This window comes from Podarcis tiliguerta (genome assembly GCF_965153285.1).
Source record: "Podarcis tiliguerta genome assembly, chromosome: 14".
NCBI lineage: Eukaryota > Metazoa > Chordata > Lepidosauria > Squamata > Lacertidae > Podarcis > Podarcis tiliguerta.
The window spans coordinates 15447896-16024611 of NC_139547.1; the positions used below are offsets into that span (position 1 = coordinate 15447896).

A 576716-nucleotide genomic window follows, 5' to 3' on the forward strand; every position below is an offset into this window, starting at 1 on the left:
CCCTTTCCAGCCCTGGGAGGAGTGTGGGGAGCGTTCGCACGACACACCTGCACACTGCAGCCAACACACTTAACGTGTCGCGACACACAGTTTGGAAAGCTGTCTTATTTGTTGGCAAGGCAGGATGAGCAATGGAAATTATTTTCCCTTGTGGCTGGAACGCTCTCTGGTTGCCACCTTTGGGGAAACAACATTTCTTGTAATCAATCAAATAGTATATATTGATTAAGGCAACTATACTTCATTAGAACAACAGAAGGCAGAGAAAGACTCTTGAAAAAAAAAAGGAACTGACTGAACACCCCTCGGGTCCTGTTCGTCTTTGTTAGACCCATTGGCCTCAAGTGAAAGCAGAGTTTCTGTTATTTAGAATTGACTTAGGGAAGTTACAATGGACACTGCAAAATGTGCAATTAAGTTATTCTAGTGATACAAGTTGTTGTATCAGGTGACAGTGAAAACTGCAAGCTTTTTAGCGGGGGCAATTAGAATAAGATCTATTATTTGATTATGGATGTAAACCCCCAAAATGTATTTTCTATAGTTAAGTTTTTACCTCTATCTTCAGTACATTTTATTTTATTTTATTGCTATGGCTAGTAGCTGATGCAAATAAAGATTCTGCTGCTGCTGCTGCTGCTACAAGATGTTGTGATGGGCAATAGCTTTTAAATGAGAATTAGACAAAATTCTTGGAGGATGGATTGATGATTACTGCCACTTACCAAAACATAGGACACGGTCTTGAACAAAGTCCATCTAACTCAGGTGTAGGGAACCTTTGGTCCTCCAGGTGTTTCTGAACTACCACTCCCATCAGCTCCAGCAAGCATGGCCAATGGCCAGGGGTGATGGGAGTTGTAGTTCAGCAACATCTAAAGGGCCAAAACTTCTCCGTGTCTCAGCTAAAAGTAAAGGTAAAGGTACCCCTGCCCGTACAGGCCAGTCTTGACAGACTCTAGGGTTGTGCGCTCATCTCACTCTATAGGCCGGGGGCCAGCGCTGTCCGCAGACACTTCCGGGTCATGTGGCCAGCGTGACAAGCTGCATCTGGCGAGCCAGCGCAGCACACGGAACGCCGTTTACCTTCCCGCTGGTAAGCGGTCCCTATTTATCTACTTGCACCTGGAGGTGCTTTCGAACTGCAAGATTGGCAGGCGCTGGGACCGAACGACGGGAGCTCACCCTGCCGCGGGGATTCGAACCGCTGACCATACGATCGGCAAGTCCTAGGCGCTGAGGTTTTACCCACAGCGCCACCCACGTCCCGTGTCTCAGCTAGCTTAATATTATCCACACTGCTCTTCAGGATTTCAGACAAGGACACTGGTCGCTTCCAGGTGACCTATTTCTTAAGCATTCGTGCTGATTAGTTTGCACGGAGGTTTTATGAGGCATCAAGCAACTGTTGCCCTACACTTTCCAATGCATTTTCTTGTCACTTTCCTTACTACAAAAGAAAAAAGAGCGGAAGCAGGTTTGCTGTGCAAGATCACTTGTATTTGCTTAACCTGAATGTGGTGATACGAAATGGAATCCCACCTGAAAATAGCAATCTCAAAGCCCCCTGTTGCCTCTGAATCCCAGTTGCTGGTTGGCAACAGTGCAGTAGAACTACAGTGGTACCTCGGGTTACATACGCTTCAGGCTACAGACGCTTCAGGTTACAGACTCCGCTAACCCAGAAATAGTGCTTCAGACTTAGAACTTTGCTTCAGGATGAGAACAGAAATTGTGCTCCGGCGGCGGCATGGCAGCAGCAGGAAGCCCCATTAGCTAAAGTGGTGCTTTAGGTTAAGAACAGTTTCAGGTTAAGTATGGACCTCCGGAACAAATTAAGTACTTAACCTGAGGTAACCACTGTATTGCCTTCAAGCCCTGTGTTCTGTTTTATCTTTATTTTGCTAAAATACATTATAAAATAATACGTTGAGGTCTGAAAACCTCCAACCACATAAAATAAAAACCAGCAGAAAAGTGGACAGCTTCATCTCAGAGGAAATCCTTTGGGAGGTACATAATTCACACAGTTCTTATGTAGCCATATGCTTTTGAAGGCGACTAGCATGGGACTTTCATTGATAGACTTATTTGTATAAGTTATGAACAGCCGCCAACATGCTTAAAACGTCTCTTTTTTTTGCCAATTCAGACATATGGCTTGAGCTTTGGTGTAAAGTGCAATTTCCCAAACCTTCATATATCATTTTTGAAGGCTTATTCCCCTTAAGTCCTTCCAGAATCTGGCGGTTTATGTTCTTCCTCCAGCCACTGTATAATGGACCTTAATTATTCCCACTAAATAAGTTTAATAGAGCTAGCTTTCATAACCCCCCACCTCCCTGTTTGCCTACTATCTTGGAAATTTCAATGAAAACAGAACCTCGGTGTTTCGAAACTTCTATGTAACCCTACCATGTGGGGAAAATACCCTTTCCCTCTTCATCCCTATCTGGCAAGTAAGTACCGTATTTTTGTAAGTACTTTTTGTCCATTTGTGCTACATAAATAGGTGTAAAATACAATTTTTTGCTTGATTTTAAAGGATGTTTCTCTAAAGAGTGCTAATGTTGTTTGGGAATTTCCCCTACACAGGCTATTGTTCTTTTTTTGCAGGTCCCTATTAGTTTCCCATATACCGGTACAAACAATTTTAAACCCATATCCTCTTTAATTAATATGGCGGTTATCAAAAATCCAAGTAAATGTAAAATCATCACAACCCAGCAAAGCCCAATGAATTACACACAAGACCCAAAGACAGAGGCAACAATGAACAGCAGAATATCTTTATCTCTGTTCATGGCTTTTTCTGAGAAATGAAATGGAGGTTGATTTTTTAAAAAAAACCAGATCATGACAAAAAATCAGGCTTCTACAGGAATGGAGGGAGGAGATAAAATACATGTTAAAATTGGCCTACAACCGCCACCGGGCCATCACTGATGTCAAATGACAGTTGTGACTTTTTTGGTCCTTCAGTTTATTTATTTAAAAGCATTTATAAACCACTTAATGTTTTTAAAACCTCTTAAGCAATGTATGATATAAACCAATATGCAATATTGTATAAAAAATACAACAGAGAGCCAGTGAAACAGTTTTTAAAAGCATATAAGATCATATAAAAATTAATAAAAGGAATTTGTGAAGAATACAGAATCACAAAACAGGGCTCAGTCATATGGAGGGAAGAAAACCTGGGCATAGAGATCTGTCTTTACAAGATGTCAGAAGGAAGTGATGGTTGCTGATAAGGTAAAGGTAAAGGACCACTTGATGGTTAAGTCCAGTCAAAGGCGACTATGGGGTTGCTGTACTCATCTTGCTTTCAGGCCAAGGGAGCCGGCGTTTGTTCACAGACAGCTTTCCGGGTCATGTGGCCAGCAGGACTAAACCGCTTCGGGTGCAACAGAACCAGAGTGCACGGAAACGCCGTTTACCTTCCCACCACAGTGGTACCTATTTATCTACTTGCACAGCTAGGCTGGCAGGAGCTGGGACATAGCAACGGAAGCTCACCCTGTCGCGGAGATTTGAACCGCCAACCTTCTGATTGGCAAGCCCAAGAGGCTCAGTGGTTTAGACCACAGTGCCACCCTCCAGAAAGCGCTGGCTACTTCTCCTGATACATGTGTAAGGCAGCAGGAAGGGCATTCCATGGTATGGCGGCAGGAGTGGAAAATGTCCATTCTGATACAGTGGTACCTCAGGTCACATGCACTTCAGGTTACAGACGCTTCAGGTGACAGACTCCGCTAACCCAGAAATAGTACCTCAGGTTAAGAACTTTGCTTCAGGATGAGAACAGAAATCGTGCTCCGGTGGCGCAGCGGCAGCGGGAGGCCCCATTAGCTAAAGTGGTGCTTCAGGTTAAGAACAGTTTCAGGTTAAGAACGGATCTCCAGAACAAATTAAGTACTTAACCTGAGGTACCACTGTATTCCTATGGGCAGAATACCATAGACAGAATTTCCCCGGCTGATTGCAACATCGCAACCATTTGACTCCAACAGTGTGACTGGTCGGCCGCTACCCTTTTTGAAACAAGGCATAAATCGCATCCAGCGTGGTCGGGTTGAAAGAACTAGATCACTGACGGTCTATGCCAGAGGTTTTCAACCTTTTTGTGTTCATGGCTCCCTAGACCAGGGGTTTGCAACCTAAGGGCCATGGGCCAAAAGTGGCCCATGGAGGTCATTTGACCAGCCCACAAGCCACCCCCGAACCGAGTTGTCCACTTGTGCACTGCACTAAACCGGCACGGTGCAAGGACTCGCTTCCGTGGTGCTGAAAATCGCGTCTGCGCACTCACAGATGCCGAAAATCACACAGACACACTATCCGGCCCAGGCAAGATAAACCTTGCCGACCCCTGCCCTAGACCAACCACATTCTTTTTGCGGCACCCCGTGGGGCTCAGGAGCCAAGTTACAGGGAACCAGGCAGAGGGCCTTCTCGGTGGTGGCACCCGCCCTGTGGAACGCCCTCCCACCAGATGTCAAAGAGAAGAACAACTACCAGACTTTTAGAAGACATCTGAAGGCAGCCCTCTTTAGCGAAGCTTTTAACGTTTAACAAACCCAGCCAGATGGGTGGGGTATAAATAATATACCTCACCCTTTTTCAAACATCCTCCCTCAGCCTCCTCTCCTCTTCCCTCTCCTAGGGAGTCCTCTGGGTAGCTGCTGCCGCTGCCCTGGTCTCTGAGCTGTTCCTGGCTCCCACCCCATAGAGAGGCACCATTCATCTGCGGAGCTTATAGTCAGGGCCTCTGCAATAAACAGCTGTGCAAGCCTTTGGGAGGCAGAGGCGCGTGAGGGCATCAGAGGAGGGAGGGAAGGAACAGTGGTGTAGCGTGGGTTGTCAGCACCCGGGGCAAGGCAAGTAATTTGCGCCCCCTAACCCGGGGCAAGGCAAGTAATTTGCGCCCCCCCCCCCGCTGCACTGTCCCTCCCCCAGATAGTCCCTCGCTCTCTCTCCGCACCGCACCGCACGCCTGGCACCCTCCCCTCCACAGTGGGTGGCGACCCGGCGGCTCGGATCGGATTCACACAGCCAGCACTGCAGTGAGAGAGAGAGAGTGAGTGAGCCAGGTAGGGGCAGAGAGCTGCGAGTGCGAACGCGCCCCCCCCCCGATGTTGTGCCCGGTGCGGCCGGCCCCCCTGCACCCCCCACGCTACGCCACTGGGAAGGAAAGAGGGACAGAGGCCAGCTGCCCACAGCACCCTTGACCATCATTCAAGGCACTCTGGGGTGCCATGGCACGCTGCTTGAAAACCACCGGTCTATGCTAACAACAGGAAGCCAATCGATTCACAGGCAGAGCGGAAGCCATTCAAGAGCATATGCTAGCTTCCCAAGGCTTTGAGTGCACAGAGCTTCTTAGCAATTAACCAAAAGACTATTTCCATTCATGGAGCCGCCTTTGAGCAAACACGCCTCGAAACCGTAGCTTGCGGCCCATTCCACCCGGAGGCAGGGTAACTATAACAAAACTGTTGCTTGCATCATGTAATATTTGCCAGGGGTGCATTCTCAGCCCCCTCATTTCCTCTGTCCCTTTTCTGCTTCTGTTTGTTCATTCCTCCAATGAATGAAGAGCTCTCGGCTCACAGAGAAATCATTTTGGAACTAGAGATACAAAATAAATGTCACGTCCAGGGTTTATGACGTGAGATCTGAAAACATTTTGGGATAAACGGCGGCTTCCTATTTATTCTTCCAAATTGGAATTGGAATTGCTCTTTTCCATGGTTTTGTAATCTCGCCGTTTATATACAATCTGACAGTTTTTTAAATAGCTTATGTTTTTCTCAGTGGCACACTTTCTGGGAGCCTATTTTACCAAACTCTTCAAATGGGGGAATATCAGTGAAACTATGTGGAGCGTATGACATACATCACATCTTTGTTACTATTTCAAGACTCTTCAGGGACCTGCGAAAATGTGGAGAAATGGCTTATTATAATATATATATATATTAAAAATGCTTAAAAGTATAGCGTACAAAGACTACAACAAGAGAAAGTCAAGATATAAGTGGATATATAGATCTTTTAGTTATATTATTTGGTTACGTTAAAGATTTTGTCTTGGAAGGAGGTAGAGAGAGAGTAATAACAGCTGCCCAGATGGCTGTCAGCTATAACTGAAGAGAACAGAAACCAACCCACATTGGAGGACTGGATTTTAAGGATGTGGGAAGCGATTCCAGCAGTAAAGCTGACAGAGTAAGATTGATTGAGAAATTGAGTTTGCTTGTAACAAAACAAAATAACATTGAACCATATGCACTGTTAGGAACACTGGTTAGCCATAGAGAAGACTACAGTGGCACCTCAGGTTAAGTACTTAATTCGTTCCGGAGGTCTGTTCTTAACCTGAAACTGCTCTTAACCTGAAGCACCACTTTAGCTAATGGGGCCTCCTGCTGCCGCCGCGCCGCCAGAGCACGACTTCTGTTCTCATCCTGAAGCAAAGTTCTTAACCTGAGGTACTATTTCTGGGTTAGCAGAGTCTGTAACCTGAAGTGTATGTAACCTGAAGCGTATACCTGAAGGTACAATTGTACTGAAACAATATTTGCATAGTAGCATTCTGCAGATGTATATGTATTTACCCCATATATAATGATGATGATAAAAGTTACTAAACTCTCAAATAAAACAAACCAACAAACAAATAGAGACATACCAGAATCCGTCATGGCTTCCTGACCAGCTCCAGCTTTTGCAGAATCTGTGTTCTCACATCACGAGAAACTAGGATTCCTGACATAAATGAGCCATGTGCTCGTGGAAACAATAGTTTCTTCTTTCCTTTGTGCGAGTGAGAAGATCTTTCTAGAAAGGGTTAGGTTGTTATGACACCTGAGCCAGGATCCTGGTTTGTTGCTCCCAAAGTAGCCAGGATCATGCTAGGACAGACTGAGGGAAATCTGCCTTCAAGGTTGGTCCACAAACTGTGGCTTGTGCAGGACGCAGCAGGTAGGTTGTGGAGCAGAATAAGCTACTGTGAACTTGCGGCACCATTGTGAAAACAACTGCTCTGGTTGTTTACTACCAGGCCAAACCTAAGGTTCTATTCTTTATTTATGAAGTAATAATAATAATAATAATAATAATAATAATAATAATAATAATAAAAATAAATTTTCTTTATACCCCGCCCTCCCTGGCCAGAGCCAGGCTCAGGGCTGCTAACACCAGTAAAATTACAGTAAAAACATAATGGGGGGGGGGAGAACCAATTTAAAATACAGTTTAAAATGCAATTTAAAATGCAGCCTCATTTTAAAGGTAGCCCATAGATCTAAACTATAAGGGGAGGGAAACATAAGGGTCAAACAGAGTCCAAACCAAAGGCCAGGCAGAACAGCTCTGGCTTGCAGGCCCTGTGAAAATATATCAAGTCCCACAGGGCCCTAGTCTCTTGTGACAAAGCGTTCCACCAAGTCGGGGCCAGTACTGAAAAGGCCCTGGCCCTAGTTGAGACCAATCTAACCACCTTGCGACTTGGGACTTCCAAAATGTTGTCATTTGTGGACCTTAAGGTCCTCCGCGGGGCATACCAGGAGAGGCGGTCCCGTAGGTATGTGGGTTGTAGGCCGCATAGGGATTTAAAGGTCAAACCAGCACCTTAAAGCTGACCCTGTACACCACCGGGAGCCAGTGCAGTTGGTAAAGCACTGGATGAATGTGATCCCACGGCAAGGACCCCATAAGGAGCCTCGCTGCAGCATTCTGCACCCGCTGGAGTTTTTGGGTCAGCTTCAAGGGTAGAGTGAGTTACAATAATCAAACCTGGAGGTGACCGTCGCATGGATCACTGTGGCCAGATCAGGGCGAGAAAGGTGGGGAAGCTTTGGTCCTCCAGATGTTAATGGACATCAGTTCCTATCAGTCTCCCAGTCAGCATGGCCAGTGCTCGAGGATGATGGGAATCGTAGTCCCACAACATGTGGAATGACACAGCCTCCACATTGCTGGCCTAAACAATTTGGGATTATTGGGAAACAACTGGGTTATCTGAATGTCTCCCGTCTCCCGTATGGACCTGCCCTGCTCCCAATGCTATTTAGCATCTGTGTCATAAATGGGAAAAACAAGGGCCACATTCTCTTTTAAGTAACCTCCTGGAGGCCACATCCTGGTGGTTGGGGCCAGGTGCAAAAATGAGCTGAGCAACAAGTGAGAACTTCACCTTTGTACTGTAGGCAAGTTTCTATTTCCAAGCTCAACAAACATTGTAAGCTAATAAATGAAAGCAAATAAGTAAAACGAGGACTTTTTTTGAGCCGGAACTTGCCAGAACTCAGTTCCGGCACTTCTCCAGTGGTTCCCATTGGCATTCTAACAAGGGAGGCATTCACTGTAAGTTCCAGCACCTCTTTTTCTAGAAAAATAGCACAGAGTAAAACCAAAAGAAAAGAAAAAAGCTAAATGGAAAATAAAACACACATCACAATGTATCTCCTTGTACTTTTATCCTCACTCTTTGGTTCTTGGTGTCTTTCTTATCAATACTTCCGTCTTCCCTGTATCAAAGTATCACAACTATATGATATGGCCTATCAGTTGTGCTTCTTCAAGTATCTAAAGAAAACAGAAGAATACCTCTCAACTGCTCTGATTGAATCAGGTCATCCTGTTTTTGGGCGCCGTAATTTAACATGGGTCATGTGACTCACATGGGAGTGTGTCCCTGAACATGTGCGTCCCGGTTTTTCGCTGTGACATGTTGGAGGATATGCAGAAAGTATAAATAATAAGGGGAGTTGCGATACAAAGAGCTTTATTGCCGGGAAATCTCCCTTTTAACTCACTCTTGATATACTGCCCCAAAAAGAAACCCCCCCAAGGGTATTAGGTTTAGAACAGCCTTTCCTAAGCTAGGTCCCTCCAGAAGCTGTTGTCTTCCACTTATTTCAGCTCCAGGTAAGTGAGTGTGTGCAGAAACTAGCTTATTGCAGGAATAATAATAATAATTTGGGCAGCTGCCAACAGATTATTAAAAACACGATAAAACATCAAACATTAAAAGCTCCCCTAAACAGGGCTGCCTTCAGATGTCTTCTAAAAGTCAGATAGTTGCTTATTTCCTTGACATCTGATGGGAGGGCGTTCCACAGAGCGGGCGCCACCACTGAGAAGGCCCTCTGCCTGGTTCCCTGTCAACTTCTTGCAGTGAGGGAACTGCCAGTGTCTGAGCTGAACGATGAGGGTGGAGATGCTTCTTCAGGTATACTGGGACGAGGCTGTTTAGGGTTTTAAAGGTCAGCACCAACACTTTGAATTGTGCTCGGAAACGTACTGGGAGCAAAAAAAACACACCCTTATTACCCTCACTCCTTAAACCCACTTGCAAGGAGGACAGAAGGACCATATCATTGGCATATAGCAGGAGAGAGGTTGGAATACTATTTGATAAAGAAGTTGGAATACTATTTGATAATTTCCTACCTGAGGTTTGGGTATGAAGCCTTATAATGAGACAAAGCAATCTGCCACCAATATGTGCGCATTGTGGGAAATCTCTCTTAGGCAAAAATGTGCTGTGATGCCCACGTGCCACTCATATTAATGATGCAAACTTTTCCAGAGAATGCCCCCGTTACTTCATAATTCACTGCAGTCGTGCAAGAAGGTACAAAGGCAGAAGTGATCTGCTTTACAAAGAAAATCTAGGCAAAAAGCTCCATCAGCAAAATATAGTGAGAAAATTTAAGGACTTCCACTTTCCTCCAAAAAAACAAATGTGAGCTTTAGAGAAGTGATTTTTCTCTGGATTCACAGAATTATGGAGTTGGAAGGGACCTTGAGGATCATCTAGTCCAACCCCCTATATGCAGGTGTCCCATAGCAGAGATCGAACCTGCAACCTTGGTTTTATAAGCACCATGCTCTAACCAACTGAGCTATACAGCAATGGAATATAAGGGGACAAACGGTTACATTTCACCTTTGCATCGTTTGCAGTCTCTGTAATTATCCAGCCTCCTTCTACCAGCTGATACCATTGACATTTTAAAAAATCTCCTGCAGGTTAAATGCAAATACCATTTAAGATCATATCTTTCCCTGTAACTGAAAATGACAAAGCTGATATTAAGCTAGTCTACTACGCCAGTTACCAATTTGCACAGCAGGAGAAGAGACATTTGGAAGAATTTGGTGCTGTGGTTTAAACCACAGAGCTTAGGGCTTGCCGATCAGAAGGTTGGCGGTTTGAATCCCCGCGATGGGGTGAGCTCCCATTGCTCGGTCCTTGCTCCTGCCAACCTAGCAGTTCGAAAGCATGTCAAAGTGCAAGTAGATAAATAGGTACTGCTCCGGCGGGAAGGTAAATGGTGTTTCTGTGCGCTGCTCTGGTTCGCCAGAAGCAGCTTAGTCATGCTGGCCACATGACCCGGAAGCTGTCTGAGGACAAACGCCGGCTCCCTCGGTCAGTAAAGCGAAATGAGCGCCGCAACCCCCGAGTCGTCCGCGACTGGACTTAACGGTCAGGGATCCCTTTACCTTTACCTACAACATTCTTAACCCATTTTACATATTATAGGAAACCAAGAGAAGAGTTACAACCAAACACATTAGATATATACAGTTAAGTACTTAATTCGTTCTGGAGGTCTGTTCTTAACCTGAAACTGTTCTTAACCTGAAGCACCACTTTAGCTAATGGGGCCTCCTGCTGCTGCCGCGCTGCCGGAACACAATTTCTGTTCTCATCCTGAAGCAAAGTTCTTAACCCGAGGTACTATTTCTGGGTTAGTGGAGTCTATAACCTGAAGTGTATGCAACCTGAAGCATACGTAACCTGAGGTACCACTGTATATATATTTACAGAGAGAGAGACACACAGACATACAGACAGACAGACAGACAGACAGACAGCTTACTGGTATAAAAAGTTTTGAGTTTGCATGCAACCCATGCAACCTCACATGTTGTTTTGTCTTTTGTAAACTGTAAGCACGATAGTCCTTTCAGGAAGCAGCTGTTGTGAAAAGAACAAAGTGTCTCATAGCAACTTGCGTTACTGAGACTGGATTACTGCAATGCACTTTCTGTGGGCTGCCCTTGATCCTGCTCTAGCGCTCCAACTTGTGCAGAATGCAACAGCTAGACTTCTGATGGGGGCACAGAGCTGCCAACATGTAACACCATTGTTAAAGCATCTGCACAGGTTGTTTATACAGTACTGAGCCAGGTTCAACGTCCTTGTATTAATTTACAAAGCCCTGAATGACTTGAGTCCAGGATGTCTTAGGGATAGCCTGAACCCTTCATTGTCAGCTCAGCCACTGAGATCATCTGTAGGAGCGTTGCTGGTTGTCTCCTGAGTTGGGGAGGCTCATTTGACATTGACACAAAACAGGGCCTGCGAATGCTTTGCCAGTAGGGATTCAGCAGGTGCCTTCTATCAGAATCTTAACTTTCAAATGTTTGTTGAAAACTTATTTTTGCTGCTAGCCTTATGCAGACAGGAGGAACATTTTCTGTTAATAGTCAGCTGGTGATCTGCTTTTGTAGTCTGCTGCTAAAACAGTTGAGCGCATATTTGTGGGGTAACCAGCCTCATATAGCCAACATGCTTAGGTCAAATTCAAAATTCAAATATCTTTAATATGGTCAGTGACCAGCAAGCAATTTATAAAATAAAATATAAGTACTATTGTACTACAGATAACAGTGGAGATATGGCCAAATCACAAAATTGGTACTTATATTTATGACCAGGTTTCGACTTTTAAGGTTTTAAGGATTCACATGCTTAGGTCTAATTTATGCACAAAGGGGTTAAGACCATAGAGTGAGCTGTCCTGCCAGGTAAGTTCACGTCCCCTCACCTTGGGAGGAACTAGGTAATCAAGTCTTTGTTCCCTTCCCAGGTTACCAGATGAACTCAGCCTGTGAAGAGGCTAAACCAGTTGTTCTGCTTAGCCACTTGGCTCTCACAAGCCATTATTGAGTTCCCATAACAGTAATTTAAGAACTTTAACCACTTTGGAACTAAACCAAATTTTACTGCACGTGCAACCTTTCTGACTGATGTATAGAAAAGCACATGAACTTGACCTTTGGGGAGTTTGTAAGTAAACCATTTTTAACCTACAGTCTTTTCCTATGCTGGGAGAAGAGGGGGCTATTTTTGGAACCCACTTGGAAAGACATATTTTAAAAATCTAATAACCTATATTTTCACACTTTGCTGCATGTTTCGTGATGTTAAATCACTGTCGGGGTTTGCTCACGATGGAGTACTTGCCCCCAACCAGGATTTGGCATCTTTTCTACTTATTTTTCCTTGAAGTATCAGCATTACTATATTGCTAATACTACTTTGAAGTCATCCCCTTTTCTCTCACCCTCGCTCCAGCAAACACCCAGCTTTTACTCTACCAGCCCAGCTTTTGTTGTTGTTGTTTAGTCGTTTAGTCGTGTCTGACTCTTCGTGACCCCATGGACCAGAGCATGCCAGGCACTGCTGTCTTCCACTGCCTCCTGCAGTTTGGTCAAACTCATGCTGGTAGCTTCGAGAACACTGTCTAACCATCTCATCCTCTGTTGTCCCCTTCTCCTTGTGCCCTCAATCTTTCCCAACGTCAGGGTCTTTTCCAGGGAGTCTTCTCTTCTCATGAGGTGGCCAAAGTATTGGAGTCTCAGCTTCAGGATCTGTCCTTCCAGTGAGCACTCAGGGCTGATTTCCTTAAGAATGGAGAGGTTTGATCTTCTTGCAGTCCATGGGACTCTCAAGAGTCTCCTCCAGCACCATAATTCAAAGGCATCAATTCTATTTGCCAGGCGGTGATGGGCCCAGTGGCCATGATCTTCGTTTTTTTGATGTTGAGTTTCAGACCATATTTTGCACTCTCCTCTTTCACCCTCATTAAAAGGTTCTTTAATTCCTCCTCACTTTCTGCCATCAAGGTTGTGTCATCTGCATATCTGAGGTTGTTGATATTTCTTCCGGCAATCTTAATTCCGGCTAGGGATTCATCCAGCCCAGCCTTTCACATGATGATTTCTGCATATAAGTTAAATAAGCAGGGAGACAATATACAGCCTTGTCGTACTCCTTTCCCAATTTTGAACCAATCAGTTGTTCCATATCCAGTTCTAACTGTAGCATCTTGTCCTACATAGAGATTTCTCAGGAAACAGATGAGGTGATCAGGCACTCCCATTTCTTTAAGAACTTGCCATAGTTTGCTGTGGTTGATACAGTCAAAGGCTTTTGCATAGTCAATGAACCAGCCCAGCTAGATGATGCAATTCAGCTGGGGCTGCAGTGGCAGATTTTGCTGGGAGCTGCTGATTCATAGCTTCAGTACTGCAAAAAGGCAAGAAACCACAGGAGTCCCACCGAGAAGCTGGCAACAGCTGGCAGCTGGTTCCTCTTCCAAAGTTCCTGGAGTCTTTCCAGAACTGGTGGCAGGGAAGACGTGACATCACCATCAAAGTGGCAAAATTCTGTGCATCAGGGTCTACTACTAGGAACTGAATGACTAAAGCTTCTTACCAACCACACTTAACAACCAATAATTCAGTCTAGTGCCATGGTTTCCAAAGTAGGGCACACGTCCCACATGGGGGCAATTTGATTTTTAAGGGGAGCAATTCGAGAATGAGTTATTAAGAGCGAAAGTGAAGGCTTCCTTCACTTTTTGAATAACAAGTATTACCGTATTTTTTGCTCTATAAGACTCACTTTTTCCCTCCTAAAAAGTAAGGGGAAATGTGTGTGCGTCTTATGGAGCGAATGCAGGCTGCGCAGCTATCCCAGAAGCCAGAACAGCAAGAGGGATTGCTGCTTTCACTGCGCAGCGATCCCTCTTGCTTTTCTGGCTTCTGAGATTCAGAATATTTTTTCCCTTGTTTTCCTCCTCCAAAAACTAGGTGCGTCTTGTGGTCTGGTGCATCTTATAGAGCGAAAAATACGGTATATGTTACCAGGGTGTGTGTCAGGATTTTAGAGATGCTAAAGTGGGGCATGGCCAAAAAAAGGTTGGGAACCAGTGGTTTAGTGTGATCATCACGCAACACATGTAAAAATCCTAGCTCTTTGCCATGCTTTTAATCCCAAATAGCCTTTTGATGGCCTGTACACTGTAAAATAGGGATGCGGGTGGTGCTCTGGGTTAAACCACAGAGCCTAGGGCTTGCCAATCAGAAGGTTGGCGGTTCGAATCCCCGTGACGGGGTGAGCTCCCGTTGCTTGGTCCCTGCTCCTGCCAGCCTAGCAGTTCGAAAGCATGTCAAGTGCAAGTAGATAAATAGGTACCGCTCCGGCGGGAAGGTAAACGGCGTTTCAGTGCGCTGCTCTGGTTTGCCAGAAGCGGCTTAGTCATGCTGGCCACATGACCTGGAAGCTGTACGCCGGCTCCCTTGGCCAATAAAGTGAGATGAGCGCCGCAACTCCAGAGTCAGTCATGACTGGACCTAATGGTCAGGAGTCCCTTTACCTTACACTGTAAAATGTCTATTATTATTATTATTATTATTTGTTGTTGTTGTTGTTTGTTTGTTTGTTTATACTCCTAAGGGGAGCAACACTTGGACAGTAGAGTGAGCAGGTACACAGGTCGTTTGGTCTCTTGTGAGATGGATTGTATTTAAATGATAGTAATAATTCATACATTTATATTTCTACATATATATTAGCATATACAGTGGTACCTCGGGTTACATACACTTCAGGTTACAGACGCTTCAGGTTACAGACTCCGCTAACCCAGAAATAGTACCTTGGGTTAAGAACTTTGCTTCAGGATGAGGACAGAAATCGTGCTCCGGCAGCGCGGCGGCAGCAGGAGGCCCCATGAGCCAAAGTGGTGCTTCAGGTTAAGAACAGTTTCAGGTTAAGAACGGACCTCTGGAACGAATTAAGTACTTAACCCGAGATACCACTGTACTAATAATTGTTAAAAATTATTTATACCTAGCCCATCTGGCTGGGTTCCCGTGTGTGTGTGTGTGTGTGTGTGTGTGTGTTATATAAGTAGCCACCCTGAAGTTAATTCAGTCTCATCAATCTCAGTCTAGTGATCGGGGAGCAGAGACCAGTCAATGACTGTAACTCTATAATGCTTTCCAGTGTTTTTGTGGAAATATAAAGGGTGTGATAGCCCTTTTCACTTTGTTTTGTTAAATTTCAGCAGAAGTATCCAGTAGAAGCTACCGGTCTGGTCTGTGTTCCTTAGAAGAGGAGCAGCATAATTATATAATACATAGGAAGCTAAAATATAAAATAAAAATGAAAAGGGGAAGGAATGCCCAGTGATTCAGCTCAAGTTTTCAGAAAATGTATAGGGAAGTTCTAAACATTTGACATTTTATTATGTTTTTACATATGTTGTAAGCTGCTCAGAGTGTCTGGGGCAACCCAGTCAGATAAGCGGGGTATAATAATAATAATAGTAATAATAATAATAATAATAATAATAATAATAATAATAATAATAATATCATATTTTCATCGCAGAAATGCTGGAGCGTAAAATAGGAGGCAGGGCTTAGGTTGCTTAGGGCTTTGAGCTGCTTGAATTGCAAAACTATTTTGATCCATCACCCTAGTGGGAAAGAAACAGAACAAAAAAGAGAAAAAGGTCAAAACTTCTAGAAACACTGGCTTATCTTTATTTTGTATTTATCTCAGAGACAACACGCAACACGTAGGATATATTCCAGAGGGGCCTTCTGGGGTAAATTGTATATAATGTTTATTATTTTCTGCATTTTGTATCATAACTTTTGTTTTCTACATGGTTGCACCATGGTTGGACCCTATTATTATTATTATTATTATTTACTGTGTACAACATTAAGAGCACATTTTATGGAGCATAATAATAAAAACATAGTAAAATGCATAATAATGAAAGGATCATAATAACAGTCCCTACCCCAGCTTTAACAGACCATAGAAGATCATTTAACGACCAATGGAATGTTTTTGCCTAGAACTTAAGGATATGTAATGATGGCACCAGGTGAGCAGTGGCGTTGCGTGGGTTGTCAGCACCCGGGGCAAGGCAAGTAATTTGCGCCCCCTAACCCGGGGCAATCCCCGCGGCGGGGTGCGCTCCCGTTGTTCGGTCCCAGCGCCTGCCAACCTAGCAGTTCGAAAGCACCCCCGGGGGCAAGTAGATAAATAGGGACCGCTTACTAGCGGGAAGGTAAACGGCGTTTCCGTGTGCGGCTCTGGCTCGCCAGAGCAGCGATGTCACGCTGGCCACGTGACCCGGAAGTGTCTTCGGACAGCGCTGGCCCTTGGCCTCTTTGAGTGAGATGGCCGCACAACCCTAGAGTCTGTCAAGACTGGCCCGTACGGGCAGGGGTACCTTTACCTTTACTAACCCGGGGCAAGGCAAGTAATTTGCGCCCCCCGCTGCACTGTCCCTCCCCCAGATAGTCCCTCGCTCTCTCTCCGCACCGCACCGCACGCCTCGCACCCTCCCCTCCACAGTGGGCGGCGACCCGGCGGCTCGGATCGGATTCGCACAGCCAGCACTGCAGTGAGAGAGAGTGAGTGAGTGAGCCAGGTAGGGGCAGAGAGCTGCGAGTGCGAGCGCCCCCCCCGATGTTGTGCCCGGTGCGGCCGGCCCCCCCTGCACCCCCCACGCTACTCCACTGCAGGTGAGCCTCTTTGGGGAGAGCATTCCACAGATGGGGAGCCACCACAGAAAAGGTCTGTTCTTGTGCTGCCACCCTCCAAATCTCTGAGTGAGCAGGGACACAGAAAAGGCCCTCAAATGACAACTGCAGGGTCCTGGTGGGTTTCTATGAGGAGAGGCAATCCTTAAGGTATTGAGCTGTAGGAGGGCCAGGGTACCCTTAGCCATTTTCAAATGATTCAGGGAGGGAAGAGGGTAATTCTTCACAGAACTCTAGCCCAATGGTTGCCATCAATTTGATTTGAACTGATTTTATAATGAATTGATTTTAGAATGCTGTATTATTTTACTGTTGTTAGTCGCTTTGAGCCCGGCTTTGGCTGGGGAGGGCGGGATATAAATAAATTATTATTATTATTATTATTATTATTATTATTATTACTGATCTATGGTAAAAAAGGTAAAGGTAAAGGACCCCTGGACAGTTAAGTCCAGTCAAAGGCGACTATCGGGTGTGGCACTCATCTTGCTTTCAGGCCAAGGGAGCCGGCGTTTGTTCACAGACAGCTTTCCAGGTCATGTGGCCAGCAGGACTAAACTGCTGCTGGTGCAACGAAACACCGAGACGGTGCACAGAAACGCCGTTTACCTTTCTGCCGCAGCAGTACCTATTTATCTACTTGCACTGGTATGCTTTTAAACTGCTAGGTTGGCAGGAGCTGGGACAGAGCAACAGGAGCTCACCCTGTCGCAGGGATTCGAACCGCTGACCTTCTGATCGGCAAGCCCCAGAGGCTCAGTGGTAGACCACAGTGCCACCCATGTCCTGATCTATTGTATGTTATTTTGGCTTGACCTCTGCAATGAGCTTTGGTTGAATTCAAAACAACAGAGTACCGTATTGCGTCTGAGGAATTTCCCCAGTGAGGAACTCACTCAGTTCCAAATATTTAGCTTGGTGCAACTTAAATTTCTCTCTCTCTCTCTCTCTCTCTCTCTCTCTCTCTCTCTCTCTCTGTGTGTGTGTGTGTGTGTACCTCTTCCTTCCGTCACTGTTGCTGGTACTACCCTTGTTGGGCAACCTATCGTAGTCATCTTTGTTTCCTGTTGCATTGAAAATATTAATAGAGTCCCTAATTTACTCAAGAGAAGGATGCTAGACATCAAAGGTATTCTTGGAGCGAAGCAGGGGAGCAGCAGTTAAGCAGGGAGTCATCATTTCCTAATAACTTGCTGACGTGCAATCTACCATGGCTGGCAGATAAAGGAGGGTATAAAAAGGGATGGAGAGCGGATGGGGATCAGTTGAGAAAAGGCAGAGCTGTCTGCAACCCACTTAACCGCTCACACCACAACTCACTTGGGAAGAAGAGATTCCTTAAGAAAGCAGAATCATGGACCAAGAGGAATACAGACAGAGAGGTGAGTAAATGGATGAAGTCTTGCTGGAATTCCCACTGGGTTAGAATAGTACTTTATAAACTCAAATGGTGCTTACGTTGCTGTTGTTGGTTATGTTTACTGTTGTTGTTGTTTTGTCACATTATTATTATTATTATTATTATTATTATTATTATTTTCATGTGACTTAAGTTGGTTGCATCCATTAATTTCAGTGGTCTCCTCTTAGCAGAACATTGGATGCAATCCATTATGATTTTTAGAACATGCTCGGATTTTTATTGTATTTTTGTTTTTACATTGTGCATCATTTTGTGATTTTGACAAAAATGCTATGAAAACATTATCTACCCATTCATCCATCTGCATCTATCTGTCTAATTATACATACATGCATGCATACATACGTACATACATACATGCTATAAAATAAAGAAAGGTGAAACAAAATCTGCTATTCCTAATAAGAAAAAGTGCTCCATTCAGTCGGACTACCAGTACACGAAATGTGGTGAAGTGCTGTGGGACGGGTCCACTCAGAAGCAAGTCCCAGTGAGTTCCACAGGGCTTACGGATAAATGTGCAGAGGACTGCAGCCTTGGACTCCAACTCCCATCAGCCCCAGCCAACACTGGTAATGGTCAGGGACAATGGGACCTGAAGTTCAGTAACATCTGCAAGACCACCAGTTCCTCATCCCTCCTTTACAAGGTTATCGCATGTATGTTTCTTCAGAAGCACCACTATGTTAAACCAATTTAATTCCCCCCCCCCATATCATTTTTATTAAGTCTCCAGCTATATTTCAGAGCACTTGTCATCATATGAGAGCCAGTGTGGTGTAGTGGTTAAGAGCGGTGGACTCGTAATCTGGGGAACCAGGTTCGCATCTCTGCTCCTCCACATGCAGCTGCTGGGTGACCTTGGGACAGTTACACTTCTCTGAAATCTCTCAGCCCCACTCACCTCACAGAGTGTTTGTTGTGGGGGAGGTAGGGAAAGGAGAATGTTAGCCGCTTTGAGACTCCTGAAGGGGAGTGAAGGGCGGGATATCAAATCCAAACTCTTCTTCATATACCTTTTTTTTTTTTTACATGTAAAGTTTCTTCTTGAATTCCCTCACTCCTCCTTTCCTGTTTTTTTACTCTTTTTTATCAGCTGTTGTATAACACACATATTTTTATTATCTAAACCCCACTAGCATCAAATCTTTCAGTAATCCACTGCTCATTTTTTTTCAAATCCTGCTTGTGACTTCATATATTGGTGATAATTTGATAGATATTCCATCAGCGAGTTCCAATCCTACGTAAACACTTTATTGTTACGTCCTCTTATTAATTTGGCAGTCAATTTCACCGTTTCAGCATATTCCATCAGTTTCACAAGCCATTCCTCCTTAATTGGCAATCCTTTCGTTCAATCAATTTTATTGATAGATAAGGGCACGTAAGATTGCAATGCAGTCCTCAGAAGTAATAATAATAATAATAATTTATTATTTGTACCCCGCCCATCTGGCTGGGTTTCCCCAGCCACTCTGGGCGGCTTCCAACAAAGATGAAAAATACACTAAAATGTCACATATTAAAAACTTCCCTGAACAGAGCTGCCTTCAGATGTCTTCTGAATGTCAGGTAGTTGTTTATCGCTTTGACATCTGATGGGAGGGCGTTCCACAGGGAGGGCGCCACTACCAAGAAGGCCCTCTGCCTGGTTCCCTGTAACTTGGCCTCCCGCAGTGAGGGAACCACCAGAAGGCCCTCGGCACTGGACCTCAGTGTCCGGGCAGAACGATGGAGGTGGAGACGCTCCTTCAGGTATACTGGACCGAGGCCGTTTAGGGCTTTAAAGGTCAGCACCAACACTTTGAATTGTGCTCGGAAAAGTACTGGGAGCCAATGTAGGTCTTTCAAGACCGGTGTTATATGGTCTCGGCGGCCGCTCCCAGTCACCAGTCTAGCTGCTGCATTGTGGATTAGTTGTAGTTTCTGGGTCACCTTCAAAGGTAGCCCCACGTAGAGCGCATTGCACTAGTCCAAGCGGGAGATAACTAGAGCATGCACCACTCTGGCGAGACAGTCTGCAGGCAGATAGGGTCTCAGCCTACGTACCAGGTGGAGCTGGTAAACAGCTGCCCTGGACACAGATTTGACCTGTGCCTCCATGGACAGCTGTGAGTCCAAAATGACTCCCAGGCTGCGCACCTGGTCCTTCAGGGGCACAGTTACCCCATTCAGGACCAGGGATTTCCCCACACTCGCTCGCCCAGTCCCCCCAAAACAGTACTTCTGTCTTGTCAGGATTCAACCTCAATCTGTTAGCCACCATCCATCCTCCAACCGCTTACACCCTAATAAGCTTACACCCTAATACGCAGGTGTAAGGATTGCAGGCTTAAACCCTCCATGGTTTCATGGCTTCTAGAACAGCATTGTGAGAGCTCTGGCTCCATCAAAAACTGTGAAGCTGACATCAGGCGACATCGAAAGAAATCTCCGTTTGTGGCAATTAATTGGTAGTGGCTGATTCACCCATGCAGGTCATTGTTTTGATACCATGGTGATGAGCATCTGGGGTGAACTGACCCCGAAATCGATAGGAAAAGCTGTCTCAAGAGTTCACAACTCCTTCTTCTTCCAGGAAAAGAGATGGTGGACTACATTTGCCAGTACCTGACCAGCCTTAGGGAGAGACGGGTGTCTCCTGATGTGCAGCCCGGTTACATGAGAGACCAGCTGCCAGACAGCGCTCCTTTCGAGCCAGAAAGCTGGGACAACATCTTCAAAGACATTGAGAAGATCATCATGCCTGGGGTAAGGACTTCTAGTGAGATGCAACAGCAGGTGTGGTCTGCTTTCATCCCCAACACAAGTCCTTCCTTGAGACCCAATTCTAAGGACCTGATTGGAAGACTGTTCCTAAAGGAAGGGCAAACGGGGCATCTCTCCCCTTTCATAAGAACTTGCATGAAAGCATCCTCCCAGTTTTTGTCACAGGCTCATATAAGTTCAGCACAAACAGTTGGGCCTGGTGAGCATTTAATAATAATAATATTATTATAATAATTTGTTATTCATACCCTGTCCATCTGGCTGAGTTTCCCCAGCCATTCTGGGCGGCTCCCAATCGAGTGTTAAAAACAATACAGCATTAAATATGAAAAATTTCCCTAAACAGGGCTGCCCTCAGATGTCTTTTAAAAATAGGATAGCTGCTTATTTACTTGATATCGGATGGGGGGGGGGGGCGTTCCACAGGGCGGGTGCCACTACCGAGAAGGCCCTATGCCTGGTTCCCTGTAACCTCACAATGAGGGAACCGCCAGAAGGCCCTCGGAGCTGGACCTCAGTGTCCGGGCTGAGTGATGGCGATGGAGACACTCCTTCAGGTATACTGGGCTGAGGCCGTTTAGGACTTTAAAGGTCAGCACCAACACTTTGAATTGTTCTCGGAAACGTACTTGGAGCCAATGCAGATCTCTCAGGACCGGTGTTATATGGTCCTGGCGGTCACTCCCAGTCATCAGTCTAGCTGCTGCATTCTGGATTAATTGCAGTTTCCAGGTCACCTTCAAAGGTTGCCCCACGTAGAGCACATTGCAGTAGTCCAAGCAATGTGATCACTAGAGCAGGCACCACTCTGGCGAGACAGTCTTTTAAATGATTGCCTGATTTAATGATAATGTGCTATACATTTGATGTTAGCCGCTCTGAGCCTGGTTTTGGCTGGGGAGGGCAGGATATAAATCATCATCATCATCATTTGCCCTGGGCCAAGGGTTGCAGGGTGGGGTGCCTCAGTGGTGTAGCGTGGGGGGTGCAGGGGGGGTGGCCGCACCGGGCGCAACATCTGGGGGTTAGGGGGCGCAAATCCACGGGTTAGGGGGCGCAAATTACTTGCCTTGCCCCGGGTGCTGACAACCCACGCTACGCCACTGGGGTGCCTTCAGCTGCTGCCAGCCAACGTGGCTGGCAACCCAGCTGCTTCTCCAACCCTCCTGCCCACCTGGTAAGACTCCTCATCTCCTCCCTTTTTAGAGCAAGCTAGGGAGGGAGGAGGTGGAGGACCTCTGAAGCAGCGACAAAAGAAAAAAATAAAATGTGAAGCAGAGGAGATCTAAACTACCAGTTCCAAAGCAGCAGCAAAACCCCCAACAAAAAGGAATTGGGGGTCAGGGAAAGGAGAGGATACCACCACCATTGCCATAAAGAGGAGGAGACAGAGACTCACAATATGATTCCCCCCAGCCACACACCCCTTAGAGCATGGGTAGGCACAGTGGCGTAGTGTGGGTTGTCAGCATCCGGGGCAAGGCAAGTAATTTGCGCCCCCTAACCCGGGGCAAGGCAAGTAATTTGCGCCCCCCCGCTGCACTGTCCCTCCCCCAGATAGTCCCTCTCTCTCTCTCCGCACTGCACCGCACGCCTGTCACCCTCCCCTCCACAGTGGGCGGCGACCCAGCGGCTCGGATCGGATTCGCACAGCCAGTACTGCAGTGAGAGAGAGTGAGTGAGCCAGGTAGGGGCAGAGAGCTGTGAGTGCGAGCGCGCCCCCCCCAGATGTTGCGCCCGGTGTGGCTGGCCCCCCCTGCACCCCCCACGCTACGCCACTGGGTAGGCAAACTAAGGCCCAATCACCTTCTAAATCCGGCACACAGATCGTCCAGGAATCAGTGTGATTTTAAATGAGTAGAATGTGTGCTTTTATTTAAAATGCATCTCTGGGTTATTTGTGGGGCATAGGAATTTGTTCATCCCCCCCATAGAGTCCGGCCCCCCACAAAGTCTGAGGGACAGTGGACTGGCCCCTTGCTGAAAAAGTTTGCTGACCCCTGCCTTAGAGATTGCCCTGCCTATGTGCTTCCAGCTGCTTTTTCTTGAATGAAGATCTTCATGGGCTGCTGCATTTCTGATGCTACTGGAGTCTCCATAGTTTTTATTATATCTTACTGTTCTCAATGAACTGTATGCTGATCATGTTTATTATTATGGCTGCTTTGCTGGCTCGCACTTTTATGAGGTACTTTGGTTTTAAATTTGTATTACAGTGTGAGCGTAGGTTCTTTAAACTCCCGGTTTTCAGAGGGACAGGGCTGGAAGTTCTCTAAATGAAGTCTAACCTGGGTTACAAATTTAGCGGAGGTTCTTAAGTAAACGGGGCCTTCTCTGCAGTGGCTCCCCATTTGTGGAATGCTCTCCCCATGGAGATTTGTCTGGCGCTTTCACCTTTAGGTGCCAGGCAAAAACATTCCTCTACAACCAGGCCTTTCACAGGTTGACATCCGATGTCCTTTTAAATAAGTTGTGGGAGGAGGGGTTATTGGTTCTTATATTTACTATGTATTTTGTGGTTTTTATGTAGTGAACCACCCTGAGATCTGTGGATGAAGGGTGGTATACAAATTAAATTATTATTATTATTATTATTATTATTATTATTATTATTATTATTACAGTGGTACCTCAGGTTACCGTACATATGCTTCAGGTTACATACGCTTCAGGTTACAGACTCTGCTAACCCAGAAATACTGCTTCAGAACTTTGCTTCAGGATGAAAACAGAAATCGTGCGTTGGCGGCACGGCAGCAGTGGGAGGCCCCATTAGCTAAAGTGGTGCTTCAGGTTAAGAACAGTTTCTGGTTAAGTACGGACCTCTGGAACAAATTAAGTACTTAACCCGAGGTACCACTGTATTATTATTATTATTATTATTATTATTATTATTATTATTATTATTATTATCTAATAATCTGTCAGACTCTGGCATTTGCAATGTGGAGATAATGCTGTCCTACCTTGTAGGGGTTTTTTGGGTAAGGTACATGAAGCATTTTGAGCATTTGAAAAGTGTGGTATCAATGCTCAGTAGCTATTATTTTTGTGATGAATGATAGCAGTAGCTGCAAAATTAACAAATGCAATCTGTATAATGGCAAGGTTGCAGAGTCGATCCCCGTATGGGTCAGCTGCATATTCCTGCCGACACACGATAAATAATGAATATAAACAAGAAGAAAACTGTACTGTGATGGCTTTCTTCTTTGAAAATCTGTATCGCTTCCTCTTTATGGATGGGTTTCCATTTCCTCTTAACGGGCATGTTTCGTTGAGATAAATGGTTTTCCTTTAGTGGGACATTTATCTACCAGTCCCACATTCTTCTATTTCCTTTGACATTAATAAAAAAATGCACAGATTCTTCCATCAGATCTGAGATGCACTCTGCAGTCCTCCCCCCTTTGCGGTCTAACAACCTGGGGTAGTTGAAGATCTTGTGCCTTTAATTCTGGGGTAGACAACTTCCCCTATCTCCTGCCAAGCACCGCATTTCCCGAGGGGGTGGGGGTGGCAATCTGCATGACAGTGGTGGGTGGAGCCACAGCCCAAAGTGGGTGGAGCCAAAGTGGGTGGAGTTTGCAAAGTAGGCAGGGAGCTTTGAAAAGCAGCCAAAAGCGACATGGAACGAAGCTGTAGGTTTCACATGCATCCTTTAAATTGTGCAGAAGATAGAACATCACTAGAAACAACAGAGAGGGCATTTGCCGGTGTGGCTCTCTGCTTTAGACCCTCCAAGTGTCCCTATTTTCCAGGGACAGTTCTGGATTTACAGATCCCGGAATGTCCTCATGTATCTTTATATTTCCTGGAAGCTGCCTAGACTGTCTGGGGCTACCCAGTTAGATGGGCGGGGTAGAAATAGTAAAACTAATAGGATGTCCCTTCAGGATATACCTGAAGGAGCGTCTCCATCCCCACTGTTCAGCCCGGACACTGAGGTCTAGCACCAAGGGCCTTCTGGTGGTTCCCTCACTGAGAGAAGTGAGGTTATAGGAAACCAGGCAGAGGGCCTTCTCAGTGGTGTCACCCGCCCTGTGGAACGCCCTCCCAGCAGATGTCAAGGAAATAAACAACTATCTGACTTTTAGAAGACGTCTGAAGGCAGCCCTGTTTAGGGAAGTTTTTAATGTTTGATGTTTTATATTATTATTATTATTATTATTATTATTATTATTATTATTATTATGTTGGGAGCCACCCAGAGTGGCTGGGGAAACCCAGCCATATTGATGGGGTAGAAAATAATAATAATAATAATAATAATAATAATAATTTTCATCTGAGAAATGTTGGACGGCAAGTTAAGGTAACCTTTTGCTCCTTTTCACTCGTTTTCTGCAGTAATCAACCCTTTCTCGCCCTCTCATCAGCTTCCCAACTCTTGTTTTTCACCCAGGTTGTCCATTGGCAGAGTCCACACATGCATGCCTACTTTCCGGCTCTCACCTCCTGGCCTTCACTCCTGGGCGACATGCTGGCAGACGCCATTAATTGCTTGGGATTTACCTGGGTAAATGACCCCGCTTTTCTTGGGAGTTTTCATGTTGAATTGATGCTGCTCAACAAAATCATGGTTGTCGACTGCTGAAAGACTTTGTACCTGATTAACCTTTTAAATATACATTTATTATATCAACCTATGTACATGGCTGGCATTATAATATCATTGCTTCTCTGAGATATTGTTTTCTCTTCAACAAGGCCTTTGGCTGATTGATATTCTTTTTTTATATATATAATTAATTTTTATTCAGTTTCCAATATACATTCCATCCAAATTTGACATTCATCTCCTACATATACATCTTTTAGACTTCCCTCAGCCTATCTGACAATTTTCCATATTATCACTACTACTCACATTTCTTAAATTTATATTGCACTTTGCCAATCTTGATCTTATCATAGGCTGATTGATATTCTACAGCAGTGGTTCCCAATTAGCTAATTACTGAGGACCCCGTATTTATCAAAAGCCAAGTCACGGACCCCCCTACTGTTTAAATTTTTGATAACTCTATGGTAGTTACCTCTGCAAAGCACAAAATGTGGAGTAGCTCCTAATAAGCAAAGGATTTTAGGTGTACAGTCGTGCCTTAGATCCCAAATGCCTTGGTACTCAGACGTTTTGGTTCCCGAACAATGCAAACCCAAAAGTGAGAGTTCCGGTTTGTGAACGTTTTTTGGAACCCGAATGTCCAATGGGGCTTCCCCGGCTTCTGATTGGCTGCATGAGCTTCTTGCAGCCAATCAGAAGCCGCACTTTGGTTTCCAAAGTCGAATAGACTTCCGGAATGGATTCTGTTTGACTTCCAAGGTATGACACTAGGGCTGAGCGATATCTGGTTTTCTACATCGTGATATATCAGCAGTGAAATACCGCGAATTGGAGATCAGGTGTGGGGATGAGGGAAGGAGCAGCTGCAGAGATCAGAGGGGTGGGGGTAGGAGAGGAAGCGAAGTCACTTCCACCACATGGTTTGAATGGGAAGGGATGGGGATGGGGGGGGGGTGCTTCAAGCCACTGTCAGCGGGGGCAGCCAGCGAAAATGCATGTCCACTGTGGCTTCTTCTTCTTTCCTGCTGACTGAGCAAAGTTGTTCCACCTCGGGGCCGGTGGAAGGTAGCGATCAGCTGTCCTGGTCTCCCTCAGTGCGAGGGAAGGCAGCTCAGATCAGCAGTGTTATCGGCTGAGACCATTGTGCAACATCGGCAAAAGGGATGCGGGTGGCGTCGTGGGTGGCACTGTCCCTTTTGGGCTTGCTGATCAGAAGGTTGGCGGTTTGAATCCCCGCGACAGGGTGAGCTCCCGTTGCTCTGTCCCAGGTCCTGCCAACCTAGCAGTTCAAAAGCATGTAGATAAATAGGTACCACTGTGGCGGGAAGGTAAATGGCGTTTCCGTGCGCTCTGGCTCCCATCACGGTGTCTCGTTGCGCCAGAAGCAGTTTACTTTAGTCGTGCTGGCCACATGACCTGGGAAAGCTGTCTGCGGACAAACGCCGGCTCCCTCAGCCTGTAAAGCGAGATGAACGCTGCAACCCCAAAGTCATATGTGACTGGACTTAGCTGTCAGGGGTCCTTTACCTTTACCTTTTTATCCTGCATTTTATTCTGTGAACCGCCCTGAGATCTTATTATGAAGGAAGGTATATAAATCTTAATAATAATAATAATAATAATAATAATAATAATAATAATAATAATAATAATATATTGTGGGAGTTGGATATTGAAAGAAAAGTTTGTGCTGTGGTGTTAAAAATTATTTCTCAACATGACCCTGCTCAAAATCAATCATTTCAGTTCCATTTTTGTTACCCTCATTCCTTATCCCTAAATCACCTCTAGGTAAAGTCATATTAAATTAATTTATTTCCCCAAATTACTATCCTCCGCAACCCAGGCTATCCCTCTAATACAAGTCCTCCCAAATTCATTACCTTTGCAGAAGCAGTTTGGGAAAAAGATTCAGGGTCACTTCCTACCTGGGCTGAACACAAGTAGCATTTCTGTCACTCACTGGCAGCCCCCCTCCCCCAATTAAAGCCAGCCTTCAGTGATACCTGTTACTTATGGGGAATCTTATTAAAAACATATTATTTTTATTTTTAAAGCACTTATTTGCTTAGGGAAAACAGCTTCTTACAGATTTACTCTACCATACTATTACATGATGTTAACACTAGAGGACAGTCATGCCAAGTGTTTTAACAGAATACTTCTGTAAGATAGGGTTGGAGAAGAAATCCAGTAGTTTTTATTTTAACGCAATCTTATCTAGTTTGCTCTGATATGCAAACTGAAAGGCCCACGATGCTTTTTTTAAATTATTGAGTTATATTGCAAATACATACAAATCAAAACTTTTAAACGTGAAAGGAAGAAAAAAGATTTTAAAAGGTTACAAAGAACAAAAGAAGAAAAGAAAAAGAATAGAAAGAAGAAAAGCAGAAATCTAAATAAATTACATAAACTAATACAATTAAATCTTAATGAAGATAAGAAAAAATCGTAGATGTATGTTTTAAAATTTGCACTTCTCCAAATGTGACAATGCAATTTTCCAGCTAAACAAAACACATACAAAATCACAAATATGCAAAAAAAACCAACCCCATAACCCATCTTGTTAAGGGAAATTGCTTTGCAGAAATATGCATGTGAGGAAACCTTGCATACAAAGATGTGCATGCCAGGAGCATTTGCATTAAAATATTGATGATGAGTTTTCACAGGGATTTCAAACAAGCCACAAGCTGCTGTGGGAATGTTAAGGGCTGAACTTAAGAGTGGAAAAAACGAGAAGCTGAAACTGAGAGATTCAAGTATCCCTACTCACAAGTAGGCTGCAGGTTTAGCAGCTTCCCTTTCCCTACACAAAGCATATTCGTTCATCGGTAGGCTTTGACCCAGTAAAAAGAGATCCTTTTCCTCATCTTGTATCTCTTTCACACTTGCAGGCATCTAGCCCAGCTTGCACGGAACTGGAAATGAACGTGATGGACTGGTTGGCTCAAATGTTAGGTCTCCCAAATTTCTTCTTGCATCATCATCCAGACAGCAGGGGCGGAGGTATCCTGCAGGTAAGTAGCTCAGGAGGGCTGTGTGTTTTCCTTGGTTTTATTTAGTCTGAACATGCTCAGAACTTCTAGTGCAAGAGATGGGGAGCCTGGGGAACCCCAAAACACCCATCAGTGATGATGCGAGTTCATCAACATCTGGAGGGCCACCATTTCCCTACTCTCTCTTTTTTTAAGCCTACGGCATCCAGTATTCCTCAGTGGTCTCCCATCCAAGTACTAACCAGGCCTGACCCTGCTTAGCTTCTGAGATCAGACAAGATTGAGCATGTTAAGGGTAGTATGTGTCAGGAGCTCGGCCTATACTCAAGTAGGACCCTGGCAGAGACACATGCCCAACTGGCATGTTCTCTCCCTCCTGATCGTTCGGGAGCTTCAAAAGCTTTCTTCAGCCCGAACACCACAGCGACTGATGCCAACCGACACCGGCACACTTAGGGATCCGCAGAGTTTGAGCAGCTTGCGTAACAGAGCTCAGCAACTCAGCATTTTGGCTAATCTACTTTATTTACATATAAACACACACAGAGCACTGCAACATGGCTCCCTCTCTCTCTAGCATCAGACAGCAAAGAGAAAGAACAAAGGACAATAGTCCCACTTCACGGAACACAGTAACACAAACATCCTGTCTCCGTCACTTCCCACTCTGTGGAGTCAAAACATATACCGTCATGTGATAGACAACAATCCCATGACTGCAACCATGGAGCAGGAATTCCAGCAGCATGGCCATAGACATAATTTCCCTATTCTTGTTCTACCGTCTTGTCTGGACATGTCAAAATTGATTTACATCCTTCTACTGGGGAATAGTTTGCGACACGCCTCAAACAAAAAAGAAGCATTATCATATATTTATTTGGTTTTTCAGATTAAAGTTTTACAGTCACATATCCAACATACAACATAGAAACAAGATTCTAAAGAATCTCTTGGGCTTCCCTCCTCCTCTTTGTGGATCCTGTTGTTAGTCATTTCCTCCGGCATCTTTTATAATAATCCAAATATTTTACCTCTCCACTGTGTCCAAAATTCACCATTAAACTACAACTGTTATTCCAATCCTACTAATGGTTTTAACTGTTTACAATCATTTTAAAGATAAATTATAAATTTTCCCCATTCCTTATTCAAATTTTGGTCTCCCTGATTTCTGATTCTCCCGGTCATTTTAGCCATTTCAGCATAATCAATCAACTTGATCTGCCATTCTTCTCTGGTAGGGACTTTATCTTCTTTCCATCTCTGGACCAACAACATCCGCACAGCCGTGGTCGCATGCATAAATAATATTTTCTAAAAAGAAGCATGATTATAAATGAGAGAGATTAATATAATTTCTTAGAGCAAACAGTAGGTGTCACCATTGGCCTGTGATGAAATGATTCATAGATTGCAACATGCAGTGGGGACAAAATGAATTAGCAGTTTGTAGATTAAAACAGCAAGGTACAGTTTTCTAGCGGAAGGAGCCCGTAGTTCAGAGACACAGCACAAGCTCTGCATGTGTAAAGTCACAGGTTCAATCCCTGATAATTTCCAGTTAAAAAAAGGAGATGGCTAGTACGTAGATAGCAAGAAAAACCTCAGCCAGCTGCTATTCAGAAAGCTTTAGCTGAGCTAAATAGCCTGACCTGTATCACTTCCAGACAGAGGCGAACCTAGGCTCCCTTGCACCCAGGGCCAGATTTAGGTTTGATGAGACCCTAAGCTACTGAAGGTAATGGGGCCCCAGCTGTCCTTTATCAATAACAAATTGTTGCTGTTTTTTGTGTTGAATATATGCTGTATGGTAATTCATGGACCTAATAGGTATCTAAAGCCATTTACATTTGTTGCCATGGAACCAGTCCATGCAGAATGTAGGCACCCTATATATAGAAATGAGCAAACCAGTGATATTTAAGGGAGCAGGCTCACAGGCCGGGCCCGTTAATTACATCATAGGAGCCTACACAACACAAAATACTGTTGCTGTATGTAGGTAAAGGTAAAGGGATCCCTGTCCATTAGGTCCAGTCGTGGCTGACTTTGGGGTTGTGGTGCTCATTTCACTTTATTGGCCAAGGGAGCCGGTGTACAACTTCCGGGTCATGTGGCCAGCATGACTAAGCCGCTTCTGGCGAACCAGAGCAGCTCACGGAAACACCGTTTACCTTCCTGCCGGAGCGGTACCTATTTATCTACAGTGGTACCTCGGGTTACATATGCTTCAGGTTACATACGCTTCAGGTTACACACTCCGCTAACCCAGAAATAGTGCTTCAGGTTAAGAACTTTGCATCAGGATGAGAACAGAAATCGTGCTCCGGCGGCGCAGCGGCAGCGGGAGGCCCCATTAGCTAAAGTGGTGCTTCAGGTTAAGAACAGTTTCAGGTTAAGTACGGACCTCTGGAACGAATTAAGTACTTAACCTGAGGTACCACTGTACTTGCACTTTGACGTGCTTTCGAACTGCTAGGTTGGCAGGAGCTGGGACCGAGCAACGGGAGCTCACCCCGTCGCGGGGATTCGAACCGCCGACCTTCTGATCAGCATGTCCTAGGCTCTGTGGTTTAACCTACAGCGCCATCCGCATCCCAGTTGCTGTATGTAGGTTTTATTTTATTTGTTTTTTATCTTATATTATGGAAATGTACATCCAGGTTTTTTTCCTTTAATTTTTTTGGGGGCCCCCAATAGAGTGGAGCCCTAAGCTATAGCTTGTTTAGCTTATACGTAAATCTGGCACTGCTTGCACCCTTGGCAAGGAGCTCTGCTGAAGCACCCAGAGGAGCCTCTATGCTTCAACCAGCCACCCAGATCAGAGGAGAAGTGGCTCAGGGAGCATGAAAGGGGGGGCCTTCTAGCCTCCAACATTTCTCTGGTGAAAATAGGGATGTCCTATTCAATAATAACTGGACAGGCGATAAATGATCCACTTTGGCCTCTGGCCCCAGTTGCCATTGCCATGTGGCCTGGGAAGGATACCCAGAAGTCAACATGACCCTCAGGCTGAAAAAGGTTCCCCACCTCTGAGGTCAAACAATTATTATTCAACACTTTTGCAGTGTTGAATATTTGATGCAGTTTCCATCGAAACTTGAGTTAATGGGGCGGAGGTGCCAAATCCACGTTAGTTGCGTAGACTGAATATACAGTGGTGCCTCGCAAGACGAAATTAATTCGTTCTGCGAGTTCTTTCGTCTTGTGAATTTTTCGTCTTGCGAAGCACGGTTTCCCATAGGAAATGCATTGACGGTTTCCCATAGGAATGCATCGACGGTTTTAAGGAAAAGGCGCAAGACGTTTTCCTCTTGCGAAGCAAGCCCATAGGGAAATTCGTCTTGCGAAGCAACTCAAAAAACAAAAAAACTCTTTCGTCTTGCGAGGTACCACTGTACCAGTTTGTGACTGAATCACACTCATAAAATAGTGACAGTCTAGAAGGGACCTGGGTATATAAGAGGGCTTCCTATATACCTGTGTGTGATTGTGATATAAAGGTAAAGGTAAAGGTACCCCTGCCCGTACGGGCCAGTCTTGACAGACTCTAGGGTTGTGCGCCCATCTCACTCAAGAGGCCGGGGGCCAGCGCTGTCCGCAGACACTTCCGGGTCACGTGGCCAGCATGACATTGCTGCTCTGGCGAGCCAGAGCCGCACACGGAAACGCCGTTTACCTTCCCGCTAGTAAGCGGTCCCTATTTATCTACTTGCACCCGGGAGTGCTTTCGAACTGCTAGGTTGGCAGGCGCTGGGACCGAACAACGGGAGCGCACCCCGCCGCGGGGATTCGAACCGCCGACCTTTTGATCGGCAAGCCCTAGGCGCTGAGGCTTTTACCCACAGTGCCACCCACGTCCCCTGTGTTTGTGATATAGGTTGCTGTTAATAATAAGAGGGTTTGTTTCTTTGTTTCTTTCTGCAGAGCACAGTTAGTGAATCAACCTTGGTTGCTCTGTTGGCTGCAAGGAAGAATAAAATTCTGGAAATGAAGGAGTCTGAGCCAGGTGCAGACGATTCTGCTCTGAACTCTCGTCTCATTGCTTATGCCTCAGATCAGGTAAATGAGAGTGTGTGTCTGCATGTATATGAGTTAGGCCCCACTTGGACTATACATTTAAAACAGTATCGTACTGCTTTAAACAGTCATGGTTTCCTCCCAAACATCCTGGGAACTGTAGTTTGTTAAGGGTGCTGAGAGCTGTTGACCCCAGTTCTAGGCACCACAGGTTAAGAAGGATACAGTGGTACCTCGGGTTAAGTACTTAATTCGTTCTGGAGGTCCGTTCTTAACCTGAAACTGTTCTTAACCTGAGATACCACTTTAGCTAATGGTGCCTCCCGCCACCACTGCACAATTTCTGTTCTCATCCTGAAGCAAAGTTCTTCACCTGAGGTACTAATTCTGGGTTAGCGGAGTCTGTAACCTGAAGCGTATGTAACCTGAAGCGTATGTAACCCGAGGTACCACTGTATTGGTAATAAGTGCAGAAGACGACCAAAATGAGAAATGGTCTGGAAACCGAGCCTTATGAGGAATGGTTGAAGGCGTTGGGTTTAATTAGCCTGGATAAAAGGAAACTTTTATGTTATGATAGCCACCTTCAAAGATCTACACGGCTGCTGCACAGAAGATGGAGCAAAATTGTTTTCTGCTACTCCAGAGGGTAGGACTCGAAGCAGTAGGCACTCATTCTGATTTGTTTGCAATGAGGTTAAATTACCTTTCATCCATGCCTTAACTCACATGTTCCTCATCATTAAAAAGTCTGATCTGTTGGGGAAGTGAATTTAGCTGTTTGGATGCCACTCAAAATTATCCACAGTCTGGAAGTGCCCCATGTTTTTGATGAAGGCCTGCATGTGTAGGGGTGTCAGTTTTGGAAAAAGAAGGATGCATAAAGAGAAAGGTAAAGGACCCCTGATCGTTAAGTCGAGTCGTGAACGACTCGGGGTTGAGGTGCTCATCTCGCTCTACAGGCTGAGGGAGCCAACGTTTGTCCGCAGACAGTTTTTCCAGGTCATGTGGCCAGCATAACTAAGCAGTGCACGGAAACGCCATTTACCTTCCTGCCGGGGTGGTACCTGTTTATCTACTTGCACTTTTTGGCGTGCTTTCGAACTGCTAGGTTGGCAGGAGCTGGGACTGAACAACACCTATCCTTTAAGATATATGGGCTGAATATATGCACCAAGGACAAATCTGCTCAGGCCTTCAGCCAAACTTAATTGTAATTGTATTGACTAAATCTTGTTGTAGTTTGGGCTCCTCTTGACCAACATTACCAGCACTTGAGTCCCTGGAATCTCCTTGCTTGTCTTCTCAGGCTCACTCCTCAGTAGAAAAGGCGGGTTTAATTTCTCTTGTGAAGATGAGATTTCTTCCTGTGGATGAAAATTTTTCCTTGAGAGGAGAAACCTTGAAAAAAGCCATTGAAGAAGACAGAAGCCGTGGCCTGGTGCCCATCTTTGTAAGTTTTGTTCTCTATATAATTGGAAGGCTACTGGCCTTGATGGTTCTCCTCTACTTCTTTGGTTGAAGTATTGCTTCTAAGTGCCAGTTTCTGGAAAGGAGATGCTCTTGTGCTTGGTTTCTGCAGGAGGTTTTCCCAGAGGCATCTGGGAATAAGATATTGGACCAGATAGATATTGGACCAGATAGATATTGGACCAGTATAAGATACTGGACTAGATAGATAGATAGATAGATAGATAGATAGATAGACAGGCAGGCAGGCAGGCAGGCAGGCAGGCAGGCAGGCAGGCAGGCAGACAGATAGATAGACAGACAGCTAGAACAGCAACTTCTTTAAGGAGCATAAAACTATGGTTGAAGAAAGACAGGTGACACTTGCTTTTCAGAGCTGAAGGTTGTGGAAGCCCTGACGTTGGTTTAGAACATGTCCAGCCATTCTTTCCATCTCTGGTTAAAACAAGTTGTGCAGGCTTTTCTAACACTTGCAAAATCTGTTTTCTCAGCAGCTGCCATGGGTCACCCCATGAGCAATGACGTCTCTCCCATATTGCCTTCAACTCCCTGAAAACTGATGGCCGACTTATCTGCGTCCTGCGAGCGGACATTTTGTTAACCAATAAATTCGTGTCTCTGGTTGTTTTTGGGTGTTCTGCTGTGCTTTCTTGACAACGCCCTGTTTTTGTCTAGGTTTGTGCAACTCTCGGAACAACTGGAGTCTGTGCTTTTGACAGCCTTTCGGAGCTGGGACCCATATGTAAGTAGTCTCAATACTTCTCAAAAGGAACCATCTTAGATGGTGACCAACCCTTTCCCCAAGCAAATCTCTGATTCGAGATTTTATGGCAACGCAACAGCTTGCGCAAGTGTCAGCCAGAAATCAACTGTTGCGCAGGAATCAACTGTTGCGCAACAAGCTTTCACTAGTGCAATTGTTGCATTAGATCTCATTGTTGTGCAGCCTTTAAATTTGGTCATCTGCTAGTGCAAGGGCAGACAGAGAACATTCAATACATCTCTATACCTTCTCTTTTTTTAAAAAAATAATATTTATTAGAGGTTTAATAGTTACATAAAAAAGAAGAAAGAAACAATAAAAAAGTTTAACAGAACAAAACAATACCTTACAATACAGTGGTGCCTCGCAAGATGAAATTAATTCGTTCTGCGAGTTTTTTCGTTCTACGAGTTTTTTCGTCTTGCGAAGCACCACTGCGTATTGACGGTTTCCCGTAGGAATGCATTGGCGGTTTTAAAAAAAAGGCACAAGATTTTTGTCTTGCGAAGCAAGCCCATAGGGAAATCCGTCTTGTGAAGCAACTCCGAAAACGAAAAACTCTTTCGTCTTGCGAGTTTTTCGTCTTCCGAGGCATTCGTCTTGCGAGGTACCACTGTACATCAAAAATAAAAACAAAAACAAAAAACAATACAGCAAAACAACAAGAAAAACAAAAACATTTAAAAACACATCCATTATTTCCATATCTTGACCTTTCATTTACTTGTTTCATCGACCTCCTCACACCTCCCTTTTTTTGTATTCTAGTTCAATTAGCTATTTCAGCAAATCCTTTCCATCTTTCTCAATTTTTTGTTCTATAATTTATCTTAACACAATCTAACCTTAAATTTTCCACTTTGGCCCATTAACCATCAGTTTTTGCTTAATTCTTTATAACATTTCTGCTAAAACCATATAACTTCATTCCAGCATTCTTCTAACATTCATTAATTTTGCAATATTTCTGTTCGTCTCTATACCTTCTCAAACATCACCTTCAATTACTCTCTAGGCTCTAAAGAGGGACTCTGGCTTCATGTCGATGCTGCCTATGCTGGAACAGCGTTTCTTTGCCCAGAATTCAGAACATTTTTGACTGGAATAGAATACGCAGATTCTTTTACCTTCAACCCTTCCAAATGGATGATGGTTCACTTTGACTGCACAGCGTTCTGGTGAGTGTGAGGCTCAAAGCTTGCACACACGTGAAATTCTAAGTCTCTCAATTGCCCCCAATGACCAATTCTTTCCCCCGGTCCCCATTTGTATAGGATCAAGGATAAAAACAAGCTGCAGCAAACCTTCAGTGTTAATCCCATCTACCTCAGACATCCCAACACGGGGTCAGCCACGGACTTCATGGTGAGTAAACTGAATGCAAAAGGAGGCTGTTGTAGACCAGACACCAGATTTCTGTGTTTGTTTGCAAAATAGCAGTAGGGGGGCTGCTTCTCTCTTCCTTTTCTCCCATGAGAAATCCCCCAAATTATTTACCTCCTTAGGCAAAACATACATCATCACCGTCATTAGTAGTTCTTACATATTAGTCTTTCTTCTTCTTTGGCGATCCCTCTTAGCCGAGTAAGATTGTCTTCCATGAACACAGTCTTAACAGTAAATCCATAAGTGGCTGTGGAAGCCAATTCTGGATCCACACATCCTTCCATAGTAGGGACATAGGGTTCTAGGCGGGAGTTGATCATGGTGAGAGTTTGCCAAGGGTGCCTCCTTCTTAGTATGTTTCTCCCTTTCGTCCTGAGTTTGAGCATCTTCAAAGTCCATGACACCTTTGGTAAAGGCTGTTCTCCAACTGGAGCGCTCGCAGGCCAGTGTTTCCCAGCTGTCAGTGTTTATACTCCTTTTTTTGTTGTTGTTGCCTTGAGAGAGTCTTTAAACCTCTTTTGTTGACCCCCAGCATTACGTTTTCCATTTTTAAGTTCAGAATAGAGTAGTTGCTTTGGAAGACATATTAGTCTCACATTAGTCTCATATATGTCACATATTAGTATGTGACATATGATTCCCATCAAATTATCCTGGGAATTGAGGGTGCTGAGCGTGGGTGGTGCTGTGGGTTAAACCACAGAGCCTAGGACTTGCCGATCTGAAGGTCGGCGATTTGAATCCCCGTCACAGGGTGAGCTCCCATTGCTCAGTCCCTGCTCCTGCCAACCTAGCAGTTTGAAAGCACGTCAAAGTGCAAGTAGATAAATAGGTACCACTCAGGCGGGAAGGTAAACGGCGTTTCCATGCGCTGCTCTGGTTTGCCAGAAGTGGCTTAGTCATGCTGGCCACATGACCCGGAAGCTGTACACCCGCTCCCTCGGCCAATAAAGCAAGATAAGCACCGCAACCCCAGAGTCGTCCATGACTGAACCTAATGGTCAGGGGTCCCTTTACCTTTACCTAAGGCTGCTGAGAGTTGTTAGGAGACCCTTATTCCCCTCAGAGAGTTCCACTCTTGGGAAGATGTATTGATTGTTGAACTGCTTTGAGCACTGCACCTCTGGGAGGGGAATAGGGGGGGTCTCCTAACAAAAACCCTTAATAAACCACAGTTCCTAGATTCTTTTTTTGGGATACAGAAGCCATGACTGTTTAAAATGGCATCCTAGTGCTTGGAATGTATAGTGCATATGGGAACTTGGTTTCTGAAACAAGATGGGCTGTGTTTGGAGGACATGCCCTGTGGCTAGGAAGGCCTTTGCCCTCATACAATTCTCCAGTTATTCAGTCATGAGGGGGATATTTACTTATTTGCCTGATTTATATAGATTTATAAAAAAATTGTACACCACCCTTCATCTGTAGATCTCAGAAGGAGGCACCACTTTTTATTCGTTCTTTGTTTACCGGGGGGATACTAGGAGAGATTCCTGTGCCTGTTCTCTGTTTAATTCTAACTCAAATGAGGCCTTGTGGGCATCTGGTCTCTGTTTGGATGCACACCAAATGGAGACCATGGCTGATGGGAACTATAGTCCAAAACAGCTGGAGGGCAGCAGGTTTGGGAAGGCTGCAGGAGTGTATTCTCAGAAACGCAGACAGATGCATGAGCTTTCTCTATTGCCAAGGTACAGTCGCTCCCCATCAATAAGTAGAATGAGATCCCAGATATGTAGCTTTCGTGCCCTTGGCAGGTTTCAACATCCGACCCTTCTCCACCTTTTTCTCCTAGCTGACCTCTGACTGTTGTTTGATTTACAGCACTGGCAAATCCCACTGAGCCGAAGGTTTCGTTCTCTGAAGCTCTGGTTTGTGATCCGCTCGTTTGGTGTGAAGAAGCTTCAAGACCACGTTAGACATGTAGGTGAACTGGAGGTGTACATGTGTGACTGGGCAAGGGCGAATCTGTCAATTTTGGTTTCTAATTTCCCCCACTCTTAAGTGCAGTTCTAATGAAAATCCATTGTGTGTCGAGACCACGCAGCCAACCCCCTCGTTGGAAATAACTCACACAAGGACACTAATAATAATAATAATAATAATAATAATAATAATAATAATAATAATAATAATTTATTTATACCCCGCCCATCTGGCTGGGCTTCCCCAGCCACTCTGGGCAGCTTCCAAAAGAATATTACAATACTGTGATACATCAAACATTAAAAGCTTCCCTGAACAGGGCTGCCTTCAGATGTCTTCTAAAAGTCTGGTAGTTGTTGTTCTCTTTGACATCTTGTGGGAGCGTTCCACAGGGAGGGCGCCACTACCGAGAAGGCCCTCTGCTTGGTTCCCTGTAACTTGGCTTCTCGCAGTGAGGGAAGTGAGTGGTCTGACCATGGCACTTCTTTCGTTTCGCTTTTACTTAGTGTCAGATCACCAACACCCATAGAGGTAAACACCAGGTCCAAGGCATGGGTTGGGCCAAACTTATTCAAGGACAGCCCCATGGAGGCCAAGCTTACCACGAAGTCCCGAGCGGCCCCTTGTAAGGTCGTGTCGGCATGGATATTAAAATCCCCTAGGACAACCAAACTAGGTGTCTCCAGGAGAACATCCGCCACGACCTGAAGCAGCTCGGGCAGGGAATCCTTGGTGCAGCGGGGAGGTTGGTACACCAAAAGGAATCCTGTACTGCCCCTATTGCCCAACTTCCAGAACATGCACTCAGAGAACTGGGTCTTCCCAATAGGGCACCTGGTGCAAACTAATGACTTCCTAAAAATCACTGCAATCCCTCTCCCCGCCCACAAGGCCTGGGTTGCTGTGCGTAAGAGAAACCTGGTGGACAAGCAACGGCAAAAACAGGCCCATCTGCTTCATCCAACCAAGTCTCTGTTACACATGCCAGGTCAAATCCTCCATCCATGATCAAGTCATGGATGGCAGTGGTCTTATGAATCATTGACCTGGCATTGCACAGCAGCACCTTCAGGTCATGTGGGTATTAGGTTTATGTTCTTGGGCAAATTTTGGCCACAACTTTATTGAAATTACAGAATTTGAGCGGTATTGGCTTAGGCATTGATTGGACCTGACTATATCTGACTCCTGCCCATTGTGCAGGAAGTCCAGTAAGGGTAAGCCACTGGTAGGGGGAGACCCGTCGATGCGAACCAACTCAAGCTCCCCCTGGTGTTCCTGTTGGGGTTGTGTCAAGGCCCTAGGCCCCAGCCGGGCTTCAGACTAGATCAACACCCCCGGGTTCCTTTAACGGAATACCCTTAAGCATGGAGGGGCAGGTGATGGCTACATTCCCCCCCCCCAAGGTCAAACAATGCCTAGCCGCCACAAGAGCCCAAAGGCTCGCGGCCGATTGGCTGGCCGGGCTGTGATGTGGCCGGGATCCCCCAGGCAATGGGGCACAAAGTCCCCCACCCCCGGTGGGGAGTGGGTGGCCATGCGGTCCACCGCAACTGCTCCCCACTGGGAAGTGGAGTGGATTTGGCGGTTTTGTATGAATTTCTCCTAACAATATATCCAGCTGGGATAGCTCAGTTGGTAGAGCATGAGACACTCAATCTTAGGGTTGTATGTTCGAGCCCCACATTGGGCAAAAGATTCCTGCGTTGCTGGGGGTTGGACTAGATGACCCTTGTGGTCCCTTCCAGCTCTACAACTCTATGATTCTATATACATCTTTGTTGGCAACTTTGTGTAATATGCAGAACTTTGGCTAATGAATCGGATAGGAAAGCAAGCTTGCTAGCTAGCAGCCAGGCAGAGTTTTTAAGTGCCAATGGTGAGTAGGTACCCCAAAGTTTCTCCAGCCTTTCTGCATGTTAAAATGTTAACTACATAAAGCTTTGAGGGTGGTCAGGGACATCTCATTGGTTCAGGGCAAGATCATGTTTTCATTTTAATTCTGCATCCTATGAGTTTTGCACTGCTCTGTTGGAAATGATAATTGCTTATGCTAAAATAAGAGGACAAAATGATGATTTTTTTTAAAATAGAAGAATGGAGGCCGTTGGTGGATTATACCTATCAAACTATATAACTCATATGAAATCACGTGCAGGATGTGAGATAGGAGCAATGGAAGAATGTAGAAAATGGATTTTGTGGGCTTAAAAAATAAATGTAAATGAGTTTTAATGCAGATATTAAGGGGGAATTTAAAAAATCAAGGAAGGAGGGGTAGGAAGTCAAGAGGAAAATGTGTAAAAAATAAACCAATACCTAAGTTTGGAGTTATGTAATAATTTGGAAGATTTAATTAAAATCATTGTAAAACAATAATTGCTTATGCTTTTTTTTGGAAACTGTAGGGCACTGAGATGGCCAAATATTTTGAGTCACTGGTTAGAAGTGATCCCCTGTTTGAAATCCCTGCTAAGAGACACCTTGGACTGGTTGTGTTTCGTTTAAAGGTAAGAGCAAATGTTCCCCCTCTAGAGTTTAAAACAACCCACTTCACCCCCACAAAAACAGCTATGAAGAAAGAGCGTAGGAGAGAATGAATCACTGTGAGCATCTCTAGCATACATCAGATCTCCAATGAAAGGCTGAAGGGGGGTGGAATATAGCCAGGCCATTAACAAGGCTGCTTCCTATCCCTCAGTGCAGATACAGTCTAAGGTACTGGCTGTTTCCACATCCTAGTTGCTATGGGTGAGGGAGAAAAATCTGCTAATTTATCCACTTCAAGTATAACTTTATAAACTTCTGTCATGCATCCACACCATCCACCAAGTCATCTTTTAATAGGAAAAAGCATAATTTAAGTTCACAGACCTGACTTCACTGGTGTTGGTCCAGATTCCTGGGTTAATCAAAATCTATGATGGGAATTGGTGCATTCAGTTGCATGGCCTCTCTGACCTTTAAAGCCCTCAATGGCCTCAGCCCAGTATACCTGAAGGAGCATCTCCACCACCATCATCCAGCCCGGACACTGAGGTCCAGCACCAAGGACCTTCTGGCGGTTCCCTCCCTGCGAGAAGTGAGGTCACAGGGAGCCAGGCAGAGGGCCTTCTCGGTGGTGGCGCCCACCCTGTGGAACACCCTCCCATCAGATGTCTATGAAATAAACAACTATTTGACTTTTAGAAGACATCTGAAGGCAGCCCTGTTTGGGGAAGTTTTTAATGTTTGATGGTTCATCGTGTTTTTAATATTCTGTTAGGAGCTGCCCAGAGTGGCTGGGGAAACCCAGCCAGTTGGGCAGGGCATAAATAATAAATTATTATTGACTCAAGAAAAGAGCTGATCGAGCTGATTCTGAGGAAAATACCTCGTAGTACAGACGACACCTATATTAGACATCTCTTAGCTGACAAAGACCCCGAAATCAACAGGCCTGTGGCAAAGTACTGTTACATTGCAACAAGAATAAGACGAGCAATTAGGACAGTAACGGAGTTCAAATTGCAAACATCGAAGGAACGATAATAATCATTAGTGACATTTGAATTGAATCCTTAAAACCTTAAAAGTCGAAACCTGGTCATAAACATAAGTACCAATTTTGTGATTTGGCCATATTTCCACTGTTATCTGTAGTACAATAGTACTTATATTGCCATATTTTATTTTATAAATTGCTTGCTGGTCATTGACCGTATTAAAGATATTTGATTTGAATAAATTATTATTATATTATTATTACTTTGAAAACAATTTGTATGTGGATTATCACAATATCTTTTGAAAACAGGGCCCTAACTGGATGACAGAAAAGGTCTTAAAAGATCTGAACAAATCGGGAAAGCTCTTTGTTATTCCGGCAACGGTTCACGACAAGTTCATCATTCGGTTCACTGTGACGTCTCAGTTTACAACCCGAGAAGACATCCGGCGAGACTGGGCCCTCATCCAGCAGGCTGCGGTGCAAGTCTTAAACATGCATCATGTGCCCAAACCTGTCGCCATCTCAGAGGAAGGGGTCCAAGTTCCCAGCGTGATAACCAGCCCCATTTCAAAATCAATAGGTGCTGCTCCCTTTTTTGACTTAGAGGAAGAAGAAAGCAAAAGGTCCCCATGTAAAATAACTGTGCAGCCTCGAAGAAGCTCTCTGAGCCCTTCTCCGTGGTCGTTGGGTGAAAATCTCGCCGTGCCTGAGAATCCTCATTCGGACGACTGCTTCGTAGAAGGCAGCCTGAGCCCTACCAACCACAAAGTGCCCTCGTTCTCTGTTCAAAGCAAGAAGAAGACCGCTCGCTCTCTCAGTGTGCCAACAGCTGGCTTTTGGGAAGGGAGCCACCCAAAGGCCATGGGCTTGGAGGTCCCCGGGAAGAGCGGACCTTGCACCAGCGAGAAACTCCTTTCCCAATTGCCCAGAGAGATACTGATGCTCAAGAAAAGTGCCCTGAAGAAACACCTGAAGTTTTACAGCGTGCCCAGTTTTCCCGAATGCACGATTCAGTGTGGGCTCCAGCTGCCGTGCTGCCCTCTACAGGCCACCGTGTAGTCAGTCCTCCACCCTCAACGGCTGTCCCCCTCCTCTCCTCGAGGCAGCGAGAACCAAAGCCTGCTTATTCTCATGCAACGCAATAATCTCTGACCCTCTCTAATAATATATAAAATAATTATATTAGTTACAGAAGACTCTGTGCTATTTTTTTTAAAAGCCTGTATATTTAATAAGTTTAAAAGAGAAATAAAACTATTTAGCATTGTGCCTGGCGTTTCATGTTTCATTCCAGATTCTCTGCTTCCATATGGAATTTTTGCATTGTGGGTTGGTAAGCTATCATACAAAAGGGGGTCAGCAACTAGAGGCCATTAGTTCAAAACTGGCCCCTTGAGATTTGGTGTTTTGTTTTTTTGTACAATATTTTTTATTCAGTTTTACACTACGCATTTAAATTCAAACATTAGACATCAGCATTTAGGATTTCCTGGATGTCCTGAATTTCCTGAATCCCTTCCACCCTTCCATGGTTTCCATATTCAACCTTTTTCGATTGCATCACATATTTCCCCTATTTTTCTTAAATAATCCATTTCTACCTTAGTTTTTAGCACATTACAAACGTTACTCAAATCCTGCCAAAGTTTTTAGTTGTTTACAGTGTCAACAGATGTCATTTTCCTCATGGTATTTTCAGGCCAGGAAATGCTGAACATGTAGGATTTCTGTCTTTCTGATGCACAAAAACCTTTGCTAGGATGAAAAGTTGTCAACTGTCCTCAGCCTTTTTTAGTTTCAGAAGAAGGAATAGCACCAACAAATGTTGCAACAAAAAATGCTGTCAAGGAAACCATGTTCTTCTTTCTGTTGGAAAAACACCACAAACCAACAGCCAGAAATAAGTTATACTTGAAACTCGTGGGATCTGTTTTGCAAAATGGTAATTTGTGGAACAAATATTTTACACGTTAGTACATCGCTGCTGAGTTAGGCGCAGCTACTTTATAGAACAAGGATATCCTGAAATGTGGGGACATTGTCCCAATGATTGGGCAATCTAGAAAAGGGTTGAATAGGTCAAGGTGGTCTGAAGGTTAATTCACTTCCTCCAGGACCATTTTGGTTTCCAGCGATAATGGAGACGTTCATTCAGTACTCAATAAGCCACATGGCAGGAACATGTATGCAGATCATGCAGATTTTAGTGCTAAATTTAGAAAACAGCAAAGACCTGATGAAGAGAGCACAGCAGAAGTTATATTTTTTGAGAATCCTCCGAAAAAACAATCTCTCAAAGGACCTGTTGATGACATTTTACCATTGTACTATGGAGAGTGTATTAACTTACGGTCTGTGTGTGTGGTTTGGGAGCTGCATGGCCAGGGAAAAACCAATGCTGTCCAGGGTTGTAAAGACTGCAGAGAGAATAATTGGGTGCACTCTTCCCACCTTAGATCAAATCTATGCTGCCAGGTGCCATAAGAAAGCTGCAGGGGAGTGCAGGATAGTGCGCACCCCGGAAATGATCTCTTTCAGCTTCTGCCTTCTGGAAGAAGGTACAGGGTTATAAAGACTAGGACTAGCCGCCTGAGAAACAGTTTCTACCCAAATGCAATTCTAGTTTTAAACACAGTATAAGGAGTCTCTATAGGAGTATATTGTACAGTGGTGCCTCGCAAGACGAAATTAATTCGTTCCGCGAGTCTCTTCATCTAGCGGTTTTTTCGTCTTGCGAAGCAACCCTATTAGCAGCTTAGCGGATTAGCGCTATTAGCGGTTTAGCGGCTATTAGCGGTTTAGCGGCTATTAGCGGCTATTAAAGGCTTAAGGGATTAGCGGATTAGCTGCTAAAAGGCTATTAGCGGTTTAGCGGCTTAGAAAAAGGGGGCGGGGAGCGAAAAAAAATCTCAAGAATCGCAAGACGAAGCAAGCCCATAGGGAAATTCGTCCTGCGAAGCGCAGCTAAAAACGGAAAACCCTTTCGTCTAGCGGGTTTTCCGTCTTGCGAGGCATTCGTCTTGCGGGGCACCACTGTATTTTAAAATGGGGCTTCAGAGTTTTTAGGGGTTTCTGAATGTCTTATGTAGATTTTCCAATTTCATTGTTCTGTATGGGACAATGACAATAAAGATATCGTATCGTAAAAGGAATGTGTATGTAAAACAAGAATACAGGAACTCCTATGACAGGATCTAGCCCAGGATCCTGTTCTCACAGATACTTATAAGAAACCCACAAATGGGATCTGAGTGCGGCAGGACTCTCTCGCCTTGTGATTCCCATTAACTGGCATTCAGAAGCATACTGCCCAGAACTGTGAAGGCAGAGTTGTAAAACAACTTCACCATCACCACTAAAATATCTGTTAAACAAAGAATGTAATGGCATTTAAAATTATATTTATTTATTTATTTGAATTAATATACCGCCCTATACTCACAGATCTCAGGGTGGTTCACAGAAAAGATCACAATATATAAAATCAAAATAAGGATAACCCAATAACATGCCCCCCCAAGCTACATTTTAAAAGGGTATAGGATGTCAATCAGGTCAACCAAAGGCCTGGTTTAAAAGGAACATCTTTGCCTGGTGCCTAAAGGTATAAAATGAAGGTGCCAGGCAAACTTCCCTGTGGAGAGCGTTCCACAGACAGGGAGCCACTGCAGAGAAGGCCCTGTTCTTGCGTTGCCACCCTCTGCACCTCTCAAGGAGGAGGCACATGAAGAAGGGCCTCAGAAGGTGATCTCAGGGTACGGGTAGGTTCATATGAAAAGAGGCAGTCCTTGAGGTATTGCGGTCCTGAGCCATTTAAGGCTTTATAGGTCAAAACCAGCGCTTTGAATTGGGCCCAGAAACTAATTGGTAGCCAGTGCAATCAGACCAGGATCGGTGCAATATGCACAAACTGTCTTGCTCCGGTGAGCAACCTGCCTACTGAATTCTGCACTAGCTGAAGTTTCCGAAGCGTCTTCAGAGGCAGCCTTACATATAACGCATTGCAGTAATCTAACCTTGAAGTTACCAGAGCATAGACAACAGTATTTGGCTATCCCTGTCCACATAGGGGTGTAGCTGGGTAACCGGCCGAAGCTGATAGAAGGCACTCTGGGCCACTGAGGGCACCTGAGCCTCGAGCGACAACAAATGATCCAGGAACACCCCCAAGCGGCGAACCGCAGGGGAAGTGTACCCCCATCAAGAGCAGGAGACCTCCCAGCCATCTGGTCTAGGGAACCACCCACTAGATTCTAGATACAAACACGCAATCACTTTCAAATCAATTTTGGTAACTTTCTAACATTATATAAAAACCGATTCTTGCTTCTCTTACAAACACCACCAGCCAGGAGCTTTGGGTGCGTTATAGTTTCAGTTGGTTGCTACATATTGAATTATAAATGTCTTCCGTTAGGGGTACGTATGTCTTTTCTTTGTCATTCAAGAAGTACAGAGTGTCTTTGATAGATGCTGGGTCAAATCCTTCTTGGGCTAACTGCACCTTCCGGTGTTTGAATGTTCCGGTGACCTCAATGGCATCCTGCAACAACAAGGGAAAAGGCAAAATTACAGTGCAACCCTATGCATGTTTACGCAAGTGTAAGGCACAGTATTCAGAGGGGCTTACTCTCAGGTAAACAGGATTGTAGCCTTAATATTACCAGTTGGGCGATATCTTTACTGGAATCAACAAAAATGCCAAAAATAATGACAAGTGTCTGAGCTCTCAAGAACTCTTTATCAGGCAAGATGTTACACAAAATATGAGGAAGTGGGGGGAAAGGAAAAGTAAAAAGTTTGCCAAAAAATAAAAAAAGGAAGTATAAACATTAGTCTGGCTGGTGTAGCTATGAAGTCAGCTTTTAGGCTCAGCTCCAAGGTGTAGGTTAAAGTCAAGTCCATCTCTGTTGGGTTTCAAGTTACAAACCTAGGATTCTGAGACTAAGGACGGAATCGCACTGTACATTTAAAGCACACCCCACACATATTTAAAGCACATTGCTTCCCACAGAGAATCCTGGGAATTGTAGTTTCCCCCTCGCAGAGCTACAATTCCCAATGATGATGATGATGATGATGATAATAATAATAATAATTATAATAATAATAATTTATACCCCGCCCATCTGGCTGAGTTTCCCCAGCCACTTTGGGCGGCTTCCAATCAAGTGTTAAAAACAATACAGCATTAAATATTAAAAACTTCCCTAAACAGGGCTGCCTTCTTTTAAAAAGAAGATAGCTGCTTATTTCCTTCACATCTGAAGGGAGGGCGTTCCACAGGGTGGGCGCCAATACCAAGAAGGCTCTCTGTCTGGTTCCCTGTAACCTCACATTGCAATGAGGGAACCGCCAGAAGGCCCTCAGCGCTGGATCTCAGTGTCTGGGCAGAACGATGGGGGTGGAGATGCTCTTTCAGGTATACTGGACCGAGGTCGTTTAGGGCTTTAAAGGTCAGCACCAACACTTTGAATTGTGCTCAGAAACGTACTGGGAGCCAGTGCAGGTCTTTCAAGACCGGCGTTATGTGGTATTGGTGGCCACTCCCAGTCACCAGTCTAGCTGCCACATTCTGGATTAATTGCAGTTTCCGAGTCACCTTCAAAGGTAGCCCCACATAGAGTGCATTGCAGTAGTCCAAGTGAGAGATAACTAGAGCATGCACCACTCTGGCAAGACAGTCTGCGGGCAGGTAGGGTCTTAACTATCAGTGGCAACTAGCCCTGATGGATGTGTTCTATGCCCACAGTCAGAGGCTGTATGACTCTGAATCCTGGAAGCCACAGGAGGAGAGGGTGCTTTTTCTTTGGGCATAGTTGATTAAGGATACTTAATCCAGAGTGGTGCATGCTCTAGTTATCTCCCGCTTGGACTACTGCAATGTGCTCTACGTGGGGCTACCTTTGGTGCCGGGACCACATAACACCTACATTGAAAGACCTGCACTGGCTCCCAGTACGTTTCCAAGCACAATTCAAAGTGTTGGTGCTGACCTTGAAAGCCCTAAACAGCCTCCGTCCAGTATACCTGAAGGAGCGTTTCCACCCCCATCGTTCTGCCCGGACACTGAGGTCCAGCGCCGAGGGCCTTCTGGCAGTTCCCTCATTGCAAGAAGTGAAATACAGGGAACCAGGGAGAGGGCCTTCTCGGTAGTGGCGCCCACCCTGTGGAACGCCCTCCCACCAGATGTCAAAGAGAACAACAACTACCAGACATTTAGAAGACATCTGAAGGCAGCCCTGTTTAGGGAAGGTTTTAATGTTTGATGTATTATGGTATTTCAATATTTTGTTGGAAGCCGCCCAGAGTGGTTGGGGAAGCCCAGCCAGATGGGCGGGGTATAGATAATAAATTATTATTATTATTATTATTATTATTATTATTATTATTATTATTCAACTTCTACAAATACTGGAACCTGTTACTTGGTGAAAATGGTCCTTAGTAAGGCAGACTTACCTGGATCCTCACAAAACAAGGCCTCGCATAAGCAGGCAGGTAGTCTACGACGTGTTTGTAGAGTTGTCCCCCATCAAATTCACAGCCGTCTGTTAGGCGTATGGATGCCATGCCTATCCTGCCCTCGTGACCTGCAAGACATTCATTATCGTTGCTTGTGTTTCTTTTTTCTTTTTAAATCTTTATTGCATTTTTAAAATTACAAAGAAAGCATAAGTTAAACATGACATCCAAATATTCAAAAATCAAAAGGAAAAATATAAAAATAAAAGGGGGAAAAAGAAGAAAAAGAAATAAACAAGGTAAATAATATTAAACAAAAAAGAATTAGTCAAGTACACTAAATTGTTCAAAGGGTACAAACAGTAATTTGAATATTCTATACACCAGGTCTCAGAAATAAATACATTTGTAATCCTTATTTTCTTTCTTTCTTTACAGTCACTTTCTTTCTGTTCTGGAAAAACTAGTTCGAATCCCTGCTATATTAGTTGACTTCCCTCTATCTCTTTGCGGCTTCAACACTTCTCTTAAGTAACAAATATTCTGTAATCATTTATTAAAATCAGTTTTTCCCATTATATCTGTCGCTTGTGTTTCTAAACCGCATCACAACAAGTTCCTGATACAGTTTACTAGAAAAATTTTCAAACAGTATAAATTATAAAAATAGCAGGCTGTCTTGACAACTTGTCAAGTAGTCAAGGTATACTTGACTACCTCAGTATACCAGAAGGAGCGTCTCCACACCCATCATTCAGCCCAGACACTGAGGTCCAGCTCCGAGGGCCTTCTGGCAGTTCCCTCACTGCGAAAAGTGAGGTTGCAGGGAACCAGGCAGAGGGCTTTCTTGGTAGTGGCACCTGCCCTGTGGAACGCCCTCCCATCAGATGTCAAGGAAATAAACAACTACAGTGGTACCTCAGGTTAAGTACTGAATTCGTTCCGGAGGTCCGTTCTTAACCTGAAGCACCACTTTAGCTAATGGGGCCTTCCGCTGCCGCCGCACAATTTCTATTCTCATCCTGAAGCAAAGTTCTTAACCCGAGGTACTATTTCTGGGTTAGCGGAGTCTGTAACCCGAAGCGTCTGTAACCTGAAGTGTATGTAACCCGATGTACCACTGTATCTGACTTTTAGAAGACATCTGAAGGCAGCCTTGTTTAGGGAAGTTTTTAATGTTTTGATGTTTTATCATGCTTTTAATATTCTGTTGGGAGCTGCCCAGAGGGGCAGGGGAAACCCAGCTAGATCGGATGGGTATTATTAAATAATAATAATAATTAATTACTTAACCCTCAGACCTTTTCTGTGCAAATCCAAATGAGTTGGAGAAGAAGACGATAGCTGCCTAAAGTCTACCGCTGCCCTACATCAAGAACGTGAAATAAAAACAGCCAAATTATCAGGCCCATCTCTCCAGTTAGGTAAGTGCTTTGGGCACCTGGAGGTTTCAGCTGAACCACGGCTGTTTGACACTGTAGTCACGCTATGTGTGGGATGAGAGAGCTTCCTTGTACACATAGATGAAAGGACTACAGTTTTTTTATCTTGATATTTTATTAAGGATTTTCTTGTTTTACAGAAGTAAGTGTAATGCCTCGTTGTTGTTTTTTCCATGTAACATTTTTACAAATCCATTTCATTTGTTGAGGCATTAGGGGGAGAAGAAAAGAAAAAAGAAAGGGGGGGTGGAGAGAGGGAAGATGGATGGGGGGGTCGGGTGGCGGTGTTTCTATTATGTTTAATGTATGTAGAGTTTGGGGTCAGCGTTGCTTATGTTGTTCACTTGTGTTCCTTTGGTGGTGAGAGAGGTTGGGGTTGGCCTAGGGTGTGATTGTTTGCTTGTGATTGGCTGTGGTGATCTTTGTTTTCGTGTGTGAGTGAGGTGGGTGGGTGTTTTGGATCAGGTTAGCCATATTGATTTGTATGCTGTTGTTGGATTATTGTCATTGTCCTGTTGGGCTGTGTATGTGATAAAGGGGAGCCATACTGGGGTGAAGGCGTCTTCTTCTGTTTGTCCCCGTGTCAGTTTCAGTTTATTAGTTAATTTTTCTAGTAGGGCTGTTTCCCATACTATTTGGTACCATTGGTCCATACTTACTCCTGACAGGTCTCTCCAGTGTCTGGCTATGATGCTTCTGGCTGCTGAGAGTAGGTGGGTTATGAGTTCTTTGTGGTGTAAATGGGCATTGTTGTCTTGGAAGATGTTTAGTAGGGCCAATTCTGGGGTGATGTCTATTACTTGCTTAATTATTTTACATATTTCTTGTATGGCTGTTGTCCAGAATAGTTGGATTTAGTTTTTTAAGCCAAAACCTAAGGGGAAGGGGCTGGAATAGTCTTGATGGAACCAGCCTCTTCCCAGGGCTTCTAAGGTCCATGACCTTGAATGTTATTGACACAGGAGCCCCTAGCCAGGGCTGTGAGAACATGGTTGCATACTTTCTTCTGAGCTAATCTGTGCTTTTTGTCACTTGGAAAGGAACACCTGGCATTGAATACTGTTTACTCAAAGGATTTGTGGTTTGGGATAGAATATTTGGCGCTCACACCTGAATCTGCCAGATCGGCTCAAGTGTTTAGGAGAGATTCTGTCCCTGTGAACTTACGACAGGTGGCAAATATATAGGATCTATCTAAAAGGGGTGAAAAGGTTTAGCCTAGGGATAATAAAAAAATGTGAAGGGTTACCACGACTTGCTACTCTCCCCCCTTGCTGCAAGACCAGTTTGCAATTAGGCATTTCAGTCTTCTATTTGGTTTTTTAGGCCCAAGGGGAGCTGAGCTATATTTCCTCCATCTGCTGTAACATAATCTGAGGAGAGGATAAGGAACTCTGGACTATTATTCAGTTCTCTTGTTGGCGAAATCTTTCCCATGGCAATTAGGTGTTTACCTCTTCAACAGAGGTAGGTGAAAACAAAGGAAAGCAGCTTGAAGCACACTTGGTAATCAAGCTCTAAATGTCGGTGGCAGAAATGGAGCACCCAGCAAAAGACTCCTATTGTTTGCTATTTTCCCTTTTTCTTTTTTAAAAAAGACGTTTACTGAAAACATAACACATTTAATCACATAATCACATTTAATTCTTCTGATTGTTGTGCTTTCTAATGGTTTGTTTTATTGTTTTTAATGTTTGATGTTTATCGTGTTTTTAATATTCTGTTGGGCAGGATGTTATTATGACTATTATTATTATTAATAATGATAATAATTGTATTTTTAAATTTCGTATTCATTGCATTCATTTCTATATTTAATTGGGGGTGCTTTAATGCCCCAATGGAATTGTTATTGTGTATTTTAATTTGTATTGATCTTATGATTTGTAATTGCAATTTTATTGATTTTATAATTGTAAACTGGTTAGATGCCACTTCAGCATATAAAGGGTATATAAATAAATACATATTTTTTTAAAAAAATGTGCATAATTGTATAAATAGAACTTGTCGCTGATCTGTCTTTTATTCTTTTAGAGAAAAGAAAAGCATATAGTAAAATAAGGCTGCAATCCTTTGCACTTCGTCCTATAGAACTTAGTGTGGCTTTATGTTTGAGTAGACATGTATGCAGTGGTACCTTGGTTTACAAACTTAATCCATTCTGGAAGTCCGTTCTTAAACCAAAGCGTTCTTAAACCAAGGCATGCTTTCCCATAGCAGCGGGGGACTCAATTTACAAATGGAACACACTCAACAGGAAGCAAAACATGTTCTTATTCCAAGGCAAAGTTCACAAACCAAAACACCTCCTTCTGGGTTTTGCAGCGTTCTTAATCCAAGTTGTTCATAAACTAAGCTGTTCTTAAACCAAGGTACCACTGTAAGTTAATATTTCGGTTCATACAAAATATCCACTTCTGTCACGGACTTCCCAATATTTAAACATTGATTGCATTCATCCTAATTCAACTTCCCTTCTCTGCAATTCAAAATCTGTTTACAAATGCTGAAAAAGAGTATTTGGTTTTGTCTAGAAAGTTAATGAGTCCCTTCTCTGCTGCTATCTTTTTTTTAATGTTGATACATTACTCTGCCATCATGTTTACAACAAAATTCAAAAGTGTTATGAGGAAAATAAAGAAGGTGGAACAGAGATCTTCTGATCACTTAGGATGGGTGTTGAGGGAGTGATGGAAAGAAGGCCATTTTTCTCTTTCTTTTCAAAAAGCCACAAAACTATCACCTTTGACACCAGAGCATTCATACTATACCTGGAATGGGCACGCCATAGACATTTGCCTCCTGAATAAAGTTGATCAGTCCCAGAATATCTGCAACTTCAGTTGTAGCAACGTTTTCTCCTTTCCATCTGAGATGGGGGGGGGGGGGCAGCAGGGGAGAAAATCCCATTAAAGCAAACAAACTCAGAGCAAGTAAAATTGCAAAATAATGGACACTTGCGCCACTTTCCTTTGCAGAGATGTAGCCATACAAATTAAGTAACTAACCTGCAAGTAATATAGTTAAAGGGTAAAGGGACCCCTGACCATTAGGTCCAGTCGCAGACGACTCTGGGGTTGTGGTGCTCATCTCGCTTTACTGGCCGAGGGAGCCGGCGTACAGCTTCTGGGTCATGTGCCCAGCAGGACTAAGCTGCTTCTGGCGAACCAGAGCAGCGCACGGAAACGCTGTTTACCTTCCCGCCGGAGTGGTACCTATTTATTTACTTGCACTTGCTTTCGAACTGCTAGGTTGGCAGGAGCTGGGACCGAGCAACGGGAGCTCACCCCATCACAGGGATTTGAACCGCCGACCTTCTGATCAGCAAACCCAAGAGGCTCAGTGGTTTAGACCTCAGGGCCTAATGGCCACCCTGGGTGGTTGGGGCTAGTTCAGAGCCTGAGACCATATAAACCTCTGGAAGATGCCCCAAACTGAACTTCTGACTAGCTACCACATTGGGCATCCATGGAAATGTTTTCCGGGTTCAGCTTTCGTGGCTCCAGCCCTGACACAATAATACGGAACCCCCTCTTCAAGGCCATTTCATGTTGCCATTTCTGCAAGTCAGTATGTGGACTGACTTGGAATAAGTCCACACATTCACCTGCTGACGGTTGGCATCAATAAGTGATGACTTGCATGTTGGTGCTACCCATTTCCGACAGAATATTTTTCATTGTAAGTTCACATATTCAGTAAGAGGTCAACAAAAGAGGGTGCGTGTGTGTGTGTGTGTGAGAGAGAGAGAGAGAGAGGTGTGTGTGTTTCTCCCCCAACCTGCACTGCATAGTGACATGATCACCCAAATTCTCTGCTGCACATCATCTTTCTGATGAGCTGCATACATTAAAAGGTAAAGGGACCCCTGACCATTAGTTCCAGTCATGGCCGACTCTGGGGTTGTGGCGCTCATCTCTCTTTACTGGCTGAGGGAGCCGGTGTACAGCTTCCGGGTCATGTGGCCAGCATGACTAAGCCGCTTCTGGCAAACCAGAGCAGCGCACGGAAACGCCGTTTACCTTCCAGCCAGAGCGGTACCTATTTATCTACTTGCACTTTGACGTGCTTTCGAACTGCTGGGTTGGCAGGAGCAGGGACCGAGCAACGGGAGCTGACCCCGTCGCAGGGATTCGAACTGCTGACCTTCTGATCAGCAAGTCCTATGCTCTGTGGTTTAACCCACAGCGCCACCCCCATCCCTTGCTGCATACATTAAGAACCCACAATGATTTGCTTTCACCTTTTAAAGGTAATAAATATACCGTATATAATAAGCCAACAAACCGGAATGTGTCTCCAACTCGGTCATGGAAATAAATGAAGTTGTTATGGTCAATCATTAGAAGATCACCACTGTTGAAATATAAATCCCCTTTCTGGAACACATCTCTTAGTTTTTTCTTTTCAGTCTGGCTCTTGGCTCCCACATATCCACTAAATGGTGCAAACCGTGTTATTTTACAAACTAACAGTCCCACTTCACCTGTAGGGAACAAAAAACAACAACAAGCAAGTATAAAAAGGCAGCCCCATACTGGGAAGTTTTTAAGGCCTGATGTTTCACTCTGTTTTGTTATATTCTGTTGGAAGCCGCCCAGAATGGCTGGGACAACCCAGTCAGATGGGCTGGGTACAATCTATGTATGAGTCTATCTATTATTACATTTGTTAGTTGCTTTAAAAAATAAATTATCTCTCGCTTGGACTACTGCAATGCGCTCTATCTGGGGCTATGTGTGTGACCCGGAAACTACAATTAATCCAGAATGTGGCAGCTAGACTGGTGACTGGGAGCGGCCGCCGAGACCATATAACACCGGTCTTGAAAGACCTACATTGGCTCCCAGTACGTTTTGGAGCACAATTCAAAGTGTTGGTGCTGACCTTTAAAGCCCTAAATGGCCTCGGTCCAGTATACCTGAAGGAGTGTCTCCACCCCCATCGTTCTACCCGGACACTGAGGTCCAGCACCGAGGGCCTTCTGGCGGTTCCCTCACTGCGAGAAGTGAGGTTACAGGGAACCAGGCAGAGGGCCTTCTTGGTAGTGACACCCGCCCTGTGGAATGCCCTCCCACCAGATGTCAAAGAGAAAAATAACTACCAAACTTTTAGAAGACATCTAAAGGCAGCCCTGTTTAGGGAAGCTTTTAATGTTTAATAGGTTATTGTATTTTAGTGGCAAATTTTTTGGAACAAGCCAAAAACATTTTCAAGCTTCTTTTCGATCCCATCCAGCCTTTTATATAAGTTGGTGATGGTGTGTGTTATCAGCTCAGTCTGGCAAATTAGCAGTTCCAGTACCTCACGGTCCTTATTTAACTGGGCTGGTGGCTGGGATAGTTCAAGTGAAGTTTTTTGCAGGGACTCAAGAGTCTGTTCCCTCTGTTCCTTCATACACAGGCTCGAGGCTAGTTGTGGGCCATCCACAATGCCGGCAGGCTCCTCATGAGTAGTACTGGGAGCAAGAGCCTCATAACTGTTTGCTGTAGGGAAATTTCTACAGATCTCATTTAGGTCCTTGTCAGGCAAGAAGTCCCTGATATTTGTCTGTTTTTTGGCAGCACTCGTAGCTTCATTAGAAAGCTGCCTGCAGCGTTTCTTCCCTCTCATATCAGCAAGAAAATAGGGAGGGAATTTCTCAGAACTGCAGGTCAGGGCAGGTTGTGCTGTTAATGAGCCCTGCTCCCTTTAACAGTCTTTAACTACCGCGTTTTCTTGGAAATTTATGAGAAAAGTAAAGATAATCTGATCCATAAAACCATAAAACCATAGACTTCTAAAATAAACGCCTTAAGGCATCTTAGAGCCTTTAGGACCCGTCAAGGCAGATAGTCAAAACAAAGCTTTACCGGGCGTGGGACAAGGCTGCCGTTCACGTCGCCATCTTGGACTGCCGTGTATTTATCTGTATTTTAGTGTTTTGTTGGAAGCCGCCCAGAGTGGCTGGGGGGACCCAGCCGGATGGGCGGGGTATAAATAAATTATTATTATTATTATTATTATTATTATTATTATTATTATTATTATTATTATTAAATTAATGAGATAAAATAAAACAGACAAAACCAATCAAAACCCTCAAATTTAAAACAATGTATCATACAAAATACCCAAAATGCTCATCTAATAATGTAATATTGTCCTAGCCACCCCAGATCACCACCACCGTAGAGGAAGGCTAGCTTAGTTACAAAATATTTGAGTGAATATAAAGCTCTTAGCCTGTTAGCGATGCTGTCAGGTATGTTTCCTGGGGATAATGTTTCACAGATGGAATTGTTTCGTTCACAAGTAGGGAATTTGTGGCCTTCCAGATGTTGCTAGACTGCAATTCCCATCAGCTACAGCGAGCTTGGCCAGGGTTCAGGGATGATGGGAGCTGCAGTCCAGCGACCTTTAAAAGGCCTATTGTTCTCCCCACTACAAAATGATGTGCAAACAAGGCCTATGTTATTATAAACTAAAACGGCAGATCAAAGCAACAGCAGCATTGAATTTTACCGGCAAATAAAGAAGTAAAACATATGTACCTTTAGGAACTTTTATACAGTAGCCATCTTCGTTTCGGACAGGTTCATCTTTCTCTACATCATATTTAATCAGGTCGTAGCGCATTATTTTCTAATGAAAATGGTGATGATGATGATAATGATTATTATTATTAATCGAATTTATATACTGCCCTATACCCGGAGGTCTCATATACATCACATTTACATATACATTGCATTTTTCTTCATACAGACCCCCAATACTGTTTATATATAAAAAAGAGAACACTTTAAGCATCATATACATGCATGGAAGTGCCGTGGACTTCTTCAGCTGGTGCACTTGGAAGCAGCGACGGCTGCTGCGCCACCTTGAACATCAGCTGTTAGGCGGTGAGGCTAAGCAGCTCAACAAAGCCCCACTGCCCAGTGGCGTAGCGTGGGTTCTCAGCACCCGGGGCAAGGCAAGTAATTTGCGCCCCCTAACCCGGGGCAAGGCAAGTAATTTGCGTCCCCCCGCTGCACTGTCCCTCCCCCAGATAGTCCCTCGCTCTCTCTCTGCACCACACCGCACTCCTGGCACCCTCCCCTCCACAGTGGGCGGCGACCCGGCGGCTCGGATCGGATTCGCACAGCCAGCACTGCAGTGAGAGAGAGTGAGTGAGCCAGGTAGGGGCAGAGAGCTGCGAGTGCAAGCGCCCCCCCCCAGATGTTGCGCCCGGTGCGGCCGGCCCCCCCTGCACCCCCCACGCTACGCCACTGCCACTGCCCCTCCGGCTTGCGAGGAGATCCCCCCTGGAGCCTGAAGAGGTCCTCTTTGGGATCTGAGGTAGGTCTCCTTGCGAGTCACTAGGACTCTCCAGGGTGCTCCCCATTTTATGTGATTTCGCAAAAACACAGGGGCCTGGAACGGAACCCCACCTGTATTAATACAGGGGTTCAGATCATGATGCATGGATTCTGTTAGTGTGAGCTTCTGACGACGTTGTTGTATCTTCAAAATTAAACAAGCTTTGTAAATATTGTTATATAGACATATTCAATCTGAAGTATCATGTCTAATCGTGGTAAACAGGGACCACTGAAACACATTTTCACTTACCTTATGCAAATAATTTAATCTCCCCACGGCTCCGATTTTCCCAGTATAGTTCACAAAGCCTACATTGCCTTCCGTGGCTGCGTAAAACTCAAAGATGCGTATGTTTCCAAACCTCCGGATGAATTCCCTCCAAACGTCAGCCCTTAAGCCATTACCCAAGGCAATTCTTACCCTATGGTTGCGATCGTTGTCTTTCTGGAAATAAAAGGAAGAACTCATGATACCTGAAGGGCATTAACAGTGTTCAGTAGAGAATGAGCTAGCCAGAAAATATTGCAATATTTTATACATGCAAAACGTAATCCACACTCACCAGCAGAAGGTGGAGGCTTCTATGAGAAGCACAGGGAGCTGCCTTATAAAGGATTGGAATAATAATAATAATAATAATAATAATAATAATAATAATAATAATAATTTATTTATTTATACTCTGCCCATCTGGCTGGGTCTCCCCAGCCACACTATGGGCAGCTCCCAACAGAATATTAAAAACACGATAAAACATCAACCATTAAAAACTTCCCTAAACAGGGCTGCATTCAGATGTCGTCTAAAAGTCAGATTTTGTTTATTTCCTTGACATCTGGTATAAGGGTGGGTGCCACTACTGAGAAGGCCCTCTGCCTGATTCCCTAGGGTGGAGACGCTCCTTCAGGTATACTGGGCCAAGGCCGTTTAGGGCTTTCAAGGTCAGCACCAACACTTGGAATTGTGCTCGGAAACGTACTGAATTTTCTGGCGTATAAGACTACTTTTTAACCCAGGAAAATCTTCTCAAAAGTCGGGGGTCCAATGCAAATCTTTACTGGGGAGCTGCCTTATACCGAGTCTGAGCATAGGTCCATATAGTTCAGTGCTGTCCACACTGACTGGCAGGTGCACTCAGGAGGGTGGGGTCTCTCCCAGCCCTAACCTGGACATGCTGGGGATCGAACTGGGGACCTTCTACATGCAAGGCAGTTGCTCTACCACCGAGCTACGGCATCCTGTTGTACAACAGGCAAGTTTCTACATACTTCCCTTTTTTCCCTCCATCCAGACAAGCAAGAGTCATTATTCAGAGTTCACGGACTGTGAGGGGAGAGACTTCCTCAGGCAAGGCCTCCTTCCACCTGCCTTGACCCTCTAGTCTCTGCTTCTCAATTTGTATTGCATTATTTTATGCACTGTGCCTTGCTGTTGTTTTATTGATTATAGTTTAGAAATTATTTATTGGAACTGTTGGGTGGATTTCTGTTTAACTTTTATATGTTGATATTATTATTTTATACTGTTCTAATCATTGTGAGAGCTGGACCATAAAGAAGGCTGATCGCCGAAGAATTGATGCTTTTGAATTCTGGTGCTGGAGGAGACTCTTGAGAGTCCCATGGACTGCAAGAAGATCAAACCTCTCCATTCTGAAGGAAAACAGCCCTGAGTGCTCACTGGAAGGACAGATCCTGAAGCTGAGGCTCCAATACTTTGGCCACCCCATGAGAAGAGAAGACTCCCTGGAAAAGACCCTGATGTTGGGAAAGATGGAGGGCACAAGGAGAAGGGGACGACAGAGGACGAGATGGTTGGACAGTGTTCTCGAAGCTACCAGCATGAGTTTGACCAAACTGCGGGAGGCAGTGGAAGACAGGAGTGCCTGGCGTGCTCTGGTCCATGGGGTCACGAAGAGTCGGGCACGACTAAACAACAACAACAACAAGTGATTGTTGAATTTTACTTTTTTGATGTAGGTTGCGTATTTTAAAATTTTGTTTTATTATCACATTTCTGTATTGCATTAGATTGTTATAAGATGTACATTTTTTCTTTCTTCAGCTTGTAAACCGCCTTGTGTATTGTAAGATAGAAAGACGGTATACAAATTGAAAAGATGAAAAGGACACTCTCGGATACAAGGTTGGGGGCAGTGATGCTTCTGAATGACAGCTCCTGGAAGACACAGGAGGAGAGAGGGCTCTTGTGCTGAAATCCTGCTCAAGAGTTTTCGCCACACGGATCTAGTTGGCTACTAAATTAGCAAGACAAAGGAGATGGTGTTGGACTTTCGGAGGAAGAGAGAACTAGCCCCGCTGTACATCGGGGAGGGCTGTGTGGAAAGAGTCTCTTCCTTTAAATTCCTAGGAGTTTATCTCAGTGAAGACCTTACTTAGAAAATCAATACAACCCAGGTGGTTAAGAAAGCCCAACAGAGACTCCACCTCCTCACAGAGTATTGCGAAAGCACGATGTCATTCAACATTAGATGATCTCCTTCTACCTGTCCACAACAGAAAGTGTCCTTTCATACTGCATCACGGTGTGGTACGCTGGTTTGACATCACCTGATAGGAAGTGCCTACAGGGGGCGGTGAATACAGCACAAGATATTATGGGCTGTCCCGTGAATCTGCTGGATGACATCGCGAAAGAATGTTGCCTCAGGAGAGTGAGGAAAATTCTCAGGGATGATTCACACCCTGGTCGGCACTTTCTTGATCTCCTGCCCTTGGGCAGAAGATATAGAAGCATGATTAGTCACACCAACAGGGTAAAGAACTGCTTTTATCCGTGGGTTGTTAGGCTGCTGAATGAAAAGATAATAACAGGGCAACTGACTTTAGGGTTTGGTGGGTGTGCGTCAGTAAACAAGAGGAATTAAGACCTGAGAGCTGAGTGGGGGGTGCTCGTCTAATCTCACTGTATACAAGTTGTACAAGTGACAATAAAGTACAGTGGTACCTCGGGTTAAGAACTTAATTCGTTCTGGAGGTCTGTTCTTAACCTGAAACTGTTCTTAACCTGAGGTACCACTTTAGCTAATGGGGCCTCCTGCTGCCGCCACCGCGCAATTTCTGTTCTCATCCTGAAGCAAAGTTCCTAACCTGAGGTACTATTTCTGGGTTAGTGGAGTCTGTAACCTGATGCATCTGTAACTCAAGGTACCACTGTATTTCATATTTATTTCAATTTCAATTTACTATGGGAACAGGATGCTAGACCAGATGGTCCTTGGCCTGATCCTGCGGGTTCTTCTTATGTTCTATCCCCATGACACCACAATGGCTAGCTTTGGTCCTTCCATGTATTCCCCCCCCCCCCGCTCTTGCTTTTTTGACCATGGGAGTCCTGAGATTAATTTTTCCGCTTAGAAAAGCTTCTCTAGGGGTGAGCTATTATTAACCTGCCATCCGTCCCTCTGTTTTCCATTCATCCCTTTCCCCCTGAGTAAAGGAGATGATGCAAAATGAAGGCGGTAAAGGTTAGATCTGAGCTATGATCAAATCCAAAAGGAACCGTACCACAAAAATAATGCACTTTTTAAAAAAGCCTGGTTATGAACCACTTACAATGTACTGATATTTGTTTATTTTTTTCCAGTTAACATTTCAAATATATGCAACTCTGAAAGGATTGTGATTTTTTGGTGTCCCACATATATTTTGTCTCAGTTAATAAAATTCCTTTAAAGATAAAATAAAAAACCAATGCACCTGTAAACAGGGAGAGTGGAACATGAGAAAACGCTGTAACAGTGCACACGAACCCATGACAGAGCCTTCTCGGTAGAGGCCCCGGATTTATGGAATGCCTTGCCTGGTGATGTGTATGTGAACCCCTCATTCTTAACATTTAGGCACAACATTACTGTTTCACCTTAGCATTCAGTGGCTAAATGATAATATTTCTGACAATTCTGAAATCATCAGTTGTGAGGGTATGTGGTTGTCATCGTTGTTTAAACAAAAATGTTTTAAAATTGTATTGTTTTAACAGTTTGCCTCCCTGGGCTCCTTTGGATGGAAACCCAAGATGACAATCGAAAAAATAACTTTTTTGTGTGTGTTGCCTAACATTGTGATCTTTATATTTATGTAAAAAAACCCCAACAGTTCTTGCTCCTCCTGTTTCTGTCATGGAAATTAAGCTCTGTGGTTCCCCTTTAATGATCTGTACTGCTAAAGAGTTTTATAACACCCGCAGGAAAAGCAAATCGCTAAAAGCCACCTTGTTTTGTATTACACCCTCATTATCAGAAATATACATCTGTGGGCTTTATTCCCAGCTTTGAAGTGATTTCCTTGGATCAGGTAACTGAGCATGCCAACTTTGACAACAGTCTATGCTGCTGCTGCTGCTGCTGAGAGCTTAATTAAATTCTTAAAATGGCTGGCATAAAATTCAGCTGGTTTTTGTAACTCTTCACTCGAGAGTTTTCTGTTGGAGGAAATGTGCAGAGTGTTCTTCCAGACACGACTGAAAATCCTTGCTCAACCACTATATTCATACTGCAAAACATATTAGGTAAAGGTAAAGGGACTCCTGACCATTAGGTCCAGTCGTGGCCGACTCTCGGGTTGCGGCACTCATCTCGCTTTACTGGCCGAGGGAGCCGGCGTACAGCTTCCGGGTCATGTGGCCAGCATGACTAAGCCGCTTCTGGCAAACCAGAGCAGTGCACGGAAACACCATTTACCTTCCCGCCGGAGTGGTACCTATTTATCTCCTTGCACTTTTGGGCTTTCGAACTGCTAGGTGGGCAGGAGCAGGGACCGAGCAATGGGAGCTCACCCCATCGCGGGGATTCGAACTGCCGACCTTCTGATCGGCAAGTCCTAGGCTCTGTGGTTTAACCCACAGCGCCACCCACGTCCCTTACGCAAAACATATTAACTGCAAGCAAATACAAGAACCTGTCTTAAGATAGAGATAGGTAGAGGAACTCAGTTTTCAGTTAGCACCCGTTAGTTAAGCCCCCAACTTTAGCTCTCTTTCCTTCTGGAACAGATCCCTGAACATTTCTTCCAGTGAGATTCATGTGTCTCTATACTTAGAGTCACCTGACACCAGGTCTTGCTTCCTGAACCGGGCTCTAAAGACTGCTCCTTTGATATCCCAAAGGATTGCTGGAGCCATTTATTTCTGTTTGGTTTGCAGCCAAACAGACTGAGGCAGGTGTAAACTTCCCACTATTCAGTTTAATTGCGTATTAACTGGAAAACCTGGTGTTCAATTAGCTACGCCCCTAAGGAAGATTAAATAAATAAAGTGTTCAGCTCGTGTTTTATCTCTGCTTGCAACCAAATGCAGCCATTTAAGCCACAATTTTCCTTGCTTAAATAGTGCGTACAAAACTCAAATGTAATAGAGTGGTACCTTGGTTCTCAAACGCTTTGGTACTCAAACAACTTGGAACCCAAACACTGCAAACCCGGAAGTAAGTGTTCTGGTTTGCGAACTTTTTTCAAAAGTCGAGTGTGCTCTGTTTTGAGTGTTACACTTCTGATTTGATCGCCACATTTCCGTTTGGAGTGTAACACTGAGGTGTGTCTGTTTTTGCTATTTATTTTGTATTTTTATTTTTGCGGCTCTTTTTGTTTTGTTTTTGTGACTGTGTGGAACCCACTTCAGCTACTGATTGAGGATTGTGTGACTGCAGTACAGTGGTACCTCGGGTTACATACGCTTCAGATTACATACGCTTCGGGTTACAAACTCCGCTAACCCAGAAATAGTGCTTCAGGTTAAGAACTTTGTTTCAGAATAAGTACAGAAATCGGGCTCCGGCAGCGCGGCGGCAGCAGGAGGCCCCATTAGCTAAAGTGGTGCTTCAGGTTAAGAACAGTTTCAGGTTAAGAACGGACCTCTGGAATGAATTAAGTACTTAACCCAAGGTACCACTGTACATTGTTTATTGCTTTCATTTTCTGGATCAATGGTGTCATTAGATAGTAATATTTATGTTAAATTGCTGTTTTACGGGTTGTTTTTAAAAGTCTGGAACGGATTAATCCATTTTGCATTACTTTCTATGGGAAAGCGCGCCTTGGTTTTGGAACGCTTTGGTTTTGGAAGGGACTTCCAGAACAGATTAAGTTTAAGAACCAAGGTACCATTGTACTGTTCTACAACTGGCATGCAAAGTGAACAGAGGGAAAGATCTTGACCGTGGTATACCCATGGGGGTTCACCTTCCTCACAGAGATTCTAGATCCCTCTCCACCGTTTGACTTATTTGCTTAATAAATTTGTATGCTGCGTTAGAAGAACGGTCTATTTTCTTTCAGAAACTGATTCTGCCCACCTAAGCATTGCTTGGCCATGGTTTCACAAAGATGCTTTAAGGGGTGCTGTTTATAGAGTCAAGCTCAGCAATGCAATTGTGCCTGTATTCAGAGCTGCAGAGCTTTAAGGTCCTGAAAGACAACCCAGATACAGAAGACAATTTAGTCCGCCATAATCGATAAACTCCACCTCCCACCACTTGCAATGGACAACACAGAGTGGGGTTGCTGGAGGTACTTCAATTGGCATTGCACCAGCAAGTATTCTTATGCAGAACATTCCTGCTGGATTCCAGTCCCTCCTACAGTGCAAAGGGCAGCTGAGAAACTAAAAATTAAATTTCTTAGAATCGTTTAAGTTTCTGATGTACAAAGTCCACGGTACCTTAATTTACCTCCAGCTTGCATAACTTGTGATCCAAGCCAACTGCAGCCTACCAGCTATGGACTGCAGCCTGGCAAACCTTTTGTTTTTGTAGCTACAGGCAAGCAGTGGAACAGTAGGTTTCTGAAGCTTCTGATGGGCTGTCATGTATAGCCGGTGGAATTAGATTCAGGTTGGAGCAGGAGGGGGAAACCTCAGGTCCGGGGACTTGAATGCATCCCTCCTTGCCAGTGGCATAGCGTGGGGGGTGCAGGGGGGGTGGCCGCACCGGGCGCAACATCTGGGGGGGGGGCGCTCGCACTCGCAGCTCTCTGCCCCTACTAAAATCCACGGGTTAGGGGGTGCAAATTACTTGCCTTGCCCCGGGTGCTGACAACCCACGCTACGCCACTGCTCCTTGCCTCTCTGTCTGGCCTTTGGGACTCTTCCCAGGTCACAACCCACATAGGCCCTGATTCACTCCCTCCTCAAGTGCTTTTGCCTGGCTAGAATGTGCCCAAGACCTCTGATAATGTCTCTTGTGGTCTGGATGGAAGGAGCGGGGTGCATGAGAGCATGTGGCAACTGTTATGTACTGAAGTTCTCACCCTGGGCCAGCAGGGGGATAGTGTAGATAGTTATGCAAATAAGGGATCGAAAGTGACGTTCAGTGATTGGATAGTTTTAGAAAATTGTTACAGTTACGTTGTACTGGAGCTCTATATAAGCAGGCTGACTGAACCCTTCAGTTCAGTTCTGTCCTGGCCTGTGAATAAACAAGAGCTGTTTGAAGAATCGCTGTGTCGTCTGATATGTTCACCCACAACTTAACAGCAACCAGCCTACCATACAAAGGGAAAATTCGCTTGCATTGTTCTGCCCACTTTTGCCTTTGGCTCTACTACTACTACTACTATGTCATTTATACCCCACCCATCTGGCTGGGTTGGGTGGCTTCCAGGACATAAAAACATAATAAAACATCAAACAATCTGATCCAATATAAAAGTCGCAATAATGTTAAAATAAACAACTGATATCAGACAAAGCAACATTCAACAATCCATCAGAGTCTAATAGTAAACAGTAAAATTCGTATGTGGCCCTGGGGGAGTTTTCCAGAAGGGAATGTGGCTCTTGGCATGAAAAGCATTCTCCCCCGCCCCCGGCTTAGAGTGTCACAAGTCGTGCAAGAGCGGCTTTAATCCAGAACGGCTGTGGATCCAACAAATGAACTTGGCCCAAGTCTTCCTTTAGAATTAATTTCGCCATCTAAGAAACGGGCCTCTTTCGAGTTCATGTGAAGGTACAGATTTTATTTTTATTTTTTTACAGAAGCCACAAGTGCTAACAAGGCATATATATAATACAGTGGTACCTCAGGTTACATATGCTTCAGGTATGACTCCGCTAACCCAGAAATAGTGCTTCAGGTTAAGAACTTTGCTTCAAGATGAGAACAGAAATTGTGCTCCCGGCGCAGCGGCAGCAGGAGGCCCCATTATCTAAAGTGGTGCTTCAGGTTAAGAACAGTTTCAGGTTAAGAACGGACCTCCGGAACGAATTAAGTACTTAACCCGAGGTACCACTGTACTATAAATAAATAAATAAGGCATTGAATCAAGACCAGTTCTAACAATATCTGTAGAAGCTCTCTCTCTCTCTCTCTCTCTCTCTCTCTCTCTCTCTCTCTCACACACACACACACACACACACACACAGATGTCAGAGGAATAACTTACCTTGGGCACATTGCATAAATAACGAAGCACTTCTCCAATGTACTGTATGACGGTTACATTGTATTTTCTGCAGTCATCCCAAAACTGAGTAGCTGAAAATTTTGAACGTAATGCAAGAGTAGCACCTACAAGCAAACGAGACAGTGGAATTAGACACTAGCACACCCACCCCTATTGAAGGATATACCGTATTTTTCCATGTATAACACCTCCCGTGGGGACAGACTGACATTTGCACTTCCGCAAAAGTCAGAAAGGGAAAACATTTTGGGGAGAAAGATGAAGCTGGGAACCATGCCCTCACCTCTCCCTAAATGCTCCCGGGGCTCTTGCGTGGCCCTAGCCCCTTGACAGGGGTTCGGACAAAAGCATGGCGAGCCCCTGGATTCCTTTAACCCTTGCAGCAACAGCATTGGAGGGGCAGGCACAGCCAATTCATGCTCCTCCACCAACCAATTTATAAAAACCAATACCTAACTGCAACCTTACAAGTTGTGATGATTTGCTACGCGGTAGGCAAAAACCAAATGGCACCAGCCAACCAGCCAAATGGACAAAATTCCTACCAGGCCCCTGCCCCACAACAGGCATAGCAAGGTCTGTGCGAACAACCCTAAATATAGGGAGGGTGGGCGGGTAATCTGATGCGCGCAGCGAAAAGAGGAAGCTCAACGCTGCGCGCAGGGAATATAAAACTTCTTGGCTGTCAATCATTAAATGGCAACATCAAATTCTCCCCAACGACAAGAGGAGCCCAGTTGCAATGGTGGCCAACTACCTTTACCCGCCCACAACAGTGGGATGTCTTGTAAGACCCCACCGCAACACATGCTCTCCATGAAGGAGAACATGCTTTCCAAAACAAAGTCAAGTTATTAATCCAACTAAGCCCCGCTTACCTTGCAGGATGCAGCCATGTAGCCCAATTAAAAGGGCAGCACTATGATAGAGCGGCAGAGCGGTATAGATAACATCAGCTGAAGTAACACCGCTGGCAATGATCAGACCACAGGCCAATAATGTGCGTTCATGGGTAATCAACGCAGCTTTCGGGAGACCTGTGTGAAGAGAAAAGTTTTGTTTTTCATTAGACGGGAAACAAGAACAGTCGTACCTTGGATCCCGAACACCTTGCGAGCATAGCTGTCAACCGTCCCTTATTTGGCGGGAAACTCCCTTATCCCAGCGCCGTGTCCTGCTGCTGTCCCTTATTGATGATGTCCCTTAAATTTCCCAGGTTTCAAAGGAAGCAGCTCCTCTCCCTCCCTCCCTGCCGGCCAGGGAGGTGGGAGGCTCCAACTGTGTTGCCTGGCTGCGTTGCTCACTCAATAAGGAGTCTAAGAACGACTGGGGGGTGGAACTTGCATGCCTTGTGCCGATCAAATTGGCCGCGTTGCCTGGGGACTCGCCTTTGCTCAGCGCTTCCCAGCGGAGAGGTGATGTGGTTTTCCTTGCTGCATCCCCTTTTCCGGGTTGCTGCACTGTGGGAACCACCTCTTGAGGCTTCGTTTGGCTCAGAAGTTGAACATACCTGTGCTGGGAAAATCCCTTATTTTGGCTGCTGATCCCTTATTTTTGAGGCTGCTGGTCCCTTATTTTCAAATCTGTAAGTTGACAGCTATGCTTGCGAGTCAAACATTTTGACTCCTGAACGCCACTAACCAGGAAATGAGTGTTCTTTTGAACTCGAACGTCTCATGGGGCTTCCACGGCTTCCGATTGGCTGCAGCAGCTTCCTGCAGCCAATTGGAAGCCACGCCTTGGCTTCCGAACACTTTGGAAGTCGAACATACTTCTGGAACAGATTCTGTTCGACTTCCAAGGTACCATTGTACAGGGCAATGACATCTATGAACCTACTATAACGATTTCCAAACCTCTAATAACCAGAGAAGGCTTTATATGCCAATTCATCTCCTGCACCTTATCCTAATTCTTAAAATCTATGTTTGTGTAACGAACAAACAAAAAAACTCTCATATTAGGGAGAAGGCTAAGTTGGGACACATTCGCCACATGCATTTAAAGCACCATAGTAAAGTTAAGGGACCCCTGACCATTAGGTCCAGTCGTGACCGACTCTGGGGTTGTGGCGCTCATCTCACTTTACTGGCCAAGGGAGCTGGCGTACAGCTTCTGGGTCATGTGGCCAGCATGACTAAGCTGCTTCTGGTGAACCAGAGCAGCGCACGGAAACGCCGTTTACCTTCCCGCCAGAGTGGTACCTATTTATCTACTTGTACTTGGACATGCTTTCAAACTGCTAGGTTGGCAGGAGCAGGGACCAAGCAACGGGAACTCACCCCGTTGTAGGGATTCAAACCTCCAACCTTCTGATCAGCAAGTCCTAGGCTCTGTGGTTTAACCCACAGTGCCACCCTCGTCCTTAAAGCACCATAATGCCACTTTAAACAGTTGTGGCTTCCCCCAAATAATTCTGGGAGCTGTAGTTTGTTCAGGGTGCCTCAAGTTGTTAGGCGGCTCCTATGCCACTTCCAGGATTTCCTGAGAAGATTGATTGTTAAACAACTTTGGGAACTGAACAGATAGTCATAATTAACGTTTGTCGGTTGTTTTCAGTGGGACTAAAATGTAGCCAACTTAGCTTGGATCCAGCCTGGGGTATTACTGTTTTTTTTCATCCAACAAAAGCCACTAAAAAAACCATCAATGCTCTCTTTTGATAGTAGAGCAGTCCCACATCCATGGACGTAGCCAGGATTTTTGTTGAGGGGGAGGGCAGGCCTTTTGTTGGGGCAGGGGGCAAAACCTCAGTTAGCTATGTATTTTTACTGATTTGGGGGGGGGGCAGCTGCCCCTTCCTCAGTGGCGTAGCGTGGGGGGTGCAGGGGGGGCTGGCCGCACCGGGCGCAACATCGGGGGGGGGCGCTCGCACTCGCAGCTCTCTGCCCCTCCCTGGCTCACTCTCTCTCACTGCAGTGCTGGCTGTGCGAATCCGATCCGAGCCGCCGGGTCGCCGCCCACTGCGGAGGGGAGGGTGCCAGGCGTGCGGTGCGGTGAGGAGAGAGCGAGGGACTATCTGGGGGAGGGACAGTGCAGCGGGGGGGGGGGGGCACAAATTACTTGCCTTGCCCCGGGTGCTGACAACCCACGCTACGCCACTGCCCTTCCTGACCCCACTCAGCTACGCCCATGCCTTACATATGCTTTTGTATGCAAACTACCACATTGCTTAATACACAGCTACAGTTTTGTCTCCCAAGTTTCAGACACCTTGGAGACTCTGTCCTTTTCCTCAGGCACTTTCAGTGAAGTTTTGCAATATGTCAATTAGATTTCCTCATAAGATATTTTAAAACCAGCCAGTGAATAAAATAAGCCAGCTGCAATTTTGTACACCCAGTTCCCTGGAAATCAGTCCCACTGAACTAAACAGGACTTATTTCTGCATAGGGTTGACCAAGGAACCCCTAATTTGTGGGGGTTTTTTTATTACTGTACCTGTAGTCCCAGAGGTATATATGTACAGGGCAGGACTTTTAAAAGTGACATTTGATCTCCAGGACACTGGAATAGGCTCATCTGAAGCAGCATCCATTTTGTCAATGAAACTGTCGATCCCCTCTGTCTCGGAGGTCCTGCTTAAGTAATAGATAGTCACATTCTCTTCCTTCAGGACTGGAAGCACTTCTTCAATGGCTGATGCTAATTCTTTAAGGAAGAGAGAAGAAATGGTTACTTGAAGGGGGGAAAGGCCCATTATTCAATAAAGTTTTGTGCTGTGGTGTTTTACTCTGAAATGTTTTTGCAGTGCTCTTCACAGCATGGCCAGATTGAAAAAAAGAAAAAAGAAAGAAAGGAAAGGAAAAAGAAAAGAGTTGTGTAGAAGGAGGGAATTTCAGGAGGTGTAGCTTTGAAACCTCAGAAAAGTCATGTGCCGTTGCTCATTTTCACAATGGCGGAACAAATAGCACGGAACAAAACCTGCAAGCTACGTGGGAGATCAGCTTTTGGTGAAAAGGAGAATGCAGCTCATCAAGTTACAGTTAAATGCCACTCACATACACAGTGGTACCTCAGGTTAAGAACTTAATTCGTTCTGGAGGTCCGTTCTTAACCTGAAACTTTTCTTAACCTGAGGTACCACTTTAGCTAATGGGGCCTCCCGCTGCCACCGTGCGATTTCTGTTCTCATCCTGAGGTAAAGTTTTTAACCCGAGGTACTATTTCTGGGTTAGCGGAGTCTGTAACCTGAAGCATGTGTAACCTGAAGCGTCTGTAACCCGACGTACCACTGTAACAGGGTCCACACCAAACATCTTGCCAAATTTATTTCCACAAATATTTAGTGGAGCCACATAAAGGAAGGCAAAATACTGCAAGGTATCAGAAACACAGGTGTCATATTTTCACGATATATCTGGAAAAAGGCTAGCCGGCATGTTTCCTAACAATCTGCAATTGCACGATGCCTGGATTTGTGTGTCACTAGAAGGACCCTCATGAGATTGTTCATTATCAAGTGTGAGGGTTCTCCACCCCCACCTGCGTATGTGAGATATTTCCAGTGGGAGGGTGACGCAATATCCCAGGGAATTTCCTTCCTCTTTCATGCATCGTTTCTGAAAGGCTCCCATAATGACATGGAAAATGTATCTGCGGTTATCTGTGTGCTCCTGTTCCACCCTGCATGAAAGACTGCCCAAAAGCCACTGTGAGCATGGTTCTTTTTTTGGAAGGCATTCCCCAAAAAGGAAGTGGTGACACAGATGTGTATGGCTCAGGGGTGCGGTTGTCACCTCCAGCAGGGCCTTCTTTGTGGCAGCATCCTTATTAGGGAACTCTTCCCTTTTGTCTCCTACATGATCATCACTTAAACATAGCATTGTTCACTTAAGCATTTTCGCCCGTGCATTTATTACAGTGGTATCTTGATGTGCTTTTGAACTGCTAGGTGGGCAGGAGCTGGGAGCAAACAATGGGAGCTCAGCCTGTCGTGGGGATTCGAACTGCCGACCTTCCAATCGGCAAGCCCTAGGCTCTGTGGTTTAGACCACAGTGCCACCCGCGTCCCAGCTCCAAACCCAAATGCCAGACAGCATTAAGATAAGTACCATTACTCAGAACAAGGTACTAGGACATTTTGTTGTTATGTAATAATAATAATAATAATAATAATAATAATAATAATAATAATAAATTTTATTTATATCCCACCCTCCCCAGCCGAAGCCGGGGTCAGGGCGGCTAACGACAATTAAATAATCAAACAATCAAATAATCCAACATTCTAAAAACATTCCATTATAAAATTAATTTATTAATGTATCAACAGAATAGAAGCAGAAGAGTAGAATAGAAGCAGAATTTCCAAATCTTGTAAAAGGCAAAAACAAAAAACCCAAAAAAACCACCTTAAAAGGTGGACACTGCATATACAATGGTACCTCAGTTGTTGAACATAATCCATTCCAGAAGACCGCTTGACTTCCGAAATGTTTGACAACCGAGGCACAAAGGGCGGTTTGCAAAGTCAATGGGGAAAATGGAAAAACATGCCACGGAAGCCGTTCGACTTCTGAGGTGCGTTCGAAAATGGAAGCAATTGCTTCCGGGTTTTCGGCCTTTGAAAAGCAAAACGTTTGGCTTCCGAGATGCTCGAAAACTGAGGTACCACTGTCGTTGACTGGCTGCATAGCATCCTTGATTCTTCTAATTTGATTGCTGGCAATCTGAGGTGGTAAAACTCTGTCTGGATGTAACCACTGCAGGCCCATCTAACTGAATATTTCTCCATCTAAAATATTTCTGCAGCATGTATGAAGAGAGAGTTCTAGCTAAATTAGAGGAATCTGGGGGTCAGAACCGCCCTGAAATCTCATGAAGAAGGACGATATATAAGTCTAATAAAGAAAACAATAAATAAAAATAGTGTAATAAATAACATTCAGCCATCGAAGCCCCCACAAGCAACCTTAGGTTTACCTCCTTTCTGAATATGAGAGAGGAGTTTTGGAAAAACCAACCAGCTTACAGCCTATGATTCTGGCTTGGCAGAAGATGCTCTCAAGTAAATAATTTACACACACTATTGTTTCTCTTTCTCGGGTCACAGCAATTACAAGGACAGATAAGAGATAGGAGGGAGGAATTGCATTGCCCTTCCAGAAACTATCATTTGCATAGGGAGGCTAATATTAGACCATCAATGTATCAGATGAACTTGCTTGGTAACTTGTTTGTAGTTCTGTTTTCTTAATTCAGGTCATTGTCTAATCCTTCATTTTCCACAGGTAGGATTTTAAAACTCATAAAAAGGTAAAGGTAAGGGACCCCTGACCATTAGGTCCAGTCGTGACCGACTCTGGGGTTCCGGTGCTCATCTCGCTTTATTAGCCGAGGGAGCCGGCGTACAGCTTCCGGGTCCTGTGGCCAGCATGACTAAGCCGCTTCTGGCGAACCAGAGCAGCGCATGGAAACGCCGTTTACCTTCCCGCCGGAGCAGTACCTATTTACGGTATCTACTTGCACTTTGATGTGCTTTTGAACTGCTAGGTTGGCAGGAGCAGGGACCGAGCAACGGGAGCTCACACCATCATGGGGATTCGAACCATCAACCTTCTGATTGGCAAGTCCTAGGCTCTGTGGTTTAACCCACAGCACCACCCGCGTCCCTTTAAAACTCATACTTTATGCCAAGTAAACAGCGATAATTATCCATTATCTCATGTAGATATGGATATATCAGCAATGTGGGCATGTTTACAAGAAAATGCAGACTAATGTTCAAACAAGATATCTCTGCTAACTATTTAACAGGGAACAAGTAGCACCTTCTGCCTCCAATTTTAAGTTACCACCGTTACCTAAGGTTGCAAGTTGTTTAACCCAATAATGGGTTACTTCCAACATTTTCAGAGCGCTTTTCAAAACAAACAAAACTTGTTTAAACTTGTATGATAGTATCCAGGCATATATTCTTGTTACAAATCTCACTATTCTGTTTGTTTGTTTTTATAAAAAAAAGCTTAGTTATTACAGTGGTACCTCGGGTTAAGTACTTAATTCGTTCTGGAGGTCTGTTCTTAACCTGAAACTGTTCTTAACCTGAAGCACCACTTTAGCTAATGGGGCCTCCTGCTGCTGCTGCGCCACCACAGCGTGATTTCTGTTCTATCCTGAAGCAAAGTTCTTAACCTGAAGCACTTTCTGGGTTAGCGGAGTCTGTAACCTGAAGCATATGTAACCTAAAGCGTATGTAACCCGAGGCACCACTGTATTTATATTCCACTTTTCCTCCAAGGAGCTCAAGGTGTTGTGCTTTCCATTTTATCCTCACAACAGCCCTGTGAGGTAGGCTAGGCTGAGAGATAGTGACTGGTCCAAGGTGAGCAAGCAGGCTTTGTGTGGCCAGTGGGAATTTGAACACTGGCCTCTCAGGCCCTAGCCCAGGGGTGGTCTTTGGTAATCTTTCATAACATGGCGCCCTATGCAAGGCCAAAAATTGGTGACCCCAAGTGGATCTTCTCAAGTTTGCATCTCCTCAGCTCAGCACCCTGTGCGGGGAAACCACTCACACCGCCCTAAATCTAGTGCTGCCCTAGACCATCACTCTAAAGGTAAAGGTAAAAGACCCCTGGATGGTTAAGTCCAGTCAAAGGCACCCATCTTGCTTTCAGGCCGAGGGAGCCGGCGTTTGTCCACAGACAGCTTTCCGGGTCAGGTGGCCAGCATGGCTAAAGCACTTCTGGCACAATGGGACGCCGTGACAGAAACAGAGTGCCCGGAAATGCTGTTTACGTTCCCACCACAGTGGTACCTATTTATCTACTTGCACTTTGATGTGCTTTCAAACTGCTAGGTTGGCAGGAGCTGGGACAGAGCAATGGGAGCTCACTCCGTTGCGGGGATTTGAACCGCTGACCTTCTGATCAGCAAGCCCAAGAAGCTCAGTGGTTTAGAGCACAGCACCACCCCCGTCCCTCTAGACCATCATTCTAACCACTAGGCCACAGCATACAAGGCGACATGTATTTGCACTTTTATTTGTTGAACTGACACTTCCAGCTCAATGACAAAGATTCAGCCATACTCTTATCTCAGAACCAAAATGTCGCTTAACATTCTGACCCTAATCAAAGTACAGTGGTACCTCAGGTTAAGTACTTAATTCGTTCTGGAGGTCCGTTTTTAACCTGAAACTGTTCTTAACCTGAAGCACCACTTTAGCTAATGGGGCCTCCTGCTGCTGTCGTGCTGCTGGAGCACAATTTCTGTTCTTATCCTGAAGCAAAGTTCTTAACTTGAGGTACTACAGAGGTACCACCTCAGGTTACAGATTCTTCAGATTACAGAAGCTTCAGGTTACAGACTCTGCTAACCCAGAAATAGTACCTCGGGTTAAGAACTTTGCTTTAGGATGAAAACAGAAATTGTGTGGTGGCGGTGCGGTGGCAGTGCGAGGCCCCATTAGCTAAAGTGGTCCTTCAGATTAAGAACAGTTTCAGGTTAAGACAGACCTGCGGAACGAATTAAGTTCTTAACCCAAGGTACCACTGTATCATTTTTGAGGCAAGGCAATCATCACAGACTTGTATAACTAATTTAATGATTCCTAGCAAGGAATTTGATCCCTAGCATGGAATTTGCCTTTTTTCACAGCTGCTGCACACTGAGCAAACATCTTCATTAAATTATTAACTATGAGTCCTAGATCCCATTCCTTATCAGTCACGTCCAGGTGAGACCCCACAGGCATATATACATGATAATAATAATAATAATAATAATAATACAGTGGTACCTCAGGTTAAGTACTTAATTCGTTCCAGAGGTCTGTTCTTAACCTGAAACTGTTCTTAACCTGAAACACCGCTTTAGCTAATGGGGCCTCCTGCTGCTGCCTCGCCGCAGGAGCACGATTTCTGTTCTTATCCTGAAGCAAAGTTCTTAACCTGAAGAACTATTTCTGGGTTAGCGGAGTTTGTAACCTGAAGCGTATGTAACCCGAGGTACCACTGTAATAATGAAATGTCCCAAAATGCATCACTTTACACTTGTTTACATTGAATTGTACCTCACATTTCACTGTCCATTCACTCAGTTTGGATGGCTGCTTAGAAATTTCTGTGTGGTTCTTCTCATATATATTATTGGATTGCCACTTATCAGTCCTCTGTTTGCCACTGAAAGTCATATTGATACTTGGTCATAACTGATTCTTGCTTCTTAATGAGCCTGTATCTACGACTCATGATTGTAAACGTACCTTTGCTCTCACTCACTACTCACACTGACCCAATGTCAAACTGCTGATAGAGCTTAATAAAAGATATGGAACAGCAACTACAGTGGTACCTCGGGTTAAGAACTTAATTCGTTCCGGAGGTCCGTTCTTAACCTGAAACTGTTCTTAACCTGAAACACCACTTTAGCTAATGGGGCCTCCTGCTGTTGCTGCACCGCTGCTGCGCGATTTCTGTTCTCATCCTGAAGCAAAGTTCTTAACCCGAGGTACTATTTCTGGGTTAGCGGAGTCTGTAACCTGAAGCATCTGTAACCGGAGGTACCACTGTATTCAGGTTACCCTATCGGTGGGAATAACCTCTTTTCTCCAGAAAGTCTCCTATCCCTTTCACAGCTACACGAGAGAGAAATGCAACAGGGGACACCATGCTCCATGCCCAAAGTAAAAAAATGGTTGCACCTGTGGAACTGCTGCCTAGCATGAAGCTTAATATTAGGAAGCAGATTAAAAGTGCCACCTACATTTTAATAAGGCTGTCAAAACAGTGAATAATCTTGTGGAACCTCACATTTATGGTGAGCGTGAGGATTTTTTCCCTTCAAATGTGCACCCGACCGCTTCTTGTTCCTCTATTACCTCAGATGAACAATACATATTATTATTATTATTATTATTATTATTATTGCAAAACCTGTTGATCAGAGGCAACAAAAGTGAAAGACTGGTGTTTCAAGGTTCCCTCCCTTCAACCTGGTTTTGAAAAAAGTTGTTTTCTAGTGACTTGATGGTGTGCAACACCAGGTTACTCATTCTTCCTTCAAAGACCTCAGCACACACAGCTCCACCGTCCTTCTGGGAGCTCAAACTCACAACACCCCTGCGAGGTGGGCTAAAGCTGAGATTGTGCGCATGACCCAAGGTCACACTGTGGGATTCTGAGTGGGTTTCCAACCATCATAGGAGCCAACTCCTAGGGGCTGAGGTACCTCCCCTCCCCATAAAATACAGTGGTACCTCAGGTTACAGACTCCGCTAACCCAGAAATAGTGCTTCAGGTTAAGAACTTTGCTTCAGGATGAGAACAGAAATCGTGCTCTGGTGGCACGGCGGCAGCAGAAGGCCCCATTAGCTAAAGTGGTGCTTCAGGTTAAGAACAGTTTCAGGTTAAGTACGGACCTCCGGAACAAATTAAGTACTCAACTTGAGGTACCACTGTATTTGAGAGGGCCAAGGCTCCCCCAGAGTTCATGAGCATTGCCGCATTATGTACACAGTGACACATCATGCAATCCATTATATCAGGGTGGGGCTTACCTGCCCCCCTCCCATATTTTATTCAAGTTGGCACCCCTGTCCATCACTCTAGCCACCAGTGCCAGATTAAACCCTGTGGATGCCTCTACTCTAGGCAGTTGAGATCTCCGGAGGAGCCCTCACAAATTATCTCCTAATACATTCTTGATTTTACCAACCAACCATTTTAATAAAGCTTCCAATCTGCTACTTGCGAATATTCTAGTAGGATCTGGGCTTGGTGGCAACGCACAACGCACTAACTCACAGAAAGCTTCGTATCTGAAGATGTCCCGTGGGAGTGCTCTAGTGGGGTAACGCTGAACTACAAAAGGTTGGTTGTAATTTTCTTTTGATCCTTGCTTGCGGGGGCCCTAAAGGCATGGGTACTGCTAGGTGGGCAGCCGTTAAAAAAAGGTTAAAAAACGGTAAAGGACCCCTGGACGGTTAAGTCCGGTCAAAGGTGACTATGGGGTTGCGGCGCTCAGTGGCGTAGCGTGGGTTGTCAGCACCCGGGGCAAGGCAAGTAATTTGCGCCCCCTAACCTGTGGATTTGCGCCCCCTAACCTGTGGATTTGCGCCCCCTAACCCCCAGATGTTGCGCCCGGTGCGGCCGGCCCCCCGCACCCCCCACTCTACGCCACTGGTGGCGCTCATCTCGCTTTCAGACCAAGGGAGACTGTGTTTATCCACAGACAGCTTTCCAGGTCATGTGGCCAGCAGGACTGAACAGCTTCTGGCGCAACGGAACACCGTGACGGAAACCAGAGCGCATGGAAACGCCACTAACCTTTCTGCAACAGGGGTACCTTTTCATCTACTTGCACTGGAGTCATAGCTGTCAACTTTCAGATTTGAAAATAAGGGACCAGCAGCCTCGAAAATAAGGGATCAGCAGCCTCACCCGTCCCGGGGACAGTCTACGGGATATCTAACAATCTGGGATAGCAGCGGGAAACGGCGCTGGAATAAGGGAATTTCCCATAAAAAAAGAGAAGGTTGGCAGCTATGACCTGGAGTGCTTTCGAACTGCTAGGTTGGCAGGAGCTGGTGACAGAGCAACTAAGCCACTACCAGCTGCGGGGGGTGGGGTGGGGTGAAGGAGAAGAGGAGGTCCTCACCTGGGTCGGCCAGCAGCACTTTGGCGCCGCTGCACTGGAAGCAATGCACCAAGGACCTGGCCCTGATGTTGCAGTTGAGGCAGGCCATGGCGCAGCCCAGCTTGGCGCAGCCCAGCCACAGCCAGACGTAGGCGGGCTGGTTGCCCAGGAAGAGCGCCACGGTATCGCCCTGCCGCAGCCCTGCGTGCTCCCTCAGCGCCCTCGCCACCTGGTTGCTCCGCCGCTCCACCTGCTCGTAGGTGTACACCTCGTCTCGGAAGAGCAGCATGGGCTTTTGGGGAGCCTGGCGCGCCCGCTGCCTGAACACCTCCAGCAGCGTCCGCGGAGGGACGCGCGAGGCGGCGCGGCGAGACCTTTGCGCCACGCGCACCAGCTGCAAGAAGAAGCCCAAATCCTGGAAGAGGTAAGGGCACGCCAGGTTCACCAGCAGAGGCAGCAGCAGCAGACCCGCCAGCGCCGTGTACAAGGCCGGGAACATGGTCTCGACGGCGCCTTGGGGAGACTCGACCCCCGGCGCCAGCTCGTCGCTCCTCTCTGCCCAGGCGCGCCGAGCGCACTGAGGCGCCTCGCCTGGTTACCGGCGCAAAAAGTGACCGGCTCCTGCCAAACGAGGGGCGGGTCCAGCCAGCCAGACGGGAGCGCGCGCTCACGCTCCCTTTCTCTCTCCAGATTTCCAGCCCGCCTGTCTCCTCCAGAAGCGGAGGTCAGGAGTCTCAAACTTCTATTTCTTTGGCGATCACGAGTAAGATTGCCTTCCATAAACAGGGTTTGGGGTTTGTTTTGTTTTATGTGTGCGCGCTGACCAACACACAGTCTTCGCAGTACGGCTCTATTCCAAAGGCGTGAGTATCGTTTTCCCAGTAGTGATGTATGGAAGTGAGAGCTGGACCATCAAAAGCGTCAATTCTTCGGCTGATCGCCGAAGAATTGACGCTTTTGAATTATGGTGCTGGAGGAGACTCTTGAGAGTCCCATGGACTGCAAGAAGATCAAACCTATCCATTCTGAAGGAAATCAGCCCTGAGTGCTCACTGGAAGGACAGATCCTGAAGCTGAGACTCCAATACTTTGGCCACCTCATGAGAAGACTCCCTGGAAAAGACCCTGATGTTGGGAAAGATGGAGGGCACAAGGAGAAGGGGACGACAGAGGACGAGATGGTTGGACAGTGTTCTCGAAGCTACCAGCATGAGTTTGACCAAACTGCAGGAGGCAGTGGAAGACAGGAGTGCCTGGCATGCTCTGGTCCATGGGGTCACGAAGAGTCGGGCACGACTAAACAACAACAGAGTATCATGACGACTGGTAGATATCTTATGTGCTGCAGCCTTCATCCACCTTCACAAGCGGTTTTAACATACCTCTTATTTTTTGTTTTTTGTTTTTAAGTTATTATTGGGTTTTATAAACAAGAATAATGTTATACAAAAAAGTACGGTATACTAAGTTTTCTCATGTCATTTGTATATCACATACTGCTTGTTACCATCTGCCTGTTCTGCTCTTGATTCCTTTTTTAAAAAATAAAATAAAATTGCAGGATACAAATATATTTTTTTCTAAAAAATATATTTTAACTGGATTTTACAAAACTGAAAATGAAACGAAGAGTAAGGCATGATAAGAAAAAGATGGCACCCTCACTCTTCCTGGTACAGAAATGGACCAGAAGTTGAATCCCCCCCCCACAGTACTGGCCATGGGACAGTGTCCTTTACCACATGGGGTGGGGGTGGGAATGTAGGCTCCTTATGAACATGCACAGATCTTCCCTGCTGCAGAAGCAGGAGTGCCAGAGGAGCAGCCCTGGTGTCCCCCAGCACCTGTGGGTGGTGGCCTCACTCTGCCTAATGGTAGGGCCGCCCCTGAGGGCTTGGTTGGTTCTGTCCTCAATGTATGTTAGACTATGTAAAGCAGGGGTTGGCAACCAAAGGCCCATGGGCCACAAGCGGCCCATGGGGGTCGTTTAACCGGCCCCCGAGCTGCCCCCAAACCGAGCCAAAGTTGTTGTTGACCTTGGGGTGTGTGTGTGAAGTTGTTGAGCTTTACTCATAAAGACTACTGAGTTCAATGGGAATTGCACCCAAGAACCTATGCATAGGATTGCAACCTAAAATCAGAACAAAGGGATTTGCAGAAGTGTTAATGGGATTAATGCTTCTTATGTCTGGTCTTCAGTTGATAAAATCAAAATCATCAAATCAAATCTTTGTTATGGTCATAGACCAGCATAAGGAAGGGGTGGGGTGGGTACAGTCATTTAAAATCTGAAAAACGATTTGAAAAACTAAAAGGTATTTAAAGTCTATAAAAATCTAAAGGAGGCAAGGAAAGTCTAAGCGAAGAGTCAGGAACATTAGATGGGAGTGGCAGAGCATAAGCGGTTAGTATATATAGCTGTCAGTCTACAGAGCACTCTGATATGTGGTCATAAAATCTAATTTGTGACACAGGTCATCGTCCAACAAATTTTGAGCGCTACCGTGCAGAATCTGGCAACCATGTACGGTATATTGTAGCATGGTTGGTATCTGAAAGCAGCAAGAAGGTATAGAATTGTCCTGTGCACCCTGGGTATGAGTATGCAGTAAGATGAAGCTAATACGAATGACTCTGTAATATAGGCACCGTGGAAGCACATGCTCTGTTGTTTATAAAATTGAAACTTTCAGCACAGGGATGTGCAATAGAGTGTCCAATCCTTGCAACAAAGGACAGTCCTGTAACAAGGTAGCATACCATAATTGCAGTAGGAAATGTACCAAAAATGGACACACTTGAGACAGCAGAGCAACCCTAAATATAGAAAGCCTGCGCATTTTATGCTCGTTCATGTTAAACTGATATTATTCCAAACTTAAAAGGTAAAGGTACGCCTGGCCATTAGGTCCAGTCATGACCGACTTTGGGGTTGCGGCGCTCATCTCGCTTTATTGGCCGAGGGAGCCGGCGTACAGCTTCCAGGTCATGTGGCCAGCATGACTAAGCCGCTTCTGGCAAACCAAAGAAGCGCATGGAAACGCCGTTTACCTTCCCACCAGAGCGGTACCTATTTATCTACTTGCACTTTGACGTGCTTTCAAACTGCTAGGTTGGCAGGAGCAGGGACTGAGCAATGGGAGCTCATCCTGTCGCGGGGATTCGAACCACCGACCTTCTGATCAGCAAGTCCTAGGCTCTGTGATTTAACCCACAGCGCCACCTGCGTCCCATTCCAAACTTAGGCAGAAAGAAAACAAGCCTTTAAAACAGATTGGATTGACATCACCCTTTTTACTGGCATATGTTCCCCTGAGTTGTCAGTTCATGTGACTGAGCAGAACTGAGTTAGAATCCAGTGTAAGTTTCCCTTGCCTCGTCGTGCTCCCAACCTGGAACACCCCTTCAGGGCTTGTGCAGGCAAAAGCTCAGTCTTGGCTCAGCCCTGGCTGAGCTGGGATGAGGCAGTTGCTACGGCATATTCTCCTGCTGAGCTGGGATGTGGAGTTTACACTGGTGCAGCCCGGCTGTGCCAGAAATAGACGGGCTATGCTGGAGTCCTGGTGGATTCCAACTCGCTAGATCTGGTAGATATTGGGTTTGGATTGCTCCCTTCGTTTGCCACTAGGGAGCGAACGTGGACTACAGTGCACCAGTTCTCTTTAGGCAACACTGTCATCGAACAACTCTACAAGCAGAAACCCTCATAGTAAATATTAGAACAACAACAAACCAAACAGAAATCTATTTCCTCTGTTTACTCAACACACACTTCATTATTGCCTCCCAGAGCAAAACTTTGGAAAAAGAAATCAGGAAGCAGTTAGAGGTTTTATTAATTGCTCACTGTTTTGAGATTGTTTTTATTTTTTATTAAGGGTTTCAAAAGAACTATTTTTTAAATACATTAACAGAAAAGCAAGCATAAGGCATAGGGCTAAGACAGTTGTTGATAACATTACTGTGCTATTTTTAAGACTTGCTTGATCCAGGGGTTAGAAAAATCTCTGCATACCCCCCAACCCAAACTCATAACAGTATGATTAAGCTGACAAGTAATAATATATTTTTATTACTTTGATTAAACATGCGAAATGCTTTGAGGCTTCTGATTTAGAATGGGAAGGTGGGGCTTTAAAAAAGTTGTTTTTATGAAAATACAAGCACATGCTTTGCAAAATAGCACAATGTCATAAACAAACTTTTTACAAATGTCTACATTGATAAAACGGCAACCCATTAAGTACCGTACTTCAGAAGGCACCCTAAGTTTAATGGAAAAGGGAATAAAACCTTGCCAGACTGCCGCTGGACTTCTTACCGCTCAGGGTTATGAGGAGTGTGTAGTGATTTTTTCCTACCGCTTGTTAAAGTTTGTGCCTAGGTATTCTCTGACCTCGACGTCTTACTTGTTCCTGCTCCATAATTGGCTCGGTTGTGGGGGTCCTTGCCATATTGTATGTCTTGGAGACCACAGAAGGCTAAAGACATTCACGTTATTTTTAACATGCATTGGATTTCAGGTGATTTATAGCCACCCAGAGCTCTTCCTAGAAGAAAGTGGCTTTGAATGCAGCATATCTGTTGCAGAAACTCTAGAGGCTGCTGCCGTTTCGATCTCTTTCCCCCTCCTCAACCTCACGATAGTATTTCTCTACTGTCATGTGAAACATACATGCCTGCCTCATGATTTGAACTTGGGCTTAGATTCCTGGCCTAGGGCCCACATTCTCCCTTTTTCGGAGGAGATTGCTACAGGGATGTGGCAGTCTTCAGACCAGGCCAGCAGTCATTCCCATTGGCTAATGGTACCCACAGTGTGGACAGGCTGCAAAAGGACTGAGAGTTAGAGAGAGATGGGGCTAAGACCTGCCATTAGGCTGTGAGTCAAACCTCAGTTGTGGCACGTAGTCCGTTCCGGAAGACCGTTCGACTTCCGAAACGTTCGACAACCGAGGTGCGGCTTCTGATTGGTTGCAAGAGCTTCTTGCACTCAAGCAGAAGCCATGTCAGGTGTTTGGGTTCCGAAAAACGTTCCAAAACTGGAGCATTTACTTCCGGGTTTTCAGCATTGGGGAGCCGAAACATACAATAACGGAGGTGTTTGGGAACAGAGGTTTGACCGTGCTAGGAATGGCACTGATTTGTCCTGTGGCCCCTTAGGCTTCTGCCTTCGGGAGAATATTGCCCCGACACTAGTGTTGAAATAAGATTCAGCTGCCAGACCTGATCAACTTATTAAAAAAATTACTAACATTTATTATCAATTAGTAATTGTAATTTTATTATAAATATATGAAACACAGCAAGTAATCATTGCTTTTTTATTATTGAAAATTAAGATTAACCATAATTCGATTTGATTCATTATACAGTCATACCTCGGGTTACAGATGCTTCAGGTTGCATTTTTGTGTGTTATGGACCGCCGAAACCTGGAAGTACCGGAACCGGTTACTTCCGGGTTTCGGCGGTCGCACATGCGCAGAAGTGCTAAATCGGGTTTGCGCATGTGCAGAAGCACCGAATCACAACCCATGTGTGCGCATAGAATCATAGAATCATTGAGTTGGAAGAGACCACAAGGGCCATCGAGTCCAACCCCCTGCCAAGCAGGAAACACCATCAGAGCACTCCTGACATATGGTTGTCAAGCCTCTGCTTAAAGACGTCCAAAGAAGGAGACTCCACCACACTCCTTGGCAGCAAATTCCACTGTCAAACAGCTCTTACTGTCAGGAAGTTCTTCCTAATGTTTAGGTGGAATCTTCTTTCTTGTAGTTTGGATCCATTGCTCCGTGTCCGCTTGTCTGGAGCAGCAGAAAACAACCTTTCTCCCTCCTCTATGTGACATCCTTTTATATATTTGAACATGGCTATCATATCACCCCTTAACCTCCTCTTCTCCAGGCTAAACATGCCCAGCTCCCTTAGCCGTTCCTCATAAGGCATCGTTTCCAGGCCTTTGACCATTTTGGTTGCCCTCCTCTGGACACGTTCCAGTTTGTCAGTGTCCTTCTTGAACTGTGGTGCCCAGAACCAGACACAGTACTCCAGGTGAGGTCTGACCAGAGCAGAATACAGTGGCGCAGACGCACCACTTCAGGTTGTGGACGCTGCGGGTTGCGAATGTGCATCCTGCACAGATCGCATTCGCAACCTGAGCATCCACTGTATTTCTATGTTGCTTTTCATTCAAATGAATCCAAAAGCAGTTTACAAATAAACAACAATAACAACAATTTTGTTATTTATACCCCGCCCATCTGGCTAGGTTTCCCCAGCCACTCTGAGCAGCTCACAGCATATATCAGAACATACTAAAACACCAAACATTAAAAATTTCCCAATACAAGGCTAACATGATAGAAAATAACAGAACATCACAAACACAGTGTAAATCATATAGAATGATTAACAAATCATCAGCGAAACAATTGCAGTCTGCAAAACACTGTTGCCGAAAGCAGATTTCCTTCAGAATGGATAGGTTGGATCTTCTTGCAGTCCATGGGACTCTCAAGAGTCTCCTCCAGCACCATAATTCAAAAGCATCAATTCTTCAGGAGGAGGGCAAATGTTGTCCCTATTTTCAAAAAGGGGAAAAGAGAGGACCCAAATAATTACCGCCCAGTCAGTCTGACATCAATACCAGGGAAGATTCTGGAGCAGATCATTAAGCAAACAATCTGTGAGCACCTAGAAAGGAATGCTGTGATCACCAATAGTCAGCATGGATTTCTGAAAAATAAGTCATGTCAGACTAACCTGATCTCATTTTTTGACAGAATTACAAGCCTGGTAGATGAAGGGAACGCAGTGGATGTAGTCTACCTTGATTTCAGCAAGGCATTTGACAAGGTGCCCCATGATATTCTTGTAAAGAAGCTGGTAAAATGCGGTCTTGACTATGCTACCACTCAGTGGATTTGTAACTGGCTGACTGACCGGACCCAAAGGGTGCTCATCAATGGTTCCTCTTCATCCTGGAGAAGAGTGACTAGTGGGGTGTCACAGGGTTCTGTCTTGGGCCCGGTCTTATTCAACATCTTTATCAACGACTTGGATGATGGACTCAAGGGCATCCTGATCAAATTTGCAGATGACACCAAACTGGGAGGGGTGGCTAACACCCCAGAGGACAGGATCACACTTCAAAACGACCTTGACAGGTTAGAGAACTGGGCCAAAACAAACAAGATGAATTTTAACAGGGAGAAATGTAAAGTATTGCACTTGGGCAAAAAAAATGAGAGGCACAAATACAAGATGGGTGACACCTGGCTTGAGAGCAGTACATGTGAAAAGGATCTAGGAGTCTTGGTTGACCACAAACTTGACATGAGCCAACAGTGTGACGCGGCAGCTAAAAAAGCCAATGCAATTCTGGGCTGCATCAACAGGAGTATAGCATCTAGATCAAGGGAAGTTATACTGCCACTGTATTCTGCTCTGGTCAGACCTCACCTGGAGTACTGTGTCCAGTTCTGGGCACCACAGTTCAAGAAGGACACTGACAAACTGGAACGTGTCCAGAGGAGGGCAACCAAAATGGTCAAAGGCCTGGAAACGATGCCTTATGAGGAACGGCTAAGGGAGCTGGGCATGTTTAGCCTGGAGAAGAGGAGGTTAAGGGGTGATATGATAGCCATGTTCAAATATATAAAAGGATGTCACATAGAGGAGGGAGAAAGGTTGTTTTCTGCTGCTCCAGAGAAGCGGACAAGGAGCAATGGATCCAAACTACAAGAAAGAAGATTCCACCTAAACATTAGGAAGAACTTCCTGACAGTAAGAGCTGTTCGACAGTGGAATTTGCTGCCAAGGAGTGTGGTGGAGTCTCCTTCTTTGGACGTCTTTAAGCAGAGGCTTGACAGCCATATGTCAGGAGTGCTCTGATGGTGTTTCCTGCTTGGCAGGGGGTTGGACTCGATGACCCTTGTGGTCTCTTCCAACTCTATGATTCTATGATTCTATGATTCAGTGAACAGCCTTCTTTATGGTCCAGCTCTCACTTCCATACATCACTACTGGGAAAACCATAGCTTTGACTATACGGACCTTTGTCAGCAAGGTGATGTCTGCAACAGTATAATGCTACCTTAAACAGTCATGGCTTCCACGGATGGGACATAATATTTAAAGAGCTAGCTTTGGCTACACATGTATGTATGTATGTATGTATGTACATGTATACATACGTACATACATGTCTGGGTCATCCAGAAGTACATGGCGCCTAACTGGATTTTTTTTTATTGCACTATATTTCGTATAAGTCATTAATGTCATACATATACCGTAACTCTGAGTAACGAACATAGCATGTTTTGAAGCCGCGAGAAGTAAGCTGCCTAGAAGCAGAATGCTGTATCTAAGCCTGATTTTGTTTATTTCCAAAAAGAGGAAATACTTTGCCAAAGAAGATAACGAAAAGGGAACTCACATCTGCATAAAATATGCACGCACCAATTCATATATGTATATTTTCAAATTTAGAAATTACTAGCATAATTTAGATAGGAGTGAAGTAGGTCCTGCCGTCGTAGCCGGGAAAATTATGACTAGGTGACCTGTGTCCCTGCTCATTCTGCTGCCCAGCTGCTGTTGACCTTTGATGGGCAACTTCAAAGCCGCTCCTGCTTTCCTTTCATAGGCTTCTTTATCTTTCAGCCAAAATTGTTGTGCAGGAGAATGCATAGGCAAGTTACTGGTTGCTTCGCGGCACAAGAGATGGGGCGATTTGCTGCCTGATGAGTTTCTACTAGCACAACTGTAGCGCTGGATCCCTCTGTTGCATAGCTGTCAACTTTTCCCTTTTCTTGCGAGGAATCCTATTCAGAATAAAGGAATTTCCCTTTAAAAAAGGGAAACATGCAGAAAACAGCGTTCTTAGAGAAATCAAAGACCGGAACTGAGGGAAGCTGGGAGGTGGGTTTGTGTGGGTTTTGTGGGGGGGGGGGAATGGGGGGGAATAAGGATGATATGTTTCTGGATAATATGTTTTGTTTTAATTTTGAATAAAAAAAGTTTATAAAAAAGAGAATTTTTTGGGGGGGGGGGGAAACGTTGACAGCTATGCTGTTGTGTAACGTTAAAACTCACCCGTCTGCTAGTGCAAGCAGCCCCAGGCAAGCAGACAGAGAGCGCAGGATACAGCCCAATAGCATCTTGCACCATGTACACAAGTCCCAATGCACATAGATGCAAGAACACCAAAGACCCTTTTATTTTTTCAGGGAATATTACACGTTGCCCATTAAATCCCGAGTGCACACACGATGCTATGCTGTTAGCAACCCATCTGCAATTCTCAGCTCGGGTTCATCGTGAATGAGATAAAAAAAATATTTGGTTTTTTTAAAATACTTTTTAAAAAACTACGTGGCAAACTGGAAAGGCTGAGCTGCCTGCAGCTGGCAGGCCCAGTGTCTTTCCTGCAAAGAGCGTGCATACAAAAAAAATGTGTGCTATTGCAAGTCTCCCCAGTTCTGCTTAGCATTTGTGACTTGAGAATATTGTTCTTACAATCTGGGCCACTGGAAACCGCAGCTGGCGGGCTTCTCTTCTACCCATGCTGTGAGCAGCAAGCTCTCGAAGGAATGTTGGTATGAATGAAATATATCCCAGAGAGCAGCTTCCCGAAACATCCGTGCCTTTCACTACTCAGCACTGTACTCCCTTTCAAAATAGCAGAGTGTAAGATGTCACGTATTAGAACCACTGACGGCATGGACTGGAGTGTATTGACACAGAAGGAAGTACGCCCCATTTGGAAGACAGGAACATAGCTCAGTAACAGAGCACAGGATTTGTACGTACCATATTTTTCGCTCTATAAGGCACACCAGACCACAAGACGCACCTGGTTTTTGGAGGAGGAAAACAAGAAAAAAAATATTCTGAATCTCAAAAGCCAGAACAGCAAGAGGGATCGCTGCGCAGTGAAAGCAGCAATCCCTCTTGCTGTTCTGGCTTCTGTGATAGCTGCACAGCCTGCATTCGCTCCATAAGACGCACACACATTTCCCCTTACTTTTCAGGAGGGAAAAATGAGTCTTATGGAGCAAAAAATCCCTGAGAGGACTTGGAAAAGCTGGAACCGCGAAGAACTGCTGTCACTCACTCTAGTCTAGGAGTAGTGAATGTGGCAGCTTCCAGATATTGTGAGTCGAGGACCCGCCACCCGCATGGGATTAAAATAAGACACAAAGACACATTGTTGTTGTTGTTTAGTCGTTTAGTCGTGTCCGACTCTTCGTGACCTGATTGACCAGAGCACGCCAGGCACTCCTGTTTTATAAAGACACATTATTTTAGGTTAATGGGCAAAATTGTTGTTGTTTAGTCGTTTAGTCGTGTCCGACTCTTCGTGACTCCATGGACCAGAGCACACCAGGCACTCCTGTCTTCCACTGCCTCCCGCAGTTGGGTCAAACTCATGCTGGTAGCTTCGAGAACACTGTCCAACCATCTCGTCCTCTGTCATTCCCTTCTCCTTGTGCCCTCCATCTTTCCCAACATCAGGGTCTTTTCCAGGGAGTCTTCTCTTCTCATGAGGTGGCCAAAGTATTGGAGCCTCAGCTTCAGGATCTGTCCTTCCAGTGAGCACTCAGGGCTGATTTCCTTAAGAAATGATAGGTTTGATTTCCTTGCAGTCCATGGGACTCTCAAGAGTCTCCTCCAGCACCAGAATTCAAAAGCATCAATTCTTCGGTGATCAGCCTTCTTTATGGTCCAGCTCTCACTTCCATATTGTCTGTCCATGGAGTTTTCTTGGCAGGGATACTGGAGTGGTTTGCCAGTTCCTGTTCCAGGTGGATCACGTTTGGTCAAAACTCTCCACTATGACCTGTCTGTCTTGGGTGGCCCTGCATGGCATAGCTCATAGCTTCTCGGAGTTATTCAAGCCCCTTCGCCACGGCAAGGCAGCCACAACTTTATTGGTTATAGCATGTGCGTGGTATTGGCTTAGGCATTGGATAAACAGTAATACATGACTCCACCCCGCTCAGCGGAGAGTCATTTCAGGGTTAACAACCAGTGGGAGGAGCTTGTTGATGCAAATCCAATTGGAAGCTTCCCCATGATGTCACCGGGGGTCGTGCCATGGCCCTAGCCACTAGCAGGGCATCGGGCAGGATCCACGATCGCCGGATTCCTTAAATGGAATACCCAAAAGAGGAGGGGTAGATGATGGCCATACCCAATCCTCCAACACGGTACATATATTCCAATGCCTAACTGCCAATACCAAAAAAGTTGTGACAAGGCAACCAACCGAAGTCTATAGCAAGGTCAATATGCAGAGGCAGCTGACCTAAAAGGGAGGGAGGGTGGGAGATCCATAGCGGTTAACTTTTCCCTTTTCTTGCGAGGAATTCTATTCGGAATAAGGGAATTTCCCTTTAAAAAAGGGAAACATTGACGGCTACGGGGAGATCCGATGCAAGCAGGAACCGACTGGGGTCAGAGCGCTGCCGTGTGGCTGTTTATATGCAGCGAAACCCTGCCCACCAGCTGGCCCTATTGGCCGGCTGAAAGGCTTGGCCGCGGCAGCAGAGGCAATCAGAAGCAGGCAGCCAAATATGCCTCCCTGCTGCTCCCGCTCACAACTCCTCCCCTATGAGAGGTGGAGAGGTCTTTTTTTTTCAATATAATTTTTATTCAGTTTACAAATAAAACAAATTGATACAATTCATACAATTTTTTAAAACCATTCTCACTTTTTGACTTCCCTCAACTTGGCTGGTACTCCTTCCCTTCTTAATTTCCCACACATTTCTAAAATCTCATCTAATTTGTAAATTAAATCTTGTTTCACTCCAATTTTAATCTTTCTTTTTTACAAAGCTTCATTAAAAGTTACAAGCGTTATTTGTTTTTCACTTAAATTATGCATATATTCTGAGAATTGTTCCCATTCTTTAGTAAATCTCTGATCTCGTCGATTTCGAATTCTTCCTGTCATTCTATCCAGTTCTGCAAAGTCCATCATCTTCATTCTCCATTCTTCCAGTGTTGGCAGTTCTTCTGGGAGGAGGAGAGGTCTTATTGGACTACAGCTCTGATGTGCTCAGCCAGCACAGCCAAGGCTGAGGGATGCTGTTAGTACAGAAACATCTGGAAGAGCCACAGATTCCCATCCCTGTCGCATGCTGAATCTTTTTCCTCCATTCGGTTTTCTGATGCAATGAATACAAATTTTATTTAGAGGTGGCAGGTTTTGAATAACTGGTGAAGGCTGGAGAACTCACCAACTACAATTTCTTTGCTTGGTTGACAGAGCTTGAAGTACAGGGGTCCAGAAGAGGCTCATCTCTCACTTATGGTCCTCTCAGCTACTATTTTTATAAGGATATATGGAGAACAAGGGGACCTGGGTGGCGCTGTGGTCTAAGCCACAGAGCCTAGGGCTTGCCGATAAGAAGGTTGGCGGTTTGGATCCCCTTGACGGGGTGAGCTCCCATTGCTCTGTTCCAGCTCCTGCCACCCTAGCAGTTTGAAAGAATGTCAAAGCGCAAGTAGATAAATAGGTACCGCTCCGGCAGGAAGGTAAACGGCGTTTCTGTGCGTTGCTCTGGTTCGCTAGAAGCAGCTTAGTCATGCTGGCCACATGACCCGGAAGCTGCCTGCAGACAAATGCTGGCTCCCTCGGCCAATAAAATGAGATGAGCGCCGCAACCCCAGAGTCATCTGCGACTGGACTTAACGGTCAAGGGTCCCTTTACCTTATATGGAACAAAATTTGGCTAAAGGTGGGAGGAGTCAGGGGTGGGGCTTGTGACTTTCATTGAAGTCCTCCAAGCTCCCCCTTCTTTAGATCCGTCACTATGAAAAATTATACTCTTCTAAGTTCTTCAAAGCGGATTCTTCTTCTGGGTGTTCTCAAAACATAGCTCAGATTAAATAACTGACAAAAGCTGGTGGTCAGTGGAGTGGAAGAAATTGAATTTTGAGCTCTATTGCTCAACAATTTCAGGGAAGGATATAAGTTAAACTGGTTCATCATCACACAGGTTAGGTATGTTGCACTGACAGCATTTATCCTAGCATTATAAAGTGTTCTGTGTGCTCAGTGATCTGTGGCTCACTTATGGGGCCATAAGGGAATCTGTAGCTGGGCAGATAACCTCAAGAGCCAACCTTTTGGTTGTTGTTCCAAATGTGAATTTTTCCCTTTCCAGAATATACTTCCCCTTGATTTCATTGGATGGCCTCAATTTGTAGTGTTGTGCGAGAATTTTACAATCCACTTTCTCCAGTCCATGCCATAATTTTATCAACTTTTAACATGTTCGCTCTTGCTTGCATCCCCCGACCCACTCTGATTTCTAGGATAAATGTCACAGGTACGCATTTGAAGTACATTTAACACATATGACTTCCTCCGAAGAATAATGGGAACTGTAGTTTATTAAGGGGGCTAGGAATTGTAGCTATGAGATGTAAACTACAGTTCCCAGAATGCTTTGGGGGAAGCCATGCGCTTTAAATGCATGGTGTCGATGTGACTTGGGGTTCACATGATTCTTTAGAACAGACATTAGTTTATAGGCTAATCTTTTCCTGCTGGAATTATTGGGGGCAGGCACTTAATGTTATCTATGAACTCTACCCTAGCTCCCCTCTGAGTACATTGGTACCTTGGTTCTCAAACGCCTTGGTACTCAAACAACTTGGAACCCAAACACTGCAAACCTGGAAGTAAGTGTTCTGGTTTGTAAACTTTTTTTGGAAGCTGAATGTGCTCCATTTTTAGTGTTACGCCTCCGATTGGAGTGCCACACTTCCGTTTTGAGTGTTATGCTGAGGTCTGTCTGTTTTTGCTATTTATTTCGCATTTTTGTTTTTTGCGGCTCTTTTCTTTTGTTTTTGTGACTGTGTGGAACCCGGTTCAGCTACTGATTGATTGATTGTGTGACTGCAGTACGTTGTTTATTGCTTTCATTTTATGGATCGATGGTCTGGTTAGATAGCAAAATTCATGTTAAACTGCTGTTTTAGGAGTTGTTTTCAAAAGTCTGGAACGGATTAATCCATTTTGCATTACTTTCTATAGGAAAGCCCACCTTGGTTTTGGAACGCTTTGGTTTTGGAACGGACTTCCGAAACGGATTAAGTTTGAGAACCAAAGTACCACTGTGTTAAAGGTAAAGGTACCCCTGCCCATACGGGCCAGTCTTGACAGACTCTAGGGTTGTGCGCCCATCTCACTCAAGAGGCCGGGGGCCAGCGCTGTCCGGAGACACTTCCAGGTCACGTGGCCAGCGTGACAAAGCTGCTCTGGGGAGCCAGAGCTGCACACGGAAACGCTGTTTACCTTCCCGCTAGTAAGTGGTCCCTATTTATCTACTTGCACTTAAGAGTGCTTTCGAACTGCTAGGTTGGCAGGCGCTGGGACCGAACAACAGGAGCGCACCCCGCCGCGGGGATTCGAACCGCCGACCTTTCGATCGGCAAGCCCTAGGTGCTGAGGCTTTTACCCACAGTGCCACCCGCGTCCCATCTGTGTTAGGAACCTTCTAAAACAGGAGCTATGGCTATGGAGGTCATCTCCTAGCTGCAGGTGGGCAGGATCCTCTTATTCCACCTGTAATCCAGGCACTGCTGACTGCCTGGCAGGTGGTCCATTTGTGAAAACTGATGTTCAATTTGTCTACTTTCCAACCTCCTGGCAAGAAGGCTGGTAATACAGGTGAGTTGCAGGAGCTAAGCAAACAGGCATTTTTCATTCAGGTGGCCAATTTTATTTTATTTTTTTTAAATCTAAGGTTGGCCTGAAATGAACCGAGACTGAGAGATAACAGCTGGCCAACGGCCACCAAGAGAGTTAATGGCCAAGCTTATGTCTTGGAAAGAGGATTTGTATTATTGGAAATGAGGACTCAATACTTGGCATGGGGATTTTTACAGTTCCTGCAGCAGCTGCAAAAAAGGAAAAGGAAAAACAACAACGAGGATTGATTCTTTTACGTGTGAGTAAATTGCAGCCGGTCAAGTCTAAATTTAAATAGTGAGAGATAAAATACTGATTATCTGTTTTATTCTAAAAAAGAAAATACAGTGGCAACCTGGTTGTCAAACAAAATCCGTTCCGGAAGACCATTTGACTTCCAAAACATTCGACAAGCATGGTGCAAAGGGTGGTCAGCAAAGTCAATGGAGAAGATTGAAAAAAAGAAATGGAGTGGAAGACTTTCGACTTCCAAGGTGTGTTCAAAAACGGAAGCATTTACTTCAGGGTTTTCGGCGTTCGGGTTCCGAAACGTTCAATTTCTGAGAAGCTAAAAAACCGAGGTACCACTCTATTGTTGTTGTTGTTTAGTCGTGTCCAACTCTTCGTGACCTCATGGACCAGAGCACGCCAGGCACTCCTGTCTTCCACTGCCTCCCGCGGTTTGGTCAAACTCATGCTGGTAGCTTCGAGAACACTGTCCAACTATCTTGTCCTCTGTCGTTCCCTTCTCCTTGTGCCCTCCATCTTTCCCAACATCAGGGTCTTTTCCAGGGAGTCTTCTCTTCTCATGAGGTGGCCAAAGTATTAGAGCCTCAGCTTCAGGACCTGTCCTTCCAGTGAGCACTCAGGGCTGATTTCCTTAAAAATGGATAGGTTTGATCTTCTTGCAGTCCATGGGACTCTCAAGAGTCTCCTCCAGCACCATAATTCAAAAGCATAAATTCTTCGGCGATCAGCCTTCTTTATGGTCCAGCTCTCACTTCCATACATCACTACTGGGAAAACCATAGCTTTAACTATACAGACCTTTATAGCCGCAGCCAATTGGCCCATAACAATTTTCTGTACCACCAGCTCTTAAAATTTTGCTTATTTTTCTGCTATGTCTATATCTTTATGCACATTTTCATCCGATGTATGCATTTTTGTACCCATTGTTGACTGGAGAAACAGAGAAGTGCAAATTTGAAAAGAAAATTGTGTATCCCTTCATGTATTGGTTAAACACATATGAATTAGGTGGTTCCCATTAAGATGCAAACCAAACTGAGTTTATCCCTTGTCCTAGCCGTATGCTCAGGACAGTTGCACTAGAGGACAGAATTGCTTGAATTTAAATGTGTTATTTAGCACCGTGATTCTGCTGGCCCTGCAAACCTGTTTGCCCCTTGCCATGACTTGCAAAGTCAGAATAAATGATGAAAATTATATAGATCTTTTTGAAATGAAGTAATGCAGTAAAATATAAACTATATGATGACAAGTAAGCAAGTCCATGCTTCATATGACTTGCAGAGTTCAACTTTTCTTGGTGCAAATTCACACAGCCCCTAGACATATGCAGAGTCAGAGTTTTCCTAATCAGTCAAGTTGCTTAGAGGTGAACCAAAGTTTCAAAAACAGCTGATCAGTCAAGTTGCTTAGAGGTGAACCAAAGTTTCAAAACCAGCAGATGGCATAGAGGGGGACCTTTAGAGTTAACCTTGAGCCAATAATTAATTACCTAAGTTGGGGCTATCTGAGTTGAATGACCTAGAATTTTTAGGAATCTTAATGGTCCAAATCCTTTATTTAAAATTTCTTTTCAACTGATGCCAGTTTCAGTAATAAAAGATAGAGGATTCTCTCAACTGAATTCCATTAACCCAGTCTTAGCAGATGTCTGAGTGCACCATTGAATTGGGGCAATAATATTCCACTGGGGGGGGGGATTAATTTAGACTTGACTTAAATATGCATTTCTGTACAAGGCATCAATATCACAAGTGTGTTTTCACCCATGGAGGCTCTTGCTTTAATTGGGTATGTAAAATAAACATAAACCCTGTGGTGGACAGAACACTCATTTATTTTACTAACGCCTCTTCTTTCTTTCCTGGAGGCAGAGCAATCAGAGGGACAGTGGGATGCAATGAATAGGGTGGGCGAGAACTTGGGAGACCTGGCTGGAATTCCTTCTGAGCCATGAAGATTGAGAGGTGAACTTCAGCCAGTCACTCTTTCTCTCTTAGAAGAAGAGTTTGGATTTTATATCCCGCTTTATCACTGCCCTAAGGAGTCTCAAAGCGGCTAACATTCTCCTTTCCCTTCCTCCCCCACAACAAACACTCTGTGAGGTGAGTGGGGCTGAGAGACTTCAGAGAAGTGTGACTGGCCCAAGGTCACCCAGCAGCTGCATGTGGAGGAGCGGGGAAGCGAACCCAGTTCACCAGATTACGAGTCTACCGCTCTTAACCACTACACCACACTGGCTCTCCAGTGTGCTCAAGGGAGGTCCCACATAGAGTGCATTGCAGTAATCCAGTTTTTAAGTCAGCCATGCCTGAGCTACTGAGGGCAAACTTTCCTGGTCCGAGAACAGTCATAGCTGTTATACCAGCCGCAGTTGATAAAGAAGCACTTTTCGACATTGAGGCTACTTGGAACTCCAGCTGGGTTCAGAAGCACCCACAGACTATATACAGTGGTACCTCGGGTTACATATGCTTCAGGTTACATACACTTCAGGTTACAGACTCTGCTAACCCAGAAATAGTACCTTGGGTTAAGAACTTTGCTTCTGGATGAGAACAGAAATCGTGCTCCGGCAGCATGGCAGCAGTGGGAGGCCCCATTAGCTAAAGTGGTGCTTTAGGTTAAACCGTTTCAGGTTAAGAACAGACCTCCGGAATGAATTAGGTACTTAACCCGAGGTACCACTGTACAGTTGTACCTTGTTTGTCAAATGCCTTTGTACTCATCTGTTTGGGTGTTCCAATTTATGAACGAATGTCCGACGCGGCTCCCGCGGCTTCCGATTGAGTGTAGGAAGCCCCTGCAGCCAATCAGAAGCCATGCCTTGGTTTTCGAACATTTTTGGAAGTCGAACGGACTTCCGGAATTGATTTCGTTTGACAGCCAAGGTACGACTGTACAAGTTCACAAAGGAGCACTGCTGTCTACTGTACGTACTGTTAAGAGCCAGATTCCAGCTGCATGCCACCCTTATTCAATGTTAAAGTTCACTCATTGTGCAAAAATGCACAGTAAACATTCCAAAGGTTCATGGCAGATCAAGAGGAAAGCAGTTTTCCCGGGTGGGGGCAATGTTTAAACTTTGGGAACTATCTGATCTGCAAAAGGTTATCAAGCGGTCCTGAATCATCATTTCAGGGATGGCTGTAGATTAGGGGTGGGCAAGTTTGTCATTTTTTGTTTCTCCCCATTTCTCATTTTTTCCAATCTTAAGTCCTGTTTTCCCACATTTGCACAACAATTTGCGATTTTCAAAAAGTCCTCCTGAAAATTCATCCACATAATTGTGTGAAATTTCCCCCCAATAGACACATTTTTGTATGCAATTTCTCCTGATGTACACATTTTTGAAAACCGAAGTCCTCTAATATAATGCAATTTGGTGTTGTTTTTTTCATGAATATATGCATTTTTATGCACGCTTCCCCCCCCCAATATATGCATTTTTGCACACGTAAGGGGTGTGCCTACAGTCACAGAACCGTTCTCAATCCAGGCGTATCCTGCCATCAATATGGAAAGGAAAACCCCACACTCACTCTCCAATAGGAACCATGCTCTAAACATGCAAGAATCAGGAACAGCCAGAGCAGTACTCATTTCCTTAGAAGAGGGGTGCTTAGCCAGAAGGCTACCAAGACAACCTCCCCCTTCTGCAGTTTCCAGCAACTGGTAATCAGAATCGTTGCTGCCACCAGCCATGGAGTTTTCTAACTGCAAGGAACCTATTAGCAAGCAATCTATGCCCACATCCACACCATGCATTTAAAGTGCTATGATCCCACTTGAAACAGTTATGGCTTCCCCCAAAGAACTGTGGGAGCCAGTGGCATAGCATAGGTCGCCAGGGCCCGGGGCAAGGTGCAAAAGGGGTAAGGGGCTATGGCTCACCTGTAGCACGCCCACAGGAAGCTCCACCAGTCTGGCCTAGGAGCCAAGGCACTGTGAGAGGAAATATGACAGCCATCTTCAAATATCAAAAAGATTGTGACATGGAAGATGGAGCAAGCTTGTTTTCTCTTGCTCCAGAGGGTAGGATTCAGAACAATGGATTCAAGTTACAGGAAATGTAACTAAGCATCAGGAAGAACTTTCTGACACTAGTTGAAGAGAGATTCCAACAGGTACAACAATATACAGTGGTACCTTGGTTCTCAAACGCCTTGGTATTCAAACAACTTGGAACCCAAACACTGCAAACCCGGAAGTAAGTGTTCCGGTTTGTGAATTTTTTGGGAAGCTGAATGTGCTCCATTTTTAGTGTTACGCCCCAATTTGAGTACTACACTTCCGATTTGAGTGCCACACTTCTGTTTAACACACTTCAGTGTTATGCTGAGGTCTGTCTGTTTTTGCTATTTATTTTGCGTTTTTGTTTTTGCGGCTTTTTTTTGTTTTTGTGACTGTGTGGAACCCAGTTCAGCTATTGATTGATTGTGCGACTGCAGTACATTGTTTATTGCTTTCATTTTATGGATCAATGGTCTCATTAGATAGTAAAATCCATGTTAAACTGCTGTTTTAGGGGTTGTTTTTAAATTGGAACAGATTAATCCATTTTGCATTACTTTCTATGGGAAAGCACACCTTGGTTTTGGAACACTTTGGAACGGACTTCTGGAACGGATTAAGTTTGAGAATCAAGGTACCACTTTAATTCTGTATTTGGCTTCCTGTGTGATAAATACAATATCAACATAAAATCTACTTAAGAGGTACATAAGGCCTGCAAGAATTTGGAAAAATTGAAGCTATTGATGCTGAAGGTCTATGTTGTAAACTTATAGCAATAGCTCAAAGACTTCCAAAGTCTACGCTTCACAAGGAATACTTCTCTTCATACTTCAGCAAAAACTAATGGATAATGTGCCTAATGTTCCTGTTGCTCAGTCTAAGGATTCTTCTGACACTTCCAGTGTTGGTGGCAAGTGGGGAACGCAGTTTCTCAAAGCTCAAGCTTATAAAAACTTACGCTCAGCAACGTTGCAAAAGGGACCAGTTGGCTTGGCAAGTATATCAGTTGAACATACTCAAATATCAGCACTTTGACCTGAAGAAATTGCTGACAAAATTTGAATATTTGAAAAGGAGAAGGTTTTGATGTCCTTGAATTTGAAACTTTTAAGAGACTTGAATTTTAACATCACAATGGACAAGAATATTCAAAAAGTGATTTGTGTGCTAAAACATTTTCATTTGTATTTGAGAAAGATCATCAAATATTGCTGTATTTCACATTCTTGCAATTTAAAATAAATGTAGCAATTTCAAGCTTTTTGCTTGTCTTTTTTTCTCTTCAAGTATGTCGCTTTTCAAAAGGGAAGTTAGCATTTTTCGGAGGGTGAGGAGGGGTGGGTGCAAGGAGCCTTGCCTAGGACCAGTGGCGTAGCGTGGGTTGTCAGCACCCGGGGCAAGGCAAGTAATTTGCCCCCCCCCCCGCTGCACTGCCCCTCCCCCAGATAGTCCCTCGCTCTCTCTCCGCACCGCACCGCACGCCTGGCACCCTCCCCTCCACAGTGGGCGGCGACCCGGCGGCTCGGATCGGATTCGCACAGCCAGCACTGCAGTGTGAGAGAGTGAGTGAGCCAGGTAGGGGCAGAGAGCTGCGAGCGCGAGCGCGCCCTCCCCAGATGTTGCGCCCGGTGCGGCCGGCCTCCCCTGCACCCCCCACGCTACGCCACTGCCTAGGACACAAAATAGCAACCAATCCTTCTTCACAGAAAACTTTGGGAACTGTAGTTCTGGGAGGAGAATAGTGGTCCCCTAACAACTCTCAGCTATCTTAACCAAACAACAGTTCCCAAAATTCTTTGGGGGAAGCCATGACCGTTTAAACTGGTGTGATAAATGTACAGTCATACCTCATGTTGCGTCTTTTCGGATTGCAAACGTGGCGAACCCAGAACTTCCAGTGTGGTGTAGTGGAGAGTGAGGAGAGTCAGTGTGGAGAGCCAGTGTTGTGTAGTGGTTAAGAGCGATAGACTCATAATCTGGGGAACCGGGTTCGCGTCTCCGCTCCTCCACATGCAGCTGCTGGGTGACCTTGGGCCAGTCACACTTCTCTGAAGCCTCTCAGCCCCACTCACCTCACAGAGTGTTTGTTGTGGGGGAGGAAGGGAAAGGAGAATGTTAGCCGCTTTGAGACTCCTGAAGGGGAGTGAAGGGCGGGATATCAAATCCAAACTCTTCTGTACATTTATCACACCAGTGTATAATTCCGGGTTTCACCGCACGCTTTGTGCATGTGCAGAAACATTCTACTTGCTTCGCACATGCGCAGAAGCACTATATCACGCTCCGTGCTTTTGCAGAAGTGCCACTCTAGTTGCGGGCTTTTTGGGGTGCAAACGGTACCCCGAAACAGATTGTGTCCACAACTAGAGGTACCACTGTATAGTGCAGATGCAGCCTAGGTCAACGTTGGCTTCTGTTATTGGTACCACAGCACTTTATTGTGTGAATGTGACCTATGAATGTTTACTCAGAACTAAGTACCATGATAAAAGGACGAGGGTGGCGCTGTGGGTTAAACCACAGAGCCTAGGACTTACCGATCAGAAGGTCGGTGGTTCAAATCCCATTGCTCAGTCCCTGCTCCTGCCAACCTAGCAGTTTGAAAGCACGTCAAAGTGCAAGTAGATAAATAGGTACCGCTCTGGCGGGAAGGTAAACAGCGTTTCTGTGCGCTGCTCTGGTTGGCCAGAAGTGGCTTTGTCTTGCTGGCCACATGACCCGGAAGCTGTACGCGAGCTCCCTCGGCCAGTAAAGTGAGATGAGCGCCGCAACCCCAGAGTCGGTCACGACTGGACCTAATGGTCAGGGGTCCCTTTACCTTTTAAAGTGCCATGACAGGCTTTATCCAATGCTAACCCTATTTAGAGCAGACCCACTGAAATTAACAAAGCTAAGGCTACCATGTCTCTTAACTCCAACTGGTCTAGTTTTTGCAGGGCTAGCACTGGCTACACATCCTATTAAAGGGGCTTATATTCCCGGGCACAGGCCAGCAGGCTCCCTCATCCATTTTTAAGTGGGGAAACATTCCAGAGAATTGCATCCTCCATGTGGAGTTTGAGTGGGGGGGGGGGGTGCTCTACCACTTCCTTTTGCTGCACGGTGCAACAGATCCAGCCACGGAAAACAAGAGATCTCCCCGTACCCCACACCCCCGTGGCTTTCTTAGAAAAGAGTGAGGGGCGGGTCTGAATGGTCGTCTTTAACCCTCTTCCCCATTCATCCCTGCCAGAGAGGCGCCCCTGGAGGCTATAAAAGGCAACGGAGGCGCCTTGGCCGGACGCCGCTTGCTAATTTGGGGCTCTCGCCCACCGCCTCCCTCCGCCCCATCGCTTTGGGCCAGCCAATCGCGAGGCGGCAGCTGCTATAAAGGGTCGCGGCAGCCCCACTGCCTCTCGCTTTTCGCTGTTTAGGTTAGGCGTGCTGTGTGTTCCCCGGAGGGGACGAGAGAGGGATCATTCCTGTCGCCAGAGCCGCGGAGAGAGAGGGATGCTGCGCGTCCGGTGCTTGCGAGGAGGGAGCCGGGGAGCCGAAGCCGTGCATTACATCGGGTCCAGGGTAGGTGCGGAGACCCCGGTGCGCGCGATCTTAAACCCAGAATGACCTGGGCGCTCGGATGGCTCGCTCTGGGCAAGGGGAGGAAAGAACAATTCTCCAAGGATCGAGGCCGTGCGCCCTATTTATGTGGGTGCAACTTTAAGAAAAGTATATTTTAAAATATTTTTTTTCTTTAAAAACAACCCCGTCTCACTTTGCGCCATGAAAACATGCTAGAATTTGGAATGGAAAGGTTTCTCTCCTTTGGGACGGTTTTTAAAAATTAACATTCGACTGCTTTCTAGGCAAGGCAAGCCCCCTAAACAGTATTTTAAATCAGAACTTAATTTGGGACATGATTGCGGGGAAGTGAATCTGTGCATGTGCAGAGTGCGTGTCCCTTGCCGCTGGACGCTGCTTGCTCATCAGAGCAGGACTTACGGAGTAAGAGCGTGACTTCGCTGAGGCTTGGAGACGCTCTTGTCTTCTCCTTTTCGGAAAGGGGCCGGGCTAAGGTTAACAGCTTCTCTTAATTCTTCTTTCTAGGGGCTGGAAGGAGTGTGCGTGTCTTGAGAGAAAAGTGGAATCTGGCAAAAAGTCAGGATTGGATGTTTGGAATTTCCAACGCAAGCACATTCTTGCTTTTGAAATTTGCATTGGAGAGCTACCCTTGCTGAATATGAATTTTTAAGACCATATATTTAACTTTCGGGTTTAAAAGCCTTAAAAAAACCCAAGGCAATGCTTCCATTTTTATAGAACTATTTCCATAACTCAACTACTCCAACATTCCATAATTTGGGTGTGTGTGTGAATGGTTTAAATTAAAATATTGCTTACAAGTTTGGGAAGCAAATCCAAATTCACTTGAAACTCTTCCCCTCCCCCGTCCCATTGTCCAAATTGCTTCCAGCTATTAATTTACTCATCTCTGGCCCTTTGTAGGGTATAAAATATATATCTTTTTTAACCTGATGCTTATGTGTGCATAAAAGAAAAAACAGCTTGTGAAGATTGCCTAATTTCTTCTTCTTGAGCTGATGATCACATTGCACTAACCTTAACCAAGCCAGTCTCTGCTCGCACTGCAATCCTTGCAATAATCATAATTGCAAGAGTCGGAGCTTCATATTCTGTGGAGTTGTGTATATGTCCGGATTGCATATGCAGGGCAGGTGAGAGAGACAGATGTGAGAGAGGCAGGTGAGAGAGGCAGGTGTGTTTTAAAGCGGCTGATTGGGCATGGGGTTCGGTACCAGCTGAACAGCATCATGTATGCTACTTTTACAAAATAACGCATACCTTTTGTGTGCATATATGTACCATTTCACAATGTCAGGGACTGTAAGCTTTAAAAATGGTCAAAGTGGTGGAAGGGGGTGGTCCTCATACAGGCTTAGTTATATGCTTCCTGGCTGCGTCTGAGGAATTAATACTTTTTGTGGTTGGATAGATGGATGGATGATTCCAGTATGAAAGTGTGACCATGTGCTGTATCCAAATACACAAATTTGTGGCAAGAGCATTCCCATTCCCATGCCTGCAGGAGGTGAGAGGGGAAAATGTGTACAGTGGTACCTCGGGTTAAGTACTTAATTCGTTCCGGAGGTCCGTTCTTAACCTGAAACTGTGCTTAACCTGAAGCACCACTTTAGCTAATGGGGCCTCCTGCTGCCGCCATGCCTCTGGAGCCCGATTTCTGTTCTTATCCTGAAGCAAAGTTCTTAACCTGAAGCACTATTTCTGGGTTAGTGGAGTGTGTAACCTGAAGCGTATGTAACCTGAGGTACCACTGTACTGATAAATTGGGGAGAAAACTTACCTTTCTCTGGATTGCTAGGTTTCTCACACAATTACTGCAAACAAGCATCTTGCATATCCTAAACCAAAGCAACATAATCCCGGTATTATCAACCCAGCAGCGGACGCTGGGGTCTTAAACTTCAGCGGCAAAATTCAGTGCCCCCCCCATTCTACATCATAGTTGCGGCACCCCCCAAGTCCCCATGCCTCGTGCAATCGAACTGCTCGCGCTCCCCTAAATCCGTGTCTGATCAACCCCTTTCCATACCGCTTCCTCGTGGCAAAACCTGCATTGCTAAACAGTAATTTGCTAATGAAGTGCGTGTGTTGTTGGACCCTAGCAGTGATGGTGGGGTCTGTCTTGATTGAAATATGGAGGAGGGAGGATTAAAATATCGAATGGAGCTGTGAAATTGTGGGTGTGACCAGTGGCGTAGCATGGGTTGTCAGCACCCGGGGCAAGTCAAGTAATTTGCGCTCCCTAACCCGGGGCAAGGCAAGTAATTTGCACCCCCCCCTCTGCACTGTCCCTCCCCCAGATAGTCCCTCGCTCTCTCTCCGCACCGCACCGCACCGCATGCCTGGCACCCTCCCCTCCACACTGGGCGGCAACCCGGCGGCTCGGATAGGATTCGCACAGCCAGCACTGCAGTGAGAGAGAGTGAGTGAGCCAGGTAGGGGCAGAGAGCTCTGAGTGCGAGCGCCCCCCCCCAGATGTTGTGCCCGGTGCGGCCGCCCCCCCTGCACCCCCCACGCTACGCCACTGGGTGTGACACAGAGGGTGCTGAAATGGAGAGGGAAAGGTTGGGAAGCCACCCTGAATATATATAATATACAGTAAAGGTTCCTTTCCTCCTGGCTTCAACTCAGTGGTACAGAATCTGCTTTGCACACATATTCACCTCCTAGTATCTCCAGGTAGAGCTGGGAGAGAATCTTGTTTGAAACCCTCGATTGGCTACTGCCAATCAACATAGACAATGTTGAGCAAGGTGGACCCAATGGCCTGACAGCTTCCTGTGTTCCTCTGTTGCTTCCTAGGCCCCTGTCTTGTCATGTAGAATCATAGAATTGTAGAGGTGGTAAAGGTAAAGGGACCCCTGACCATTAGGTCCAGTCGTGACCGACTCTGGGGTTGTGGCGCTCATCTCGCTTTATTGGCCGAGGGAGCCGGCGTACAGCATCCGGGTCATGTGGCCAGCATGACTAAGCCGCTTCTGGCGAACCAGAGCAGCGCATGGAAACGCCGTTTAGCTTCCCGCTGGAGCAGTACCTATTTATCTACTTGCACTTTGACGTGCTTTCGAACTGCTAGGTTGGCAGGAGCAGGGACCGAGCAACAGGAGCTCACCCCGTGGCGGGGATTCGAACCGCCGACCTTCTGATTAGCAAATCCTAGGCTCTGTAGAAGCCTCGCTGGAAGCGACCCCAAATGCCATCTAGTCCAACCCCCTGCAGAGCAGGAATCTCAACTAGAACATACATGGCAGGTGGCCATCTTGGTGAAGCTGCTTTGGGCACAGTTTGGGGAAAGGCAGGTATGGATCTTTTCAAATAAGCAATGATGGGTGTTATTTTGTAAATCCGATTTGACTAAGAATGCCCAGTAGGTACGTGATGTGAGCACGCTCAACTGTCTCCTTCTGCGCTTTTGTGTGTACAGTGTTACCTTCGGTTCCTGAATGGCTTAGTTGTCAAACAACTCAGCTCCTGAACACCACAAACCCGGAAGTAAGTGTTCCAGTTTGCAAACGTTTTTTTGGAAGCCCAACGTTTTTTGGAAGCCCAACGTTTTTTGGAAGCCCAACGTTTTTTGGAAGCCCAACGTTTTTTGGAAGCCCAATGTCCAACGCGGCTTCCGATTGAGTGCAGGAAGCTCCTGCAGCCAATTGGAAGCCGCGCCTTGGTTTTTGAACGGTTTCCGGAGTCGAACAGACTCCCAGAACGGATTAAGTTCGAGAACCAAGGTACCACTGTAATCTGTTGTGAGCGAGTTAACTGAAAGAAGGTGCTGCCTTGTCAACAGGACTTAACTTCAAGTCCTGGAATGTGCACTTTAGCATTGTGGACTATCAGGTAAGAAGTTAGCCTCCAACATGCCTTGTCTTACCAGGGAGGTGTCAAAGTTCAAGGTGCGCCATTCTTCTCAGATTGACACACAGCAGTTGTGTTGACAGCTGTAAGAGATTCCTTCCTCTCCTGCCCCAGACTGTCCATGTCTGCTAGTTGTGAAGTTGGCTATGTATTTCCTGCGGTAAGCAGAGGCGATATGCATCTGAATACCACTTGCTGGAACATACATTTAGGGAGGCTGCTGTTGCGCTTAATTCGTTCTGTAGGTCTGTTCTTAACCTGAAACTGTTCTTAACCTGAAGCACCACTTTAGCTAATGGGGCCTCCTCCTGCTGCCGCGCTGCCGGAGCAGGATTTCTGTTCTCATCCTGAAGCAAAGTTCTTAACCCGAGGTACTATTTCTGGGTTAGCAGAGTCTGTAACCTGAAGCATCTGTAACCTGAAGTGTATGTAACCTGAGGTACCACTGTACTGAGCTGCCTTATACAGTGGTAGCTCGGGTTAAGAACTTAATTTGTTCTGGAGGTCCATTCTTAACTAGCAACAGCCTTCCAGCATTCCAGACTAGCTTCTCTCCCAGCCCCACCAGGAGATGATCAGGAATGAACCTGGAATCTTATGCATGCAAGGGAGATGCTACTTGCACTGGGCTGCAGCCCCTCCTAAAAAGCCCAGTGAAAGGTGACTCTGGGGTTGCGGCGCTCATCTTGATTTCAGGCTGAGGGAGGCGGCATTTGTCCACAGACAGCTTTCCGGGTCATGTGGCCAGCAGGACTAAACCACTTCTGGTGCAACGGAACACCTTGACAGAAACCAGAGCGCATGGAAACACCATTTACCTTCCCGCAGCAGTGGTACCTATTTATCTACTTGCACTGGTGTGCTTTCGAACTGCTAGGTTGGCAGGAGCTGGGACAGAGCAACGGGAGCTCACCCCATCACGGGGATTCGAACCGCCGACCTTCTGATTGGCAAGCCCAAGAGGTTCAGCAGTTTAGACCACAGAGCCAACCGCATCCCTCCTAACGTCTGGCTGGCTGCAGAATGCAAGACCAGAGAGGATGTTGGTATGATCTAGCAGAGTTCGTATGTTCCTTAAAGTACAATTACAGTTACCATATTGGCCACATCTGGTGTGTGCACTTTATTTACAGGATCCTTTCTCTGGCCCAGGGAGAGGACTCTGCTCATTTATCTCCAAGCAGATACACTGCTTTTCCTCTTAGGATTGCTCTAGCCCTTACACCCAAAGCCCAGATTTGTGGCAAGCTACATACTGTAGTGGTTCGATTCCCCGCGACAGGGTGAGCTCCCGTTGCTCGGTCCCTGCTCCTGCCAACCTAGCAGTTTGAAAGCATGTCAAAGTGCAATTAGATAAATAGGTACCACTCCGGCGGGAAGGCAAATGGTGGTTCCGTGCACTGCTCTGGTTTGCCAGAAGCGGCTTAGTCATGCTGACCCGGAAGCTGTATGCCAGCTCCCTCGGCCAGTAAAGCGAGATGAGTGCCGCAACCCCAGAGTCGGCCACGACTGGACCTAACGGTCAGGGGTCCCTTTACCCTTTCCCTTTTTTTACTGTAGATGCCGCTGATGTTTCCTTGTGTTAGAGCCAAGATCTGATCTCTCTTGGGTGGGGGGGAGGCAACCCCTTCAATTGTGTGGCTCCCCTTTGCATCTGCCAGCATGCCTCACATAAAGGTAAAGGGTAAAGGGACCCCTGACCGTTAGGTCCACTCGTGGCCAACTCTGGGGCTGTGGCGCTCATCTCGCTTTATTGGCCGAGGGAGCCAGTGTACAGCTTCAGGATCATGTGGCCAGCATGACTAAGCCGCTTCTGGCGAACCAGAGCAGCGCATGAAAATGCCGTTTACCTCCCGCCGGAGTGGTACCTATTTATCTACTTGCACTTTTGTGCTTTCGAACTGCTAGGTTGGCAGGAGCAGGGGCCGAGCAATGGGAGCTCACCCCATGGCGGGGATTCGAACCGCCGACCTTCTGATCGGCAAGTCCTAGGTTCTGCGGTTTAACCCACAGCGCCACCCGCGTCCCCATGCCTCATGTAGGGAAGGGTTATTTCCCTCCCGCCGTTCCCTCTCTTTTGCTGAGCCAGCAGGCATGCATACCCCTCCCATATTGGGTCGGGGAATGTTGATCATTAACAGTCTGCAACAGGATAGGGCATATTTGCTCATCCACAGCTTCGCTGTCTAGCCTTTCCCAACAGCTGGTGTGGAACAACTGCAACCAGCTTCTTTTAAGTGGCTTGGAATGCTCAGCTTTGCAGAGCAGGGAGAAATTGCCCTCAAGCCTGATCCAGTTATGCCGGAACAGTTTTTTTTTTTTTTGGGGGGGGGGGAGCAAGCCAAGCGTATATCCCTATATGTTATGCCTTGAATGGAGGTAGAAGCCCCAGCTTCAGAAAAGTGCCGTCTACTGTGTACACACGGCACTGGAGAACTGGAGCCAATCCTCTCCCCCTTATATTCTACTTTCTGGGTAGGAAGCTAAGCCCCTGCAATGTGGCCCTCCAGGCCTCCTATTTGGCCCTTCCTGGCTGCACCCCACTCTCCGCAGGCAGTGTTAGATATATAAGCTAGGCACCAAATGGCTCCTTAAACCAGGGTCAGTGTTGCCAAAACGGAATGCCTAGTTGCCATTTCTGGGCCAGATGGTTCGAAAGTCATATTTTTCAATGTGACATTTTGGTTCCTGAAATTCATTCTGATTGTGCAGATGAAATATAATGGGTAGAAAATTCTGCAGGATGTGTTGCTGATGTGTGTGAAGACAGTCAAGGGAAGTTTTTAATGACTGATGTTTTAATGTATTTTTAATCTTTTGTTGGAAGCCGCCCAGAGTGGCTGGGGAAACCCAGCCAGATGGGTGGGGTATAAATTATTTATTTATTTATTTATTTATTTATTTATTTTTAAGATCTCCAGGGACATACCTCCAGATGGTGGAGACATTAGGCCAGGGGTCAACAGACTTTTTCAGCGGGCAGCTGGTCCACTGTCCCTCAGACCTTGGGGGGGGGGGGGGGCGGACTATATTTTGAAAAAAAATATGAACGAATTCCTATGCCCCACAAATAACCCAGAGATTCGTTTTAAATAAGATCACACATTCTACTCATGTAAAAACACCAGGCAGGCTCCACAAATAACCCAGAGATACATTTTAAATAAATACATTTATATATTTTAAATAAAAGGACACATTCTACTCATGTAAAAACACATTGATTCCTGGACTGTCCAAGGGCCGAATTTAGAAGGCGATTGGACTGGATCCGGCCCCCAGGCCATAGTTTGCCTACCCATGCATTAGGCAGCATTCTGCCCCCCCCCCCCCAGGGCATTTACACTTGGTTGCAAGTGGCCAAAAACAAGGTGCAAAACATGCCTGGTGAATTTCAAACTTTGCACCCTGCTTGAGTGATTTTGCCCGGCTGGAATGAGTCCTTGAGCTGTGACCAGAGGGATGCATGAGCGTGTCTAGAAACCAGCCTCGTACAAAAGGTATTATTTCTGATGACTGTTGCCTCCTTCCACTGCTGACATGTGGTACCCAGAAGGTTGCCCAGAATGGAACTTGACCCATGGGCTGCAAGAGTTTCTCCACCCCTTGAGACAAGGTGAAGCAGCCTGGATGAAGAGCAGTGCAAGACAACCATGGCTCCAATCCTCATGCAGTGAAGGGAGTTCCAGACCAGTCCAGCATCACTACATAAACATCAGGGGGGATTGTGCCAGACAATTTCCTGCATGTCTCATGTTAATTGGAACAGACCCTCCAGAGTGGCTGGGGAAACCCAGCCAAATGGGTGGGGTATAAATAAATTATTCTTATTCTTATTCTTATTATCCAGGTGTCCCTCTTTTCCAGGGACAGTCCCAAATATCCAGGGATAGTCCCAGATTTACAGAAGCCATCCCAGTTTCTAATTTGATCCTGGAATGTCCCACTTTTCCTTAGGACATCCCTATTTTCATCAGAGAAATGAGTTATCCAACTCCATAGCGATCTGAAGGCAGCCCTGTATAGGGAAGTTTTAAAATGTTTAGTTATGTTTTTATATATGTTGTAAGCTGCCCAGAGTGGCTGGGGCAGCCCAGGCAAATGGGTGGGGTAAAAAGAGTATAATAATAATAATTAATAATAATAATAATAATTCATTATTTATAGCCCGCCCATCTGGCTGGGTTTCCCCAACCACTCTGGGCGGCTTCCAACTGAATATTAAAAACAATACAGCATTAGACATTAAAAACTTCCCTAAAGAGGGCTGCCTTCAGTTGTCTTTTAAAAGTAAAATAGTTGTTTATTGCCTTGACATCTGCTGGGAGGGCATTTCACAGGGCAGGCGCCACTACCGAGAAGGCCCTCTGCCTGGTTCCCTGTAGCCTTACTTCTCACAATGAGGGAACCGCCAGAAGGCCCTTGGCGCTGGATCTCAGTGTCTGGGCTGAACGATGGACACTGAGTGACTAGTGGGGTGCCACAGGGTTCTGTCTTGGGCCCGGTCTTATTCAACATCTTTATCAACGACTTGGATGATGGACTCAAGGGCATCCTGATCAAATTTGCAGATGACACCAAACTGGGAGGGGTGGCTAACACCCCAGAGGACAGGATCACACTTCAAAACGACCTTGACAGATTAGAGAACTGGGCAAAAACAAACAAGATGAATTTTAACAGGGAGATATGTAAAGTATTGCACTTGGGCAAAAAAAATGAGAGGCACAAATACAAGGTGGGTGACACCTGGCTTGAGAGCAGTACATGTGAAAAGGATCTAGGAGTCTTGGTTGACCACAAACTTGACATGAGCCAACAGTGTGACGCGGCAGCTAAAAAAGCCAATGCAATTCTGGGCTGCATCAATGGGAGTATAGCATCTAGATCAAGGGAAGTAATAGTGCCACTGTATTCTGCTCTGGTCAGACCTCACCTGGAGTACTGTGTCCAGTTCTGGGCACCACAGTTCAAGAAGGACACTGACAAACTGGAACGTGTCCAGAGGAGGGCAACCAAAATGGTCAAATGCCTGGAAACGATGCCTTATGAGGAACGGCTAAGGGAGCTGGGCATGTTTAGCCTGGAGAAGAGGAGGTTAAGGGGTGATATGATAGCCATGTTCAAATATATAAAAGGATGTCACATAGAGGAGGGAGAAAGGTTGTTTTCTGCTGCTCCAGAGAAGCAGACATGGAGCAATGGATCCAAACTACAAGAAAGAAGATTCCACGTAAACATTAGGAAGAACTTCCTGACAGTAAGAGCTGTTCGACAGTGGAATTTGCTGCCAAGGAGTGTGGTGGAGTCTCCTTCTTTGGAGGTCTTTAAGCAGAGGCTTGACAGCCATATGTCAGGAGTGCTCTGATGGTGTTTCCTGCTTGGCAGGGGGTTGGACTCGATGGCCCTTGTGGTCTCTTCCAACTCTATGATTCTGTGATGGGGGTGGAGACGCTCCTTCAGGTATATAGGACCGGTATACAGGTATAATAATAATATTAATAATAATGACATAGGACGACCCTATTTTCATCGGAGAAATGTTGGAGCGTATGTTGGAAGTATGGGGAGAGCTGTGGCTCTGTAGCAGACCATCTTTTGTAAAGATCCCTCTCCCCGGTGAGGTGTGTTGTGTCATGTCCTGGCTTGGATACGTTTACAGCAGCAGCTTTTGTTGACTGCTCACTCCCGGTGCTGAAATTCTTACTGCTTGCTGTCCAATTCATGAAGCGCCAGCTGCTGGCCCCGCTCCACCGAATGTTTTCTGGTGATATAGGGCAGTCGGCACAGTTGTTCCCCTTCCTCGAGCGCTTTGCGTTTACTCTCCCTCTGCAAATAGACCCTGCGCAGCTGCCCAGGATCTTGCATGCAACACAGCCCCTCCTGTGGAGCTGCTGAGAGGGTTTGCGGGGCCCAGAGCAAACCCAAATCAGGTCCCATGCTTCTGGTCTGGGGTGTTGGGGATGGGGCTTGTGTACAATTTGTGCCTGCACCTGATTTCACTTACTGCATTTTCAGAAAGTTTCTTGGGGACTTTTTATGAGCACAAGAAGGCAGCAATGCTTGAGTTCATTTCTTTTTCCTAAGCTGGGTTTACTGAACTGGGTCTTTGTGCTTTGAGGCTTGAGAGTTCTCTTCAAGCACAGGAAAATAAATTGCGCTGTTCAGCATTAGTCTTCCGATTTTTGCGCAACTAGCATGAAGGGCTGAAGGCTTTAAAAAAGTGTCTTTGACTGAACGTGCTTTGAAACCTCCCTTCGAACCGGTTCCCTTTCTTTGCTAATTGTAGATCTGAAGAGCAGCTGGAAGACTTAGTGGAGGGGGGGGGGCGGCTTGCAGGCATGCCCCACCCCCCACTTTTACTCACTGTGCATTCAGGTGAATGTTCGAGCACTTGCGACGTTCCTGCTCACGGGGAAAAGAAATCACGATTCTGCACATTGCTGGTGCAAGCAATCTCACACACGATGAGTTCATTTGCACAGATAATGCATGAACCTGCTTGCAAGTGGGTGAGGCGCTAAAATTTACTTTTTAAAAAAAGAATCTTTCCCCACACGAAAACAAAGATCACTACAGCCAATCACAAACAAACAACTACACCTTAGGCCAACCCCAACCTCTCTCACCACCAAAGAAACACAAATGTACAGCAGAGAACCTGCACGAGCAACTCTGACACCAAACCCTACATACATTAAGCAAAATAGAGCTTAAGCTTTTAATGTTTAATAGATTATTGTATTTTAGTGTTTTGTTGGAAGCCGCCCAGAGTGGCTGGGGAAACCCAGCCAGATGGGCAGGGTATAAATAATAAATTATTATTATTATTATTATTATTATTATTATTATTGCCACCCGATCCCACCCGCACCCATCTTCCCCCCTCCCCCCCTTTCCCCCCAATGTCTCAACAAATGAAACTGATTTGTAAAAATGTTACATGGAAAAAATACGAGAGACATTACACATACTTCTGTAAAACAAGAAAATCTTTACTAATAATAATAAAAAAGAATCTTGCCATTCAAATACTTGAGGCAAATGAGATGGAGAACCTTTCTTCCCTAGAAGAGAATCGTTGTCTTGGCCGCTGTGAGGATGGAGCTTCTTGGGTGTGTGGGTGTCTGTGCGCTGTCGAGATCATGAGGTCTAGCCCCTTGGCTCCTCGCTTAGCAGAATGATGTTTAAATAATCTAAATTAATGAAGTGACGACCTCCCCCCCCCACACTTTTTGTTTTTTCATTTAAGCTTGGACGCGTCTTCACAGGATGGGTGCAGCGAACTTTCCAGAGCACCCACGCAGCTGCAGCCTCCCAGACGACCTGTGCTGTTGCTGATGAAAATCACAAGGCCCCTGACCCTGTTCCCGAGGATTGCCCTGTTTGCTCATACAACGAATGGGACCCGCTGGAGGAAGTCATTGTGGGAAGAGCCGAAAATGCCTGCGTTCCTCCTTTCTCTGTGGAGGTCAAGGTAAACCATGCGCTGTCTGCGTCGCAAGACTTTAGGCATGCTCTTTGCAGCTTCCCACTTCTGCAAACGCTGGAGAGGTTTTGCAATAACAGGCTTCTACAATGTCTGTTTTGCTACGAGTACCAAAAACTTCTAAAAGCATTTGCGGGATTCTTTCTGTCTGGGTGCCTGCCTGCTATCCCCAATCAATTTGTAAATACAGTGGTGCCTCGCAAGACGATAAGAATCCGTTCCGTGAGTCTCTTCGTCTAGCGGTTTTTTCGTCTTGCGAAGCAAGCCCATTAGCGGATTAGCGCTATTAGCGGTTTAGCGGCTATTAGCGGCTATTAAAGGTTTAAGGGATTAGCAGATTAGCTGCTAAAAGGCTATTAGCAGCTTAGTGCCTTAGAAAAAGGGGGTGGGGAGTGGAAAAAACCCCCCAGGAATCGCAAGACATTTTCGTCTTGCGAAGCAAGCCCATAGCAAATTTGTCCTCCAAAACGGAAAACCCTTTCGTCTAGCGGGTTTTCCGTCTTGCGAGGCATTCGTCTTGCGGGGCACCACTGTAAAAGTTATTGCAAGAAAAAAATGGCTTGCTTCCAATTTTGTAGCTCTTACAAGGAGGGAATTGCAAGCTCAGACAGACACTTTGAATTGGGCCCAGAAACTAATTGGCAGCTGGTTTAGTCAGTGTAATACTGACTGTAAAACTATTTTGCCCCGGTGAGCAGCTTGGCTGCCAAATTCTGCACCAGCTGAAGTTTCTGAACAGTGTTCAAAGGCAGCCCTATGTATAACACGTTGCGGTAATCTAACCTAGAGGTTACCAGAGCATAAACAACAACAGTTAGGCTATCCCTTTGCAGATACAGTAGTGGTGCAGCTGGGCCACCAGCCAAAGCTAATAGAAGGTACTCAGCGCCACTGAGGCCACCTGAGCCTCAAGCGATAGCAAAGGAATACCCTCAAGCTGTGAACCAGCTCCTTCAGAGGGAGTGTAATGCCATCAAGAGCTGGCAATCTCCCAGCCATCCAGTCTGGGGAAGTGCCACTCGCAGGGCCTCCGTCTTATCTGGATTGAGCTTGAGTTTGTTGGCTCTCATTTCCATTTCCGAGGCAAGACACCCGTCCAGCACCTCCACTGCCATGCCTGCAGATGTAAAGGAGAAATAGAGATTTGTGTCATCAGCATATTGTTGGCAACATACTCTAAACCTCCGGATAACCCTGTAAGTAAAGGGTGGCCAAGTTCTGTACAGTGGTACCTCAGGTTACATACGCTTCAGGTTACAGACTCCGCTAACCCAGAAATAGTACCTCGGGTTAAGAACTTTGCTTCAGGATGAGAACAGAAACGTGCTCCGGCGGTGCGGTGGCAGCAGGAGGCCCCATTAGCTAAAGCGGTGCTTCAGGTTAAGAACAGTTTCAGGTTAAGAACGGACCTCCGGAACGAATTAATTATTTAACCCAAGGTACCACTGTATTCTTGTAGTGGAGCCGGGGGTGGGGTGGGCTACCCAGTGGCGTAGCGTGGGTTGTCAGCACCCGGGACAAGGCAAGTAATTTGCACCCCCTAACCCGTGGATTTGCGCTCCCTAACCCATGGATTTGCGCCCCCTAACCCTACCCCCCAGATGTTGCGCCTGGTGCGGCCGGCCCCCCCTGTACCCCCCATGCTACGCCACTGGGGCTACCTACTCTATGCAGCAGTTGTAAAAGTGTGGGGCTGAAACTTTATTTCACCCCACAAAATCTCTTCTAAGTGCTCAACAGCCAGCAGTAGTAAGAGCAGCCTTCATCAAGCTGGCTTCCTTCAGATATTTCGGAGTGCAGTTTCCATTAGCTCTGGCTGACACACGGAGGACACACGGAAAACTGCTTTCGAGTCAAACCAGGGACGGGCAGTGAAAACTTCGTCAGGATTTTTTTTAAAAAAGACACCCTTGGGACTATCAGATCCGGCACTCGGGCTCTGCTTGACAAGCCCATATTAATTTTATTATATCATGCTTCTGCACTTACTTTCACAGTTTATTTAGAGAGCAAACCCTAAACACGCTTGCTAAGGAGGAAGGATTACTGAGCACAATGAGAATTACTTTAGAGTCAACATTCATTCAGCTGCGCTGTCAGCCCAGCATTCGTTTTCCAGATCTTGACATTTGCATGCTGCCAGATTAATCTGGCTGCAAAGAACACTATCGCCTGCAGGTAGAGAAGTAAATACACTGATAATATTTGAGTGGCTTGACAGTTGTGTCGGCACATGGAAGCGATGCGGTTTAGCAAGTGAAGCAAGAAACCTCTAAGAGACGTAGCTGCTTCACAGGTCAATTTTCGGAGGGATTGCATAGGGTTGCCATATAAAGGTAAAGGGACCCCTGACCATTAGGTCCAGTCAGGGCCGACTCTGGGGTTGCGGCGCTCATCTCGCTTTATTGGCTGAGGGAGCCGGCGTACAGCTTCCGGGTCATGTGGCCAGCATGACTAAGCCGCTTCTGGCAAACCAGAGCAGCACACGGAAACGCCGTTTACCTTCCCACCAGAATGGTACCTATTTATCTACTTGCCCTTTGAGGTGCTTTCGAACTGCTAGATTGGCAGGAGCAGGGACCGAGAAACAGGAGCTCACCCCATTGCGGGGATTCGAACTGCCGACCTTCTGATCGGCAAGCCCCATGCTCTGTGGTTTAACCCACAGCGCCACCCTCGTCCCTAGGGTTGCCATATATTGAAGAGCAAAAAGAGGACAGCCTGAGACGCTGCCAGCTTGAGATGGGAAAGAGGTTCACGGGCATAGGGAAACTGTCTGAGGACAAATGCCGGCTCCCTCAGCCTGAAAGCAAGATGAGCGCCACAACCCCATAGTCGCCTTTGCCTGGACTTAACCGTCCGGGGTCCTTTACCTTTATACAGTATATACCATATTCTGCCACTTAGGTATGGTCTATGCTCTTAAATCGTAATTTAAATTGTAAGCCTCATAGGGGCAGCAGGGAACTTTTTTTGAAGGGGTTGTGGTATCACCATACTCTGTGAAATGCTGTGTCCATTGAGAGCACTACATAAATATCAGGAAACGGTGTTTCCAAGCAGACCCCTATAATCTCGTACTTGTGTGGCTTCTGATAAGAGTCTCCAGGCCCCTGGAATGACACCAAGGGAAGTTTACAACACAGTTTTCCAACAGAGTTGAGAGGGTAGCAAACCGCTTTTATATACAGTGGTACCTCGGGTTAAGTACTTAATTCGTTCCAGAGGTCCGTACTTAACCTGAAACTGTTCTTAACCTGAAGCACCACTTTAGCTAATGGGGCCTCCTGCTGCTGCCGCACCGCCGGAGCACGATTTCTGTTCTCATCCTGAAGCAAAGTTCTTAACCTGAAGCACTATTTCTGGGTTAGCGGAGTCTGTAACCTGAAGCGTATGTAACCTGAGGTACCACTGTATTTTATTTTTAAAAGGGTGCTTTTTATTATTTTTTAAAAGTGCATTTATCACAGCCTGCAATGAGCAGTTTGACATGTAGGTTCCGAGTTGCTGAGCTGGCAGTCTCTGAAGGTCGTGCTTATGTTACAGGTTTCATTCCAGGCCATTTCTGAGTCTCCAGGACTGAGTCCTGCTGGCAGAAAATCTCGGGCTGTGTACTGTACATTTGGCCGCCGCTGCAGCAATTCATCTTCTAGCTGTCTAAAGGCCTTCTTAACATTTCCCTACTGAAACTTAAATACAGTCACAGATGTTCTCTGTTGGCTGAGCTCACTGCTCTGCTGACCTCTTTTTTTAGAAGCCGGTGGGGGGGGGCTGTATTTATTTATTATTTAAAAGCCACATTCACTTGTTCAAAGACTTAATACGTGGCATTCACATATAATGAATTGCATATGTGCAAAGCTTTGCTTGCATTCTGTGGAAGGAGGCTGGCTACAACACTCATTCCACTACAGTGGTACCTCTGGTTACATACGCTTCAGGTTACAGACTCCACTAACCCAGAAATAGTACCTCGGGTTAAGAACTTTGCTTCAGGATGAGAACAGAAATCGTGCTCCGGCGGTGCGGCAGCAGCAGGAGGCCCCATTAGCTAAAGTGGTGCTTCAGGTTAAGTGGTGCTACAAGTCTTAACTAGGGATGTTGAACAATTTTGATGGAAACAGGAGTAGAAATTGCCAATGTAATCATGTTCCTTGTATTTTTATATTTTGCTAGAAGAAGCCTAGAGTGGCTGGGGCAACCCATGGGTGGCATATAAATAACAGAGGGGGGAAAGGCTGACGCGAGGTTGCCCAGTTAACTCTGTGCTGAATGGGGATTTGAACTCAGGTCTTTCTAGTCTAAGCTCAGGACTCTATGGAAAACTGTCCGGCAATCCCTCTTGCTCATCTCAGTGGAATTTCTCCTACTTGCAGTTGCAGTGGTGCCATGTGATTCAGCTGCCATGTGAATAGCAATAATTTTTATTTATTACCCCCACATGGCTTGGTTATGACAAGTTAAAATACATTATTATTATTTGAATTTATTTACCCCCCTGTACCCGGAGGTCTCAGGGCAGTTCACAGAATAAAATCCAAATATAAAACCACAAAATACATAATCAAAATAAAAACAACCCAATAACCCCCACTCCAAAAAAGCACATTTCAAAAGGCCATAGGATCCTCACAACATTTAAAGCAAGACCATTAACAAACCTAGACAAGAGCCAATCGTTGGAAAGACCATGATCTCAGAAATGTTTGCTGCAATATTTATTGGCAACCAAATTAGCCAGGTGCCTTTCTGACAAAAATAGCTTTGAAATAAGAGTGGGAAGGGAAAAAATTAGCTGTGGTTGTTCAGCAGATGTAATACTATTAAAAAATAGTTTTAAAAACTTAGAAAATGCAATCACCTGAATATACAAGTCCTATGAGATTGACATACTGTTGTTTAACTGTTAGTACAGTGGTGCCTCGCAAGACGAAATTAATTCGTTCTGCGAGTTTTTTCGTCTTGTGAATTTTTTCGTCTTGCGCAGCACCAATGTGTATTGACGGTTTTCCCATAGGAATGCATTGGCGTTTTTTTAAAAAAGGCACAAGACGTTTTCGTCTTGCGAAGCAAGCCCATAGGGAAATCCGTCTTGCGAAGCAACTCAGAAAACGAAAAACTCTTTCGTCTTGCGAGTTTTTTGTCTTCCGAGGCATTCGTCTTGCGAGGTACCACTGTAGATGAATACTGTACAGAGTGATTCTTTGCAATGTTAATATGCTGCTGGTTCATGTCTGCTTTTTCTCTGCTTTTTCTTTATTGATTACCAGGCGAATACCTACGAGAAGTACTGGGGGTTCTATCAGAAGTATGGAGGCCAGAGTTTCCCCCAGGATCACGTGAAGAAAGCAATTGCTGAAATCGAAGAGATGTGCAATATTCTGAAAATGGAAGGAGTGATTGTGAGAAGGCCAGAGCCACTAGACTGGTCAACCAAATATAAAACACCTGACTTTGAGTCCACCGGTAATTGCTCAGAGACTTGGAATGTGCAGAATTGATTTAGAGCATGCCCACATCCAAGCTGTACATGTAAAGCACCTGGGAATCCTGGGAAATGTAGTTTAAGGGTGCCGGGAATTGTAGCTCTGTGATGGGAAAGCTGCAGGATTCTTTGGAGGAAGCCATGACTGCGAAAAGTGGTAAAAACATGCTTAAAATGTACATTGTGGATTGTGAACCATGTCTCCGTCTCCTCATTATTTTATAAAGTATTGTTTATTCGTTATTGATGAGATTCTTTTTTAAAAAAACTTTATTCCAAAACCGAAAAAGAATTACAAACATCAAATTCAAAATCCATATTCGTTTTGTAACATAAGCCTATTACATAGTTGACTAGATTAAAATATACCTAATTGCTATTAGATTTTTTTTTATAAATTCCCCTATACCCCCCACTCCCCTTCACCCAAGTGTGTGATCCCAATTTTTTTTTACTTCTTCCATCTTGTTGTGTTGTTGTAGTTTAATAATTATTCAATTGATTCTTTTATTATTTCCTTGCTTACCCCTGCACGTTTTACACTTTCATTATTGATGAGATTTGTTTCCTCCTTAAAAAAAAACAAAAAAACTTTAAAGTCCTCGTGACAATTCATAAAGGACAACAGTAGCCTACCATTAAGCAACTTAGTGTATTGCTATCTATAGTTTCACAGGGGCTTCATGTTGTTTACAGTAAAACAGTACTGTGCCTTCTGTTAATCTAGATCAGGGATTGGCAAGGCTTACCTTGCCTGGGCCGGTTCACTGCCATGGAGACGCCTCCGTGGGCCCGATTGCGGGCGCGCGTGAGTGTGCGTGTCCATGATTTTCATCGTCTGTGTCTGCGCAGACGCGATTTCTGGCGCCGCTCAGCGAGCCCCCACACCGCACTGTGCTGTTTTAGTGCAGCACGCGGGGACTCGCCAAGTGGGTGGCTCGGTTTGGGGGCGGCTTGTGGGCCGGTAAAATGACCTCCGTGGGCCACTTGTGGCTCATGGGCCTTAGGCTGTCAGCCCCTGATCTAGATCTTGCTAGGCCTACATAGACATCACTGTTATGCAGTTGTGATGTGCTTTAGGCACACAGCGGAGCAGCCATGATGGATTAAAATGGACGACACGCTGAAATGTTTGTCTGTCCTGTACAAACTGCTTGAACCTGAGTGCACCGTTTTTCTGCTTTTTGATAAAGGCTTGGCACTCTGGTTAGAATGGCATAAACACAGCCATGTCCCCTAAAGAAGGTTGGGTCATAACGCGTTTTGGCAAACCGACGCTGGGAATCGAGTTGATTTGTTTCGGTTACGTTCAGTAGCCTGTGGTTTGTTTGTTTTTTCGCTTGATGTGTGCAAGCTTCACTCCCTCTTCCTCTGGGTTGCTACCGAGCAAAATCAAACCTTGACTGGGATCTAGTGTGCAGGATTTGTGCCACTGTTGATTGGATCCCCAGATCAAACACTTTGTTCTTTTGTTAGGGATGTACGCAGCTATGCCAAGAGACATTCTGCTGGTCATTGGGAACGAGATCATTGAAGCACCGATGGCTTGGCGCGCCCGTTTCTTTGAATACAGAGCGTACCGGCCCATCATCAAAGAGTACTTCCGCCGAGGATCAAAATGGACCACAGCACCAAAGCCCACCATGGCTGATGAACTTTATGACCAGGTATTATTATTCATTCGCCTTTCAAGCAAGCAACTGTGGTGGCAGGAGCAAGGCTACCTTCCTGGTGTTATTGGAGTACAACTCCCATCATCCTTGACCATTGATTGGCCATGTTGGTGTTGGAAAAACGCCCTGGGAAGGCTGCCAGTGTGGTGTAGTGGTTAAGAGCGGTAGTCTCGTAATCTGGGGAACCGGGTTCGCGTCTCCGCTCCTCCACATGCAGCTGCTGGGTGACCTTGGGCTAGTCACACTTCTCTGAAGTCTCTCAGCCCCACTCACCTCACAGAGTGTTTGTTGGGGGGGAGGAAGGGAAAGGAGAATGTTAGCCGCTTTGAGACTCCTTTGGGTAGTGATAAAGCGGAATATCAAATCCAAACTCCTCCTCCTCCTCCTCCTCCTCCTCCTCCTTCTTCTAACTTACACAAGTCTCCGGAGTGTTCCCCAGTGGCTCTCTCTGGCTGTAAATCTTCTTCAGTCCAGAGCGGCTGGTAACAAGCAACTCTTCTCTCCTGAAAAGAGCACGCCAGTCTTCTGGCATATCATAGCAGAAGAAAGACTCAATTGTAGTTCTAAAACTACTTTATTTACAGTCTTATATACAGATAGGCGTGGGTGGTGCTGTGGGTTAAACCACAGAGCCTAGGACTTGCAGATCAGAAGGTTGGCGGTTCGAATCCCCACGACGGGGTGAGCTCCCGTTGCTTGGTCTCTGCTCCTGCCAACCCGAAAGGACGTCAAAGTGCAAGTAGATAAATAGGTACCGCTCCAGCGGGAAGGTAAACGGCCTTTCCGTGCACTGCTCTGGTTGGCCAGAAGCAGCTTAGTCATGCTGGCCACATGACCCAGAAGCTGTACGCCGGCTCCCTTGGCCAATAAAGCGAGATGAGCGCCGCAACCCCAGAGACTGGACCTAATGGTCAGGGGTCCCTTTACTTTTTATATACAGAGACTCCTTCAGTACATCTGTGCTCTCTGAACACCAGTACAGTGGTACCTCGGGTTAAGTACTTAATTCATTCTGGAGTTCCGTTCTTAACCTAAAGCTGTTCTTAACCTGAAGCACCACTTTAGCTAATGGGGCCTCCCACTGCCGCCATACTGCCGGAGCACGATTTCTGTTCTCATCCTGAAGCAAAGTTCTTAACCCAAGGTACTATTTCTGGGTTAGCGGAGTCTGTAACCTGAATCGTCTGTAACCTGAAGGTACGACTATACAGAACTGCAACACACACAGAAGTGAAACCAACTTCCAATAGTACTCAGAAGGAAGAGATAACAGAGACTTCCTTTCTCACACTCACTCAGACACTCACGTGATGCATACAACAACAACAACAACAACAACAACAACAACAGCAACAACAACAATTTATTATTTGTACCCTGCCCATCTGGTTGGGTTTCCCCAGCCACTCTGGGCGGCTTCCACAAAGACCAAAAATACACTAAGATGTCACACATTAAAAACTTCCCTGAACAGGGCTGCCTTAAGATGTCTTCTGAATGTCAGGTAGTAGTTTATCTCTTTGACATCTGATGGGAGGGCATTCCACAGGGCGGGTGCCACTACCGAGAAGGCCCTCTGCCTGGTTCCCTATAGCTTTGCTTATCACAATGAGGGAACCGCCAGAAGGCCCAAATCATAGTACAAATCATACTACAAATCATAGTACCACTCGCTGGAGCAGCTCGGATAGATAAAAATCCTAACAGTTGGCAGGGGCTGATGGGAGCTCAATGCCAACAATATCTGCAGGAGCATCCGTGTTCCTCGCCCCAGAACTCGGGGTTTGGCCCCAGCATGTCTGCATTGGCAACCCTCCCTGCTAGAACTATCAGCCCTGGAAACTACAGCCCTTTGAGACTACAATTCCCATCATCCCTGACCACTAGTCCTGCTAGCTAGGGATCATGGGAGTTGTAGGCCCAAAACGTCTGGAGGGCCGAGGTTGAGGAACCTTGGCTTAGGCAGATCAGAGGTTTAGAAACGGCGCCATGTGATTGCCCCGAGTAGTGGGAACAGTCCTAGCGAAGGCCTGTGTGTGTTTTGTCTTTCTGAATCCAGGATTACCCCATTCGCACTGTGGAAGACAGGCACAAGCTGGCTGCACAGGGCAAATTTGTCACAACTGAATTCGAGCCGTGCTTTGACGCTGCAGATTTCATACGAGCCGGAAGAGACATCTTTGTGCAAAGAAGTCAGGTGAGCAGATTGGTTCCTTTTTTTGCAGTATAATTTTTTATTAATTTTTTTCAAACATTTGCACCATAATTTTCTTATCAAATAGTTACATTGTTTCATAAATTGACTTCCCACTCCCATTTCTGCAGTCTTTTTACTCAGACCGTCTCTACTGCATTATATCTTTATCTATTACACAAGTTTCTCTGTTGCAATTATTTTATCACTTTTTCTTCCTCTGCTTTTATACTTCAATTTCATTTGAGTATAGTATTTTTAAAAATAGAGGCCTCCATTCTTCTATGAAAAGTTCACCATTTTGATCTCTTAATTTCACTGTCAGCTTTGCCATTTCTGCGTAGTCCAACAACAAAATTACATCCATTATTTGTTTTTTAGTTAGATTTATTTGTTGGTTAGTACCAACTTTTATGCCGACTTTGAAAAGCCTGCTGAAAACTTTTCTATTCCGCTACGCCTATGCAGACAATTAAGAATACACCCCCCCCATGCTCTATTGATGTTCAGTTTAAATATCTGCCTCTCTCTGTCCCTCCGTTGCGTCAAGTTGGCGGAGTTTTGCGCTTTGGGAATACGATGATTGGCGTTAATGCGGTGTGCGTTTGTTAGCGGCGGAGTTTAGATGAGCAATTTATGTCATTCCCCCTTTAAAAAAGCTCAACAGCTCTTGTCAATCCTTCCCAATCCTCAATGGTCAATCCTCAATGACAATGGGTAGATCAGGTAGGTCACTGCCATTTTTAAAAAATACTGGGAGTAGATCGCAGTCTCTTGGGCGTTGGACGGGCCTGATATATGGCTTACTGTTGTTGCAGACATTTCTTCTGAAACAACTAAAAGTCTAAATCTTGCTCTCAGGTTACTAACTACTTGGGTATTGAGTGGATGCGGAGACACCTTGCGCCGGAATACAGAGTGCACACCATCTCTTTCAAAGACCCCAATCCCATGCACATTGATGCCACATTCAACATCATCGGACCGGGCCTCGTGCTTTCCAACCCAGACCGTCCGTGCAATGAGGTAAGGGCTCTTCAGACAAACTGGGGGCAAGAATATAAGAGCAGCCCTGTAGGATCTGGCCAAAGGCCCATCTATTATTGCTATTAGTATTATTATTTATTGAATTTATATACTGCCCTATACCCGGGGGTCTCAGGGTGGTTCACAGAACGAAATCAAAATATAAAACCACAAAATAGGTAATCAAAATAAAAACAGCAACCCAATAACGCCCCTGCCCATTTTAAAAGGGCATAGGATGTCAATCAAATCAACCAAAGTCCTGGATAAAAAGGAATGTTTTTGCCTGGTGTCTAATGAAGGTGCCAGGTGAACTTCCCTGAGGAGAGCATTCCACAGATGGGGAGCCACTGCAGAGAAGGCCCTGTTCTTGTGTTGCCACCCTCCGGACCTCTTGAGGAGAAGGCACATGAAGAAGGGCCTCAGAAGATGATATCAGGGTCCGGGTAGGTTCATATGGAAAGAGGTGGCCCTTGAGGTATTGCGGGCCCTGAGCCGTTTAAGGCTTTATAGTTCAAAAGCAGCACTTTGAATTGGGCCCGGAAACTACTGTAATTGGTAGTCAGTGCAGTCAGACCAGGATCTGTGTAATGTGCTCAAACCGTCTTGCTCTGGTGAGTAACCTGCCTGCTGAATTCTGCACCAGCTGAAGTTTCCGAACCGTCTTCAGAGGCAGCCCTACGTATATTGCACGGCAGTAATCTAGTCCAGTATCCTGTTCTCACAGAGGTCAACCCATGGGAAAGCAGGACCCCAGGGCACAAGAGCGCCCTCCCCCTCAGCAGCTTCCAGCAACTGGTAGTCAGAAGCATCACAGCCTCTGACCATGGAGGCAGAACATAGCCTTTGTGGATAGTAGCCCTTGCTAGCTTTCTCCTCCATGATTTTGTCTAACCCTCTTTTGAAGCCATCCCAAGCTGGTAGCCATCACTGTTTCCTGTGGAAGCAATTTCTGGTGTACTTCTAGGCCCCCTCCCTGAGGCACTAGGTGATTATGTGCAGGGAGTCTGATGCGGGAGAATATTCAAACATCTTGTTCACCCACCTCCATTCTTAAAGTGGTAGAGTCCTGTTGAATCAGACCCAATGGCCAGTCTAGGCCCACAGGTGCTTTTGGGAAGCTTGCTAGCCGAGACTTTTCTGAACCCTTTGAACAAGTCGCTAGGTGTCTCGTCAGCAATTGTTAACTAAGCCAAACATTATTTAAGCCCTTGTTTTTGCAGCTGACCTTGGGCAATTGCGTGCAAAGGTTGTGGCTCCTTTTTACAGCTCTTAAATTTGTGTGGGCTCTCCCTTGGACTCTTGATCTGTTTTCGCTCCAGCTAACAAAAGGACTGTACAGTGGTACCTCGGGTTACAGACGCTTCAGGTTACATACACTTCAGGTTACAGACTCCGCTAACCCAGAAACAGTACCTTGGGTTAAGAACTTTGCTTCAGGATGAGAACAGAAATCGGGCTCCGGCGGTGCGGCAGCAGCAGGAGGCCCCATTAGCTAAAGTGGTGCTTCAGGTTAAGAACAGTTTCAGGTTAAGAACGGACCTCTGGAACGAATTGAGATCTTAACCCGAGGTACCACTGTAGTGAGGGAAGCAGGTGGCACTGTTAAACCACAGAGCCTAGGACTTGCCAACCAGAAGGTCGGCGGTTCGAATCCCCACGACGGGGTGAGCTCCCATTGCTCGGTCCCTGCTCCTGCCAACCTAGCAGTTCGAAAGCACATCAAAGTGCAAGTAGATAAATAGGTACCACTCCGGCGGAAAGGTAAACGGCGTTTCCATGTGCTGCGAGATGAGCGCCGCTACCCCAGAGTCGGCCACGACTGGACCTAATGGTCAGGGGTCCCTTTACCTTTACCACTGTAGTAGATTGCTTCAGTTATCAGAACTATTGCTCCATTTGTTACCCTGCAGCTTACTTGGGCAGAAAGATGCATGTAGCCAGTGCCGTATTTAAGCTAAACAAGCTATAGCTTAGGGCCTCACTCTCTTGAGCCCCTCCCCAAAGGAAAAGAAAACTGGATATCCATTTCCAAAATAAAAGATAAAAAACAAATAAAATAAAACCCACATACAGCAACAGTGTTTTGTGTTGTGTAGGCTCCTATGATGTAAGTAATGGGCCCCGCCTGCTAGCCTGCTCCCTAAAATATCACTGGTTTGCTATTAATATTTCATGTTATAGCAAGTTTCTAGAGACTAGATTATGAGTCTTTGTAAATTGTGTTTCTAAAGGAAATTCTGTTATTGCCAAATGCCAGTGTGTTTGCATTATTAAGTTTGTTATGAATAAAAAATCATTTTAATTTAGAGCTTAATAATTATTTCACTATTAATATACTTCTTAATTGTATTTCACTATCAATATACTTCTTCTTAATTGTATTTCAGTTCAACAATTGCTTTGATAAAATACATATTTTGTTATATGCAAATGGCTTTAGATACCTATTAGGTCCATAAATTACCATGTAGCAATATATTCAACACAAAAAACAGGGCCTATTTGTTGTTGACAAAGGACAGCTGGACATATAAAGGACCCCATTACCTTCAGTAGCTTAGGGCCTCATCAAACCTAAATCTGGCCCTGCATGTAGCATATGGGGAATACGTTTATCTACATGAGACGAATGGCCTACAAAAGCTGGCATGAGTGCTAGTGGGGAAGAAATTAGTGTGTGCTCCCTTTTAAAATATCTTGTCCGGTGGGGGTGCTAGAATCACCTGACGGGCCTCTGTGGGAGGGAGAATAGTGGACAAGATGGACTTTGGGTCTGATAGCTCTTGATCTTCCTTTGCAGTGGGTGGCCAAAGGAGGATGTGGAGTGTTTTCTAGGGTGCTATCTGCACTATAATTTAAAGCAGTACAATACCGCTTTAAACAGTCATGGCTTCTGTGGCATCCTTCCTTAGTAAAGATGGGAGTAAGGTAACATGACCGGATTTTGGGGTGGTTTTAAAATTTAGACTCTCCCTGTCTAAATTTTTAGAGGTCTGCATGTCTAGGGCTGCACTGATTGCGTGTCAGTTGTGAAGTACAAAGTACAATATCATTGCATGTGAAATATAATATAGTGAAACTGGATCCCTTCGGATGGTAAATTCAGACCGCAAACATTTTAAGAATATTTGAGCAATTGGAAAATATTAGACACCAGTGTCAGCACAATACATTTAGCTCCAGACTGAGATTGCATTCACATGGCAGTCTATTCCATTTTCATAAAATGTTTCCCTAACTGATAATTTCCACATTATTTTTCAGCTTTCACACAATTTAAAAGCCACCTCTGGAGCTATTGTGCTATATAGTAACACTCGCTTCCATATTATTTGCAAATGGATTCTTTTCTGGAAGCAAATAACAAGGACTTGACTGCTAAACTTGAACTATATTTCAGTATAGTTACAGAAGAGGCTTTTATGATGTGTGAAAGCTCAGATATAATGTGGAACTTAGGGGAAAGATTGAAAGTGGAATGAACTGCCATGAAAAAAAGGATGCTCAATGTCTTTCTTTGATGTGCAAGTAGAGAGCCCTCTTGTGATGAAAACTAAGCAATGCAACTTCTGCAAACTATACTACATTTTCCTATAAAGACCTTGGGACCAAACTAGATTTGATGCAGAATGCATATTTTCATTTTAGCATGCATGCATTTTAACATGCAAATGCCAAGAGTAGCAATGGTGATCATAATAAGGATTGTAGGAGGCAAGGTCACGGGTTTGATCCCTGTATGGGTGCACATTCCTGAATTGTAATAGGTTGGACTGCTAGATTATCAATGGAGTCCCTTCCAACTCTATTATTCTTAACCCTTTCCTCTCCTTCTGTGATCCCACAAGATACACCCTCTTCTGTGGGTGCTTGTTTGCATTGGGAATAAATCCCACAATGGTTTAAAAAAATCTCTTCAAAATTGAATCTCTTCAATTTGAATCTCTATCTCTTTTAGATTGATCTCTTCAAGAACGCAGGCTGGACGGTGGTTCACCCTCCATTGCCCCTGATCCCTGATGGTATGTTTAGCTTATTCCCAATTTTGAAGACGAGTTTTGCAAAGCAGAAGTCTCAGACTTCACCCACCCAATGGGAGTGCTAAATATTATTTCCTGTTTATATTTGCATCCAGACCACCCACTGTGGATGTCCTCTAAATGGCTCTCTATGAATGTCCTGATGCTGGATGAAAAACGTGTGATGGTCGATGCCAACGAAACTCCAATCCACAAGCTGTTTGAAAGTCTCGGTGGGTCAAAATGTTTAGGGATGTGTATAGACGCCAGGAAAGGTTATATTTATTAGATATTATCCTTCCTTCCTTCCTCAAGCTTGTGAGTTCAGCAGAATGCATCCCTTTGCAGCTTAAAAGGGAAGCTTAGATAGGTTAGTTTTAGCCTTTTAATTTAAGTAATCCAGGATGCTTTAAGGAGGACTGGATTCTCCTGGTATTTCCCATATTCTCCCCCCTTGAAAACAACAATCACCTTTTTTTTTTTAAAAAAAAAGTAAAACAGTCTTGTAAAAAGTAAAAAATGACATTTTCTCATTCAGTATTCCCCATTGAAGAATAGCAGAGTAATAGCAGCTTTGTTCAGGCAGGCTTAAAATTACAAATACAAATTACAAATACAAATTACAAATACAAATTACAAATAAAAATTACAAATACATACTTTAGTCTAGTTCAAAATGGAGTCGGTGTGGCCCAGACTTAGCATGTGTTATACATTGCTGGAATGAGGCGAAAGAGCAAAGAGAAAGTGCCCAGCCAGGTGAGGAGATTATATGTGGCTACACTTTCCTGCTGTCAGGGCACATTGGGAGTGGCTCTCAAGAGTTCTGTCTAGCAAACTTACAGGAAAACTCTGTGAGCTTCAGCTCCTATCATGTGCCTGTCTAGCAAACATGCATTGTTGGTTTGACTGCATTGTAAATATCCCATGCAATGTAGTGTGTAAAGGTAAAGGGACCCCTGTCCATTAGGTCCAGTCGTGACCGACTCTGGGGTTGCGGCGCTCATCTCGCTTTATTGGCCGAGGGAGCCAGCGTACAGCTTCCGGGTCATGTGGCCAGCATGACTAAGCCGCTTCTGGCAAACCAGAGCAGTGCACGGAAACACCGTTTACCTTCCCGCTGGAGCGGTACCTATTTATCTACTTGCACTTTGACATGCTTTCGAACTGCTAGGTGGGCAGGAGCAGGGACCGAGCAACGGGAGCTCACCCCGTCGCAGGGATTCGAACCGCCGACCTTCTGATTGGCAAGTCCTAGGCTCTGTGGTTTAACCCATAGTGCCACCCGCCTCCCTAATGTAGTGTGTAAGTGAAGCTTAAAGGAGCAGCTAATTGGCAGGGCTGCAGTGGCATGACGGAGAAGGTGACGGATATGGCTCTGCCCCAGGGCCTTTCTAGGCCAGAAATGGGAAAACCTGTGACTCCTCTATGCAGGTTCTTCCATCCTTGGTCATGCTGGTTGGAGCTTATGGGAGTTGGAGTCCAACCGTCAGGCCACAAATTTTCCCATCCCTACTCTCTGGCAACTCTTAAGGCAGGTGTGGGGGACTTTTGACCCTCCAGATGTTTCTGAACTTCAAAACCCATCACCCCTGGGCTATGCCAGCTGGGGAAGATGCAGAGATATGAAAAACCAGATTTAAGCCTGGAAAAATAAGAAATTTGAGAGAACTGAAATCGACTGAGCCATAGGGGGTAGCTTGGCCAAAATGGCCTTGCAGGAGGATCCCCACTGTTGGGAGAGGGGTTCAAGCCCAAATCTCCTTAAAATATGCCCCAAACACTCTATGACACATGCTGTGTTGTAAAGATAAAAAAGGTAAAGGACCCCTGGATGGTTAAGTCCAGTCAAAGGCGACTATGGGGTTGCGGCGCTCATCTCACTTTCAGGCTGAGGGAGCCGGTGTTTGTCCACTGATAGCTTTCCGGGTCATGCCTTCCCCTAATGTAATGTCTACTTTTGACAATGATGAGTTAATTCCTCGCTCTGGGCATTCGTAGTCTGACAACACTGTGACACACATTTTTTTTAAATGAAATTTCTACCCCACCTTTCCTCCCAATCTCATTTTGCTGCATTCACTGGGGGATATCCAACACTGGTCATCATAATTAGTTCATAAAGTATTGAATTCAGTGGGTCTAGGTAAAAAAGGTAAAGGACCCCCGGACGGTTACGTCCAGTCAAAGGCGACTATGGGGTTGCAACGCTCATCTCGCTTTCAGGCCAAGGGAGCCGGCGTTTGTCCACAGACAGCTTTCCGGGTCACGTGGCCAGCATGACTAAACCGCTTCTGGTGCAACAGGACACTGTAACAGAAGCTAGAGCGCACAGAAATGCTGTTTACCTTCCCGCTGCAGTGGTACCTATTTATCTACTTGCGCTGGTGTGCTTTCAAACTGCTAGGTTGGCAGGAGCTGGGACAGAGCAACGGGAGCTCATCCCATCACAGGGATTCGAACTGCCAACCTTCCGGTTGGCAAGCCCAAGAGGCTCAGTGGTTTAGACCACAGAGCCACCCGCGTTCCCTGACTGTGTTGTAAATGAAGGAGGAACTGGCCATGGTACCAGACATGCTTGCACAGCCCCTCATAACCCTGTGTGTAAATCTGAGTCAACCTTCACCAAAGGGTCTTGCTCCCTTTTCTTTTCCCCTGCAGGCATTTCGACAGTCAAAGTGAACATCCGCCATGCCAATTCCTTGGGAGGAGGCTTCCACTGCTGGACCTGCGACATCCGCCGTCGTGGTACCCTGAAGTCTTACTTTGATTAGGCAGGGTTAAGTTTGCATGAGCTAGGCGTAGGCAAATGAAGAAGAGGAGATCGGTTTCATCTTTCTGCTTAAAAAGGGTGCGAGTGTATGGACTGCAATACTTGGGACAGTGCCCACCTCCCCACCCACCCCAACGGAGGTAACATGAACAATGTGCCCTAAGAGCCTATTCACACATTACACAGAGGCAAGCCCAAAATGTGCCTGTATGTTCCGTGGTTTTTTGGTCCCCCCCCCCCCCATTCATGCATATATTTGTTCAGAAGCTCCACTGTGGTGGACATGGCTCATTTCCATATGCACAGGATTGCAGCTTTAAATCACTAAATCCATGTATCTTTTTAAAAAATTCCCTTTTTAGAAGATGCCTACATTTTCAAAGGGCTCCTGCTCCTCTTGGTTTGATCCAGACTGTTAGTTGCTGTTGGGTCCCAACTGAAATCAGTAGAACACTCTGTTGGTTAGAGCATGGCGCTGATATTGCCATGGTTGCAGTTTCAGTCCCTCGGAGTCCCTTCCATTTCTACAATTCTATGGAAGTGACCTGTTGCTGACCTTATTTCTATAGGACCTCAGTGCACCTTGGCTTACTCTGAATCTACAAAGCACTGCTGAAACTTTTGTTACGTGAATACAATACTGGTAACAACACACACGACGTAACAGGCTGTGTGCAACTGTGTAAATTCTATTTCAAAAAACAATTCAACAGATCATATCACAATATGTAATTCCAATGGCAAACTTATCATATGACCAGAACATATTCTGAGAGATTAAAGTCCAGCGGATTGATCAGGAGATCCAGTCTATTCAGTTCTTATGTTAGGAATATAAGATCCTGATTTGACCTGACTGGAAGAGTCTGTGATCAGGAGAAGGAATACCAGGAAGAATGGATGAAATTCAAAGACTATTTAGCTAAATATGTTAATTGGAAAAGCTTGCAAATATTAGATAGGCTTAGGATTCAAATATGTAAGGATAGGAATTAAGATGTTTAAAGCTAAATTAGAAAGAATGAAAGATGTTAAGTGATTAAGTTAATTTTTTGAGAAAATTGATTTTGGAAAACTGTTAAAATTATATACACTGAAATTCAACCAGGGGGATTTGTGGAAGTCACGTAACAATGTTATCAAGATTGGTTTAATTACGGTTGGGATTTATGTTTGTTTGTTTGTTTTAAAATTTTTTGGAAAATCAATAAAAAAATTGGGGGGGGGGGAGATCCTGATTAATCCGCTGGACTTTAATCTCTCAGAACATGTTCCGCTCATATGATAAGTTGGTCTATGGAATTACATACTGTGATATGATCTGTTGAATTGTTTTTTGAAACAGAAGTTATACAGTTATATACAGCCTGTAAGGTCGTGTGTGTCGTTACTCTGAATCTAACCTTTCCTGTATTGGTTCTGTAGCCTTTGAAACAACTTGGGTGCGCCCTCAAACCCTGTAATGTGTGAAGTGGCCCTTAGCTCGTCTAGGCCAAAGTTGCAACTCCTCATCAGCAGTACAGGTCTTCTGGCTGGCTTTTTGAAAGACTTCCACCTCCCCCTGAAGTCCCTTCTTACCTTCACTTCCAGAATCAACAAACTTCAACAGTACTTTTCAGCCTCATAGAGGTCAACTGGTTGAATACCGCTCTACATCTACCTCTTTTCAAAAAGGCAGCTAGAAAGGTTAGACCTGATTTTTAACAGAAATCTTTCCAGTATCTTTTCTAGTTTGAGTGTGTTTGTGGATACACATCACACTTCATAAAATTTAAGGCAAAATATTTAAATACACAGATCTTATATGGACCTTGGTTTTTACTGATTTTGTATAAGCTATTTAGGTTAGTTTGACTTGTGTTGTTGTTGTTTCGAAAAGGTTAAGCCCCACGCTGATGCGGCTGTAACTGAATTTATTAACCATGTAGGAATCATATAATGCCCTCTGTGGACCTGCCTGACACCCATTCATTGGAGTAGGGGAGCTACATGCTTGCAATCCATCACACAAAGGCTAGGGATCCTCGTCAATTGAATTTGGTCTGCATTTTTCAGCAAACAAGCCTGATTTGAGGGTTCCTGGTTTGCTAGACAGATTGGCCCAGTGCTATCCTATTTTCCTCCCTTCTCTGTTCTTTGCGATACACTTCTGGCTCGCTTCACACAGCACGGTACACCAGACTATGACATGCATGTCTCCTGATGTATGCTGTCAGAACTGTGCCTAACTCACTCTCCCTTTCCTACGCCGACAGGAAGCAAACCATTGTGCCGGCTTACGGTTCGGTGCAAAATTGATCCTCAAAGTCTGTTTCTTTCCAAACAAGCCACAAGAGGGAGAGCTTTTTTCCAGCAGCATATACCAGCATTGTTGCTTGTTCACAGCACACCATAGCTTGAGTTTCTTCGATGGGTGAACGCAAAACCAAGAGCGTACCTTGACATGAAATGCACACCAAAAGAATATGCAGGAAACTGTGAGACACAAAATTATGAATGTATACAGTATTTGCAAAATTTGCCAGACCGGGAAAAAATTGATCTCGCCATCCTTAAAGTTGGCACAACCTTTGCCCTTTGAAATGGGAGATTCCTAAAGGTCCACCTTAGGAGGCTAGGCCCTCATATAGAACTCTGAACCTCATGCTTTTCCTGAACGCATGCTCCCTAGATGACTCAGTTGTTAGAGCATGGTGCTGATAACACCCAAGGTTGCAGGTTTGATCCCCTTATGGGTCAGCTGCATATTCCTGCATTGCAGGGGGTTAGACTAGATGATCGTCAGGGTCCCGTCCACCTCTACAATTCTATTATTTTACTTAATATAATATAGAATTTTGCATGATGCAGAGAAAATGGGTAGGTAATTCCCCTCCCCCCCCCAGCTAGAACTTGGGGACTTTAAATGAAGCTGAATGTTGGAAGATTCAAGGCAGACAAAATAAAAGCCCTCAAGAATGATAATAATAATAATAATAATTTATTATTTATACCCCGCCCATCTGGCTGGGTTTCCCCAACCACTTTGGGCAGCTTCCAGCAGAATATTAAAATACAATGATTCATCAAATATTAAAAGCATCCCTAAACAGGGCTGCCTTCAGATGTCTTCTAAAAGTCAGATAGTTGTTTATTTCTTTGACATCTGATGGGAGGGCGTTCCACAGGGCAGTGATGGCTACCAATGTGGATGGCTTTAAAAAACAGACAAATAAATGAATAAACATAAAAGAATAAACAAGTAAGGCTATGCTTTACTTCTGCTGCTTCCGAATGCCAGCTGCTGGAAACCACTGAGAGCCAGTGTGGTGTAGTGGTTAAGAGCGGTAGTCTCGTAATCTGGTGAACCGGGTTTGCGTCTCCGCTCCTCCACATGCAGCTGCTGGGTGACCTTGGGCCAGTCACACTTCTTTGAAGTCTCTCAGCCCCACTCACCTCACAGAGTGTTTGTTGTGGGGGAGGAAGGGAAAGGAGAATGTTAGCCGCTTTGAGACTCCTTCGGGTAGTGATAAAGCGGGATATCAAATCCAAACTCCTCTTCTTCTTCTTCTTCACTGGAAGGGAGAGGGCTCTTGGGTTAAGGTCCTGCTTGTAGGTTCCCCTTGGGTCTCTAGTTGTCCACTGTTTTCATGAGGTGGTGGTAATGGCAGAGAATTCATGCACATAGCCCCTTATTCCAGTGGATGGGTCTGCAGGTGGGTCAGGAGATAGGGCATGGTTACCTTCCTACACAATCACATCCGCATAGTGCTTTCTACAGCTCTAGACTTTGTATCTAGTGCCCTGGTTTAGAAAGTAGTTCTTATTTCAATGTATCTTCTCTCGATGAACATCACTTCTGGTTTGTTTGTTTTTAAAGTTCCCATGTGTGCCAACACATTTGATTTCGTGAGCTTGTTTAGATAAACAGCTTTTTATTGTTGTTATTATTGTTAATAATCCTTAGCAGAAATGCCAAATCGTGGGAATTTTAAGGATACCCACCAGTGCTGTAAATTAAGTTTTCAATACTGATTTCCTCAATATGTATTTTTATGCCGATAAAACATGTTTGCATTTGTGAACTTTTGGTGTTTCTCGTTTTGAGGGTTGATTTTCTGCCTGGGACAAGAATGGCTACACCTGACCCCCACTCACCCCACAAAACCCAAATCCTGTGTGTGTGTGTGTGTGTGTGTTTCTGTCTTCAGACATCCACACTAAACATTTAAGGCACATTCAACACACATTTAAAACACATTACTTCACCCCCCCAAATATTGGGAATGATAGCATAAGGGTGTTGGGAAGTGTAGTTCTGTGACAGAGAAATGATACTTCCAGAGTTCTTGGATGTGGGGAGTCATGTTCATTGAATGTGCTTTAAATACATCTGCTCTCTGTCTGCCTCCCACAACCCACAAAACCCATTTTCAGTAAGTTATTGTATTTTAGTGTTCTGTTGGAAGCCGCCCAGAGTGGCTGGGGAAACCCAGCCAGATGGGCAGGGTATAAATAATAAATTATTATTACAGTGGTATCTCGGGTTACGTACGCTTCAAGTTACATACGCTTCAGGTTACAGACTCCGCTAACCCAGAAATAGTACCTTGGGTTAAGAACTTTGCTTCAGGATGAGAACAGAAATCGCACGGCAGCGGTGCAGCAGCAGGAGGCCCCATTAGCTAAAGTGGTGCTTCAGATTAAGAACAGTTTCAGGTTAAGAACAGACCTCTGGAACGAATTAAGTGTGTAACCAGAAGTACCACTGTATTATTATTATTATCTTTACTGTTCAGTCAGCTGCAGATACATTTATTGATTTCATAAAATTTATACATTGCTTGGTGGTAAAAACACCTCAAGGCAGTTTACGAATACAGTGGTACCTCGGGTTAAGTACTTAATTCGTTCCGGAGGTCCGTTCTTAACCTGAAACTGTTCTTAGCCTGAAGCACCACTTTAGCTAATGGGGCCTCCTGCTGCCGCCGTGCCACCGGAGCACAATTTCTGTTCTCATCCTGAAGCAAAGTTCTTAACCCGAGGTACTATTTCTGGGTTAGCGGAGTCTGTAACCTGAAGCGTCTGTAACTTGAAGCGTATGTAACCCGAGATACCACTGTAAAAGATAAAACAAATAATTTTTTTTTCAACCATACTTCACAACATACAGAAGTCAAAATACTAAAACAGATTAGAATTACCTTAACTTTCTACGCACTTGGGCAGGCTTCTCTAAACAGGGATGTTTTTAGCAGGCGCTGAGAAGAGTACAGTGAAAGCACCTGCTTGTCTCAAGAGGCAGGGAGTTCCAAAGTCCAGGTGTTGCCACACTAAATAATCAAATTCTTACAAATGTGGAATAGGTATGAGGTAGCACCTGTAGTCAAGAGGACCCATGCAGTCTCCCCACCAGCAGTCCCTTTCTCCATGCAGAGCCCAGTCTACATTCGGTCATTTCCCCTTGTGACAGGCAACACTGAGCTAACCAGGTGTCCTCAGGGCACACTCATTTGCATGAAAGAAGGATGTTCCTGATCAATTTCATGACCAATCAGGTGCTTGCTGAAAAGTTCCAACTTTGCCCTGCCTTGGTGCCTTCCAGATGTTGCTGGTGTTCTAAGAAAAACGGCTCCCTTTCCCTTATGGGTTATTCCGGAGCCTATATAGAGTCCTTAAGTGGGTTCCCTATCAGTAGGAGAAATAATAGAGGCCGACCAGAGTATATGGGACACGGGTATATACCAGAGTATATAGGACAGAGTAAGGGACATGGGCGGCGCTCTGGGTTAAACCACAGAGCCTAGGACTTGCCAATCAGAAGGTCGGCGGTTCAAGTCCCCGCAACAGGGTGAGCTCCTGTTGCTCGGTCCCTGCTCCTGCCCACCTAGCAGTTCGAAAGCACAAAAGTGCAAGTAGATAAATAGGTACCACTCCGGCGGGAAGGTAAATGGCGTTTCCGTTTACTGCTCTGGTTTGTCAGAAGTGGCTTAGTCATGCTGGCCACATACCCGGAACCTGTATGCCAGCTCCCTCGGCCAATAAAGCAAGATGAGCGCCGCAACCCCAGAGTCGGCCACGACTGGACCTAACGGTCAGGGGTCCCTTTACCCTTTACCTTTAGAGTATATTGAGAAGCAAAGCAGCTGGTAAGCCTGATCTTTATTAGCTGTTGTAACAGGGTCCCCACTCGCCACACTTAGGAGGGAGGCATAGCTGTCAACTTTTCCCTTTTCTTGAGAGGAATCCTATTCGGAATAAGGGAATTTCCCTTTAAAAAAGGGAAGTTGACAGCTATGGAGAGAGGAGGACCCCGAACAATGGTGCCCAAGCCCTTATATAGACTTTTGAAATTGCCCACCCTGTAGCCCAAGACCCCCTCCTCCAAAAAAACCCATACATACATCACAGAAGGAGGCGGTCTACAGCAGAAATCCTGCCTGCCAGGATACCTGATAATGGTCACTGATTGCTTTACCTGGCCAATCTTTTGTGATGGTTAATACTTTAGTTCCTAAATCCAGGTCACACGCTCACCCTATTCATACAAAAATATGCCCTTAAGACAGGATTTGCAAGCAAAAAGACTATGTGAAGGCTTTCCCCATTTGCCTCCCTTATTGCAGAGGAATATTTGAGGTCACTGGGAGAGTTGAAATGGCTTCAGGATTGCTCTCCCATAGTTCATATATTTAGATATGCATGCATTTATTCTATATTTGAGACCTTAAAATTCTTATAACATTGGCCTACACCTCCTACCATTGCTGACCATTGGCCGCACTGGCTGGGGCTGATGGGAACTGTAGTTCAACAACCTTGGGCAGGAGTCCCTGTGCTGAAATTTATTTCCAACCAGCACAGCACTAGCAACGAGGAAGAAATTACTAAACCACGATTGGATGTGACCTTTTTTTATTACTGTGTTAAGCCTTTTGTTCGGAAAACAAAGGAAAACAAATTACAAGGAAGAAGAAACGACCAAACCATTCAGAGTAGCTTCATTTACACAAGGGCGTTTCCAGATTGCCAATTATTTTTTATTTTTTTGCTGGATTCAGTCACATACCAGCAAATCCAGGTTGCACAATTACTGTTGATTGCAAGGCTGATTGCACCACACAAACCCTTCTCCAGAAGAACAAACCTTGTGCGTTAAGGAAAGTGTTGGGAAATTGTGGGAAAGTGATGGGAAATTGTGGGGAAGCTCACTCGTAAGTCAACATTATTCAGCCTAACTGCAAAAAAGGAGGATGAAAACTCAATTAAAAAAACCTCACCGTGTGACGTTAACATATGAGAGTGCTGGAGGTGAAATAGTTAAACAGGTTACCCAATCAGAACACGGGGGTGGAGTCAGAGGGACTATAAAACCAGCTCTGGGAGGGGCAAAGGGAAGAGTTTGTTGGGAGGTTGGTTGGGGTGGGAGTGAACTGGGATAGAGTCTATGGGTAGGTTGAGTTAGTTTAGAGAAATAAGCTGAGTCAGGAACAGTTAAGAGCTAGGAAGACAAGTAAATCTCTGAGAAGTGGTTTAGTGAGTGAGAGTAGGTAGCGGAAGTTATAGGTCTGGATAGGCACCCCATGATTGTAATTGGCCGATAGTAAAGGTAAAGGGTAAAGGGACCCCTCACTATTAGGTCCAGTCGTGACCGACTCTGGGGTTGCGGCGCTCATCTCGCTTTATTGGCCGAGGGAGCCGGCGTACAGCTTCTGGGTCATGTGGCCAGCATGACTAAGCTGCTTCTGGCGAACCATAGCAGTGCACAGAAACGCTGTTTACCTTCCCATCAGAGTGGTACCTATTTATCTACTTGCACTTTGACGTGCTTTTGAACTGCTAGGTTGGCAGGAGCAGGGACCGAGCAACGGGAGCTCACCCTGTGGTGGGGATTCGAACCGCCGACCTTCTGATCAGCAAGCCCTAGGCGCTGTGGTTTAACCCACAGCGCCACCTGCATCCCTAATTGACTGATACCATTTATTAAACCACACGCTTGTTAAACTGCAACAAATAAACAGAAATTTATGTTCCAATTTAACCCTGACTGGACTCGGTATTGTACCAGGTAGGGCCTGGGTGGTGGCAGCGGGGAAAAAAGCGGTGGCACAGGGATCAATAGACGGTGAAACGTCCGGGGACCCTGTGTGGTCACCACACACTCCACTAGAAGAAAGCAAGGAAGAAGGCAATAAATTGTCTTGCTGAGGGCTACCTGCTTGAAAGCTTAGGATTCTTGCTGAGGGATATTTGCTTAAAAATAGTAATCTGATCTTTACACATTCATTTCATTTATATTCCTCAGGTCCAGAGATGCACAGACACTCTAATCTGAGGCCAAATGATAGTTGTATTTTCAAAGCATTTCCTTTTAATACGTGCAAAACCTCAGAGATGCAAGTGCTTGAAAGGAGTGCTTTCAAAAAAAAGAAAGAAAGCAACATTTCCTGTCTTGTTTTGAGGAGCTGCTTGTGGGAAAAAAGGCATGAGGGATGCCCCCACCACAGAACACACTCCTGCTCTCACGTCTAGCCGTTATCTGCATCTGTTTCTAGAATGCTTCATAATTGTTGTCAAATGGCTTGAAAAGAAAAAGGCAGTAGAAAATTGGGATGCTGCAACGCTAGAGGGCGCTGTGAAAGCAGCTAATTGTCTAGGAATCCGCTTGAGAAAGTAGTTTTATTGGTTAGATTTTATTTCTTAGCTGACTTTTGCGATCATAAGAGACTGAAGTAAACCTACGCACCTTTACCTAGAAGTAAGTCCAAAAGAGTAGTGTAAACCTTACTCCCAAGTAAGTATCTTGTAGGATTGCAACCTTCACCGAGTTCCATAGGTGCCAACTCCCCGGGATCCTGGGTGCCCAAGCACCCACAAATTTCCCCATGAAGAGGCCAGGCACCCACAAATTTTGGTGCCACGGCCGTGCATGCTTTGTGGCACCCACGGCCCCAGGCACCCACAGCCGTGGGGCCAAGTTGGTACTCCTGCTGAGTCTAGTCCAAATGCCGTTGTTTGTTGAATTCACTATAGCAGGAGTTAGGCATTACAGTGGTACCTCGGGTTACATACGCTTCAGGTTACATACGCTTCAGGTTACAGACTCCGCTAACCCAGAAATAGTGCTTCAGGTTAAGAACTTTGCTTTAGGATGAGAACAGAAATCGTGCTCTGGCGACGCGGCAGCAGCAGGAGGCCCCTTAGCTAAAGTGGTGCTTGAGGTTAAGAACAGTTTCAGGTTAAGAACAGACCTCTGGAACGAATTAAGTACTTAACCCGAGGTTAAATAGTTTAATGTTGCTAAACTATAACTCCCATCAGCCCTAGCAAGTGTGCCTAAAGGCCAGGGACCATGGAAGCTGGGACTTAAGTAACCATGCATAAAATTAAGACTTCTGGAGCTCATTTTAAGGCACTATCAACTACGAAATAAAAACCATCCAATTAAAGAAATGGAATAGTTCCATAGGAAAAGAGATTGACTGTTAAACCACTTTCAGACCCTCCAAGTGTCCCTATTTTCCAGGGACATCCCCAAATTTACAGAAACCATCCCGGTTTCTGATTTGATCTCGCTTTTCCTTAGGATGTCCCTATTTTATCGGAGCAATATTGGTGGGTATGGTAGGATGTCCCCATTTTCATCAGAGAAATGTTGGAGGGTATGGAGTTATGGAGTTATGAGACCTAGACAACCTTTAGAAGACTTCTGAAGGCAGCCTGATATAGGGAATGTTTTTGTTTTTTAAAAATGTTTAATGTTTAATTATGTTTTTATATATGTTGGAAGCTGCCCAGAGTGGCTGGGGCAACCCAATCAGATGAGCTGGGTACATATAATAAAATAATGATGATGATTATGGAATAGGATGCCCCTATTTTCATCGGAGAAATGTCGGAGGGTATGCTTTGCAAACTGCAGCTGTGGGAGGGAATAGGAAGGTCTCCTAGAAATTCTTTGCCCCTGTAACAAACTACAGCTCCCATAATTCTTTGGGGGAAGCCATGACAGTTTAAAGTGGTATCCTACTGCTTCAGAGGTCTGGTGTGTGAATGTGCCTCAGGCAGCTTCCTATGTTCCACAGACACACACACCATCTTTTCCCACACTACCCCTGATGCATACCTTGAGGCTTATCTGGAGGAAAATATTCAGATCTTGCTTCTCTGTTTGCTGACGGCATTAGCATTGTAGATTAACCTGTTCTTGTAAGTCTGTTGACCAGCTCCTGGGAACGCTAAGCTCCTTACTGATAACAGAAAGTAAACCTTCTATGTAAAGGTCCTACATAAATTTCCTGTGGGAGACAGAGGGAATACAAACTTTTGTATATGCATATACTCAAAGTTCGAGAAGCTACCAGCATGAGTTTGGCCAAACTGCGGGAGGCAGTAGAAGACAAAAGTGCCTGGCATGCTCTGGTCCATGGGGTCACGAAGAGTCGGACACGACGAAATGACTAAGCAACAACATACTCAAAGTTCCTGGGAAATAGGGACAATTGGAGAGTCTGCATGGTGGTGGAAGGGGTTTTCCTCCATTCACATTAATGTCCCTCTAAAAAGGTAAAGGGACCCCTGACCATTAGGTCCAGTCGTGACCGACTCTGGGGTTGCGGCGCTCATCTCGCTTTATTGGCCGAGGGAGCCGGTGTACAGCTTCCGGGTCATGTGGCCAGCATGACTAAGCCGCTTCTGGCGAACCAGAGCAGCGCATGGAAACGCCGTTTACCTTCCCGCCAGAGTGGTACCTATTTATCTACTTGCACTTTGACATGCTTTTGAACTGCTAGCTTGGCAGGAGCAGAGACCGAGCAACGGGAGCTCACCCCATCGTGGGGCTTCGAACCGCTGACTTTCTAATCAGCAAGTCCTAGGCTCTGTGGTTTAACCCACAGTGCTACCCGCGTCCCAATGTCTCCCTATGTGATTTCCCCCCCCCCCCATATAAATGGACATGGGTGGCACTGTGGTCTAAACCACTGAGCCATTTGAGCTTGCCGATCAGAAGGTTGACGGTTTGAATCCCTGCGACAGAGAGAGCTCCCGTTGCTCTGTCCCAGCTCCTGTCAACCTTGCAGTTTGAAAGCATGCCAGTGCAAGTAGATAAATAGGTACCGCTGCGGCGGGAAGGTAAACGGTGTTTCCATGCACTCTGGTTTCCGTCACAGTGTCCTGTTGCACCAGAAGCAGTTTAGTCATGCTAGCCACATGTCCCAGAAAGCTGTCTGTGGACAAACACAGCCTGAAAGCGAGATGAGCGCCGCAACCCCATAGTTGCCTTTGACTGGACTTAACTGTCCAGGGGTCCTTCGCCTTTTTTTTCTTCCTACATGCCACCCCAGAGTAAGGGGCAACTTGGGCTGTGCACAGCCCACCCCCATCCTGATCCTGGCCAGCGTGGGAAGCACCCGTCCCAGATCCAACCCCGAACCAGTGTGGGGGCAGGATAAAGGCTTTCATAGGGGTCTTCATCCCCTTCTTCAGGACTCAGTCCTGAGAATGCGGCTTTGCATGGGTCTTCCCTGCAGCGAAGGTGCTTGCAAAGAAAAGAGGCACATTGAAGCATGAGCATTGAACCTTCCAGCTGGTGAGTGGACAATTCAATCCTTTTTTTAAAATCATGATTTTTATTGCGTTTTCCATGTTTCATTTCATTTTATAATACATATCCCAAACTTACATTACTACTCCAAGTGAGCATCAACTTCCTTCCATTACTCTTTCTGACTTTCCTATTATTTTAACATATTTATCACATTTCTATAATCACTTCTTTTTTAAAAAAGATATTTATTAAAGTTTTCAATATATTACAAAAATTAGAAAAAATAAAAAAGAGTAAAAAGAAGAAGAAAATACAAAATAAAAACAGTTAAAAACAAATCAGTCTTTCCATATCATATCTTTCATTTACAGTACTTGTTTCCCTGACCTCCTCACACCTTCCTTTCTTACATTCCAGTTCAATTGGTTAATTCAGCAAATCCTTTCCCTCTTTAATTTTATCTTAATCTTTTATCTTAACACATTATAGCTTTAAATCATCACCTGTTAGCAATCCATCTTTACATATTCCTTAACATTGCTGCTAAAAAATCCCACTTAACTTCAATCCACCATCATTCTAACATTCATTAATTTTACAGTGTTTCTGTAAGTAGTCTTTAAATTTCTTCCAATCTTCTTCCACTGACCCTTCTCCCTGGTCTCGGATTCTGCCGGTCATTTCTGCCAATTCCATATAGTCCATCACCTTCATCTGCCATTCTTCCAGAGTGGGTAATTCTTGTGTCTTCTCTATAATCACTTCTTTACCATATATAATTATTTAACAATCACCCTCTCATTTGTAAATCAGCTCCTTCTCTCCACATTACAAAACATTTCACGTTGATGCTACAAACGTTTCCAGGTGTTTACAACTTTCTTTCAAATAACTTATAAATTTGCTCCAGTCCCTTTGAAATCTTTCGTCGGGTCGATTCCTAATTTTCTCCATCAACTTCGCCAGTTCCACGTACTCTACCATCTTTATCTGCCAGTCGTCTAGGGTGGGGAGTTCTTGCTGTTTCCATCTTTGGTCCTGGAGCATTCTTGGTGCCGTTGGGGCGTGCATAAATAAGTTTACACCCTTTTGGTGGATTTCCTTGTCAATTAATCCTAGTAGAGTGGAGGAGTCAATCCTGCTGGCGTCTGCTTCCCACGTGCGTTCCTTGCTGGGAAGGAACTGACAGCCTCAGACCACTCTGGGCAACCTGATCTAATCCATGATGAGACTTTGTCTCAACCCAACTTGGCCCAAGGCCCAGATCACCCTCCTTTGGCCTGATTCAGTTCTGGCTTAGGCCAAAGTCACTGTACAGTCCTGGTGGCAATCACTCAAGAAAAGTAAAGGGGTATGCTTCATGGTTGAGAAGGGATTCGAACCAGTGGCGTAGCGTGGGGGGTGCAGGGGGGGCCGGCCGCACCGGGCGCAACATCTGGGGGGGGGGCGCTCGCACTCGCAGCTCTCTGCCCCTACCTGGCTCACTCACTCTCTCTCACTGCAGTGCTGGCTGTGCGAATCCGATCCGAGCCGCCGGGTCGCCCCCCACTGTGGAGGGGAGGGTGCCAGGCGTGCGGTGCGGTGCGGAGAGAGAGCGAGGGACTATCTGGGGGAGGGACAGTGCAGCGGGGGGGGGGGCGCAAATTACTTGCCTTGCCCCAGGTGCTGACAACCCACGCTATGCCACTGATTCGAACCCAGATCTCTTCACTTCTAGTCGAACCACTTCGCCACAATGACTCTTTACACTGAAAAGTCAGTGTGCCATTGAGGTTAGAGTAAGGTAAAGGTAAAGGGACCCCTGACCATTAGGTCCAGTCGTGGCCGACTCTGGGGTTTACTGGCCAAGGGAGCCGGCGTACAGCTTCCGGGTCATGTGGCCAGCATGACTAAGCCGCTTCTGGTGAACCAGAGCAGCGCACGGAAAGTAAGTAAGAGCGGAGAAGAAGGAGAAATCAGAGCAGAGAGATCCACCTATTCCTACGCAGCCTGGTGAACAGAGTGGGGGCAACTGGAATAGCAGAACCATTGGTGCTCAGCAGGGGGGAAAACTGCTGAGCAAAGTTCTGTGGTCTGTCCTTAGTGGGAGGGGTCCTTCGATGTCCCCGTCTTGCCAGCTCCCCCAAGCATAGCGATTTCTATCTTCTTTTCAGCACATGCTGATCTGAGCCCAACCTGCCCATAGACGAGGACTGTTTTCTTCCACTCCTTATAAAGAGCTTGCGATCTGCTTTTTTAACTCACTTGCAAATTCCCTACTGAGTTCATTCATTCTGGGAAGGAAGGAGGCAGCCGGCCAACCCGAAATTTCAAATTGCTTTGTGTTGTTGATAACCGGTTTATTTTGGTTCTTTGTCAAGGTCAGCGGCAGCTCTTGCGGCTCGCTTTATGTATCAATTTGCCATCTTTCCCCCCAGTGAAAGAAAATGAATCCAGCCGTGATCGGGCTGCAGGATTGGCGTGCGGAACAAGACTCTCTCACGAACACCCCTTACTGATTTCAGGCTGCAATCCTGCATATCTTTAAGGCCTATTTTTCATCTGTTTAAAATACTTGTGCTCCATGTTCTCTTTTTCCCCATTTACCGTATTTTTCGCCCTATAGGACGGACTTTTCCCCCTCCAAAAATGAAAGGGAAATGTGTGTGCATCCTATGGGGCGAATGCAGGCTTCACGCACCTCTCCGCAAGCAGTGGGAGCCCAGCGCTGGAGAGTTGCCTGCATGCTGAAGCCTGCGCTCGCTGAGCTCAGCGCGTCCAGGCTTCGCGGACCTCTCAGCAAGCAGCGGGAGCCAGCGCTGGGCTCCCACGGCTTGCAGAGAGCTGCCTGTTTGGGGGCTGGGGGTTGGGGTCAGGGGAAGCTTGGGCTTCCCCCACCCCAGCCCCGCACCTGGGGAAAAAATAATTCCCCCCCTTTATTTCCCCCCAAAAAAACTAGGTGCGCCTTATGGGACAGTGCGTCCTATAGGGCGAAAAATATGGTACTTCCAACTTTTCAATTTTTTTTAGCCACCCCCTCCCTGCTCAAAAATGCATTTACTATGGTAAAGAGTGTGTGTAATTGTATATATTAGTAAAAACAACATACCAAAAATGCATTGTGTTGTGGGGAAATGTTTTGCAGAAATGCATGTTACGGGAAACTGAAAACAAAAATGGTATATTAGCAGGAATTGACATTGATTTGCTGGTGGATTTTCATGAGGACTTTTAAAGGGATGATTTAATCTGAATTTGCACTTTGCATAGTTACTGTTTTTCTTTTTCTGATCTGTACGTTCTCTAGACTTCCTTGAAGCTGTATTTTTGAAAAGTCAATAAATATATATTTAAAAAGAATCGCAAGCCAATGCTGAATTCATGAGAACTGAATTGAAGACTGGAAAAATAAGACATTCTTCCATGTTTTCTGTTGTATGTTGGATAGTTATTTTGGCCCTGGGACCACATGGTGAAGGGCTGGCTATCAATGTGAAATATAAAATAAAACTGATTTTCATAAAGCCATTCTACTACTCTAACGCTACTCTTCACTACCTCTTTCTTTCGGAGCGGTTATCAGTTTTATTTCTCCAAAGGGGGGGGTTGTTTGACCTGACGTGGAATGGACCCGGTAACACGTTGTACCATTCTCCCTCCCTGCCTCCCTGCTTGCAAGCTTGGTATTCCGAGTACCTTATCTGAGCAGAAAGAAAGTCCACGGTGGGAGAGAGGCAGGGCAAGAGGGGAACTGTAGAAACGGGGCTGGCCTCCTCTTTCGGATCTGCTTAACAAGAAAGAGAAGCAGAGAACTGGGCAGACTCATTCCGATCCGTTTCCCTTTTGATTAGAGCCTGTCAGTCCATCAGTCAGTCCATCAATCTGTCAGTCACACAGTACAGTGTGTGATGGCCTGGGATTCAGACTCAGATGCTGAACCTGAGGGATCCCAGCCTGCACAGGATTCCCCGCCTCCAGAACCAGCTGAGCCGGGGCTGGGGCCTGAGCCTGAAGGGTCCTCACCTGTGCTGGATCCTCAGGTGCAGGCATCAGCTGAGTCTGCTCTGGCTCCTGAGGTGATGGAGGACCCATTGCCTGCAGGTGCTCCACTCTCAGCCCCGCCAGAGGAAGCTGAGGTTGCCTCTGGGTCCAGTAACCCTCCAGCCTCTCCTGAGCTGCAGAGGCTCAGGGCAGAGAGGCGGAGGGAACTAAGTTCCCGCAGGAGGAGGGCTCGCCTCCAGGCCAGGAGAGGCGAGTCACCAGAGGATCGGGGCTGCCCTATGCCTCGGGGCAGATAAAAGCCGGCCAGCCCCAGTCCCAAGTTGCAGGAGCAACATTGTTCGTTGCAAGTTCCTGTCTGAATCCTGTCCTGCTTTTCTGCCAGAGCTCCTGACCCGCCCTGGCTCCCTGATTGCTTGCCTGTTCCTGACTTCGCCCGACTCCCTGCCCTGCACCCAGCTTCAGCTGCTACAGACTGCCTCCAAATTGCACCTTTGACCACGGACCGGACTTGGACCTTGCCTCTGGAGTAACCCACGGGAGCAACACACAGTGGTACCTCAGGTTAAAAACTTAATTCGTTCTGGAGGTCCGTTCTTAACCTGAAACTGTTCTTAACCTGAGGTACCACTGTAGCTAATGGTGCCTCCCGCTGCTGCCGTGCCGCCACTGCACAATTTCTGTTCTCATCCTGAAGCAAAGATCTTAACCTGAGGTACTATTTCTGGGTTAGCAGAGTCTGTAACCTGAAGCGTCTGTAACCCGAGGTACCACTGTACAGGGAAGTCATCTAATTGGCTTGACAGACTCCCCACCTGAGGTATAGAAACAGGTTGCGATGGTGGGAGTAGAGTCTAGTCCAAGCAATTTCTGATCTTGTTCCACTGCCTCTCGCGAGCCAGCAAAAAAGAGGACAGAATAAAAGGAATGAAATGCTTCATGTTCAGCCAGCTAGCTATCAAAGAGGATGTAGGGAAGTCAGAGTGAAGGAAGACAGGGCAGGGTTAGCAGAGGTGGTTCCAAAAAGCCGGCCCTACCATTGGGCGGAAGGAAGTAGTCACCTCAGGCAAATGGGCCTTGAACTCTGAGGTCTTTTGGCTACCTGGATAGAAAAAACCGAGGGCCCCTACCAGAGAAGAATGGCAAATGAAACTATTGGACTATGCCGAAATGGCAAAACTAACCAGAAAGCTCAAGAACCAGGAAGACCAAAACTTTAATAAGGAATGGGGGAAATTTACAATTTTCCTTAAAGACCACTGTAAGCAGTTGAAAACATCAGCGTGATTGCAATGACACTTGTAATGTAATGAGAACTTTGGATACAATGGAGTTATAAAAACACACACACTTGGATTATTATTTTTTTAAAGATGCAGTAGAAATGGTTTAATAACAGAACCTACAGAGCAGAAGGTGGGAAGTCCAAAGTTACAAGATTCTCCCAAATGAGGGTAAAAAAGTAAAGGGGCCCCTGACCATTAGGTCCAGTTGTGACCGACTCTGGGGTTGTGGCGCTCATATTGCTTTATTGGCCAAGGGAGCTGGCATACAGCTTCTGGGTCATGTGGCCAGCATGACTAAGCTGCTTCTGGTGAACCAGAGCAGCGCACGGAAATGCTGTTTACCTTCCCGCCAGAGCGGTTCCTATTTATCTACTTGCACTTGATGTGCTTTCGAACTGCTAGGTTGGCAGGAGCAGGGGCCGAGCAATGGGAGCTCACCCCGTCATGGGGATTTGAACCGCCGACCTTCTGATTGGCAAGTCCTAGGCTCTGTGGTTTAACCCACAGCTCCACCCGCGTCCCTAGACCCATTGAAAATAATGAACCTGAGTTGGTTAACTTCAATGAGTCTACTCTGAGTTCTAGCACGGGCTACACCACCCCCATATTTTTCCCCTTTCTTTCTTCGCTTCCGCTGGGCCTCAGAAGAGCAGAGAGTTAATCCGAAAGATTCCTTTCTCCCTATGAAACGCTGCTTCATTAAAGTGATTTGAAATGCATGCTTCACAGACCTGGTTGACCTTTCCAGCTATTTGATCATTTTATTAATCCTAAAAGCTTGAAAGGATCAGTCCAGGGGAAACGGATCTCGAAATCAAAGACCGTTGCCAAAAGAAGGGGCCTGACCTTTTTCCGGGGTGGGAAGGAGAGTTTTGCAACCAAGAAAAATGCCACCTATTTGGGGGACATCGTTCATCTGCAGCCGCCTGAAGATCTCGGAGGTAGGCATGACGTTGGCCCCCGAAATAGCCTGAGGCAGGAGTTCACACAGGCAATAATAGAATATTCTGTCTTTCCTGGTAGCAAGCTTCCCTCTGCCCCAGCCTCCTCTGCGACTGAGATACGACGAGTACTAAGCCTCACAGCAGAAATTAGTGGGCCGTGAAGAAGATAAAATTAAAGAATTCAATTAACAGAGCCAAATCTGGATAACTGCGGACTCATATCCAGGGGTGCCAACTTGAATAAAATATTAGGGGGGCCCAGGTATGCCCTGCACCACAAAACCGAGCCCATAGACCATTTGAATGGCAATGCCCATTAGCTTTGTGGGTGGGGGGCTGGCCCCCTCAAATATTTTAAGGGAGGGAGGACACTCAGTCTCTAGGACTTGGCTCCGATGCTCTCATGTTTTTGAAGGGAGAGCAGCCATGGCTTGTTTGTCCCAGAGTTATCTTTGTGGTAGGGATGAGGAACCTGTGGCCTTCTAGATGTTGTTGGCTGGAGCTGATTGGATGTCAGAGACTAGTATGACTCTGAAGAGGGAGGAATGCCATCACAGACAGAGCAGCCTTTAACAGAGGAAGAAGGGGAAGATTTATCCCCCCCCCCTTACTTCAACATTCCCAGAAGCAGAGAGACCAGCAGATTCAGAGGCCGTACAGTTGGGGAAAGAGTTGCACGGTTTTGAGATAGTAGCTAGGCAACCAGGAGAGAGAGGGGGTTGTATTAGCCCTGTCCCTTTCTCTCTCAGTAAAGGTTGTCCACTGGGACAACTACGACTGGGGTTTGAACCCTAACTGAAATGAATCTAGATATTCAGTATCCTCCAAGAAGCTTGAGGCTGAATTACTCTCTCAAACCACTACAGTACTCTTATTTATCAAAAGAGAGGCTTTTTTCCAGGGGTGGAAACAGCATCACTTCTTTGGTGTTCAGACCCCTGGGATCTCACTTGTGGGGTGCCCTACGGTTCCGTCCTCTCCCCCTTGCTTTTTAACATCTATATGAAGCCGCTGGGAGAGATCATCAAGGGGTTTGGGCCGGGTGTTCATCAGTATGCAGATGATACCCAGCTCAACCTCTCCTTTAAATCACAACCAGTGAGGGCAGTGAAGGTCCTGTGTGAGTGTCTGCAGGTGGTTGGAGGATGGATGGTGGCTAATTGATTGAGGTTGAATCATGACAAGACAGAAGTATGGTTTTGGGACAGGTGTGGAGGACTCCCTGGTCCTGAATGGGGTAACTGTGCCCCTGAAGGACCAGGTGCGCAGCCTGGGAGTCATTTTGGACTCACAGCTGTCCATTGATGCGCAGGTCAATTCTGTGTCCAAGGCAGCTGTCTACCAGATCCATCTGGTACACAGGCTGAGACCCATCTGCCCGCAGACTATCTCGCCAGAGTGGTGCATGCTCTGGTTATCTCCCGCTTGGACTACTGCAATGCGCTCTATGTGGGGCTACCTTTGAAGGTGACCCAGAAACTACAACTAATCCAGAATGCGGCAGCTAGGATTATATAACACCGGTCCTGAAAGACCTACACTGGCTCCCGGTACGTTTCGGAGGGCAATTCAAAGTGCTAGTGCTGACATTTAAAGCCCTAAACCAGAAGGAGCATCTCCACCCCCATCATTCAGCCTGGACACTGAGGCAGAGATGCGAGAGGGCATCAGAGGAGGGGGAGAGGAAAGAGGGACAGAGGCCAATGTTGACCACAGCACCCCTGACCGTCATTCAAGGCACCCCAGGGTGCCACGGCACAGGGGTTGAAAACCGCTGCTGTAATCAGTTGGACCACTGCAAGCATTTTGTCTATGTTCTCAGGGCACATAAATGCTCTTTTATGAGATGATTTGGCCCATGTGAGAGGCTCCCATACTGTGGCTTGTCCCCATGAATTAATCTATGGGACTGCAATAATAACACTCTTGTTATTTTGGTTGTACAGTGGTACCTCAGGTTACATACGCTTCAGGTTACACACTCTGCTAACCCAGAAATAGTGCTTCAGGTTAAGAACTTTGCTTCAGGATGAGAACAGAAATCGTGCTCCGGCGTCGCAGCAGCAGCAGGAGGCCCCATTAGCTAAAGTGGTGCTTCAGGTTAAGAACAGTTTCAGGTTAAGAACGGACCTCCAGAACGAATTAAGTTCTTAACCCGAGGTACCACTGTACCTACATCCAGCCCATTTTCCGGTCCTCTCCTTCTTGCTTCTCCCAAACAGAACTGCAGTTTCTCTAGATGCATTATTCATCTCCAGTTATTGGAAATGGGCTGCACATCCCCCCCTCTTTTGGTCTTGATGTATAAACTTTGCCTAACAACAGCGGAGGGTTATATTCCTGGAAGATCTCTCTCTTGATTATTTATTATTTAGACTATTTTGGTTCCAGTGTCTCACCAGTGCAAGCAAATTAAAGAGAAAATCCTTCCCCAAAGCGATTTCCTTCCTTCCTTTGCTCAGATAAGAGATCTTACCTCTTTGAGGTTTCGGTTGTGTGTGCAACTACCGAAACGTGACTGCTAACTTGATCACTAGTTCAAAAAGCAGGGGATTCTTGTGTTAAAAATTATTTCCATCGGTTGATAGTCATATTGAAAACATAACTCAGATGCATATGGTGAGAGCGACACAGAGAGATTTAGTAATTCATTCATCCCTCTTACCATTCCAAGGTTCTGCTTATCCCAACAACAATATTTACTCAGGCAGATAATAAGGCTTCAATGTAAGTTGACTTTATTACCTTCAGTGACGTGAATGGATCGGTTGCCGGGTGACCTTGCATCTAGTTGGTTTTTTTTTATTATCCTAGACCTATAATATCTATATAATCTAGAATAGCTCTGAGAGCAGAGAGGAGGAGCTAACCTGTTGAATTACTTCTGATTTGGGAAGTTGCAAAAAACAACACAATCTGATTTTTATTGTTGTTTTTTAAAAAAGCCAGTCTGCAGAATAAGATCAGAGAGGGGTTTGTGCAGGCAACAAGACCTATCCATCTCTGAGAGGGAAATACATACTCTCCCCTGCTCACATGTTGCGTGCTCCTTAACAAACCTATGAAGCGTGATTTGAAAATCTAGGATTAGACCAAGAGGACTTTAGGAGGAGGGAAAGAAACCACCACAACAACCCTCTGAGCTACTTAGCAGAAGGAGCTCAGTTCAACTGTCCTACTCGGCTGGAGAAGCACTTATTTTGTCTCCTGGGGGGCCCACTTTGATGTTTACACTGGAAATCCAAGCTTTTAAAATCAAGAGAGCATGGAGGAAAAGGAAGACACCGGAGCTATGGAAAACAGAAACGTTCTCAATGGCCCTCTGTACAAGGTGGGGGAAATTATGCATTTATTTCTCTTAATTTGGCAGCAGAAGACTCCAGATAAGGACAGGAGGGGGCAGTGAGAGGGTGCCTGGAGCCTGCCCGCTCAAAATTGTGTACAAAGTCAGGGGGGTGAGGAACAAAAGAGGGGGACCAAGGAATCTTGAGTTGGGAATGCTGTGACTTAGAGAGAGGTAAACAGCAGAGTTTTGTTTTATTTGCTGTACTCTAAACTATATATTTTTTAAAAAACGTACACTTTGGAAGCAAGCCGTTCAATCAGAGCCCGGCAGTCTGACTTCGTATATACAACCTCTGAACAAAATGGTGTAAACAGTGCTATTTTAAATAAAAATAAAAACCCACAGAGTAATAAAACTTTAGAAGGCAAGGGAAACTGTAAAAGTGAATGCTGAAGTTGCTGTCACATTTGTGGCAGAGTTATCTTGGAAGAAGGAGCAATATTTCTGTAATTGTGGGTTTGGGTGATTTCTTTAGAATTTTCTTCAGAATTTATGTACTATTTTGTTGCATTTCAGCCCCGCCCACCAAATCATTTGATGTAAAACTGAAGTTCTAACCCCACAGTCAATTTTAAGGTTCAAATACATGCCTTGGAGCTTCACGTAACTCTGAGATTTATATTGTTTGATTGTACGAAGAGACTGTGACAGAGAAGTGGGATATTCGCCCGAATCCAAACCTTAAACAAAACTTTAACAGAACCGTTTTTAGGTGTCGTTTTTCTTTTAGTCCCGAACTTTGTTCCCCTGTATCTCAGGGTAGTAAAATAGTCGTAAGAACCGAATAAAGGGTGTGGTGTCAGAAAAAAACAATGTACTTCCCCAGATCCATGGGGCAATTCTTATAACCACATGTTTACTCTCATTTACCTTCGCTCAGACCAGAAAAAACATCCTAGTGGTAAAAATGAACAGATTTATTGGGGTGTTGTTGTTGTCTCAGGTGCTTTGTGAACATTTTGTTTCTGTGTAAGTCAGGGGTCAGCAACCTTTTTTAGCCGTGGGCCGGTCAACCGTCCCTCAGGCCATGTGAGGGGCCGGATTCTATTTTTTTTGGGGGGGGGGGAGAACAAATTCCTATGCCCCACAAATAACCCAGAGATGCATTTTAAATAAAAGGACACATTCTACTCATGTAAAAACATGCTGATTCCCGGACCGTCCGTGGGACGGATTGAGAAGGCGATTGGGCCGCATCCAGCCCACGGACCTTGGGCTGCCTACCCTGCGTGTAAGTGGATGAAATTAAGGGGCACTGTTTACTCTTCTTGTGCAAGCGACAAATTCCTATGAGTCTCTGTCTCCCTGTGTAATTTCATCCCTGAAAGTCTGTGTTAGCAAACCTCTTTCTGTGAGGGTAATCCCAATGACGTCGGTGAAACTACTTCAGAGTTATAGGGTTTGAAGACACCGGATTAAGGAATCATCATCAGGAGAGCAGCTGGATTGTACCTGTTTATTCAACGGTGCTGCTTTGTGTGTGTGTGTCGCCCTGGGTTGTGTAACTAGAATTGCCACCTGCCTGGTTGCAAAACTGCAAGTAGCCGTTCGAAATGTGCATGTGAGTTCGCCGATGTTGCATCTCAAAAGAATTAGTGACCGGTTCCTCCTTGTACGTACCTTTGGGAGAGATGGTCAGCCTGGCGTTCTGTGCTTCTGCCAAATCCTTTTTCTGTGCTTGGCTGTGCTCCTAATCTAATCCGGCTGCTTATAACAGCCGTGTCCTCAGCTCACCTTTGAGTGGCAATTTTGACAGCTAGTTAAAAAGAGAAACACGCCAAAAGGTGGCGTGTGAAAAGAACCCCTCCCCGAATTATTTCCTATGTGAGAGACAATTGACAAATTGCCAGTTTGGGACAGGTTAAAGTGTTTCTGTTAATCTCATCCTGTTACATGACTTGAAAAGATTGAGCTTGCAAGTACATATGGTCTTGTCCAAGGGTTTTATTTCTTGTTCCCCTGTAAAATAATAATAATAATAAGAAGAAGAAGAAGAAGAAGAAGAAGAAGAAGAGTAGTCATAATTTATTGCTGAATGAAATGCTATAACTGCAAAGATGTGGGGCTAGTTATGCATTGATCCCCCAGGTATAGCAGTTCAATAATACAGTGGTACCTCAGGTTACAGACGCTTCGACTCTTCAGGTTACAGACTCCGTTAACCCAGAAATAGTACCTCAGGTTAAGAACTTTGCTTCAGGGTGAGAACAGATATTGTGTGGTGGCGATGCGGCGGCAGCAGGAGGCCCCATTAGCTGAAGTGGTACCTCAGGTTAAGAACAGTTTCAGGTTAAGAACGGACCTCCAGAACGAATTAAGTTCTTAACCTGAGGTACCACTGACCTGTGTGTGTTGTATTTCTTGGAATTAAAACTGGTGTTTCCTGAAGACAGCACTAGAAACAATGTTTATTTCCTCTTGGGTATCCAAGTTTTTCTCTCATAAGCAATGCAATTCAGCGTCCACAACTTGAATGTAATGGCTAAGGGTGATCAAGTCTCTGGCTTCAGATGACGCCTCAGCTGTGAACTTGGCGAGGGGCTGTAATTATAGGCACATTTAGGACTCCACATTTCTTATTGGCCCATGCTTTCTACGCATGGGTCTGAGTGGTTTTGACTTTACCCATTGCTTTCCCCCAGAAAACCCGATTGCTATTTGTTCCGATTCAGTGCTAAACTGCAGGTTTGCACAGGGGAAAACAACAGGGCAAATGGAAGTATTAAAGAGCACTAAACTGGGAGGACAATGACGACAGGATGAATTTGTCAGTTCTCCCACTGACAGCCTAAGACCTTCCTATTCACGAAGGTGAAGACGATACTGACAACTGGGCTGCTGTCGGGCCAAACTATGTTAATTGCTGCTTCGAAATGAGCTTTGACGTACAGTATTTTAATTATTGTTTTTAACCAGTTTGTTTCTGCTACCTTGCATTTTATAATGTTGCTCTTAAATATTGTCAGCCGCTTTGAATCCCAGCATGGGAGAAAGGTGGGCTATAAATATGTTTTAAAGTAATAATTTCAGTTTCTCTCATTTTCTATATTTTTACAGTCTTTAGTTTGGTTCCCCCTGATTTGTGCATTTTTGTACCCATTACTTAGTTGGAAAATTGCGGTGCCAAATCTGGAGAAGCACAAATTTCGAAGGATGGCGTCTGCGTTGTTTTGGAAATCGTAGGTTAGGCTGGTTTGCATTAAAATGAGAATCAAATCAAATTTCACCCCTAGTCTCAAATAATCCCCACTGAATTCATTGGGGCTACTGTGTCAGTAGGCTTCAGTTTGTGCTCTCGGTTGATTTGGACAAGCCGTTGTTCTTCTAGCCATTACTACTACATAGAGGGCCAACAGTTTAGATATCAGCAGGGATGTGTGTGAATGGGATTCTGATTGGGGTTTAAATTACAGTGCGGTTGCAGGTGTGTGCTTGTACACGTGCGGAAGAGAGAGAGAGATTTCAGATTGGGGGAGGCACAATTCAAGGTTCAAAGGCCTGCTGTTAACATATTCTGCCCTGCTGGCTGAAACTAGTGGAAGCAGAACTTCATCTTCATAAATACTGAAGGCGCTTGTAGATTGTTTAGATAAGAGGGTTAGTGATTAACCTCCTGAAATATCTGATCCTGAAGAATAACAAACAAAATGCAGTTCCATTTCCATGGCTTACCAGAGAATTAATGGTTTAGATGTCAAACTGCGATGTTTTGATATGGATTTCAAAGCAGACACCTCCCCCAACATCCTCTCCCACCCATGATTGAGACCTTGGCACAGGGACAGTCAACGTGGAGCTCTCCAGTGTTGCTGGACTGCCGCTATCGGCATCCCTAACCCTTGGCCGTGCTATCTAGGGATGATGGGAGCTGTAGTCAACAACACCTAGAGACCACCCCCTTGGCTATCCCTGCCTTAGAACTTGATGGGGCCTACTGAACAGCTCAGGACTGCAATACCTCAAAGATTTCCTCTTTCCATATGAATGCTGAGATCATCTTATGAGGCCCTTCTTCGTGTGCCTCTTCCTCCATGTGAGGTCCGGAGGGTGGCAACACGAGAACAGGGCCTTCTCATCAGTGGCTCCCCATCTGTGGAATGCTCTCCCCAGGGAAGTTCACCTGACGCCTTCATTAGACACCAGGCAAAAATGTTCCTCTTCAAGCAGGCTTGTGGCTGATTGACATCCAATGCCCTTTTAAAATGTGTTGGGTGTGTGTGTGTAATATTGGGTTGCCCTTGTTTTTCTTTTTAATGTGCATTTTGTGTTTTTATATTGTGATTTTATGTTGTGAACAGCCCCCGGTACCTGTGGCTATAGGGCAATATACAAATTTAATCAATCAATCAATCAATCAATAATATTGAAAACCGTGCCAATCCCCCTTTGTACAGCCCTATCCAATATTCTGCCTCTCTCGGTCACGCAACAGTAAAATGGAATACATGTATTTTACACAGTTCACCTCCACAATGTTTCACAACACCTTTCATCCGGGTTAATGTCCAACTTCTCCTCAGGTACTTTTATCAAGGTTTTCAATCTTTTTCGTTGATTTGGTTCTTAATTTGATAATGCTGACAGGCACCTATTAAACAGAGCTTGCAAAACAGAGCTTTTCATAGCTTGCTGTGTATGTCGCTTGTTTCCGTAAGGGTCGTGTTTTCTCATGAACGTCTTAGGCCTGGTTTGGATAAAATGTTAAACCATCATTTAGCATTACAGGAACGAACCTGCTTGAGCCCTAGATGCAAGGGCTCTCTTCCCTTAATTCAGGCATAGGCAAACTCGGCCCTCCAGATGTTTTGGGACTACAGCTCCCATCATCCCTGACCACTGGTCCTGTTAGCTAGGGATGATGGGAGTTGTAGTCCCAAAACATCTGGAGGGCCGAGTTTGCCTATGCCTGTCTTAATCCTACACAACAACAAGGAGGAGACTGGAAACATCCACTTCCTCATTTCAACTAATCACAGTTTCTAGTATGTCTAACACAAGAACGGTGGTTAGTCTAAACTACAGTCTATTGAAACAAGCCCAAAGCAGAAACCATGGTTTGATCTTGGCTTGTTTCAATAGAGCATCGTTTAAATGAACCACACTTTGCCCTTGTCAGACATAACAACGACAAATGTCTTCACAAGCTCTACTGGGACCAGTGCCAGGTATAAATTGGCTCACTTTGGCTGCCCCCCACTTTTGCCTCTGGCCCTCCCTACCCGTAGCATGTGACCCCTGGAAGGTGGGCTACAAAGGAAGGTGGCCCTTCACCTGAACAAAACTCCCCACCCCGATCTATTAACTTGTTACATTTTCAACTGATACGTCCTGGCTGGATAATGTGATTTTTCTCTTAATGGTGACCTAATTCCAGGTGGGTTTCTGCCAATGGCTATGCCAGAAGTGACCAACCTTTTGGGGCCTGGTGGAACATTCTCAAACTAGGTAAGACTTTTGTGGGAACGCCCATCCATGCATATACCCGTAACCAAGCACACACAGCAATCTATTCTATTGGGTACAATAGAATGTTTCTTGTAAGCCAAATTTCACCAAGGGAAGGGGCCAGGGTGTTAGGATATTTCCGTTCCACCTTAAAAGGGAGCAGGATGTTTGTGTCACAGCCTGCGTATTTCCTGTTTCACAGGATGTTTCTGTTGTGTCTTTGTTTTCGTCTCTCTCTCTGTGCCGGAACACTGAAGCAGGCAATCATGTTTTTCTTTGTTCTGATCAACGTTCCCGTGTTGCATACCCTCCAACATTTCTTCAATGAAAATAGGGACGTCCTATTCCATTATTGGGGGGCGCGGGTGGTGCTGTGGGTTAAACCACAGAGCCTAGGACTTGCCAATCAGAAGGTCGGCGGTTCAAATCCCCGCAACGGGGTGAGTTCCCGTTGCTCGGTCCCTGCTCCTGCCAACCTAGCAGTTCGAAAGCACGTCAAAGTGCAAGTAGATAAATAGGTACCGCTCTGGTGGGAAGGTAAACGGTGTTTCCGTGCGCTGCTCTGGTTCGCCAGAAGCGGCTTAGTCATGCTGGCCACATGACCCGGAAGCTGTACGCCGGCCCCCTCGGCCAATAAAGCGAGATGAGCACCACAACCCCAGAGCCGGCCACGACTGGACCTAATGGTCAGGGGTCCCTTTCCCTTTACTATTCCATTATTTATTATTATTATTATTATTATTATTTTATTTTATTTTATTTTACTACGCCACTCCAGGTGTCTTCCAACATGTATAAAAACATAATAAAACATTAAAAATCGAAAAGATTTCCGTATACAGGGCTGCCTTCAGATGGTTTGGGGGTTGCATAACGCCATACCCTTCAATATTTCTCCGATGGAAATAGGGACATCCTAAGGAGATGTGGGACATTCTGGGGTCAAATCAGAAACTGGCACGGCTTCTGTAGTAAATCCAGGACTGCCCCAGGAAAATAGGGACACCTGAAGGGTCTGATTGACAACATTGGCTTTGATGTAACAACCACAAGTCTGACCCAGCAGTGCCCCAGAGATTCTGGTACCAGCTCCGGGTGGATGCAAGCTCTGCATAGCCTTGACACAACGTTCTCCACATTCCTGTGCTATCCAGCCGGCCAAGGATTTGCAGCTCTGAATCTTTTTTTGCATTTGAAAGATGATGCCCCGACCCCCACGAAAATATCCACAGTGGGGCCTTTAAAAAAAGAAAAGAACTGAATTTATGTTACCGTTTTGTTCCACAGTTGTTTGAAATGTCTGCTTTTTGTGTTTGGAAGAATGTGGTAGCTTGGCCCCTTGAGAACAGAGCCCAGAGCAAACAAGGTGATCTCACCCAAGAATACACAAGGCTACAATCGCAGGTGGAGAACCTGGACAGAGACTTCAGACGACCGAAGGAATTTCCCCACTATGCCTGTGTTGTCCTAAAGGGCCTTTGATGGCTTGCTGTTGTTTAGTTGTGTCCGACTCTTCGTGACCCCATGGACCAGAGCACGCCAGCCACTCCTGTCTTCCACTGCCTCCCGCAGTTTGGTCAAACTCATCCTGGTAGCTTCGAGAACACTGTCCAACCATCTCGTCCTCTGTCGTCCCCTTCTCCTTGTGCCCTCCATCTTTCCCAACATCAGGGTCTTTTCCAGGGAGTCTTCTCTTCTCATGAGGTGGCCAAAGTATTGGAGCCTCAGCTTCACGATCTGTGCTTCCAGTGAGCACTCAGGGCTGATTTCCTTCAGAATGGAGAGGTTTGATCTTCTTGCAGTCCATGGGACTCTCAAGAGTCTCCTCCTTCTTTTATGGCTACTCTGTCCTATTTATTCTAAGAGCACAGCAGGAAGGCTCCAAAAGCAGCTTCCTTTGCACTTAACCCAGTAGCTGCGCTCAGAGACCACTGCTGACTGCCGACTTGCCACCAACCCGAATTCAAGATATTCCCATTAGTACATAAAGCCCTTAATAACTTTGGACCAGTTGGCCTGAGAGATTGCCTTTTCCCATATACGCCCACATAACTGCTTTCATTTGTCGAATGGACACTGTTGCAAGTGCCACATTGTAAGAAATCAGTCTTTTAGTGTGAAAGCATCTGTACTTCGGAACTCCCTTCTTATTGACACCAGGCAGGTGCCTTCACCAGTGGCGTAGCGTGGGTTAGTCAGCACCCGGGGCGAGGCAAGTAATTTGCGCCCCGTAACCCGTGGATTTCAGCACTCAGAGAGCTGCGAGTGCGAGCGCCCCCCCCCCGATGTTGCGTCCGGTGCTGCCGGCCCCCCCTGCACCCCCCACGCTACGCCACTGGCCTTCACTATCCTACCTTCAGCACCTGCTAAAATCATTTCTGCTTAGCTACCCAGACATGTAGAATGCTGGTGTATGTTTTAATCTGGTTTTGGTTTGCTGCCTTTGAAAAAAAATGTTTCAAATTGTTGTTTTTAACTGTGTTTTTTTAAACCGACAACAGTATCATTTCATTTTCTTTGTGAACTGTTTTAATGGTTTTTTTTGTACAATCAAGCAGTGTATAAATCTTAAATAATAATAATAATAATAATAATAATAATAATAATAATAATAAATTTTATTTATACCCCACCCTCCCCAGCCAAGACTGGGCTCAGGGCAGCTAACACCAGATATGAAACAATTGATTGAAATACAACTTAAAAACAAGATTAAAATACAACATTAAAATGCAGCCTCATTTCAGTAGAAACTCAAATCAAAGCCTGTATAGCCTGTATAACTCAAACCGAGCCTGTATAGCTCAGTCGGTTAGAGCATGGTGCTGATAACACCAAGGTTGCAGGTTTGATCCCTGTATGGGACAGCTATCCTGTACCTGCCTGGCAGGGGGTTCGACTAGATGGCACTTGGGGTCCCTTCCAGCTGTACAGTTCTGTGATTCTAAGGTTGCATCATTGTTTTAAACAGTTTCTAATATTGTGCTTTAGTGTTGCATGAAATAAATAAATGAAACGTCATTCAGTCTAGCGCACCCAGCTGCCCAAAGAGGAGATAGCCAATTCATCAACTACCCACAAATCAGATAAGACAACAAACTATGCCAACACTGAATTGCATATTCAGATATTGCAGGTTTGGTGCTTAGATTGTGGGATGTATGGTGTGGCATGTCACAACTTAGCAGTGGGATGTCTGGTAAAGGTAAAGGACCCCTGGATAGTTATGTCCAGTCAAAGGTGACTATGGGGTTGTGGCGCTCATCTGGGTTTCAGGCCAAGGGAGCCAGCACTTGTCCACAGACAGTTTCTAGGTCATGGGGCCAACATGACTAAACCGCTTTTGGCGCAACGGAACACCATGACGGAAACCAGAGCACATGGAAACTCTATTTACCTTCCTGCCACAGTGGTACCTCTTTATCTACTTGCACTGGCATGCTTTCGAACTGCTAGGTTGGCAGGAGCTGGGACAGAGCAATGGGAGCTCACTGCATCGCAGGGATTCGAACCGCCGACCTTCTGATTGGCAAGCCCCAAAGGCTCAGTGGTTTAGACCACAGCGCCACCTGCGTCCCTTTTTTTGGGTTCAGGTTGTTGAGTTTTTTCAGGCAGGAGGTAAAATGTTGAGCTTTTTTAAGGGGAGCCACAGTTGTTCAGCTTCTTTGGGGGGAGCCAATGATCTGCCGCAGACGTCCAGTGATCTACCTGTTGGACATGCCTGGAGATGAACGATGGTCGACGGCTGGCAAACCTTTATCATCCACTGATTGTCTCTGTTGCAAGCTGCTGCGGACAATTACAGGAAGCATTGGTTGCATCGACTGTATTGTCCTGATGCAATTGTGCGTGGCTTTCCCTTTTGAGAGTGTCACCGATCTCAAAACGCCTTGGCAGCTTCTGAAAGCTTAAGACAGATGCCTCATCTGTTTGGCCACAGCCATGTGGCAGCTTGGAATGGGTGTGTGTCCAAGGCACATAGATTGCCTTATCTCGTTCCCTATGTACAGTGAATCCTTGCATTGTAAGGTTGCTTACTTAGGGCTGACATACGTCCGGATTTTCTCGGACATTACCAGGATTTCAAAGGCAGAATTGGCATGGGGGGGGGGGATTTCCAAAAGGCAGCACTTTGTCCATATATATATATATATAGATACACACACACTGTGGTACCTTGGGTTACATACGCTTCTGGTTACAGACTCCGCTAACTCAGAAATAGTACCTCGTGTTAAGAACTTTGCTTCAGGATGAGAACAGAAATCGTGCTCTGGCGGCGCGGCAGCAGCAGGAGGCCCCATTAGCTAAAGTGGTGCTTCAGGTTAAGAACAGTGTCAGGTTAAGAACGGACCTCGGGAACAAATTAAGTATGTAACCAGAGGTACCACTGTGTGTGTTTGTGTGTGTGTGTGTGTGTGTGTGTATAGGAAGCTGCACAGAGTCTCAGGGGCAACCCAGTCAGATGGATGGGGTATAAATAGTAAAATGATGGTGAAAGAATAGACTGTCCCTATTTTCATCGAAGAAATGTTGGTGATTATGAGCTACAGTTCCAGAGTGGCTTAATGGTCAATCCCTCTTCCCAGGGAATTTTGGGATTTGTAGCTATTTGTGAGCAGAGAAATTGGTGGGAACATGTCCCTGAAATTCTCCAACGATTTCTTGGAGATGGGTACGGACTGCCTCTTCACAGTGGCACAACTTTTTCACTTCTCCCTGAAGTTCCCCCCTTCTCTTTTTCCATTTCTGTTGCTTCAAGTGGGAATAGATAGCTCAGTTGGTAAGAGCACGGTGCTGATAACGCCAAGGTTGCAGGTTCGATTCCCCGTGTGGGACAGCTGCATATTTCTTCATTGCAGGGGGTTGGACTAGATGATCCCACAGGGCCCCTTCCAACTCTACAATTCTATGATTCTATGATTCTAAGTGGCAGTAGCAACAACTATCTTGGCAGCCTGGACATCAATTTACATCTTTTCCTTTTTTTTAAAATAATCTTTATTAGTTTAACACATAAACATATATACATAGATAACAAGTCATACAAAGCAAAAGGGAAAAAAGAAAGGGAAAAAAAGAAAAGAAAATACAGTGTATTACAATTAAATAAAAATTTATGAATGTAAAACTTCCAAGCATTCTCATTATACTGCTTATTTTGTCTATGTTTTCTCGCACATTTATATTATTTCATATTATTTTTGTATAGTCCGATGAGATATCTAATACACTTTTTGCTTACAAGTATCAATCTAGTTCTGCAAGTATATTGTTGTTTGTACAATACAATTTTAGATATTCCTTAAATACTTTCCATTCTCCATATACCGTAATTTTTGCTCTATAAGACTCACTTTTTCCTTCCTAAAAAGTAAGCGGAGATGTATGTGCGTCTTATGGAGCAAATGCAGGCTGCGCAGCTATCCCAGAAGCCAGAACAGCAAGAGGGATCGCTGCTTTCACTGCGCAGCGATCCCTCTTGCTGTTCTGGCTTCTGAGATTCAGAATATTTTTTTCCTTGTTTTCCTCCTCCAAAAACTAGGTGCGTCTTGTGGTCTGGTGCGTCTTATAGAGCGAAAAATACGGTACTTTCTGGTTTGAAACTCCTCTGACTCTTCCCGTCAGTTTTGCTAGTTGTAGGTACTCTATCATGAGGGTCTGCCATTGTTATTGTTGGTAGTGTTTCATTTTTCCAGTTTCTTGCCACTATTGTTCTAGCTGCCATGATGGCATACATAAACAATGCTCTTATACTTTGTTTTAATTCTGTTGATAGTGGCAGTTGCAACAACTATCTTGGCAGCCTGGACACCAATTTACATTTTTTCCAATGCCCTGGACTTAAGATAATTCTGGAGCATAGTGGGGAGAGAGGCAGTCACCCACCCCTCCAAAATAGTGGAAAATATTTGCAAGGAAGTTGCAGCTTTGCAAATAAAATCCTGCAAAGTGGCCTACTTTTTCTTTTCTTTCAAATTTCATTTATGATTTTCAATTTTACAAGTTTTCCGCCTTCGCAGTCACAATATATTTAATATCAACTTCCCTCCCTTCACCTTCCAGGGTTCAGTTTGTTTATCCTTTACTGCTGCATATTCTAAATATTCCATTTTCTGGTCTCTAGGAACTTCCAAATTGGATATTCCTATGAGAAAGGCTTCTAGTCTTTCAACAAAAAGGACCTTCTGAACATTTTTTTTCATCTCATTGTACAGCGGTACCTCGGGTTAAGTACTTAATTCGTTCTGGAGGTCCATTCTTAACCTGAAACTGTTCTTAACCTGAAGCACCACTGTAGCTAATGGGGCCTCCTGCTGCTGCCGCGCCGCCGGGGCACGATTTCTGTTCTCATCCTGAAGCAAAGTTCTTAACCCAAGGTACTATTTCTGGGTTAGCGGAGCATGTAACCTGAAGCGTATGTAACCTGAAGCGTATGTAACCTGAGGTACCACTGTATATCATCTCCCAGAAGCCCTTAGCCATTTTGCATGTCCACCACATATGGTAGAAAGTACCTTCCTTCTCTTTAGATTTCTGATTCTGATTTATACCTCTCAAAGTGGCCTTCTTTTTCGAAGGGGATGAAAACAAGAAAAACACCAGAAATGCTCTCAGAAAAATGCCATCTAAGAAATTTCAGCTCAGCTCTAATTATAGAGCACTCAAGATGTCCTGGGGTGCTCTTCGCTAGAATCATAAAATCACAGAATTGTATGGTTGGAAGAGATCCACAAGGGCCATCGAATCCAACCATCTAAAAGGCAGACTCACAGCTGAAGAATCCTTGACATATGACCATCCAACCTCTGTTTAAAAAAATCCTGTGAAGGAGAGTCCATCCGAGGTAGGCTGTTCCACTGTTGAACAGCTCTTACTGTCAGAAAGTTCTTCCTGATGAGAACATGTTTCAAATAAAAACAACAATGCCGAGGTGCTTAAAAAATTTAATCAGCTGCACAGATTTGGCTCTCACACACAAAAAGCCCAAGGAATGTCATTTGGCTCGAGATCAAGCATGGAAAGTTCCAATAAAAGAAAAAGGAATTTGTCTAGGGAAACCGTCAGCGAAGGGAACCAGAAGTGGACACACACACACACACAAACACACACACACACAGAGAGAGAGAGATTCATAAGGGAGATTTAGAGCTTGCAGTAAACCCAGAATCCTTGCAAAAATTGATGGTGCAAAATTGCTCTTCTCTTCGGATCTAACAATAGAATCCCAGGTTTTGTTGCCGTTCCAGTTTGTCTGGTTGGTGGTTATTCATAATCTAGGCATGGGGAAGCTGTGGAAGTTCATACGTTGGACTGCAACTCCCCTCATCCCTGATCATTGGCCATGCTGGTTGGTGCTGATGGGAGATAGAGTCCAACCCGCCCCCCCTCCAGTATTCCACCTTTCTGCCAAGAAGCTCAAGGTGGTGTGGATGACTCTCCCCCTCCCCATTTTACCCTCACAACAGCCCTGTGAGGTAGGTTAGGCAGGGAGACTGTGATTGGCCCCAGGTTACCCAGTTAAGGTTGTGGCTAAAGTGGGGACTTGAACGCAGGCCTCCTTTGTCCAACATTCTAACCACTACACCACACTGCCTGTCAAATTTGATCATCTAGCTCATGGGTAGGCAAACTAAGGCCCAGGGGCAGATCCGGCCCAATCGCCTTCAGTGGCGTAGCGTGGGTTGTCAGCACCCGGGGCAAGGCAAGTAATTTGCGCCCCCTAACCCGTGGATTTGCACCCCCTAACCCGTGGATTTGTGCCCCCTAACCCGTGGATTTGCGCCCCCTAACCCTAACCCCCAGACGTTGCGCCCGGTGCGGCCGGGCCCCCCTGCACCCCCCACGCTACGCCACTGATTGCCTTCTAAATCCGGCCCGCGGATGGGCCAGGAATCAGCATGTTTTTATATGAGTAGAATGTGTCCTTTTATTTAAAATGCATCTCTGGGTTATTTGTGGGCATAGGAATTCGCTCACCCCCCCCCTAAAATATAGTCCAGCCCCCCCACAAGGTCTGAGGGACAGTGGACCGGCCCCCTGCTGAAAAAAATTGCTGACCCCTGATCTAGCTGTTAGGGAAGAATAATCTACTTTAATGGTCTGGAATTGTGGGCCACTTTTTGGATTGAACATCAAAGCATTTCCACTTTCTGGTTTAAAACTGGCAACCTTTTTTTTTTTTTTTTTTAAGCCTATCCATGCTTGTAGATTATTAGTTACATAACAATTGTTCTTCCAATTTGCTAATGTGTTCCTAAAAACAGAAGCAACAGCAGAAATAGTTGTGCCCCATGCTCCTTGCTGCTGTATTTAGAATACTGCACGAAGTCTCTTTGGCTACATCAAGTTGTTGCAGGATCAATCCCTGCCCCACAGCATAATGCTATCCTATGGGACCCTCTAGGAGTCTTGGTTGACCACAAACTTGACATGAGCCAACAGTGTGACGCGGCAGCTAAAAAAGCCAATGCAATTCTGGGCTGCATCAATAGGAGTATAGCATCTAGATCAAGGGAAGTAATAGTGCCACTGTATTCTGCTCTGGTCAGACCTCACCTGGAGTACTGTGTCCAGTTCTGGGCACCACAGTTCAAGAAGGACACTGACAAACTGGAACGTGTCCAGAGGAGGGCAACCAAAATGGTCAAAGGCCTGGAAACGATGCCTTATGAGCAACGGCTAAGGGAGCTGGGCATGTTTAGCCTGGAGAAGAGGAGGTTAAGGGGTGATATGATAGCCATGTTCAAATATATAAAAGGATATCACATAGAGGAGGGAGAAAGGTTGTTTTCTGCTGCTCCAGAGAAGCGGACACGGAGCAATGGATCCAAACTACAAGAAAGAAGATTCCACCTAAACATGAGGAAGAACTTCCTGACAGTAAGAGCTGTTCGACAGTGGAATTTGCTGCCAAGGAGTGTGGTGGAGTCTCCTTCTTTGGAGGTCTTTAAGCAGAGGCTTGACAACCATATGTCAGGAGTGCTCTGATGGTGTTTCCTGCTTGGCAGGGGGTTGGACTCGATGGCCCTTGTGGTCTCTTCCAACTCTATGATTCTATGATTCTATACCATGGTCAACCCTCCCATAGGGCCCTTAGTGAAGCTTGCCTGCATGCAACAGCCATGATTTCCTTCCTACAATGTCCCAGAAGTTGAATTGAGTTCTGGGTCATCATGGTGGGGAAAACATAGCTGTCAAAAGAATATGGGATGGCTGCCATGCTTTCCTCACCACAGTTTGCATGCATTGATTTACTGTCTGGGAAGCTGTCACAGGTCTGTCATAGGAGCGCACCCGTCCGTAATCACGCAGTTCAAAGATGGAGTTAACTCTTTAGTAGCAAAAACACAACCTCCACATACTTGGTTGAGTGTCGGGCCTAATAGGCAGAGCACCTCATTCCTGGTGGTCTTCCTCCATGATAAGGTAAAGGGACCCCTGACCATTAGGTCCAGTCGTGACCAACTCTGGGGTTGCAGTGCTCATCTCGCTTTATTGGCCAAGGGAGCCGGCGTACAGCCGGTCATGTGGCCAGCATGAGTAAGCGAACCAGAGCAGTGCACGGAAATGCCATTTACCTTCCCGCCAGTACCTATTTATCTACTTGCACTTTGACGTGCTTTCGAACTGATAGGTTGGCAGGAGCAGGGACCGAGCAACGGGAGCTCACCCCGTCGCGGGGATTAGAACTGCCGACCTTCTGAATAGCAAGTCCTAGGCTCTGTGGTTTAACCCACAGTGCCACCCGCGTCCCACCTCAATGGTAGGTAAAGGTAGAAGGCAAAGGACCCCTGGACAGTTAAGTCCAGTCAAAGGTGACTATGGGGTAGCGGCGCTCATCTCGCTTTCAGACCGAAGGAGCCGGCGTTTGTCCACAGACAGCATTCTGGGTCATGTAGCCAGCAGGACTAAACCGCTTCTGGCGGAATAGAACACTGTTTACCTTCCCACTGCAGCGGTACCTGTTTATCAACTTGCACTGGCATGCTTTCAAACTGCTAGGTTGGCAGGAGCTGGGACAGAGTAAGGGGAGCTCACTCTGTCGCGGGGATTTGAACTGCCGACTTTCCAGTTGGCAAGCCCAAGAGGCTCAGTGGTTTAGACCACAGCGCCTTCCGCATCCCCCTCCATGATAATCAGTTGCTGAGAATGAAAGCCCCTGCCTCTTCTCCAGGGCTTTTTCCGAGCAATCAGAGTCTGCGCTGACGTGAAGCCAACCTCTCCTCCGCCCTTTTCATGCCTCTTCTGGTTCTGGGAGACAAGGGGAGGGGAGATTGTTGCAGCAGGAGGGGGAGACACCTGTGACTCTTCAGCAGCCTGACTCACTCCTGCTTCTTGGCTTCTGCCTCTGCATCTGATTCTGGACTGCTCTCTGTCACAGACTCTCCCAGCTCACTAAGCCCTGTGACCTCTTCATCTTCTGGTCCCTCCTTTCCCCAGTCTTCTCCCTCTCTCCTTTCATCCCTGGGTCCTGAGCCTTCTTCTATTTGTGGCTCCGGGGCTGGTTCCTCCCACCATTCCTCTGTGTCCAACCAGTCCATGACAGAGGCGTTGTCAGAAATAAAGATGGCGGCTGGCTGGTTATTTGGGGGTCTGTCTGTTGTGAAAGAAGGCCCAAGGCAGACATCTGTGGCGAGCCTGGGCAGCTGCCTGTGGATGCCAGTGTCCAGTGTTGGCCTTGCACTGTTGCATTGTTCTCTAGTGCAAAGTCTTGTGCGCTAGCGGACAGGTGACTTTTAGCATTGTGCAACCGATGAACCCTGCATACCTGTTGCGCTGGCATAAACTTTTTGCACAGACTTACCAGCAGGCTGTTTATGCATCCTCTTGTGCAACAAACCGCCTCTTTCCATATGAACCTACCCGGACCCTGAGATCATTTTCTGAGGCCTTCCTTCGTGTGCCCCCTCCTCAAGAGGTCCAGAGGGTAGCAACATGAGAACGGGGCCTTCTCTGCAGTGGCTCCCCATCTGTGGAATGCTCTCCCCAGGGAAATTCGCTGGGCACGTTCTTTATACACCTTTAGGCACCAGGCAAAAACATTCCTTTTTAACCAGGCCTTTGGTTGATCTGTTTGACATCCTATGCCCTTTTAAAATGTGTCTGGTTTTTTTTTTTTTGGGGGGGGGAGGTTTCTTGGGTTGTTGTTTTTATTCTGATTATATATGTTGTGATCTTTTCTGTGAACCGCCCTGAGACCTCCGGTTATAGGGCGGTATATAAACTCAACTAATAATAATAATAATAATAATAATAATAATAATAAGTATACCGCTAAGTGAGTTAGTGCTGCATTGGTTATAGCCCACTGAGTTCTTATCCTTTAAGATCCAGGAGCTTTTCTCAGGTCAGACCTGAGTTTCTCAATAAGTGAGAAATCTTGTTGTTTTTTTAAAGGCAGATTTCACTGTGGATGTTAACATGATTCCCTGCGCTCTTTGGCCCTATAGATTTGGAGAACTTTTCCAGATCCATGTGGCATCAGATTGTGTTAGTTTTGAGTGTGCTTCATGACTGTGTTTGTGTGTGTGTGTGTGTGTGTGTGTAAGTAACCCCTTTGCCCCACCGCAGGAGTCCCTTGGAGTAGGGAACAGAATGAACCGCTTCACCCCTAGCAATTTTCTCTCTGGTAGATTATTAGGCAGCAGAGATCTGTGCTCTGTGGCTTTTGGGGAGGTTATGTTGCAAGCCGAGTGTGTTAGTTGCATAACCCTTTGGATTTAAGAGGCATAACCAAAACTGTCATTTTGCTTTTGCTGACAAAATAAGATTGCCGTTCTACTAAACTTTGTTCCGTTAGAAGAACAGTGGGCAGATGCATGCTCCAATTGCTCCAATTTAGCAGGGACGGCCCCTGATTTCTGATATTCCAACCCCTGTAGGTTGCTTTTTTCAAGAGGTACTCAAAGGTACACACTACCAGCACCTCTTTTTGTTGTTGTTAAAAAGTCTGGCTCTTACTACAACATGGTGAGTACCGGCAACCCATTTTTCTAGGAAAAAAAGCACTGCTATTCCCAGTTTTTTTTTCTTTTTTCTTTTGGGGAGATGTCAAATGTTTCTTTTAAAACTGGTGGTTAGTGTCAGTTCCTAGAGATTGCTCTGTGCTGAACTCTGCCTCTTGAGGGCACAAGTCTTCAATGGGTGGGTCAGGATCTACTAGTGAGTTGCGGCCTGATCCGTGGCGGGTCACCACAAGAGCAAAGGTGTGGCGATCTGTCGTGGAACAATCCAACTGAAAAAGTTAACAGTGGTTTACCCAGACCTTGTTGCTACTTGCGAAGGGGCCTCCATGACAGTTCAAGCTTCAGTGTCCCCCAAAATATAAGTCTGCCACTGGGTCAGGGAAAGCCTGGCAGGAATTCAACAGATTCAGCTTTTCTGCCCACGAAATGAAAACCGCCTCAGCGTGTTCTAGGCTTTGCCGGAAAATGTAGTAAACTATGCAGCTGCTTTATTTCCTGCCTTCGATAATGACATGTCACTAGACGGCCTGTGTTTGGAGGGTGGTGGGAAAAACTTATTGGAGGCCTCAATTTCCACTCCCACCACCCTTGTGGATACAGTTCACACTTTATTCGCTTCTCCTCACACGTATACATCACCCGTGGTGGTAAATCTCAGTAGCCCCTGGCTGAAATTTAAACGTGCTAAGTGCATGCATCGGACGCGGGTGGCACTGTGGGTAAAACCTCAGCGCCTAGGACTTGCCAATCATATGGTCGGCTGTTATGTACTGAAGTTCTCACCCTGGGCCAGCAAGGGGATACTGTAGATAGTTATGCAAATAAAGGATCGAAAAGTGACGTTCAGTGATTGGATAGTTTTAGAATGTTGCAACAGTTACAATTGTTCTGTAGCTCTATATAAGCAGGCTGACTGAGCTCCTCAGTTTAGTTCTGTTCCAGCTTACAAAATAAAGAGCTGCTTTGGAGAAATCGCTGTGCCGTCTGCTATGTCAACCCACAACTTAACACCGGCGGTTCGAATCCCCGCGGCGGGGTGAGCTCCCGTTGTTCGGTCCCAGCTCCTGCCCACCTAGCAGTTCGAAAGCACCCCTAAGTGCAAGTAGATAAATAGGTACCGCTTTATAGCAGGAAGGTAAACGGCGTTTCCGTGTGCTGCGCTGGTGCTGGCTCGCCAGAGCAGCTTAGTCACGCTGGCCACGTGACCCAGAAGTGTCTCCAGACAGCGCTGGCCCCCGGCCTCTTAAGCGAGATGGGCGCGCAACCCCAGAGTCAGTCACGACTGGCCCGTACGGGCAGGGGTACCTTTACCTTTACCTTTACCTTTTTAAGTGCAGGCATCACAATAACAGTACAGTTAGAACCCAAGAAGCTTAGTTTTGCTACAGAAGCAGAAGCCGGTGTGCATCGCATATACTCTATGACAAGGAGAAGCCGTTCAGAAAGAAAGAACCTCGCAAAAATAAGTACAGTGGTAGGTAAAGGTACCCCTGCCCATACGGGCCAGTCGTGTCCGACTCTAGGGTTGTGCGCCCATCTCACTTAAGAGGCCGGGGGCCAGCGCTGTCCGGAGACACTTCCGGGTCACGTGGCCAGCGTGACTAAGCTGCTCTGGTGAGCCAGCACCAGCGCAGCACACGGAAACGCCATTTACCTTCCCGCTATAAAGCGGTACCTATTTATCTACTTGCACTTAGGGGTGCTTTCAAACTGCTAGGTGGGCAGAAGCTGGGACTAAAAGACGGGAGCTCACCCCACCGCGGGGATTCGAACCGCCGACCATGCGATTGGCAAGCCCTAGGCGCTGAGGTTTTACCCACAGCGCCACCCACGTCCCTAAGTACAGTGGTACCTCGGGTTAAGTACTTAATTCATTTTGGAGGTTTGTTCTTAACCTGAAACTGTTCTTAACCTGAAGCACCATTTTAGTTCTAATGGGGCCTCCAGCTGCCGACACACGATTTCTGTTCTCATCCTGAAGCAAAGTTCTTAACCCGAGGTACTCTTTCTGGGTTAGCGGAGTCTGTAACCTGAAGCGTATGTAACCCAAGGTACCACTGTAGTGGAATTGAGGGCGCCTCGGCACAGTGCAATGCGAGCCCGATTCTCCCTTATGAGGAAGGACGGTTGTTTCATAGTACAGCACCTGTTCTGCATGCAGTTCGATCCTAGTATCTCCAGGCAGGGCTGCGGAAGACCCCTGTCTGTAACCCTGGAGAGCTGCTGCCAGTCAGTGCAAGCACAACTGGGCTAGATGGAACAGCTTTCTATGTCCCTTTGTTTGTACGCTGATTCACAGCTGACTCGAGGATTCCCTAAGAAGATCCTTTGAAGACGCAGCGGCTGGTCCTCAGTAAGGCCAGCAGCGCCCATCCCACGATCCATTCACGTTACAGTGGTACCTCGGGTTAAGCCAGAGACTTGATCACTCTTAGCCATTACGTTCAAGTTGTGGATGCTGAACTGCATTGCTTATGAGAGAAAAACTTGGATACCCAAGAGGAAATAAACATTGTTTCTAGTTCTGTCTTCAGGAAACACCAGTTTTAATTCCAAGAAGTACAACACACACAGGTCAGTGGTACCTCAGGTTAAGAACTTAATTCATTCTGGAGGTCCGTTCTTAACCTGAAACTGTTCTTTACCTGAAGCACCACTTTAGCTAATGGGGCCTCCTGCTGCTGCCGCGTGATTTCTGTTCTCATCCTGAAGCCAAGTTCTTAACCCAAGGTACTATTTCTGGGTCAGCGGAGTCTGTAACCTGAAGCGTCTGTAACCTGAAGCGTCTGTAACCCGAGGTACCACTGTACTAAACATCTTCAGGGCTAGGAAGCGAATGCCTTAAAGGGGTTAATTCAACATGCCGCATGTCGCAACATCAGCCTCTCTCACCCTTCCCTTCAAATTAAGCTTTAATTATATGGTTCTCGGAGAAAGTACTTGCCTCCAAAACCTTTCCATCTGTGCTTGGTCTCATTTCAAGGCACTTGCTATGTTCACTGGCCCGCATGAGGTAGGCTGACCACTAATGCGTCGCCCAAAAAGGTCCAGATTTGCATAAAATTTGCATATATGTGTGTGTGTGTGTGTATGTGCGCAAATCTAGGAATGATTATTGCAATTTAAAGATAAACACAAGACATTTTACCCAGATGCTTACTGGAAGTGCAACAGCAGACATCATTCGGTTTATAACTTAAGGGTTAGTTCTGTTATCCTTAATGTCCGCTAGCCAAGAGTGCTATGGAGTAGAGATGTTGCTCAGAAACCAGGCAGAGTAGCCTGATCTTCACAGAGGCAGGACGCGCCCTGATTGGCCGTGCATTTATGAGGGAGTTTTCCCAATGTATGTTTGGCTGAATGTCTCCCTGCTATTTACAAAGCCTGAAGCAAGCAAGAAAAAGCCCTTTGTTCCTTTCTCCTCAGACTAGACACTGCTTTTGTTCAGTTTTCCTCAGGCAAGCGTTATCGGGCTTTCTTTTCTCTCCGGGCTCATTCCGCATTCTTTAAGCGACTTTGATAACAATGCCAGCTGTTGATGGGCAACTTCAAGGCTCTGCCTTCTCATAACTCTTTATCTTTAAACTGCATTCTGAACCAAGCAGTCCTTCAGACAGGGGATGCCTTCAGACGGAGAACTATCTCAAAATAAAGCATTGTACTCTGTAAACTGAGGCACGTGGGCACCCAACTATGCAGGTGTCTGACCTTGGCGCTCTAGCAATCAGTAGCCCAGGAAGCTGTGCATTTTTTAAAATGTGACCAGGGTGCAATGAAAGCTTAAATGGGTTTTCTCTGTGGCCTGGAGGGCAAAGTAGTTCTCTGAACTGCCCAAGTTCCAGAAGGTGTAGAAGCAGTGATCACATTTTATTGATTTCTATCGTAAGCTATCTTGGTGATCCTTTGCGGAGGCAGGAGAGAAATCAAATCAGTAGCTTCTGCTCTAGACTGAGACCCCATCTGTGCTACACAGATTCAAAGCGCTTCCACACCACTTTAGACAGTCATGCCCTGGGGACCGCAGTTTGTGTTGAGCAGGGCTGTTTTTCAGCCGGAACTTGCCGGAAGTCAATTCTGGCACCTGTCAGTTGGGCGCCATGGCCATTCTAAGAGAATGAAGGAGGTTTTTTCGGTGAGTTCTGGCACCTCTTTTTCTAGAAAAATAGCACTGGCGTTGAGTATTGTTAGGTAAAGGTAAAGGGACCCCTGACCATCAGGTCCAGTCGTGGCCGACTCTGGAGTTGTGGCGCTCATCTCGCTTTACTGGCCGAGGGAGCCGGCATACAGCTTCTGGGTCATGTGGCCAGCATGACTAAGCCGCTTCTGGTGAACCAGAGCAGCACACGGAAATGCCGTTTACCTTCCTGCCGGAGTGGTACCTATTTATCTACTTGCACTTTGACGTGCTTTCGAACTGCTAGCTTGGCAGGAGCAGGGACCGAGCAACGGGAGCTCACCCCGTCTCGGGGATTCGAACCGCTGACCTTCTGATTGGCAAGTCCTAGGCTCTGTGGTTTAACCCACAGCGCCACCTGCTTCCTTTGTTAGGAGTATTGTTAGGAGACCTCTGTTCCCCTCACAGAGCTACAATTCCCAGAGTGGTTTAACAACCAACCCTCTGTGAGGGGAATATTTCTCCCAGAACCCTTAGCATACTACAGTTCCCAGGATTCTTTGTGGGAAGCCACAGCTGTTTAAAGTGGTATGGAATTGCTTTAAATGAATAGTGCACATGGGGCCTGGCTGAGGTCCAGCTAACAAAGTCTGGGAGTTTTCTTTGCCTTTGGATTGACACCACTTTCAGCTTCAAATGTGCACAAAGTTCAGACATAATGTCTCGAGCCCCTGTTCGGTTTACAAGTTTGATTTGCTCTGTATTTACTAATGTTCTGCTCTTTCTGTCCTTTCTCCCTCCTTCTCCTCCCCGTTTTCTTGCATACCTGTACTTTGTCCCCAGCAAAAGCGGGCAGAATTCTTTTGAACTTCTTAACTCTGTAGGAAAAACAACCTCCTTACTGTCCTTGGGGGAAAGGTCTATGCATGATAGTACATTTCTGGAGCCGTTTAAAGCACTAGAACTTTTTCCGCCCCTCCTTCAACGCAATGTGGTTTTTGTGAGCACATGCGGTGCTCTTGAGGTCTTCCCTTGGTCTCCACCACTCACGGTTCCCTTGGTCATGAGATGGGGAAGGTGGCTACCTATTAATCCCTTGAAAAGGAGTTGTTGTTGTTGTTGTTGTTGTTGTTGTTGTCGTCGTCATCAATAATAATATACTGCCCATCTGACTAGGTTGCCCTAGCCTAGGGGTCAGCAAACTTTTTCAGCTACGAGCCAGTCCACCGTCCCTCAGACCATGTGGTAGGCTGGACTATATTTTTTTGAGGGGGGGGGGATGAACAAATTCCTATGCCCCACAAATAACCCAGAGATGCATTTTCAATAAAAGCACACATTCTACTCATGTAAAAACACCAGGCACGCCCCACAAATAACCCAGAGATGCATTTTAAATAAAAGGACACATTCTACTCATGTAAAACACACTATTCCCGGACCATCCGCGGGCCTGATTGAGAAGGTGATTGGGCCTCATCCAGCCCCCGGGCCTTAGGTTGCCTACCCCTGCCCTAGCCACTCTGGGTGGCTCCTAACAAAATATTAAAACCACAGTAAAACATCAGCCATCAAAAACTTCCCTGAAGTTCTAAAAATCAAAACATTGTTTATCTTTTTGACATCTGATGGGAGGGCATTCCACAGGGCGGGTGCCACTACCGAGAAGGACCTCTGCCTGGTTCCCTGTAGTTTTATGTCTCACAGTGAGGGAACCGACAGAAGACCCTCGGAGCTGGATCTCAAATGTCCGAGCTTGATGATGGAGGTGGAGATGCTCCTTCAGGTATACTGAGCCGAGGCTGTTTAGGGCTTTAAAGGTCAGCACCAACACTTTGAATTGTGCTCGGAAACGTACTGGGAGCTGATGTAGTTTTTTGGGGGACTGGTGTTATATGGTCTTGCGGCCGCCCCCAGTCACCAGTCTAGCTGCTGCATTCTGGGTGAGTTGTAGTGTCTGAGTCACCTTCAAAGGTAGCCCCACATTGCAGTGGTCCAAGCAGGAGATAAGCTGAAGGAGGAAGTTGGAAGCATGCCACTCTTTCCTACTTCCTGTTCCAGCTCTATGTGCTTTTCAAGGCTCAGCTTCGTTCTCCCTTGGGAAATAAAAAATGTGTGCATGTTTTATCTCTCTCTGGGTGTGGCTAATTTGGGGGCAATGGGAGAAAAGTGTCCAGAGGAGAACTCATGGCATTTTCTCAAAAATCCAAATTTGCTTACAGGCCTAAAAAGTTTGCCACCCCCTTCTTAAAAACTTCTGGTGCCGTGCATTCCCCACAATGCCAGTATTTTCATTGCCTTCTATAAAGAAGGTAAATAATTATCCCTTTCCTTTACAACTTTATTGGATAGGGACAACAAAGAAATTAAATTTTGGCAAGCATTTAGGGTACACCGAGGCTGCAATCCTAAACACACTTACTACGGAGTGAGCGTCATGGAACACAGTAGGATTTACTTCTGAGTAAACATGCAAAGAAATGTGCTGTATATATGATTAAAGGCAGCAAAGCAGGGGGATTAGTGAGGCGGCTTGAGTTTATAGTAAGTAGATGACAGAAGTAAACAAAGTAGTTTGCATCAACGAAATCAAAAGCTTTATGGCATACTTTCATTATGAGACTCCAGAGTGAATTCATGTGTGTTTTAAAATATATTTTCAGGATGCGGCTTATATAAACTAACTGCATGGGATACATTCTTCTGAAACTGTATAGAAATTATTATTTCTGTAGAAGTGAGTCCAGGATTTGGGGTCTTCAACCACTGCTTTTTCCTGGGGGTTCTCAAGGCTACACAGTACCAACACCTTTTTTTCTAGAAGAAAAGCACTGCCTTCAACTATCGCTGAGCCCAGCACAACGTTGCTATGTTGTAGGGATGAGTAAAAGGTAAAGGTACCCCTGCCCGTACGGGCCAGTCTTGACAGACTCTAGGGTTGTGCGCTCATCTCACTCTAGAGGCCGGGAGCCGGCGCCGTCCGCAGACACTTCCGGGTCACATGGCCAGTGTGACATCGCTGCTCTGGCGAGCCTGCACCAGCGCAGCACACGGAACGCCGTTTACCTTCCCGCTATAAAGCGGTACCTATTTATCTACTTGCACTTTAAGGGTGCTTTCAAACTGCTAGGTGGGCAGGAGCTGGGACCGAAAGATGGGAGCTCACCCCGCCGCGGAGATTTGAACCGCCGACCATATGATCGGCAAGGTTTTACCCACAGTGCCACCCGCGTCCGATGCATGCACTTAGCACATATAAAACACAAAAACATATAAAAAACAATTTCAATACAGGCTGGGAGAAAAAGCTCCACTTCAAAGTCTTGTTGAAAAGGGAATTATCTTCAAAAGATAATAGAGCCAACTCCTATTTGATATGTGAAAGGAATTCCAAAGGGTGGTTGTCCCATTTTTTATTTTATTTTTAAATAATCCTCACAACTATCCTTCAAAGTAGACTATACTGGTAGCCTTTTCTGATCCAGGATCCAGCTTGAACCCCAACCTGCAACACAGAATCCACTTAACAGTGCAAAAATAAAATATATTACGCTGTTGTCTTTTGCCTTTTCTTTCTAAGGTGATGCCTGTTCATTTGGTTAGAAAGCAGGCTATGGAGGCACATGACGCAGGAACCTTGTTGAAGCTAAGCAGGCCTGGCTCTGGTCTGAGCCCTGGAAGGGAGACTCCCTGGGAACTCTGCCCCCTTGAGTTCCACAGAAGAAATGCAGGATGGAAATCGAATCAATCCTAATTTCAAGTTATTAATTATGTGTGCATGCATTAAAGCAGGCATGGCCAAACTTGGCCCTCCAGCTGTTTTGGGACAACAACTCCCATAATCCCTAGCTAACAGGACCAGTGGTCAGGGATGATGGGAATTGTAGTCCCAAAACAGCTGGAGGGCCAAGTTTGGCCATGCCTGCATTAAAGGAGTCATACCCTGCCTTTATGGTATTAAAAACACCACTTGGGGAAGCTCACAGTTTTACTGTTCTGTATAAAAACATAATGCATAGGAGCGGGACAGTGATTTGCTCAAGGCCACCCTGATGAGTTTCCTGTCCAAGGAAGCGTCTGAAACTGTGATCTAAAAAACTGATCTGGTTCCAATGCTTTCAGAAGGAGGCAGGGAATCTGGGACTCTCCAGAGGCCGTTGGACTCCAACACCCATCATCTTTTTTTAAAAATAAACAATTTTTTATTAGATTTTCCACAATGATAACACAAACCACAAAGCAAAATGATACACAAAAACAGAAGAAAAAAAGGGAACAATAAACAGATAAACAATAACAGCAAACTTAATTCTTCCCAAATCCAACCTTTTAAACATCTTGGTTGACTTCCTCAAATCCCTCCCTTCTGAGTTTCCTTGTAATTAAAAGTAACACCTTTCCAATATCATTATTAAACTAAAACAATTTCCAATTATAGTCCATCTTATTCACTTTTCTTAACATTCTAAATCCCATTTATTTCATTATAACTTAGTTTAATCCTAGGCCTATTTGTTTCTTTCAAGGAATTTCTAATTTTTTATCTAACAATATTTATTCAAATAGTCCTTAAATTCCCTCCAGTCCTCTTGAAACTCCTCTTCTTTCTGGTCGCGGATTCTTCCAGTCAGGTCAGCTAGCTCCAAAAAGTCCATCATCTCCAACGCCCATCATCCTTGGCCATCAGCCATGGGGCTGATGGGAGCTGTAGCCCAGCAGCAAGTAGAAGGCCACGCATCCATCACTGGTCGCTCTCTCCTGATCGGCGCAGCTCTTCTCCTTTGCCCTGGATAATACCCCTTCTTTCTGCATTGTTTGTTCCACCTTCCTTTTCCTTAAATGCAGCCTATTACAGCTTTGGATTTCGATGGGTTGTCCTGCACGCCCCAGACACCACTTCGTCAGCGTTTGTGTACACTATAATTATGCAGGTTTTCCCAGGGAACATAACCACAAGTACCTCTCGCTATCACTAATCAAAACATTCAGGTAGGTGGCAATTATCCCTGGGAAAAGAACAGTAAACCCAGCAAGGTTAAATTTAGAGGACGTTTCTAACCACTTCAGAAGATGCCGGATGAAATTGGCAACTTTCCTGTCGACTGCTGGGCACTTGCTGAGCTATCGGAACAGGGTATGATGCCTGGCCTGCCCTCTCCATGCTGACCTGTTGGCTTCAGGTGTGGAGGGTAGGGGCAGAGGACCAATTTGCATTTCACTTTGTATTTTAACTCACCAAATCTGCATTTTCCGAAGCACGTGAGCTAGCGCAACAGTTATCCTCTGAAATTTGCACTTCTCTGAATTTTGTAATGCAGTTCTCAAGCGAAATGTGTATGCTAACGAAAAGTGTGCATGGGTGTATTACAGAAAAGAACATGGAAAAATACATTCTATTAGGGTGGTTTGTGTGTGTGCAAAAATATGTATATTAAGCAAAATTGCAGAGAATTGCTCCGTATAGTGTAGGAATCAGGCCTTTAATGTGCCAGCACCTATCTTCTGAAAAGTGATTGTTTGATGAGACTCGATTTTCTTTCTGTTGCCTATTGAAGACCTTCCTTTTAAAAACAAAACAAAACTGCAGCCTTTAAACTAGAGATCGTTATTCCAAACTATCCGTGTATTACATTCATTTCTATGGTTTTTATATATGTTTGGTGTGCAAATTTCTCCCATTTCACCTAACACACACGCATTTGCAAAGTATATCTCCCCTAATATTTATACAGTGGTACCTCAGGTTACATACGCTTCAGATTACATACGCTTCAGGTTACATGCTCTGCCAACCCAGAAATAGTGCTTCAGGTTAAGAACTTTGCTTCAGGATGAGAACAGAAATCGTCCTTCGGCGGTGCAGCGGCAGCAGGAGGCCCCATTAGCTAAAGTGGTGCTTCAGGTTAATAAGTTTCAGGTTAAGTACGGACCTCCGGAACGAATTAAGTACTTAACCCGAGGTACCACTGTATTCTCCTTAACATATATTATACTCTATACACTAATATACTACTTATTAAGTGCATATCACCTTTGCATTTGCACATCACATGACTTCGATGGAGGACTGCACTGCAAAATTTGGAGATGCGTGGATTTCTAAAGAAGGGTGTATTTTGGTTCACGTAGCTTTTCAGAAAGCAGAAATTAGACAGATTCATATTCAGACTGAATCATATTTCTTCCCCCACCCCCAAGAGCCTGCTTTGTGCCTTGTGTTAGCTGCCACTACTTATGTACTTATTTTCTTGTTTTCCTTTTTAATCACATGACGGGTTTTCTTTTGGCCTGTGGCTAAGAGAAAAGGACCCAGCCCTTTTAATACAATCTTGCTTCACATCTGCCTCTTTCAAAGAGGAGTCATGAGTGCCGAAGGGAGGAGAGCTTCTAAATGGGGTGCGATGACACATAGCTCCACTTCTCTGTAGGTGTGGCATGGGATGTGCTGGACCGTTTTCTTGCCTCGGTAATGGACTGGATGAGAGCCAACAAACTGAAGCTCCATCCAGATTAAGGCAGAGGCACTGTTAGTAGGGGGTTCCCTAGACCATCTGAATGGGATGTGGCTTGCTCTTGATTGGTTTACACTCCCTCTGAAGGAGCAAGTCCATAGCTTGGGGTTATTTTGGGATTCCTTGAGGATCAGGTGACCTCGGTAGCATGGAATGCCTTCCATCAGCTTCGGTTGGTGGCCACTTTTGGACAGGGATAGCCTAACTTCTGTCACTGTGGTAACCTCCAGGTTAAAGGTAAAGGTAAAGGTAAAGGGACCCATGATCGTTAGGTCCAGTCGTGACCGACTCTGGGGTTGCGCCACTCATCTCACTTTATTGGCCGAGGGAGCCAACGTACAGCTTCCAGGTCACGTGGCCAGCATGACTAAGCCGCTTCTGGCGAACCAGAGCAGTGCACGGAAATGCCATTTACCTTCCCGCCGGAGCGATACCTATTTATCTACTTGCACTTTGACGTGCTTTCGAACTGCTAGGTGGGCAGGAGCAGGGCCTGAGCAACGGGAGCTCACCCCATCGCGGGGATTCGAACCGCCGACCTTCTGATCGGCGAGTCCTAGGCTCTGTGGTTTAACCCACAGCGCCACCCGCGTCCCTTAGCCTCCAGGTTAGATTACTGCAATGTGACGTACGTGTGGCTGCCACTGAAGATTGTTTGGAAACTTCAGCTGGTGCAGAATTTAGTGTCCAGGGTGCTCACTGGGGCAAGATGGTTTGAGCATATAACTCCAATCCTGGCTTGACTGCACTGGCTGCCAATTTGTTTTTAATACAAAGTGCTGCTTTTGACATAATAAAGCCCTAAACAGCTCAGGACCACAAAACCTCACAGACCCCCTCTCCCTATATCAGTGGTGGCCAAACTTGGCCCTCCAGCTGTTTGGGGACTACAACTCCCATCATCCCTAGCTAACAGTGGCCAGGGATGATGGGAATTGTAGTCTCAAAACAGCTGGAGGGCCATGTTTGGCCACCACTGCCCTATATGAACCAACCTGGGGCCTGCAATCATCATCTGAGGCCTTTCTTTGTGTGCCTCCTCCACTAGAGGCCTGGAAGGTGACAACTTGAATATGGGCCTTTTCTGTGGTGGCTCCCTTCTTGAGGAACACTCTCCCCCAAAGAAGCTCTTCCGGCGCCCTCATTACATATCTTTATAGACGGCCAGGCAAAAACATCCCTCTTCTCCCAGGTCTCTGGGCAATTAAACAATATGCAGCCTTTTAAACTGGGAGAGGTGGTATTTTGTTTAATATGGCACACGTTTTTGTGTTTTTATATTGTAAACCACCCTGTGATCTTTGGATGAAGGGCAGTATAGATAATACAGTGGTACCTCGGATTAAGTACTTAATTTGTTCCGGAGCTCCGTACTTAACCTGAAACTGTTCTTAACCTGAGGTACCACTTTAGCTAATGGGGCCTCCTGCTGCTGCCGCTCCGCCGGAGCATGATTTCTGTTCTCATCCTGAAGCAAAGTTTTTAACCTGAAGCACTATTTCTGGGTTAGTGGAGTCTGTAACCTGAAGCGTATGTAACCTGAAGCATATGTAACCTGAGGTACCACTGTAATAATTATAATAGCAATAATATTAATGAATAAATAAATAATATGGAATAATTGAATGAAGGAATTGAGCCTACAAAATCAAGGGACCAAGAGGTGGATGGTGGTTGCCAACTTGCCAGAAACGCAAACAAACAACACCCAGCCTGGTCTGCTCCCATGGGCATAGCCAGGATTTTTCTCAGGGGAGGCAGGCCTTTTGTTGGGGGGGGGGGGACACAGAACCTCAGTTAGCTATGTATTTTTACTGATTTTATTGATTTGCACCTCCCTGGCTATGCCCATATCTGCTCAAGTGCCTTTTAAGGAGCCACTTGATCTGCAGAGATCAGCAAGTAAAGCAGAACGCAAGAGGCCCGCTGGCTCAGGGTAAAGGCGTTGTGTTCTCATAGTGGCAAATCAGATGTCTATGGGAAGCCCATAAACAGGACCCTGAATGTAGCAGCACTCTTCCCTCTTGCGATTCCCAGGAACTGGTTTTCAGAGGTATAGTGCCACTGACAGTGGAGGCACAACACAGCCACTGAGAAGTCTTATCCAACATGAATTTATCGAATCCTTTCCCAAACCAAACCAAGTTGGTAGTCATCACTGCCACCAATCAAGTAGAGAACTTCCAGACAATTCTGGACTCCACTTCCCATCATCCCTGACCACTGGAAAGGTTGGCTGGGATTGATGGGACCTGGAGTCCAACAACATTTGGAGGGTGTCAGGTTCCCCATCTCCAAGTAAAGCTTTTTACACTTGGCAATCTCTGCCAATTAAGCTGTTTTAAAAGGCCAGGGGGCTCATGTATGTGTATGTAGATATATATGAAAATCTGGCAATACTATTCCACACCCCTGAAAATTGTAGAGTGGTACCTCGCAAGACGAATGCCTCGCAAGACGAAAAACTCGCAAGACGAAAGAGTTTTTCGTTTTCTGAGTTGCTTCGCAAGACGGATTTCCCTATGGGCTTGCCTTTTTTTTTAAACCGTCAATGCATTCCTATGGGAAACCGTCAATGCACAGTGGTGCTTCGCAAGACGAAAAAATTCACAAGACGAAAAAACTCGCAGAACGAATTAATTTCATCTTGCGAGGCACCACTGTATTTTAAAAAATATTATTGTTGCAGGCTGCAAAACAGCAACATCCTATAAGTCGCAACGAATTTAACCTGGTTTGCTCCCAAGTATTCAGAGTATTGAAACCAGTAGTGCAGTGAGACAATTCTAAACTCTGGATTTCTTTTTTTTTTGGGGGGGGGGGTGTCTTTAGATCAGGGGTGGGGAACCTCAGGTCTGGGGGCCAAAGGCCACTTCTCTGTCTTTTGAGACTCTTCCTAGGCCACAGCCCTTCCTTGCTTTGTAGTGGGGGTGTTCTTTGCCTGGCTGGAATTTGTCCTTGAACTCATGCCTCTTGCTTCCTGGGTTGGAGGGTCCAGAGGGTTGTGGAAATGTGTGTCAAAACCAGACTATTATAAGAAGCTAAAATTGGCTGCCCCCTCCCACTGGCATACAACCCTCAGAAGGTTCCCCTCAAGGGAATGTGGCCCCAGAAAGAAAGAAATTTCTCCAACTCTTGCTGCAACAACTGCTAAGATGTAAGAACATTTCTGTTTCCGCAGGCCTATGACCGGCTATGTTTTCCTGCATTTCATGGTGGTTACGTGTTTCAGATGGGTTTTTATTGTTAATGGTATTTTTATTACAGACGTACTCACTGCCTGGGGCTCATTTGAGAGGAAGAGCAGGATAGCGATGCGACAAAAGTTTCTTTTGTTTTTTTATTACCCACCCTTCACCCTAAGCTCCAGGGCAGGTTACAACACCCAAGCACAATACTAGAAACTGTTTAAAACAATTATACAACCTTAGAATCAAATAATTGTAGTGTTGGAAGGGAACCTGAGGATCATCTGGTCCAACCCCCTGCAATGCAGTTTTCCAATACAGGATCGAACCTGCAACCTTGGGGTTATCAGCACCACGCTCTAACCAACTGAGCTATCCAAGCTCAGTCTTCTTTATTTCTATCCCTTCCTTCTTTTTCTCTTTCTCCTCTCTCTCTTTAACTTTTGTTTTCCTTTGGTGTCCTCTGCTCTGGGCCATTTTGAGCGTCCACAGAGGACATCAATGGTTGATGAAGGATCCTGAGTGAGAGGCAGGGAAGGGAAAAGACGCCTGCAGACTGAGAGAAGAAAGGAAAGCTGCCAGGTGAGAGCTGGGAGGGTCCACCACTTTCTGTGTTAGGCAAAGGCAGACCCTCCAGGTGCCCCTATTTTCCAGGGGCGGTCCCGGATTTGCAATAGCTGTCCCGGTTCCTGATTTGATCCTGGAATGTCCCACTTTTCCTGAGGACCATAGCTGTCAACCTTCCCTTTTTTTGCGGGAAATTCCCTTATTCCAGCGCCGTTTCCCACTGCTTTCCCGGATTGTTAGATATCCCGTAGACTGTCCCCGGGACAGGTGAGGCTGCTGATCCCTTATTTTCGAGGCTGCTGAGCCCTTATTTTCAAATCTGAAAGTTGACAGCTATGCTGAGGATGTCCCTATTTTCACTGGCGAAACGTTGGAGGGGATGGAGTTATGTGACCCCATAGCGAAGGAGTATACAACCTTTCGAAGCCATCTGAAGGCAGAACTGCTTCAGGTTAGACTCCGCCGACCCAGAAATAGTACCTCGGGTTAAGAACTTTGCTTCAGGATGAGAACAGAAATCGCGCGGCGGCAGCAGGAGGCCCCATTAGCTAAAGTGGTGCTTCAGGTTAAGAACAGTTTCAGGTTAAGAACGGACCTCCAGAACGAATTAAGTTCTTAACCTGAGGTACCACTGTATAGGGAAGTAGTTTTTTACGCTTATGGTTTTTAAAAAATATTTTTATATATGTTAAAAGGTGCCCAGAGGGCTGGGGAAGCCCAGTCAGATGGGTGGGGTATAAATGAACCCAAAATTATGGAATAGGACGGCCCTATTTTCATGGGAGAAATGTTGGAGGGTATGGAAGGGTTAAGCGCTCACCCTGGCCAACCATTCACATCTCCTGGGAAGCGACGCATTTGATCCGCACAGATTTCATGCGCGGATTTCAGCAGCCAGGGCCTGCTGCTCGCTCCTCTGAGCGGGGTCGGGATGGGGCCCCCCGGGCGTTTACCCCAGCAGGCCTGCTCCGGGGGCAACCGATCCCCGCCCTCCTACAGGCCGTGCGTAAAAACCTCTCCAGCAGGACCAGCTCCGCCTCCGCTTCCTGCGCTCTGCTTTGCGCGCGAGAGGGCCGGCCGGCCGGCCACCCAGCCCACCCACCCCCAGGCCAGGCAGGCAGGCTGCCGATCCGAAGCAGCAACGGCGGAGGCGCGGGCAGGAGCGAGTGCAGAAGGAGGAGCCGCGCAAGGAGCCGGTTTGAAGTTCGCTCCTTCGCCGCCAGCCGGGCGCGCCGCGCCACATTGGCCCTCTCCGTTCATTTGCATTGACGCCAGTAAAGGCTGGAGGTCAGCGCTGGCGGGGGCTTTTATTGGCTGCGACGCGGTGGAGCCTGCCGGGGCTGTCAAACTCCCGGGCAGATCTTCTTCTTTTTTTCCCCCCTTCCTTTTTTTTTCTTCTTTCCTCCCTCCTTTTCTTCTTTTTCTTCCTGGAGGTGTCTGGTTCTTACGGGAGGGAGGGTGCTGAAAAGGGGGAGATCGTGCAAGCCGGGAAGCCTCGCTCGCTACTGGGGAGGAGAAGGCGAGGCGAGTGCGCGGCTGGGCTGCGGAATCGGCGGCAGCTGCAAAGATTTCGCCGGGAGCGCCGCCGAGAGAAGCAGCAGAAAAGGAAAAAAGAAGAGGCGAGCAGCCCCCACGCGCCTGGGATTTTTTTTAAAAAATATATATTAGAAAAAGAACCCCCTCCGCTTCCCCCCTTTCTCGCCATTTTAATTCATTCCACGCAGATCGGAACTCCCCGCTCTCCTTTTTCTGCTTTCATTTTTCACTCCTTTTTTTTTTTAAGGGGGGGGAGCGCGCGCTCCGTTTTGGCGCAGAATAAAAGCCACATTTCAAAAAAACACACACAACCAAAATGGAAACGGAGGAGGAGACGTCGGCTACCGGTTGGAGAATCTCGGGTTTTTTTTCTTCCTTGTGAAAAACTTAACCTTCTCTGTGTTTGTTACAATTCCTGCTCCTCTTCTAGGGGAAGGGAAGAGAAGAGGAAGACGGAGAAATCCTCGCTCCTCTCCTGGGCTTGACCCTGCCCCTGCTCCACCCCCCCCCCCACCCGCGCGCCTTCTCCCAAGGGTGCAGTTATTAAGATGCTCTCCATTTCTACGGGTCTTCTATTGCATCGGCGCTCGTGCCTCGGGTTGATGCGCTCCGTTGGCAAGCTTCCCTCTCCCCTCTTTTTTGGGTGTGTGTGCTTGGGATAAAGGGGGGTTCTCGGTGCCCCTTGAATGGAAGGCCGTCGCTGGCTTGAAAGAAGCGCCTTCTTTTTTAACCCTAACCTTCCAGGAAGAAGAGTTAGTCCGGAAGAGAAGCCCTTTTCGAAGAAAAGAGAGGAAGTAACGTGTGAATGTCCGTAACGCGTTTCCAGGTTTTCAAGCGCAGCTGTTGCGAAAGAGGTGGTGGAGGAAGAGGAGGGGGAAGCGTTTGGCTAGGAATGTGAATTTGATGGGCGCTTCATGAGGTTCCCACGATAACACCAGAGGGGGCTTTATTCGCCCCCACCCCCCGTCCGGGAAGCCCTACTTGGGAACTGATTTATTTTAATCTTTTGGGTGGAAGGCAATATCCGATCCACTTGTGGGGGGCTTGGAGGCGGGGGGGGGGGCTAGGGGTGTGGAAGGGTAGGGCTGGGGGGGAGAGCCCCCAGCTACTTCGATGTAATTTGCAATACACTAGGAATACAAACGTGGGGGGAAATACTTTTTTTTTTTTTTGCTAAGGAGGGGGCCGAGAATTAGTACATTCTGGCATGGATCCGGCTTCCAATTAAACAGGAAGACTGAGGAGGGGGGCTGGAGATTTTCCCCAATTTTCTTTCTCTCTGCTCCCCCTTTCAATTGACTATTTTTTTTGGTGGTGGGGGGGTTTGCCAGTTAAACGCAGCTCCCTCCAGCTCTGCTTTTTAACCCACTTTCTGCGGTTGAGAACATCAAGACAATCAGCTTTGTAGGGTCTAAAGGAAGAAGGGGGTGAAGCCCCTCCGCGCGCCCCCCACCCCAATTTCTCAGCCGCCACCAGCCATGCGCCTTTGGGTTTGGTGTTTCTGCCTAAGGAACAGCTGACGATGTGGAGTGAAGCCGTGGACCAGGAACCAGATACAAACTATTAAGAGAAAGGAGCCACCGAGGAGCCCGTTTTCCCAAGAGGAAAGGGGGAAAAGAGAAAAAGGAGACGAGGTAATCTTGAGCACTAGCGGCTTGAAACCGCCACCATGGGCTGCGCTCCCAGCATCCACATCTCAGACAGCAGGGTGGTTTATCACAGTAGCAAAGAGACGGAGGACTCGAACTCGTCGTCGCAGCAGCAGCAACAGCAGCAAGGCAACCCTGTCTCTGGATTATTCATTAAATCTTCCAACACCTCCGCGTACAAGTTGAGGACTAATCCTTCCAAGAAAGACAAGCAGGACAACATGGAGGGGGAGTCTCGCACCAGCAGATCCAGTGTTAAGGTAATGGAAAAAGTCGAGTCGTTTGGTTGAAGGGGGATGCCTGTACTTTTCTCTTATTGACAGATATATCGAACAGGATATTGGCCCCTGTGTGTTGAGTTGGTTTTAGGTTGGTTGGGGACCTGTTTATCTAAAAATGGCAACTTCAGCAGAGTTATTTATCCCCCCCCCCCCCATTCATCCTTTTCCAAACAGAATTAACTTTTAAGGGTTACACTCTATGTCCTGTAGGAAGAGGTGCAGAAAATCTATATATATGCCAATTTCATATTGTTTGAACTTTCTTGGGCCTGCATGTGTCTAGTAGTGTAAGAATGTCACAGTAGCAAAGCTATTATTTTACCCCTGCCACCCCCTGGCCCCTTTTAAGTTACCAAGTTTTTGTGGGTATAAGCAAAAGTTTGTTTTAGTCCCCATCCCCCCACCCTCCGACCTGATACATAATGGATTAGAACTGTTGATTTAAGACACTGATTTTTTTCACACGCAAACGAGCACAGAGGACGCTGGCCTTCTGAACCTTTGCAAGGATTTGTGTGTGTTCGTGTGCAGATCAGGAACAAAATTCACCAAGGTTAACAATAAAGGTGGTCAGAAGGGGAAACATGTAAAAACCTGGTTGGATTTTTGCAATAAATGTGTGGTTGCCGATTGTAAGAGGTTCCAGGTGAAGTCACTATGTAGAATTTACAAGCAAGTTTGTTTAGGATTAGGGTAATCAAAACCACAAAGGTCATCCCACAAGAACCGAAAGACAAAAAGGCACTAGGAATATTGACTCAACTAAGAAAATAAATATTTTTAAGGATCAAAATAGACGTACTAATGCCTGCCCTGTTCAAGGTTTACAACCCAGTTAAACTGCTATGCTCAAAATAATAAAATGAATTATACAATAGCTTGAAAATATTGATTTCAGTGAGTACTTGATTTCAGTGAAACCTCATTATTCACTTTTTAAAAGCTTGTTTAATATATATATCACCTTTTCGCCAAAGTGCTCAGGTTGGCGTATACAGCTCTGTCCCATTTTTATACCTGCAACAGCCCTGACAGGTAGATCAGGTAAGGAAACTGGCCTAAACTCAGGCCTAAGGGAAACGGTGATCTAAACTAAGCAGATATTTGGACTTGGTTGTATTTGGTCTAAACTGAGCAGCCTGGGTGCTGCATTGAACTGGATTTAATGTGTGAACGAAGATGCAAACTGTCTTAATTTCAAGTGCTTCAGTTGGCTGAAGTCTAGGTGGTTTGTTTACCAGGCAATTCTGTAGGGACCATTTGCTGTCAACATCCCCTTGTGTGTTTTCATACTTTAGGGTATTCTGTTGCAATGATCAGTTGCAATAAAACAAACAAGAGCTAGAGATCTCCATGAAATTACGTCCTGATTTTAATTCTAGGTGTGCTTACTAGGAAGGGAGGAAGAAGGTGGTAAGATTAGATTATGAAACCTAAATGCAGTGCTTTTTCCCCCTAAAAAATGTTTTAGGGGTACTCTCATTTTCCTACTCATATTGAAATACTGCCCATCAATGAGGCCAAACTTAGATCCACAAAATGTTTAGGGGCATGCGTACACCTGCGTCCCCCCAGGAAAAAAACCATTGTCTAAATGTACTGTAATGCCTGTTGCTTTTCCTATGTAGGAAGAGCCAGGTGGCTGGTTTTATGTTGAGCAAAGTGTGTGTGTGTGGAATGGCTAAAATCCTCACGCCCAGCTCCTCTCCTGTAGTATTTAAAATTTCCCAGGCACCAGGTGCATTTTGCTACTGGTGTGGGTCTAATTGCGACTACATGGAGATTTCTGGGTACTTGGTTGGCGGTCACGAGGGGTGCCAACTTGAATAAAACGGGTGTGCGTGTTTCTTAGGTAAGCCCCGCCATGCATAATCGATCACAAGACACTATTTAAATGGCAATGCTTATCAACTTGGGGGGCAGCTCCCTCAAATATTTTATTGGGGGGGGACTAAGGACTAAAGGACCTAGGCCCCCTAGGAGTTGGCTCCTATGGCAACCACAATTTTAAAACCTCTGCCTTTCAATTTCCACTGTGTGGTTTTCTCCCTCAAGTGAATTGTTGGCCACAGTCAAGCAATGCTGTTGAGATTTGATAGAATTGAGCCTTGGAAGGGACATCTTGTCATCTAGTCCAATGCCCCAGCAAGTAGACATTCCGTTGTGGCTCTCGCAACCTAGGTTTAAGGTGCTCTTTGGCACCTAGCTTGTATATCTTGAGTTTCTAAGACTGCTGTACGTAATCAAAACTGAAGCCCCACCCCTCCACTGCCAAAACCAGCTTTAAAGTAAAGGTAAAGAGACCCCTGACCGTTAGGTCTAGTCGTGGCCGACTCTGGGGTTGCAGTGCTCATCTCGCTTTACTGGCCGAGGGAGCCGGAGTACAGCTTCCGGGTCACGTGGCCAGCATGACTAAGCCGCTTCTGGCGAACCAGAGCAGCACACGGAAACACAGTTTACCTTCCCACCAGAATGGTACCTATTTATCTACTTGCACTTTGACGTGCTTTTGAACTGCTAGGTTGGCAGGAGCAGGGACCTAGCAATGGGAGCTCACCCCGTCGCGGGGATTCGAACTGCCGACCTTCTGATCAGCAAGGCTTAGGCTCTGTGGTTTAACCCACAGCGCCACCCGCGTCCCTAGCGTTAAAGTATGTAAAGCAAAAAACATTAGGTGATCCAGTCTCAAGGATCACGCCTCCATGGAATTAAGTTCCGATTAAATCAGTGTGGATTTGTTGTGACTTTTAAGCAAGGCTCTGATCCGCTGCATCTGAGTAAACCCCATCAAACACAGTTGTACTTGCTTCTGAGTAAATGTGTAGGGCCAGAGCGGCAATCCTCTTTGCCAATGAGGTTGATCAGAACTTAAGCCTAAGATTCATGTGTTGCAAACTCTGATCTTGGCATGTGAAAGGGTCAATATTTTTTTCTTATTCATTTGTTTATTTATTGAGGGGATAAAATAGTTCTCAGGCTTCTTGCGAGATCGCTAAGGATTTGTGAGGCATCTCTTAGCATTTTTGCTTTTCATGGATGGTCACTGAGTGATCACGAGAAGCTCTTAATGGAGAAGTAATATAGTTGTGTGTAGGTGACTTTTGAAATGTATTTTTGTCTCAGTTTTACTCGCTTTTCCTATAAGCCTTCAAATATATGAAGAAAGAAGAAAAGATAGCAAATATTGATATATGACAGACATACAGTTGAGTGAGCGATGGGTGGGGTGGACTTATATATTATAAACGTTGCATAAAACATCTTTATCTCTTGTACTATTTCCAAGTCGAATGGTGAAATTGCAACCACTGTGGTAAATGAAATCAAATTAGGTATACGACTCCAAAACGCTGAAATGTGTGTTTAATTCCCACCTGCCATCTCTCTTATTCAGTTTAGGACTGAGGATTTAACCATTTTAAAGATTACAAAGATCACTAGGGCAGATGTGCACCACACATTTAAAGCATATCAATCCACAGCAAATGGCTTTCCTCTAAAGTATGGGAAATGTGGTTTGCTATCTCACTGGGAATTGTAGTTCACTGAAACTATAGTCTCCATGATTCTTTGGGTAGGTGGGGGGGCGGTCATGTGCACTTAATGTGCTTTAAATGTGTGGTGTGAATTTGCAGAGACTGTAATCTTGCAGTAAAATTTAGAAGGGGCTCTCTGGTTGATTTCAGTCTGAATTCAAGATACTACTTCTTAATGGATTTAAGGCAGACATAGGGAACCTGGTCAGGGATGATGGGGGATGTAGTTCACCAGAGGTTGCAGGTTCGATCCCCGAATGGGACAATTTACATACTCCTGTATTGCAGGGGGTTGGACCAGATGACCCACTCTACAATTTTACGATTCTATGACTACCGTATTTACGCGAATCTGATGCACCATCAAATCTAATGCGTGCCTCAGTTTTCAAAACCTTGAAACCAAGAAAGTATTTGCCATTCCAGCGGTGTTTTTCAAGTTTGCAACCAAATCTGATGCACCATCATATCTAATGCTCACCCTAATTTTCGCAAAGTGATTTGGCCAAAAAAGGTGCGCATTGCATTTGAATAAATATGGTATGTCTATATCTATATATGCTGCCTGATGAATTGGGAGCACCTTTTAAATAAGATGGGGCGCGGGTGGCGCTGTGGGTTAAACCACAGAGCCTAGGACTTGCTGATCAGAAGGTCGGCGGTTTGAATCCCCGTGACGGGTTGAGCTCTCATTGCTCGGTCCCTGCTCCTGCCAACCTAGCAGTTCGAAAGCATGCCTGTGCAAGTAGATAAATAGGTACCGCTCCGGCGGGAAGGTAAACGGCGTTTCTGTGTGCTGCTCTGGTTCGCCAGAAGCGGCTTAGTCATGCTGGCCACGTGACCCAGAAGCTATACGCCGGCTCCCTTGGCCAATAAAGCGAGATGAGCGCCGCAACCCCAGATTCGGTCACGACTGGACCTAATGGTCAGGGGTCCCTTTACCTCTACCTTTAAATAAGATTGGTTAATTGATTAAACCCTGAATCTCATGTCGATTCTTTGACGAGAACAAGCAAGGCTAACATACTCTACTCCTTTCCTCTCCTCTCTTTAAACAGAATGGGTTTTACTCATGAGCTAAGTAGGAGAGTGTGGGCTTTATTTATTTATGAATGGTGCATAAAATGAGTTTGCTCTTTATTCTGTGCTGCATTCACGTTGTGCTCCTTTTTGCTGCAGTTGACATATAATGTACACGACGGTGTCTAACTTGACTGCATGCATCAGTGAAAGGAGTTGCGGCCTCATCTCCTGCTGTTTGCCATGTCATCAACAGCTGAAAAGTAAAAAAGAACAAAGGGTCTTGTGGCACCTGAAAGACGGGACAAATTTATTGTGCCATGAGCTTTCGTGGGGAACAAGCACAATGATTTGGCTTTAAAACCTTGCAGAACCCGTGCAATAACTTGAGCCATAAAAAGAGAAGCAGTGCATAAATAACATATGTGAGCCAGGGATTGTGGTTTATTCTGTATCTATTAATTTGATGTGTCTGTTGTCAGATAATCCATCCCAGACCAGATGGAAGGGTGGCTGTGCTTTTAAAATGCACATTGTCATTGTAATCTGAATGCTGTTCCATGTAACTTCATAACCTTTATTTCATTTCATTTTTAAAAAGCTCATAATATTAATACTCTAATAGCAAGGCCTATTATTATTACTATTTCGCCGTGAATGGTCGGGAACCAAAATGTCAAGTGTGGGGTCAGGAAGGCGTCCTCTCTGTCTGAGCGCTCGTCCGTAGACCGGCCTGCGGAGGGCCCTCCCCAACACGACGATATTGAACCTATTTAATTTTTTTATAAAATAAAATCATTCAAGGTTAGCAAGGAACAGCTTATTTGGGTTTGGTCCATGCATCAGTCAAGTTTCTACAGTGGTACCTCAGGTTACATACGCTTCAGGTTACATACACCTCAGGTTGCAGACTCCGCTAACCCAGAAATAGTGCTTCAGGTTAAGAACTTTGCTTCAGGATGAGAACAGAAATCATGCTCTGGTGGTGCAGCGGCAGCAGGAGGCCCCATTAGCTAAAGTGGTGTTTCAGGTTAAGAATGGACCTGCAGAATGAATTAAGTACTTAACCCAAGGTACCACTGTATTTTAATACACAGAATAAATTGGGTCTGCAGACTCTCAAGCTGCATCTTCCGACTTGCCGCGTCAAAGACTGAACCTGGCACCTTGTGCATATATAAAGCAGGCACTCTGCCACTTCGACAGCCTTCCTGCTGCAATCGTCTGTTCTCTTGACACATGGTGAAATCCAAATGGCACACATTAGACCGCCAGGTGTGTAAATGTCTTTGGCACTGTCGTTCTTGGCATCGTGAAAGCCAGGTTAGACTGGATCGACGTGATCCGGCTCCCCAGTCAAATATATATTTCCCCACTAAAGTGCAGTCTTTTATTTTGCCTTCGCGCTGGCTATAAAGATTGAATTTAATTATTACTGCATTTCTATCCCACATTTTAGGGACGAGGGTCTAAACCACAGAGCCTAGGGCTTGCCGATCAGAAGGTCGGCAGTTTGAATCCCCGCGACGGGGTGAGCTCCCGTTGCTCGGTCCCTGCTCCTGCCAACCTAGCAATTCAAAAGCACGTCAAAGTAGATAAATAGGTACCACTCTGGCGGGAAGGTAAACGGTGTTTCCGTGTGCTGCTCTGGTTCGCCAGAAGCGGCTTAGTCATGCTGGCCACATGACCCGGAAGCTGTATGCCGGCTCCCTTGGCCAATAAAGCGAGATGAGCGCCGCAACCCCAGAGTCGTCCATGACTGGACCTAATGGTCAGGGGTCCCTTTACCCTTATCCCACATTTTACTCCAGGGAGCTCAAGGGGGCAGAATGGGTTCTGTCCCTCCTCGTTTCATCCCCACAACAAGCCTGCAAAGTAGGTTAGGCTGAGAGGCAACGACTGGCCCAAAGTCACCCTGTGACCTTTGTGGCCAAGTGGGGATTTGGTTTCCTAGTCCAACACTCCTGCTACTGGCTCTCTAGTGTGGCAAAACCAAAAGAACAGCTATCTAGCAAAGATGTGAGGAAGCTGCTTTCAGATTACAGTGGTACCTCGGGTTACATACGCTTCAGGTTACAGACTCTGCTAACCCAGAAATAGTACTTCGGGTTAAGAACTTTACCTCAGGATGAGAACAGAAACTGTGCTCTGGCGGTGCGGCAGCAGCAGGAGGCCCCATTAGCTAAAGTGGTGCTTCAGGTTAAGAACAGTTTCAGGTTAAGAACGGACCTCCGGAACGAATTAAGTACTTAACGCAAGGTACCACTGTACCTGTTTTTGTGAGCGTTCATTCTGATTTGTTTGTAGGGAGGTGTGACAAAGTTATATGTCCCCACCCTTTGTGTCGCATTTCCCGTCATTTCCTTGATCTCAAGAAGTCCAATTTCTTCCCTTTTTTGGGGTGAGGGTGGGGGAACACATCTGTCATGCAAAAGTTCCGAACCACCTTTAATGGTAGAACCTGAGTTCACTAGCATGTGATTCAAGTCTCCATTCTTGTCTACGAATGGTTGTGGGTCGGGCTTCCTCGCTGGTCTGAGCAAGCAAGCCGCTTCCTATCCCTGTAGTCAGAAATCCCATAAATTAAATCATGCGTTCTGTGATGTGCCTGATAGTGGTGGTCCAGGTGGCTGAAGGTTAGGTCAGGTACAAGGCAACTTTCCAGTGGCGTAGCGTGGGGGGTGCAGGGGGGGCCGGCCGCACCGGGCACAACATCTGGGGGTTAGGGTTAGGGGGTGCAAATCCACAGGTTAGGGGGCGCAAATTACTTGCCTTGCCCCGGGTGCTGGCAACCCACGCTACGCCACTGCAACTTTCGATGTTCTTACGGAATTGCATGATGACTGAAATCCTGATGGTATGTCCGTATGCAAGTCTTCATAAATTTGACTCATTACCAGGGCGAATGGGATGCCTCACACCTACTTACCCCCAATGTTATTTTAATTCGAACTGTGGGATTTTGGCCATGGTAGGCACAGAGTTAATTACTTGGGCATGACAACAAAAGTGGCGAAAATGGGTGGCAGATTCACTAATAAAATAAATCCCAGTGCCACCAGGACTGCAGGTGTAAAGGTGATACATGGAGAGGATGGGTGTGCTTGTCTTTATATAGCACCAATGAAAAGTGTAGCAAACTTTGCTGAGATTCAGTGTTAGACTCTAAGATCCCTTTAAACCCTGTGCTCATCTAGCTCCGCCTCCTGACAATGGGACATAATTGGTGACGGTTCAGCCTCTGTTTAAAACCTTCGGAGGCTGTCTGCTCTTTCACTGAACTGCTCATTCTTCCTCTTAATGCTTAGCTGAAATTCTTTCCTTGTCGGCTGAAATGCTGTGGCAGGGATGGATGGGAATTGCACGTCAAAGCATCTAAAAGTCGTCAGATCAGTATCGGCTGATGTAAGCAGTCCATAGCAAGGATACGAACCAGGGCCAATTTTTGCCAACCTGTTGCCTTCCAGGTGTATTTGGGGGGCTGATGGGAGTTGTAGTCCAGTAACATCTGGAAGGCAAAGCCTGGTTTGCAGCATTCAGATTAACCACACACACACAAAATATGCCACTCCTTTTTGAAAAATGGATCAAACAGGCAGTGTTCGAAACTCCCATTGTTCTAGGTGCCTTTTGCAACAGGGAATTTCATTAGCGCGAGCCGTTTCTCATCTCTGGGCGCAGTGCTGCGTCTAAGATTTCAGATTAAAACTGCAGAGTGGAAGGAAAGGAGGACCTTTTTCTGCCTCCCCACTTCCAGCTACAGTGATACCTCAGGTTAAGTACTTAATTCGTTCCGGAGGTCCGTTCTTAACCTGAAACTGTTCTTAACCTGAAGCACCACTTTAGCTAATGGGGCCTCCCGCTGCCGCCGTGACACGATTTCTGTTCTTATCCTGAAGCAAAGTTCTTAACCTGAAGCACTATTTCTGGGTTAGCGGAGTCTGTAACCTGAAGCATATGTAACCTGAAGCGTATGTAACCCGAGGTACCACTGTACTCTCTGAAGACTGGAGAAGAGACCCTCTTAAGAATATTAAGGGGGGTGGGCAGGGTTATGACTATGAAAAAATGAACATAATATTTTAGCTATAGTCCATTCATTTTCAGCTTTGTATTCTTCTTATTAAAAAAAAAAGCGCCTAGACATTCCACTGTTGCGCCCATCACCTAGGTTTAAGGTGCCATTTAGCTTCTAGCTTTCATATCTCAGTTTCTAACACTGCAAACAGGTGGTTCTGGCGATGAGTAGAACCTCTAGATTCCGTCCTTTGAACTGATAAGGTCTTTCCTTTGAAACACTCAGCGGACACTATAAACAATGGCTAGGCTCTGCCTGCACAGCTGAGAGGCAGTTGCTGGAAACCCCAGGAGAGTTGATCGTGAGTTCGAATCCTGTTTGCAGGCTTCCCACAGACCTCCCACAGCATGGTGGGCTAGAGGGGCCTCTGGCTTGATCCAAAAGGGGCTCTCCTTCTGTTCACTTTGGGGCGGGAGAATCTATGACACACTCGACTCGACTCTATTTCCACATCAGCCACCCTCCCTTTTCTTGACTGTGGTTGTTTTGTCCTTGCAGCCGATGTCATTGCTCTGAACCCTTCTCAGCCTTTCCGTCCCATTTCCATTGACGTCAATCATCTTGCACAAAGATTTGGCTTCCCACAATGAGACATTCTAAATTTTCCCCAGTGCTCCCTGCTGCCTGTCTCTAAGGCCAAAATGTTTTGCTACGAGAGATGACGGCTTTTTTATTGCATTTTTGGTTGACCATAGTGCAGGGAGAGTTCCCCGCCCCCCACTTATATTGACCTGAAGTAAACATTTAATTTTTTTCAATTTAACCGAAGAAATACGCGAAGCTATAAGGCAGAGATGTTGCTTTAGATGAGGGGCTGCATTCAGATATCACATGGCCCTGACATTTCCTTACCTGATAATTTCCATGTCACGTGTGATTTTTCATGGGATATAAAATCCTCTTCTGCAAATCTAGCGCTTGTGTCCATGTTGATTGCTTCTGGGGGGAATCCATTTACAACCATGTTAACCTGGGAAAGTGTGGGGATTTTGTGCTGTGGTTTCCCCTTGGTGATGAAATCTGGGGTGATATTCCTCATACAGTCCTCTCCTGCCTTTTTCGTGAGTAAATCAGAGGGGAACAGAAGCATGCAGGTGCATAAAGGGGAACAACATGTCCAATGGCATCAGCTGCTGTGTCACACCCCATCCACTGGTGTGAATTAAATTTAGCTTGACATGGTGATATATTGACCATAGTGCAACATAGTGCAATGCAGCGTAAAAGGAACGCTGGAAGCTAGGACAGAAGTGCGAGTGTAACCAGGAAAACTAACATAACAATACCCATGTCTGAAAATCAGGGTGGGGAACCCAGCGCCTTCCAGATATATATATTTTTTTATTTTCAAATGTCTTTATTGAAACCTAACATGTATACATAATAACCAAAATTCCCAATGATTCCCTCACATAAAATATAATATCTAAATTACAACAGTTGTATAATTATACACTTAATTATAAAACCCACCACCCACCCTCTACTTCCCTCCACAGCCATTCGACTTCTTTATATTTCTTTCTACCCTTTCCCCCCTGCATTCTATAATAAATTATTTTTGTTAAATTCTGATTTTACTTTTTCTTTATTTGTTTTGTTATCGCATACATTTTTTATTCTAAGCCTATTAACATGTCATTTTTAGAACAATATTTTGACATATCATCTTGGAAATATTTCCACTCCATTCTTAACTTTTGATTTGATTGAGCTCTCATAACTGAAGTTAATTTTGCCAATTCTATATACTCACTTAATTTACAAATCCACTCTTCCTTTGTTGGTATGTCCTGAGATTTCCATTTAGTAGCAATCACTACCCTGGCAGCTGTTGTTGCATATAAAAAGATTGTTTTTTTCATATGTGATATGTCTTTGCCCATGGCCTTCCAGATGTTGTTAGACTCCAACTCCCATCAGCCTCAGCGAGCATTTCCCAATAGCCAGGGATGATGGGAGTTTTAGTTCCGTAGCATTTGTTTCATTTATGAATCGCTTCCCATGAAATGTCCCAAAGTGATCGACAATAAAACAATTAAAAGCATGTGTATTTCAAATCTGATAAAGATGCGGGCCGCAAGACTCCACAGGTGTCACAGGTGCGCGCCGGTCAATAACCACACAGTTCAAAGATGGAATTATTAGCAAAAACATGAGCTCCAAAGCAGAGGTCGGCACCCTAAGGCCCATGGGCTAGTTCCAGCCCATGAGCTTCCTGGAACTGGCCCGTGGCCGTTCCGTGGATTAGCGTGGGGATTCCATGCTTTTTTTTTTTTGCGGCGCCATTTTTTTCCTCACTGTGGGGACTGACTTCCAGGTCAGAAGAGTGCTGGAAATAGTGTGTGTGCACACGCATGGGCGCTCCTCACCCAGAGTAGAGGCCGTACACGTGCGTACACGCTATTTTCAGCGCACTTCCAGGACGGAGGAGCGCCCGTGCACATGCACACATGCATAGCTTGAGCGCGCGCACGGGCGCACATGCTCCGGCCCACCAAGAGATCTGCCAAGGAGTGGACTGGACCAGCCTTAAAAAACGTTGCCGACCCCTGCTCCAAAGACTCGGTTGAGTGTCAGGCCTAAGGAGCGGAGCAGATCATTCCCAGTGGTCTTCCTTCATCGTTCAGCCTGGACACTGAGGTCCAGTGCCAAGGGCCTTCTGGTGGTTCCCTCATTGCGAGAAGTGAGGTTACAGGGAACCAGACAGAGGGCCTTCTTGGTAGTGGCGCCTGCCCTGTGGAACGCACTCCAACACTTTGAATTGTGCTCAGAAACATACCAGGAGCCAATGTAGGTCTTTCAGGACCGGTGTTATATGGTCTTGGTGGCAGCTCCCAGTCACCAGTCTGGCTGTCGCATTCTGGATTAGTTGCAGTTTCCGGGTCACCTTCTAAGGTAGCCCCAAGTAGAGCGCATTGCAGTAGTTCAAGCGGGAGATAACCAGAGCATGCACCACTCTGGTGAGACAGCCATTGCAACGTCTGGAGGGCCACCAGTTCCCCATCCCTGTGATAAAGAAGAGCTCCTCTTGAACCCATAGGACCCTCTCACCAAGAAGGCTTCCCTTAAACCTCTGTAGCTGCAATCCAACTTACCTGGGAATAAGCCCCGTTTAAATCTGCGGGGCTTACATCCGAGGAAATATGCATAAGATTACACTGCAAATGACGCGTAGTAAAAGCCTAACATTGAGGTTGGCAAAATTTATTCCTACCGGTCTTGGCTATTTGGACTTTCCTGTCTCCCTCTGTTTGGGAAAAGTGTTGTGGAATGGAACATTTCCCCACTACTGTGTTTTTATGTGGAAAATGTGCCACTTTTAGAAATGCCTTGTTTAATAAAAACATTAACATTATATTGAGCACAATATAATTCAAGTTGGGAAACTGGGATGAATGTGGCGGCAGCGAAATCTAAAAATCAACTTTGTAATTGGCTGTTTAACAAGTGCGTATATTTATGAGCCTGGCTTTTCAGGCTCACTGTGACGAAGTACCGTATTTTTTGCTCTATAAGACTCACTTTTTCCCTCCTAAAAAGAAAGGGGAAATGTGTTTGCGTCTTATGGAGCGAATGCAGGCTGCGCAGCTATCCCAGAAGCCAGAAGAGCAAGAGGGATTGCTGCTTTCACTGCACAGTGATCCCTCTTGCTGTTCTGGCTTCTGAGATTCAGAATATTTTTTTTCTTGTTTTCCTCCTCCAAAAACTAGGTGTGTCTTGTGGTCTGGTGCGCCTTATAGAGCAAAAAATACGGTACGTTGTTTCCTCATTACTCCCCTCCCCAAATCTAAAGGATGGCTGAGGTTGTGTACACACAGCATTTTATTCTGGACTGAATGGAGGCTGAGTACTTGAGTTGAGAGTCTGTGACCTGGGCTGGAAGCAGGCAGAAGCCCGAGAGTGAGAAAAATGCTTGATTTCTGTTTCAATCCAAGGCTGTGGCTATGGGAGAGTCAAGACCTCTTCTGGGGTGTTAATGCTGTGAGCCCTTGCATTGTAGGCTCAGGTTGTATATATGAGTAAATAAACCATATATCAGAAAGACACAACAGTCTCCGCTGTCTTAGCAAACCAAACTCTGGGTAAGTGTTTGGCACCCCTGGAGTCTTGCACCGCTTGGAAATTGGGGTAGCATGCAATAATACTTAAGAGTTTTCCCATAAAACTGATTTCCAAGTAAAACAGGGATGAGGAGTGTGTGAGCCTCCCAATCAGTGTTTCCCAAACTTGCTGTTTTTGGACTACAACTCCCATCATCCTTAGCTAGCAGGGCCAGCAGTCAGGGACGATGGGACATGTAGTCCAAAAACAGGTGGAGACCCAAGTTTGGGAAACAGATGCTGCAGATGTTGCTTTACTCCAGGCTCCAGCAGCAGATAGCATGAACTATGGTCAGGGATGATGGGAACTGTAATTCAACAACATCTGGAGGACCATGAGTCCCTCATCCCTGAAATAAATTTTTGAATTAGTTTTGAGTAGAACATGTAAACCGCAGGAAGTGCAGTTCATTGCTTTTTGGGTAATCACAAATGTCACTTCAACAATTTTAGGCTCCAGATGTTGATGCAGTGTGTCAAATGAACACGACATACTTTTTGAAGTTTTGTTTGCTTCGTGTAAGTCTAACGTGATAAATCTGCCCTCCGTTGATTTAGGTCAGTGGAAAACATTAAAGGAATGTTTCCAGAAAGCCCACATTATAGGGCAGAGGGCTGGTGGTGGATGGTTTTACGTTTGTTGTACCGAATGTGATGGAATCACCGAATCACTACCCCATTGGCTGGTTTGGATTATCAAGTCAGCTGAGATAGCCTGCTCACACAAGCCCTTTGCGCAATTTGTGATTAGACCAGGATCGCTTCATACAACTGAGAAGCGACCGAGAAACTATGCTGCTAACTGTGCTTTGTTACTTCTGTTGCACACAGCGTTAAAATGTAAAATCAGCATGTTATGCTTCGTGCTCATGGGAATATTATGATGGGAAATATTCATTTTATGTGAAACCTCAGGTCTGAAAAATAACAACCCCCCCCCTCCAAAAGGAAGTATTGTAGAAGAAGCCTGAGCACACTTTTAGATACTAAGTCCCATTGAACTTAATGGGTCTTGCTTCTGAATAACCATACAGTGCTACCTTGGTGCTCTAGCGGCTTAGTTTTTGACTATATACGATTTTGGCTTTAGGCGCTATTCTCAGAAACGTAACCCCCACATAAGTTGTGGGCTCTGTAAGCCAAGCTCTGGAGCCAAGTGAGGATTCCCAGGTAAGATCCTCTCTCTATTGTGCGGGCAGGTAATCCCTCCCCTACCTGGCCTGGTCTCCTTGGCAACGCTTCCCCCAGGCGGGATTGGACAACTGACTGAGGTAGGCGGAGACCTCCAGGTATTCCACCTGAGGGAAGGCAAAGCCAAGCCTATGCTGATGGAGCCGCTCCAGATCTAGGGCTGCGCGCGTCCACGCAAAGGGCGCCCCCCGTTTTAAGCAGGGAGCAGTCATTGTACAAAAATTAATTGAAAAGTAGGAAATTGCTGTGCAAAAAAAAAAAAAAAGGTGCGTATTAGGAGCGTTGCACTAAAATGATGTTGAATTTTACGAGGACTGTAAAAAAGAAGAAGCCAAGTCATAGCAACGGCATGATTTGAAAAATAAGGAGACATGACAAACCAAAATGCACAGAATCATCCACCTCTAGCTCCAATTGTAATAAAATGATTATTACAGACCCTGAGATCGGCATCTGAGACCCTTCTTCGTGTGCCTTCTCCACAAGAGGTCTGGAGGCTGGCAACATGAGAACGGGCCTTTTCTGTTCTTTTTTCAAAAAGTACCTATACGTGCATTAAGCATTGTTAGACATAAATAAAAGAGAGAAAGAGAGAAGCAGGGCCTTTTCTGTGGTGGCTCCCCATTTGTGGAATGCTTGCCCCAGGGAGGCTCGCCTGACACCTTCATTACAGATCTTTAGGTGCCAGGCAAAAACATTCCTCTTCTCCCAGGCCATTGGCTAATTAAGCAATCTATGGTCGTTTAACTGTGTGTGTGTGATTGCTTGTTACTGTGGTATGTATTTTTGTGTTTTTATATTGTAAACTGCCTTGTGACCCTCTGATGGAGAGCGGCTTATAAATTTAATAAATGAATGAATAAATGATGCTGGGATTGTATGCACGCGCACTTGGGGTTTTTTCTTGAGCTTAGTAAAGCATACTTTTGAGCATTTCTGATTGGGCTAAATGTTTTGCTCTTTCGAAACTGCTTCTTCCCACATTCGTTTTAAATGCTGATTTCTCAGCCTCATCTGAGCGGCAGTTATTTCGATGAAGCAATTGGCTGTACTTTGTCCTAACGAGCTAAGGGTACTTGTAACAAGTAAACACTACAGGATTGAATCCACTTCCCTCAATACGCAACACAACCAAAAGGGCTGTATCTTCTTTTCGCTTACACACCCCAAATCCTGCCACTAACTGCGATTGGCTCTCTAGAAAAGAAATTAATAGCTGTGGAGAAGAAAAAAGTTATGGGGGGGGGGGAGTTTGCCTTAGGTTTTCTGTCTTTTGTGGAATGAAAATATAATAGACAATCAGAATATTCGAAAGTGTTTTTATTATTATTATTAAAAAAGTATTGGTTTGGGCACCAGTGCTGCTTCTGTGTGTGAGTGTGTACAGACACATATTGTAGCAAGCTGTGATTTCTACCCCACTCCCTCCAAAAGTAAACTGTGTAGAAAATCTGTCAGTTATGATCGCATGTTAAAGCTTCCCAAAGATATTTCCTTCAGTTCTTGCAAGGCCTAAACTATCCATTAACTTTGTTGAACTTCTGCCAGAAAAGACTTCGCTCTGTGATATCTTCTGTGTGTGTGTGTGTGTGTGTGTGTGTGTGTGTGTTATGGTGTAATAAAACGTACTCGGTGAAGAATTGTTAAAAAAATCTTTAATTTGTTGCTTTTTTGCAAAGGAAAACTAAGTTAAGCAAAAAACGCATTATTATTTAATTCAATATGGATTGATTCAGTTTTACTAGGAAAGAACAACTGCTCCTATCCTAATGGGTTTACAGGTGGTGGCAGCGCCTATAGAAATGTGGTTGTAAATATGGGCCTGGTCTGGTGGATGGGTGGCTGCGAGTCTTACTGTCTTTTCCTTGTTGCTGTGCTTAGGCTACTTTCCTTTCCTTTGGCAACAACTTCCTCCAGGATTGTTAGAGGGGAAGGGCCATAGTTTAAAAACTTCCCTATACCAGGATGCCTTCAGATATCTTCGAAAGGTTGTCTAGTTACTTATCTCCTTGGCTCGAGGGTCGCAAACTCTATCCCCTGCAATATTTCTCCAATGGAAATAGGGATGTCCTAAGGCAGGCATAGTGGGCGCTGTGGGTTAAACCACAGAGCCTAGGACTTGCCGATCAGTAGGTCGGCGGTGCGAATCCCCGCAACAGGGTGAGCTCCCGTTGCTCGGTCCCTGCTCCTGCCAACCTAGCAGTCTGAAAGCACGTCAAAGTACAAGTAGATAAATAGGTACGACTCCAATGGGAAGGTAAATGTGTTTCTGTGTACTGCTCTGGTTCGCCAGAAGCGGCTTAGTCATGCTGGTCACATGACCCGGAACCTGTATGCCAGCTCCCTCGGCCAATAAAGCGAGATGAGCGCCGCAACCCCAGTGTCGGCCACGACTGGACCTAATGGTCAGGGGTCCCTTTACCTTTAGCTTTAAGGCAGGCATAGGCAAACTTGGCCCTCCAGATGTTTTGGGACTACAATTCCCATCATCCCTTACCCACTGGTCCTGTTAGCTAGGGATGATGGGAGTTGTAGTCCCAAAACAACTGGAGGGCCGAGTTTGCTTATGCCTGTCCTAAGGAAAAACGGGGCATTCTGGCACCAATTCAGAAACTGGGATGGCTTCTGTAAATCCAGGACTGTCCCTGGAAAATAGGGACACTTGGAGGGTTTGCATGTGTCCCTGGCAAATTTCAGACCAGCAGGTTGTACAGGCCTCCTGTATAGGTTGTTGTTGTCTCAGCCACACTTCAAATGAAGAAAATGAGCAGTAAATTGATTTTTTGTTGTTTTTGTTTTGCATTCCCTGATGCTCCTTTAACTAGAAGGAATAAATGGAGCTTTTATTCATTTTACACACGAAAATACCCTCCCTTCACTATTGGGTCACTTATTTCCATGTCAGGAGGAGCATATTGAAGGATGCATTCTGTTTGTCTTCTAACCCCACTTGAATTCAGTGGGGCTTCTTAGTCTCAGTGCACATAGGCAAGCTCTAACAATGAGCAAGTTATGTAAATAAGGTGCATCATAAAGCAATTTGCATATCTATTTATGTAGAGCGTGCACTTGCATTGTAGAGAACTAATGTGGAAAGCATTCATGGTAGGAGCCTGTGCCATGACAGGGGTCAAACGGTTGGACAAAAGGAAATCTGTGTGTTAGTCCATTTTCAGTGGGTTCCACCAGCATCCCTAAACCAGGCTAGGCTCTTGGTCCATCTATCCTTGTCCTATCTAATCTGACTGGCAGCAGTTCTCTAGGGTTCCGCCCAGAGGTCTTTCATCACCTGTCACCTGATAATCCTTCTCAGTGCTGTTTTTCTAGAAAAAAAGGTGCTGGAATTCACCATGAAAGTCTCCCTTATTCTCTTATAATGGCAATGGTGCCCACCTGAGAGGTGCTGGAACTGAGTTCCAGTAAGTTCCAGATGAAAAAAGCCCTGATTATTATATAGTTAGTTATTTGCATACAGTGGTACCTCTGGTTGCAAACGGGATCCGTTCTGGAGGCCCGTTCGCAACATGAAAAGAACGCAACCTGCAGTGGCGCGTCTGCACATGCGCAGGTTGCGATTCGCCGCTTCTGAGCATGCGCGAGCGTCGAAACCCGGAAGTAACCCTTTCTGGTACTTCCGGGTCGCCGCGGGACGTAACCTGAAAGAACGTAACATGAAGTGGACATAACATGAGGTATGACTGTATTTTATCGTGCAAACTGTCCTGGAACCAATTCTGGTTGTGGATGGTATTTATTTATGCTCTTTCTTCTTTTACTTCTAGCCCACCCTTCACCAAATATTTCCAGGGTGGGTTACAGAAATGTCGCCATTGAAATAAGTACAGTGTACAGTAAATTCGTAAGATAAAACCACAAAACCACCCACTGGCAGAAAGTAACAAAACGACAGCACAGAACAGCAGTGCAGGAGAAGAGAAGACATCCACTCAGCCAAAGCCCTGGGTTAAAAAGTGTGTCTTGACCAATTGTCAGAAAACATATAATGAATGTGTAGGACGCTCATTCCATAACCCGGAAGCCACCACAGAGGAGATTCCATTTTGAAGAAAGAAAACAAAGACAGCAAGCTAATAACGGTTCTTAACTTTCCTTTGCTTGCATAGAGATAGAGATATATAGAGAGTGTCTTGCGTGTATCTCATTGTGTTAATTCTGAAATATGAATATTTATTTTAAACTGGAGATGGCAGGGATTTAATCTGGGAGCTGACTTTCGCTGCCACTGAGCTGTGTGGCCCTTTCTGCCTGGACAGCTTTGTTGTGTGCACTTCTCCTTGACCACAACAAGGTAATGGGACGCGGGTGGCGCTGCGGTCTAAACCTCTGAGCCTCTTGGGCTTGCCAATTGGGAGGTCGGCGGTTCGAATCCCCACGGCGGAGTGAGCTCCCGTTGCTCTGTCCCAGCTCCTGCCAACCTAGCAGGTTGAAAGCACGCCAGTGCAAGTAGATAAATAGCTACCACTGCGGCTGGAAAGTAAATGGCATTTCCGTGCACTCTGGTTTCCATCACGGTGTTCCGTTGCGCCAGAAGCGGTTTAGTCCTGCTGGCCACATGTCCCGGAAATCTGTCTGTGGGCAAACGCCGGCTCCCTCAGCCTGAAAGCGAGATGATCACCGCAACCCCATAGTCGCCTTTGACTGGACGTATCCGTCCAGGGGTCCTTTACCTTTTTGCCTTCACCTGACCACAGCACTCCAATGCAGGTGTGCAACTCTGCATAACTGGAAGGACTGCCCCAGTGAACCCAGCAGTAGTCATTTGCCGTGTGGGTTGGGGAGGCGGCGAGTTGCCAAGGGACAACACGTGGCAATTTGGTCAGTGTAACATGTACATTCTTGGCAACTGGTATGGGCAAGACACAGTATTCTTCTGTGTCAGTTGAGAGTGAGGCTGCCTGGACAGTTGTGGCTGGAATTGACTGATTTATCATGGCTCTCTTTTCCTTGTTCAGTTTTGGGGAAATAAGCAGCCTTGGCGCATCATAAATTCTGGCTGATAGGAACATTTGCTGAAGAGGACGTAGTTAAATAGCAAAATCTAAAGCGTTCTGCATTCTTCCAGATCTTTCTTCTCTGCTGAACTTTTGGTCTCAAATTAAAACTCCCAGGCTTCTCCCCAACCCCCTTTCTTTTTCCCTTGGAAAAATCTCCATAGCTGTGTCACTCTCCGTTATATGAAAGCTTTGTGTTGTTGTTTTTTATTATAAATGAGACATTTTTGGCTTTTGCATGTGCCCCTTCTGTTTCTAATGAAAAAAAAGGAAAAACCTGTTTAACAACATTTCTTCTTATTTGAGTTCATCGATGGATGTGAGTTTTATTTTAGTCTTTTGACAACTAAATCTGCCATGCAAATAAGTTTGCAAACTTTTTTTAGCCTCCTTTACAAAACAACAGCAGCTTGTCTGCTTGACATCCCATATGTAGTTACTTTGTGGCCTGAGAATGAGTGAGCCAACTTTTATCAAACTTCCTGTCTTGGTTGCCAGAATACAATTTCTTTGCTCAGCATAGGTGAGTGGTTATTTAATAAACCTGAACTAAACGTCTTCTTTTAATTATTTGGCTGTGCCAGGAGGAAGAGAGGGGAGGGGCAGTGTGCAAGTTGAAGGCTCACTGCACAATAGACCATGGTGCCCATCACAATAAAAGGTAAAGGTAAAGGGACCCCTGAGCATTAGGTCCAGTGGTGGCTGACTCTGGGGTTGCGGCGCTCATCTCGCTTTATCGGCTGAGGGAGCCGGCATACAGCTTCTGGGTCATGTGGCCAGCATGACTAAGCCGCTTCTGGCGAACCAGAGCAGCGCACCGTGGTTTATTGTGACATTCAAACTGGCCCCCTGTCTCTTCTGACAAGTAGTGGTGTATTTTCTTGAGTTTCAAAGCAGAGAACAAGTATTGAAAGTGGGGTTTAAATATTCTCTCTGAAAGCACAATTTTAGGCACACTGAAACCTGCTGAACTTAGTAAACATTATTCCCTCCACCCCAAAGGTGTAAAAATAGCTAACTTACTTCAGAATTTACAAACCACTTCTCATCAAATGTTTCTGAAGCGGTGTATACAAATATAAAAACAACATATAAAGTAAAAAAGTAGTATTTATAATGGTGTAAAAAACAAATAAACAGATAATGAAATTACAAGATTCCATACGATGTACAATATAAAATGGCAGAGTCACTCTTCAGGGAAAGCCGTTAAAAAAAATATAAGCCCCTCACTAATTTCACCTGGAAGCCAATTCCATAGAGCTGGGATTGCACTTTCTAGCTTGCCAGACATCCCTCTGGGGCATGTTTCACAATGTCCCATCAAAGGGACACAATTGCCAGACAGAAGTACTGTATATGGAATAAGGCAGTCCTTCATATAACCTGTTTTAGATATGACGGGACAGGGAGTGGGTGTTCACTATTCCCCTGAAGTAGACCAAATATATTATATTATGGAGTCTACTCCCTAAACCAGAAATGTCATGATCTGAGATCAAGACTTGGTCTAGTTAGAACTCTCTGTGTGCTCAGATCTTGGATTGCCCTTTGGATTCGGAAAGAAAGAAATGGGCAACATTTCCCCCTGCATTGGGCAAGCACATTGAGGGTCCCCCGGCCATGTGATGTGTCACATGACACATCATGTGACACTGCCCAGCGTGCGGAGGGCGATCTTCACCCTCACTCGTCCTAGCCCCCTCCTGGGTGGATGTCTGGGCATGCGAAGGATGTTGGCTCCCTCAATACGGGGGGGGGGGCGGCTGAGGCCCCTGGGCCAAAATATTGAGGGGGCTGAAGCTCCTTTTGCCCCCTATACCCAGCGCCCCTGACAAGCAGTAAAATGCCTCTGGATTGGCCAGACCTGTTGGGAGAAATAGGAGGTGGGCCTTTGGCTCCTGCGTCCATTTCACAGATTCAAGAAAGCCAGGAGCTCTAAGGAAGTTGTTGCTTCATGAGTCAGGAAAGTTCATAGGAGAGCTGGAAGCTCCACCTCATCTGCTCCTTCCTGGTTCTCCGTCGGGCCCTGATCCGGGCAGGGGCTCACATGTGCTTTCTCCTCATGCGGCAAGCCAAGCATTTTGTTGGTGACTGTAAAGCTCTTGCCTGGCTCAACATCTCTGTGCTTGTGACCCTGGACGTGGTAGGAGGTGAGGATGAAGTCAAGAGTTTTGTTGATCTGCTGAAGGTGGTGATCTGCTGGTTTCCCCTGCTCTTCCTTTGAAGAGACCACATATTCTAGGATTGGACAGGGCTGAGGCCTGACATTTGCCCGGTCCAACAGAGCAGGGCCTTTTTACCTGTTGCCCCTCAGACTTCTGTTTGCAGTCCAAACCACTGTCTTTGTGGAGATTCTGAGCTGAGGAATTCATCCTCTCCACCGAGATTCACCTGTAGCTACCCACAGTCTTGTCCTGGTTACAACAACAGAGCGATACCGCTGAGCCAATAACCATATCCCCACCCGAACAGAAGGGCATGTTTACGCTGGTGAAATACTGTAACGTAATGAAAGAATAACAGGCAAGCATCTCATGTCGAAAGAGCACGCAGTGTCTCAACCTTGACATCACTTAATTTTGAAATTAGTTATTGCAGTTTCCGAAACCACTCTGGGCAAGGAAAACACAGATGACATCCTGTTCGTTTTTTTTGTTTTGCTTTTACACCCACTTTAATACTGACCTTTCACTCCCTCCTGGGATGCAGTAGAACCAGCGTGAGGCTCCATTGTTCTTGCTCCAGAGATGGCCTTTCCCTCTCTTGTGCGTTTTGTACCGCTTTCTGTCTCATTCCTTTGTGCCGGTGATAATTAGAGATGGAGTTTTCTGAAAATGTCTGTGTCAAGATGATCTGCACAGATGTTTTCTCGTGTCTTTCCTGCTCTTTGATCTCAACAAGAAGCAAGTCTTTCTTCCTTTCTGTTGTGACGTGGGGTTTGTGATTTCAGCTCTCTTGACATAATCTGCTGGAGACAGTTCTCTAGTAACACTTCTTTATTACAGCAAACAAGACTGAAGACTGAGGAGGGGAAAGCTACATTTATAGGGACAGGGGACTAGCTAGAAAGGATACATTTTGGAGGGAACAATATCAGGCAATCACAGTCCTGCCTTTTGGAGGAAACCAATAAGACAGAGGATCCAAATACAGCAGTTTAAATGAACCAATAGTAGCTGTACCCCCTGAAACCAAAAGGCAGTTACTTTACCCTAATGCAAATATAGACAATAATAATACAGATATAAAATCCTTTGACTCAATACACAACACCCCTCCCCCCCTAGTGAGCACAGCAGACGTAATCTCTCAGGTACTGTGGGGTCCTACAACTTCTACTTGATCTCCTGACAACAGGCGTTGCCGGTTCTGGATTGGGTGTTACCTGTGGTAGAGGGGCTGCTATAGGGGTTTCCTCAGGAACAGATGGAGTCCCAGACATCTCAGGGTTCCCTACCTGTACCTCGTCATCATGAGGACTAGCAGACCCTGGTTCATTTGCTGAAGCCCCTGGTGACTGCACCTCTGGGCCATTTTCACTCTGGTCTTGCAGCTCTGCGTCGTTAGCCAGGGATGAATTATCTGACTCCTCCCTGCTGAGCGCCCGGCGCCTCAGCTGATCTATATGTCTCTTCCAAACTTGCCCATTTTCCAAGGTTACATAATAGGACACAGGTCCACTAGCCCGGGTGACCACACCAGCCACCCACCGCGAACCTCGTGAATAGTTCCTCACCCAGACCAGATCTTCAGGGGCGAGATACCTTGTTGTGTCAGTCTCAGCCTGGGGGGTTGCTCTTGAATTATGGTTTGGCATTTTATCCGGGTGGACATAATCCAGCACCGTTACCAGTCTTCTACCCAAGAGCAGCTCAGCTGGCGACTTGCCCGTCGCAGTACACGGCGTCGCATGCTGCAAAAATAACATTCGCGCGATGCGAGCTGACCAGTTACCCTCCATTAAGCGCGCAATGGATTCTTTGGCTGTTCTTACCATGCGCTCAGCCTGCCCATTGGAGGATGGGTGAAAGGGCGCGGATGTGACCCCTCTTATGAAGTTATCAGCCAAGAATGCCCTGAATTCTTGGGATACAAAAGCTGCCCCATTATCTGATACAATGGTCTCAGGTAACCCGTGGGTTGCAAACAGCTGCCTCAACACCTTGATTACGGCAGCTGATGCCATGCTAGGGACCATCGCCACTTCTAACCATTTGGAATATGCATCGACGACAACCAAAAAGACCTTCCCCTGGAATGGCCCAGCAAAATCTAAGTGCAGCCGGCTCCAGGGAGATCTGGACTGCTCCCACCAGTGAACTGGTGCTCTGGCCACTTCTGGCCGCACCTCTTGGCATGCCTTACATGTTCGTACCCATTGTTCTATGTTCTGGTCCATTCCAGGCCACCACACATAACATCGGGCTAGCGACTTCATCCTGACCATTCCCGGGTGTCCCATGTGAAGCGTCTCAAGCACCCTGTTTCTCAGTGGTGCTGGGATGATCACCCTATCTCCCCACAGGAGACAACCCTTATGCATGGACAACTCGTGCTGCCTTGTCGCATAAGGCCTGAATTTGTCTTCATGCGGACCACCTGGCCACCCCCTCCCCACCCAAGTGAGCACACGGGAGAGAACAGCATCTTTCCTCGTTTTCTCAGCTATATCAGTAGCCGTTACAGGAGCCCCCGGAAGTGTTTCCAGCATCATTATGTGCTCCGCTGGAGCGGGATCCTCATTGCTCCCGCCAGGAAGGGGCAATCGACTCAGCGCATCAGCGTGGCACAACCGTTTCCCCGGCACATGGGTCAAGGTGTACTGGAACCCGTTCAGGAATATAGACCAACGCAACATTCTGGGGGAGAGAATTTGTGGCGTTTGTTTGTTCGGGTTGAACAACCCTAACAGCGGTTTGTGGTCCGTTTCAATGGAGAAATGGCGACCGTACACATAATCATGGAACTTTTTGATTCCTGCCACAATTGCAAGCGCCTCTTTGTCAATTTGAGCATAGTTGCGCTCCGTGGGCGACAACGTACGGGAATAGAAAGAGATGGGCTTTTCCGACCCATCCAGTTCCCTATGACTCAGCACCGCCCCCAGGCCGTATTGAGAGGCATCACATGCCAGGACCAGCGGCTTTGACTCATCATAATGAGCAAGGACGCTCCCGCTACTCAGCATTCTTCGCAAGGAGTCAAAAGCCTTCTGCTGCCCCTGCCCCCATCGCCACACATTCTTTTTCTGCAACAGTCTATGTAATGGTTCAGCTACCGAAGCTTTATGGGGTAAGAACGAATGATAAAAGTTAATAAGTCCCAGGAATGACTGCAACTCCGTCTTGTTCTGTGGTCGTGGTGCCTCGACGATGGCCTTAATCTTAGCATCTGTGGGGTGGATGCCTGATGCATCAATTTTAAACCCCAAGAAATCCACAGCTGGCACCCCAAAACTGCATTTTTCCTTTTTCAGTTGCAACCCCACCTCCTTGAACTTGAGCAACACTGCACGGACACGCGCAACCAGTTCCTGTGGGTCTTTTCCAGCAATCAAAACGTCATCAAAAAATGGCAAGACCCCCGGCAGACCTCTTAACAGGCGTTCCATGAGCCCTTGAAAAATCCCTGGGGCCACACAAACTCCAAATTGTAATCTGTTAACTCTGAACGCCCCTTTATGTGTGACAATAGTCTGTGCTTCCGCTGATTGTGGGGTTACTGGCAGCTGTTGGTAGGCTTGTGCCAGGTCAATTTTGGCAAACACCTTGCCCCCAGCCAGTTTAGCCAACAGATGTGATACGACTGGAATGGGGTATGAGTTTCCCCTGAGTGCCTTATTGATAGTACATTTGTAATCTGCACAGATCCTGACTTCCCCATTTGCTTTAAGGGGCGTGACGATTGGAGTCTCCCACTTAGCAGAGTCCACGGGTGAGAGAACTCCCTGCTTGACCAATTTATCCAGCTCTGCTTCGATCTTGGGTTGCAGTGCAAATGGCACTCGCCTTGGTTTGAGTCGGATTGGGGCCACCCCAGGGTCCAACTCGAAGTCAACTGGGGGCCCTTTATAACAACCCAGTTTTCCATTAAAGAGACCAGCAAACTCTTTGCATAATGCCTCGCTCATCTCAGGGCAGGTTTGGATTGAATTAAGCCCTGATATACTCAGTCCCAGGGCGGGGAACCAGTCAGTGCCCAGGAGACTGGGGCGACTGCCCTTCGCAATCACCAGTTTGAGTACAGCCTGTTTGTCCCGGAACTGAACTCTCACGGCACACATTCCCATAACATGGATGCGGCCCGCTGAGTATGACTGCAAGGTTGCCGGGAAGGGCTCCAGAGGGGGCAACTTACCCCTGGGGAAGAATGTCCTCGCGGTCTGGTCCGACACGATAGTGAATCCAGATCCGGAGTCCACCTCCATGTCGCACTGCTGACCCTCAATCTTCACCTTGACGTGTGCCTTGCCTTGCGCTGGGAACTGCACGACCCTCCCGTTGATCTCCGTTACATAGTGGCAGTCCTTTAGAAAATGGGTTGCTGTGGGCGGTCTGCGATGCTCCAGTCTAGGTGTTCCTGTCGCTCCCAACGCCGCCGATCTACAGACCCTGGCGATGTGACCTGTCTTCCCGCACGTCCGGCACATAGCATCCCGGAAACGACAACTCTTCCGCTCATGGTTTCCGCCACAACCTGGACACCTGCCTCGGTGATCTTTGTGCACTGTGCAGGCCTGACGCACTGACTCGACCCCACGGACTGGGCTCTGGCTCGGAGTAGCCTCTAGCTCGTCCATGGCATGCGCAACTTCTATCTGTGGCTTAGGGGCCTTGCGACTGGCATCAAGCTCCTCTCTTTCATAATTCTCCGTGGCGGTGGCCTCCTTCAAGGCTGAAGCAAGGGTAACCTCTTCTTTAGCCACGATGCGTCTTCTGGCTTTCTTGCTGCTCAGACCACCGATAAACCGATCCAGGAGAGTCTCTTCCAGATTTTGGAAGTCGCAGTGCTGAGCGAGCTTCCGCAGTTCAGCTAGAAATGCAGATACAGACTCCCCAGCACGCTGCTGCCTCTCATGAAACTCCATCCGCCGGGCCATCTTGGTCTCAGTAGGCGCCAAATGGCTTGTTAGGCAGGCAAGAATATCTTTGAGAGATGTCTCACTTAGCTTCGCTGGAGCAAGCAATGCCTTGGCCAGCTTGAAGGTCTCAGGCCCACAGTAGCTCAGGAATGTGGCCCTTCTTTTGCTGGCATCGGTGATCCCTTGAGCCACTGCGAAGAACTCGAAGCGTTCGACGTAGTCTTCCCACGTGTGGGGCTCTGATGGCTGGAAGGGCTCCAATACCCTTGGACTCTCCATTGTCCTGTGGCAGGGTCGTCTTCTCAGCTGGCCAGTGAGTCTTGTTCTTAGCTGCAATCCGGACTCTGAGGCAGGGCTGCGTTTAACCGCTCCTCAGCATTCCGGATCCCATCCTCGTCGCCAGTTGTTGTGACGTGGGGTTTGTGATTTCAGCTCTCTTGACATAATCTGCTGGAGACAGTTCTCTAGTAACACTTCTTTATTACAGCAAACAAGACTGAAGACTGAGGAGGGGAAAGCTACATTTATAGGGACAGGGGACTAGCTAGAAAGGATACATTTTGGAGGGAACAATATCAGGCAATCACAGTCCTGCCTTTTGGAGGAAACCAATAAGACAGAGGATCCAAATACAGCAGTTTAAATGAACCAATAGTAGCTGTACCCCCTGAAACCAAAAGGCAGTTACTTTACCCTAATGCAAATATAGACAATAATAATACAGATATAAAATCCTTTGACTCAATACACAACACTTTCTATAACTGGTTCTGCTAGAAGTACCATTCTATCATATTACATGCATTATTGCATGTATAATATTAGACCCATATTATACACACATACATTCTAGATTTCCTAGACAACTGCTTTTGACAGATTTCATAGGGATCTCTTAATGAGTGTTTGTAACGCTGGCTTTTCAAAACATTTTTTAACAGCCACATTAGTAACAATAATGTAGAATGAATGCCTGCTATTCTGACTATTGATTTCTACCAATATCTGTTGATAGACGTGGAAACGGACAGTCTGTAGTGTTGCACCCCCCCCCCCAATAATTCTGATTTTTACGGTTGTTAAATACAGACCAGATCTTTCCAAACTCTGTGTTGTGACACGTTAGTGTGTCAGCTGTGTAGGTGTGTCATGTGAACTCTCCCCACTTTCTTCCCAGGCCTGGAAAGGGGTTAGTTTAACCTCCAGTTTGCTAGTAAAACTGAATTACTGTGTCATGAAATGATCTGTGTATAAAAAATGTGTCACCAGCATGAAAAGTTTGGAAAGCTCTGATATAGACAATTCAGCATGTTCTTTCCGTTGAGAATACTGTGATTCATCCCTAGGGATGTACGCAAGCATAGTTTATGTTGCAATGCAGCTCTGTTTCCATTCTCCTGCAGCTCACCTTCCACCAAAATTGACTTCATTCGTCTTGCTGTCTGCTGCAGCAAAATTTATTGCATAAATCCTCATGTTATTCCACCCTTTCATTCAGTGCAAATGAAGCCCTGTGCAATGTGGGGCGTGTGTAATCAATGGTCTTAACATTTTTGAACTGAAAGGAACTATCATGAATTGTGTTCACTGGATTGATTTCCTTTTTTTATATTAAATCTTTATTGGTTTAAAATACAAAGAGACAAACATATAACGAAAGTAAGTATTTCAGATTTAAATACAAAAGAAAAGAAAAGAAGGGGGGAAAGGAAAAATTTGAAACAAAGACAAAAAAAGATTTTTTTAAAAAAAGACCAAAGATTTATGCGACATTATATTTAGCAAATTTTTTTTTTTTTTTTTGGCAAATCAATTGTAATCAGTTGTCTAAAAATTGTGAACTGAAAGGAACTACCATGAATACTGATTGTGTTCCCTGGATTGATTTCCATTGTGGACATAGAACGAATGAATGAACATTGGCAATTTTTGCCCTGTTTCCTTTTCTACTGGAATTCTCCAGCAACTCTATTATCCCTTCTGAATCATGTTCCACCAACTATAGCTGAATGTGTCACACCTGTTATGCTCTCCCAGCTTCCCAAGGTGTTGAGAATCATAGAATCATAGAGTTGGAAGAGACCACAAGGGCCATCGAGTCCAACCCCCTGCCAAGCAGGAAACACCATCAGAGCACTCCTGACATATGGTTGTCAAGCCTCTGCTTAAAGACCTCCAAAGAAGGAGACTCCACCACACTCCTTGGCAGCAAATTCCACTGTCGAACAGCTCTTACTGTCAGGCCAAGTTTCAGGCCAAGTTGCTGTGTGCATGGATAGGGCCTGCTTCCTAACTGAGGAAGATATTCTACCCTGACCTTCGGCCAGGCTGACTGGGATAGAAGATGAAGTCCAACAACATCTAGAGGTCACTAGATTGGATAAGGCTGAATTAGGTGGACTTTGCTCTCCTTCTCCCTCTAGGGCATTATATCCATTTCAAAGTAACTCAGGTACCGTATTTTTCGCTCTATAAGACGCACCAGGCCATAAGACGCACCTAGTTTTTGGAGGAGGAAAACAAGAAAAAAAATATTCTGAATCTCAGAAGCCAGAACAGGAAGAGGGATCACTGCGCAGTGAAAGCAGCAATCCCTCTTGCTGTTCTGGCTTCTGGGATAGCTGCGCAGCCTGCATTCGCTCCATAAGATGCACACACATTTCCCCTTACTTTTTAGGAGGGAAAAAGTGAGTCTTATAGAGCAAAAAATACGGTAACTACATTTTAGGACTGTAGAAACATTTTGTCTCTAGCGGTGGTGGTGCTCTTCTTACTGGATTTCCAGCACTGCTCAGAGAAACAAACATAACAAGCTACAAGAATGTTTAACTTTTGAATGATGCTAAAATAGTCAAGGCCACTTGAGGGGTTGTCTGCCTAGTAAACGATAACAGGCTTCGGTGCAAGGATTCCTTGAATTTGTTGCAAAACCACAGCACATTTAGACTAAATTTAAAGGCATCTTGGATGCTTACTGAACTGGTAAGCTAAGGTACTATCGGTGCATGAGGCATTTGGGGGTCAAATCCTGCCTTAACCATGAATCTGCTTGATGTTCTTAGGCAAGGAGCTTCCATTCAGCCTCAGCCACCCTCCCCACTTACCCATCTGAATGCTGAACGGTTTGTCTAGAGTGTTCAAAATGTGGCTCGCAATCTTAGTTTGCAGTCAATTTACCCCCCCTTAACTTAAGACATGGTTTGATTCAGGTTTAACGGCAAACTTAAGATCACACCTTCCACGTTTCCCCCCCAGTTATGCTTCTGTCTTTCTGAAGGAAGAATCAAGCCAAGCAAGTTGTCTGCCCGGCACTTGTTCTGAACGGACTTTGGAATCTCTGCTTCCAGCCTCAGAGCTTTTCTTCCTACTTTCTCTCTGGAGCAAGGCAGTGTTGCTCTCTGGGATTAAGTTTTGGCCCAGGTGCCTGTTTGGAAGAGAACTGCATGACCTCTCGGCCTTTGCCTCCGATTGTGAAGCCCTGTGGGAATCGTGAGAGAACAGAAGAGTAAGCAAAATAATATTCAAATAAGATAACTGGGAGTTGAAGCCTCCTCCCCATGACTCTCTGGGAGCCTTTGTGGCTCCTGTGCTCAAACTGTAAATGGAGAGAGTCTGTTGTCGCAGCAGCTCTCTAGCCAATCATAAACGTGCGACTCCTCCTTTATTTGGCAGTTTCTACAAACTTGGTCAAAGTAGAAAGATCATGGAAGCTGTTCAACAGTTCCACTTTCCCTCTTTCCCCTCACCAAACCCATTTGAGGATCATAATTTTTAGAAGCAGAGAAGTCGAGAAAATTCTGCTTTTGGGGTCCGCTCTGCCCAAATAACAGGTTTTGAAGTTTTACAAGTGGATAGGGTGACAACAATATTCCTTAACAAATAAAGAAGTTATACAGTGCAGCTTTTGTGTTTTGCTTTTTGCAATGAAACGGCTTCCTTTTTCTAATCTGCTTATCGCCAGATTCGAGGGATTTCATCTGGTAGGCACTGGCTCCATTCATACAGCAAGGAATTATATATTTCATAGAATTGTAGAGTTGGAAGGGATCATGAAGGTCATTAGGCCCAATCCTATGCAATGCAGGAATCATTTTACCCACTGTAGGCTCAAACCCACAGCCTTGTCAGGGATTGGACTCAAGAGGGTGGGATGGAGGAGGAGGAATGGTGGAGACGACGACGACAACAACAACAACAACAACAACAACAACAACTTATTTCTACCCCGCCCATCTCGCTGGGTTTCCCCAGCCACTCTGGGTGGCTTCCAACAAAAGATTAAAAATACATTAAAACATCAGTCATTAAAAACTTCCCTAAACAGGGCTGTCTTCAGATGTCTTCTAAAAGTCAGATACAGTTATACCTCGGGATAAATACGCTTCAGGATAAGTATTTTCGGGTTGTGCTCCGCGGCGACCCGGAAGTAATGGAGCACGTTACTTCTGGGTTGCGCTGCTCGCACATGTGCAGACAGTCAAAATGACATCACGTGCATGCGCAGACGCGTCTTACGTTCTGTTCACGATGCGAACGGGGCCAAGGTACCACTGTAGTTGTTTATTTCCTTGACATCTGGTGGGAGGATGTTCCACAGGGCGGGTGCCACTACCGAGAAGGCCCTCTGCCTGGTTCCCTGTAACTTGGCTTCTCGCAGTGAGGGAATTGCCAGAAGGCCCTCAGAGCTGGACCTCAGTGTCTGGGCTGGACGATGGGGGTGGAGACACTCCTTCAGGACATCACCCCCCCCCCTTCTCCTGACCCTGCAGGAGAAGAGGGATGCAACATTGAATTACAACAAGGGTTTGAGGAAAGTCACAGCTCAGAGATAGATGAACAGAAGAGTTGGGAATTGTTAGAAGAAGGGGGGGGGGACTACGGCAGGGCAGCCAGCTGTCATGTTGTCACTGGAGAGTCTTTCTATTAGTTTTTTTTCTAAAATGTTATTGAGTTTCCGATTTTATATAACAACAATAAAGAAAAAAATAAGAAAAGAAAGCATTACATTAACAAGAAAACAGACAAACAAACAAATGTTTATCCTAACTGTTAAGTATCCATTTTTGTTACCATTGTTATATGACTTCCTCAAATCCCCCCAGCTGATTTTCCACGTGATTCATTGTAGCAGTTTTCCAACACTATCTTCCAATAATAATTACTTAGGCATTTAACATCTTTCTGCCTTTTCATATTGACTTCAATGCATAATATTATGTAATTTAACATAGTAATCTCCTAGGCCAGGGGTCTGCAAACTTTAAGACAAAAAGAGCCACTTGGACCCATTTCCGAAGGGGAAAAAAACCTGGGAGCCGCAAAACTCGTCATTATAAAAATAACTTTTTTGTCACTTTTTTATTTCTTTGTTTGACCCCTCAGAATTACTCCTCCTCATAAAAAGGTAAAGGTACCCCTGCCCCTACGGGCCAGTCTTGACAGACTCTAGGGTTGTGCGCCCATCTCACTCAAAGAGGCCAAGGGCCAGCGCTGTCCGAAGACACTTCCGGGTCACGTGGCCAGTGTAACATCGCTGCTCTGGCGAGCCAGAGCCGCACACGGAAACGCCGTTTACCTTCCCGCTAGTAAGCGGTCCCTATTTATCTACTTGCACCCGGGGGTGCTTTTGAACTGCTAGGTTGGCAGGTGCTGGGACTGAACAGCAGGAGCGCACCCCGCCGCGGGGATTCGAACCGCCAACCTTTCGATTGGCAAGCCCTAGGCACTGAGGCTTTAACCCACAGCGCCACCCGCGTCCCCACTCCTCCTCATAGAAACGTTAAATTAACAAGTTACCTTTTTGTGTGTGTGTGTTCTTCACTCCCCTTCAAAACAGTGACCAGCATACATGCCCCCTTTCAATGCAGTGACCAGCGTACATGCCCCTTACAATGTAGCGGGCGGGCGGGAAGGTGACGTCGGGACAGTGCGTGACTAACGCACGCACCGCTCCCATGCGACGTCACAGCCAGTACAGCGCCCGCCACAGTGGGGAGTGTCGGGGCGCACAATGCTCCTCCTCCCCTCGCTAGTATCCGCCCCGGAGCCGCGGCAAAGGTGTAAAAGAGCCACATGTGGCTCCGGAGCCACGGGTTGCAGACCCCTGTCCTAGGCCCATCATTTACTCACAAGTAGTTCTACTTATATTAACTTAACATATTTATTTAAATAGTCCTTAAATTTATTCCATTCATCTTGCTACTCCTCCTCCTTCTGATTGCAGATTCTTCCGGTTAGGTTGGCCAGCTCCAAAAATTTCATTATCTGGAGAGTTTTTCTAACCCCCCTTCTCCCAGAACTCAGCATTTGTTAAGAGTGCAGGAATAACGGACTCTGAGACATTTGACCACAAGTGGCCACCGTAAAGGGAGATTCTGTTGCTCGAAAGGAGGGAGGATGAGCCCAGTTTGGAGCAAGGCCATTGTTAGGGCTTGCTGTCTTCTTTTATCTCTCGCTATTATGATTGAATAAACTCATGAGAAAGGACTCTACTTTGTTTTCTCTGCATTTGCTGCAGCCGGGGGAGGAATAGCTTCCCCGGAGCCTCGGCAGGCCTTGAGATTAAGAGTCTCCTGCGCTACCAGTAGAGTTATTGCTCTACTATTAATTTGTTATTTAATATATTTTTATAACGCATTTAAAAGGTAAAAAATGGTCAAGGTGGTTTAAAAAACGTGTTCTTTTATATACATGTATAATGAAGTTAGCTAAAATGGTATTGAAACAATGTCAAAATAAAAATATGTATAATAGTTTAAATCATTATATATATATATATATATATATATATATATATATATATATATGGTAAAGGTACCCCTGCCCATACGGGCCAGTCTTGCCAGACTCTAGGGTTGTGCGCTCATCTCACTCAAGAGGCCGGGGGCCAGCGCTGTCCGGAGACACTTCTGGGTCACGTGGCCAGCGTGACAAGCTGCATCTGGCGAGCCAGTGCAGCACACGGAACGCCGTTTACCTTCCTGCTGGTAAGCGGTCCCTATTTATCTACTTGCACCTGGGGGTGCTTTCGAACTGCTAGGTTGGCAGGCGCTGGGACCGAAGGATGGGAGCGCACCCCGCCGCGGGGATTTGAACCGCCGACCATGCAATTGGCAAGTCCTAGGCGCTGAGGTTTTACCCACAGCGCCACCCGCGTCCTATATATATATATATATATATATAAAACCAGCATCACTTAAGATCCCAGTGCACTTACGGATTGTGGATCCATTGTGGATTTGTGACCTTCACTCCCACTTTTTCTTCCCATCTTGCTTAGTGTTGCATCTGCTGTCTCATTTAGGTTCCTGATAAGGGAGGTTTCGTCATGGCCAATGGCTGGTACAATAAAGTTATTTGGATGTGGATTAGGGAGGTGAGAAGGCAGTGGTTTCTGTTCCAATCTGCTCTTGTCAGAATAAGCGCTGTTTTCATTCTGCTGCAGTTCAGTCTACATCCAGTACTACCTTATTTACCTTGCTGTCTGGCATTTAACATCATCTTTCTAATTATTTCTGTCACTGGTGTAAGTTAGAAATCTAATGTAATCATTGATGTTATTAATGGTGTAATTTATGTAATTATATGTTCAATTTATGCGAGTTGTGAATTTAATGTAATTAATGACGTAACGATTTCCATGCTACTCATTTCAACGTAAAGGAAATCTCAACCCAATTGGGGGGGGGGAGCATTTATTTATTTATTTATTTATTTATTTTTAAAAAACCAAGAACGTTGTAAGTGAATATCCATTGTATTCACTGAATATATTTCCATTTTGGACCTGTAATGAAATGTGACTGTCTCAGCCACCATGGCTGATGGTCAGGAAGAGATCAGTGTTGCCCAACAATATCTCAAGTTGGGTTATTCTTCCTGGCTACAGGGTGAAAGCAGGAAAGAGAACTAAGCACAACATCAAGTATAACACGATCTAGTCTTGGCTCAGTAAGTTTTAGGTATTCATAAGGTGACCCATGCCTCTGGGTGAATCTGTCAGTCTCAGTTTCTCTGTTGTTTCCCATTTTACGAATCCTGTTTTCCACATTTCCAAATCCCTAAAAAATAAAATAAAAGACCTTATGTGAATTTCTCCTAACATACTCATTTTTACAAAGCCATTTCCCGTAACATAATGCATTTGTGTATGTTAATTTCAATGTGTGTATGTTAATGTATCCTTTACCATGGTGTATACAGTGGTACCTCTACTTACGAACACAATCTGTTTCGGAGTGCCGTTTGCACCCCAAAAAGTCTGTAAGTTGAGTGCCGCTAATGCGCCTGCATGAAGCGTGATAGAGCACTTCTGTGCATGCGTGCAGATCGCTTCTGCGCATGCGCAAGGTGTGCAGATCGCGTCTGTGTGTGCGCGCGCGGCGAACCCGGAAGTAAACACTTCTGGGTTTGCCACGTTCGTAACCTGAAAAACTGCAGCGTGAAGCAAACGTAACACAAGGTATGACTGTACCTGCAAAGCACACTGCAAAATTCAGAGAATTGTAAATGTCGAACAGCCATGTTTCGTTTTTCGAATCGTTTCAGAAAGTGTGCGTTTGGTAGGTTCACCTATAAATGCAAACCGAACAGAATTTATTCCCCTGTCTCCACCTACAAACCTACAAGCAGTTCACCATCCAACTCAATGACAGCAGCTTAGAGGTTTTTAAAGGTTTCATCTGAAATTCAAGTTGCCCCAGAGGTTTGAAGTTTTCCCATGCTCAAACAGGAGGCTTCTTGGCATTTGAAGAAGCTGGTTTGTGTTAACGGAAAGCTTCCTTCATGGAGGTAGGGATTTCAGACAGGCTCCCAAAGATGAAATAGCTCCTACTCCTCGAAAGTCAGCCATCCTGACAAGAAATGCAAGGTTTTCTGTCCCTTGTGAAATGTATAAAATGGCTGTAGGCTGAATGCTCTTGTTTGTGTATGTGGCTGGTTTTAGTATGAGCCTGTGTACCTCAAGACTGTGTGTTCTGTGTCAATCTCGCACACATCTAACAAAAAATGGCATTCTGTAGCCAGACCCGGATTTCTGATGAGTCACTTGGCTGAGTGGAAAGCCAAGATATGTACCCTTCAGCGACATGAAAAGCCACAGATATTTTGCGGCAGAAAAGGAGGGATCTTTCCCTCGATGTACAGTAAGTGTTGCAATTTGGGAGCCTTTGTAAATATACGGTGCAATCCTTGACTTTCCTTGGCCTTAAATGGAGTAAGGCCCATGCCAATGAGATGCCTCAATAAGTCAGTCATTATTCTTCAAAGCTGCAGCATGAGAGAAAATACGTCCTACTTTGAAAGGTTCTTTTTCATTGAGAAGGCGGCCTCCTTAAGTTAGGAATTTTTGGAAGGTGAAAAGTGTCCGAAACCATTTTTTGACAATCCAGTACAATATATTCTAGGGTGGCCAGCCTCCTTCCTCCTGCCTTGAGGGCTCAAGAACTTGTGGTGGGATGCCAACTCCCATTAGCTTCAGCCTGGTCCTACTAGCTAGGGATGATGGGAGTTGTAGTCCAACAACAACCAAAGACCCACGTTTGAGAAACACTGAGCATGTGGGAACCCTTTGGAAAGATCAGATGTTGGCTAGAACAAGAACCTGGTGCCTATAGACTTGAGAAGAGTCTAATATGATGGCTCCGACCTGGTGGAATGCTCTGTCCCATGAGACCAGGGCCCTGCAGGATTTAACTTCCTTCCGCAGGGCCCGTAAGACAGAGCTTTTTCGCCTGGTTTTCGATTTGAACTTAACCTGATCTTTTATTCCCCTTCCCTCCTTCCCTCCCCCTCCTGTTTTTATGAAGATTACCCGCTCTGGGATCCCACAGCTAATTCTCCCCGGTCTCCTCGCTGGCCCAAATAGGACTAACTTAGCCCGCTAGCCCTGGTGATCATCTCATGTTTATTGGATGGATTTCCCCCCTAAATTGATTTTTGAATTTTGAATTTATTGTTATTCACGTTTTAAACTGTATTTTATGCTGTTTTTTGTTGCATCAGTTAAGTGTTTTAAATTTGTTGTTAGCCGCCCTGAGCACGGTTTTCTGAACCGGGAAGGGCAGGGTATAAATAAAAATTTATTATTTATTACTAATATGGACCAGTGACTTGCAGGACCAGGCATTGGACTTCCCATGTCCCAACCCGTATTGAGAGCAAGGAAGCTGGTTTTGGGTCAAAACAGACCACAACTTTATTGAATACCGATGAAAGAGGATTGGCTTGGGCATGGGGCAATCTAAATACTTCCGGCCTGCTAGTGCCCCTTCGCCTGTCAGGGAGGGCTCGGCTAGGTTGAATTCCCCCGTCGGGGCCTGAGGGAAGCCGCCTCCGTCCCGCAATGCCGCTGCACGTGAAAGTGTGAGCGGGTTTGTGGAGTATAGAAGCATCAGCAAGTATCAATATCCGGCACCTGTTTGGTTAGTGAAGCCAAGCACCATCTTAACTTGGCTGCTGTGCCCAATGTGGCCCAATGGAGCATTTTAAGAAAGGTAAAACTCAGAGGCACACAAAAACTGATTGTTAGTGGGCTAAAGTGGAAAATTTAAAGTTAGATTAGGTTAAGACAAACTATAGAACAAAAAATTGAGAAAGAGGGGAGGGATTTGCTGAATTGGCTAATTTGAACTAGAATACAAAAAAGGGAGGTGTGAGGAAGTCGAGGAAACAAGTAAATGAAAGATAATGATGTGGAATTTGGATGTGTTTTCTTTTTTCTTTTTATTATGCTATTTTGATGTATTGTTCTTTTTCCTTTCCCTTTTTTTCTTATTTTTGATGTATTGTTTGTTAAATTCTTCATTGTTTCTGTTTTCTTTTACACTTTTTTTTCTGTAACTAAAAAACTTTTAATAAATATCTTTTTTTTAAAAAAGACCAAAAAAACCACAAAAACTCAGAGGCACAACAGACTCAATTCACGGTGGTTCCTGCCAGAAAAGGGCCCACTGCAAGACTGGGGAATCTGTAACATATATTGCATGGACAGGCGGAGTTCCCCCAACCCCAGGCGACCCCCGAGCAGAATAACGACTCAAGACAACGTGCTATGGGATTAAAATTGGCCACAATTTTATTAAGTTTCAGATGTAGGGAGACCTTGGCTCAGGCATTGGGCATTTATCCTCCCAGTCCCCAGACGGGGATCTGGGAGACATCAGGGTTATCCAAAATGTGTGGGGATTGGTCTGACTCTGGAAAATGTATGTTTAAGCAGAGAGACCGCCCTCCATTTCGCTGCAACGCAGGGGAGACCATTGACAACCTATCGGCGCATGGCCAATGACTCCCCTCAAACAACCCCTTTAACGAGGAACCCTGGGATCGCTGCCGCAGGGTGTGGGTCACCGCTTCACAGCCCCTCTCCCATTTAGGGAAGATAGACTAAAGGATTCTGCCCAAGGCCTGAAACCGCCGAAGTTGTGACGTTTTGCTACGGGGAACGCAAAACCTGCCAGTGCAGGGAAATTCCTTCCCGGTTGTTCAACAGCAACCAATGATGTAGCAGCGTCCGCGTACCTGTGGAGAAGAGTTTAACCTGCAAAAGGAAGACTTAACTGAGGGAGGGGAGGGTGGGAGAAGCTGTGGAGCCGACTGAGGACTCCCAGGTAAGTTCCACCCTCTATTGTGTGGACAGGGCAGTCCCAAACTACCTGGCCAGCTCCCCTGGCAATCCCCCCCCCCCCGCCGGGATTGGTTAACTGAGGTTAGGTGGGAACCTCGAGGTATCCAGCGTGGGATTGGGCAAAGCCAGGTTGTATTTTAGGGAGCTGCATAGGATATGGGGGGGGGGGGGCTGTGTGCGACCACGCAAAAAGCACCCCCCATTTGATGTGGGGAGCAGTCATTGCTGCTTTGCCCAATGTAGCCTCATTATGGAGCATTATAAGAAAGGTAAAACTGTCAACATTTCCCCTTTTTAAGGGAAATTCCCTTATTCTGAATAGGATTCCTCGCAAGAGAAGGGAAAGGTTGACAGCTATGCTCCGAGGGAGGGCCTGACTCAATTCACGGTGGTTTCTACCAGAAAAGGGACCACTGCAAGGCTGGGGAATCTGTAACATACTACAGTGGTGCCTCGCAAGACGAAATTAATTCGTTCCGCGAGTCTCTTCGTCTAGCGGTTTTTTCGTCTTGCGAAGCAACCCTATTAGCGGATTAGCGCTATTAGCGGTTTAGCGGCTATTAGCAGCTATTAACGGCTATTAAAGGCTTAAGGGATTAGCGGATTAGCTGCTAAAAGGCTATTAGCGGTTTAGCGGCTTAGAAAAAGGGGGTGGGGAGCGAAAAAAAATCTCAAGACTCGCAAGACATTTTCGTCTTGCGAAGCAAGCCCATAGGGAAATTCGTCCTGCAAAGCGCATCGAAAAACCCTTTCGTCTAGCGGGTTTTCCGTCTTGCGAGGCATTCGTCTTGCGGGGTACCACTGTATAACCAAAACAGCGTTATTATTATTTTTAATGGACAAATGCACACTTAACTCTCAGTCACACGGATGTGAAACTTTCTCTAATCAAGGCGTGCAGCAGTGGTGTCAAATGCAGGCTAGTTCTTTAAAGCGAAACATAGCAGTAGAATGTTCAGAGTTTATTCCCAAGCTTGTTTGTTTATATTTTAATTTGAAACTCCCAGTATTCTTTTAAAATGTTGACTGCAACATTTTAATAATTGGGAAGGAGGCTAGCTAGATAAACACAGACCTTTTTTTAATCGAGGATTCCTCTCTGCCAATGCCAAGCTGTGGATGCATATCGTGTCAACTGGCTGATGAATAGAGTCCTTGCTCTGGGTGAGGTCCAGTTGGAAATATTTGAGGTTTTGAAAGCTGTCCAAGTCCTGGAAGGGTTTTATATCTTAGTTCACTGGCAGGCTGACTTCTACTGGGAGGGGAGGGGGGGAGGGGGCATAGTATGACCCAGCACTTCTGTCTCCTTGCATTTTAATCTTGGTGCTTTTAAATTTTAGTTTTGTCAGCAATGTACTTTCTCTAAAACGCTTCTGTTGTGTTTGGAAATCCAAGCAGAATGGAACTCCACAGCCCCCCTGTGCATTTATGCGCATTGGCTTAACCTGATTATTTTGCATGACTTTATATGGGGATTTTGGACACAATTTATTCTGATTTTGTTAGCCACTGGGGAGTGAGGGAATTGCCCTGCCTTCTGAAAGTCTTATTTAGCTGTCTCTTGGGTTGCTGTGGTTTCCATAGGCATTGCTGTCACACTTTCAAGCATACCTTCATGAGGCCCTGGAAACTTGCTTGGGGAGGGAAATCCCGACAAACTATGTAAGCAGATACTGGCTGCATTCAGACGTAATGGCAAACCACAATTGAGTGTTATGTGCAGTAGCAGGAGGAGGAGGAGAGGAGCAGGCCTCGGACTCTTGTTTTCCCCCAGGACACAAGAGGAGAACAGAAGCTTCTGGTTCATTCATGAGAAACCATAGTTTGGAATTGCCTACAAACCAGAGCCCCTGAGCACAGCAGAAGTTTTTAACCTCCTCCCATCATGCGCAGAGAAAGGGGGAGGAGGGTGCGTATACACTGCTGCTTGTGCACATTATGGCAAACCATAGCTTGCCCCAACATCTGAACCATTGTCTGAAACAGAATTCTATGCCCAATACAGTGGTACCCCGGGTTACATACGCTTCATGTTACATATGCTTCATGTTACAGACTCCGCTAATGCAGAAATAGTACCTCGGGTTAAGAACTTTGCTTCAGGATGAGAACAGAAATCTTGCTCCGGCGGTGCGGCAGCAGCAGGAGGCCCCATTAGCTAAAGTGGCGCTTCAGGTTAAGAACCGTGTCAGGTTAAGAACGGACCTGCGGAACGAATTAAGTTCTTAACCCGAGGTACCACTGTACCTACATCCAGCCCATATATCACAAATCAGTAGGCCAGATTAACACATCAAAATAGCTGGATCACTGTTCAGGGAAAGCCTGGGTGAACTGACAAGTTTTAAGTGGGCATGTAAATGCCAATGCAGTGGTACCTCGGGTTACATACGCTTCAGGTTACATACGCTTCAGGTTACATACTCCGCTAACCCAGAAATAGTACCTCGGGTTAAGAACTTTGCTTCAGGATGAGAACAGAAATTGTGCTCCGGCGGTGCGGCAGCAGCAGGAGGCCCCATTAGCTAAAGTGGTGCTTCAGATTAAGAACAGTTTCAGGTTAAGAATGGACCTCTGGAACGAATTAAGTACTTAACCCGAGGTACCACTGTACTACTGTCTGTATTTTTTCCCACCTGTGATTGCATGAAATCTTGGATTGATTGATTGATTGATTTAATATGCTACCCGTCTGACTGGGTTGCCCCAGCCACTCTGGGTGGCTCCCAACAAAATATTAAAAACGCAATAAAACATCAACTGTTAAAAACTCCCTGAACAGGGCTGCCTTCAGATGTCTTCTGAAAGTCAAATAGTTGTTTATCTGTTTGACATCTGATGGGAGGGCATTTCACAGGGCAGGGAAGGCCCTCTGCCTGGTTCCCTGTAGCGTCACATCTCACAGTGAGGGAACCACCAAAAGGCCTTGGGAGCTAGACCTCAGTGTCTGAGCTGGACAATAGAGGTGGAGATGCTCCTTCAGGCCTACATTCAGCCCTGGGGATATTTGGAGAAGACCTAGTTCTGACATAATATTTTGAACCTCCAGATATTGTTGGGCAATGGTTAGGGATGGTGAAAATGGTAGTTTAGCAACATCTGGATTGCCATTCTCACTCCCATCTAGAATGAAAATATGAAGCTGTTTATATCAGATCTGACTGTTGGTCCGTCTAGCGCAGGCTTGTCTTCTGTGTGCCTGATGGAGGCACTCTGTGGTCTCAGGTAAAAGTCTTTCTCCCCACCTGCTCCTTTAAAGTAGACATTTTGGGAACTGAACTGGATGCCACCTGCATTTGTTTTGCCACTGAGCTGTGGGCCCTCAAAATGGGCTGACTTTTGTGGATTTCTGCAGACATGGACGCTTGTTTCTTGGCTTCTAAGAGTTCAGTGCGGGCAACTTGTTTCCAGGCAGCCACATGAATGGCATCTGCCCCAAATCATGGGATTTTTCTATGAACAAATTAAGCAAAGGACCCCTTTGGGCAAGACCATGTGTTTGCATGTGTATGCATTCAAGCAAATAGTTTCAGAAGCAATTCCACGAATGTAAAAATGCCACCTTGGAACTGGCCCAACCAGAAGATCTGTGCTTCAGGGAAAATATTTTTGAAATCTTAGAAGATGTTTACTTATAAGTCTAAATATGAGCAAGTTATAATGGGGGAGTTTGTAGCTGTTTAATAGCAGCATGGATCCTGTCACTTTGTAAGGTGACAGTTAGACCAACTGACCTTTTAAACTGTGTTTGTGGGGTTATTGTTTGCTATTATGGTATGTTTTGTGGGTGTTTGTAAACCACCCCGTGATCCTCGGATGAAGGGCGGTAAGTGGTACCTTGGGTTACAGACGCTTCAGGTTACAGATGCTTCAGGTTACAGACGCTTCAGGTTACAGACTCCGCTAACCCAGAAATAGTACCTTGGGTTAAGAACTTTGCTTCAGGATGAGAACAAAAATTGTGTGGCAGCGGTAGCGGGAGGCCCCATTAGCTAAAGTGGTGCTTCAGGTTAAGAACAGTTTCAGGTTAAGAACGGACTTCCATAACGAATTAAGTTCTTAACCCGAGGTACCACTGTACAGACATTTAATAAATAATAGTAATAATTCTATATGTTGTTTTTACTAATATATGCCTTGTGTGCATGCTATCCCATAATATACACATATTTGTACATGCTCTTAGGTTGGAGAACTCCATCACAAGATTCAGAAGGATAGTTGTGTTTCGGAAAGCAAAACTAGGTAGGCTAATTTCTTCCCAATCATGCCATTATTGTTAACCATGTTCTGGTGTGAGTACAGTGGTACCTCGGGTTACAGACCCTTCAGGTTACAGACGCTCCAGGTTACAGACTCTGCTAACCCAGAAATAGTACCTCGGGTTAAGAACTTTGCTTCAGGATGAGAACAGAAATCACACGGCAGTGGCAGGGCGGCAGCGGGAGGCCCCATTAGCTAAAGCGGTACCTCAAGTTAAGAACAGTTTCAGGTTAAGAACAGACCTCCAGAATGAATTAAGTTCTTAACCTGAGGTACCACTGGTCCCCTCCTCTCCTGGGATTTTTCCAAGCAACCTCAGACAGCATCTATGTGCAGCCTGATGCTGCTCTGCCCTTTTCAGCCCTCTTCTGGTGCTGGGAGATCAGCGAAGAGGGGAGCTTGTTACAGCAGGAGGGGGAGACACCAGTGACTCTTTACTAGCCTGACTCCATTCTGCCTCTGCTTCAGCTTCTGCCTTTGATTCTGGACTTCTCTCTGCCACCGACTCTCCCAGCTCACTAAGCCCTGTACCCTCTTCAGCTTTTGACACCTCCTCTTCCCCCTCTCTTCCCTCTGACCACCCATTGTTGTCCCATCACCAATCCCCAGGCTCTGAGCCTTCTTCATTTGGTGGTTCGCCAGCTGGTTCCTCCTACCGTTCCTCTGCTTCCAACTGTTCCATGACAGCCAAGATAGTTTATACAGTCGTACCTTGGTTCTCGAATGGAATCCGTTGGGCTTCCAAAAACGTTTGAAAACCAAGGCGTGGCTTCCAGTTGGCTGCAGGAGCTTCCTGCACTCAACTGGAAGATGCGTCGGATGTTCGGCTTCCAAAATACGTTCGCAAACCTTGAACACTCATTTCCGGGTTTGCGGTGTTGGGGAGCCAAAATGTTTGAGTCGCAAGGTGTTTGAGAACCAAGGTATGACTGTATTGGGTGCTTGTTTCCATTTTATTATCCATGCAGCTTTGGAGAAGGGTTGGGGAACCTGAGGCCTCCCAAATGTTGTTGGACTACAACTCCCATCACCCCTTACTATTTATCATGCTGCTGAGGTGTGCTTTTATCTATGGATTTTTTTAAAAAAAAATTGTGTTACACATGGAATTATCTTCAGTTGTTCTTGCGCATGGGGTTGTTTTTAGTTGCTCTTATTGTCGAGTTGTTGTTGTTACTGTGTGGTGTAGTGGTTCCATATCCAGATGTTGGGGGTCTACTGCTGCCTTTTCCCATGACTGTTGGCTATAATGGGCAGCACAAGTCCAAAAAAGCATCTATATGCTGAGAGCCAGTGTGGTGTAGTGGTTAAGAGCAGTAGACTTGTAATCTGGGGAACCGGGTTCGCGTCTCCGCTCCTCCACATGCAGCTGCTGGGTGACCTTGGGCCAGTCACACTTCTTTGAAGTCTCTCAGCCCCACTCACCTCACAGAGTGTTTGTTGTGGGGGAGGAAGGGAAAGGAGAATGTTAGCCGCTTTGAGACTCCTTAAAGGGAGTGAAAGGCGGGATATCAAATCCAAACTCTTCTTCTTCTTCTTCTACTGTGCAGTCATTTTGAGATGTTGTATGGGAGGGAATTCATAAGTGGAATCAAATAGATAAATATTCAGTGGGTTGAATGGCATTCCTCAGCTTTTATCTTGGAACCTCGAGAACAGTCCAGACAGTTGGGTAATGTGTTTAAAATGATCTTAAACCAATAAAACACTCAGAGCAACTGTAGAAGACAGAAGCAAGTTTTTAAAAAACATGGATTTGGGTTCAAATGTGTGCTGGGGTTGCCTTAACCCAGATGAGTGTGAAGAAGAAAAGGCTTTGAGATCCTTGTGGGTTGGAAGACCAGTAACGCTGGACAAATTTCTGACATCTCTGAGCTGTCACATTGCTGCCAATGTTCTTCTCCAATGTGCAATGCTAGGGGAGGGCTTTTGGTAGACTCTAGGGCAGAGGTGGATTGGCTGCAGTCTGACATGTTTGTATTTTTACTAGGATTCCTGTGGTCTACTGATGTGAATTGGATGTACAAAGCAAGAGTGCAAACTCAGGCTCTCTCCACTATGGGGAAGATAAATCTGTCTCTCTCCAGCCTTGATCACCCATGCGTGTGTTCGCCCATAAATCTGCCCCATCTCGTTTCTGCATAATAAGCCGAGAACTATAGAGATGCGCATCTAAGTTGTATTTAAGCATGTGTTTCCAAGCACACTTTGGTCACTTCCGCTTATAAAATCTGTGGGGCTCAGAGCTCTCACTGCAGTGACTGGTGGGGCATAAGAGCAGCTTGAGGGAAATCCAACCCACTTGGGGTCTCTCCAAGACCCTCAGGAACAGGTTCAGCCAGTGACCTGCCAAACCCACAGGAAGTCAACTGCAGGTCCCCTCAGGTCCCCTCTGTGTTGTCCTTCCTCAGACCCATGTGCAGGTCAAGGTTATAAGTGTGTTTTCTTGATGGTGCTCTTCTGAATTCTGTTGCAGTCATCCTCCCCCACAAAATAGGTAAAGGTAAAGGGACCACGGGACGCGGGTGGCGCTGTGGGTTAAAGCCTCAGCGCCTAGGGCTTGCCGATCGAAAGGTCGGCGGTTCGAATCCCCGCGGCGGGGTGCGCTCCCGTTGTTCGGTCCCAGCGCCTGCCAACCTAGCAGTTCGAAAGCACTCTCGGGTGCAAGTAGATAAATAGGGACCGCTTACTAGCGGGAAGGTAAATGGCGTTTCCGTGTGCGGCTCTGGCTCGCCAGAGCAGCGATGTCACGCTGGCCACATGACCCGGAAGTGTCTCCGGACAGCTCTGGCCCCCGGCCTCTTAAGTGAGATGGGCGCACAACCCTAGAGTCTGTCAAGACTGGCCCGTACGGGCAGGGGTACCTTTACCTTTACCTTAAAGGGACCACATCGTGATCTTTTCTGCCTGCTGTAACAACCGTAACATGCTGTGCCAGCTGCTGTACAATTCCTAACTGAATCAAGATGGAACTTCTTAATTCTAGTAAAAGGCAAAGGGACCCCTGACCGTTAGGTCCAGTCATGGACAACTCTGGGGTTGCGGCGCTCATCTCGCTTTATTGGCTGAGGGAGCCGGCGTACAGCTTCCGGGTCATGTGGCCAGCATGACTAAGCCGCTTCCGGTGAACCAGAGCAGCGCATGGAAACACCGTTTACCTTCCCGCCGGAGCGGTACCTATTTATCTACTTGCACTTTGACGTGATTTCGAACTGCTAGGTGGGCAGGAGCTGGGACCGAGCAATTGGAGCTCACCCCGTTGCGGGGATTCGAACTGCCGACCTGATCGGCAAGTCCTAGGCTCTGTGCTTTAACCCACAGCGCCACCCGCATCCCTCCCCCACAAAATAGTCAGTGGTAATTGAAATAATTAAAAGAATTAGTCTCAAAGTTTCGCAAGCTGCATTGGGTTAAGCAGTTCTAAGTGTGCAATGAACTCTGACAACGTCAGAACAAATGCTGGCGTCAGAGTTCCATTTTCTCTTATTTTCTTCAGCGGGCTTTGAGCAAACAAGGAAGGCAAACTGTTCTTTTGATTCTCTGCCCCACCTCACCCCAGATTTTGCCAGACTAGCTCTGTGCATCCAAGAAGGAGCTGTAAAATGCAAGAATGGGATCCTGTCTGTCCATCCGTCCGTCCCCTTCCCTTCCCAGGTTTTCTTTTCATACAAAGGGGAAATTATGTATGCTTCATGTTCGGTTCCAGGAAATGGAATTGTGTCCATTGGATAAACTAGCATGATCGAGCTGGAAATCTGAGAGAATGAGAACAAAAACTTAATGAGGTGGAAAAAATGAGGCTGTGTACTGGTTTGAGATCCTGTCCAAGATAACTTGGGGTTGGAAGGCTGAGCATCTGATCTGCATGCAGGTCGCGAGTTCAGTCCCTGGCATCTCTAGGTGAGACTGGGAGAGACTTCCTGTCTGATATCCAGCAGAGCTGCTTTCAGTCACTGCAGGCGATATTGAACTGTTGTTGTTTATTCGTTTAGTCGTGTCCGACTCTTCGTGACCCCATGGACCAGAGCACGCCAGGCACTCCTGTCTTCCACTGCCTCCCGCAGTTTGGTCAAACTCATGCTGGTAGCTTCGTGAACACTGTCCAACCATCTCATCCTCTGTCGTCCCTTTCTCCTTGTGCCCTCCATCTTTCCCAACATCAGGGTCTTTTCCAGGGAGTCTTCTCTTCTCATGAGGTGGCCAAAGTATTGGAGCCTCAGCTTCAGGATCTGTCCTTCCAGTGAGCACTCAGGGCTGATTTCCTTAAGAATGGGTAGGTTTGATCTTCTTGCAGTCCATGGGACCCTCAAGAGTCTCCTCCCGCATCATAATTCAGAAGCATCAATTCTTCGGCAATCAGCCTTCATTATGGTCCAGCTCTCATTTCCATACATCACTACTGGGAAAACCATAGCTTTAACTATACGTACCTTTGTTGGCAAGGTGATGTCTCTGCTTTTTAAGCTGCTGTGTAGGTTTGCCATCGCCTTTCTCCCAAGGAGCAGGCGTCTTTTAATTTCGTGGCTGCTGTCACCATCTGCAGTGATCATGGAGCCCAAGAAAGTAAAATATCTCACTGCCTCCATTTCTTCCCCTTCTTTTTGCCAGGAGGTGATGGGCCCAGTGGCCATGATCTTAGTTCTTTTGATGTTGCGCTTCAGACCATATTTTGCGCTCTCCTCTTTCACCCTCATTAAAAGGTTCTTTAATTCCTCCTCTCTTTCTGCCATCAAGGTTGTGTCATCTGCATATCTGAGGTTGTTGATATTTCTTCAAGCAATCTTAATTCCGGCTAGGGATTCATCCAGCCCAGCCTTTCGCATGATGAATTCTGCACATAAGTTAAATAAGCAGGGAGACAATATACAGCCTTGTTGTACTCTTTTCCCAATTTTGAACCAATCAGTTGTTCCATATCCAGTTCTAACTGATACTGATCTAGATGGACCAATTGACTCATTCAGTATAAGGCAGCCTCCTGTGTCCTGCGCCCAGGTGGCAAGACTCTCAAGCTGGCCTGCAGCAGTTTGTGAAGCCCCTGTTGGGTTTGTGTGGAAGAATAACTGATCAAAGTGGTACCTCCATGTCTCTGGAAAATCACTGCCAGCCAGTGTGGCCAATACTGAGCTTGATGCATCAATGTTCTGACTGTGTTCCTTTGTATTCCTGCGGCTTCGCAAAATTGAAAAAGCTCTACAGCGCCACCCATAAATTATTGGTACGTTAAGCTGTGGGAGATAGCAGCAGCTGAGAAGTTTACCCATCAGCCAAGAGCTGTCAAAGGGCTAGCGAAACTCGAATCGTGCTTCACCGTGGAATGACTTGAATCGTTATTTTGTGGGAAATGAAACAACAAAATTCACCCCTCGCCAAACTCTAAAAAGTCTATCACAGTTTGGAAACATGGACAGTGGGAAAAGTTCTCAAATAGAAAATGGGAATTGTAGTTTGTTATGGATGCCAGGTAAACCAAAGTTTCCATTCTTCATTGTGTTGAATGTGCTTTAAGGATCTGCTGACTGTATTAGAATCTTGCATTTTCTAGGATTATTTTTTGCGGGGAGGGGTGTACTTTAAACTCTGCTACATTTCTACCCCAGCTGCATAAACTGAGACATGAAAAACCCTTCTTTTGCTGCGTTCACAACCTCATTGCGCGAGTCTGAAATAATCCGGGAAATCTTCCATTAATATAATTTCCTTCCCATTATGTCTTCCTGCTGTTTGAAGTTGCTTTACGATCCTGGCTTGTCCTGAAGCTCTTAGCTGGAGTTTCCCAGTTTGGACACAATGGGAAGCTGTAGTTAATGGAGGACTTCCTGCTATTTTGTTTGCTGACTCACAAGAAGACAGGCTATAGGGGCTGCAGACTCAGGCAAATGCCTTAGTAAGTTTATTAAACTGAGATATGGTTGCCCTCAGAGTAGAAAAGGGCAAATCTGTCAATTTCAGTTCTTCTCAGTTCCTCATTTTCCCATTCTTCAGTCCTCCAGACTTCCACATTAGTTTGGATTTATTTTTTTAAGTCCTCACAAAAATTCATCAGAAGTTTCATAGGAATTTCTCCTAATATACACGTTTTTGTATGTAATTTTGCTTATATGTCCTCCACTTAAAGATGCATTTTGCACATAATTTACCCAAGTATATGCATCTTTGTTGGGGATGCAGGTGGCGCTGTGGGTAAAAGCCTCAGCGCCTAGGGCTTGCCGATCGAAAGGTCGGCAATTCGAATCCCCACGGCGGGGTGCGCTCCCGTTGCTCGGTCCCAGCGCCTGCCAACCTAGCAGTTCGAAAGCACCTCCGGGTGGAAGTAGATAAATAGGTACCGCTTACTGGCGGGAAGGTAAACAGCGTTTCCGTGTGCTGCGCTGGCTCACCAGATGCGGCTTTGTCACGCTGGCCACGTGACCCGGAAGTGTCTCCGGACAGCGCTGGCCCCCGGCCTCTTAAGTGAGATGGGCGCACAACCCTAGAGTCTGTCAAGACTGGCCCATACGGGCAGGGGTACCTTTACCTTTATGCATCTTTGTACTTATTATTTGCCTAGAGAACTGCACTGCAAACTTTGGAGAAGTCTGAATTTTGAAGGATGCCTTATGTTTTGCCCATGTATTGTTTTTGGAAACAACGATCAGTTTGGTTCACCCTTAGATTCGGACTGACCTGAAATTCTCACCCATCATTTCACGTGCCACACAGCAACACATTTAAAGGACTACATCTTCCCAGACTAGGGATGGAAGATAACTTTGGTTCTGTGTGTGTTTGAAGCCAAACTGAACAAGTTTGCACTTTGTTCAGAAAAAGTATGCAAATGTGTATTTTTAAAAATCCACAAACTGCTGCAAAACGTGGAGAACTGAATTTCAGGTTGGAAAGTGAGAAACTAACAGAACGGAAATAGAAAGATCTTTCTTTCCCTATCCCAGATGAATGTTTCTGTCTAACCATGGTCTCCTTGAACCTACCCTCTCCTGGGCAGAGATGAGGAACCTGTAACCGTCCAGATGTTCTTGAACATCAGCTCCCATCAGCTGCCATGGCTTCGCTGGCAGAGGCTAAGTCCCAAAACATCTGGAAGTGCACCAAGCTGGTAGAGATGGACATAACAGCTATATATTCCTTTGTCCTTCTTGGCTTAATTTCCTGAGAGTTCGCATAAATTTCAGTATAGTTCTCATTTCCTTTACTACAGTTCTGTATTGTTTTGAATTTTCGTTCCCATTCGTTTTTTCTTGAGTGCTGTAAAGGGATCGGCTGTAGCCCACACATAAAGAGTGAGAGGAAAATGTCTGAAGATGCAGAATCTGTTCTTTGGAGATGAGCAGGAGCTTTGAAAGATCCGATAGTAAATTATTAATATTAGCAGGAGAAGATTGATACAGTAATGGATTCCTCACGCCTTTGTTCGTAATGCGTGAGCCTCTGCTAAATGGCATTATGCATGTCCAATCTGTGCCACTACTGTTTCCAAGAATTTTCTGCTTCTTGGCTTGAGTCTGGTTTTTCTTTATAAAAGAGTTAGTGAATGAGATCAGACAGTGATGAATGCAGATTGGATATGTTTCCAGAACTCTTAAAGCCCATGGAAGAAATGAATGCTTTGCAGATACAGTTGTACCTGGGATCCCGAATGCCTTGCAAGTCAAGCGTTTTGGCTCCTGAACTCTGCAAACCCGGAAGTGAGTGTTCTGGTTTGCGAACGTTCATTGGAACCTAAATGTCCGACGGGGCTTCCGCGTCTTCCTGCAGCCAATCAGAAGCCGTCCTTTGGTTTCTGAATGTTTTGGAAGTCAAACGGACTTCTGGAACGGATTCTGTTCGACTTCCAGGGTATAACTGTACTTTGTACCGGTTTTGTCCTTGCCTGACAATGATTAGATTTATAGCTCCACCCTTCAACCCAAAGGTTACCTGGTTGGTACACAACAATCTCTTAAAATACACACATAAACCATGAAACTGACAATATGCATAAAACCAAAATCAAAAGATCACTTTCAGAACTTAGTTGCTTAGATTTTTTTCTGAGGCCCCCTTCTCCAGGTATGCCCCCCGAGAGAGGCTCAAAGGGGGGTGACAAGGAAGAGTGTCTTCTCAGCTGTGGCTCCCCATTTGAGAAATGCTCTTCCTGTTGAGGCCCACCTGTCACCTTTGTTGACATCTTTTGGGCACATCTTTTTGTTACCAGGTAAACATGTATTTTGCCCCCAGGCTTTTGATAGATTAAGATGATGTTGTTTGTTGCTAGGGTGCTGCCAAAGCTTCATGTGGCTATTAGGTAAAAGGACCCCTGACCCTTAGGTCCAGTCGTGGCCGACTCTGGGGTTGTGGCACCCATCTCGCTTTATTGGCCGAGGGAGCCGGAGTACAGCTTCCGGGTCATGTGGCCAGCGTGACTAAGCCACTTCTGGCGAACCAGAGCAGCGCACGGAAACACCATTTACTTTCCCACCGGACTGGTACCTATTTATCTACTTGCACTTTGACGTGCTTTCAAACTGCTAGGTTGGCAGGAGCAGGGACCGAACAATGGGAGCTCACCCCGTCACGGGGATTTGAACCGCCGACCTTCTGATCGGCAAGTCCTAGGCTCTGTGGTTTAACCCACAGTGCCACCTGCATCCCTCATGTGGCTATTAATGGGGCTTATTTTGCTCTGCTTTACAGTATAATGCAGGGGTTGCAAACTAAGTCCCATGGGCCGGATAAGGCCCGAGGGGCTCTTTAATCCGGCCCGAGGACCCTGCCCCCACCCGGTCATTCCCCACGCTAAACCGGCCTGACAGTGACTCACTTCCATGACGGGTGCGCAGGATGCTCTGTGCGGCTCGTGAAAGGGAGCACTGAGCAGAGCCTGGGATGCATACAGGTTCTGCTCAGCGCTCCCTTTAAATAATATTTTTTTTCTTGCATTCTCCCTCTGAAAACTAGGTGTGTCTTATGGTCAGGTGCGCTTTTATGGAGCGAAAAATACGGTATTTATATTTTAAATGTGTAAGTCACTTGGAGTTCTTAATGAAACAAGTGACTAACGAGTCTAATAAAAGGTAAAGGTAAAGGTACCTCTGCCCGTACGGGCCAGTCTTGACAGACTCTAGGGTTGTGCGCCCATCTCACTTAAGAGGCCGGGGGCCAGCGCTGTCTGGAGACACTTCCGGGTCACGTGGCCAGCGTGACGAAGCTGCTCTGGCGAGCCAGAGCCGCACACGGAAACGCCGTTTACCTTCCCGCTATAAAGCGGTCCCTATTTATCTACTTGCACCCGGGAGTGCTTTCGAACTGCTAGGTTGGCAGGCGCTGGGACCGAACAACGGGAGCGCACCCCGCCGTGGGGATTCGAACCGCCGACCTTTTGATCGGCAAGCCCTAGGCGCTGAGGCTTTTACCCAAAGCGCCACCTGCGTCCCAACGAGTCTAATAAATGACAGCAATTGGAAATGAGATCAGACTTTATGTACTGGATCTTGTGCACATCACCCCTCACATTGTCTTGAATTGGGGTGTCTAAATGCAGAAGAGGACAGACCATTTAATAGATTGGTGGAAGATGGAATTTCAACAGCTTTTGCTGCCATTTGGCCCTTTTACTCAATTTTTGAAGGGACAATGTCACTGTGCAGAGTTAGTCTGTCTTTGACGGCAGCGAAGAGCTGCACTGGAAATTTAAAATGTAATTATGTAACAGATTGTTTCAGACTTTATTTCATATTTGACTGACTTATTTAAAGAACTCGCTGAGAGATGTTATAATCTGTAATAGCTTCTCTCTTACAGAGGAGAAAGCTGTATAAAATTATTTCCTTCCAAATGTAGAGTGAACTTGACCCCGGAATAATTAGTATTGCTTGTCAGTCGCCAAAAAGAACATTTGCAGTCTGGTTTGCTTGTGAATAAGATTTTGTCTGGATTTCACAGTGAAGTTTCACACACGTCTGCCACTTAGTACTTAGACCAATAACACATTGCCTCAGTTTCCCATGAGATTTCACTGTGCATATGAGCTGAGGATAGGGAAGAGCGAATCTCCCAGTTTCTCATTTTTCTAATCTTCAGTCTGCTATATATTTTGGAAAGTGGTTTGTCTGTTCATCTGTCCTCCGCAGGTTCAGCTGCCTAGGTGGTTGTCGTTGATATTTGGACACGGACTGACATTCTGAATTGAGATGGTGGACCAATATTTCACTTTGCCATGCCTTTGCCCATTTTTTTATTTTTTGGCATAGGTTCAGCCACCTCTTGAGATATTGTTGCCTAAATTGGCATTGAGCATCCCAAGGTTGGGGCAGCAGCCTTCATTGATGTTTGCACACCAGACACCAAGATGGTGGACCGAAATGTGAATTTGGTGTGACATCACCTGATTTTGGTGTGATGGGCCCAAACTCACAAATGACACTATCCATTTAAAAATTACAATATTTCATGGTTTCTACAAATTTCCAGGCAGCAGTGGGTACTCCCTGCAAGTTCTCCATACCTGTGCATCACTTAATGATGAAAATTCTTCAGCATCCTTAGCGCAAATTTCTCCTAATAGACACATTTATGAAGGCCATTTTGACTAATGGACACCAATTTTGCAAACCAATTTTGAGAGCCAGTGTGGTGTAGTGATTAAGAGTGGTAGACTCCTAATCTGGGGAACCGGGTTCGCGTCTCCGCTCCTCCACATGCAGCTGATGGATGACCTTGGGCCAGTCACACTTCTCTGAAGTCTCTCAGCCCCACTCACCCCACAGAGTGTTTGTTGTGGGGGAGGAAGGGAAAGGAGAATGTTAGCCGCTTTGAGACTCCTTAAAGGGAGTGAAAGGCGGGATATCAAATCCAAACTCTTCTTCTTCTTCTTCTATAATATAATGCATTACTTAACTGAAGAACTGCAATGCTAAATCATCTTGCTGAAGAGTATTCCTTCAACTTGATTTAGGGAATAATAAAATATTTAGGTTTTTTTGAACCAATGTAATATACGGATGATGGCAGTACTTGCTACCAATCCTGCACATATTTGCTGAACTATCCTTCCTCACCGCACCCAGTTCTCACTTCAGTGCAAACCTATTTAATTCACTCTATTCGAAACAAAACGTGAACTGAAATTCAACTACCCTTCAAGGTTAATGATTTTGCAATATGGTTTTCCAATCAAAATGGTGATATTAGAGGAAAGTATGGACAAAAAAATGTGTAAATTAGTGAAATTAACAAACAAAAATGCATTATAATGAGGGCATTACAAAAATACTAATACAGTGGTACCTCGGGTTAAGAACTTAATTCGTTCCGGAGGTCTGTTCTTAACCTGAAACTGTTCTTAACCTGAAGCACCACTTTAGCTAAAGGGGCCTCCCGCTGCCGCCGCGATGCCAGAGCACAATTTCTGTTCTTATCCTGAAGCAAAGTTCTTAACCCGAGGTACTATTTCTGCATCAGCGGAGTCTGTAACCTGAAGCGTATGTAACCCGAGGTACGACTGTATAGTAAGAATTGTGCATGCAAAGACGTGCAAATTTTCATTCAGACTTCAAAAACACACCCCAAAACCAGTTGCAAGCTGAAGCAGAAATAGTGGGGTCTGAATTTAAGATTGGAAAAAGGAGAAACAGAGACAGCAACAACCTCCATATAAAAATACTGTTGGGTTTTGGCTTTTTAAAAATAGTTGTCCCACATTTCCATATATCATATGATGTTGACCAAAGTGCTTATTTGGAACCTATCTTGTTATATTTAACAGCTTATCTTATGATATGTGGATGACCAGAAGTTAACAGTGAATTAAAGCCTTCAGATATCTGAGGCATCTTGATTTGCTTGCTAGGTTAGCAAATTCAAATTAAGCAGCAATAAACTATGGTTTGTTTCACTGGCAGACGAACAAACTGCAAAAACCACGAAACTCTCCCCCCCCCTTTTTAAATGATGAGAGAATTTTTGCCTGCTGCTTAAGGCAAGTATTGCATTATGTTTTCTGCCAGGGATGACTCAGCTTTTTCAATAGCGCTAAGCTGTGCAACAGAATTCTGCGGTACAGAACACCCCTTTTCCAGGTTGCCAGCCGGCCAGCTCTGCCCTCTCACAGGAGACTCCATTCCATTCTCCCTCTCTGGTTTTCCACCTTGCCCCCCCCCCAACTAACAGTCAGTCGGCATTCTATGCTCACTCAAACTGCACAGTTCCTGTGGGACTATTTTTTCAGGCCTCCCCTCCGCACTTATAGGATTTTAGTTATAAAGACTATTTTGTTACTTCTGCAAACATAGGGGTTCCCCCAGTTCTACTCTTGCACATTAATGATGCCCTTTCTATTTATTTTACATATTTATAAACCACACTTTCATACATATGTATGACCAAGGCGCACCATAAAAACCTAATATTACATAACACGGATACAGGTTGCTTGGTACAAAATTCACATTCCAAAGGCCTGTTTGAGCAATACTGTACAGAGGTACTTTGGTTCTCAAACTTAATCCCATCTGAAAGTCCGTTCCAAAACCAAAGCGTTCCAAAACCAAAGCGCACTTTCCCATAGAAAGTAATGCAAAACGGATTAATCCATTCCAGACTTTTAAAAACAACCCCTAAAACAGCAATTTAACATTAATTTTGCTATCTAACGAGACCATTGATCCATAAAATGAAAGCAATAATCAATGCACTGTACTATAAAAGAAATAAGACAGTATTGTAGATGATAAAAATCAAAATTAGTTCTTTTTCTTACCTGCACTGATGATTGTTTGGATGGGGGGCTTTTATCCATTTCCGCAGCCACACCATCAATCAGTCAGTAGCTGAACTGGGTTCCACACAGTCACAAAAACAAATTAACCAAAAAAGCCTCAAAAACGCAAAATAAATAGCAAAAGTGCCAAACTCAATCTGTTCCGGAAGTCCGTTAGACTTCCAAAATGTTCAAAAACCAAGGAGCAGCTTCTGATTGGTGCAGGCGCCCTTGAAACAATAGCCAACAGCCGCGTCGGACATTCAGCTTCCGAAAAACGTTCGAAAACTGGAACACTTACTTCCAGGTTTTCGGCATTTGAGAACCAAGGTACCACTGCACATCTCTGCTGTTTCTATAGGCTTCATGGAATAGAGATGCTCACTGGTGGGTTATGTGGCTCACATCTGGCTAATTTTCCATGAAATCATTCAGCCACCTCTAACCATTCATAGCTGGTTTCTCTACCATTGAGGGACCCTGGTTTCTAGGTGGTGATATGTATTCCTTTAGGTGAGTTTCCCTGGAACAGGAATGAACGTGTTGTCAAGGCAGCACCAGGGAATGGTGTATCACCATTGTTCATTTGGCATTTGCTTCTTGTGAACAAAGAGCCAAGCGTGGCCTCTCTAGCTGCCACTTTGGAAATAGACCGTAGAATGAATTTGAGAGAGAGAGAGAGAGAAATACCACTTTTCTGCATTGCTTTTGCTTGTGAATTGATAAATCGGAACCCATCCGCCTAAACTTTAAACCGGGGTAGGGAACCTCTAGCTTGCATGTGAAAAGATTCCTGCATTGCCAATGGTTGGATTAAATGACCCTTGTTGTCCCTCTAAAGTTCTACGATTCTACGCAGGAAGCGGGTGGCGCTGTGGTCTAAACCACTGAGCCTCTTGGGCTTGCCGATCGGAAGGTCAGCGGTTCAAATCCCCACGACGGGGTGAGCTCCTGTTGCTCTGTCCCAGCTCCTGCCAACCTAGCAGTTCGAAAGCACACCAGTGCAAGTAGCTAAATAGGTACCACTCCGGCGGGAAGGTAAATGGCGTTTCCGTGCGCTCTGGCTTCTGTCTCAGTCCTCAATGCACCAGTAGCAGTTTAGTCCTGCTGGCCACATGACCCATAAAGCTGTCTGTCGAAAAACATTTTACGATTCTAAGAAATAGAAATAGCAAAATGAAATAGAAATAGCAAAATGAAATAGAAATAGCAAAATGAAATAGCAAAGTGGCTCACAAAGCATAGGGCTGCCAATCCCCCTTGTGCTGAGGTTCCCAAGCTTGGGAAACTCCTCTCAAAAGATTTTGACGGATAAGCAGGACAGCCCACCTGCCAATCACGTGATGTCACAATGACATCATGCAATAGTCTGGCTTGACCCGCCCACCTGTGAAAGTTGGTCACCTCTGGAGCCAAACAAGGGTTCCCACCTTTCTGCAAGGGTGAGGGAATTTGATCCTGCTCAGTTTGGCCACTTGTGTCAGTTCCCCTCAGGGAACTGGCATACACAGTGGATAATTTTAGAAAGTAGGATTTAACAGCCTACTTTGATGATGGGAAAGAGTGTTCAGTCCTGCTTGGTCACCATCTCTGCCCTCACCAGGGACCAATTTCGGCAGGTGGTTGGTTTGGCCTGCCTGTCAAAGTAGGCCCACAGAGGATGGAGTGGGGAGATCTGACTTGCCAGGTCAATAAGAATGGTTGTAAAGGTAAAGGGACCCCTGACCATTAGGTCCAGTCGTGACCGACTCGGGTTGCGGCGCTCATCTCGCTTTATGGCCGAGGGAGCCGACGTACAGCTTCCGGGTCATGTGGCCAGCATGACTAAGCCACTTCTGGCGAACCAGAGCAGCACATGGAAACACCGTTTACCTTCCCGCCGGAGTGGTACCTATTTATCTACTTGCACTTTGACATGCTTTCGAACTGCTAGTTTGGCAGGAGCAGGGACTGAGCAACGGGAGCTCACTCCGTCGCGGGGATTTGAACCGCCGACCTTCTGATCGGCAAGTCCTAGGCTCTTTGGTTTAACCCACAGCGCCACCCGCGTCCCTATGGTTAGGACGTCCCTATTCCCCTCACAGAGCTACAATTCCAGGGTTCCCTGGGAAGAGGGATGAACTGAGAATTGTAGCTCTGTGAGGGGAATAGGGGTCTCCTCAGACGATCATGAGCCAAGAAAGGAAAGAAGATTGTGGCAGCTGCTTATCCATTCGAGGCAGGCTCCCGACTGTACTTCCCTTGATCAGTCTTGCAATAAAAGTTTACAGCTCTTGTGTATTTGCCACAAAGCCGCTAGCTAAAAAGAGGAATAAGGATTCAGAGCTGAACAGGAAAGTAATTTTCAAATTAACAAACCACCCTCCGTATTCTTGCATGCATTTTAGACGCTTCATTGTTTAATGCCACCTCTTGCTCTTTAACACTGAGAATTGTTTTTCCATACATCATAGAAAGGATTCCTCTCTCTCTCTCTCTCTCTCTCTCTCTCTTTCTTTCTTTCAAAAATTTTAACGGATGATGTTTTCGTCAAAACAATTGGGCAATGTTCTTGTGGCAATGCCAGCTGTATTACCACAGGAAGAGCTATGTCCTCTGGAAATATCACCAGAAGCACAGAACCCGCAGTATTCTCTAAAAAAAACTGCAAAGAATAACACACAGTCATCTCCAGTGACATAGGCTGTTTAGGCACCATATATTTAAAAGCAGATTTAAAGCCAATTATATTTGTTTCTTTGTTTATTACATTTCTATACTGTCCTTCGTCCAAGGACCACAGGGTGATTTACAGTGTAAAAACAGAAAAATGCATAATGTAGTAGCAAACAAAACAATAATACCCTCCACAGTTTAAAAGGCCTTAGATTGCTTACTGTAATGGTTCTAGGGGTTGCTCGTGCGTAAGTTGCCGCTACTCCTGGCTAGGTTGCCTGGTTGAACCCTTTCTGTCTGGACAGCCTCAAGTTCCGTGGCTGCCTCAGTCGCTGGCAGAATCTGTCAGTGGGCATTTCTTAAACCTCTTCCAGCATAGAAGCTGTTTGACGCCCAGTCTCCTCCTACTCTGCCTGCGCGGAAGTCTTCTGCGCAAAGTGGGTGTGGGCAGCGGAGTACCCGTGCCCTCTCCGCTGGTCTCCGGCGAAGAGTCCTGGAGCCACCTCTCTGATTCCCCCATCTGCCCCCCTTCTCCACTGGTGTTACGCTGATTTCCTTCCCCAGCGGATGGGCTACCTCTCTCCCTACTGGGACCCTCTCCACCATCCCTCTGGAGCCTCCTCTCCGCCTCCAGCTCCGATGGCAGTTCCCTGACACTTACTTAGCCAAAGGCCTGGGAGATGAGGTACTGAAAGACAGGTAATGAAGGCGCCAGGTGAGCTTCCCTGGGGAGAGCATTCCACAAATGGGGAGCCACCACAGAAAAGGCCCTTTCTTGTCTTGCCGCCCTCCGGACCACTTGCAGGGGAGGCACACCGAGAAGGGTCTCAGGTGATGATTACAGGATCCTGATTGTTTCAAATGGGGAGAGGTGGTCCTTGAGGTACTGAGGTCCTGAAGCACATGACTTCCTCCAAAGAATTCTGGGAACTGTACTTTATCCATTGTGGAGCTACAATTCGCAGTACCTTTAACAAGCAACAGCTCCCAGGATTCTTTGGGGGAATAATCATTCACTTTAGATGCGTCTTAAAGGCATGGTGTGTACATAGCCTTACGTTTTGGGTTTCTTCAGTTTTGCCTTGCGGGGAGCAGGTATTCCAAAATTCTCTTTAAATCACTGTTTTTTCTCCCCCACCCAATTACGTTTTCTTACCAAAATTTGGAAATCGGGTGAAAGGGTTTCCCTGGCTTGTATACATCCATGGTAGGGTGTTTTGTTCTGTTTTGGGTTTGTTTTTGTAGGGAGAAGGTTTTGCTGTCTAGCTCACGGCTAGGACATCTGCACTGAACGAGGACCATCTCACCAAATAAACTTACATTTGCTTTATGACTTTATAATATCCTGCCACCGTCATCACAGAGGTGTCTGTGGAGGGGATATATTGATTGAAAATGTAACTGTACCATAATCTTTGAATACATGTGTGTGTATGTTTGTTTGTTTTTTAAAAAAACATTTGCTTTGCATCTAGGAAGTACAAACCTTTTACAATGTTACCCCCCCCCCCACACACACACGCAAATGAGTAAACTCGTTTTTATAAATATAATGCAGAGCAATCTTATTTTGGCCCACTCTTAAACTGCTATGTAGGATAAAACGGTAAAGGTAAAGGGGCCCCTGACCATTAGGTCCAGTCGTGGCCGACTCTGGGGTTGCGGCGCTCATCTCGCTTTATTGGCCAGGGAGCCGGCGTACAGCTTCTGGGTCATGTGACCAGCATGACTAAGGTGCTTCTGGCGAACCAGAGCAGCGCACGGAAATGCCGTTTACCTTCCCACTGGAGGGGTACCTGTTTATCTACTTGCACTTTGATGTACTTTCAAACTGCTAGGTTGGCAGGAGCAGGGACCGAGCAACAGGAGCTTACTCCGTCACGGGGATTCGAACCGCTGACCTTCTGATCGGCAAGTCCTAGGCTCTGTGGTTTAACCCACAGTGCCACCCGTGTCCCTGCTATGTAGGATAATCAGGGGCAATTAATTACCATTAGACCTTATTGATTTGCTTCTTAACTTCCTAATTATAAAATCATTGGTACTTAGATACCTGCCTTCATGGTTGGAAGGGTCCTCAAGGGTCTTCTATTCCGACCCCCAGCAATGCAGAAATCTCAACTATATCATATATGACATCATCCAACCTCTACTTAAGAACCTCCAAGGAAGGAGAGTCTACCACCTGTAGGATAGATAGTAGTTGGGTGGTCCATAAAATATTGTGTTAGACTGTCCAGCCATAATGAACACTAGCTTTTTTCCTGTTAAAGCTGCTGCTGCTCTTGTCATTAATTACATTATTTCCTTCCAATGAGGAGTTAACAGTGTTTATTGCAGTGAGAACAGAGAGTCTCTGGGGCGGATGCATCCCAGGGCTCCAGCTGATGCTGTAGGCCATTGGAGGACAGTTGAAATGGTACCCAAAGAGCATCTTCTAGATACAAAATCTCTCCAGGGCCCACTTGTGTTATTGGTAACAGGAGAGACGCAACCAGATTTCCACTAGTCAGACTTGCAGGTTTCAAGAGAACAGTGAAAGATATCCATGGAAGAAGATATCAATGGAATACTCATCTGGAAAATAATATGGTCCCCCCCCCCCGGTTGAGAGCCTATAGGGGGAGAATCAGCAACTGAAGGCTCATGGGGCAAACTTGGTTCCCTGAGCATTCACTAGTTTTCCTTCCAGTGGTTGATACAAGAAGCGAGAGATGTTTCGTGGAAAGGTTTGGGCTGGTCCACTTTGCTGTCTGAAGTGGGGCAGCAAATGTTGTTGTTGTTTAGTCGTTCAGTCGTGTCCGACTCTTCGTGACCCCATGGACCAGAGCACGCCAGGCACTCCTGTCTTCCACTGCCACCCAGTTTGGTCAGATTCATGTTTGTAGCTTCGAGAACACTGTCTAACCATCTCGTCCTCTGTCGTCCCCTTCTCCTTGTGCCCTCCATCTTTCCCAACATCAGGGTCTTTTCCAGTGAGTCTTCTCTTCTCATGAGGTGGCCAAAGTATTGGAGCCTCAGCTTCACGATCTGTCCTTCCCGTGAGCACTCAGGGCTGATTTCCTTCAGAATGGATGCATTTGTTCTTCTTGCAGTCCATGGGACTCTCAAGAGTCTCCTCCAGCACCATAATTCAAAAGCGTCAATTCTTTGGCGATCAGCCTTCTTGATGGTCCAGCTCTCACTTCCATACATCACTACTGGGAAAACCATAGCTTTTACTATACGGACCTTTGTTGGCAAATAGCACCCCCCAAAAAAATAAACCCTGAAGGCCAGCCAGGTTATTTTGATATCTCATGCTGAGAATCCCACAGGTAGGGATTTGTGCAGCTCCTCCCAAGCCATAAATATATGCAACAATAATAAATCAAATAGATAATCATTCGCTTGCCCTTTTATGACACCCAAATCAGCTTCCTAATGGTAGGGTCTACCCTGAGAACGATGGGGAAATGAATGGAAAATGCTTGAGTCCTCTAGTGCATCTTTTGTAAAACCAGTTGCTGACCAAGGCTATAGAAGTTATAGCATCTTAATTCATTTCTTAGGCTTGGGTGCAATTAAATGTGAGAAGGCAGGGAGGAGAAGGCAGTTTGTAAGTTCCAAAAGTGGCCTAGTTGCTCAAACAAGCAGTAAGCTTAACCTGGAAACCCTTATAAGAACATCATAACACTCCTGCTGGATCAGTCTAACGACCCATCTAGCTCTGTGTTTCCTGAACGTAGATCTGCAGCTGTTGTTGGACTACAACTCCCATCATCCCTAGCTAGCAGAACCAGTGGTCAAGGATGATGGGAGTTGTAGTCCAACCACAGCTAGAGACCCAAGTTTGGGAGACAGTGACCTAGCCAGAGCATCAGTTTCTCATAGTAACCAACCACATACCTATGGGAAGTCTGCAAGCAGGACTTGGTCACAACCATACATGCCCTACTAGTGATTCCTAGCAAGCAGCATTCAGAGGCCTACTGCTTCCAGCTGTGGAGGTCGAGCAGCAGAGGGAACTATGGATAGCCTCTGCCTCCTCTATGAATTAGCCTAATCTTCTTCAAGGGTGTTGTGGGAAGGATGGAGAACCTGTGGCTAATGGCCACGCCATAGCTGTCAACCGTCCCTTATTTGGTGGGACTCCCTTATCCCAGCGCCGTGTCCCGCTGCTGTCCCTTATTGATGATGTCCCTTAAATTTCCCGGGTTTCAAAGGAAGTAGCTCCTCTCCCTCCCTCCCTGCTGGCCAGGGAGGAGGGAGGCTCCAACTGTGTTGCTTGGCTGCCCGGCCCGCCCCCCTCCGGCCTCCTCTCACCAGCCTCGGCCTCCGGGAGCCCCTCTCCGCCAGGACTGGCAGGTGCCTCGGGCCCTTCCGTCGCCATCCTCCTTGCGGCTGCTAAACTGAGCGTCTCTGCCTGGGGTAGCATCTTCGTAGCTTGGACTTCGTTTTGCGCAAAAAGTGGTTGCTGCTTGTAGTTATTTAATTGCAGTATTTCATCAGCTTGAGCAGCAACTTCTGGAAATGAAGGGCTAAAAGCCGGCGCTGCTCTCCAAAATTATCTGGTCCCTTTTAACTCCGCATTTCAGGTGGTTGTCTAAAATCCCTTATTTTGGCTGCTGATCCCTTATTTTCAAATCTGTAAGTCGACAGCTATGGGCCACGCTGGCTGGAGCTGATGGGAGTTGGAGTCTGACCCAACAACATGGGAAGAGTCGCAGGTTTTCTGCCACTGCTTTATAGAGCTCTTGGTTATCACGTCAACTCTTTTGGCTCAGAGGCTTCCTTTGTAGGTGTGGCTGATATCCTTACCGTTTCCCTCTTTGACCAGATGTGGAAGGTGGCGCACAGGTCAAAACCCCACCCAGGTTCAAGATCCAGTCTGGGCTCTAGTACTGACAATACATGGGCATTGTATTCACAAATTCCTTGCACCGACGAGTGAGCAATACCTTTTTTTGCAGTGCAGGCCTTCAAAATACACCACGAGCTGAAGATTTGGGCTAGTGTGCTGTGTTCATTGCAGGGTATAGGCTGTCATTATGCTGCAATCCAAAGCTCCCTTTGTTTTGCTCTGCCTGGTGGTTACCGGAACAAGCGCCGAACTGATTTGTGGGGATCTGGAGAGCTCTGTTCAGCCAGACTGGAATTTATTTTCTTTCTTAGCCCAGATCGTGGGGCAGTCAGAAGCCCTCTCTTATATCTATGTGTATTTATAACTGGGTCCTCCCCTGCTTGTTTGCTTTGCACATGCAATTGTATCTGGCAGCCTAAGTTTGCTGGAGCTGCGGTTAGGCTTGAAAAAGCAACTCCAGGTCTTTAAATCTCTGACAAATGTCCATTTCGAAGTGTACCACACTTTGCTTTTTTTCAGTGCCGACTTTTCTGTTGCTCCATGTCCTGATGTTATTTAGCCGACCTTAGATTGGATCCACTTAAGCAAATGAAGCAAAACAAAAAATAGCTACAAATTTAGTCATGCCCCCATCCTGAAGCAAAGTTCTTAACCCGAGGTACTATTTCTGGGTTAGCAGAGTCTGTAACCTGAAGCATATGTAACCCGAGGTACCACTGTACAGTGGTGCCTCGCAAGACGAAAAGAATCCGTTCCGCGAGTCTCTTCGTCTAGCGGTTTTTTCGTCTTGCGAAGCAACCCTATTAGCGCTATTAGCGGTTTAGCGGCTATTAGCGGCTATTAAAGGCTTAAGGGATTAGCGGATTAGCTGCTAAAAGGCTATTAGCAGCTTAGTGCCTTAGAAAAAGGGGGTGGGGAGCGAAAAAAAATCGCAGGAACTCGCAAGACATTTTTGTCTTGCGAAGCAAGCCCATAGCAAATTTGTCCTGCGAAGCATCTCCAAAACGGAAAACCCTTTCGTCTAGCGGGTTTTCCGTCTTGCGAGGCATTCGTCTTGCGGGGCACCACTGTATTCTACGACCCTGTGGGAAGTGCTACATTCAGATAGCACAGAGGTCGGCAACCTAAGGCCCATGGGCCGGAAGCGGCCCATGAGCCGCCACTGAACTGAGCTGCCAATTCGGCAAGTCCCTGCACACTGCGCTAAACCAGTGCAGCACGGCGTGGGGACTCTCTTCCATGGCTCCGGAAATGGCTTCTGCACATGCCCAAAGGCTTGAAATCGTGGCTGCACATGTCCGCGGCACCAGAAATTGCTTCTGCGCATGCCCAGATGCCAGAAATCACACCTGCGCAGGCGCGATTTTTGGCATCTGGGCATGCGCAGAAGCGATTTCCGGCGCCACGGACATGCACAGACGTGATTTCTGGTGTCACACTGTGCCAGCCCAGCCTACGGAGGATCTCTGCGGGAATAATCCGGCCCATGCCCAGTAAGCCTTGCTGACCCCTGAGAGAGCACTTCAAATGACCAAGCAGTTCAGCAATATGCTGGGGCGTGTGTGTGTTGGGGTGGAGCTGGAGGCTCATTAAGTGATTCTCCATATGAGATTGGGATGTTGGAAGTGGAGGACATGCATGAAATGTCAGAGGATCTGCAGACCTGATAAAAGTCAGTTCTGTTGGGGTTATTTCCAGCATTTTCTAGAGCTGAGGACAGGTGTTGGAAACAGCACCCACAGCCCCCCCCCCCCATTTTGCATCAGAAAGCTGTGCTGGAGAATCTGGCTCCTCCTTCTTCTTGGATGGCCACCAAACAATCCTGCAAAACAAAAGCCGCCTCCTTAGTGCCTTGATCAGGATGCGGCTGATTACATCTCTGCTTGGTCAGGTTCAATCATTTCGATAAACAAATTGCTTCAATTGGGCAGCTATTCTGCGATTAAAAAAAAAAAAAAGTCTTGCCAGGGCTGCATTTATAACTCTGCAGAGAACTGAGTCCCCTTGCCAAGCCGATTGCTTCATTTTCTCTGGCATTTTATAATCGGGATAATGAGCCACCTTAATAACAAGCAAATTATGTTAAAGGGGAACGGCAGCCGCGTTTGTATAACCAGGGTAAATCAGCAACTTAAGCCGTTGCCTAAAAAAACCAATGCAGGGTACACATTAAAAAGGCTTTGGGGCATTATACTCATTGGCAATCTGTTAAAATTTGCTCTTTTGGCTGCTCAACTAGGAATCCTTCCTCACTCCCCTCCACCAACTGAAGCATTTAACACAGAGCTGGTTGTGTTGATCTAGGATCTTGCAGATCTTGATCAGCGCCCTGGTGAGGGGTTGGTTCAGTGAGTTCATCATCATCATACCTGGAGTTAAAAGAACACCAGCCAGTGTTGCATAATTCCCTTACTGCAAAGCTTGTGATTGTGGTTGTGGCATCGCAGATGTATCAGGTCAGGAGCAGTGGCAGAAGTAGAAATGCAACATCTGTTTAATTGCGCTCTTGCACAGAGAATGCAAGTTGGGGTGGATCTGGACATTCTGCAGAGTTGTAGAACGGACTGAATTGCTTCAGATTCTGGCAGCGTGGAACCACATTTCTGAATGCCCCACAACATATATAAAAGGATGTCACATAGAGGAGGGAGAAAGGTTGTTTTCTGCGGCTCCAGAGAAGTGGACACGGAGCAATGGATCCAAACTACAAGAAAGAAGATTCCACCTAAACCTTAGGAAGAACTTCCTGACAGTAAGAGCTGTTCGACAGTGGAATTTGCTGCCAAGGAGTGTGGTGGAGTCTCCTTCTTTGGAGGTCTTTAAGCAGAGGCTTGACAACCATATGTCAGGAGTGCTCTGATGGTGTTTCCTGCTTGGCAGGGGGTTGGACTCGATGGCCCTTGTGGTCTCTTCCAACTCTATGATTCTATGAAAATCAAACCAAACACCTTCCTGCAAGGAGAACACTAGCACAACAGGGAGTTCTGCTAGCTTTCTCCTTTCAAGGAACTATGCCACTCTGGCGGAATATTAAAACATCGTATCTCCCAGCTGTTGCCTTAAGTCAGAGCTTTCCAAACTGTGTGTCACAACATGGGTGTCAGTTGCGGTGTGTCATGCGAACGCTCCCCGTGCTCCTCCCAGGGCTGGATAGGGGTTAGTTTAACCACTAGCTTGCTAGTACAGTGGTACCTCGGGTTACATACGCTTCAGGTTACAGACTCCGCTATCCCAGAAATAGTACCTTGGGTTAAGAACTTTGCTTCAGGATGAGAACAGAAATCGTGCTCCAGTGGCGCAGCAGCAGCGGGAGGCCCCATTAGCTAAAGTGGTGCTTCAGGTTAAGAACAGTTTCAGGTTAAGAATGGACCTCTGGAACGAATTAAGTACTTCACCCGAGGTACCACTGTAGAAGTGAATTACTGCGTCGCGAAATGATACATATCTAAAAAGTGTGTTGGCGACATGAAAAGTTTGGAAAGCGCTGCCTTAAGTGCTTACATTCTACTTTGCCACCTACTTCTGCTAAATTCCATAGTTATGCCCTGTGTGAATAAGTACTTTCTTTCATCTTGTCTGAATCTTCCAACATCCAGCCTCGTTGGATGGCTCCATGTTCTACTGTTGAGGTAAAAAAAAAAAAAAGGTAAAGGACCCCTGGATGGTTAAGTCCAGTCAAAGGCGACCATGGGGTTGCGGCGCTCATCTCGCTTTCAGGCCGAGGGAGCCGGCGTTTGTCCACAGACAGCTTTCCGGTTCATGTGGCCAGCAGGACTGAACCAATTCTGGCGCAGTGGAACACCGTCACGGAAATCAAAGTGCCCGGAAATGCCGTTTATCTTCCCGCCACACTTGCACTGGTGTGCTTTCGAACTGCTAGGTTGGCAGGAGCTGGAGCAGAGGAATGGGAGCTCACCCTGTCGCAGTGATTCGAACCGCTGACCTTCTGATTGGCAAGCTCAAGAGGCTCAGTTGTTTAGACCACAGCGTCACCCACATCCACCCCTTTTACCATTGAGGAGGGGGGAGTTCTCTCTAGCCACGGTCTTCACGCCATGCATAATTTTTATACTTCTGTCATGCCACTGTTGACTTGTTTTTTCCCCTCTAAGCAAAAGATCTCCAAATGTTGTAATCTTTCCTCACAAGGGAGCAGCTGCAGCCCCCCCACCCGTCGTCAGACTTTTTGGTTCCCTGTTTCTGGACCTTTTTCAGCTCTACAATAACCCCCCTTTTTTTCACTCAAAACTCACAGGCTAACTTTCCAAATTGACTTGTAAGCCAGGGCCGAGTTGCAGGGTGTCTGTCTTTTATTTTCTAACTGTACTAAAAGGAAGACGAGAGCCAAAGTCAATATTTTTTATGACCTGTTTAATGCCAAACATCAGCCCAGGAGGCCTGATCCCCCAACCCTGCTCCATATTTCCTTCCAAGTCAGAGATTTAGATTAAGACCGCGCTGCTCGCAGTATACCACATCTGCACTGTAAGGCAATGCATGTCTTGCTCCGAGCAGCTGAGTTCACCAAATTTTACTCCAGGGTAAAGTATAAGGCCTTGCTCTGTATGGTTTGGCACATTGCTCCTTCTAGATGAGTTTCCCCTTCCCCTCCACCGTGAAGTCTTCTAAGGCTTATTATTTCTGATAGTTGTGACAAACCAATAAGCTCTATGCATGTATTAAAGCGGGGTGTCTTTTAATAGGACGTGAATATTTTATGTCTGTTTGATTTTTGTGCATATTTCAGCAGCCAACAAGCCTGTTCAAGCCAAAAATGAGTGATGGCTGCTAGTTTAGGGAAATTTTTAATATTCCAATGCTGTACTGTTTTTAACATTTGATTGGGAGCCGCCCAGAGTGGCTGGGGAGACTCAGCCAGATGGGTGGGGTATAAATAATAAATTATTATTATTATTATTATTATATTAAGGGACGCGGGTGGCGCTGTGGGTTAAAACACAGAGCCTAGGACTTGCCGATCAGAAGGTCGGCGGTTCGAATCCCCGCGACGGGGTGAGCTCCCATTGCTCGGTCCCTGCTCCTGCCCACCTAGCAGTTCGAAAGCACGTCAAAGAGCAAGTAGATAAATAGGTACCACTCCGGCGGGAAGGTAAACGGTGTTTCCGTGCGCTGCTCTGGTTTGCCAGAAGCGGCTTAGTCATGCTGGCCACATGACCTGGAAGCTGTCTGCGGACAAATGCCAGCTCCCTTGGCTTATAGAGCGAGATGAGCACGCAACCCCAGAGTCGGTCACGACTGGACCTAATGGTCAGGGTTCCCTTTACTCTTTACTTTTTATTATTATATTATTATATTATTATATAGTGTGTGAAGATAAACTCCTTGAATAACCACAGGATCCCAGGAGTCTTATTCGTAAAAGAGGGTGTTCACTGTACCTCTGCATGATTCAGTGTTCTGGCCTTGCTCCCCTTTGCTTGTCTCCTTGGGAGCAGGTGCTTGTTCACACACATTTTTCCTGGCACATCTTTGCAGATTGCTCTGAACAGATTGCTCACAATGCAGAATGGCAGCCTCCAGCCTTCCGAGGATGCTTCCCGTTGCCTCTCTGCACGAGTGAGAGCCCAGAGCAGTAATGCAGGAAACACTGCCTGATCTGATTTGTGAAGATACATGGGGCCGGGTTTAGGTACGGGGGAACCTCAACAAAGGGTCCTTCAGTGTCTCCCCCTTGTGGCTGAAGAGCTCTTACAGAAGCAGCATTTTAATTTACCACAGTGGCACAAACTCTGGGGCATCGTGGGAAACCAAAATGCGGCAGGGCATTCTGGGAATTGCAGGGATGGCTTCCTAGCACAGCTGCCTGCTGCTCAGATCAGAGCATTGGTGAAAGTGGGGAGTGGGACCCTACTGGGGTACTGAGGCTGTAGCAGCTGCCTGGAGAGGCTGCCTGTCAGTGCTAGGCTGGTAGAAGCACAAACTTCGGTTTTCCCTCCTACAAAGAGTAAGGACAATCTTTACTCTTTCATACTCTTAGAAAAGGAATCACTTCTCTTTCACCTAACAAGGTGAGTGTCTTCATACTGAACACAGGTACAACACGTTCTCTACACATGTACAAGGGATTTTGTGCAGGGTGGATTTAAATCACAATTTAAATCACTAGTTAGTAAGACTTGATTTAAATCATTTTTATTTTTTTACAGAAAGACTCATTCTTCCTGGTAGAATCTTAATATTCACAACCAGAGGAAGGTTTCGTTTTTGGAATAATACATTTTCAGAGTAGTTTTTACAGTGATATCAAAAATTCCTGATTTGGTTATACTATTAGAAATACATTGACAGATAATTATGAAATTATTGTGAAGTTTAATAAGTTTCTGCTGTGCTTTATTGGAAGGAGAAAAACAATCATTTCCTTAATAACAATTCAAACAATTTATTTAACTGAAACAATAACATTGTAGCATATGTATCCATGCTTGTTAACTGATGTGGTTAAACAATTTTTTAAAAACAACAACTGAGTTTTAGCACACATGGAAAACTTAAAACAAATCCTTATTTCCTGATGAATAGCCTTTGGACTATAATGTAACTTAAATAGAAAACTATCTTTAGAAAGATTTTCCCTCCAAAAGCATTTTATTTTAAAAATCCAATTTAAATTTTTTAAAAATCTGATTTTTATTTATTTTTAAATCATTGATTTTTATCCACCCTGGTTTTGTGTGAAAGAGTGTATACTTGTTGATTCGTTCAGATCCACTATTTGTGTGCCCAGGTACACAGAGTGTACACTTGTTGAAGATCGTATGTGAACAACTGTACAAGTGTACAGCTCAACTCTTTAGCTTGCTCACACTGAACACAAGTGTTCATTGGAAAGAATGTACATATGTTTGTTTATACAGCTCAATTAGTGTGCACAAGAGCTGTACACATATTGTATCATGTGAACGCCCCTGGTGTCTTCTGTCACAAGTTTGGAAAACACTAGAGCAGTTTGATCGCTGAGAGAGTTCTCATCTTGAAAATTTTACTTTTTCTGGACTTTGCATTATTAATATTTAGTATATTAATATTTTCTAATAACCTCTTTGGTTCAGGTTATTCCATACATTTCAGGGGCTTTTTTAAGCATCATGGCAGACAGCTCTCTTTGCAGTTGCTACTTCTAAATACATTTCCTATTGCTCTGTTTTCCTTCCATCCTTAGCTTCAAATTGCGTCTATACAGTTTCATGGCATTGTTTTTGTCATACTACTTTTTTTCAGCGTCTGTCTCGTTACTATGGCAATTACAAAATACAAACAGTGCGAGCGATGAGTAATGGCGATAAGGAATTGTGAAATGGCCTCAGAAAAAAAGATGTGTTTCACGCTTTCAAAAGATTTATGTTTGCAGATAAATAAGGAAGGAAAAGTGCTTCCTTTAAATCCATCTCCAGAACGCATCTTTTCTGTGAAACCTCAGTCACAATCCCCTTAATCCTCCTTGCCAACTGAAATTTATTTTTACCTATTTATAAAAGTATTTTATATCATCAAATATTGGGGCGGTGTGCACCATAAAAGATAAAACACCGTTAAAAACAATACAAATGATCATTAAAGTGTCTGGCTAGTTAAACAGCTGCCAAGGCAGGTCAACATAAAAAATGTCTTCAAGAGACACGTGGAAGTCAAAAGTGAGGGCGCCTGCCACATCTCTGCCAGAACATTGTCCCACAGCAAGGCATCAGAGATACTAAATGCCTAAATATACTTCCGCGTTTATCCATTACTACCCTTGAGGGAGAGGCCTGCCATTATACAGTGGTGCCTCGCAAAACGAAAAGAATCCGTTCCGCAAGTATCTTCGTCTAGCGATTTTTTCGTCTTGCGAAGCAACCCCATTAGCGGATTAGCGCTATTAGCGGTTTAGCGGCTATTAGCGGCTATTAAAGGCTTAAGGGATTAGCGGATTAGCTGCTAAAAGGCTATTAGCAGCTTAGTGCCTTAGAAAAAGGGGGTGGGGAGCGAAAAAAAATCGCAAGACTTGCAAGACATTTTCGTCTTGCGAAGCAAGCCCGTAGCAAATTCGTACTGCGAAGCACCTCCAAAACGGAAAACCCTTTCATCTAGCGGGTTTTCCGTCTTGCGAGGCATTTGTCTTGCGGGGCACCACTGTACTTTTATATAACACGGTCAGTAAAGCATTGTGTAATTATTATTATATTATATTATATTATATTATATATCGGGTCCTCCCTTAAAGAGGGCACATATTGCGGTGAGACCTGGAGAACCGACACCCTGTGTTGTGGGTGGGTACAATTGGTCAGCCACAATACCCGATTGGTAGGTCCCTCAAAGCTGGGTACAATCTGGCCAGTGGGACGCAGTCTAAATGGTTCAAGGGACCTATTTATGCCCATGCATGTGACCGAGAGCTTCCTCTTTCGGTGCGTGCATTCAGAACACCTGCCCACTTCTCCCTATTTTTAGGGCTGTGCGCTTGACCTTGCTATGCTGTCATATGTAGTCTATCGTTGGGACAGGGGCACAGCAGGAATTTTCCCCACTTGGTTGATTGGCCATTGCCACTTGGGTTTTGCCTGCCGCGTAGCAAATCATCACCACTTGTAAGGTTGCGGATAGGCTCTGGTTCAGGTGATAGGGATGGGAGAACGCTCTCGCCATCCCTATGTGAAGGGTATTGCGTTAAAGGAATCCAGGGACTTGATGGTTTGGTCAACCCCTGAGATGGGGTTGTGCCTGTGCCTGAGTCCAGGGGGGCATTTGGGTGGCGGAGATAGCCCGTTCCCGGCTTTCCGCTTATCCAGGTGTTCACCCTTGGCTGACCTATGCTGGAACCCTCGGTCAGCGCTACCTGCATGACAGGTTGAACCAGAGCCTATGCAAGCAGTCACTAACTGTAATCAATAAAGTTGTGGCCTAAATTCTGCCAAAAACCAAACCCAAAATTGGAGTCATGTCTGAATTTATTTAGGGGGATGTTTCTGGGTCTGAACATGCAATTAAAACAGTGGCTCAGGACTGCAATACCTCCCAGACCACCTATCCTCATTTGAGCTCATCTAGACACTGTGATTATCACTTGCCTCTTCCATGAGAGGTCCCAAGGGTGGCAACACGAGAAGGGGTCTTTTTTGTGGTGGCTCCCCTTTTGTGGAATTACGCACCTTTAGGCAGCAGGTGAAAATTTTCCTCTTCAACCAGGCCTTTGGCTGTTAAACAACCTGTGGCCTTTTAAATGTCTCTGTGTGTGCTATTTATTATGATTATGTTCTCCATTTTGTGTTTTTTATATCGTAAACCATGCCGTGATCTTCAGATGAAGGGCGGTATATATGTTTACTAATAATAAATACTGTGGAACCTTGGTTTTCGAGCGTCTCAGAAGCAGAACAATTCGGAACCCAAACACCAAAAACCCGGAAGTGAATGCTTCCATTTTTGAACATGCCTCAGAAGTTGAACGGCTTCTGAGATGCGTTTCTCCATTTTCTCCATTGAAATTGCCAGCCACTCATTGTGCCTCAGTTGTTGAACGTTTTGGAAGTCAAACGGTCTTCTGGAATGGATCATGTTCGACAACCGAGGTTCCACTGTAATAATAGCAAAGTGTATATTCTGCTGGATTGTCAGAAAGCCTAACAATTTTTTCAGGAGCGGTTTAACACTTCCTGTTCACAGGGAACTCTGGGAATTGTAGCTCTGTAAGGCGGACAAGCTCTGTGTCCCCTAATAAGCTGCAGTTCCCTGGATTCCTTCGTGCAAACCATGACTGTTGAAGTGATATAATGGTGCTTTAAATACAGGAGTACCTTGCTTAGTTTATGAACATCTTGAATTAAGAATGCTGTAAACCCGGAAGGAGGTGTTTTGGTTTGTGAACTTTGCCTTGGAATAAGAACATGTTTTGCTTCCTGTTGACTGTGTTCCATTTGTAAATTGAGTCCCCCACTGCTATGGGAAAGCATGCCTTGGTTTAAGAATGCTTTGGTTTAAGAATGGACTCCCGGAACGGATTAAGTTTGACAACCAGGTTCTCTCCTGTTCAACTGCTGAAACTGTTCAGAAACCAAGACGCAGCTTCTGATTAGCTGCAGGAGCTTCCTGCACTCAATCGGAAGTTGTGTCAGATGTTTGGCTTCCGAAAAGCATTCAAAAACCAGAACACTTTGCGGCGTTCGGGAGCGTATTTGTTAGACAACTAAGCCGTTTGAGAACCAAGGTACCACTGTATGTGGTGAAGATTAGGCTTGGGTCTCTCACATTTACCCCAAAGGATATCTTCCTTTTGTGTACAGTGGTACCTCTCGATACGAACGGGATCCGTTCCGGAGTCCCGTTCACATCCTGAAGTAAACGTAAAATGCGACTGCGCGTGTCGTGTTTCGCCACTTCTGCGCATGCGTGTGACATCATTTTGAGCATCTGCGCATGCGCGAGCAGCAAAACCCAGAAGTAACACACTCCTTTCTTCTGGGTCGCCGCGGAGCTCAACCCAAAAATATTTATCCTGAAGCTACTTCAACCCGAGGTATGACTGTAATGACTAAAATCAATGTAGGAAAACTTTTGCCTGTGAAGAGCTGTTGACCCATTGGGAAAGTCAACCTTGAGGCATTGTCAGTGATGGGTGGACTTTACAGTTCTTCAGGATTGTATCTCTCTTTCTGTCAGGGATCTCTGCAGGCTGCATGGAGATAGGGCCACAGGTCACATGAAGGCCACAGGTCACCCGCCCGCCCCCCCACTCCCAAAATAAAGGTATTTTTATTTTGGGAACTGATTTGCCTGGCTAAAGGCTACATTTAGCTGTTCCCATTCAGTTCTACCGTGTCCTTGAGATTTGTCTGCTTCACAAAAGAGAATTCCAGCACATTTGGTATAAGAGCTTTTATCACAAGATGACGTCAATGTAGAAGAAATATATTAGCCTCCAAATCTGCTGTAAAAAGATTATGTGAATAGATCCATAATAAATGTGAATAGATCCATAATAAACCTTTGGGTGGGTGGGTGTGTAAGGAGGGATAGAATTGGGGGGTGAATGCAAGCAAAGAGTGATACAAAAGCCTTGACAATCCATTTTTCAAAATGTGAAATGTATTATCTTAATTTAGATGCGTTAATTTTAGGCGTACTTTCAGCACTGCTGAGGCTTAATTTGCGTCATCAGGGATCTTCAAGGTGATTGACGCAGGATGGTTGCCTTTTTGATGAAAGGACCCTTGGTTACCAGAATTTTTAAATTTTGGGGGTGAGTTGCATTCTACAATCACACAGCTTTGTCTGCTACCTTGGTCACAATTTCTGTGCCCCAGATTAAATTCCTGAGAACAGATCGCACAGAAGTAGGAGGACTGACTTCAGGTTTCAGGAAGTACTTGGGCACAAGGTGCCAGTGGATCCCTTTGCCCCTTTCCACGGTACACGGGTGGCACTGTGGTCTAAACCACTGAGCCTCTGGGGCTTGCCGATCAGAAGGTCGGCGGTTCGAATCCCTGCGACGGGGTGAGCTCCCGTTGCTCTGTCCCAGCTCCTGCAATTCAAAAGCACACCAGTGCAAGTAGATAAATAGGTACTGCTGTGGAGGGAAGGTAAACGGTGTTTCCGTGCGCTCTGGTTTCCGTCATGGTGCTCCGTTGCACCGGAAGCGGTTTAGTCCTGCTGGCCACATGACTGGAAAGCTGTCTGTGGACAAACACCGGCTCCCTCAGCCTGACAGCAAAATGAGTGCTGCAACCCCATAGTCGTCTTTGACCGGACTTAACCGTCTAGAAGTCCTTTACCTTTTACCTTTGTCCCCGTGGTTTCCTTTTCAAACCACACCCCTCCTCCACTCTTGGCACGACACCTTACCATTTGTTCCCGGGTTCTTTAAGTTCTCAAATATTTCTATTCTCCCTCCTTTCAGCTGGTAATATTTATTTATTTATTGTTGCATTTTACAGTGGTACCTCAGTTTAAGAACAGTCCAGTATAAGAACGATTCAGTTTACAAACTCTGCAAAACCGAAAATAGTGTCCTGGTTTGAGAACTCTACCTCGGTCTACGAACGGAAGCTGAATGGTGGAAGGGCACCGGCGGCGGGAGGCCTCATGAGGGAAAGTGTACCTCAGTTTAAGAACGGTTTTGTTTTAAGAGCGGACTTCCGGAACGGATTAAGTCCGTAAACCGAGGCACCACTGGATATCCCACTCTTTTTCTCCGTGGCTTACGGGGTTCTCCCCCTTCTCATTTAATCCCCTCGACAACCCTGTGAGGTAGGTTAGGCTGAGAGGCAGCGACTGGCCCAAGGTCACCCAGTGAGCTTCATGACCGAGTGGAGATTTGAACCCACGTCTCCAAAGTCCTGGTCGGACACTCTAACCACTGCACCACACTGTCACTTGCTTGCCTTTTCGTCTCCTTCGGAGCTCCCTTTTCAGGGTGCTCCCTTTCTTCCGCCGGGTGTTGCCCTCCCTGCCAATGTAATTCACATCTCTTGTTTCTTCTCCCCACTCCCAGGCCACAGTCACTGCATGAGACCACTTTAAAAGCCACGGCTTCCCCCAAAGAATTCTGGGAGCTGTAGTTTGTTAAGGGTGCTGAGAGCTTTTGGGACACCTTTGTCCCCTTCACAGAGCTACCATTCCCAGAATGGTTTTAACAATCAATTGCTCTTTACAGGGAACTCTGGGAATGGTAGTTCTGTGAGGGGAACACAAGGAGCCTGCCTTTGTGCATAAATTACAACGTTTTATGTCAAAATACACACATACATGGGGGCTAGGAAAGGATTGGGTTTTGACTTGCAAAAAATGTTGTGGTGTTGTTACTTTTATTAAGTCAAGGTTTATGATACTACTTTAAGTCGCTTTGGAAACTATAATCAACACATGGGCATAGCCGGGGGGGGGCAGGGAGGGGCAGCTGCCCCCCCCCTCAAATCAATACAAATCTGAGGTCCTGCCCCCTAACAAAAGCCTGCCCTCCCTTAACAAAAATCCTGGCTAGGACCATGACATTATCTAAAAAACTCTCATCAAATTGAAGATGTTCCTTGCTGTACTGGAAAACTGGGTTCCTAAATAAATACATTATTCTCTTGATTGATTATACAATACCCTACATTTGCACATCTGCCAGGTGGATTAAAAACAAATCCTGCAGTATAAGTAGCATTTCTTTCTTTTGGACGCACCCGCTGCCCCATCTAATCTAATCAATCTGAATTTAGTCCCTTTGAAAACAATGGGTTGAAGTTTGCGGTTGCTACTTAATCTCTTCATCGCTTTCCATGGGATTTGGTCAAATATATTTTCAACTCGAGGTAACTCTTCCAGGTTAGTGGGGTTTGTAACCTGAAGCGTTTGTAACCTGAGGCGTTTGTAACTCGATGTACCACTGTATTCAGCATCCTACATATGAAAATTTATTTTTCAGTACTCCCTACTGGTTCAAGGAAATAGGAGAATAGGAAAAAGGAGAATTCTCTGCATGCCATGATCCATGTTCGAGGCAAGGACTCTTTGGTGAGAGAACCCCAGCAGAGATCAAAAATGAAAAGAAAACACAAAGCAAAGTAAAGTGTACAAATACACATTTCCAGTGAGCATGCTGGGACCAGGGAGACCAGGGTTCAAGTTACGACTTAGCCACATGAAGCGAATTGGGTGAACTTGGTCGAGTCACAACCTCTCGGCCCAGCCTACCGTACAGGGTTGTTGTGACAATAAAAAGGAGATGAAGCATGTTTGCCACCTTGAGTTATTTGGAGTGAAAGTGGGATATAAACATTATAACTTGTATTCAATGCTAGTCCTACTTAGAGCACACCCACTGGAATTGGGTACATAATTTAAGCCCATTAATTGCATTGGGTCTATGCTCAGTAGGACTACAATGGTATATATACAGTGGTACCTCGGGTTACATACGCTTCAGGTTACAGACGCTAACCCAGAAATAGTACCTCGGGTTAAGAACTTTGCTTCAGGATGAGAACAGAAATTGTGCTCCGGTGGTGCGGCGGCAGCAAGAGGCCCTGTTAGCGAAAGCACGCCTCTAGTTAAGAACAGTTTCAAGTTAAGAATGGACCTCTGGAACAAATTGAGTTCATAACTAGAGATACCACTGTACAGTGGTACCTCTGGTTACATACTTAATTCGTTCCGGACATCCGTTCTTAACCTGAAATTGTTCTTAACCTGAAGCACCACTTTAGCTAATGGGGCATCCCACTGCCGCTGCGCCACCGCCGTCCGATTTCTGTTCTCATCCTGAAGCAAAGTTCTTAATCTGAGGTACTATTTCTGGGTTAGCGGAGTCTGTAACCTGAAGTGTCTGTAACCCGAGCTACCACTGTATAGGTGACTCCACATTTACGCGGGGTTACAATCCAGGCCTTCATGCATACCCGAAATGACATAAAATGGGGAACGCCCTGCAGAGTACTCCTGGCTCGTGAGGAGACCAATCCTAGAGCCTGAATAAGGCCTCCTCATGAGCCAGGGGGGTAGTTGGGCTTTGTTGAGCTGCTCAGCCTCCCCGCCTAACAGCTGATATGCGGGGTATTGCAGCAGCAGCAGCTGTTGCTTACCTGCTTGTCAGCTTAGGCCACCCTGTTGCCCCTCCAGCTTGCGCAGAGCCCCTCCCCAGAGCCCCAAGAGGACGTTCTTTTTGGGCTCTGGGGAGGGTGTCCACACAAGCCAGGAGGGCTGACCCGGGTGCTCCCTATTTCTGTGTGCCACAAAGTGTTTGGTTAAGGATATTTTTACCTAGGTTGTAAAGCTCCCTGTAGGTGCAGAATCCAACTCTGAAAATATCACCTAACTGCAAATCCTCTCTGAAGAAAGGAATTAAAAAACCAACCAACCCCCAAACCTAGGTTGTCTCCTGATTAAAAGAGGGAATGTCCACGAAATGTAAACCAGGAACAGGGCTTTGTCAGTGATTCATTTACACCAGTGATTCTCAAACTACAAGAGGGGCTTGAGTGCATCTCTGTTGGCAGATGAGCAATGACATCGAGCAATGCACATCAGCTGACAGGTGTGGGATGGGAGCCCAGGGCACTGCCATTGCCCAGAAAACCTGGACCCATTTCCTGAGTCTAGACTGACTTGGTGGACAGGAGGTGATATTAACTGGGTTGTCTGGCAGTTTCAAGGAGAATGCCCGCCTATTTTTCTGGGCGGCAAAGGAGACAATTGTGCTTCTGTCATTCTTAAAAATGTACTGTACAGTGGTACCTCGGGTTACATACGCTTCAGGTTACATACGCTTCAGGTTACAGACTCCGCTAACCCAGAAATAGTACCTCGGGTTAAGAACTTTGCTTCAGGATGAGAACAGAAATCGTGCTCCAGCGGCACGGCAGCAGCAGGAGGCACCATTAGCTAAAGTGGTGCTTCAGGTTAAGAACAGTTTCAGGTTCAGAACGGACCTCCGGAACGAATTAAGTACTTAACCTGAGGTACCACTGTATTGTGTGTGCCTCCCACTTTTAACCCAGAGGAAATCGTTCCCAAATGTCATTTGTTGATGATGAAATTAGAAGCTGCCTTATACTGATCCAGACAATTTGTCCATCTTGTTTGGCATTGTCTATGCTAGTAGGGATTTCAGACTGCGGACATTACTGACCCTACTTGGAAGTGAGCTTCTTGTCCATGATGAGTTCCGGCACCTATTTTTCTAGAAAAATAGCACTGGTTTATGTTACTATTATTATTTTTAACTTTTATTTATACTTTTCAAATATATACATTTCGCTGATTTGACATTCATTTTGACATTTTAAAACTTGACTTCCTTCCCCCTCTTTCTGCGGTTCCTTAAATTTATTTTTACCATCTTCTGCATATCCAAATTAAGTTAAATTGCTCATTTATTTCACACACACACACACACACACACTTATATAGCTGCAGGTTATTACAATAATCCTGCCAGTGTTTTTATCTGTTTGCAATTTATCTGTAAATATTCGATAAACCATTTCCATTCTTTTATAAAAAGTTTGTTATCTTGATTTCTTATTCTTCCGGTAATTTTCACCATTTCTGCGTATTCCGTAAGTTTTTTTTATCCACTCTTCTTTTACTGGGACTTCTTCTTCTTTCCATTTTGGGGCAAGTAACATTCTTGCCGCTGTAGTTGCGTACATAAATAAATTTCTATACAACTTGGGTAGCTCTATCCCTAGAATTCCCAGTAATTCTGGGAATTACTGGTTTATGTTATTAGGTGATATCCAGTATTCACCGTCCTCAGGGTAGACTTGCTGCAATCAGAGACAGTGAGTCCATTCTGTGGCTTATTTGGACATCCATTAATAATAATAATAATACTAATGTATTCTACCATATTGCTACTAATTTACCATAATGATCATAAATAACAACAACAATATCATCTAATAGAATGATCCCTTTTTGTAAAAAATGAAATCATTCCTCAGCTATTTTAGACACACATTCTCGCTGGATGACCCTGTTCCTTAAAATTATACAAAAGCAATAAAAGGAAATGACATATATAGATAAAAAATGGGTAGGTCCATAACAGGAGCTTTCTTCACTTTGAATACACTATTCATTTCTACAAAAAGATCAGTGCTGGGGTGGTGTTTTTTTTTGAAGGGAGTCTTCTAATTTAAGAGTCTACGGCCATATGTCACAATCTCTGTGGAAACAAAGATGGCCACTGTGATGAAATTGCACGAGCAACACACTCCTCTTTGTGGGGAAACATATGGTAGGTGCAGCTAATCCTAGCAGGCTGAGCTCTTTCCCACCCCCTCATTCTTTTCGTATTGGAAAAATATTTCTTTGCAACATGCATTTGCTTCTGAAGTAGAAAATTTGGATCATGCTCTAAGAGGTTGGACTTCAGCTGATGGGTTGTGGGGCTGGCCGTAAAGATGATCGAACCTGTCAATTTCGGTTTCCCGCCATTTCTCGTTTTTCTTAAATTCAGTTCTCCACATTTCTGCAGCCATCTGCAATATGTTTTGGAAACAATACTGAGGTGGATGGACCACATTTCTGACTTAGGGTAAGGTAGCTTCCTATGTTCGGGTCCAGAATCTGAATCTTGAATTTGCAGTAAATCAGCAAGGATGGTTGAGTCCCAAGCATTTCGTGACAGCAGTCGTGAAAAGAATCCTCAACCTGTAAATACTCAAATGTAGATTGGTATGTGCACGTTATCCCACTGTATGTGCATCAAAGGATGCAATACTTACCGTATTTTTCGCCCTATAGGACGCACTTTTTCCCCTCCAAAAATGAAGGGGAAATGTGTGTGCGTCTTATGGGGCGAATGCAGGCTTTGCGCACCTCTCCGCAAGCAGCGGGAGCCCAGCGCTGGGCTCCCGCTGCTTGCGGAGAGTTGCCTGCATGCTGAAGCCTGCGCGCTCTGAGCTCAGCGCGTCCAGGCTTCGCGGACCTCTCCGCAAGCAGCGGGAGACAGTGCTGGGCTCCCACGGCTTGCAGAGAGCTGCCTGTTTGGGGGCTGGGGTCGGGGGAAGCTCGGGCTTCCCCTGTCCCAGCCCCGCACCTGGGGAAAAAATAATCCCCCCCCTTTATTTCCCCCCCAAAAAACTAGGTGCGCCTTATGGGACGGTGTGTCCTATAGGGCGAAAAATACAGTAATTGGTCCTACTTCCTGGACCACTATTATGAACTTGGCTGGAGTTCATAGAATCACAGAATTATAGAGTTGAAAGGGACGCCATGCTTCATCTTGTCCAACCACATGCAATGCAGGTAGACCTTGGGTTTTTAGTGGTGGTGGAGAATAAGCAGATCTCAGAAGAGCTCACAAGAGCTCTAACTCATATTGTAGAAGCATTGGGGAAAGTATTTGCCCTCTTCTCTGAGTGGTTTTCTTTCCATTTAGATGTCTGCATAATATTCTACAGTGGTACCTCGGGTTACATACGCTTCAGGTTACAGACTCCGCCAACACAGAAATATTATCTCAGGTTAAGAACTTTGCTTCAGGATGAGAACAGAAATCGTGCGGTGGCAGCAGGAGGCCCCATTAGCTTAAGTGGTGCTTCAGGTTAAGAACAGTTTCAGGTTAAGAACGGACCTCCGGAACGAATTAAGTACTTAACCTGAGGTACCACTGTACCTCATAAGGTTGAGTGTTGAGTTGAAAATATGCAGTCTGATCTTCCTCACATTCGCTCAGGGACTCACCACTGTTGTCTCACCACTGCCAGGGTTGGGCAGAGCCAGAGTCAAAAATGAGCAGAGCATTGGAGGTCAGTTTTGCATAGTTGGTGACTTTCTTTCACACTCAGGAATCCCTCTTCCTTCTCCATCCAAGGCCAGCAAGAAGCAGAGGTGGATCTACTATGAAACTAATGAAGGTTTAGCTTCTGGTCCCCTGGTGCAGGAGGGGCTTCAGAAGCAACTTTAGACCACGTTGCTTTGAAAATTTGAATCTAGTAGACCAGGCACCCCAAGCTCAGCCCTCCAGATGTTTTGGGACTACAACTCCCATCATCCCTAGCTAACAGGACCAGTGGTCAGGGATGATCGGAACTGTAGTCCCAAAACATCTGAAGGGCCAAGTTTCAGGGGGTGCCTGTAGTAGATCCAATTAAGTCTCAAATTGATTAATTTCCCCCCTATATATTTCAACTAGTTTGAGAGTCAGTAGCACAGACATTGTAAAGGCTGATGTAAACAACACTACTGAAGAAGATAACAATGGTTACGCATACTTCATTGCTGGTTGTGAAGGGCCTCCCATGGCAGTTCGAGCTTTATCAGAGCCTCAAAAATGTAGGTCCGCCACTGGCAAGAAGCGCTAACAGAGTTTGAGGACCAATTCCAGCCATGTGGAAGCATTCAAAGTGGTCCAAAAGAAGGCTCATGAGTAGGGCTGCCATGACTCCTTGATTTTTTGGACATATCCACAATTTGTTCATTGGAAATAGCGCCCAGGTGGAATTTCCAAAAATGTCTGGGGAAACCCGGGCGAATGGCAAACCATTTCGGAACTGTTGATTATTTTTTTTTTTTGCGAATTTAGCTCAAAAACTTCATTTTTTGGAGATTTTGTGGCAACAACTTTTGTGTCCGGATTTTCACTTTTTGAAATACCGTATTTTTTGCTCTATAAGACTCACTTTCCCCCTCCTTTTTAAGTAAGGGGAAATGTCTGTGCGTCTTATGGAGCGAATGCAGGCTGGCTTCTGAGATTCAGAATATTTTTTTTCTTGTTTTCCTCCTCCAATAACTAGGTGCGTCTTATGGTCTGGTGCGTCTTATAGAGTGAAAAATACGGTACTAATGAGGAGTGTGTAACGTGGGGAAAATTCCCATCTAGAGAGCTCTGGAGGGCTGGATTTGCTGTCTGGACCTAAGTTGCCCCACTCCGATACAGAAGTTGACTTTCACACCAAACCCAGCAAATGCCCCACAGTAGTCTGTTGTGACGTGGGGTTTGTGATTTCAGCTCTCTTGACATAATCTGCTGGAGACAGTTCTCTAGTAACACTTCTTTATTACAGCAAACAAGACTGAAGACTGAGGAGGGGAAAGCTACATTTATAGGGACAGGGGACTAGCTAGAAAGGATACATTTTGGAGGGAACAATATCAGGCAATCACAGTCCTGCCTTTTGGAGGAAACCAATAAGACAGAGGATCCAAATACAGCAGTTTAAATGAACCAATAGTAGCTGTACCCCCTGAAACCAAAAGGCAGTTACTTTACCCTAATGCAAATATAGACAATAATAATACAGATATAAAATCCTTTGACTCAATACACAACACCCCTCCCCCCCTAGTGAGCACAGCAGACGTAATCTCTCAGGTACTGTGGGGTCCTACAACTTCTACTTGATCTCCTGACAACAGGCGTTGCCGGTTCTGGATTGGGTGTTACCTGTGGTAGAGGGGCTGCTATAGGGGTTTCCTCAGGAACAGATGGAGTCCCAGACATCTCAGGGTTCCCTACCTGTACCTCGTCATCATGAGGACTAGCAGACCCTGGTTCATTTGCTGAAGCCCCTGGTGACTGCACCTCTGGGCCATTTTCACTCTGGTCTTGCAGCTCTGCGTCGTTAGCCAGGGATGAATTATCTGACTCCTCCCTGCTGAGCGCCCGGCGCCTCAGCTGATCTATATGTCTCTTCCAAACTTGCCCATTTTCCAAGGTTACATAATAGGACACAGGTCCACTAGCCCGGGTGACCACACCAGCCACCCACCGCGAACCTCGTGAATAGTTCCTCACCCAGACCAGATCTTCAGGGGCGAGATACCTTGTTGTGTCAGTCTCAGCCTGGGGGGTTGCTCTTGAATTATGGTTTGGCATTTTATCCGGGTGGACATAATCCAGCACCGTTACCAGTCTTCTACCCAAGAGCAGCTCAGCTGGCGACTTGCCCGTCGCAGTACACGGCGTCGCATGCTGCAAAAATAACATTCGCGCGATGCGAGCTGACCAGTTACCCTCCATTAAGCGCGCAATGGATTCTTTGGCTGTTCTTACCATGCGCTCAGCCTGCCCATTGGAGGATGGGTGAAAGGGCGCGGATGTGACCCCTCTTATGAAGTTATCAGCCAAGAATGCCCTGAATTCTTGGGATACAAAAGCTGCCCCATTATCTGATACAATGGTCTCAGGTAACCCGTGGGTTGCAAACAGCTGCCTCAACACCTTGATTACGGCAGCTGATGCCATGCTAGGGACCATCGCCACTTCTAACCATTTGGAATATGCATCGACGACAACCAAAAAGACCTTCCCCTGGAATGGCCCAGCAAAATCTAAGTGCAGCCGGCTCCAGGGAGATCTGGACTGCTCCCACCAGTGAACTGGTGCTCTGGCCACTTCTGGCCGCACCTCTTGGCATGCCTTACATGTTCGTACCCATTGTTCTATGTTCTGGTCCATTCCAGGCCACCACACATAACATCGGGCTAGCGACTTCATCCTGACCATTCCCGGGTGTCCCATGTGAAGCGTCTCAAGCACCCTGTTTCTCAGTGGTGCTGGGATGATCACCCTATCTCCCCACAGGAGACAACCCTTATGCATGGACAACTCGTGCTGCCTTGTCGCATAAGGCCTGAATTTGTCTTCATGCGGACCACCTGGCCACCCCCTCCCCACCCAAGTGAGCACACGGGAGAGAACAGCATCTTTCCTCGTTTTCTCAGCTATATCAGTAGCCGTTACAGGAGCCCCCGGAAGTGTTTCCAGCATCATTATGTGCTCCGCTGGAGCGGGATCCTCATTGCTCCCGCCAGGAAGGGGCAATCGACTCAGCGCATCAGCGTGGCACAACCGTTTCCCCGGCACATGGGTCAAGGTGTACTGGAACCCGTTCAGGAATATAGACCAACGCAACATTCTGGGGGAGAGAATTTGTGGCGTTTGTTTGTTCGGGTTGAACAACCCTAACAGCGGTTTGTGGTCCGTTTCAATGGAGAAATGGCGACCGTACACATAATCATGGAACTTTTTGATTCCTGCCACAATTGCAAGCGCCTCTTTGTCAATTTGAGCATAGTTGCGCTCCGTGGGCGACAACGTACGGGAATAGAAAGAGATGGGCTTTTCCGACCCATCCAGTTCCCTATGACTCAGCACCGCCCCCAGGCCGTATTGAGAGGCATCACATGCCAGGACCAGCGGCTTTGACTCATCATAATGAGCAAGGACGCTCCCGCTACTCAGCATTCTTCGCAAGGAGTCAAAAGCCTTCTGCTGCCCCTGCCCCCATCGCCACACATTCTTTTTCTGCAACAGTCTATGTAATGGTTCAGCTACCGAAGCTTTATGGGGTAAGAACGAATGATAAAAGTTAATAAGTCCCAGGAATGACTGCAACTCCGTCTTGTTCTGTGGTCGTGGTGCCTCGACGATGGCCTTAATCTTAGCATCTGTGGGGTGGATGCCTGATGCATCAATTTTAAACCCCAAGAAATCCACAGCTGGCACCCCAAAACTGCATTTTTCCTTTTTCAGTTGCAACCCCACCTCCTTGAACTTGAGCAACACTGCACGGACACGCGCAACCAGTTCCTGTGGGTCTTTTCCAGCAATCAAAACGTCATCAAAAAATGGCAAGACCCCCGGCAGACCTCTTAACAGGCGTTCCATGAGCCCTTGAAAAATCCCTGGGGCCACACAAACTCCAAATTGTAATCTGTTAACTCTGAACGCCCCTTTATGTGTGACAATAGTCTGTGCTTCCGCTGATTGTGGGGTTACTGGCAGCTGTTGGTAGGCTTGTGCCAGGTCAATTTTGGCAAACACCTTGCCCCCAGCCAGTTTAGCCAACAGATGTGATACGACTGGAATGGGGTATGAGTTTCCCCTGAGTGCCTTATTGATAGTACATTTGTAATCTGCACAGATCCTGACTTCCCCATTTGCTTTAAGGGGCGTGACGATTGGAGTCTCCCACTTAGCAGAGTCCACGGGTGAGAGAACTCCCTGCTTGACCAATTTATCCAGCTCTGCTTCGATCTTGGGTTGCAGTGCAAATGGCACTCGCCTTGGTTTGAGTCGGATTGGGGCCACCCCAGGGTCCAACTCGAAGTCAACTGGGGGCCCTTTATAACAACCCAGTTTTCCATTAAAGAGACCAGCAAACTCTTTGCATAATGCCTCGCTCATCTCAGGGCAGGTTTGGATTGAATTAAGCCCTGATATACTCAGTCCCAGGGCGGGGAACCAGTCAGTGCCCAGGAGACTGGGGCGACTGCCCTTCGCAATCACCAGTTTGAGTACAGCCTGTTTGTCCCGGAACTGAACTCTCACGGCACACATTCCCATAACATGGATGCGGCCCGCTGAGTATGACTGCAAGGTTGCCGGGAAGGGCTCCAGAGGGGGCAACTTACCCCTGGGGAAGAATGTCCTCGCGGTCTGGTCCGACACGATAGTGAATCCAGATCCGGAGTCCACCTCCATGTCGCACTGCTGACCCTCAATCTTCACCTTGACGTGTGCCTTGCCTTGCGCTGGGAACTGCACGACCCTCCCGTTGATCTCCGTTACATAGTGGCAGTCCTTTAGAAAATGGGTTGCTGTGGGCGGTCTGCGATGCTCCAGTCTAGGTGTTCCTGTCGCTCCCAACGCCGCCGATCTACAGACCCTGGCGATGTGACCTGTCTTCCCGCACGTCCGGCACATAGCATCCCGGAAACGACAACTCTTCCGCTCATGGTTTCCGCCACAACCTGGACACCTGCCTCGGTGATCTTTGTGCACTGTGCAGGCCTGACGCACTGACTCGACCCCACGGACTGGGCTCTGGCTCGGAGTAGCCTCTAGCTCGTCCATGGCATGCGCAACTTCTATCTGTGGCTTAGGGGCCTTGCGACTGGCATCAAGCTCCTCTCTTTCATAATTCTCCGTGGCGGTGGCCTCCTTCAAGGCTGAAGCAAGGGTAACCTCTTCTTTAGCCACGATGCGTCTTCTGGCTTTCTTGCTGCTCAGACCACCGATAAACCGATCCAGGAGAGTCTCTTCCAGATTTTGGAAGTCGCAGTGCTGAGCGAGCTTCCGCAGTTCAGCTAGAAATGCAGATACAGACTCCCCAGCACGCTGCTGCCTCTCATGAAACTCCATCCGCCGGGCCATCTTGGTCTCAGTAGGCGCCAAATGGCTTGTTAGGCAGGCAAGAATATCTTTGAGAGATGTCTCACTTAGCTTCGCTGGAGCAAGCAATGCCTTGGCCAGCTTGAAGGTCTCAGGCCCACAGTAGCTCAGGAATGTGGCCCTTCTTTTGCTGGCATCGGTGATCCCTTGAGCCACTGCGAAGAACTCGAAGCGTTCGACGTAGTCTTCCCACGTGTGGGGCTCTGATGGCTGGAAGGGCTCCAATACCCTTGGACTCTCCATTGTCCTGTGGCAGGGTCGTCTTCTCAGCTGGCCAGTGAGTCTTGTTCTTAGCTGCAATCCGGACTCTGAGGCAGGGCTGCGTTTAACCGCTCCTCAGCATTCCGGATCCCATCCTCGTCGCCAGTTGTTGTGACGTGGGGTTTGTGATTTCAGCTCTCTTGACATAATCTGCTGGAGACAGTTCTCTAGTAACACTTCTTTATTACAGCAAACAAGACTGAAGACTGAGGAGGGGAAAGCTACATTTATAGGGACAGGGGACTAGCTAGAAAGGATACATTTTGGAGGGAACAATATCAGGCAATCACAGTCCTGCCTTTTGGAGGAAACCAATAAGACAGAGGATCCAAATACAGCAGTTTAAATGAACCAATAGTAGCTGTACCCCCTGAAACCAAAAGGCAGTTACTTTACCCTAATGCAAATATAGACAATAATAATACAGATATAAAATCCTTTGACTCAATACACAACATAGTCATGCTGGTTCCTCAAGTCTGTTGCTCTTAGGAAGCTGTTTATTCCATGCTGACGTCTGCTCACCCTACGATGTCATCAAATTTCCTGTTTTTCAGGGGACCTCCCCCACCTTCTGCTAGGGGAGTGTTTCAGGGAGCTGCTCTAAAAACAAGAGACATTCAGAAATTAGAACATGTGGTTAAATGCAGCGTAGCTAAGTAAATAAAGTAGGTGTTCAGCGGTGAACGGTTAGATCTTTGCTCACCATGGGAAAACTGACAGCTTTAAACGTTGAATGGAGTAATTTCTTTTTCTGTTAGGTTTTTCTTTTCTTTTTTAAAGAAAGAGCCACACTTGTGTTGCTTGGCTTTGTTTTTAAACACAAAATATTGTCATCTTTTTCTTCTGTTTCTCTTTCATAGAAAAAAAACAACAACAGGGCACTGAGATTTCCTTTTCCTCCTCCGATTTTGAACATGCGGAAAGTATTCTCAAAATAGTTCCTTTGCAATGATACTTTGCAATTTCTTTGCAATTATAGCTTTGCTATTTTATGTGCTCCATTAAAAAAAAAAAAAGATTTTTAAGAAAGAAAATGTCTTTAAAGTAACCTTGGGGTGTTATCTAACACTTCATAGGTTGAGCAAAATTAACAGCCAAAATATGCATTTCTGGAGATGTAAAAAGCAGATTTTATGCATATATAATGGAACTGCATAAAAATAAATAAATAAAAATAAAATGTTTCTGGGCTGCAGTTTTGAATGAAATGCAGAAAATGACTGGTTGCGCATTATCCAGAAACCCCAAAACAATTTTTCTCTGTGTGCTTCAATCCGAAGTTTTAAATGTTCAGTCTTCAAAGGTTAGCAACTCCTGACAACAGCAAAAGTTTGTATAGTTCAGCAATGGAAAAGTAAAGATCCCCCAACAATTACAGAATGGCTGAGGAAAACTTTAGGGAATGTTATGGTGGTAAAACATACATCTGTCACACCATTAAATATAACTAGCAAACCAACGTTAATGTGAAAGAGGAGCCTTTTTCGTTCAATTCAGTGTTACATAGATAAAATAGCTTATTAATTTGACACACTATCATTATGGAGAGTCTCAATTCTCATTTTTTCTCATTCTCCTTTTTCACTTTTTAGATTTTGTTTTATACTCTATATTAGTAGATTGTAATATTTATAATTTGAAAGTATAAATAAATTCACATACATCTGGAGGGCTACAGTTTCCCCAACTCTGCTATGCAACTTTTCTGCCTTATCCATGTACTATATCAATATTCAGATACATACATCATGTCATCCTGAACTCTTCCATAGCGGCCATGCTGATTTTGCCCATGTACATAGTCTTTTTGCATGTGCTGAAGAAGAAACCAGGTAGCCTTCCATCAATTATAGCTTCCCATTTTGGCTGAATCAGGAAACTGTAGTTGCTTCAGAACATTCCAAGGCACGCAGGTGGTGCTGTGGGTTAAACCACAAAGCTTAGGACTTGCCGATCAGAAGGTCGAGGGTTCGAATCCCCGTGATGGAGTGAGCTCCCGTTGCTCAGTCCCTGCTCCTGCCCACCTAGCAGTTCGAAAGCGAGATGAATGTCGCAACCCCAGAGTCAGCCATGACTGGACCTAACGGTCAGGGGGTCCCTTTACCTTTACCTTAAAAAATAAACAAGACTATTTTTACTGTACATTGCCCTGAGATGATTGTGGAGCAGAAGAAGATGAATTATTGGTAAGGCTGATAACATTATGCACTGTTTTCGGGGGAAATCACTTTGTAAAAATATATAGAATAGGCAAAAAGGCGTGCAAATGTGAATATCCAGAGAAACTCACTGAGGAATATTCACAAGGATTTAAGAGAACCTGAGAGAAATAAAAATTGACATGTATGCCCATCCCTGGAAAGCACTGCAATAGGGTGTTACCAGAACTACCATTCTGTTTTCTTTTTTTAATCAATCACCTGCGAAATATCTATTGTTCTGTTTCATTGGTCTGTACAACTTGCTCACCCAAGAGAAATGTTCTTCCCACATTCACAACGATGTGATTAGCTGTTCTGCTCTGCTCATTCTGTCCTCTGTTTCGGAGACCAAACAAACACTTTCATTTCTTTTCCCAGGCTTTCATTGCTACAACAACAATAATAATATATTTTGGCTAAGTATTCAAATAAGCCGCTTGTATGGTCTACATCTGCTCTGGAAGAGCAGATGTGTCCTGCGGGGATCAAAGGTTTGAGATTAAGCCATTCTCTGCACCAAACTTCCATGTATACTGCATATCTCTCTCAGGATTTTACTTACGATCAAATCTTGGATTAATAAGCCAAGACAGGAACAAGCCTTTTGCTCATACATGGACCCCAGTGTTTATTCCTTTTTTTTGGTGACCCAGCAAAGAATTCAGTTAAGTATTGATCAAACCAGGAAACCATGATTAGTAGCTTCAGAATAAGTCAGAATATTAAACCTTCAAGGCATGATTTAAGATGGTGGAATGTTCTGTAAAAGGTAAAGGTAAAGGGACCCCTGACCATTAGGTCCAGTCGTGACCAACTCTGGGGTTGCGGCGCTCATCTCACTTTATTGGCCGAGGGAGCCTGCGTACAGCTTCCGGGTCATGTGGCCAGCATGACTAAGCCGCTTCTGGCGAACCAGAGCAGCGCACGGAAACGCCGTTTACCTTCCCGCCGGAGTGGTACCTATTTATCTACTTGCACTTTGACGTGCTTTCGAACTGCTAGGTTGGCAGGAGCAGGGACTGAGCAACAGGAGCTCACCCTGTCACGGGGATTTGAACCACCAACCTTCTGATTGACAAGCCCTAGGCTCTGTGTTATTTCCACTATTGTATGCATCTTAACTCTCTTTTTTTTACCCTAGTATGTGTATTTTTGTACTTGGCTTGCACTGCAAAATTTGGAGAAGTGCACGTTTCAAAGGACAGCTTTTGTTTTGCATTTTGTTTTGGAAAGTTTAAATTAGGTACGTTTGCCTTTAAAAGGAAACTTATTCAATTCCCTCCCCCTCCCCCCATGCCAAGTATCTCTTAATACTAAAAAGAGGTGTGTGATATCCCATCTGTCAAAGTGATAGGAGGACTGTGTTTGATCAGAAAGCATGCTGGAGGAAATAGGACTTCTTCCCGGGGTAGCAAGCCCGTTCACTTCTCGATAAAGTCCTATGGCTCTTCTATGGATGTCTGAATTGCTTCTCCAATGAAATAGCAGCTGAGTTAATTCTAGCATTTTTGTGAAGTTCCTAATAATGCTGCCTTTGTGTAGGTACTAATCACAAGGCTGGGCTTGGCAGTTGTGGGGAGGCAATTAATTTTATCTCCGAAACATGTATGTACTGGGGAAGTCCCTGAGTATGTGAACATTATTTTGGGTGTTCCCATTTTCCTTCTGAACTGACTGGCCCTCAACCACCTGAATTTGCCATTTTTTTGCTTAGCATTTACACCATGCTGCCCACGACCTGGTGCCTTGCAGATGCATTAAGAGCACAACTCCCATTGGTTAAGATTTAAACTTCCTTTGAAGTTCACCTACTTACAGTAGCTGTTACACTGCTGTTTGTGTAGGATGAAGGCTGTCAGTTCGGTAAGAAAGCCCTTAAAATCAACCTGATCCTTTATATCCCTGCCTAGTCACTGAAATACTGGAGAGAGTTGCTGTTAGTGGTCTCCCATGGCTCAGATGCGTGGCTGATATCCAACAGGAGCTGTGTGTTCAGTATTGTAGGCCCAATTTTGTGAAACTCCCTTCCAGTTGAGGTCACCTTAAGTGCTTACTGAAGAATTGCTTTATTCCAGCCGGCACTGTAGATGAATTCTGATTTTATCATTTTAACGGAGTTTTATTTGCGTTGTATTGAGCTTCTCCCATGCAACTTAGAGATGATTACAATTCTGCAATATATGCGTTGTCAGAATGCACAAATAAATAAATGAAATCAGACTGTTGGGTTGTGCTTTAAGGTATTGTGGCAGTAGTATCTTTCTTTCTTTTTTTAAAAAAAGAGTGTGTTTGTGTTGATAGTATCAGGGAGATGGAACAACTCTCTTGTTTTCAGGCTTCTCTTCTTCCCTGAGGGGAGCTTCCTCAGAGATGAGCCAACTGCGCAGGGAGCCTCTGGGGCCCAGCTCCTTCCCTCATCTTGCGATTTGGCTGTTCCCTGGATACAGACCAGAATGAGTTCCTACAAGGAAACGGTTCTTCTGCCATACTGATTATGCTCCGCGAGGATCAGATAGTAGTTTGAGGGAGGAAACAACCTCTTGTTTGGTTGGCGTACTGCGTTGAATGTGTCGGAAGCTTGTGGTTTTCCTCCTCAGATGCCTTGTAGAGAGGGGGAACCATCGCTCTGCAGCATAGGAAAAGCTTGCATGCATCAATCGCTAGCATCTCCAGTTAAAAGAATCTGGAGAAAAACCCTTCTCTGCTTGAGACACTGGACAGCCACTTCCTGCCAGCTAGTGGAGGCTGGTCTATTCGAGCGGACAGAACTATGTCCCTCTGACTTCAGCCTGCCCTCAGCCAGCTACCACCTGTCTACGTTCTTTCTTGCATCATGTTCTGGGCTAGAACTGGCAGTCAGCTTTTGTCCTCCTTTGCTCCTTCAGAAGGGAGGAGGATGTGAGAGGACGGAAGTTAGTTGGCTCCATCTTTCATTGGCTCTGACTCTCCCTATCAGTGGCTCTGGCTCTGCCTACTGTCGGTCTCCCTGCCATCTTCCATTTCCAATGGGCACCAGCCAGAGTAGACAAGACTGGGAGAGTATAACAGCAGCTGGACTCTAGCCACATTCAGACCATAAATTTAAAGCACTATGGTACTGCTTTAAACAGGGACACGGGTGGTGCTGTGAGTTAAACCACAGAGCCTAGGACTTGCCGATCAGAAGGTCGGCGGTTCGAATCCCCGCGACGGGGTGAGCTCCCGTTGCTCGGTCCCTGCTCCTGCCAACCTAGCAGTTCGAAAGCATGTCAAAGTGCAAGTAGATAAATAGGTACCGCTCCGGCAGGAAGGTAAACGGTGTTTCCGTGTGCTGCTCTGGTTCGCCAGAAGCGGCTTAGTCATGCTGGCCACATGACCCGGAAGCTGTACGCCGGCTCCCTCGGCCAATAAAGCGAGATGAGCGCCGCAACCCCAGAGTCGGCCACAACTGGACCTAATGTTCAGGGGTCTCTTTATCTTTACCTTTACTACTTTAAACAGCCATGGCTTCCCCCAAAGGATTCAGGGAGCTATACTTTATTACAGGTCCTGAGAGTTGCTAGGAGACCACTGTTCCCTTCCCAGGGATGTGGGTGGTACTGTGGTCTAAACCACTGAGCCTCTTGGGCTTGCCGATCAGAATGTTGGTGGTTCGAATCTCCGCAATGGGGTGAGCTCCCTTTGCTCTGTCCCATCTCCTGCCAACCTAGCAGTTTGAAAGCACACCAGTGCAAGTAGATAAATAGGTACCGCTCCGGCGGGAAGGTAAATGGCATTTCCATGCTCTCTAGCTTCCATCACAGTGTTCTGTTGCACCACAAGCAGTTTAGTCAAGCTGTCTGTGGACAAACGCCAGCTCCCTTGTCTTGAAAGCGAGATGAGCAACCCCATAGTCGCCTTTGACTGGACTTAACCGTCCAGGGGTCCATTACCTTTTACCTTTTTCTTCCCCTCCCAGAGTTACAGTTTGCAGACATCCTTGTGAAAAGGGACTGGCTGTTCAACCACTCTGGGAATCGTAGTTCTGGGAGGGGAATGGGACCTCCTAGCAACTCTCAGCAACCCTTAACAAGCTGCAGTTCCCATAATAACCGTATTTTTTGCTCTATAAGACTCACTTTTTCCCTCCTAAAAAGTAAGGGGAAATGTGTGTGCGTCTTATGGAGCGAATGCAGGCTGCGCAGCTATCCCAGAAGCCAGAACAGAAGAGGGATTGCTGCTTTCACTGTGCAGTGATCCCTCTTGCTGTTCTGGCTTCTGAGATTCAGAATATATATATATATATATATATATATATATATATATATATATGGTTTTCCTCCTCCAAAAACTAGGTGCATCTTGTGGTCTGGTGCGTCTTATAGAGCGAAAAATACGGTATTTCTGGGAAGCCACAGCTCTTTAAAGTCGTGAATGTGGCCGCTAGGTTTTTTTAAATTGTGCACCCTCAAATTTTAAAAATTGGGCCTTCGGTACCTGGTACCCAACTGGGTATTTTTGGGATCACAACCCCCATTATCTGTGACCCAGCGAACGACCTTCTGGTTAGGACCAATTGGACTGGTAACATCTGGAAGTCACCATGTGAGGAGAGACTTCTTTAAGTGCGCATGAAGTTTTAAATAGGAGTCTGACCTTTCTCATGCATTTTACTTGCGGTGTGGCCTTCATCTCACTAGCATGAGCACGTGGTGCTGGTAAACATATCCTCATGTATATATATAGGGAAGTTTCCATTCCAGTGACGCATGTGGCCGGTGGGAACTGATGCTAAGAAGCAGCCATCCCCCCGGACGAGGACGGGGGACATATTCATTGACCCTGCAGAACGCACTGCTGAAGTGTGTGCTATCACATGGAAACATTTCCACATGATCTAAGTTTAAGACGTAGAGAAATGTGTGGCTCTCCAATGTTGCTGGAGACCATCAGCCCCAGCTAAGCATGGCTAGCGGTTAGGGATGATGGGTGGTGCAACCCCGCAACATCTTGGGAAGACCACGGGTTTCTCATCCCTGGAGGAAAAGGATCTTTATCATGGAGTGGAGCGCATTAGAGGACTCTTGGTCTTTAGCGGAGTTTATTTATTAAGCACGATTGCTGCCAGCGGGGTTGTTGTATGACATGTTTTCCTTGCTCATGGTTTGTTTACTCAAAACGAGAACTCCCAGGAGGAAACAGATCTTCCGAGAGCTCAGTTGCCATAGATGCTGCTCCTTCTTGATGCAGCTTCTTCATAAGGATGACAGCGTATAGGCTATGTATATATTTCTGCTTATTTTGCTTTTAAAGAGACATTAGCTCTCTTCTTGAGATCATTTACAAATTAATAAACCAACCAACCAACCTTGCCATTATTTGTTAAAATTGCGCCTTTAATCTTTTTGCCGTCCTTCCCTAGGATAATAAAGCACAAGAGCCAAAAGAGGTTTTTAAAAAATGAACCAATGTGCCCTTAACATTCGGATTGGCTGATTCAAATCTGGCCTCGCTAACTGAAATGGACTCTGCCTATTTATTTATTCAATTTCTAAACCACACTTCATCATATATTATCCCAGAACAGTTTTACCCACAAAAGTATACACTTTAAAAATGATAACTTTTCTTAAAAACATTGTAAAACATTGTATAGTCGTACCTTGGATCCTGAACGCCCAAGAACTCAGACTTTTTGGCTCCTGAACGCTGCAAACCCAGAAGTGGTTGTTTTGGTTTGCGAAAGTTCTTTTGGAACCCTAATGTCTGATGGGGGTTCTGTGGCTTCTGATTGGCTGCAGGAGTTTCCTTCAGCCAATCAGAAGCCACGATTTGGTTTTCAAATGTTCTGGAAGTCGAACAGACTTCTGTAACGGATTCCGTTCGACTTCCAAAGTACGACTGTAGAGTACAGTACAGCAGGTGAACAATATCAGATTAGTCAATTACAGTGTTATTTAAGTAACTTGTCAAATGTAAATCAGTTAAAACCTGCAGCCCTGGTAAATTGGTTTAAGATTATCAACTCTGCTCTACCGTAGCCTCAGGGTCAACCTGTCAAATAACAGGTGTGCGAGAGCAATTGTTCGTTCAGCAATGAATTAAAATAATGCATAATTTGAATTTGAAAAGAGCAGGTTTCTGAGAACACAAAAAACAGTGTTTGTGACTGTTTAAAATTCTATTATTCCAGATAATATTTTTGTGGCTTTCAGAAAGACCATATCGCTGTCAAAGGGGGAAGACTGATAGAATCACCTTCTTTATGTCTTTATAATCTAGAATCATAGTTGTGCTGCATAGATACTGTGCCTTTAAAGCACATTTGAAGCACATTTGAAGCACATGGTTTTCCTCAAAGAATTCTGCGCTCTGTAGCTTGTTAAGGGCTGCTGGGAATTTGAACTCTCTGAGGGATAAACTACCACGCCCAGAATTCTTTGAGGGAAAGAATGTGCTTTGGATGTGCTTTAAAGTGTACACAACCTTGGTCTTAATAATCTGGAATCAATAGGCTTCAAAAAATAACCTAGCCACCCTCTCCCCCAGCTGATGCAGAAAGCCCACTTTTACAACATCTCTGCTAGGTGGCCATTATGACTCTGCTTAGATACCTCTCTTGAAGGAGAGTTTGCCAGCTGCTTGGGACTGTAAACTAATTGGCCCTAAAACTGTTGGGTCTAAACCAGTGGTGGCCAAACTCAGCCCTCCATATGTTTTGGGACTACAATTCCTATCATCCCTGACCACTGGTCCTGTTAGCTAGGGATAATGGGAGTTGTAGTCTCAAAACATCTGGAGGGCCAAGTTTGGCCACCACTGGTCTAAACCAAAGGCAAGGCTTCCCCCCCCCATTCAACCTTGCAGAGGTGGGGGAGATTCCAGATCTCCTGGAAGATTAAGGCCACATCCACACCAGATATTTAAATCACTTTGATACCACTTTAACCTTCCACCAAAGGATCTAGCTAGCTGTTAAGGGTGCTGAGGCTTGTTAGCAGATTCCTGTTCCCCAAGTTCCCAGGGAAGAGGGACAGACTGTTAAACCACTCGGGGAATTGTAACTCTGTAAGAGGGTGGCACTGTGGGTTAAACCACAGAGCCTAGGGCTTGCTGATCAGAAGGTCGGCGGTTCGAATCCCCGTGACGGGGTGAGCTCCCGTTGCTCGGTCCCAGCTCCTGCCCACCTAGCAGTTCGAAAGCACATCAGAGCGCAAGTGGATAAATAGGTACCTCTCCGGCGGGAAGGTAAACGGCGTTTCCATGCGCTGCTCTGGTTCGCCAGAAGCGGCTTAAGTCATGCTGGCCACATGACCCGAAAGCTGTCTGCGGACAAACGGCGGCTCCCTCAGCCTATAGAGCGAGATGAGCGCACAACCCTAAAGTCGTCTGCAACTGGAGCTAATGGTCAGGGGTACCTTTACCTTTACTTTTAAGAGGAATAGGGGTCTCCTCACAACTCTATGCACTGTTAGCAAACCCCTGGGTTCTTTAGGGGGAAGGTGTGACTATTTAAAATGGCATCATAGTTCTTTCAATATTTATTGTGAAGGTGTGTATTGTGAAGGTATGTATTGTGAAGGTGAGACCGCCCCAGCCAGATTGCTGTCTCCTTTTTGCTCTCACTTCACAACACAGGCAAGAATATTATAATCCAAATTCTCCCTTCTACAAGCTGCCTGGTGACTGTCACACATGATTATCTGCCTGCGTCACCACTGCTGACTTCTGAAAGTGTTGCAATGATGCAGCAGGCCTTGAAATCCTGGCCCTGTGTGTGTGTGTGTGCAGGCACATTTGGACATGAGAACCGCTGCCTGCCTTCGAGACAAGGACAGCTTTCTAATATAGAACAAAGACTACACGTAGTTGTCTGGCTCGCTGGCAACTCTTGGCCTGCTGCACTGCGTCCGTTTGTGTGCCAGGTCTCCTGTTTTGCTCGCTCTCTCCCACCCCACCCCTTCCTGCTTGTTGCAGAAATGGATTGGGTGATGCAAGAACCATTTGCATAACTACATTATAAAGGAGCCGGTGGTGCTGGTAGTTTTCCTGAAAAGAGCCTAGTAGTCAGAAAGAACTTGTTGACGTAGTGGCAGGGCCACATTGAAAGCGCTGTTTTTCAGCCATGGCTCCCCACCCCCCCAAAGAACTATGGGAAGAGTAGTTCAAGGGTGCTGAGCCTTGCAGGTATTCCCTTTGCAGAGTTAACAAATTTCAAAGTTACGTAACGATCAGTCTTCTTCCCAGGGAACGCTGGGTATTTGAAATATACTCAGAGTCGCAAAGTGATTTCATGCTCTTTATTCAGCTCATAGTGGTGAGGAGGAATGAATGAAAGTCCCCTCAAAGTATCCGCTTTATATACATTATTTACACAATAGGCTGCACATGATTGGCTAATTCCGGAATTCTACTGTAAGCCAATCAGGTTGTGGATTCACTTATATCTGGAGCATGATTGGGTGGTTCCTGCCAACCAATCATACTGCTGCATTGTTCTAGGACCAATCAGACTGCTGCATTCTGAATCCTATTGTTCTAGGACCAATCAGACTGCTGCAATTTGGATCCTATTGTTCTAGGACCAATCAGACTGCTGCAATTTGGATCCTATTGTTCTAGGACCAATCAGACTGCTGCAGTTTGGATCCTATTCAACTCAGTACATAACAGTATTGTACCTCTGTAGCGGGGGCAATGGGGATCTCTGGACAGCACCCATAACAAGCTACGGCAGAAGCCGTGTCGGATGTTCAGGTTCCAAAGAACATTCGCAAATGGGAACACTCACTTCCAGGTTTGCAGCGTTCAGGAGCCAAAACGTTTGACTCGCAAGGCATTTGGCTTTCAAGGTATGACTGTACATTTAAAGTACTATGATACCACTTTAAACAGTCATGGCTTCCCCCAAACAGTCCTGGGAACTGGGGCAGCCTGTCTTGCTTCACTACCTGAGGTGAAACTGGAATGTGCTGCTGCCACCACCTCAAAAGAAGCTTTGCTTACCTTTGCAGCCGTGAGTTCCAGGTTCTGGGGAGATCTTATGGGGTGCAATCTTGCCACAGAGGATCTCACCAGAAGCCACCACTTCTCACTTCTCTGGTGGTGAGAGTGCCACCGCTTGATATTTCACTGCCTGACGCGGCTGCCTTAGTCCGCCTCATGGGCAGGACAGTTCGCTGCTGGAAACTGTAGATTGTTAAGGGTGCGAGACTCTTAGCCGCTTTGAGACTCCTTAAAGGGAGTGAAAGGCGAGATATCAAGTCCAAACTCCGCCTCTTCTTCTTCTTCTTCTTCTTCTCCTTCTTCTTCGGGTTGCTATGAGACCCCAATTCCTCTCATGGAGCTACAATTCTTGGAGCTTCTTGGGGAGAAGGATTGATTGTTAAAACTCTCTGAGAATTGTGGTTCTGTGAGGACCAGCACTCTGATCCTGCACCCTGGCTCAGCTGGAACACTGCTGGCTTATTCTGGGCTCAGCCATCAGAATTTAAATTTGTGTAATTTAAGCTGGCATAAGTCACCAAAAAAGGTTGGGATGGGGCAAGGAGAGACACCTTTAACCAAACCATATTCATCTTGGGCACGTAACCTTGGGCCCAATCCTTAAAGTGTGGGCCCACACTCACCTGCCACACGAGAAGAAGAAGAAGAAGAAGAAGAAGAAGAAGAAGAAGAAGAGGAGTTTGGATTTGATATCCCTTTTTATCACTACCCGAAGGAGTCTCAAAGGGGCTAACATTCTCCTTTCCCTTCCTCCCCCACAACAAACACTCTGTGAGGTGAGTGGGGCTGAGAGACTTCAGAGAAGTGTGAGTAGCCCAAGGTCACCTAGCAGCTGCATATGAAGGAGTGGGGAAGCAAACCCGGTTCACCAGATTACGAGTCCACTGCTCTTAACCACTACACCACACTGGCTCCTAAATGGAGTTTGGGATAGGTGTAATTTTGATTGGTATGAATTATGCCAGCCTACATTGCACCAGCTTTCTATAGTTAGGATTGATCTGTTAATCTGAGCTGGATTTTCAGAGACCCGTCTTTAACAAATAACCGACAGCATTCATTATGATTTATTTGAGAGCTCTTACCTTTGTCCCTTTTTAATCTGGAGAGTAAAAGTCAAAACATCTTAGGGACTCTTTGTTCCTTGGCTGTTCCAACTTCTGATTACCCTTGGCTCCAAATTGCCACAGGAGTATGAGCAAGGAGGTGGTTTGTACTCTTCTTTACACTACTCTATATCAACAGAAAGCTGTAAACCCATCAGTGTTAATTGCGCTGCTGTGGTTTACCCGCTGTTGTAAATGAGGTGAGAAGCCAGATCAGGAACTGTAAAGTGCTCAAGTGTATAGCAGCAGTAGTATTTGAAAACAAGCCAGAAACAGTGTATTCCTTTGACTGATGCTTTGTGTATGGCTATAAAAAAACACACAAACCCATAATGAAATAAGATACTCTCAAGGATTATCCTGTGAGCTTGGTGGTGGTTCCGTTAAATGCTTGCGATGACAAAAATAACAACCCAGATTTCAGGATCTTTTAAGCATTCCTTCGTAGTTCAGCGGTAGAGCAAATATATTGCAGGCAGGCAGAAGGTCTATGGCTTCTCCAGGTAGTATGGTCTCATATGTTCCTCTTAACAGAAGATAGCCCTCTGTCTCAGGAATGGAGAGCCTGATGTTGCCGAACGTCAACACCCATCATCCCTGACCGCTTGACCATATTGGCTTGGGTGGCTGGGAGCGGGAGTCTTGAGGGACATCTTGAGGGACATTGATCCCCCATTCTTGTCATTCTATGAAGGGCTGTAGAGGACAGTTCTCTCTTTGAAAGGTTACCTGGTTTAAAGATAAAGAATCATAAGAAAGGAGGAGAGCAATGGCTGCCATTTTACTCTCCCACAGTGTCTTGGAGCGACTCTGTCTTGGGGCATTATGGGAAATGTAAATGGTGGTGTCCCAACCCAGAAGCTTTGTTGTTACCCAGCACTGCCCCCTGGGGCACATGAATATACATGGGGGTCCCATCAAAAGTCAACTTCTGTATCTTTTTCTCCCCCCGCTCCAAAAAAATCTAAACTTCCCCTCAGTCAAGATGGCAGACTGAATCATTCCAGAGTTTACTGACTGAGACACCTCAAAAGATATTGTCACACCATTTGGTGTTATGGTTGCTGAGCTGAAGGAGGCGACTTTGGTCTATATTTGTATAACTGCGGACTCCACTAGGTATTCTCTGTAACGTATCCATGCTTATATATCACATTTGCAGAATTCCATATCCCCTCCAACAGTTTCAAATACCAGGAGATATGTTATTTGCTAAGTTTAAAAACACACACACATTGGAAAGAATCCTAAAATAGACAGGGCCAAAGGAGTGTGACTGATCGGAATCAAAGGGCAAACAAACTAGACACTGACCTGGCATAACCCACAAAAGCACTTCAGGTTTCTCCTCTGTGCCATGAGTCATTCCGTGTCACTCAGTCAGAGCGCAAGCTCCTGGAGGAGGAAAAATTCAGCTAATGGTTTCTCTTTCCACAGAATAAAAGCCTTCAATGAGCTTGCTCACAGGATCCTTAATAAGTATGGAGGGGGGGGTGCATGAAGGATGGAAAAGTCAACGTTGTTGTGGGGGAAAAGACGTGACATGGTAAGGAAGTGGGAACAGACCAAAAGGGCTGATGTGCTAGCAATTCTGGAAAAGTCTCCTCCCAGACCAGAAATCCTTTAGGTGAAGATTCCAAGAATCAAACCTGGACCTTCAGACATAGAAGGTACTCCTCAGTTTAGGGCTGGCTAAAAGTTCCCCAAAGTAAGTTCCCTTTTAAAGTAAGGAGCAAAATAAACTCCACTCATTGCATGGGGCAAATTTTGAAAACTGGGGGCTGGGGAGATGGGACGCCGCTGACGACAGCTCACTGCCCTCTTCCCCAAACCAGTTTGCTGAGGCACCATTTTGAATTCCCTACAATGTGCCACGTAGGGTGATTCTGAGGATTTCAAAATGGCCACTGGCAACATGGACGAGTTGGAAGGTGCACTGTTGAGTTTTGGAAACGCAAAGACACCTCTTCTCTAGGAACTAGAGAATCACGTAGGGTGATTCTGAGGATTTCAAAATGGCCACTGGCAACATGGACGAGTTGGAAGGTGCACTGTTGAGTTTTGGAAACGCAAAGACACCTTTTCTCTAGGAACTAGAGCTGGCATGGGGCTGGGGATCCCTTCCATGGGTGGCAGAACTCTGTATCTTCTTGTGTTGCTCCTCTTGGGTGTATGAGCTGCCAAGGAGTGTCCTAGGGCTCCTCCAGATTTATTGACCATTCATCCTCTGCTTGCACAAAGCTTATGTAGAAATTAGACCATGTCCAGCCTTTGAGTACACACCATACATTTAATGCACTTTTAAAGCATATAGCTTCCCCCAAGGAAGCCTAGGAACTGTATTTTGTTCAGGGTGCTGGGAATTGTAGTTCTGTGTGAGGGGTAAACTACAGTTACCAGGATTCTATACAGGAAGCCATGTGCTTTAAATGCCATGGATGCATGGATAGGCAAACTAAGGCTCATGGACCAGATCCGGCCCAATCGCCTTCTCAATCCGGCCCGCAGCCGGTCCAGGAATCAGTGTGTTTTTACATGAGTAGAATGTGTGCTTTTATTTAAAATGCATCTCTGGGTTATTTGTGGGGCATAGGAATTTGTTCATTTTCCCCCTTCAAAATATAGTCTGGCCCTCCACAAGGTCTGAGGGACAGTGGACTGGCACCCTGCTGAAAAAGTTTGCTGGCCCCTGGTATGGTGCATACACAGACTTTATGGACCATTCATTCTGATCTGCCTGTGAGGTGGTTATATAACAATGGACATTCATCCTGATTTCATCTGATTTGTCTGTGTGGTGGACGGTTACATGTATTGCCATGAGCCATTTATCCCACACTGTTTAGTGTGTTTACACATCATTTTCCCTAACTTAAAAAAACAAACAAACCATGCTTTTAAAAATAAAAATAAAAGTAGATTTGTTGCACCAGAATGCTTTAATCCACTTTGATTGCACAAACCAAAATTTCCGGTATGCAATTGCAGCCCTACCACATAATACTGGCAGTCTGGAGATGACTCAAGACAACAGGCTAAGCGCACCCATTGACCAGGCCAGCTCAGCTTGGCATCTCAGAAAAGAATTAGCAACAAGGCAAAACCAGAGCAAGCCTGCAAAACCAGTCACTGTTGAATTCAAATGTCAGACAGACCAAATATAAACTCGGATACATAAGTATTTTGGGGAGGTTCTGCTGTAGATAGGGGACTGATATTGTAGAGCAAATTTCACTAGTCAGAAATGATGTTGCATCAGAAGAGTACAGTATCCTTATGCCAAATTGGCTGACTTTGCCAATCTGGTAACGCAAGTTGTGTTTTTGTTTTAAAGCATCACATAAGGAAAAGTTATAGGGACCCCTGACCATTAGGTCCAGTTGTGGCCGACTCTAGGGTTGCGGCACTCATCTAGCTTTATTGGCCGAGGGAGCTGGCGTACAGCTTCCGGGTCATGTGGCCAGCATGACTAAGCCGCTTCTGGCGAACCAGAGCAGTGCACGGAAATGCTGTTTACCTTCCCGCCACAGCGGTACCTATTTATCTACTTGCACTTTGACGTGCTTTCGAACTGCTAGGTTGGCAGGAGCAGGGACTGAGCAACGGGAGCTTAGCCCGTTGCGCGGATTCGAACCGCCGACCTTCTAATCACCAAACCCTAGGCTCAGTGGTTTAACCCACATCGCCACCCGTGTCCCATCATAGTTAACATCATTTAGGTCAAGTCGTGTCTCCTGTTTCCGGGTCTCTTTCACAGGAAGTGATTGGCTAACTCAGCCCCCCTTTGTGTTAGGCAGGGGTAAAAAAACATTTATTTCACAACCTTTAGATCAGCAGCAAACTCATCTTCCTGCAGGAATAAAAGAAATGGAAAGTTTTGTTGTCTGAACAAAAACTGCTTTGGGGATTATTGTTGTTGCACTGCAAAGCCTTGCTGTGAATTCAGCAATAGTTGTGTGAGTAGAGGAGCAAGGGGTTTGGAAGCCAGCTTTTTAAGCATAATTTTTTGAGCATAACTGGTGACAATTGCTGCGATTTTAAAGGTAGCAGCTAGAGAAGGTTTGTCAGAGTACTGAGAGGAAATCCCTTAAAGTGTTAAGTTCAATCCAAATAACTTTATTGTGCTAGCCATTGGTCATGGCAAATCTGAATAAAAAATAAATAGAAGCAAAAGGGATGCCGTGCCACAAATACAGTCGTACCTTGGATCTCAATTCCCTGACTCCTGAACAAATCGACTGCCGAACGATCGAAACCCAGAAGTGAGTGTTCTGGTTTTCGAACGTTCTTTTGGAACCCGAACATCCACGGGGCTTCCGATGCTTCCAATTGGCTGCAGGAGCTTCCTGCAGCCAATCGGAAGCCATGCTTTGGTTTCTCAACGTTTTGGAAGTCAAACGGAGTTCCAGAACGGATTCCGTTCAACTTCCAAGATACGACTGTAATAGTCTCTCTTTAGATCTTTGCGTTTCTCTTATAGTTCACTGCTATATTGTCCAGTTGGCAACATATCTGACGCCACATCTGTCAACTTAAGTAGGCTCTCACTGTCCATACACCATACATTTAAATTACATTTAAAGCACATGGCTCCCCCAAAGGATCTTGGGAACTGTAGTCCACCCTCTCGCAAATCTACAGTTTCCAGCACCTTAAAAAAACCAACAACTATAGGCTGCATCGTGCTGCAGGGTTGACCCTGACTAGGAATGAGTGAACGTTTCAGTATCGGTTTCACTAATTTTTCCACTCTTAAAGTCAATTCTCGACACTCCACATTTTTCATTGGGGGGAAAAACCCATGGAAATCCTGCATATGTATTCTCATAAACCTTACTTGGCTAGAGAATCGCATTGTAAATGTGAAAGAAGTGCAAACCAATTTTTGGTTCTCATATTGTTTCGGAAATTGTGAATTTCCTTTCAGTGCTAATTGAATCTCATTTCTCCGCTGTCCTTAGCCCTGTAAAAAGGTAAAGGTACCCCTGCCCGTTCGGGCCAGTCTTGCCAGACTCTAGGGTTGTGCGCTCATCTCACTCTATAGGCCGGGAGCCAGCGCTGTCCGCAGACACTTCCAGGTCACGTAGCCAGCATGACAAGCTGCATCTGGCGAGCCAGCGCAGCACACGGAACGCCGTTTACCTTCCCGCTGGTAAGCGGTCCCTATTTATCTACTTGCACCCGAGGGTGCTTTCGAACTGCTAGGTTGGCAGGCGCTGGGACCGAATGACGGGAGCGCACCCCACCACGGGGATTCGAACCGCCGACCTTTCGATCGGCAAGTCCTAGATGCTGAGGCTTTAACCCACAGCGCCACCCGCGTCCCTTAGCCCTGACCATCCTTCAAACCACTTTGTGCTTTACACATGAAAGACAGTAAATTACACCCAAACAGGAGAAATAGCTTAGTTTCCTCAATTTAGGCAAGGAACAGAATCCATGCTTTTTTCTTTTGCCACAGAATTGAGGTCACCCTTGTGCAGATTTTTATTTTAAATACGAAGTACGCACAGCCCCGTGAATGCTTTGCTCCTTTTTCCTTCATCATGACTTTTGCTGACTTCTCTACCCATCTCACCACTCCCCTTTCTCTTTTGGAGCTTTGGTTTAAATTTAAAATTAAATGGGTGATATCCAAAGTAATAAATTAAAGGGCATCTGAGGAGTCTTAAGGACTGAGCTTCGAAGCAATAGAGCCATGGAGAAACCATGTAATTTTCAAAGGCCTTTATGTGGCGTGTGGGATAGGCTGCTGGCTCTTTAAAATTACTCACTGGAAGAAATTCTGGATGGCTGAGGATTAAATCTGATCATAAAGTGTGGTTTTACTGTGAAGAATAACATTGTAAAAATGCCACTTTCATAGTCATCAGAATCTGTTCATTGTGTGTGTGTGTGTGTGTGTGTAAAGACATCTGTTAACAGCCAGGCCAAAATACTTTTCTACAGTTTCGTTTTCAAACAGAGCTAAAAGGCAATTATTCCTAGCCTAGGCCAGTTTGCTACCTGAGGTAGATTGTAATCCCTCAGGGTGACTAGAGACTCAGCTACCTTAGTCAAAAAGCAACATTTTGAATGTGTTATAAACATGCAACACCAGATGGCGCTGGAGAGTAAAAGAAAATTCAATGCGATTTTCCATAGCGGGTTTCCCCCCCCCCTTTCGTTATAACAATTTAATTTTTGACTTATTTATAGGGTCGTCCGTCCGTGCCCGCCCCCTGATGGGCAGATCCACCCCATGTTGCCTTTCTTACACAGAGCAGTCCTCTGGTTGCAAGGGTTGTGACTTTTTAGTTTAGAGAAAAGGCAAGAATTGACATGATACGAAAGAAGTTTATAAAATCGTGTGCGAAAATTTAAAAAAAAATTAACGGTGGCGTGAAGAAATTGGATCGAAAAAATGTTTTTTCCCCTCCCTCTTATAATGCTATAACTTGTTGACACCCAACAAAGTTGAAACATTGGAAGATTCAGGGCAGATAAAAGAAAGGGCAGTTAAACTATGGAACTCCCACAGGAGGCAGCTATAGTCACCAACTTGGCTGACTTTAAAAAGAGAATTTGACAGATTCGTGGATGATCAGGGGCTGCTAACCCTCATAGCTATGTTCTGCCTCTATGGTCAGAGGCAGTAATGCTCCTGAATACAAGTTGCTAGAAACCACAGGAGAGGAAAATGCTTGCAGGTTTCCCCCGGTCATCTGGTTGGCCACTGTGAGAGCAGGATAATAGACTAGATGGGCCACTGGTCTGATCCAGCAGGCTCTTTTTTCTTTTTTTTTTAACAGAATGGAATGATTTATTAGAATCCTTTTAGCAGGAAAAAAAAAATCACGCTGTGCTATTTTTTCGAACCCGTTCATGCGATAAGCCACCAAAGGTTCTCATTACCTGATAAAACCATTTTGCATATACAGTGGTGCCTCGCAAGACGAAATTAATTCGTTCTGCGAGTTTTTTCGTTCTGCGAGTTTTTTCGTCTTGCGAAGCACCACTGTGTATTGACGGTTTTCCATAGGAATGCATTGGCGGTTTTAAAAAAAAAGGCGCAAGACGTTTCGTCTTGCGAAGCAAGCCCATAGGGAAATCCGTCTTGCAAAGCAACTCAGAAAACGAAAAACTCTTTCGTCTTGTGAGTTTTTCGTCTTCCGAGGCATTCATCTTGCGAGGTACCACTGTAAAGGGGAATAAGAAGGACTGGACATTCTCTCTTTACAATGGTGAGAATACCTAGCTCTTTCTTTACCAGCAGGCTCTTATCTTCTTGAAGGAGTGTCAGAAGCACAGGAGTCGCCTGTCTGCAGGGCCGGCCCACCTATGAGGCAAGCTGAAGCAGCTGCCTCAGGCAGTGGAATTCTGTGGGTTGGCACTCCACTCGCACCTGCGGCCACTACTGGGGCCGTGTGGTGGCATTTTCTTCCGGCGAGATCTTGCAGAACTCTCGTGAGATCTCACGGAGCTCCATAATGTCTCACCAGAAGAAGCCATGATCATTGCCGCCACATGACCCTGATAGGCAAGGCAGTGGGGGAATGGCACCTGCCTGTTTTCCCTCAGGTGGCGAAATGGGATGGGCCACTCTGGTTTAAAGGGAAAGAAGGGAGAGCAGTGGCTTGAAGTTGTCCACAGTTGGCCATTGTGGTACCCTTCAGAGCAGTGCTATTTTTTCTAGAAAAAGAGGTGCCGGAACCCACCACGAATGCCTCCCTCTTTGCGTGGCAAGGTCCCGCCCCGCCCCCCCCCCTCATGAGGTTGAATAAGACACTTGACGCTTTCAATAAACACTCACAAACTTTTTATTGATAATAACCAGTTAGACAAATTAAGGATTTATACAATTTTGTAACATGCAGAGAATAGCATTTACAGTGGTGCCTCGCAAGACGAAATTAATTCGTTCTGCGAGTCTCTTCGTTTAGCGTTTTTTTCCGTCTTGCGAAGCAACCCTATTAGCGTCTTAGCGGATTAGCCCTATTAGCGGTTTAGCGGCTATTAAAGGCTATTAAAGGCTATTAAAGGCTTAAGGGATTAGCGGATTAGCTGCTAAAAGGCTATTAGCAGTTTAGCGGCTTAGAAAAAGGGGGTGGGGAGCGGAAAAAAATCTGAAGACTCGCCCATAGGGAAATTCGTCCTGCGAAGCGCATCGGAAAACGGAAAACCCTTTCGTCTAGCGGGTTTTCCGTCTTGCGAGGCATTCGTCATGCGGGGTACCACTGTATAGTGAAACCAGAGACTGGAACTGAGGGAAGTCGGGGTGTGTGTGTGAGGAGGGGGGTTTGTTTTATGGGAGGGGAAGGGGGGGAAATGGAGGGGGGAATTAAGGATGATATGGTTTAAGGTAATTTGCTCTGTCTAAATTCCTAATAAAAAAAATCTTAAAAAAAGAATGACACTTGACAACAGTATTTTAGGTTAATGGGGGTAAAAAAAGGCCACAACTTTATTGGTTACAGATTGTGAGTGGTATTGGCTCAGGCATTGAACCTAACCGACTATATCTGACTCCCGCCCATTTGCGCGGAGTCCGGGAAGGGTTAACCACCAGTAGGGGGAGTCCTGCTGATGCACATCAACTAGGAGCTCCCCCGGGGCCACCAATAGGGATTGTGCCTTAGGCCCTAGCCTCCCCTGTCTTCAGACAGGACCACAACCCCAGAATCCTTTAACGCAGTGGTTCTCAACCTGTGGGTCCCCAGATGTTGTTGGACTACAACTCCCATCATCCCTGATCTCTGGCCTTGCTAGCTAGGGGTGATGGGAGTTGTAGTTCAACAACATCTGGGGACCCACAGGTTGAGAAAGGCTGCTTTAACGGAATACCTTTCAATGTGCAGGGGAGGTGATGGCGCTACCTCCCCTCCTCTCTTTTCCAGAATTATTCCAATGCCTAACCGCCCAGCTGGAAGCGCGAAAAGAGGTGAGGCTCCCGCTGCGTCCTGCTTAAATCAAGCAGGCCACCCCCCCCAGAGCAATTGGCTTGGTTGCCTGGGCAGTGACGAAGCCGGGAATCCCCCCTCCCCAATCGCGCAGGGCTGACCGCACCCCTGCACACCTGAAGGGGTCATGAGTGTCTGCAGCTCCACCTCCTCCTAAGGCGAAGGTGGCTTTCTCCCAGAACGGTGATGGCACCCACCTGAGAGGTGCCTGAATTGAGTTCCAGCGTGTTCCCTTCTGAAAAAATGCCCTGCTCCAGAGCATCAAAGAGCAAATCCAAATTGTAAATCAAACCCTTTGTTTACTCTGTTTGGATGTGGTTGTGTATCCTTTACTTTTTTTAAAAAAAGAGAAGTCACTACAGTAGTACCTCAGGTTACATATGCTTCGGGTTACAGACGCTTCGGGGTTACAGACTCTGCTAACCCAGAAATAGTAACTTGGGTTAAGAACTTTGCTTCAGGATGAGAACAGAAATCACACGGTGGCGGCACGGAGGCAGCGGGAAGCCCCATTAGCTAAAGTGGTGCTTCAGGTTAAGAACAGTTTCAGGTTAAGAACGGACCTCCAGAACGAATTAAGTTCTTAACCCGAGGTACCACTGTATTTAGAAAGCTCTCATCCAAACAGTAGAGTGCTGTTGCTGAGAGTGCAGAGCACATTTGCATGAGCTTTCCGCAAGAAATGGCAAATAAAAATGCCTTGGAGATCCATCAGTTCATTTGTCACCTTGTCATTTCTACGCTGGTGGTGAATTCCCATATGCAGTCTGACATATAATGCCTACACTGTTTCTCTGAAATGGGGCGTTTCCCCCCCCCCCCCCCGCCGCCTTTTCCTGCCAGGAAAATATGGAAATTTTTCTTCTCTGCCCACATGCAGTATAGAATTGTTTAAAATGCCCATCTTCTTGTTTCTAGGCAGTGGGAACAGATGTGCAGTTTGGGCCTATGAGACTCCACCAAGATCAACTTCAGGTAAGACGTGCCAACCAAAAATCTTGTTTCTTTCCCACATATATAAACTGCAAATGCTGCCCAAGGGCGCTCATAGCAGGGCACTATGACAACAAACAGACCAAGGCCAAATAGCAATGCATGGAACAGTAAAACTGAAAACTATCTTAACGTTGAGCTATTGTGGCCAGGTGGTCAGAGCAGCTAGTGGTTAGAGCAGCAGACTAAAACTGAGGAGACCTTGGTTCCAATTTCCCACACACTACCCTTCACCACTGCAACCTGATTGCTCGCTTGCCTCTTGCTCAAAATTAAACATATAGACTTCAATACAATTCAAATTTCCTGCCCCATTTTTATGGTATTTTAATTTCTCCCCCTCTTCCGCACATGCCATTCTGTTTCTTATACCAACACATCTATACTGCATTCTCTAATTCCTTCTGCAAATCCTCCTTGCAAATTCATTAGAGTATAATATTTCCTAAAATAGTTCAAAAAGGGCTTCCATTCTTGCACAAAACAGTCCTTGTTAGATTCTCTTATTCTGACTGTTAACTTTGCCAATTCTGCATAATCCATCACCTTATCCATTCTTCTTTGGTGTGAACTTCTTCTTCCTTCCGTTTTTGTGTGTAGAGAATCCTAGTTGTCGTTGTTACACAAACAACAAAAATGTTCTGAATTGTTTCTGGTGAGTGCCGGTCATGGGCGCCTGTCATATTTCAACAGGGATGCTTTTTTTGCAGAACAGGGGCAGCCATAGCAAAGCCCCTGCTCCGAGTTACTGCAGAGTGAGCTTCTGAGATCTTTGAAACTTTCAGGAGAAGCTCTCTCAAAGAAAAGGGATAAGGCAGTCTCTCAAGTTACCTGGGACGCGGGTGGCGCTGTGGGTTAAACCACAGAGCCTAGGTCTTGCTGATCAGAAGGTCGGCAGTTTGAATCCCTGCGACGGGGTGAGCTCCCGTTGCTCGGTCCCAGCTCCTGCCCACCTAGCAGTTCAAAAGCACGTCAAAGTGCAAGTAGATAAATAGGTACCGCTCCAGCAGGAAGGTAAACGGTGTTTCCGTGCGCTGCTCTGGTTCGCCAGAAGCGGCTTAGTCATGCCAGCCACATGACCCGGAAGTTGTACGCCGGCTCCCTCAGCCAATAAAGCGAGATGAGCACCGCAACCCCAGAGTCGGCCACGACTGGACCTAACGGTCAGGGTTCCCTTTACCCTTTACCTTTACCAAGTTACCTGCTCTTGAGCTGTGTATGTTCATTCAGAAACTTTGCCAAAAGTCTGCTGCAGAGCAGCGTTCCCCAGGCTTCCATGTTTCTGCTTGGTGGGAGGGATTTGGTTGGGTACCAAAATGCTCTTCCTTCATCTGATTTGTCCTAAATTTGCTTCTCTAAATATAGCTTAAAGTGCAGCATGATTCCGGGTGGGGTTTTCTTTCAACAAAGAGTTTTTCCCCCAATTGCCCTCAGAATCTATAAATGGAAGCCGGGCTTTAAATAAATTCGAAGTCCCTCTCTTAGAAAATTATGCATTAAATACAAACAGGGAGATTTAGTGAAAGGCATTTCGCTGAACCTAATCCAAACGGTTAAGCGCCGTTGGAATGCCTGGAATTGCTCAGAAGGGTAAACCGAAGTGCTACAAGGGACCGTATTTAATTACAATTGCTAGATGTCGAAGGTTTATAAGTGGAGAGCAGGCATCAGTGCAGGAGAAAGTCAGCTCAGTTAACATTTAAAGGTGAACCTTCCCCATCTGCACTTTCAGAAAAAGCCCACAAACCAAAATACTGCCATCCTTTGGAATTCGCATTTCTCTGAATTTTGCAGCTCAGTTGGACTATCTAAACCATCCTGGACTCTGCTTTCACCATCTGAGGCCCTTCTTGGTGTGCCTCCTCCACGTGAGGTCTGGAGGGCGGAAACAGGAGAACAGGCCTTCTCTGTAGTGGCTCCCTGTTTGTAGAATGCTCTTCCCAAGGAGGTTCGCCAAGCGCCTTCATTATATATTTTAAGTACCAGGCGAAAACCAGATCTATGGCTGATTAATATTCTACAGCCTTTGCAATGTGTCTGTGGGGAGGGTGTGTGTGTTAGTGTTTTGCTGTTTTGTTTTTAATTATTTACTTGTTTTTATCCTGTATTTTATTCTGTGAACTGCCCTAAGATCTTACGATGAAGGGTGATATATAAAACGAAAACAAAATGATATATAAAAGGAAAAACAAGGAAAGACTAAGACCCGGAAGGCCAGGGTTCAAATCCCAACTGAGCCATGAAGCCTTGGCCAGTCACTGTCTTTTAAGCCCAACTAGCTCACAGGGTAGAGACATCACCTTGCCAACAAAGGTCCATATAGTAAAAGTTTTGGTTTTCCCAGTAGTGAGGTATGGAAGTGAGAGCTGGACCATAAAGAAGGCTGATCGCCGAAGAATTGATGCTTTTGAATTATGGTGCTGGAGGAGACTCTTGAGAGTCCCATGGACTGCAAGAAGATCAAACCTCTCCATTCTGTAGGAAATCAGCCCTGAGTGCTCACTGGAAGGACAGATCCTGAAGCTGAGGCTCCAATACTTTGGCCACCTCATGGGAAGAGAAGACTCCCTGGAAAAGACCCTCATGTTGGGAAAGATGGAGGGCACAAGGAGAAGGGGACGACAGAGGATGAGATGGTTGGATAGTGTTCTTGAAGCTACCAGCATGAGTTTGATCAAACTGCGGGAGGCAGTGGAGGACAGAAGTGCCTGGCGCTCTGGTCCATGGGGTCACGAAGAGTCGGACACAACACCTTACAAGGTTGCTGTGAAGATAAAATGGGGAGGAGAACTATGTCTGCCCCCTTGAGCTCCTTGGAGGAAAGATGGAAAAGAAATGTAGCTCACTTTAATAAATAATAATAATAATAAATAAATTTTTATTTATATCCTGCCCTCCCCAGCCGAAGCCGGGCTCAGGGCGGCTAACAACAATAAAATAATACACCATTCTAAAATCATTTCATTATAAAATTAATTCAAATCAAATTGATGGCAACCATTGGGCTAGAGTTCTGGGAAGATTGCCAAAGGAGGGGATCAGACTGTGCCCTGGCCAAAGGCCTGGTGGAACAGCTCTGTCTTGCAGGCCCTGCGGAAAGATGTCAAGTCCCGCAGGGCCCTAGTCTCTTGTGACAGAGCGCTCCACCAGATCGGAGCCACAGCCGAAAAAGCCCTGGCTCTAGGTGAGGCCAGCCTAACCTCTCTGTGGCCTGGGACCTTCAAGATGTTTTTGTTTGAAGATCGTAAGTTCCTCTGTGGGACATACCAGGGACGTACTTTACAATGAAATGCTGGAGCGGTGAATGAGTCACTTAAGCTTGTGCATCTTTTTTCTTCCAATTGCTTACACTCTCACTCCCCCCCCCCCCGATGTGATATATAGTCATACCTTAGAAGAAATCAGCTTAGTTCTCGAATGTTTTGGTTCCCTTAACATCGCAAACCCAGAAGTGACTATTCCAGATTGCAAAGCATTTTTGGAAGCCAAACATCCGACAGGGTTTCCGCAGCTTCCGATTGGCTACGGGGACTTCCTGCAGCCAATCAGAAGCCGCAATTTGGTTTTGGAAGCTGAACGGACTTCCAGAACGGATTCCATTCGACTTCCAAGGAACGACTGTATATATGTCTTTGTGTGTGTGAAATGAAAAACGCTCACTCCCCTTCTCTTTTCCTTGAGCCTAGGTACTTCTAGTGTTTGCCAAAGAAGACAACCAGAGTAATGGATTCTGCTGGGCATGTGAGAAAGCTGGATTTCGGTGTAACATTGCCAGGACGCCGGAATCTGCCCTCGAGTGCTTTCTGGAGAAACACCATGAAATCATCATTATTGATCATAGGCATTCAAGATATTTTGATGCAGAAGCTCTATGCAGGTGAGTGCTCTGCCCTAGGCGCTTGGTGTGTGTGTGTGTGGGGGGGATATATTGATACATTTCAGCTCCAAGTTTAATAACCTTCAAGACTGGACTACTGCAATGCACTCTATGTGGGCCTTCCCTTGGGCTTGATCCAGAAGCTGCAACATGATTCCTAGCAGGACTGAGACCTTGTCAGCATATAGTAACACCTCTGCTCAGAGATTTGCAATGGTTACCAATTTGCTACTGGTCTAAATTTGAGGTGTTACTACTAGTATAGTATAGTATAGTATAGGGGACACGGGTGGCGCTGTGGTCTAAACCACTGAGCCTCTTGGCCTTGCCGATCAGAAGGTCAGCTGTTCGAATCCCTGTGACAGGGTGAGGTCCCATTGCTCTGTCCCAGCTCCTGCCAACCTAGCAGTTCGAAAGCACACCAGTGCAAGTAGATAAATAGGTACTGCTGCGGCGGGAAGGTAAACGGCATTTCCGTGCACTCTAGTTTCCGCTATGGTGCTTCGTTGCGCCAGAAGCGGTTTAGTCATGCTGGCCACATGACCTGGAAAGCTGTCTGTGGACAAACGCCAGCTTCCTCGGCTTGAAAGCGAGATGAGCACCACAACTCCATAGACGCCTTTGACTGGACTTAACTGTCCAGGAGTCCTTTACCTTTACCTTAGTATAATGTATTTTTATATAGTGATTCCCACCCCCCCTGCTTATGCTGTTTGGGTATATTAATGTTAAACAGTCTAAAACTGTTGTTGAAATAAATTTAAATTAGCAGTCTTCATTTTCAAATAAGTAATTATGTTTTGATGATATTTGATCTTTTTATTATGAATTAGTGTCTTTTATGACAGCTGTGCTAACTGGGGCTGATTGGAGTTGCTTTCCAAGTTATCTGGAAGAAACCAAGTTGAGGAAAGCTTTTCCAATCCATAGTTAAGAATCAGTTTGGGGGGCGTTTTTATTTAAACATCTGTTAATGGAAACAAAAAAAACACTGTTGTGCTTACTTCATGAAGTATTGCGGAATTTATTGTTCTGATTTCCCACCTTGTTTTTAAAGGTCCATTAGAACAAGAAAGCCGTCCGAAAACACTGTTATCATTGGTGTGGTGAGGAGGTAAATGAGAATTCCCATTATGTTTTTTATGTCCACATGTAAAATAATACTTGAATGCAAAGTTTGTGGTTGTAAACCTATAGTTCCGAAAACAAGCGTGGCCCACAACCCTAATTTCACTTATCTGGGAGTAAGCCCCATTGAATTCAATAGGACCTACTTTTGGGTGGCTAGGATTGCACCGTAAAGTTATCAACACTTCAGATCACTTTAAATTCAGTTGAACATGGCTGTTGAAAGTTGTCGTGACATTTCCAGCTCCAGAAATTAATAAACAAGCACCATCTCTCAACATAGCTGTCAACTTTTCCCTTTTTTTTAAGGGAAATTCCCTTATTCCAAATAGGATTCCTCGCAAGAAAAGGGAAAAGTTGACAGCTATGTCTCTCAATATATCTGTGACCAGCTCAATCTTCTTTGCACCTTTTATTATATATTATATATTGACTGTCAAAAAAGCTATATGGGGGACTCCCCACTTATGTGGGGGTTATGTTCAGCCCCCCCCCCCCCGCATGTAAGTGAAATGCGCATGAGTGGGTAGCACCCTTATGTAAGTGGGGAGTCCTCATGCTTCACGAGGAGACCCTCTGCTGCCTGTATTCCAGAATTTCACTTACCATTGCATGATATCTGGTGTCTCTGGGGATTTCCAATGTCCGACTGTTACTAGCCTTGCTGCTATGAATAATGCCATTGTAAGTTCTACATCTGCCTCATTCCCAACTCCGTTGAGCGCCCATGTGCTCCTCTCTCTATTCTCTTTCTCCACACTGCATAACCTTGAGCACCTCTTCTCACGTTCCCACCTTACCTTGCGATGTTAGTTGGCTGTGCAGCTACTAAACATGGACTTGGGGGCAGGTAGTTATTTCTGTGGCAAATGATGCCCCCCCCCAAAGGAGATTTCAAGAAAACGGCCCATTCTGCCATGTGTAAAGCCACACATTGGCACCAGAGCCACCTCTTTAACTGGGGAGGGGGGGTTGAACACTGTACCCCCAAATCTTGAAAGTGTGGGGGGGGCTTTTGAATAAGGGCCTTCAGCTCTCCCCTGGTTCCTTCACCACTAGGTGTGCTGGTCCCGTGGGTTACCCAAGAGGCGAGGTCCAAGTCTGGTCTCTGGTCAAAGGTGCAACATGGAGGCAGTCCATAGTAGCTGAAGTTGGGTGCAGGGCAGGGAGTCGGGTGAAGTCAGGAACAGGCTTGCAAGCAAGGAGCCAGGGCGGGTCAGGAGCTCAGGCAGGAACTAGCAACCAACAATGTTGCTCCCGCAACGTGGGATTGGGGCTGGCCGGCTTTTATCTGCCCTGAGGCATAGGGCAGCCCCGATCCTCTGGTGACTCGCCTCTCCTGGTCTGGAGGCGAGCACTCCTCCTGCGGAAACTTAGTTCCCTCCGCCTCTCTGCCTTGAGCCTCTGCAGCTCAGGAGAGGCTGGAGGGTTACCAGACCCAGAGGCAACCTCAGCTTCCCCTGATGGGGCTGAGAGTGGAGTTCCTGCAGGCAATGGGTCCTCCATCACCTCAGGAGCCAGAAAAGATTCCTACTTATACATCCCTAGCTGTAACTAAAACATGCAAACTAGGGATGGGGAACTTATAGCTGTCCGGATGTTGGTGGACTACAGCTCCCATCATCCTTGATCACTGGCCATGCTGACTGGGGCTGATGGGAGTTTGAGTCTGAAGAGCCACAGGTTCCTCAGACCTGGTTTGGACCTTTCTATATGGAATGGAGGAAGTTTTAAAGTAGATGGAGGCTGATTTCACCAGGGCATTTGCTCTGTATGTCCTTCACTGGTGTTGCATCACACTGACTGTTTGTAGCATGTGGTTTTTTACAGCTATGGTTGTAAATAATGTTCTTTCAGACTTGCGGGAGGGAGCTATAACTGGGAAGCAGGTTGTGCAATTTTAGAAATATATGTAGATTTAAAAAACATGAAGTTCCCATGGAATCCAGTAGGAGTTATGCCTACGTGACCTTTGCTGGAGCATGGCCGTGACAGACATCTCATGCACCTTATTTGCAAAGTGTCATTCGACAGCAGACTGCAGATGCTAACATTTTTAGCTGGGAGAAAAATAAATGTCTGAATCTGTCCATTCCTCCTCTCCTTTTAAGGCATGCAGATCGTGAAGAATCCTCAATATTACCCTTCATTTCTGCTGGCTTCACGAGGGTAAGTCTGGTGTTTGAAGTTGATATTTGTAGCCCATCTATATTTACTTCACCTCTGAATACCGATAGTCTCAATTCATTTTGTGAATGCCCAGGAATAGATACCTGTTTGCTCCTACTTTGGGGGCAAACCGTACTTTTCTGTGTAATAACACTCCCCCTAATTTTTTTTTTTGGGGGGGGGGGGTCATAAAATCACTTACCAGACTGACAAACGCTGACTCTCGCTCACATCGCAGAAGCGGCAGCCGTTCCAAAGCAACAATTGCTGCGGCGACCAATCACCCATCCATCCACCCAATGCAGCAGCAGCAGCCAATCCAATCAAGCGCTTCACACAACCACCAATCATCAACAAAATCTCTGCTGACAAGCTCCTGCTCGAGCCTGCAACCAATCACCCATCTCCCACAACGCACTGTCTGTGTATAAGACACCCCTGCCTTTTTTAACATTATTTTACAGTAAAAAAATCCTTGTCTTATACACGGAGAAGTACGGTGTGTGTGTGTGTGTGTGTGTACACACACTTACTGAGGGCACTTATATACTGCTTTATCATTAGCCTTTCCAAGTGGTGTACATAAAAACAAACCATGCAGAGAGTAAAACAATAAAAGCCACCCTAGATGTCCGCTGGAATAAGAAAGTCCTTGTCATGCCTGAATAGCTCATTCCGACTAAAGTTGAAAAATGTCCACAGATTCATTGAAAAAAATCTGGTAATCTTAGTCTAGGACAAAGGAAGTCTCTTTGTGAGGTGAGGCAATAAACAGGGGTCAGCAAACTTTTTCAGCAGGGGGCCGGTCCACTGTCCCTCAGACCTTGTGGGGGGACGGACTATATATTGGGGGGGGGGGGGTGAACGAATTCCTATGCCCCACAAATAACCCAGAGATGCATTTTAAATAAAAGAACACATTCCACTTATGTAAGAACACACTGATTCCCGGACCGTCTGGATCCGGCCCAATCGCCTTCTCAATCCGGCCCCTCAGACGGTCTGGAAATCAGCGTGTTTTTACATGAGTAGAATGTGTGCTTTTGTTTAAAATGCATCTCTGGGTTATTTGTGGGGCATTGGAATTTGCTCATTTTTTATTTTTTATTTTCAAAATATACTCCGGCCCCCCACAAGGTCTGAGGGACAATGGACTGGCCCCTTGCTGAAAAAGTTTGCTGACACCTGGAGCAAATGAACGCTGACAACTTTTTGCATGCCATCCTATATGCCAAGTAAATAACAAGTAGGGCATGCGGCAAAATGTTGCAGTGTATTCCCCTCCCCATAAAAGTAGTTCTTCCTCTCAGAGCTCCAGCCAGCATGCATAAAAGTTGCATACAAAAATGCAATATATTTGAGGGGGTTGCTTTGCAGAAGCGTGTCTGTTAGTCAGAGCTGCAAGCAAAAATAGGTTTATTAGGAGAAATCTGCACTGAAATGCTTCTGGGTTTTAATTGGGATAATCCCCCCCCAAAAGCACAAATTTCTGCAGAAATGTGGAGAACTGAATTTAAGACTGGGAAAATGATAAATTTTGGGAACCAAAATTGGCAGATTTCTCTATCCCCTAGCTGCTATATAGGCTCATTGAACCTAAGTGGAAGTCTCATTGGGATCAATGGGACTTATTTCTCTGTAGACATGTTTGCCTTGTTAGGTAACTGCTGCCAGCATTGACTGATGCACCACTAAATAGATTAACGAGCATGACAAGTGTGCGCATGCGCCCAGTGACATTCTATCCCATATCCAGTAAGTGTTGTATGTCTGCCCTTGTCAGGAACCTGTTGATAGTTGAGCAGACATCTGGGCAGGTGTGGGGTGCAGAATGTCTTTCCTCAGGAAATAATTGGCTATTTGCACGTAATTTGCTACCTAAATCACATCTCTGTTTAGAGATAAATAATCAATGCAGACATTGCACTTTTTTTCTTTTTAAACAGAGATATGTAGAAAATCCCAACATCATGGCCTGTTACAACGAACTCATTCAGCTGGAATTTGGAGAAGTGCGGGCACAATTCAAACTAAGGTAATTTTACCTAAGTTAAACATCATTAGCATACAGTGGTGTAGCATACTGTGTCATTTCAGGTGTTGCCAAACTCCTAAGTCCCATTCTTCTTGGCATGAGAACCGGAGCAAGATGGTTTGAGCATATTACACCAACCCTAGTCTGACTGCACTGGCTACCAATTAGTTTCCAGGTCCAATTCAAAGTGCTGGTTTTGACCTATAAAGCCTTAAATGGCTCCGGACCGCAATACCTCAAGAACCGTCTCTTTCCATATGAACCTACCCAGACCCTGAGATCATTTTCTGAGGCTCTTCTTCATGTGCCTCCTCCACCTACAGTCCGGAGGGTGGCAACATGAGAACGGGGCCTTCTCTGCAGTGGCTCCCCATCTGTGGAAGGCTCTCCCCAGGGAAGTTCACCAGGTGTCTTCATTATACACCTCTAGGTGCCAGGCAGAAACATTCCTTTGTAACCAAGCCTTTCGTTAATTTGGGTTGTTGTTTTTATTTTGATTATATATTCTGTGGTTTTATATTTTGTTCTGTGAACCTCCCTGAGACCTCCAGGTACAGTCATACCTCAGGCTGAAGTAGCTTCGGGTTGAGCGTTTTCAGGTTACGCTCTGCGGCGACCCGGAAGTAACGGAACACATTACTTCTGGGTTTCGCCGCATGCACAGACGCTCAAAATGACGTTGTGCGTGGAAGCAGCGAATCGCAACCCGCGCATACACGGGTTGCGTTCGCTTCAGGATGCAAACGGGGCTCTGGAACGGATCCCATTCGCATCCAGAGGTACCACTGTATAGGGCTGTATATAAATCCAATAATTAAAATGAAAATAAAAAACCCCTTGTGTGTGGAAGCTAACCTGTTGGTAAGAAGAGATCATTTCCCTAAGAAAGAAAAGGTTTTTGGTTCCAGCCAGTGACCCATGTGGTCTAGCATCTGTGTGCTCTGATTTCCGTCACGGTGTCCCGTTGCGCCAGAAGCGGTTTAGTCCTGCTGGTCACATGACCCGGAAAGCTGTCTGTGGACAAACGCCGGCTGCCTCAGGCTGAAAGCGAGATGATCATCGCAACCCCATAGTCATCTTTGACTGGACTTAACCGGCCAGGGGTCCTTTACCTTTACCTAGCATCCTGTATTCATGATGTCCATGCAGATGTCTATGGGAAGCCCACAAGCAGGCCAGGAGCATAAGAACAGTCTCCCCACTTGTGATTCCCAGCGACTGGCATAGAGAGGTTCACTGCCTCCAACAGAGGAGGTGGGCTGTAGGTGTCATGGCAGGGTCTTGTGAGAGTTTTAAGTAGCACAGGAGGGCTGTGGATTCCCATCTACAATTCCCATCAACAGAGGAAGAGGTGCTGTTGCTGAGATCTCTCCTCTGGAGACATCTAGGGTGGGAGAAGGAGCGCTAGTCCACAAGGTGTTTGTGAAGCACCGTATTTTTCGCTCCATAAGATGCACCTGACCATAAGACGCACCTAGTTTTTTAGAGGGGGAATGCAAGAAAAAAATATTCTTTAAAGGGAGCACTGAGCAGAGCCTGTATGCATCCCAGGCTCTGCTCAGCGCTCCCTTTCACGAGCCGCGAGGAGCGTGTGTGCGGCGCTTGCAGGCTTTTCCCCGAGGAGGGAGAAGGGCAGCCCATCACTGATTGGGGGAAAGTCCCCAAGAGCTCTGCGACTCTTTAAAGGGAGCTTTTCTGGGAGGTGGGGAAATGGACAGAGGAGCTAAGCCAGAAGCTAGAACAGCGAGAGGGAGCGCTGCGCAGCGATCCCTCTCTCTGTTCTAGCTTCTGGCTTCACCATGCGAAGCCTCCTCAGGGCAGTGGGATGAAGGCTCCCCGTGCCCTGAAGAGGCTGTGCGCGGCTAAGCCAGAAGCCAGAACAGCAAGAGGGAGTGCTGTGCGGCGATCCCTCTCACTGTTCTGGCTTCTGGGACAGCCGCGCAGCCTGCATTCGCTCCATAAGACGCACACACATTTCCCCCTACATTTTAGGAGGGGAAAAGTGTGTCTTATAGAGTGAAAAATACAGTATGTCAGGAGCAGCCGCAGCATCTGCTGCCCTGCCGTATTAGAACCTCAAGGTCCATTCGGAAGGCGAGCGGGATATGTCGGAAATGATGTTGGGGAGAAGGCACTTGGGAGGACAGGATTCGTAGCCTAGTGGGAGCCTAGAATTAAGAAGTTCCATCTTGATTCAGTTAGGAATCGTACAGCAGCCAGCACAGCATATTAGGATTGTTACAGCAGGCAGAAATGATCATGACGTGGTCTGCTGAGACCCTCAGCAGTTTCCAAGTGGTCAGTGAGGGGCAAAGTTTGGGAACGGATGGTAGAGCTGAAATAAATAAATGAACAAATGTTGTCACGAGGCTTTTACCCTCTCTCTGTTTCCTTCTCCTTTTTCCTGTTGTCTCTCAGATGTCACATTTTAAAGTGTAAGCCCCTGGGGACAAAGACCTGCTCTCTGGTAGTTTGAAATGCAGTGAGTTTACTGATGACACACACTCTCTTTCTGTATAAATAAGTTAGCCTCTATACAGGCGAACTTTCTCTTTTTGCTGGGCCAAAAGGCAAAAAGCCAAGTGGCCTGTCTAACTTCCTACTACTGTTCTTCAAAGCAGAATCATCTCTCTTGAATGCATTGCTCCGAGGTGGTGGTGGGTTTTTTGGGGTCATTTATAGCCCTCAAAATTGCAAGCCGTGAAATTTGAATCTAATGAGTTCACTCCTTTCTTTCCTTTGCAGGGCTTGTAATTCAATCTTTACAGCGTTAGAGAAAAGTCAAGAAGCCATTGAGATTACAAGTGAAGACCATGTAATACAGGTTTGTTCTGGGTACTTTTACGACTGTCAAATGCTGTTCCAAGGCCTTGTATGACTCAGTTCTGGTTCACGGTGTTAGAGCCATGTTATTGTATTGTAAATACGGTAAACTCACCATTTATGTGGGGGTTACATTTTGGAGATTGAGCCTAAAGCCCAAATAGTGTATAGTCAAAACCCATTGGGTTCAGTGGTGGGTGGGATTGTCAATGCTATTTCCACCTCTTTTTAATTTGTTATAAAACTTAATGTACACAAGTTAAATGCGTGTAAGTTGCAGAGCTACTGAACAGAGGTTGGTATCCAGTGCTAATCAGACCCATTTAAGGTAATGGACCTGCCTTAGGGGTTTTTTTTATTGTTCCTTTGAAGCCATGCCTGTACCCTGTAGACCTGACATTGCATATGACACCAGATGCAGTAGGCTGGGTTGATATGGCCCCCCTTGTATAGAGGAAGTACTGCTTTAGAAATGCACAGCAAAATTTAAAATCTGCAGGCCGAGGACCATGCCTTTCCTTTTGGTTTGACTGGAGTGCTTTATTTAAATCTCGCAGTACGTAAACCCTGCGTTTGAAACCGTGATGGGCTATCAGAAAGGCGAATTAATAGGAAAGGAACTAACAGAAGTGCCTACAAATGAAAAAAAAGCTGATTTCCTTGACACTATTAATTCTTGCATCAAGATAGAAAAGGTAAGCGCATGCCTTGGTTTGGCACCTGAGCGGTGAGCCTGACGGGGTGGTGTTTTGGGACTGGGCTGCCCAGTCACGGAGCTAACTCTGAGGCCTTTGGGAAGTCACGATCTCTCAGCCCCATCTATTTGGCAAGGCTGCTGGGAACATAAAATGCTTCGGCCCCACAGAAACCGATCTGCATCGCGTGCAAATGCAATAAATAAATAAGATAGTATGAGTATACACGCCTGTTGAATAAGAATTAATAATAATAATAATAATACTTTATTATTTATACCTCGCCCATCTGGCTGGGTTTCCCCTGCTACTCTGGGCAGCTCCCAGTCGAATATTAAAAACCCAATTAAACGTTAAAAACTTCCCTAAACAGGGCTGCCTTCAGATGTCTTTTAAAAGTGGGATAGTTGCTTATTTCCTTGATATCTAATGGGAGGGTGTTCAAGAGGGCAGGCGCCACTACCAAGAAGGCCCTTTTCTGCCTGGTTCCCTGTAACCTCACTTCTCGCAGGGAGGGAACCACCAGAAGGCCCTTGGAGCTGGACCTCAGTGTCCGGGCTGGACGATGGGGGTGGAGACGCTCCTTCAGGTACACTGAAGTAGTATACTGTTGCTGTAAATGCATGGCGCAGATTGCGCCCTAAGAAGCCACCCGGGGCCAGACAACTCAACAGGTTCAGCCAATTGCGCTGGCCTCTCCTGTGGCTTCCAACATGCGAACAGAGCATTCATTCCAGAATCCTCTGAAACTATTGGTATGTGGCACGTTCCCTTAGAGACAGCCTTGCCCCTCCTAGGGCAGCAAACAAGGTTTAAGTAGCCATGGAGGAGGGAGCTAAGCCGTTACTGTGTGGGCACGAAAGGCTGGCAGATGGGTTGCCGCTTCAAAGACATGCGTACGTCACCGCTTACATGCTGCCCTGTGTGAGTCAGGTGAGATGAATGGGCGGCGGTGGGTGCCACGTTCAGAAGTCCCAAGCCGTTGACGCTGCATTCGATGAAGATGCTGCAGTGAATCAGAGGCCCTACGGACATCAATGCATGCAGGAGTGGAAGCAAGAGAGAAATGAGTCATGCTGTGCCGGCATCAAAAGCCCAATCTGGAAAGGAAACGCTGTGGTTGCCGTTTGCATCTGGCCGTGAACGTGTGCCACAGCGTTCCCAGGAGTACTTTCAAATATGTCAAGTGGGGGGGGGGGGAGAGCTAAAATGGCAGGTGTTTTTTTGCACCAACTGAAATTTCATTTGATTACAACTCGTTTTATTTGTTTACATTGTTAATACACCGCCTCCAGAAACAAGGAAATTATCTTTTCAGGTTAAAATAACTAATTTTACAACAAGGAAAAACGCAGCATGATCTTAAAGCAACTTCATTTGTTTGTTTGTTCAGCTTACGTTAGGCCCCATCTGTGTTATACCTTTAAAACAGTAGCATACCACTTTAATCAGTAATGGCTGCCCCCCCATGGAATCCTGGGAGCTGTCATTCATTCAGGGTGCTGAGAATTGTCAGGTCACCCGTTTTCTCCTCACAAAGCAACATTTCCAGAGTGCTTTCAGAGTCAACCCATCTTCCCGGGGAACCCTGGGGATTGTAGCTCTGTGAGGGGAGAAGGAAGAAGAAGAAGAGTTTGGATTTGATATCCCGCTTTATCACTACCCGAAGGAGTCTCAAAGCGGCTAACATTCTCCTTTCCCTTCCTCCCCCACAACAAACACTCTGTGAGGTGAGTGGGGCCCGAGAGACTTCAGAGAAGTGTGACTGGCCCAAGGTCACCCAGCCGCTGCATGTGGAGGAGCGGAGACGCGAACCCGGTTCCCCAGATTATGAGACTACCGCTTGTGGCAAATACATCAACAATAGACGGTTTTTAAAAAAAATAAAAACAGTTTTAAACATTCTAAAAAGTGATCTCAGAAATGCCATGAACAATGTTTTTCAGGTATCAAATGCCCATATAAAGCAAGAATGCAGTCAAAACTCAGTTGTCAAACGTAACCCGTTCCGGAAGCCCGTTCGGCTTCCGAAACGTTCAACAAGTGAGGCGCAGTTTCTGATCAGTTGCAAGAGCTTCCTGCACTCAAGCGGAAGCCACGTTGGACGTTCAGCTTCCAAAAACCTTTTGAAAACCGGAACATTTACTTCCGGGTTTTTGGCATTCAGGAGTCGAAACGTTCCAAAACGGAGCTGTTCGGGAACTGAGGTTTGACTGTATTTTTAAATTTATCCTGAAACTCAGTAATGAGGGAGGCAGGCAGACATCACCAATTCCACAAATGGGGAACTGCCCCTGAAAAGGCCCTGTCACAGGTAAACACCAAGCAGAGAGAGAAATAAAACTCCAACCAAGTAGAGGAAGCAGACAATAAAACTCATGAAAGCTAAAGCAGGCCTAAAAGCTGAGTTTAAAAGGCCCGGACGAAGGACGAGGGAGGTTGGCCTGGTGCAAAAGAACATTCGCACCTGTGGCCCTCCAAATATTTGTTGGGACTACAGCACCCATATGCCCTGACCATTGGTTGTGCTGGCAGGGGCCAATGCGAGTAGGAATCATATAACATCTGGAGGGCTGGAGGTTTCCAACTGCTGGTGTGCAGCCTGACTGATATAAATGTGCATGTCAGGCCTTGTGCTTATAGCGATAGCGTGCCAGTAATAAAGGCTTGAGTGGTTGTGCTTCTATGGACATAAAGAGGCCACAACCCTCAAAAGAGGTCTATGAATGCTTACTAGGATTGTGGCACTCATGATAAATGCCTTTTTTGATGTGGCGGGTTGCCCACGGAATCCTTCCGCAGGCAGCTGCTTTGCCTGTGCCTCCTGTCACAAAGCTCAGATGTGATTATCTGGGGTGAAATTGGCAAATCTGCGTGCGGAATCGGTGAGCATGGCTGTTTGACGTGCTCAGATCAGGTCATGGTAGCGACCTCTCCTTGGTCATAAAATGAAGAGCTCAAGCTTTCTTTAAATATATGCGGACCTTTTTCTCGTGGGGCCATGATTCAGATTTAGGGCCAAATTAAGCGTGTCGCTTGGTGTTTTAGCAGTCTTCCTTTACTTTTTAAAGAAAGGAATAGCTAGGACAGGCAGAGAGACAACCCTAACCCTAACCCTTTCCTCATCCCCCGCCTCCGTCATGCTGTGAGGCTCAGACTGGGTCTCGGACAAAAAAAGTCTCTGTGTGAGGTGAGGCAATAAGAGATTCAGGCTGGCTTCAGTGCAAGGTTGCGGCAGATTCAAGGTACAGCAGAGCTCAGACTGGGTTCAGGGCTCAAGATGTGTTAGAAGAGCAGCACATAACTCTGACATTGCTTCAGCAAGGAAAGGAGACTGAGCCCAGTACACAAGAAATCACATCAGCTGAATTACTAGCCCTGAATTATTGGACTTGCAGGGTGGGCCTTCTGCAATGGAGTCCTCCGAGTCTAAGGAAGGCAGTGCCACACCCTCAGGCTGGAGGCCTCTTATGGTTTGTCCGATACCAGCACTTCTAAGGCAAGAAAAGGTGGCTTTGTGGGTTAAACAACAGAGCCTAGGACTTGCCGATGAGAAGGTTGGCGGTTCGAATCCCCGCAACGGGGTGAGCTCCCGTTGCTCAGTCCCTGCTCCTGCCAACCTAGCAGTTCGAAAGCACGTCAAAGTGCAAGTAGATAAATAGGTACCACTCTGGCGGGAAGGTAAACGGCGTTTCCGTGCGCTGCTCTGGTTCGCCAGAAGCGGCTTAGTCATGTTGGCCACATGACCCGGAAGCTGTACGCCGGCTCCCTCGACCAATAAAGCGAAATGAGTGCCGCAACCCCAGAGTCGGTCACGACTGGACCTAACGGTCAGGGGTCCCTTTACCTTTAAGGCAAGAAAAGCCTTCCTTCCCCTCTTGCTTCAGAGCCCTTGATCTCCTGACAAACTGGAATGGAAATGTGGGGAACTGAACTTCAGAATGGAAAACGGAGAGGAACCGAAAGTTACAGATTATCCCATCCCATAAGAGCGGCTCACTGTGGAGCTAGTTATTTGTTGGTTGATTTGCTCGCTGCCCATCTGACTGGGTTGCCCCAGGCACTTTGCGTAGCTCCCAGCAAAGAAATAGTAAAAGCACAACACAACATGAAATCCTAAAAACTTCCCTGATGCCTTTTAAAATAGCTGTTTATCTGTTTGACATCTGCTGGGAGGGCGTTCCACAGGGCGGGTGCCACTACCGAGAAGGCCCTCTGCCTGGTTCCCTGTAACCTCACTTCTCACAGGGAGGGAACCACCAGAAGGCCCTTGGAGCTGGACATCAGTGTCTGGGCTGAACGATGGGGGTGGAGGCACAGTTGCATTTTAGAGGCATTAAAAATAATAACCAAAGGCCCCATCTGCCCTGTACATTTAAAACAGGATCATACCACTTTAAACAGTCATGGCCTCCCCCCAAAAATCATGGGAACTTGAGCTTGTTTGGAGGTTCTAGCAGGGGAGCGCAGCTATTGTATACCCTTGACCGAAGAACTCCTTCTATCTGGGATGGTCGTCCTCTTCTTTTTATTAGATCGGAGTATAGATAATTTTTTTAGATGTTTATGGGAGGATAAGGTACAAATGGATTAAGATAAATAAGTGAGTAAGTAGTGGCAGATGGAAAGAATTTGCTGACTTAATTAATAACTGGAATACAAAAAGGGAGGTGGGAGGAGGTCGAGGAAACAAGTTATTGAAGGATGGAATTGTGAAAAATGGAAGTGTTTTTTTTCCAAATGTTTTTGTTTTTTCTTCTGTTGGTGGGGTGGAGGTGTGGTTTTTATGTATTTCTTAATTATTCTCTATCCTTGTTTTTTTCTTTATTTTTACAGTATTTTATGTTTTTCCATTTTTTTCTGTATTTGTTAAAATTGGAATATTATTATTATTTTTTTAAAAAAACCAAAAATCATGGGAACTGTGGTTTGATAAGGATGTTGAGTTGATAAATAATCAAACCTCCTTCTCAGGGAACTCGGAATCATAGCTCCATGAGGGGAACAGGGCTCTACTAACATCTCTCAGCACCTCTAACACCCTACAGCTTCCCAGATTCTTTTAAAGTGGCATGAAGCTGCTTTAAATGTATTGTGCAGATGGGGCCTAAAGGCACAAATCTGAAGTCTTACGTGAAAATAGTTTTAATGAGAAAGAGAGAGAAAGCTGGGAGGATTTGTCCGTGAGCTCCTAAGTTGAACGTCATCTTTACTTGACCTTGATTCTCATCTGCAGGAATGGCAAGGAACCTACTACACTAAGAAGAAAAATGGAGAGAGTATACAACAAAATGTGAAGATCATACCTGTCATTGGACAGGGAGGGTAAGCCTCAAAATCAAAACTGAATATTGATATTGTCGTTGTTGTCTTAAAACGAACTACTCATAATTGTGGGGAATGGCTTGCTATGAAGTGCATGATCAGGAATCCTGAGGACTTTAGCCATTTTTAAAAATAAAGTTGGTAGTCCTCATGGTGAAGGCTCGGACAATAGAATGAGACTTCCTCTGGTCAGGTTTCTCGTCTACCTCCCAATGCAAAAAGCAGAGTCAGACCACTGGTCCATCTGGTTCAGTTTTGTCTACTTGGATGGGCAGCGACTCTCCAGGGTCTCAGTCTTTTCCCATCCCTACTTGGAAAAACCAGGACTTGAACCTGGGACCTTGTGCAGCCAAGGCAAATACTTTGCTACTGAGCTATGATCCTTCCCCAAGGCTCCTGCTCCTGCAGTGTTCCTGTAACCTGGGGTGGCTCACCTGGAATTCTCCATGTGCTTCATAGACTCCGCCTCCCATCATCCCTGACTCTTGACCACTCCAGCTGGGGCTAATAGGAGTTGGAGGCCAACAACATCTGGCTTAACACAGGCTAGCCACCTCTGCTACAACCCACCAAACTAGGATAGACATTTTAGGCTAAAATGTATTTTTAAAAATAAATAAATAACCAGCTCTTAAGAGAATCGAAATCTAAGAAGCCAAAATACATAATTTGCCCCGTTGCTTGTCTTTCTTTTACAGAAAAATTAGACACTATGTGTCACTTAGTAGACCATGCAATGACAACAGTAAGGTAAGCAGAACAGGTATTCCAGCTTAACTAGAAGTGGGGAGGGGATGCGTGATAGGAAGGGTGTGGAAATGTTTTGGCCCTCTGTGGGCCAGTTCTTTATCTTCCTCCATCCCTGCAGGCCAACTTTGACAGGTGTATAAAGTCACCCACCTCTGATTTCATGATGATGGCTGGGGACTTAGAGGTGGGCGGTCTCACCCATCTGTCAAAGGTGATCTGTGGGGCAGAGGGAGGGGGTCTGTCTCCCCAGTGTGTTCCCCACAGGTGAAGCAGCACCCTCTAGGACTGAACCCTCCTCTCACCAGCTGATAAGCAAAGGGTTCAGTCCTGCTGGGTGCAGGAGTCTGCTTCACAGGATTGAACTGGAGCCATGAGCCAACTGGGAACCCTTGGCAGGCCAGATTTGGCCCAGAGGCTCGAGGTTCCTAACCCCTGCACTAAAGGTTGATCCTATTGTTCTGGCTAATTTCTCTCCCCCCCCTTTTTTTTTTACTTGCAGGCTGAAAGGGTCTGTGAACGTGTCCAAGCTGAGTCCCAGACAGGTACGGCACTGCAAGTTTTGTTACGAGAAAATCTCTCGCATTTTAATAACAGCTCAGCCTACTGCCATCCACCAAGACATTCCTTCATAGTAAAAGGCATAACCCGAAACTCATTTTAGAAATGCGTTTACTTGAGGCAGTTAAGAGGAATGATTAAAAACAGAAAGAAAGTACACTGTCTGATCTAAAACTCCTAAGGCATTTGCACAGCGCTGGTAAGGACACCAATATAGGTCAAATGCTTGTTGAAACAAGTAAGGGCTTAGCAGTTGTATAGTGTCAGGGTTGGCACCCTTCATCCCTAGACCTAATTTCAAAAAATCCCACAAGTGATCACTTCAGACATCGGACCAGAGCGATCCTTCTTTCTCCTATCAGCCCACTGTGGGGATTGGGGGGGCAGTGCAGATGTAGCAACAGATGTGACCCAGATGTGCACAGCTGCATACACTTCAGCTGAGCAAACGTCAGAGGACAAAAGCAGCTAAGTTGGGTGTGGAGGTGAGAGGCGTGGCCTGGGGAGATTCCCAAGGGCCATATAGGGGCTTCTGGGGGCCACATTTGGCTCCCAGGCCTGAGGTGCTCTACACCTACTCTAGAAGGCCATGTGCTACCATGTTGTTGTTGTTGGCCTAATCTCACCTCAAGGCCCCAGGGCATGTTCCAACATCAAAACAAAATATAAAAACAGTTTAAAACAACTCAGAGGTCCAGCTCCAAGGGCCTTCTGGCAGTTCCCTCCCTGCAAGAAACGAGGTTGCAGGGAACCAGGCAGAGGGCCTTCTCGGGAGTGGCACCCACCCTGTGGAACGCCCTCCCACCCGATTTCAAGGAAATAAACAACTATCTGACTTTTAGAAGACATCTGAAGGCAGCCCTGCTTAGGGAAGTTTTTAATGTTTGATGTTTTATCATGTTTTTAATATTCTGTTGGGAGCAGCCCAGAGTGGCTGGGGAGACCCAGCCAGATGGGCAGGGTATAAATAATAAATTATGTTATTATTATAACTTGAAATCATAGGAATAAGGTGGGTCCTAAAAATAAACACCTTGTGTGAAAAGCCAGGATAAAATGCAATCATCTATTAAACAATAAAAGCTTCCCTAAACAGGGCTGCCTTCAGATGTTTTCTAAAAGACTTCTAAGCCCTACTTAGAATCACACAATTGTAGAGTTGGCAGGGACCCTGAGAGTCATCTAGTCCAACCCCGTGCAATGCTTGGAGATGACTGTCTGCCAGTGGCGTAGCGTGGGGGGGTGCAGGGGGGGCCGGCCGCACCGGCCGCAACATCTGGGGGGGGTGCGCTCGCACTCGCAGCTCTCTGCCCCTACCTGGCTCACTCACTCTCTCTCACTGCAGTGCTGGCTGTGCGAATCCGATCCGAGCCGCCGGGTCGCCGCCCACTGTGGAGGGGAGGGTGCCAGGCGTGCGGTGCGGTGCGGAGAGAGAGCGAGGGACTATCTGGGGGAGGGACAGTGCAGCGGGGGGGGGGGCGCAAATTACTTGCCTTGCCCCGGGTTAGGGGGCGCAAATTACTTGCCTTGCCCCGGGTGCTAACAGCCCACGCTACGCCACTGCTGTCTGCTGAGATGCCACTGAACTGCAAGTCCTTCCCCAGAGGTTAGTATTTCGCATGTGAAGGGGGCACTGAGCATCTCTGCTAGGCAGGCTCAAGCACAGAGTACACCACACTAGACAATCCATAATATTTGCAGAGCAATGAAACAGTTCTCTGGGAAGGAGACTAGATAACAGGCCAACTATCTGCCCCAGGCAGCTGTGTTTCAAAGCGAACAAGGAATCAAGGCAACCTTGACTATTTAGTGGGCTTGTAGGAGAAGGAGATTCCAATTTCATTTCCTACTCCTTAGGAGCAGTAGCTGATACAGCTTCCTAAATCTAGATTTAAATGTCTCAAGGACAGAGTCTTGAGTGTTGTCGTGGGTGGGATGGAAATCTCCCAAGGACATGTTTATGTGGGTTCCTCTGCAACGGCCAAAGGTGTTGGGAATCCACAAGGCACGACTTGCTATAGCGTAGAAGTAGAACAAAACAGCAGATTTTGCTCCCTGTCAAAGTTCAGCTGATTGTCAACAACTGGATTTATTGATTTATCGTTAACCGTTGTTGGGAGTAACATTGAGGCATCCCAGAATATGGTTTGAAGTAGGGGCTGGGCAGTTCTTCCTAGCCTGAGAGCAGTACATTTCTGAGCACAATTCAAAGTGTTGGTGCTGACATTTAAAGCCCTAAACAGCCTCAGTCCAGTACACCTGAAGGAGCGTCTCCACCCCCGTCGTTCAGCCTGGACACTGAGGTCCAGCGCTGAGGGCCTTTTGGCGGTTCCCTTCCTGTGAGAAGTGAGGTTGCAGGGAACCAGGCAGAGGGCCTTCTAGGTAGTGGCGCCTGCCCTGTGGAACGCCTTCCCAGCAGATGAGAAGGAAATAAACAACTATCTTACCAGTCTAGGGCAGAACAACGGGGGTGGAGACACTCCTTCAGTTATACTGGGCCGAGGCCGTTTAGGGCTTTAAAGGTCAGCTCCAACACTTTGAATTGTGCTCAGAAACGTACTGCTCTCAGGCTCTGGAACTCCTTGCCAAGGCAGCCCTGTTTAGGGAAGTTTTTAATGACTGGTGTTTTAATGTATTTTTAACATTCTGTTGCAAGCCGCCCAGAGTGGCTGGGGAAACCCTGCCAGATGGGCAGGGTATAAATATTATTATTATTATTATTATTATTATTATTATTATTATTATTATTATATCTGAGAAGGCTCTCTCACCTTCCTAAATGGGGACGTCCTTTTTCACAGCAGCAATTTCTTTCCTTTACAGATATCCAGAGCTGCAGGCACAAAGACAGGCGGAAAGGCTCTTTAGATGTCAGATCGACCACTTCTCGGGGCAGTGATGGTATGTTACATGAATCCATCTGTTTCCAATGTGCAGGAGGATCATGCCATTGCTTATGTAGCCAAAACTGAACCACCCCCATAGAAAACTTCCTGACAGTAAGAGCTGTTCTGACAGTAAGAACTTCCTGACAGTAAGAACTTCCTGACAGTAAGAGCTGTTCGACAGTGGAATTTGCTGCCAAGGAGTGTGGTGGAGTCTCCTTCTTTGGAGGTCTTTAAGCAGAGGCTTGACAACCATATGTCAGGAGTGCTCTGATGGTGTTTCCTGCTTGGCAGGGGGTTGGACTCGATGGCCCTTGTGGTCTCTTCCAACTCTATGATTCTATGATTCTATGAAAAGAGGAGTCTCAACAAGCTTGGGAGAACCCCAAGGTTTGCAGAAGTACAGTAACATCTGGGGAGGGGATCTTTCGGGTAAGAGAAACCCCAACAACAGCCCAATTCAGTCTGCTTACTGACTGCTTGCAGGAAGAAATACAACAGAGGGGGCACAAAATGGAATGGAGCAAGTGGAACCAAATGCAAGCTTTTATCGCAGGTCCAATTTGTCATTTGTCATTAATATTATTTTATTTGTTTATATCCCACTATATCATAGAATTGTAGAGTTGGAAGGGATCCTGGGGATCATCTAGTCCAACCCCTGCAATGCAGGAATACGAAGCTTTCCTGTACAGGGATTGAATCTTGCCGTTACCAGCACCACGCTCAAACCACCCCCAAACCAGGATTCATGACAGCTCAGAATAATAATAATAATAATAATAATAATAATAATAATTTATTTGTGCCCCGCCCATCTGGCTGGGTTTCCCCAGCCACTCTGGGCGGCTTCCAACAAAGATGAAAAATACACTAAACTGTCACATATTAAAAACTTCCCTGAACAGGGCTGCCTTCAGATGTCTTCTGAATGTCAGGTAGTTGTTTATTGCTTTGACATCTGATGGGAGGGCGTTCCACAGGGCGGGCGCCACTACCGAGAAGGCCCTCTGCCTGGTTCCCTGTAACTTGGCCTCTCGCAGCGAGGGAACCGCCAGAAGGCCCTCGGAGCTGGACCTCAGTGTCCGGGCAGAACGATGGGGGTGGAGACTCTCCTTCAGATATACTTAAAGCAAATACATATACTTAAAGCAAAATTATACTTAAAGCAAAATTAAAGCAAATACAGAGAAAACAGACATAGCTTTTAAAAAAAAACTTATTAAAATAGGATTCATGACAGCTCAGAAAAATTAAAGCAAATACAGAGAAAATGGGCATAGCTAAAAAAAAACTTATTAAAATGTTTAAAAAGGGATTAAACTGTTTATGGAATGAAAACAACATAAGACCATATCTGTTAACATGCAGAAGGGGGGGAATACAGTAAAGAGCCCTTTCCTTAAAAGCAGTCAGTTCCCCCAAAGCCTGCCAGAATAAAACAGTCTTCCACCTCCTGGTGGAAGGACAAGGAGGGAGCCAGTCTGGCCTCTCTGAGAAGGGAGTTCCGAAGTCTGGGAGGAGCCACGGAGAAGGCCCACTCCCGCATTCCCCTTCAATGTGCCTGTGAAGAGAGATGGGTCTGGGCGGAATATGATCCTTCAGATATTTAAAATATTTTTAATTGCTTTATGAATTTGGCACCTTTATACCCAAAACAAACATTCTGTTTGTGAGCTTCAAGTTCTCTCATTTCCCCCCTCTAAGCTCATTTGTTTAGTTCATGTGAAACATGATCGTCTAATTTTGAAAAAATAATAATATATATGTGTTGAAGAAAATGGAAAAATTGGGTTATCATGAAATCTCAATGCAGCCTCTTTGAGGAAGTCATTAAAACATACAAGCTTTTATGCTGTAGGTTGCTGGATGTGTGTGTGTGTGTGTGTGTGTGTGTTTGTTATGTACTTTATGTGCCTTTGATGCTAAATGTTAATATTGTTTCTATTGCATGTTTAAAACGTAAGCTGCTTTGGAGACCTTCTGGTTCAAAAAAGAAGCAGCTTATGATAGGTTAACATTGTCCACTAATTTTATTCCACTTTATTCTGCATAGGCAGTTCACAGAGAAGGCATTCCTCTATGGCCAGAATACATTCCATGACAATTGAAGCACCCATTACCAAGGTGAGACACTACCGTTTGATTTCATTGAGATCCAATGGCTTCATTTTTCCCTAGGAATTTGCCTTTTCCCCTTACAAAACTACTATGCTCCTACACAGGCCCCCCCACATATTAGCATGGGTTTACATGGGGAAAATGTTCTGCTATATGCAGCCAAAGGCCACATCGAAGTAATAGGAAACCATGGTGTCCTGTCCTGGTCCAGACAATGAACCCATGTAGCATGATGGAGCAAGCCAGGCCTGTAGTTGCAGCACCAAGGACACCTCCAAATGAGCAACGTGCTCTGAGGGCTGGAGGCGAACTAAGGACTTTTGAGCCTCTGTCTCCAAACCATCTCTCTTAGGCTCTGAAAGTGGACATTTCTCCTTTACTCTCTAGCCTGGTGTGTTGCCTCACCATTGGACCAGTGCCATAATGTAGGAGACACACAGTTCCTTAGACTCTGGGGAAGGGGGCTGTGGGCATACTTAGTGTTAGGAGACCCTGAACGTGGTGTTCAGTGGGCCACGGTCAGCCTTCAGTGAACCCTGATAATCAGCACCAGCCTCAGAGCCAAGTACCTCATCCAGATATTCAAAGGAAGGCCCTGGAACTCCTCCTCCTCCTCCAGCTCCAAGACCAGGACCAGGACACATGGTTTCTTGCTACAGACAAGAGCAAGCCTGCATGAGCCACACAGTCATGTCTTCTATTACAAGTGCAAAATGAACTACTTTTGCGGTTATATTTTTGTTACCACAAGTTAGTAAGAACTCAATTTTCTGCTGTGCTGACTGCCAATATTTTCTGACCACAAGCAAGGACTTTGGCTGTAATATTTATACAAACGGGGATCAATGTGGTTAACTGGTTTAATGAGACAAGTCAGCTTCAAAAACCAAAGTTATGACAAACAATCGTTAAGATGAAACACACTTTGTCTGAGTTTTGGCATAACGCTAAACTGCTGTTATTTAAAAATGGAAGGGAAAGCTTCTGATCTTGTGGGTGAATCAGAGGAGAGCGGAAAACACTGAGATTGATTCAGATAACTAAACCAGCATGCCCCAATGTGATGACCTCAATATATTTTGGACTACCGCTCTCATAAACCCTGCCCATTGGCCATATTGACTGGGGCTGATGGGAGTTGTAGTCCAAAACATCTAGAGGGTTCCATTTTGGAGGGAAGAGATGCTTGTCTAAACCATAGTTTAGCATTACGTCTGAATGAGGTCACTATAGCCAATATGGAGCTAGATGACCAATCATCTCTGACTCTAACACAGCTTCCTATGTTCCTGTGCTTTTGACAGTCAAACCTGACTTCTTGAATTGCTTGTTGGAATCTGTCAGGGAACTGCCATTGGAGCCAGAAGGAGAGGGAGGGCTCCAGAGGGATTCCAGAGAGCGTCCCGGGAGGGAGAGAAGCAGCACATCTTCTGGGGAAGGAAATCAGCGTAGCACCAGTGTAGGAGGGGGGCAGATGGGGGAATCGGCGAGGTGGCTCCAAGACTCCTCACCGGGGACCAGCGGGGAGAGCACAGGTCCTCCGATGCCCACACCCTCCCTGCGCAGAAGGCTTCCGCGCAGGGAGAGTAGGCGGCGACTAGGCATCAAAGAACTTTTATGCTGGAAGAAGTTCAAGAAACGCCCACTGACGGATTCTGCCAGTGATTGAGACAGCCACGGGCGAGTGGCTGTCCAGACAGAAAGGGTTCACTCAGGCAACCCACCCAGGTGTGGCGCTGATTTACGCACGAGCAACCCCTAGAACCATTACAGAATCTTTCCTTCAACCTAGGTAATAAATATTATCAATGCTGCACAAGAAAGTAGTCCCATGCCGGTTGCTGAAGCCTTAGATCGAGTTCTTGAAATCTTGAGGACCACTGAATTGTATTCTCCACAACTTGGGACGAAAGATGAAGACCCACATACGAGTGACCTTGTTGGAGGTTTGATGACAGTAAGTAGAATCTGCTTCTTGATTAATGTTGTCTGAACCTTAAGTGAGCCAGTGTGGTGGGAAATGGTATTTTTTTTTTTGTTTTAAAAAACACACTATATTATGGGGAATCCTGGGGTGCCTCAGAAATCCTTTGGAACTTCTTCAACAAAGACGCTCAGTCATGACAGATAAAATTTGTGGCAGATAAAAATCACATGACAGTGAGGCCCAACAAGCCTGAAGAGCCTAACCAGGTTAACTGTCATGGCTTTCTCACAAGGAAACCTTGGGGAGGTGGCTCAGCGGGTCGTAGTTAGGGGAGATTACCCAGCAACCTCACAAAACTACAGTACCCAGGATTCTCTGGGGGAGGTAATGACAGTTAAGCTGGTGTGAAATGGGGTTTCAGTTTCTAAGGCAGATGCATCCTTTATTGTGTGGGTTTCTAGTAGGAATGAATAAATCATTTTTTAGCATGGGTTCTTTTCAAATGTGTTCACACGTAAGTTGATGGGGTCCCATTAATCCATGATATTTTTGATATTTTTTTTATAAAAAAAGACAACAACATGCATGTAAAGTTGCATTTGAAGATTTGTTTTTGAACACATCTTCTCATAAAACACACATTTCTTAATGAATTTTCTCTGGAAAAATGCATTTTAAAATGTGTTTTGATACGTTATTTGAGCTGAGGACTGTGTCCAAAGATTAGGGAAGCGTGAAAGCCGGTGGGTAACAATGTCAAGCATGTCTCCTCAGAAGTAAAACCTACTGAATTCAGTGGGGCTTTCTCCCAAGTAAGGGGGGCTGGGTTTGCAGCTTTGGTTCCAACCTGCACTGTTAGTCTTGGGGTGTTTGGGGTGTGTGCGAAGAATTAGGTCAGCTCACACCAGAATGCGCTAAGATTGAATTTCGCAAACTTCTCTAGTGCAGCATTTCCCAACCTTGGGCCTCCAGCTGTTTTTGGACTACAACTCCCATAATCCTCAGCTAGCAAGACCAGTGGTCAGGGATGATGGGAATTGTAGTTCGAAAACAGCTGGAGGCCCAAGGTTGGGAAACACTGCTCTAGTGAAACAAGGACTTCATAAGAGAGAGACTGGCTTTCAGTGAATGAGGAGTGCATTCATGTTAAGCTTGTTAATGGATAAAAAAGTGCTCAATAAACTGTTTTTCATGGTGGTGGATCAAGTCTACCCCCCTTGTTGATTCTGGAAGGTGCACAAGAGCTTTGTTTTGCAGTCATGTGCTTTTGGAGGAAGTGTCAAGCAGCTGTTAAGAGCCAGGCAGCTGTCCCCTCTTAAGTCACAAAGCTCCAGACTAATTGATTTATTGTTCTTAAAATAGAAGCCAGATGCAGACACAGACCAGCTGCAGCTTCCTGCAGCTTGAGTGTACTACCTTTGCACTCGGCTTGAAGTCTGAAGGTTGGGTGCACTTGTCGTTAAGGTCCCTTTGAAATCGATGGAGCTTGTGTTAGTCATGACTCATCTCAGCCCCAGTGGTTTCAGTGGGCCTGGAGTGCAGAAGCAACTCACCTGGTGGGGTTCAAACCACAGTGCTAGTTTCTAGGTTGCCTCATCCCTTGCCCAGTCCCGCTGTCAGGAATCTCACACAAGGGATGAGCTCCTTGAGCCACAGTGTGACTGTGGGGAGAAGGTGTCATTTCAGTAAGCATGGCAGCGCTGCGGTTTAAACCACTGAGCCTCTTGGGCTTGCTGATCAGAAGGTCAGCGGTTCAAACCCTGTGACAGGGTGAGCTCCCGTCGCTCTGTCCCAGCTCCTGCCAACCTAGCAGTTCGAAAGTACACCAGTGCAAGTAGATAAATAGGTACCACTGCGCCGGGAAGTTAAAACGGCATTTTTGTGCACTTTAGTTTCCGTCATGGTGTTCCATTGTGCCAGAAGTGGTTTAGTCCTGCTGGCCACATGACACAGAAAGCTGTCTGCGGACAAACGCTGGCTCCCTCAGCCTGAAAGTGAGATGAGCGCTGCAACCCCATAGTCGCCTTTGACTGGACTTAACCATCCAGGGGTCCTTTACCTTTACCTTTACCTTTACCTAAGCATGGCTAAGTACGTTTGCAGCTTTAAAGGTTAAATTCAACATTAGGGTTGGAAGGATCTGTCCATTTCTGTTCTCTTGGTTCCTCATTTTTCCCTGTCTTCAGTTTAGTTCTCTACATTTCCACAGCCACTTTTTTTGGGGGGGGGCGAAATCCTCATGCCTTCGGCATTTTAGCACAAATTTCTCCTAATGGACACATTCTTGTATACAGTTTTGACTAATGTCTGCATCTTTGCAAGCAGTTTCTCCTAATGTAAAGCATTTTTGTATGTCGTTTTCACTAATACGTTCATTTTTTATGCACAGTTTCCCCTAATATCTGCACTTTCCTAAACATTGTGTGGTTGGAGAACTCCCTTGCAAAATCTGGATAAGTGTGAATTTCAAAAGATGGCTGTGGTTCAGCTTTCATATTGTTTCAGAAAGTGCAGATCTCATAAATTCAGCTTTAAATGCCAGCTATATGGAATTCCTCCCCCCCTCCCTCCCCAGCATCTTATATTGTGCCCATAAATCAACTGATGACGAGCATACCTCTTTTAGGACCAGTGAAATATGGCCAATTCAGCCACAATGACTGCTCCACTGCATGGGTTGCATCCGACAAAGGTTTACTCAAAGTAGCTCCATTAAAATTGAGGTCCTGTCTACTAATTTCATTGGATCTACTCTGAGTAGGGCTAAGATGGAATATAACCTAGTACTCCAAGCACTTTCTTCCCCATGTGCATCTGGAACAGTAAATTTATATATAATAATTCCCCCCCATTTGCTATTTTCAACTCTTTCTTAAATAGGATGGCCTACGAAGATTATCAGGGAATGAGTATATATTATCAGCAAAACGTAAGTCTTCTGATCGCAAAGTATACATTTTCTTTATCTGTTCTAGAATTGGTGACTTTTATAAAAATGCATTTTATAAACCTTTATAAAATACAACCAAATATTATTTTAAACAAAGAATTTGTGTACAGTTTATTGTACAGTGGTACCTCGGGATGCAAATGGGATCCGTTCCGGAGCCCCATTTGCATCCTAAATGGAATGTAAGTCGCGACGGCATGTGTGCGGGTCGCGTTTTGCCGCTTCTGCGCATGCGCGTGACGTCATTTTGAGCGCCTGTGCGAACGGCGAAACCCGGAAGTAACGCGCTCCGTTACTTCCGGGTTGCCGCAGAGCGCAACCCAAAAGCACTCAACCTGAAGCACATGCAACTCGAGGTATGACTGTGCAATTACTGCTATAACTAACAATTAGGGAAGTGGTTGCACACAATGAGCTTATTCCAGAAACGCTTTATCAGTTAAATCTGTATTGGTTTTATTCATTCATTCATTCATTACTTCTGAAGCACCTGTGCTGAGATTAAAAGTGATTTGCAGGCTCACAATCTGTAGATAGGAGACAAAACTTGAAAGGCACCCATTTTTGAGGGTTGCATAATCTCAGCCGTTTACAAAGTATACACCAGGGGCTGCCAACATGGTGCCCCTGAATGTTGTGGCTGCCTTGTAATCTTCCCCTGCTGCCCACATGGGCTCTGAGATCTTCACTCCCTTCTCCCTCGAAAAATACATAGAGAAGGAAGTTGTAAGAGGGACACTCTTTCCCACTTCCTCTTTCAACTCTTATGTGATTTTTACCCAGACCCATTGGAAAAGTGGGGTTTGTGCGCACTATCTGTTTCTGTCTCTTGGCGGGGTTGGGTTGCAGGGAGCTGATCTAGGGAAACACAGAGGGAAATTCTCAGAGGGGTTGGAGCTCACGACACTCACTCCAAAAAACCAGTTGTGCTCAGAGGTCCAGAAATAGTTGGCAACCCCTGAAAACCTTGCAGTCCTGAGCTCTTCTGGCTGACAGACAGATACAGAGGTTGCTTCCTGTCAACTCTGTGGTCTGAAGACAGCCAGCAGCTGGAGGGTGGAGGAAGCAGAGTTCCCTGCAGATGTGCCTTCTCTGTTTGATGGATGAGGTCAGGTTTGCCTTCCTCTGTCTCTCAGGGTTTTTTCATTTATTTATAGGAAGTAGGAGGTGCAGCCCTTGATCCCCAAGCTGATGCCAGAGGCCAGGTCATGCTTTTATCATTTCCTCCCACTGTCTGTTTTCTCCCGTAGAAACTCATCAGGTCCCAGGCAGTTTAATTTCGCCCATCTCCCTTAATGACATACCACCAAGGATAGCAGAAGCAATGGAAAACGAGGAATACTGGGACTTCAACATCTTTGAATTGGAAGCAGCAACCCATAAAAGGTTTGTTGTCAAGCAAGTAAAACAAAAAGAACAGTGTTTCCCAAACTTGGGTCTCCAGCTGTTTTTGGACTACAACTTCCATCATCCCTAGCTGGCAGGACCAGTGGTCATGGTTGATGGGGATTGTGGGACCCAAGTGTGGGAAACACTGTTCTAAACTGCTTTGCAGTCTGAAAACAAGTAATCTGGAACATAAAGAAGTGATGCTCGATGTGACTTTTAAAACCCTGGCCAACCTAGTCCCAAAGAAGTAAGGGGAAAACATTTGCTGTGCTGAGACCCTGTTTTTCCTCTGTTTCCCATCCAGAATAGACACTTCCTGCCTTGGCTTAATTTAATGTGCTAGAGACATGTTGTCAAAGGCTGAGGCTGCCCAAGATGCTTTGGCGCTTGAGGCAGAAATCCAAGCTGGCATCTCCCTAGTTCACCCTGGTGGCAGGAATACAACAATAAACTTTTTACAGTGTTTAAGATTTTCCAACTGAGGCAGGCAATCTCACTCTGCTTAATGGGAGTTCAGCCCTTGACCCAGGGCTATCTGATAGCATCCTATAGGACAGATTTAGCCTGCAGGACCTTGGTAGTTAGTGCCTACCCTAAAGTTTCACTTATGAGCTCTTTGCCAGTTGTAGCGCAATGGAAGTTTTATTTCAAGATAGTTGCATTATTTTTGAGACCAAGACTGTATTCATGCAGCAACTTGTTCCATTTCTCCAACACCTCCCTAACTGTTCATGTCTGCATTATATTTCAGTTTTCACATGATGTAAAAGCCACTTCTGGAAAACTTGTGAAATGTAGTGCGTGTTTAGCGCTCATTTCCATATCACTGGATTCCAGAAAAAAACACAATCCATTTGTAGCCCTCTCAACCTGGAAAATCATAGGAGTAAAGTGATGAAATTTGGGGCATTATACCAGCATGTAGTTTTTTCCTGCTGTTTTCATGGAGGAACAGAAACACACATGTGCAGAAAGCGCTGGAGAATAGCGACATTGTCCAATGACATCCATTGCTGTTTCGCAGCGCACCCACTGCTATCAGTGAAATTTAGTACATCATGCTGGTATCTCATTCAAAAAGCTGCAGTTCCACAACAGAACAGATACTGCAATGGGAAGGGAATGTGAGAAAACAAGACAGAAGCCCTAATATTACAGTCAGGAAAACTAAGACAATATTCCCCACGTCTGAAAAAATCGTGCGTGAACAGCAATATTTCTCTGGCTATTTCTGCCTTTAGACAACAGCTGGACAGAGGCTGGTCTCGTGTTCTGATTTCACTTTTCACAGCCTGAATACCAGCTGTTGGGGAATCACAAGTTGGAAGAATGCTCTTTTGCTCAGATCCTGCTTTAAGGTGTCTCATTGGCCCCTCTGGGAACAGGATCCTTGAGAGTAGACAGGCCATCAGCCTGATCCTGCAGGGTTCTCTTTATGTTACCATCCACAAGCTTTTACCATTCTGATAATGTCGACGGCGATTCTCCTTTCAGGGCAATTTCGTTGAAGTTCTTTCTTTCTGTTTCTCTCCCCACCGCACCCCACCCCTTCAGGCCTTTAGTTTACCTTGGTCTCAAAATGTTTGCCCGCTTTCGGATCTGCGAGTTCCTCAATTGCTCAGAGTCGACCCTGCGATCATGGCTGCAAGTCATCGAAGCCAACTATCATTCGTCCAACTCCTACCACAACTCGACTCACTCTGCTGATGTGCTGCACGCCACGGCCTATTTCCTTTCCAAGGAAAGGGTTAAAGTAAGAACAGCTTCGCAGGAGAGAGGTGGAAGGAAGGGGGACCAGTGGTGGCTGGTGCCCATGGGTCTGGTGGGGCGGAAGGCAGGCAACCCACCCGTAGGCGGAGCCAGAGCTAATGACAGACAGAGCTATCTAATTCCAGTTTCCCCTCCATCCTGACTTCCACAAGGGAAGACTTAAGGAGAAGGCAGCTGACAGGCAGAGCCACCACCCCTGGGCTGGATGTAAGTCAGAAGGCAAGCAGGTGTGGGGAGCAGATTGAGGTTGGTGGGGCAGCACCCCACTTGCCCTGATGTGCCAGCCTTCGCTGATAGGAAACCATCATGTGTAGGTCAACAATAAAGCATCCAATATCAGTGAAGTTAACTCCTTATTCAAAGAAACAAAACAGCTCAGTCCCAGTGGTCACACCAACCCTTCCCAGTGGGTCTTGCCCCAATGAGGCAGTTGCGAGAACTGCCTTCCCACTGCTCTCATAAGACTCCTCCTTTCCCAGGCCCTTCCTCAGCAACCTGAGGCTCCTTCGTCTTGTATCTTGTTGCTCTGCTCTCTTCGTTTTCTCTGCTCTGCATGTTCTGGGAGACCAGCAGGGAGGGGAGCTGGTTGCAGCAAGAGGGGAAGACTCCCTGGACTCTTCAGCGGCCTGTCTTATCTCTGTCTCCTAGCCCCGCTCCTCTCCTGCCTCTGAGTCTGGGCTGCCCTCTGCCACAGCCTCATCCTGCTCACTAAACCCTGTTGCATCTTCAGCTTCTGACACCTCCTCTTCCCAGGCTGCTCCCTCTTCTCCCTCGGACCACACATGGTGGTCCTACCACCAGTCCCTGAAGCCTTTTTCCTTGGGGGTTCCCCAGCTAGTGCCTCCTGTCACTGCTCTGCATCCAGCCAGTCCATTACAAGAACAGACCAGACCAGTTTGTTCACCTAGCTCAGAATTGACTGGTAGTGACTCTCTAGGGTCTCGGGCTGAGAAGGGGCCTCCCCATCACCTGTTATTTGGTTCTTCTGATTGGAGATACCAACTTTGACATGCAAAGCCCCAGTGTTGCATAATTCACATACGTATGCACACATGCACACTAGACAGCTTGCATTCATAATAATAATAATAATAATAATAATTTTTTATTTATATCCCGCCCTCCCCAGCCGAACCTAGGCTCAGTGCGGCTAACAGCAATAAAAGTAACACAGCATTCTAAAACCAATATTCTAAAATCAATTCAAAATCAAGTGGCAACCACTGGGCCAGAGTTCTACGAGGATCACCAAAGGAGGGGGTCAGACTGTGCCTTGGCCAAAGGCCTGGTGGAACAGCTCTGCCTTGCAAGCCATGCGGAAAGATGTCAAGTCCCGCAGGGCCCTAGTCTCTTGTGACAGAGCATTCCACCAGATCGGGGCCAGAGCCGAAAAAGCCCTGGCTCTGGTCGAGGCCAGCCTAACCTCTCTGTGGCCTGGGACCTCCAAGGTGTTTTTGTTTGAAGACCATAAGGTCCTCTGTGGGACATACCAGGAGAGGAGGTCCCGTAGGTACAAGGGTCCTAGGCCGTATAGGGCTTTAAAGGTTAAAACCGGCACCTTAAACCTGATCCTGTACTCCACTGGGAGCCAGTGCAGCTGGTATAGCACCGGGTGAATGTGATCTCGCAGCGAAGACCCCGTAAGGAGTCTTGCTGCAGCATTCTGCACCTGCTGGATTTTCTAGGCCAGTCTCAAGGGCAGCCCCACGTAGAGTGAGTTACAATAATCAAGTCTGGAGGTGACCGTCGCGTGGATCACAGTGGCTAGGTCAGGGCGAGAGAGGTAAGGAGCCAACTGCTTAGCTTAGTGGAGATGAAAAAATGCTGCCTTTGTTATAGCTTTTGACATGGTTTTGACACCGTAAGAACACCAGAGGAGCATGTTGGAGGAGGCCATGCTCACAGCAACCACCAGGATGCCTATGGGAAACCTGCAAGCAAGACCTGGGCACATGAGCACTCTCCCCTCTTGTGGTTTCCATCAATAGGCAGACAGAGGGATACTGACAGTGGAGGAAGATAGCTATTCAGATAGGAGCCACAGACAGCCCTATCTTCCATGAATTTGTCCAAATCTCTTTTAATGCCATCCTAGCTCATGGGCAGGGTGTGCGGGTGGCGCTGTGGCTTAAACCACAGAGCCTAGGACTTGCCAATCAGAAGGTCGGAGGTTCGAATCCCTGCGATGGGGTGAGCTCCCGTGGTTCGGTCCCTGCTCCTGCCAACCTAGCAGTTCAAAAGCATGTCAAGTGCAAGTAGATAAATAGGTACCGCTCTGGTGGGAAGGTAAACGCGTTTCCATGCTCTGCTCTGGTTGGCCAGAAGCGGCTTAGTCATGCTGGCCACATGACCCGGAAGCTGTACGCTGGCTCCCTCAGCCAATAAAGCAAGGTGAACGCCGCAACCCCAGAGTCGGTCACGACTGGACATAATGGTCAGGGGTCCCTTTACCATTTTAAAGAAAAGTGGGGCATTCTGGGATCAAATCAGAAACTGGGACAGCTTCTATAAATCCTGGACTGTCCCTGGAAAATAGGGACAGGTGGAAGGTCTGAGAGCTACATTTCTCAGAGTGGTTTAGCAATCAACCCCTCTTCCCAGGGAACTGTAGGAACCGTAGCTCTGTGAGGGGGGAAAGGGGTCTCCTGATAACTCTCAGCACCCTTAGCAAACTAAAGTTTCTAGGATTTGGGGGGGGGGGGAGCAATGACTACCGTATTTTTCGCTCTATAAGACGCACCAGACCACAAGACGCACCTAGTTTTTGGAGGAGGAAAACAAGAAAAAAAATATTCTGAATCTCAGAAGCCAGAGCAGCAAGAGGGATCGCTACGCAATGAAAGCAGCAATCCCTCTTGCTCTTCTGGCTTCTGGGATAGCTGTGCAGCCTGCATTCGCTCCATAAGGCGCACACACATTTCCCCTTACTTTTTAGGAGGGAAAAGGTGAGTCTTATAGAGCAAAAAATACAGTAAATCTCATCTAAACAGCCTTGTGTGGAGAAGCTAAGTTGGTTAGAAGCAAGCATTTCCCCTACGACTTAGCTTTCTGCAAGCTGGGAGAGCTTGACATAAAAGTAGAAACATTCATTCTAGATGCAGGATAAGCCCAGTGGTCTCTTAGGAACCTTACTAAACATCCTTCTCATCTTTGTCTTTTTCCCCCCACAGCAAACCTTGGATCCCATTGATGAAGTTGCTGCTCTGATTGCTGCCACTGTTCATGACGTGGATCATCCGGGCCGAACAAATTCCTTCCTGTGCAATGCAGGAAGTGAGCTGGCCATTTTGTACAACGACACAGCAGTGCTGGAGAGCCATCATGCCGCCTTGGCCTTCCAGATTACCACACGGGACGATAAATGCAATATTTTTAAAAACATGGAGAGGTGAGTTTTCAAAACGGGTGATCTGCCATGATTAGGCTATAGTCTCTACATACCTTGAAGTGATGTTTTCGAAAAGGAAACGGCAAGGAAACGCACCAGACAAAAAATGGCATTGGAGGGTGATATTGGAGGTCTGGTAGGAGATCTCATAAACTGATTCAGATGGTCAGGAAAAAGCACTTTAGGGACCTTTAGGGACTATGCCACTCCCTAATGAAGGTGAGGATCACATATTGAACTGCCTCCCAGTGAAAAACACTTCCACCCTTCCCTGCATGTGGAAAGCTAGAACTTCAGGAAAAGGGTTCTCCCCATGTGCTAACTTTCCACATGCAAGGAAATTTTGATATGGCGAGAGAGGCATTCACACATATTCCCCACCTGCATTCTGGAGTACAGTGGTACCTCGGGTGACATACGCTTCAGGTTACAGATGCTTCAGGTTACAGACTCCACTAACCCAGAAATAGTGCTTCAGGTTAAGAACTTTGCTTCAGGATGAGAACAGAAATCGTGCTCTGGCGGCGCGGCAGCAGCAGGAGGCCCCATTAGCTAAAGTGGTGCTTCAGATTAAGAACAGTTTCAGGTTAAGTACGGACCTCCGGAACAAATTAAGTATTTAACCCGAGGTACCACTGTACTATAGCCTTGAGAAGTCTCCTTCATTGATAGCCTGCACATTTAAGCAGCAAAAATTAGTTTTAGATTTATCAACTTACTTTATAGTTTTCGAGTCATCCACTAAAATTCTAGTGGATGGATGAAAAGGGGTCAATTTCAGTAGCATTTGAATTTGAATTACTGGTGCTGTTGTTCTGGTTCTGTTGTTGAAATAGGGGTTTTTTTTAAAAAACTATCCGGAGAATTAGTTAGAATGCAGTTCCTTTTAAAGTCAAATCAGTTGGTTAAGTGGTTCAAAATGCAAAGGATTAACAGACTGAAATTTTTTTAATTGGCTGATAGCTCTAGTAAACTATAAAGCTCTGCATGTTGTTCGGATTGTTCCCAAGTTATCAATCAGAAACCTTTTCAGTCAGAATCTAAACAAGATGGCCTTGAGCCCATGCATATCCCACACATCCCTTCTTTACGCAGGAATGAATACCGAACCCTCCGGCAGGCCATTATCGACATGGTCCTGGCCACAGAAATGACCAAGCACTTTGAGCACGTCAACAAGTTTGTCAACAGCATCAACAAGCCGCTGGCAGCGCTTGAAGAGAACGGGGTAAGAGGCTCTCCGGGGAAGGCAAGGAGATGCGAAAGCTGCAAGTGGATGTTAATTTATTACTTAATTTGGGAGCTAATTGGCCTGCAAATTTCACGCTGCTTCCTGAGGAGCAGAATGACATCTAGGCAAATCCTTTCTCCTATACATCTTTCAGGATTTTCCCTATTTCTAGCCCGTGTATTATTATTATTATTATTATTATTATTATTATTATTATTATTATGGTACCTCAGGTTACGTGTGCTTCAGGTTGCATACGCTTCAGTTTACAGACTCCGCTAACCCAGAAATAGTACCTCGGGTTAAGAACTTTGCTTCAGGATGAGAACAGAAATCGTGCTCCGGCGGCACGGCAGCAGCAGGAGGCCCCATTAGCTAAAGTGGTGCTTCAGGTTAAGAACAGTTTCAGGTTAAGAACTGACCTCCGGAATGAATTAAGTACTTAACCCGAGGTACCACTGTATTATTATGGAAAACAAATGTTGTTTTTTAAGAGAGAGAGAGAGAGAGAGGTATGTGGTTCAGTTTCCAGGGGACTTTACTGCATCCTAGAATGAAGGTGGTTTGCGCCCCACTCAAAACCATGCCCCTGGGGCTATGCCCCCACCATTGCTTCACCCCTGTCCCATCCTTCTTGGCATGAGAGCAAAAGGACACTGCCGCTGATCGACCCATCTAGTCCAGCATCCTGGAAGGAGGTTTGTGAATGGCCCTTATCTAAATGGCCATGTATTAGCTTGTGGAAAGCTAGCCTGTTGGTAAGCAGAGATCATTTCCCTAAGAAAGAAGGGGCTGCTGGGTGGCCCATCTGGTCTGGCGTCCTCTACTCCCAGTGGTCAAGCAGATGCCTAAGACACACGACTTGAGTGCAACAGCTTTTCCTCTCCTTGAGATTCCCAAGAACTGGGATTCAGAGGCATACTCTGCCAGCGGAGATGAATATAGCCATTGTGGTTAGTAGGTAAAGGTAAAGAACCCAAGGATGGTTAAGTCCAGTCAAAGGCGACTATGGGGTTGCGGCACTCATCTCGCTTTCAGGCCGAGGGAACTGGCATTTGTCCACAGACCGCTTTCTGGGTCATGTGGCCAGCAGGATTAAACCGCTTCTGGCACAACAGGACACCATGACAGAAGCCAGAGCGCACAGAAACGCCATTGCCCTTCCCTCCGCAGTGGTACCTATTTATCTACTTGCACTGGTGTGATTTCAAACTGCTAGGTCGGCAGGAGCTGGGACAGAGCAACGGGAGCTCACCCTGTTGCGGGAATTCGAGCCGCCGACCTTCCGAACGGCAAGCCCAAGAGGCTTAGAGGTTTAGTCCACAGCTCCAGCAATGGCCTTTTTCCTCCATGAATCTGCCTAACCTTCTTTTAAAGCCATCCAAGTTGGCTAACAGTAATTCCACCGTTTTAGCTATGCACCCTATAAAGAAGTGCTTTATTTTATGTCTCCTGAATTTTCCAATATTCAGCTTCAGTGGACATCCCTGAATTCTAGTATCACGGGAGAGGGAGAAAAATTTCTCTTCCTCCAGGGCCATGAATAATTTTTGCACACTTCCATCATGTTGCCTCTTGTCCTTTAGAGAGAGCTGTAAGTTTCACCTTTCCTCCATATATAAAACTTTTTTTGTATGCACACATTTTAAAAGGGTAAGGGTACGAAGCAGCCGTTGGATAAGGGCAAATAGATCACATTTGCTGCTGGGTTTTTCATGCCTTTTTTTAAAAAAAAAAAAAAAGTCTTATTTTCTTTTCTGTACCACATTCTCTTATAAGTGCCGTTTTAGGTCTCTCCTCGCTTTGCAGTTGCAGTTGGCTTGCCCTTGTCATTTATTCACACCTCCATCTGTCTTCCTTGCAAAGCGGCTGAGAGGAACAGTTTCAGGATTTTGAGAGCAGAGATTTGGCATCTCCCAACAATTAATTTGCCAGTTCCGATGGGTTGGTTTTGTTGTGGTTTGACAACCCACACACACAAACACTGTGCACCCCCCCCCCCCACCAAAGAAAGCACTTTCTCCTTGCAGTTAAAAAGGACATCTATGCTGCTAAAGGACGAAAAAGCTGGAAACTGAGGTCCCCGGCTACTCTGCTCGTCCCTTAATGTGTTTACTTTTACATTGTGGGTTGGAGGCTTCCTCCGAGTCTGCTGCCCTTTGTACACAACTGTGCAGGAGGTGGCTGTTTTTAGCTTCTTCACAAAGGGCTCCTTTGAGCTTCCCTTGAAATCTTTCCATTCATTCAGCGAGAAGTTGGATCAGGCCCAAGTATTTTGAAGTCAGCGCAACGAGAACTGAAGCCCCAGTTCCTTTGGTCATCTCAGCAGTTGGTCCTTGATGAACAATGGGGGTCCCATTGAAGCGCCATTTGGAAACTTGATCAAATGGCAATGCCGCGCAGAGGGCCAGACTCTGGACTCCAGGCTGAATGGCTGGGCTCTTCCACGCAGGATCAAAGCCTTTTTCGGTGGCTAAATTGGCCCAAAACAGCTGCCTTTCTTAATTCCATACTCATTGGCTTCATTTGAAACCACACTTTCCCCCCATAAGCTTTCATGGATAAGAGTAGGGGTGAAAGCAATCCTTTAACCATTTGAATTTATGAAAGGGGAGGGGAAATATGGGGGGAAAGTAGTTGACGAATGAAGTTTGGATGATCGAGACAGGGTAGATGTTTGATTGACGGTGATTGACATAACTCTTAACATATGTTTTTACTTTTTTAATGTTTCATATAGTTGTTTTCTACTGACTATTTTATTATGAAAGCCACTTTGAGTTTTATTACAATCAAAGGATGCAGGTGGCGCTGTGGTCTAAACCACTGAGCCTCTTGGGATTGCCGGTCAGAAGGTTGGCAGTCCAAATCCCCACAACAGGGTGAGCTCCGGTTGTCCCAGCTTCTGCCAACCTAGCAGTTTGAAAGCACACCAGTGCAAGTAGATATACAGGTACCACTGCAGCGGGAAGGTAAATGGCGTTTCGTGCGTTCTGGTTTCTGTAACGGTGTTCCATTGCACCAGAAGTGGTTCAGTCATGCTGGCCACATGACCCAGAAAGGTGTCTGTGGACAAACGCCAGCTCCCTCGGCCTGAAAGCGAGATGAGCACCCCAACCCCATAGTCGCCTTTGACTGGACTTAACCGTCCAGGGGTCCTTTACCTTAATTACAATCAAGCAGTATATAAAGCTTGTGAAATAAATAAATTAAAACTAATAATAATAGTTTATATGCCACCCATCAGACTGGGTTGCCCCAGCCGCTCTGGGTGGCATCCAACAAATTAAAACACAATACATCAGACATTGAAAGCTTCCCTGAAAGTTTCATGACGTCTTGAGCTTACTGTTCCCTCAATGCCCATGTATGTGAAAGTGTGTTCATGCATCGAAGCAGACTTCGGTCCTTTAAAGCCGCTATGAATCTGTTCATGTTTAAGGTTCCCACAAGATTCTTTGTTTATACGTGATGCCTTTGAAGTTCCTGCACAGATGCTGATGGTACATTTTTGTCAACTTTTCGATAAGGGTGCAAACGGAGATAGCGATTCCATCAAAACCGTCCTCACGTCTCCCGAAAACCGGATCCTGATCAAGCGCATGCTAATTAAGTGTGCTGATGTTTCCAACCCATGTCGGCCCCTGGAGCAGTGTGTCGAGTGGGCAGGCCGCATCTCTGAGGAATATTTTGCACAGGTGGGTGAGATACGGCCAGCTGGAGAAATTTCAGCTGAGAAAGAGAGAGAGAGAAATCAACAGTGCATAATTCGTTTTTGGTTGTTAGTTTGTTAATTTCAATATCGTTTGTGGATTAGGAGTGTTGTAATGCTTTGTGAATTTTATAATAACTTTATAACACGGCTTTTCTTGTGGCTGTGCTGTTTAATCTATTTTTAAGTTGTTTGGTTAATAGTGTTTTATAGAAGGTGGTTGTTTTATGGCTGATTTGTTAATTGTTTTATATAATTTGTGTTGCAGTTGTGATGTTCTACTCTGTTATTATTTATTGTATGAAAGCCTCTTTGTGACACGTGTGAGTGGCATAGAAATTGAATGAATGAATGAATGAATGTTGATACACAATACATGATTTTCATAGGACAAGGGTATGTGGAGGTGGCTGTGTCTTTCTCCCCCTTCATTTCTGACCCCTAGCTCAGTATAATATCCTCCTTGGTCTGAAATCACCCCCAAATGAAAGCAGTCAACCTATGTGTGCTCTCAGACCAGGTCACAACCACAACCCATTTTAAGATTCTGCAACTTTCTAAGATTATGCAATAATCTTGATTTTTCATATGCTTCGGTATACTGCTTCTGGTGTTGATTTCTTTAGCCAAGAGAACATCTTATAAATGCTCAGATAAATAAATAAATAATAAAAAGTTGAGAGCTCATTAACAATAACAGACAAAGCAGTCATAATAATGGGTTTCTTTTGGGCGGGGGTGTGTTTTTCAGACAGATGACGAGAAAAGGCAAGGATTGCCTGTTGTGATGCCTGTTTTTGACCGGAATACTTGTAGCATCCCCAAATCTCAAATATCCTTCATTGATTATTTCATCACCGACATGTTTGACGCTTGGGATGGTAAGTAACCTCTTATCCTCTTGACAGCTGCTCAGTAGGCAATCCAGAATACTATTAAGATTTGCTTAGAATAACAAGACTGTGTTGAAAATCTGTGAATTAATTGAACCCAAAGAAGAGGCCTCTAGCATGCAATGCTCAGAACCATTGGACACCTTCCCCATCTTGTCTTATTCCGCAGGAACGTAAGCACTTTGTTTCCTTTTTTCTCCAGCCTTTGCAGATCTTCCAAATCTGATGCAGCATCTAGACAACAACTTTAAATACTGGAAGGGGCTGGATGACAGGAAGCTACGGACCCTCCGACCTCCCCCCGAATAGCAACCGGGCCTCTTGGTGGTGTGAACATTGCCCATCCAGAGGCATTCCTACAAACTTGCATTTGAGAATGCATTTTCAGATTTGTTTTGGTCTCTTCAGTATTACAACAAGGCCTTCCTGTACACAGCTTCGGAGAACTTGAGCGTTCTAAGAATGTCTTGAGGTCAGCAGTGGACTCTTGGCAACCTCCCACCTAGGGACTCTGTGTTGAGTGAGCCTTTCAAGTTGAATTACACTGGACTGCTGCGATGTCTGTACTGAAGAGCGTTTGAAAGCGAACCTTTTTTTGGTTTTGTCTCACATTTTTGGCATTCTCTTCATGCCAGATTTCCAAAGCTTGAAGATAGCCTCCTCCTTATAAAAGAGACAATTTTAACACATTAATCGGATCTACAAGTGAAGGCGGACATCTCCATCGGTGGTAATGTCTCAACAGTTATGAGGATACTTTTTAATGAGCACTTAAAGGAAGAAAAAAAACCCCAGTTACATTGAATAATATTTGACATGCAAACCCTTTATGAAGGATTTTGGGAGGGGGGAATCTTCTGAAAAACGGACATAGCTCTATTTTTTCGCATTGCAGAAGGCGCAATCATTCACTTCTGAGCACTACTGAGAGCCAGGTCTCTTTAAAATGAGTTTAGTAGCAAATGTAAACAAACGAACCCACCCAACCTGCAAATCTTTTGAAGCTGATCGTTAGACATCTTTGATTAAAATATGTTTTATTTATTTTGTTAGATGTTCAATATTTTCTATGAATTTATAAAGACTTTAAAAGCCAAAGCCAACTTTAGATGCATTACAGATTTACATGATTCATACTCGTTACGCATTTTATTTTCATAATGCAAAACGCCGTACAATGAGGATACATTTTTATTGCACTGTAAGGATAGATGTGTATGTTGAAATATTGTTCAATTTTATGTTAATTAAAATAAGTTTTTATCAAAGGTCTCATTGGAGAGCCGTCAAACGAAATGACATTGGTCATATAACTTGTACTGTGACCGTAGCTGGAACTCTCCAACACTGGAGTTGGGACAGTGATCCTCAGAGCCCTGGTTTAGTAGTAAAACCAAGGGCAACAGACTCAAAGCACCCCCATCATTCAGCCCAGACACTGAGGTCCAGCTCCGAGGGCCTTCTGGCGGTTTCCTCCCTGCAAGAAGTGAGGTTACAGGGAACCAGGCAAAAGGCCTTCTCAGTGGTGGAAAGCCCTCCCACCAGATGTCAAGGAATTAAACAACTATCTGACTTTTGGAAGACATCTGAAGGCAGCCCTGTTTAGGGAAGTTTTTAATGTTTTAACACCCAGACATCGTGTTTTTTATATTCTATTGGGAGCCGCCCAGAGTGGCTGGGAGAACCCAGCCAGATGGCCAGGGTAGAAATAATAAATTTTTATTATAGGTCAAATCCTCTTATCTCCAGGTGTTCTGAACCCCTGTCTACCTGGCAGGTCCAAAGTTCAAAATCCGAGGGTTGATCAGCACAAGTGAAGTCCCAAACCCAACGTCTGTGAGGGTCAGGAAAGGAGGTTCAGGGCCAATCCAAGTAGCAAAGTCCAGCAGTCAGGATATAATCCAAAGTCAAACCCAAAGCACAGCACCTTGGAGGTCCAGGAACGTCCAAGTCAAGGCCTATCAACATGGGCAGTTGAGCAAACACAGCACCTCAGCTCTGCTGCCTTTTCAGCTTTGCATTTCCATTGGTGCAGGATCTGGGCTTGAGGAGACATGTGACCTCCTGTTTTGAGCCTATTCCAGCTGAGGAATCCCAGAGCTAGTGAGCCCCACCTGGCCAGCTGAGGAACTGGGATGTGGGCCCTTGGCTGCTTCAGCCTTCTGGATTGCCTCAGCCGCTGCTCCCTTTGCCTCAGAGCCTGCCGTGATCCTGAAGACAGGGACCCCTCTGGTGATGGGGCATGGTGCTCTGGTTCCTGTGTCCTGGCCCCCAGCCCCTCGTCACCCTCCGTCACCCTGTAAATACCTCCGACACCAACCTCTCCCAAACCCCAGCTTGCTCCAGTGTCCCAGTCCCAGTTACACCCCTCACCCAGATCTTATTCATCTTCCTCCCCGTTATCCTGCCAGTTCATGACGCCAGGTGATGGCAAATACCTTTTGCAGGAGACCAGGGCTGCAAAATTTGCCATCAATACCTTCAGAGGTATCCAAAATGCATAGTGAACAGATGATAGACTTTTCAAACTCTGTAGTAGATATGGTTTCAATCTGCCATAACTTTTCCTGTCCAAGTTTCATTTGAGAAGAATAAAAGGGACACTCAGCACAGTTCTCCATAATTTGGGTGTCTCTGGTGCAGGGAAATGGTTCCCAGGTGGAATGTGCTTCAATTTGTCTTTTTCCCACCCACTGTGCTGGAGAAGAAAACTAAAATAGCGATTAAAAAAAATAATGTTTTAATTCCCCAGTGGTTCGTAAACTTTCCATCCCTTTGACATTTGGAGGAAGCATTCTGGAAGACGGCAGAAGAAGTATGTTTAAACGTATATCTTGCAAAGTGTCAAACATTTTAGCCTATTCCTCTGAAACATTTTCTTTTATTTATTTTTATGCCATTCCATAGACCTCTGAAATTAAATCCTTTCTTTGGGGGGGGGAGGTTTAAAATACACCATGGAGATGCTTGTTTCTTTGTTCTCAAAATGTCAAAGTGTCTTCTGACCCAGCCTGACTTTTTGCTAATGTTTGTTTATTCTTAATCTCCATTCCTTGGGTGAAAAATATACAGGAAATGCAGCTTGATTACGTCAAGGCGCCCATTGTGGTGAGAAAGCAAAAAACTTCCCATCTCTCTAGAAGTTGATGTATATTAATAGCACCCAAATGCAAAGGGAGCTCTGGGTTTTATAGATACCCAAACAGAAGGGTTTTGGGGGGAGAATATATTTCCATTCCTCATTATTTCCCTTCCCCCACGGCTATATTTTAGCTTGGGAGATGCTAAAACAGATTTTAACCAATTTATTGGTTAGATTAATCAAATGTTACGCCTTTAAATTGATTTGTTTAAAAAAAATTAAAAACCCTGATTATTCAGAGCATCTTATACAATCCATGGGGTTTTTTTTATGGATATATAAAAATCTACTGTATTTTTCCTTCTATAAGACGCACCAGACCACAAGACGCACCTAGTTTTTGGAGGAGGAAAACAAGAAAAAAAATATTCTGAATCTCAGAAGCCAGAACAGCAAGAGGGATCGCTGCACAGTGAAAGCAGCAATCCCTCTTGCTATTCTGGCTTTTGGGATAGCTGCGCAGCCTGCATTCGCTCCATAAGACGCACACACATTTCCCCTTACTTTTCAGGAGGGGAAAAATGAGTCTTATAGAGCAAAAAATACGGTAATTGTTTTGATCTTACCTTATAAATTGGTCAACACAGGTTCCTATGAAAAGCAACTCCCTCTCTGGAAGCTGAGCCACCTTTTGGGAGCTACCCAGAGTGGCTGGGGCAACACAGTCAGATGAGCAGGATACTACTACTATTAATAATAATAATTAATTGATTTTATTGTTGTTGTTTTTGCAGTGCCGTTCTCCAGCCAAGTAATGGGCACATACATGCATCAACTAGGCTAAAGTGTGCAATAAAGCATGAGTGATATCAACAGGCAAAACTGCATTACGTTAAGGAAAATGACTTTGCAAAAAAAAAATAAGGTGTTTGTTATGCAAAATTTCATACTAAAACGTGCACGCTAGGAGAAATTGGTGCTTAAATGCTGATGCATTTTAATGAGGGCATTTTTAAAATCTAAGAGATCACAAACTCGTGGACATGAACTTAAGACTGGAAAAATAAAGAAGGGAGACAAACTGAAATTGACACATTTTCCCATCCCTGAAAGCGTAAGGGCCCTCAGGCCCCCTTTAACCTGGAAAAAGCCGTGTGTGCAGACTGGGCATTCCTGAGCTCTTTCTCAGACTTTCCTGGAGTGTGCAGTGTGAGACTAAAGCCCCGAGAAAACTAGAAACTGCATGACCTCCCCGTCTTCTTGATCTGCCCCTGGAGACAGTGAGGTGGCTATATAAAGCTTGAAAATGATTTGTTTTCCAGGCAGTGTGACATCATTTCCCTGAGCAAATTAATCTGTTAGAGCCTTTTGGTGACACATGAGCTCATTTGGGCGACGGAATGAAAGGATCCTGTCATTTCTACATTAGCCAAATGATTGCTTGCTGGTCCTCCCCCTCCCGACATCAAAAAGTATGAGATGGGGTTGAAAAACATGGAGAAGAAACAAGTAGCCCAGGTTTTTTGGGTGGTGGCGGGGTGTGTGTGTGTCATTGGAGAGACGGCTAATATTTTAATACTGAAGGATCAAAAGTTTATTTCTTTGTACAAATCCCTAAGGGGCTTAGTTGCAAGCATGCAACTTTCGTGATATTGTGATATAGGGAAGGTAGGTCTGATATACAGTGGTGCCTCGCAAGACGAAAAGAATCCATTCCGCGAGTCTCTTCGTCTAGCGGTTTCTTCGTCTTGTGAAGCAAGCCCATTAGCACATTAGCGCTATTACCGGTTTAGCGGCTATTAGCGGCTATTAAAGGCTTAAGGGATTAGCGGATTAGCTGCTAAAAGGCTATTAGCAGCTTAGTGCCTTAGAAAAAGGGGGTGGGGAGCGGAAAAAAATCGCAAGAATCGCAAGACATTTTCGTCTTGCGAAGCAAGCCCATAGAGAAATTCGTCCTGCGAAGCGCATTGAAAAACGGAAAACCCTTTCGTCTAGCGGGTTTTCCATCTTGTGAGGCATTCGTCTTGCGGGGCACCACTGTATACTGAATTCCCTCATATTTTCACTGCCTCATTACTGTTTTACCTTCTTTGAATGCTGACCAGTGTGATTTTCAACAACACCGATGCGCAGTCGTTTTGTTATAACTTTGAGTCCTCCATCACAGTTATACAGACTGCCTATTTTAGCTTAAAGTCAAGAGAGTTATAAATCCATTAAAAGGATTATAAATCCATTGGAATCAATGGGCTTAAACAGCCTTGAATATAACTTGTCTTGTCTAACCCACTGGTGTCTTCTCTCCCTGCCCCCCCCCCAAATAATTTTTATTGGGTTTTACAAATTTAAAATTATAACAATACCACAACACATCCACAATTAGAAGATTCCTCCGAATCTCTGGACTTCCCACCTTCTCTCCCATGGGTTCTGTTGTTAAACTATTCCTACTGCATCTTTTTTCAATAATCCAAGTTTTTTTATAACTCCATTATATCCATAGCTCTCGCTACATTACAAGCATTATTGCAATCCTGTTAATGTTTTCAATTGCTTACAGTGGTCTCCAAGGTAAATTATAAATTTTCCCCCTTCCTTATTAAAGTTTTGGCCTTCCAGGTTCCTGAGCTTTCCAGTCAGTTTTGCCATTTCAGCATAGTCCAATAATTTAATTTGCCATTCTTCTCTGGTGGGGACATTAACTTCTTTCCATCTCTGGGCTAACAACATCCGTGCAGCTGTCGTCACATACAGAAAAAGTCTTTTCTGCTCCCTTGGAATGTCAGCACCTACAATTCCTAATAGAAAAGCCTCCAGGTTGGTTTTTTTAATAAAAGTTATTTTAAACATTTTTTTCAAGTCATTATATATCATTTCCCAGAATGCTCTGATTACCTTACACGTCCACCACATATGATATAAGGTGCCTTCTTTTTACACTGGTGTCTTCTCTAGCAAGAGTTCTGCAGAGTATCAGGCATGGGATCTCTTCATACTCTTATTCCTGAGATTCTTTTAAGCTGAGATGCTGAGGACTGAACCTGTTGTTCAGTTGTGGATGAACATATCAGACGACACAGTGATTCTTCAAACAGCTCTTGTTTGTTCACAGGCAGGCCTGAACTGAACTGAAGGGTTCAGCCAGCCTGCTTATATAGAGCTCCACTACAACGCAACAGTAACCACTTTCTGTAACTATCCAATCACTGAACGTCACTTTCAATCCCTTATTTGCATATGTGGACCTGAGTGAAAACTATCTACAGTATCCTGCTGGCCCAGGGTGAGAACTTCAGTACATAACACCTGTGACTTTCTGTTTGCAAAGCATGTGCTCTACCACCAATAGCCTAATGGTGACACGCAAGCGAGAAGCTTTTTATAGCAGGGGTTATTGGCACCCATCTGTCTTGAGAGACACTGGGGTGCATCTCTAGAGGTGAAGTCAAACTGCTACATTAGCAGCACTGAAGTGACCTCACTGGGACACAAGTTTGGGCAGACGGTATGGAGGTCCTCTGCTGCCCGGACTAGGTCTCGCTGATGTGGTCCAAAAGAAAACATAGCAAGACCAACTTGGCTGCAGGAGTTGCTGGAAGGAGGCGTACAAGGAGCCACCCAGCCATCTTAGGGGCTCTGATCTGGATTTGTTTAAGTCTTGCTCCTTAGGTTTTTCTTCTCCTGAAAGTAAGGTAAAAGGTAAAGGACCCCTGGATGGTTAAGTCCGGGCTTGCAACGCTCATCTCGCTTTCAGGCCAAGGGAGCCGGCGTTAGTCCACAGACAGCTTTCCGGGTCATGTGGCTAGCAGGACTAAACTGCTTCTGGCGCAACAGAACACTGTGACAGAAGCCAGAGCACACGGAAACGCCATTTGCCTTCCCACCACAGTGGTACCTATTTATCTACTTGCACTGGCATGCTTTTGAACTGCTAGGTTGGCAGCAGCTGGGACAGAGCAATGGGAGCTCACCCAGTTATGGGGATTCGAACCACCGACCTTCCGGTCGGCAAGCCCAAGAGGCTCAGTGGTTTAGACTACAGCGCCACCCAAAGATGTCCTGCAAGGCAGTGGAAGTTTAGGATCAGACAGGGAGGAAGGAGGGGAAACGCAAACTCAGAAGCCAGTTCTTAACCGGCGGGGATGGAAACAGTGTCTAGGTAGCCTGGGGAAATTTAATGAGCAACTTTTAACTTATGCTTATAATGAATGCAGAGTTGATTCAGATGTGAAATGCAGACACTTGTAAAAGTGTGTTAAGTGGGAAGCACTGTACGCACGAGGAGAATTCACCCTGACATTGTGGTCGCAGAGACTGAGATCTTGGAGAGCTACTGTCAGTTAGTGCAGGCAGCACTGAGCCTAAATCAATGATAGTGATTTAAATTTGTATACTGCCCTCCATCCGTAGATCTCAAGGCAGTTCACAACATAAAAATGCAATATAAAAACTACAAAATAACAATAGCAAACCAATGAACTCGCCTCCCACAACACATTTAAAAGGGCATCAGATGTCAATCAGCCAAAGGCTTGGTTGTAGAGGAACATTCTCTCCTGATGGCTAAAGTTGTATAATGAAGGTGCCAGCCAAACCTCTCTGTGAATTCTTGTTGTTGTTGTTTAGTCGTTTAGTCATGTCCGACTCTTTGTGACCCCCTGGACCAGAGCGTGCCAGGCACTTCTGTCTTCCACTGCCTCCTGCAGTTTGGTCAAACTCATGCTGGCAGCTTCGAGAACACTGTCCAACCATTTCGTCCTCTGTCGTCCCCTTCTCCTTGTGCCCTCCATCTTTCCCAGCATCAGGGTCTTTTCCAGGGAGTCTTCTCTTCTCATGAGGTGGCCAAAGTATTGGAGCCTCAGCTTCACGATCTGTCCTTCCCGTGAGCACTCAGGGCTGATTTCCTTAAGAATGGAGAGGTTTGATCTTCTTGCAGTCCATGGGACTCTCAAGAGTCTCCTCCAGCACCATAATTCAAAAGCATCAATTCTTCGGCGATCAGCCTTCTTTATGGTCCAGCTCTCACTTCCATACATCACTACTGGGAAAACCATAGCTTTAACTATACAGACCTTTGTTGGCAAGGTGATGTCTCGGCTTTTTAAGATGCTGTCTAGGTTTGTCATTGCTTTTCTCCCAAGAAGCAGGCGTCTTTTAATTTTGTGACTGCTGTCACCATCTGCAGTGATCTGCAGTGATCATGGAGCCCAAGAAAGTAAAATCTCTCACTGCCTCCATTTCTTCTAATTTTATTTCACCTTTTCTTCTTTGGCAGGGATCAGCACTGAAATATACTCGAAGTCCTGTAGTGATTTCTTGCGAGGCATTCGTCTTGCGGGGCACCACTGTAATTGGTCCAAGTTGGTATAAGTCAGCTTCTTGTGTTCCCATGTTTAAACTTCCTGTAGGCCTCTGATTGGCCATTGTGTGAGCAGGATCCTAGGCTAGATGGGTCACTGGCCTGATCCAGGAATGCTCTTTTTATGTTCCTAAAGGCTCACAATGTTTGCATGTGAGTTCCTATCTCTCTGCCTGTGAAATAAAAGCACATTCCTTCCACACCCCAGAGTCAAACTTTTTACAAGAACTTTTGCATGAGGGGAAAAGTGTGTCGCAAAAAGGACTTGGAAAGCCCAGGGAATTGGAGGCTGTGAGTTGTGGACTGTACTGGAAAGCATCGCCAAACAAATATGAAATAATCCCAGCTGATTCATCATCTTGGGTGGGTGGGAGAAAGAAGGAGAGCAAAGAGGAATACAGTCCAAACTAAACTGTTTGATAAAAATATATATACTTTGAACCACATCTGAGTCCAAGCCTAAGCTAATTAAACATCTGTGACATATTTAATACCGACTCAGTAAACATTGACAGTGTGGAGTGTATTCATGAGACTTTGCAGTACTGCTTAGACAGCAGAAAGGTCAAACACTCTGCATTAAGCACTTGCAACACAAACACACTGGCCCCATTGCCCTATACATTTACATGCTGATAGCTTCCTCCAAAAACCCTGGGAACTGTAGCTTGTTATGGGTGCTGATAGTTGTTAATAGGAACCCCCCCCCCAATTCCTTTTACCAAAGTGCAATTCCCAGAGTGGTTTAACTATCAATCCCTCTTCACAGATAATTTTTATATGCAGTTTTGACTGATGTGCCCTTTTTTTACACACACTAACATAATGCATTTTTGAGACTTATTTTTAATAATCTTTGTAACTTTGTATGCATTTTTGTACACATAACTTGGCTGGAGAATTGCATTGCAAACTTTAAAGAAGGGCAAATTTAGAAAAAGGGATCCCAAAGAATCATGGGAACTGTAGCTTTGTAAACTGTAGTTCCCAGGATTCTTGGAGGTGAGCCCAGTGCTTTAGAGATACGGTGTGTGTGTGTGTGTGTGTGTGTGTGTGCAACATAGCTGTCAACTTACAGTTTTGAAAATAAGGGACCAGCAGCCTCGAAAATAAGGGATCAGCAGCCAAAATAAGGGATTTTCCAAGCACAGGTATGTTCCACTTCTGAGCCCCTCCGAGCCAAAGGCAGAAAGCCTAGCCAGGAGCCAAACGAAGCCTCAAGCCGTGGTTCCCACAGTGCAGCAACCCGGCAAGGGGGATGCAGCAAGGAAAACCACCGTCACCTCTCCGCTGGGAAGCGCTGAGCAACGGTGAGTCCCCAGGCAATGCGGCCGATTTGATCGGCACAAGGCATGCAAGCTCCACCCCCCAGTCATTCTTAGACTCCTTATTGGGTGAGCAACGCAGCCAGGCAACACAGTTGGAGCCTCCCTCCTCGCTGGCCAGCAGGGAGGGAGAGGAGCTGCTTCCTTTAAAACCCGAGAAATTAAAGGGACATCATCAATAAGGGACAGCAGCGGGACACGGCGCTGGGATAAGGGACTGTCCCGCCAAATAAGGGACGGTTGACAGCTGTGGTGTGCAACCTTATTTTATTGTCCTATTTATTACATTTATATTCTGCCCTTCCATCCCAAATGGATCCCCAAGTCTGATTTAAGATCACTGGGCACACTGGGCAAAATGTTGTTTCACACTTCTTCTCTTTTATACAGGGATATAAGCTCTGGATCGAAGCTGCGCTTAAATTTTCTCAAGTTAGCGGAGGGCAAGCTTGTCCAATGGCTCTGGTTCTCCACCTGCTGTTGGTCTCTGAAGAGAGACATACAGTGCTTGGCATTTACCTCCTGACGTTCTGAGCTTGCAAATGTCAAAACTGAATAACGCTTGTGTTTTGATTACCCCAAGGACTGATTCACAAAGCCAGCGAGACAAAAGGGTCGCTTCGAAACGACAAGCATAAAACCTTCAGAGCCACACATTAACAAGAGGCGTTCATTCACGTGATAATAAAGCTATCAGTTGTGTGTCAGATGTTCACTTACTTAGCCAGGTTATTACATGACATTTTTAAGTAGTACCTGATTAATATGCCCAGAAGGGGAGGAAATGCCCCTTGAAATGGCATTCCCTGCACTTACGAGGTGACAGACTAGTATCGGTGCAGCGTCATAAACAGAGATGCCATGTCACATTTCAATTTGAAGATAAGAAGTGAGGAAACTTGAGCACACACCCTCCAAGTGTCCTTATTTTCCAGAGACAATCCTGGATTTAAAGAAGCCATTCCAGTTTCTGAACTGATCCCAGAATGCCCTGCTTTTCTTTAAAGGTAAAGGGACCCCTGACCATTAGGTCCAGTAGGTGTTTGCTGTGCTATAAGAGCGTGCACAACATGTGCTGTTGATTGTAAGTCGCAGATGAGCTAAGAAGGCATTTAAGCTCAGCTTCTTGCAAGAGCTTTTTCCCATCCGAAGGGTTGTTTCTGAGAATACTCAAAGGATTGCTTGAGGCTTAGTGGAATTGGCCAGCATCAAGGTGTTTCTCTTAAGCGGTGGACACTTCCATGTATGGAAACGGGCGAGCAGCCACCTTTTCCTGCATGGAAGGGATGGGTGTTTTCCAAGAACAAAGTTAAAGTTCTGGCAGGATCAAGGTGCAAAAGTTCAGCCATCTCTTCACTTGAAGTTCAGTCCATGAAATCCGGTGGAGAACCCCAGGTTTTGCAGTAGAAGTAGAAAAAAAATGCAGAAGAAGGAAAAATATGCCTAGGCAGTGACGTCCCCCCCAAAATAATAATAATAATAATAATGAGGATCTCAGTCCAGTTCAAGGTTCGTACACCCTACTATTGCAATAAAAGTTCCCATTTGAACCAATGGAAACATAATTGCAATGCACATAGCACACATGCCTCCCAAAAATACAGTGGCACCTTGGGTTACATACGCTTCAGGTTACACGCTCCGCTAACCCAGAAATAGTGCTTCAGGTTAAGAACTTTGCTTCGGGATAAGAACAGATATCGTGCTCCGGCGGCACGGCGGCAGCAGGAGGCTCCATTAGCTAAAATTGTGCTTCAGGTTAAGAACAGTTTCAGGTTAAGAACGGACCTCCGGAATGAATTAAGTACTTAACCCAAGGTACCACTGTATCTAGATTAGGACAACAGTAGAGGACAAAGGATTAAAGCCCCAGTTATGACCTTCCAAAATAGGATCCCTTTGGCAAATTAAGTAGGCTCCAACTCTCCTAGAACAGGGGTACTAACATGGTGCTGTCCTGATGTTGTTGGACTACAGCTCCCATCATCCCTTTTGGCCAATGCTGGCTGGAGCTAATGGGAGTTGTAGTCCACCATATTGAGGGCATCACTTGGCCTATAACCCCTGAACGACCCTGTTCCCCTACCATTTAATTTAGGAGGACCCTGTTGTTTTCTTAATTGACGAACCACCTTCCACATCAGTCTCAGGGCAATAGACACAAAAACAACTAAAGACAGGTTTAAAAGCGGTACCAAAAATAACAGTTCAAGATGGGTATAAAAATAATACAGAACAAACACCTCAGGAAGAGACCTGGAAGATCTCATTGAACAAAACGGTCTCCAGTTGTTTCTGGAAAGTGGAGATTGTGGTTGACAATTGTATCTCAACAGGAACGAGGGCAGCAGCATTGAAATCCCTGCCCCGAGTCACTGTAAAACGGGTTTCTGATAATTGATTTGACTGCTTCAACTTCTTTAGTCCTTCAAACTATTATATTGGTGCGTTTCAGTTAATTTGCTGTTTCCCCTGCATTTTAATGTTCTGTTGTGTAAGCCGCTCTGGGTTTCTTTCTTTCTTTCTTTCTTTCTTTCTTTCTTTCCTTCCTTCCTTCCTTCCTTCCTTCCTTCCTTCCTTCCTTCCTTCCTTCCTGAAGAATGACATGAGGGCAACCAAAATGGTCAAAGGCCTGTAAACGATGCCTTATGAGGAACAGCTAATGGAGCTGGGCATGTTTAGCCTGGAGAAGAGGAGGTTAAGGGGTGATATGATAGCCATGTTCAAATATATAAAAGGATGTCACATAGAGGAGGGAGAAAGGTTGTTTTCTGCTGCTCCAGAGAAGCGGACACGGAGCAATGGATCCAAACTACAAGAAAGAAGATTCCACCTAAACATTAGGAAGAACTTCCTGACAGTAAGAGCTGTTCGACAGTGGAATTTGCTGCCAAGGAGTGTGGTGGAGTCTCCTTCTTTGGAGGTCTTTAAGCAGAGGCTTGACGACCATATGTCAGGAGTGCTCTGATGGTGTTTCCTGCTTGGCAGGGGGTTGGACTCGATGGCCCTTGTGGTCTCTTCCAACTCTATGATTCTATGATTCTATGAAATAAATAACTCAGTGCTGTGGGACTCCTGGGCCTCCAGATGCTAGGGGACTTCAACTCCCATCAGCTCCCGCCAGCATAGCCAATGGTCAGTGTTAGAGGTATCAGTTTGTTGGTTGCTCGAGAGCAATCAGGCAATATGCCTCCAAAGCGTGTTTCTAAGGCTTTCTTATTAGTGATAAAACCTTTAGAATGCAGAGCGCCTGTATTCCGTGTCTTGCTCATTCACTGGCAGAATCTGAGAGTGGGCGGTCCTTAAACCTTCCCCAGCAGAGTAGTTTCTTGATGCCCAGTCTGCGCCTCCCCTCTCTGTGCGGAAGCCTACTGCGCAAGGAAGACGTGGGTAACGGAGGACCTCTCTCCTCCCCGCTTTGCTCAGCCAAGGTGTCCTGGCACCACCTCGCCTCCTCTGAGCCCTGCATCTCCTCTTCACTAGAGGCGTGGCTACTCTCCTCCGCTGAGGAGGTGCTGCTTCCCATGATCTTTGGGGGCTCTCTGTAATCCATCCAGCTTTTCCCCTCTTCCCCCTGAGCCGATGGCAGTTCCCTGACAGTCAGGGATGATGGGTGCTGTAGTATAGCTAGGATAGGGAGCACCCATCAATTTCAATTTCTCCCCATTTCCAATCTTAAATTCAGTTCTCCACATTACCACATCAGTTTACTTTTTTTTTTAAGACAGCATGAAGGTTCATCTGATTTCCTCCAATGTACATATTTCTGCCTAATGGGCTCATTTTTGCAACATTCCCTAACACGATGCATTTCTGTACATTATTTTCACGAATAGATGGGTTTTTATGCTCACTTTATATGGATTTTTCTTCATGACGCTTGGTTGGAGACCTGCATTGCAAAATTCGGAGGTGTGTGGAGTTTGAAGTACATCTGTTCACATATTGTTTTGCAAAGTGCAAATTATGTAGGTTCACCTTGAAGCGTGAAATTAATTGACTCTCTCCCCATGCCTAAATAAAGCAACATCTGGAGGACCATAAATCAATTAAACTATGTACAGTGGTACCCCGCAAGACGAATGCCTCGCAAGACGGAAAACCTGCTAGACGAAAGGGTTTTCCGTTTTTCGATGCGCTTCGCAGGACGAATTTCCCTATGGGCTTGCTTCGCAAGACGAAAATGTCTTGCGAGTCTTGAGATTTTTTTTCGCTCCCCACCCCCTTTTTTATAACCTGCTAAACCGCTAATAGGCTTTTAGCAGCTAATCCGCTAATCCCTTAAGCCTTTAATAGCCACTAATAGCCGCTAAACCGCTAATAGCGCTAATCTGCTAAGCCGCTAATAGGGTTGCTTCGCAAGACGAAAAAACCGCTAGACGAAGAGACTCGCGGAACCAATTAATTTCGTCTTGCGAGGCACCACTGTACCTGGTGAACATCAGGTTTGGCCTTAAATCAATCTTAGAACAAGCTTCATCACCCTGGAGTCCTCCAAGTGCTTTAGACTGCAGCTAGCATATCTGGGGGAGAAGGGAAAAATTACACAACAATTTGGTCATTCTTTGAGGCCTGCCAGTTTTATTAGTGTTAAATTTGTTCAACAGCAACAAGATGCAGTCTTTTCATGTAACTTCCGCTACTACCCTCTAGTGGTGAATTTTAGCCTTGGCACTTTAAATTACAAATACAAGCTGGAAAACAAGCTAAATAACAAATCCTGCAAAATATTGGATAACTCTGAGGCAATTAAGGGCTTCGTATTCCCGAAATGTCACTCATTTGTCATTGTTTGTTCGGTTGGCTTGCATAGGCTTTGCAAAATTCAGATTGCACCAAAGTACAAGACTCAAGTCAAAAGACCTGAAGCCTTTTTCTTAGGTATCACGGGTATATATATAAAAAAGGACCTCTGGACGGTTAAGTCCAGCCAAAGGCAACTATGGGGTTGTGGCGCTCATCTTGCTTTCAGGCCAAGAGAGCCGGTGTTTGTCCACAGATAGCTTCCCGGGTCATGTAGCCAGCATGACTAAACTACTTCTGGTGCAACGGGACACCATGACGGAAACCAGAACACAAGGAAACACCATTTACCTTCCTGCCACAGTGGTACCTATTTATCTACTTGCACTGGCGTGCTTTCGAACTGCTAGTGTAGCACCCTGCTTGTGGTTAACGCTTAGCTGGAATGAAATATTCAACGCAGCAATAGAGAAATTAAAATAATAATTTATTTGTCAGACAAATAAATGATAGGCACAGTGGTATATGGTTACCAAAAGCTCTGCACACTCCAGCCCTGGTGGCCAGCACTTATATTTCCTTAGCCCAGCCCCCTTACTCCTCCTTTGGCTGCCTCTGTCCAATCAGCCTGGTTGAAATTCCTATTGGCTGTCTGCTAGAACCAATCATAAAAGATACACCCATTTCCTATTACCTTTTATGGGAGACAAAGAGCTATATTTCCTTCTATCATATATCTTACATTTGCCTCGACAAGGCACCTTAATTACCAGATCACCCTTTGCCCTTTTGCCCTTCTGGCCTTCTGCCCTTCTGGCAACAGGGGCAAATGGCTAAAACAGATGGCTCATGGTTTTAAATTTTGTCATAAACAGAGATCTTGGGTTCACCTTCTCACACACCATCAATGAAATAAGAATCTAACATAAGAATCTAACATTTCTTACTTTCTAGATCTTTTGCATAATTACACTAAAGTCAATACATTTCATACATAACATAGATAGATTTTTAGAAGAGAAGAACTTAGTAAAAACAGTTTCAAAAGCAACCCCTTCAATTTACACCCCCCTTCCCCAGCCAGCTGCTGCTTCTATTAGCTCTTTGCCCTTTAACCTTCTCAGGATACCTTAAACCTTGGGAAAATGTGGCTGAGTCTGTTGGGAGGCACTATTTACCAACTCTTAATTAGTGTTTTTGCAGCTTGATTGTATTCTATAATTTGTATGACCTTTGCTCCAGCCTGTAATTTCCTTTTACAACTTAGGGGCCCTGTTCAGGAAAATAAACAACTGCCAAAGCACTCAGCTGCTTTACTGCCTAGCATGAAACAAGCATTTGCAAATATATTTTTAAGCTTATTTTAAGATATAGATCTTGATCAGATGCCTCACTAGGTTGGCAGGAGCTGGGACAGAGCAACGGCAGTTCACCCCTGTGGACAAACACCGGCTCCCTTGGCCCGAAAGTGAGATGAGTGCCACAACCCCATTGTCCAGGAGTCCTTTACCTTACCTTTTACCCTTTTTCTTATGGGGTGTGTCCTAACCACACACCTGTGATCAATGAAGAAACATTCATCCATCAAAAGCCATTAAATAAGCATCTTCACCTACTTCTGGAAATCCCCACCAGCCATCGATATCCAAGCAAACAAGTGAAAGTGGATTGTTTTCATTGCACACACCACTGAAAAAGTCTCTGCTGCAATTTATAAACTTTACATGCTGTAAAGCATGGCACGCATCAAGGCTGGTGGGGCGAGGCTATCAAAATTCAAACAAAGGAAGGATTGAGTAATTGGAAAAATACTTCTTAGAGGAGCTTTGGGGTGCTTAAAGAACATGCTCTATAATGCTAGACTGGGCAACCTGTGGCTCTCCAGATGTTCCCAGTACTCCAAATCCCATCATCTCTGACCAGTTGCTATGCTGCCTGGGGCTTATGGGAGTTGGAGTCCAACAGCCTCTGGCGAGCCACAGATTTCTCACCTCTGCAGAATGCAGCTGGATCCTAAGTTGTGAGGGAGCATCCTTAAAGAGTACACACAGCAACATCTGAGTTTTATTTTATCTCTTCAGTTTTTACTGCAGGTGGCTCAGTGCCTCCCACCACGCACTATCGATATTCACAAGCAATATCACAAGCTTTGACTTGCCTCCCAAACTGCTTATTTAAACTGGTGCAGAGATGGCTAAGCAGAAAGAAAGAAAGAAAGAAAGAAAGAAAGAAAGAAAGAAAGAAAGAAAGATTTATCCAAATGACGCTTACATGGAATCGTAATTGCTCTTTGCAGATGTTCCGTGGAAGCCGCAGCAATAAGGACCACTGACAGTTCATCATGACCCAAAGATGCACAGTATAACAAGCTTATAATGTAAGTAAAAATTAACATATCTTTCAAGTTATTATTTTCTGTCGTTTTGGGTTTTGCAGCTGTGTAATCTGATGTGGCAGCTTTGCTTAACATTTTCTATGAAAACTGCTTTGCTTTCAAAGAAAAGTGGGATATAAATGTGTGTGTATTTTTAAAAAGAAGAAAGCAGGTGGCGTTTTAAGGGAGAGAGTATGGTTGTGACACTGTGAAGCCGTAGGTTTTAATAGAGTTAGGCAAGAGTCAGGCATTGCATGCTGCCCCCGAATCACAAAATCGCGTAGGTAGGGATCGCAACGCCATTCAGAATCCGGAGTGTGCCGGGCTCCTCTAGAGCAAAACAAGGACACACAAAGTCCTGAAAGTGGTTGTGGAAGGTGTACAGGTGTTGCATAATATCCGTGTTAAAAAACGACAGGCTCCCTTTGTCGTAATCAAGCAGAAGTCCAATCCTCCGGGGAGGGACGGTAATCGTAATGTCTGGAGTCATCCCATTGTTCAGAAACTCGTAGGTATGTCTGTGCAAGAGAGAGAGAAAAAGGCATGCAATTAGAAGCTCTCAGAGCAGACTGAGTTTTTTGGTAGGGACTGTGTTCTGCAAAGTGTCATTGATGCGATAATAGTGCATTAGTGGTAGATTTTTACTGGACATTATTCTAGTTCTATTAGCTGTTTTCCTATGCTTCTCCACTGTTATTTCATTTTTGCCACCTGGAGCGGCACCCATGCACTGTTAATGCAAATAATAATAATAATAATAATAATAATAATAATAATAATTTATTATGTATACCCTGCCCACTTTGGGCGGCTCCCAACAGAATATTAAAAACACGATAAAATATCAAACATTAAAAACTTCCCTAAACAGGGCTGCCTTCAGATGTCTTCTAAAAATCAGAGAGTTGTTTATTTCCTTGACATGTGATGGGAGAGCGTTCCACAGGGCAGGCGCAACTACCGAGAAGGCCCTCTGCCTGGTTGGTTTGTTTGTTTGTTTGTTTGAGCAAGTGCTTTATAAATGTTCTATGTTTTTTTAAAAAAAAGTGCAGGAGGGGGGGAAATTAACCAGAACTTTTGTGATATAAAAAGTGACAAGTTTCAGCAGGAAGGTATGGGAACATGCATATATTGAAAATTAAGCAGCGCATCCAGCTTTTGCAGGTGCAGATGGTATTGAAAGCAAGATGGTTTATGACTGGGCAGTTGCACCAGAAGTTCACGGTGCTGAAAGTGCCAGGGTCATGGGTCTGAACCCTGTAATGGGTGTATATTCCTGCATTGCAAGGGGTTGGACTCGATGATCCATGGAGTCCCTTCCAACACTATGATTGCTATGGTCTAAACCACTGAGCCTCTTGGGCTTGCCAATCGGAAGGTCAGCGGTTCGAATCCCCATGACGGAATGAGCGCCTGTCACTCTGTCCCAGCTCCTGCCCACCTAGCAGTTCGAAAGCATGCCAGTGCAAGTAGATAAATAGGTACCACTGTGGCAGTAAGGTAAATGGCGTTTCCATGCGCTCTGACACTTGTCACAGTGTCCCGTTGCGCCAGAAGTGGTTTAGTCCTGCTGGCAACATGACCTGGAAAGCTGTCTGTGGACAAACGCCGGCTCCCTTGGCCTGAAAGCGAGATGAGCACCACAACCCCATAGTCGCCTTTGACTGGACTTAACGGTCCAGGAGTCCTTTACCTTTACCTTTTACCTATGGCTTGGAAGTGTTTGTACCTGGAAGAGTTGACTGTGTGCCTCATACACCAGGAGGCGTGACTTGTGCCCAGATAGCTGTCTCGAGACACATTTTCAAAAGCCACACCAACACGGTATTCCGTATTTTCATTGACGTCCACCTCCCAGTAATGTTTGCCATGGAACGGTATTGGGTTTCCCAAGATAGCGATGGATCTGGCAAAAGGAAATGTGGGAGATACTGTATATTCCCTTGCTATAGAGAATATCTGAAGGTAGACAACATCGGTGACAGGGTTCCCAACATTTAGTGAGTATATTTGGCTATTGAAGGTGTATTGTGAGCACCACCATTTCTGGTCACTCCCCTTCTCCCTCCCTGGATCAGTCCCTCCCCGAGAGAAAGAAAGAAAGGAAGGAAGGAAGGAAGGAAGGAAGGAAGGAAGGAAGGAAGGGCATGTACACAAACTTTGCTTTTCCAAGGGATCAGGGCACAGGTGGGTTAACCTGAGCCTTGAAAAACACATAGAGCTGAAAGAGGAAGTGGGAAAGAGTGGCACCGTTCCAACTTCCTTTTTCAACTCTGTGTACTTTTCAAGGGAGGAAAGGGCAACCGCTCTCACCACCTCACCCCAAGTGAACGGAAGAGCTCTCAGAGTCTTTACTGGCACCAGGAGAACGCCATGTGCCCAGTTGACGGCTCTTGAACCTTATCACAAGACCACTGGATTTATGAGGGCGCATAGATATGATTCAACGTGACCCTGACTTCTTCTGTGTTTATAGACCAATTTTGTTTGCTAGGAAATCAGTGGCTTAAAGTTATTCAGTGCCCATTTGCCCGGTGGCATGCCTGTTCTGTAGTAATCACAACGATGAGGCTCACAAGCCCAGGAATGAGGAATCCTTGGCTGGAAATCGTGCTGCATTTTAACTGTTAACTCTGGAACAGAGAATGCAAAATGGTGCTGTTTGGACAATGCTGCGTTGAATGATGCGTTGTGATGACTTTTGGTGGGGAGCCTATTTGCAACAATCTGAGGACACGGGACTACAATATCCTAGTGGTGAAGGCAAAAAGTGCAATTCATATGCATTCTTGTTGGAAGATTAGTCCTGCTGCAAGGGGTTAAAAAAATAATATGGATGTACCATGCCATATTAGAAGCAAAAATACTTGTTTTGATGAACTGGAAGAGCTGCAAAAAGATCCCATTGAGCACATGGATTGAGAATATGGACAGACTAGTTACATGCGAATGAATTGCATATCAACACAAATTAAGAATGGATAAATATGAAGAAATCTGGAAGGAATACTTAAGTGACAAGGCGGAAAGTGGTGGGAAGTAGGGGGAGGAGAGGTGGGGAAATATTGTTTAAAAGGTGTAGATAGAGGTATATCAGTACTCAAATCTGAATTGTTAAATTGTGTTATTGTGGTTTTTGTTGTATGTGTTTTTTGTGGTTGTTGCTTGTATTGAAAAAATGATTAAATAAATTAATAGTAATAATAAAAAAAGATTAGTCCTGCTGCATTTAATGGGGCTCTCTCCCAAGTATGTAAGCATACGATTGCGGCGTCCATCTGTTGCAGTTTACTGTCATAGCAAATACAGGACTTAGATCAATAAGGCACCTGATTAGCAGTGCACAAAATTCCATCACAAAGATTATAATTTATCCGCATAACGTAAGCAGAAATTAAGAGAATTATATATGCAAAACTTAATACATTACCATTTTTAGCATAACAAGAAATCTTACAGTGCAATTCTAGGCATGCTTACCCAGAACTAAGTCCCGCTTAAGGCCACATTCACGGCATATATTTAAAGCAGTATCATACCACTTCAAACAGTCATGGCTTCCCCCAAAGGATTATGGGAGCTGTAGTTTGTTAAGTGTGCTGAGAGTTGTTCGGAGACCCAGTTTTCCCCTCACAGAGCTGCAATTTTCAGAGCTCCCTGTGAAGAGCAATTGACTGTTCAGCCACTCTGAAAATTATAACTCTGTGGTACCATAGTGCTTTAAATGTATGGTGTGAATGTGATCTTGGCCCTACTCAGAACAGACCCTCTGAAATTAATGAACCTAAGTTAGACATGCTTATTAACTTCACTGGGTCTACTCTGAGTAGGACTAACCTTGAATACCACCCAGTGTTTAATGGCGTTCTTCCATAGGGATAGCAGCCAAACAGGGTAGAGGTCTAGCCTGACCCCTCTTTCTCCTCGTTTTAAGTGGAATTCATTCATTTACTCTCTGGTAAACATCACCCAGAATTGTCAGCTGTGTGTTGTAAGGAGGAATCTTTTGGAAGGGGGGTGGATATCTGCATATCCGTTTGTGTATAAGCTAGCGTTGCCATGGCAATCACAGCAAATTTTAGAATTAAGTGGGAGGGAAGACACTTGCCTGCTTCCTGTAGAATCTAGTAACGTGCAAAAAAGCGAGAAATTGCTACAAGGTCCACATCGTGTAATTAGGCTGACTTTAAAACCCTCACAGCTGTGCGATTAAGAGCACAGAGCTGTGATGGAATCCAGCGACGCTCGTCCTTTTCTTTTTGCATTTTGGGCTGTCTGGAAGCCGAGATGAGGGGCAAACCGGGCTCACAGGCAACGTCAGAAAAGCATGCACAAACGCTGCTAAAATTACAGGATTCCCCCATGTTTTATGGAACCCCAGAGGAACGCCGGAGGGGAGAGGAAATTCATTCACAATATAAATGGCATGCATAGTGAAATGTGACAAAATGGCTGAGGGAATCCAAGTTTCCCTGCAGTGTAAACTGTCCTGTCGGAAAGTTTAACAGGCAACAACAAACACGAGCTGGTGCAGTGGAGGCTAGTCTATTAGGGCAAATGGGGCACTATCCCTCCCAGTTCAGTCCACCGCCCCACATCTGCCAGCTTCCTTACTCACTGTCCATAGCTGTCAACTTACAGATTTGAAAATAAGGGACCGGCAGCCTCGAAAATTAAGGGATCAGCAGCCAAAATAAGGGATTTTCCCAGCACAGGTATGTTCAACTTCTGAGCCCCTCCGAGCCAAAGGCAGAAAGCCCAGCCAGCAGCCAAATGAACCCTCAAGCAGTGGTTCCCACAGCGCAGCAACCCGGCAAAGGGGATGCAGCAAGGAAAACCACTGTCACCTCTCTGGTGGGAAGTGCTGAGCAAAGGCGAGTCCCCAGGCAATGCGGCCCATTTGATTGGCACAAGGGATGCAAGCTCCACCCCCCAGTCGTTCTTAGACTCCTTATTGGGTGAGCAACGCAGCCAAGCAACACAGTTGGAGCCTCCCTCCTCCCTGGCCGGCAGGGAGGGATGGAGGGAGAGGAGCTGCTTCCTTTGAAACCCAGGAAATTTAAGGGACATCATCAATAAGGGACAGCAGCGGGACACGGCGCTGGGATAAGGGACTTTCCCGCCAAATAAGGGACGGTTGACAGCTATGTCACTGTTATAGCTCCTCCTCTTTAGTCTTGGTGTTGCCCTTGTCAAACTCAGAAGGGAGGAGGCAGATGGGGGCAAAACCAGAATGTGTTGGCTCCGCCTCTCACTTGCTCTGACTCCACCTACTTTTCATTCACGCTCCCTAATTTCTACCCCACCAGTCCCAATGTCTGAAAGAGGAGGCAGACATTTCCTATTGATTTTTTTTTTTTTACTGCATTTGAGCACAGAGCGGAAGAATCTTTATTTGCATCAGCCACTAGCCATAGCAATAAAATAAAATAAAATGTACTGAAGACAGAGGTAAAAACCTAACTATACAAAATACATTTTGGAGGTTTACACCAATAATCAAGTAATAGATCTTATTATAATTGCCCCTGCTAAAGATTTTGTAGTTTTTGCTGTCACCTGATTATCTTGATCTGCTAGAAGATAGGGCTCAGTAGCAATGTTTGAGCGGCCCGGCATGGACAATAATAGAGGGGTGAAAAGCTCACTCCTCAAATCTTTATAAAGAGTGTAATCCAGAAGCACATGAGCCACTGACTCAATACAGTACTGCCATCTCAACAGGGACATATCTGTTTTTCCAGAGGAATTTGAACACACTTCATGGCTGGCTTGCCCCGAAAGTGTGTCTGAAAACCATCCTTTACTATTATATTAACCCTTTGAGAAGGCATTTTTGAAAGGTGCATGTTATGTACAAGGCTTGTATGCTAGAACAATAGGCAAGTAGGATCCTAGAATGCAACAACTGATTGGCCTGCAGGAGAAGACCAATCAGGCTCCAGGAAGAAGTTAATCAGACTATTAGGCTGGTAGGATGCAACAACTGATTGGCCTGCAGGAAAAGACCAATCAGGCTCCAGGAGGGAAGCAGAATCAGCCAATCAGACGGGACTCATTGTGTAAATAATGTATATAAAAGCCTAAGGTTTTGGGGGCAATTGAATCACTGTTTTACAAGCTGCAATAAAGAGCATGAAATCACTACAGGACTTCGAGTATATTTCAGTGCTGATCCCTGCCAAAGAAGAAAAGGTGAAATAAAATTAGAAGAAATGGAGGCAGTGAGAGATTTTACTTTCTTGGGCTCCATGATCACTGCAGATGGTGACAGCAGTCACGAAATTAAAAGACGCCTGCTTCTTGGGAGAAAAGCAATGACAAACCTAGACAGCATCTTAAAAAGCAGGGACATCACCTTGCCAACAAAGGTCTGTTTAGTTAAAGCTATGGTTTTCTCAGTAGTGATGTATGGAAGTGAGAGCTGGACCATCAAGAAGGCTGATCGCCGAAGAATGGATGCTTTTGAATTATGGTGCTGGAAGAGACTCTTGAGAGACCCATGGACTGCAAGAAGATCAAATCTATCCATTCTTAAGGAAATCAGCCCTGAGTGCTCACTGGAAGAACAGATCCTGAAGCTGAGGCTCCAGTACTTTGGCCACCTCATGAGAAGAGAAGACTCCCTGGAAAAGACCCTGATGTTGGGAAAGATGGAGGGCACAAGGAGAAGGGGACGACAGAGGACAAGATGGTTGGACAGTGTTCTCGAAGCTACCAGCACGAGTCTGACCAAACTGCGCGACGCAGTGGAAGACAGGAGTGCCTGGCGTGCTCTGGTCCATGGGGCCACGAAGAGTCGGACACAACTAAACGACTAAACAACAACAACAAAGCCTATGAAACAGGCCTATAGATTCCATACCTTGTAAAGCTGTTTTCGCGGAAGGGCCATTCACATTTGGGACTCTCAGTTTTGCAACATGCAATTGTCAATCCGTCTTCTAGCACAGACAGCAAGGGGTGGGCTGTCTCCTCATTCAGAGTGAAGGAAGTGCCTGTGAAAGGATGGAATATTGTAGCCGGCAGGGACTGCGGAACCTTGCACATGCAAGCAACTCCTGTATGATGGCCCCATTCGCACATGCCCAGCGTTGCTCCCCTGGAATTGGGGCCTACCGTGCCAGGCCGCAACCCACTCACCCCTTCCCAGGACTAGGTAAGCAGCCATTCTGCCCATACAGGTGTGAAAAATTGTTCTTGTAATTACTACCCAGTACGTTTCCAAGCAGAACTCAAAGTGTTGGTGCTGCCCTTTAAACCCCTTGGTCCAGTATACCTGAAGGAGCGTCTCCACCCCCATCGTTCTGCCCTGACACTGAGGTCCAGCTCTGAGGGCCTTCTGGTGGTTCCCTCGCTGCGAGAAGCCAAGTTACAGGGAACCAGGCAGAGGGCCTTCTCGGTAGTGGCACCCACCCTGTGGAACGCCCTCCCACCAGATGTCAAAGAGAACAACAACTACCAGACTTTTAGAAGACATCTGAAGGCAGCCCTGTTTAGGGAAGCTTTTAATGTTTAATAGGTTATTGTATTTCAGTGTTCTGTTGGAAGCCGCCCAGAGTGGCTGGGGAAACCCAGCCCGATGGGCGGGGTATAAATAATAAATTATTATTATTATTATTATTATTATTATTATTATTATTATTATTATACCTGTGCTTAGGATGGAGACAGGCTCGCTCCGCTCGCTGGAACCTCCCATGTTGACGGCTTTCACAGAGAGCAAGTAGTTGTGTCCTGGCTCCAGCTGAATCAGCGCTTCACAATTTGGAATGCCAACAATGGACCTGGAGAGAGAGAAAAACAGAAGGAAACCTAACGGATCACTGTTGTCAAGGGAGCACAAAAGGCATTTGAGGAAGAGTGGAGAAATGAGGCAGAAAGAGTCCTCTCTCACCCCCTCCACAAACAAATCTGTTCCGATGTCGGGATCAAAATCAAAATCTTTGGAGCGGGATAAAGGCAGCCGTCTGAGCTGAGCCAGGAACCAGAAGCTCCAATCAGCACAAAGAGCGAGAAGACAGAAGTCTGAGTGGCTAAAAGCTCCCTTTTCATGCTGATTGGTGGCTCTTGGGTGGAGACTGCAGAAATAGCAAAGAGTCTTTAACCCCTTGCAGTCCCCAAGGCCCAATGGTCTCAGTGTGGGTCAAGTGTGCCTACTGTTATGTCCTGAAGTTCTCACCCTGGGCCAGCAGGGGGATACTGTAGATAGTTTTCACTCAGGTCCCCATATGCAAATAAGGAATTGAAAGTGACGTTCAGTGATTGGATAGTTACAGAAAGTGGTTACTGCTGCGTTGGAGTGGAGCTCTATATAAGCAGGCTGGCTGAACCCTTCAGTTCAGTTCTGGCCAGTGAATAAACAAGAGCTGTTTGAAGAATCGCTGTGTCGTCTGATATGTTCACCCACAACTTAACACCTACCGTAAAAGAAAGGTAAAGGTAAAGGACCCCATGGCAGTTAAGTCCAGTCAAAGGCGATTATGGGGTTGCTCATTCCGCTTTGAGGCCGAGGAAGCCAGTGTTTGTCCACGGACAGCTTTCCGGGTCATGTAGCCAGCAGGACTAAACCGCTTCTGGCGCAACGGGACACCGTGATGGAAGCCAGAAAGCATGGAAACGCTGTTTACCTTCCTGCCGCAGGGGTACCAATTTATCTACTTGCACCGGTGTGCTTTCGAACTGCTTAGGTTGGCAAGAACTGAGCAATGGGAGCTCGCCCTGTCGTGGGGATTCAAACCGCCGACCTTCCAACTGGCAAGCCCAAGAGGCTCAGTGGTTTAGACCACAGCGCCACCCGCGTCTCTGTGCACATACTGTAATGTATGTATTATCAACTAAATACCACAAAAAAGGCACATGGCCTTTTTAAGAGAAACCCAGAAGACCAGCCGTAGAGAAGCTTGTTGCCTTGTATGCAGGCTCCCAGGGCTTATCAGGAATGAAGTTTGCTAACCCTTAGCTCAAAACGCCAACCTTCCCCTTCGCTGCCTCCCTCTTTCCCCTCAGCTCTTGGGGTGTTTTGAAAAACATGGCCCGAGCAGTGGCGTAGCGTGGGTTGTCAGCACCCGGGGCAAGGCAAGTAATTTGCGCCCCCTAACCCGTGGATTTGAGCCCCCTAACCCTAACCCCCAGATGTTGCGCCCGGTGCGGCCGGGCTCCCCTGCACCCCCCACGCTACGCCACTGGGCCCGAGCATTGCATGCATCTAATCCTATGCAACTCACTCAGTAATGATGTTCCCATCCTCTCCATCTGTCAGCTTGGACAATTCAGCCGTGTAGGAGTCAACAGGATTTGTGTTCCCAGATTCCCAGCGCACCAGCGCTGCATGTTCACAACTCTGGATCTCCTTCCTTTTGAGGACAGGTGCTAAAGGAGCTTTAAAAAAAAGAAGCAGATAAATATTTCCCCCCCCCTGAGCCATTTGGTTATGAGATATACTATGAGGGTTTGTCTTTTAAAAGTATTACAGTACAGTGGTGCCTCGCAAGACGAAATTAATTCGTTCCGCGAGTCTCTCCGTCTAGCGGTTTTTTCGTCTTGCGAAGCAACCCTATTAGCGGCTTAGCGGATTACCGCTATTAGCGGTTTAGCGGCTATTAGCGGCTATTAAAGGCTTAAGGGATTAGCGGCTTAGCTGCTAAAAGGCTATTAGCGGTTTAGTGGCTTAGAAAAAGGGGGTGGGGAGCGAAAAAAAATCTCAAGACTCGCAAGACATTTTCGTCTTGCGAAGCAAGCCCATAGGGAAATTCGTCCTGCGAAGCGCATTGAAAAACGGAAAACCCTTTCATCTAGCGGGTTTTCCGTCTTGCGAGGCATTCGTCTTGCAGGGTACCACTGTATTAAGGTTTTCATTGATTAACTTGAAAACAAAGATCAAAGACACACACACACACACACACACAGATCAGCCCCTCCACAGTGGTTGGGCTTTGAGTACCCACTCAGATGATCAGTTCTTCTTGCCCCCCTCCCCTGCTGAATATTTACATTAATTTATTCCTTTATTTCATCGCAGTTTTTATATTCCATCATCTCGTGTAAAATATCAAGGCGGTATTCAGCAATTTATGCAAATATGATGAAGCATTTGGAACTCCCTCCCACTTGAAATCAGGCAGGGACCATCCCTGCTAAAGTTCAGGCTCCTGGTTAAAACAATATCGTTTCAGGTGGTCTTCGCATCATGAGTTCTTATTTAATGTTTTAAAATTTCCTCTCCTCATGTTTTTGTTTCCATTTTTGAGATTTTAAATTTCTGAGGTTTAAAGTGCTTGAAGTTTAATTGATGTTTTACATTTCATGTATTTTTTTTATCTTCGTAAGCTGCTTTGAGACCCAGATGGTTAAAAAGCGGGATATAATCTTTTAAAATATCTATTCATTTCTTATTTTTATTTCTTTATTAAATTTGTATACCGTCCGCCCTATACCTGTAGATCTCACAACATAAAATCACAATATAAAAACCCCCAGAAAATACATAATAAAAGAAAAACAAAACAATAAATAATATAATTATTAATATACATAAATATGTAAACAAACAAAAATAAAATACCATACATGTAGTACAAAATTATCATTAAAATGACTGGCTAATCTGAAGAAAATTCAAGCTGAATAGGCATAAAAGGATCTTCAAGATATTCTTGAAAGATAACAGTGAGATTGCCTGCCAAATTATCTACTAGAAAAGGCTTTTATAGTGTTGTTTTGTCTTTGTAAGCAGCTCTGGTGGGGTGTAAGTTTTTGAGATAAATAAAAAAGCTTGCAGAATTCAACAAGCTTTAGCTGGTTCACGCCCCACTTTTGTAGACTTTGCTTCGTTCAAAACTCAGGAAAAGGCGAATGTCAAAAGCCATTCGAAATCTGAAGTGCATTTACCTGTGATGTAAACAGCTCGTTCACTCGCTGAACCGACCCCGGCTCTGTTGAGGGCTTTCACCCAAAACTCATACTGCGCGTTCGGCGCCAGGTTGGTAACTGTGCAATATGTTTCTTTCACGTTTAGCATAAACGCTGCAGTGAGAAAGCGGAAGATTTAGGAAGTTATTTTAAAATGGCATTTTCTGAAATCTGCTTCTAAGCAGGAACCCTTTCAATATCTGCCGCGGCATTTCATAGTTCAGTGGCGGGAGCCTCTTAGCCAGATTTAATTTTCAAATAAAAACAAAGATAATGCTTTGTATCTCCTTGCCAACAAAGGTCCTTTTGGTAAAAGCTATGGTTTTCCCAGTAGTGATGTATGGAAGTGAGAGCTGGACCATAAAGAAGGCTGATCACTGAAGAATTGATGCTTTTGAATTATGGCGCTGGAGGAGACTCTTGAGAGTCCCATGGACTTCAAGAAGATCAAACCTCTCCATTCTGAAGGAAATCAGCCCTGAGTGCTCACTGGAAGGACAGATCTTGAAGCTGAGGCGCCAATACTGTGGCCACCTCATGAGAAGACTCCCTGGAAAAGACCCTGATGTTGGGAAAGATGGAGGGCACAAGGAGAAGGGGACGACAGAGGACGAGATGGTTGGACAGTGTTCTCGAAGCTACCAGCATGAGTTTGACCAAACTGCAAGAGGCAGTGGAAGACAGGCGTGCCTGGCGTGCTCTGGTCCAGGGGGTCACGAAGAGTCGGACACGACTAAACGACTAAACAACAACAACAACAATGCTTTGTATTTTCCTACTGGCTTGCCAGTTTTTAAAAAGGTTTCGGGACTGTTGTTTCAGGACCCTGGACAACCACCCTGACAGGTGCTTGAAATTATAGCTCTGTGGGGGGGGAAACTACAGTTCCCAGAATTCTTTGAGGGCAGTCATGGTGCATAGACAGCCTTACCGTCTTGCTCCTCTTTCGACGTCTCGTTGCTCACTCGTTTGTAGTACAGCTGGTAGCTTTCGACAATATCTTCTGAAAAGAAGCTCCAGCAGACTCTCACAGACGTACCAGTAGCAGAATTGGGATCCTGGGTGTTCATTACTGGTGCACAAGGAGGCAAAGGAGCTGGAACAAGGAGGGCGGAAGGGGAAAAATTAATCTGTTAAACAGAATTCACATGGTGAATTCCAAAGATCAGCAACGCCACTTAACAGAAGAAATTGCTTTATATTTTATGCTAGTTGTCTGCCTGGTTTAGTATGTAGTCTACACCAAGCCTATGGTGGGGAGAACCACCAAGGGCCACACTTCTTTCTGGGCAATCTCCCAAGGGCCACATAGTAGTGGTGGGTGTGGCTACAGACAAAAATAGGTGGAGCAACATATGTAAATTTTCGCTTTGTACAATAGATTAGATTCTATGTACCCATGCACCCCAGCTTTCTTCCATTCAGACAAGGAAGAGGCATTATTGAAATAATAATAATAATAATAATAATAATAATAATAATAATAATAATAATAAAAATAAATAATTAGCCACTCTGGGTGGCTTCCAACAGAATTGAAAGCACAATAAAACATCAGACATTAAAAACTTTCCGAAACATTGAGTTCAAAGACACTTTTCAGCCAGGCAAAAATCATTGGGGCACAAGCAAAGCCAGTAAGGAGTGTGGACTGGGGAGAATTCTGAGGGTCAGATAGAAACCAGAAATAAATACAATGAAAATACCAGGGACTGAATTAATGGAGTCCATTAGTTCCTGAATGTCAGAGAAATCTATGACCCGGGCTTCAAAATTTGTCGGCACTGAAAGATCTATATCCACGTCCTTTTTCAAGAAGTCGACCAATCTGCAAGTGCCACAGAAATGGAGAGTAAGACAGCAACTCTAAGAGCTTGGCTATATATTAATGTCTCATATTTTCTCGTGTGTGTGTGTGTGTGTTAGATAGATATAGATACTGGTATATATCCATTACGTCAAAATCATCCTCATCATTATTATGTACAGTATTCAAGTGGGATCTGCAACAAAATGTTGCAGTATGGACTGCCCCTGTTCCTTTCCCCCATCTCTCACGGTTTTTTCTTCTCCACTCAGCGATCAGTTAGCATTCTGTGTCCACTGAGCATGCTCAGTCCCCATGGGACTACTGGGAGGCATTCCACACACACACACACGGCCACCTTTAGTAATTCCCCCCCCCCCCAAATAATTTTTGTACTTCTGCTATTCAGGCCTGGTGATATGTCCATGAATGGTGGCAACCTAAGCTACATAAGGACCGACACTTGGAAAGTTGAGTTTCTTAGCTGCTATTTAATGCTTCTGTCCCATTCTTCTGTCAGATGAATACTCAAAACAAATTACAAAAGAAAGAGCAATACAATACGGCCTCCCCAAAATTGGTGCCCTCAGGATATCTCCTTTCCCTTCCTCCCCCACAACAAACACTCTGTGAGGTGAGTGGGGCTGAGAGACTTCAAAGAAGTGTGACTGGCCCAAGGTCACCCAGCAGCTGCATGTGGAGGAGCGGAGACGCGAACCCGGTTCCCCAGATTACGAGTCCACCGCTCTTAACCACTACACCACACTGGCTCTCAATTGGACAATATTGGAGCCACAAATCAAACACAGACCCTCCAAGTGTCCCTATTTTCAGGGAAATCCCTGATTTAGAGAAGTCATCCCAGTTTCTGATTTGATCCCGAAATGCCCCACTTTTTCGTAAAGGTAAACGGACCCCTGACCATTAGGTCCAGTCGTGACTGACTCTGGAGTTTCGGTGCTCATCTCGCTTTACTGGCCGAGGGAGCCAGTGTACAGCTTCCGGGTCATGTGGCCAGCATGACTAAGCCACTTCTGGTGAACCAGAGCAGTGCACGGAAACGCCGTTTACCTTCCCGCCGGAGTGGTACCTATTTATCTACTTGCACTTTGAGGTGTTTTTGAATTGCTAGGTTGGCAGGAGCAGGGACTGAGCAACGGGAGCTCACCCCGTTCCAGGGATTCGAACCGCTGACCTTCTGATCGGCAAGTCCTAGGCTCTGTGGTTTAACCCACAGCGCCACCCATGTCCCCACTTTTCCTTAGGATGTCCCTATTTACATTGGAGAAATGTTAGAGGGTATGGAGTTATCCAACACCCGAGCCGTCTGAAGACAACCCTCTATAGGGAAGTTGTTTGTTTTCATATGTGTTGGAAGTTGCCCAGAGTGGCTGGGGCAACCCAGTAAGATGTGTGGGTTATAAATAGTAAAATTATCATTATGGAATGGGATGTCCCTATTTTCATCGGAGAAATGGTGGAGGGCACGCAAACACAATAATTAAAAGTTCACTTTGTGACCTTGGGATGGTGACAACCAGTCTCAACCCAACCTATCTCATAAGTTGTTGTGTGGATAAAAGCTGGGGGGAACCATGTCTTTCACCCTGATCCACTTGTAATAAACATGAGGGATGGACACAGGCTCTGAAGCATAAGAAAGATATTCAGTATATTCATCTTAAGTATGCAGAAGGGTGAGGAACTACGAATTCAGGGCTTAATATTACCTGTGGCTTGTAGCTACTGCAGCCTGTAGACAAGAGAGGCAGAGAGAGAGAGAGAGAGAGAGAGGAGGAGGAGGAGGAGGAGGAGGAGGAGGAGGAGGAGGAGGAGGAGGAAGAGGAAAAAGGTGGTTTAATGATAGGAACACATTATAATTAAAATTAAAGGGGTACAGGAATGTTAAGGTATGCAACAGCAACAACAAAGGTTTTGCCATTTAACCACAAAATACTATTGTTCATAAAAATGGCACCTATTGATCTAATAACTTGGAACTTGACATACATGATTTACCTGAAGAGGTCTCTGATATGCCGAATTTCAAACAGATATAATAAAATTACCACAAGTTCAGCAGGTTAAAAAGTGCTGAAAAGTGACACATTTCTTCTTTCTATCATATATTTATTTCCAATCTTGGTGAAAACTACTACCATACTTTATTTTGGCTTGTCAAGGAAGGCATGCAGTTCAAATTTAAAGAGAATAAAGCTGTTGCTAAAAATAGCAAAGAAAGCCCTTGTGGAGGACTCTTAGGAAAAATGCAATTTCTTCTTTTATCTCCTTCTCAAAGATTGCTGCAATTGTTCTATAAAAAGCCCTCCCCCCCCCCCTTGCACTCCGGCTACACAACAGAGCAAAATTACGGTGATCACTCACAGGAATTGCAAATCCCTGCTATGTTCTGAACTGAACCACCTGTCTATAAAAGGGCTTTTCTCAAAATGTGGTCCGCTGGCTGGATTCATGAATCAGAATGCAGGAGATTTCTGCCACCTTTCAGCAAGTCAATATTAAACCCATTCATCAAATCAATTCAGTGTGTGTGTGTGTGTGTGTGTGTGTGAACAACCACTTGCTGATGCATTTCAGTTGTGCTACGTTTATCATCAGTATAATTTGTGACACTTTGTGCTGCTCTGATCCGACTGGAAGCAGGGATTCAACCCCACCGTGCCTATCTTCTTTTTTTAATTATTATACATTGTTATTAATTTTAACAAATCATTTCCAACAGTCATTTAGCATAATTCCTGGTCTTATACAATATTTTGGACTTCCGTCAACAACCTCTGAAGATTTCCCATTCTTTATCACTTATTCTGCATTTCTTAATTTCTCTATTACTTTTAATTATCGTTAACTAATAGTTCTCTTCATAGTCTTCCTTGCAATATTTCACCTGGTCCTCCTTACAGAAGTTCTTGCGGTCCTACCAGCGTGATCTGTTTACTACAATTGCTTTTCAAATAGTTCAAATATTTACTCCAGTCTTCTAAGAATCTCTGGTCCCGCAGGTTTCGACTCCTTCCTGTTAATTTATCTCATTCTGCATAGTCCATTAATTTCATTTGCCACTCTTCTTTCGTTGGTAATTCTTCTTGCTTCCATTTTTGTGCCAATAATATTCTTGCTGCCGTTATTGCAAATAAAAATACTTTACAGTCCTGTCTGTTAATGTCATCCCCTACAATGCCAAGTAAAACCGTTGTGCCCATCTTCAATCAGAAGCACCCCATCAAATTCAATGGAGCTTAACCAGTGATGTTTTTCTAGGGAAAGAAGTGCTGGACTTCACAATGAGAGCCTTCCTTGCTCTCTTATAATGGCACCCACCTGAGTGGTGCCAGGACCGGGTTCTGTTGAATTCCAGCTGAAAAAAAGCCCTGGGCTTAGCTCTCCCCACCCTCAAAATGTTCGGTGCTGGAGAAATTCATTTACCCGGCAATAGCCTGGCCTTCACCAGTTTCTGAAGCAACGGTTGTGTCTCCTTTAATTCAGCATTTAAGAGAATGCCAGTGTTCAGTCTCACAATAGTTCTGATTGTTCTTGTTACAGAACAGCTGCTTTTTCCCCCTTCAGTTTCTCTTAAGCCGCTTTGTGGGTCCGGTCTTTGGGACAGAGGCTTGCGAGTACGTACCCTATATTGAAAGCCCATGGCTTCCGCCAAAGAATCCTGGCATCTGTATGTATAAAATGTTACAGTGTTCCCAGGGCAATTAACAAGTACCGTATTTTTCCGTGTATAAGACGCCCCCATGTATAAGACGCCCCCTAATTTTGGGGGACTCCAAATTAAGAAAACAGCACCCAGCACTACCCGTGTATAAGACGAGCCCCAATTTTAAACCTAATTTATTGGTAAAAAAACCCTAGTCTTATACACGGAAAAATACAGTACATCTATTAAAAAACACACACACTCAAGAACCAAAAAGAAGCAGGCTTTTTAGTAACTGCTGAATAAAATGTGTCAGGTAGGCCATTTGTATAATCCTCTTAATATCGCTTGGAGTTTAGCAACTTTGCTGTGGCAGTTCTTTAGTTCCTTACAGACACTCCCTCAGAAATGTGGGTCGCATCCATACCACACATTTAAAGCACTCTTACACCACTTTAACCAACACAGTCGAGGGCGCTGACTTGGGCCCCAGGTTATGGGAGCCCAATGGCGCTTGTGACGTAACGTGATGACATCATGACGTCACGTTGCGTTGGTTGTGTGGCGCCGCTTCCAAGGCCTCGCGGGGTCTTGGAGATTATGCAAGAACCTCAGTTTCTACCAGAAGTCACATTCAAAGGTCTGGCAGGGCCTCGGACGTCGCTTCTGAGACCTTGCGGGGTCTTGAAGGTCACATCCAAGTCCTCCCAAGACCTCTGAAGGTCCTCTGGGAAGTTGCATTGGGGCTCCGACACAACTTCCGGTAGAAACCAGAAGTCACATCAGAGCTCCATGTTGTGGGTGCTAAGCACCCACAATTTTTGGTGGGTACCCTGGCATCCAGGGCCCTCTAGACCTGGTGCCTATGATCACAGTTCCCTCTAAAGAATTCTGGGAACTGCAATTTTTTAAGGGTACTGATTGTTAGGAGACGCCTCAGAGAGCTACAATTCCCAGCACTCTTAACAAACTACAGTCTCCAGGACTCTTTAAGGAAAGTGGGATAAAAATAATAATAATTCTCATTTAATTTTAATTTGCTTACAGACTGTCTCATTTGCATTTATCAACTGACTGTCAAAACAAAACAAAACAGATTTGAGGTTAAAGACTAAATAAGTACCGTATTTTTCACTCTATAGGACGCACCCGACCATAGGACGCACCTTGTTTTAGAGGGGGAGAACAAGGGGGGGGGGGAATTGCCCCTCTCTGCTCAGCGCCCCTTCAGCGAAGTGGCAGGAGAAACGGAGCCCCTTCTATTTTTCCTCCCGCTTGGCTGAAGGGGCGCTGCACAGCTCTCCCTCTCTGCTGAAGCCAGGAGAGTCTTGCTCTCCCGGCTTCAGCAAAAGGAACCTGAAGCCTCCGGAGCGCAGCGGGAACTCGCGCTGTGCTCCAAAGGCTTCAGGCGGCTATCCATCTCGCTCTCCAGGCTTCAGCGAAAGCAATGCGAAGCCTCCGGAGCGCGGAGTGCTCCCTCTGCGCTTCGGAGGCTTCGCGTTGCTATCGCTGAAGCCAAGGAGCCTGCATTCGCTCCATAGGATGCACACACATTTCCTCTTAGTTTTTGGAGGGGGAAAAGTGTGTCCTATAGAGCGAAAAATACGGTATTTCATTACTGGTTATTTCCATCGCACACATCTCCTTACCTTGATGGCATTCACTTTATTTTCACCTTGGCTGAGATCCTCAATGGTTTCCATCAGGTCTTTACATGTGTCCAGGTTGCTTCCACAGCTGACCAGCTGCTCATACAATCCTTCCAGCTTCTCCTTCTTTTCTTCCCCCAAAGCCTGCATGACTTCCTCATACCTTTGCTCGAGGGTCAGCATGAGGTCATTGTAGCCCCTCTCCAAGTTCTGCTCCTGCCTAGCAAAATTCTCCTGGAAAAAGAGCATTTCAGGGTTGGAATGGGTTTGCTGAGCAATGGCCACCCAAAAGATCCAGGAAGGGACCTACACGACAAACCTGCCCTGGTTTTATAATACCGGTTCAGCCATAATAGGTGTTTTTTTTTTAAAGAAGCAGATTTTCCAGCTGCACAAATTTCCCGCCAGACACCCCACACTAAAAAGATAGAAATCTGAATGAACACAAAGAGTGCTTTGCTCTTGGCATCAATGGCAGTTTCTCTATAGGAGTCGGTTGTTGTTATCTACTATGAAGCAACGGTTCATTTATGGATCTGTCTTAATTCAGTAACCTGAACAAACACAAACCCCTGTCTTTTATAATGTGATAATCTACCAAAATGCAAACACAACACGCTGGCTAATAACTTAGTAAATATATAATCGGTATGATGTCATTCAAAATATACGAATAAGCCATTTCAAAATAATATATATATCATGCAACACATCTCACAAAATATACAAGAAACTGCAAGTTGTTATATGTATCAGAGTCAAACAAAGGTTCAAACAACCACTAAATAGCTTAGAGATGTTTTCCTTTGAGACTTGTGTGAGATGTCTTCCGTTGAGAGATAGTTTGGTGTTCATTGGTTGTTTTAACCTTTGTTTGACTCTGATAAATATAACAACTTGCAGTTTCTTGTATATTTTGTGAGATGTGTTGTATGAGATATATATTATTTTGAAGTGGCTTTTTCGTCTATTTTGAATGACATCATACCGATTACAGTGGTACCTCGGGTTAAGTACTTAATTCGTTCCGGAGGTCCGTTCTTAACCTGAAACTGTTCTTAACCTGAAGCACCACTTTAGCTAATGGGGCCTCCTGCTGCTGCCGTGCCGCCAGAGCCTGATTTCTGTTCTCATCCTGAAGCAAAGTTCTTAACCCAAGGTCCTATTTCTGGGTTAGCGGAGTCTGTAACCTGAAGCGTATGTAACCCGAGGTACCACTGTATATATTTACTAAGTTATTAGCCAGCGTGTTGCGTTTGCATTTTTGTAGATTAATTCGGTAACCAAAAGTGATGAAAAACTTCAAGGGTATTTACAAAGACAACCCCAAACATTACCTACCTGAAGATGAAGAAGGAGGAGAGCGGATTTCAGCCCCAAAGAAGAAGGTATTTTAACATGGTTTGGCAGTTTAAGGAGGAGTTCAGTATGGATGGTGCTTGTCTGATCTCAACTGGTAGGGAGTCCCATAAAATTCGCCCCACAATCCTCAACCTGTGGTTTCTAGTGGATACGCACCATGGGGGACTTCTAACAGTGACTCCTCTGAAGACCTCTGTGACTGGGCAGGGATATAAGGGATCAGGTCAACCTTGAGGTATCTTGGGCCCAAATTACTAACTTAATACAAGAACCTTGAATCTGGTCTTGTAGCATGTGAGCAGCCAGTGCCAACCTTTGAGCACTAGAATTATGCGCTGGCAATAGTCTATCTCCAACAACCGTCCAACCGCAGCATTTGGAAAACCCAAAGGTAGCCCCACAATGAAGTACTGAAGTCCCATTCTTGAGGTTTCCAATGCATGAAGATGTCTCACCTCGATGGTGATAAAAATTTCCTCCAAGTGGCTAGAAAAGCTCTCCAGGTGAGTGATCTGATCTTCCAGTCTGCATACGTTTTTCCGAAACTCATCCTATTCAAGAAATGACAGCATTTAGCATACTGGATTATCATGGAAAGAGAAACCCCCTCCTTCCTTTTTTTATATAATATTTTTTATTAATTTTAACATATAAATTGTAAAATGTACCACAAAACCTATCACTTATACAATCTTTTTAGGCTTCCGTCAGCACCTCTGATGATCCACCGTTTTAACCACTTCTTATGCATTTCTTAACTTTATATTGCCTTTACATCTCTTAACAAATCATCCTCCCCCTTGTCCATTTTTACAATACTTCTAATAATACTCCTCACAAAACTTCTTGCAACCCTACAAACATCGTCTGTTCTTCACAATTACTTTTCAAATAGTCCGTAAATTTACTCCAGTCTTCTGTGAATTTCTGGTCTCGCCGGTTTCGAATCCTTCCTGTTAGTTTATCTAATTCTGCATAGTCCATTAACTTCATCCTCCATTCTTCAATCGTCGGTAACTCTTCTTGCTTCCATTTTTGGGCCAATAATATTCTTGCTGCTGTTACTGCATATAAAAAGAGCTTACATTCCTTTCTATTTATGTCACTCCCCACATTGCCCAATAAAAATGCTTCTGGTTTCTTTATAAATGTATATTTCAACATTTTTTTCAACTCATTATATATCATCTCCCAGAAGCATTTCACCTTTTTACATTCCCACCACATGTGATAAAATGTTCCCTCTTTTTCTTTACATTTCCAACATTTATTACTGACTTTATACATTTTCGCTAGCTGGACAGGTGTAATATACCATCTATACATCCTTTTCATCACATTTTCCTTTAGGGCATTGCATGCAGTAAATTTTAAACCTTCCTTCCATAATTTCACCCAATCACTCAGCTGTACAGTGGTGCCCCGCAAGACGAATGCCTCGCAAGACGGAAAACCCGCTAGACGAAAGGGTTTTCTGTTTTTCGATGCGCTTCGCAGGACGAATTTCCCTATGGGCTTGCTTCGCAAGACGAAAATGTCTTGCGAGTCTTGAGATTTTTTTTCCCGCTCCCCACCCCCTTTTTCTAAGCCGCTAAACCGCTAATAGCCTTTTAGCAGCTAATCCGCTAATCCGCTAAGCCGCTAATAGCCGCTAATAGCCGCTAAACCGCTAATAGCGCTAATCCGCTAAGCCGTTAATAGGGTTGCTTCGCAAGACGAAAAAACCGCTAGACGAAGAGACTTGCGGAACGAATTAATTTCGTCTTGCGAGGCACCACTGTATATTATACCCAAAATCTTTGGCCCAGTGAATCATAACCGACTGAAACCCCCTCCTTCCAGACTGGATTGCCGGGTGTTTCATTGTCCCCACCTTTGCAATTTCCACCACGCTGCTAAGAGGAATAACCTCGTGCTCATTGTGGTCGCCACTCTGCTGACCATCGGCTCTGATCGGGACGCAGCACGTAATGCAGTATGTATCTTCCCCTTTGTCGCTCTCTCTTGCGTTGCCCAAGGAAGGCAACCTTTGCTCCTCTGCGCCTTGAGTCTTACTGGTTTCGCACAAGCCCAGATCTCGCCTCCGGAAGGGCTCTTCTGAAAAGAGCTCCAGGTCTTCAGCTGAGTCATAAAGCTCCAAGTGGTAGAATCTGGGGGGTTCTGCCTCGTTCTCTTTGGATCCCGTGTCCATTGCAGGAGCGAGAAGGCGGGATGCCAATCTATCCTGCAGAGAGAGTTGTTTGGGTTATGAGCAGTGAGGAACAAAATGCCACAAGATGTTCAGAACAGGCAGAGGGAGAGCTGCGTGGCCACAATGACACGAAAGAAGAACAAAACACAGTGGTACCTCGGGTTAAGAACTTAATTCGTTCCGGAGGTCCGTTCTTAACCTGAAACTGTTCTTAACCTGAAGCACCACTTTAGCTAATGGGGCCTCCCGCTGCTGCCGCGCTGCTGCTGCTGCGCAATTTCTGTTCTCATCCTGAAGCAAAGTTCTTAACCCGAGGTACTATTTCTGGGTCAGCAGAGTCTGTAACCTGAAGCGTATATAACCTGAAGCGTCTGTAACCTGAGGTACCACTGTATAAGCACTTTTAATAGGCAGGAGGAGTTACTTTTGTGTAGCGAAAAAAGCCAAAGTCCTGGCGTATCTTAAAGATTTAAATCAGGGGGTTTTTGGTTGTTGTTCTTAGCCTGGGGGCCACATGACATTCTGTGCAATTTTTCGGGGGCCTAATGACCAGCAGTGGGCAGGACCAGAAGAAAACGTAGGTGGAACAACAACAACAAAACGTTGCTTTTGTACAGGTCCGCTCACCTTCTGGGGTGGGTGGCATTCCACCGGGCATCCAGGCTCTCATAGTGACCCAGCTAGGGGGCAGGAGATTGATTCCCCCTCAACGCCAACCCCCTCCATGTCACCCCTGCCCGGCCATTCCATGCCGGCAGGGGGTGTGGCCGCAGGTAATTTAAACTGTGACGTGGCCGGGGGCTTCCCACTCTCACCTGCACGCCAGATCTCCTTACCCACCCACCCTCTTTTTAAGTTTTGGTTTGACATGACCTTGCTATGGATAAATGTCGGCCGCCTTGTTCTTGGGGCTGGGTAGGAATTTTTCTACTTGGTGAATTGGCACCGGTCATTTGGCTCTCGCCTGCCTTGTAGCCATCGTCACAACTTTGCAAGGTTAGGCATTGGGTAAGCCTTTGTTTAAGGGCATCCTGTTTTGATAAGGGCATCCTGTTAAAGGGATCCAGGGGTGTGGATTCTGTCCGAAGCCCAGGTGTGATCTAGGGCCATGCCACTACCCCAACAGGGACCCCCTCGGGTGCCCTTATTTTATGTAAGTCTTAGGGTTCCCCCTTCTGGTGGTTTGCCCTTAGTTTGACTCCCTGCAGATGGGCGGGAGTCAAGATATAGCCTGGTTTCACCCAATGCCTAAGCAAAACCGCTCACATCTGTAACCAATACAGTGGTACCTTGGGTTACATACGCTTCAAGTTACATACACTTCAGGTTACAGACTCTGCTAACCCAGAAATAGTACCTTGGGTTGAGAACTTTGCTTCAGGATGAGAACAGAAATTATGCTCCGGCGGCGCGGCGGCAGTGGGAGGCCCCATTAGCTAAAATGGTGCTTCAGCTTAAGAACAGTTTCAGGTTAAGAACAGACCTCTGGAATGAATTAAGTACTTAAGCAGAGGTACCACTGTACAGTTGTGGCCTGTTTAAGCCCATAATCCAAAACACTCATGGTGTGTTTATTAATCAGTGCGGAACTACAGGGCCCGGGGCCTTGGCACGCAATGGGCTTGTTTCCTCATTTGAACACATTCTTGTCTATCATGCAGTGGCGTAGCATGTTGCTTGGGCGCCCGTGGCGGCACAAATGCCCTGCACCTGGGGGTGGGGCAAGAAGCCCATGGGGTGGGGAAAACTGGGGCAGAGCACTGTGTGGAACTTCCACAGAGTCCGCAAGCCCCACGTTGCCGTTTCGGGCAGCGTGGAGCCTGCAGGTGCCTGAGCCACTGCGTCACTCCCCAGGAGAGGCGTGTGGCTCGGGTGCACTGCAGGCCCAGGCCCCACGTTCACCACCCTCAGTGATGACACCCGGGGCGTCCCCCACCCACTGCACCCCACTTCCTACGCCACCACTATCATGCAAGTAGCCACACAAGAACACTCAAAGAGGATGCAAAGCAGGACTGATGGAAAATGTGGCTCAGTAGAGTGTTTCGTGTTCAAGCTCTGGTTTTCCCAGTAGTGATGCATGGAAGTGAGAGCTGGATTATCAAGAAGGCTGATCGCCAAAGAATGGATGCTTTTGAATTATGGTGTTGGAGGAGACTCTTGAGAGACCCATGGACTGCAAGAAGATCAAACCTATCCATTCTTAAGGAAATCAGCCCCGAGTGTTCACTGGAAGGACAGATCCTGAAGCTGAGGCTCCAATACTTTGGCCACATTATGACAACAGAAGACTCCCTGGAAAAGACCCTCATGTTGGGAAAGATGGAGGGCACAAGGAGAAGGGGACGACAGGGGACGAGATGGTTGGACAGTGTTCTCGAAGCTACAAACATGAGTTTGACCAAACTGTGGGAGGCAGTGGAAGACAGGAGTGCCTGGCGTGCTCTGGTCCAGGGGGTCACGAAAAGTCGGACACGACTAAACGACTAAACAACAAAAGGGTGTTTGGCCTGAGGAGAGTCCTGATAACCTTATAAAGAGACCTGGAGTGAGCAACAGAGCCTCAAGACTCCAGGACTGGCATGGACCTCTGTCCCCCAGCAAGGTGCCAACTCAGGGTTTTGTCGCTGTGCCCTTTCACCCTCTACCACAAGTGGCCTTCCAGTGGCCTTGCTGACCAAGGATCCAATTCAAGCCATTAAGAGAATTTCACAATAGTATAAACTTTACACTACAAAGCCATACATTTTGTTTCGTGGTTGTTGTTTTTTAACAAACATGTAATTTCAATTTACAAAGCATGAATGCACTTTCAAAACTACCGCATGCAGAAATATGGTCTCGTTATCTTTTTATGCCGCAGTCCAATTGCTCACATTTGTCTAAGTTTATTGAGCAGCATTTATTAAGCTGGAGCAAAAAGGGTCGTGGAGCGGCTTACCTGGAATCAAAGCAAGACAAGTCCGTCTGTGTAGGTTTACAGTATTAAATAAAAGACGTACAAGGGAAAGGGTACAGGGAGGAAAATGGAAAATAAGAATCAAGACTCAGGCACCCATTTTTAAATAATCGTTCCTAAATTGAACAGCTGCGCCAGTTCAATCTACCATAATAAAATAATCTGTTCTGAAACTTGCCTTCTGTGTAAAGATTCCACAATTTCTTCTGGTGCCCAGATAGCAGTAAACTTCACATTTGTCTCTCCTGACAAACCTTGATTTTCATACGAAGTTAATTCTCTGCCAGGTTTCTAGACGGGCGACTGCAGACTTTTTGCTGTAACATGAGACAGCCGCTTCTTTCTGAGAGGGATGTCAGCAGCGATGAGCAAAAGCGACAAATATAGACCACCACCAGCTCTCGTTGCAGGGGAAGATCCTAAACTGTCACAGAGGAGAATGTCAGAAGCTGCCGGGAAAAGTTTGAAACCCCCTTGGGACCCATTCACAACATCCCTCCACCGTTTAATTCCCTGTTTTCCCAGTTTTCAGGCATGAATACTGTTGCTCAGCGAGTCAAAATGCCATCACATTTGCACAGTGGCGTAGCGTGGGGGGTGCAGGGGGGCCGGCTGCACCGGGCGCAACATCTGGGGGTTAGGGTTAGGGGGTGCAAATCCATGGGTTAGGGGGCGCAAATCTACGGGTTAGGGGGCGCAAATTACTTGCCTTGCCCCGGGTGCTGACAACCCACGCTACGCCACTGCATTTGCACATCAGGAAAGTTTCAGCCAGGACCCGATGAAGACATGCTTAGAGCCTAAGTTATGGCAGATTTAAGAGGCCCCATAAAGTTACCCAAAACTGAGTTTAATTCAAAGACAGAAGTAAATGAAAATAGAATAACCTTTGATGTTTGCGCATAAGCCAGGAAAGAGGCAATGATGGAATCAGAGCCAGGCTGAGACATTTTGCTGCCACAAAAGCTCCCCCCGCCCCCGATCTGTACTCCCTCCCCCTAGCACCATACCTGGCCCTGCCATCACAACTGTACCCTCACCTGTGGCTGCACCCGTGTTGCTGCCACAAGACAACAACAGCACTGAGGATGCAGCGGCAGTAGTGAGGGCAATGGCCCCTCCAGGTGGCAGGTAAAGGTAAAGGGACCCCTGACCATTAGGTCCAGTCGTGGCCGACTCTGGGGTTGCGGTGCTCATCTCGCTTTATTGGCTGAGGAAGCCAGCGTACAGCTTCTGGGTCATGTGGCCAACATGACTAAACCGCTTCTGATGAACCAGAGCAGCACACGGAAACGCCGTTTACCTTCCCGCTGAAGCGGTACCTGTTTATCTACTTGCACTTTGACGTGCTTTCGAACTGCTAGGTTGGCAGGAGCAGGGACCGAGCAGCGGGAGCTCACCCCGTCATGGGGATTCGAACTGCCAGCCTTCTGATTGGCAAGTCCTAGGCTCTGTGGTTTAACCCACAGCGCCACCCACGTCCCCCAGGTGGCAGGGGGAGAACTCAAATCGCCAGGCGGGTGAGAGTACCTTTGACAAAAGCCAAAATTATTACAAGAATTGAGCACGCAGCTTGCAGGCTCCTGCTTGGCAGTAACCAGCTGCAAATTCTAGCACAGACTCTCAGGTGCGGTGGCTCTCCTCCCCTCCTCCCCTTTCCCAATTAACCTCCATCTCCAGGGCTCAGTCATGCTTAATGACATCACCGTGGCCTGGCCCCATCTGTGACATCACCAGGGACCACCTTTAGACCTCAGATTTGGGCCCTGAAATCTCAGGGACTGGGATGTTCCTCTACCGAGTGTGTGCAGCGGTCACAGAATGTCGGCTGGTTGTTTGTGGAGGGACGGAGGCGGCAGAAAGGAAACTGAGTCGGAGGGGAAATGCCGTGTAGGAAGGCGTGGCTGGCTGGCTGGCTGGCTGGCTGGCGCAGTGAACAGGAACACTGCAACATTTTGTTGTCGGCTTCACTGGTAGTTCTATCAATTAGACTGGAAGACAATTTTATCAGAAGCAGATCGGAGGACAAGGTATAAATGGCCAAAACAGATCCAACGGTAGTTGTGTTAAATTATTTAAAAGGATATGTGGACAAGGAGGGCATCAAAATTGTTACCAACCTATTCATAGCGGCAATAATATCTATATTATCTTATGGTGGTCATTACAACTGATTCTTTAGAATCTGTTGCCTCTATAGCAAAAATAACTTATTATATACACCTGAGAAGGGAAGCAGGTACAGAATAAATATAGATCTTAGGCTGTACACACACAGTAAGCTCTGTTGAATTCAAAGAAACTTTCTGTTGAATAACAAATACATAGGACTGCACTGATGAGGGTCAATGTTTGTCTTATACAGGAAGAACAAATATTGTTAGTGAAATAATTAGAACGTTATAGTAATGCATATGCAGAGTTCTTATGTTGAAAGATCCTTGCGAAAAAAATTGTACTTGAATTCATTCTAAAGGATAAAAACCGTATTTAGTAGTCTTAAAATAAAACAAGCCATCTGCTACCGAATCCTATCTGTTATGAACCTATATCAGTACAGTGGTACCTCACGTTAAGAAACTGTTCTTAACCTGAAGCACCACTTTAGCTAATGGGGTCTCCTGCTGCTGCTGCGCCGCCAGAGCACGATTTCTGTTCTCAACCTGAAGCACTATTTCTGGGTAGGCGGAGTCTGTAACCTGAAGCGTATGTAACCTGAGGTACCACTGTAATGGCCAAACCTGGCCCTCCAGCTGTTTTGGAACTACAACTCCGATCATCCCTTGCTAACAGGACCAGTGGTCAGGGATGATGGGAATTGTAGTTCCAAAACAGCTGGAGGGCCAAGTTTGGCCATCACTAACCTACATAAGGGACGCGGGTGGCGCTGTGGGTAAAACCTCAGCGCCTAGGACTTGCCGATCGCATGGTCGGCAGTTCGAATCCCCGCGGCAGGGTGCGCTCCCGTCGTTCGGTCCCAGCGCCTGCCAACCTAGCAGTTCGAAAGCACCTCCGGGTGCAAGTAGATAAATAGGGACCGCTTACCAGCGGGAAGGTAAACGGCATTCCGTGTGCTGTGCTGGCTCGCCAGATGCAGCTTGTCACGCTGGCCACGTGACCCGGAAGTGTCTGCGGACAGCGCTGGCTCCTGGCCTATAGAGTGAGATGAGCGCACAACCCTAGAGTCTGGCAAGACTGGCCCGTACGGGCAGGGGTACCTTTACCTTTACCTTTAACCTACATAAACAAGACCTAGGCAGAGTGATCCTTAACCTGGATTGCTGCAATTAGAGGAGTTAAGGAAGCAGGAGAGTCATCCACCAGGAAGCACCAGCCAATGGAGGTGTGGCTGCTGAAACTATGGGCAGGTGGAAGCAAATGAAGGCAGTATCCCTGCTGAGGGCAGCAATCATGGACTCTGAATGACTGGGCCAGGCCAGAGCAGTGGCCCCAGGGAAGGATCCATTGGGCTGGGAAGGTTGGAAGAGTGAAAGGAAGAGGATCCTGGGGAAGGGGAAAGTGGAGGGTGAGGTCTACAGAAGTGCTAGGTTTCCTGCCCAGTCTAGGGGTGCATCTACACACAGGGGAAAACCCGCTATTAATGAGTCAGAAATTAAATCATTATAACAAAAGGAGAAAAATGCTATGTAAAAATTGCATAGAAATTTATTTTGCTCTCCAGTGCCATCTGGTGTTGTATGTTCATAATGCATTCAAATCATTTTATTATTATTAATGTAGATAACGTAGGCTCAGAACCACAGACTGTTTTGATTTGTGCCTCCCCCCTTCTCTTACAACTGTGTTGCAGTGTGTATGTGTGTTGTGGTTGGATCAACATCTTTGCTCACGTCACAATGTGCAGCAACTGTTGTGTACAGCATCTTCAGCTGCCTTGAGGCTGCACTCAACAAAAGGAGAACCAAAACAATTTGTAGATCCCACAGTTCAAACGACCTCAGAGTTCCTAGTGCAGGTCTCAATCAGAGCAGGCACTCTCTCCAGTGCTGCAGTCCCCAGCAACCCCCGGTGGTACAGCAGGAACCCGGACAAATCTGGGGGGCTTGAAAAGAGACCTGTTATGTACTGAGTTGAATAGGATCCAAAATGCCTCAGTCTGATTGGTCCTAGAACAACAGGATTCAGAATGCAGCAGTCTGATTGGTCCTAGAACAATGCAGCAGTATGATTGGTCTGCAGGAGCCACCCAATCCAGCTCCAGATGGAAGTGAATCCACAACCTGATTGGCCTACAGGAGAATTCCGGAATTAGCAAATCACGTGGGGCCCATTGTGTAAATAATGTATATAAAGCAGATACTTTGGGGAAACTTTCATTCCTCCTCACCACTATGAGCTGAATAAAGAGCATGAAATCCACTCCCAACGCTGAGTATATTTCAAGACCCGAAGCAAAACATTCCAGCTTTTTCCCAAACTCCTGCGGATCTTTACCCCTGCCTCCTCCTGGAAATGAGGGAATCTCCACACTTCCCTTTGTCGCCTGATTTCTAAGCACACGCCCAAAATGTTTTCCTTTCCCCCTGAGTTTTGTTGAATTGGAAAGTTTTAAAGTCGAGGTGCATCATCTAATGTTTATTGGATGGATTTTCCCCCTAAATTGATTTTTGAATTCTGAATTTATTGTTATTCACATTTTATACTGTATTTTATGCTGTTTTTTGTTGCATCAATTAAGTGTTTTAAATTTGTTGTTATCCGCCCTGAGCCCGGTTTTCTGAACCGGGAAGGGCGGGGTATAAATAAAAAATTATTATTATTATTTATTATTATTTGGATTCAGTGGCAAAGAGCGGGTTTTGGCGGAGAACAAAAAGAGCGTTCAAACACGGAGCTCTAAAGTGCAGACGTGCCTGGGAATCTCTGAGTGTGCATAATCCCCAACGTCGATTCAGAGGTAAACAGTGTGTTTTCCCGAAACGGCGTGTTTTCCGGTGAAAGCGGCAGAACGAAACAAAAACCTCTCTGGCGCGGGAAAAGCGGAAGGGTGGGTGATCCTTAACCCCCCTCTGGACCCTTGGCAGCTGCTTCTAACGCGGGCAACGGATGCTTACAACTTCCAGATTAGGAGGGGAGCCCACTTCCCACGGTGCAAAAAAAGTCCCTCCCTTCTTTTTAAAGGAGCGTGTTTGCTTTTATGAAGTCCACTTCCTGGGACCCAAAAAAAGGGGTGGGGGGAAGATGCTTAGTCTCCTCCCCCTTGAAAGCCAACCAGCCAACCAGAAGCGGGGACGCCACTCGCGACGTCACAGAAAGAGCCACAACAAGTCCTCCCGGGCCGCTTTGCTACTTTCACTAAAAGGAGGGGAGGTGGGGAAAAGAAAGTTTATCGGGGTTCTAGAACGTTGGAAAGCCTTTGAAGTTCAAAGGGGCGCCGCCGCCGCTGGAAAGGAAGCCGCTGCGAGGCTGCCGGCGCCCGGCTTCCTCTCTGCCCCCATGGACGAAGCAGAGGAGCAGCCGCAGCCGGACAGCCTGGACGGCTGGGTGGCCATCAAGGAGGACGCCTTCGGGCAGCCCGAGCCGCCGCAGAAGCTGCGCTTCCTGGTGGCCTGGAACGGCATCGAGAGCAAGTTCGCGGTGACCTGCCACAACCGGACCTTGCAGGAGCAGGCGGCCGAGGCCGGAGGGGGCGGCGTTGGCGGCCCGCAGCAGATGAGCTGGGCCGGCCTCTTCTCCCCGCAGGCCCTGCAGGGCGTCCACCGTCAGCTGTCGGCCTTGGCCCCGCAGCTGGAGCCCTGTCTGCCCGCGCTGCCCGCGGCGCTGTCCGGCCAGAGCGGCCTGTGGGCGCTGCTCTTCCCCGGCTGCCCGGTGCTGGCCGAGGCCGAGCTGGAGGCGCTGTGCCGCCGCCTGGAGAGGTACCTGGGCTGGGCCTTGGAGGCGTGCGGCCGCAAGGCGCTGCTCGACTCGCTCTTCGCCCACGACCAGGACGAGGAAGACGAGTACTTCGAGAACTTGCAGGAGTTCCGCAGGAAAGCGCTCAAGGGGCGGCTCAGCGGCGCCAAGGAGGCCTTGCGGAGGGTACGGGGCGCCGTCGGGGGGCGTGGGGGGGGGAGGAAGGGGTCCTGGGGGGCGCTGGCAGGTAAACCCCTGAGGGACGGGGAAGGAGTGGGTTTAGATTCCCTAAGGAGAGGCAGTGCGGCGCAGTGGTTAGCGCGTCGGACGAGGACCTGGGGGAGTCCAGGTTCAAATGCAGTGGTACCTTGGGTTACAGACGCTTCAGGTTACAGACTCTGCTAACCCAGAAATAGTACCTTGGGTTAAGAATTTTGCTACAGGATGAGAACAGAAATCGCGCGGTAGCACGAGACCCCATTAGCGAAAGTGGTAAGGACCCCCTGACCATTAGGTCCAGTCGTGGCCGACTCTGGGGTTGCGGCGCTCATCTCGCTTTATTTGGCCGAGGGAGCCGGCATACAGCTTCCAGGTCATGTGGCCAGCATGACTAAGCCGCTTCTGGCGAACCAGAGCAGCGCATGGAAAGCCCATTTGCCTTCCTGCCAGAGTGGTACCTATTTATCTACTTGCACTTTGAGGTGGTTTCGAACTGCTAGGTTGGCAGGAGCTGGGACTGAACAACGGGAGCTCACCCTGTCGCAGGGATTTGAACCGCCGATCTTCTGATCGGCAAGCCCTAAGCTCAGTGGTTTAACCCACAGCGCCACCCGCGTCCCTTGCAGCTAAAGTGGTACCTCAGGTTAAGAACAGTTTCAGGTTAAGAACGGACCTCCGGAGCAAATTAAGTACTTAACCCGAGGTACCACTGTATTAAAATACCGTAATACAGCAAACATTAAAAGCTTCCCTAAACAGGGCTGCCTTCAGATATCTCCTAAAAGTCTGGTAGTTGTTTTTCTCTTTGACATCTGGTGGGAGGGCGTTCCACAGGGAGGGCGCCACCACCGAGAAGGCCCTCTGCCTGGTTCCCTGTAACTTGGCTTCTCGCAATGAGGGAACCGCCAGAAGGCCCTCGGAGCTGGACCTGGTGGGAACTGTAGTTGCAACAACGCCTGGGAACGTTCGGTCGGGCAAGGCTGCTCTGATATGTGTGTGTCTTCATTTCTTACATTTGTAGACCACTTACCAGCTGCACAAAGTCAGTCCATTGTTCGAAAAATAAGACTTTAGAGTCGCCTTGCCCCCAGATGGCAACTAGACATTCCATACATTGGCGACTGCAACCTTGGTTTAAGGAGCCGTTTCATATCTGAGTTTCTAACACATACTTGCCTGCAACCCTGGAGAGTCGCTGCCAGTCAGTGTAGACACTCTTGAGGTTAATGGGCCGATTTGGCATAAGGAAGAGTGCCCTGCATTTTTGAGCTCTATGCAATGGGACACACAGTGGTGAGCTGGAGCCGTTTAATTCCACCCCAGTTTTCAAAGCCCCATGGGAACCCGAGGCCAAGGAGCCGCAGATTTTGTGAAGGTTGATGCTTAGCTAAATACAGTGGTACCTCGGGTTACAGACGCTTCAGGTTACAGACTCCGCAAACCCAGAAATAGTACCTCGGGTTAAGAACTTTGCTTCAGGATGAGAACAGAAATTGTGCTCTGGCGGCGCTGCGGCCCCATTAGCTAAAGTGGTGCTTAAGGTTAAGAACAGTTTCAGGTTAAGAACGGACCTCCAGAATGAATTAAGTTCTTAACCCGAGGTACCACTGTAAAGCCTTCCTTGTACTGTCTATTATGCTGAGTACAACTCTCCAAAATTCAAGCACCCCCTGGCCCACCAGCTGTGTGTTGGATGAAGACGCTGTTTGGATTACAAATCGGCTGTCAAAATCCTCACAAGTCTTCTGCATATTTAGGCTTAAGTTAGGGGAGAGGCCTGTGTTCATAGGAGCAGGCAGTGTTGCACCGGATAGGCTATCTGATTGCAGTCACTAAACGAGCTGGAAATTCCCCTTGACCTGCCAAAAATGCCTTCTCAGAAATCTGAGCAGGTTTCTCTTTTATAACAGCTGTCCCGGGTTTCCAGACCACTATAAAGCAGAGGATCTCCAGTTTTAAAACGTATTTATATTTTTTATCCCACCCATCCTCTAAGCATAGGGGGGTGATGTACCCAGTATTTTCTATGCTTTGCTTCCACAGCTGGGAGGCAGCGATGCTTCTGAATGCCAGTTGCTGAAATTCCCCAGGAGGAGGGTGTGCTCTTGTGCTCAGGCGCTGCTTGAGGGTGCCCCGTACACATCTGGATGGCTGATGTGAGAACAGGATGCAGCCCTAGATGGGCCCTTGGCCAGATCCAGGAGGCTGTGCTGATCTCCTTGCCCCTCCCCTCTTTGAAAATATATACAGTCATACATGTTTTTGGGGGACGGGGCAGGCGGGTGTGGAGGACTCCCTGGTCCTGAATGGGGTAACTGTGTCCCTGAAGGACCACGTGTGCAGCCTGGGGGTCATTTTGGACTCACAGCTGTCCATGGAGGCGCAGGTCGATTCTGTGTCCAAGGCAGCTGTCTACCAGCTCCACCTGGTACGCAGGCTGAGACCCTACCTGCCTGAGAACTGTCTTGCCAGAGTGGTGCATGCTCTGGTTATCTCCCGCTTGGACTACTGCAATGCGCTCTATGTGGGGCTACCTTTGAAGGTGACTCGGAAACTGCAATTAATCCAGAATGCGGCAGCTAGACTGGTGACTGGGAGCGGCCGCCAGGACCACATAACACCGGTCCTGAGAGATCTGCATTGGCTCCCAGTATGTTTCCAAGCACAATTCAAAGTGTTGGTGCTGACCTTTAAAGCCCTGTATGGCCTCGGTCCGGTATACCTGAAGGAGTGTCCCCACCCCCATCGCTCAGCTCGAACACTGAGATCCAGTGCCGAGGGCCTTCTGGCGGTTCCCTCATTGCGAGAAGTGAGGTTACAGGGAACCAGACAGAGGGCCTTCTCGGTAGTGGTGCCCACCCTGTGGAACACCCTCCCTTCAGATCTGAAGGAAATAAGCAGCTATCCTATCTTTAAAAGGCATCTGAAGGCATCCCTTCATCTCCTCCTCCGTCGTCCCCTTCTCCTTGTGCCCTCCATCTTTCCCAACATCAGGGTCTTTTCCAGGGAGTCTTCTCTTCTCATGAGGTGGCCAAAGTATTAGAGCCTCAGCCTCAGGATCTGTCCTTCCAGTGAGCACTCAGGGCTGATCTCCTTAAAAATGGATACGTTTAATCTTCTTGCAGTCCATGGGACTCTCAAGAGTCTCCTCCAGCACCATAATTCAAAAGCATCAATTCTTCGGCGATCAGCCCTCTTTATGGTCCAGCTCTCACTTCTATACATCACTACTGGGAAAACCATAGCTTTAACTATACAGACCTTTGTTGGCAAGGTGATGTCTCTGCTTTTTAAGATGCTGTCTAGGTTTGCCATCGCCTTTCTCCCAAGAAGCAGGCATCCTTTAATTTCGTGGCTGCTGTCACCAGGTACACAAGGTACAGTGGTATCTCGGGTTAAGAACTTAATTCGTTCTGGAGGTCTGTACTTAACCTGAAACTGTTCTTAACCTGAAGCACCACTTTAGCTAATGGGGCCTCCTGCTGCTGCCGCACCGCCGGAGCACAATTTCTGTTCTCATCCTGAATCAAAGTTCTTAGCCTGAAGCACTATTTCTGGGTTACCGGAGTCTGTAACCTGAAGCGTATGTAACCTGAAGCATATGTAACCCGAGGTACCACTGTACAATGGCACCGTCCTCTAGGAACATGGGACTCTGATTTGTGTGTTTGGCTGGCGCAGCTCTTGGGATAGAGAGTGCAATGTGTCTGCAGCAATTCACAAGTAACTCAAAACAAGAGGGGTGTCGTCAGATGCTAAGGGGGAAATGCAAATTCTCCGGCTCTTGACTTGCCTCTGTGGGTGTGGGAAGTGGCTCACTTTGGTCTCAGCTGAGATGAGCTCTTGGATTCTGGAACACTTTTGTGTGTTTTTTTTATAATATTTTATTAGAGTTTTCAAAATATAATACAAACCAAAAAAAAGAAAAAAGGAAAAAAACAAATAACAAAAAAGGACAAAAATACAAAGAATAACAACAATTAAAAACAATTTCCATCTTTCAAAACCAAACTTGCCTTAACTTGTTTCTTGGACTTCCCCACACCTCCCACCTTTGTATTCTGATGCAATTGTTTGTTCAGCAAATCCTTTCCCTCTTTACTTTTATCCTAATTTATTGTCTTAATGTTTTAACTTTACCCTTCCCTCTGTTTAACATTCCATTTTTCCCCCCTAATACTTCAAACCTTATTGCTATAAACCCCTTAGCTTCAATCTAACATCATCCCATCATTCATTAATTTTGCATTGTTTCTGTAAATAATCTTTAAATTTCTTCCAGTCTTCTTCCACCAGCTCTTCTCCCTGGTCTCGGATTCTGCAGGTCATTTCTGCTAACTCCATATAGTCCGTCACCTTCATCTGCCATTCTTCCAGAGTGGGTAGTTCTTGTGTCTTCCAATACTTCACAATGAGTATTCTTGCTGCTGTTGTTGCATACATAAAAAAAGTTCTGTCTTTCTTTGGCACCAATTGGCCAACCATGCCCAGGAGAAAGGCCTCTGGTTTCTTCTGGAAGGTATATTTAAATACCTTTTTCAATTCATTATATATCATCTCCCAGAAAGCCTTAATCCTTGGGCACGTCCACCAAAGGTGAAAGAATGTACCTTCAGTTTCCTTGCATTTCCAACATTTGTTTTCGGGCAAATGATAGATTTTTGCTAGCTTGACTGGTGTCATGTACCACCTGTATATCATTTTCATAATATTCTCTCTTAAGGCATTACATGCCATAAACTTCATACCTGTGGTCCATAACTGTTCCCAGTCAGCCATCATAATATTATGACCAACATCTTGTGCCCATTTAATCATGGCAGATTTTACCGTTTCATCCTGAGTGTTCCATTTCAACAGCAAATTATACATTTTTGACAAAGTCTTAGTTTTGGATTCTAACAATGGATTCTGGAACACTTTTGGTGTGTTTTCCATGAGGTTCAATCTACCACCCTGCTGTGCAGCCTTTATTCCCGTGAGTGGCTCCCTGTTTGTAAGAAAATTAAACTTATTTCATTGATGACATAGTCAGCATTATACATCTATTGGGACCACCAAATGTAATGATTTAGCTGCTGCTGTGTTCCATTCTACTGTGATATAAAGCAATTAGCACCCTGAGGTGTAGCTCATAGAATTGTAGAGTTGGAAGGGACGCCTGCGGGGTCATCTAGTCCAACCCCCCGCAATGCAGGAATCTCCCCCATCCAATTTGGAACCATACTGGGCGCTGCTTAGCTTTGCTAATGTGCTAGCAGTTTTATTGCTGCGCTGCTACCAATAAAAACACTTCCCTCCCTACTTAACTGGAATTGCTTAAGCATTTTCCATTGCTCTGCAACCTTGACTTTCCTCCTGTACAGTCGTACCTTGGAAGTCGAATGGAATCCGTCCCGGAAGTCCGTTTCACTTCCAAAAAGTTCGGAAACCAAAGCACAGCCAATCGGAAGCCGCGGAAGCCCTGTCGGACGTTCGGCTTCCAAAACCGGAACGCTCATTTCAAGGTTTTGATCGTTCGGGAGCCAAGGCGTTTGAGATCCAAGGTACGACTGTATTGGTACAGTGGATGCTGGGGTTGGGAATGTGATCCATGGGGGAGGCACGTTTGCAACCCGCAGCGCCGCGTCTGCGCATGCGTGGGTTGCGATTCAGTGCTCATGCGCAAAGTGCGATCTAGCACTTCTGCGCATGCGCAATCACTGAAACCCGGAAGTAACCCAGAACTTCCGGGTTTCGGCGCATATGTAACCTGAAGAAACACAGCCTGAAGCGTCTGTAACCCAAGGTATGACTGTAGTTGCAAATCATATGGATAAAGGTAAAGGGACCCCTGACCATTAGGTCCACTCGTGGCCGACTCTGGGGTTGCGGCACTCATTTCGCTTTATTGGCCAAGGGAGCCGGCATACAGCTTCTGGGTCATGTGTCCAGCATGACTAAGCCGCTTCTGGCGAACCAGAGCAGCGCACGGAAACGTCGTTTACCTTCCCGCCGGAGCGGTACTTATTTATCTACTTCAACGTGCTTTTGAACTGCTAAGTTGGCAGGAGCAGGGACCAAGCAACGGGAGCTCACCCTGTCACGGGGATTCGAACTGCCGACCTTCTGATCGGCAAGTCCTAGGCTCTGTGGTTTAACCCACAGTGCCACCCGTGTCCCTAATCATATGGATACAAACTGTCAATTAAAAACTTGCTAGATCAAGACCAAGGTTTGCCCAGTCCAGCGTTTGATTTCTTAGAATGATTGGGGAGAGGGGTCTTAAAAGAAGGAGCACACCCCTGAAAACTCCCTAGGGTGGACTGAGCATGCTTAGGGGGTGCAGAACCCTCACTGGCTGTTGTGAGGTGCGGGGGAGAAAGTTGAAAGAGGAAATGGAGTGACTGGAATTCGAACCTTTGTTGCGGGTTCGAATTTGCCTAATCCTAGTTGCAGAACCAGTGTGGGGAATAACTTGGCCCTCCACCTGTTGCTGAAGTACAACTCCCTTATTCTCCGGCCATTGGCCGTGATTGCTAAGGCAAGAGGGAGTTGTAGTTCAGCAACGTTCCCCAATCCTGTTTAGAGCCATTTAAGCTAGCGGCTGTGACTATGTCTTGTGGCAGACAGTTCCGCAGGTTCCGGATGTGCCCTGATAGGTGCAGCACTGCTATTGTTATTATTTATTAAATTTGTACACGGCCGTATACCTGCTGCCCTCAGGGCAGTCCACAGGATAAAATCACAATACAGAAACACAAGAGGTGCCTTTGTCTTGCGAGGTTTGTGCGGCGCCTCCGTAGGACCCACATCTACATAAATTTGTGGCGCTCTTAAATGGCTTCTGTCCACCCACCACCACCCTGGATGTCTCAATTGTTTGCAAAGAGTACGATTCCATTGCTCATTTTGGAGTTTTCTTGCCCCCGTAGGTTCTCTACCAGCACAAGGATGCTGACAAGCTGGTCACTTTGATGGAGCTCTACAAGGAGGAAGATGATGCTTATTGGGAGCTGGTTACCGTGGCAACCGAATTCTATCAATATTTGCTGCAGCCGTTTAGGGATATGCGTGAGCTGGCAACTTTATACAGACTGGAGATCCTGGTAGGTTTTCTCATCCCGGTGTTTCGAAGTCTCTATAAAATAAGATCCTGTGAGATGAATGGCTTTCTCCCCATGGAGTCAGAAAGATGGGATCTTTTGGCACCAGACTGCTGTTTTGTGTTGTAGGTGTCGTTGACACAACCATAGTACGTTGTGATGGATTTATTTTGAAACATCCAGGCATTGTTTTGCTTTATTTGTTGTTCCGCAGGGCTCTTCCCTAATGTTACTGCATTATTGCAGTAGGCGCTCTTGTGCTGCAGTGCAACTAAAGCAGGACAAAAACCAGGCAAACTTAGAATAATAAAGGTGGGACCCTGAGGATCATCTAGTCCAGCCCCCTGCAAGGCAGGAATATGCAGCTGTCAATAATAATAATAATAATAATAATAATAATTAATAAATTTTTATTTATACCCTGCCCTCCCCAGCCAAGACCGGGCTCAGGGCAGCTAACACCAGGTATAAAAGCAATTGATTAAAATTGAAAACAAGATTAAAGTACAACATTAAAATGCAATCTCATTTCAGTAAAAACTCAAAAACTTTTTGGGGATGAAAATCTTCACCAAGGCCAACTATCCAGACTGGTCCTGTGTGGGCCAGAAAAAAGCCAGGGAAGTCCCCAAATAGGAGTTCCATCACAGAAGGAAAAAGGAAAGAGGGGGAGGGGATCAAGTTGATTCCAAGCCAAAGGCCAACAAAAAACAAGATTAAAATACAACAATTAAAATATTGAAACATTAAAATATTAAAATGCAGCCTCAAAAGAAAGAGGGGGAGGGAATCAAATTGGCTCCAAGCCAAAGGCCAGGCAGAACAACTGTCTTACAGGCCCTGCGGAAAGAAATCAGATCCTGCAGGGCCCTGGTCTCATGAGGCAGAGCGTTCCACCAGGCCGGAGCCAGTGTTGAAAAGGCCCTGGCTCTGGTTGAAGCCAATCTAACTTCCTTAGGGCCTGGGACCACTAGGGTGTTGCTGTTTATAGACCTTGAGGCTCTCCATGGGGCATACCAGGAGAGGGGGTCCCGTAGGTACGAGGGTCCTAGGCCGTGAAGGGCTTTAAAGGTCAAAACCAGCACCTTAAATCTGACCCTGTACTCCACCGGGAGCCAGTGCAGCTTGAAAAGCACTGGGTGAATATGCTCCCATGGCAGAGACTCCGTGAGGAGCCTCGCTGCAGCATTCTGCACCTGCTTTGATTCAGCCACTAAAAATGTACTCCTTTTTTTTGCAGAAATCCTTGCAAGCTGACAGGCTGGGTCCTAAAAGGATTGAGGCCCTGAAGAAGGAGGCGGAGGAGTGGACAGAGCAGGCTGAAGAAGCTGTCTGCTCCATCCAAGACATCACAGTTGGTTACTTCAAGGAGACGGTGATGGCCCTGGCAGGTGAGCAGAGAGGCAGGCAGAAGCAGCCTTCCCTTTCTTTTAAAATTAATTTCCATTTTTGCATTTTACAATGTTTCAGCAATAAAAATTAAGTCTAAACCAGTAGCATCTCTAAAATCCTGCTGCCCCCCCCCCAGTGACACATAATTCTTATTATTCAAAAAGTGAATTCCTATTCACCTATTCACCTATTCCTAAAAGGCCATTCACTGTTAATAACTCCTCCTCAAATTGCCCCCCCCCCCCGTGGGGACCACAGGTCTAAACAAATTCCACCTGCATTTTCTGCGACTTCCCTCCCTCTGCGGTTTCTTATTTTATTCCGTATTCTTGCTGCATAACCAATTCAAATCTATTTACAAATCTACCCTTTTTACTTCCTCTAAGTTATTTCTCACCACTCGTGTTTATGTCAACCCTGCTAATGTTTTTAATTGTTTACAATTTGTCTTTACATATACAACAAATGTTCCCTCGCATTTACGGGACCGCCTCTCCTGGTATGCCCCACAGAGGACCTTAAGGTCCATGGATAATCATAGTTTAGAGGTTCCAGGCCCTAAGGAAGTCAGATTATCCTCTAGCAGGTCCAGGGCCTTCTCAGTGATGGCTCCGACCTGTTGGAATGCTCTGTGAGAGGTAAATTGCAGTTCCCAGGATTCTTTGGGGGGAAGCAGCACACTTTAAATGTATGCTGAAAGCACGGACTTTTATTTTGTTTGTTTTTTTTCAGGTGATCTTTATTGAATTTTTAGTTACATACTGTACATACACATATATTATATTTCACATTTGTTCTTGCTCTCCCGAGCTGACTTCCCTCCTTCCTTCTTCTGGCTTTTTTGTGTCCTCTTTGACTTTTCGCATTGTCTTTGTCCATTTCCCACAAGATTGTTCTTCATTTTTTCCATTAAATGTCCGTAAACAAATAAATTTTTCTATAAATACAAATTCTTGCTGTCTGTCTATATTCATTTACAAATATTGTTCAACAATAATCCTAATATACGTTTTTAATTCATTTTGATGTTATTATCCAGAAAATTTCTTGTATTTTCCCGTTATGAGATATTATTTTAATTCTACTGGTTTTCCTATTTCACATCATCTTCTCTATATATAACATAAATTTCCCCCCTTCTTTTTGATATGTTTCATCCCCCTGATGTCAAATTTTTGCTGTTAATTTGGCTATTTCTGCATACTCCATAACCTTGTACTGCCATTTTTCTATTGTAGGCCATTTTTGCTGTTTCCATACCTGAGCCAGCAATAACCTCGCCGCCGTTGTTGTGTATAAGAACAGTTTCTGGTCATTCTTGTCAATGTCTTCTCCCATCATTCCCAATAGGAATGGCTCTGGTTTTTCCAAAAACATATACTTAAAAATCTTCTTTAATTCGTTATATATATTTTCCCAATACGTTTTCACTATGTCACAAGTCCACCACATGTGGAAGAAACTGCCTTCTTTCACCCCACACTTCCCAGAATTTTTATTTCCTGTTTTATACATCTTTGACAATTTAATCAGCGTGACCCTCCTCTTGACAGCCATGCAGAAGCAAATGGAGCAAGACCGGAAGCGCTTTGGCCAAGCGGCCTGGGCCACGGCTTCTCCCAGGTTAGAAAACTTGAAGTACCTTTTGGCGAAGGAGACTCTGCAGCACATGAGGGCCAAAGAGCTGTGCCTGAACCACAAGAGAGCGGACATCCGGAAGCAGGTAAGGGCATCAGCCCACATTCTCCTCTTGTCTCGCTAGAGGAGCCTCCCAGTTGTGGGAGTCATGAGATGGAGGGTGAACATTGCAGCTAGGAAACAGCCTTAAAGGGAAAGGGAAAGGGACCCCTGACCATTAGGTCCAGTCGTGGCCGACTCTGGGGCTGCTCATCTCACTTTATTGGCTGAGGGAGTCGGCGTACAGCTTCCGGGTCATGTGGCCAGCATGACTAAGCCGCTTGTGGCGAACCAGAGCAGCGCACGGAAACGCCGTTTACCTTCCCGCCGGAGCGGTACCTATTTATCTACTTGCACTTTGACGTGCTTTCGAACTGCTAGGTTGGCAGGAGCTGGGACCGAGCAACGGGAGCTCACCCCATCGCGGGGATTCGAACCGCCGACCTTCTGATCAGCAAGTCCTAGGCTCTTTGGTTTAACCCACAGTGCCACCCGCGTCCCTAGGAAACAGCCTTAAGGCATCCGTTAAATGCGTTCCTGTAATTGCAATCTGACGAGGCTAAAGAAACCTCATACAGCCTCGGCCCTTTAATAATAATGATGATGATGATGATGATAATAATAATTTATTTATACACTGCCCATCTGGCTGGGTTTCCCCAGCCACTGTGGGCGGCTTCCAACAGTATATTTAAATACAATGATTCATCAAATAGTAAAAGCTTCCCTAAACGGGGCTGCCTTTAGATGTCTTCTAAAAGTCAGATAGTTGTTTATTTCCTTCACATCTGAAGGGAGGGCGTTCCACAGAGCAGGCGCCACTACCAAGAAGGCCCTCTACCTCGTTCCTTGTCACTGAAGGAGCATCTCCACCCCCATCGTCCAGCCCAGACCTGAGGTCCAGCTCCGAGGGCCTTCTGGCGGTTCCCTCCCTGCGAGAAGTAAGGTTACAGGGAACCAGGCAGAGGGCCTTCTCGGTAGTGGCGCATGCCCTGTGGAACGCCCTCCCTTCAGATGTGAAGGAAATAAACAACTATCTGACTTTTAGAAGGCATCTGAAAGCAGTCCTGTTTAGGGAAGCTTTTAATGTTTGATGTTTTATCGTGTTTTTAATATTCTGTTGGGAGCTGCCCAGAGTGGCTGAGGAAACCCAGCCAGGTGGGCAGGGTATAAATAATAATTTATTATTATTATTACTAGCCTATGGCAGGCATAGGCAAACTCGGCATCCCAATGTTTTGGGACTACAACTCCCATCATCCCTGACCACTGGTCCTGTTAGCTAGGGATGATGGGATTTGTAGTCCCAAAACATTGGGAGGGCCGAGTTTGCCTAGGCCTAACCTATGGCAAGTGGCCTTAGCTGACAAGCTAACAGACAGCTTAAAGGAAGCAGTGGGCAAAAAGGATGGTTTCGTTACAGGTTTGCATTGTTTCATCATGTACGACAGCAGATCGGGTCACCTGTTCCAGCCACCATTGACAAGCAGAGATTTGTGGAGGGAAAGAGAGTGAATATGTACAGGTTATTTGTATATTTCATTGTTTACAGGTGCCCTGGAAATGTGTGTTTTATTTTTACTTGCGTGTTCTACAACACACACACACACATACAGTGATACCCCGGGTTACAGACGCTTCAGGTTACAGACGTTTCAGGTTACAGACTCCGGGAACCCAGAAATATTACCTCAGGTTAAGAACTTTGCTTCAGGATGAGAACAGAAATCGTGCGGTGGCAGCAGGAGGCCCCATTAGCTAAAGTGGTACCTCAGGTTAAGAACGGACCTCCGGATCGAATAAAGTTCTGAACCCGAGGTACCAGTGTGTGTGTGTGTGTGTGTGTGTACACACACACGGAAAATGCCCCTCTGATGGGAGGGAAGCATGATGAGGGGAAACGGCCGAGTGACGTCGTTTTGCTTCTAATAGTTTGTGGGCTTAATGACGCTTCCTGCAGATGGAGGCCCTCCACGAGCAAGAAAATGACATGGCTCGAGTCGAGGAGCTGGAAATAGAATATTATGAAACACAGCTGGAGCTGTACGAGGTGCAGTTCGAGATCCTGAAGAATGAAGAAATGCTGCTTATTACACAGTTGGAGACTTTAAGGAGGCGGATGAAAGGTAAGCAAGCAAAATGAGCCACACCTGCCAGGGACTGGGCGGCTGTTTCTCTGCTCTCATGCAGTAGCCGGGGCAGCAGTTTGGAGCCTCTAGTCAGAGAGCAGCAACAGGGGAAAGGATATTGTGTTTTGTGTCCTGCTTGGAGGCTTCCCAGAAGGATCTGGTTGGGTAGTGTGGGGAGCAGAATGATGGACCATTGGCTGACACCTCTTTTTTTTAAAATAATATTTATTATAAGTTTTATAGTTACAGGAAAACAAAGTATAAGAGAAAAAAAACAAGCAATAAAAAGTTAACAAACAATACATCAAGAATAGAGAAAGAAAAAAACAGTACAACAAAACAACAAGAAAAAACATTTAAAAACACATCCAAATTTCATATCTTTATCTTTCATTTGCTTGTTTCCTCGACTTCCTCACACCTCCCTTTTTTGTATTCTAGTTCAAATTAGCTAATTCAGCAAATCCTTTCCCTCTTTCTCATTTTTTTTGTTCTATAATTTATCTTAACACGATCTAATTTTAAATTTTCCACTTTAACCCATTAACAATCAGTTTTTGCATAATTCTTAATAACATTTCTGCTAAAACCATATCACTTCATTCCAGTATTCTTCTAACATTCATTAATTTTGCAATATTTCTGTAAATATACTTTAAATTTTTCCCAATCTTCTTCCATCAACTCTTCTCCCTGGTCTCGGATTCTGCCAGTCATTTCCGCCAGTTCCATGTAGTCCATCAGCTTCATCTGCCATTCTCATTGGCTGACACCTCTGACACTCTTCAGTTTTCCCACTCTACACACCGGCCTCCCAAGTTGTCAGCCTCCATCATCATCATCATCATCATCATCATAAATTTTATTTATATCCCGCCCTCCCCAGCCGAAGCCGGGCTCAGGGCAGCTAACAACAATAAAATAGTACAACATTCTAAAATCATTCCATTATAAAATTAATTCAAATCAAATTGATGGCAACCATTAGGCTAAAGTTCTGTGAAGATTGCCAAAGGAGGGAGTCAGGCTGTGCCCTGACCAAAGGCCTGGTGGAACAGCTCTGTCTTGCAGGCCCTGCGGAATAAAGCATTGTTTTTACATTGCCACTCCGGGGGCAAGGCCAGAACAGTTAGTCACACAGAGACAGGCAGCCTCCTTTCTGAGAAGTGGTTATTATGCCATGGTGCTGGATTGAACGAGTTTACCTATGCGCCTTAAGGAGGCTGGAAGAGGGAAAGTATATAGAGCAGGGCATCATGCAGAGATGCAGCAGATAGCCAACTTTTGGGAATTTTGGGGGAACATGAAAAATATTATTTTCTTGAGCTTATTTAATATACGTGTGTGTACAGTCATACCTTGGAAGTCGAACAGCCTAGTTCTTGAACGTTTTGGCTTCCGAATGATCGAAATCCGGAAGTGTTCTGGTTTTTGAATGTTCTTTTGGAAGCCAAACATCCGACGCAGCTTCTGATTGGCTGCAGGAGCTTCTTACAGCCAATCGGAAGCCACACTTTGGTTTCCAAACGCTTTGGAAGTCAAACGGACATCCGGAATGGATTCCATTCGACTTCCGAGGTATGACTGTATAGGTATAGATAGATAGGTAGATTTGCATATTTCACATAAGTAAACATTTTCTCCTTCCTGTAGAGATCCAGGATGAAGTAGTTTATTATGACACATGTGAAAACCCTGATGAGTTAGAAGCCACTGAGCAAGTCCTGGAAGAAACCCGTGTGCCTTCCTCTGAAATAGCTCAACTGAGGCAGAAGACCCAGCAGCTGGAGACGAAGCGTGGGATTATCTGCTCAAGGAGAGCTTACCTCAGAAACAAAAAGGCAAGGGGTCCAAAAATTATTATTATTTATTAAATTTGCTTATCACCTTATACCCGCAGGTCTCACGGCTGTTCATAGGATAAAATCACAGTATAAAAACACAACATACATAAAATAAAAAGAAAAAGAACCCAATAACACCCCCCCAAAAAACCCCCACACACATTTTAAAGGGGCATTGAATGTCAAGTCAACCCAAGGCCTGGTTGAAAAGGAACGTTTTTGCCTAGCGCCTAAAGGTGTCTAATGAAGGCACCAGGTGAACTTCCCTGGGGAGAGCATTCCACAGAGGGGGAGCCACTGCAGAGAAGGCCCCGTTCTCATGTTGCCACCCTCCAGACGTCTCGAGGAGGAGGCACACGAAGAAGGGCCTCAGGGTACAGGTGGGTTCATATGGGAAGAGGCGGTCCTTGAGGTATTGTGGTCCTGAGCTGTTTAAGGCTTTACTGCTCAAAACCAGCACTTTGAATTGGGCCTGGAAACGAATTGGTAGCCAGTGCAGTCGGACCAGGATCGGTGTAATATGCTCAAACCGTCTTGTCCCGGTGAGCAACCTGGCCGCTGAATTCTGCACTGTTGACATTGGGGGGAGACACTTGTTCCAATAAACATGATACACACACACACACACACACGTTGCGTTTTAAAATAAAATGGGGACCTCAGCCGGCACTTACAGCTGACCGGCAGTCTTCTGCTTGGTTTTTCCATTAGGATCAATGTGAAGAGAGCCGCCACGCCCGGCTGCAGCAGGCTCAAGAGAGCTCACGGCATTTCCAGCAACATCACAGCATCCAGATTGTGAGTAGCAAGGAACTGGGGGAGAAATCTTTAAGGCAGGGGTGGGGAGTGTGTGGCCCCGCACGCAAATGTTATTGGGTTCCAAGCCTCAGCCAGCATGGCCAGTGGTGAGGTGTGAAGTTGAGCAATATCTGGAGGGCCCGAGGCACCTTGCTCCTCCTTTATGGAATTACAGTCGTACCCCGGATCCCGAACACCCTGGGAGTCGATCGTTTGGGCTCCTGAACTCTGCAAACCTGGAAGTGAGTGTTCTGGTTTGCGAACGTTCTTCAGAACCCAAACGTCCAATGGGGTTCCGCGGCTTCTGATTGGCCGCAGGAGCTTCCTTCAGCCAATCAGAAGCTGCGCTTTGGTTTCCGAACTTTTTGGAAGTGGAACAGACTTCCAGAACGGATTCTGTTCGACTTCAAAGGTACTCCGGCTGAGCTGTAGTTAGTGCTGCATCATGCAGCGATTCACAGGAACACAGGGAAAGAAAGTAACATTCTGTGTCCTGGGAACTCTTGCCTTTATACCAGGTTTCTAGGCCTTGTGGTTGGGAAGGTACGCTTGGAAGCGGAATGGGCGGGGCTTGCTGGTAACCAGGGAGACGCTATTGGGGGTTGAATTAGATGACCCTGGGTGTCTCTTCCAACTCTATGATTCTGAGTCCTGTGTACATATCCCTCTGCCCTCGCTGCCCTGAGGATTGCGAAACCAGAATAAAGCATGCAAAATAGTTTGCTCGACTTGCGTGATCTATTCGTGACTCAGGATCCTACTTTCGGGGGCTGTAGGATTTGGATTCCCTGTGCATATAACCTTTCTGCACCATCTAGGGACGTGGGTGGTGCTGTGGTGTAAACCACTGAGCCTCTTGGGCTTGCTGGTCAGCGGTTCAAATCCCCACGACGGGGTGAGCTCCCATTGCTCTGCCCCAGCTCCTGCCAACCTAGCAGTTCGAAAGCACATCAAAGTAGATAAACAGGTACCACTGTAGCGGGAAGCTAAATGGCATTTCTGTGTGCTCTGGTTTCCGGTGTTCCATTGTGCCAGAATTGGTTTAGTCATGCTGGCCAAATGACCTAGAAAGCTGTCTCTGAATAAACCCGGGCTCCCTTGGACTGAAAGCAAGATGGGCTCCGCTACCCCATAGTTACCTTTGACTGGACTCAACCGTCCAGGGGTCCTTTACCTTTTTTTGGGTTTTTTTACTGCACCATCTTCTGTATATTTACCCCAGTCATTGTAGCAGATCTCTATACAGTGGTACCTGGGGTTACATACGCTTCAGTTTAAAGACGCTTCAGGTTACAGACTCCGCTAACCCAGAAATAGTACCTGTGGTTAAGAACTTTGCTTCAGGATGAGAACAGAAATCGGGCTCCGGCGGCGCGGCGGCAGCAGGAGGCCCCATTAGCTAAGGTGGTGCTTCAGGTTAAGAACAGTTTCAGGCTAAGAATGGACCTCTGGAATGAATTAAGTACTTAACCCGAGGTACCACTGTATGCGGGTGTTAACTTTTTCCCGGTGTCCAAATGCAGAAAAGAGACAAAAGGAAAGAGGACGAGAAGAAGAAGAAAGCGTGGATAAAGCAGGAGCGAGAGAAAACCCTGGAGAGGCTCAAGACGTTCAAAGAGGTGAGTCTCAAGTCGAGCTCTCAGCGATCCTTCTGCCACTGGGAAATCTTCCTTCTGGAGAAAAGACAAATCGAAGGTGGTGTGCTTGTTTCCTCGTTCCCCTGCAACTGGCCGGCGGCAGCAGGAAACAACAAAGACAAGTTCTGTTTTAGAAATTGTTATAATAAATTGGTTTGGCATGGGTGGTTGTTGTTTCTTAAACATAGGCTTATGTGGTGTAGGAACCCACCCTCTTGCTTTGAAGTGATTTTGATATTGTATTTTTAAATGGCTCGATAACTCACCTTGGACGCTGCAACGAAGGCTGGGTAAGAAATCACGACCGCAGTTATAATCATAATACCTTATTTCTGAAGCAGCAGAGGAAAGCACATTGAAGTGCACTGATTAAAATGATATGTTTATTGTATTTATAGCCTGCCTTTCCTCCAGGGTGTGTGGCTGTCCCCCTACCCATTTTAATCTCAAAACAACTTCAGTCGGTAGAGCAGGAGACTCTTAATCTCAAGGCTGAGGGTTCAAGCCCCATGTTGGGCAAAAGATTCCTGCATTGCAGAGGGTTGGACTGGATGAGTCTACAAACAACCCTGTGACATAAAGGCTGGCAACTGTCCCAAAGCCAGCCGGTTAAGGATCATGCTTGAGTGGGCATATACCGTATTTTCCGCTCTATAAGACGCACTTCCCCCCTCCTAAAAAGTAAGGGGAAATGTGTGTGCATCTTATGGAGCGAATGCAGGCTGTGCAGCTATCGCTGAAGCCAGAACAGCAAGAGGGATCGCTGCTTTCGCTGCACAGCGATCCCTCTTGCTGTTCTGGCTTCGCTTTGCTGGAGAGGCACTGCGCAGCTTTCCCTCTCTGCACAGTGCCCCTTCAGTGAAGCGGGAGGAGAAACGCAGCCCCTCCCATTTCTCCTCCCACTTTGCTGGAGAGGCGCAGAGAGGGAGAGAATATTTATTTTCTTGTTCTCCTCTAAAACTAGGTGCGTCTTATAGAGCAAAACATACGGTAACCCCTGGTTTCCCAGGTACTAGTTCGACACTCTAACCACTCACTAGCTCTCTTTCCACCATCGTTGCTCTTCGGCAGCTGAATTGCACCTTTCTGAAACCTGACAGCTCTGTCGTCGTTCCCCTTGCAGAAATGCCCAGCGCAGTTTGTGCTGAAGACTTCCCGGTCGCAGCCATTGAACGCCAAGCAGCCCCAGGGCACCTCCCGTCGGACTCCAGCCGGTGCCCCTCAGACGCTCTCTGCGAGCAAGACGCCCCCTGCCAAGACCTCCCGGCCGGCACAAGCCAAAGGCTTCAAAGCGCCGCGGCAGAAGCCCTCGAAGGATATCCCTGTCCAGATTTTTGCCCCTCCGCCACCCGGCCCTGAGCAGCAAGGGAAGAGCAACGGGGGGCCGCCACTGTTGCCTCCCCCGCCGCCTCCCCCGCCGCCACCACCACCGCCACTTCCCCCACCATTAAACAACCAGCCTCTCTGCTTAAGGACAGGAGCACAAATCGGTGAGAAGCCTCTGCCCCTCTTGTGCAAAGACCCTTCTGGGAGAAGTGGCTCTCCAGAGAAAGCAGACGAGACGTCCCGGCGCACGGCAAACGATTATGCAGGTAGGGAGGGCTGTTATTTCCTTTTTCTGTGCATTGCTGATGCCTGCTGCACCACACCATCATGCCGGCTGACTCTGTAGGGATGCCAAGCTTTGTAGCTTCCCAGAGCGGCCTCTGGCTCACCAATGTTCCTGGCTAATCGAGGGACCTTTGATCTGATCCACGAAGGCACTTCTTAATATTGCAGACTGGAGCCATCCTGGTTGGCTTCCTGCAGGCTTCTGGTTGCCCCTTGTGGGAGGAGGATGCTGAACTATATAGGCCATGGGATGCGGGTGGCGCTGTGGGTTAAAGCACAGAGCCTAGGACTTGCCGATCAGAAGGTCGGCGGTTCGAATCCCCATGGCTGGGTGAGCTCCCGTTGCTTGGTCCCTGCTCCTGCCAACCTAGCAGTTCAAAAGCATGTCAAAGTGCAAGTAGATAAATAGGTACCGCTCTGGCAGGAAGTAAACGGTGTTTCCGTGCGCTGCTCTGGTTCGCCAGAAGCGGCTTAGTCATGCTGGCCACATGAACCGGAAGCTGTACGCCGGCTCCCTCGGCCAATAAAGCGAGATGAGCGCCACAACCCCAGAGTCGTCCGCAACTGGACCTAATGGTCAGGGGTCCCTTTACCTTTACCTAGGCAAACTAAGGCCCGGGGGCCGGATCTGGCCCAATCGCCTTCTAAATCCAGCCCGCGGATGGTCCAGGAATCTGCGTGTTTTTACATGAGTAGAATGTGTGCTTTTATTTAAAGTGCATCTCTGGGTTATTTGTGGGGCATAGGAATTCACCCCCCCCCCCAAAAAAAAAATATAGTCCGGTCCCCCACAAGGTCTGAGGGACACTGGACCGGCCCCCTGCTGAAAAAGTTTGCTGGCCCCTGATATAGGCTTTCGTTCTGACCCAGAGGGGCTCTCCTTGCCTTCTTAATTGAGCAACAGACATTTCCTCATTTAGAAACTTCACTGCCACTGTGAAATTCAAAAGTAACTCTTTCCCCCCTCCCTCCTGGCATAGCGCAGGGACCGGCCCTCAAACATGTGAGTTGTAATCAGATGGAAGAAGCAGGCAGTCCGCAGCTAAATTTGTAGGTGGCACATATGGCGGCTTAAAAAACGATGTGCTTTTTAAACATGTCGATAGTTATTGCTAAGTTAACTCAGGTTCCTTCCCCTCATGCATCCTCTTGTTTTTGTTAATGATTTTTCTGCTTCTCTTGCTTGGTTGCGGTGGTTTTTAATTAAATGTGAAAAACTTAGATCTTAAAGGTAGCTTTGTGGTGTGTAGGGGGGGGCGTGGGAACAGACGCCTGCAGAAAAGGAACTTTGTGGGTGGGCGATGGTGGGCTTCTCCTTTTGGAGATGGAGCCATAGGTTCAGTGGGAGGCTGCCTGCTTTGTTCAGGGAAGATGCCAGGTTCAGTTTCCAGTGGGCAAGGAATCGGGTGGTGGCAGTACAGGGGTACCTCGGGTTACATACGCTTCAGGTTACAGACTCCGCTAACCCAGAAATAGTACCTCGGGTTAAGGACTTTGCTTCAGGATGAGAACAGAAATCGTGCTCCGGCAGTGCGGCAGCAGCAGGAGGCCCCATTAGCTAAAGTGGTGCTTCAGGTTAAGAACGGTTTCAGGTTAAGAACGGACCTCCGGAACGAATTAAGTACTTAACCCGAGGTACCACTGTATACCCTTTTTGCGTGTAACACTGGTTTGTCTCCAGTGCTGGTCCTGCTTGGAGGAGACCCATTAAATCATGGGTAGGCAAACTAAGGCCTGGGGGCCGGATCTAGCCCAATCGCCTTCTCAATCTGGCCCGCAGACAGTCCAGGAATCAGCGTGTTTTTACCTGAGTAGAATATGTGCTTTTATTTAAAATGCATCTCTGGGTTATTTGGGGGGCATAGGAATTCATTCAATTATTATTATTATTATTATTATTATTATTATTATTATTATTTTCAAAATATAGTCCGGCCCCCCCACAAGGTCTGATTGACAGTGGACCGGCCCCCTGCTGGAAAAGTTTGCTGACCCCTGCATTAAATGAACGTGATTAACTTCTGTCTATTATCTCCAATGGGCCTCCTCTGAGGAGGCCTTCATGAGATGTACCCACTAAGCCAAACCATGGCTTAGTGCATGCAGATTTCCAAACCAGAGAGTTTGCAACCCGAGGTTCCACTGTACCAGTGTCCAGTTTTCCATTCTCGGCAAAAGGAGCTGCGGAGTTCCTGGAGTGTCTGGAGAAACCAGATTCATTGCCCTCCTCTCCCCTGTTCTCTTTCTCCCCTGCCCCCGAATCCTTGCAGCTGAGGGTCTTTTTTTTATTAGTTTTCAGTTCTAATGATAGCCTCATTATAAACAATGCCAAATTATAATGCAATTACTAATACCAATCATTCAGATACCAAATTATATAATTAAGGTGCCCCCCCCCCCACATGCTAGAATTGATGGTTTACTTTATTTCTGCGTTCCAAAATCTTACAAATTTCAATTACACTCCGGTCAAAATAACAATCCCTTATATAACAACTGCAGTATTAACAACTTCCATTCATATCGACACGTTAAATGATTTATAAAGCTACAGAGGGCCTTCTGGCGGTTCCCTCATTGCGAGAAGCAAAGCTACAGGGAACCAGGCAGAGGGCCTTGTCGGTAGTGGCGCCCGCCCTGTGGAACGCCCTCCCATCAGATGTCAAAGCGATAAATAACTACCTGACATTTAGAAGACATCTTAAGGCAGCCCTGTTCAGGGAAGTTTTTAATCTGTGATATTTTACTGTATTTTTTGTTTCTATGGAAGCCGCCCTGAGTGGCTGGGGAAACCCAGCCAGATGGGCGGGGTACAAATAATAAATTATTATTATTATTATTATTATTATTATTATTATTATTATTATTATTACAGGTGAGGCACTCAGACTATATCCTTGTTCTTCCTGTGTGTGGCAATTATTCTGTCCGAGATGTTTCTTCCTGTCCTTGCAAAGTGTTGTCTATCTTTTCCTGGTTGCTGCTGTTCTCCATCATGCCTTGGTTGGAGCTAATATTGCCTTCTTGTTTCAGAAATCCTCCGTTGCTCCGTCCCGTGCACCATTGTTTTGCAACTTTAACAGCAGCTGCAAAAATCACACTGTCCCAGTAAATAACCTGTTTTCGCCATTTCCCCTCTCAGCCCGGGAAGGAGAGTGATCTGTTGAACAGTGGCTCTTAATTTTGTTTTCCCTCCTACCCCAGGATCCATGGATGAGGTTTTGGCATCGCTGAAGCGTGGCGAAATCCTTCTCCGCAAAGTGGAACCGCCCCGCCAGGCCCCGTCTTCCAACTCCTCCCTCAACGACAGCATCCTCGCGGCCATACGGCAGGGAGTTAAACTGAGGAAAGTGACCCAGGAGCCCAAGCTGGACACTGAGAAAGGGCACTCCAGCAGCGAACTGGAGAGGAGCATAAAGGCAGCCATGCAAAGGATCAAGAAAGTGTCTGCCGATTCGGAAGACGACGAAAACGACCACAACAGCGGCGAATGGAATAGTTAACGGGAGCGGGCTTTCAAACTGCGTTCTGGGGTTTCCCCGGAAGGTTACAAAGGGTTCCCCTTAGAGAAGAAGGTAACTACTGGCGATCAAGCTCAGTTCACGCAGTGCAGCAATGAGGTCCACCTGATCTGGCCTGAGTCCTGCATTAACACCCTGGAACTTGTCCCAGAATTCCTTGCAAGCACACTGGAGTTTTGGGCCAGATAAGTTCATGTAGAAATATGTCAGTGTGTCCCACACGCCCCCTGGATTTAGGAAGTTTGAAAAACCATCATGTTTGACTCTATTCAGGTCAGCCACTTTACTGACATGGGACATTATGCTTTTATTGAATTTTGCACATTTTAAAGGAAGTGTATTGGCCTCTTTTTAGGAAACGGAGGACTGTGTGTTTCCGGTGATTTGCCTACCAAAAATAACGCTTCAGAACTGTTTGTCTGTTTGTAAAGAAAAGCTGCCCCCTTGTTTTTGTTCCCAAGTCATTTTTGTTGTTGTTGTACTGAAATCAGCAAAACTTTTATCAAACCCATTTCTGTACGTTTGCCAGAAACCATCCAGTTAGACAATCCAATTCTCAGAATAATAATAATAATCAGGTTTGCAGCAGTGAAATAAACAGACTGTGAGGATTGGCTGCGTTTGTGGGGAGCCAATAAGGGCTCCCGTTAAAATTCTGATAGTGTAGAATAATTATTTTATGTGTGTGAAAATCACAACAGTTTCTTTGACTTAATACTCAAACCAATATTTTATGTGGGTGTCACCGTTGTTTGCTAAAAACACCCATGCAGTATTTAGTAGAACCTAACTTGGACAAAACACTGCTAATGTTTGTGAAGTTTTATGCAAAGGTTCCTTTTTAATAGTGCCATCATCAGTTAACTGGGAGGGAAGTACCCATCAGTTTGGTGCGTTTTATTGGAACCGTGCATGCTGCCTTATACACTCCCGGGATAGCTCAGTTGGTAGAGCAGGAGACCCTTTAAGTCACAGGGTTGTAGGTTCTAGCCCCACGTTGGGCAAAAGATTCCTGCATTGCAGGGGGTTGGACTAGATGACCCTCGCGGGTCCCTTCCAACGGTACAATTCTATGATTCTATTCAGAATCAAGCCATTGGCCCCTCTGACTCCGTATTGTCTACACTGACTGGTAGCATCTGCCTAGGATTCCAGACAGGAGTGTTTCCCAGTCTACCCTGGAGATGTTGAGAACCCAACCTGCATGCTCAGAGAAGGAAGGGCTAGGTAGATAACATTTCTGCTCCCCCAACTTTAAACCAGCACAGGTTGATGGGCAGGTGGGGTTTCAGTTTGAAAACAGCCTTCCAGGGAACTATAGTGAGCCTAGGTCAGGCATGGCCAAACTCGACCCTCCCGATGTTTTTGGGACTACAGCTCCCATCATCCCTAGCTAACAGGACCAGTGGTCAGGGATGATGGAAGTTGTAGTCCCAAAACATTGGGAGGGCCGAGTTTGCCTATGCCTGGCTTAGGCTACTGCCTCCTCTGTTGTCACGGCAACTTTGTGACGTAGGAGGCAAAGATGCTGCGCCTGTGGAAGGAGATGAAATCTGGACCACAATGTACTTGAGATTGCTACCAAACTCAGGGACCTTGCACTAGGGGGAGTTAATCATACATCATTGAAGGTTCCTTACCTATTTTTGCATTTGGTTTTGGTTCCAGTGCTCCTCCTACAGGAGAGGGTGAGGCTTTGCGCCGCAAACCGTGAGGATAACCAGGCAGCCATTTGTGTCATGTGTTTTATTGCACTTTTCAGTTACAGGTGTTATTTCGGTTACCGTCATAATGTCATACCAAAATGGTTTAAGATGACAAATAACTTGCCCGCAGCCATTGTTTTCAGTGCTGGGCAGAGATCTGAAGTGGAGATTTCCAAATTAACTTCAGCTTATAACGAAGTGGGCTTTGTATAACTACATAAAAAGCATGTTGCCATATTTCACACTTCTGTACTAAGCAGCAAAGATCTCCAACAAAGTATTCTGACCATATCTAGTGTGCCAAGCGAGGGAGAAATCTGATTGATTTTGCTATTAAAAAAAGCAAACAGCCCCCCCCCCATATTCTTCATTTTTCTGAAATGTTCCAAACTCTCCACACCCAGGGTTTTCTCTTGTATCTCTGCAGTTTCCCATCTGCTTGCAATTTTCCATTTTAGTGGTCACCAGAAGGCTTAAAACATATCGGGTAGAAGTCAACTAAGCTTTGCTCAATGTAGACCCAATGAAATGAAGAGACCTGACTCATTTCAGTGGGTCCTGGCAGAGTAAAACTCAGTTGAATACCACCCTTTGTAATCAACAGTGTTTTTAATGTAATCTAACCCACTTGTTAAAATATGCCAAGATTTAAGCTGTATTTTGTTAATATCCTGGATTGTTTTTACCACTATATCTTATAATGTGTAAGTCATCAGCATCTTCCCTTCTGCATTTCCATCATCTTATCACAGGTTAGGGATAAATGGGAGTCCTGCTCCAAAAAAGGCTGCAGGTTCTCCATCCTTGGCATAGCTAGTGACAGATGAAGAATAGGGAAACTGCAGCTCTCCAGATGTTCTTGGACTAGAACTCCCATTTCCCCCAGTATAGCATGGCCAGTGCCCAGGGACGAGGGGAGTTCCAACATCTGGAGGGCTATCGCTCCCATCCCTGACCCTTGGCCATGCTGGCTGAGATGGACAGGATTTGTGAGTCCCCCAGACAGGGGGCATGGCCAAACTCGACCCTCCCGATATTTTTGGGACTACAGCTCCCATCATCCCTAGCTAACAGGACCCGTGGTCAGGGATGATGGGAGTTGTAGTCCCAAAACATTGGGAGGGCCGAGTTTGCCTATGCCTGGCTTAGGCTACTCCTTTTCAAGGATCTTAAATGGCCTCATAATGAGTGTGTGTGTGTGATTAAGTACCGTATTTTTTGCTCTATAAGACTCACTTTTTCCCCTCCTAAAAAGTAAGGGGAAATGTGTCTGCGTCTTATGGAGCGAATGCAGGCTGCGCAGCTATCCCAGAAGCCAGAACAGCAAGAGCGAACCCTGCTTTCACTGCACAGCGATCCCTCTTGCTGTTCTGGCTTCTGAGATTCAGAGTATTTTTTTTCTTGTTTTCCTCCTCCAAAAACTAGGTGCGTCTTGTGGTCTGGTGCGTCTTGTAGAGCGAAAAATACGGTAATATTGACCATTGAACCTGAAAGGGAGGGGGGATAGTCTTCCATTTCTTTTTAGAAGGCAAGGTAAACATTTCTCCCATTCAAGAGCATAATGCTGAATAACCCGCCTAACATGGTATTTAGGTGAGCACTTTATATTTCAAAAATCCCAAACGTGGCTGCATCCCTATTCATTTGATGTTTTGTCTTACATTCTCCCTAATAAAGTGTGCTTTCGGAGGATGCTGGGGAAACCTTGGTCTCTGCCTCCTTTCTTGCCAGCCTCAGTTGGGTCCTGCTTCAAGGCTGCTGCCAAGCAAGAGTTGGAGGAAGGAGGAATCTGCCTTTGGCTTCTCGGCCAGAGATGACCAAACACCTTCCCAGAACAGAGACAAGCTGCTGGAGTTTGGCTGCATTTGCAATTTGAGGTGGAAATGCAGCCACTTGTTGACAATGGACACAGCTTGGGGGACAGCCTTGGCTTACAGTTCTGCTTTATCGCTTGCTTGTTAGCTTCACAGGCAAGAGTCACGTAGGTTTTTGGCACGTTTGTTTGCCTCTCTGAAGCATAAGACGGCCTGCCTTTATTTTAAAGCTGTTTTTCAACATCTGGTATTAAGTCACGGAAAACAGAAAGCAACAATTCCACCAAAGTTGGGATGGGAAGAGGGGGGGAAGCGATCACAAAAAAGCAGTAGTAGATAGAACTAGCAATTTAACTCCAGCTGAACGTTTCAAAATAGTGTGAGCTTCGCCCACTGGGAGAGGGAAAAAGGGGAATCAGCAATGAAATAGTGTGAGGTTTGGGACTGGCTGCTAGCCCTGAACTTCAGGGACATTCTAGCTATACAGTGGTACCTCATTTTTATTAACCGGCCAATCAAATCAAATCACATCACATAAATTCCGAATTACAAAGCCGAATTTTAAATTTTGTTGAGGGGACCCATATTTCAAGATCCGAAGGGGGATTCTGATCATCTTCTTGCTACTGTGTTAATGTCCAAATCAGTCCAAACAAAGTTCATAATTCTATCCAGTCTTATCTTGCTGTTTCCACATCACATCTTGTTCATATATTTTCTCTTTTTTCTTTATGATCTCTTCTGATAGTCTCCTTAAGCCGATAAACACCAATAATAATCCTGTGTGAATTTTTCCGTTCTTCCAATCCTCAAATTGAGATCGTTTCCATATATCATCGCCTTCATAGATAACATCGCTCTTTCCATCCTTTCGTTTCCATCCTGTCGTTCTGAAGTCCCTCTGAGGAGTTTCACCCACAATATAAAAACAGCTCTATTTCTCTATTTCTCCTACCAGACTCAAGACCTCCGACAGAACTTCCCAATATGGCGACGGCACTTTTAACTGCGTCATTCCAAAGCCCTTATACATTCCACGCTCTTCTCAAAACATGCTTTGGTTCGAAAGTTTATCTCCACACAGCCTTAAATCCACAGCTTAAGTCCTTAAAACGACATTTCTGGCTTATGGGGGGGGGGGGGATTCTTGTTTAATCACATAAAGGAAATAAAGGAAAGTCCCCCCCCATCAGTTCCTTTGCCATACCGAGTCTTGGCGTATCTTCTCATAATTTATACTTGTTCCTCCGACTCGTCTTGTTTTATCAGAGATCTCTTCTGTTAGCAGTCTTTACTCCCCCTCCTTCTTTGAAATATGTGCATTTGCTTCATCCAAATTGTTTCTTTTGAAGTTCTTGCAGCTAGTGAGACGGTGTCCAGGAGCACCGAAATCCCACAGGAGGGCATTGTGCCTAGTGCCCCCATCCCCACAAATTCGGGGGTGGTATAGGGCACAGCAGGCAAGGGCAGTCCCCCCCCTACAATCCTGGGGGGGGGGTAGGGAAGCTATTTACTCCCATCACAGCCTCCAAATTACCTCGAGTGGGTCAGAGAGATGTTATTGTCAGCCATCTTCTGATGCGCCCCTAGTGGCCCCCCTGAGGTAAAGTTCTTAACCTGAAGCACTATTTCTGGGTTAGCGGAGTCTGTAAGCTGAAGCATATGTAACCTGAAGCGTATGTAACCTGAGGTACCACTGTACAGCTTTTGTCTGTGTGTCGAGAAGGGAAGAAAGGTAAAATGACTCACTTTTTCCTTCTTCCTAAAACATCACTGCAGAGCAGAGGCACTGAGTTCTTCCCAACATTGGGGGGGCTCGTCCCGTGCATTGAGAGGAAGCCGTGGTGCCCGCCAAGGTCTGCCGCCGCTACTGGGAAGCCTGGCGGTGTCCGCCATCACTACAGGGAAGCCTGGCGAGGCCCAGCCCCTCAAGTTTTTTGGAGGGGATGCCCTCAGCCCTGTCCCCACATACAGCAGCATTGGTGCCTATGTAGAGTGATACCTAATGTCACAGCCCACGTCTCCCCAACCCTAATAACCTCATTTCCCAAGATACTTACACACCAATCTATTATATACTATCATAGCCCTTGTACACATAAAAACCACTCCCTTCATTTTGGGCGTCCCTGTTTGCTTCCAACCTCATGACTTTGCTCCTGACTGTTGACAGATATATTCTTCCTTTCTGGAAGAATATATCTGTGAAGGCAGTGCCGGATTTATGTATAAGCTATAGCTTCGGGCCCCACTCTTGGGGGGCCAAAAAAAATTTAAAGGAAAAACACCTGGATGTACTTTGATAAGATACATATTTTGTTATGTGCAGATGGCTTTAAATACCTATTAGGTCCATAAATTACCATATAGCATATATTCAACTCAAAAAACAGCGACAATTTGTTGTTGACAAAGGACAGCTGGACATATAAAGAGCCCCATTACCTTCAGTAGCTTAGGGCCTCATTAAACCTAAATCTGGCCCTGTGTGAAGGGCTTGCCTTAAATAGTCTCTGCTTATTCCACAGGTGACCTTGAAACAACTAGGACGTTCCTAACCCATGGCCATTAACTGAAACAAGCTCACTGTCTTTATAAGTGCAGGCTTCCTGTTCACGTCCTTCACAAAACTGGTTCATAGCTGTCAACTTACAGATTTGAAAATAAGGGACCAACAGCCTCAAAAATAAGGGATCAGCAGCCAAAATAAGGAATTTTCCCAGCACAGGTATGTTCAACTTCTGAGCCCCTCCGAGCCAAAGGCAGCAGCCAAACAAAGCCTCAAGCGGTGGTTCCCACAGCGCAGCAACCCGGCAAAGGGGACACAGCAAGGAAAACCACCGTCACCTCTCCGCTGGGAAGCGCTGAGCAAAGGCAAGTCCCCAGGCAATGTGGCCGATTTGATTGGCACAAGGGATGCAAGCTCCACCCCCCAGTCGTTCTTAGACTCCTTATTGGGTGAGCAATGCAGCCAAGCAACACAGTTGGAGCCTCCCTCCTCCCTGGCTGGCAGGGAGGGAGGGAGGGAGAGGAGCTGCTTCCTTTGAAACCCGGGAAATTTAAGGGACATCATCAATAAGGGACAGCAGCGGGACACGGAGCTGGGATAAGGGACTGTCCCGCCAAATAAGGGACGGTTGGCAGCTATGAACTGGTCCCTCCTTCGAAGTGAATGGGGAAAGTCTTGTGAAGAAGAACTCTGAGTGTGAAAGTAGGGATGCAGAGGCTCAGGTGCAGGGGCAGAATGTGGCCCTCCATGACTTATCTGGCTCTCAAGAATCTCCCCTCAGTGACCCTTTTCCTTCAGCTGCTGCCTGTCTCAAATGTGTCCCTGAGTCAGGGCATTTTTTTCAGCCGGAACTCACCGAAACTCTGTTCTGGCACCCATCAGGTGGGCGCCATTGCCATTATAACAGAACAAAGGAGGCATTTAAAGTTCTGGCACTTCTTTTTCTAGAAAAATAGCACTGTCCTGAGTGTATGTAGAAACTAGCCTCCTTTATAAAGGTAACATTCACATTTGTTTCTGTGCCCCTGCCCACCATTCACTTGCGGCCCTCAGAAGGGAATGCGCCCTTGAGGCTGGGGAAAAAAATCCCCACTTCTGATCTCGATCCTTGTACAGTGGTACCTCGGGTTAAGTACTTAATTCGTTCTGGAGGTCCATTCTAAACCTGAAACTGTTCTTAACCTGAAGCACCACTTTAGCTAATGGGGCCTCCTGCTGCTGCCGTGCCGCTGGAGCATGATTTCTGTTCTCATCCTGAAGCAAAGTTCTTAACCCGAGGTGCTATTTCTTGGTTCGCGGAGTCTGTAACTTGAAGTGTCTGTAACCCGAGGTACCACTATACCTACAAATTTGTGGCTGCTGCCTCCCATGATTTCTCCTTTCCTCTGGTGGAGTTTACGAACAAAAGCAAATTAAATAAACCAAAGACAGAGTGCCTAATATACTTTCCTAGAAGAACAGCAGCAAAGATTAATAATGCTGAATTTATAGAAGCTGAGAGATTATAATAGAACCAGGCAGCATATTAAAATTCACTGCTAGGAAAGGAGTTGGTAATGGCGCCACTGGCTTAGGAATGCAGAAACACTGGCGGGGGGGCGGGGGGAGCTCACTGCTCCCAGCAACATTGGGGAGGGGGCACCATTGTGGCCGCCCCCCCTGGACATGCGCTGCACACCCCTCACCGTGCCGGACACCACACCCCCGCAGGCAGCACGCCATGCCCCCAGGACGCATGCCACACCCATGGGATGTGTGCCACGCTCCACGGGATGCACACCAGCCCTGCTCCCACCTGCTCTCCACCCCTGGTGCCAGAGTATGCAGCTTTGCCACTGCGTAGAGAGCAACATTATATACAGTGGTGCCTCGCAAGACGAAATTAATTCGTTCCGCGAGTTTTTTCCGTTATGCGGGTTTTTTCGTCTTGCGAAGCACCACTGCATTTAAACACTGACAATGGTGGGGAGGGGCGGGGAGAAGCAGGACAGCTGCCGCAGCCGGTACCTCAAACTCACCCGCACGTTGTGGCCACCGTGCGACGCGGCTGCTGGAGGGCGGCGGGGCTCAGGAGCGCGACTCCAGGGAGAGAGAGGCGCTGGCGGCAACGGCTCTCTGAGGGGAGCGCGCGGGGGGGGTGGGCAGCGGCGCGAGGCACTAACCGTCAGCCGGAAGGTGGGAGGGAGCCGGAGGAGCGGGGAAGCGAGCGTGCGTGCGTGCAGTGACCGTCGCCATGACACTAGAGGCAGGGCCGTTTCGTCTAGCGAAACAAGCCCTTAGGAAAATCCGTCTTGCGAAGCACCTCAGAAAACGAAAAACCCTTTCGTCTTGCGAGTTTTTCGTCTTCCGAGGCATTCGTCTTGTGGGATACCACTGTACTGTATTTTTCGCTCTATGACACACTTTTCCCTCCTAAAAAGGAGCGAATGCAGGCTGCGCAGCTTTTGCTGAAGCCAGGATAGCAAGAGGTATTGGTGCGCACCGATGCCTCTTGCTCTCCTGGCTTCAGGGACAGCCGCCTGAAGCCTCCTGAGCGCAGTGGGAGCGCTCCCGCTGCGCTCAGGAGGCTTCGCGTTGCTTCGCTGGAGAGGTGCTGTGCAGCTTTCCCTCTCTGCGCAGCGCCCCTTCTGCGAAGCGGGAGGAGAAACGGAGCCCCTTCCATTTCTCCTCCCGCTTTGGTGGAGAGGTGCTGAGGAGAAGGAGAGAATTTTTCTTCTTCTTGTTCTCTAAAACTAGGTGCGTCTTATGGTCGGGTGCGTCTTATAGAGCGAAAAATACTTGAGGCCCCACGGAGAGCCTCATGGTCCATAAATAGCAACACCCTAGAGGTCCCGGGCCCTAAGGAAGTCAGATTAGCCTCAACCAAGCCAGGGCCTTCTCAACTCTGGCTCCGGCCTGGTGGTGAAGGGACAGGATACCCAAATCCTATCTGTGAAATCACCCCAGGCTTCAATAATCACCGCAGGCCTCAAAACTGTCCAAAATTCCCTTTCTCTCTCCTAAAATCCACAGCTACAGCTTTTCTGTGGATTCTCACAAGATGCTGTTCCAAAGGCAAAATGTTATTCTTTTATCAGCACGAGAAGGCTTCAAAAAGCTAATGAATAGGCTCTGTTCAAAGCAGGCCTGAGAACTGAATCTTATCTCATTCGGTTGCAACATAGAATCATAGAGTTGGAAGAGACCACAAGGGCCATCGAGTCCAACCCCCTGCCAAGCAGGAAACACCATCAGAGCACTCCTGACATATGGTTGTCAAGCCTCTGCTTAAAGACCTCCAACGAAGGAGACTCCACCACACTCCTTGGCAGCAAACTCCACTGTCGAACAGCTCTTACTGTCAGGAAGTTCTTCCTAATGTTTAGGTGGAATCTTCTTTCTTGTAGTTTGGATCCATTGCTCCCTGTCCGCTTCTCTGGAGCAGCAGAAAACAACCTTTCTCCCTCCTCTATGTGACATTCTTTTATATATTTGAACATGGCTATCATATCACCCCTTAACCTCCTCTTCTCCAGGCCAAACATGCCCAGCTCCCTTAGCCGTTCCTCATAAGGCATCGTTTCCAGGCCTTTGACCATTTTGGTTGCCCTCCTCTGGACACGTTCCAGTTTGTCAGTGTCCTTCTTGAACTGTGGTGCCCAGAACTCCAGGTGAGGTCTGACCAGAGCAGAATACAGTGGCACTATTACTTCTCTTGATCTAGATGCTATACTCCTATTGATGCAGCCCAGAATTGCATTGGCTTTTTTAGCTGCCGCGTCACACTGTTGGCTCATGTCAAGTTTGTGGTCAACCAAGACTCCTAGATCCTTTTCACATGTACTGTTCTCAAGCCAGGTGTCACCCATCTTGTATTTGTGCCTCTTATTTTTTTTGCCCAAGTGCAATACTTTACATTTCTCCCTGTTAAAGTTCATCTTGTTTGTTTTGGCCCAGTTCTCTAATCTGTCAAGGTCGTTTTGAAGTGTGATCCTGTCCTCTGGGGTGTTAGCCACCCCTCCCAGTTTGGTGTCATCTGCAAATTTGATCAGGATGCCCTTGAGTCCATCATCCAAGTCGTTGATAAAGATGTTGAATAAGACCGGGCCCAAGACAGAACCCTGTGGCACCCCACTAGTCACTCTTTTAGGACATTCACCCCACTAGTCACTCATCTTGGACATGCTGAACCACCAGGGCTCCTCAACCCCTTGGCTCTCACTCCCCTTTCCTGGGAAGGGTGCCCAGAGTCCAATAGTCCCAAGACAGCTTTCTGTTCATGCTCAGAGGAACTCATGGGCAGGACTCTGGAAGAAGGAGGAGAAAGGGGGAGGGACCTGGAAGGGGTATATATGCTCTGTGCACATGACTGTGAACCCGTGCATGCTTTTTGTGAACTATCACACTTGCTCCTTCTACCAGTTCATGGATGGGATAAATAAAGCACAGATAGAATCATAGAATCATAGAATCATAGAATCATAGAATCATAGAATCATAGAGTTGGAAGAGACCACAAGGGCCATCGAGTCCAACCCCCTGCCAAGCAGGAAACACCATCAGAGCACTCCTGACATATGGTTGTCAAGCCTCTGCTTAAAGACCTCCAAAGAAGGAGACTCCACCACACTCCTTGGCAGCAAATTCCACTGTCGAACAGCTCTTACTGTCAGGAAGTTCTTCCTAATGTTTAGGTGGAATCTTCTTTCTTGTAGTTTGGATCCATTGCTCCGTGTCCGCTTCTCTGGAGCAGCAGAAAACAACCTTTCTCCCTCCTCTATGTGACATCCTTTTATATATTTGAACATGGCTATCATATCACCCCTTAACCTCCTCTTCTCCAGGCTAAACATGCCCAGCTCCCTTAGCCGTTCCTCATAAGGCATCGTTTCCAGGCCTTTGACCATTTTGGTTGCCCTCCTCTGGACACGTTCCAGTTTGTCAGTGTCCTTCTTGAACTGTGGTGCCCAGAACTGGACACAGTACTCCAGGTGAGGTCTGACCAGAGCAGAATACAGTGGCACTATTACTTCCCTTGATCTAGATGCTATACTCCTATTGATGCAGCCCAGAATTGCATTGGCTTTTTTAGCTGCCGCGTCACACTGTTGGCTCATGTCAAGTTTGTGGTCAACCAAGACTCCTAGATCCTTTTCACATGTACTGCTCTCAAGCCAGGTGTCACCCATCTTGTATTTGTGCCTCTCATTTTTTTTGCCCAAGTGCAATACTTTACATTTCTCCCTGTTAAAATTCATCTTGTTTGTTTTGGCCCAGTTCTCTAATCTGTCAAGGTCATTTTGAAGTGTGATCCTGTCCTCTGGGGTGTTAGCCACCCCTCCCAGTTTGGTGTCATCTGCAAATTTGATCAGGATGCCCTTGAGTCCATCATCCAAGTCGTTGATAAAGATGTTGAATAAGACTGGGCCCAAGACAGAACCCTGTGGCACCCCACTAGTCACTCTTCTCCAGGATGAAGAGGAACCATTGATGAGCACCCTTTGGGTCCGGTCAGTCAGCCAGTTACAAATCCATTGAGTGGTAGCAGAGTCAAGACCGCATTTTACCAGCTTCTTTACAAGAATATCATGGGGCACCTTGTCAAATGCCTTGCTGAAATCAAGGTAGACTACATCCACTGCGTTCCCTTCATCTACCAGGCTTGTAATTCTGTCAAAAAATGAGATCAGGTTCGTCTGACATGACTTATTTTTCAGAAATCCATGCTGACTATTGGTGATCACAGCATTCCTTTCTAGGTGCTCACAGACTGTTCGCTTAATGATCTGCTCCAGAATCTTCCCTGGTATTGATGTCAGACTGACTGGGCGGTAATTATTTGGGTCCTCTCTTTTCCCCTTTTTGAAAATAGGGACAACATTTGCCCTCCTCCAGTCTGCTGGGACTTCGCCTGTTCTCCAGGAATTCTCAAAGATGATTGCCAGTGGTTCTGAGATCACATCTGCCAGTTCTTTTAATACTCTTGGATGCAGTTCATCTGGCCCTGGAGACTTGAATACATCTAAACTAGCCAAGTATTCTTGTACTATCTCCTTAGTTATTCTGGGCTGTGTTTTCTCTGCTGAATCATTTGCTCCAAATTCTTCAGGTCGGGCATTGTTTTCTTTATCGGAGAAGACTGAGGCAAAGAAGGCATTGAGGAGTTCAGCCCTTTCTGTGTCCCCTGTTTGCATTTCACCATCTTCTCCTCTGAGTGACCCCACTGTTTCTTTGTTCTTCCTTTTGCTACGAACATACCCATAGAAGCCTTTTTTGTTGCTTTTAACCTCTCTAGCAAGCCTGAGTTCATTCTGTGCTTTAGCTTTCCTGACTTTGTGTCTACACGTGCTGGCTATTTGTTTGAATTCCTCTTTGGTGGTTTCCCCCCTTTTCCATTTTTTGTACACATCCTTTTTTAATCTTAACTCAGTTAAAAGTTCTTTAGATAGCCACCCTGGCTTCTTTAGGCACCTTCCATGTTTCTGTCTCATTGGTATTGCCTGAAGTTGTGCTTTTACTATCTCCCTCTTAACAAACTCCCAGCCATCATGAACTCCCTTTCCTTTTAGTATTACTGTCCATGGGATCTCACCCAGCACTTCCCTAAGTTTTATGAAGTTGGCTTTCTTAAAGTCAAGAAATTGAGTCCTAGTATGCTTGGCTGCTCCTTTCCGTTGTATAGTAAACTTCAGAAGAGCATGATCACTTGCGCCTAATGATCCTTCCACTTCTACCCCATTAACCAGGTCATCGACATTGGTTAGGACCAGATCTAAAATGGCTGTTCCTCTTGTTGCTTCTCCCACTTTCTGGACAATGAAGTTGTCTGCAAGGCCAGTGAGGAATCTGTTTGACCTTATGCTCTTGGCTGAGTTTGACATCCAACAAATATCTGGGTAATTGAAGTCCCCCATTACTACTATCTCCCTTCCTTTTGCATACTTGGCCATCTGTTCCAGGAAGGCATCATCTATGTCCTCCGTTTGGCTTGGGGATCTATAGTAAACTCCCACAATGAGGTCACTATTATTCTTCTCTCCCTTAATTTTGACCCAAATGCTCTCACTTTGGCTTTGAGGTTCTAAATCTTGGATCTCTTCACAGGTATACACATCCCTGACATATAACGCCACTCCTCCTCCTTTCTTGTCTGGTCTGTTTCTCTGAAATAGATTGTATCCCTCCATTTTTACATTCCAATCGTGGGACTTATCCCACCAGGTTTCAGTGATGCCTATTATGTCATATTTAGTTTGCTGTACCACGAGCTCAAGCTCATCTTGTTTATTTCCCATGCTTTGTGCATTAGTGTACAGACATTGAAGTCCATTAGTCATTCCCCCGTGTCTCTTATTTAAGGATTTTTTCCTCCCACCACTAGGTCTGCTTGCTGTTTGCTCCATTTGGTCTATGACATTTGGATGATCATCTTCATCAATTAATAGACTCCTACCTTCAGGAGCACTGTCTCCCTCCCCCACATTAGTCAGTTTAAAGCCCTCCTGATGAGGTTTCTTAGTTTTTTGGCAAAAACATTCCTCCCAACCGTTGTGAGGTGCAGCCCATCGCTTGCCAGAAGTCCATCCTCAAGAAACTGCAGTCCGTGATCTAAGAATCCAAACCGTTCCTGTTTACACCATTTGCGAAGCCAGCTGTTTACTTCCACAATTTTCCTCTCTCTCCCTGGGCCACGTCGTTCAACTGGGAGGACAGATGAGATGACGATTTGTGCATTTAATTGCTTCAATTTCCTGCCCAGAGCCTCGTAGTCTCTTTTGATCTTCTGGAGGCTATTGCTTGCAGTGTCATTGGTTCCCACATGAACCAAGAGGAAGGGGTATTTGTCAGTGGGTTTTATGATTCCTTGCAGTTGTTCAGTTACATCTTGGATCTTAGCCCCGGGGAGACAGCACACTTCCCGAGACATCTTGTCAGGCCCACAGATCACTGCTTCTGTTCCCCTCAGTAAGGAATCCCCTATCACCACTACACGCCTTCTCTTAGGTTTGGTCAGGGTTCTTCCGTGAGCGGTCCGTTCCAAGGTCGCCTGCACATTCCCTGAGGACTGACTTTGCTGCTCATCTTCATATACGTGATCGACTGTAATGAGGGAGAGATCCTCAAATGGAGTCTGCTCTTCGTCTTCCATGCTAGGGGAGAGGACCTCAAAGCGATTGTGTATTTCTAGACAATCAGAGCGAACCCTGGGCCTCCTACTTCTTTGAGTCACGTTTCTCCACATATCGGGCTCCTGTGTTGGTGAACTAGCCTCCTTCTCAGGGGAGTCCCCTGTCTCCTCCTTGGTGGAGACGGTGTGCTCTGTTGCTTCCAAGAAGAGCTCCAGCTCTCTAATTCTTTGGAGCGTAGCTACACGTTCCTCCAGTTGCTGGACTTTGTCTTTTAGGAGGGCAATCAACATGCAATTGCTGCACGTAAAGCTGCCTGCAACCTTTGGCAAGATGGCAAACATTGCGCAGGAACCGCAGGCGACTGCAGCTGTTCCCTCCCCCTCCATCTTGAGAATGTGTCGTTGGGCTTGAGACTAGCTCCCCTAAATCTATAAGATGGTTCAAACTGTGACCAGGGAAAGCAGCTAATCAGCCACAAGAATCACACACACAAGAAAACCCTTTTTGGCTCCTTCTTCAGCCGCTGCCCTGCAAACACTGATAAGCTCCTCCCACAGCTAATCACCTGCCTCAACAGAAACCCTGCCCCCTCTGACCTTTGACCAGGGAAAGCAGCTAATCAGCCACAAGAATCACACACACAAGAAAACCCTTTTTGGCTCCTTCTTCAGCCGCTGCCCTGCAAACACTGATAAGCTCCTCCCACAGCTAATCACCTGCCTCAACAGAAACCCTGCCCCCTCTGACCTTTGACCAGGGAAAGCAGCTAATCAGCCACAAGCTTTTTCTCTGAAACTATTCCTTGAGTTTCTGTTGACTCCCACTTCCCTTTCCCAGGCGCAATATTTTTCCCACCCGAGGGCAAAGCCTCATAAGGCTACAGTGGAACGCTCTGCCTCATGAGACCAGGGCCCTGCAGGATCTGATTTCTTTCCGCAGGGCCTGTAAGATAGAGTTGTTCCGCCTGGCCTTTGGCTTGGAGCCAATTTGATTCCCTCCCCCTCTTACTTTTGAGGCTGCATTTTAATATTTTAAGGTTTCAATATTTTAATTGTTGTATTTTAATCTTGTTTTTAAGTTGTATTCATTCAACTTGTTTTTATTATTGCTTGTTAGCCGCCCTGAGCCCAACCTTGGCTGGGGAGGACAGGGTATAAATAATAATAATAATAATAATAATAATAATAATAATAATAATAATAATAATAATTTAGCTCAGTATCATCTACACTGACTGGCAGCTGCTCTTCAGAGTTTTGGACAAGAGTCTCCTAGCCCTACCAGGATTGAACCTGAAACATTACACATGCAAAACACTGAGCTATGGCTCTTCTCCATAGGAAGTCCTTTTTATTTGGCTTTTTCCTCTTTAGATCTCCAGTGAACGAGCAACAGCACCCGTCATAATAATAATATATTGCTAAAAAGTAGGGGGAGGGTCATATCGTTTTGCAGAAAGGCATAGTTGAGATGGAGCACACAGGGCAAGCAGATGCATTTTCTACCCCTGGAACCCCCAGTGCAAGTACGAAATTAATAGCAGATGAGATAGCCAACAGAGCAAAGATGTAAAAAAGAGGGAATTACTTGGGAGTTGTGGATGAACAGGTGCTTATTTTGTTCCACACCATTAGAGAAAATGCAGCACGTTCCATCTCTCAGTCTCACCAGTTCCCTGTGCAAACATCTATCGCAGACAGGCTGGAAGTTATAATTAGATAAATGGTGATGATACACATGCTGGGTCTCGGATCGATGCTATTTAAAGGACAGACACAAAGAGGTCGGTGTGCCAGCCTGAGATCATCCCTGCTTTTGCTGTGTTTCATGCATGTCTACTTTGCTTTTTGCATCCCTGGAATGGGGCTCCCAAAGCAGCTGACAGAGAAGAGTTCAACCAAGTACCATTCAAGCGACAATAAGAAGAATGACAATTAAAAAGTTAAAAGGGAAGAGTTCAAATTCAAAAGTAAAACAGGAAAAGTAGATGAAACCGCAAGCAAAACATTACAGCTGTGCTGTATTGTCAAATAAAACCCTGCAGCAGAGAGGTTGACTCCAATTTATGCAATTCCTTCCATTGCATACATGGAGCTCTGTGGGTTGCAAAGACACTTCAGTGGAGAATTTTTGCATATGCAATGGAATATGCTTTCAAAAAAGTCTAGGTTCAAATTCTTCCCTGAGGTATATACTCAACGGCCCTTTCACTATAGATTCAACCTATCAGATTTACTCCAGATTTACACTGGCATTTCCCATATAAAGTTTGGGTTAAGTTTTGCTTATTTGCCCAGGCGTTTAATTTTTTCCTAAGTTAATTTCTGCTGTGTTGTTTTTATAGTTGCTTTGGTTCATTTGACGATACGTTGTCGTTTATATGATCATTTGATTGGTTGTTTTTATGTGTTGTATCTGAATTGATGAAAGGTGGACTATAAAAGCTTTAATTCAGTAATAAATAAAGCATGGGGAACAGAGGTGTATTCCTAAACACTTATTTACTGTTAAATTTGTATCGTGCCCTTCCTCGCAAAGGAGGGCAAATAATGAGGAATAAAAGAATAAAAACCTATTATAAAACAATTCTAACACAGAAGCAGATCTCAATTTAAAAGGCTTTTTAGAAGAGGAAGATTTCCAGTAGGCACCAAAAAGACAGCAGAGATGGCGCCTCTCTAATATTTAGGGGAATGTTTTTCATGTCTAATTCTCATTGAGGGAATTCCAAAGGGCAGAAACCATCACACTTAGGGTGCGATTCCCGCATTGTGCTGGACCGACCTCCTGGTAAGATCAGTGGTGACTGGTGCTCACTGACTTAGTAGGGCGGAAGGCCTGGAGACCAGCAGCAGGTGGCGCCAGAGCCAACCAATCCTAGTTTTGTTTCCATCCCTGCTGTAACACTGAGACTGAGGATGAGGAAAAAGCTGACAGCCAGGGCCACCTCCTGGACTGGTTTTAAGTATGAAGACAAGCAAGTAGGGGGCTGGCTGAGAGCAGACTGAGGATGGCCAGGTAGTGTCTCACTTGCCCTAATGGCCCAGCCTCCATTGGGTAAGACGGTGTCCACACCTGCAAAGCGCAGTGATCAATTGGCTATATAAGAGAACAGGTGATCTGGTCCCAAACTGTATGGAAGATAATAATAATAATAATAATAATAATAATAATAATAATAATAATAAATTATTTATATCTCGCCCCCGCCCCCAGCTGAAACCGGGCTCAGAGCAGCCGACAACAGTAAAAATAACAGTTTACATAAAATCACAATCAATTAATTGAAATACCGCATTTTTTGCTCTATAAGACTCACTTTTTCCCTCCTAAAAAGTAAGGGGAAATACGTGTGTGTCTTATGGAGCAAATGCAGGCTGCACAGCTATCCCAGAAGCCAGAACAGCAAGAGGGATTGCTGCACAGCGATCCCTCTTGCTGTTCTGCTTCTGAGATTCAGAATATTTTTTTTCTTGTTTTCCTCCTCCAAAAACTAGGTGCGTCTTGTGGTCTGGTCGAAAAATACGGTACATTCTAAAATCAATTCATTCTAAAATCAATTCAGAGTCAATGGCAACCATTGGGCTAGAGTTCTATGAGGATTACAGAAGGAGAGAGGGGGTCAGGCTGCGCCCTGGCCAAAGGCCTGGTGGAACAGCTCTGTCTTGCAGGCCCTGCGGAAAGATGTCAAGTCCTGCAGGGTCCTAGTTTCTTGTGACAGAGCCTTCCATCAGATCTGGGCCACAGCCGAAAAAGCCCTGGCTCTGGTTGAGGCCAGCCTAACCTCCCTGTGACCCAGGACCTTCAAGATGTTTTTGTTTGAAGACTGTAAGGTCCTCCGTGGGACATACCAGGATAGGCGGTCCCGTAGGTACATGTGCTTAGGGCAGCCTTTGCAAGTCTGCTACCCTTCCAGGTGTTTTGGACACAATTCCCATCAGCTCCAATCAGCGCAGCTGGAGGGCAGCAGGTTGGCAAAGGGAATTCTGAGAGATCAGAGCTCCCTGGCAGACACTAACAACGATTTTAGGAATGACTGACCTTTGTTGTTGCTGGGAAACACTGGTGCAACAGTGGCCACGTAAAATGATGAAATGGCAGTTTAGAAAGCCACCAGGGGGCTGAGCCCTTTTGGGACCCTCTATATTTGGGGGGCCGGGGCCATGCCCTCCAATACCCAAAAACCGTGGGGCAGAGCTGACCACACCACTGCTTCAGTAGGGGGTTCCTGCTCCTGCTCCTCTTGACACAGAGGAGGGTTGATGTAGCCTTACATTTGTGGCAGCGCCAAGAGGAGGAGGAGGATGTATCAGCCATCAAAACCGCACAACCACTGCATTTGGCTCCGCCCCCGGCTCCTCCTGACCTTGGGACATTGCGACCTCACGCATGCAACGTTGCCCCCCCCCCAAATCATCCTTGCAAGCCACTATGTATAAAAGTAGTGTTATCAATTTGCCCACATGTAATTAAAAATGGGGAATTATGTCTGTCTTAGATGACAAAGAATACAAATGTGCTTTACGGACCAAGGTAAAGGTAAAGGTGCCCCTGCCCGTATGGGCCAGTCGTGTCCGACTCTAGGGTTGTGCGCCCATCTCACTCAAGAGGCCGAGGGCCAGCGCTGTCCACAGACACTTCCGGGTCACGTGGCCAGCGTGACAAGGCTGCATCTGGCGAGCCAGCACAGCACCGGTCCCTATTTATCTACTTGCACCCGGGGGTGCTTTCGAACTGCTAGGTTGGCAGGCGCTGGGACCGAGCAACGGGAGAGCACCCCGCCGCGGGGATTCGAACCGCCGACCTTTCGATCGGCAAGCCCTAGGTGCTGAGGCTTTTACCCACAGCGCCACCCGCGTCCCTTTTACGGACCAAAGTGCCATGCAAATTATAGCAAGGCTGGCAAGCAAATGGAGTTAATGTGATTTGCTTACACGGATCACTCGTTCCATCGGCCTGCTCCTCTCCTTGCCACCCAACCTGTTTCCCTCCACTCTCTGTTTTACACGGTAAACTCCTTGGGGGCCTGGAGACCTGCTCCTCTTGTTAAACAATCAGCAGCAATAATCCACACTCAGACAACGCGTGCAAGCTGTTCAGACAAACGGCAGGCACATTGCCCCCACCCCAGGGTGAGGATTCAGTAAAGGTATAGGTAAAGGGACCCCTGACCATTAGGTCCAGTTGTGACCGCCGACTCTGGGGTTGCGGTGCTCATCTCGCTTTATTGGCCGAGGGAGCTGGCATACAGCTTCTGGGTCATGTGGCCAGCATGACTAAGCCACTTCTGGCAAACCAGAGGAGCACATGGAAACACCGTTTACCTTCCCGCCAGAGTGGTACCTATTTATCTACTTGCACTTTGACATGCTTTTGAGGTTGGCAGGAGCAGGGACCAAGCAACAGGAGCTCACCCTGTCGCGGGGATTCGAACCGCCGACCTTCTGATCGGCAAGCCCTAGGCTCTGTGGTTTAACCCACAGCGCCATCCACGTCCCTTCAGTAGGAGAGCAAAATTCACACATCTGCAAAAGAAAACCCCACAACAACTAGCTCTCTCCCTCTCTCTCTCTCTCTCTCACCAACAAGTCAGGAAATGGTACATCTCTGCTCCAAAGTAGGAGGAAGAGATTTTGAGTCTGTCAAGCTGGGAGATCTTTCCTGCTTTTGCCTACGAAGCTGCAGCTGCAGCTCTATTCCAATCAATATTATTAAAGAATGAGTCATTGGAATCCTCCTCCTCCTCGATCTCTGTCTCCATCCCCAGTGCCCAAGAGCTGCAGAGGTGGCGACAGCAATTACATGCCACCCTCTGCTCTTCTCACCTAGCGGAAACTTTCACTGCCTCTCTCCTGACAAGCCAATTAAAATTAGCATCGAGGCGAGGTGCGGGGTAGGGTGGGCGGAGACGCATTTCCCACAGAGCTATATATTGACCTAAGGATCCTGAGCCTCGGAGCAGCCCAAGGATTGCTTTTAACATGCTGGCATGCACACTTCTGTGGGTTCGTGTCGCAGCAGGAAAACGGAACACAACACGCACTATAGCCACTTCTTTTTAGTATTTGCTATATATTGGCCACTGCAGATGTTCACAGAGGGGTTTTACCTGTAAGAGAAATAGCACAGCTGGCTCCCAGGCCTGATGACTCAGGGACAAGTCCAACAACAACCACAATTCATTATTTACACCCCGCCCATCTGGCTAGGTTTCCCCAGCCACTCTGGGCGGCTTACAACAAAAAATTAAAAATACATGAAAACATCAGTCATGAAAAACTTCCTAAACAGGGCTGCCTTCAGATGTCTTCTAAAAGTCAGATAGTTGTTTATTTCCTTGACATCTGGAGGGAGGGCGCTCCACAGGGCGGGCGCCACTACCAAGAAGGCCCTCTGCCTGGTTCCCTGTAACCTCACGTCTCGCAGGGAGGGAACCACCAGAAGGCCCTCGGAGCTGGACCTCAGTGTCCAGGCTGAACGATGGGGGTGGAGATGCTCCTCCAGATATACTGGGCCAAGGCCATTCAGGGCTTTAAAGGTCAGCACCAACACTTTGAATTGTGCTTGGAAACGTACTGGGAGCCGATGTAGGTCTTTAAGACTCGTGTTATGTGGTCTCGGCAGCCGCTCCCAGTCGCGTCTTGCTGCCGCATTCTGGATTAGTTGGATACTACAATGCTCAGTGGGGCTGCTCAACAATGTGACATTCACTTCTACTGCTTTAACAGTCACAGCTTACTCAAGAGAGTCTTCAGCACTGCTGTTAGTTCAGGGTGCTGATCTCACGTGGGTACAATTCATACCACCCTTAACAAGCTGTAGTTTCCATGATCCTCCACGACTGTGAAAAGCTTCAAAGGTCTAGTGTGGATTGTGACGTATGCACATACAGCAGGAATGGAAAACTTGTGGCCCTCCAGACTCCGACTCTGATCAGCCCCAGCCAGCACAGACGAGGGTCAGGGATGATGGGAGTTGTAGTCTAACAATATCTGGAAGGCCAAAGGTTCCCCACCCCTGACACATGGGATTGCAATGTTCACCACATAGGCAAATTCAGCTCTCCAGATGTTTTTGGCCTACAACTCCCATGATCCCTAGCTAACAGGACCAGTGGTCAGGGATGATGGGAATTGTAGTCACAAAACATCTGAAGGGTTGAGTTTGCCTATGCCTCATTTAAACATTGTTTTAAACATTAAACATTGCCACTTTAAACAGTTGTGGCTTCCTCCAAAGATTTCTGGGAGCTGTAGTTTATTAAGGTTGCTAACCATTGTTTAGAACTACTTATTCCCCTTCCAGAGCTACAATTCTTCTTCTTCTTCTTCTTCTTCTTCTTCTTCTTCTTCTTCTTCTTCTTCTTCTTCTTCCTACTACTACTACTACTACTACTATTACTACTGATATAAATAAAAAAACCTGCTCCTTTTCCCTTATGGGGTACCCAAGAGCCCATATAGAGTCCTTTTGTAGGTTCTCTATCGATAGGGAAAAATAACAGAGGCCAAGCAGAGAATATTGAGAAGCAAAGCAGCTAGTAAGCCTGATCTTTATTAACTGTTGCAACCGGGTGCTCACCCACCCCACACACACAGGAGAGAAGAGGAGACCCCGAGCCATGTGTGCAAGCCCTTATATAGACATTTTAAATTGCCCACCCTGGAGTCCAAGACCACCCCCAGAAACATCATACATACATCACAGAAAAGGTGGTCTACAACAGAAGTCTGAGTGCGTTGTTTATCTCCTGTCTGGCAAGTTACCTGATTGCATTATCTGGGTTTTGGACACTCTTTTGTTATTATAACTACTTAATTCCTGAATCTAGGTCACAGGCTCACACCCTGTTCATATCTTGAATGTGCCCTTAAGACAGGATTTGTGAGGACAGGATTTGTGAGGAAAGAGACAATGGGGAGGTTTCCCACTTTGACCTTGCAGAGAAATATTTGAGGTCAATTTGTTCAGGACCTTTTCTGTGGGGTTTCAGACATGTGGTTTATATATACAGTTATGAACATTTATTTTTTTATATATGTGACCTTAAAATTCTTATAACAACTACAGTGGTGCCCCGCAAGACGAATGCCTCGCAAGACGGAAAACCCGCTAGACGAAAGGGTTTTCCGTTTTTCAATGCGCTTCGCAGGACGAATTTCTCTATGGGCTTGCTTCGCAAGACGAAAATGTCTTGCGATTCTTGAGATTTTTTTTCGCTCCCCACCCCCTTTTTCTAAGGCACTAAGCTGCTAATAGCCTTTTAGCAGCTAATCCGCTAATCCCTTAAACCTTTAATAGCCACTAAACCGCTAATAGTGCTAATCCGCTAATAGGGTTGCTTCACAAGACAAAAAAACCGCTAGATGAAGAGACTCGCGGAACGGATTCTTTTCGTCTTGCGAGGCACCACTGTACTTATTAAATTTATATGCCGCCCTTCATCCGAAAAGAACTGGGCACTTCACAACATAAAAATACAAAATGAGAACACAAAACAAATAATAAAAACAAGATCAAACCAACAACCCTACCTCCCAGAGTTCCCAAGAAAGAGGAATTTATTGTTAAACCACTTTAGAAATTGCAGCTCTGTAAAGGGGTATCCTGACAACTCTCAGCACTCTAACAAGCAACAGCTCCCAGAATTATTTGGGGGGAGCCATGGTATAAAAGTGCTTGTAATTTTTAGTGCGACTAGGGTGCAACTGGTTACCCTTAAAATTTTTGCATACTGGCAAAGCCTTCCCACATTTTTAGACATCTATTGCCACTTCTCACCAGAATGACAATAGCCTCCAAGACATATAAATACAAGTCTACTTAAAATGTGAAGACTGGGATGCCTACGTGTGATATTAGAAATATATATGTGTGTCTCCCCGAAAGAACACTATGAATACAACTTGGTAATTATAATTGGTGCATGTTTGAGAGCACAATTGCATAAAGTGCCTTGTTTTCTGCCTTGCTTTCTGTGTAGAATGGGGGGGGGGGGAAGTATTTTGTCAAACTTTCCCAAGCTGTCTTAGTTTTGAGTGGGTGATTTGGTATACTATAATTAGGAGCTCGTTTCGGAAATGTTCCTGTAGGCCACCATCACCGAGCGCTGTCGTATCCATAGCAACAGCGGTTGCCTGGATTCCTCCAAGAAGCTATTCGGTTCTTAAGAGGGAGGGCCTTCGTTCTGACGTTGCTATTTACATTCCCCCAAAGGCTTTTCCTGGCTCGGAGACAGCCATGCTACGGCTTTGCAGAGGAGAGAACATTATGGCAACAGATGACGTGAAACGGCTTTTTCTCCTACGTTTTCCCCTTGGTACCTGGCTAAGTGTGAGCAACATAATTCTGTTTCATGCCGCCTGCTTTGGGATGCTTAGACGGCGACAGCTCATAAAACAGAATTTGCCAGGGATGAGTCAAGCGGATACAAGGGCACATCCGCCCCATACATTTAAGCACACTTACGCCACTTTGGGACGCAGGTGGCGCTGTGGGTTAAACCACAGAGCCTAAGACTTGCCAATCAGAAGGTCGGCAGTTCGAATCCCCGCAACGGGGTGAGCTCCCGTTGCTCGGTCCCTGCTCCTGCCAACCTAGCAGTTTGAAAGCATGTCAAAGTACAAGTAGATAAATAGGTACCGCTGTGGCGGGAAGGTAAACGGTGTTTCCGTGCGCTGCTCTGGTTCGCCAGAAGTGGCTTAGTCATGCTGGCCACATGACCCAGAAGCTGTACGCCGGCTCCCTCGGCCAGTAAAGTGAGATGAGCACTGCAACCCCAGAGTTGGCCATGACTGGACCTAATGGTCAGGGGTCCCTTTACCTTTATGCCACTTTAACAATTTTGCCTTTCAACACTCCCCCCCCAAAGAATCCTGGGAAATGTAGTTTCATAGGGAACTCTGGGAGTTTTCGCTCTGGGAGGGTAATAGGCATATCTAAGCAATGCTCATCACCCTTAGCAAAGTACAGCTCCCAGAATTCTGCTGGGGAAGCCATGACTGTTTATTGCCACTTCTTTAAACCTAACATTGAGTTAGATTTATGGAAACAATTGTGGAAAATGTTATGAGCTGAAGTTCTCACCCTGGGCCAACCGGGGGGGGGGGGTACCGTAGATAGTTTTCACTCAGGTCCACACATGCAAATAAGGAATTGAAAGTGACATTCAGTGATTGGATAGTTACCGAAAGTTGTTACTGTTGCTTTTGTAGTGGAGCTCTGTATAAGCAGGTTGGCTGAACCCTTCAGTTCAGTTCTGTTCTGGCCTGTGAATAAACAAGAGCTGTCTGAAGAAACGCTGTGTTATCTGATATGTTCACCCACAACTTAACAGAAAAGTGGTTTGAAGTTCGTTGCATGTTATACACTAAAGGAAAACTACTTGAAGATGATCCATAAGTGGTATTTAACACCAACAGACCAGCAAAGATGTTTAAATCAGAGACAGGTAAATGTTGGAAGTGTAAAGAGGTCGAAGGGTCATTCTTCCACATGTGATGGTCTTCCAGCGTACTTAAAGGTTATTGGGAAATAATATATAATGAACTTTAAAAAAAAGTTTAAAAGAACATTTTCCCCCCAACCCAGAAGCTTTCCTCCTGGATATAATAACATCAGACCCCCCCCCCCCCCCGCAAAAAAATCAGAATAACCTATTCATGTATGTGACTACGGCTGCAAGGATGCTACCAGTGCAAAAAATGGAAAACAGATGCAGGAGCAATGAAAGAAGAGTGGCATGTTAAAATGTTGGAATATGTGGAATTAGCAGGAATGGCCAGTAGAATAAGAAATCAAGATGAAAAATGGTTTAAGGTGGACTGGATAACAGAGAGAGAGAGAGAGAGAGAGAGAGAGAGAGAGAGAGAGAGAGAGAGATATTAGATGAAAAACTATGATAAGCAGGATGCTAGTAACTTCAGCAGTGTAAGTAAGAACAAGAGATAAGGAGAATAAAAGAGTAAGGATTGGAAAACTAAGAAGATGCAAGGGGGGGTGGATTATAAAAGGAGCCATGGAAGGAGAGGAAGGGAAGTCCACTAATGTTTGTACAGAGGTACCTCTGGTTGCGAACGGGATCCGTTCCGGAGGCCCGTTCGCAACATGAAAAGAGCGCAACCCGCAGCGGCGTGTCTGCACACGCGCAGGTTGCGATTCGTCACTTCTGCGCATGCGCGTGACGTCATTTTGTGATTCTGCACATGTGCGAGTGGCGAAACCCAGAAGTAACCCTTTCTGGTACTTCCGGGTCGCCGCGGGACGTAACCTGAAAGAACGTAACATGAAGCGGATGTAACATGAGGTATGACTGTATCTTTGAAAGAAATAGAAGACATTACAATTTTGAATTGTATTTGAAATGCAAATAAATAAAATGTGGGGGGGGGGGAATAGAGTGGCGTCTGTTGCTAGCATCTGTCTGTCTCGAGAGACAATGCACTGCGCCTCCGGGGGTGAAGTCAAACCGCTACACAACTATGGCAAGGGAAGTGGCAAATTAGGGCTGGGGATACCGGACTGTTGCTATGTTCAGGCGGGATTAAATCACATGTGGCATGCCACCCATTTTTAAAAGCGTGCTTAGAACTGATCACTGTCTCCCCATCCCCTGAAATATCCACCAAACAGGGTTTTAATCCACATTGGGGCCACTTCCCTTCCCATAACATTTTACCCACTCAAAATCTATGCCAAACACACCCACACACCCACCCACACACCCATACACACACACACCTGTGTTGCTCTTTTTCCCGAAGGCGCTGTTTATTTCAAACAGCACACTGGGGGATCAACAGCAGTGGTCTTGCTTAATTAAAGTGCTCTGCATACATTCATATCCAGGTTGACTTTTATTTGAAAGGCAGAGGGACCTCTCCCAAGTAGAACACAAAGCAACAAGAAAGTGTAATTCAGAAAACCGGAAGTTTATCAAGTCAGGACAGAAGTTTGTGGTTTTTTTTAAAACTTAAATATATGACATAAATGACTCTATAATACAATAAAATCAGATAAAAATTACAGAAAATTCATAAAAGAAAAATGTTTTGCTTTTCCAAATATATATATATATATAAAACCATCATTTACTGCTACCAGAAGAGATTCCACATATCTATGTTTGCTGAATATTCAGTGACATGGAGGGGGGGGGGACTTGTTCACAGCAGACAAGGTAAAAGATAATTTCACACCAATCAACCTACAATAATATCTTCAGGTTGATTAATCATATTTTATATCTGGATAAAAATATACAGTTTAATCACTGCAATATTTCCCCACACTCTTATAATCAGTTAATTCATCTTTTACTAAACCTTACTTGGAACCATGAGAACATATTGCAAAGTACTAAAGGCTCACCTTACTTTTAGAACATTTGGTATAGCAATATCGCACTAAAATACTCTCGTATTTGTGAACTAGAAGGGAAGAATATATTTCAGTTCTTAAAAGTGCTCTGTACATCAACGTTCAATTTCAGAATGTATCACAATCTGTAGCATAATAAATTCAAAATGCTTTTTTCTAGTATTGTCAACTGACCTCCCCCTCTCTCTGCCACACACACACACACATCAAATTGAAGACAATTGTGCAAGACTTAGGATATCCGTTTGTACCTTTTTAGGGGGACAATATTTCATCTTGGTTGGCATATGGCTAAAATAAAATTATTGCTAGCCGGTATTAGAAAACAGAAAACACAAGTTAATTCCCTTAATTGCCCAGATACATTTTAACTCAAAACATTTTAATAACTCACACCATGTTTCCTAAGTGCCATGGGGGCAGTCTTGTGTGCTATCAGCCATAATAAGTCAAACTCAGGGGGCTAAAATGTGCCCAGAACTGTATTGGATCATGGCCATTACGTTAAAATGAAATATACGATATTTTTTGCTCTATAAGACTCACTTTTTCCCTCCTAAAAAGTAAGGGGAAATGTGTATGCGTCTTATGGAGCGAATGCAGGCTGCGCAGCTATCCCAGAAGCCAGAACAGCAAGAGGGATTCCTGCTTTCACTGTGCAGTGACCCCTCTTGCTGTTCTGGCTTCTGAGATTCAGAATATTTTTTTTCTTGTTTTCCTCCAAAAACTAGGTGCGTGTTGTGGTCTGGTGTGTCTTATAGAGTGAAAAATACGGTACTTGTAAGGAATTGTGCTTAGAATCATGGCCTCACATTCCTGATCCATTTAAGGTGATAACAGCTTCAATAGCCCAGAATCACTACAGGAATCCAAAATGTGCCAACCCACTACTTGTTGCCACTACAAGAGTCAAACCAAAATTTGAAAAGTTGAAGCATATGATGCTCACTCAGACCAGCAGCCTTCCAAAGTCTCAAGCAAAGAGCTTTTTGAGACCTGCTAGGATAATTTGTCCCTGGGAGTTTCGCTATTTGTGATGGCAGCCAGTTCTCCCCACAATGCCGTTAAATGACTCAACTTCTGTGGCATTGTCAGAAATCCAAGATGGCGGCTGTGAATCTCCAAGGCAAAGGCTTCAGGGCCCATGGGACAGCTCCCCAAAGATGGAGCTGGCCCTGTCTGTATGCAGTGCAAAAGCCCAGTTAAGGTATCCAGTCCTGCCACACTGGGACAAATCCATTCAATTATGGCACCTGATACAAACTTGCTATCAATGCTTCCAAATGCTACAAAGGCCAAGTGGCCACATCTATGCTGTGTACTGTACAGTGCCAGTGTCAAAGCTTTGTCACAAAGCATGAGCTATGGTTGCAGAAGCACCCTTGGATTTAAATGCAGCTGGGTTAAACCACAGAGCCTAGGACTTGCCGATCAGAAGGTTGGCGGTTCGAATCCCCGCAAAGGGGTGAGCTCCCGTTGCTCGGTCCCTGCTCCTGCCAAGCTAGCAGTTCGAAAGCACGTCAAAGTGCAAGTAGATAAATAGGTACCGCTCCCATGGGAAGGTAAACAGTGTTTCCGTGCGCTGCTCTGGTTCGCCAGAAGCAGCTTAGTCATGCTGGCCACATGACCCGGAAGCTGTATGCCAGCTCCCTTGGCCAGTAAAGCGAGATGAGTGCCGCAACCCCAGAGTCGGTCACGACTGAACCAAATGGTCAGGGGTCCCTTTACCTTTACCTCTCCTTCTTCTACAATAGGTGGAAAGCAATACCAACCTCCCTCCCAAAGTTGTTGCAAGTATTACTCTGATGATATTACATGAAGCACATTGAACACCTCAGGAAGAGCTACATATATAAATGCCAACAGTGATCTCAAGTCATCGGCACACATCCATCCAGCTACTCTGGTTGCACTGTAACAAGTTACACAACTGCAGATGGCTACATACTCCACTTAGAAGCCATGTTGGCTTGTAAGCAGCATATAAATGAGTAAATAATGATTATTGCAAACTGAACTTGTCATTGTGCACCGGTTTCCCACAAGATATATTTTCATCCCTTAAAAGAGGGGTGTGTCTGCATGATTTTCACAAAGTGGTAAGGTTGTCATCATTAGAGTGGGTTACTAACAGATCCCAGAAATTAGTCTTTTGCCCCAGTCCAGCAATTTACATGAAGCAGCCCTCAGGTTATGATCCCAAGCACACTTTTGTGAAAGCACCACTGGAATCAATGGAAAGTTGCATCCAGGTATTTAGAATAATCTACAGGTACAGATGAAACACATAGTAAAGAGCTTTGGGGGTAGTTCCGTTTCAAAACCACAGCTGGCGCGACTATCCCCATTTGAGTCCTTTCCCATAGTAAAAGCAGCCTTCACACACACGCACACCCTTATGTGAAATGGTACAGTCCAAAGAACCATGTGATTTACCTACAGACTGGCTCAGCGTCCTTAAGACCAGGGGTATAAGAAGCCAAAGCAATAGAAAGAAGCAATCTAGTAATCAATCAATCGTTTACAAATATGCATATAAACTTTATATGCATATATAGGCACCTTGATATTTTAAAAGTTAATTTCTACCTCTTCATTTTATCACAGTAAAATGTCATACTGGCTAGCCATTCTACAAACTCCATTCAACACTTCTTCCACCAACAGAATACAGTATACATATTTATATCAAGCATATTTGCAGAGGGTTGTGGCCAACTAAGGCCTACTCAGAGTAAACCCACTGAAATGAATGAACCTAAGTTAGTCATGTCTATTAATTTCAGTCGGTCTACGTTGAGCAAGGCAAGCCTTGGATACAACCCCAGCGTTCTTGAACCCTTTTTGACTCAAGGTATCTTATTACTACTGAACATAGCATACAGTATTTCAGACAATAACTTCTTCAAAATTGCTAGCCCACCCCCCACCCCCGGTCTGAAGATGGTGCTTTGGAGTGCCAGATCATTAAATGGAAAATTGACAGCCACCGAGGGGTTAATCCTGGATGAGAGAACTGTCAAAAGTTTCATTTTTCTGACCAGGTTGCCAGATATAGCAGGTTTGGGGGCTTGTAATTTAGGATAAGGTAGCAAGAACAGAATGAGTATTTTGTGGGTATAACATGCTCCCCAACAATCTCCCTAGCTTATCTAACCCGGGTGGTCTTAGGTGTGGTTTTGAAGACTGTTAGTGCTGGGTGGATGTGGGTGGTGCTGTGGGTTAAACCACAGAGCCTAGGACTTGCTGATTAGAAGGTTGGCGGTTCGAATCCCCGCGATGGGGTGAGCTCCCGTTGCTCGGTCCCTGCTCCTGCCAACCTAGCAGTTCAAAAGCATGTCCAAGTAGATAAACAGGTACCACTCCAGCGGGAAGGTAAACAGGAATTCCGTGCGCTGCTCTGGTTCACCAGAAGCGGCTTAGTCATGCTGGACACATGACCCGGAAGCTGTATGCCGGCTCCCTCGGCCAGTAGATAAATAGGTACCGCTCCCATGGGAAGGTAAACAGTGAGATGAGCGCAGCAACCCCAGAGTCATCTGCGACTGGACCTAATGGTCAGGGGTCCCTTTACCTTTTAGTGCTGGGTGTCTTCAGCATTCAGGCTCCAGATGTCTCATAGGCTTGGATGGTCCACACCAGGTCCAACTGTGGGGATGCTTTGACATCTTCTTCTCTACTACCTTTGATCTGGGCTCCATGTTGCTGAAGCAAATGGGCCCTTGCTTAGCCACACTGGTGGTGGTCCAAATGGAACTAACTGGTACCGTGCAACGCATGAAGTAATGCTATGCGTGAAAGCAGCTCTTGGGCATTTTGATTCCAGTCTGCCTTTGTTTATGCTGTGCTTGGGAAAAGTTTGTTGTTGATTTTAAATTCATGATATTGCAATGCCAATTGTATTGTATTTGTTGACCATTGGTTATTATGCTCACTTTATGCACTTTAAATTTATTCTGCAAACTATCTTGTGAGGGCAATGCACCCTGAAAGTCTGGTTAGAAATCCATTCAGTTATGCAAATAAATCTGCTGAGGCATGACTAGGTTCCTCCGAATTTTGGTAACTCTGAATTTCTTGTTTATCCAGTCTTAAGTCCAGTTCTCCACATCAGTTTGAGAAATGCACTTCCTCATGAAAGTTCACCAGCATTTTAGTGCAAATTTCTCTCAATATGTACATATACTTGTATGCAGTTTCCCATAAAATGCACATTTTGGCAAAGCAATTTCCCCAAATATCATTATTTTCACTTTTACCCTGGCCATTACTTGGCTGTAGAAGAGCATTGCAAAATTCAGAAATGCGTACGTTCCAAAAGATGACTGTGTTTCAATTTATGTATTTGGACAGTGCAAATTATGTAGCTTCATTCACATTCAAATATGAAGTGAATCAAATTTCTTACCCATCTCCAGGCATGCCATGCAAAGTCCTCAGGGAAACACAATGCTAGTATGGACCCTTTTTGCCATTTTTTAAACTGGGAGCAAGCATTGAATAAGATATGGCAGCAGCACCTGAGGCTCCCCCAAATTGCTTTAGGAACCAGATTCGGGGTAAAGGAAGATGCAGCCTTATTATATCAGAATACTGTATTTGTTCATTTAGCCAATAGTGACTGACTGAATGCAACTGACAATTCTCCAGGTTCCCTAGGGGAGAGTGGTTGTTACCATAACCTGCTGCTTGACCCTTTTTAAGTGCAAATGCTGGGCACTGAAGTTGAAATCATTGCATGCCCTCTACCAATGAGCAATGGTTCTAAGCCCCACTTGATCCCAAATGATCTGGTTTGTAGTCACTTCAAAAAGAGGAGAAAATATCTATGATCAACATCTTGAAATCTTCTGACTACTGCTAGGACAGCCCCACTTTCTGGGAAGACAGAGGTAGCCAACTTAATAGCACAACAAATGTGCCATCTCTCCTGGCCAGCTCACCACTACACAAAACCAGTGCAGCAGATGGTAGACTAAGGAAGGGGCTGGGGTGTAAAAACACAGGCCTTTAAATGATTTTTGTAAAAAAATAAAATAAAATACAAGGCAGCCTTGGTGTCATTTATGGCAGCTGTAGGTTTTATAGAAGCCTGTTTTCAGTTCTAAAATGTCAAAGACTTTGCTCCTGGCAAAGAAGAAGAAGAAGAAGAGGAGGAGTTTGGATTTGATATCCCGCCTTTCACTCCCTTTAAGGAGTCTCAAAGCGGCTAACATTCTCCTTTCCTTTCCTCCCCCACAACAAACACTCTGTGAGGTGAGTGGGGCTGAGAGTCTTCAGAGAAGTGTGACTGGCCCAAGGTCACCCAGCAGCTGCATGTCAAGGAGTGGGGAAGCGAACCCGGTTCCCCAGATTACGAGACTACCGCTCTTAACCACTACACCACACTGGCTCTCAAGAACTGCCTCCGTGTTTTAATTGCCAAAGAAGAGGACATAACACAGAAGGCCAGTCCTGTCACCCTGTTGGCCTTGACCTGTGCTGCCCACATGCTCCTCATCATGGCTTCAGCTCAGCCTAACACACCTAAGTCACCTGGCTCTGACCTGAAAGAGCAGCTCTGAATCCAGCCCTTCACCGGCGGCACCTGCACAGATAATACTTGTGATCTTGGATCAGGAGCCTGTGAATTGTGGAAGAAGGGGAAAGTGGGTTAGGCGTGGGCTCCAAGCAGCGAGAAATCAGATTAGAGGCATGGGGTGGGCGAGGGGGCAGGTAATTTGGTTCCAAGGAGTTCAGTGGGAAAGGTTTGCTGGTGAGCAGAGGGCTTTGCTCTCAGGAGCCAAAGGAAGCAAAAATTAAGGAGAGCTGTGTGCTTTGGGTGCAAACAAATGCTTGGCTTGCTATTTCAGATCTGTTTTGTTAACTCTGCTTGTGCATTCAGGTCCTTGTGCCTCGCTTTCCTCTGTGGACCACTCACTACTCTGAATCTCTTTTCCTAGGCCCATCTGCTAACCCTGCCTCTCTAGAATCTGAGTAGCCCACCCAATGGCAGCCAGACTCCTCTCTCCGCTGCCCACCATCCGCCACGACATTAGGCAAAATCTCAAGCAATCACGGACTCCGTCACCAGTGGCGTAGCGTGGGTTGTCAGCACCCGGGGCAAGGCAAGTAATTTGCGCCCCCTAACCCGTGGATTTTAGCACTGCGAGTGCGAGCGCCCCCCCCCCGATGTTGCACCCGGTGCGGCCGGCCCCCCCTGCACCCCCACGCTACGCCACTGTCCGTCACCACCATAAAACCCCATGGCACACTGCAATATAGATATGCATATATATCAGAAGAGAATAGCTAACTGTTTCGGCAGTGGATCAGGTTTCATCAGCTAAGAAGCTGTTGCAAACTGCCCTCTTCATACTTTGCACCTTACGAGGAAACGGGAGAGTCACACAGTCCAAAATGAGAGCTTTATGTCCAACGCTTTTTCAATAAGAAGGTGGCTTTTTCTATTAAGAGCAGAGAAAATTGAATCGCACACCCATGCAATGGCAGACACAAAAGGAGAGAGCGCTGCGAATGATGAGTTGAACTCCCTCCTGCAGTTCTAAAAGCAGTTGGGCACCGCAGGCGCTTAACACACAGGACAGAAAAATGGAAGAGGAGGCAGCTCACTGTTAGGCAGCGCACCTTTGAGCTTCCTCACATCTGCATAGCAGGCAAAGGAGGTGAGTTCAGGTAACTGCCAGTACTAAGATCCATAACGGGCACGACTAAGAAGTGTTTTCCAGTGTGATACAGTCTCAGTAGCTGACAGACATTTGTGTCAGCAGTCTTCCCCAGTGCCCTCTAGAAGTTTTAGACAACTCCCATCCGCCCCAGCTGGCACAGCTAGGGTGTTGGAAGATGTAGCCCCAAACATGTAGAAGGCCCAACAAGATTGGGAAGGTTCATACAGAGCTTAGTTTGAGATACGACTCTGCCCCAGGACCCGGTTTTTGTAATTCCAGGGCTCAGACCTGAAAGAAGCTGAAGGCGCTAACGGGAGTGTTTTGGAGCATGTGAAAATGACTTTCTCGTTTCATCCCAGCTGTGACCACCACCAGCCTTGATTCATCTGGAATTAAAGAGCAGGTCTTTGGGGACAGAGCAGAAACCTTCAAGGTAGGTTGATGTCCCAGGATGTTCCTTTTTAGGTGGCCATGTGTCTTGATGCTTAGTTTGAAGACACCCCCTGAACTCTTGGATGGAGACTTAATTCTAAAACCCAGTTGCAACCAGTGCCACTGTCTGCAACAACTCTTCCATTGCCCTCCCCTCCAATTTGTGACTGTTTGCTGCTGCATCTAACATCTTTACATCAAGCACCAACCTCATAGCCAGTATAGCACCAATTAAACACATTTTCTCGTTGCCCAGACTTTGGGCAACAACTGAGAAATTCAGAACCGTTTATTGATAATTTACCTGCTCCTTTTTCTTGCTTCCACCTTTATTTCCATGTCACTGATACTTTTATTCAAACAGGCTCTTTAAATCCTTAAGATTGTTTAAAGCATGGGTAGGCAAACTAAGGCCCGGGGACCAGATCCGGCCCAATCGCCTTCTAAATCCGGCCCGTGGACGGTCTGGGAATCAGTGTGTTTTTTACATGAGAAGAATGTGCCCTTTTATTTAAAATGCATCTCTGGGTTATTTGTGGGGCATAGGAATCCGTTCATTTTTCTTCTTCTTCAAAATATAGTCCGGCCCCCCACAAGATCTGAGGGACAGTGGACCGGCCCCCTGCTGAAAACGTTTGCTGACCCCTGGTTTAAAGTCTTTGTTGCAACCAACGTCTGAGGTTTCTCTGGGTGAATAGTTTTAAAACAAATACCTGTATCCTGAATGTAAAAATGGTGCTGCCAGCCAGTGTAGGGATAGCAACTTGTAAGGCCAACTGCTTACATCAGGGATGAGAAACCTGTTCCAGCCCAAGAGCCACATGCCAGTGGAAGGAGCAAAGAATGTAAATATTACCTCTGTGTAACAGGTTAGTTCCTATGCACGCTCACACAGCCTGCTCTGTTCTCCATCCGGAGAAGCAAAAGGCATCGCCAGAGTTCAAGGGCAAATTCCAGCCAGGCAAAAACACTTGTACAAAGCAGGACCAGCGAGGGATGTGGCGTTGGAGAACTTCCAAGGAACAGCTGGAGAGGCATTTGACTCCTGGGCCAGAGGTTCCTTTGCTCCGGGAGTGAACTGACCCTGAATCCTAGGAAGAGTCCCCTTTTCCCCGGCATTCAGATGGCTTAATGTACAACATCTGCATTTCTAAACACCCTCAAAGGCTTGGAAACCGCCAACCAACTTTGGGTAACTACCTCCACGTCCATTCTACCAGGAGTGCAAAGGGCCACACCTGAACACATTGCAATTTCTACACCGATTTCAAATGCACATTGTTGAACATGGCAAATTCTGTATGAAAAGGCCTCGTGGGTATTTTTTTAATTATTTTTTTAAAAAGCCACCACTGAATTCTTCAAATGAGGCTTCACAATTTGATCCTAAGGCCATGAGCATCTACTAAAAGAATATTTCTCTACCTGCCAATGGCTGCTCCCAAGTGCACTTCTCTTTTTCAAGCCCATGGACAAATTGCAAGCATCTCCTCTCATCTTCACTGTGGTCTGTTACACACACACACACAAATAAAACTGCAAGGGCTTGATAATCAAGATTAGGAAAAGGCTCGCTTCCTGTTTTTATGGTTGCAGCAGCCCTTAAGATAGAAATTTCCCTGCAACAACTAATGCATATTCATTTTAAGGTAGGTCTAGTTCCATTTTCCTGAGGCAAGAACCCTCCCCCACCTGTTCACAAACCCTCCAAGTCCAGAAGCAGCAAGATAAACAAAGCTCTACCTTAAAAAAGAAAAGTCAACAACAATTTTTGGAAAGAGAGAAAGAAAAGGAAGAATGGGTAGTGGGGGAGAGAACCATTAAATTTTTAAATTCTATGTACAAATCACATTGCAAACAAGAAGAATACTCTGGTGTTTTTTTTGTGGAACAGACATTTAGGATTAAAATGCACACCCACCAAATGTTAGTTTACAAAAAGATATATGTTGCTATTCCCTAGTTATCAACTCCCAGTTTAGATAGTCCTTGCCGGAAGTCATGCAATTCATCAATCTTTCCATCTAGCACGTCTAAAAAAGTCTGTAACTCAGTCTTAAGGTTGTTTTGTCTGTGTTTGCTCTCTTCCACCTCTGTCCTTAGAGCTCTGACTTTCTCTTCCAGGTCTTTATTCCTTTTCTCAGCAGCCTTAAAAAAAAAAAAAGAAGTTACATTAAAGTCTCAACAATAACAAAAAGAGCAAAGGCCGTCCCCATACCTGCCCCATCGCTGCATCTCTTATTTATTGTGTCCACTGCAAACCTACCTGCAAGCAAACTCTGTCAGGGGAAAGGCTATTCTTTTAATCTGACTGCTTCACAGAAGGAGGTGGAAGAGATGCTTTGCCTTGAATGAGGTCACTTTGGGCAGCTTTTGGCTGGAATTTATGTGCCCTGCTCTGCATATATTACTGCCATCGCTAGTGCTTCAGAATTTGTTCTAAACATTATCTGAAGTTGGTTTGGGTCCTGGGCTCACCCGTCCACAAATACAACCTGACAAAACAGCGCCTGGGAACTGATATTGTTTCGTTCTGGAACTCAATGTCATTTAAAAAAAAAATAAGAAAAAGAAATATCTGGAGTCTCCCTGGCTGAATGCGTAGGAAGACAGCTAGAATAATAGTAATAATAATAATAATAATAATAATAATAATAATCATCTTTAAGTTCCCTAGCAATGGAGTTTACATCATCAATATAAGCCTGTACAGTGGTACCTCGGGGTAAGTATTAAATTTGTTCTGCAGGTCCGTTCTTAACCTGAAACTGTTCTTAACCTGAAGCACCACTTTAGCTAATGGGGCCTCCAGCTGCTGCCACGCCACCGGAGCACGATTTTCGTTCTCATCCTGAAGCAAAGTTCTTAACCCAAGGTACTGTTTCTGGGTTAGCGGAGTCTGTAACCTGAGGAATATGTAACCTGAAGCGTATGTAACCCGAGGTACCACTGTACTTGAAATGCTTTGCCCCAGAGGATAGAGTCCCATGTTGCCTCTCCTCAACAAACTCATGATGCATGGGTGGAGATGAAAGATTAACAGATGAAGCTGTTCCTAAATTGCGAAACAGGGTACACCTTCTGCAGGCTTGAGCTTCCAAGGCGGAAGACTGGTAAGTCAGTGGAGTGCCAGCAGCACAGGTTAGCAACCAGTGGCGTAGCATGGGTTGTCAGCACCCGGGGCAAGGCAAGTAATTTGCGCTCCCTAACCCGTGGATTTGCGCCCCCTAACCTGTGGATTTGCGCACCCTAACCCTAACCCCCAAATGTTGCGCCCGGTGCGGCCGGCCCCCCCTGCACCCCCCACGCTACGCCACTGATAGCAACTAGGACTTTAGCACCGAAGGCTCTCTCATCCCTTGAGTAATCCAGGCCCCTCCCTGAACATACTGCTTTTATTGAAAAACATGTCTCCAGCCATGGGTGTAGCCAGAGGAGTGCAGGGGGGCAGCTGCCCCCTAAGTAAATAAAGTAAATAAATCAAAATATTTAACTGACCAATTGCATCACAGATTACTCGGTTCTGCCGCACCTAACATAAAGCCTCCCTCCCTCCCAAATAAATCCTAGCTACGCCCATTTCTCCAGCTCTTTTATTTTATGGAGATAAGGAACACAAAGCATGGAGGTGGTATTCTACCCCATTGCACACTAATGCAATTAAATAAATGGAAGCCTGAATTTATGATTTGGTTGTTCTGCAGTTATTCCCCAGTTCCCTTAGGCTGCTTTGAGTTTGTTCTCAGGGTGACTTTTAGAGACCTGTGATCAGGGAGTCCACTTCTTCCTCCTACTAGAGCCCTCATTCCTTGACAGGTCCTGCGAAGACACCATTGCACTAAGCCATTATTATGCTGTTGGCCTGAGCAGTTAAGGTGCCTTCATATTTTCCATCTGTGTTATGATTATACCTGCACTACAGTAACTTGCATTCATGAATGGAAGGGAAAACGCTGTGGCTACTTCCTTACTGCTTGGCCCTCCAAGCAAGCAAGCAAGCAAGCAAGCAAGCAAGCAAGCAAACAGCATTATCCTGACATGACCCCAGAGGAGTAGAGGAGCAAGAGGGAAAACTGGGTGAAAGTTAAGAGGGAATCGTTTTTCCAACCTTCACTTCTCTACCTGAGCCATCATCATCCAGCATGAATCATACGCTTCAGTTTCTCCAACATAAACATTCTGGCTATAGGTCTTAAGTGGAGTATAATTTTCCTTTTAAAACTGAAAATACATACTGAATAAGAATAACCATTCATACCTGCAATTTCTCAGATACTGTTTCACATTCTGTCATCAACTCTGGTATGATTTCACCCTGTTTCCGAAGATCCTCTATTTCCTAGAGAAAGTAACACAAAAAAATATAAGGTTACGAATTTCAACCAGATAATAAAACTTTTTTTAAAAAAATCAGCATCAGCCATATACACATTACCCACCCTTCAGAAATATATACGGGCATTCCCTGCCCCCCAATTTAGGCACATTTAATTCACATGTGACTGTGCATACAAACAGCCCCAGAAACCCAGACGTTGGGGGAGGGGAGGCCTGAAGAGGCTGAACAAAGTCCTACTGTGTCTCCAGCTTGCAAGGACACTCTCCCTGAAGCCTGAAGGGAGTGTCCTCTTTGGGCTCCTAGGAAGGTCTCCATGTGAGCCAGAGGCACAGCAGGGCTTTGTTCAGCCTCCCAGCTAACAGCTGATGTGCAGAAAAGCTGTAGCAATAGCTGCTGTGCTTTCCCACATAGCAGCTGCTAGCAGAAATGTCCACTGCGCCTCCGGCTCACGCAACCCGGATAGGTAGAGGGACTTAGCGGGGCTTTGCTGAGCACAGCCTCAACAAGTCTCTGGCTCACTGAGACCCTCCCTCCCCAAAGAGGACGTCCCCTTCGGGTTCCGGGGAGGGTCTCCTCATGAGGAAGAGGCACAGTAAGACTTTGTTGAGGCTGTTCAGGTCTCTCTGTATCTGGGATACTGCCAGGGAGACAAAGTCCATCATGACTCCACGTCGTCTCCGGACGTCCATCGATCTCCCATAGACACGCAGTATCAGCAATTAGCGACACGAGCTCCAGAAATAGCTTGCCACATTCCAGAGCCGTGCACACTCTATCAGCAGATAAAGCACACAGCGAAAGATGCACTCAGGAGAGCATTATTTACAAATTTATTTCTGCGTTGATCAGAACAAAGAAAAACATGACTGCCTGCTTCAGAGTTCCGGCAGAGAGAGAGAAACGAAAGCAATGACACAACACAAACATCCTGCTCCCTTTTAAGGTGGAACGGAAATATCCTAACATTCTGGGCTTCTGGGGCTGCTCCCCATTAACACTCATTTCACATATGTGTGCAAGGGGTCAGAGTGTAACCCCCAGCATAAATGCGGAGTCGCCTGTATTTGAATATCAGGACTTTAAATGAAGTGGCCATATGAAATTAGCATTCAGGGGTGAGGGGTGGGAACCAATAAAAAGAAAAAGGTTTGCACTGCCAAAGGAAATGAGCCTTTTCAGTAGTGGCTACTGTCTGTAGAATGCTCTTCCAGGCAGGGAGATGTGCCATCTTTGGCAGTTCTTAGGCACCAGGCTAAGACCTTTCTGTTTCCCCAAGTCATTAGTTAATTAATGGGCTTGGCCCTTATTGTTTTATTTTTTTAAAAAAATTATTTTCTAAATATTTTTTAAAAATAAATCTTTATTAAACATTCAACACATATTTACACAACAATTTACCATGTTACAATTTATGCACGTACAAAAAGAAAAATATAACAAAAAATAGAGAAGAATAAAGAATAAGGAAAAGAAAGAAGAAAGATAAGAAAGATAAAATAAACTTCCGATTGTTCTCAAAAAAATGAATCTCATTTGCTATTTTTTACACAGTATCGTGTTATTGTACTTTGTTTCCTTAATTTCCTTCAGAGAAAAATTCTTTAGTTTATTATCTATACATTGCAAGAATCATTCAAGGTCTGCCAGGAGATTTTTGCTATCATAGTAGTTTTTCAAGTATTCATTTAATACTATCCATTCTTTATTCACCCTCTGCATTGAGTATCCTAACTCTCCCCGTCATTATTGCTAATTGGATGTATTCTGTCATTTTTACCTGCCATTCATTCTGACTTTGTAGGTGTAATTTCACTCTTCCAATTCATTGTGACCAGAATCCTGGCTGCAGATGTTGCTTACATAAAGAGTGGTCTTACTTCTTTATTGATTTCAGTTGACATTATCCCTAATAAGAAGGCCTCTGGTCTTTTTGTGAATGGGAATTTGAGTATCTTTTTAAATTCATTATATAAAATGTCCCAGAACTCTCTGATTTTTTCACATTCCCACCACATATGCATATATGAACCTCTCCCCTTTTTACATCTCCAACAAGTTTCTTATACATTTTGGCCAGTTTGCCAAAGGTGCCACTGACAGAGCATTTTCATAACATTTTCTCTTAGATTGTAACACGCTATAAACCTAATATCCTCCCTCCTTGATCCTTATTAACATACTGCTAGATGGGCATTTTATGTATTCTGTATTTTGCTTTTTCCCCTTTTCTTTTCAGCCTTTGAATAGCTTTTATGAGTTGTATTTTATTTTTGTCAAGTTGCTTTGAGATTTTTTTTATTGTAAAAAACGATAAAGGAAACAACACACCCCAATTCAGATATCATCACCAAACTATGATGTGCATGTGTAAACACTTCAATACATATTTCCTCCTTTACACTCTGTTTCGCTTCCTGATTTGCACTGTACAAAGTTTGTCCCTAAAGCAGTATTGGAAAACAGCATTTAAATAAGATTTCCAGTCCTGCTTTGGAAGCAAGCTATAGTTTGTGCAAAACCTAATTTACTGGATTTGGTTGTTATACGAAACTATAGGAACTGCAACCATGAAGGGGAACGAGGGAGCATGGGAACCCCAATCCTGTGTTGATGGTCAAAATTTGGCCAGATCACCTGAACCAAAGCTCTTGGAATCAAGGGGGCAGCAATTTGGAATTGCTATGGCTGCAGAATGAACTTATTTTGTGTACAAATAGGGTCTGTTTGATTTTCGCCCTTAATGTTCCCTAATGGCTCAAGGTGATGCAAACAATATGTATGCCGAAGCTCTTTTCAGGGAGGATATTGCTAACACTCTCAACAATCAGGCTTGTTAAAAGAGCCCCAAGGACAAGGAAATTGATTAGGGCGATGGATTTTGATGGATTTTAAGACATTTCCCAGGGACACGGGTGGTGCTGTGGGTTAAACCACAGAGCCTAGGACTTGCCGATCAGAAGGTCGGCGGTTTGAATCCCTGTGACGGGGTGAGCTCCCGTTGTTTGGTCCCTGCTCCTGCCAACCTAGCAGTTCGAAAGCACGTCAAAGTGCAAGTAGGTAAACGCTCCGGCGGGAAGGTACCACTCCGGCAGGAAGGTAAATGGCGTTTCCATGCGCTGCTCTGGTTCGCCAGAAGCAGCTTAGTCAAGCTGGCCACATGAACCGGAAGCTGTACGCCGGCTCCCTCGGCCAATAAAGCAAGTTGAGCGCCGCAACCCCAGAATCCAAAGTCGACTGGACCTAATGGTCAAGGGTCCCTTTACCTTTACCTTTACCTTTAAGACATCTCCCAGCAGCTTTTCCCAAAGAAAAAATGTCATGCTTTCTAACCCTGGCCCTTTGCGCTGGTAATAGCATTCACAAAGAGCAGTATTTTGTAACTTTCCGTACTCCCACTCAGCCGGAAAATGGGCTCATTAATATTACAGACTTCTTTCTCACTTGCTGTGGAGGGCTGCCCCAACTTCCAGGCTGTGTGCTCTTACACGAGCAGCCACAAAACAACCCAGATACAAGCTATTCTTGGCTTTGCAAGACAAGCTCAGTGTGCACTCTGCTCAGTGTGAAACTGCACGTAAGGAGCACCTTTGAAAACCCCATATTTAGAGGAACACCGGAAGGCCAAGGAAGAACGACAGAGCAGCAAGGCAGATGTAAATATTTTAAATTTTAATTGCAACTTGGAAACCTGGGCAAGCAGCAGCAGCAGCAAGATGTACACCCCTCTACAGCATAGGAGAGTTGCCCTTTCCAAAAAGATGGTTGTCGCTGTCCACTTAAGACAGTGAGGATAATTGGTTGAGGAAACTGGGGTCCTGGAATCAGTCCACACTCTTCCAAGCAGTTGGTGAGCACAAGCAGAACTCACAGCATTGACAGCCAGTGGTGTACACCAAAACTGCAGCAGCTTGGACCCTTGGGTGCTGGAGGTGGAGAATTCCCACCCCCAGCAATTCCCATTTTTGCATGTTTTGCAAAATGTCTGTCCAAGGATGAATCACCCTTACTATTCTGAGCCAAAAGTCTTTGTCACTTAATCACTTGCTGTAGGTCTCTGTTTATTACTACCTCAATCCATTTTCCCCCTTCCCACCTTGTGTAATATGAATTTTTATGTGTAGGTGTAACTGTGTGTGTTGATAATTTAATGAAGAACAAAATAGCTTGGATTCTTGGGAGTCAGATAAATGCTTAGGGTTGTGATAAAATAAAATAAAAATGAGTTGGTGTGAGTGCAAAACGTTTTAACTTTCTAATATATGAATTATTCATTCTGGTGTAGCCACCCCCTACACCCCCCTTGTGCAGGGTCCAGGGCTGGCCCAGGATGTTTTGCCACTAGAGGCAAAAACCCTGGCTGTGATCTCCATCTCCTGCCCCTCTTCCTACTGCCACGTACTTGCCCCCTCCTGCTCGATCCTGCTGCTGTTCTCCTCTACCCCAGGTGAACTCGAAGAGGGTGAGCGGGAGGAAGGCAGTGGCCCAGGAGCAAATAGAGGAGTTGCCACTTGAGCATGCTGCTGCAGCCGCCAGGGTTGTGGAAGTGGAAAGCACTGAGAAGCAATGAGTGCCTGGCAGTGGCAAGAGCTGGGAGCCAACCACCAGGTGCCCAGCAGTGGCAAGAGGCAGAAGGTAGCAGCAGGGGCACCAGATCATAGCTGTCAACTTTTCTCCTTTTTTAAAGGGAAATTCCCTTGTTCCGAATAGGATTCCTTGCAAGAAAAGGGAAAAGTTGACAGATATGTGCGGCCAGCTCCACCTGTGCAGGGGGGGAAGTGTGATGGTGTGGGGAGTGGTGGCACTGCTGGTGGTGGAGAGGCGACGGGAGGTGCAGCCCCAGCTATTAGCAGTGGCTTCTGCTCCTCCTCCTCTCAGGGTGATGCCCTCTCACAGCTTGCTTCGGACTGCTTCGTGGACTGCCTGCCTGTGTTGCAGGGTCTGGGCTGGTTTATAAGGTGGATGGGTGGTCCCTTAAGGTTTCGTGGTACCAAGCTGAACTGAACCCAGAAACTAATTGGGGGTTTTGTGTGTGTAAATTCCAAAAAGGGACGCGGGTGGGACTGCAGGTTAAACCACAGAACCTAGGACTTGCTGATCAGAAGGTCGGCAGTTCGAATCCCCGCGACGGGGTGAGCTCCCGTTGCTCGGTCCCTGCTCCTACCAACCTAGCAGTTCAAAAGCATGTCAAAGTGCAAGTAGACATGCGGTAAACAGCATTTCCATGCACTGCTCTGGTTCGCCAGAAGCAGCTTAGTCATGCTGGCCACATCACCCGGAAGCTGTACGCCGGCTCCCTCGGCCAATAAAGCGAGATGAGCACCGCAACCCCAGAGTCGGCTGCGACTGGACCTAATGGTCAGGGGTCCCTTTACCTTTTACCTTTAAATTCCAAAACTAAACTCTATTTGTGTCTCTGCCTCGGCCCCATCAAGCCACCTCAATCCCTTATTCCAGTTCAATGAATATATGCATGCTACAACAAGAAGGTGTTTTGGGTTTTTTGTTTTTTTTTTTGCGCTGTGTCACCATTATCCTAAGATGTCAATCTTCCTTCCAGCTGCAGCTGCTGAAAAGCAGGAAGAGGCGGGTGGGGAAACAAGAAGGAATAGATCTGAGACAGCCCCAACAAGTTTTCCAGACAGCTGTTAATTCAGTACAATGCAATTATCTGTCAGGGACCAGGAGTCAGGTTCCTCTTCTGCTGGTGAGGAAGAGTCGAGGACTCTGAACAAGAATAGGAAGGGCACGCAGGGACAGCCTCAGAAGCACTGCTTCCCAATGGGCCTGTATGGCCAGAGCCTCTCTGGTCTGAGAATGTGGCACTGTATCAGAGTTCTAGGGACGCGGGTGGCACTGTGGGTTAAAGCCTCAGCGCCTAGGACTTGCCAATCGCATGGTCGGCGGTTCGAATCCCCGAGGCAGGGTGCGCTCCCGTCGCTCGGTCCCAGCGCCTGCCAACCTAGCAGTTCGAAAGCACCTCCGGGTGCAAGTAGATAAATAGGGACCGCTTACTAGCGGGAAGGTAAACGGCGTTCCGTGTGCTGCGCTGGCTCGCCAGATGCAGCTTGTCACGCTGGCCACGTGACCCGGAAGTGTCTGCGGACAGCGCTGGCTCCCGGCCTATAGAGTGAGATGAGCGCACAACCCTAGAGTCTGGCAAGACTGGCCCGTACGGGCAGGGGTACCTTTACCTTTACTATCAGAGTTCTGGATTCCTAGAGTACAGGACAAGCACTGCTCTACCTTAAAACCTGCTCTGCGCTCATCAAGCCTGAGCCTCGCCTTACCTTCATCCAGTCAGAACATTGTCCTGCATCCAGCATGAACACCACCTTGCCTTGACTTGCCCCTAGCATGAGCCATGCCTTGTGTCCAGCCTAGGCCTTGTTTCAGCACAGAAAAGGGTCGTATCTTTTAGTACTGCTCTATTCTGCCTTGGTCAAGCTGCACCTGGAGTAAGGTAAAGGTAAAGGGCCCCTGGACAGTTAAGTCCAGTCAAAGGCGACTATGGGGTTGTGGCACTCATCTCGCTATCAGGCTGAGGGAGCCGGCGTTTGCCCACAGACAGCTTTCCGGGTTATGTGGCCAGCAGGACTAAACCGCTTCTGGCACAACGGAACACTGTGACGGAAACCAGAGAGCACAGAAACAGCATTTACCTTCCCTCCGCAGTGGTACCTATTTATCTACTTGCACTGGTGTGCTTTGGAACTGCTAGGTTGGCAGGAGCTGGGACAGAGGAACGGGAGCTCACCTTGTTGCGGGGATTCAAACCACCAAGCTTCTAATCGGCAAGCCCAAGAGGTTTAGACCACAGTGCCACCCGCGTCCCTGCTCTCTTCTGCCTTGGTCAAGCCACACCTGGAATACTGTGTCTAGTTCTGGGCACCACAGTTTAAGGACTGTAGAGTTGGAAGGGACCACAAGGGTCATCTAGTCTATGAAGATGAAGAAGAAGAGTTTGGATTTGATATCCCGCTTTATCATTACCCGAAGGAGTCTCAAAGCGGCTAACATTCTCCTTTCCCTTCCTCCCCCACAACAAACACTCTGTGAGGTGAGTGGGGCTAAGAGACTTCAAAGAAGTGTGACTAGCCCATGGTGACCCAGCAGCTGCATGTGGAGGAGCAGAGATGCGAACCCGGTTCACCAAATTACGAGTCCACCACTCTTAACCACTACACCACACTGGCTCTCTATGCGCTACCAACTGATCCAGGATATTGACAAGGGGAAACATATGCAGAGGAGGGTGGCCAAGATGATAAAGTGGCTGGAAACCAAGCCTTATGAGGAACAGTTGAGGGAGTTGGGTATGTTTAGAAGAGAAGACTGAGAGGTGAAAGGATAGCCATCTTCAAATATCTAAAGAGCTGTCACATGGAAGATGGGGAAAGCTTGTTTTCTCCTGCTCCGGAGGGCAGGACCTGAAGCAGTGGATTAAAATTACCAGGAAGGCGATTCCAGCTAAACTTTAGGAAGAACTTTCTGATTGTAAGATTTACTTGACAGTGGAAAAAACTGCCTCAGAAAGTGGTCAACTCTTCTTCATAGGAGGTTTTGAAGCAGCAGCTGGATGACCATCTGTCAGGGATTCCTTAGGCGTGATCCCTGTGTTGCAGGGGGTTAGACTAGATGGCCCTTGGGATCCCTTCCAACTCTACAATTCTATGCTCCTTTTGTTTTGTCCCTTGTATTGAGCAGATGGAGTTGAAACCAAGCAGGAAATTTTGGTATAGACTTTATACAACACACAACAGCTTTCAAGAGATCTATATAAACGTCTTCCAACACTGGGTAGCTGTTGGATTGGAATAACTTGACAACTCTGTGAGGTAGGTTAGGCTGAGAGGCCAGTGACTGCCCCAAGACCACCCAGTGAGCTTCAAGGCCGAGTGGTGATTTGGTCTCCCGGGTCCCTAGTTTGACACTCTAATCCAGAGAGCCAGTGTGGTGTAGTGGTTAAAAGCGGTGGACTCGTAATCTGGTGAACCAGGTTCAATTCCTCGCTCCTCCACATGCAGCTGCTGGGTGACCTTGGGCTAGTCACACTTCTCTGACGTCTCTCAGCCCCACTCACCTCACAGTGTGTTTGTTGTGGGGGAGGAAGGGAAAGGAGAACGTTAGCCGCTTTGAGACTCCTTAGGGTAGTGATAAAGCGGGATATCAAATCCAAACTAAGGCCCGGGGGCTGGATAAGGCCCGAGGGACTCGTTTATCCAGCCCGCGGCAACCCCTGCTGCCCGCTCTTACCGGTGCTGTGCTGCTGCCCACTTCCAGGTCAGAGGAGCACTGGAAATAGCTTGTGCACATGCGCAAGCATTATTTCCGGTGCACGTCTGGGTCGGAGGAGGCCCGTGCACATGCGCACAAGCTATTTCTGGTGCTCCTCCGACCGAGAAGTGCGCCGGACATAGCGTGTGCTCACATGTATGGGCAAGCGCTTCCCCGCCCTCCACACGATCGGCACTGGAGACACCAGCCCGAGGCGCGGTAAGTTTGCTGACCCCTGCTCTAATTGCTCTATCCCACTGTGTCTCTCTGGTTTCCTCTGCGTAGTAGAAAAACACCTTCCTCACACATTTCTCAAAGGACAAAGCCCCAGGGTTCTTTGGAGGAAGCTTGCAGTATACACGTACCTTAAGAAGGGTACCAACCATCACTTCTACCTGCCCCTGTGCGTTATCTAACCCTCCCAGCTGCCCCAGGAGGGCTCGGTTTGCTCACTTAGAAAACAAAAACCATTCTACCCAACTTAAAATATTGTCCAGCTTTCGTTACTGCATTAAAACAGAACACACACAAAAAATGAGAATAAGGTCCCAAGGTAAAACAGACAGAGCACAAAAGCCTAATGTTTTGCTAGGAACCCATGGCATTTTCAGGAGCATCAGTCATGTCGTTGTGCCCAAAGCCTCCAGGGCTTGCTCAGCTTCTAAAGTAATCTGCATTAGGGTTTTTTGTGTTTTTGTTTTACAAGTACTGTGGAAGCGGATCGATTCCCCAAAGATGTTGTGGCTGCATGTCCGCAGCTTTAAGCACTTCATTACCATTCTTTGTTTTACATACCAGCTCCTTGTCTTGCAGCTCTGTTTCCAATTCCTGGAGGCGCCTGCTCAGCTGCGCATTTCGTTCTCTCTCCTTATCTATTTCATTGCACTGCTCTTCCAGTTCGTCAATCTTAAAGAAAGGTTGAAAGGAGACAGTCTGAGTTCCCAATCCACTACAAATACTTATCATTTGCTTTTCACGTTTTTAAATAATGGAAACTGTTGCAGGAAAATGAGGAGATACCAGCAGGTTGCTGAAGGGGCTGGGGAAGGCCTAGAGCAGAGTTTTTACCAAACTAGGGTCTCCAGCTGTTTTTTGTACTACAGTTCCCATCATTTCTGACCTGATATCTAGGGATGACGAGAGATGTAGTGCGAAAACAGCTAGAGACTGATTTAAAGCACTTGTTTGTTAAGGGTTGCTAGAAATTGTAACTCTGAGGGATAAACTACAACACCCAGAATTCTTTGAGGGAAACAGTGTTCTTTGAATGTGCTTTGGAGGGAGAAGCAAAGAGGCTGCAACTGCAGCAAAAAGGCTTGTGTATAGGTCAGCTTATGAAGCCAAGATGCAATCATCCAAATGCAATCAGTGTGTTCAAGGTGCAGGTCCTTATGAAGGAAAAAAGAACTCATCTCTGCATGGTTCTCCCAGCACTGAGCAAAGCTGCCTTTCCCCACAAATCAAGTTCAGTGTTGTGGGATTCTTGCTACAAGTAGCATTGGTGGAAACCAAAAAGCCCCTGCTGTCAATAAACTTCTGCCAGGAGTGTGTGGGTCAATTAAAAGCTTTTGAAATATCGAATCATATTATTTAGTGGCAGTGGACACTACTATTCCTGGACTGCTCCAAAGTTTACACCTTTTTGTTATTCTCCCCTGACATTTACATCCGGTACATCTAATATTGGGCAGAGCAGTTTTTAGGAGACAGGAATGATTGTGCCTTGACCTCTCTCCCTCCAGCAATTTTTGGACTATCCCAGGGCAACTCAGCACAGCTAGGAATACATGAAGCAGCACCCGGATTTTTATTTTGGCTAAAATGCATTTTAAGTTCTCAACTTTTATTTTTGCAAGTTGCCAATGCATTACATAAGTGAAATAAACGGATCTACCTCCAAGGTTTGTTACGGACCAGAGTCCATAGGCTAGCTATTAAGTATAGATACTAAAATATTCATCCCAGAGTAAGAACCAATTTATTTGTTACCACAAATGCTTAAGACCCCTATTCTTCTCACAGAGCTATACAGTGGACCGTCCGCAACCCAAAAAGTCCGTGGGCAGAGGCACCACTTCTGCGCATGCGCATGGCGCGACTGAGTGCTTCTGCCCATGCGCGTGTGTGGCAAAACCTGGAAGTATACACTTCTGGGTATGCCCCGTTCGTAACCCGAAAGTTACGTATCCAGAGTGGTACATAACTAGAGGGTCTACTGTAGTTCCCTGAATGGTTTAACAATAAATCTCTCTTCCCAAGGAACTCTCAGAACCTTGAAGTTCTTGTCCATTACTCGAATTCAGAGATGGTGGCTCTCGGGTCCATGGGCCCTTCCTTTGGAAGTGCCCCCTCCTCAAGCCACACCCCAGACTAGCTGCTGCTGCGGCAACATCTGAGCTCTCCTCTTCTGGAGCCTTCGCCCTGAGCCCTGCCTGGAGCTGTCCAGGGTACCATTGAAGCTTTGCCTCTGTAAATTGCCCAAGCCATCATTCAAAAGAGAAGGTTTCTCAAAAGGAAATGCAGCCCTCAGGGCTGGAGAAGTTTCCTCACTCCTCATCTAATCGTTACAGCACACTGGCATGTTTTCTGACTAATAAAATTAGTAAAGCATCCAATACCTTGCTCCTAAGTTGATCGTTCTCATCTTTGCAAATGGAAAACTGCTTCTTCCAGTGTTCTATGCTGGCTGCAGATTCTTGGAGTGCAGAAGTCAGTCTGGCATTGCTCTCCCTAAGACTGTGCAGTTCCGTTTCCCATTTCTTTACATTGGAGGAGCTAAAAGAAAGAGGGGGATGGAGAATCACACAAACATTGGAGATTTCTCGATAGTTTTTTCTATAGACCAGATAAGAGGCACTCATTATGTAGCATATAAAATACCTCAGAACTGGGAGGGGGAAGTAGTTTGAAATATACATAATCCTGATTAACAGGGATGGATTAAGCATTTTTTAAGATTAATCACACACACATATTCCAGCTCTGTCTCTCTCTCTCCCTCTCTCTCTCTCTCTCTCACACACACATTCAAGTTTACTACAATACAACAGCTCTGTTCATGGTATAATACCTTCATATTTGATTAATATTACTCATATTCATATTTATTGTTACAGCAGGTCAAATAAAAAAACTTTATACCTCATGAATTGTGTGCCTTATTATGCTAATCTTCTACAAACCTATTCCACTTCTGCAAAAAAACTGTAATTTTTTTGGCTCCCTTCTTGCACCCTTATATAACTCGTAAGCGCTGTCATTATGAAATATCCATATTTTCTCAGTTCCCACTGTCACCTTATAAGTTTATAGCCATTTGCTATGTCCAGCCTTCCAAGCATATTCCCAAACTGCAAATGTAACTTGATTACTCAAACCCTTGCAACATTTATTTTGGGCAGTCGTGGAACCAGGGAGTTTCCTAAAGAGAAAACACGTACCATTTTGGCTGCTTTCACCAGGGCAATTTACTGGAATGGTCACACTTTGCACACTTACTTTGTGGCAGCAGGGTGCTAGAGTAAATGGCCCTACACTCTTCTTTTGTTCTTAATGCTAGAAAATCTCTCTCATGGAAGGCTGACTGTTAAACACCTCTCTCGTCAATATCATAAATACATCTGAGGGCGTAACAGTGTCCAAGAACAGTATCGGTATTGTTTTAAATCCTTCCAGCAGGACAAATATATGTGGCGTGGCGAAACTTCTCTGATCCTCTTTAAACAGCATAAAGGTATAAAGCCTCTTAGCAAAACAAAACAAGGCACACAAAGTGACCCAAAAGCTTCTCTCTGTCTCTCTCTCTCATGCACAGACCACTATTTGTATTGCTCTAGTATTGGTGGATCACAGTAGACCTCCTACTTATTTGATTTTGGCTTCCAACAAGTTTGACCATGTTTGGGTGGGCCTGTGTTTAAAAGGGCAGGGGAGGAGATTGCCACATGGGGAACCTCCAGATGTTCCCAGCTCCCAACTTGTATCAGTCTCAGCAAGGATGGGCAGTGCCAGGGATTGTGGGAACTGGAGTTCAACAACATTGCGCACCACTGTAGGGAATGTTTAAGTCAGAGCATGGAGTTGAAAGGAGCATGGACTGGAAGCAGCAGCCGAGACCACATAACACCGGTCCTGAAAAACCTATATTGGCTCCCGGCATGTTTCCAGGCACAATTCAAAGTGTTGGTGCTGACCTTTAAAGCCCTAAATGGCCTCGGTCCAGTATACCTGAAGGAGCGTCTCCATCCCCATCGTTCTGCCCGGACACTGAGGTCCAGTGACGAAGGCCATCTGGCGGTTCCCTTGCTGCGAGAAGCCAAGTTACAGGGAACCAGGCAGAGGGCCTTCTCGGTAGTGGCGCCCGCCCTGTGGAACGCCCTCCCACTAGATATCAAATAGAAAAACAACTACCAGACTTTTAGAAGACATCTGAAGGCAGCCCTGTTTAGGGAAGCTTTTAATGTTTGACAGACTACTGTATTTTAATATTTTGTTGGACGCCACCCAGAGTGGCTGGGGAAGAAATAAATTATTATTATTATTATTATTATTATTATTATTATTATTATTATGTGAGCCAGTGTGGTGTAGTGGTTAGGGGATTGGGCTGGGACCTGGGAGACCAGGGTTCAAAACTCCATACAGCCAAAAAGCTCTATGGTTGACCTTGGGCCAGTCATAGTCTCTCAGCCTTACCCATTTCACGGGTTGCTGTGAGGATGAAACAGAGAGGGAAGAGAATCTCATGTGTCACCTCAAGCTCCTTGGAGGGAAATTGGGGCAACTGACAGTTGCGATGGTGGTGGGATTTTATTTTATTTTTCAGCTGACAATTTGAAAAACAAGAGGGTGGTAATAGGTTTAAGAAGTTACTAGTTCTAACTGCGTATCACCCTAAGCTTCACTTTACTGTGAATTTGGTTTTTTATATGGTTCCTCCAAAAAACACTCCCTGTCAGGTTTATACCTTGGGTAACTGCTATGCTTAGAGGGCTTGGACACTTACCCTGATACCTATATTAATACAGTGCTGCTACAGCAGTAATAATGTGGCACGACTTTATCCAAACATGTTTGTAAGACATGCTTGTATTATGGGAACTGCAGAGCTAAGTTTATAACACGTCACTGGTGTCCAGAACAGACCAATCCATTTAAGAAATAGGCAATATCATAATAAAAACCATATAAAAAAGCAAGATTTAAAAGAGCAGCCTGTTAAAAACATAATTAAATTAAAAATGGATTAAAACACAGCGAAGCAGGAAAAAACAATCAGCTCGGTAAGCCAAACACCTGTTTAAATAAAGAGGATTTTTGCCTTCTGGCAGGAGAATATCAACAAGAAAACTAGATGAGTTATCTTAGCAGGGAGTTTCAAAGTCAAATCAGAGCCCCCCCAACTCCCATAGGATAAAGTTAGCTCTCAACTCCTGCTTGCTATTTAACCACGCATTTAAAGCAAATGACTTCCCACAAAGAAACTTGGGAACTCTGTGTTGTTGAGGGTGTTGGGAATTGTAGTTCTGTGAGGGGAAACTACAGTCCCCATGATTCAGGGGGAGGTATGTGCTTTAAATGTGGTGTGGATCTGCCCTAAGAAGTGGCCGTTGGTGCTAATTGGGACAGACAGGGTGGAAAGCAGGGAGGACCAACAGTAGGGGGAGCTAGAGCGCAGCCACTTCCCTGACTGTAAGTAGGCAGTGACTGGCTGAGGGCAGACTGAGGTTGTTTGGGGAGTGCTCCATCCGTCCTAATAGCCCAGCCCCCACTGTTAGTACAAAAGAAGTACCATATTTTTCGCTCTATAAGACGCACCAGACCACAAGACGCACCTAGTTTTTGGAGGAGGAAAACAAGAAAAAAATATTCTGAATCTCAGAAGCCAGAACAGCAAGAGGGATCGCTACGCAATGAAAGCAGCAATCCCTCTCGCTGTTCTGGCTTCTGGGATAGCTGCGCAGCCTGCATTCACTCCATAAGACGCACACACATTTCCCCTTACTTTTTAGGAGGGAAAAAGTGAGTCTTATAGAGCAAAAAATACAGTACTCTCCCACTAAAAAGCATGGGCACTTCTTTTGGCCTGGGAACGCAGTGACCAACAAATAGCCAACAATAATGTAAGTCATGAAAGCAGCTTCACCTCTGGGCTAAGGCAAGTTTCAGTTTGTCATTCTCTGTTTTCAGCTGTGCATCTGAGGGACCACCATGCGATGCCTTCTCATCGTCCGTCCCATTGACGCTGGACGCCCGAGTAGAACACGGAGTTTCACGGCCTGATTCCTGCACAACGCATTCCGCAAACCAAAAAAATTGTTACGATAAAGGCCTGCTGCTTCTCAACGTGCTACAACATGGCGCAGAACCCCCGCAGGCGCCCCCACCATCTTCCAAGCGACCCAAAGGGAACACCTTCTGCAAGAAAGGATAGTCATTGTATTTCAGAGGGCGGGTCAACGCAATCGGATCACTTGGCAAAATTGTTCCTGGACTGCATCACCTCAGCTTTGAATGCTATTGGAAAATTATCCGTGCGCAAAGATTTTCAAGCCAGGCTGGGAGATGGCTAGGCCCAAACTCTTCTCCTTAAGATGCAAAAATTTCTATCTCAGGGGCAGGCTGAAGGTAGATTCAGATCTACTGGTAGATTTCTAAGTGATTTGCAGTAGATTTCCAGTTGTCTCTGCCTACCAACGCTTTAACAAGTTCAAGTAAAAATTCAATTAAAAAAAAAATCTCTGTCATGGCTGGTCTTAATTGCTTCTCTCTTAACATCCGTGTCCCTTGCTTGTCAAATGAGAGTACTAATTGGCTGCCATATGTCTTCATTCAGCAATGTGGGCCAGTTTTGGAGTGTTAGAAGCACTGATGCCTGGAAACTTACAGGTAGATTTGTATGCATTCCAGTGTGCAGGTAAAACTGGCTTCACCATTTTGTGACTGGCTCTTGCTTGCAGACCTTGACATTCTAGCAAAACAGAAAAAAAGATCCCGCATCTCTGAATTCTCCCTGCTATGAGTGCAAATGAAGGGAGCTCTGGAGATGCCTTTTTTAAGGAAGACGTGCCAAACATGTGACTCCCTTTGCCTAAGGTCAGAAGTCGTACAGTCCAGGAACAGCTTTCTCAGCTCATCTGTTGTATGTGGCGGCTGCCATCAGCCTGGGCCATTAGGTCTCAAGCAAGCAAGTAAGCAGATCCACCAAAAGCAACCGCCAAGAATCATTTTTGTTGCTGCTGTTAAAAATACTTTATTTCTTTGCTAACGCTCACCTGAAGCTGACCTTGGGTAGCATTTTCAACTGCTCTTCTCTTTCACAAAATCCATTTTCAAATCAACGAGACCATGTTCCCATATTCCACATTCAGAGAAATCACTTACTTGGGAATGATTGCTAGAAGTCTCTGTTTTTTCTTGAGACCGGTCTCTTGCCAGTCTGGCAGCTTCTTTCACCTCTTGAAATTTCTCGGCAAACTGAAGATAAACACATAAGCAAAGTGTTACATTAGGACAGCCGCAAATAACAGCTTACTCTAACTGATTTTAAATTAGCCTGCATGAATTATGATGGTCCATAGAGCAGGCGTGTCCAGCTTTCAAGAGACTGAGATCCACTCACACTATAAAATAACTGGCAGTGATCTACCAAAGTTGTTGAGCTTTTATGGGGTTTCCGCGATCTACCGAAATCTACAACATACCCCCCATGATCCACCAGTAGATCACGATCTACCTGTTGGACGTCCCTGGCATAGAGAAAAGGGAGCTTTAAGATATTCCTCTGGGGCCATCCAAAACAATCAGAAATTGAGGTGGAGGGGTTCTAGAGTTGTTTCTATACAATGAGGTGCTGGTGGGGAACCTCAGGCCAGTAAAAATCAGGCTCTCCTATGCACGTTAATATATATATTTAATTTGCATTTTATTGGTATTCAGTTACAAATGAATTAAGATGTAAAAAAGGAGGAACAAAAAAATTCAGCAGCAACAACAAAGGGTACACAAAATGATATATAGCTGTAAGCTGCATAATTAAGATAACATTTAAATGTGGCCCTGAGACGATTGCAGAAAGCACACAATTAACATCTGGATGCTGAGAGCCTGAATCAGAGCTCCAGTTGTGTAACACTGCACACTGGCAGATCTCCTTTCCCCACAGATTAGCTGCAAACTTGGCTAATTCTGATTTATAGAAGGTCAAAATTAGAGTCAAATCACACAGGGTGCAAGATAATATATCTATATATCTATTTATTTGTTTCCTATACCATCCTTGTGTCCAGCGGGGAGCTCAGAGCAATGTACTGCATCATTAAAACACAGTCAATTCAAAAACACTGTCTTAAAAACACTGTCTTAAAACTGATTCTAAAACTCTCCATACATGCAATGCAACCTAATTTAGAACCGTCCTTCCCTCCCTTTCTCTTAACAGGTTGGAGGGGGGGGGGTGTCCACATTTGATTGATGCAACCATGCTGTGGTAAGCTGTGCTTTATACTCCCCCTGAGCTGTTTCCCTGATCTAAAGACCACTGCCCATTCAATTCAACAAGGAGAAAATTAAAGGTTCAGATAAGATGGAGAATAGAAGGGGAATTTCCTGCTCCCAGTGGCGTAGCGTGGGTTGTCAGCACCCGGGGCAAGGCAAGTAATTTGCGCCCCCTAACCCATGGATTTGCGCCCCCTAACCCATGGATTTGCGCCCCCTAACCCTAACCCCCAGATGTTGCGCCCGGTGCGGCCGGCCCCCCCTGCACCCCCCACACTACGCCACTGCCTGCTCCCACCCTTGGGTGTGGTGTCCACTCCCAATTCCGATCTTGAAACGTCAATTTAATGAAAGAGAAATGTCTGTGATGGTTTGAGGCGGAGGCAGGAGTGACAGGTAATGACAAATAATCATTTGAGAGCACATTTGGGGTATGTGTGTACGTGAGGAAAGCGCCTTAATAAATTCTTGCAACTGACCATGAATGTAATTTGGCTGTCAGCCTTACAGTAACCTCTGGCCTCAGACATCATAAAAATAATGGATGTGAGGCTGTTAAATGTTGAAAATTTATTGCTGGGTTTAGGGAGCAACAAAATACAGATCCATTATTTCATTATTGTCATCCCATTGTAATCCAACAAGCCTAACTAATGCATGTCCTATTGTACAACTTACCTTAAGGTTGCACAATTCTCATTAAATAAAATAAGATAATATTATCCCTGCAATGCTTAGGGTCTCAGAATCCTGATCTGGATACGGAATCCACCCCCTTTTAAAAATGCAAAACCAGACAGAATCACATGTTTCCATCTTGCATAAGTCTTCCACAGATTTTGACATTTAGCCTGCATGAAATTTTTATGATTCTTGCTTTGTGTGGGATTTAATGATGCAAGCCAGCAGGGAAAGCTACAGCTTTAAGAAGATGAGCCTATATCAAAAACTGTTTGCAAAACCTTTGAACTTCATTGCAATCCCATGCAGGCACATTCATAAATGACACTGAAGTCCAATTAACAGTTATTGCCGCATCCTCCTTCTCATTCCTGTGGACCAGCATGTCATTACTACTGTAATTTACTTCTTCCCAAATGGTAAACTAAGGCTCAATCAGAAGAATAATTTCTGACTTAGCTGGAGGGATCAACAGTGGTGGGCTTCTCTCTGTTTAAAAATAAATAAATCTGGAAATTGCTGCTTTAATTAATTCACAGCAATCCACATTGACAAGAGTTTGTTATTTGTGCATTGTGGGGCATCTCTTTAAGTTACATCTACACCATGTATTTAAAACACCTTTTTACCACCTTAACGGTCACGACTTCCCCCAAAGAATCGTAGGAACTGTAGTTTACCCCTCACAGAGCTACAATTCCCAGCATGGTTACAAGCTACAGTTCCCATGATTATTTGGGGGAAACCATGCACTCTGAATGCTATTTAAATGCATGGTGTGGAGCAATATAAACAATGGTGATAACAGCAGAGCACATCATCCTTACAAGTTTATCACAAATTTCTGATGCTATTACACCATCACTACAGTTATTACACTACCTATTTTTTGAAGTTATTTCACAGTTACTCTAGGACAGGGGTCAGCAACGTGTGGTCCATGGGCTGGATCCGGCCCATGAAGACCATTTTACCGGCCCATGAGCCACCCCCAAACCGAGCCACCCGCTCGGTGAGTCCCCTCTGCACTATGCTAAACCAGCACAGTGCGGGGACTCGCTGAGCGCACTGGAAATTGGAAGCGGCACACAGATATCGGAAATCACTTCTGCGCATGCCCTGACAGCTTGAGATACACGAGACTGAACATACAAAGCATTTTCGGCATGAAAAGCATGTGCTCTGTCCCTGAGCTATGACTCCCTCCCCTTTGGCCATATATGTTTCCAGGGCAGCTTCAGACTCTTGCAGGAGCGCTGACACGGCCAACCCTATCATTAGGCCAAATGAAGCAGCTGCTTCAGATGGCAGGTGCTAAGGGGCAGGGAGTGGAGAGGAAGTACTGGGAGGATTGAACTGCACGTACCACACAGCCTGCCCTGCAGCTCCAAAGCTGGGAGTGGTGGCAATGGACGTTTTCCCATCAGCAGTGCTAGGAGTACAGCCATATCTGCACTATATACATTTAAAGCAGCACAACAACTTAAACAGCTGTGGCTTCCTGCAAAGAATCCTGGGAACCGTAGTTTAAGGGTGCTGAGAGTTGTTAGGAAACCCCAGTTCCCCTGGCAGAGCTGCAATTTTCAGAGTGGTTTAACAAGAGCGCCTCTTCCCAGAGAATTCTGGGAACTGTAGCTCCACTAGGGGAATAGAGTTCTACTAACAACTCTCAGCACACTTAAACTACAGTTCCCAGGTTTCTTCATAGGAACCCATGATTGATAAAGTGCTAGAATAGTGCTGAAAATCTACAGTGTGGCCTAAGAAACAGTGTGGCATAGCAGAATGTTGGGTTCGGACCTGGGTTCAAGGCAGCCTTTCCTTATAGATATTTAATTACAAAACAAAGACTACTTCTCCAATGTAAGTCAAAATAATTTACCGTATTTTTTGCTCTATAAGACTCACTTTTTCCCTCCTAAAAAGTAAGGGGAAATGTGTGTGCGTCTTATGGAGTGAATGCAGGCTGCGCAGCTATCCCAGAAGCCAGAACAGCAAGAGGGATTGCTGCTTTCACTGTGCAGCGATCCCTCTTTCTGTTCTGGCTTCTGAGATTCTGAATATTTTTTTTCTTGTTTTCCTTCTCCAAAAACTAGGTGCGTCTTGTGGTCTGGTGCATCTTATAGAGCGAAAAATACAGTAATAGAAGCAGAGAAGGTGCATTATGTCTGTGCATGCATTTGCTCTAGAATTCTGCTTTGTGCCTATTTTCTTATGGAGGTGGCATGGGGAATCTTTCAGGGAATTTCAGAAAGGGACCGGTCAAAGGAAAATGCAGAGGATTGAAAGAGTGTGAGCTGCAAGGTACCCATATGGTAAGCTTAGTCCAAGGGGAACAGAGAACGAACTGAGCAAAAGACTATTCTTTGGAACCTGGGAAAAGTCTGGGAGGTTCACAGCTGACTGTTTAGTCTCTCACTCTGCCAATTTACATAGCCCTAAAATACAATAGAAAAAAACAACAACATTGGCCCCATTCATAAGCCACAATTAATGGTTTATGGTCAATGCTCTGATCTTCTCACCTTTGCTCTTCCCTACTCCTGCCTGGAGGAATGAAAGCATTATGCCTGGCTTAGCGCTATGTTCAAACTGGGGATCCCAGTCTGTCCAGCAACAAAACAAACCATGGTCTGCAGCCAAGGTTTGCTCTAGTTTGTTTGAATGAAATAAACCATGATCCCTGGTTTGGGCGTAACACTAAGCTGGGGACCAGGGTTTCTTTCTTCCACACATTAGTGCAAAGCAGTGAGACAGGTTCATGCATGGTAAACCATTAAATATGGTTTGTTGTGACGTGTGAACTAGGTCCTTGAGTTGCTTGGCCATCAATTTGGGATCTTTAGATTCTGTGACACACTTGCAGAGAAAGCAGTATTAGGCTAGACCCTCCAGACTAAGCCAGTTGAAATTAAGTCCCATTGAACTCAGTGTACTTAATCATCATAACTTGGGTCCCATTAGGGATCCAAGAGGAACTACCCAGGAGTATATCCAACCCATAGTCTTTACTTGAGGTTCCAATTTTGTCTTTTGGATTTCTTCACATGGATGTTCATCATTGACCTTCTTGCAGAACTGTTCAGGGTACTTGAGGAGAAAGAGTTTCCTTGGAGTAAGCCCCACTGAAATGAGTGGGACCCAATTTTGAATAGACACGTATAGGATTGTGCTGCAGGGCACCCCAGGAACCCCAAACGAAAAGCAACAATCCATAACGGTGCAGACATACCGTATTTTTCACTCTATAACACGCACCGGACCATAACATGCATGTAGTTTTTAGAGGAGGAAAACAAGAAAAAAAATATTCTAAACGAAATAGTGGATATATGATTTTTGTGGTTCATGCTGTGGCCACAGACATGTGATCTGACAGTGAGTTTGGAGTAGCCCAATGCAAAAATCCTGAGGATCCGTGTGGATCCATGCTTTGTAATCACAGAGGAGGGAAGGAAGGGGAACCATGGATCCGCTGCTCACGACTGCAGCAGATCCCCCCCGCCACCCGCAGGCATTCGCTCCATAACACGCACAGACATTTCCCCTTACTTTCTAGGAGGAAAAAAAGTGAGTGTTATGGTGCAAAAAATACGGTACTTGGGAAAGTACAAAGGATCCATTTGGAAGAACTAGTTCCCAGCCTGATTTAGTTTCAGTTATAGAAGCAGGGGGGCAGTGAGGGGACCCAAAGGTTGGTTTATCTACATTGTTAATATCAAAGGAAGAAAACTGCTGAACACAGGTGGGTGGGTGGGTGGTTAAGTGCCTAATATTTAGATCAAACGCTTTGGGGGGGAAATACAGCTCTGCTCTCAAGACAATTACAAAATTATTGCAGATCGCAAGAACTGGAACAACCACTTATTGAAAATATAGATGGAAAGAATGCTACATTTCAGACCGAACCAGATTCGAAGCATGCTCCATGCACCCGCAGCAAAGTTTCCTGTGAACAATGGTTATTTTCCCCAAGGTTCTCTTTGACAGGTGGCAAACTGAAGGACACTGCATTGATTCTTAGGAAGATGTCCACAACTGTAGCAAACTATGCTGAGGATCTGTCAGAAGTAGCTAAATTACGCAACAATGAAACTGTATTTATTTATTTTCCGTACCACCGTTCATCCAAATATCACAGGGCGGGTTACAATATTAAAAAACCAAAACAAAAATACATACCATAATAGCAAGTAAAAACAATAGCAAACCCCCCCCCCCCCACAGATTAAAAGTCCATAGATGGTGAGCCTTGCCAGGGAGAGAATTCCACAAGTGGGGAGCCACAGCAGAAAAAGGCCCATTCTCGTGTTGCTGACCTCCGGACCTCTCGTGGAGGTGGTACACGAAGAATTGCCTCCAGTGATGATTTTAAAGTCCTAAACGGCTCTGGCCGTATATACCTGAAGGAGCAGCTCCACCCCCATCATTCAGCCCAGACACTGAGATTCAACTTCTGGTGGTTCCTTCACTGTGAGAAGTGAGGCGACAGGGAACCAGACAGAGGGCCTTCTCGGTAGTGGCGCCCGCCCTGTGGAACGCCCTCCCATCAGATGTCAAGGAAATAAACTATCTGAGTTGTAGAAGACATCTGAAGGCCGTCCAGTATGGAGAAGTTTTTAATGTTTGATGTCTTACTGTGTTTTAATTTGTGGGAAATTGCCCAGAGTGGCTGCATAATAATAATAATAATAATAATAATAATAATAATAATAATACTGCAGGGTCCGGGCCAGTTCATAAGAGAACAAGCATTCCTTGAGGTATTGCAGCCCTGATCCATTTAAGGCTTTATAGGTCAGAACCAGCACTTTGAATTGCGCCCAGAAACTAACTGGCAGCCATGGCAGCCCAGTCCAGGATTGGCATTATACAGTGGTACCCTGGTTTAAGAACAGCTTAGTTTATGAACAACTTGGATTAAGAATGCTGCAAACCCAGAAGGTGTTTGGGTTTGTGAACTTTGCCTTGGAAGCAGAACATGTTCTGCTTCCTGTTGAGTGTGTTCCATTTGTAAATTGAGCCCCCCGCTGCTATGGGAAAGCACGCCTTGGTTTAAGAATGCTTTGGTTTAAGGACGGACTTCCAGAATGGATTAAGTTCGTAAACCAAGGTACCACTGTGTACTCAATCCGTATTACCCTTTTCTGCCTGGCACAGCAAGCCAGATGTCTTGGGGATGGAGTGGGGTCCTCCCATGTGGTCGAAAGGGGGCAAAAGGTCTCCCCCATCCAGACGCTTGTCAGTCTCGTGGGAAACTGGCCAGGACTCAGCCAATTGCAGATGGGTCAAGGGGCCAAGTGAGGGCAGAGGCCTGGCTGCAACTGGGACCGCCTCTCCCCTTTAAAGGGTAAGTGGAGTCCGAAGCTCAGCTTCTTGTCGAAGTGGAGCCATTATTGTTGGATTGCCCCTTTTCCCGCCCTGTATATATTCTCTTGTTGTAGGTGGTCCAGCCTAAAGGTGAGCCGCACGTGGACACTGCTATGGAATAATAATTGTTATGTACTGAAGTTCTCACCCTGGGCCAGCAGGGGGATACTGTATGCAAATAAGGGATCGAAAGTGACGTTCAGTGATTGGATAGTTTTAGAAAGTTGTTACAATTATGTTGTACTGGAGCTCTGTATAAGCAGGCTGACTGAACCCTTCAGTTCTGTTCTGTCCTGGCCTGTGAATAAACAAGAGCTGTTTGAAGAATCGCTGTGTCGGCTGATACCCACAACTTAACAATAATAATAATAAGTTTTTATTTATACTCTGCCCTTCCTAGTTCAAAAACCGGGCTCAGGGCGGCTAACAACAAATTTAAAACACTTTAAAACACTTAATTATAAAAGCAGCATAAAATAGTGTATAAAAACACGAATAAAAATAAAAATCAAAAATCAAATACTCAGTCGCTGAAAATGGCTGCCATAGGCAGTGTCAGGGAACTGCCATCGAAGCTGGAGGCGGAGAGGAGGCTCCAGAAGGATAGCGGAGAGGGTCCCAGTAGGGAGAGAGGTAGCCCATCTGCTGGGGAAGGAAATCAGCGTAACACCAGTGGAGAAGGGGGGCAGATGGGGGAATCGGAGAGGTGGCTCCAGGACTCTTCGCCGGAGACCAGCGGAGAGGGCACGAGTACTCCGCTGCCCACACCCACTTTGCGCAGAAGACTTCCCGCGCAGGCAAAGTAGGAGGAGACTGGGCGTCAAACAGCTTCTATGCTGGAATAGGTTCAAGAAACGCCCACTGACGGATTCTGCCAGCGACTGAGGCAGCCACAAGCTTAAGGCTTTCCAGACAGAAAGGGTTCAACCAGGCAACCTAGCCAGGAGTAACGGCAATTTACGCACGAGCAACCCCTAGAACCATTACAGGCAGCAACAAAGAAAGTTCCGGTACTCTGTCCCAATGCATATTGTCACAAAAAAGGACTGCGGCTCTTCCTCCCGAAAGAGTCCAGAAGTATGAGGAGTCTGCACCATGTTTTCATCCAGCTGGCAAACACAGCCACCACTTTTAGCTGTTTGATGCAGCAGCTGGGACTTCTGTTAACATGGCCTCTAATCGAACATCTCATGGCCTATAGCCTTCAAGGCTATGGAGGACAAGATTAATGAGGAAGTTGTGGAATGTTCAAGGGCATCACGTTTAGTGAACTAATACAATCCAGAGACACTAATGGTGAGTAGTTCTTTTTTTAAAATGTCAACTATCTGTCCTGATAAGTGACTCATTTCTAGCCTGGGAAAAATTATTCTGATTCTTTGACAAGAGCACCAGCTCAACAAATAGAGTGCACATTGTGTACACCATTGGGCTATTCATCACCAAGCTACTACTGCTAGTTTAAAAGGGTCTCTAATAGGAAGACTCCCAAAGTAATAAATCATTTCTACGACATCCAATTCGCCTGGATCTACTGGCACCTAGGCTCCATCTGTGTTATACATTTAAAGCAGTATCTGAAAACTTTTGACCGTCGCGGCTTCCTCCAAAGTATCGTGGAAGTGTAGTTTGTAAGGTATGCTGAGAGTTGTTACGAGACCCCTCAATCCACAACTACTGCACTACAGTGGTGCCTCGCAAGACGAAAAGAATCCGTTCCGCGAGTCTCTTCGTCTTGCGGTTTTTTTCGTCTTGCGAAGCAAGCCCATTAGCGGCTTAGCGGATCAGCTGATAAGCGGCTTAGCGGATCAGCTGATAAGCGGCTTAGCGGATCAGCTGATAAGCGGCTTAGCGGATAAGCTGTTAAGCGGCTTAGTGGCTTGGGAAAAAGGGGGGGGGGAACCCCGCAGGAACTCACAAGACATTTTCGTCTTGCGAAGCAAGCCCACAGGAAATTCGTTTTGCGAAGCACCTCCAAAACGGAAAACCCTTTCGTCTAGTGGGTTTTCTGTCTTGCGAGGCATTCGTCTTGCGGGGCACCACTGTATTATTGTATCAAGAACACAGCCCCATCTGCACCATACATTTAAAGCAGCATCATAAACAGCTATGGCTCCCCCCCCCCCAACTCCTGGGAAGTGTAGTTTGTTAAAGGCATTTATGGTTGTTAGGAGAACCCTTTTCTGCCTCCCAGAGCTACAGTGTCCAGAGTTCTCTGGGAAGATTGTAAAACCATTCTGGGAATTGTAGATCTGTAAGGGGAACAACTCTCAGCATCCCTAAAGAAACTACACTTTCCATGATACTTTGGAGCAAGCCATGGCTGTTAAAGTGGTATGATACCGCTTTAAATGTATAGTGCAGCTGCAGTATTAATGGCTGTATGAGCAAGACTGTACGTCCACTGGCCAAAGGCTAGATCCAGCAGACTGTTCTTACGTTCTTAGATGGGATGTCGTGTTGAAGTGATGAGCAGAACACACAGCTGTTCTGTTGAGCAATGCCTTTGCATTTAGCCTAACACCTAGTTTGGCTTCAAGGCAGGCACAGAAAACTAGGCATAGAAAACCATATGATCAAACACACTCAGAAAATTTCTAGCTTGAATATTAACACCTCCCACAAACTCTGGCCCACTCATTGATTACAGGAGATTAATCGCTTGCAAAGAGCCAAGTTGCTATTAATTAAGACAAAGTGGAAGAAATCCAGTTTCTCTCTCTCTCTCTCTCTCTCTCTTCCACACACACACACACACACACACACAGAGAGAGAGAGAGAGAGAGAGACTACCACAAGATCTATATGTTCCTCCTTTTAATTAATTGAGATTGCAGGAGATTTTACAAAAGCAACAACAAATGAAAAAGTAATTCAAACTCAAGTTACCTTTGTTAGCTGCTGTTCAGAAGAAAACCCAAGGCCAAACACAGTGTTTGCTCGGCTATCAGCCCACTGGCCAAACTTCTGTGATGTTTTTGTGAAGGTCATATTAGGTGTGATTGTGCTATTTATAATCACCTGGAGAGAGGGGGGGGGGATGGAAACACAAAACAAAAAGAGGTACACAATTCAGAAAAGAATATCAGGATTACATATTATAGGAGAAACAGCAACTTGCCAAAAAGCTTGCTGTGCAAAAGAAATATTCCGATGGATAACAACAATAAGCATATTGGTACATGGGCTTCAGCTGCTTACTATACTGATTTGACTTGTATATATTTATGTTTCTCCTTTTGTTTATTGTCTTGAATCAATCTTTTTTTTTTATAAAAAAAAGAGATAAAATATATTCATATCCATTATTAGATTTGAAAACGAAATTCAACTGCAGAGGATTGCTCTTCCACTCCTGAGTTCAGTGAACCTACAAGTCAAAATCTTCCAAACAGTCAAAAGGTTGCTTTAACAGCAAGTTCAGACCAGAAGAGCAAGAACTGGGCTTAATACCGGCACCTTAATTAAGATGGTGTTATGAAAAGCCGTAACAGTAGTCAGGGCTAGGGCACTTCATAACTTTCAGTCTACAAAGGAGACAACTTACCGTATTTTTCGCTCTATAAGATGCACCAGACCACAAGACGCACCTAGCTTTTGGAGGAGGAAAACAAGAAAAAAATATTCTGAATCTCAGAAGCCAGAACAGCAAGAGGGATTGCTGCGCAGCGAAAGCAGCAATCCCTCTTGCTGTTCTGGCTTCTGGGATAGCTACGCAGCCTGCATTCACTCCATAGGACGCACACACATTTCCCCTTACTTTTTAGGAGGGAAAAAGTGAGTCTTATAGAGCAAAAAATACGGTATTTAAAAAAACAACAACTCAAGAGTCTGGTGGCTCTGACACTACCTAGTTGTAACTCCTACATACAACCCCATACATTAAGTCATTACTATTCCTCATGTTGCAGGCAGGGGTCGGGGACTGAGGCTGTGAGCCGTGTGATTCGCCTAAGGCCGCAAAGTAAGTTCATGGTAGAGGTGACATTTAAGCTCTTAGGTGCTACATTCCAACAACATTTTCTCTTTTCAAAAGGAAAAAACAGGTCAAAGGCTTGCATCCAACGTAGCGCTAAGTTAAAGTTGCTTTGTGATATACAGTACTTGTTCTGCTGGCATGGTTGTGCAAGAGAATGCAAGAGCAGGTTGCTGGTAGCAGAGGTTGCAATTTGTTCTGCAGTGAGTTTCTGCTAGAGTACTTGCTGCGCTGGATTCCCCTGTTTCACAGCATTAAAACTCACCTGTCCAGTGGTGGGAAAAGAACGCGGGGTGGTACCCAAGGTGGGCACAACAGAAACATTAAACACAGGTGGGCCAAATGAAGCCAGTGGAAGGGCCCTCACTTTGTTTTCCTCTCTTGCTGAGTGGCAGGCCACTGATGGAGGGAAGGGACTCAATATCTTTAGGCAGTTGCCTGGGCTCACACTTCCCAGCAAGGCCCACTGCCACCAGCCATCACTTTAAAAAATTCCCACAATGCCCAGAGAGAGAGTGCTCTGAGGTACTGATGTAGTTTGCCCGAGAGTGACACTGCTGTGTAAGCACACTTGGGAAGTGGGGGAGCACTGGCAAACACAATCAACCTCAGCAAAGGCTGGATCCGGCGCTAGTGAGAAGGGAAGAGACCAATGCAGCAGTTGGACCAGGCAGGCAGGGAGGCAGGTGGACAAGAAAGGAAGATCTTATACTTTCTCCTTCTCCTACAGGCAAAGATGGAGAAGACCTGGGATGCACGCCAGTTCACGTTTGTTAAGAAGCACATTTGAAATAGTTTCCTTTTGCAGCAGCTGGGATTTAAAAGAGGAATCTATTGCACAGGAAGCAGACACTGATAAGTCTCCGTGATTCACGCTAAGCGGCAATTAAGGCAAACTACTGGGGACCCAGCTTGAACCTGAATGGAGGAAGACGCAGTCCTGCCAATCATATGCTGAACAAAGGAGCTCCATTCTTGTTGCAAAAAATGAGACATAGCAAGAGAACATTGACGGGGGAGAAAAGGAGCTAAATTAGTCCAGGAATGCCTGCAAAACACAGAGCGCGTAGCACACCCACCCAACAACGCTTTTTGACATGTAAAAAAGTTCATCAAACCTAGGAATATGGGGCCACATCACCATCGCACCCAGAATTTGCAAGTCTTTCATGCAATTAAAATAGAGCTTATCTTTTGATCTGGGAAAATGCCAGCTAATATCTTTAAAATCTACTACGCTGCCGTTATTTTTAAGGAAATCAATCAAAATCTAAACTTCTGACATGGGTTCCCTTATATCCAGATTTTCCTGGACATTAAGTGATTTCTGCCTGGGACACTGTTTCTGAAGGCCAAATCCTGGCTACGTCTGGGATTTTCCAGACATATGGCAGCCCTAACTTCAGTGAACACTGAAGAAGTCCTTTTGGTTGAAATGTGTTGGGTTTTTTTATATTTAAATTGTTTGGTTCTTTACAGTTATATTTGTGTTATAAATCTTATAGCAGTGTCATAGAAATACTTTTTCTGATCCCAACTTGTTCGTTGTCATTGGAGGAAGAAGAAGAAGAAGAGTTTGGATTTGATATCCCGCCTTTCACTCCCCTTCAAGAGTCTCAAAGCGGCTAACATTCTCCTTTCCCTTCCTCCCCCACAACAAACACTCTGTGAGGTGTGTGGGGCTGAGAGACTTCAAAGAAGTGTGACTGGCCCAAGGTCACCCAGCAGCTGCATGTGGAGGAGCGGAGACGCGAACCCGGTTCCCCAGATTACGAGACTACCGCTCTTAACCACTACACCACACTGGCAAGATTCATCACTGTTCGCTTTGCCAGTTTGCCAACCCCTGAACTGCCCCATGAATCCAGGGACTGCTAGTTGTATAACCTGACGACCTCACTTCTCTGATGTTTCAACACCAGCTTCTTGTCCTTTGCTTTGCAGAAAGGATGAACAATTGCGACTCCTCTTTTTTTTTGCCTTAGCATTACTTTAAAACAATGCATTTTTAAAACCAGGTATCTCTACCCATGAAAAGCTGAAGCAGTGTGTGAGATGAAGCCAGACAACTGCTAGATTTTATATGAGGGATGAGGGAGAGATTACCCATTGTTCTGAAACCTCATGCAACCTAATCTAATTAAGACTGCAACATCCTCCCACACTCCAACATTAGACAGTGACTAAACGCAGACTTGGTGGCTTCAACATCAAGCCCAGACTCTACCCTGTATTTGCTTAATATCCAGACTGGTAAAGAGTTCTCACTGCTTTACTTCTTTTTGGTTAGTCCAAATAACAAGCATTGCCCAACTGTGGACCATACATATTGGCTATCAAAACAGATATGCAGATTAATATTTTTATTCATGGCCGACAGAGGGTACCAATAGATCTCTTTGACAGCAACTAGCGGGGTAGGTTGGCATTCCAGGAGGATCCAGTCATTTGCAAATCCACACTGAAGAGGACAGTAAAATAGAATCCCTTTATCGCACCCACTCAGGGGCTTAATACGTTTGATAAATGAGGTCATTATTCTGCACGGTGCTTATTAGATTTACACTTCCTTCTTCTGTTCTCCAGTTTCATCACAGATTGCATTAGTGCTCAGGGAACTCTTAAAGCATATTGGAGCAGCTATTGTTGACCAGATTGCTTAGCTTCCCCCCCCCCCCTTGTCATCTACCAGGAATGGAAGTTCAATGCATAGACAATCCTGCTCATCCCAATAGTTTAAAAGCTCCTTTGCATATAGTTTTCTGGTTTCATAGGCCTCATAAACTGGTAGGCCACTAAAACCCTAAGAAGTGCCTGCAGGATCAGGCCAATGGGCCATCTAGTCCAGCATTGTGTTCTCACAGTGGCAAATCAGATGCCTATAAGGACCCCACCAGGGTTAAGGCAGGGCCCTCGCCAATCCTGCCACAAGATCTCGCTAGAACCTTCTGCTGCCATCGCCCCTTTGCGGTCAACACCACACAACCCTGAGAGGGTAGACTTTGGTCACGAGAAGTGGGGCAGCACTTTCCTGTTTCACGTCAGGTAACAAAATGGGACACCGCCACCCCCGGACCCCATCATGCACATCTCCTTTGCTAGAGTAGGCAAACAACAGATGCTGGCATAAGACAGCTTTATAGATTCCCAAAAAAAACCCCCACCAATTATCCCACCTTCCCCTCCCACTACAAAAATATGCGTATAACTTTGGGCGAGCATAAACAACACATAAATGTATTTTTATGTATTTTAAAATGTGTTTCTCTTTCCTCTTGGTTTTAATGTATCTATATGGTGGTTGTATCTGTTTGGTTGTATCTGTTTGGTTGTAAGTTGCTTTGGGTTGCCCTGGACTAGATCAAATGACAGACAAGTTAATCAATCAATCCACCAAATTCCAATGGCTCTTATCCCTTTTGTCTTTGTTCCCTTATGCCTATTTTTCTATTTTGTCAAATATTTAGCAAGGACTATGTTCCACGGGTGGCGCTGTGGGTTAAACCACAGAGCCTAGGACTTGCCGATCAAAAGATCTGTCCCAGCTCCTGCCAAGATAGCAGTTCAAAAGCACGCCAGTGCAAGTAGATAAATAGTACTACTGTGCCGGGAAGGTAAGCGGCGTTTCTGTGTGCCCTGGTTTCCGTCATGGTGTTCCGTTGCACCAGAAGCGGCTTAGTCCTGCTGACCCGGAAAGCTGTCTGCAAACAAACACCGACTCCCTTGGCCTGAAAGCGAGATGAGCGCCGCACCCCATAGTCGCCTTTGACTGGACTCAACCGTCCAGGGGTCTTTTACCTTTACTGCCTTAATAGTGGACAACATCCACTATCCCAACCCCAGTAAATATTGCAATTGCCTTGAAAAAGCCATTGTGCATAAAGCATCTTGCACCATATCCTGCCTAGTGGTGGTATACGATTGTACAGTGTTACCTCAGGTTAAGAACTTAATTCGTTCCAGAGGTCCATTCTTAACCTGAAACTGTTCTTAACCTGAGGTACCACTTTAGCTAATGGGGCCTCCTGCTGCCGCCGCACCACCACCACGTGATTTCTGTTCTCATCCTGAAGCAAAGTTCTTAACCCAAGGTACTATTTTTGGGTTAGCGGAGTCTGTAACCTGAAGCGTATGTAACCCGAGGTACCCCTGTACTGGCAAAACCCCAGCTGCAAAGGGTTAAGGGTGATGGGAGGAAATCAGGAGGAGATCTGGCTAGCTTTGCCTCACTCACTCCCCTGGCATAGGATGCAACTCTGGCTCTGAGACACAAGCATCTGCTTGCCTTACCAAAGGCAAAGTGACATCCTGCTAAATTTCTGGAGAGCAGCCATGTCACTACGTTGGGGTGAAAATGAGATTCCTGTGGTGCCTTAAAATAGGCTGCAACCACGAACGCTAATGCCACAATAAATTTGCTTGCCTTTTAATGTGCCAAAGGACTCTTGATAGGTTAAACTTCCTGCTTTCTCCCTGCCCTAAAGCAGCTTACAGAGGAGCAAATCGGTAACTAGACAGATAACATGCGACAGTATTTGCTTACTTTTACCATGCTAAAATGCACAGATAATGGCAACTTCAATTATTATATTTAAAAATAAGCCATGGAATTATTTGGGTAATATGGTTATGCCAAGTGCCTAAAGCGCAAACGAAGAAAACCCCCAAAGAGCATTGCATTGAATGCAGTGACATAAGTTGTGATTGAAATGTCTGATTTAAAAATCAACCCATCTTCTGTGTTCTCCATCTGTAAGGGGTTGCTAGCTGCTAGTCTAAATAAGGTTTTCCCCATCTCTTTAGCAACTGGGGTCTCCTCCAGGGAGAAGCTTACCAGTTTCTTCTGCCACAGCGCTAGTAACAGGAGAGGTTACACCGGCTAACCTCCTGCTGTCATGCTAAAAGTAAAAAGGAGCAGCCCCTAAAGGCCCAGGCATTCACAACTCTGTCTTCTCATTGAGAATACTGAGAGATATTGGACCAGGTAATATCTGCAGGTGTTCTTGAATTCTGCAGGTGTTCTTGAATTCTTCATGTGAACCTAGGCTTGGTACCTTGTAACAAGTTGTTAAGAACCATCTAGTTCAGTATTGTTTACTGCGACTGGCAGTGGCAATCCAGCATTTCAGAGAGGAGACATTCTCACCCCTACCTGGAGATTTTGGGGATTGATCCTGCATGCAGAGCAGATGCTTTTCCAGTGAGCCACGGCACCTTCCCTGGCACCCTGCATCAAAGGCATGTAAAACTCCCCCACAAGTAACTTTGCTGCTGTTTCTTTGACATAATTTGTAATGCTGCATTTCCTAAGACGTTAAGTCGAACATAAAGGTAAAGGTAAAGGGACCCCTGACCATTAGGTCCAGTCGTGGCCGACTTTGGGGTTCATCTCACTTTATTGGCCAAGGGAGCCGGCATACAGCTTCCAGGTCATGTGGCCAGCCTGACTAAGCCGCTTCTGGCGAACCAGAGCAGCGCACAGAAACGCTGTTTACCTTCCTGCCAGAGTGGTACCTATTTATCTACTTGCACTTTGACGTGCTTTCAAACTGCTAGCTTGGCAGGAGCAGGGACCAAGCAACGGGAGCTCACCCCATCACAGGGATTCGAACCACTGACCTTCTGATCGGCAAGCCCAAGAGGCTCAGTGGTTTAGACCACAGCGCCACCTGGGTCACCACTCAACATCTGAAAAGTCACACAATAGAAGCAAGAGGGGTTGATGACCCTTTCCTCACCAGGCTTTTAATAGAAATACATAAAGACTAGCCTGTTGGATCAGGTCAATGGCCTATCCAGTCCAGCATCCTGTTCTCACAGTGGTCAACTGGATGCCTGTGGGAGATCAGGAATCAGAACATGAGCACAAGAGCAAACTCTCCTCTTGTGGTTTCCAGCAACTGGTATTCAGAAGCACTGTTGCCTCCAACTGTGGATGCAGAATATAGTTATCATAGGTAAAGGTAAAGGTACCCCTGCCCGTACGGGCCAGTCTTGACAGACTCTAGGGTTGTGCACCCATCTCACTCAAGAGGCCGGGGGCCAGCGCTGTCCGGAGACACTTGCGGGTCACGTGGCCAGCGTGACATCGCTGCTCTGGCAAGCCAGAGCCGCACACGGAAACGCCGTTTACCTTCCCGCTAGTAAGCGGTCCCTATTTATCTACTTGCACCCGGGAGTGCTTTTGAACTGCTAGGTTGGCAGGCGCTGGGACCGAACAACGGGAGCGCACCCCGCCGCGGGGATTCGAGCCGCCGACCTTTTGATCAGCAAGCCCTAGGCGCTGAGGCTTTAACCCACAGCGCCACCCGCGTCCCCCATAGTTATCATAGCTCTCTACTTTTCTTAAAGCCATCCAGTGGTGGTGATCACTGCCTCCCTGTGAGAGTGAGTTCCATCGTGTGACTCTGCGTTGCATGAAGGACTACTTTCTTTTATTTGCCCCAACCCTTCCAAAATTCAGCTTCATTGGATGTCCCATACAACCCTTTCCACCTTTCTCCAGCAAGTGACAGGATGTTTGTAACATCCCAGTGAAAAATACTGATGGAGAGGCAATGTACAGGGAAAGCATAAAGCAGTGGAAAGGTTAAGTAATTCCTCCACCTCCAACCCCACCATCCCACCATTTTGCAGCAGCCTTGGACACTCACATGCCTAGACTTTAGCACTCACCTGCTGCCAGTTTTCTACTGGGCCACGTTCAAGGTTTTAGTACTAACGTATAAGACCATATACAGCTCAGTACTGGGTTACTTGACACTAGGGCTGAGTGGTATCTGGTTTTCAACATCATGATATATCACCAGCCAAACATCACAATACAGTGGTACCTCAGGTTAAGAACTTAATTCGTTCTGAAGGTCCATTCTTAACCTGAAACTGTTCTTAACCTGAAGCACCACTTTAGCTAATGGGGCCTCCCGCTGCCGCTGCGCCGCCGGAGCACGACTTCTGTTCTCATCCTGAAGCAAAGTTCTTTAACCCGAGGTAATATTTCTGGCTTAGCGGAGTCTGTAACCCGAAACGTGTGTAACCTGAAGTGTATGTAACCCGAAGTACCACTGTATACTGATATATTATGATGTCTGAAATAAGGGTGGAGCTATGCAGAGACATTGGCTGGCCTCCTGGTTTTTCCTGTATTGTGATTTTTGCAGTGTGCATGCGCGCGCACACACACAAAATTTGCAATATATTGCCAGGTCAAAAAATTATGAAACCAGTATCACAATATGGACTTCAAACCGGTTTGGGGTGATCTATTGCCCGGCCCTACTTGACACATCATCTTATCCTTTAGTCCACCATTTTCTGCAAGAGACTCCAGAGCAGCGTTTCAATTTTTGCACCTGGCTATCGGCCACTTAAGGGACATGGGTGGCGCTGTGGGTTAAAGCCTCAGCACCTAGGATTTGCCGATCAAAAGGTCGGCGGTTCGAATCCCCGCGGTGGGGTGCGCTCCCGTCGTTCGGTCCCAGCGCCTGCCAACCTAGCAGTTCGAAAGCACCCTCGGGTGCAAGTAGATAAATAGGGACCGCTTACCAGCGGGAAGGTAAATGGCATTCCGTGTGCTGCGCTGGCTCGCCAGATGCAGCTTGTCACACTGGCCACGTGACCCGGAAGTGTCTTCGGACAGCGCTGGCTCCCGGCCTATAGAGTGAGATGAGCGCACAATCCTAGAGTCTGGCAAGACTGGCCCGCACGGCCAGGGGTACCTTTACCTTTACCTATCGGCCATTTGCAAACCAAGTGGAGATGCCTGGGAGCCAGGATGGCGCATGACGTCTTCAACATTTGGAGGTGCATGCAAGGGGATCCTTGGGTGTTGACTGTTTTCAACAGTCAGAATGAATTTCAGGAACCAAAAAGTTGTACAGTGGTGCCTCGGGTTAAGTATTTAATTTGTTCCAGAGGTCTGTTATTAACCTGAAACTGTTCTTAACCTGAAGCACCACTTTAGCTAATGGGGCCTCCATTATTACTTTAGAGCCATATGGCCCCCAAGTGGCAACGAGGCATTCTGTTTTTGCGACTAGACTATAACCTTGGTTTAAGGAGTCATTTGGCGCCTAGCTTATATATCTGAGTTTCTAACACTGCTGCAGAGTGACTCCAGACATTTTTGTTTCGACAAGTTCTTCTCCTTGGATGAAAGGGGGTTCATTTTGTACTGTTTTGAAACTATTTTAGCTGTTTCTATGATATGTCTGTAAATTGCCTTGAGACATACATAAAAGGTGATTTATAAACTAATAAAATTAACAAACGATAGCCATCTTCTAAAATGTAGCGCCACCCTGCATAGTTCTCATTTCCATTTGGATATCTGAATAGGTTCCTCTTCTCTCCTCTCTCCCTTTTAAAAAAATGATTCAAAGCACGCACAAATCCAGCCACTGATCTCTTGTGCAAATGGACCTCAGGTACTCACAGGAGGAACAGCAGCATCTAAATTGAATTAATCAAAATATGTTTTGCAAGGCAGCAGGCAAACACCTGAAAGCAGCTTCACTTGCACAGTTGCTTACAGGCTTCGCAAACACGCTCTTACAAAACACCCAGAGATACCTTAAATTACCTTCCCATGAGGCAGAGACAGAAGGTTTAAATGTTTTCCTGTGGGTCGTGGTAAGGAAAAAAAATATCACAGCAGGAGGAACAAATTTAGCAAATTAAAAAAGAAAAAGAAAAAAACAAGGAGGGAGGATAATCAACACCCATTCTTGTAATTATAAGAAACAGAAATAGAATGGTTAAAATTAAGCGAATGTTTAAACCCAACCAAGAGTTGAGGTTTGTGAGGGACTGGGGGGAATTTATTCAGGGAGAGAAAACGTGGAAGGGGCTACAGGTGTGTGACTGACAGCTGAGCCAGACCAGAGTCTAGTGATGCTGGAGCTTCTCTCTGATGGACTAGAGGGGTCAGCAAACTTTTTCAGCAGGGGGACGGTCCACTGTCCCTCAGACCTTGTGGGAGGCCAGACTATATTGGGGGCGGGGGCAATGAACGAATTCCTATGCCCCACAAATAACCCAGAGATGCATTTTAAATAAAAGGACACATTCTATTCATGTAAAAACACCAGGCAGGCCCCACAAATAACCCAGAGATGCATTTTAAATAAAAGCACACATTCTACTCATGTAAAAACACGCTGATTCCTGGACCGTCTGTGGGCCTTAGGTTCCCTACACATGGACTACAGAGTCAGCTGGCCACAGAGAGGGGAGGAACAGCACTTTAGGTGGTGGTGATGGGGAGAATAAAAGGTACAGTTTCTGAGGGAGGAGGTTAGCTGGGCTGGATTTAAGATAAGGCTGGATTTGAGAAGAGGGGAAAGGATTTGATCTGAGATGTTGGACAGGTTTCAGGTTGGGAGATAGGTGGTGAGATGGGGAGAACTGATTCCGAGCTAAGTTAAACATCCACACTGTGGAGACTATCCATAGCGAGAGTACAGAGCCTCTCAGCTTGGATAGGGAGACCGGGTTGAGGGCCTGGGAAAGGTATACAGACAGGAGTGTCCTGGGAGGGCTATGACTGAACTGGGAGAGGTAGATCTCGTGTGAATTCAGGCTACCTGGGTGTCAGTATAGCCAGGAGGGGAGAGTTCTCCTAGGTACTGAAGACTCCCAACCCAGTAACACGAGGTGAGGGGACCCCCCTCCCCGGGTCTGTTATGCCCTTTGGAATACCTCAGGTGTGAGATTGTTAAGAGATTATTAAGAAGAAGATCCCCTTGCTCATGAACCAAGGTATTAATCGGTGAAGGAGGTGATATGGTGTTGAAAGTATTTAATTGTAATATCTAAGTAACAGAAAATGAGTTGAGCATTTTACCATCTAATCCAGAAACCTGAACATCTACACCTGAAGTGCAACAACTGCTTTTGAGTAACAAGCTGAAGAAGAGCTGTGCCTGTAGTGTTGTGTTTAAGCCTGAAACATCCTAGAGTTAAAGTAAACCAGCTAACTTCTACCTGAAAAAACGCATTTCCTGACCCACTTTGTTTCATAAACCCTTTTTGTTCAATAAAACTTTTGATTCTTTTCTGCCTGAGACTCTAATCATTAAGTTTTCCCTCACACAAGTCCCCTACTAGGATAATCTGTGGTAAATTGTAGAAATCCATGTAATTGGTGTACCGTGAGGTGGGTGCACTATTATTAATTGGGGCCAGTTAGCGGGAGTGGATCGGCCGCATTATTTACAGGTGGCATTAAGTGGTTGGGTCCGCTACAAGGTATATTAATGAAAAGTTTTCATTTTTGGATCATTAGAGTGGCTGGGTGGATTGGAAACTAAGCTTTAAGGGGAGTTCAGGGAGGGTATACCTTGGGACCTGCTTTCAGAGTCAGGTATGAAGAAGTCTCCCCCACCCCCACTTCAGACTTGTGTATTGAATTTACACAAAACATAAACATTAAATTGTTGTTCAGTATCACAACTTGCATTACATATTTGCTGTAACAAAACAATACACGGGTGCCCTTATTTCGGCTTTAGACAAAGCAGTTATTTAGATAACCTCTCCAAAGATCTTTTTGAGTAGTGGGCAATGGGAAATCTCTTCCATGTTCATTGACAAAAGTAATAAATGGATGCCACACCATGTCAGACTTGTTGCTTTTGGAAGTTCCTCGTACAACCCTAGGTACTGAAGACTCCCAACCCAGATTCATGGGTATTTCTGACTGATTTCCCCACTGCTGGGCTATCACCAGGCAGGCTGCAGTCAGAAGAAAACCCATTAATTCCTTATGACCCTTAAGACAACTTGAGCTAAGGTCCAGCGTGAGGAGTGCTTAATGCTTGATTAAGCTGCATGACTTGTTTAGGGCTAACGGAAATAACCGTGAAGACAGTGGTCTGGAGTTTTTGTAAAAGAATACATTCCCATCATACATCGATATATTATACATCCATCTTTTATCCAGGGTTCCTACACCCTTTCCAGCACAGAGGACGCAGCCAGCGGTTTATTTTAGCTAGTCGTATCAGTGTCCAGTACCAAAAGAAGATGATTTTGAGGGAGGCTTCCAGAAGGCATGCAGATACCCTCTTTAAGTGGGGAGCGATTGCCAGCTGGTGTCCCACCTGTTGGGCCTCTGTCTTTACTCCTACCTTTTCCTCTCACATTTGCCTTAAACCAGGCACCCCCATACTCGGCCCTCCAGATGTTTTGGGACTACAATTCCCATCATCCCTGACCACTGATCCTGTTAGATAGGGATGATGGGAGTTGTAGTCCCAAAACATCTGGAGGGCCGAATTTGGGGATGCCTGTCTTAAACCTTTAGAATTTCCCATACTATGCTCCAATATTACAATAAAGTGGTACCTCGGGTTACATACGCTTCAGGTTACAGATTCCGCTAACCCAGAAATAGTACCTCGGGTTAAGAACTTTGCTTCAGGATGAAAACAGAAATCGTGTGGTGGTGGCGCAGCGGCAGCAGCAGGAGGCCCCATTAGCTAAAGTGGTGCTTCAGGTAAGAATAGTTTCAGGTTAAGAACAGACCTCCGGAACGAATTAAGTACTTAACCCGAGGTACCAGTATATAAACTAGGAAGGCTGCCCCTTTCAATTCAGAGTTTGAGTTACAGCACAGAAACCGAAATGCAGTGAGAGGGTTGTAATCCTTCCCCTTTATGCTCCAGGTAGAATACAAAAGAGTTGCCTTGTAATGCTCCGAACTTGTGTGACTTGTGTGCAACCCCCCCCAGCTCTTCCAGCGTTCCCCTAGAGATTGTGCCCTCCCCACTGTTGAGAAGACCTCAAATTCTATACAGCTCCTTTGACTCCCAATCACTGAACTGATAGCGCTTATCTACCAGTCTAGAATGGGAGTCAGGGGTGAGGAAGCCAGGGTTAAAACTTTATGCCGCTCTTTCAATTAGGTCTGAAAAGAGGTCCTCAAGGCATCAGAGCGCTGGATGAAAATCCATGTACTTTTTCCAAAACCAGTACCATGCCGTTACAGAATAATAATAATAAAAAAACCAAGAAACACAAAACTTTGCTGAATAGGCTTAATGAGCATAAGCCAATGTCAAAGTGGCGCTCCACCTTCTTGCCACCACTCGACTGGTGACAGCTGCCAAACACTTTGCGACCATCTATTTATATCCGGGGTCTGGGCACATCTACCCTTTGATTATCAAAGCATATGCCCTACAAAGAATGCCAGACATGAAACCTGGGATTATAAATCAGTTGGAGGCTTGGCAGCCTCTTTAAAAAAATGCACAAGATATTAAACAAAAATTCTGGTTTGTTCTGAACAGATAATATTGGTTCTGCTCCCAATTGTGACTTCCAAAATGTGGATAAACGGAGAGCCCCCTAAATTGCAATGAAACATATGCAGATTTAATCTTTATTTTTTATGTGCCACCTTTTGGGGTTTACATTGAATTGATCGACCAAGAGTCCCTTAATCAGATGGCAGCTCTAGCCCTTTCGGTCCACATCTGCACTATACATTTAAAGTAGTATTATACCACCATATATGTTTGTTCACTGTGCTGTGAGTTGTTAAAGGTAAAGGTAAAGGGACCCCTGACCATTAGGTCCAGTCGTGACCAACTCTGGGGTTGCGGCGCTCATCTTGCTTTATTGGCCGAGGGAGCCGGCGTACAGCTTCCGGGTCATGTGGCCAGCATGACTAAGCCGCTTCTGGCGAACCAGAGCAGCGCACGGAAACGCCGTTTACCTTCCCACCAGAGCGGCACCTATTTATCTACTTGCACTTTGACGTGCTTTCAAACTGCTAGGTGGGCAGGAGCAGGGGCAGAGCAACGGGAGCTCACCCCGTCGCGGGGATTCGAACCCCTGACCTCCTGGTTGGCAAGTCCTAGGCTCTGTGGTTTAACCCACAGCACCACCCATGTTAGGAGGCATCTATTCCCCTCTCCAGTAGAAGTAACATCTGTGCCCTTTGTCTGTTAAGCTAGAAAATGGGAACAGGCAGCAGCACTGTCTTAAGTTGGTGCCTTGTTATTGTAGTGTAAACTTTGGAGACAAACAAAAGGCAATCTCTGTTCACAATACAGGCAAATGCTATGAAGTCATTAAAAGCCATGGAAACCTAGGATTTCATACATGTCAGGAACAGTTACAGTTCAGCGGGGAGGAATACATTAGGGATCCCGACAGCTACATGAAGTTATAATATACATAACTGCTGCAAGCCATTCTTAAGCCGGATGTGTGTTCCATTAAAATTACTTTGTGAAGATAAATTCACCTCCCCTGATCTTTCACTGTACTTCCCATAAGCCAGACCCAGTAATTTGCTGGTGTGCAGAACAAGCACTATGATTAGTGAGCAGGCATCTACTGATGTATTTCAATTTATTGGAAGATGGATGATGCTCTGCAGTGCAATGGCGAAGATGTAGCAGCATGAAGCTCCCTTTCATGGGAAAATAAATCTCAAAAGCTTCATCCGAGATTTGAACAGCAAACTAGTGACAAACCGAGTTTTATAAAGAGACATTAGTGGGAACACAAAAAGTAAAACTCCCCCCCCCCCCAAAAAAAACCTAGCCTAAGGAAGAAGAGGTGTTCATCGTCAGTATGAGCAGGACTGTGCGTAATTCTAATTGTGCCACCTCAAAAAAGGTAAGCTGTACAGCTGGAAAAGAGCAGCTAACATGTTCAAGAGGATGAGATGCCTTCTCTGCGAGGAAATGGCTGCAACATTTGCACTTTTCATTTAGAAAGCAAGATGATTAAGAGGAGACATGACATTTATATAATCATGTATAGTGTGGAAAGAGACCGCTTCACCCTCTTTCAACACTAGAACAGCTCAAAGGTAAATTCAGTGATAAAACAGTACAATTAAACACAAAACGAAACATGCTTAGAACGTTTAAAAACAATTTAAAACATCTAAAAACATAACCAAACCATCATGTAAGTGTTCTAATCTCACTCAGTACCACCCTGGGAGGTAGGACAAGACGCTAATTTAAAATTAATGAAATCTCCTTCCACCCTTTTGTGAGAAAGCCTAATTTCTCAGTAAGCACACCAAGCTGAAAGACTGTTTTTTCCCTGTTTTTTCTTTTTTCTTTACTTTTGATGTATTGATTGTTAATTTTTTTAATGTTTTTGTTGTCTTTCTTTTTCTCTTTTTTTTCTGTAATTATCAAATTTCTAATAAATATTATTACAAACTGGGGGGGGGAGACTTCAAACAGCTTGGGACTCAGCTACATTGGGGGGGGGGAGTGATCTGACTGCATTATAAGCATGCAACACCAGATGGTGCCAGAGAGCACAAAACATTTCTATAACTTTTTTACATAGGTTTTTTTCCCTCCTTTTGTTATAATTATTTAATTTCTGGCTTATTTATAGCATTTCCCCCCCTGTGTGTAGATCCACCCATGAAGTCCTCAGTGCAATATATACTTCTATATTCCATTATGAAATGAAAAAATCTACTTATTCTCACTGCAGTCCACAGAAGTTAATTTGTCTGTGCCCAGCTATTCAGAGCTGCGGTTATTTTTTTCAACAGGTAACAACAGGTGACTTGATTAGAGCAAAAAGAAGTTTGGGCAGCCTTGTCCTTTGCATGGCTCCCAAGGGGAAGAGAAGGCAACTGCTTGTGCTCTTTCAAATCTGCATCCTTTTAGGTCACCGTTGTTCTGAAGGAATAACAATGTAGGTCGATTTTAATGAGCTGTCTGGTGTGTAGTTTTCCCCATGCGCTGTGCAGTAATTTTCATGAGCTCATGCCTTTTCTCCAGAATAATCCCTCTGTTAATTCTCCCCCTCTCTTTTACCTGCAATATTCCTTTTTATCAGGTAGCAAAGACACAAGTTAAGAGTCCTCACAGCATGTTCTTCATCTGCTTTGCAAGTTCGGCACTGCAACTTGCATTACAAGTTGCATTATTTCCTGTGAACCCATCCTGGGGTAAAAATGCCTTAAAATGTTCTAGCACAAGTTGAAAGTTTGACCAACTGTCAAGTCAGTCAGTTTTTAATTGTGTGTAGGCAATGATGGTTACAATATAAGAATCACAAAAGCACATTTATTGAAGACAAAGTTTTTTAAAAATCAGTTTTTGGAACTGCAAATCATCAAAACTTAAAATCGCAACATTCTCCAAAATAATTTAGATTTTAAAATCCCCCTGGCAGATAACACTGTTTGGGGTCCAAAAATTAGTCCAGAACCTTCATGCGGATTAAGTGCATATAAAACTACCCGGTAGGTAACAAACTTGTCTACAACCATCAGCAACCATATAATTTTGAAAACACCTGATTGGCCCCTTGGAAAATTATTTGATATAGATGAGCTGTATCAAATGGCAACACAATATACATAGCACAGTGTCTTCAATCTGGCCTGATATGCAAGCACAAAGGTGGTCATTTGTTGATCTGTTAAATAATTTACCAGCCAGATTTCCAATTATGCTTGAAGAATTTCTAAGCTGAGTAAATGGGTGTTTAATAGGAGGGGAACTGGTTTTTCAGTTTGCTCTGAAAGGGCAGAAAGGTGCATTTGTGTCTAATGTAGAGAGGTTCTTTCAAACCAGTCCTACTGATCTCTAAGTATTACACTCATCTTCACTCTCATATGCCATAGTAAATACACACATACACAAAGTGGATTCTATGTCTTTTAATGTGTCTTTCTTTGACTTTTAGTACATCCCCATTGAAGCAGCAAGGATGCTCATTAGTAAAAGAACAAAAATAATTTCTTAGTCACAGTGGAAACTTTCTCTGTAACCATGCTTTAATGGAATTGCCTCATTGCATATTTTAATTATGTGTGTTTATATTTTAATGGGATTGTTTTATTGTGTATCTTAATTGTGTATTTTAATTATGGATGTTTAACATTTCTGAGGTTGTGCAATTGGCTTTTATGCTTGTAAACCATCTAGAGGTCTAATTGCAGCATAAAGCAGTATATTCATGAATTAATTGGTGATTATTCCTGGGGGGGGATCAAGTGATTTTACTGGTGTTTTTCTTATGGTCAAGAGCTATCATGAAACATTACATGTAGCTATTATATGCATTGCCTTTTCTGCGAAAAATAAAAACGAGGTGCTAGTAGTCATAGATTGATTAAAGGGTCTGGTACTCTGTACCACTAACTGCTGTTGCAAAAGGGACCCTGGTTATATGTAGTCTTATCTAGAAAGGTTGTTCTGCCAATGCCAAGATGAATAGCAATAATGGGAGCCTGACCCATTTGACAAGTCTAGAGGTGGTCTGCATGTAATCCTCAGCCTAATTTCAGACAGGTGGCAAGGAGAGGGAAAAGGAGGTGGCAGAGATAAAAAAAAGTCGGGTGCCTTTCCCATCACCAGCTACCAATCTCCCAACAGAATAAAAGATTCTCCGCCCCTAAACTAGGTCTATTAATAGGCACATTCCCTATTTTCTACACAATCTATTGAATGTTTTCCTGACAATGGAACTTACCTGCCAGTTGCATCACTTGGTTAGACAAAATACAACCTGGGAACTGAATCTCATAATCTTGCTAATGTAGTCTGGATGTTAACATTCTGGATAAGATGGATGGTGAGGCAACAAGAAGGAAAATGCAAATTGGTGCAAATTGATGCTAACTCCAGGTGGGAATGTGCTTTCTGGTTGAAGGCGAATATGTATTGAGATGTTATTACATCAATAAAAAATGTGGCAAGGCATGGCAACAGATTACATGGAAGTAGCTGCCTCAGCAGCCGAAAGTCGGATGACATCAACAAATTTTGAACTAGCTTAAAATTAAGAGTACCACTTTCCTCTGCCAAGTGTTGGAGGCTCTGCACTCCAGGTACCCACATTTATCACCTAGCTTCACCACAAGAAAGCTGGAGACAGACAAGCAAGAGGTGAAGAAAAGTGTTTGAGATAAGTTTCACATCCCATTGCGCATGCATACGTCCCTCTTGTCCCACTGTAGCCTTTGAACAAAAAAGCTCCACAGGTTGGTGTTTTGATTATTATTTTTTTGGTGGTGGTGGTGGTGGTGTTTTGAAACAACAGAAAAAACTCTCTAGGGACTCGGCTACACAACTGCAAATAAAACATTTTAAGTGTGTTTTAAGTGCAATATACAATGTGACACTAGATGGCAATGGTGAGCCTTATGGAAAATTCAATGTATTTTTTAAAAGGCTTTTTTAAAAAAGCATTTTCAGAACAGTTTTTAAAGGGGGGGGGGATTCCACCATAGTCTCTACCCACAGGCAACACGTGAAGGGAAGGTGAATTAGTGAGTGCACAACCACACACCATGAACCGCAGTAACACTTTCAAACAAAACACCCTTAATACTCAGAGAGACGCCTGCCTGCCTCCTGCCTCACTTGCAGCAAAAAAGGCAGATTTTCTTGTCTATCTACCAGTGTTTTTCTTTTGCAGCCCCTGCAACATGCTACCATAGGCAACAGACCAGTAGCACTCAGAAGGTTTTCTCAAAACTTAAAAAGTCTGGTCTGCATTAAATGGCCACTTATTAGGTGCAATTTTCAAGTTTAGTACAAACTTTTCTGAGAGATGCATCTATTATTTTTTAAGCGGAGGATTCCAGGCAGACTGGAACTCACAGCAAGCCTGCAGAGTATATAACACAGACTCCCATTTACCTCAGGGTAGAAGGCCATTGTTGGTGCATGCAGCAGTACCCCAGCAAACTTTTAAAACTGGAAAAGCCACTTCCCACAGAAAAAGCAACAGCAGGGATGGGAGAGTTGAGCATTCTCCCTGCCATTTATCTAACCCAAACTGCGCACAGTATGAATGTGACAACCAGTGGAGTAGCAGCAAATTCAGAAGTGGGTGAATTTTGTGATAGTCATAGCCACACACCCTCACAGCCACACCCGCTATACAACTTCCAAAAGCATTATTGCATAATTATAACAATGTTATGCAACCAGGGATGCGTTGCAATGATTAATGCAGTTCTCCATATATTGCCTTTCAAGCTAGTTCTACTATTTTCTGTGTACATACATACTCAAGTGATGTGAAGTGCTCCAATATATTCTTTCGGGGTGACTTAAGTTGTGTTTCCCCAGAAGTTCCCTTGCACCTAAAAGAACTTGCACACCATACTCTTGAAACTGAAGCACCTTGTGCTTTCAGCGTTTTTAAATGCTCAGCTTTAAATGCGCACCACTGGTAGCAACCAAGTTTGCAAGCATGAGAGCGGGTGTGTGAACACATGTGCAAACATACACAACCGGCTGCAGCACCCTGTCAATGCATGTTTGATGACAAGCCCCTTTGCAACATTTTGCTTTTGTGTGGTGTGCAAAATGCCTCTTTATCTGCAGCAACAGATGGGCAAGAGAAACAAGCTTCTAGGCTGCCTACGAATTGCTCATGGGTAACCTGGAATTTGTCTGACATACAGTTTCAAGTTGCGAATTTGACCTTGCCCTGCACACCAAGGCAGAACACCAACTTTACCTGCAGAAGATCCCTGGTTTAATTCCTGGCATCTCCAACTGGAGATGTAAATATCCCCTTCTCTGAAACCCACTGCCAGTCGGTGTAGAAAGTACTGCCCTAGATGGACCAGTGGTCTGACTCAGTAGAAGGCAGTTTCCATGCTCCTTTCATACCTGTCAAACGTCCCTTATTTGGCGGGACAGTCCCTTATTCCAGCGCCGTATCCCGCTGCTGTCCCTTATTGATGATGTCCTTTAAATTTCCCGGGTTTCAAAGGAAGCAGCTCCTCTCCCTCCCTCCCTGCCGGCCAGGGAGGAGGGAGGCTCCAACTGTGTTACTTGGCTGTGTTGCTCACCCAATAAGGAGTCTAAGAACAACTGGGGGGGGTGGAGCTTGCATGCCTTGTGCCGATCAAATCGGTTGCGTTGCCTGGGGACTCGCCTTTGCTCAGCGCTTCCCAGCAGAGAGGTGACGGTGATTTTCCTTGCTGCATCCCCTTTGCCGGGTTGCTGCACTATGGGAACCACCACTTGAGGCTTTGTTTGGCTGCTGGTTGACTAAAATCCCTTATTTTGGCTGCTGATCCCTTATTTTCGAGGCTGCCGGTCCCTTATTTTCAAATCTGTAAGTTGACAGCTATGGTTCCTATGAGTCAACAACTTCACCCCCTCCTATGCATTTAGCACTGTAACTGGCTCAAGTGGTATTAAAAATAGGCTAGAAACCCTTCCCCTCCTAATCCTCCGTATGTTCTATTCTGTGATGTCTTTACACATACACCTTCCCTGCATTTCTCTTGGGGGACTGCCATAGCTAAGCGGCAGAACACCTGTTTCATATGCAGACGGTCCTGGGTTCAATCTGGTATCTCCAAGCAGGGTTTGGAAACTCTGGAGAGCCACCATCAGTCAGTGTAGACGACACTGAGCTAGACAGACTGATGGCATAAGGTAGCTTCTTATGTTAAAATTTCAGGGTTTCACTACAAGGGCATTGGGGTCCAATTCCACAGCACTACATTCATCATCTAAATCAAGTCACATCCCTGATTACCTTTAGGAACAGGGTTCCTGATGGAGGCGACATTACTGCCAAACCATGGTTTAGTGCTGCGTGAATGAGTTGGTTGTGGCGGGGAGCAATCTAAGCCTTGTGCAAACCACAGTTTGCAAGCAACAGCAATATATAATTTCCCTAAAACACAGAAATAAGGTAAGCAATTGGCTGGCCAAAGGAGAGACAATGCTGCAGGCATATGGCTCGCTGCTATGCCTGAATGACGCCAGAGACCGCTGCTGTGATCATAAAATGAGGCAAAGGTTGCAGCCAGTTTTTGTAAATTACCTTGAGCCTAGGAAGCTCAAGTCATAACACTAAGTATTGCAACAACAACAAAAACCCAACCAAAACAACATCCTCTATCAAATAGATTCTTAGACTCACTATCTCTCTGTCTAGAGATGCAAACCTTGAGCTAAAACTCCCATCTTTTTACCTCCAAAATAAGTTTCTACAACCAATTCTGCTTGGAAGGGGGAGGGGAGAATGAGGGAAGCAATATCCCTTTGTCCATTAAACAAAACGGTTAAGTAAGGCACCCACACAATTAAAATGTATTTATGAAATACAGTTAGCAGAGAGCTATTACTGATCATAGCTTTTCTGCAACACTAAAATTACGGTCTCATAATTCATGTCTTCCTTTAAGAACCCACAGAACAGCTTAACAAAAACTCCCAGCAATTTCCCATCTAGGCACTGAAAGGAGCTCGTCAGCTCCACCATTGCCACAATATGAGAACCTTACTAGACAATTTACCGAGCTACCTCTTATTCCAGCCTTGTAAATAAGCTCAAAAAAGTTGATGGAGATGTTTGTTTGTTTGTTTGTTTGTTTTTGTTTGTTTGTTTGTTTTACTAGTTTGGTAAGAGACTAGTAGCCTGTTTTTCCATGCTGGCCACCAGGGGTTATTATGGGATAGGGAACTCTCAGAAGCCAGCTGTCTTCTTAGCAGACATTGTGTGTATCATTGGGGGAGGAACCTACATTTTATCAAACATACTGTTAAAGGAGATATGGGTTTCCTTGTCCTCCACAGCCAGATGGAATCCAAACAGACTGAAGAACAGAAAGGTCTGTCCCTCCTCCTCCAGCACTCACTTGCAAGAAATTCCTGGCTGCCTGTGGCTATCAGGTGAGTTGGTAAGTAAAAGCCTTTCTAAGTCATCCTATGCTTTTCTTCCAATGAAATGCATACGTTTTCATGATTAACCATACACCCCAACTTTCCTGCAACAACTAAAGTTTATGAAATATGGACAAGCCTATTAAAGTTTCATATATATATATATATATATATATATGCTTTCGTAGATTTTCACGGGTACAGGAATATATATATATATTCCTGTATATATATATATATATATATATATATATATATATATATATATATGTATATATATATATATATATTTGCTTTCGTAGATTTTCACGGGTACAGGAATGCAGGTTTTGGTGTCCTCGGGTGTCTTCCCGTGTAAAAGTTGGGGTGTCTAGGCGACGTTTCGACGAGGTCTCACTCGTCATCTTCAGGCTGGTGCTTTCGGCTTCTTGTTACTGGAACAGAGCAGGATCTCAGTGTTTGAGTTCCTATAAATACTGTTGAGGAGGTGTGGTGTATAGCCTCCAATGTTCTGGGCAGAGAGGAGGTTCCCAGGCTAGTGTGCCTTTTCTTCTTTTGTTCCTTAATTACTTGAGGGATATCTTGAGTGATTTCTTGAGTGATTTCCTGAATCCCACTTAGGTGGGTCATTAGGTGTGGATTAGTTGCTAAAGCCTTCGTGTCTTGAACTCTTGAACTTTGTGAAGAGTTTTTCTGAGAAGATGGCTGTACTGCACTTGGTTGTGCTCTGGCTTGGCTTCGTGTATAGGGGCGAGCTGTGGTTTTGTGGCCTGTGCCAGCCAGATCTGTGTAGGGATTGCAAGGGGGTGCAGCATCCGGAGGTGCCACCCTGGTTTGGCTACTGGATGGTGTCTGTAATTTATCTGTGGAGAGGGTCTGGGTATATATATATGAGAGAGAGAGAGAAATGTACATGAGCCACATTCATACAAATTTTCCCACTTCAGTGATATTTCAATTCTGCAAGCATGCCAGATGTATCTGCGCCAACCTCCTACCTTGGTGCCATCCACACTGATTATCCGATAGCTGTTTCTTGTGCTGTCATAGAAGTAGGAAACAGTTACAGCCTGCTTGCTTGCAGGTACCCAGTTCTTCTTGGTGGTGTGGTCAATTTGGAACACATGCGCTCTGGTGGTGAAGATGGGCTGCTCTCTGGAATAGGGAGGGACAGGAGAAATGGAATGCATCATGAGTTTGTGAAAGATGGAAATGCCGCGTCTGTTCTGCCCTTGATCAACAACGTAACATTGATCAAGTCTAGCCCAGTGTTGAAACAGCTCAAGATGAGAACTCTGGAATTCTGAAGCGGGAGAGCAAAGCTACAAAGAGTTACACCACTCAAGTCTTATACCTATTCTGACCCATATCACCTTATATTTTACCTCCTCCTTATCCTGGGAAGTGTCAAAACTTGCTAGCACCGAGCTGCTTCTTCTTAAATTCCCACACGATTACCAAATAGCCAAATTCCACAGCTCCTTTTCCTGCATGTGTCACCAACCACTCACAGCTGTGAAGTTATAAGGTTTAAGTAGCTGTTTTCTTCTGGGAGAAATGGTTGTGTGTAAAGAGAAGGGATCATCAAATCCTTGAAAGGATGATGGAATAAATATGGCAGATAGTTATGTGCTCCATGATCACATTCTCTTACCGCTGCCACTTTGAAAGACAATAATGATTTTTAAAATATATATTTCTAAAGCTTTTAAATTTTCGACACTTAAAACAGGAAAACATCCCATAGCCAGACCTGTGGCCAACTTTATGACAAATGTGCGTATTTTCAGCTAATGTTAGAAATTACCTTGTGCAAATACCAGAGACAACTGAAGCTTAGTACTGTAATTCAGGTACATAGTTTAATACACAACACGTTTCTAAGCAGGTGGCTCTGGTGAATGCTAATGCAGCTGGACGATAAAATGAATTCAAATATAATGTGAACAGCCAAATGGCATACAGGAAGCACCATCATTCTTCCCCAATCCCCTTCTGCATTCTAATAAGCAATCTCCAATGTAGATCCACGCATATAAAAATGACCAGTACCTAGGTGGTCGAGAAGAAGATTGTGTCATGCATTTTATCTACAAAATGCAAAGGTTCCCTAGAGTAAAGCTTAATTTAAAAAATCCACAGTTTGAGGGATTAAAATTCTGCTTCTTGGTTTCATTCCAGGCGCAGGATTCTTATAGCAGGTATTCCTCACAAACAAGTAAAGAACTAGTTTCCACCAATTCTTGCAATTCTCCCTTTTACTTTGCCTTTTTGTAAGCGACTCGGTACAAACTTACAAAAGTAAAAAGGAGAATGAGGTATCAACCACATGTAGTGCGCTCATTTTAAAGCTACATATGTATTCTTCCTCAACATTCCCAAGTGCCACAAGTTCCAGGGCAGTTTAAAAAACAAACAAACTAAGGTCAGCGTCCTTCTGGAGAGAGTGAACGTGCTGCAAACAAGCATATGTGTGTGCGCTCGTGTGTGTTGAGCACAAGCACCCAAAAAAACCATCAAGTCTCCAAAACACAAAGAATGCTCTTGGACATTCAGCCAGCTGCACAACTCAAACTTCTTTCTCCTTCGCTGACCACAATACAACTGCTCTTCTGTTTCTTCTCTAGCCCCTAATCAAGCAAGATGTGGACCACAGCTAGTAGCCAAGAGCCATCAATACAGATATAAGGAAACAGTTTCTAGTCATCAAGGATGACTGAAGCAGCATTTTTGATAAAGGCTCTTCCACCTGCAGAGAAGGCTCCACATGCATAATAACCAAAACGTTGTCCTTAAATGTCCCCCTGCAGTAACACTCCTTGATATAGACACATAACTCCACCTTTTAACGGGGCTCAGACTAACAGACCCCCCCCCCAAGTGTCCCTATTTTCCAGGGACAGTCCCAGATTTACAGATGCTGTCCTGGTTTCTGATTTGACCCTGGAATGTCCCACTTTTCCTTAGGACATCCCTATTTTCATCAGAGAAATGTTGGGGGGGGGATGGAGTTATGTGACACCCCAAGCCAAGGAGATAACTATTCAACCTTTAGAAGACATCTGAAGGCAGCCCTATATAGGGACTTTTAAAATGTTTAATGTTTTATTGTGCTTATATATATGTTGGAAGTCTCCCAGAGTGGCTGGGGCAACCCAGTCAGATGGGAGAGGTGTTGTTGTTGTTATTTTCATCAGATAAATGTGTGGGGGGGTATGGACTAAACTCATTGCAGGCAAACACAGACAATGCTCTTTGACAGATATTTGCTAAGGGCAGAGGAAGGACATGGGAAACTGCTTTAGATCAAGTCAGACCATTCGTTAAGTGAGTTCTATATTGTCTATAAGGTAAAGGTAAAGGGACCCCTGACCATTAGGTCCAGTCGTGACTGACTCTGGGGTTGCGGCGCTCATGTCGCTTTATGGGCCGAGGAAGCCGGCATACAGCTTCCGGGTCATGTGGCCAGCAGGACTAAGCTGCTTCTGGCAAACCAGAGCAGCGCACGGAAACACTGTTTACCTTCCCGCTGGAGCGGTACCTATTTATCTACTTGCACTTGGCATGCTTTCGAACTGCTAGGTTGGCAGGAGCAGGGACCAAGCAACGGGAGCTCACCCCGCCACGGGGATTCGAACTGCCAACTTCTGATTGGCAAGTCCTAGGCTCTGTGGTTTAACCCACAGCGCCACCCGCGTCCCTCTATACTGACTGACTAATATTGTCTATACTGACTGGCAATGGGTTTTAGGGAGGAGTCTTTCCCATCCCTACCTGGCGATGCTGGGCACTGAACTCAGGACCTTTTGCATGCAAAACAGATGCTCTGCCACTGAGCTAAGTCCCTTCTCCAAAGGCCCAATCAGGTCTATCGTCTTCTAAATGAGCCATGAAGGCTAACCATTTAACAGACAACCATTCTACCCAAGGCTGCTTGATGCAGGAAAAATTATAACAATTTTTCTTTTTCGTAAGTCATTGTGAGAGTTATTTTAGATGAAAAGCAACTAATTTACACCACACACCTGGGTATGCACTTAAATCATTACGAGCCAGGTGATCATTAATTGAAGCAATCTTTATTTGTGAAATATATCTGGGGAGTGCCTGATCACCTCATCTGCCTCCTGAGAAATCTCTATGTGGGACAAGAAGCCACAGTTAGAACTGGATATGGAACAACTGATTGGTTCAAAATTGGGAAAGGAGTATGACAAGGCTGTATACTGTCTCCCTGCTTATTTAACTTATATGCAGAATTCATCATGCGAAAGGCTGGGCTGGATGAATCCCTAGCCGGAATTAAGATTGCTGGAAGAAATATCAACAACCTCAGATATGCAGATGACACAACCTTGATGGCAGAAAGTGAGGAGGAATTAAAGAACCTTTTAATGAGGGTGAAAGAGGAGAGCGCAAAATATGGTCTGAAGCTCAACATCAAAAAAATGAAGATCATGGCCACTGGGCCCATCACCTCCTAGCAAATAGAAGGGGAAGAAATGGAGGCAGTGAGAGATTTTACTTTCTTGGGCTCCATGATCACTGCAGATGGTGACAGCAGTCACGAAATTAAAAGACGCCTGCTTAAAAAGCAGAGACATCAACTTGCCAACAAAGGTCCGTATAGTAAAAGCTATGGTTTTCCCAGTAGTGATGTATGGAAGTGAGAGCTGAACCATAAAGAAGGCTGATCGCCGAAGAATTGATGCTTTTGAATTATGGTGCTGGATGAGACTCTTGAGAGTCCCATGGACTGCAAGAAGATCAAACCTCTCCATTCTTAAGGAAATCAGCCCTGAGTGCTCACTGGAAGGACAGATCGTGAAGCTGAGGCTCCAATACTTTGGTGACCTCATGAGAAGAGTAAACTCCCTGGAAAAGACCCTGATGTTGGGAAAGATGGAGGGCACAAGGAGAAGGGGACGACAGAGGATGAGATGGTTGGACAGTGTTGTCGAAGCTACCAGCATGAGTTTGACCAAACTGCAGGAGGCAGTGGAAGACAGAAGTGCCTGGCGTGCTCTGGTCCATGGGGTCACGAAGAGTCGGACACGACTAAACGACTAAACAACAACAACGTATCTGGGGAAACTGAGAGTTGTGGTGCTGTTTTGAAAATCAACCCTCTGATGAACCACCATGCTTCTAACACCTTGGTGTTCAAACCAATAGCAGCTCTGGAGTTCTTTCAACAGGGGCTCCATGAAGCCTACACACTTGAAAGTGTGGAGCCTATCGCAAGAGATCAGGGGTCACCAACGCAGCTCCAGGTGCCTGCAGAAGGCTTCAGTAAATGTGTCCTCAAAAATCAATCAGTCAGTATAGTTGTATGCCACCTTTCCAAAGTTATAACCATGCTGAAGGCGGCTTACAACATACAAAAAGTGACATAACCACAAACACAACATTAGTATTCATAAACAATGAACAAAACATGAAAATGTGCACAACCAGGCTGAGCAATTTCCACCTGACTCATAGCACCTGAAATAAAGATACAAAAAATTAACAGCAACCACCCCCTGCCAGCAACCACACCTTAACAACACCCCAGCCCAAGCATCTGTTCAGCAGCCTCAGCTTTTGTAGCTGGAGTCAGTCCGGGCCCTGCCTTCCCAGGCCAGGTTGGAAAAGGCCTGCCTGCAAGACAGGGGTCAGGACTCACAGCCAAGATGCATGAGACTGCTTGCTCTTTTGATTCACTTGCTCAGCTTCTCCCTCATAGAACATGGCCCCTTCATCAAATCCACCTTTTCCTGGATGCCAGTATAGGACACCCACCTTCCTCTTCCTTCTGAATGGAGGCAGTGTGAAAGACCTTCTCCCTATGACCAAGTGCAGCGGTGGCTGATGTACGTGCCTCAGTCTATTGATTAGGGGAAAACCCGCCTGTTTCTGTACTTTTAAGGTGTGGTGACTATTTGTGACTGGCACCCACTGAACTTCCTCAAAATTCCAAATGTGCCAAAAAAGGATGGAGGCCCCTTCAATAGATAATGATGGCCACTGACATCAAGCATACACGTTATCAGCTTTTAACGTTTCCAAACCAGCCCTCATTAAACAGCTCTACATAGCAAATTTTCTCCAAGCATCCTACACACCCACAATGCCAGGGGAAGGGAAGAAATGGTATATGTACATAAAAAGCTGAAAATCCAATAATGACAAAACAGTGGGTGGAACAAATGGCGAGTCTTCTTAAAGAGTTTCACTTGTTCAAGCTGCCTTACATCTTCTGTGCACCTTCAGCTTCTGAACCAGAGCCAGATTTTTAAAAGCCTACATACCCAAGATTTATCCTTTAGCTAAAGAATAAGCTTACATCTGATGAGTCAATCATAATTTGAACATATTTAGGTGTTCAGAAGCATGCCAGGTGTCAGGTGGTAAGGCAGCTGAAATGCTCTGTTCTGGGTTTGTAAACATTCCCAACAGCCAGGCATAAGCCAGCATGGCAGAGTGGCTAGTATAGGGGCAGGGAATCTGTAGCTCTCCAAATGATCATGAATCATAGCATTGAAAGGGACCCTGAGAATCATCTAGGCAACCCCCTGCAATGCAGAAATATGCAGTTGCCCTATACAGTGGCACCTCGGGTTACATATGCTTCAGGTTACAGACTCCGCTAACCCAGAAATAGTACCTCGGGTTAAGAACTTTGCTTCAGGATGAGCACAGAAATCGTGCTCCGGTGGCGTGGCAGCAGCAGGAGGCCCCATTAGCTAAAGTGGTGCTTCAGGTTAAGAACAGTTTCAGGTTAAGAACGGACCTCCAGAACGAATTAAGTACTTAACCAGAGGTACCACTGTACAGGGATCAGACTTGCAACCTTGGCATTATCAGCACCATGCCCTAACCAAATGAGCTATGGTGGTCATCTTGGACTCCAACTCATATCAATCAGGCTGAGATGCCCCAGCCAACGCTCAGGAACAGCAGGAGTTGGGAGCATAATAGCAGTCCTGTTGGATGAGACGAAAAAGGCACATCTTTAGTCTAACATCCTGGTCTCATGATGGCCAACCAGAGGAATATAGAAAGACTGCATATGTTAGTTCTTTAAGAACTTTCTGGACAATGCCACCCAAGACCCAGGGATTTGTTCATTTTTAATATCACCGTTATAAGACCTATCTGTTACAGTGCAACTCAGTTTATTAGACAGCAGTGCACACGTACAAGTTTGTTTGCTGAGCAGGTATCCCTCCCCATGCCCTGGATCTTTCAAATGCCCACATCTGATGCCCAAAAATGTCTTTTGCAGATGACAAGAGGGACAAGATGAATACAAAATGGCCCCCTATTATATAATATAATCTTATGTGCACACACACACACTTTAAGATTATTTTGTTTTTGTTGCAACAGACAAACACGGCTACCCGTCTGAAAATTGTTAGCTATAACTTATTTTAAATATGATAAAAGCAGAGCAATCGTGTGTTTTAAAAAATGGATTTGGGGTTATTAATTCATGCCTGCAATTAATAATAGGCCTGGAGTGTATCAGCATAACTTGCCTATGTATATTCAGGAAGGAGGGGGTGAACGGATGAACCAGTTCGCAACTTCAAAAATTAAAATGCATTTAAAAAGGGAGGGGGAGCCTGTTCTTGTGCCTGAAGGCAAAGCTGAAGAAATATGTTAATTATGATGTAGTTATAAATCCTATTTTGTGTGGCCCTGAACTAAGCATAAATGTGATTCCACAGCCCATGTATACTTGAATTTTACACAAGACTAGAAATTGTTCGGAAAGAAGCTGTGACAATGTATTTGGACACCTCAAATACCAACCAGGACACAGTATTAAAATGAAGGATATAAATCTGCCTGGCGCTCAGCTTCCTCCACTTCTGATTTATTTCTGTGCTCTTCACATGAAAATGAAGCTCCCCTGTCCACATCTATGCTTGCTAGCAGCAGGCCTTAAGGTAGAGACCCATTCCCAGACTATTCTAAGCACCTTTTAATCCCAAGGAAGGGAAACCTATAGCCCTCCAGGGGTTGGACTACAACTCCCATCATCCTTCACCACCCATGGCCCCATCTGAACTGTACATTTAAAGCAGTATCATACCACTTTAAGCATTCATAGCTTCCCCCAGAAAACCCTTGGTAATGTAATTTATTAATAATGCTGAGAAGTTGCTAAGGTAAAGGTAAAGGTACCCCTGCCCGTACGGGCCAGTCTTGATAGACTCTAGGGTTGTGCGCCCATCTCACTCAAGAGGCCGGGGGCCAGCGCTGTCCGGAGACACTTCCGGGTCACATGGCCAGCGTGACATTGCTGCTCTGGCGAGCCAGAGCCGCACACGGAAACGCCGTTTACCTTCCCGCTAGTAAGCAGTCCCTATTTATCTACTTGCACCCGGGGGTGCTTTCGAACTGCTAGGTTGGCAGGCGCTGGGACCGAACGACGGGAGCGCACCCCGCCGCAGGGATTCGAACCGCCGACCTTTCGATCGGCAAGCCCTAGGTGCTGAGGCTTTTACCCACAGCGCCACCCGCGTTGCTAGTTGACCCCTATTCCCTTCACAGAGCTACAATTCCAAGAGTTCTCTGGGAAAAGAGGGATTGACTGTTAAACCAAGCCTATAAAGCTTCTCACCCTTCAACAAAAAGTTGAAAGGTTGGAGTTCTGTTCTGTTGTTGTGGCTGTTCCATTTCATTTGAATATTGATCCTAATAGGAGAAGACAGGTAGGCCAATCAAGCCTTTTGTACTGCCAGCAACCAGCACTGCGAGGGATGTGAACAGTGTCACTTATAGATTGACAAATGGAACAGATAGACTAATTGTATTTTAGTTGTCTTTGGACAGCTTGCAAAAATCACATAACCATATGGTGATTATTTCCACTGTGTTGGAAATAAATTTAACACTTACCACCCTCAAAAAACCATGTGGGTTTCTTTTTCACTGCTGCTGTTGTTGGAAAAAGTTAGAATCTAGGGTAAATGGAACACTGTCAAGCACTGATCAACAAACCGAGCACAGAACATTTCCTCCAGAATCCTAGTTCAGTATTAATCCCAGAGCCTGAGGGGAGCACAATCATTGATCCTGCTGACTGTGTGATGGGTCGCTCTGATTGTGTACTGTACCGTTGGAGCAGCTGGAGAATTTATCAGAGGAAGGATGCACAGCTGCCGCTTGCTCATTTGGTGGTCCATCATCCAAAAAGTGTGCCCTGGTACTGAATTCCAGGAACAGCAACACCCACACCAATAAATCTGCAATTGCAACCACTTTAGGACAGGCTTCTGATACACAGAGCTGACTGCCTTGACAGCTGAAACAATGAGGGTCTTATGAGGACAGACACACTTCAGGAGCCCTGTTAAGGAGGAAAGCAGATCAGGGGAAAGGTTTTAAAGTGGGAAAACTGGATGTAGGGCAAAGGATTTCTATATGCGCATACTACTGCTTATCTGCACTCAGAAACTGAGTTGCTTTTTATTTTAAAAAAGCTGTGGGAGCATTTTTGCATATATTTGCATGCATCACATGGTCCCAGTGAGTAACTTCAGGCTGGTGTGCAGACTGTGGTTGCTGCTTTTACTGTGTTTTAAGGTGCCATGATAGAAGCATCCTTGAGCATGGTATGTACACTCATCTTACTGCCATCACTTGTCAATGAGGGGTTAAAAAAACACACATTTCCACGCACAAAAAAACCCAAAACCTTGGAAAGCCTATTTTTCACGAGAATGGAGAAAAAAATATCAGAAAAACATACAAATGCCGCAGAGGTGGGCTACAGAGCCTGTTTAACTTCCAGAATGAGCAAATTCTCTCCTTTTAGCAGCACCATCACTTATTATTGGGACTGCAACAGGATTAAACAAATTTGTTAAAATGACTAATATATGGCTTTTAGAGTGACTTTCAATTAAAGTTGAAGAAAGGTATGGCCTACAGGCACATGAGGCCACCACAATCAGCGTTATTTAAGTGACTTTCCTAATAACCCTAGCAGCAAACCCACTTATTGCACTCAGAACCCCAGTGGCAAGGCAGTTACGGGGCTCACAATGCTAGAAAAATGTGCAATTTTGGCACTTGTCCATGTACACAAGCGCAATCTTATTTACTGCTCTTTCAATGGGAATTAAACAACTGTCCCACGGAAAATAATCCATGAAACATTTCCCAAGCCTGAGCTAGTATTAGCACATTCTTTTCATTTTATTTATTAATTTAAGCGAGTGATTAACTCGTTCACCGACATTTGTATCCCACTGAAGCGCTTAGGCACAATCTCTTTTCGATGCCAAAATTGCACTACCTTCAGCCACATTTTTTCATTTGAATAAGCAGCACCAGAACCTGACAAAATGCCAAAAATGTCAAACGAATGCATCCTTCATTTCCATGGCAACTTCCGCACGTAAAGAATGTACAGAATTGCAAAGCTCATAAAAATAACTCTGTACTCTGTCCAAACATGCATATACTGTATACATTTCCCCCCCAATTCTCACTGCCCCATCTGCCTTCCTCGCATACCAGTTCATCAACAACAATCTATAATCCAAGACCAGAAAGAAGGTGAAATATGTCCGGATTCAACTTTCTTCCAAGATTTGGTTCAAATCTCTTCCCCTCTTGCAATAGGACAGGATGCGCCTGTTTGGATAAATTGCTCTTTTCATTCTGAACACTCTAATCGTGCACCCCAAGGTTGTCCAGCATTGCATTATACCCTTTCTCTGCTTCCCTCAGCAAGTTTGTCATTAGAAAGGTAAAGGTGCCCCTGCCCGTACGGGCCAGTCTTGACAGACTCTAGGGTTGTGCGCTCATCTCACTCTATAGGCTGGGAGCCAGTGCTGTCCGCAGACACTTCCAGGTCACGTGGCCAGCGTGACAAGCTGCATCTGGCGAGCCAGCGCAGCACATGGAACGCTGTTTACCTTCCCGCTGGTAAGCGGTCCCTATTTATCTACTTGCACCCGGGGGTGCTTTCGAACTGCTAGGTTGGCAGGCGCTGGGACCGAACGACGGGAGCGCACCCCACCGCGGGGATTCGAACCGCCGACCATGCGATCGGCAAGTCCTAGGCGCTGAGGTTTTACCCTCAGCGCCACCCGCATCCCTTAGTTTGTCATTATCCACACCCTAACTGATGCCACACCCTGATCTACAGGAACTCATTCATACCTTCTGAATCAGGACTAAGCTGCAGCACTCCCATTTTTCACCTGCAACTGGGATGACAAGCACTCCTTAAACCTAAAGGCGCATCCAGATGCACAAAGCATTGTGTTAAGGCATGCACCCTACAGCAGCTGTAAGCCAACATGGTGCCATCCAGATGTTGGACTCCCAACCTCCCATCTAACGTGATCCAAGGAACTAGCCAACTCCCCTTCCACTCCAGAGGGGCTTCTGAATTTAAAGAAAGAAAGAAAAAGATTTCTGGTGTGTGTTTTTCAAACGGGAAGAGAAATGAACATTCAAACAAAGTGATACACATGTTCTGCTCCAAAAGATCAATGCAGACATTCTTTACCTGGAGGAAGAGCAACTAAGCAAATGCATGTTCAGTGTGCACATAGATACATCTGTCATCATGGCATTTTGAATGCAGGAGCATACCGGGCTTACCCAGATGGGGAAACATATGCTGTTAACACCCATTTTGTTGTCGTTTTATAAGTTTGGGTGCACCCTGCAAAAAGGAATTATTATGCTCTTCTGAGCAGTTTAGTAAAGCTGGTTGAAATGGCATGTTAAATAGATTGCTGCAGACTCAACAGGTTTCACACCACATGCAACATGAGTGAAGAAAACTGCATTAAACAGGCAATCCTCACCTAAAGCTCTGGCAGATTTGAGGCAATGCCTTCAGAGAACTTTCCTTCACCACACCAGTGGGTCTAGGAGACCATTTTTTTTGTGTTAAGCCTGTAGAACTGCAGAAATAAAGCAAGAACTCTAGAAATCTCTCTTTTATAAAAGAAAGCTGCATTATAAGTTTTCTAGAGCATGGGTCCTATACTGTAGCTAGGCATTTGTGTATCTGTGACTCCATGCAACAAGGAAGGGCAGGGAAGAATATGCAGAATTCAGTTTCCTTCAATAATAATAATAATAGCTTTAAAAATGATTTTAATAGTATGTGGGACCTCAGTGCCGGCACTGCTCCTTGACTAGCAGATGTAAAATAAAGTTGCCCTCATAACACCTTGGTTATTAGGAAATCTAGCAGATGTAGTGCTGCCATATAGCTAAAGGAAGCCCTGGAAGAGGAGGAAGAGTTCAGCTGGAAGGACCAGCCCATGACACAATTCCAATCTCCTAACCATGCTTAGCAGATCAGGAAAGTTATGCCTTAGCAGAAATTCGTTTACAGCCAAGTTTTATTTTGAGGCCCGGATGAGGACTACAAAAGCTGGATGGAGGCAGCAAACCTCACATCAGTTACAACTTGGAAGTTACTGTTTCAAATCGTTTGTCAATTTAATGCAAGTCTACACTGACAAGGAAAAAAAGGGCAACACACTTTAACCTTAAGCATCTCCCGCTTGTTTGGTCAGAATACATCTGTATCTTCTCTCTCTCTCTCATCTGACATACACAATGCAGAGGTTATCAGAGGGCAGAGAAACAGAACACAGCAAGGTCTCTCTCTTCAGCACTGGAATTCTGTGCTCCACTCCAAATCTATCTACAGTGCCATTAATAGCAGTTTCAGTGTCTGTAGGCAAAAACAATGCAACAGAATATTTGTAATTCACAGGGGAAGCCTCTTATGGTCCTCAACAGAGATAACACTTAATACAACACCACATAATACAAATTCTACTTCACACATTACAGCACTTGTCACAGCTGAGACCCAACACAACAAGGGGGGGAAATATCATGAGGAACAGGACTATTATTATTATTTTTAAGTCTAGATTACTGGCAAATCTTTGAGATGAACTTTTAGCTTTGCTGAAAGCCACCTCTTAAAGGGAGACACCTTCCTTTCATCCTCTTCTTCCAACTTCCTCATTGTCTTCCACTACTTATTTTAAGCATTCAACAATACAGGGAAAGTTATGGCAAATTCAACTGGGAATATTAAAGAGCATGCGGAGGGGTGGGGTAGGGAGGGGAGAGAATAAGTCATGCAGCCAGCCTTTTTGGACAAGTATTCATCTCTAGCCCTACTTCAGTTTCTCATGAGAATCTAATCCAAAAGCCAAAGGGAAAATATAATGTAGCTAAACTGCTCATTATCCTGCCACTTTCAGTCGGCACAAAGAACTATCTGTTGAGCTATGCCTTATGCTGAGCATGGTGCTTTGGCCACCTCCACCCAGAACCAAACTGGCAACATTGCAAATGCATGCTGAAGAGAGCTCAAACATTACAGAGTACAAAATATAGTGATGAAGGATAGGCATAGGTTTACTTAGCTCAGGAGCAGAGCACTCGCTTTGCATGCAGAAGGTCTCAGGTTCAATCCCAATCATCTCAAACTTGCAATGTATATTGCAGGAGCAGAGAACCTGGAACCTTTTTTCAGCATGAGGGTTGCACGCCGTTGTGGCCAATATTCTGGGGACCCCAATTCCCGGGATGGACAGAGCCAGTGGGAACAGTGGAGGTGGAGCAGTAGCTGTGACTTTTACCTTTGTACAGTAGGCTACATTTCAGCCACCCAAAAGGTAGACGTAGACACACACACACACACACACACACACACCTATCTATGAAAGGTTGCAGCATTTGTGACTCTCTCATTTTTAGAGGAAACGCAAGTAGGAGGTGATGTGAAAGGCGTTTATTATTATTTAAATTTGCATACCACTCTATACCCACGGGTCTCAGGGCAGTTCACAAGATAAAATCACAAAATACAAACATAAAACACATAATAAAAACAAAACAACCCAATAGCCCCCCACCTCCCCAACACATTTTAAAAAGGCATTGAATGCCAATCACCCAAAGGCCTGGTTAATGAGGAACATTTTTGCCTGGTGCCTAAAGGTCTATAATGAAGGTGCTAGCTCAACCTCCCTGGGGAGAGCATTGCACAAACGGAGAGCCACTGCGGAAAAGGCCTGTTCTCGTGTTGCCACCCTCTGGACCTCTTGTTGAGGAAGCACATGAAGAAGGGCCTCAGAAGATGATCTCAGGTAGGTTCATATGGAGAGAGGGAGTCCTTGAGGTTCAATAAAATTTCTTTTGGGAAATGTGGCACAGTGGAGACTGTGGTGTCTTTAAGATATATGGTTTATTTACACATAGAGTGGTAACTCGGGTTACAGACGCTTCAGGTTACAGACTCTGCTAACCCAGAAATGGTACCTCGGGTTAAGAACTTTGCTTCAGTATGAGAACAGAAATCGTGTGCTGGCGGCAGCGGGAGGCCCCATTAGCTAAAGCGGTACCTCAGGTTAAGAACAGTTTCAGGTTAAGAACAGACCTCCAGAATGAATTAAGTTCTTTACCCAAGGTACCATTGTATATACATCATAAGCCTAGTGGATAGCGATGTTTTTCTCCATCTCTCACAACGCTGGAATTCATGGATATGCAATGACGCTGAATCTTCGAAAATACAGGGCAGGCAAAAGGAGGCACTTCCACAAACCAGAACAGAGTCGAATGTATGGAATGGCTGCCAACTTGGAGAGTTTTAAAACCGAACCAGACAAATGTATGGAGGTGAAGGCTATCAATGGCTGCTAGCCTGCGCTCTGTGCTTCCATGATCAGAGACAAAAATGCTTCTGAATGTACTTAGAATCATAGAATCATAGAGTTGGAAGAGACCACAAGGGCCGTCGAGTCCAACCCCCTGCCAAGCAGGAAACACCATCAGAGCACTCCTGACATATGGTTGTCAAGCCTCTGCTTAAAGACCTCCAAAGAAGGAGACTCCACCACACTCCTTGGCAGCAAATTCCACTGTCGAACAGCTCTTACTGTCAGGAAGTTCTTCCTAATGTTTAGGTAGAATCTTCTTTCTTGTAGTTTGGATCCATTGCTCCGTGTCCACTTCTCTGGAGCAGCAGAGAACAACCTTTCTCCCTCCTCTATGTGACATCCTTTTATATATTTTAACATGGCTATCATATCACCCCTTAACCTCCTCTTCTCCAGGCTAAACATGCCCAGCTCCCTTAGCCGTTCCTCATAAAGCATCGTTTCCAGGCCTTTGACCATTTTGGTTGCCCTCCTCTGGACACGTTCCAGTTTGTCAGTGTCCTTCTTGAACTGTTGGTTGCCCATTTTGGTTGCTCTCCTCTGGACACGTTCCAGTTTGCCAGTGTCCTTCTTGAACTGTGGTGCCCAGAACTGGACACAGTACTCCAGGTGAGGTCTGACCAGAGCAGAATACAGTGGCACTATTACTTCCCTTGATCTAGGTGCTATACTCCTATTGATGCAGCCCAGAATTACTTGCTGGAAAGCACAGGAGACGAGAATGCTCCTGCCCTTGGGTCTTCCTTTCAGGTTTCCTACAGCATCTGGTTGGCCACTGTGAGAACAGGATGCCAGACTAGATTGGCCACCGGCTCTTGTTTTTTCCAGGTGCATTCTAAATAAAAGAAATATGCTGGTACCACAGGTATGCATCTCTACAACCTCCTTAGGAGCTTTTGCCTGAGTGGAATGTGTATTGCAGTTAACATGCTCATCCAGGCAAGCAGGACGCATGATCACAAGACACATTGCAGTCAGGCAAAAGCTCTTGCGGGGGGTGTGGTGGTGTGGCCTTGAGAGCAGGGCTGATGACTGCAGAGGGTCCCAAGGGCCAGACAGAAAGGAATGGAGGGCCACATTTGAAGTCCCCCGCATCAGGTACATATAGTGGCATCCGTGTATTTCTTTTACTCAAAACATTAGTTGCTCTTCAGCCACAGCCCTCAAAGCAGCTTACAAAGAAAAACATAAAAATACCAGGAACGGCAACCAATTCAGCTTTGAGCCTAGACAAATTGGCACCAGGCAAACCTCTCTGGGAAGAGAATTCCACAACCGAAAAATATTCTTCCATGTCTGATCTTCACCCCTCACCTGCCTTACTTCGAATGGCAGGGAGATGCAGAGCCTCCAAGACTAATTTTTACAGTCTTGCAGGTTAATGTAGCAGCAGGCAGTTTATCAGACTGTCCCCTGGTCCCAAGCCATTAACTGCTTTGTTCAATGGAACTAACTTGCAAGCAGCAAACATGTATAAGATTACAACCTAGGTGCAAGAAAAAGAGGGTGCCAAGATCCTAAGGAGGTTTTATTTATGGTATATTTTGCTTACAGCTCCCTTTCCGTTTTTGTGCCCTTACTCAAGCTGACATACAGCCAGTTTGGACTTTATGATAAGCCATGATTTATCATGGCAGGAATGAGTCACATCAAGTCTCAGCCTCCTGTGCTTCGTGCTCCCCTCTCCCACTTTCCTCCCCTGGTATGGCTGCAAGGAGGAGATGTGGAAGCTTTCACTTCTGTTTTCCTTTAACCTCAGCTTGTCATTTTGTCCAAACTCAACAAACTGTGGTTAACGTTAACTGCAGCTCATTGGAAATAGGCCCACTTCAAAGCAAGTGAAGCTGTCTTATTTCAGCACACCATAAAGAGTAACCACAGTTTAGGGTTCAGACATATCACTAAACAGGAGTCAATCAAAACAGAGATGAAAGCTTCTGATCTCCTCCTCATGGCCGCAACAGACAAGGGAGAATTGTGGGGAGTGTGTGAGCACAAGACATGGTTTACTGTGATGTCTGGACCCACTCAATACATTTGCTCAAGAATCAGAGAGAAGGAAGGTGACTTGGGAAACCTACACATATTATTTTCGTGTTAAGCAAGTCAAATCCATTTATCCCTGCTCGTTGTAGTTTTGTGATGGAATACCAGTCTCTCTGCTGAACAAGTGTCTTCTTGTTTGTAACATCAGACTCATAATCACATTCTTGGTACTCGCTGGTAATGAGTAGCTTCTGGGAATTTAGGAAGAGTCGTTCTTCCTTCTCACAGTATTGATGTGCCACAATAAGCTAACACAGGTACTGGTAGGCAGACAAAGATGTTATGGGCTAGTGATTTTTGTGAACTAATTTACAAGGATATGTAGCACAGCATCTCTCCGCTCACTATTTTTAAGCAAGACGTTTCCCACAAATCCCTGACAGTTTTTTTTTTTCACCTACACAATACTGCGTGGCAATCCCCTCTGAGTCATGCATGCAATCAGTGATGTGATCCGGTAATATCTCTTATATAAACCTCTGAAATTAGATTCGTAAGAACAATAACTTGAAGTGCCTTCTCTCTTCCAGAACCAGGCCTGAAGCGTTTTGGCACATCTAAGAGTCTCAACAATGCTGGTATTGTCCATGGCAAGAATCACCGCTTGTACTCAACTTAAACTTGTTTGATGTATTACTCACAAATTGTTGCTTCCTTTTCAGTTTACAAAGGCCTTTTCCATCTACAGGTAGATGAAGAACTACTTTGCTGCAGAAAACAGAAGTGCTTCAATTTCTAGCTAGGGATTTCCGATTGTTTCTAAAAATAGTGGTGGGGATATTTTATAGCGCTCTGTCAATCGTCATAGTAGTAACAGACCACAAATAAGCCATAAGGATATAAGAAGAGTCTGCTGAATCATGCCAATGGCCCATCAAGTCCAGCATACTGTTCTCACCATAGCCAACCAGATTCCTGTGGGAAGCCTTCAAGGAGGAACTGAACATCACAGCACTCTCCTCGCCTACAGCTTCCAGCAACTGGTATTCAGAAGCATACTGCCTCTGACAGTGGAGGGAGAACAGATCAGTCAGAATTAGTAGCCACAGATACAGTGGTACCTCTGGATACGAACGGGATCCGTTCTGGAGCCCCATTCACATCCTGAAGCGAACGCAACCCACGTCCGTGCATGCGCGGGTCACGATTCGCTGCTTCCGCGCATGCATGTGATGTCATTTTGACTGTCTGCGCATGCACAAGTGGCGAAACACGGAAGTAACGCATTCTGTTACTTCTGGGTCGCTGCGGAGCGCAACCCGGAAGCGCTCAACCAGAAGCAACTTCAACCCGAGGTATGACTGTAATCTTATTCTCCACGAAGCTGTCTAGTCCCTCTTTTAAAGCCACCCAAGTTGGTCTCCACCACTGCCTCTCAGGAGAATGAATTCCACAATTTAACTAAGCACTGTCTTCAGGCGTATTTTATCTTGTCTCTCCTGATTCTTCCAACATTCAGTTTCATTGGAAGTCCTTCATTGGAGTTCCAGTGTTAAGAGAAAAGGAGAAAAACTTCCTCTCTAACCACATTCTCCATACCATGCATGTCAAGTTGCCTCTTGCTTGCCTTTTCTCTAAACCCAAACCTTGCACCCTTTCCATTCCAATGATCATTTTGGTTGTTCTCTCCTGAAGTTTACACTTATATAATGCTTTAGAGAGCAGGAGTAACCAACGTGGTGCTTTCCTGATGTTGCTGGCTTCCAATTCCCATAGAACCAGCCAAGATAGCCAATGGTCAGGAGAGATGGGAGTTGTAATCCAACCAAATCTACGTTGGCTACCTGTCCTTTACAGTGTTCAAAGTACTTTACATACTGTTATGAGTTTGTGGGTGCCATCCCCCACCATCCCTGGATCCTACAAGTGCTAAAATCCAATCAAGTCTTCTGATCCCTGGATCCCTGGATCCAGCCAATGTTAACAGCTAATCAATCCAGGATAGCTTCCTGGACTCTGGATCCAGCAAGTGTTAAAATATAAGACAGGCTAGCTTTCTCTTGAGGTCATCACCTGGGTGAAGGGCCATTAAGAGAACAAAGGGGGCTCTGTGCCAGACAGAAAATGGGTAGAGCTCTCCTTCCAACTCTGAGATAGTTGGAAAGGCAAAGCCCAAGCTTGAGAGCAGAGTTTTGGTACCATTGTGTGAACTAGAAGTAAAGCAACAAGCTGAAGAGAGAGAGAACAATGCTTGGTGTGTGTTTGAATCCAAGGCTGCAGCTATGGGAGAAACAAGACCCGTTTAGGGTGATGATGCTGTGAACCCCTCCAATGTAGGCTCAGGATGTATATATGTGTAAATAAACCATATATCTTAAAGACACCACAGTCTCCGCTGTGCCACATTTCCAAAAGGAAACACAAACCCTGGGTAAGCACCTGGAACCCTTGTAATCTTGCACCACTTGGAAATTGAGGTGGGATGAAGCAATACATTGAAGGTACACAAAGCCAGGCCTTCTCTATAGTGGCCCCATATAACCCTTTCATTGGAAACCCTTAAGCAGACCTATAAAACATTTGTTGTTTGCTGCAATCCTTACTGAACATTGTGGCATTTGTGCTGATTTTGAGCTAAGCGCAACATCCTCTGTCCATTAATACACGGGCTCCTTTGATTTGAGTTTTAATTCGATCTGAGATCCAATGCAACAGAACAGAACAGTAGCAGAAACTCACTGTGCAACAGGCTATGCAACTGTGCAAAGAAGTTGCCAGCAACTTGCCTATGCCTTCTCTAGTGCAACAATGCTCCAATGGCACAAAAGACTAAGACTGGATATGACCCACAGGATTTTATTCCTAAACCACATCAGCACCATTCATTTACAACACTACTATACCACGTTGGCAGTCATGCCTTCACCCAAAGAACCCTGGGAACCAGAGTTTCTTGAGGATGCTGAGAGTTGTTAGGTTGAAGGACAGCTCAGTCAGTAGAGCCTGAGACTGTTAATCTCAGGAGCTTGGATTTCAGCCCCACCATGGGCATGGGGTTGGACTAGATAGCCATCATGACCCCTTCCAACTCTACAATTCTATGATGGCCAATTTCCCCCCTACAGAGCTTCAATTCCCAGAGTTCCCTGGACAGAGGGATTGCTTTTTTCAAAACCACTGGGAGCACTGCAGCTCTGTGAGGGGAACAGGGGTCTCCTAACAATTCTCAGCGCCCTTTACAAACTACTGTCCGCATGGTTCTTTCAGGGGGCTGTTTAAAGTGGCATCATAGTGCTTTCAATGTATGGTGCAGATTTAGCCCTAGTCACAGGAGGAAAATTGCTATTCTCTCATCTAATTCTATACCCCCCCCCCATCCTGCACACAGCATCAAAGCACACCATTATCCAGCATTACCACTGATGGCTCAATCTAACAAGTTCTGAACAAGATGCTACAGAGCGTCAGTGACCCTCCTCCTTGGCATTAATGGCCTCCTTCCTGGTTTTCTTTGCGCATTAAGAATTTCCACCCCACCCACCTGCAAACCCTCCAGAGCTAAAAGCTTCCTGTCCCTAGCGGCGGGCCCCTGCCACTTGCCCTTGCCACATTTCGAAATTTAATCACAGCCTTCTTGACTGTTTTAGGGCAGTAGCATTCAACTACTTGAGAGATGCAAATTATAAGGTTCCCCCACCTCCAACACCCCAAACACAACCACAACCAAGCAAATTCCAAGATGCTATTTAAGGGAAGCTGGCTTGCGGTATTTAGAAAATGGGTGGGGGGGAGAGAGAGATGGGAACAATGTACATAAACATAGCTAGTAGTACACAGGGTGGGATGAGGAAAAAATAGACAATCAACTTTTATAGAAACCTTCCAGAACTGAACCAGCCCACACAAATCTGCACATCCAGCAAACTCCTCCTGTGCTGCAGCCATCATTACAGCGGCTGCTTCTAAACATTCGCAAAATAATCCCCCTTTCAAGGTTCAGATATTGCAGTGATCTTCTAAAAGTCCTTTTAAATGTAGGGGCAGAGAAAGAGGTGCAAATCACAAGAAGCTGGCGCATTAGCTGTTATTGTCTCTAAGCCACATGTGCAAATGTTGTCACTCAAACAAGCCGCATACATCCCACAAGCTCTGTGTGACTTTCAGCTAGGGCAGGGATGTGTGGCCATCCATATGTTGCTGGACCATAAGCCGTGCTGGCTGGGGCTCATGGGAGTTGGAGTCCAATGAGAAGCTGGTGGCCCAGAGGTTCCCCATCCTTGAACCAGGGGCCTGGAACTGCAAACAAAGGTGTTTCACCCCCTAGTGCATTTTCTACACTACACATTTTAAACCACTTTGAAGCTGGGTTAACTAAGTTGTGGGTGGTTCCCCTAAATAACCCCTGGCAATTGTAGTTTTGAGACTATCCACTAGACACCCCTTATTAGGGTCAAACAAAGTGCCAGGTTAAATGCATTATTATATTTAATGTGCACATTTGTAAGTGGGGTGCTATTAGTTGAAGTTGGGGATTCAAGTAGGATTGGGACCTTAACAGGTCCCAATGAAAACTGGAGTGCTCAGAGTGTTGGACTATGACCAGGGAGGCCAGGGTTCAAATCCTGACTCAGCCATGAAGCTCACTGGGAGACCCTGGTCCAGACGTTGTCTCTCAGCCTAACCTACCTCTTAGGGTTGTTGTGAAAATGAATGTTAGAAGAATACTGGAAAGAAGTTATATGGTTTTAGCAGAAATGTTATTAAGGATTATGCAAAAACTGATTGTTAATGAGCTAAAGTGGAAAGTTTAAAGTAAGACTGTGTTAAGATAAATTATAGATCAAAAAATTGAGAAAGAGGGAAAGGATTTGCTGAACCAGTTAATTTGAATTAGAATACAAAAAAGGAAGGTGCGAGGAAGTCGAGGAAACAAGCAAATGAAAGATAAAGATATGAAATTTGGATGTGTTTTTAAATGTTTTTGTTTTTCCTTGTTGTTTTGTTGTATTGTTTGTTTTTTTATTTTTGATGTATTGTTTGTTGAATTTTTGTATTTTTTTTTACCTTTTTTCTTTTTGTAACTATAAAACATCTTATAAATATTACTTTTAAAAAAAAGAAAATAAAATAGGGAGGGGGAGAGCTATGCATGCCACTCTGAGCTCCTTGAAGGATATAAGTATTTAATACTTATACTGCCATTTTCACTGAGAGAAGGACTCCTGGTGATGCCAACGGCAGTTTTACATCCAATGCAAATTAAGTTAGCATTTAGTTTGCAGACACAGTGAACACATAAAACACTTAAAATCAAAAACAACATGGCTTAAAAACGTCTTAACTTATACACTTGCTTCAAATATCAACAAGAAGATTCAGGCATAAAACACTGTGCACTACAACAAAGCATTGCAAAAGAAAGGAAAGCCTCCTCTAGCTGCTACATGTCCCCCTGTTAACTTTGGCAGAAGTAGTTTCTTTTCTTCCCCATCCAAGATAGAAATGAACAAAGCCCATTATACCTCTGGAATGCTAAACAACAGGCTTCCAAGTCCACCCACCTTTCTTTGCAGCCAAAGATTAAAATGTGTACAATTCCCTCCCTCCCTCCCGGCCCTTTACAATGCACAGCAGGTGGGGGGAAGCCCCTAGGAAAAATCCCTGGCAGCTCCAGGTAGAGCTTGGAAAGGCTCCTCTGAAATCCTGGAGAGACACTGCCAGTCAGAGCAGACAATATTGAGCTATACAGACCAAGTGTCTGACTCAATATAAAGCAATTTCTGATGTTCCTACCGTATATTATTAGCTGCAGGGCAGAAGGTACTGTGTTAAATCCCTGACATCTCCAGAAAGTCGCTTACTTGAAACCCTGGAGAGCTGCCGCCAGTCAGTATGGACCAGCTAGGTAGCAGTTTATGTCCCTGTTTATTTATTTGTATTTCATAAAATTTGCATACTGCTTGATTGTAACAAACCAAACCTTAAAGTGGTTTACGGGGGGGGGGGGGGGGGACAGTACCGTATCAGTAAAAACAGCTATTTTAAACACTCAAAAGAATAATTAAAATCAACGATAAGCTAAAAGCATATTGAAGCATATGTCAACATTCTAGGCTTGTTTAAACAAACATGCTTTTAGCAGGTGTAAGAAAAGTGTACAATGGGGATGCCTGCTTTATGTCACTAGGTAGTGAGTCCCTAAGTAATGGGTGTTACCACACTAGATCAATTTCTTATAAATACAGAATAAGTATTACGTGGCACCTGTAGCACTTCCAGTTCCGCAGATCAAAGCACTCCAGTGGGCATATAAGGGGCAAGGGAGCATCATAGGTAAACCAGTCCCAAATTGTTAAAGCTTTGACTTATCAAGTGGTTAAGGGTGAAGGCCTCTTGTTTGTCCAGCATCAACAACCCAGTGAAGTAATTCCCTACTCTTTTGAAGACATCTAAATCCATCTGCAGATTCAAAGAGCCAGACAGACAGTTCAAGATGCCCAAGGTGGTTTTGGGTTTGCGTTTCTCACCCATTTCTGAAAACAATGTGACTTGCAAAAGCAGTTGGGAAATAAAGTTTTTATAAAACAGTTTGCAGCAGAAGAGGGAGAGAGAAGGGGCTCGGGACCACTCCATCGGCCCTGCTTAAAGATCAGCTGGCTTTTGGCTCTTCCTCAATTGTGACCTAGCCATCAGCCATTCCATCAGGATGCTACAGAGGGAGAGATGGAAAGCAGGGTTACTGCACCGGCTGTGTTAAGAGAACAACTTAATTTAGGTCCCCTTTCCATTGAAGCTGATCCTTACAAAAACACTGTTAAAAACGGATGCCCAGGGTCAGGAACAGTCTTGATGACTTTGCGTTTTACTAATCGGTAAGCTGCCCAATGGGACGCGGGTGGAGCTGTGGGTTAAACCACAGAGCCTAGGACTTGCCGATCAGAAGGTCGGCAGTTCGAATCCCCATGACGGGGTGAGCTCCCGTTGCTCGGTCCCTGCTCCTGCCAACCTAGCAGTTCAAAAGCACGGAGTGCAAGTAGATAAATAGGTACCGCTCTGGCGGGAAGGTAAACAGCGTTTCTGTGCGCTGCTCTGGTTTGCCAGAAGTGGCTTAGTCATGCTGACCACATGACCCAGAAGCTGTACGCCGGCTCCCTCCGCCAATAAAGCGAGTTGAGCGCCGCTACCCTAGAGTTGGCCACGACGGGACCTAATTGTCAGGGGTCCCTTTACCTTTAAGCTGCCCTAGGACTCTTTTTGCCAGAAGCATTGGGGGGGGGGGAGGTGTGTGCTTTAAATAAATAAGGCATTTGGGTGGGGTCTCTGCCTAGAGGAGTTCCTATGCAGCTTTCTCCATACACCCTTAATGCTTCAAAATTATCTCTGTAACTACCAGTCATATTCCAGCTTCCAATATAGCTTTCACCTCCTGTTCCTGCTTGATATTCATCTTGTTTGCTCAATTGTTCAGAGCTATGCCACTTCAGCACCATCACACAATTAACATTTATGCGCCCAATCTTCGTAAATTCTGAACTGTGCATTTCCATGCTTAGAGTTGCATGAGTAGACAGAGAAGTGAGTGAACAGAAGGAGGGTGGAATATTTAAGGATGACTACTTGCCATGAAGGGCTAAATGAGAGGAGCAGATAAGTCACAGGAGCACCATAACTTGAATCATAGAATCTTAAGAGTTGGAAGGGACCCCAAGGGTCATCTAGTCCAACCCCCTGTAATGCCGGAATCTCAACTAAAGCATCCATGACAGATGGCCATCCAACCTCTGTTTAAAAACCTCCAAGGAAGGAGAGTATCACCTCTTGTGGAAGTCTGCTCCACCGCTGAACAACTCTTACAGTCAGAAAGTTTTTCTGAACGCTTAATCAGAATCTCATTTCTTGCTACTTGAAGCCATTGGTTCGAGTCCTACCCTCCAGAGCACGGTGCCCAGTGCGCCTGAACCAGTCGCACAACCATAAAACAGTCTCTGACCCAAATCTCCTTCCTGTCACCTCACCCCTCCCCATCACCTTGGGAACCTCTGTTTTACACAGACCTGAGAGATTCCTCTTTAGTGTGGTAACCTCAGCCTATTGTTTCATAATGACCTACATTCAACCAGCCCAGCCAGGCTAGATTGTACAGGCTACACCCAGGAGAACTGCTGCAGCTTGAACTTTGCATTCAACATCCCTCATATAGAAGCGATATAGAATCATAGAGTTGGAAGGGACCCTGAGGATCATCTAGTCCAACCCCCTGCAATGCAGGGATATGCAGCTCTCCCTTACGGGAATCAAACCTGCAACCTTGGTATTATCAACACCACGCTCTAGCCAACTGAGCTATCCAGCTTTATATTATCTATACATATTATCGTATATTATCTATACAAATCTCTATTCACTAATAGACCCTGGTACCCCAAATCTGCAACACTATTTTTCCTTTGAAAATATATGAACAGTATTCTAGGGCCAAGCATTTCAGGTTCGAGGTGGGGACTTGGGCAGAATGCCATCTTAGGAAGATAGGAAGCTACCTTGTACAGAGTCAGGCCATTGATCCAGCTAGCTCTGTATGGTCTACCACACTGACTGGCAGTGGCTCCCCAGCAGGTCAGTCAAGGGGTTCTCCCAGCCCTACCAGGAGATGTGGGGAATCGAACCTGAGACCTTCTGCATACAAAGCAGATACTCTACAACTGAGCCATGGCTCTTGGTCTCTGAGGCATGTCTGATTTACCTAGAGGCTGCCACGGCAGGCAGCAGCAACAGCACTCCAACAAAACCACTGCCTTAATTTCCCAAAATTCCCTGGTGTCACTGCTTTTTAGGGGGTACTTGAGGGTACACAGTACTGACACCTCCTCTTCTTTTTTGTTAAAAAGTGTGGGACTTGCTGTAACAACTCCATGGTGAGTACCAGCACCTATTTTTCTAGGGGGGGGGCAGTGCCTGGGCTCTGGAGCAACACTGTATGGGGCATTGCGGGAATTAAAACTGTGGGTCAAGGGCAGGCATCAGCTGTACTAGGGTGAAAACAGCTGCCCAAGAATGCTACAGGATGAGCTGTGGCCTGAAATATTTCACCAAATCTTTTCTGGCCCGTCAAGTAACCATTCACTACCCAGTTTTGCAGACTGAAAACAAGGTGGCAAGGAGGACGGGTAGCTGGGGTCAGTAGGTGTCTTTCTGCTTGTTTCTATTTTCACACTTAGAAGAAGAGTTTGGATTTGATATCCTGCTTTATCACTACCCGAAGGAGTCTCAAAGCGGCTAACATTCTCCTTTCCCTTCCTCCTCCACAACAAACACTCTGTGAGGTGAGTGAGGCTGAGAGGCTTCAGAGAAGTGTGACTAGCCCAAAGTCACCCAGCAGCTGCATGTGGAGGAGCAGAGACGCGAACCCGGTTCACCAGATTACGAGTCTACCACTCTTAACCACTATACCACACTGCTTAGTGTTGTGTCAGCAGCTAACCTAGGTTTCCTAAATATTCACTCCACAGGGAGTCCCAGCCAATTCCACCTCTCTGATGCGTCTTCCTGTGCTTACGTAGTTCTTGGTCATGTTCAGAGCCTTTCCGCTTTTAGATGTATGCTTAAAAAAACACCTTTGATGCCCATCAGTGGTGGCGAGTGCTTTCTGTGCCAACTAATTCTAGCATTGTTCCCATCCTCCTCCCTGTTGAGTCCTACAAAGGCAATACTTAGACTAAGGCTGGGGGAACTGATAGGTAGCAGCAGTTCCTGGACTGGTTTTAAGTAAGAAGGCAGGCAGGTGGGAGCTGCCTGAGGTTGGTGGGCAAGTCTTCTGGTCACCCTAATGAACCACATTGCACTGGTGTTTGCCACCAAAATGTACAGCAATGTCCACAGTCAACAAGCTACTAAAGATTAAACAGAATATCCATCTCCAATACACTTATTTGGAAGCAGGTTTACTGATTTAAGTGGAACTTGCTTCCAAGTAAGCGAGATTTTAGGTTCCTAACACTTCTAAGAAACTCGAGCTAAAAATACTAGGAGAGATGCAAAGCCTAAATCTAGTTGCTTATGCAAGCAGACAGTATTCATATAAAACAGCCGAAATACAAAAATCAATGCAATTTCTCTGATGAAAATATAAAGAAGTTGAAAATAAATCCCTAGCTCTGACATCACATTAAATACTTGAAGGGTTTGTCACCTCGTGACATTTCACATTTACACTTTTGTCAAATAGGTTTTAGTAATTCAACCCATAAAATGGGCTAATGAAGTCAAACATTTTACTTTTAAAGGCTGCCTGCCTGCCCACCTTGTGCAAAATGACATTCATTCAGCTAAAATGACATTCATTCAGCTTAATATCAATGTCATGGGAGGCGTTTTGCTTAGCAAGAACCCAAGTCTTAAAAGCTTGTGCATGTCAAAAGCTACTTTTCCTTCACATGCTTACCACTGAGAAAGTTAAAGAGGTTCCTAACATTCCCTTTGGAATGTGCAATAAGTTAATGGCCCAAGGCACCTCAGGCTACGACCTTAAGATTAGGTACTCTAAAATAATTATACTGAATTAACAGGAGTAACCTGAAGAAACTGGTCAGTGTACCTTAGAGAATTCAAGACTACTCTTCAAAGAAATATTTGGTACACTGATAATTGGAGTCTTAAGGATACACTGAAAAACCCTTACAGGCACTGGAAATGGCAAGTCTTTTTCCCCCTTTTTGTAGGGAACATAGCTCAGCAGGAGAGCATATGGTTTGCATGCAGAAAGTCTAAGATTCAATCCCTGGCATCTCCAGTTTGGAACACAGGAAGCTGCCTTATCCCAGGAACTGATTATTTGTCCACCTTGTCTGGTACTCTCTGCTGTGGCTGATGGTGGCTCTCTAGAACCAGCTGTTATCCATTGAAACAAAGATGACAGGGAGAATCAAGTAGCAGCTGATGGGGGGAAAATCTTCCTGAGACCCATCAGAAGAGACAGTTCTGGGCTAGACAGCCAAATAAATCTAATAGGGTGTGAGACAGCTTCCTATTAGAGCAGTAAGCTAGACATTATACATGCTAGAATCCTGCAGGAATGTTGAGAAAGCTCAGAAGCTAGTGCTGAGTGTAGAAACAGAGTCCTAAGAATCTGGGAATTCCTTTTGGGGGAGGGAAATCAAGCTGCTAGTCCTTATGACTATGAAAATGTGTTTAAAGGTTTGTGGGCAACACCGGCTCAGATCTCAGCAGAAAGGTTTCCAGTGGTTGGGGTAGAGTTTCAACATACAGTGGTACCTCGGTTTATGAACTTAATCCGTTCCGGAAGTCTGTTCTTAAACCAAATCCGTTCTTAAACCGAGGTGCGCTTTCCCTAATAAGGCCTCCTGCTGCCGGTGCCCTTCCAGCATTCGGCTTCTGTTCTTAGACCGAAGTAAAGTTCACAAACCAAAACACTGCTTCCAGTTTTGCAGAGTTCTTAAACCGAATAGTTCATAAACAGGGCTGTTCTTAAACTGAGGTACCACTGTACCGTATTGCTCCTTGCCCCACTTCAAACCAGAACAAGAAGTAAAATGAGACAAATATTTTTATTTATTTTTAAAAGAATAAAAAGCACTGTGTAACATACCCCAATTTGCATCACCTATACAGGTTGCAGAATTCTTGGCATTAAGTAGTCACACAAAGGAAACTATGGAAGAGTTATTCCTATTTCCTAGATAAATGACAACATGCTAATTTTCTCTTTTGGCAGACATTTTATGTATGAAGCTGATTTTAAAAATAATTGTAAATGAAGCTGTGGCCTTCTAACTTGGTCACTCACTTCACACCTTCCTTTACATAACTCCCCGTCAAAGGCGGATAGCGGCCATTATTTCCTCTTTATCAGGGAGAATTTGGAAATCTCTCAGCTGCCAGACTTGCACTGGCTATTGTCCTTGACTTTTGTCCTTCAATTCAAAGTTCGAACTAGTCCACCAGTGCCTAAGGAAAACACCCACTTCTGTTCCCCCACAAAATGTATCCAAGTTTAAACATACATAGCTAAAGCAATTGTAGCACAAATTACTCCTGGCCTAATCACTATGGTAAGCAACTGAGCACTCTGCAGAAAGAGCTACTGTGATGTTAGTGGTTAGAGTAGCAGAGTAAAATGGGGAAAATTTCTTTGTCTAACCTACCTCACAGGGCTGATGAGAGGATAAAATGAGGGTGATATAAAATGAGGGGAGGCTATGTACACCATGCTCAGCTTTTTGAAGGAATGCTTTTTAAAATTATTATTAGCAACAACAACAGTGGTGGACATTTAAAAGGTACCACTGCTGAAATCTTAAGTCGCCCATGCTTTCAGTTAACTCTTCCAACTCCTTCAGCTATTGAATGTGCTGCACTGAGTCAGGCTGCAATTGCTGAGACTATGAAGATGCTACAATACAATGGTACCTCGCAAGACGAATGCCTCGCAAGACGAAAAACTCGCAAGACGAAAGAGTTTTTTGTTTTTTGAGTTGTTTCGTAAGACGAATTTCCCTATGGGCTTGCTTTGCAAGACGAAAACGTCTTGCGCCTTTTTCTTAAAACCATCAATGCATTCCTATGGGAAACCGTGCTTCGCAAGACGAAAAATTCACAAGACAAAAAAACTTGCAGAACGAATTAATTTTGTCTTGCGAGGCACCACTGTACTACTCTGCCTGCACCCACATCTCTGATCAATCAAATGCCTGGCTTTTTTGGAAACTTGGAAACATGAGTAATTATTTCAGGTGGAAAACAAAATGTTACATGATTTTAGTACGTGTCAATACGTTTCAGGAATTTTGTTTTTTTTAATAATATTTTTATTACTTTTCCATCAAAAAATACATATAACACCATATCAAAACTTTCACAAATTTTCGCTTTTGGACTTCCTTCAGCTTCTCTGACAATCATCCATTTTTAACATTTTTACTTTCACATTTCCTAAATTTGCTATTGCCTTTTAACATATCCTTCCCAATTTATTTTTCTTTTTTACAATATTTCTCAAACTTTTACAGAGCTTCTTGAAATGCTACTAGTGTTATTCTCTCATCGCTTATACATTCCAGATAATCTACAAACTTTCCCCAGTCTTCGATAAACTTTTTCTCTCGTAGATATCTAATCTTCCCTGTTAACTTGTCAAATTCTGCATAGTCCATCAGCTTCATTCTCCATTCCTCCAATGTTCCCAATTCCATTTTTGGGCCAATAATATTCTTGCCGCTGTTACTGCACGTTTCAGGAATTTTGGTGCCAGTTCCTATCCAGGCTGTGCCCAGGGAAAGTGGTTTTACTGGCCTTAATTCACTATTACCAATATTCACCTGAAAAGTGCATCTCCCCCGAAAAGCACTTGTGGTTGTAAACGTACCAAGGCAACCTCTTGGGACTTCCTATACCTTTAGAAGCTGCTAAGTCTGCAGAAATCCAGCAGTAAAACTTTTCACGACAGGCAGATAAGCATTAACAAGTGTCAGGGAGCAGTCAAAGGTGCAGAATCCAGAGCCAGTAAACACACTGGTAACTCTACCTGTTGGGGATATTGTACTATGCTGTTTGCCTTAAACCAGGCATCTCCCTCCCATCACCTGGTCTGCAAGCCACAAATTATTTACCGTAGAGTAATATAAATAACTCACTGGGTAGTTCTGGGCAGATCACTGCTATGGTGGCCAACTCCTGAACCAGCCCCTGCAGCTATGCTTTAACAGCGACTTGGCCAACACTCATTAGCAGGCGATCTAACCTGTTCTGTAGTTCTTAAACCAGTACAATCTACACTGGCCCAGCCTCACCACCATGCCTTAATAATACATTTGTGCAGAGCAACACACAGCCTGTATCCTCCAGCAGTGGATTACACCCACTTTCAAGGAAGTCTGAACATGGCAAATGCTTGTGCCTTAGAAAGCTTCAATTGCCAAAGTCTTCTTTTAAAGGCACAACTCCAGAGAAGCTCCAGAGAAGCGGACACGGAGCAATGGATCCAAACTACAAGAAAGAAGATTCCACCTAAACATTAGGAAGAACTTCCTGACAGTAAGAGCTGTTCGACAGTGGAATTTGCTGCCAAGGAGTGTGGTGGAGTCTCCTTCTTTGGAGGTCTTTAAGCAGAGGCTTGACAACCATATGTCAGGAGTGCTCTGATGGTGTTTCCTGCTTGGCAGGGGGTTGGACTCGATGGCCCTTGTGGTCTCTTCCAACTCTATGATTCTATGATTCTATTATTCTAACTACAGCAGCTTGTTGAGGAGCTGGTGACCTGACCTATAACCCAAATGGCACATGTTCAGATTTGGGAGGGGAGGGGCAAAAGCTTGACTGCTGTTTGTCTTATTGCCCCAGTCACAATACATCTCACTCCCCAATACTGGAATGCAACATGCGAAAATGTGACCATGTAAAGTATTCATTCTCAGCATGCTCACTTGAAGGAAAAACTCAGTGGAAGTCCGCGGTGCTCATTTGCAGGTAAATGAGAGTTGCAGGTAAATGATCAGAGTGCAAGTCAGACTGGTGGCAATCAAAACAGATGTTGAAAGTTGCCAGTCAAATTGCATCGAGTACACACATCCCAACAAAACAGTATGCACACTATAGAACTTGCAAAAGGCAACTCTCCCGGCTGCCCATAGTGAGCGAAAGTCACATCCTGGTAACCAGCAGGAAATCTGTAAAATGGGAAGGGTGTTCCACTCAGCCTCCAAGCCATCCATACAAGCCCAACAGCTGTGTGATTACAAGCAGACTGAAAGAAGTGTTTTGTGAGCGCCTAACTTTTGTAAAGCCCATATGCAAGCTACACTTTACCCTAGAGAAACATCTCAAGCACTTGCTTTGGACAGCAATATTTTTATTTTTAGGGGCAGACATGAAGCAGCCTGCAATATGAGAGCCCTTGGGACTCTTTGCCACATCATGGAGAACACTGGCGTGCAATCAGATGCCTTTTACCAGTCAGACCCATCTAGCTTGGTATTGGCTACACCAGGGGTCAGCAAACTTTTCCAGCAGGGGGCCGGTCCACTGTCCCTCAGACCTTGTGGGGGGCCTGACTATATTTTGAAAAAAAGAATGAACGAATTCCTATGCCCCACAAATAACCCAGAGATGCATTTTAAATAAAAGGACACATTCTACTCATGTAAAAACACGCTGATTCCTGGACCGTCCGCGGGCCAAATTTAGGAGGAGATTGGGCCAGATCTGGCCCACGGGCCTTAGTTTGCCTACCCATAGGCTACACCACTGGTCTACAACTGGTGGGCTGGGAACCACTACTAGGTCACAGTCTGATTCAAGGTGCATCACAGCAGCAAATATGTGGGGAGGGGAAAGTTTAAGAAATGGGTACCCAAATCCATGTTTGATTAAAGGTGGGTCCAGTGGCGTAGCGTGGGGGGTGCAGGGGGGGCCGGCCGCACCGGGCGCAACATCTGGGGGTTAGGGTTAGGGGGCGCAAATCCACGGGTTAGGGGGTGCAAATTACTTGCCTTGCCCCGGGTGTTGACAACCCACGCTATGCCACTGGGTGGGTCCTGAGGCTGAAAAGGTTGAAGAATACTTACTGGTCTATACTGACTGGCAACAGCTCTCCAGAAACCGAGGCAGAAGACATTCTGCACCCTCCCTGGAGATACCAGGGAATGAACCTGGGATCTTCTGCATGCAAAACACATAGTCTACCACTGAACTGTGGCCCTTCTTCATGATGTCTGGAATTGCATTCCTTGGCTGACACACCGTTGCACACTTTCAGCAGCATCTTTGCAATGGTGCCAGAGATTCTGGGAGGTGCATCTCCTGGATTGCACAGTGCAGCTTTTTGGGAGCCGTTCCTGACCATACCTGCCAGTTCCTGTCCCCATAACCCAGGGGTCTGCAACCTTTAAGACAAAAAGAGCCACTTGGACCCGTTTCCGAAGAAAAAAAAACTGGGAGCCGCAAAACTCGTCATTATAAAAATAACTTTTTTGTCACTTTTTTATTATTTCTTTGACCCCTCAGAATTACTCCTCCTCATAGAAATAAATGTTAAATTAACAAGTTACCTTTGTGTGTGTGTGTGTGTTCTTCACTCCCCTTCAAAACAGTGACCAGCGTAAATGCCCCCTTTCAATGCAGTGACCAGCGTACATGCCCCTTACAATGTAGTGGGCGGGCGGGCGGGAAGGTGACGTCGGGACGGTGCATGACTAACGCATGCACCGCCCCCGTGCGACGTCACAGCCAGTACAGCGTCCACCACAGTGGGGAGTGTCGGGGCCCACAATGCGCCTCCTCCCCTCATTAGTATCCACCCTGGAGCCGCAGCAAAGGTGTAAAAGAGCCACATGCGGCTCTGGAGCCGCGGGTTGCAGACCCCTGCCATAACCCAATCCCATGCAGGTTCATTCAGAAGTAACTCCAATTGCATTCAGCCAGTGGCGTAGCGTGGGTTGTCAGCACCCGGGGCAAGGCAAGTAATTTGCGCCCCCTAACCCGTGGATTTGCACCCCTAACCCTAACCCCCAGATGTTGCGCCCAGTGCGGCCGGCCCCCCCCCTGCACCCCCCACGCTACGCCACTGCATTCAGCGAAGTTTATTCCAGGTATACGTGCAAAGAATTGGCGCCTTAGAGCACATGGACTCAATGAGTGAAACAGGCTTTACCTGAAGGTAAGCGAGTATAATATTTCACCTTTAGTGTTGTAGTATTAGATTGGAAGGTGTGGGAAATATGTTGCAAAAATGAGGTAACAATTGAGGGGCGGGGTTGTAAAGCTGCCACCTGCACCAGTCTTGCCAAGTCAATGTTCTGTCTGGACCTGCTCCCTTCCTGTTCACAACCCTGCGGGCAGGGCTCGTCTCTAGATTTCTATCACTGCAGAATGCCTAGCAGATTTCAATAACTTTCAAAATATTGCTCTTATGAGCAGCCAAGATTAGCCTAAGGCTGACAGTCAGCCCCTGCTTGGCTTGACCCTGACACAAGCAGATGATCTGAATCTGAGATTATTTTTTATTTAAATATAGTCACACGACCCTTCCATCCCTCCCCTTTTAAGCAAGGCGCCGGCTTCCTTTTTAGCCCTCCCAAAGCTAAGTGGCGATCTTAAAGCACACCCACCTGGATGCAAGCCCTGCTGAAGTCTACGAGACTTTTACTTCTGACACGGCAGCCAGGCAGAAAATCCTACAGGGACCAAGGCTGGACATCCTCTGCGAAAGGCGCAGGAGATCTAGAAGCATTCAAGCTAGAACCTGGACCTATTTACACAGAAGTAACCCCCACTGTTTTCCAGGAGGCTTAAGTCTCGCGCAGTGGCGTAGCGTGGGAGGTGCAGGGGGGCCGGCCGCACCGGGCGCAACATCTGGGGGTTAGGGTTAGGGGCGCAAATCCACGGGTTAGGGGGCGCAAATCCACGGGTTAGGGGGTGCAAATGACTTGCCTTGCCCCGGGTGCTGACAACCCACGCTACGCCACTGGTCTCGCATAGTGGGAAGGGTGGACAGGGGCTCTGCACGGCTCGATCCCGTCGAGCACAGCCAGCAGGACTCCTTTCTGAAAGGGAAAGGAGCCCAGGGCGCGCCGAGAGAAAGTGGCCAGGCGGCGCCGGAGAGCCGCGCCGAAGTTCGAGCGCCTCCTCCGCGAGGCGCCCCCCCCCCCGGCCCCTTCCTCACAAGGAGCAACACCCCCCCCCCCCCCCGCGCTCGCTCGCGCGCCCTCCAAAAAGGCGCGAGTTTCGAGGCGGGAAAGTGTCGCCCCCCACACACACTCCGTCGCTGGCGCCCGGACTCACCCCATCTCTCGGCACTTATCGCCGGCCCCGCAGCCCGGCGGCGACAGCGCGCTGGCCGGGGGAGTCTCTCCGCCGCCTCGGTCGCCGGCGGGGAGCGGAGGGCGCGTCCCGACTTCGCACATACGGCCGCCCCGGGGAGAGCTTTTTCTCCTCAGCTCCCTCGCAAGGAGCTTCCGAGCTGTGGCGGCGGCGGCGGCGGCGCGCGCAAAGCAGCCTCTGGCTTGGCGGCGGCGGCACCCAACCTCTTCGGCGTCCTCGGAGCTGCCCGCCCTGCTCTTTAATTGCCTCTGGTCCTTTTACATAAGCGCCTCTCGCAGGCGGGGAGGGCAGCGAGGGCAGCCCGCTGCCTTGCGCGACGAGCGGCAGGGCTGGCGAGCCTGGAGCCGGGCGCGCTGCGCTGTCCTCTCCCGCTTCGGAAGTCGGCGCTTTGGAGCCGCGGCTCCGAGTTCCACCTGCTTTTGCGCGCCCGCTGCCGCCTCCCACTCGCTCACTGGCAGGGGGGGCGGGGAGCCAGTCGCACACGCGGACGCTGCCGCAGTTTCTCCCGAGGGCGAGGGGCGGGACGGCGCGCGACGCGTCCAATCAACGCGGCGGCTGCCACCGCGCAGGGGCTCCCCCGCGCGCGATCCTGGGCGCGGGAGCGATTCCCCGGACCTCGCCCCCCCCCCCGGCCAGGCTCTGCGGACGGAGCGACATCCCCTGAGCGCGGTGGGGTTTTAACTTGCGAGGCAACGGGCATAGGATCGGACTGCGCTACTTCGGAAACAAAAGGATACCGAGTGCTGCACCCAGCGCTGGAAAGCGCCAGGCTCAGAAATGTCTGATCTCCCATCAAGTTCACAGCATGACCTTGCGCGCACAGCACACTTTCTCTCCGCCTGACCTTCCTCGCAAGATTGTTGTTGTGAGGATAAGTTGGGAAGGGGGGAAAGGAACAGCGTAGGCCAGCCGGAGCTACTTGGAAGGAAGGTGCTATAGGAATGCAATTAATAAAGAAGAATGTGCTAAGGCTGGCACACATCTGGAGGGCACCAGATTGACAAAGACTGCTACAAAACTTGGTTTGAGCTGAAACCTGGGGGAAATGGGGTTTTGGTGTGAGCTCAGTTCTGAGAGCAAACAAATATTCGCAGGTATATATATAAACAAAGATTTATCAGAAAAGGTTTTCTCGGGCTGATTTTAAACTAGCAAATGTAAATTTTATCCTGTGAAGCTGGGTTTTTTTATGGGGGGAGGCGTTTTTAAAATATTGTATTTCCAGTGAGTGTTTGAATAAACATAACATGCTTTACTGCCATTTTGGAAACTGTACAAAAAAAGCATTCACATTGGGTGCCTTGGAAAGGACATTAATTTATCTTGTTATTTATTAACCACCTTCCACATGTGTGTCTCAAGGCGAAATACCTGTCTTTAATCCTCTCAGGAAAAGTTTCTAATTTGAAGTATGCCAAAGGGGGGGCCAACAAGTTATAAATTCGTTCTCTAACTCCTGAATTGTGGATTCAAACATACAAGAGCAGTTTTCAAAAGGACCAGGACTGTGCTGCGTTTACTATGATAACAAAGTAACAACCATCATATAAACACAATAATTGGCATGTGGATTGCTACAATTTGACAAACATTGCAGGCAGCTGTGTTGTTACAATAGTGGGGGAAACTGGAAAACAGTAGCATAAAAGCTTTATTAGGACCAACTGAAACATCACAAAGTAATAAGCAAAATTTCAAATTTCGCCGGAATTCTAAGCACCCTCACTTTTCTTCCTTTCTTTGTTTCCCCCTTGCTTTAGGAGACTGCTTTCCATACAGAAGGTCCCTGGTTCATTATCACTTCATGTTGGTGCAAAATGGGTATTACAGAGCAGCTTCACTCACTTCCAAAAGATGGTACCACTTGCATCAAAGATGCCTTGAATCGGGAGTTGCGAGAACTTGCCAGATTTAAGTCTCAGAAGAACTTCCTGACAGTAAGAGCTGTTCGACAGTGGAATTTGCTGCCAAGGAGTGTGGTGGAGTCTCCTTCTTTGGAGGTCTTTAAGCAGAGGCTTGACAACCATATGTCAGGAGTGCTCTGATGGTGTTTCCTGCTTGGCAGGGGGTTGGACTCGATGGCCCTTGTGGTCTCTTCCAACTCTATGACTCTGTGATTCTGGAATCTAGAGTGTGTGTTGGAAATGGACTTGAGCTACAATTCACAGAACTACGATTCGCAAAGTTCCCTATGAAGAGAGATTGATTGTCAAACTACTCTGCGAATTATAGCTCTGGGAGGGGAGAAGTTGTCTCTCTCTGTCTGGGACCCTTAACAAACCGCAGTTCCCATAATTCTTTGGGGGAAGCCATGGTTGCTGTTGTGTAAGAGTGCTTTAAATATATGGCGCAAATGTGGCCTTTGAGGTTACATGGCAAGGATCTGAGATGACTCACAATATTAGGGCCGATGATGCTCGGAATATGAATGTGGGAATTCTCCCTTAGGCTGAAAAAATTCACGGACAGACATTTTGAATATGTGTAAGACTTGCTGTTGGGTATTAGTGAGCAAGGCATTTCTACGTCTATGTTCTGAAGCAAGACTGTGAGAGGACGAGCACGTATTTTTATGACGCGTGTTTAAAAGTTGATGTCATCTGTTTGAGTATAATAAATGGCTCGTTCATAAACAATCCAGTAATTGCTATATATGGTTCTTCCAATACGTTTTGGAGGCATAGACATTTCATTTTTGTCTTGTGACTTAGGAACACTTCTTCTGTGGAACCTCTGTTTCCAAAATAGTTTGAACACAGAAGTTCTTTTAACCTGCTTTGTGTTTCTACTTAAGAAAGAACGAACAAGAAAAGACTTCTTTCTCATGATGCCAGCAATTTGCAAACTGGGTCATATCCAACTAAGTTTCAACTCAGAGTAGACCAATTCAAATTAACGAGTCTAAGTTAGTCACAGGGGGACGCGGATGGCGCTGTGGTCTAAACCACTGAGCCTAGGGTTTACCGATCAGAAAGTCGGCTGTTCGAATCCCCGCGACAGAGTGAGCTCCCGTTGCTCGGTCCCAGCTCCTACCAACCTAGCAGTTCGAAAGCACGTCAAAGTGCAAGTAGATAAATAGGTACCGCTCCAGCGGGAAGGTAAACAGCATTTCCGTGTGCTGCTCTGGTTTCACCAGAAGCAGCTTAGTCATGCTGGCCACATGACCGAGAAAAACTGTCTATGGACAAACGTCAGCTCCCTCAGTCTGTAAAGCGAGATGAGCGCTGCAACCCCAGAGTCGTTCACAACTGGACTTAACTGTCAGGGGTCCTTTACCTTTTTTTAAGTTAATTGTGCCCTGTAATTTCAATGGATTTACTCTGAGTAAAACCTAGTTGGCTACCACCCCATCTCCTAACCCTTTGTATCTTCCTGAAAGATCACACTGCAGTGTTGTCTCTTAACCAAACAACGCTAAAACCGTAGCCATGTTGGCCCATAAGATAGAATCCAAAAGCAGGGCAACATCTTTATTATGCCAACCAAACTAGTGCACAGTTTGCAGAGGTAGCCATCCCTTGGCTAGGCTGGCTGAGTTGCAGGCAGCCCTGGCTCCTGTAAAGGTGGATTGGGCCTTCTTAAAGGAATAGCTAATGGAGAAGCCATTCTTCCCAAGGCACCCCCTGCAGACTATCACGCTTGGTTTTTAATGCTTTGTTTTTGGAGGGTAAATCACCTTTGGTGGGGGGGGCAACAAAAGTGTGGTGCAGTGGTTAGAGTGTCAAACTAGGACCAGGAAGGTGAGAATTTGGCTCCCCACGTGGCCAGGAAGCTCACCAGTCACTGCCTCTCAGCCTAACCTACCTCACCAGGTTGTTGCAGGCATTAAATGAGGAAGAGGAGACCCATGTGTGCCACCCTAAGCTCCTTGAAGAAAAATGTGGGAAATAAACACACACATACAATACTAACCAAATAATGGGGCTAGGAGGTGCTGCCCCACCAACCAGTGGCGTAGCATGGGTTGTCAGCACCCGGGGCAAGGCAAGTAATTTGCGCCCCCTAACCCGTGGATTTGCGCCCCCTAACCCGTGGATTTGCCCCCCCCCCTAACCCTAACCCCCAGATGTTGCACACGGTGCGGCCGGCCCCCCCTGCACCCCCCATGCTACGCCACTGCCACCAACCTCTGTCTACCCTCACCCAGGACCCACCTGCCTGCCTTCTTAGTTACAACCAGCCCAGTGGGTGGCCCTGGATATCAGCTCCCCCCCCCCTCTACTTAGTCTCAGTGTTGCCCCTTGCAAAACTCAGCAGGTAGGAAGATGTGTACAAACCTAAATTATAGTTGGCCCTGCCTGTAAGTGGCTCTGTCGCCACCTACTGTTGGTCTTCCTGCCTTCTGCCCTACCCATCCCAATGGGCACCAGCCACCACTGCTCCCAGGCAAGCGTGCATAGAGTTGCAGTCAGCTGGGTTTTTAAAAATATATATATGTATATATAAATATGAATTAAGGGTAGATTTGTTAAAAGTTCTGTGCAAATTAGGGATATTGCCAAGCCAGCAAAAAGAGAGAGAAAGCGAGAAAGCAAAGTATAGCACCCACGCCACATAGCATCTTCTGCCAACTGTGCAGAATGAGGGTGAAATTCCATCTAGGTAGCGATATCGCCGACCACTCAAGTGAAGCTCAAGCCGTTTAATGTCACCAGAGCCCTCAGATGGAATTACATCCCCCGCCGTCCCCCTCCTCCATATGCATCATGCTAAGAGGTTTCAAGCGTTGCCATTAGCTGTAACGTTGAGACAGGCTTTCTGAAATATCTAGTGCAAATTCTGAAAAGCCTTCCAAGATAAGCAGCTGCGCCATTCTGACACATGAGACGAATGTAGTTCAGCGGATTTTCCTCACATAAGCATTGTCAGACCCTCAACAGTCTAATGTACCCCCATAGATTTTAAACACTTGTAACTCCAGCCACTAAGTCTGCTCAAAGGAGATTTAAAGGCCATGATCCTCAAGGCAGATTTCCAAACAGCAGTCCTGGAAAAGTTGAAAAGGGGCACTGCAAAAAAGGGTACTGCAGAGTCAGTGATTTTTCTTCACATTGCATTACACACACACACACACACACACACACAAACACACACACACACACACGCACACACACACATACTTATTTGACACCTTCAATCAAAAAGATTTAAAGGCACTGTGAATAAAACCATTCACACAACATATGAATGCAGTATTAAAAGCAACAAATAAGCATAACAGCACACAGCATAAGTGTATGGTAGAGCAAAATCATACAACTTAAGAGTGGAGTAAAGTAAAATTCCAGCTAAGGTTAAAGCATATTTAATGCACTTGGTCCTCTCCCAAATAATTTTGAGAACTGTAGTTTGTTAAGGGTGCTAATCTCATACAGCTACAGTTCCCAGTGCCCTGTAACAAACTACAATTTCCAGGATTATCCATGACTGTTAAAAGTGGTTTAAGAGTCCTTTAAATATACAGTGTGGATGTGATTAAAGAATCAGCCTAGCATCCTTAGCCTCTAACCATTAAGGGCTTTAACCAGTCTTTCTGGCCACAATTAATAGTTTTCTGTCTGAACCCAGATTTCTTCACAACAACCAAATAGCAATCCTAATAATCTAAGAACTGTGAATTAACCTGACATGCCTGCCCACAATATACCAGCTGGGTCATATGTAATCTAAACAAGGAGTGGTGTGTGAAATCCATATATTTTATGAACATTTCCTTCCTTGGTCCTGGAGAAGTCTTACCCCACCTGGCTTACAAGACTAGTTTTGTAACGGTTTCCATCTAGGAGCTGCAAGGATGGGAAACCTTAGGCCCAGGGGCCAAATGCGGCTCCCAGGCCTCTCTTATATGGCCCTTCATACTCTCCCCAAGCTACACCCTCTCATTCTCAGGACACACCCTATCACGAGTCTTGCTTCACACCCTCTCTTATTGTTCTTGCCTGGCTGGACTATGTCCCTGAACTCTTAATTTCTGACTGTTCCTTGCCTGGATGCAGGCAGGCTAGAGAGGGGTGTATATAGAAACTAGCCTATGGTAAAGGTAAAGGGACCCCTGACCATTAGGCCCAGTCGTGGCCAACTCTGGGGTTGCGGCGCTCATCTCACTTTATTGGCCGAGGGAGCCGGTGTACAGCTTCTGGGTCATGTGGCCAGCATGACTAAGCCGCTTCTGGCGAACCAGAGCAGTGCACAGAAACGCCGTTTACCTTCCCACCAGAGCGGTACCTATTTATCTACCTGCACTTTGACGTGCTTTTGAACTGCTAGGTTGGCAGGAGCAGGGACCGAGCAACGGGAGCTCACCCCATTGCGGGGATTCGAACTGCCAACCTTCTGATCAGCAAGTCCTAGGCTCTGTGGTTTAACCCACAGCGCCACCCACGTCCCAGCCTATGGTAAAAAGATGAATTCATTCCTCCCCTCCCTTTTGGTATGTGGGAGCTGAAAACATTTCCCCACCCCTTGCTCTAAATCTCACATACATGTACTGATGGTAATGGGCCAACTTTGATGATGTTAAGAGGGTAGCACAGCAGAGTTATGGATTATGCCCTTAGAGCACACAGCCTTCCAGGACAACAAATTGTGAAACAACAGGGCAGACTATGCAGTTTTGGAGGACAGCAGCATAATTTTCAGGCTAATTAAATCACAGAATCATTTTGTTCTCCAAAATATTTTTCTCACATATCAACTTGTATGTTGTTCGGGTGTTTTGAATTCTCAGCCTCTTGTCACCATCTGTAACTCAAATCCCCGTGTCTTAAAGAAATGGCAGGCATCTGCTGAAAATATTCATCTCTTCTGTGGCATGGGAAGTTCATAATCCAAGCTTATCTAATAAAAACTGGGCTCTATTTCAAAGCAACCAGGGAGAGATTGTCATTATTAGAGTTGCTTAAATTGTCATTTAAGAATATATTATGAACAACTTAACACGTGTTTTATCTGAGTTTTGCCAGTGGACGTCGAGAGGGAATCTTGGTGTGGACTGCAAGTTGCCGTATTTTCCGCTCTATAAGACGCACCAGACCACAAGACGCAACTAGTTTTTTGAGGAGGAAAAAAATTAAAAAATATTCTGAATCGCAGAAGCCAGAACAGCAAGAGGGATCGCTGCGCAGTGAAAGCAGCAATCCCTCTTGCTGTTCTGGCTTCAGGGATAGCTGCACAGCCTGCATTCGCTCCATAAGACACACACACATTTCCCCTTACTTTTTAGGAGGGAAAAAGTGAGTCTTATAGAGCAAAAAATATGGTAATTCTGTTGCTTTGATGGAGTGGAAACCAATGCTGCTTTAAAAACTGTATGGTTATTTGCTTGCTCAACCTGCATAGTTTGTAAATAAACTAATATCGCAACACTCAGTTTTATATCTAGTCTTTTCTCTTCAGCTGAAAAATACAGCTGTTAGAATCATCACTTGAGGAGATGGGAAGCACAAAACAATACCTTTAATTTTCAAGAGGCATGCGTGCGCAGGTGATTGTAAAATTCCAGACATCCTTCTGATTCCCTGCTTGCAAATGATGAGTATAGTCAGTTTATCAAAAGGCATTCTTTGGCACCTGCAGCCCATCAAAGCAAAACTCTGGTTTGGTTGTCATTCAGTTTGGCGGTGAAGATATGAATTATTTGAATCACGTGTCCTTACACAATTAGAAAGTCACAGTGAGCTCTCTTATTAATTTCTGCTACCATTTTTCAGATATGACAGCTCCTGTATCTTTCCACTAACATAAGAAGAGCTCTTCTAGATCAGGCCAAAAGTGCACCTAGTCCACTATCCTTTTTCTAACAATGGCCAAAGATATGATTTTAGGAAGTCCACAACAAGACACAAAGGCAACATCCTTCCCTTTGATTTTTTAGAAAACAAATCATATGAGAAAAGGTGGAAGGAACTAGGAATAATCAGCCCAAATAACAGAAGACTCAAGGGACGTTCACATTACTACTTATTCTACAACCACTGCTAGTTTTTGAAGCCACATTCCCGTGGAGTTAGCCACAATCCATATTGATCCAGCTGTTTTTTGACACATACTGCTGTTTGATGTGCTTTCCTCAAATCAGCTTCAATCCAGCTAGAAAACTAGATGCAGAGTACAGTAGTACCTTGGTTTATGAACTTAATCCGTTCCAGAAGTCCATTCCTAAACCAAAGCATTTTTAAACCAAGGCGTGCTTTCCCATAGCAGCGGGGGACTCAATTTACAAATGGAACACACTCAACAGGAAGCGGAACATGTTCTTATTTCAAGGCAAAGTTCGCAAACCAAAACACCTACTTCTGGGTTTGCAGCGTTCTTAATCCAAGTTGTTCATAAACTAAGCTGCTCTTAAACCAAGGTGCCACTGTAATGTGAATGTTTGAGACCACCATTGTGCACAGATGGCAGCTTCATGAATAGCAGTGTGTGTGTGTGTGTGTGTGTGTGTGTTGCAGGTGTGGGGAAACCAAAAAGGGCATTCACATTTGGTGAAGACATCCCTGCTCCCTCTCTGATGTGAACAACACTGTCCCAATTCAGTTTGAAATACAGCGGGGGGAAAGGACCTTACCGTATTTGCTGGACTTAGGCTTGCAGTCCTTGGTTCAGGCTCACGGGCACCTGACATCTCAATTCCGGAAGGCTATTGCAGCTTGGCTTTGGGGATCTGCAGTAAATGCCAATGCCTCAATGGTCATGGCAAGTACTTTGTTATCTCTTCAATGTAGGCTCCATTTAGCTGTCATGGTTCACAGCTGCTGCCAGATGAGGGATGGGGAAACCATGGCTTTCCACATGTTGTTGGACCACAACTCCCACCTCCCACTGTGTATATGAGCCTTGAGAAATGGAGACTTGAAATCAAGAGCAAAATCGGTTTTCCAGTCTTTATTTGCAGGGCTTATACAAAGCACAGTTAGCTGAAATGACATGGCTTGCTGAAAATAATAAGTGATTAATTAAGTAAGGTCTGCTACCTGCTGAGTTTTGTCAATGAGCTTCCCATGCATATCCTTCCTCATTATTGTTGCGGTAACCTTATCAGACTCGGCTAGTACTAGAATACTACACTTTAAGTATTTGTAGTCTGGCACACCATGTTACTTGCTACTTAACTGGCTTGCACATCTAACACTGTATATATTTCTCATGCAGCTTTTCACCCCAAATCAGTTTATACAACTGTGAACAAAAACAAGCCACAGTGTTCCCTGACTGAATCAGCCTTTAGTGTACAATGAAAGCAGCATGATGCCACCTCATATGGCCACATTGTATTTTTCCCGTGCAAAAAAACCAATGTATTCATTAAGATTAATAATTGAAATTTGCTTTAGGATAAGCTGCATTGATTTTTACCTCCTGCTAGGAGGCCAGCCTTCACCCAAGTCTTCAAATATGTTCATGTCCATCTGGCATGTCCCTGGCGCATCCTTCCTGTTGCTTTGTCCATCTGTTTTAAAATCACTTCCAAAATACTGCATGACTCCCCCCACCCCAAAATAGGTTAGACAAATCTTTGGTATCATCTGAAAATATCCAAGCCTGGCTCCAGGTCTGAATATTCCCTTGGCAAAATGTCCTCTGGTGGGTCTCCCTAGCTGGTATATTTGGTTCTGGTGATAGCAGTGAGCAGCAGCAGAGCTCTGATGGAGTCAACTCCAGTGCCTCTGATCTATTGTCACCATTGTGGAAAATCTGAAAGATGGCTCCAGCTACCCAGCACACACAAAACATGATTAGAATGGGGGCACATGCAACTGGAATATCACCTTAGTTCAAAGTAACTGTCCTGAAGCTCTATTGATTAGCCAAAGATGCAATCTATGGATGTACGTTATGCTCACATCTACAATATTTAACCAACCCTAACTTAAGAAAACAGAGTGTCCTATTGGGCTGTGCATACACATATATTTAAAGTACATGACTTCCCCCAAAGAGGCCTGGGAACTGTAGCTTCCCCTTCACAGAGGTACATTTCCCAGCACCCTTCCCCCTCTCTTTGGGGGAAGGCATGTGTTTTAAATGTATGCTGTGTACACAACCTGGGTGTGAATTACTGGTAAATTCCATCTCTGTAAGTTTTAGTCTGTTATAAATGCTTGGCGTCAGGAGGAGGTTTCCCCCAAAAAACTTAACAATTAACTCCATTGACTTCAGTGGGACTTACTGCCAAGTAAATGTGTAAACATTTGCAGTCTAAATGTTACTTCCCAGGCTGCATACACTCTATACCTTTAAAGTACATTTGAGGCACATTTCTCCCCTCAAAAAATTATGGGTCCCATTGTTTATTAAAGGTTGATGGGAACTGTAACTCTGTGAGGGGTAAACTACAGTGCTCAGGGTTCTTTGAGCAAAATAATGTGATTTTAAAGGTACAGTCTATGCACAGTCCTCATAGTTTTCCTTGGCCAGAGAGAGGTGGCCCTATGCCTCACCTCTTCATACATGTGGGCGGTGTTCCTGGAGCTGCTATGCTCCTGATGATGCACACTCCTTTTAATAGTGGCATTTAAGTTTTAACTGTCTAATTTTTGTGTGCTGTTGCTGCTTTTATAATACATAAATTTTAAAAAAGCTTTTGTTTCCGGGACATTTATTCGTGCCTGGTGTTGTTGGCCTTGTTGTTGTTGCCATTCTTTGCAAAAAAGGGGGGATTGCTAAATTTCCAGATTAAATGCACCCCACAATGCGCTACCGTGATGCAACATCTGCTTATCTAAATCCCAAAGCAAGAACCACTCACTCGGCTTTGTGAAGTGCAGCCTGAGTCTTCCTGAGTCATAATAGGATTTTATTTACTCATATTTGAATCGGTAACTCCTAAGCTATGTGTCAGCAGCAAGAGGAAGGGAGACATTCAAGAAAGAATGAAAGAACGAAAGAACGAAAGAACGAGTTTATGGTTTCTGTGGCCCTAAGGCACCCATTTATTGAAGAAGATTACCCTTTCTTCCTCTGCATTATCCACTCCTCTGGCCTTGCCTACTTCTAATCAACCTGTATTCAAAGCAAGTGATTCTGTCACATCTCTCCGTCACAACTAGATCATTCAGTCACTTGGGCTGTGGAACCACTGCAGCAAAGGGATATTACTGGTGCAGCAGTGGTGCAGCAGCCAAGGGATGAGGAGGGGCTGTAGTTCAGTGATAAAGCACATGTTTTGCATGTAAACGGCCCCAGGTGCAGTTTCCAGCAGCTCCAGTCAGGGCTAGAAAAAGACTCCTGTCTGAAACCCTGGAGAGCTGCAGCTGGTCAGTGCATACAAACTGAGCAAGGCGATCTGATTCTGTATAAGAAAACTCCCCATGCTGGCCCTACCGTTAGGCAAAGGGAGGCAGCTGCCTCAGGTAACTTATTAGACTGTCCTGAAACCACAGCACAATTTTAGTGGTTTACTTTTGTTGTTTCCCTTTTTTCAGCCAAGGAATAGAAAGAGGTGACGGTAAGATTTTCTGCCTCAGATGCAAAAAAATAACTTGACTGTCTCGCAAGGGAGGATTTCTTGTTCTGCCTCAACCAGCAGAGACTCTCAAGTAGCACTTTAAGAACAGGTAGGAGCAGGAGCAGCTCTACCATTAGGTACTGAGACAGCCGCTTCAGACAGCAGATGCTGGGGAGGCAGGGAGTGGCAGGGATGTGTTGGTAGGCAGAGGCTGTGCGTCACTTGACCTGCCCTGCAAACTAGCCTGCTGCCCTCAGGTGTGGTAGAAGACTATCTCATTACCAGAATTGAAGCAAAATTCAACCAGTTAGTTTCTGTAAATGGAATTGGGTGGGGAAGGATCTCATCCTTTGTCTCATGCAGCATAAATGTCCTGAAATTGACCCCCACCTAACTGATCGGAGGATGTCCACTGCATCTCTGCATGAGTCACAGGGTTGGGACTTGCCATTACTTTTTTCAGATTCTTTTTTTTAAATAAATAATATTTATTAAAAGTTTAAAAATTACAGAAAGAAGCAAGAAAAAAAGAATAAACAATACAAATCAATACATTACAATACATGAAAAGAAAGCAAAGGACACAATACATCAAAAAAACAATTAAAAACACATCCAATATTTATATTCATCTTTCATTAACTTGTTTCATCGACCTCCTCACACCTCCCTTTTTTGTGTTCTAGTTATTAATTATTTCAGCAAATCCTTTCCACCTTTCACTGTTTTCTGTCATTTAATTGTCTTAATTTATTTTAACCTTATCTTACCATTAAAGCCCTAAAACTTATTTGTACTTAAGTCCTTATAATGTTTCTACTAAAGCCATGTAATTTCATTCCAACATTTTTCTAACGCTCATTAATTTTACAATATTTCTATAAATAAATTTTTAAAACTTTTTTCCAATCTTCTTCCACCGTCTCTTCTCCCTGGTCTCGGATTCTGTCAGTCCTTTCTATCAGTTCCATATGGTCCATCAACCTGGTGATCTTCTGTCCGAGGCTCTTATACTTTTTTCAGATTCTAATTATAAATCCAACTATAAATCAGAACTAAAGTGTACTTCAATTGCTAGAGGTTTGGAGAACACTGCCTAATATTATGAAGTTGACCCAGTGATGTACCCAAGTATGAGAGGGCAAGCGTGTATCTGACCAGAGCAATCCTATCTGTGAATTAGGCCTATTGGGCAGGATAGGAAATTCCTTTGCACACTGGTGAGAAAAAATATGTTGCCACATAACTGAGATCTCTCTGCACCAGTAGAGGCTAAAGCCAGTGAAAGGCAGGGTGAGTGGTAAGGGAATATGTAGCACTGAGGAGGGAAGAATGGAATTTGTAGAACCTCCTCCCCGTGGAGGCTTGTCTGACACCGTCATTTCACATCTTTACGCACCTGCCAAAAAACGCTCCTTTTCTCTCAGGTCTTTGGCTGATTAAACAATCTATTACCTTCTCATAGAATCACAGAATTGTAGAGTTGGAAGGGACCCTGAGGGTGATCTAGTCCAAACCCTGGTGTGTCTGTGGGGGGGGGGTGTATGGTTTTATTTTGTTATTAAGTTGTGTATTTTATGCTATTGTACTGTAAACCACACTGTGATCTTCAGATGAAGGGCGGCATATGAGTTTAATAAATAATGATAACAATAAGAGTGAAATTTAGTTGGAATCTTATGCTTGTATCGGTCCCAAGGTACAGCAATAAAATATTCTGGAAGCATTCGCTACCGACCTCCCTGCTCCATTTCAGAAAATGTCTTCTCTTCAATATAAAAACAACTTTTTTCCCTTTTTTGTTACACAGGCAGTTAACATTTAAAGGTCACTGTTAAGAGAAATGCTCTCCTAGCAAGCATTATATTGGAAACTCAAGTCTTATCAGGGCCTTTGGGGTTGTACTCTGTGCTCTAAAGGTGCCTATTTAAAAAGCCGTACTAATGCACACACACCCGATCACGAAAGGCAATGTTGATTTAGCAGCTCTGTTGATTCCAGTGGGAACTTACTTGGAAGTAGCCTACAATATTTAGGATTGCTGTCTAAAACCAAAGCTTTTCCTGAACCAAAACTAACCTCTGACCATTACACCTGTGGCAGCAGCTGGTCGGTGGTGGTGGACCCTCACCAGGCAGGCCTGCAGCAAACTACATATATTCCAATATTTATTTGTTGGTTAGGTGCAGACTGGCCCTTCGCCTCAGGCAGCAGCAACACTCTTGCATCCTGGTATTTATTAACCGAACAGGTGGTAGATCCTTGACTGGAGCTGACTGGGGGGGGGGCACCCATCCTTCATCAACAACGTTGCATTTCAATTTCATATTTGAGTGTAGCGGCAGTATCTCAATTTTGCCTCGGGCAGCCATTGGCAACAATCGATTTCTCTCCCTGCCGCCTCCAGGCAGCAGGGAAAAGTGCACAGTTAAAGTACGGAACTCACTTCCACGGGATGGCTTTAAAGTCTGGTGGTTGTCTTTGCTCCACAGTTAGCAATACTTTATGTATGAGAGAGCGTGCAATGAGGACTTGGTGCATAAAATATGAATAAAGGGGCGCGGGTGGCACTGTGGGTTAAACCACAGAGCCTAGGGCTTGCCGATTGAAAGGTCGGCGGTTCGAATCCCCGCAACGGGGTGAAATATACTCATCGTCGCAAAGTGATTTCATGCTCTTTATTCAGCTCATAGTGGTGAGGAGGAATGAAAGAATGTCCCCTCAAAGTATCTGCTTTATATACATTATTTACACAATGGGCTGCACATGATTGGCTAATTCTGGAATTCTACTGTAAGCCAATCAGGTTGTGGATTCACTTCTATCTGGAGCATGATTGGGTAGTTCCTGCCAACCAATCATACTGCTGCATTGTTCTAGGACCAATCAGACTGCTGCATTCTGAATCCTATTGTTCTAGGACCAATCAGACTGCTGCCTTTTGGATCCTATTGTTTTAGGACCAATCAGACTGCTGCAGTTTGGATCCTATTCAACTCAGTACATAACATGGAGTGAGCTCCCGTCGCTCGGTCCCTGCTCCTGCCAACCTAGCAGTTCGAAAGCACATCAAAGTGCAAGTAGATAAGTAGGCACCACTCCGGCGGGAAGGTAAACGGCATTTCTGCTGCTCTGGTTCGCCAGAAGCGGCTTAGTCCTGCTGGCCACATGACCCGGAAGCTGTATGCCAGCTACCTCGGCAAATAAAGCGAGATGAGCGCCGCAACCCCAGAGTCGGCCACGACTGGACCTAAAGGTCAGAGGTCCCTTTACCTCAGCTGGTTAGAGCACGGTGCTGATAATGCCAAAATTGCAGGTTCGATCCCTGCATGGGGGAGCTGCACATTCCTGCATTGCAGGGGGTTGGACTGGATGACCCTGTAGGTCCCTTCCAGCTCTGCAGTTCTCTGATCCTTCGTGTCGTCTAAAAAGTGGGGGACGGACTGACGGACTCGCAGCTGGTGGTCAATTTCAACCTTGGAGGAATGACTCCATAGTCTTATCATTATTTATCCGATTTGTATACCCAACCTTTTATTTCGATACTTGTTGTTTTTCCGTGCTGAACCCTTGCCCCGAGTCGACATTATTTCCCTCCCCTCCCCTCAGCCAACAAGGTCGGTGTTTCACTGCGTGGGGCGGCGGCGGGCGCACTTTTAGGGGGCAGAGCAATCCCCACCCCCTCGGCCGCCGCCGCCTTGACTCGAGAGGTTTCCCTCGTCGTCAAAGCTGTGTATTTTATTTGGAGTCCGCGAAGGGACGCGAACCGAGCCGAGACCAGCGCGAAAGCTGAGCCCCTGAGGAGACAGAGAAGCGACGAGGCCCGCCTTTTCGATTTACCTCAGGCCGAGCAAGCCACGCCCACCGCCAGCGAGACCAGTTGGGGAGGGCGGGGCAAGGGGCGGAACCGGAAGTTGGAGGCCGCCGGCGCGCGGAAGAAGAAACAGGGTCTCCTCCTGCTGCAGCCTCAGGTGAGGGTCTGTGGGGTCTCCTTCTCCTCAGGGTCGGGCTGAGTGCGGCGCATCCCCTTTTCGGGGCTTTGGACGGGGCTGTGTGCTCCTTGAGGTTTCATTTGAGCCCATATATTGCCACAGCGGGGCCAGCCCCTCAGCCGTGGGAAGGGGGACGAGAGCGCCTCTGGGCATGTCGAAAGGGCCTGTGCCTCACAGGCAGGCGGTACTTTGCGGAGGGAGGGGGCGGGCGGGTAGAGATGGGGGGGGGGACGAGGGGCTCTAGGAGGGTCGTCGCCATCCCTTCTCTCTGCTTACCCCGCCCCCCAAACACACACACTGTGTCTCAGGACCTTTGAGGTTTTTGAGCTGAGGTTCGACGGCCACCTGCTGTGTATGATTTAGCTGAGAATCCTGAATTGCAGGGAGTTGGGCTAGGTGTTCCTAGGGGGTCCCTTCCAACTGTACAGTGGTACCTCGGGTTACAGACGCTTCAGGTTACAGACGCCTCAGGTTACAGACTCCGCTAACCCAGAAATAGTACCTTGGGATAAGAACTTTGCTTCAGGATGAGAACAGAAATCGTGCTCCGGCGGCGCAGCGGCAGCAGGAGGCCCCATTAGCTAAAGTGGTGCTTCAGGTTAAGAACAGTTTCAGCTTAAGAACGGACCTCCGGAACGAATTATGTACTTAACCCGAGGTACCACTGTACATGTTTTACGATTCTGTGATCGCAACGAAACTGTCCTATATTGTATCAGACCATTTGGCCTGCCTAGGCCTGTGTTGTTTGACTCCCAGCTGTACTCTATAAGCCTTAAGAATCTTAGGTCTCAGAATCAAGGCAAAGTCTTTTTAACTGGCGAGATTCTAGAGGTTAACTTCAGACTTCAAAACTCAGTACAGTGCTCCCTCAGGTTGAGAACTTAATTCATTCTGGAGGTCCGTTCTTAACCTGAAACTGTTCTTAACCTGAAGCACCACTTTAGCTAATGGGGCCTCCTGCTGCCGCCGTGCCACCGGAGCACAATTTCTGTTCCCATCCTGAAGCAAAGTTCTTAACCCGAGGTCCTATTTCTGGGTTAGCGGATTCTGTAACCTGAAGCATCTGTAACCTGAGGTCCCACTGTACTATTGTTATTTCTTACTTTTATATCCCAACTTTTTCTCCAGTGCGCTCGGGATGCAGGTGTACATGGTTCTCTCTCTCATTTATCCCCCACAGCAACCCTGTGAGGTAGGTTCTCCCACACAGTTCCATAGTTCAGTGTTCAGCCATCTCAGAAGCAGGTGGCTGAGCACTAATTATGGAGGAGTCTTGGAAGAGAGGGCTGTCGAAGGCTACTAGCCATGATTGTTATGCTCTGCTTCTAGCTAGAGGCACAAATGCATCTGAATACCAATTTCTGGAAACTTGCTATTGTACCCAAATTCCTCTTGCTGGTTTCTCACAGGCATTTGGTTGTTCACTTTAAAAACAAGATGCTGGAGTAGATGGACCATTGGCCTGATCCAGCAGGCTCTCAGTATTTATTTAGTATATTTGTATCTTACTTCTTGTCTCAAGTTTCCAAAGCAACTAACAGCATTGAACACTGTTCAAGTGTTCCAAAAGAACACTGTTGGAACAGAATGTGAGACTTGATGGACTTTTGACCTGATGCAGCAGTGTTCTTTTTCTGTTATTATATTCACTCTCATTCACACCCACCATTGTTTAAGAAAAGTGAGTATGGATCTCTCTCCCTCCCTCTTCCCACACCACTTTTGACTCATCTTCATTTATTTGAGTTGAAGCAGGTTTTCTGATCCATCTGAGTTAAGTGCAACTGCGGAACCATATATTGCAGTTCACTGTTCAGATCAATTAAGGCAGAGATGTGTAGTAAAAGATTAGAATCCACATGTTATCTACAATCATGCATTGAGAAGATGGTGAAAAGGCCACTTTCTTCCCACGCTTCTAACAGTTCTGGCAATACCTCGAGAAGATTAAAGCACGTTGGGGCAACTAATCCCAGTAATGAGGGGAATGTACTCTGAATATATTTAGAGTCATTTTCCTGGAAACAGCTGGGATTTTTCATTAGGTGGAGGGTGAAAAAAATCACATATGTACTGAAGCAACCTGCACCATGTGCCTGCAGAATACAGAACCCACAGAATACAAATGCCCAGTTAACAAAATGTACAGGGATAGTATTCCCCATTGTATAATTACTTTGAGTGTGTGTTGGAGGGGGGCACTAAGAATCTTAATCCAAATTACGGAGAGGCTGACATTTTAAATTAACTATTTGTGATAATAGCTATATAAAGGATAAATAACAGACTTATTGAGTAGCAGGCAACTAAGTTTTACTCAGACCAATGGCCCATGAGGAAATCCCATTAATTTCAATAGCTCTAATTAGTGTAAAAAATTAGTTGAATACCACCCATTGTTTGAAACAGAAAATTTAAGCTTAATGTTATATTTTTCATTCAGTTCTGTAATTCACTTTGTTGACAGTTTCAACCCAAAGATTTACACAAGTATTTGATTTCCAAAGGTGGTCAAAATATTATTATTATTATTATTATTATTTTCATATTTGCAGAGATTATAGAATGGCTTCCACAATTGACATCCTTCAGAATTATAATAACCTGTTTGCTCATCGATATACTTCTGAAGACGAGGAGTATCAGAAATATGTCCAACGCCCTGCAGACCCACCTCCCATCGTTGAAGACTGGGCAAACAGGTCTGTTGAAAACATTCCCTTACCAACGCTTTGCTTTTTTGGTGGTTGTAGGAGTATGCTATGCAATAAGGAAGCACCATAAACCAAAGCAAAATGGCAAAAACCTAAATATAATTAGGCCATTAATCTATTCATTTAATTTTAATCCTGTGTCTACAGTTCTTTGGTGTCTCTCTTTTAAATGCAGACATATTAATGATTAAGAACAGAACACGCAAGTCACAGGCAAAGCAACACACAACCTATTCAAATCTGTAGAAGAGGTTTTTGAGATATTAGCACAGTGAGAAATATCATTAGCACAGAAACTGTAGAAGTTTTCTGCCCAGTTCTGTCCAGTGCTAGTGCTACTCAGAGTAGACCCATTTAAATTAATGGACTAAAGGAGCCTTGAGTCACTTCCACAACATACATTTAAAGTACTCTTATACTGTAGCACTCTAACTGTCATGGCTTCCCCCAAGGAATCCTGGGTTGTTCAGGGTGCTGGGAATTGTAGCTCTGTGAGGTGTCTCCTAATCACTCTCAAAGGCAATTAGTGGTCCATGTTGAATATCTCCCTGCATGATTAGTGTTATAGCCTGCAACAAACCAGCCAGCGGAGCTATAGGCCTCCTAAGTGCTCCCCTGGTTAACATCAACAGAGTGTGTGTTTCTTGTGATGGGAGGAATGTATCTTCTCAAAAGAGTTTAATGCACAGTCGATTCAATCTGTTTAACACAACCTCTTTGATTTCACACAACCTTTCTAACACAGGGAAATATTGAGTATTCTAATAGCTATCCTGAGAATACATGCATTTCCTCTTTTATTTAGAAAATTTAGAAACGGCTTAATTAAAAAAAAGATCTCCCAGGAGGTTGAATGATGATAAATAAATAAATATGCATATATACTTGAGGCGCAAATGCTTCATTTTTAGTTGTTCCAGAAATTACCTAGATATGATAACATTTCCTGGAGTTTGGAATAACTTCGGGTTCCATGAAAAAGCAGGATATAAATGTGAGGAAATTAAAATAAATCAACAAACCTCAAGATCATACAGAGAAAATCTGAACAATGTGTGAACTAAATCAAGCTTAATGCAAGATATCCAGGAGTGATTAGTAGCTTGCCAGGGGTTTAATAAACCTTCCAAGAGAGAGATGGAACTGTTCACCCTGGAAAGTGATGCCTTACTGAAATCATGTTCAGTCATCGTGAGCACTGTTGTCTTGTCTTCAGCCATAGGGAGGTTGCCAAGCATCAGACAGGCCACAGTATGTAGTTGATGAGCTATATTCAACTTGATAGGCCAAAGGTTGAGTAGCTTTGATTCAGAGTTTGTCAGTGTCTGATTTTCTACAAATAGCTTGTATACGTGGCTCGCCCACAATTGTGGAAATTCTTGTATGTATTGCTGAAAGCTGCAGATGGTTAAGTGCATGACATCGTGATTACTGCCTCGATTATAAGAAGAGTTTGGATTTGATATCCCGCTTTATCACTACCCTAAGGAGTCTCAAAGCAGCTAACATTCTTCTTTCCGTTCCTCCCCCACAACAAACACTCTGTGAGGTGAGTGGGGCTGAGAGACTTCAGAGAAGTGTGAGTAGCCCAAGGTCACCTAGCAGCTGCATGTGGAGGAGCGGGGAATCGAACCTGGTTCACCAGATTACGAGTCCACCACTCTAACCACTACACCACACTGGCTCTCAAAGAAGAGCTGCTCTCAGTGTACCCTTGATGTTTGAAACAAAACCCTTTCTCACTTGTAAATCCAGTTTGTAAACAACTTTAATCCTCAAACTTCCACAGATAAAGTAATTTAGGAGAGACTTTTTTTTTTAACTTCCAGAGAACCCACCGTGCCTTCTGTATCTGAGATACTTCAGAATTATGAAAAGATGTTTGCAAATCGATTTTCTTCAGAAGATGAAGAATATCAGAAATACGTTCAACGTGCCGCAGATCTACCTCCTCTAGTAGAGGACTGGAGAAATAGATCAGGTGGCAACCAGCGATACAGAGACAGGTATTGCTCTTATTTATTGGCTCTATATAAATGTTACCCTGTCCACTGATGCTCTCAGCAGCCACTATTTTTACTGTAAGAAACTAAAGCACAAGAGAATGATATCTAGCCTCCAATGCAAAACACAAAAGAGCAAGTTGGGGAAGGTCAAAAGGAGAAATTGTGTGAACATCTACCCATCAAATATGGTGAAGAGATAAAATTCAGTTCATGTACAATGGTAAGCCACCCAAAGTGGCTGGGGCAACCCAGTCAGATGGGCTGCACAACAACAACAACAACAACAACAATCAATAATAATACCACCTCCCAGGTCCCTCAAAGGAAGTGTGATTAGGCACTACCACAATAACAACTCAATTGGTAATATTCTTTTACATGCGCGTGACTTTGGATTTTTTACAGTGATTTGATTGCTATGAGGAGAGGTCATTTCACCACATCATTGGTCATGGTGGCTAAGAGGCCATATTCATGTTATAAGTTGTTTGATACTTTTTTGAGCCACTGAGGAAGACTTGTAGGGTAGAAACAAGTTTAGGTTTTGGTATATGCTATAATTTGTCACACAAGGTTTTTGGCCACATAAACAGACAGATTATTTTAGTGCGTTTTTGTGCTAAAGCGTTTATGTTTTTTTCCCTTCCTAAGATTTGAGTAGTAGCTGTTGCCATGGGGCTGTACCCAATGCTAGTCCTACTCGGAGTAGACATGTTGAAGTTAATCAGCATTACTATCTTAGGTTCCTTATTTTCAAAGGGTCTGCTTTTGAGAAGGTCTAGCATTGGGTGCCACCCATTGCGTGGAATTCAGCATCACACTCTTCCAATATTCCTTCTGTATAAGCATGCCAGGTTGCCAAATGCAACAATGCCCCTTCTCCCCCACTCCATGGGGTTTTTCTAGAAATTCTCCTGACCCCCCTCCCCTCACTGAGCTAATGGTTAGGTGAACCCCATCCCTTGTTTTTACTTTTGCCCAGCATACTTTTACTGTAAGGCAGTTATGCTGGTGATGGGCCGGGATCCTACTTTATAATCTCTGCAAAACAAGACGGTTACCTTTTGGTTGGCAACTGAGGACCATATAGTAAAAAGGTAAAGGGCCCTGAACGGTTAAGTCCAGTCAAAGGCGACTATGGGGTTGTGGCGCTCATCTCGCTTTCAGGCCAAGGGAGCCGGTGTTTGTCCACAGACAGCTTTCTGGGTCATGTCGTCAGCAGGACTAAATTGCTTCTTGCGAAACGGAACACCGTGGCGGAAATCAGAGCGCATGGAGACGCCATTTACCGTATTTTTCGCTCTATAAGACGCACCAGACCACAAGACGCACCTAGTTTTTGGAGGAGGAAAACAAGAAAAAAAAACATTATGAATCTCAGAAGTCAGAACAGCAAAAGGGATCGCTGCGCAGTGAAAGCAGCAATCCCTCTTGCTGTTCTGGCTTCTGGGATAGCTGCGCAGCCTGCATTCACTCCATAAGACGCACACACATTTCCCCTTACTTTTTAGGAGGGAAAAAGTGAGTCTTATAGAGCAAAAAATATGGTACCTTCCTGCCTTTGATTGGACATAACCACCCAGGGGTCCTTTACCTTACCTGGATCATATAGTATCCCTGATGGAGCCATCAGTTGCTGATGCTTTGGGTTAATTTTCTTTCTCTCTCCCCTCTCCCTTTTCTCCAAGCCAGTAGCCACAGGGGTGCGGAATCTAGGCACTCTGCTTAAGCAACAGAGCCAGGGGTTTTAAATTCTGTGTGGAGCTGAATCAAAGTGCTGCTTATGCCAAAAGGAATGAACTGAAACTCTTGAAACAGATTGCCCTTGGGACCAGTTGCTTCCTTGGGCATGAAGTGATTTTTCCCCCCATGGCAAAGAAAAGAGATTCAGGCTTCACCTCGCCAGCCAAATAGCCTTTCTTCTGTGACATAATTATTAGCAGAAAAATGACTTTGCTAATCAGCAGGCGAAATATTTATATTTATTTTGGCCTTTTATTTTATAACATAAAATAAAATTCATTTGCATTCTTAGATAACATATCTCGCTGTGCGTGGTCTGATCTACGTTTCTTATGATTCTTTGTGACAAATGTATACTTCAGCCCCACTACAAGACACTTGGGATTTTCTACCTACTGAAAATATTCTGAGTCATATACTCCAGGCTGTACATACTGTGCTTCCTTAGTTTTAACTTAATCTTGGCTGCTGACACTAGGGAAACAAGAAAGGACATTGTGCATTAGATTTACTTGGTGCTTCTTGTGCTGCATTTCATAGTACTTGGGCCCTGCAAGTGAGACGGTTTAGCTGTTGCTTGGATGTAACATTCTGAAATAAGAAACTTTAGCCTAGGGCTGTAGTCAAGTCCTACTCATAGTAGACCCATTAGCATGAATGGAAATGACCACTGTAAATCTAATACTTTCACTGGGTCTACTCTGTAAACCAAAAATTATTATTATTATTATTATTATTATTATTATTATTATTATTTATTGCTTACACCCCACCCCTCTGGCTGGGCCTCCCCAGCCACTCCAACAGAATATTCCAACAGAATATTAAAAACACAATAAACATCAAACATTAAAAACTTCCCTAAACAGGACTGTTTCAAATACAAAATCTGCAAATCAGGTAGAGTGTAAATATGCACATTTGAGAAATGAGAAAACTGGTTCTTTGTTTACAAGGAAAAGCTTCTTTTAACTGTGCATCTGGCAGAAGGCAATTATTCAGATTAGATATTAAATCTAACATGCTTGTGTTCAGATTTAAAAAAAAATATTAACCAAGTGCTTCTGTAAGAGAAACTTAAGTCTTTATACTTCAATTTTCAAACTGGATTTTTTTTAAAAAAGTGGCTGTATCCAATGTTCTCTGTTCACTTAACACAAATACAAGTTGAAATATTATGCAACAGAGGAATCCAGTGCAGTAGTTGCACTAACAGAAACCTGCTGTGCAACAGATTGCTGGTAACTTTGTCGCGCAAAAAGATTGAGCAATCTTCTTACGCATTCTCCCATGCAACAACTTCCTGCTGGCAGACAACATCTTGCCAGCAGAATCTGTATTGTGCTAACTGACTTGAACATACCGCCATGTTGGATACAATCCAATATATTTTATCCACCCTACTGAGACAGTGTATGTCGATTCAATTTGAAAATAAATATTGTTAAAATGCATACCATTTGCTTCCTTCTACAGATTCAGAGACAGCAGACAATTCAGAGGCAGAGGGGACAGATATGACCGGCAAGGAGGCTATAGATACGGTCAATGGCAAGAGAGAAGCTGGGGAAATAACTATCAGCAGCACAGACAAGGACAGTCTTCCTACTCCTATCACGGGCGACCGTCCCACTATGGCTATAGTTCTTATTCCCAGGGGTCACAGTATGGCCATTACTAGTATTGTCTCCATCCGGTCAGACATTGCTTTATTCCATTTTACATTTTTTTTAAGGAAAAGTGGTGGTGTTGGTGCTTTAAAACAAATCTTGTTGATGTGTTTTGGCAGTACTCACTTAACAAAGGAACCAGAAATAAGCTTGACGAATGAGCCATTTGCCTGTGCATGCAGCCCTTTCTGTTCCTTCGTGTGAGCTGCAATTAAAACAGTAAGTCTAACCATAGTCACCCAAACTGGGGAAATGCAGTTATCACCTTCAAGACAAGAAAAGACCTTAAACCGCAATATGAAGCTGGTTTAAGAACCTGGCTAGCTCCAAAGCTTGTAACCGTCGTTTCCTGGTTCGGATGAAATAGGAAGCAGTTGGTTAATTAGAAAGTTTCTGGTTTAATTGCGGCTTCAGTGAAGGAGCTGAATGCGTGGGCAAAACCTTATTCACATCTCCGCTTATTAAGTCAAGATACCATCATGCCAATATGGCCACCGTGAAACTGATATACAAATGCTAAAGAGTGAACTTGTTACCTTAGATTCCCTTTCCCCTTCAACGTATTGCCTGTACAAATATGTAATAATTTGGGGGTAAGGAGGGATTGCTTTGCATCAGAAGAATTTGGCAGCGACCCTCAGCAAAAAAGGGCTGTTCTTCCAGAAATTCTGACTCATACTATTTCATTGCGAATGGGTAGAAAAACAATTAAGATTCGCAATGCATCATGGCAGAGGAATGTGCAGGTTGCAGGGAATGGGGTTAGCTGTTGATAATAAGCAGGTTTAGCAGTTTTCATTTTGATTACTCTGAAACATTTTTTTTAGCCCCTTTAGCGCCATTGGTTTAATTTTCTTTTTAACTCACTAATAACTGATGAGCAAAGATGTCAAAATAAGCAGGAAATGTAAAAGATGCAGTACTTGGGTTTGCTTTCTTTTTAGAAACTCCCCCACAAGATTCATCATGATTAAATGAATATGTTTTTCCTGCCATTCATCTGATCATTTCCCATGTTAAATTGACTGTTGTGATTGTACACTGTGGAATAAAATCCAGTGGCTTAATGAAAATTGTGGACGTGCATGTGAATGTCTCGTTTCAAGGGAAGGAGAGCACCTAGGGCAGATGTGAGAAACCTCTGGCGCTCCTGATGTTGCCAAACTACAGCTTCTATAGCCATTGGCCATTCTAGCTGGGGGCTGAGGGGAGCTGTAGAGCAGCAACCTATGGAGAACCAAGCACAGGAAACTATGAGGATTTATTGCATTTATATCCCACCTTTCCATACAATCAGAAAACCAATACAAAGAGAAAAAAGGAATAAAAGAAAAACATAAAAGAAAAAGAACAACTATAACAAAACATAACCAAACGCATATACATACATTTTGACTTCCATCCTTTAAAGGTAAAGGTAAAGGTACCCCTGCCCGTACGGGCCAGTCTTGACAGACTCTAGGGTTGTACGCCCATCTCACTCAAGAGGCCGGGGGCCAGCGCTGTCCGAAGACACTTCCGGGTCACGTGGCCAGCGTGACATCGCTGCTCTGGCGAGCCAGAGCCGCACACGGAAACACCGTTTACCTTCCCGCTAGTAAGCGGTCCCTATTTATCTACTTGCACCCAGGGGTGCTTTCGAACTGCTAGGTTGGCAGGCGCTGGGACCAAACAGCGGGAGCGCACCCCGCCGCGGGGATTCGAACCGCCGACCTTTCGATCGGCAAGCCCTAGGCGCTGAGGCTTTAACCCACAGCACCACCCGCGTCCCTTCCATCCTTTAGTGACTTTCAATTTTCAATTTTTCTTTTTTGTTGTGTTATACACACACACACTTATTACTTCCAGTTTTATGCCTTTTATTTCCTTTCCTCAAGCCTGCAAACTTCATTCCTCACATCTCGATATATTTATTCCAGAACAATGTTTTTTCATATACTCTTTGACACAGTGGCCCAAGGTCAGATATGTGACTCATGCACCAAGGCTTTCTCTCAAGAATATGAGAAATCCACAAGAAAGTCTAGAACGTCCCTTTGAGGAGAGGAGGGCATCCCTTTGAGGAGAGGACACGTGTACCTTCTGATGCGGATAACAACTTCCAGAGTAGCTGCTTTATTGCAGAGCCTTGTGGTACCTGAAAGCCTATCAGATTTATTGTGCCAATACCTTTTTCCATCCAGGAAGACTTATGCCACAACAGAAAATTTAAGGTTTCACAAGATTATGTTTATTTATTTATTTTAGAACAGCTTGTTTCTGTTTGATTTTCTGAAATCCATTGTATGTCTTTCCGAAGTGAGACGAGGTCTGTGTTAGTTTTAAACCTTTTTAAGGGGTGGGGGTGTAGATGAAGGACACTTGGCCTCACTCCTCTCCATTCCAATTAGGGTGGCTATTTAATTAAAATAGTGTCGTCTTCTTTACAGAAATAATCTGTGGTTGTCTTGGCAACCTTTCTTTGGCTCCTGGTAATCTTGCACGCAAGAAGAAGCGTGTACAATGTGCCACAGATTGTTTAACCTATTATCTCCTTCAGTGTTTTGGGGCACAGCCTTGCGTACAGGCCAAGGTGAAGTAGATTAAGAACTTGAAACACGGTGGGTCTTAAGAATTCTCCGTGAAGCTTCCCAGAATGGGCCTAGCAGTGCTGTCTCAGGCCTAAGCGTGACGAAAGATGTCGAGGCTCACTTAGGAGTTAAAATCGAAAGTGCCGAAGAGTAAAGGTAAAGGGACCCCTGACCATTACGTCCAGTCGTGGCAGACTCTGGGGTTGTGGCGCTCATCTCGCTTTATTGGCCGAGGGAGCCGGCATACAGCTTCCGGGTCATGACTAAGCCGCTTCTGGCGAACCAGAGCAGCGCACGGAAACACTGTTTACCTTCCTGCCGGAGCAGTACCTATTTATCTACTTGAACTTTGACCAGCTTTCGAACTGCTAGGTTGGCAGGAGCTGGGACCGAGCAACAGGAGCTAACCCCTTCGCGGGGATTCGAACTGCAAAATTCCAATCGGCAAGCCCGAGGCTCTGTGGTTTAACCCACAGCACCACCCACGTCCCTTTGCCAAAGAGTAGGGGCTGGCAAACCTTTAAGGCCTTTGGATCTTTGAGTGAGTGCTGTAGGTGCCACTGCATAATTTCTTCTCCCCCTATATATTCAGAGAGGGAGAGTGCAGACATGTTGTTAGGATATTTCCATTCCACCTTAAAAGGGAGCAGGCTTTGAGTCACAGAGTCTGCGCATTTCCTGTTTTCACAGGATGTTTCTGTTGTGTCTTTGCTTTCATTTCTCTCTCTGCCGGAGACATCTGAAACAGGCAATCATGTTTTTCTTTGTTCTGATCAACCCTGAATAAACTTGTAAATCATGCTCTCCTGGGTGCATCTTCCGCTGTGTGCATTATCTGCTGATAGAGTGTGCATCGGTTCTGGAATGTGGCAAGCTATTTCTAGAGCTCGTGTCGCTAATTGCTGATACTGCGTGTCTACCGGAGATCAATGGACTTTGTCTCCCTGGCAGTATCCCAACACATTTCACTTATCCAACAGAGCTGGGTTGGATCGAGTAGAAATAATATTGAGCCTTGAAAAGTGTAGAAAACTGCACTTTTCAAGGAGAAAAAGGTCACCACTGTTGGGGGTTTTTTTGTGGGGGGGGGGGTGGAGGCTCCCTGAATGCCAGGGAAGACAAGGGCATTTAGAGAATGGGAACACACGGACCCTTTCCCTTATTCCTTGTCCTTTTACTGTTGGCTATTTGCAGATTACTTGCGCTGCAGAAGGCGTATTGGGGAGGCCACACGTTACAAGGAATGCAAAAAAACTTTAGCTAGGTTTTAATTTAAAAAACTCCTTTTACATTAATTATAATATATCAATAAGCATGACCCATCCACCAACCTAACCACCAGGGTACTGAGAGAGCTAGGTGCTGCTCTTTATATACTATACCCAACAGCTTAATTACCAGACCTTAACAGCACCTGCTAGGGACGCGGGTGGCGCTGTGGGTAAAACCTCAGTGCCTAGGACTTGCTGATCGTATGGTCGGCGGTTCGAATCCCCGCGGCGGGGTGAGCTCCCGTCGTTCGGTCCCAGCTGCTGCCCACCTAGCAGTTCGAAAGCACCCCTAAGTGCAAGTAGATAAATAGGTACCGCTTTATAGCGGGAAGGTAAACGGCGTTTCCATGTGCAGCACTGGTGCTGGCTCGCCAGTTGCAGCTTCGTCACGCTGGCCACATGACCCGGAAGTGTCTTCGGACGGCACTGGCTCCCGGCCTCTTGAGCGAGATGAGTGCGCAACCCTAGAGTCGGTCACGACTGGCCCGTACGGGCAGGGGTACCTTTACCTTTACCAGCACCTGTTATACTGCTTCACAGCTGTAAAACTAGGCCATGTTATTTGCTTTGGCCCTTAAAGAAACAAACATCTTGTGGAACAATAATGAACCTTCAAATTTAAAGAAACCACTCAACAAGCCCCCACATCCCCTTCCACCCAGTTTTGACACTAGCACTCAGTAAAGCATGAAGAAGAAGAAGAAGAAGAAGAAGAAGAAGAATAGTAGTTTGGATTTGATATCCTGCCCTTCACTCCCCTTCAGGAGTCTCAAAGTGGCTAACATTCTCCTTTCCCTTCCTCTCCCACAACAAACACTCTGTGAGGTGAGTGGGGCTGAGAGACTTCAAAGAAGTGTGACTGGCCCAAGGTCACCCAGCAGCTGCATGTGGAGGAGCAGAGACGCGAACCTGGTTCCCCAGATTACGAGACTACCGCTCTCAACCACTACACCACACTGGCTCTCAGGGCTGTGGGTTCGAGCCCCACATCAGGTGAAAAGGGGGGTTGGGTGAGATGACCCTCGTGGTCCCTTCCATCTTCTATGATTTGTTGATCCTGCAAAGTTGGTGGCCATCGTTGCCGCTTGTGGGAGCTAATTCCATAGTTTAACTCTGCACTGTGGGAAGAAGTGTTTTCTTTTCGTGATATGAGAGACGAAGGGAGAATTCTCTTCGTTCACTTCCTCCATGCCACACATAATTTTGTATACCTCCACCAGGTCTCCCTGTCCTTGCCTTTTCTCTAAACTAAAAAGCTCTACCCCTTTTGTTATGTACTGAAGTTTTCACCCTGGGCCAGCAGGGGGAATACTGTAGATAGTTTTCACTCAGGTCCACATACGCAAATAAGGGATTGAAAGTGACGTTCAGTGATTGGATAGTTACAGAAAGTGGTTACTGTTGCGTTGCAGTGGAGCTCTGTATAAGCAGGCTGGCTGAACCCTTCAGTTCAGTTCTGTTCTGGCCTGTGAATAAACAAGAGCTGTTTGAAGAATCGCTGTGTCGTCAGATATGTTCACCCATAACTTAACACCTTTGATCATTGGCTGGGGAAACCCAGCCAGATGGGCAGGGTATAAATAATAAAATTATTCTTGTTATTTTGGTTGCCCTATTCTGAACCTTTTCCAGCTCCACCTTATCCTTTTCGAGGTGAAGCAGTGGGAACCAGGCCATTATTGTAAACTCAAGCAAAGGAACCTGGCTGACAACAGATGAGTTACTTAAGTCGTGGGGGTGAGAGGCAGAAATCCTTCGGTTTTACCATTCGGCTGATAAGCTCCTCTTGTGGGAAGGAGGAGGCCATTTCATGCCATTTTCTTAAAAGTTCCCCAGCAGGATGCGTAAATAGCTCAGCCAGCCCCGAAATAAATACCAAGATGCCCTGCTGTGAAGCCACGTCATGAATGACAGGGGTACACCTCTGTATAAACAGAGATGAGACATGGTAAAAGGATGACTAGAATTGAGTTTCCTCTGTTACTCGGGATTTTATTTTCTTTCTTTTTTTAGATAGGAACACAGAAAGCTGCTTTCTGTTGAGTCAGAACATCAGTCCATTAATGTGTGAAGTAGGAGTTGGAATCTAGCACGGTGATTGGTTAATTTTGTTGTTACCACCTCCGATGGCAGCTTCATTTCCTTTCCCGGTGGTTTTCTTGAGCCAAAATGAGAATACAGTGGTACCTCGGGTTACATACGCTTCAGGTTACGTACGCTTCAGGTTACATAAGCTTCAGGTTACAGACTCTGCTAACCCAGAAATAGTACCTTGGGTTAAGAACTTTGCTTCAGGATGAGAACAGAAATCGTGCTCCGACGGTGCAGCAGCAGCAGCAGGAGGCCCCATTAGCTAAAGTGGTGCTTCAGGTTAAGAACAGTTTCAGGTTAAGAACGGACCTCTGGAACGAATTAAGTACTTAAACTGAGGTACCACTGTACCCCTAAACATTTTTTTAGGAAAAAAAGCACTGGTTCTGACATGTCGTCCCTTTCTGAATATTTGGGTAGATGACAAGAAGAAGAAGAAGAAGAAGAAGAAGAAGAAGAAGAAGAAGAAGAAGGAGGAGGAGGAGGAGGAGGAGGAGGAGGAGGAGGAGGAGGAGGACGACGACGACAACAACGACAACAACATGACTACCCTCAAGGGTCAAGGACCTGTGGTCCTCTAGATGAGGCATGGCCAAACTTGGCCCTCCAGATGTTTTGGGACTACAATTCCCATCATCCCCAACCACTGGTCCTGTTAGCTAGGGATGATGGGAGTTGTAGTCCCAAAACATCTGGAGGGCCAAGTTTGGCCATGCCTGAGCTAGCTGACTGTTGTCTGCATGGATCTTCAGAGGCTCTCCAAGGTTTCAGACAGTGGATATTCTCAGCCTTACCAGGAGAAGACAGGGTTTGAACCAAAGACCGTATACATGCAAAGCAGATGGTCTGCTGCCAAGCTGCATCCCTTCCCTTGCAGCTGGAAGAGAGATGCAGAAGCTGAGAAGTCTTCACTTGTTAAGAATTCATCCTTCCTCCCCCCCCCCCCTCCTCGCCAACTGTCAGTATTAATAGTTTTCCTCGCCTCGGTTGATAATTGTTTCCAGGGAGGCTGCTGTGTTTCTATGCGGCAGCAAAAACAAGAAAGAGGCTTCTGGCACCTTAATGACAGATAAATTATGGCTTCAGCTTTCATGGACTAGAGTCTTGTCCACATATGTATAAAGTGTTCTCCTGAATTGGCAGATTTTATACAGGGGTGCAGGTGGGAGCTGAACGCTGCAGCCTGCAAGGTCAAATGGCAACAAAGGCGAAAAGTGCAGTATCGGATAGGTCTTTACAGAGAATTGTCACAGGCTAGACTTTTTGTAGCATGTTGGCATTTGACCTCACAGTTTACAATACACACCTCCCTCTGTGTGTAGAGTGGTTGGTGGTATGTGTATATATTTTGTTCTTCTATTATTGTTGTTATTTACATGCCCTTCACTCTAAGGTCCCAGAGTGGATTACAGCATTACAAGAACATTACAAGACACTATTAAAAACAGGTTAAAACAATTATACAAATAAAGTAAAGGTAAAGGGACCCCTGACCATTAAGTCCAGTCGTGGTCAACTCTGGGGTTGTGGCACTCATCTCGCTTTATTGGCCGAGGGAGCCGGCGTACAGCTTCCAGGTCATGTGGCCAACATGACTAAGCCGCTTCTAGCGAACCAGAGCGGCACAAGGAAACGCCGTTTACCTTCCCGCCAGGGTGGTACCTATTTATCTACTTGCACTTTGACGTGCTTTTGAACTGCTAGGTTGGCAGGAGCAGGGTCCGAGCAATGGGAACTCACCCCGTCGTGGGGATTTGATAATTATACAAATACAAATAAAATACAAATAATTATACAAATACGGTGGGTCCTAAAAACTATATTTTTTTAATCTACATATACACAAACACACACCATCTAGCTACCAACAGAGGATATCACTTCATGCATCTAGTGGTGGTCTCTAGTCCATTAAAGTTTTTGCCATGATAATAGATATTTGAATAAATCGTGGGGTTCAAACATAGGAATCGGCCTTCAACTGAGTCAGGCCATTGGTCCACTTAGCTCAGTATTGTCTACACTGACTGGCAGCAGTTCTCTGGTGTCTCAGACAGGGAATGTTCCCCAGGCCTGCCTGGAGATGCCAGGGATTGTACCCAGGTCCTTCTGTGTATAGAGCAGTTGTTCTACCACTGAGCTATGGCCCTTCATTCCTGCTGGTCACATAAACCTGCTGGTTTGAGGAGGCGATGCTTGTTCTCTTTTCACCTGACTAATAATAATAATAATAATAATAATAATATATTTATACCCCGCCCATCTGGCTGGGCTTCCCCAGCCACTCTGGGCGGCTCCCAACAAAATTTTAAAATACTGTAATACACCAAACATTAAAAGCTTCCCTAAACAGGGCTGCCTTCAGATGTCTTCTAAAAGTCTGGTCGTTGTTGTTCTCTTTGATACCTGGTGGGAGGGCGTTCCACAGGGCAGACGTCACAACTGAGAAGGCCCTCTGCCTGGTTCCCTGTAACTAGGCTTCTTGCAGCGAGGGAACCGCTAGAAGGCCCTCGGAGCTGCACCTCAGTGTCCAGGCAGAATGATGGGGTTGGAGATGCTCCTTCAGATATACTGGACCGAGGCCATTTAGGGCTTTAATGGTCAGCACCAACACTTTGAATTGTGCTTGGAAACGTACTGGGAGCCAATGTAGGTCTTTCAAGACCGGTGTTATGTGGTCTTGGCAGCCGCATAAACTCTTTCTTTGAGCATCCCTAGTGTGAAGAAGCCACTTGGCTCATGCCTGCCTCCTCAGGGGCAAGCACAACCTCTGCTTATCTAAGAGTTGGCAGTCCCCAAGCTACATGGAAGTCATAAATGGCGCCAAGGCAACAAAGCACACTGATAAACGCTGTGCTTGCAGAATGAATTCATCACCATTATAATTCGTAGAGCAACCCTCCACCCACCATCTCTGATCATTAGCCATGCTGACTAGGGCTGGTGCGAAATGTGAGGTGACGCCTTGAATACTCTGAAGTCAGAGGCCACATTCACACTACAGTGGTACCTTGGTGGTCGAATGGCTTGGCTCCCAAATAAATCGGCTCCTGAACACCGCAAACCTGGAAGTGAGTGTTCCGGTTTGCGAATGTTTTTTGGGAAGCTGAATGTCTGACATGGCTTGCACGGCTTCCAACTGAGTGCAGGAAGCTTTTGCAGCCAATCAGAAGCTGTGTCTTGGTTTTTGAACCGTTTCAGGAATCGAACAGACTCCTGGAATAGATTAAGTTCGAGAGCCAAGGTACCACTGTATACATTTAAACCACCATGATACCACAGTTCTTCTGGGAGCTGTAGTTTGTTAAGGGCGCTGAGAGTGGTTAGGAGGCCCCATTCTCCTCCCAGAGCTACAATTTTCAAAAGCCCTGTGAAGAATTGAAAACTGTAGCTCCGAGGTCTCCTCACAACTCTCAACACCCTTAACAAACTACAGCTCCCAGAATTCTTTGGGGGGCAAGCCCTGCCTGTGCTTTAAATGTATGGTGTGAATGTGTCAGAGATGGGCAGCAATGCAAAAGGGGAAAGTGGAATATCTTGGAAATAAATCGTCATGTGGTCACAATCAGTGGCGTAGCGTGGGTTGTCAGCACCCGGGGCAAGGCAAGTAATTTGTGCCCCCTAACCCGGGGCAAGGCAAGTAATTTGCACCACCACCACCCCGCTGCACTGTCCCTCCCCCAGATAGTCCCTCGCTCTCTCTCCGCACCGCACCGCATGCCTGGCACCCTCCCCTCCACAGTGGGCAGCGACCCGGCGGCTTGGATCGGATTCGCACAGCCAGCACTGCAGTGAGAGAGAGAGTGAGCCAGGTAGGGGCAGAGAGCTGCGAGTGCGAGCGCGCCCCCCCCCCAGATGTTGCGCCCGGTGCGGCCGGCCCCCCCTGCACCCCCACGCTACGCCACTGGTCACAATTCAGGAATGAATTGAGCGGCTTTTGATGTTTTAGGATCAGGCTTGAATATGCAAGAGTCCAATATGGTAAAGTTGATGGGGCGGGAAGACATGGGACATTTGGCAGTTTATGATGGAGAGTGAATTTTGTTCGCACACAAACTTAGGAAATGAGTGATGCATTTTAGAGGAAATACAAGTATTTGCCTGAAGATTTCTGGAAATAATGGTCCCAGCATCTGCAGCTGTGATCTCAAGAATTAGTAAATTCTTGCCGTTTTATCATTGCTGTCAGGGGCATGAACTTCATAAGGATAGTTGTCACAAGGCTATGAACAAAGATATCCTGTTCACCTTCCTCTGGGCCAAACCTATCTATTTGTCAAAGGGAAGAAAAGATGTAGATAAACATGTCTTGAAGGTCATCCATTTATACTTGTCAAATTAATAACATGTTGCAGCTATCTGTCAAAAGATTCCTTACGGCCTCCAACAGGAGATTATTTATTGTTTTACTCTTGGTTATCTGAAATCCTTTTAATTTTTTTTTATATATATAAATTTTTATTAGTTTTTTAACATATAATTTTCAACAGTAATGAAACATACTTTTAAATCTTATTCAATTTTTTTGACTTCCATCAATCCTGTCTGAAAATTTTCCAATCTAATCTCTTAGTATGCATTTCTTATCTTCCCTATTACATTTCAAACTCATAACCAATATATCTATCTTTTTCTACTTTGTAACACTTCGTATATTTCTCCTTACAAAACGTCTTGTTGTCCTACTAGTGTAATTTGCTGATTACAGTTGCTCTTCAAATAATTCATATGCCGTATTTTTCGCCCTATAGGACGCACTTTTTCCCCTCCAAAAATGATGGGGAAATGTGTGTGCGTTCTATGGGGCGAATGCAGGCTTTTGCTGAAGCCTGGAGAGCAAGAGGGGTCGGTGCGCCGGAAGTCGCGCCTGTCTCCCAAGGGTTGCGCAGAGCTGCCTGCATTCCGAAGCCTGGGGCGCGCTGAAGAGCGCGCCCAGGCTTTGCGCAGCTCTCCGCAAGCCTGGGGAGACTGGCGCGACTTCCCGCCGGGCTCCCTAGGCTTGTGGATAGCAGGCTGTTCTCAGGGCTGGGTTCAGGGGAAGCTCGGGCTTCCCCCGCGCCAGCCCCGCGCCTGGGGGGGGGGGAATATTTTTTTTCCTTTATTTCCCCCCAAAAAAACTAGGTGCATCCTATGGGGCGGTGTGCCCTATGGGGTGAAAAATACGGTACTTCTTCCAATCTTCTGTAAATCTCTGGTCCCGCAGGTTTCAAATCCTTCCTGTCATTTTGTCCAATTCTGCATAGTCCATTAATTTCGTCTGCCATTCTTCTTTCGTCGGAATTTCTTCCTGTTTCCATTTCTGGCCTAACAATACTCTTGCCGAATATCTGAAATCCTTTTAAAGGAAGGATGAACTTGCTCATTGCTTTTTCTGGAATATGTTCCAGAGATTCCAAAACATGGATAGATGGGGGTCTTATAGCTCTTCAAAATGTCCTAGCAGTATTCCAGTATTACATTTTGCACCCCAACTTTCCTCCAAGGAGCTCAAAGTGATGTAGTTTCCCCCACTTTATCCCCTTACGACAACCCCGAGAGGTAGGCGAGGGCAAGAGTTTGAGACTGGCCCAAGGTCACCCAGCAAACTTCATGGCTAAGCAGGGATTTGAAGCCCAGTCTCACAGGGCCTGATCCAACAACTAGCATAATAAAAATAATAAAAACAAATTCAGTGGTACATCGGGTTACATACGCTTCAGGTTACATACGCTTCAGGTTACAGACTCCGCTAACCCAGAAATAGGGCTTCAGGTTAAGAACTTTGCTTCAGGATGAGAACAGAAATTGTGCTCTGGCAGTGCAGCGGCAGCAGGAGGCCCCATTAGCTAAAATGGTGCTTCAGGTTAAGAACAGTTTCAGGTTAAGAACGGACCTCCGGAACGAATTAAGTACTTAACCCGAGGTACCACTGTAATGAATAAAGCAATGAATTGTTTCAGAAGCGAAAGAGAGATTATTAAGGGCATGCGTAGCTTTGCCTTCGTCTAATCTTACTCAGTACAAGGGATTATATCCTTTGATGCTCACAACTGCCCTAAGAAGTAGGCACAGAGAAATGGCGACTGGCCCTGGGACACTTCACGGCTGAGAGGCAGAAATGGAGCCCTGGTCTCTTCCACCCTCCAGTTCTGTCTAATAGCCTTAACACTGTGCTTCTTCGTTCTTAGTGAAAGACTCTGAAATGGGAAAAATGGGAAATCCTGCTTTTTTTCTTTTTTAAAAAGAATATAAATACAGGGGCTAGGGACCGGGGTGGGGGCGTTGAGACAAAGTCCTGGAGTTGTCTACTGTCTATAATTATATGCAAATCAGTGCTAAAATAAGATAACCACACAGAGCGCACTTGCACGAGCTGTTTTCTGGACGTCAGTGCCAGATTGAAGTCCCCAGCTCTAACCTGCCTTGGCTGAGCTCAAAAAGCATATTGTTGCAGCCTTGGCTTCCTGCAGAAATCAGCCATTACTCTCTGACCCTCTGCTTGCTGGTTTTTCTCCAGCTTCTCGCTCGCATAACCACAAACTCTACCCTGAAACTCCTGTTTTGTGCTACTAACTTTCTAAGAGAGGGAGGAGGGCCCCACACATTTGTCATCGAGAACAGAACCCCGTTTCCTCTGTTCTCTTTTCCCCCAAAAAAATTTTTATTAAATTTTCCACAGTTATAACACATATAACCTAACAAAAAAAGAGAAAGAAAAAAGAAAAAAACATACCAAAGGGGAAAAAAACAGTACAATACATTACAAGAAAAAACATGACCAGAACCACAACATAAAGAAATAATCTTAATCCCTTAAAACCCAACCTTGTTTACATATTAATTGACTTCCTCTAATCCCTCCCTTCTGAATTTCCTTGTATCTGTATGTAACAGCTTTCCAATATCATTCTTAAACAAAGATATTTCCAGTTATTATCTAACTTATTCACTTTTCTTACTATTCTGAACCCCATTTATTTAATAAATCCTAATCTAATCCTAGGCCTCTTTGGTACTTTCAAGTGATTTCTAATTTTTAATGTTACAATATTTGTTCAGATAGTCCTTAAATTTCTTCCAAACTTCTTGGTATTCCTCTTCTTTCTGGTCGCGGATTCTTCTCCGAACCCTTTCCTCTGTTCTCTTAACAACCCATTACCTTTCCTCCCTCCCCCCAGGTGACCACCTCGCGAGGAAGCAAGCCTGGCAGTGGTGACTGGTGCCCATTGGGAATAGAAGGGTGGAAGTCAGGGAGATCGACAGATGAACAGGCTGTCCTGTTTTAAGGAAGGAAGCAGGGAGGTGGGGGCTGGCTGAGAGCAAACAGGTTGGTGGGGCAGCACCACATTTGTCCCAATGGTTCGGCCTCCGATGCATCCTGGTTAAGGGGTGGGTGGGTGAAAGAATCTACTTTTAACAAAATTAAAGGTGAATTGGCTCCAGGAGATAGAGAAGAAGAGTGTTGAAATGAAGAAAGGGGGACACTCTTCTTTCCCCCCGTTTCTAGGAACAACGTGCAAGAGTGCATTTTAATAAGCTGTTCCCCGAGCCAAGAAAGTGGCGTGAACAATAAGGCAGATGAAATCAAACGAAGGCAAAATGAAACCCCATCTCAAAGCCCAAACGGGTGACGAGAGTTGGAAGCAAGAAGAACTGGCGTCATTTCTTCCCCTTGGCACAAAACCCAGTCCAGATTGCATGTGTTTGTCATGAATGTTCTTGGGAAGATCAGAGATTTCTCAGTCTCTCTTCATAACTCTGGAATCAAAGCTGCTCTTCAGAGCGCAGTGCCACCACCGATAATTATGATAACGTACACATTTACATTGGAGGTCTCAACTGCTTCATATAGACTACAGTAGCAAGCTTTATAATAGCATAATGTTTCCAAATGGTTAGTGTTTTATTTTGCCTGTATTCTCCAACATGCTCTGGGCATAATAATAATAATAATAATAATAATAATTTTTATTTATACCCCACCCTCCCCAGCCAAGGCCAGGCTCAGGGCGGCTTAATGCATTAGTTGTTGAGTTATTCTGCTTTTTTAAGCTGTTCTGCAACACACTGGTGCAGTATAGTGGTTCGAATTTTGGGTTAGGACCTGGGAGACCAGGGTTCAAATTCCCGCTCAGGCATGAAGCCTTGGGCCAGTCACTATCTCTCAGCCTAACCTACCAACCACAAGGGGTTGTTGTGAGAATAAAATGGGGAGCGAACCATGCATGCCCTTCTGAACACCTGGGAGGAAAAGTGGGAAATAAATAAAATAATAAATAACAACAACAACAACAACACTTTTAACAAATGTTTTCCCAATGCTCCCACACTGCTGTCTAGGAGGGCTATAGCACAATAAAAGCAGGACGGTAAAAAAATCCCTGAACATTTGTGGCATGAAAAGTTATGCAATTTCATCAAGAAGCTGCAGAATAATACACACTGATTGGAAAACAAAGGGTGTGACTGGCTTGAAAACATTGCAGGTTCAAATAATATTGAAAGCAGGATCACGTACCTGCCTCGATACCATTACAAGCACAAATAATCAAGAATGCACAGTGCGCCAGGAGGCACCCTTAATTTTTCAGCTCAAGATTCGAGTCAGGGACCCCCTGGATCACAATGGCTCACAGTTCTAGCCATCATGCTCACTGGAGCCCTATTCTCCTTGCCACCATCTCAGTCCTACTTTTCTATTTATCTTGTCCAAAGCACAGCCACATGGGGCCATATCCCATGATACACCTGTGCCTGCTTTGTTGCTAGGATGGAAACTCTGTGGGGGAGATGGGAATGATGGGAATAAACTCTTCTTCCCCAAGGGAAAATCTCTCGTAAACATCCTGATGTAATAATAGCCTCTGGGGAACACCTGTACTCTAGTCATCAAAACAGATTGGGAAACTTGTGGTTGTTTGAAGTCGCAAATCGAATCACCTGCGCAGAAAACATTACCACACAGGAATTTCCAAGCACCTCCTGTAAATTATTACACAAGCCTTTTCCTTATGGGACAACCGCATTTGCTAGGGTTCTGCACCACATTTGGACGAGATCCAAGACCAACTGGGTTGAGATGGGTTGAGATAGCCACGAATGGCTTTGGGTGAGATGGCTCTGAGCAATTCAGGGCTGTCAGGCAAGGAGAGGCAGGCAAGACCAACCTGACTGCCAACTGTATCTTCCCTGGAGAAGATAAAAGGCAATGCCGCCTGACTCGCCTTCACGTCTGATATCCCATTCCTGAAACAGCACTCACTATGATCAGTGAGTGGATTTCCCAGTAGTGATGTATGGAAGTGAAAGCTGGAGCATAAAGAAGGCTGATCGCCAAAAAATTTGTGCTTTTGAATTATGGTGCTGGAGGAGACTCTTGAGAGTCCCATGGACTGCAAGAAGATCAAACCTATCCATTCTGAAGGAAATCAGCCCTGAGTGCTCACTGGAAGGACAGATCCTGAAGCTGAGGCTCCAATACTTTGGCCACCTCCTGAGAAGAGAAGACTCCCTGGAAAAGACCCTGATGTTGGGAAAGATGGAGGGCACAAGGAGAAGGGGACGACAGAGGACGAGATGGTTGGACAGTGTTCTCGAAGCTACCAGCATGAGTTTGACCAAACTGCAGGAGGCAGTGGAAGACAGGAGTGCCTGGAGTGCTCTGGTCCATGGGGTCACAAAGAGTCGGACACGACTAAACGACTAAACAACAAGACAACAAATGATCAGTGCCTCCATCATGCAACAGCTGTTCAGCAGATGCACTGATCCTGCATGGTGCATGGTGCAGATTGCTCCTTCAAAAGCTGGAAGGAGCACGCTGCATAATTGACCCCTGGAACTGTCATGCGCTAGGAAGCTGCAATCAGGCCTGTGTGAATATGTGATTCTGCAGAAGCATGGGGTTGGGGGGTGGTTGGGAAATAAGCGCTACATGTGGTATTGGGCATAGAATTCAGATTCTCGAGAATCCTTTCCTTTCCTAGCCCCTAGGACAGCAAAGATACACAGTACTTGAAGATGCGATTTGAAAGCATTGCCTGCTGAAATTTTGGAAGCCAGAGGGGTTGCTGAATAAAATTAAAAGTGATTAGGGTTGACCTTCAGTGCCCTGCACAGCTCATTGCTTCTTCCCTTCAGAGGCAGCAATGCTTCTAACTACCAGTTGCTGAGAATCGCAAGAGTGGACAGTGCTCTTGTGTTTGTGTGCTTCGCATGGGCATCGGGTTGACCACTTTTTAAAATCCATCCTGGGATCGTGAAGGGTGGGTAATTATCATCATTAACAAAAGTGATGCTAAATGAATAATTAGAAAGCACAAACTGGCACGCTCAAGATGTGAATACCAGGGGTCAGCAAACTTTTTCAGCAGGGGGCCAGTCCACTGTACCTCAGACCTTGTGGGGGGCCGGACTATACAGTGGCACCTCGGGTTACATACGCTTCAGGTTACACACTGCGCTAACCCCGAAATAGTGCTTCAGGTTAAGAACTTTGCTTCAGGTTGAGAACAGAAATCGTGCTCCGGCAGCATGGCAGCAGCAGGAGGCCCCATTAGCTAAAGTGGTGCTTCAGGTTAAGTACGGACCTCTGGAACGAATTAAGTACTTAACCCGAGGTACCACTGTATATTTTTTTTGGGGGGGGGGGAGAACGAATTCCCACAAATAACCCAGAGATGCATTTTAAATAAAAGGGCACATTCTAATGTAAAAACACGCTGATTCCCAGACCGTCGGTGAGCCGGATTGAGGTGGTGATTGGGCCAGATCCGGCCCCCATGCCTAATTTTGCCTACCCATGGCCTATACAGCTCCGACCACCGCTTTAGGGGGCTGCCTGCTGCCTGCCCTCATTTTAGGCATTAAAATTTGGCTTTCCAGTATTAATGATAAAAGGCCCTCCTCTTTATAGCAGCCTCCCCCACCGACCCCCTAAAATCTTCCTGCCTCCTCTTGAACAGAACCAGTGCTTATGGAGCTGGTACGATTATCCAAGAGAAGATGACGGCAGGTAACTCTTCTGACGGAGTTACCAATTTAGCACAATGGGAATTTGCCATACTTTGCATTCACATTTAGCTGAAGACACCCCCACCCCCACTTTGCCTCTTTGTTTGGCTCCTATGGCAGAGAGACTCTGCCAGCATCTCACAGTAATGACAGGGTGTTAGTTTTGCCTCACTGCAAAAAATAAGTGTCCCCCACACACATTGTGGTGGGAATGATCAGAACTTGGCAAATACCAAGAGCGTTTGATGAATCAAATGGATTTAATTAGATTTTGGGAGGTGTGTGCGCATGTGGGAAGGTTGCAGGAGATGGAATTCTTTTGTAGGGGCTCCCTTTAATTTCATCAGATGTGGCCAATATTCTTCTCTTCCTAAAAAAGTCGAGGTCGTCTCAAGATGATGATTCACATGACTATTTTAGCAGGGACAGAAGAAGCTGGCTCCTCAGGCAGAAATGCAAGTTTTCTTCGTTCAAGTTCATTTGATAGCTCCATTGGACCTGAGCATCTCAGCTTTGACAACCATATGTCAGGAGTGCTCTGATGGTGTTTCCTGCTTGGCAGGGGGTTGGACTCGATGACCCTTGTGGTCTCTTCCAACTCTATGATTCTATGATTCTATGATTCTATGATTCTATGTGGTGGTTCTGGTCATACTTGGATGGTCATTTTTGGTAAGCAGTGCTTGAGGAATGTCATTTGGCCCTATGGAGCCTTCAATGTGGGGTTCCTCAGGTTCAATTTTATCCCTCATGCTGTTTAACATCTACATGAAACCACTGAGTGGGGTCATCTGGAGTTTCGGATGGGGTCATATGCTGATGACACACAGCTCTACTTCTCCCTTACATCTGCAGGTGTGGCAATGGATGTGCTGGACCGTTGCCTTGCATCTATAATGGACTGGATGAGAGCCAACAAACTGAAGCTCAATCCAAAAAAGGTGGAGGCACTGTTAGTAGGGGGTTCCCTAGACTGGATGGAAGGGAGGTTGCCTGCTTTTGATGGGGTTACACTCCTTCTGAAGGAGCAGGTTTGTAGCTTACAGGCTCAGGTGGCCTTGGTGGCTTAGTTGCACCCCTATCTGGACAGGGATAGCCTAACTTCTGTCATTTAAGCTTTGGTAACCTCTAGGTTAGATTACTGCTACACATTATATGTGGAGCTGTCTCTGAAGATGGTTTGGAAACTTCAGCTGGTGCAGAATTCAGTGGCCAGGTTTCTCACTGGGTCAAGATAGCTTGAGCATGAAACACCAATCTTGGCTCAACTACATGGACTGCCAATTAATTTCTGGGCCCAATTCAAAGTGCTAGTATTGACCTCTAAAGCTTTCAATGGCTCAGGACTGTAATACCCCAAGGACCGCCTCTGCCCATATGAACTGACCCAGACTCTGTGATCATCAACTGAGGTCCCCTCCATGGGAGGTCTGGTGGGTGGCAAACAAGAATGGACTTTTTTCTGCAGTGGCTCCTAGTTTGTGGAACATTCTCCCTAGGGAGACCCACCTGGCGCCTTCATTACATACAGACAAAAACATTCCTCTTCAACCAGGCCTTTGGCTGAGTAAGCAATCCATGGCCTTTTAAATGTGTTGGGGTGGTTTTTGTTTTGTTTTGTTACCATGTTATATGCTTTGTGTTTTCATGTTGTAAATGGCCCTGTGTGCTGGTCCGGGGGGGGGGGGGGGACCGTGCGGCATGGTCCGTGTCCGGTCCGAGGCTGAAGCGGGCTCCAAGGCAGGGAGTTGGGTGTGGTCAGGAACTCTGGCAGAAAGCAGGTCAGGGTGCTGGCAGGAACAGGTAACCAACAATGTTGCTCCCACAACCTGGGACTGGGCTGCCTGGCTTTTATCTCCTCTGAGGCATAGGGCGGCCCCGGTCCACAGGTGACTTGCCTCTCCTGGACTGGAGGCGAGCACTCCTCCTGCAAGAACCTAGTTCCCTCTGCCTCTCTGCCCTGAGCCTCTGCAGCTCAGGAGAGGCTGGAGGGTTACCAGACCCAGAGGCAACCTCACCTTCCCAACAGGGTTGGGAGAGGAGCACCTGCAGGCAATGGGTCCTCGATCACCTCAGGAGCCAGAGCGGATTCAGCCTCTGAATCAGATTCCCAGGCCATCACACCCTGTGATCTTCAGACGAAAGGCAGTCTATAAATTTAATAAATAAGAAAAATAATAAACAAGAAGAATAATGAAGCGTCCTGCAAGGGGGTTTCGAGCAAGCACAAATAAGAACAAGAAGCACAGGCACCCCATTGTTGTGAAGGCAATAAAAATTTCCAGTATGGTGGCAGTTCTTTGGAAACTTGAAAGATGGACTTATTGCACTTGCAGAGAAGAGCCAGCATCTTAACCTGAAACTGGGGAATGTAGGAAGTCAGAACACTGGGCAATTAGCTCTGTATTGTCTCTACTGGAAGAGGCTCTCCAGGATTTGAGGCGGGGGGCAATTCCAGCCCTATAGTTGCCAGGGATTGAGCCTGGAGTCCTGCATATATAGCATGGGATCTGCCCACTGAGCCTTCGCCACTGCTAATTCTATTTTTTTTAATTTTCCACCTTATTCTCCTGCCTGCGCTCTCAGCTCAGGAAGCTTTTCAAAAGGCACAGATGTCTCTTAGCTGTCCAGAAGGGATTAGCCGCTTAAGTTCCCCAATATACTCTAATAGGATCTTCCATCCCACAAACTGTCTGTCCATATGTACAAAAGCCTTAAGGTCTTAACAAAAACCGTGGGTTGTGTGTGTGGTGTTTTTTCGTTAAGTCGAAATGTGGCGTTTTGATCAGGATGTTCTGCCCATTAGGGAAGGGGAAAAACAAACTCAACACACCAGTGATATCCACTCATCAGCTATTCCTTGGGGGTGATTTGCAGGGCATTTTTGAGAGCTGTTGTGGTCATTCCTCTTCAGAAACGAAGGCTGGGGGAATGGGGGAAGAGAAATGTACAAAAGCAATCTGCTAGATGTTCCTACGAATATCTGGATGTACAAGTCTGCTGAAAACCAACATTATCCCCATCACAGATCCTTCCTTTCCTGTTCTGACACAAGTGCCTGAGCTGAAAGCCAGCTGCCAGGAGGCATTTCAATGTGCTCTCATCATGCACTTTGCAAAACATCCCTTTGGTAGAACACAGACACGGTGACATGTAGCAAATGCTACAAAAATTACTTCCAAAAAGCCAAACCGGATTGCTAAGAGCTCAATGACACAGGGAGCTACGGAGGGATCCGCAGAGCCTAATTTAAATGAAGCATGCCTTTATATTCATTTTATTGGGGGGGGGGAGGGGCCTGGATAAATCCACATATCTCGCTGCTCCAGATATCTGTCACCGTGCGGGACCTAAAACAAGTTATTGGCTCTTCTCATCAGGATTAAGAAATGTAACCTATGAAGGACATGCCCTACTTCAGGAATCGGGAGGGACCGTTTTCAGTTGTTAGAGGCTAAGGCAGTCATTCTGTGTGCCATGAGAAACAGATTTGATTTTTAAACAGTCAAGTCTGAGAGCCCAAAGCAGCTGCCTGCTGTATCTCTGTATGAGTCACTGCTCTGGGCTTTCATCCTTTCAAACAGCCCTTGCTGGGGGCAGGTAATTCTCCTTTGTATCAGGTGTGCTTGGATCATCCAACCATTCCAGAAGAAAAGGTGAAGCTGAATGATCAGGCTTCAGAGCGCTGGCCAGCTGGGCTCGTCCCTGTGTGGGTGGGCAGGCGGCTCAGAGTGGCCCCTCTTTGCTGCGGTGGCGATGAGGACTGGGCTGATGCCCACCCAGTGCACATACCCATGTGCTCTCCCCGGCGAGCAGCAACCGATGCTACACCACTGCCTCAAATGTTGCCTTTAGGGATTACCGCCTGTTCAGCCGACTCTCAAGGCATGCCACCCAGCTGCATCATATCAGCTATGAACAAAAGTCGAGGCAGAACTGCCGAGTTAGGTGCTGCTACGTGCCTACGGTTGCATATCTAGATGGATTAAAAGGCACACCCAAATTAACTTGCAGCGCTGAACTAAGCAGCTACGCGAAGCTGAATATTGTCAGCTAGGAAGGCCAAGTGTCCTACTTTACAGAGGATATGAAGATCTGCTTGGTCCAAGTCCTGTTTGCTTATTTCAGAGTCTTAATACTACACCCTTCCTTCTGATGAGAGGTAAAGGATGGAATTCAAAGTAGCGCTAAGGAGATTGCTCCATCAAATGATCTCTCCTCTCCTCCCCCTGCAAGCTGTTCTGGTGGTTCTTCCCATTCCTCCCTTCCAGCTATTTTTTGTGGTGCTGGGAACAGGGGCAGGAAAGCCCCATTGTGCTAAGCCAGACTCACACTGGCTCCACTAGTGTAGCTATTTCATTGAATCTGGCCTAAAGAACCATAAAAAATGAGTGTGATGGCCTTGTCGTTGTCCATCAGTAGCATCTTCAGAATAAAGGAACCTGCAAATCAGACCATTAGTCCATCTTCAGCATTGTCTACATTGACTGCCAGCAGCTCTCCAAAGTTGTAGGCGGGGTTCACTCCCAGTCCTACCTGAAGATGCTGGGAACTGAACCTTGGAACTTCTGGGTGTGAATAGGTGCTTGACTCCCACTAAGCTGTGGGCCTTCCACTGAGACAGCACACTGAGCAAGAACACAGGTCGCTTGGCCACAGTCTTCTCCACTATGGTGAAGTGTCTGTCTATTAAAACTATCACTATTTCAGAAGTTGCTCCTATGCACATTGGTTTGCATAGCATACACAATTTCAATGCAAATCTGGGTCCTCTTCTGCCCTCTCTTTTTGCAGTTTGTAAGTGGCCACCACTGGAGGAACGCAGGTGGCACTGTGGTCTAAACCACAGAGCCTAGGACTTGCAGATCAGAAGGTCGGCGGTTTGAATCCCCGCGATGGCATGAGCTCCCGTTGTTCAGTCCCTGCTCCTGCCAACCTAGCAGTTCGAAAGCACATCAAAGTGCAAGTAGATAAATAGGTACCGCTCCGGCGGGAAAGTAAACGGCATTTCTGTGCGCTGCTCTGTGTGGTGTAGTGGTTAAGAGCAGTGGACTCGTAATCTGGGGAACCGGGTTCGATTCCCCGCTCCTCCACATGCAGCTGCTGGGTGACCTTGGGCCAGTCACACTTCTCTGAAGTCTCTCAGCCCCACTCACCTCAAAGAGTGTTTGTTGTGGGGGAGGAAGGGAAAGGAGAATGTTAGCCGCTTTGAGACTCTTTAAGGGGAGTGAAAGGCGGGATATCAAGTCCAAACTCTTCTTCTTCTTCTTCATCAGAAGCGGCTTAGTCATGCTGGCCACATGACCTGGAAGCTGCCTGCGGACAAACGCCGGCTCCCTCAGCCTACAGAGCAAGATGAGCACACAACCCCAGAGTCGTCCGCGACTGGACCTAACGGTCAGGGGTACCTTTACCTTTACTTTAAGTGACCACCATATTCTTACCTCCAGTGATAGAAGCTCCATTCATATTTGGGTCATTACAGCCAGCCAGCCAGCCAGTTCAGTTTCCAGAGAGGCTTTTGCCTGCTAATAAAATATCCATTTACATAAGCATATGTTTTATTTGTGTGCACTGCCTCTGTTGTGATTTAAATGTACAGATACGGTTTTATGTGACATTGGGATTTTGAATTGTTGTAAGCTGCCCCAGTCCTGCATAGGCACTGGGAGGATAGAAATTTCTAAACAAACAAACACACTAGTAAATTAATAAATACATCCTGAGCAAGGAATGTGATAGCAATAAATTATCCTCAAATGCAGGATATACAGTGTGTCATAATTTCGATGCAAAATTCAGAAGGATTTGCAAATGGTATATCGTCCTGACTTTCCTACACTCAAAGGTACTATGACCATTAAATAGGACCTAGCAGAAGTATACAGGCAGAATTACATCAAAATAACCAGTCTTTACATTGTGCCTTGGATATACGTGCATCCACAACAGTGACCAGAGAAGGAATGACTGCTGGGAGGAGCAGAGAGAAAGAAATACCTTGGTGCATTTGAAGCAGCAAAAGCAAACACCTTTTTTGCTTTTATTATGTATTTCGTGTTCTCGTTTTGTATTTTTATGTTGTGACCTGCCCTGTGATCTTCAGATAATGGGCAGTATACGAATAATAATAATAATAATAATAGACCAATGGTCTGGTCCAGGATACGGCTACGTCCTAGGTTCTGTCCATGCTGAGGCAGAAAATTATGTTGCGCCGTCCAGCTATCCTGCCTGATACTTAATAGTATAACACACAGACACAGTTCTATTTTGAGCCTTCTCCCTATTCGCCCACCACCTCCTTTCTCTTAAGAGCACCATTGCATTACTTCCCAGCAGGACAGAGACAGGTTCACTGAGCTCAGGCACAAAAGCGACAGTTTCCTAATGGATCTGCTCACTACTTCCTTTCGGTGCTGGCTGGCAGCTTAAAATACAGGATTAATATTAAAACTCCCAGATGAATGCAAAAGCTCGGGCAGCACTCTGCCACCCAGTGGCCGCTGCTTGAACGGCAGGCTCGTTCCAAAAGCAGCGCTGCACACTCTGGGGCCTTCTTGCGTACCCCGTGCTAAATAAATCAAATGCAAGCTCTGCAGCAAGAGGAGCTGAATTTTGCAACCTCAATGAATCACTCAAAATCATGACATTTGCAGGGGTACGCAAAATAAGAACACTATATTTTGTCATTCTTGGGGAGGCCCAAGAAGTTAGGCCAGCTCTAGATTTGAGGTAGGGGGACTGGTGAGGGGAGGCTCCCTTTTACATTGGAGATCCCCCTCCCCGGCTTACTTGCTGGTGGAAGAGAGCAACAGCAGTGCTGCAATCTATGTATCTGCCCACTATTTTAATTATCCAAAGACACCTGACAGAGCACCAGCCTGGTGCATTGCAGGGAATTTAAAAGTGTGTATGTGGGGGGGGTACCCTTTTAACTTCCATGTGGGGCCCGCTGGGGCTCTAGTCTTGAAAAGACCTACATTGGCTCCCAGTACGTTTCCGAGCACAATTCAAAGTGTTGGTGCTGACCTTTAAAGCCCTAAACGGCCTCAGTCCAGTATACCTAAAGGAGCATCTCCACTCCCATCATTCAGCCCGGACACTGAGGTCCAGCGCCAAGGGCCTTCTGGCAGTTCCCTCACTGCGAGAAGCCAAGTTACAGGGAACCAGGCAGAGGGCCTTCTCGGTAGTGGCGCCCTCCCTGTGGAACGCCCTTCCACCAGATGTCAAAGAGAACAACTACCAGACTTTTAGAAGACATCTGAAGGCAGCCCTGTTTAGGGAAGCTTTTAATGTTTGATGTATCACAGTATTTTAATATTCTTTTGGAAGCCGCCCAGAGTGGCTGGGGAAACCCAGCCAGATGGGCGGGGTATAAATAATAAATTATTATTATTATTATTATTATTATTATTATTATTATTATTATTTCAGGTGAAAAGAGAACAAGCTTCCCAAAGATGCCAGCTGCCGACACCAAGCCTGCCCTGAAATCTCTCTTTCTGTCCCCCACGACACACGATGTTTTGCTGGAAAACTTTGTTTAGCAATCCGTTTGCCTCTCGGGTATCACAAGCCCTAGGCCCTGCAACTTTCAAGTTTGTTTTATAACCCCACAGGTTATAAAGGCTGCCTTTTAAAGATGTTGGCAACCATTGCCACTTTTTTTTCTTTTCAGTTTTCCTATGAAAGCATGGTGACACTGCCTACGTGTTCAGGTTTGGGCCTAACGACAGGGCCGCCCATGCCTTTGTAAGTTCAAAAGCTGACAACTACTCCAGGTGCTTTGGGGGAGAGCTGCAGATGTGTCAATGTGGTGATTCACCTCCTAATAAAGGTAAAAGGACCCTTGACCGTTAGGTCCAGTCGCGGACGACTCTGGGGTTGCGGAGCTCATCTCGCTTTACTGGCCAAGGGAGCTGGCATACAGCTTCCGGGTCATGTGGCCAGCATGACTAAGCTGCTTCTGTCAAAACCAGAGCAGAGCACGGAAACACCATTTACCTTCCCGCCGGAGCGGTACCTATTTATCTACTTGCACTTTGACGTGCTTTCGAACTGCTAGGTTGGCAGAAGCAGGGACTGAACAACAGGAGCTCACCCCGTCGTGGGAATTTGAACCGCTGACCTTCTGATAGGCAAGCCCAAGAGGCTCAGTGGTTTAGATCACAGCGCCACCTGCGTCCTTAAAGCACCTTCTGATAGGGCCACTCAAAAGATATTGCTGCTGCTTCCAGGCTCAGGTTCAAGGTGTCCTTTAACATTAAAGGTAAAGGGACCACTGACCATTAGGTCCAGTCGTGGTTGACTCTGGGGTTGCAGTGCTCATCTCACTTTATTGGCCGAGGGAGCTGGTGTACAGCTTCTGGGTCATGTGGCCAGCATGACTAAGCCGTTTCTGGCGAACCAGAGCAGCGCACGGAAACACCATTTACCTTCCCACCGGAGTGGTACCTATTTATCTACTTGCACTTGGACGTGCTTTCGAACTGCTAGATTGGCAGGAGCAGGGACTGAGCAACGGGAGCTCACCCTGTCACGGGGATTCGAACTGCCGACCTTCTGATCAGCAAGTCCTAGGCTCTGTGGTTTAACCCACAGCGCCACCCGCGTCCCGTCCTTTAACATTAGTTGATGATAATCTGCTGAAGCATCTGTCCAGCAACTGCAGCAGCTGGTTCTAATGGCTTGGTCCAGCATTGTCTATGGACCACTTCGCAGGAGACATTATTGCTCCTACGTGGAGATGATCTCGAGGAAGACAGTGTATGATATATATTGTGTAAAGTACACTGTGAAAGTTTGGATGTCGGGAAGGTGCTATAACCCCCAAGAGCACTAAACTAGTTCCAAGCAGCCCAAGGAACATTTGCAGTGCTCCAATTTCACACTAAAGACTCATTACCTTCAACAGCAATTCTGCAAAGCGGAAACGTTAATAGGAAAGCCGCTCCATGCTGCAGTAAAGAGGCAGCCGGCAGAGTCCTTGGGGAAATTGTCTAGGCCAGAAAGTCTCCTATCACCGCCTGATTGCCATTTAGAACGGGAACACTTCCATAGTCTCAAGGACCATTCAGTTCTCCAGACAACTATTGGGGAGGCAAGAGATTGTTGCTTTTCTCATGCACAAATGGACCACCTCTCAGATGAGCAGGCTCAGTGCTAAGTTGGGTGCCATTCTAGCAGGATAGAGATTTACAATCCTGGAGCTCAAGCACAGAGAAAGAGCCGAGATGTTACATACAAAATCGAAGCAGGGGGAAAGAAAGAGTACCATCACGGGAGAATTTCCAACTTCTTGACTCCTTGCTTTTGAAGCCTTACAACAGGGTCTGGGAACCTGTGGCCCTCCATATGTTGTTAGCCTATGACTCTCACCTTCCCCCATTGTTGGGCCTATTGACTGGGGCTGATCGGAGGAGGAGTCTGACAACATCTGGAGCACCAGAGGCTCCCCACCCCTGTCTTATTAAGAAGCTGTTGCAAGAGACTGAGAATAGCATCACAGACTAAGCTGCTGCCCAAAGGAACAGTGGTCCTCCGAGGAAACCTCTGTTCAGACTAACTTGATTTGTTGCAGAAATGGCTGCAATGGCTTGATTCTAGAAGATCCGGAACCGAGGTGAAAACTCTTTGAACGGCCTTGAAGGGAGATGTAATGTTGCTACCTTCATAGTATTGGAACGCTGCTGGGTTTCTGGTATACTATAAGTGTCTGGATTTGATATCCTGTTTTATCACTACCCGAAGGAGTCTCAAAGTGGGTAACATTCTCCTTTCCCTTCCTCCCCCACAACAAACACTCTGTGAGGTGAGTGAGGCTGAGAGACTTCAGAGAAGTGTGACTGGCCCAAGATCACCCAGCAGCTGCATGTGGAGGAGCGGGGAAGCGAACCCGGTTCACCAGATTACGAGTCTACCACTCTTAACCACTACACCACACTGGCTCCCTGTGGTGTAGTGATTACTCCCTGTAGTGTAGTGGTACCAGCAGCTCCTACTATTAAATTTGCTGTCACAGTGGAATCATTCTTGCAGTTCTTGATTTTCTGGTGCACTGTTGTTTTCATTTTTTGCACGTTTGACTCCAACTTATTCTCCAAGGAAGCTGAAGATGGCTCAGTGGTAGAGCACTTCTTTTGCATGACGAAAGTTTCAGGTTCAAGCCGCAGCATCTACAGGTAGGGCTAGGATAGAACCTTGCCTGAGACCTTGGAGAGCTGCTGCCAGTCAGTGTAGACACTACTGAGTTGGATGAACCAAGGGTCTGGTTAGGTACAAGTCAGCCTCCCAAGTTCTTATTAAATAATAGCACAGCATGAAAGAAAGGAACCGCACACTAGCCAATAAAACACAAATTGACAAATCCAGGAGTCATTAAAATAAACATTACCTATGCCAGCATAAAAGTTATTTCACGAGCCTAATAATAATAATAATAATAATAATAATAATACAAACAAACAAACAAATTTATTACATATACATGGCCCATCTGGTCAGGCCTCCCCTGATATCCTGGGTGGCTTCCAACAGGATATTAAAAACACAATTAAACATCACACATCAACAACTTCCCTAAACAGATATCCTCTAAAAGTCAGGTAGTTGTTTATTTCCTTGACACCTGATGGGAGGGCGTTCCACAGGGTGGGCGCCACTACCGAGAAGGCTCTCTGCCTGGTTCCCTGCAACTGCACTTCTTGCAGGGAAGGGATCTGCCGGAAGGCCCTCAGAGCTGGACCTCAGTGTCCAGGCTGAACGATGGGGGTGGAGATGCTCCTTCAGGTATCCTGGGCCGAGGCCATTTAAGCCTTTTAAAGGTCAGCACCAATTGTGCTTGGAAATGTACTGGGAGCCTTAGTACAAATGCATGTGTCAAAGAGGTCAGGCATGGAATGCCCTGAGTAAGGAATTAACTCTTTAAAGTGCACTTACAAGTTAGGGAAAGGCATGTCCATCAGTCCTACGTCTCTCAGCTACCCAATGAGGCAGTTGGCGAAACAGCTTGTGTATCTCCCCCAACCAAGCTGCAGGCAGGCAAGCAAAGACTCCACCTGTGTGTAGCCTTCTGCTCCCCCTGCTTCAGTCCTCTTCGGGTCATGGGAGACAGCAGAGAAGGAGAGGTGGGAGCAAGAGGAGAAGGAAGAGGTTTGAAACCCCTTGACTTTTAACCAGCCCAACTTCTCTCTCTCTCCCTCCTCCACCTGTTCTTCACTCTCCAATCCTGCAACTTCTCCTGCCTCTGACTCTCATCTTCTGGCTGTTGCAGGCTACCCCAGTTCACTGCTCCCATCTTCCAAGCCAGCCTCCGACCCCAGCTTTCTCATGTGCATAAGCTTGCCCATATTCAGCAATATCAAGTTACAGTATAGGAAAACTGGTGCTATTAACAGTAATCCTTCTAGTTGGTTACCGTATTTTTTGCTCTATAAGACGCACCAGACCACAAGACGCACCTAGTTTTTGGAGGAGGAAAACAAGAAAAAAAAATATTCTGAATCTCAGAAGCCAGAACGGCAAGAGGGATCGCTGCGCAGTGAAAGCAGCAATCCCTCTTGCTGTTCTGGCTTCTGTGATAGCTGCACAGCCTGCATTCGCTCCATAAGACGCACACACATTTCCCCTTAAGTGAGTCTTATAGAGCAAAAAATACGGTAATTGGTTTGGCAACCCATTCATCAGTATCCAGCCACCACTCCTCAGGGTCCAGCGAGTCCCTGACATTGTGTCTTCCCTGGGGGGCTGAGAAGACAGAATGGTGTCCACCTTGCTTGGTGGAGGGTTCCACAGGATGGGTGCCTCAGCAGGAGAAAGTCCAGTTGATACTGGCTTTGTCTAGGGAGGGCCTCAGATGATGAGTGGAGCATGCTGAGAGGACCACATGGAATGCCGCAGTCTTTGAGCTACCGTGGTCCCAATCCATTACTCCAGAAGTTGACTGTAGCCCATTAGCTGGCCCTTCCCTGTTTCAGAAGAGTGTTCTGCAAGTGCGGTGTTGACTTTTAGTTGTCCTTGGCTTTTAAATGGCCTCGCAGGAGTGATAACCTGATTTGAGAAGCAAGATGACTAGGCTAAAATGGAGCATCCTTATTAAGCAGAAATTAGCTGAATCAAATTGGCCGAACAAGCCCCATGTGCAAAGCAACTGTCGATGCCTCTCAGTCAGTAGCTGGCTCAGTAATGGGTTTCTAGAGCGAAAAGGAAGAGCTCCAGGTTATTAGGGACAGACTTGCACTTTCTTTGTTAATAATGAGAGAGAGAGAGAGAGAGAGAGAGAGAGAGAGAGAGAAGGCAGCTAAAGACTGCTTGACAATTCTCTTCTGGGGGAAAGGGGAAGTGCCTTCTAGTTGTTTCATTGCAATTTCGCTTCCAGCAGGATGTCATTTGGGGAACAGCCGAGACCTGGGGTGTACTCTGGATTCTGAGCTGCTGTCAGATGCATTAGAAGCCCTGAGATGTGCACTTTGCAAAAGGGTAAATGCTAGCGGGGAGCTGCAAAACCCCAGCCCACTTCTAAAAGTCAAGGCAAGCCGGCCTTCTGCTGACGGTGCAGGTGGCAAAAAGGGCCATTTCTGAATCTGCAGGTTGCCAAGAGACCCTTCAACAGACAGAATGCTTGCAGACTTACATTAGATGGATGAGTCTGGGTTTCAGGGAGAGACAAAACTTTTTCATGTGTGTATGCAGTGATTTGTACAGAATGCGGTGTGTGAAACGACATACAAAAACTCAGCTTGCTTTTTTGAAAATGATAAAAGAAAAATCCATAAAACTCACTTCTTCTGGCTACAAAGAAATGGTGGAAACTCCAGAAGGCAGGAAGCCAGCAGAAAAAGCTTTCGAGTGGGTGACGTAGCTCCTTGCTCCCAGTGGTACAGTTAAGATAATTTTAGACTCTGCACTTAATGTTTTTACAAAGGGTGGTAATCCTCAGATGGTAATACAGTGGTACCTCGGGTTACAGACGCTTCAGGTTACAGACGCTTCAGGTTACAGACTCTGCTAACCCAGAAATAGTACCTCTGCTTAAGAACTTTGCTTCAGGATGAGAACAGAAATCGTGCTCCGGTGGCGCAG

The 576716-nt window shown here is 45.7% G+C and overlaps 8 protein-coding genes and 3 long non-coding RNA genes across 17 annotated transcripts; 6 read left to right on the plus strand and 5 right to left on the minus strand.

Moving 5' to 3' along the window:
- Positions 1–16607: 16607 nt before the first annotated feature.
- On the minus strand, positions 16608–77368 carry SLC27A2 (solute carrier family 27 member 2). Of its 3 annotated transcripts, none has more exons than XM_083412028.1 (11): positions 76760–77312; positions 68600–68809; positions 66037–66195; positions 65138–65262; positions 56991–57185; positions 55928–56018; positions 53682–53880; positions 52166–52263; positions 47947–48077; positions 45700–46027; positions 16608–16635 (listed from the first exon to the last, which is right to left on the minus strand). In XM_083412028.1, the coding sequence occupies exons 1-10, from the start codon at positions 77235–77237 to the stop codon at positions 45851–45853; spliced, it is 1863 nt and encodes a 620-aa protein (XP_083268154.1). In that variant the 5' UTR covers positions 77238–77312; the 3' UTR covers positions 16608–16635; positions 45700–45850. The 3 variants fall into 3 exon arrangements, with proteins under 3 accessions (XP_083268154.1, XP_083268153.1, XP_083268152.1); XM_083412027.1 differs by lacking the exon at positions 16608–16635 and adding an exon at positions 22576–22632; XM_083412026.1 differs by lacking the exon at positions 16608–16635 and having other exon boundaries at positions 44869–46027; positions 76760–77368.
- Positions 17798–42753, plus strand: HDC (histidine decarboxylase). The gene is made up of 12 exons (XM_083412009.1): positions 17798–18041; positions 20664–20836; positions 25260–25373; positions 28325–28447; positions 32357–32491; positions 33759–33902; positions 34595–34661; positions 35698–35860; positions 35957–36047; positions 37893–37991; positions 40403–40504; positions 41791–42753. Exons 1-12 carry the CDS (start codon positions 18014–18016, stop codon positions 42541–42543), a joined length of 1992 nt encoding a protein of 663 aa, XP_083268135.1. The 5' UTR covers positions 17798–18013; the 3' UTR covers positions 42544–42753.
- A 21758-nt stretch (positions 77369–99126) lies between the features above and the next one.
- On the plus strand, positions 99127–131886 carry GATM (glycine amidinotransferase). Its single transcript, XM_083412189.1, has 9 exons — positions 99127–99284; positions 110413–110637; positions 115920–116115; positions 117611–117801; positions 119867–120004; positions 120863–121027; positions 124989–125052; positions 125166–125282; positions 127711–131886. Exons 1-9 carry the CDS (start codon positions 99216–99218, stop codon positions 127821–127823), a joined length of 1278 nt encoding a protein of 425 aa, XP_083268315.1. The 5' UTR covers positions 99127–99215; the 3' UTR covers positions 127824–131886.
- Positions 131887–148522: 16636 nt separating this feature from the next.
- Positions 148523–335280, plus strand: PDE8A (phosphodiesterase 8A). Of its 4 annotated transcripts, XM_083411962.1 has the most exons (23): positions 182106–182986; positions 183837–184143; positions 292312–292368; positions 296073–296263; positions 297321–297377; positions 299503–299560; positions 301507–301595; positions 304341–304419; positions 304976–305113; positions 310350–310438; positions 311137–311188; positions 311688–311730; positions 314570–314647; positions 316688–316758; positions 318545–318709; positions 321560–321608; positions 322880–323015; positions 324573–324771; positions 327959–328176; positions 329272–329404; positions 332938–333105; positions 333871–334000; positions 334215–335280. In XM_083411962.1, the coding sequence occupies exons 2-23, from the start codon at positions 183904–183906 to the stop codon at positions 334319–334321; spliced, it is 2547 nt and encodes an 848-aa protein (XP_083268088.1). In that variant the 5' UTR covers positions 182106–182986; positions 183837–183903; the 3' UTR covers positions 334322–335280. The 4 variants fall into 4 exon arrangements, with proteins under 4 accessions (XP_083268089.1, XP_083268087.1, XP_083268088.1 ...); XM_083411963.1 differs by lacking the exons at positions 182106–182986; positions 183837–184143 and adding an exon at positions 148523–148888; XM_083411961.1 differs by having other exon boundaries at positions 181992–184143.
- LOC310663938 lies at positions 263327–271157 on the minus strand. The gene is made up of 3 exons (XR_014504696.1): positions 270887–271157; positions 270706–270783; positions 263327–263450 (listed from the first exon to the last, which is right to left on the minus strand). It is a non-coding gene; the product is annotated as an uncharacterized lncRNA (long non-coding RNA).
- Positions 335281–350577: 15297 nt separating the features above from the next.
- On the minus strand, positions 350578–377096 carry FSD2 (fibronectin type III and SPRY domain containing 2). Of its 2 annotated transcripts, none has more exons than XM_083412016.1 (14): positions 376972–377096; positions 375620–375865; positions 372165–372515; positions 370747–370842; positions 368930–369163; positions 365344–365366; positions 363513–363634; positions 362738–362902; positions 361786–361920; positions 360123–360276; positions 358549–358682; positions 357761–357893; positions 352625–352801; positions 350578–351413 (listed from the first exon to the last, which is right to left on the minus strand). In XM_083412016.1, exons 3-14 carry the CDS (start codon positions 372480–372482, stop codon positions 351164–351166), a joined length of 1941 nt encoding a protein of 646 aa, XP_083268142.1. In that variant the 5' UTR covers positions 372483–372515; positions 375620–375865; positions 376972–377096; the 3' UTR covers positions 350578–351163. The 2 variants fall into 2 exon arrangements, with proteins under 2 accessions (XP_083268142.1, XP_083268143.1); XM_083412017.1 differs by having other exon boundaries at positions 375620–375860; positions 376972–377088.
- A 1993-nt stretch (positions 377097–379089) lies between these two features.
- On the minus strand, positions 379090–380225 carry LOC310663956. The gene is made up of 2 exons (XR_014504715.1): positions 379849–380225; positions 379090–379517 (listed from the first exon to the last, which is right to left on the minus strand). It is a non-coding gene; the product is annotated as an uncharacterized lncRNA (long non-coding RNA).
- A 460-nt stretch (positions 380226–380685) lies between these two features.
- Positions 380686–405383, plus strand: WHAMM (WASP homolog associated with actin, golgi membranes and microtubules). Its single transcript, XM_083411971.1, has 10 exons — positions 380686–381480; positions 388428–388601; positions 389839–389989; positions 391544–391713; positions 393628–393793; positions 395450–395637; positions 396352–396438; positions 397962–398057; positions 399199–399667; positions 402891–405383. Exons 1-10 carry the CDS (start codon positions 380899–380901, stop codon positions 403187–403189), a joined length of 2382 nt encoding a protein of 793 aa, XP_083268097.1. The 5' UTR covers positions 380686–380898; the 3' UTR covers positions 403190–405383.
- Positions 405384–427990: 22607 nt separating this feature from the next.
- On the plus strand, positions 427991–432231 carry LOC310663883. The gene is made up of 2 exons (XR_014504627.1): positions 427991–430225; positions 430484–432231. It is a non-coding gene; the product is annotated as an uncharacterized lncRNA (long non-coding RNA).
- Positions 432232–438117: 5886 nt separating this feature from the next.
- HOMER2 (homer scaffold protein 2) lies at positions 438118–523551 on the minus strand. Its single transcript, XM_083412209.1, has 9 exons — positions 523097–523551; positions 489599–489755; positions 466872–467003; positions 456819–456911; positions 455581–455720; positions 452054–452210; positions 450231–450341; positions 441081–441161; positions 438118–438970 (listed from the first exon to the last, which is right to left on the minus strand). The coding sequence occupies exons 1-9, from the start codon at positions 523216–523218 to the stop codon at positions 438782–438784; spliced, it is 1182 nt and encodes a 393-aa protein (XP_083268335.1). The 5' UTR covers positions 523219–523551; the 3' UTR covers positions 438118–438781.
- Positions 523552–538448: 14897 nt separating this feature from the next.
- Positions 538449–547782, plus strand: RAMAC (RNA guanine-7 methyltransferase activating subunit). The gene is made up of 4 exons (XM_083412347.1): positions 538449–538552; positions 541132–541278; positions 543120–543296; positions 546516–547782. The coding sequence occupies exons 2-4, from the start codon at positions 541142–541144 to the stop codon at positions 546718–546720; spliced, it is 519 nt and encodes a 172-aa protein (XP_083268473.1). The 5' UTR covers positions 538449–538552; positions 541132–541141; the 3' UTR covers positions 546721–547782.
- The last annotated feature ends 28934 nt before the right edge of the window (positions 547783–576716 follow it).

Bases quoted from the DNA above. Each gene is read 5' to 3' on its own strand.
- SLC27A2 (XM_083412028.1), bottom strand. From the start codon at position 77,237: ATGTTCCCGGCCTTGTACACGGCGCTGGCGGGTCTGCTGCTGCTGCCT. The intron at 65,263-66,036 runs GTAAGCGGGGCT...GTTTGCTTGTAG, and splicing joins ACATGGCTGCATCCTGCAAG to GTGCTACTCTTGCATTACGT. The intron at 56,019-56,990 runs GTAAGTGAAAAT...CATTTTCATTAG, and splicing joins GATTAAATTATTTGCATAAG to AAAATAATGCGCTACGACCT.
- WHAMM (XM_083411971.1), top strand. From the start codon at position 380,899: ATGGACGAAGCAGAGGAGCAGCCGCAGCCGGACAGCCTGGACGGCTGG. The intron at 391,714-393,627 runs GTAAGGGCATCA...CGCTTCCTGCAG, and splicing joins GAGCGGACATCCGGAAGCAG to ATGGAGGCCCTCCACGAGCA. The intron at 396,439-397,961 runs GTGAGTAGCAAG...GTCCAAATGCAG, and splicing joins AACATCACAGCATCCAGATT to AAAAGAGACAAAAGGAAAGA.
- GATM (XM_083412189.1), top strand. From the start codon at position 99,216: ATGCTGCGCGTCCGGTGCTTGCGAGGAGGGAGCCGGGGAGCCGAAGCC. The intron at 116,116-117,610 runs GTAATTGCTCAG...TTCTTTTGTTAG, and splicing joins ACCTGACTTTGAGTCCACCG to GGATGTACGCAGCTATGCCA. The intron at 117,802-119,866 runs GTATTATTATTC...TTCTGAATCCAG, and splicing joins CTGATGAACTTTATGACCAG to GATTACCCCATTCGCACTGT.
- RAMAC (XM_083412347.1), top strand. From the start codon at position 541,142: ATGGCTTCCACAATTGACATCCTTCAGAATTATAATAACCTGTTTGCT. The intron at 541,279-543,119 runs GTCTGTTGAAAA...TTTAACTTCCAG, and splicing joins GTTGAAGACTGGGCAAACAG to AGAACCCACCGTGCCTTCTG. The intron at 543,297-546,515 runs GTATTGCTCTTA...TTCCTTCTACAG, and splicing joins AACCAGCGATACAGAGACAG to ATTCAGAGACAGCAGACAAT.
- HOMER2 (XM_083412209.1), bottom strand. From the start codon at position 523,218: ATGTGCGAAGTCGGGACGCGCCCTCCGCTCCCCGCCGGCGACCGAGGC. The intron at 489,756-523,096 runs GTGAGTCCGGGC...TCCCTATTCCAG, and splicing joins GATAAGTGCCGAGAGATGGG to AGAGCAGCCCATCTTCACCA. The intron at 455,721-456,818 runs GTAAGTGATTTC...TGCGTTGTGCAG, and splicing joins CTTCTAGCAATCATTCCCAA to GAATCAGGCCGTGAAACTCC.
- FSD2 (XM_083412016.1), bottom strand. From the start codon at position 372,482: ATGGACACGGGATCCAAAGAGAACGAGGCAGAACCCCCCAGATTCTAC. The intron at 363,635-365,343 runs GTAATATTAAGC...TGGCACTTGCAG, and splicing joins GCAGTAGCTACAAGCCACAG to ATTGGTCGACTTCTTGAAAA. The intron at 362,903-363,512 runs GTATTTTCATTG...TCCTTGTTCCAG, and splicing joins CTCCATTAATTCAGTCCCTG to CTCCTTTGCCTCCTTGTGCA.
- HDC (XM_083412009.1), top strand. From the start codon at position 18,014: ATGGACCAAGAGGAATACAGACAGAGAG. The intron at 25,374-28,324 runs GTAAATGACCCC...TCACACTTGCAG, and splicing joins ATTGCTTGGGATTTACCTGG to GCATCTAGCCCAGCTTGCAC. The intron at 35,861-35,956 runs GTGAGTGTGAGG...CCATTTGTATAG, and splicing joins TTTGACTGCACAGCGTTCTG to GATCAAGGATAAAAACAAGC.
- PDE8A (XM_083411961.1), top strand. From the start codon at position 183,904: ATGGGCTGCGCTCCCAGCATCCACATCTCAGACAGCAGGGTGGTTTAT. The intron at 305,114-310,349 runs GTAAGCGCATGC...TCTCATCTGCAG, and splicing joins CTTGCATCAAGATAGAAAAG to GAATGGCAAGGAACCTACTA. The intron at 328,177-329,271 runs GTGAGTTTTCAA...TTCTTTACGCAG, and splicing joins ATTTTTAAAAACATGGAGAG to GAATGAATACCGAACCCTCC.